The sequence below is a fragment of the Bos mutus genome, chromosome 16 (genome assembly GCF_027580195.1).
Source record: "Bos mutus isolate GX-2022 chromosome 16, NWIPB_WYAK_1.1, whole genome shotgun sequence".
NCBI classification, from domain to species: domain Eukaryota; kingdom Metazoa; phylum Chordata; class Mammalia; order Artiodactyla; family Bovidae; genus Bos; species Bos mutus.
The window spans coordinates 19,812,641-20,328,813 of NC_091632.1; the positions used below are offsets into that span (position 1 = coordinate 19,812,641).

General features: G+C 39.6%; 5 protein-coding genes, 1 non-coding gene and 1 pseudogene across 22 annotated transcripts; 4 read left to right on the top strand and 3 right to left on the bottom strand.

Moving 5' to 3' along the window:
- The first annotated feature begins 9,217 nt into the window (after positions 1–9,217).
- IVNS1ABP (influenza virus NS1A binding protein) lies at positions 9,218–30,373 on the top strand. Its single transcript, XM_070384804.1, has 15 exons — positions 9,218–9,511; positions 16,489–16,711; positions 17,675–17,803; positions 18,025–18,194; positions 18,320–18,395; positions 19,743–19,916; positions 20,241–20,366; positions 21,744–21,851; positions 25,919–26,048; positions 26,278–26,502; positions 26,948–27,069; positions 27,164–27,290; positions 27,386–27,517; positions 27,642–27,815; positions 28,948–30,373. Exons 3-15 carry the CDS (start codon positions 17,693–17,695, stop codon positions 29,199–29,201), a joined length of 1,929 nt encoding a protein of 642 aa, XP_070240905.1. The 5' UTR covers positions 9,218–9,511; positions 16,489–16,711; positions 17,675–17,692; the 3' UTR covers positions 29,202–30,373.
- A 3,200-nt stretch (positions 30,374–33,573) lies between these two features.
- TRNAC-ACA (transfer RNA cysteine (anticodon ACA)) lies at positions 33,574–33,645 on the bottom strand. The gene has a single exon. It is a non-coding gene; the product is annotated as a tRNA-Cys (tRNA).
- A 1,531-nt stretch (positions 33,646–35,176) lies between these two features.
- On the bottom strand, positions 35,177–142,811 carry SWT1 (SWT1 RNA endoribonuclease homolog). Of its 14 annotated transcripts, none has more exons than XM_005893107.3 (19): positions 142,520–142,811; positions 135,327–135,410; positions 133,219–133,302; positions 126,091–126,149; positions 122,793–123,528; positions 118,840–118,899; positions 117,346–117,475; positions 116,316–116,417; positions 115,745–115,933; positions 106,991–107,084; positions 99,207–99,352; positions 97,564–97,727; positions 96,283–96,421; positions 90,567–90,715; positions 86,818–87,005; positions 72,434–72,565; positions 46,752–46,818; positions 41,886–41,950; positions 35,177–36,165 (listed from the first exon to the last, which is right to left on the bottom strand). In XM_005893107.3, exons 2-19 carry the CDS (start codon positions 135,399–135,401, stop codon positions 36,036–36,038), a joined length of 2,709 nt encoding a protein of 902 aa, XP_005893169.1. In that variant the 5' UTR covers positions 135,402–135,410; positions 142,520–142,811; the 3' UTR covers positions 35,177–36,035. The 14 variants fall into 14 exon arrangements, 10 of the variants coding, with proteins under 10 accessions (XP_005893169.1, XP_070240895.1, XP_070240893.1 ...); XM_070384794.1 differs by having other exon boundaries at positions 115,778–115,933; positions 117,331–117,475; XM_070384792.1 differs by having other exon boundaries at positions 117,331–117,475.
- Positions 142,812–142,982: 171 nt separating this feature from the next.
- Positions 142,983–177,582, top strand: TRMT1L (tRNA methyltransferase 1 like). Of its 3 annotated transcripts, XM_070384802.1 has the most exons (16): positions 142,984–143,449; positions 144,831–144,971; positions 147,707–147,817; positions 149,461–149,574; positions 152,942–153,006; positions 154,879–155,008; positions 156,401–156,524; positions 157,007–157,086; positions 161,375–161,624; positions 162,024–162,236; positions 163,703–163,893; positions 171,074–171,152; positions 173,073–173,233; positions 173,868–173,930; positions 176,159–176,285; positions 176,383–177,582. In XM_070384802.1, exons 1-16 carry the CDS (start codon positions 143,197–143,199, stop codon positions 176,633–176,635), a joined length of 2,355 nt encoding a protein of 784 aa, XP_070240903.1. In that variant the 5' UTR covers positions 142,984–143,196; the 3' UTR covers positions 176,636–177,582. The 3 variants fall into 3 exon arrangements, with proteins under 3 accessions (XP_070240904.1, XP_070240903.1, XP_005893164.1); XM_070384803.1 differs by lacking the exon at positions 152,942–153,006 and having other exon boundaries at positions 142,983–143,449; positions 154,925–155,008; XM_005893102.2 differs by lacking the exon at positions 144,831–144,971 and having other exon boundaries at positions 142,987–143,449.
- Positions 177,583–185,103: 7,521 nt separating this feature from the next.
- Positions 185,104–229,961, bottom strand: RNF2 (ring finger protein 2). 2 transcript variants are annotated; one of them, XM_070384805.1, is made up of 7 exons: positions 229,752–229,961; positions 194,646–194,734; positions 191,607–191,767; positions 190,787–191,002; positions 188,327–188,599; positions 187,353–187,524; positions 185,104–187,081 (listed from the first exon to the last, which is right to left on the bottom strand). In XM_070384805.1, exons 2-7 carry the CDS (start codon positions 194,730–194,732, stop codon positions 186,980–186,982), a joined length of 1,011 nt encoding a protein of 336 aa, XP_070240906.1. In that variant the 5' UTR covers positions 194,733–194,734; positions 229,752–229,961; the 3' UTR covers positions 185,104–186,979. The 2 variants fall into 2 exon arrangements, with proteins under 2 accessions (XP_070240906.1, XP_070240907.1); XM_070384806.1 differs by lacking the exon at positions 229,752–229,961 and adding an exon at positions 217,251–217,275.
- A 177-nt stretch (positions 229,962–230,138) lies between these two features.
- Positions 230,139–288,076, top strand: LOC102275972 (small ribosomal subunit protein eS4, X isoform-like; annotated as a pseudogene).
- A 9,188-nt stretch (positions 288,077–297,264) lies between these two features.
- On the top strand, positions 297,265–481,344 carry NIBAN1 (niban apoptosis regulator 1). Its single transcript, XM_070384811.1, has 14 exons — positions 297,265–297,598; positions 374,010–374,140; positions 377,933–378,064; positions 388,790–388,904; positions 393,086–393,253; positions 449,187–449,302; positions 455,774–455,878; positions 456,191–456,353; positions 461,585–461,772; positions 466,177–466,338; positions 467,912–468,022; positions 470,158–470,265; positions 474,264–474,375; positions 476,398–481,344. Exons 1-14 carry the CDS (start codon positions 297,544–297,546, stop codon positions 477,531–477,533), a joined length of 2,802 nt encoding a protein of 933 aa, XP_070240912.1. The 5' UTR covers positions 297,265–297,543; the 3' UTR covers positions 477,534–481,344.
- The last annotated feature ends 34,829 nt before the right edge of the window (positions 481,345–516,173 follow it).

Consider the following 516,173-nt stretch of genomic DNA (forward strand, 5'->3'; position numbering starts at 1 on the left):
CCTCATGATCCAAAATGGCTACTTAACTTCAACCCATCACATCTGCATCCTAGTTAGCAGGAAAAGAAAAGGCAAAAGGGTCCTCTTTTTTCCTTTGAAGAACAATTTTATGACGTTCTCACATAGTATTTCAAGCTTACCATATCTAGCTGCAAGGGAGACTAGGAACTGTGGCCTTTAGTATTGTGTTTCTAAGGAGGAAAAGGAAAACGTACGGACCGCATAGGCAACCAGCCATCTCTGCCTCACCTTGTTTCACTTAGAGACCTGTTCATGAAGTTAAGTTGATGTTGTTTATCAAGAAGAGTTCTTCTGTTTCTTAGATCTGCCTGCCAAAGTGGTGTGTTCACAGCTCTACATACTGGTTATATTGCGCTTCTGATTATCCTTAATGGTTAATTTCACTGACACTAAAGACAAAAGTTTAGTTACATAACCTATCAATATCCTCTGTTCACCCTTCTAGATGCATCAACTATTTATTTGTCTCCTATGGAAATTAGTACTAAACTGATTTAGCAAACATGTACTGAAAGGCAGGGTGTGGTGGTAAAAACAGGGGTGGCCTCAGATCAGACTCTCCTGGATTAAACTCCTGGCACCACCATTCAAGTAACATGACTTCAGGCAAGAATCCTAACATCTCTAAATTCCCATTTCCTTATACATAAGATAATGATGATAAATTTTCTTGAGACTTCTGTGAGAAGTAAAATGAGAAGTGACTGTATGTCCCTATAACACTCAAAACTGCTATTCCAGAATTCCCTCAAGCGTCAGCTCTGTGCCTGGAACCATATGTAGCATTGAAAATCCAAACAAGCAAGCAAGAAGCTTGTGATGCAATGGATGAGCTTAAGAAACCCAGAAACAGGCTCCACAGTATAGGAGAGACTTCCTGTAAGTGCAATATTAGAATAATGAGGCCCTCCCTTAAGTGATATCAAAATGGTGGATACATTACCTTCTGGAAAATGAAATGATTCGATCTGTTAAAAATTTGTGTGTCTGACTTGCTGTTGACATGTAGGCCATAACAAGTAGGTAAATAAAGTCACACCAAAGGCTTGCAATGGCCCTGCTGATAGATTTTTCGGAAAAGTGACAGACAAGTGGGTTTCCCAGGTGGCTCAGCAGTAAAGAATCCACCTGCAATGCAGGAGACACAGGAAACATGGGTTTGATTCCTGGGTCGGGAAGATCCCCTGGAGGATGGCATGGCAACTCACTCCAGTATCCTTGCCTGGAGAATCCCATGAACAGAGGAGCCTGGAGGGCTGTGGTCCATAGGGTCGCAAAGAATCGGATACGACTGAAGCGACTTAGCATGCACATACAAAAGAGAATTACCTACAAGCTTTGTGAAGATTACATATTACTTTAGGTTAGAATTTTAAAGCTAAAACAAATTAATCAACACACTACAAAAACTCAGGCAAAAGCCAACTTGTCTTGTACATCTTCACATTTTTAAAGCTCAAGGCAATAACAATGAATGCATATCATTCCCTCCTTTGCTTGTTGCAGTGATGTGTTTTGAGGATCTCTATGTGCCTGGCCTCAGGGCAGGTAGTGACGATGTGACGATGAACAGGACGGCATCTGTCCTCCCAGAGTGCAACGTGCAGAGGGGATGCAGACGACTGATACTTGCATAGTTGTTGTTCAGTCGCTCAGTCATTTCCAGCTCTTTGAGACCCTATGGACTGTAGCATGCCAGGCTTCCCTGTCCTTTACCATCTCACCGAGTTTGCTCAAACTCATGTCCATTGAGTCAGTGATGCCATCCACCCGGCTCATCCTCTGTCATTACTCATGCAATTAATGTTACAAAGAGGGGAGATGTCCCAGGGCACTGTGTGAGCTCATAGGAGGGACTGCAGCCCAGCCCAGGCCCATCCAGGAAAGCTGCATAGCAGAAGTGAGTTCTTCAGCTCAACACCAAAGTTTGGAGGATGAGTAGAAATTAATGATCCCTGGGTCAGGAAGATACCCTGGAGTAGGAAATGGCAACCCACTCTAATATTCTCACCTGGGAAATCCCATGGACATAGGCGTCTGGGAGTCCACAGTCCTTATGGTCACAGAGTTGGACATGACTTAGAGGCTAAACAACAACAAAAGAGTGCTGCAGTCAGTGCCAGAGTACATCCAAAAGGCATGGTGTTTCATGGAAGGGAGGCGTTCAATGTGGCCGAAAAGCAACACGAGCAGTGAGACTTGCTAAGGCCACATCTTGCGTCACAGTGTAGATACATAAAGGGAAGAACCTTGACCCCCATCATTTCAAATCATAGGCTTCTTTTAGCTTTCTAGGAAATGCAGAACAAAAACTTAGGATTCATTTTGTTACGGTGAAGAATAATTTTACAGAAAAAAAATCTGAGAAACAGCTACATAAGGACACTTGCACATGGAAGACAGACAGAGCAGTACTTAGGATGTTTGTTCACACACTTTTCTAAGTGAAAGGAGTTGAGAATCCTACATTCCCTTCTGCACAATGGAGACCTCTTTGAGAAGGAGAAAGGTAATTAGCCAAGGAGATCCACTGTCCTTGTCTGTCATCCGAGGTGCCTTTACCCTCTCTGGCTTGTGATATGCCTTCATAACCGCTTCCTTTCTTATTCCCCGAGTCCTCCATCTCTCCAGCTTCCTCTACCACTTACGTTCACTATGGAAACATCAGTCTGACAGAAAGAAGCACAAGAGGCACCTGTGGTTTAGACACTCATTCACCCAACACTTCAAGGTGGCCGAGGGCAGAGGAACAGCCACCTTAAGCGTCAGTATATAGCTGTTGCTCAGATTTTTTATATAAAATTATTTTTTGCTATAACAAAATTAATCCTGATTTTTTTGCTCCACACTTTCTAGAAAATTAAGAGATGCCTATGGTCTGGGTTGCTAATATGCTTCAAACCACTCACCTCTCAGCCCTACAAGCATCAAAGTACTGAAGGTAGATTAAGAGACAAGTGAATTTTATAAATGATGTGCCAGGGTTCAGAGAAATGGGACAGAAGTATGTTGGAGTAATTGGAGGAGGCCTTCAAATAAAGAAATAAAGATTTACTCATCACCCTCCATGTACTAAGTATAGAAAATTCTGTAAGGCAAGTATTAATTCCTATTTTGAAGATTAGAAAACAGAGTCGCCGAGAAGACAAGAGATTTTCGTTAAATAATTAAGCAACAAGGCCAAGATTTTGGACCTCGGCCTTCAAGTCCAGTACTCTTTCATTTATACAAGCCTACTTCTTGGAAGTGACAAAGTGCTGATTGGGTCTTGAAGGATTGGTGGGAGTAAGCTATTGAGAGAGAAACTTTGAAGAGAAAGGGTATCTCAGAGGCAGGGTGACCTTTTCTTTTTAAACTTTTTATTTTATATTGGAGTTTTGGGCCTCCATGGTGGCTCAAGATGGTAAAGAATCTGCCAGCAATGCCAGAGATCTGGGTTCCATCCCTGGGTCGGGAAGATCCCTGGAGAAAGGAATAGCAACCCACTGGTGTGCTGCGATTCATGGGGTCGCAAAGAGTCGGACACACCTGAGTGACTGAACCGAACTGAACTGAACCAGTATTCTTGCTTGGAGAATCCCAATGGACAGAGGGGCCTGGCGGGCTACAATCCATGGGGTTGCAAAAGTCAAACAGGACTGAGCTGACTTTCACTTCACTTCATAGCTAATTAACAATGTTGCTATAGTTTCAGGTAGCAGCAGCAACTGGGCCACACATATACATGTATCCATTCTCTCTAAAACTCCCCTCCCATCCAGGCTGCCACATAACATTGAGCAGAGTTCTCTGTGCTATACAGTAGGTCCTTGTTGGTTATCCATTTTAAATACAGCAGTGTGTACATGTCCATCTCAAACTCCCTAACTACCCCTTCCCTCCATTCTTCCCCACTCTGGCAACAGTAAATTCCTTCTCTTAGTTGGTAAGTCTGTTTCTATTCTGTAAATAAGTTCATTTGTATCATGTCTTTTTAGAGTCTGCCTATAAAGGATATAATACAATGTTTCTGTTTCTCTGATTTGTGTGTGTCCAATGCTCAGTCATGTCCCACTCTGCGATGCCATGGACTGTAGCCCACCAGGCTACTCTGTCCATGGAATTCTCCAGGCAAGAATACTCTCATTTACTTCACTCAGTATCAGGCATGGTGACCTTTGAGGCCATTGGTGGATTATGTTGCCATCATCTCTTTTCCCTCATATTTTCCTCTATAGCAGGACATTAGAGATGATTGGGAAAGATAACATTTCACTTTATCTGTTCATTCTGTTTGCTAGGGTGCCAATTTTGAAGCACGGCTACGAGGAATTACTCTTGGGGGAGGAATTTTTAGATAACAACTTTATGACTCTTCAGTAATTTAGAAAGCCTAGTTCACAAGAATTTTGTAAAATTCCATCATTTTCTCATTGTACTTCACTCTGGTCTCCAGAAGGTAGAAAACATGATAGAAAAGGGTAGAACTGATGTTATATCCTCACTTCTCTATCCTTCCTGGCTTTTTTTTTTTTTTTTAGAAGCCTCTTAACTTCATGTGTTAAGTGATCAGCTTACACTGGCAACAGCTGGCTGGCTAGTCCAGCTGAAAACTGTGTTGTATGACTTTCAGCCATCAGGTGTCAAGTTTTGGATGCAAACACAACAAAAGATCTTCTGGATCAAACTGTACAGATTTTGCTCTATGTTACCAACTTTTTTTGTTGATTTTGCTTTTTGTTACCAACCAAAAGTTATAAACACTTTTTTGTTTATACATTTGATTTTAACATTTGTATTAAAAACTCAGTATAAAGGCTGCTTACTCTACACCTTGCTTATTTTCAGCAATCTCGTTTTTTTTTTTTTTTTAAGATTTTTTGAATGAAGACTTTTAGAAAGCTTGTGAAGTTGCTCAGTCATGTCTGACTCTTTTCAACCCCATGCACTGTAGCCTACCAGGTTCCTCCATCCATGGGATTTTCCAGGCAAGAATACTGGAGTGGGTTGCCATTTCCTTCTCCAGGGGATCTTTCTGACCCAGGGATCAAACCTGGGTCTCCCGCATTGTAGGCAGACCCTTTACCATCTGAGTCACCAGAGAAGTCTAAAGCTTAGGTTGCACTTTGTAATTTAAGAGTTGAACATACGATTGTTGGCCACACAGTCCAAAGAGGTAAGCAGGCTTAAAGATCATATAATGTCACAGAAAATATGTTTGAATGACATGAGAGGTTTTAATTCCTAAGAAACTGTTGAAAGAGAAAGAAACTATTCAGGGATTCTGGTTGTTGGAACAGGAGGCTAGAGTTGTTCTCAAAATTTTACCAGGGATGACTTCAGAAAACTAGTAAAAGGTCATTAGCAAAACAGCTTGGATAATGTAATGGTCAATAAGGATAATGCAGAGCCAAATTATTTTGATTTTATAATCTCTGGATTATATATATTTCACACACACACACACACACGTATATTTCTTGCCTGAAAAATCCCATGAACAGAGGAGCCTGGTAGGCTACAGTCCAAAGGTTCTCAAAGAATGGACATGACTGAGCAACTAAGCATTCTCTAAAACAGAATACTTAAAACAGTTTTTTAGAGAGGCAAGTTCTCAATTTGTTATACACTGAAACACATAATAATTTCCAATGACCTTTTTTAATGGAAGTTTTAAGATTTTCCCTTGTGCTTCTGGTGGCTTTTATGACACTACCATTTTCTTGCTTCTGCTCTTAAGACACCACTAATATACCCTAAAAATATTTTCAAATGCCAAAAGTAAAGAAGAGAAAAAATGTGAGAGGAGAGCAGCATTACTTCAAGGGATGAGAGAAATACATGAAATAGACAAGTCAGTCACTCTGGCTACTGGAAAAACCAGTGGACTGGAGCAGACAAAGCACTGCTTTGCCAAGCCAGAGACTAGCAATAGTTTTCTGTTCAAAACAATTTTGATTAGACAAAGGGCATCTAGAAAATGTTGATAGCTGATCCAAAATAATGTAATATGGAACAGAAATTTTAAAATACAAACAGCTTTCCAATCTAAAATGAATGTTACAGTAAGACTCAGAAATTCAGGCAATTGCTAAGTTGTCATATTTAGTTAGATTAACATCTTATAATTAGCATGGCTAATAAATAAGAGAGGTAACTACTATCTGGAACAAAATGGAGCATGTATATATATTCCAAGAAAAGGATTTTGTATCTGAAGTGCTTCTCAAACTTTCGTGTGGGTAAAAGTAGCTGAGATGCTTGTCAAATGTTGACTTCCAGGCCTCTATCCCAGAGAGTCTGGTTTAGCAGTTTTAGGATATAGCTTCTTGGTGGTGATCAGTCGTGGCCAAATCTCTGTTACCTCAGGGAGTGTAGCCTACCAGGTTCCTCTGTCCATGGAATTTTCCAGGCAATAATACTGGAGTGGGTTGTCATTTCCTCCTCCAGAGGATCTACCTGACCCAGGGACTGAACCTGTATTTTTATGTCTCCTGCACTGGCAGGTGGATTCTTTACCGCTGTGACCTGGGAGGCCCAGGCTTTATTAACATTTGGAGTGGGATCGTTTTCTTGTTGTGGTGGACTGTCCTGTGCATTGCAGGGTGTTTAGCAGCATTCTGAGTCTGTTGGATATCAGATACCTCTCTCCTGTCCCGTTTCCAGACACTGCCAAATGTCCCCTGGAGGCAAAAAAAAAAAAAAAAAAAAATCATTCCTGGCCTTTGAGAATCACTTGCTTAGGGTAAAGCTTAGGAACCTGCATTTCTAATAAAACATCTAGGTTATTTTGATAAATGTGGTGCATGTGGACCAAATCTGGAGAAACGCTGAACTGAAGTGGTATGAGTTGAATTATGTCCCCTCCAAAATTTGTGTTAAAGACCTAAACTTCAATATCTCAAAGTATGATCTGATTGGGAAATGGTGACTTAGTTAAGATGAGGCCATATCAGGTTAGGGTGGGCCTCTAATCCTTATAAAAAGAGGACATTTGGACATAGAGACAGGCACATGGGGGAAAGGCCATGCAAAGACTGGAGCTCTTTTGCCACAAATCAAGGAATTACCAGAAGCCAGGAGAAGGGCTTGGAACAGATCCTTCTCAGGTGCCTACAGGGGAACTAGGACCCTACAAACACTGTGACTTTAGAAGTACAGACTGTGAGACAATAAATTTCTGTTGCTTAAGCATTCAGCTTGTGGTACTTTGTTATAGAAGCCCTAACAAACTAACACATAAGGAACAAAACACAAGCATAACATTTAAAGCAGGATCAGAGAGGAAAATAGAAAGATTGCAGGTAGGCACCAATTCCTAATTTATCGTTCTCAGTGCATGACATAAAATAGAAGTCAATAGTTTTCCTTTATATTAAACACTGTTAAAATATGTCTTGTGTAATGAAAATATTGAGTGAAATCTTATAATTGGTTACTTTACCAGGCTGAAATTGCCCACGGTGTTCCACTGTTAAATTTTCATCTGGTTTATACAGTAATTGGATAGATAGGTTTAAATCTGGAGTTGCCTGGAGGACAAAAGGAATGCATAAATTATGTCATTATTCATACAGAAGGTACTACACAAATGTGAAATTCCACATGAGGCAAAAACGCATTGACTGATCATGCTGTAGCTTTAAGAAAGTGTTGACTGTTTCAGGTCACAAAGGCACTGTTAAGAGTACAGCAAGAGGGACCATGTGTACAGCAGGCCACAGAGTCATGTGCCTACTTGAAGTGGGCAGTTCATTCTCTCTGGAAGGATGAAGTCTATGGTATTAAAAGAAGGTAAAAGGTACGTACTCTGTTTCATTTGCAATAAAAGTGAACACTTCTGTCAATTATCTGAAGACAAAAACAAGAGCCCAGTGGCAAATGTCAGTCTTTTTCTCCTCTAGAACCATACTAATAGATATCTTAGGTCCTCGTTTCCACCCACAATTGAATTGGAAACAAAAGTCTCCTTGCTTCAATATTTTAGAATAAAAGTTGTAAAGCTTCTATTGCAGATGAAAGGCCCCTACATTTTTCTGCTCCCATAAGCGTACATGAAATAGTTAATGATAAAGAGTAGTAGGAAGTGATGACTGATGACGAAGAGCTCCTAGAAATATCCTCTAAGCTCAGGGATCAGATACAAACAAGGTTAGGCGTAGATGGCTTAAGTGCCCTGGCCAAATCAGGATAAGCTAACACATTAACCTGGAAGCCTTTGCCAAACTCTTAAACAAGTTTACCTCACAAAATCCCCTCACCTTCAATCTAGGAAACTTTCCAGTGTGCCCTTCAGAGTCACATGAAGTTGCTGTCAAGTGTCTTAAGTGTCTCCCTTCCCCTTAACAGGTTCGCCTTCTGGGGGCAAGATGGGGCGGTGGAAATAAGGCTGCTATCTGTTCTCAAGGTTACTCTCTTTCTCCAAGAGGGCAAGTCCAGCAAAGAACTGACTCAGTGTCTCTGAGAGGAGAGCTGCACTCGGACAAAAAAAGATCTCGGGAACGAAAAGCAGATGTAAACAGATTTCCACAGCAACGCTGATACAATACTATGTCTTCCCTGACCTCTCCAATGGTTTTCTCAAAAGTGACTGAATCCTCTCGCCCCTCTTTGTCAGCGAGCTTCTGTTGTTCCTCACAATCACCACGCTCTCTCCCCGCACACCACCACCCACAAAGGTGACGGCAGACTGGCTGCTACAGACTCTTAGGTCCATTGCGGCCAGCTCCGGTCTAGGGCGGTTGCCTGTAAGGACATTTGACGCCGAAAAACCTAATCTCCCATGTCTCATCTGTCAAGCTATTGTGCCTCCAGGGACTGCAGAACAGGTGAGGGCGCCTGGAGGCAACCAGTTCCCGTACTGTCTGAAGGGGCGAAGAGAGGGTGCCGGGGTGAGGGAAAGGAGGGCGGACGGCGCGATAAGGAAGGCAGCGCGTCCGAAGCACCCCCCCTCTCTCAGGGATCACCTTGCGCTGACCTAGTTGAGCTGCGCAGGACGGAACCGCACAGGGCTGGGGAGAAGGGCGGGGCGGCGGGGGCGGGGCCATAGGTGGGCGGGGCCTCGAGGGCGATATTGCTGCGCTCGCCGGTCATTTGCCGGCTCTCCAGCCGGAAGCGTCGGGGAGGCGTTGGCGGCTGCGGAGACCGCGGCGAAGGCGGTGCACGTGGTGACGTGCTACGGGGGTGCGGCGCGCGCGGGCCGCCGCGGCGGCAGTGTCTCCGGGACGCGCGTGGAGGGCGGTCGCTCGGGGCTGCTGTGCAGAGTTTCGCCGCCTGCGGTTCCAGCGCGGCTGTGCCAGCGAGCGAGCGAGCGAGCAGGTCTAGGCGACTTCCCGGTGCGCTCCCGGCCTCACAGACTCCGAGGAGCTGTGGGCTCTTCCCCTCCTCGCTCGGTCACTCCCTCCTTCGCGGCCTCGAGGCGCTTTCGGTTGGGCCGATTCCCGCCCGCTTCCTCCTGCTCCCCGTTGAAGCTCCAGAGATGAGTTTTTTCATCTCTTTAGAGATGAACCAGGTAATCTGCGCTGGTCCCACTGACGAGGCGGGGGAGGAAGGGCAGGCTGACTCCGAGCTGGCGCATGGAGCGGGCGGCTGGGGTTTGAGGGTGGGAGGCGCGGAGCGGTGCGGGATCCCCGGGGTGCAGGAGTCGGCAAGTCGCCGCAGTCGCTGCTCTCTGTGGACGAGGAGCCGGCGCCGCGCGGACCCCGCGCTCCAGGCGCTGCCGTGGTTGTCCGGTCGCGTCAGCGGCCAAAGGCGGGTGGCGGGCCGCCTCGGATAGCGCTGCGGCCGAAGAAGCAGAGCGGGAGGGACGAGAAGTTTTGGGTTGAGGGGGTCCTCGGGGGGGCTGGGTCAAGACCTTCCGGAAGGAGGGCGCGGGAATCTCCATTTCTGCTGTCAGGAACCCCGCCTAGTGTGTGTGTGGGGGGGGTGTCTGCCCGGGGTCTGGATTCTCTCCTGAGCCCTCGCAGGACCCGGCGACTGTGGGAGGGGAGCCTACCCAGGGCCCAGTCGGTGCTCCCGGGTCTGGGGTAGGGTGGCACCGCGCTCCCGATCGCCGTGGGCCGCGGGTCCTTTGTTCCCGCTCCACGTTGCCCGCTTTTCTTGCCAAGCGCGGGGAGAAGGGGGCGGGAGGAGGGAGGGAGCTGCTGCCCTGACGTGTCGGCGCTGAATGACTGCGGGCCGGGCCAATCCCGGGCGGGGGTGTGCAGACGCTGGGCGCCTTGCCTCCTGGCCTTCGGAGTGGTCTCCTGCCGGGCCGCGCAAGGATGAAGGCCTGGGACTGCAGGGCTCTCCGGGCAGCCACTCGGGCCCTCGCCGCTTTGTTTCCCATCCCCGCCGCACCCCCGCACCACCCCCCTTCCCCCCTCCCCCCGCCCAAAAAAATCAGCAGAGAGGTTTGTTCTTTTTCCGTCCTTCTGCGCATTTTGCGTAGCGACTCTGGTTGTAAGCTCATGATGGTAAGAAACTATCAGGCAGTAGGATCAGATTGAGGGTTAGCCCTAGGGAAACTTGAACCACAAATACTTCAGAAATTTTACTTTTCCCCCAATACAAATTAGATCTATTGTTTGAGCCCGCTGCCGTTTCAAAAACTAGTAAGTAGAAATCGTAGAAATCAGAGGCCGATTAAAGGATTTATTTTGTTACCCAGTATCTGTTGTCAGTGATGGAGGGCTGGAACACCCTGGCATCAAGCTGTTCTTTGAGGACTGTGTGTGTGGTGACCTTCTGTCCACTAGTAAATAACAACTCGGCAAGCTTAGTACTACTCTAAACAGTTCAAGTGTAGCAGGGACTAGGCTGAGACAGTATTTTCTTTCAATTATTCTAGCACTGGCGGTTAAGGAAAAGAAAATATTGATGAACAGCTTTAGGCATAATCATGCTGAAACTTCTGAAAGATGCTGAAGGAGCAGTCATTATTTGTGTATCAGAAGGTGAGGCGTACACTATTTAGAATTGGGTTGAGAATACCATAATTTAATACCAGCTGGCAGGCTACTTGTCAAATGTCTGTAATTTGTAGTGAGAGAGAAAACTGAACTAGCATCCCTGACCTAAAAGAGACCCAGAATGATTTTCCTCTGTATTTTCCTAATATTTGAAATCTCTGTCATTAATTAATACATATTAATTTCTTAATTTATCTTAACTTGTAGTTCTGTTTTTCCACCTCTTGCCCTCAAAACAGCATTCCAGGTTTGGGTTTTAAATTAGTGTCTTTTTGCTACTTCCTTTGGAGTGGGGTTTTGTTTTTTCTTGCTTGAAGAATGTTTTAGGTGGCAGTTGAATATATTTTGCAAATAAGTGTTCCGGTTTTTTATTGTAAAATGTTTTTCTGTTGGGGAACTGTCTTAATCATTCATGTTAGACGAAGTACTCCTAAAAATCATTTCATTGACTTTTCAACATTATGGTCGTATACTCAAATCTACAAGAAGGTTGGGAATCCCCCTACCTTGTGCTTGGGAGTGTAAATGGAAGAATTAACGAATAAGGGAGTGATTTCTGTTTTCTGTCAGAATCACAGAAAATACATTCTTATATTCACTGGTGAACTTTAATTTGTTGTTGCTCTTGAGTCGCTAAGTCTTGTCTGACTCTGCGACTCCATGGACTGCAGCATGCCAGGCTTCCCTGTCCTTCACTATCTCCTGGAGTTTGCTCAGACTCATGTCCATTGAGTCAGTGACACTATCTAACCATCTCATCCTCTGCCACCTTTAAGCAGAAATTTTAATTACCACCTTGTAAATGATTTCGAAACCTACACCTCACTATCCTTACTTTTGGCATCAACCTGGATGCCCAACAGGTGCATCAGCTGTATAAATATCCCAAAGCAAATTCCTCTTTTCCTTCCCGACTTTAAGCATGCAGTAAACTAAAAATGTCTGTTACACTTTTTGAGTTCTAAGTTTGATATTGAGTTTTATAATAATGCCAAATATCTTCTCTAAAATATCAGTTGCCTTGGTAGGATAAGCAAGGGTATAATAATTTCCATGTTTTTTACCCATTCCTCTAGACCACCTCCACGTTTCTGCTAGTATCTTGTGCCTCTGTGCTAAAAATTCTGCTCTGTCTAAATCATCTTAATATTGATCTCTTACTTCCTCTCCTACTATTTACCATATGCATCCTGCAAACTGCAGTCTGTTGAAACAGACATTGTTGCAGTTTCTGGAATATTTGTGCTTTCCCATCTTTTCCCCCTTTTGTGTGAACTGTTTTCACTGCTTGGCTTGTCTGTCTTTCTGATTGGTCCGTGGAGTGTGCGAGGCTGGGGAATGGAGTTAGCTCTGTTGTGTCATGAACATCGCATTCCAAACTGTCTGCCATCTGTTTGGAGCCATAAGTGTATGTGGGATGTAAGAACTACAGAACAACGAGGTTAATGGCATGGAGTGGGTGAGTGAGTCTGGTGAGTTTTGGTGTATATAGATGGATCATTTCAGATATTGGGAATCTATAACTTGTAGTTTTAAAAAGATTTGTAGATTTTCTTTGTATTCTAAAGTCTGTTCTTGAAGTTGGCTACCCTCAAAAGATTGCCTTGAAGCTTAAATAAGCTTGTAATTTGCCTTGAGGTTTTTTTAGGATGCTTTAAAAGTTTGATGATAACATTTTATCTTATTCTTACTGAAAGCCCAAGAATGTTGAGGGAGATCTATGGCTTTTTTTTTTTTAAACTTCTCTTTGATAAGACTTACTGAATTGTATTTGGGTTAAGCTAATCTTTGGGGGAGCTTTGGTAACATGTGAACTCCTGGGTTTTACTAAAGCAGTTGAATTATTTATATATGAGTTGTCTGTCTCTCTTTCCTTGCACTGACCACATTAAGAAACTGCAGTGTATTTACCAGAATATATTGTACTTGACTTCAGTTTTCATTTTAAAAGTGGATTTGTCAAATGTATTTTTTAAATATCAAATAAAATTCTAAATTTTATACTTTTCTATAAGCCTGGGATGTTGGAGCTTTTGCCTTGGCTTTTCAAATATATAAAAAAAAAAATTCTCCCCTTCTCCCCACATGTTTGTTCCATCGAGTTTCATAGACCAGATGAAGATCTGTGAATTTGTGGAAAGGCTTAAAACTTGGTTTGCCCATGCTGACTTCAGTGAGAGTGAATGTGAACTTTGAAAGACATGGTTTTTTGCAGGCAGAAGTTGATGTGACCTCCTCCAGTTTGGGGGTGGGTGAAAGAAGGGGCACACAGTGAGGCCACAGTAATTAAGTTTATTGCATTAATTTAAATGTCAAGTGAACTTGAATTAGCCTTTGAAATCAAGTAGGGCTGTACTAATCAGCAGACATCAAAGAGATGAGGTTCATATTGAGACTTTGCTTTACTAGAAAATCACCTAGTACTACCCTGGTGGCTCAGATGATAAAGAACCCACATGCAATGTGGGAGACCTGGGTTTGATCCATGGGTTGGGAATATCTCCTGGAGGAGGGAATAGCAACCTACTCCAGTATTCTTGCCTGGAAAACCCTCTGGACAGAAGAAGAACCTGGCAGGCTACAGTCTGTGGGGTTGCAAAGAGTCGGCCATGACTCAACGACTAAATAGGTGCTCTATTGCAGAACTAATAACATTGTACAAATGTGCATGGCAAGAGTTGCTCCAGATTTTCTCCAGTGACGTGAAAGTTGCTCAGCCATGTCTGACTCTTTGCAACCCTATAGACTCGGCCATGGAACTCTCTAGGCCAGAATACTGGAGTGGGTAGTCTATCTCTTCTCCAGTGGATCTTCCCAACCCAGGAATCAAACCGGGATCTCCTGCATTGCACGCAGATTCTTTACCAGCTGAGTCACAAGGGAAGCCCAAGAACACTGGAGTGGGTAGCCTTTCCTTTCTCCAGGGGATCTTCCCAACCCCGGAATTGAATCGGGGTGTCTCACATACCAGGCGGATTCTTTACCAACTGAGCTATTTTCTCCCAAAGGACTAAAGTGATTTTTAACCATCTGGGTTTCTGTTGTTGTTTTCCAAGATGAATTTTAGGTAGAACTTTGGCACTATCAAATATACCCTCAGAGATCCTGTGAGTGTGATTGCACAGCACTGTGATAAAGCAGTCACATGAGTTTTTTGGTTTCTCAGTGCATATAAGAGTTATGTTTATAGGATACTTGGGTCTGTTAAGTATCCAAAGCATTATCTTTAAAAACAACTTATATACCTTAATTTAAAAATACTTTATTGCTGAAAAATGCTGACCATCGTCTGACAATGCAGGGTTGCCACAAACCTTCAATTTGGAGGGGTTGGCGGGGGGTGAGGGGGAGCAGTGTTTGTCAAGTACAGTACTTTGGTGGTTTAGTCACTCAGTCGTGTCCGACTCTTTGCAACCCCATGCACTGTAGCCCACCAGGCTTTTCTGTCCATGGAGTCTCCAGGCAAGAATACTGAAGTGGGTTGCTATGCCCGCCTCCAGGAGATCTTCCAACCCAGGAGTCAAACCCCAGCCTCCTGCATTATAGGCAGATTCTTTACCATCTGAGCTACAAGGGAAGCCCAAAATACACTACGGTGAAGTGCAATAAAGCAAGTGTTTGTGTATAGATGCCGTTTTTTTTTATTCTTGATTAAATCAAGGTTAGTTTACAAAGAAATACTGAATAAAACCAGTCAAGGCTTAAAATACTAACAAATCTCCATTTGTGTTTTGTTTCTGAGAGGGCATACACTTACATCATTTCTAACATAACTTGCATAGAAAGGTTCCTCCCTTTCACCCTTGCATAGATTTTCCTAACTTGGGCTAGGTCTTGGCTGGAAATGTTTAAGGTTTCTTTTAGATAGTGCGTTCTCTCTGTACATAGAATTAAGAAGAGCTGAATTAACTAATCTAGATGCAAGTGAACAGCAGAGGAAATCAGTATTACACGATGGTATGAAATAGTTTCATTGCAGGTATAAGCATTGACAACAGTCCCAACTGAGGTCCGAATACTCAGGTTTCTTTGAGATAAAATCTAAGCTATGGAGAAACCAGTGAAGGCATACAGGATTCAGGTTGTGCTACTGTTGAACTTAATATGGTAATTTGTTGAAATAGAACTGGATTAGCCTTTAAGTGGGTTCTGGGGTAATAGACCATTCATATTAACATAATTGTTTGAGTTGTGGGTTTGATTGATATATAAGAATCCAGGTAATTTTAAGATTTCCATTTTTAAAAATATGCACATCTTTCAAATAATTTATTTAGTTCTGGTTTGCAGAATTAGACACTGGTATAAAAGCAGTTCAGGTAATTAGCTTCCCTGGTGGCTCAGAGGGTAAAGCATCTGACTACAATGCCAGAGACCCGGGTTCTATCCCTGGGTCAGGAAGATCCCCTGGAGAAGGAGATGGCAACCCACTCTAGTACTCTTGCCTGGAAAAGCCCATGGACTGAGAAGCCTGGTAGGCTACAGTCCATGGGGTCGCAAAGAGTTGGACACAACTGAGCGACTTCACTTCACTTCTTCAGGTAATTAAAAAAATAAGAACCAGCGGACTTTGACACTTTATTTAATGGTGTGAAAATAAGGGGGAAAGAGAAGGTAGGAGGATTGAGTGTGATTTCCTTGCAGATTTGATTTGAACTATAACTTTCTGTTGGTAGTTTATTACTGTATATGAGAAAAAATGATCACATAAAGCACAGACATTAATATTTTCCATTTTGTTTATTTAGTTTGTTTCAACAAATAACTTATCTTTATACAGGTTTCTAGGCTACTTGCTTTGGGCCAGGGGAGGGGGGGGGGGGGGGGGCGGCGCGTCGGGAGGTGGTGGGAAGGATACAAAGATAAACAAGACAGAGGCTCTGCTTTCAAGGGACCTTGAATCATGGAAGATAAGCAGGTACACAGCCCAGAATAGACCAGCTGGAAGATCACACAAACATACTTTCAGAGAGGGTGCAGTATGTGGAGGATGGAGAGAAACTATGTTCTCAGCTGGGGGGATCTGGTGGGGGCTCTATGAAGGTAAGATGTCATCTGCAGAGGCTGTGTTAAGGGTATTCCAAGAAAATAAAACTTGAACAAAGGTACAGAGATGAGGAAGTACGCAGAGCATGTTTGGGAAACAGAGTATCTGGTTTGAGTGGAACATTGTGTACACGTCTGGAAACAATGAAGGTTACTGCTGGTTGGTGAAAGCAGACGGATCACGTGTTTGTGTATTAATTAGAATCTCACAGTAACAAATATTAGAATTAACCAATATTTACATTTGTTCTTGTATATCTCACTTAACTGATAAGTTACTAGCTCCTGCCCTCTGGGGAGAGTTTTGGTTTGTTTTTCAATCCCAAGTGGTTGCAAGTTAAATGAAAATATTTATGTATAGTTACATTTGTATTATATTCTGTATTGTGCCATTTACCTTGAAATGTCTTTAAGATCAGGACTTAGCATGATCTGCCTAGATCAATTACATTCTTTGATCATTCTGAATATCCAAAAATTTTCATTATTACAGATTATGATGCATGATTATCACAGAAGAAATTCGTGTCTATAGCTTTAAAGGACTTGATTACATCATTTTCAAGCCTGATAGTTTTGGAATCACCATTAGAGCTTAAGACTCCTCTGCCTTCACTTCAACCACCTGTCTTCATACTTCGCCGAAGTGCTGAGTTTCCTTTGTCCGTGGATTATTTAAAGCATCCCAGAAATAACAGTTCTCACCAGTATAGCAGGTAAGTGAATATTCAGTGGTCAGTGCACACATTTTTTTTTCCTAAAGACTGTGCCAAGTACACCAGCATCCTTTCATAATTTTTTTAAAAGGCGGAGAAGTCAATAGTATTTGTAGAAAAAAAACTTTTTTTCTATTGTTTTCTTTTCTGTAAACTGTTTTGAATTTAAATAAATCACTTACTTCAAACTGAACCCTTCTTTTACCACTTTTTGATGATGTATTTTGTGTAGCCATTAATCCATTTGTTCACAGGAAAAAGTGAAATGAAAAAAATTTTTTAAAGAACATACATTTCTAACATGTATTGTTATGAGACAAGTAGTTTAGAATAAATGAAACATGGAAAGGGAACAGAATTTTTTAAACTATTTTAATTTTATTGGCGTATAGTCAGTTTACAATGTTGTTAGTTTCAGGTGTACAGCAAAGTGATTCAGTTATACATACACATACATTTTCTTTTTTAGATTCTTTTCTCCTATGGGTTATCATAGAATATTGAGTAGAGCAAAGGGAACAGAATTTAAGTTAGTCTTATATCAGTTTTTCTCATTTGTGAGTAAAGGAGTGACTGTAGCCCCAGTCCAAGGAATCTGTATGTAATGACCACTTCACATCCTTCCAGACTTTTCAGTTGCTTGTTGTATGGATTTGGGGAGGGCTTGGTTTCCATTTTCTTCCCCTTCACAGTGTGTGTACTAATAGAAACCTGGCCAAAATTGCTAGGATATCATACCACTACTGTACGAATTCCTAAAAAGACTTAGGACCAAAGTATAGGGGTACAAAGGCTTGGACATTCAGTGCCAGCGTTGTTTTAGCAACGTTCTTGTGTGATAAATTTTTATGTATTGTTGATAGGATGGAATTTGAAAATTAAAGATACTGTATTACTTTTCAAAATGTTATAAAAATCACCATTTATAAGTAAAAATAACTTGGCTTTATTTCTGCCCTTTAGCTAAATTTAAAAGGAAAAATGATTCCCAATGGATATTTAATGTTCGAAGATGAAAATTTCATTGAATCTTCTGTTGCCAAATTGAATGCCCTGAGGAAAAGTGGGCAGTTCTGTGATGTTCGACTTCAGGTATTTAAAACTTAATTGGAAACTTACAGAACTGATCTTTCATTACTGAAAACCGTATGTTCCTGGATTGACTTATTTTCTTTCTCATAAGAGGCATTTAATGAAATAAATTTAAAAGACAATGATTTACCTAGAAACATAAGATGAAGGATACGATGTAGTAATTAGTTAGAGAAATACATAGTCCACAGTGCTTCTAATTTTAATGCCTGATGTTGCAGGTCTGTGGCCATGAGATGTTAGCACACAGAGCAGTCCTGGCCTGCTGCAGTCCCTATTTATTTGAAATCTTTAATAGTGACAGTGATCCTCACCGAGTTTCTCATGTTAAGTTTGATGATCTCAATCCGGAAGCTGTTGAAGTCTTGTTGAATTATGCCTACACTGCTCAGTAAGTTCTCTGAAGTACATCATATAACTAGGAAATGAAATTCCAAGTCCCTCTAAATTTATTTAAGAATCTGTGTTTTAAGGCCATGGTATGATAAATGATATAGAACCTTTTTTTTCCAATAGGTTGAAAGCTGATAAGGAATTAGTCAAAGATGTTTATTCTGCAGCAAAAAAGCTGAAGATGGACCGTGTAAAGCAGGTAGAGTAACAGAAGTAATATACAAGGAGTAATGTTACTAGGGGGTCTTACTTTATATAATTAGTTTGTATAATTTGTCATAAGACATCTGTTGGTCTCAAGAACTTGAAAATGACCCCTTTTCCTCCCTAGAGATGTGAGTATGTATATAATTTTAACTGTTTAGCTATAGTAACGGTCACACTTCCTCTTAGATAATTCAAGCTACAGTCTTGCTCTTTCAGTAGCCTTCTCTGGTAGGGTATCCATGTCAGTCTCTGATAACATGAATTAAAACAGTCTTGATAGTTCTCAGTCATATAATTCATACCCTTAATTCTTGATTCTTCTACATTTCTCAGTTCTTCTTTAGAAGTTTTTTTTCTAGAATTTAATGCCACTGAGAAGTGGCATTAATAATTTATAGAAGAAAAAAGCTTTTAATCCTGTAGTGTAGGGGTCAGTAAACTGCAAGCCTTAAGCCAGCTGCCTAGTTTTTTAAAGTTTTATTGTAACAGAGCTCTCCACTGCAGGTGGTCTATGGCTACTTTCTGCCTGCAGTGACAGAGTGGAATAGTTGTGAGAAAGTAAGGCCCACAAGCCTAAGCTGCTTACCATCTGGCCCCTTAGGAAGAAGTTTTCCTGTTCCCCTCCTCATGTCATTCTGCTTAAAAACCCTTCTGTGCTTATAGCACATGTCCTTCAGGTTAGCATTCCAGGTTCTCCCTGATTTAATTGCTATTCCTCCAAAATATTTCCTGATTTTCTTATCTTTTGTTCTAGCCAAACTAAACTGTTGCAGCATCTTGCCTAGTACCTATCTGCATTCAACATCATTTCCCCTCTAGAGGCCAGTTCAGATAATTTCCTTTATGAAGCCTTGTCTGTCATTCTAGTGGGAGATACTTCTCTGAACATTTCATGTACATTTTCATAGCATTTCAATTTGTTGCATTTTAAACAACTTATGTATTTGTATGTTCTTCTTTGATGTTATTGTTTATATACATGTATCCTTGGTAGCTCAGACAGTAAAAAATACACCTGCAATGTGGGAGACCTGGGTTCGATCCCTGGGTTGGGAAGATCCCCTGGAGAAGGGAACAGCTACCTACACTAGTTTTCTGGTTTGAAGGATTGCATGGACAGAGGATCTTGGCAGGCTACAGTCCATGGGGTCACTACGAGTCAGACATGACTGATTGACTTTCACTTCACTTCATTCTTCCTACAGTTTAACTTGTTCTATTAAGGCAGTGAGTTTTGTTGATTAATTTTTATATTGTCTCATAGTACTTACAAGGAATATTAAATATTTGTTAAATAAAGTGTGTGTAAATGTTGACACTTTGTATTTTTTTCCCCAAGGTTTGTGGTGATTATTTACTATCTAGAATGGATGTTACCAGCTGCATCTCTTACCGAAATTTTGCAAGTTGTATGGGAGACTCACGTTTGTTGAATAAGGTTGATGCTTACATTCAGGAACATTTGTTACAAATTTCAGAAGAGGAAGAGTTTCTTAAACTTCCACGGCTAAAGGTAAAATATATAAAGATTAAAGATGTGAAGGTAAATCTATAAAGAGATATAACTATTTAGTTCCAAGAATGTAATCTTTGTTCATGTTTCAAGCAAGTGAGTAACGATTATGAAAATGACAGTCCATTGAAGTGATGTTATTTTTAGCCGTGTAAAGGTTTCTTCCTACCTGTTTGTTTACTTTTCTTTCTTTGGCTACTGGTTTATAATTCTTATAAATTAGAATAAATGTATGGAGTGTAATGGGCATCTGTGACCACTTTGTTATGAAGTAGAGAATTAAGAGCCTCGACACTGATCTGTGTCTGTTTTTCCCCACTCTAGCTGGAAGTAATGCTTGAAGATACTGTTTGCTTGCCCAGTAATGGCAAACTGTACACAAAGGTAATCAACTGGGTGCAGCGTAGCATCTGGGAGAATGGAGACAGTCTGGAAGAGCTGATGGAGGAGGTTAGTTTTAAAGTAAATGGGACTCAACAGTTACTAAAAATACTTTTGCTATAACATGAAGGATTCCCTGTCACTTTTATTTTATAACAATGACCCTAAAGAATTTAAATTTTGCTATAGGTACCCCTAAGCTGAGAAACAGGGGGGGTGTCCAGGTGAGCTGAATGAACTGTTCAGTTTGGTCTTCTGCTTTTCTTTTTTTTATTTCTTTGCTTATTATGTGCTGTTAACTTTCTTTAAAGTAGCATGTAATTTGCTTTAGACATGGGAGGTGGTACTGAAATTTTCTGTAGATTCTTAATTTTTCTTCACAGGTTTTTGCTTTAAATTTGACAAGTAGGTAAAAGCTTCTAATGGTTGTTCCTCCCCATTGATTTATCTCCCCATAGGTTTATTAACAAAACTAGGATACCCAAGACTGAAGAAACAAGAAGAATCCTCAAGTGTATTGACACGTAAAGAAGCAGCAGTCCTGCCCCAGTTCTCCTAAGAAAAATCCGCTGTGGGCAGAGAACGATGATGATTTAATGGTGTTTACTCCTTTACAGGATTCTTATCTTTAAAGCTTTGTGTCTTTCAATGGTGTTGTTCATACATAGAGTCACTCACTTAACTTGGGCTACTTTTTAAAAAATACACAAGGAAAAATCGACGGAGAAATGATGGGAATTAAACATGCAGGTGAAACAGTGGAGTTGACCTTGAGTTTATCCCTCCACTTAAGCCTTTCAGATACACGAAAGGCTTATTACCAAACCGGTTAGGCCTTTAGAAACGCGGTTATCATTATACTCTAAAAAGGCGAAGAGGTGATCTTTAAATTCTGTCTGGTTCCCCCTTGAAAACCAGATGCATTAACCATGTGTTTGCATCGTTAAGGGAGGCAGGGAGGCAGCTGCGGAGGTCGTCGGAACTCTTGCATTTGTGTTGTTTCTTATCTCTTTTTTTGACATCGCCTGCAGGACAGAAATATGTTCATACATATTAGGCCACTTATCTTCGAAGGTGTAAACCATATTTAGTGCTTTATTGTAAATATGTACATTCTTTAAGAGTGTATATATTGTACTGGTCCCTTTTTTTTTCTTAATGCTGTATCATGGAAGCTATGAAAAAAAATGAAGATTTCTTTCAAGCCAGCCAAGCCAAGGATTCTTCAGCCAGTATTAGAAGATTCTGTATCTTATTTTTTGCTTTTTTTTATTTTTATTTTTACCACCATGACATGTTTTCTTTACTTTGGGGATCCTGCCAGAGTAAGATGTCAAGAATCCAAGAAGCACACTGGAGGTTGCCGTGAGGCGTGGTGTGATCTGCATACTAGTGGAGTAGCCATGGAGACAGTAGCCACATGGGTGTTCTGTTGCTGTTTTGCAGGTTCAAACCTTGTACTACTCAGCTGATCACAAGCTGCTTGATGGGAACCTACTAGATGGACAGGCTGAGGTGTTTGGCAGTGATGATGACCACATTCAGTTTGTGCAGGTACACAATGCACATCTGAGGTAACCTCAGGTTAAAGTTTGATTAGAGCATTTTATAGTCTACTGAAATTTTCCTTTAATAAAGGAAAGTGAAAGAACATCATTGGTATAACTGGACAGAAACATTTGCGGGAGAAAAACCAGCCTATCTTTCTTAGCATTACTACCACTTTTGCCACATAAAAAGAAATTAGCACAGCAAACTAGGAAACCCCATTTAAATTTTGTGTGTGTGTCTCGATCAAATAGGATTTTCAAATAGTAAGAAAAAGGGCCAATAAGATGAAGCAACATAGAAATGCTTTGGTTTTTTGGTTGGACCATAAAAAATAGTTGTCAGAGGAATGACTGTTAAACCTAAGTTTTATAAATCCAGGTACAAACTTTTTTCGTTTATGGGCAAATAACAGAGAAAAGTGTACAGATCATAAGTGTCACATGGTAAACCCCTTGGTTTAAAAACTTATTGGATGAAGAAGAGAAGATTTCAAGCGTTCTGTAAGCCTTCCTGTTGCCTGCTTCCCAGTCACTTGCCCTACGCTACCCCAGGGGGAGCCATTATCTGAACTTCTGAACATTACCTTAGTTTGCCCATGCTTGAAATTTATGTAAATGGTTATAGAGTATGTATTGTTTTTGTTTGGCCTTTAGCTTAGCATTGTATTTGTGAGGGGTGAACTATAAAGTAGGCTGAGTTGACCCAAATTAATGGATGTTTCCCTTTAGTAATTAAAAGGTAAATGGTAGACTCAGAAAACAACCTATATGGTGATGTTATTAGGTGTTCTGTGTCAGTAGTGGCTGGACATTTTTATTTTCACAGAAGTTTTTGGGTGTAAATTTGTGCATTCTGAACGTTGAGGCTATCTTTCCCCTTGTCTCCAAACATCATAGGTTGACTTTTTTTTTTTTAAAGTACTCTTTGATCAGGCAGTGGTTGAATGCCTACTAAGTAGAAGGCCATGATGTTACCTAAGAGGGCCCCCAAACGTGTAAGAAACAGTTTCTGCTTCCAGGACCTTACAGGAGGAGGTAAATCAGAACAGACTAATAAGCATTACCTACAAAAGACATTCAGGGAGGGTGGAACAAGAGAGGAAAAACCAGGGAAATTTCACAGTGGAGGCAACATTTGAGCAGTCTAAGGATATAGAAGAGTTTGCAGATAGAGGCGTGTCAGGTAGCAAAGGATACCTGGACAAGGAGATTCTCTTGGAGTTGCAGGTCTCACAACTGGAAAAGTCGGTAAATATAGTCTGATTGGGGCTTCATACTTTATTCTACAAGTAGTGGGGGGCTTTCAAAGAATTTTAGACAAGGGAGTAGAGTGAACTGAACAAACACATTTCACAACTTTAATAATAGTGAAAAACTGGGCAACGGTCCAGCAGCAGGGGGACTGGTCAAATTATGGTTGTTTCCATACTGCCGAGATCTGTAAGTCCATTAGTCGTATTTTAGACAGTGAACTGGTAGGTGGCATTCTCTGGGTTGTGGAATTCCAACTGATTTTGGTGAGGGGGAGGGTGTGGTTGTTTGTCTTTTACTTACTAAAAGCATCAAATCCTTCTATTTTTTATGACCAGGTGCAGAGGATAGAGGAAAGCTTGTGAGACCACTCTGTAGACTATTACAAGCAGTAGTAGTGGTTCAGGTTAAAAAAAAAAAAAGATGATGAGCCTTGATTTGAGGAGAAGGGAAAAGGGTAGACTAGATGTTTCTAGTTGCAAAGGTCCTTAGTAACTGTTTGGGAAAATCAAGGAAAAGGAAGAATTTGAGGGTGAGCAGGATCCTGACAAGTGTGACTCATTCAAAGGACGTGCCATGAATAGAGATAATGAAGTAAGAAGGAAGAGGAGACACTAGGCTTTAGAAATAGGAAGTGAGGTCGAGAAGTAGCCATTAGCCTCAGAGTGGTGTTCAAGCTAGCTAACATAGGAGAAAAAAGTCTGAAAGACTGAATTGTTGACTATGTTAAATCATACTCAGAGGGGATGTAAAAAGGTCAGGGGTTTCTCATCTACACTGGTTTTAAGGCAGCCACTCTGTAACCTTTAGTGGTTGTAATTTCCCAAAAGTTACGAAGGTTAAGATTAGCTTGAGAAGTGATGGTGGCTGGAAAAGCCACCAGGGACCACCCCCCTGGGGAGGGGAGTTCAGAGGCAAAGTGTAGGCCAATGGGTGTGCTGATGGGAAGAGTTGATATGGGAAAGTTTGAAGATAAAGCAAAGAATTAGGTTTGAAAATGTCTGGAGTTGACCAGCATTTCTGTATAAGGCTTGTAGTTAATAACACTAAGTAGTCATCCTTGTTACCATGCTTTTTTCTTTCTCATTGATTTTTCTCTCAAAGCCGTACATTAGAACAGTTTTCTTAACTGCAGTAAAAGCCATCATCATCTTGTGTTACTTTGGCTTCCTTTTTCCCACAGATTGGGATAGGGTTTTATGTACCTTGTAACTGCTATTAGCAGAGGATACAAACAAGACTATCATAGTATAAAAGAGTGGCTTTATACTCAGAATTCCTAATTTTTATTTTTATTGTTTTATTGCCTTAGGCATTGTATATCTTCTGATTTTCAGTATTTTTGTCTATCAGATGGATAAGTGTATTGCCCTTCCTGAATTAAAAAAGATGATGTGAATAAAGTACCCAATAATACCTGGGTACATAATGTGTAAATGGAATTTGATAAAAACCATTACCATGATACATTCTCTGTCTTCTCTCAAAATAGCCTCTGTACTGCAACCACATTTGCTGAATTGCCCACACCAAACTTGATAGTTTTTTCCCAGCTTCAAGTAGCTACCAGAATCTTTTTCTCTATTGTCACATGTCCTTCTTCTTCCACTCTAAAGAGAAATTTCCTTTAGAGATCCTACCTACCCATGTGGCTTTGGCCCTGGGGACCAAAATAGAGGAGCAAACTTGGCCAGGTATTGAAGGTGGTACCTGTTCATTCAGCAGACACTTCCTGCCAGGGTAGTCTTGATTCTTCCGATGCCTTGTGATCATATTCCTTAGACGTATTTAGGGCTCAAGAAATTGGAAGAAAACCATCAAAGGGAATTCGTACACGAGGGCACAGTGTAATCACAGTCATTTGGAAATTTGCAGCTTTGCCCGTTTCTCCCTCTTCTATGTTCCTGTGTATTCCTTTATGAGTGTTTGATTCTGTTAGTGTTACTACTTTATTAATATCTGAGTACCATTTTTTACTTTTGTGTTTTGATGTTGTTTTAACTTGTCTCGGCTTCCCTGGTAGCTCAGATGGTAAAGAATCTGCCTGTAATGTGGGAGACCTGGGTTCAAATCCTGGGTCGGAAGATCCCCTGGAGAAGGGAATGGCAACCCACTCCAGTATTCTTGCTGGAAAATTCCATGGACAGAGGAGCCTGGCGGGCTACAGTCCATGGGGTCACAAAGAGTCGGACACAACTGAACGACTCATACTTTTACTTGTCTAAAAAAACACTCTATAATATCTTTAGGGCAATCCTAAAGAAATACAGTTGTAAATGTTTCTTGTAGTTGCCACTTTTTTCCTATAAAATAACTTTCAGAGATTGGATGGATATGTCTGCTCACTTTTGCTAACATTGTATGAAGGATGATACCAGTACATATGATTTAGTTAAGTTTAGCAGTTTCATGGAGATAGTTAAATGTATTCTTTTAGTTAATTCTTGCTATTTTAGATTTATAACATATTTCGGGAGGTTCTATACTTATTTATGTGGATTATGAGGGAGGAGGTTCCTTTTGTTCTTCCCTTGAGTACTTTTCTACTTGATCTGCAATGTTTTTTTCATTGTTGAACTTGAGCTTTTTCTTGATCAGGGTAGGTACAGTTGTTTCCTTGTCAAGTGGAGGTGGAACAAGGCCAGTGACAACGTGTCAGCCAGAAAGTGTTGGTTTGCGTTCAGTCTAGGTGTGCTGTAAATGTCATGCGTAAGTGAAGGGTACGAAGTGTTTTTTCAGTGTTGTGGACTAGCTCAGGAGCAAAGGTACACCAGGTATGGTCTTTGGCTAGGTTTCTGTAGCTGCCTTTTGATTTTGCAGAAAAAGCCACCACGTGAGAATGGCCATAAGCAGATAAGTAGCAGTTCCATTGGATGTCTGTCTTCTCCAAATGCTACAATACAAAGCCCTAAGCATGAGTGGAAAATCGTTGCTTCGGAGAAGACTTCAAGTAAGTGTATTACACTTGTCAGATTGCCTTTGGTTTATTTCTTTTTAAGAAGGAGTTTTAAGTTAGAACCATATCAAGTTGATCGAGGAAAAAATTCAGAAGCAACTAAATTTGGAAAAGAGTAACAGGTCATCCCTGTCTGGAGTCTGGAGTCCAATGCAGGATCACCACAGCAACCGAAAGTAATAAAAATTGCATCTTTAAAAACACAGAACTCTTGTGCTTACAGATAACACTTACTTGTGCCTGGCTGTACTGGACGGTATTTTCTGTGTCATTTTCCTTCATGGGCGAAACAGCCCACAGAGCTCACCAACAAGTACTCCAAAACTCATTAAAAGTTTAAGTTTTGAGATGCACCCAGATGAGCTCATAGAGAAGCCCATGTCTCCTATGCAGTATGCACGATCTGGTCTGGGGACAGCAGAGATGAATGGCAAACTCATAGCTGCAGGTAAGAACAGAAGGATGAGTGACTTAGCCAAAAGCTTTAACTGGCTAAGTCTCTTAAGCAAATGTTTACGCTTGCTAATGACGTGCAAATTTTGGAAGACAAGGTTTAATATGCCTTCTGTGGCATTCCACTTGACCACATTCTAAGATGACAGAGTCACTACTGTTGTAGCGCCTCATCTTCAAGTTAATGTCTGTCTCTAATTCCTTAAAAACTATAAAGTAAGTAGTTGTGTCCTAATTTTCAAGCCAAGATAAAGCAGTTTACCTATACTGATAATTTTGTCATTCAGCTCTAACAAGCACTTAGTTAAAATGGGGCCTTATTAAGTTTGTGGATGAAAATTCTTTACCTCATTTTGTACAGATTACTTGAAACATTCTAGACCAGAAACCCTGGGCCAGTTTAATATTTTAAACATAACTGTTTGTGGTTCTTATACCAGGTGGCTATAACCGAGAGGAGTGTCTTCGAACAGTTGAATGCTATGATCCACACACAGATCATTGGTCCTTTCTTGCTCCCATGAGGACACCAAGAGCACGATTTCAAATGGCCGTACTCATGGTAAGTATATTATTTTGCAGGAAGCAGCAGCCCACATTTAGCATTTCTGCTAACTTCACAATGGCAGAAGTGCTCATCTCTCGCTTTGGCTTAGGGCCAGCTCTATGTGGTCGGTGGATCAAATGGTCACTCAGATGACCTGAGTTGCGGAGAGATGTACGATCCAAACATGGATGACTGGACTCCTGTTCCAGAATTGAGAACTAACCGCTGTAATGCAGGTAATACTTTCCTGCTGAGATAATCAAATACTTAAACTGTACTTAAGCATGATGATTAAGTTATCCATTTTTAACCTTACTTTATACTCACGTAGGAGTGTGTGCTCTGAATGGGAAATTATACATCGTTGGTGGATCAGATCCATATGGTCAAAAAGGACTGAAAAACTGTGATGTATTTGATCCTATAACAAAGTCATGGACGAGCTGTGCACCTCTTAACATTCGTAAGTTGATTTTCTTTTTTTAAGTATTTTTTTTTGTAAGACCTCTGAGTCAGCGGTATGTGCAGTGCACACTTACAGTTTTGGGGAGATACAGTAATAGTTTTGGTTTGACTTGATCTTACAGGTAGACACCAGTCTGCAGTCTGTGAGCTTGGTGGTTATTTGTACATAATTGGAGGCGCAGAGTCTTGGAATTGTCTGAACACAGTAGAGCGTTACAACCCTGAAAACAACACCTGGACTTTAATTGCATCCATGAACGTGGCTAGGCGAGGAGCTGGAGTGGCTGTTCTTGACGGTGAGTGTTGGGATTTGGAAAGTTGAGGAATGGGTAGTGGCAAGAGTTTGTTTTAAAATTCCAAGAGAATGTCAGTAATAACTATGCACTGTTGTAATTAAGAGTTCAGAAGCAGCCATCGTTTCTGACACAGTGAAGGTTGGTGGTTTGTCTTTTAGAAGTTTCTAATAATCAGAGACTCGGTACTGGGTATATAGCATAAATATATTCACCTTCTTCCATAAATCATACTCCTGATGCATTATCTTGGAGTTTGAGTTTGTTTCTTTAGAGCAAGAATTTGTAAAACAAAGGAAATACAAATCATCTAGTTTACTCCATGCCGAATTGAAAGCAAAACAAGTCTTTCCAAATCATTTTATATAGACAGCTTTCTTTTCGCTTCCATTTTATTGATTTACATATTTATTTTGGAACAAAGCTTGTGGCTCTACTGGTAAGAGCCTAAGTGTGGAGGCACACCAGTAAGTAGCCCACTGGCCTGCAGCCTTGGGCCTTGGGAGCCTTGTCAATTCTTTCATAAGTACATGGACACAGGTAGGCTAAGTGACAATCAGATGAGAAAATAAGGATTTTGAGAATCCCCAAAAAAGTTTTTTCCTAAGCTACAGAGAATATTTAATGCTAACATTTTATTTGAAAATAATTTAACAATTTAACTGCCTATGTATATTTGAAAATAGTTCATTTCATTGCCTGTTTCCAAGAATAAATTTCTGTAGCAAAACCATTTTATATAGTTGGAAAGGTCTAGAAAATGTTCAGTTATTTAAGCCTTCTTTCCTGTAATCTTCATTCTTGTGCACTGGATTAATAGAAAACTTTCCAGTGCACTCTAGGCAAGTTGTCTAACTTCTGGGTTCTTCATTTCTTCATCTGTGATATGACAGTAATAGAAACCACCTCATAGAACTGTTGTGAGAATTACACTTCCTTTAAATTGCCTGACTTACATGTGCAAATGGGCTTTTATCAATTTTATTCCATTGTATTCCCAGCTTCTAGGGAATGCTTGCCACATTTAGTTAGGATGAACGGGCTTTTCTACCGAGAACCACTGATTTTAGCAAAAGACAGATTTAAGGGTTTCTTTCTTAGCCTCTCCAGATTAACCTTGTCTCTTCTCTCTCAGGAAAACTGTTTGTAGGTGGTGGCTTTGATGGTTCTCATGCCATCAGTTGTGTGGAGATGTATGATCCAACTAGAAATGAGTGGAAGATGATGGGAAACATGACTTCACCACGGAGCAATGCTGGGATTACAACTGTAGGGAACACAATTTTTGCAGTGGGAGGATTTGATGGCAATGAATTTCTGAATACGGTGGAAGTCTATAACCTTGAGTCAAATGAGTGGAGCCCCTATACCAAGATTTTCCAGTTTTAACAAATTGAAGACCCTTTCAAACTAACAGGCTTAGTGATGTAATTGTGTTTAGTAGAGGTACACTTTGTGAATAAGGAGGGTGGGTGGGTATAGATGTTGCTAACAGCAACACAAAGCTTTTGCATATTGCATATTATTAAACATGCTGTACATACTTTTCGTGTTTATTGGGAAAGGAATGCAAAGATGAAGGTCTGTTTTGTGTATTTTTAGGACTACTTTGGTTACTTTTTGGAAGTTGATATTGTAAAAGAATAAACCAAGAATTGATTGGGAACGTCATTTCAAGAAGTCCCCTCTCCTCCACATTTGTTTTGCCAGTTTGCACATTAAATGACTCTTTCTCCTCAAATGTGTATTATGGGGCAAGAGGGGTAGGGTAAGATATAGGCAGTTGGGTTTTTTCAAGGGCCCTTTTTCAGTAACTGGAACACTCTACAACAAAGAGACTTATTTAACTAGATGACAGTGACTATTTTTGTTTTTATTAAAAGGAAGCTTACATGCCTACCAAGGTTTAATCTTTTATGATTGCCTTTTTATAACTTTTTGTATTCTTAGCAGAGTACTTTCTTTACCTGTTGAAGTTAACATGTCGCAGGTTCAAATTACTGAAGCAGAGTGGCAGTCTTAAAAGTATGCAGTGAGGTGTTTTATACTCACAGAATACAAACTTCAGAACTTTTGCCTTAGCTACAGGTTTTTTTTTTTTCGAGAATGCAATACCAATGTTTATTTGAATGGGGTTGCTGAACAGTAACATGGCTGTGATTTTTATTTGATACACTGTTTTTAAATACTTTGACTTCTTGGGGGTGTATTTTATATAGCAAAACACTCAATATTATATATAACAGTAAAGAACAGTGAAGTATTTTATCTTCTAAATAATTCCTATTTTTTATCATTAACAAAACAATCCTAAAATAGCAGTCCTTGATTGTGGGGAAAAAATTACCTTAAACTGTACTGGGTTTATGAATGCAGCCTTATCAGAACTCTGTCTTTGTTCAGTTTGTCTATTCATTCGGATAAATACTGGTTGGAGTGGTGACTTGGTATTGTGTAATGCTACACATGTAACTTACGGTGCCAAAATTAGAACATCCTAATGCTTGCTGTTGATGCAAACGTATTAAAGGTACTTTGCAGGAAATCCTTGCACCATGGGATTATTCTCCAAAAGTTGTTTGTATTCTTTTTCATTACTAAAAGTTTTGGGGGGTGATTTTTAAAATTTTTTTCCCAGTAACAATGAGCTTAAGTTATTTGTGGGAAAATACTTACCTGGTATCTTACATCTGAAATAAGGACTGTTGTTTGGGGGGTTTTTTTGTTTATTTTTTGCTTTTCTCTGAGAAGGCAAAGAGGCACATGGGAATCTCATGAGCCACCTGGGACCATATGACTATCCAGTGTCTTAAGTTGGGTTAAGAAGAAAATTAGTTTTTTCCCCAAGTGTTCCACTGGTGCTTTGACACCTTAGTTCACTCCTCTGTTCCACAAAGAACCACCAAGAAAGGAAATCAGTTTGCCTGGTGGCTCTGTAGTTCCTGACTATCACTAGTTTCATTCCAGACTGAAACTAGGTTGGCAGATTTGAATCGGACTTTTTAATAAGGTTCTGTGTATGTTTTATTTATTTAGCACAAGGAAATAAAATTTTACTGGAGGGAGTCACTATGATATCCTTGAAATCACTTCTCAATTCCTAGGTAACATGCTTAATGCAAATAATATGTGGGAATATTTTGGTCAAAGTTTTATCATATTACCATTGATGCCACTGGTAGCTAAAATTATGTTCTTTAAGTATATTTTGAATATAAGAAGTTTCCATAAAGGGGAAAAAAAAGTGCTCATTGAACAGTTGTTCCTGTTTATCTGCACTTAAAAGGTTTTTTTTTGTTTTTTGTTTTTTTTTTAAGAGAAGGAGAAAATGGCATAGCTTAAGTATAAGTTAAAGAATTTGTTTTTGTTTTTTGCCAATGTGGGTTTCAGAGTAGTTTAAAAATATTGGTTAATAACCATTCTCAGTCGTAATAATGCATGAAACATACCCGATTCTTAAAACAGTAGCAAAAACTATAAAATACCTGTTTGAATTAACAAAACAATTGATTATACTCAAGTATGAATTTTCTTTTATTGTGATTTTCAAGGATAGGGCTTTGATATTTGGCCTCTAAGTATGGTCTTACATATTTTACCATTTTCAACATGTAGAATTCCTTACATAATCATATTTTAGGGAGGATAATTTGGAAATATGATTAGTACAAGAATCCTTGCTAGCGAGGGACAGGGAGGCCTGGCATGCTGCAGTCCATGGGGTCACAATCAGTCAGACACGACTTAGTGACTGAATGACAAGTATACCCTATAATCTGTAAAAACCCTGTAAAATTTTGAGAGAGTAGGCAAAGGAGACATATAGGACATTACTGCATCTCCACAGTTACAGTTAGAAGACTGTGAGTCACAGAAAAGAGTCTCCATAGTATTAGTATTTTTTGTATCTTGCTTTGTTTCAAAAAATTTGAAGAGTCTCTCACTGAGAAAACAAGGAAATACCAATATATGAATCTCATATACTTAGTAAGGCCAGGCCACAAATTTGGGCCTGTTAGCAGGAGACCCACTGAATAAATCATCTGAAGGTTAAATAACTGTGAAGTACCAGTTTGCTTCATAAAAGACCAGAAGTTTCTCAAGAGTCAAAGACTAACAACGATAAACTGAACAGTAAGTATAGTATATACAGAGAGGGACGTGCTCATGGCTTCTTTTACTAGCACAATAGCTAACAAAATAGGCTTCTGTTAGAAGCTCAGTACTCTATTGGGGGTTCAAATAAGGTTGAGAAGCAAAGTTCAGTTATTAAGCTGGGTATGTCTAGGGTTGATATCTTGTAGGAATACAAGAATCTAAAAAGGGCATATGTCTGAATAGATGGCAAAACATTTGCTCAGAGAGAATAATGGGACTAATATAATTTTAGCTTAGAAAAAGATGAACACAGAATACCAAATTTTAATGAGTCAGAAAAATTTAAGAGACAAACTGAAACATCCTGCAAAAGGTTTGGAAAAAGACACTGATAAATGGAATCTAATAATAACATGAAAATGTGCTTACTATCATTGATCATTAGGAAAATAAAAAGCAAAATGATACACTTTAGGAAGTTTGACAGTTTCTTAATAGTTAAATATTCTAAGACAGTAGCCCTATTCCTAAGTATTTATCCAAGTGAAATGAAAACATGTTCTTAGAGAAACCTGTGTATGAATATAATAGCTTTATTCATAATCACCAAAATCTGAAAACTCAAATATCCTTCCAGTTGAATGGATAGAAGGGTACATCCATACAATGAAATACTAAGGAATAAAAACAAGATAAAACACGAGTGGATCGTCAGAAGCCTCATGCTAAGTGAAAAGCCTCTATTTACAGAGCATTCTGGAAAAGAACTACATGGACAGGAGACATCAGTGGCTTCCTGAGGTGGGGATGGGAGTTGGCTACAAAAAGGCACCAGGGAATTTTAAGGAGCGATTGAAACTCATATGTGAGCTGCTGTGTGATGGTGTCTGACAGAACTAAAAATTGTACACTTGGAAAGGGTCTGTCTTTCTAGCTTAACCAAACCTTTAAAAGAAAAGGCTTTTTAAAAAAGGCTAGGACATGTTAGTATTATTTTACCTGACTAGAAATCACATCAGGGAACCATTCATTCTCTCTGGCCATGCAAGGGTTATGTCTCAAATTAATGTAGTTTTGCCTACAACCATTCATCTACCATCGAGTTGCACAGGCTAGGAGACTCAGTTTAGATCGCAGTTAGGAATACTGAGCCTTGGTGGTACCTGAGATCTGAATGTCTTACCACCTTCCTTTCTTGGTTCACAGCTATAGATTCTGCTCACGCTCATGCAGCTGCTTGTTTTCCCTGGAGTGGGTTTTTTTTTTTTTTTTTTTTTGGCCACATAGCCTAAGGATCCAGCAACTGGATGGAGAATGGGCTGTCAGTCCGATCCGATCCGATCTGAGTCAGAAAAGGAGTACGTGTGGCAGCATCCCTCGGTGGAAGATGCAGTTCATTAATAGTGAGATACATTCCCTCTTAGAAAAAAAGGTAAATTCATTCCAGCTCATGGGATGAGTCAGTAGGAACTAAAAGGCTCCAAAAGGTAGGTGAACTTGAGGAGATGTCACATCAGGAATATGAACTGTAAGAAAGTGAAGTCACTCAGTTGTCTTCAATTCTTTGTGACTTCATGGACTGTAGCCTACCAGGCTCCTCCGTCCATGGGGTTTTCCAGGCAAGAGTACTGGAGTGGGGTGCCATTTCCTTCTCCAGAGGATCTTCCCAACCCAGGGATCGAACCTGGGTCTCCCGCACTGTAGGCAGATGCTTTACCATCTGAGCCACCAGGGAGGTCTAAGGGAGACCAAGACACTAAATAATCGTGGGTCAACCTTGGAAGGGTGAAAGGACTTCTATTTTCAAGATGATGGCCAAAAGATCAAGGAAATAAAGTTTCAGGTTGGTCTTGTGTCCCCTGTCTTTGATGACAGGCAAAGACAATGATAGGAAAGTGAAATGAACCCACCTGAGAGGTTCCACCAGTTCCAATTGCCCACTGTAGGTCCTAACAAGAAGACCCAGTAGGACACAAACGTTCTTGAGCCAACTTTTCTTTGGCTCAGAATGCTGGAAGAGCTATGGCAGCTGCAAACCAGAGGATTCAAACCAGGTCCTTCCTAGAAGGAAATAAGACGATCTTGTGGAAGTAAGCTAGGAAAGGCTGGTGTAAAATGGTTCCATGAACTCTATCCTTGGGTATTGCGTATCAGAAAGTTATCACAGCTCCTCACTAAGGCAAGGCATTATGCAAAGAGCTCTTCCCCTCATGGGATTTTCTTCATCAGTCCCCTCAAACACAATAGCTATCCATACTGAATGGAGATTTTAAAACCTGAAGTTCTAAAGATCTGATAATCTCCTATCAAAACAAATTTATGTTCTGTGCAAGGGAGTGCTTAAATGATCATTACGTCAACTAATTACTCCAATCCAGAGAGGAGACTAAGAAAAAAAAAAGAGTAGGGAACAGGAGGAAAGGAAGCCCTCAACTCCTGCAATGGACTAGTAGGGAAAAAAAGCAGAAAGTTTAAAATCAGGAAAAGGCAACAAAAAAGAAAGATCTGACATTTCAAAGAAACAAACACTAAAAATTTTTTAAAGAATGTAGCCAAAGAGAAAAAATAAGACTAGAAAGAAGAAAACACTTATACCTTATAATAAATATTTAAATAAAAAGGTTGAAAACTGACAATGCAGAAAGTGAAAGACACAAAGACTAGGATAAAATTAAAATCCACATGTATAGGGTGAAATAAGTCATGACCAGAGTGAAAAATTTCCTAAGAAGTATAACATATTAAAAAGATAAAAGGGAAAAAGGGAGGTAATGAAGCAGAGCAGGGAGTCCCACGGAGTCCACGGTTCGCTCTGGGTGCTTTCCCTGCCATGACCCTGGGTTTAATCCTGGTTGGGGAACTAAGATCCTGCAAACTGCGAGGCACCGCCAAAAAAAAAAGAAACAAAAAAAACAACAAACCCCAAACAGAGTAAAAACCAGTAATAACTAGAAGTAGTTGAGGAAGAAAAATCTGATGAAAGCTCTTTTGTTAAGGGAGGGGATGCTTTCTTGGCTCCTGAGGAAGGAAAAGGAAAAAGGCAGACAGCAGAGGTACTTTGGAAGCTTCTCCTTCTACAAGGGCTCATTTCCCTGAGGGCACTTTGAGCTCCTGGGAGGAGGTGTGGCTTTCTATGCAAACAAAGCTCATCAGATCCTTCTTCCTGGTAGTGAGCACTCCACCTAATTCTCTTCTATCAGAGGGTCACTTTTATAGTCATACCTGTACATAGTTCAGAAACAAAATTTGGAACATGAAAAGCAAAATCACTAAAAATAATTTATTGCTTTAAAAAATAAATTAACATTTATAATAGAATACTAAATCAGATTTTCTCAAATGTATTAACAACAGCATACTATACTTTGGTAAACAAGGATTTCCAACTTCCGGTATAACGAAATAAGTCAATTAAACACTTGGTTTAGCTAGGGGCAAACATCAGCCACTGCCACCTGATCCCATAAATCCACGCTGCTTCACATCTGAAAACTGAGTAGAGGGGTCTCCCTGTTCTTCCCGTTGGAAGCTTCCTGAAGAGCTTCTTCCCTGAAGCCCAGGGAAGAGAAGAGGCTACTGTAGCAAGGTGGAGCTGAAGTAAAAATTCTACTTCCCTTACCTTGGAGGAAGTTAAAGGGATGTGATTACTTCACCCGGTCTACATGGAAGACAGTCTGATCAGAAAACAGCCCAGGGTAAGATTTCTCTTGTGGAATATGATGAGCATGGTCATGTCCTAATTCTTTCTTGAGGTTTGAAAGTATCTGGTCACCGGCCCATATTTGGGGTTGAGGGAGATGCTAATGCTGTGTCCCTGGCCTTCCTCAGATGCCACAGTGGCTCTTGCCCTAAGATGTCCAAAAAGACGGCTCTCCTTTCATTAGTCACGTTGGCTCAGTATTAGGAGTAGAGGTAGGGAGGTAAGGTCAACTTCTGAAGAGTTGAGTCCACGATTTATTCCACAATGGATGCAACAGAAGCTCAATGAGATTGTCAGTATTAGGCAATCATCTTTTTATACCTATGAGATTTCTTGCAAGTTTCTCAGGTTTGGCACAAAAGGTTGAAAAGTACTCTGTTGTTCCTGAAGACAAATTCAGTTCCTTCTAAGTTACAAATCGGCACTTAGGTCCTATCGTTGAGCATGTCTTCACACCATCCCCTGTTTCTGGCCTCCATATAGACAGAGGCATTGCACTGCTGCATGGTATATTCCATCTCAGTCAGTTGGCGGCATCCAATGGTTAACTTTTCCCTAGAGGATAAAGAAAAGTTACGTGACTACAAGACAGTCAGCAAGATAAAAGAAAAAATCGCACTACAAAAGGAGAACACTGGGATTGGGAATATATTATTTGATATTTGAGAGTAAAAATGCCTAGAGAAATGGTTTCTTCAGTTCAGTCGCTCAGTTGTGTCCGACTCTTTGCAACCCCATGGACTGCAGCATGCCAGGCCTCCCTGTCCATCACCAACTCCTGGAGTTTACTCAAACTCATGTCCATTGAGTCAGTGATGCCATCCAGCCATCTCATCCTCTGTCATCCCCTTCTCCTCCCACCTTCAATCTTTCCCAGCATCAGGGTCTTTTCCAATGAGTCTGTTCTTCACATCAGGTGGCCAGCCAAAGTATTGGAGTTTCAGCTTCAGCATCAGTCCTTCCAATGAACCAAACAACGTGGCAGGATAAACAACTTAGTAATGCAATTGTTAGATAGTTATCATGGAGATGATCTCGGGGATATTACTGAAATCATGAATAATGGTTTCCAAGGAAGACCTGCTGCCAATAAGAACACTGTAGAGTAGATCACATATTTTTGTTTTATTTGGTTTGGGAGTTAAAGGACAGCAAGACTAGTGGGTTCTAAGAGGACAGGAACAGACACTGGACAGGAACAGGAAGTTGGCAGCTTCGACTCTTAAGGAGAATCGATCACCTAGCCATTAACAGATGAATACTAGTTAACTACTCTAAACCAGAAGTGAGAAAGGAGGTCGCAAATGCCTGATATTTGCCCCAACTACTCACAACTGTATCTAACATTAAGCTTAGCTGAATCTCAAAAGCTGACAGGAGGCCTATTAACTGTGGGATCGCTGAGTCATCAGTTAGAGCACCAACCCATTACACATGGTGTCAAGAGTTCAAATCCCCTGAAAACCTATTTAAATCTACTGAGAGGTCATCTGCATAAGTTCACAAAGAATACCCAGTATCCAGTACTGCGTCAGAAAACAGCAGTTATTTTTATTATGAAAGTTACATGGTTATTGGGAAGCCCCCAGTGGCTCAGTGGGTAAACATTCTGCCTGAAGGCAGAAGACTCAGAAGATGCAGGTTCGATCCCTGGGTTGGGAAGATCCCCTGGAGGAGGAAATGGCAATCCACTCCAGTATTCTTGCCTGAAAAATCCCATGGACAGAGGAGTCTGTCCAAATGGCCACAAAGAGTCAGACACAACTGAGCAACTAAGCAGCATGCAGACTGCTGTTACGTCTTTGGTTTCTAAGATTGCTCTGAGCCACCTCCAGGGTATTGGGAAGGACTCCTAGCTACCTTTGCACACTACCCCTCCTCCCCCACGCCTGGATCCCCTGATGCAGGGCACAAAGGGAAAAGAAGTGAGTCAGAACTGAAGGGATAGGATGAGCTAACAGTGGCAGCAAAGTATACTAAATACACTATATTTTGGAGAGGCCTCACTTCCTGAAAATGTGCAGTGAGGCTGATTGAAACCTGACTTTTGACTCTGTTACTCTAGACCTATTTCCTACATTTAGAGTGCTTAAAATCAGTGTTATGTTCTTGCCAGTTCTTTACAACTACTCAGAAAATGATTTTAGGAAGACTCTAAGAGATCCAAAATAGAGAGATGTAAAATGTTTTCCTATAAACTTAAAAGTGAAATAAAAAGGGTAGGTCCCTATTCCTGTTCTTGATTACTTACTCTACATGTGGAAAAAAACTCTTTTAGTAACTAGACTTACCATCTATTTCGGCGTCTCTTCTTCTTTCTTCCTTCTCTTTTCCCCCCCTCTCCTAGTTAAGAGGTGAGCCCTATGCCCTCTTTCATCCTGGTGGCATGTAGTTTCTTTATTTGTGTGAGGCAGCATTCTGACGATGGATTATCACCTACAGATTTTGCTTCCTGCATCAAGTTGTCATTGATGCTGAGGAAAGTATCAAATGTTTTTCTAGTATCGACCAAACACAGCATCATGTGTGTTTGGCTAATACCAGACTATGATGATAGGACTTTTGAGTCCTTTCCTCAGTGGATTAGAAGCAGAACAGCAGAATATTAGACACTGCTTAACACCTTTGCCTACTGTTCTGTAGCATCTCCAATGACTTCTCTCACCTTAGCTTCCACCTCTCGCTGATGAGACATTTACAACTGAGAGAAAGCCTAATACCTATTCTGATATCTCTTAATTGCTAGAAAGTTCTTTCTTTACACTGGGCTTAAAAAAAAAAAAATCTATAAGCTGTTTGCCTAAATTAAAACAAAACAAGAAGTTGTTATCCCTGTTTCCTCCAAGAGTACAGATATTTTATGTCCCTTACAGGTGGTCCTATTTCTTTGCCAAACTAAACAATCCCAACTCCTAATCCTTTCTGGAACAAAGCTAAAGGCTGGAGATTGCTTCTAGTTCTGCAATTCTGTACTGTTCATGAAATTTCTACAGAACTGCCACTGATTTTCTAAATCATCCTATTATGAGTCTGAAATTAACTTTGACCAAATCTCAGATGGGTCAAAATAAGCAGAAATTTGATCAAATCAATAAACAATAACTGCAGCAGTTCTGATTCATTTCCATAGCTAATTTTGTCAAAGTGGCATGGCAGTAGTGAATTGAAGTGCCCTACCTCCAATACTTTTTCCAAAATCCTTTCTAGGTACAAGAAAAAGAGTACAATGGATATTGTTTTACAGCTCTCTTAATGTTTCTAAATACTTGCAATGTGCATCTCAAGTAAAGGGAAAATGGAATACAATGTAGTACATATAACTCAGAAAGTCTGGGCTAGAGTCTTAGAGTGCATTTCTTGCAAGTTCCCAGATGGTGCTAACACTCAGCTCCAGGAACCACACTTCAGAGAACCAGAGCTCTAATGTGATACTACCACAGAGCTGATCCCTGGCGTTCAGAAAGCAGTAATTCCGGAAAGCTCTTGCCATAAGGAAAACAAAGTTGTTCCTGATACTCATGCCTTAGGCAGCATATTATTTGGATATACCAGGTACTTGAAGGAGCTAATGTCACAAACCAATGTGCATTTCACACAGGAAAAATGACCTTAGGGACTTGTCTTGTAAACATGCCAGAACATTCTGTCAAGAATTTATAGGTCAAGCAAAGTGAATTAAACACTATTCCTAACTTATTTTTCATATATGTATCAATAGAGGATATCACACAAGATATTTATTTAGTAATTTATTTGATAATCTTATTAATTTACCATCCTGGATTTTCTGAGCAAACTCCTCATCTGTGCAGGGTAAGCAGTGCTCAGACCCCACTGGCAAGAGCGAAAGCTAGGACAAAGAATCTACAAACTACAGAAGAGAGAAAACACTAACTGATGTGTACACAGGAACACCAAGGCTCTGCTGTGTCATGGAATTCAAATTTTGGTCCAAGCCACTTTCAATGAGAAACCTTAATTACCTGCCTTATCAGAACCTATAAAATAGTTTTCTTCTTGAGCTACTGAATTTCTTCCCTATTGCAATAAATTTGATGTTGACACACCAACAGCCTCTTCCTTCACAACACGTCACAAATCAAAAACAAAGATTACCAAAGTCAGACATTCTAAGTAATTGTTTTTCTTAATATAGTGAAGTTAAATCATTCTTGCGTTTTCACTTCGGAGTCACAGGGAAGCTTTGCTACTATTGCATTTGGCTCTGCGTCTAGTATGAACTACTGAAACAAAAAGAACCTCTGTCTTCTGGCAACTTACTTGAAAACTGAGCTGTGGAGTATAGCAGAGGTTCATATGGGAGGTACCATTCACTGAAAATATAGCAAATAATTTTAAAAAACAACAGAGTAACAAATCTAAAAGCTATTAACTTTAAAAGCCCACTTGAACAGCAACTGCCATTTTCCAATGCATTCAAGACATTAGACATATTGGATTTCTCTTTAAAATCATCCTTTCAGGATATAAGAGGGAGCTTATTAATTAATATCATAGTTCAAATTCTTGGCATTGTAAGGGCAAAGAAAATAAAGAAAAATAGGTACTACTACTTTAACTTTGAACATTTAAGTTTGACACTTGCATCCTTTCCCTCTCCAACACAAACCAAAAAAACTTCCCAAATATTTAAACAGTAAGCTGAAGTCAAAATAATTTTAGACATTTGAATGGAACCATCCTGTAAGGGACTCTGCCCTCCAAGTTATATACGGAGCTTTATACACCTTCAAAAATATCACCAAGACTGGAAGACATTATATTTTTAATCCAAATCTCAAGTATACAAACCTTTAAACGTAGATTATCTGTAACAATCTATAAGTAAGAGTTGTTGATTGTTGTTTAGCTGCTGAGTCATGTCTGACTCTTTTGTGATCCCATGGACTTGTAGCCCACCAGGCTCCTCTGTCCATGGAATTCTCCAGGCAAGAATACTGGAGTAGTTTGCCATTTCCTTCTCCAGGGGATCTTCCCAACCCAGGGATTGAACCCATGTCTCCTACAACGGCTGATGGATTCTTTACCGCTGAGCCACCACGGAAGCCCATAAATAAGAACATAACTGATTAACTGGTAGTCTGAAGATCAGGGTAAAAAATCATTTTCATCCTCAGCTATAACAGATGATGCATGCCTAACTGACTTCAGATTTTCTTAGAAAACTTATTTTAATCAAGTGAATGAGTGAATTTTCAGTTATGCTGCCTGGTAACATTTGTGTATGAGTACCAGTTCTAGTGTCTTGATATCATCAAACATATTTATGAATCTAGAGTTTTACCAGTAGAACCACCTTGATAGTTAACTCTGTCATTGTGTCCACTCATACAATTCTGTAGCTACACAAATATATCTGCAAATTATAAATGGCAAATAAACTGGTGAAGTGATACACTGGCATATTACACAGTAATGAGAATACAGTCAGTTCTGCTAAAGTTCTTGTTTTGAACACAATTTATTGTAACAGCATTGATATATTAAAAAACAATTTGAGCACAACAAAAATTTCCTATTTTCTTATATATGATTTCATTAGTGGAAAATGCCAGATGAACAGAGAAAACTGTGCACAGCCTATTTAAATGAATAAATATTAGAAATTTCTCAATTCTAATTTCTATATAGATAGATAAAACCCACATAAGCAAAAGCTCTTAGGGGTGGGTCTTCAATATTTTTGAAAAATATAAAAGAGCCTTGACATCCCTAAACTTGAGAATTTACTTTAAAAATTAAACTTGCTATGTGCATACATATATACACACACAGTTTTTTTATATGACAGTTTTTTTATATGTATGAACTATTTCATATTTATAAAAGCTAAAAAAAAAACACAGTATAGTGAAGACATACAAACAATCCTTCACCACCACCAAGTTAGTGCTATACATGGCAAGAGCAGGTCACTCTGATATATCTACATACATATATATATGACTGCTGCTGCTGCTAAGTCACTTCAGTCGTGTCCGACTCTGTGTGACCCCATAGACAGCAGCCCACCAGGCTCCCCCATCCCTGGGACTCTCTAGGCAAGAATGCTGGAGTGGGTTGCCATTTCCTTCTCCAATGCATGAAAGTGAAAAGTCAAAGTGAAGTTGCTCAGTCGTGTCCAACCCTTAGCGACCCCATGGACTGCAGCCTACTAGGCTCCTCCGTCCATGGGATTTTCCAGGCAAGAGTACTGGAGTGGGGTGCGACTGCCTTCTCCAATATATATGACTATACATACATATATGACTTACCGATACTCAGCCTGTGAAACACAATCATAAAGTTCCTGGGCAGTAAATTTGACATTTTTATTTACCTGAAAAGAATCAAAATATAGCTATTAAAAATGCATATTAAGTCAAATGAAAGGTGAGAGCACAATTAGAATGGCTCATATTCTGAAGGAGGAGAATGTCAAGTTTTTGCTTTTGCATAAAAAAGGACTAAATAATAACAATTAGAAGTTCAGTGAACATAACACGTAACACTGAACTATGTGTAAAAATATTAGTCCTATTGTTACAACTTAATCTGTTAACAGAACCAGAAGAAGTGAGATGGTCCTGGGATTTGTGGGACTCCCAAGAAAGCAGATGATCACTTTAGAGATCAAATGGACAGAAAAAAAATGTGTATAATATATGCAACACTAAATTCTACTATTACTGGCTCTTATCAGCAGATTTCATGCATCAATTAGCCTAACCCTAATATACTTATTCAATATTTATTTTCTGGGAAAAGTATATAAATTGTTAACATTTAATACCTATACCTAAAGCTAAAGTAGATCTGGGTCATACAGGTAGGCTGTTGTAAGCAGAATCAGCCACATCTTGTTCATTTCATGAACATTAGAATTAATTCAAGCTGAAAGAAACAGTTAAGTAGTCAACTCTAACAACATTTGAATACTACGGGTGACCCTTCTGGAAGCTATTTCTGAATAACTTTAAACACTAAGGTAATAAACTGTGTGGAAAAATCTGTTTTGGGAAATGGATGATTTATAGACATTTTCTAAAGAAATATGTTTTTCCGACTATCAACGTCTACATATTTAAATGACTATGTTTCAGTTTATAAATATCTATTATAATTCATAATTTATAATACTGTAAAAATAAAAGTCCTTCATCATACAAAAACTTTTTGTGGCACATGTGGAGAACACAGTGAAGGAATCCTATATTTCTTGAGGCTTACCACTGATTTAGGCAATATTTTATTTATGTTGCAAGGAAGAATCTGGAAATTTGTAGAAGGAAATTCTTTTTAACAGATTACTCAAGGGGGCTTCCCAGATGGCACTAGTGATAAAGAACCCGTCTGCCAATGCAGGAGACACAAGAGACAGGTGTTCAATCCTTCGGTCAGGAAGACCCCCTGGAGAAGGAAATGGCTACCCACTCCAGTATTCTTGCCTGGAAAATCCCATGGACAGAGGCGCCTGAGGGGGGCTATAGTCCATAGGGTCGCAAAGAGTCAGACATGACTGAAGCGACTTAGCCCTTAGCCCCAGATTACTCAAGAAATAACATAGTGTCTAACTTTCTAGAAATTCTGAATTAGTGAAGGGAAACTAAATGAAACTATCTTCTATTCACTTTACTTTTAAAAATACTTACTTTATTATTAGCATATGCATTTTTGATGAGGAAAAATTTTTGTTCCTACATTGACTTAACACTACTTTAAAGATTTATATCATGAAAGTCTCCTGTAGAGTTTAGGGTATTGCTTATTTGCAAAAGTTCCATGAGCTTCTTTCAGTATTTTTATAACAAATTCAACATATCTGTATAGAAAATGTTCCATTCACTAAAAGTTAAAAACACATAGTTTTTAAATATAAATTTGAAATATATATAATCCTCAATTTTTGCTGAAAATGTTATTTAATTATGCATAATATTTACTATTATATTTAATGATTTAAGAAAGTGGTGTATTATTTATCATGATTTTTAGGTACTTTATAATTTTTATTAAAATAATCTTCTAAAAATGTTTTAAGATATACATTTAGAGTTAACTTATCAACCAGTTCGATTCCTATTTTTCTACATGTTCTGCCCTGATGATCTCAAGGGTCTTTGATATTTTCACTATTGCCCCAACATGCTGGGACCTATAAATGTATCCAGACTTAGGCCAGCAAATGTCAACAGTCAACACTGCAGATCTTTGATCATAAGATAAAAAGAATAATCTATTCTCTACCAACTGTTGAGAAAAATCAGCTGAAGAACTGATTTTGAACTTGACATAATATAAATACAAACAAGTTCTTGAAGCCACTAGTAGATTTTTAGGGAAAAAAAAAAAAACAAACTATCTGATTTATCTGTAGTTTTGAAAACAATCACCCATATCTATTTAGACCCTTATCCCAGAACATGGCTGGGGTGATGTGACTCCGGGTTGTAGTAGATGACTTCTAAAGTAGGCAGTGAACCTACTACTAAAGGAAACCTAAAACACAGATTCATGACATACATCACAGTTCTAGCCTGAAATATATCATTTCACTACCTTCCTGAGTTTTGATACAAGATATTTTAAATTAGTCATATTTGGAAGTTTTAAATTACACTATTAAGTATCATTTCTGTGCTTAAGTGTATAATTTTAATTCCCAGAAAACAAATAACTAAAAGATACCCCTGTCAGTAAACATTAAGAGTTATGATTGTAAAATGGAATTGGTATCATTAACTCTTAGTTGTAGTGTTAACAGTGAGTGCCAAATATGAGAAATGGTCATATTATTCTTAATTCTTAAAAAAATCAAAGCAAAGGTTTAAGTATAGTAACAGTCAAACATCTTAAAAAATTTAGATTGTCCCTATCACTGTTTATGAGACAAATACATCCAATGTAATAATTGGTATTGGGGACGAAGTTCAGCTAATAGAAATAACTTTAAAAATCTGGGACTCAGATCCACATATTCTTATAAATAACAAATTGGGTATTTTCTCCCAATGCTCTCAGCAATAGAAAGTACTAAACCCCCAGAAGACCTATATATCAGATTTTTCCAGGATGTGATTTTAAAATTGTCCAATTGTTTCTCCAAATAAATTTTTATTGGACTGAAATTCAGAAAGCATGATGAAATAATTATTTCATCAAGTCATCTCAAAAGAGGAAATTATCTTAATAATCACATAAAGTGGTTATACAGCATTAAGAACTGTGGTGTTGGAGAAGACTCTTGAGAGTCCCTAGGACTGCAAGGAGATCCAACCAGTCAATCCTAAAGGAAATCAGTCCTGAATATTTATTCATTGGAAGGACTGATGCTGGAAACTGAAAGTCCAATACTTCGGCCACCTGACGTGAAGAACTGACTCCTTGGAAAAGACCCTGATACTGGAAAAGACTGAAGGCAGAAGGAGAAGGGGATGACAGAGGATGAGATGGTTGGATGGCATCACCGACTCAATGGTCATGAGTTTGAGTAAGCTCCGGGAGTTGATGGATAGCAAAGCCTAGCGTGCTGCAGTCCATGGGGCCACAGAGATGGACACAACTGAGCAACTGAACTGAACATATTAAGGGTAACTTTTAAAAGGTACATATAAACACCATTCGTTCCTTAAATAAGAGAAGTAACACTTACTGAACACTTACTTTGTGCCTGGTACTGTTTGGAGCACTTTATATATATTAAGTTATTTAGTCTTATTTAATGAATAGCTATAGTTTATCTACTTATGTTATTCTCATTTTAAGATGGGGCAACTGAGACAAGGACAATCAGATAACTCTTCTAAGATTATACTCTTAACTGGCAGCAGAACCAACATTTGAACATGACTAGTTTGACTTCAGAGTCTGTGTTCTTCAACACTAGGTTCTTAATGTAAGATGTGGCATAAAAAAGTTACAGAGGACTTCCTTGGTGTTCCAGTGGTTAAGAATCACCCACCAATGCAGGGTACACGGGTTTGATCCCTGCTCCAGGAAGATTCCACATGCTTCGGAGCAACTAAGCCCATGAGCCTCAACTACGGAGCCTGTGCTCTACAGCCCATGCTCTGTAACAAGAGAAGCCACCACAATGAGAAGCCGGGGCACCACAACTAGAGAAAGCCCTTGCACTTCAACAAAGACCCAGCAGAGCCAAACTAAAAAAAAATTTTTTTTTAAATTTTATTTTGTTTTTAAACTTTACATAATTGTATTAGTTTTGATAACAATAACCCTGTGTACGAGACAGCAAAAGAGACACTGATGTATGGAACAGTCTTATGGACTCTGTGGGAGAGGGAGAGGGTGGGAAGATTTGGGAGAATGGCATTGAAACATGTAAAAATTTTTTAAATTAAGAAAAAAAAAAGTTGAAGAGCTAATCAGGAATAAAAGCAAAGAAACACATATAAAGATGTTCAACTTCACAAGAAAAGTGACACGTGAATATATGTCACATTCCTATATTTAGAGTGTTTTAAAAATTAAACACACACACCCTCAAAAAGGAAAGAATATATGCGCACATGGGCAAAGAACTTTAGGCAAACAAAACTGAAGATCAACAGAATACTTTCCTTGGATCAACAAGGATAAGAAAAGCACGAAGATTAATTTACAAAACACACTGGAGCCTCATCAGAGCTTTAATTCCAGGGTCTATGCTGCTGCTATGGAGAAAACTAAATTATAGCTTTCCTTTTCAGTAATCAGTGGTGCTCAACCGGAGGTGGTTCGTCCTCCTTAGGGGCCATCTGGGTATATGAGTTGGGTGCGGTGGGAGGGTATTTTTGGTTGTCACAATGACTGAGAGAGTACTGGCGTTTAGTATCTGAGGATCAGAGATGTTGAAGCATCCTGCAACGTTCCACACAACACAGAAATGCCCTATCCAGCACACCAACAGCGTCCCTGATGGGAAACAGCTCCGTGTTGTCTTAGTATAGGTCTCTACTACATGTGCTCACTTAAGAGAATGAAACACAAAAAATGAATGTCGGGGGCAAACTTTGGTGGCATTTAAGAATTTAAAGTAAACAGCAATTAAATAGCATTCCATTTTAGAACACCTCTGTTTGTTTATATTAAAACTTGATTATAATGGAAATATGATAAACATTTAAAAATATTTTTCCTACCTCATACTTGATTAGGAAGTTATAGAGGGTCTCAATATCCTGATAATTACTGTTGGGGGCCAAAATCCTAAAAAATAAAATATAAACAAAGGAGGGGGAATGAATTGATTTAAGAAAAAAACAAAACAATAGCTTGAACTTTTCTCCCAAAACATATTTATACTGAGAGAGACTTTATTCTCAGTATGTATAATAAGCTTATTAAAATGTTTACAACCTTTTGTTGGGTTCTATTTATCAACTAAAGTTATAAACCATGTGCTTACTTCAACAAATATCAATTATAATATTTTTATTTACTTATATTAATATGTCATCAATTAATCAACAACTATTAGCATTCTTATGTGAAATTACAGTTCATATTTTGAGTTACAGTGATACAGATTTTTCAAAAGTTAGATGGGATGTGAAGTATATTTATACTCCTTATCTTTTAAGCAACAGATAAAGATTTCCCACAAAAAAATGCAACCAATGCAAATAGACAAGTGATATAAACTACCATACACATTAAAAAATACTAATAAAGATTATATGAGTAAATTCAAATAATACTGTCTGAACTAACTGCTTAGCAGTCTATGAAAAAGCATCAGTAATCAGACTCTGTCAGTCACTGGAAATAACACTCATCCTTCTAGCAGTAAAGTATTAATTCTCATTTTTTTACACTAAGTACTTTTTAATTCTTTCAAGATGAACAATCTTTTATTTCTTTTAAAAAAGAAAAGGAAAGCAGTCCTCATATTATGGTAAAGTGGTTAAGAGCAATGTCTACCTGGGGATCTGTGTTTTTGAGTGAGTTCTGTGTGACTTATTTTCCTTATCTGTTAAACAAGGAAAGTAGTAGTCTTTACTTCATAGGATCATAGTGAGAATTAAACAAGTTACTATAAGTAAAGTCTTGATGACAGTGTCTGATAACACAGCAAGCACTATATATTGGTACATATAAAAGAGTAACAATGACAACCATTATCATCATCTAATGTCTAATAGTTTCAAGCCACAGAATAAGTACACGATGATTTAACTAATGAGAAATCAAGCCACCCCAATTAATTCTTAAATTCCAAGTGCCTTTTAATTACAACAATGTCTCTTGGCCTTCACATCCTCACCAATGCTTGATGTTGTCAAATATTAGTTAACTGATCTCAATAACATCTTAATTAGATCTTAAAAAGTTGGCCCTTATTAGACTTGCAAGATCGCTTTCATAAAATAATTTTTCAGGATATAGTAAAATTTTAAAATGGATCATACTCCTTTGGAGAAGACACACGCAGAATATCTTTAAGAACATACAAACATCTTCCTAAAAATAAGTTGCACGGAAAAAGTTACTCTCCTAACAAGTTAATTTTAAAATATAAATAATATCAAAACCCAAAAGAAAGAAAAAGCAGACAATAAATACATTGGAAAGGGTCCATAAGTACTTTGTTTTTTAAAATGAGAACAAAGCTATATAGATAAGTTAAACCAATGTTTTACAAAAGCAATGGAAAAAATAATGTGTTCCAATTTTGTAACTAGTGTAAACAAACAATCAGCAACGTGGAGTAATTTACACCCATTCTTTTTTATAACTTTGGAAATAATCCAAACTGTCCATAAAAGAGTTAAAAAAATAAATGAAACAACATGTTTTCTAAGAGTCTTATAAATTTCAAGCTTATATTAGAAAAGAAAGTATGCTCTTTGCCAGAGAATAAAGTAAACATTTCTCTGTCCTGAAATACTTTATAAAAAAATTAGTTTTAGGTAAATCAGTTATTTATCTATAGCAACAAACCATAGCCACAGTATGAAAGAAAATAGAAATAAAGAAGAAATAAAGAAAATAATTACATCATCCTAGTTTTCCAATTAGCAAAAAACTGAAAAAATTGTCAACTCCTGGCATGGTTATATTTTTTAACAGTTTTACTGAGGTACAGTTTACATACCATAAAATTCACTCACTTTAATAATTCAATGATTTTATAAATAAATTTACTGAAATGTACAATGATCTACATTGTACAAACTTAAATACTCAACTATTTGACAAAATAACACAGAATTACCTTCTAACGAGGAAAGGGTTACTGGGATGTCAGCATCATTCACAGATATATTATTGATATAATCAGAATAAAATTATAATGCTATTTTTAAAAACAAGGATATACGTTGTAGGATTTGTTATGAAACCTACTACTCTTAAATGCTACTCTTAAAAAATGTTCTGAGGTAAACAGCCCCAAATTGAGTAGATAATCTTTATTAAAATATACTCAATTAGGGCTTTTAGACTTTAATAAGGCCAATGAACTCTGAGTTTATGAGAATGGAATTTGGCCTGGTATAAACAAAAATTGCCATCTTTTACTAACTGGAAGTACAGTTTGTTGAAAATACACAAAAAAATGAAATGGAGAAAAATGGTTTATGGACTTTTATGCCTTAAGTAATTCCCCACACAAAAATTCTTGAGAGGTCAGCCTTCTCTATAGCTTTCTTATTTGTTTTTAAAAAATACCAGCATGAAGACAAAAGAGTCTTAGAATGAAAGTCCTAAAATACCCTTCAGTGGCAACTTTTAAAAAGAATAATAGAAAGAACTAGCCCTTAGAGAAAGTGGCCATTATTTTTTTTATAAATATATCTACATGTTTTCTAAGAGAAATTCCTAACAATCAATAAATACATATCAAATGTATACTATACTCTCAAATGTATATGATACTAAGAGCTATGTGATATAAAAAAATTAGAAGACATGGCTGCCTATCCTCAAGTTGTTATAATCACAAAATTTTACTTTAGAATTTTGGAATCAGAATTGGGGAACAGATTGAAGCAGGATTTAATCTGTAGCTCGAAGATTATTTACAAACCAAGTTAACCACGCTACCTACTTTTCTATACCCCAGCTCCTCATCTGTGAAATGAGGAGAAAGTAGCATTTACTGAATAAGGTTATTATATGAAGCAAATAAAATAATGTGTCTAAAATTAAAATGTTTCGCAGAATTCCTGGCACATGTAAATAAATATTACCTGCTATGAAAACCAGTTTTCAGATACAGAAACCAAGGTTTAGGGTTGTAAAACACTTGCCCAAGACTACAGAGTGGTGGTAGGTACCTAAATCTTTGTTAGTTTGACTCTGGACCCCATGTTTTTATCCACTAATAAAAAAGGATAACCCTTACAACTTGCATTAAGTGATTTTATCAAGTCAAATGAAATAGTCTTTTAAAATCGCCACCCAGTTAAGTTGCCTTTTATCAAATGCTTCTGGCAAACTATTTTGTGTACATTCCAACGCTAAATCTTTGTAGTTGTTAGATCTTTCTCAAAGCCACAAAGGAAGTCAGTAGCAGAACCAACATTCACTAGAAGTTCTCTTAACCACATAAGCACTTTGAGTTCTCCATCGATGAGCAATTAACATTAAGCAAGCAGCATGTTAATCTGAATTAAACAAACTTCATTTCCATCTCATCCAATATTAGATAAATATCTACCCATCTCATTAAAAAAAAAAAAAGAGTATGCCACTCAAAAATTTTAATAAGTTAATAAAATAATCTGACTAAAATTAAAAATCAAATAACGTATTAAAATGGACTAATTTTTAAATAAGGATTTTAAAAATTCAAATAAAACTTTCCTCCTAGATAGAAAAAGTAAAGCATCAGACTCAGGAGTGGGGAAATAAGTCTAGAATAGTCAAGTTTAATATCTAACTCTAGAAATTCAAAAGAAGACACAGCATATTCATGGATATTTATAAATCATAACTTACATCCCACAGAACTGAATAAATTATGTTCCTTGCTAGCAAGGCAGTTTAACATTAATATAATATTCTAAATAGTTTTTCATGTTTGAAGAACATTAAAAATAAGCTTAAAATGTAATTATATGACTTATTTTACTCAGCTCACTGTTCATCCATGCTGCTGCTGCTGCTAAGTCACTTCAGTCGTGTCCGACTCTGTGTGACCCCATAGACGTCAGCCCACCAGGCTCCCCCGTCCCTGGGATTCTCCAGGCAAGAACACTGGAGTGGGTTGCCATTTCCTTCTCCATGCCACTCAGGGTTTATCCATGTTGTAGCATCCGTCAGAATTTCCTTCCTTTTTAAGGCTAAATAATATTCCATTGTATGTACATACCTCATTTTGCTTATCTATTTATGGACAAGAATTACTTACACTGGTATGAGCATAGGTATGTAAATATCTCTTTGAGACTATAATCGCAGAACCAGCCCAAACTGGCCCTATCCTGTTTCTAACAAGATACTGAGTTGTTTTTCAGAGACAAACAGAACAAAACCACAAGTCATGCAGCCAAAGCACGCTCAGAAGAGAAAAATTTGACCTCAAGTAACACCCAGAACCAAAGTTTCCCCCCTCCCCGGAATGAAAGGGCCAGATGTGACCAGAACCCTGTCAAAAGTACAGGGTCCATGGTGCAGGAAGATCTGGTTCTGAAGCTGCTGAACCTAATCTCACCACAAATGGACAGGCTCCAAAGCCCTGCCTTGGATACCTGCCCCTCCAGGGCTTCTGCAAACCAACCCTCTTCTAACTCGTGAGCATTCCACCAAACCCCAGAATGAAGAGACAGAATTGAGAGCCATGCCTCCTTGTTTCCTTGCCAGTTAAACCTCACAATAAAGCCCTTTCTCTTCTCAAAAGCTGGTGCCATAGTATTGGCTTATATGCAAATTTGGGCAGCAAGCCCTTTGCTTGATAACAAGACATTATTTTCAATTCTTTTGTGTATATACCTAGAGCAATCAAAATTATAGACAGGAATCAGGTGCTGCCAAGGGCTGGGAGGAAGAAGGAGAAGTTACTATATTTAATGGAAACAGAGTTTCAATTATACAAGATGAAAAGAGTTAGGTTATGGATGTGGTGATGGTTACACAACAATATGAATATATTTAATACTCCATTAACACATTTTTATGCACATGTGCACTCAGTTGTGTCTAACACTTTGCGACCCCACGGACTGTAGCCCGCCAGGCTTCTCTGTCCATGGGATTTCCCAAGAAAGATTACTGGAGTGGGTTGCCATTTCCATTTCCAGGGGATCTTCTCCACCCAGGTATTGAACCGTCATTTCCTGCACTGTAGGCAGATTGCTTACCACTGAGCCACCAGGGAAGCCCTAATACATTTTTAAGAACACTTAAAAATGGTAATGCTATGTGTATTTTACCACAATAAAAAAGTTAATTAAAACAAAGTAAAAATGTTTGTTTATAGCATTATTTTAAAAACTCATTGTACATTCTCCAAAGCTAAGAACCAACTTAAGGCTTATTTTTTACTGTGAATCAACATTATTACTGAGGACACTACTGAGCATCTAACCAGTGCCAGAAAGGGAACAAATGCTATCTCCTTTAATTTCTGCAATTTAACAAAGCAACTATTATTAACTCCATTTTCTAGATTAGGAAACAAATATAAAAAGGTTAATTAACCTGTCTAGGTGACAGAGTTAGTAAATGGATGGAACAAGGATTCAACTTCAGATCATTTTGACCCTTGAGCTCTGTTCTTTTTCTTCAAAATAGTTGCCTTTATCTGTCTGACTTACTTCACTTAGTATGATAATCTCTAGCTCCAGCCATGTTCCTCTTATTTTGATACAGAGACATGCAAACTGAATTTTGCTGCTGATGAATTTAAGCAGTATCACTGATAAACAGAGTGAAAATTTATCAAATCAACAATGAGGACATACTCACCAGGGGAAAAAAGTCTTGGATCTTAAAAGAGTATGTATTTTGGAGTCCTTTACTACAAGCAAAATTAAAATCATGTTTTCTATAGTTAATTTGGTGGAATCAGCTATGTAAGTGGGAGATATACATCAGTCTCAGATTTTAAAAGAACACCATATGTAGTTAAAAATGGTAAAAAATAAATAAATAAAGTTAAACAACTTAAACAAATTTAAACAAAATAAATTATGTTCTGTTTTTCCTTTAGAGTCATTTGCAAGACAAGGAAAGAGGCCTCTGAGGACACTAACCCAGCCAGCATTGCTTGATTCAGCCTCCAAAACTATAAGGAAGCAAATTTCAGTTGTTTATGCTACCCAAGTCTGTACTATTTCCTTATGGCAGCCCTAGCAAATGAACACAGCTGACATCCTAAATACTGTTGGCTCAGCTTTGAGGAGCCACAGATCTCAAGATTAGAAGCAAGATGCACCACTTCCCAGAATGTGAGACTGATGTGGAATTCTCTGAGTAGTTTATTGCAAAATAACTACTTTATTTGCTTTGCTTCATGGCATTGTATTTCCTGCTAAAAAGTAACCTTACTCCTTGAGACGGTGCTGCTGGGGGCCGGTTCTAGGCTTAGCACGAACAACACACTACGAGGGGCCAGAAGTGTGACAAACTAGCTCATTCCTCTTCTACTTAGTGCTGAGACCGCTTAACTAAGTCTTCACAACTAAGTCTTTGAAGAGTATGATGCCCACTATAAGACCAGATACTGCAGTTAAATCTGTATAACAATCATAGTTACTCCTAATACCTTATGAATGTTATTTCCTAGCTGATTAATCCCACCTCATTACCAGGTACTTATCTTTCCACTGTAACATGGCAAATAAGATCTCTCTAGATCAAAAGGAAGGAGTAGAGCCAAGATAAGAGCCAAGAGTGAAAGAAACCTAAGACTGAGGTTCCATCATTTACTGCTGGAAGATTTCAATATATGCAATCAGGGCTGTGACACAATTTTACTACTGCCTTATTATAAGCACATCTCCCTATAATAAAGAAATTGTTTATAACAGATCAAAAATATGAGAGAAATGTTTTATTTAGAATAATTCTGAGGAAAAAATTTGAAGAGTAAAAAAACTCTTGTGATACATACATTTAACTAATCAAGATTGAAAGAGCTTTTAAAATGCATTAGACTTTTTATGAAAAGAAGGCAAACCAAATCACAAGATAACACCTCATACTCATTAGGATTGATGACTATTAAAAAAATAAAAAAAAACATAAAATAACAAGAACTGATGAGGATGTGGAGAAAATGGAACCCTAGTGCACCACTGGTGAGAATGTAAAATGGTGTAACTGCTATGGAAAACAGTATGTGGTTCCTCAACAAAATTAAAAATAGAATTACCACATAATCCAGCAATTCAACTTCTGGATATACCTCCAAAAGAATCAAAAGCAGGGATTCACAGAGATATCTGTATGTTCACGTTCACAGCAGTAATACTCATAAGGGCCAAAGAGCAGAAGCAACCTAAGTGTTCATCAAACACGTGCATTACCATATGTAAAAGAGATGACCAGTGTCAAGTTTGATGCAAGAAGCAGGGCACCCAAAGTCAATGCTCTGGGACAACCCAGAGGGATGGGGTGGGGAGGGAGGTGGGAGGGGGATCCAGGATGAAGGGACATATGTATACCTGTGGTTGATTCATGTTGATGTATGGCAAAACCATCACAATACTGTACAATAATTAACCTCCAATTAAAATAAATAAAATTTTAAAAAATCAATGGATAAACAAAATGTGGTATATACACTTTCCTCGTGCTCAGACAGTAAAGAATCTGCCTGCAACGCAGGAGACCCGGGTTCTATTCCTGGGCGTCAGGAGGATCCCCTGGAGGAGGGAATGGCTATCCACTCCAGTATTCTTGCCTGGAGAACTCCATGATGGAGCAGCCTCGTGGGCTACAGTCCATGGGGTTGCAAAGAGTCGGACACGACTGAGTGACTAACACTTACTGAGCTTTAAAAAGGAAATTCTGACACAGGCGACCAACATGGATGAACTTTGAAAACACTGCATTAAGTGAAATAAGCCTGTCACAAAAGGACAAAAACTGTATGATTTTACTTTTAAGAAGGGAAACCTTAGCAAAAAGGCCTTTCTGAGAAACCGGGAGATTTAAGAATTACTGTAGTGAAAGGGTTAAGAATACTTCATGTATTATTATTACAAAATTACCTTTTTTTGCTGTAACTCTGAGTTTATTTATTATGAATGGCTTTATCTTTTCACATATTATCTAAGAAACATTTATACTGACATTATCTAACTTTTATATTCACTTGACCCATTGTTTTCTCAAGGAAATTTCAAACACAATCTCTTCCCTTGGCTTTGTGATCTACAGTTACACGATGTCCTTCTGCTGTTTCTAGTCTTCATCTCAAAGTCCCCTTGGTCGACTGATAATTAACATCTGCCCCCACACTTTTATGAAATTAACACCAACAAATTCACCAATGACTTCTATGTTGCTCAATCTAATGGACAGTTTTTTTTTTGGCCTCTTGGTAAAACATGACACTATTAAAGATTCCTTCTCTTTTGAAACTCCTTTCTTCTTTTTCTTTTTTCTTTTAATTTGGCTGTACCAAATGGCTCCAAGAATATAAGTTCCCCTACCAGGGATCAAACCTGGATTGTGGCAGTGCAAGTGCTGAGTCCTAACCACTGAACCACCAGGGAATTCCCAGTGCTGCCAAGTCTCTTAAACTTTTCAGTCTTTCTGGTAATTCACCTTCAGTCTGCTTTTACAGATCTGCATATTAACCTGGGTTAATCCATGCTGGCTACACAGGCACTAGCCAAATTAAAAAAGCATAAGCACTCTAACACTGTTTAAAGAAAAATGTCTTAGATCTTCTCATCCTGTTTCTTCCTTTATCCTTTGTTCTCTACTAATTTCCAGTGTGTCCCAGGCTTCTTTCTTGTGGGTGTTCACCTCAAATTTCTAGTGTCACATTTGCCCCTTGGGCTTAAAGATAGTTTCATATATCTCTATTATCCCTCTGGTACTACCTAAGGTACGATGTGTACTCATCCTCTAAAATAAACAGTCATTGTTTTCCTTTCTCCTCTCAATCTTAGAAATACTATTTCCAATCCAAGTATGCTTTGTAAATTCTAAGGCATTTCTAAGATACACAATCAATCCATTACAAAGTAAAAGACTTAAGCAAATTATTTATTTTTAAATGCATCAAAACAACCAGTTTACCTATTTTTTTCTCTATGAATGACCCAATGTGTTGGGTCTGTGTGTGTGTGTGTGTGTGTGTGTATGTATGTGTGTGTGTTAGTTGCTCAGTCATGTCCAACTCTTTGGGACCCCATGGACTATAGCCCACCAGGCTCCTCTGTCCATGGAATTCTCCAGGCAAGAATACTGGAGTGGCAAGCCATTTCCTTCTCTAGGGATCTTTTAGACCCAAGGATCGAACCCAGGTTTCCTTGATCTCCTGCACTGGCAGGCAGATTCTTCACTGTCTGAGCACCAGGGAAGCCCCACGTATTAGTACATGGATGCTAAGTTCACCTTGACCTAGTCTGGTCCATAAGACGGAAATTTTTATTCAAGCTTTAAGACAGGTCTTCACTCTTCCAAATTATGTGATGCTGTCTGTCGGCAGTATCACCTCAGACAGTTTTCTTTCCTGCTTTTATTACCCCAGTTGTTTCATTTGTTAAAAACTGTCTCTTGGGACAAGACCATCTACCAATAAAATCTTTTGGGGATATTCATTTCAACCAAGCAGACTCATTCTCCTCTCAGAAAAATAAAAGGTAGAAAAAGGTAAGTTTAGAAAAACAGAAGAAGAAAATGAATTGAATTCTAAGGCAAAGATATTTTGTACTTTTGTCGGTTATTTAATATTCTTTTTTAGGCCACCCTGTGAGGCATATATGATCTTGGTTCCCTCGCCAGGGTTCGAATTGGGGCCCCGTGCTTTGGGAGAACTGAGTCTTAACCACTGGACCATCAGGGAAGTACCAACGTTCTTTTCAATTAAATTTAGAAATTTTCTAAAGTTCTATGAAACCAACTAAAAAAATATCTCTTGAATATAATTAAATTTTTCAGTCAGAAAGTTTAGGGTATTTAGAAGTGAGTTCTCTAGACCAAGACCAATTTCAATAGGTCATTCTGCTAAGTATAAACCATATGACCTTAGGCAATGACATTATCCCTGTAATCCTACTTTCCAAAGTATAAAGTGGCTGTGATAGTGAAACCCTCCCTGAACCCATAGGTTATAACAGAAACTGTTATAACAGACTAACAAGTTCTTGAGCTTATCTTACAGAAGAGCAGATAAGGTAACAGCTTCTTAAAAACCCTTCCACTGACAGCTGACAACCTATTTTCAAGAAGATAAAAGATAATGAAATTATATTTTCAAAGTGCCTAGGGAAAATAACTGTCAACCTACAACCTACACACAGTTAAACAGCAATCAATAATGAAAGCAAAACAACACTTTCAGTCAGAATGAGAGCATTTACCACTAACAGATCTTTGGTAAAAGAACTGCTGAAAATTTTGCTTCATCCCTTATGTTTCTTCTTATAATATTAACATTGACATTTCTCTTCCATCAATAGGTAGGGTCTATGGCGGTGCCCCATCCATCTAGGCAGGTCTGTGACAACAAAGATGACATAATTTGAGGCAATGTCATTAAAAGCAATATACCGACCACCTGATATTTTGGGATGATCTTGGAAACCAACCTTCTGTTTGGGAGGAAGCTGAGCCTACATGGAGATGCTACAGTTCGTGTTCTAGCTGATAGCCAGCATCAGACAGCTTTAGAGATGACTCCATATGCTGTTTGACCACAACCACACAAGAGATCTCAAGTAAGAACTGCCCTCATGTGTCTAGTCAAGCCCTAAAACCATCAGACAAAATACGTAATTGACTGCTATTCTGTAAGCCAGTAAGTTTTAGGATTTAGAAATAATGGACCTAGAAATGAAGGCTGAGGTAAGGGAAATAACCATCAACTAGATAAAACAGCAAAGTACGGAATTTCTTTTAAGCTAATCTTTTGGTTGGTTTTGCCACTTTTTTCTTTTTGCTTAGTCATACATTCATTAGCTTTAGAGTGAAGGTTCCTCCTGTAAAGTCCAATGGTATCTCAGTTGAATCAAGAGAGAATATTTTCCATATCTCAGCATGAGAAGAGATTAGTACCTCTGTTGGTATAGACAGATATGATCATCACAGCAGGAACTGACCACTCCAGAGACGAGGTAAGACATAGACCTGAGGTGGAATATAGAAATCCACAAGGGATAGGTGTATAAACAATGGGCCCTTCCTAATGAGTCATTCTGTCTAGGTACAGAAGTACCGAAGTTGAAGAACTTGCAATTAAATTTCTGAACATGGAATTCTATTTTAAGTGACTTTTCAGTAGAAAGTTGAAAATACATAGGTATGAAAACTGGATTGGCCTAGGTTATAATAAAATATGTCTGCAACTTCTTTAAAAATTACACACTTATGAAAGAAATTTAATTCCTGATTAAAGGTTCTGAAAATAAGTTAGACTTTCTTTGCTTTGTTTGAGGACAGATGGTTACTTCCACATTAGGCCCTGAGCCTATATATGTAAAGGAAGCATAACAAATACACCTTAATTGAATGGAACACACTGGACTGAAGAATGTTTCTACATACAAACTACTTTATAGGATCACATCTACTTCTTGTAATCTTTTATAATTATTTCCAAACAATCTGGAGGAACTGTTGAATTTTTGAAAATAAGGATAGTAATCACAGGACTTCCCTGGCAGTCCAGTGTTTAGAACTCCATGTTTCCACTGCAGGGAGCATGGGTTTAGTCCCTGGCCGGCCAACTGAGATCCCTCATGCCACAAGGCATGGCCAAAAACAAACAAACAAACACCAATAGCAATCATGTAGTATGATGGTCCTATGGTACAGAGGCACACCACGATACAGGAAATTTCGAAACATTAAAAATCCTTTTTTCCTTCGCCAGATATTCCCATTTTCTCTCCTTTGCTCTTCTAGTCCTTCCAATAGCACTGAAATTAAACTGTGTATATTAAATTTTGTTTGAAATGGCTAAAGTGGCTCCTGTTTTCCTTACTGAGCAATGCCTGAAACAGTATTTTGTTACCAGAAGAAGAGTTACTCAGTTTAATAGTGGAGAAACCAGCACCACTTATTTCCCTTTATTCTTGGATCTACATATTCTAAGGGAGAAATGGCACCATACATAGCTATTTGTCTCTCTTTGTTTCATACATTAGCTAGGACAGCACCCTAACTTCATAGGTTACAACTCGTATGTGAAATAAGTCTTTTACAGTGTTTACCAAGCTAGTTCCTTAGATTAGTATATGATAAAGTCAGTGAATTCCATGTAGCCAGAGCTGTACCTCTTTTGCTGAAAAACTAGTTTCTTAGTTTTGTACTGGCTATCAAGACAGTGGCCAAGAAATTCCTTAAATCAACAGATGGAGTTGCAGATACAAATACTGCAGTGCTGCTGCTGCTGGTGCTGTCACTTCAGTCGTGTCTGACTCTGTGCAACCCCACAGACGGCAGCTCACCAGGCTCCCCCGTCCCTGGGATTCTCTAGGCAAGAACACTGGAGTGGGTTGCCATTTCCTTCTCCAATGCATGAAAGTGAAAAGTGAAAGTGAAGTCGCTCAGCCGTGTCCGACTCAGCGACCCATGGACTGCAGCCTATCAGGCTCCTCCATCCATGGGATTTTCCAGGCAAGAGTCCTGGTGTGGGTTGCTATTGCCTTCTCGAAATACCGCAGTGAGAGAAGTTAATTCCATATTTTAAAGAAGTGTCTATTCCAGTGAAGACAAATCACTGCCGCCTTCATGATGGAAGGGATCATCACTGCCACTGTGGTTTGATGATCCCTTAGGGAATAGTGCCTTTTAGGATGCCTCTTCTGTTTGAAATTTGCCTCTTCTGTTGGAAATTTGGGCTCTCAACAGTGGTAGTAGCCAGAGCAGCCTTAATGAGAAGAAGTCCCACATTTGAGCTCAAGTTGTTGAGAGCCCAGGCTGCCACTGTCCCTTTGCATATCAGCTCACTGACCAAATACTCGGGTGGGTAGGTGAAAAGGCTGATTGATATCCACAGGACAGCTGGTCTTGTCCATTTGATTACTGACAGTCTCCTCTGCAGTAGGTAGCCTCTGATGAGCATTCACACGGGACACAAATACTCTGATACTCTATGCCCATCATACCTCTATGTGCCCATTACACATCTCTTCTCCAGACTTTCCTGTCACTAAAACAAAGCGACAGCAGCAGCAGCAGGGATTAGTATTAACTCAGATCTAGTAACCTCCTGCTGCTGCTACTGCTGCTAAGGCGCTTCAGTCGTGTCCGACTCTGTGCGACCCCATAGATGGCTGCCCACCAGGCTCCCCCGTCCCTGGGATTCTGCAGGCAAGAACACTGGAGTGGGCTGCCATTTCCTTCTCCAATGCATGAAAGTGAAAAGTAAAGTGAAGTTGCTCAGTCGTGTTCGACTCTTAGCGACCCCATGGACTGCAGCCCACTCCGTCCACGGGATTTTCCAGGCAAGAGTACTGGAGTGGGTTGCCACTGCCTTCTCCTAGTAACCTCCTAAAAAGTATATTTCACTTTTTCTAGGATAGAGTCACCCTGATAAATGAATGCAAATCCTTCTACAGAAGATACTACCTTGTACTCCAATGTGGGGCTTATCAGGCCCGCCTGCCAATATGTGGGTTTGATCTCTGTCGGGAAGAGTCTCTGAAGGAGGGCATGGTAACCCATTCCAGTATTCTTGCCTGGAGAATCCCACGGACAGAAAAGCCTGGCAGGCTACAGTCCATAGGGTCACAAAGACTCGGACATGACTGAAGTTGACTTAGCATGCATGCATGCACATACTCCAATGGTGTACAACAGTACTCACACTTCTTCATCTAGTTATCAAAAGTTTAAATAAAATATGTATAAAATACAATCTTTAATATAAAAATATATTTTTGATGACTATTTATTTTAGCTCAACAATTAAGTTGGGGAAAATATATAGCTATGTGATTGTCAAAAACTAATCTAGCTTAATGTTAGCAAAAAATAAATATTAATTGGAAAATTTACAACTTATAGTTCCAGTTACATTATTATTACAGGTAAGTATATGTTGATTCTTGAAGATTTATGCCTTATTCACAAGGACTGGACCATCAGAATGTAACATAATTCCAGGGGTTTCCAATGTATAGTAAATATTTATTATCTTCTATGTAAAAAACATTGTCCTGAGTTGGACTCAACCTCTTATATTACTGGAAACAGTTTTACTGATTGCATCACCTCTCACAATGGGTAGATGGTTTGGCCGAGTACAGTGTTAAAAGTTCTTTAGAGGCACAAGTGGATATTTCTCAAAATAGATTGAGACTAATCCTAGAGTCTAGGGTACACTCTAACTTTAAACCTTTTGTACAACTTTATAACGAGGAATTAGAACTGATCATCTGCCTTTATCCATACATTCACTATACACTTACTACTTAAGTTAAAATTATTATGATCTCCCTTACTGAGTACCTTTGATTCCCCCTAAACCCCACCATTTCCTTTATTCTACTTATATTTAATCCCACTGATTTAGTCAGTCATTTATCCCATCTGCTTCTCTGAAAACTGGAGTGGTTGGTAGTTTTAGCACTTCTTAGAAGACTTGATAGCAGGGAATTTTCAGTAAATATCAGATCAGTAAGTCATTAGGTAGAAATAACCAGTTATAAAACAAAAGGAAAATGTTAAAGTATTGATTTTAAATGAAAACAACTCTATAAACAAATTATTTATCTCCAAGAAGTCATCTTCCTTTATATTTGACTATTTGATTCTGGTGTGATCAAAAAGTTTGTAATGGGAAATATATAGCTTCATCACTGTTAATAGAACTGGATTTTATTGACTAAAACAAAAGAACATTAACACCGAGAAATGCTTTAGGGGTAACAGGAATAACTGGCATTACAACGCTGATATTTAGGATAAAAATAAAGGTCCTTATTGCCTATTCTTGAATTACAAATGCTAGGAAGCACACATAAGAGCTTCAGATATTTAAAATGAAATTAGTTATTTTAAAACATAAGTCATGGATGATCTATTACCTTCAATAGCATTAAAGAGAAAGGTTAAATAAATATCAGCTGGTGCTGGATAATTGAGTCAGACTGATATGTGGATGGACATGGAACAAAAGACTGGTTCCAAATAGGAAAAGGAGTACGTCAAGGCTGTATATTGTCACTCTGCTTATTCAACTTTTATGCAGAGTACATCATGAGAAATGCTGGGCTGGAAGAAACATGAGCTGGAATTAAGACTGCCGGGAGAAATATCAATAACCTCAGATATGGCAGAAAGCAAAGAAGAATTAAAGAGCCTCTTGATGAAAGTGAAAGAGGAGAGTGAAAAAAAGTTGGCTTAAAGCTCAACATTCAGAAAACGAAGATCATGGCATCTGGTCCCATCACTTCATGGCAAATAGACGGGGAAACTGGCTGACTTTATTTTTTTGGGCTCCAAAATCACTGCAGATGGTGACTGCAGCCATGAAATTAAAAGATGCTTACTCCTTGGAAGAAAAGCTATGACCAACTTAGATAGCATATTAAAAAGCAGAGACGTTATTTTGTCAACAAAGGTCCGTCTAGTCAAGGCTATGGTTTTTCCAGTGGTCATGTATGGATGTGAGAGTTGGACCATAAAGAGGGCTAAGCGCAGAAGAATTGATGCTTTTGAACTGTGTGGTGTTGGAGAAGACTCTTGAGAGTCCCATGGACTGCAAGGAGATCCAACCAGTCCATCCTAAGGGAAATTGGTCCTGGGTGTTCACTGGAAGGACTGATGTTAAAGCTGAAACTCCATATTTTGGCCATCTGATGCAAAGAGCTGACTCGTTTGAAAAGACCCTGATGTTCGGAAAGACTGAAGGCAGGAGGAGAAGGGGATGACAGAGGATGAGATGGTTGGATGGCATCAATGACTCAATGGACATGAGTTCGGGTAAACTCTGGGAGTTGGTGATGGACAGGGAGGCCTGGCGTGCTGTGGTACATGGAGTTGAAAGAGTCAGACACGACTGAGCGACTGAACTGAACTGCTACGTGGATACCACATATTTTGTCAGCTAATTTAATATAAATTTTACTATACATTTGGTATGTTATGTTAAAGTTTATCAAACTATAATAGAGATACCACAAAAAGCTTTTACTCTTTTTATTTTATATAAGACATGTCTTCTTATATAGGAAAAGTGTGCTTATATTCCTTAAGTCTCAGTCATTCCCATTAGATCTCATCTTTCCTTCTACTAAACCTAATTTAGACAGCTGATACAGAGAAATTAGAATTAATCAATTAATGATAACATAGGATCCCAAAAAGCAATTTGGGCAAATTATTGGAGGTTCCATCATCTGTTCTAGACATAATTACCATTTTTATCTCCTCAATATGTTTGTCCAGTCTTTCTCCTTCCTCCTGATTTTATTCTTTACCCATTTCTTAGCTTGTACTCTCTCTTCTGTATCTTTATGGATACTCTACATTATCTATTCATCTAATGTCATAATGTAGTACTATCAGAACCATTTAGCCCTAAAAGAAGTTGCCCTCCATCAGACAGACTATACTCACTCAGTTATTTGACAGCTCCCCCATGTTTTTTGTTTTTTACTATCTACCATGCTCAGAGGTTAAAGCGTCTGCCTCTAATGTGGGAGACCTGGGTTCGATCCCTGGGTCGGGAAGATCCCCTGGAGAAGAAAATGGCAACCCACTCCAATATTCTTGCCTGGAGAATCCCATGGACAGAGGAACCTGGTGGGCTACAGTCCACGGGGTCGTAAAGAGTTGGACACGACTGAGCAACTTAACTTTAACTTTCACATTCATGTGTGATACAGGTATAGATCTAGATATAGGAAAGTAAAACAAACAAACAAACAAAAAGTAAGTAAATTTCCTGCCCTAAAAGTGTCAAAATTAGGGAGCTGAATATGAAATAAACTGTGAAAGTTAAGTGCAAAATGATGGCATGGAGGGTGAAGCCACTAAAGCCATTCATTTTAAAATAAAAGATGTATTATTTTCTCATATACTGACTGATACACTTGGTGACGGACAGGACATGGGGTACATGAAAAATCTGATAAAGAGGTGCATTGATATCTGGGGAGTTGTGGAAACTCTAATGGAGGACGGGAGGTGAAGTCTAATTATCTAAGGCCAGGTAGCTCAGTGGTAAAGAATCCGTCTGCCAATGCAGGAGAAGCAGGAAATGTTGGATCGATCCCTGGGTTGGGAAGATCCCTTGGAGGAGGAAAGGCAACCCACTCCAGTATTCTTGCCTGGAAAACCCATGGACAGAGGAGCCAGGCGGGCTACAGTCCATGGGGCTGCAGTCAGACGCGACTGAGCACCTAAACGTGCCACACACACACACGCAAAGGCCAAGCCTCAAAAAAGTAGGTCAGACCTAAACTTGGATAAACCGCTCCACTCTACATAAGGAAAAATTTTTTTATCAACAGCTGATCATCTTGCCAAAGGAACGCATTGGTTATAGCAAACACCCTCTTCCAGCAACACAAGAGATGACTCCACACATGGACATCACCAGATGCCCAATACTGAGATCAGATTGATTATATTCTCTGCAGCCAAATATGGAGAAGCTCTATACATTCAGCAAAAACAAGACCAGGAGCTGACTGTGGCTCAGATTATGAACTCCGTACTGCCAAATTCAGACTTAAATTGAAGAAAGTAGGGAAAACCACTAGACCATTCAGGTATAACCTAAATCAAATCCCTTACAATTATACAGTGGAAGTGACAAATAGATTCAAGGGATTAGATCTGACTGACAGAGTGCCTGGAGAACGATGGACGGAGGTTTGTAACATTGTACAGGAGACTGTAATCAAGACCATCCCCAAGAAAAAGAGACGCAAAAAGGCAAAATGGCTGTCTGAGGAGGCCTTACAAATAGCTATGAAAAGAAGAGAAGTGAATGTCAAAGGAGAAAAGGAAAGATATACCCATTTGAATGCAGAGTTCCAAAGAATAGCAAGGAGAGATAAGAAAGCCTTCCTCAGAGATCAGTGCAAAGAAATAGAGGAAAACAATAAAATAAGAAAGACTAGAGATCTCTTCAAGAAAATGAGTGATACCACGGGAACATTTCACGCAAAGATGGGCACAATAAAGTACAGAAATGGTATGGACCTATCAGAAGCAGAAGATATTAAGAAGAGGTGCCAAGAATACACAGAAGAACTATACAAAAAAGATCTTGATGACCCAGATAATCACAATGGTGTGATCATTCACCTAGAGCCAGATATCCTGGAATGTGAAGTCAAGTGGACCTTAGGAAGCATCAGGACGAACAAAGCTAGTGAAGGTGATGGAATCCCAGCTGAACTACTTCAAATCCTAAAAGTTGATGCTGTAAAGTGCTGCACTCAATATGCCAGCAAATTTGGAAAACTCAGCAGTGGCCACAGAACTGGAAAAGGTCAGTTTTCATTCCAATCCCAAAGAACAGCAATGCCAAAGAATGTTCAAACTACTGCGCAATTGCACTCATCTCACACGCTAGCAAAGTAATGCTGAAAATACTCAAAGCTAGACTTCAACAGTATGTGAACTGTAAACTTCCAGATGTTCAAGCTGGATTTAGAAGAGGCAGAGGAACCAGAGATTAAATTGCCAACATCCGCTGGATCATAGAAAAAGCAAGAGGATTCCAGAAAAACATCTACTTCTGCTTCACTGACGACTCTAAAGCTTTTGACGATGTGGATCACAACAAACTGTTGAAAATTCTTCAAAAGATGGGAGTAACAGATCACCTTACCTGCCTCCTGAGAAGTCTGTATGCAGGTCAAGAAGTAACAGAACCAAACATGGAACAATGGACTGGTTCCAAATTGGGAAAGGAGTATGTCAAGACTGTATATTGTCACCTTGCTTATTTAACTTATATGCAGAGTACATCATGTGAAATGCCAGGCTGGATGAAGCACAAGCTGGAATTGAGACTGCCAGGAGAAATACCAATAACCTCGGATATGCAGATGACACCACCCTTATAGCAGAAAGGAAAGATGAACTAAAGAGCCTCTTGGTGAAAATGAAAGAGGAGAGTGAAAAAGCTGGCTTAAAACTCAACATTCAAAAAATGGAGATTATGGTATTCAGTCCTATCACTTCATGGCAAATAGATGGAGAAACGATGGAAACCGTGACAGACATTATGTTTCTGGGCTCCAAAATCACCGCAGATGGTGACTGCAGCCATGAAATTAAAAGATGCTTGCTCCTTGGAAGAAAAGCTATGAACAATCTAGACAGAATATTAAAAAGCAGAGACATTACTTTGCTAACAAAGGTCCATTTAGTCAAAGCTATGATTTTTCCAGTAATCATGTACGGATGTGAGAGTTGGACTATAAAGAGAGCTGAGTGCCAAAGAATTGATGCTTTTGAACTGTGGTGTTGGAGAAGACTCTTGAGAGTCCCTTGGACTGCAAGGAGATCCAACCAATCAAACCTAAAGGAAATCAGTCCTGAATATTCATTGGAAGGACTGATGTTGAAGCTGAAACTCCAATATTTTGGCCACCTGATGTGAAGATCTGACTCATTTGAAAAGACCCTGATGCTGAGAAAGATTGTAGGTGGGAGGAGAAGAGGACGACAGAGGATAAGGTGGTTGGATGGCGTCACTGACTCAATAGACATGAGTTTGAGTAAACTCTGGAAGTTGGTGATGGACAGGGAGGCCTGACATGCTGCAGTCCATGGGATCACAAAGAGTCAGACACAACTGAGCAACTGAATTGAACTGAACTATAGTCTATGGGGTCGCAAAGAGTTGGACACGACTGACTGACTGAATTGGACTGAACTGATCATCTTGCCCACAGCAATGAGTTGAGATGCTGAAAAGTCACTAATTTTTAGGTCTTTATTTTCCACATCTTTCAATAAACTTTTGTTTCAGCAATTAACTTAACCTATAAAACAGCCTAAAGAATGTTATCTTTGTATCAAATGAAGAATCTTTTCTAAATAACCTTTCTAAAATCTCAGGTTGGCTATCAAAACAGATAATATTAAGTTAATAAAATTTTCTCTCAAATACAACTCCATACTCTTTGAAGCTACTATCATTATCAATTAGTAGGATTGATAGATATAAAGTGTTACTCACTCAGTCGTATTCAACTCTTTGCAACCCCATGAACTGTAGCCCACCAGGCTCCTCTGTCCATGGGATTCTCCAGGCAAGAATACTGGAGTGGGTTGCCATTTCCTCCTCTGATAGATATAAAAAACTGCTGTAATTGTAGGATTCTTTATCCCTGGAATTATGCATGGCTATATCAGTGTATGTTTTGTTCTTATGTTAAAATGGGGTAAGAGAGTAATAGGAAAATTATTTCTTTTGAGACTTAATAAGAAAATATATATGTAAATAACACACACACAACCTCAAGCTTTGTGACTGGATTTTAATTGTTTTGGAAAACCAGCTCTATAAAGTATTTCAAACCAAAGCCACAGGAATGTAATGGATGTTACAAAGGTTTTGAAGATTATTAAGCATTTGAAGATGATAAAAATTAATCATCTTCCTTTTCTAAATTCAAGCAGAAGTCTCCTTTCCAAAATCATATTCTATGATCACAAATGAATGCCCATACAAGATAAGATTATGTCCAAGGCACCATTTGGTACTCAGTCTATATTTAAAAATCACCAAATCAAATATGACAGCTAAAAAAAAAATCTAAGCTTAAGAGATAAAAATTAATTAAACTTTGGATACCCCGTCACAGAAAAAAATTCCCTCTGCAGAAAGTGCCAAGTTATTTATAACTCTCTCCCAAAAGACTCCAAATATGAGACTGAGAAAACATTCATTATTTCAACCACTTCATCCATAGATACATGAGCTAGAAATCCAGAGTTCATGAAATTGACACAGAAATACAGAATTTTACATATTAAATCAAGTGATAAAATGAATATTCACACGAGCATGATCTAGTTATAGTTTTGAATTCAAAGGCTACAGTTGGGTTTTTTTTCCTTTTTAATAATTTCAACCTTTTTTATAAATAAGGTAGATTATATGATTAAAAATCCAGGTCGATTACAATTTCCTAGCTTCACTCTCCCCCTGTCCTCTCAGCTTCTAAACTAAGCAGATCACCACCTACTTCACAAACACAAAAACACACATTCATTGTTGTTTTGAGTATTATCTTTCAGGTTGAAGCTGCACACATTTATAGTATGCCTCAGATTTGCATTACATGACTGGTTTACTTAACTTTGTAGAGGTGTCGATTTAAGCACAGGACATGTAATGTTTTTTTATTAATGTATAAGTAGAAGTTTTCTTAGTTCTAGTATTTGCCATATGACTCTAATTAATTTTTCACTCCAAGTGAAGCTTTGTAATTTTCATATCCTCAGCAAAAGGTTTTTGTTATCTTGAGAATGACTTGACCAATCTAGACATAAATTCACTAAACTATAAAATGAGACTAGATAGTACTGACCTAAAAAATAAATCTTACAACACTTTTGTCTATATGGAAAGAATATTGACTGATTCACTAGTGTTTATATAAGAAAATATTAACAAAAGTGCTGAAATTAACCCTATAAACATATAAAAGGAAAGATAAGAAAGAAGCAATTTCTAAACCAAATAAGTTAGCTAAGTTCACTCTCGTACACAAGAAAAAAGTGTGCATAAAGTGCAGAAATCAGCAATATTCCCATTCCTTCAACTTTTACCAAATTAGGTATTCTGCACCCGACTATATAATTGTGTGGACAACTGCTAACACCAATATTTTCAATCTTAACTCACCATAATGATGCTTCGAATTCTATCAAAATTAAATTATACAGTTAAATATTTCAAATTAAACATCTCAGCTTTAAAGAAAAAATAAAAACTAACACTTATAAATATGTTACAGTTTAAAAAGATTTTCACATACATCATGTGAAGAAGGCATGAGTTACTCTAAGAAAAGAAACAGTAGCTTAGCTAGGGTAGATGACATTAGTGAAGGCAGCTACAAACTCAGTTCAACAAACACATTTTCATTCACTTCTTTAACTGAAGGACTTGATTAACAGGTTATTTATTACCAGTTCCTAAAATAACACCATAAATGATCTGCTCTAATAAGAGATGTGAGTTCAATCTCTGGATCAAGAAGATCCCCTGGAGTAGGAAATGGCAACCCAGTCCACTATTCTTGCCTGGAGAATCCCATGGACAGAGAAGCCTGGCAGGCTATAGGGTTCATACAGGGTTGCAAAGAGTTGGACACAACTGAAGTGACTTAGCAGAGCACAATAAAAAGAAACAGAGCTGACATACATTCACTGAGCATATAGCTCAAAAAAAGAAACTATTTCATTTTAGCAAGCATCCAAAATGCTAATGAATTTGTAGTCATTACAAATTTGAGTGTATTTTTCAATGTTTACACTGAACTTACTTTAAAAGATTTTAAGACCACATAACACTTGACAAAACAATATAATTATTAACTTTTAATACACTTTGATTCAAATGTCCATTGTCTTACAGTTAAAAAAAACCTTGCAATTTCAGTAGTTTCTGTTGATTAATGAATAATTAAACCGGCAAACTTTTTATTCATAATGCCCTCTGCTGGTAGCTCAAGAAGTTCTGATATACTTACTACAGGAGGTTGGATTAATTTTTTTAAATGTGTTCCTGTACCAATTGCATATAAATCTCTTGGAAAGTTTGTTAAAAATACAACTTGTCTTCTCTACAAAATATCTACAGATATTGAAGTGATTTCAGTAGTCTGAGATAGGATCTAGAACTCTGCTTTAATAAGCAGAGAATCACTGGCTTCATTAGTTATACCAATACCCAATTTTTGAAGCACAGTAACTTAATGAAAAGCTCTAGGAAGGCATTGCTATGCTTCTTTTATAGACAGAGACTGAGGCTCAAGACAATTTATCCCAGGTCACATGCTGAAAACCAGCAGAGCAACCAATACTTCCTTATTCCTGGAGGTATGTACACTTAGAGGAAAGAGTAACAAAACTTAACCAGCTTTAAAATTCTAGTGTTTATTTCTTTAGATACGGTTTTTGAAAGCTGTACACGCTACACCTTCTCAAACATGACTGCACATAAGAATCACCACGGGAGTGAACAAAAATGCTTACACACAGGTCCCACTCCTAGCGATTCAGATGGAATAGGTTTAGGGTTAGTGCCTGGCCTTTTTTTCTTTTTTTAAGCTCCCAGGTGATTGTAATTGGCCACTAGGGCTGAGCACCATTTAGGCCCATTGGTGCTCAACCTTTAGTGTGCACAGAATCAGGACACAGACCACTAGGCCCAACCCCCAGAGTTTTCAATTCAGTAGGCAGGGCAGGGTTTGAGAATCTGCACTTTTAACAAGTTCCAGGTGGCTATGATGAGGTTGGTTCTGTGTCCACACTCTGACAACAAGTGGTTAAGCAACTGGCTAGTGGTCCTCAACACCTGCCTACACATTAGAATCACTTGGAGAAATTTTTTAAATTGTGATAGCCAGGCACACCCTCAGAATCAGAATCTCTGGGGTGGGGTCCAGGGGACAATATGTTTAAAGCTTCTAAAATTAAGAAGGGTCTCTACAGCAAAGTCTATAAAACTTACCAAAGGATGTATAGTGATTTTCTCAGTGGGTAATATAGTCCCCAGAATTTCCATAGCTTTTTGGACTATAAACACGTCTCTCGTGGCACAGAACAGCTCTGGATGTGTGAAATACTAGCCAACAGGATAAAGTGGAAACTGCTTTATGAAGCTGAAAAGACATTTCCCTCCAACCCCCATCCAGTCTCATCTTTTGCCAAACCCTCCCTCCCTCCACTGCCTGTGCTCCTATTAAAATATTAGTAACTCTCTATTGTAACTATCTGTTTTAATGTGACTGTTAGCACTATTTCTGCAAGCTCATTGGAGTCAGAGATTGCTTCTCATTTATCTTTGATTCCCCAGAGCCTAACATGATGCCAAGCACAGGTGGTGCTCAACAAACATTTGTTGAGTAATTGAAGTCAGATTAATATCTCTACTTTCTATAGAAAAGATAATACGTCAAGCATGGCTTTTATGCAGTGTAGCATGTGAAACATCTTTTACACAGCTAAAATCAGAACTGAGTATTTCTTCTTCATAGAGCTACTTTTAGGTAATATTGCCTTAAATTAAAAAAAAAAAAAAACCTATGTGCACTTAGAGATGATATTTAACTTGGGATCTGTCCCTTCAGTCATTAGTAACTTAAGAGTAGCAAAAAGCTTTGGTAACCTTTCATTCTAAGAATTATATTAGCCAAGTGATCCAAAAAGAGGTACAAATGCTTTGCACATTAATGAGATGATGTTTCCAAAAACTCTTAAAAAGAAATAAGCAAAATCAAAAATTGCTATTGTTTTAAAAATCCAAGTTTTTAAAACTTTGACTTGTTAAAATCACATCAGCTTTTGGTTTTGTTTTTTAATTGGTAAAGAACAGCATTCTTCTCAGAGCAAGCTGTATGTCTAATTCAGATCAAACAATTTTGGCATATAAAAAAAAAATAACTGCAAGTATTCTCCTTTAATGCCACAAAAGAAAACATCTGACTTTATACTACAAAGATGGCATGGTCAATTCTATACCTTTCTAGAACTATGTTTTCTATATACTTCATAAATATTTAATAATCACATACAAATCAAGTCTCAAAGCACCAAAAGACTAAGTTGCTCCTCAAACATTCTCAGTTTGCAGTACTGTGAGACTGTATTGGATGAAATCAACCATATTAACAAACATTAGCATGTTTTTTCTTTTAAAGGGCAGTGATAATTACCTTAACATATACTACTTTTTATTCTGGAGGAGGAAATGGCAAACCACGCCAGTATTCTTTGCCTGGAAAATTCCATGGACAAAGGAGCCTGGTGTACAGTACAAGGGGTTGAAAAGAGTCAACACAACTGAGCGACTGAGCACTCACACACATTCAACACGTAATTACTGAGTGCCCATTATGTACTGGTGAAGACTCTTAACAGTCCCTTGAATTGCAAGGAGATCCAACCAGTTCATCCTAAAGGAAATCAGTCCTAAATATTCATTGGCAGGACTGATGCTGAAGCTGAAACTTCAATACTTTGGCCACCTGATGCAAAGAACTGACTCATTAGAAAAGACCCTGATCCTGGGGAAGATCGAAAGCAGGAGGAGAAGGGGATGACAGAGGATGAGGTGGTTGGATAGTATCACCGACTCGATGGACATGAGGTTGAGCAAGCTCCGGATGTTGGTGATGGACAGGAAAGCCTGGTGAGCAGAAGTCCATGGGGTTGCAAAGAGTCAGACATGACTGAGAAACTGAACTGAACTGAACATTATGTGTCAGGCACTATTCTTGGAGCTACAGTTATGCAGTAAAGAAAAGTTCCTTATGAAGCCTACAATCTAGCCAATTTTTTTCTAGAAAAGAAAAAAGTAGATACATTTTTGTGGTCCAGATGATCAACTGAAGTAGGCATTCTCTGCAACAGAGGGAGACGAGTTCAATCTAAGAACTACTAGTTTATGAAACTTGCCGGAAGACTCCCAGCAACTCTGATAAAGCCAATAAGCCTAAAAGAAAGAGTAAAGTAAGAAATAAATGAAATCTTGAAATTAAGTAGTATTTACCTCTGAATTCCTTCCAGAATATCTTTAACAGCTGCCATTAACTTTTGAAGATATACAAATGCTTCTTCAAATGATGCTATCTTTGAAGACGTCAGAGTTGAATTTGAATCCAACCTTTGAAACACATCCATGCTAAAATAGAAAGAAAAAAAATGCTCATAGGTACACACGCAAATTTACTGTAATTCAAGTATTTTGACTTCTAATGTATAAAATAATGTTTATAACTTACAGCTCATAATGTTCATCAGTTTAAATGAGAAATAAATGTCCAGACATCCATTCATGCAAAGAATAGGGGTCAACAACTATATAGGTCTAATGGAAAGTAATACTGTAAAAACTGTGAAGAATGTTTCACTCTAAGAGACCATAAGAGATAGAAGGGAAGTAATGCTATCAATCCATATTCAAGTCAGTATGTAAGTAATGACCGTACTCCCATATACAAGGATGAAGAAAAAAAAATCACACATCAGATTTAGACTTTGCTGAAACTGGATATTATAAATGTTCATACACTTTGTTCTGATAATTTCAATTTTAGAAACAGGCACAATTAATAACCACCTCAATGTCCAACAATATTTTTAAAAAGTATTAAGTAGTAAATTAGCAACCTGATGAAATACCAAATTACTGTTAAGATGATGCTTATGCCATCTATGAAACAGAAAAATTAAGGTAAACAAAATGTACTCATATAACATAAAAACAACCATATAAAAACTCAAAACATATGCTGTATGGGTTGAACACTGCCCACCCCCAAATTCATGTTCACCCACAACCTCAGAATGTGACCTTATTTAAAACATGATTTTTGCATATGTAAGTTAAGTTAAAATGAGGTCATGCTGGGTTAGGGTAGACACTACCCTATGTGAAGACAAAGGTAGAGACTGGCCTGGAGTGATATATCTACAAATACGGCTGGCAGCTACTAGAAGCTGGAGACAGTCATGGAATAGATTCTCCCTCAGAACCTCCTAAAAGAACCAACTCTGCAGACACCTGGATTTCAGACTTTCTTGTCTTCAGACTGTGACTCAATAAATTTCCGTCATTTTATTTTTCAATATTTTTATTGAAGCATAGTTAATTTAGAATGTTGTGTCCATTTCTGCTGTACAGCAAAGTGATCCAGTTATACATATATATGTACATTCTTTTTTAATATTCTTTTCCATTAAGATTTATCATAAGATACTAAACAATAGTTCACTGTGCAATATAGTAGGACCATGTTGTTTATCCTTTCCTTATATAACCTAATCCCAGCCTCTTAAGGTTGTGCATAAGTGCTCTAGGACTTCCCAGGTGGCTCAGTGGTAAAGAATCTTCCTGCCAAGCAGGAGACAAGGGTTTGATCCCTGAGTCACGAAGATCCCCTGGAGGAGGAAATGGCAATCCACTCCAATATTATTGTCTGGGAAATCCCATGGACTGAAGAGCCTAGCAGGCTACAGTCCAAAGGGCTGCAAAGAGTCAGACACGACTTAGTGACTAGTACTCAGAGTAGTTTTATATGAAAAATAGTGCATGGTCCACCAGATTTTCAAATAAACATCTCTATGTGAAAGGCTCAAACATGAATATGTTGAGAAGTGACTCTGGTTCTACAGTGACTCTGGTACACAATCAGGCACAGCAAACAATGAAGTAGTTTAAAAACTATACAATGATAAAGTAATTACAAGCATTTTTCACTTACTGAGGGACTATAATATAAAGTGTATTATCCAGAAATTAACAAGAGCTCTGTAACATCCAACACAAACGCATGTATATTACAGGTCACTTGTAAACCACATAAAGTATTCAAATATTTTCTAAATAAAAGAAAGATTAAAATATCTTAAATATTGTATTTATTCCTGAACCCCCCTCCTACCTCCCTCCCCATCCCATCCCTCTGGGTCATCCCAGCGCACCAGCCTGAGCACCCTGTATCATGCATCAAACCTGGACTGGTGATCTGTTTCATATATGATAATATACATGTTTCAATGCCATTCTCCCAAATCATCCCACCCTCACCCAATGCCACAGAGTCCAGAAGACTGTTCTATACATCTGTCTCTCTTTTGCTGTCTCGCATACAGGGTTATCGTTCAGTTCAGTTGCTCAGTCGTGTCCGACTCTTTGCGACCCCATGAATTGTGGCATGCCAGGCCTCCCTGTCGATCACCAACTCCAGGAGTTCACTTAAACTCACATATATCGAGTCGGTGATGCCATCCAGCCATCTCATCCTCTGTCGTCCCCTTTTCTCCTGCCCTCAATCCCTCCCAGCATCAGAGTCTTTTCCAATGAGCCAACTCTTCGCATGAGGTGGCCAAAGTACTGGAGTTTCAGCTTTAGCATCATTCCTTCCAAAGAACACCCAGGGCTGATCTCCTTCAGAATGGACTGGCTGGACCTCCTTGCAGTCCAAGGGACTCTCAAGAGTCTTCTCCAACACCACAGTTTAAAAGCATCAATTCTGAAGTGCTCAGCTTTCTTCACAGTCCAACTCTCACATCCATACATAACTACTGGAAAAACCATAGCCTTGACTAGACGGACCTTTGTTGGCAAAGTAATGTCTTTATTTTTCAATACGCTATCTAGATTGGTCATAACTTTTCTTCCAAGGAGTAAGCATATTTTAATTTCATGGTTGCAGTCACCATCTGCAGTGATTTTGGAGCCCCCCCTCAAAAAAAGTCTGACACTGTTTCCACTGTTTCCCCATCTATTTCCCATGAAGTGATGGGACCAGATGCCATGATCCTCGTTTTCTGAATGTTGAGCTTTAAGCCAACTTTTTCACTCTCCTTTTTCACTTTCATCAACAGGCTTTTTAGTTCCTCTTCAATTTCTGCCATAAGGGTGGTGTCATCTGCATATCTGAGGTTATTGATATTTCTCCTGGTAATCTTGATTCCAGCTTGTGCTTCCTCCAGCCCAGTGTTTCTCATGATGTACTCCGCATATAAGTTAAATAAGCAGGGTGACAATATACAGCCTTGAGGTACTCCTTTTCCTATTTGGAACCAGCCTGTTGTTCCATGTCCAGTTCTAACTGTTGCTTCCTGACCTGCATATAGGTTTCTCAAGAGGCAGGTCAGGTGGTCTGGTATTCCCATGTCTTTCAGAATTTTTCACAGTTTATTTTGATCCACACAGTCAAAGCTTTTGGTATAGTCAATAAAGCAGAAATAGATGTTTTTCTGGAACTCTCTTGCTTTTTCAATGATCCAGCGGATGTTGGCAATCTGATCTCTGGTTCCTCTGCCTTTTCTAAAACCAGCTTGAACATCTGGAAGTTCACGGTTCACATATTGCTGAAGCCTGGCTTGGAGAATTATCGTTATTATCGTTCTAAATTCCATATATAGGTGCTATTACACTATATTGGTGTTTTTCTTCCTGGCTTACTTCACTCTGTATAATAGGCTCCAGTTTCATCCACTTCATTAGAACTGATTCAAATGTATTTTTTTAATGGTTGAGTAATACTCCATTGTGTATATGTACCACAGCTTTCTTATCCATTCATCTGCTGATGGACATCTAGGTGGCTTCCATGTCCTGGCTGTTATAAACAGTGCTGCGATGAACATTGGGGTACACGTGTCTCTTTCAACTCTGGTTTCCTTGGTGTGTATGCCCAGCAGTGGGATTGCTGGATCATAAGGCAGTTCTATTTCCAGTTTTTTAAGGAATCTCCACACTGTTCTCCATAGTGGCTGTACTACCAACAGTGTATGAGGGTTCCCTTTTCTCCACACCCTCTCCAGCATTTATTGCTTGTAGACTTTTGGATAGCAGCCATTCTGACTGGAGTGAAATGGTACCTCATTGTGGTTTTGATTTGCATTTCTCTGATAATGAGTGATGTTGAGCATCTTTTCATGTGTTTGTTAGCCATTTGTATGTCTTCTTTGGAGAAATGTCTGTTCAGTTCTTTGGCCCATTTTTTGATTGGGTCATTTATTTTTCTGGAATTGAGCTGCAGGAGTTGCTTGTATATTTTTGAGATTAGTTGTTTGTCAGTTGCTTCATTTGCTATTATTTTCTCCCATTCTGAAGGCTGTCTTTTCACCTTGCTTATAGTTTCCTTTATTGTGCAGAAGCCTTTAATTTTAATTAGGTCCCATTTGTTTATTTTTGCTTTTATTTCCAATATTCTGGGAGGTGGGTCATAGAGGATCCTGCTGTGATTTATGTCAGAGAGTGTTTTGCCTATGTTCTCCTCTAGGAGTTTTATAGTTTCTGGTCTTACAAATAGATCTTTAATCCATTTTGAGTTTATTTTTGTGTATGGTGTTAGAAAGTGGTCTAGTTTCATTCTTTTACAAGTGGTTGACCAGTTTTCCCAGCACCACTTGCTAAAGAGATTGTCTTTTCTCCATTGTATATTCTTGCCTCCTTTGTCAAAGATAAGGTATCCATAGGTGCGTGGATTTATCTCTGGGCTGTCTATTTTGTTCCATTGATCTATATTTCTGTCTTTGTGCCAGTATCATACTGTCTTGATGACTGTGACTTTGTAGTAGAGCCTGAAGTCAGGCAGGTTGATTCCTCCAGTTCCACTCTTCTTTATCAAGATTGCTTTGGCTATTCAAGATTTCTGTGTTTCCATACAAATTGTGAAATTATTTGTTCTAGCTCTGTGAAAAATACCGTTGGTAGCTTAATAGGGATTGCACTGAATCTATAGATTGCTTTGGGTAGTATACTCATTTTCACTATATTGATTCTTCCGATCCATGAATATGGTATATTTCTCCATATATTAGTGTCCTCTTTCTTTCACCAGTGTTCTATCGTTTTCTATATATAGGTCTTTTGTTTCTTTAAGTAGACATATTCCTAGGAATTTTATTCTTTTTGTTGCAATGATGAATGGAATTGTTTCCTTAATTTCTCTTGTATTTTTTCATTATTAGTGTATAGGAATGCAAGGGATTTCTGTGTGTTGATTTTATATCCTGCAACTTTACTATATTCATTGATTAGCTCTAGTAATTTTCTGGTAGAGTCTTTAGGGTTTTCTATGTAGAGGATCATGTCATCTGCAAACAGTGAGAGTTTTACTTCTTCTTTTCCAATTTGGATTCCTTTTATTTCTTTTTCTGCTCTGACTGCTGTGGCCAAAACTTCCAAAACTATGTTGAATAGTAGTGGTGACAGTGGGCACCCTTGTCTTGTTCCTGACTTTAGGGGAAATGCTTTCAATTTTTCACCATTGAGGATAATGTTTGCTGTGGGTTTGTCATATATAGCTTTTATTATGTTAAGGTATGTTCCTTCTATTCTTGCTTTCTGGAGGGTTTTTATCATAAATGGATGTTGAATTTTGTCAAAGGTTTTCTCTGCATCTGTTGAGATAATCATAAGGTTTTTATTTTTCAATTTGTTAATGTGGTATATTACATTGATTGATTTGCCGATATTGAAGAATTCTTGCATCCCTGGGATAAAGCCCACTTGGTCATGCTGTATGATCTTTTTAATGTGTTGTTGGATTCTGTTTGCTAGAATTTTGTTAAGAATTTTTGCATCTATGTTCATCAATGATATTGGCCTGTAATTTTCTTTTTTTGTGGGATCTTTGTCAGGTTTTGGTATTAGGGTGATGGTGGCCTCATAGAATGAGTTTGGAAGTTTACCTTCCTCTGCAATTTTCTGGAAGAGTTTGAGTAGGATAGGTGTTAGCTCTTCTCTAAATTTTTGGTAGAATTCAGCTGTGAAGCCATCTGGACCTGGGCTTTTGTTTGCTAGAAGATTTTGATTACAGTTTCAATTTCTGTGCTTGTGATGGGTCTGTTAAGATTCTCTATTTCTTCCTGGTTCAGTTTTGGAAAGTTGTGCTTTTCTAAGAGTTTGTCCATTTCTTCCAAGTTGTCCATTTTATTGGTATATAGTTGCTGATAATAATCTCTTATGATCCTTTGTATTTCTGTGTTGTCTGTTGTGATCTCTCCATTTTCATTTCTAATTTTACTGATTTGATTTTTCTCCCTTTGTTTCTTGATGAGTCTGGCTAATGGTCTGACAATTTTATTTATCTTCTCAAAGAACAAGCTTTTGGCTTTGTTGATTTTTGCTATGGTCTCTTTTGTTTCTTTTGCATTTATTTCTGCCCTAGTTTTTAAGATTTCTTTCCTTCTACTAACCATGGGGTTCTTCATTTCTTCCTTTTCTAGTTGCTTTAGGTGTAGAGTTAGGTTGTTTATTTGACTTTTTTCTTGTTTCTTGAGGTATGCCTATATTGCTATGAACCTTCCCCTTAGCACTACTTTTACAGTGTCCCCCAGGTTTTGGGTTGTTTTCATTTTCATTCGTTTCTATGCATATTTTGATTTCTTTTTTGATTTCTTCTGTGATTTGTTGGTTCTTCAGCAGTGTGTTGTTCAGCCTCCATATGTTGGAATTTTTAATAGTGTTTCTCCTGTAATTGAGATCTAATCTTACTGTATTGGGGTCAGAAAAGATGCTTGGAATGATTTCAGTTTTTTTGAATTTACCAAGGCTAGATTTATGGCCCAGGATGTGATCTATCCTGGAGAAGGTTCCATGTGCGCTTGAGAAAAAGGTGAAATTCATCGTTTTGGGGTGAAATGTCCTATAGTTATCAATTAGGTCTAACTGGTCTACTGTATCATTTAAAGGTTGTGTTTCCTTGTTAATTTTCTGCTTAGTTGATCTATTCATAGGTGTGAGTAGGGTATTAAAGTCTCCCACTATTATTGTGTAATTATTAATTTCCCCTCTCATACTTGTTAACATTTGTCTTACATATTGTGGTGCTCTTATGTTGGGTGCATATATATTTATGATTGTTATATCTTCTTCTTGGATTGATCCTTTGATCATTATGTAGTGTCCATCTTTGTCTCTTCTCACAGCCTTTGTTTTAAAGTCTATTTTATCTGATAGAGTATTGCTACTCCTGCTTTCTTTTGGTCTTTATTTGCATGGAATATTTTTTTCCGGCCCTTCACTTTCAGTCTGTATGTGTTCCTTGTTTCAAGGTGGGTCTCTTGTAGAGGGTCTTATCCATTCAGCCAGTCTTTGTCTTTTGGTTGGGGCATTCAACCCATTTACATTTAAGGTAATTATTGATAAGTATGATCCCGCTGCCATTTACTTTATTGTTTTGGGTTCGAGTTTATACACCCTTTCTGTGCTTCCTATCTAGAGAAGATCCTTTAGCATTTGTTGGAGAGCTGGTTTGGTGGTGCTGAATTCTCTCATCTTTTGCTTGTCTGTAAAGCTTTTGATTTCTCTTTCATATTTGAATGAGATCCTAGCTGGGTACAGTTATCTGGGCTGTAGGTTATTTTCTCTCATCACTTTAAGTACGTCCTGCCATTCCCTCCTGGCCTGAAGAGTTTCTATTGAAACATCAGCTGTTATACTTATGGGAATCCCCTTGTGTGTTATTTGTTGTTTTTCCCTTGCTGTTTTAATATTTGTTCTCTGTGTTTGATCTTTGTTAATTTGATTAATACGTGTCTTGGGGTGTTTTGCCTTGGGTTTATCCTGTTTGGGACTCTCTGGCTTTCTTGGACTTGGGTGATTATTTCCTTCCCCATTTTAGGGAAGTTTTCAACTATTATCTCCTCAAGTATTTTCTCATAGTCTTTCTTTTTGTCTTCTTCTTCTGGGACTCCTATGATTCGAATGTTGGAGCATTTAACATTGTCCCAGAGGTCTCTAAGATTGTCCTCATTTCTTTTAATTCATTTTTTTCCTCTCTGTTTCATTTATTTCTACCATTCTATCTTCTACCTCACTTATCCTATCTTCTGCCTCTTATTCTACTGTTGGTTCCCTCCAGAGTGTTTTTGATCTCATTTATTGCATTATTCCTTATATATTGACTCTTTTTTATTTCTTCTAGGCCCTTGTTAAACCTTTCTTGCATCTTCTCAATCCTTGTCTCAGGCTATTTATCTGTAACTCCATTTTGTTTCCAAGATTTTGGATCATTTTCACTATAATTATTCGGAATTCTTTATCAGGTAGATTCCCTATCTCTTCCTCTTTTGTTTGGTTTGGTGGGCATTTATCCTGTTCCTTTACCTGCTGGGTATTTCTCTGCCTTTTCATCTTGTTTATATTGCTGTGTTTGGGGTGGCCTTTCCGTATTCTGGCAGTTTGTGGAATTCTCTTTATTGTGGAGTTTCCTCGCTGTGGGTGGGGTTGGATGGGTGGCTTGTCAAGGTTTCCTGGTTAGGGAAGTTTGTGTCAGTGTTCTGTGGGTGGAGCTGGATTTTTTCTCTCTGGAGTGCAATGAAGTGTCCAGTAATGCATTATGAGATGTCAGTGGGTTTGATGTGACTTTGGGAAACTTGTGTATTGAAGCTCAGGGCTATGTTCCTGTGTTGCTGGAGAATTTGCATGGTATGTCTTGTTCTGGAACTTGTTGGCCCCTGGGTGGTGCTTGGTTTCAGTGTAGGTATGGAGGCGTTTGTTGAGCTCCAATCAATTAATGTTCCCTGGAGTCAGGAGTTCTCTGGTGTTCTCAGGATTTAGACTTAAGCCTCCTGCCTCTGGTTTTCAGTCTTATTCTTACAATAGCCTCAAGACCTCTCCATCTATACAGCACCGATGATAAAACATCTAGGTTAAAGATGAAAAGTTTCTCTACAGTGAGGGACACCCAGAGAGGTTCACAGAGTTACGTGGAGAAGAGAAGTGGGAGGAGGGAGATAGAGGTGACCAGGAGGAGAAGAGGGGGAATCAAAAGAGGAGGGAGCAAGCTAGTCAGTAATCACTTCCCTATGTGCTTTCCACAGTCTGGACCGCTCAGAGATGTTCACGCAGTTATACAGAGAAGAGAAGAGGGAGGAAGGAGACAGAGGTGGCCAGGAGGATAAAGGGGGGTGGGGAATCAAAAGGAGAGAGACAGATCCAGCCAGTAATCAGTTCCCTAAGTGTTCTCCACAGTCCAGAACACACAATGAGATTCACAGACTTGGGTAGAGAAGAGAAGCGGGAGGGAGGAGACAGAGGCGACTTGGTGGAGAAAAAGGAGAGTCCAAAGTGGGAGAGAGCAGTCAAGCCAGTAATCTCGCTCCCAAGTAAAAATGGGTACTGAAGATTGAGTTCTTAAAGGTACAAAATTGATAACAAATACTAAAAAGCAAACATTAAAAATCTAGAGTAGAGGTTGGATTCTCAAAAATACAATATTAAAGAAAAAACAAAGTCACAAAAATTATAAAATATATATATGAAGTTTGCTTTTTAAAAATAGGGTTGTTTTTTTTTTTTTTTTACAAAGTAATAGGTTATAAAATGAAAATTAAAAAAATTTTTTTAATTTAATAGTAAAAATATATCTAGGACTTTCTCTGGTAGTGTTGTGGACAGTGTGGGGTCAGTTCACTTTCAGATAGTTCCTTGATTGGGCTTATACTTCTCAAGATCTATGGGCCCCTTCCTATATAGTCAGTGCTAACTACAGGGTTTTAATCTATTGTACCTGTCACTTCCAAGGCGGTTCCCTCTGTTTTAGCTTCTGTTTGCTGGCCTCTTCACTGCCTAATTTCCACCCTGACACAAGGGGGCAGTGGTAGACATTTTTTAAGTCTCACTTGTTCAGTCGTGCTGTCGGGAGGGAGGAACACTGCAAACAAATAACACTGGCATGTGCTTGCAGTGTCTCAGCCACACTGGGTTTGCCCCACTCACGGCATGTGTGCTTTCCCTGTCTACACTGCTTAGGCTCTAGGTTGCTCTGCTGGGAACTGTCTGAGGCTGGCCCTGGGTTGTATGCACTTCCCAGGTCTAAGCGCTCAGGTTCAGGTACTCAGGTACTCCACAAAGGCGCAGACTCGGTTGGGCTTGCATTTTGTGCCCTTTCCATGTCCAAGCAGCTCAGGTGACTAGGTGCTTGGCGAACGTGGTCGCTGCGACTTATTGCCACCCTCATCCCTGCCACTCAGTTTTCTGGGTGTATAATCAGCGCACCTTCTCAGGTGTGCTGTGTCTCTCTTCTAGCGAGCTGATCTCTGGCTGCGACCCTCCTGGCAGATGACAATGGTTCCGAATCCCAAGAAGTCTTGGTTAGCAACAAAGCCTGCTTGCAGTTTGGTAGATGATGCCTCTCTGGGGCCGCAATTGCCCCCTTCTGGCTCTGGCTGCTCTTGCCTGCCTGTCTCTGGTGAGGGATGGGCAGGTCCGCAACCGGCTAGCTCTGCTCAGTTCTTTGTTCTGTGAGCAGGCCTGGCGGTGTCTTAGGTTAGGGCTTTTCCCAGGATAGCTAGCCCACAGTCTGCTTTGCTATCTCAAGTTAGTTCCCTCAGATTGCCCTCAGGGCATTCAGGCCTGGTCCTTACTCTAAGCAATGCACCCTCGCCTCCCTGCCCATCCCCCACTTGCTAGTGGTGGATGCGGGCCTCTGTGATGCTTCTCCACTGCCAGGGGCGGAGCTCGCTCCCCGCAGGGGTTACCGTTGGGCACGTAATCTGTGGGTTTTAATTATTTATTTATTTATTTTTCCTCCCAGTTATGTTGCCCTCTGAGGTTCCAAGGCTCGCCACAGACTCTCCAGTGAGAGTGTTTCCTGGTGTTTGGAAACTTCTCTGTTTTTTAAGACTCCATTCCCGGGACGGATCTCCGTCCCTACCTCTTTTGTCTCTCTTTTTATCTTTTATATTTTTTCTTACCTCCTTTCGAAGACAATGGGCTGCTTTTCTGGGTGCCTGATGTCCTCTGCCAGCATTCAGAAGTTGTTTAGTGGAATTTACTCAGTGTTCAAATCTTCTTTTGATGAATTTGTGGGGGAGAAAGTGGTCTCCCTGTCCTATTCCTCCGCCATCTTAGGACCGCCCCCTTAAATATTGTTTTTGCTTTAATATTCTTTCGCTTAGTGAAAGGCAAAGGAGAAAAGGAAACATATACCTATTTGAATACAGAGTTCCAAATAATAGCACAGAGAGAAAAGAAAGCCTTCCTCAGTGATCAATGCAGAGAGATAGAGGAAAACAATAGAATGGAAAAGATTAGAGATCACTTCAAGAAAATTAGTGACACCAAGGGAACATTTCATGCAAAGATGGGCACAATAAAGGACAGAAATGGTATGGACCTAACAGAAGCAGAAGATATTAAGACATGGTGGCAAGAATACACAGAACTATACAAAAAAGATCTTGATGACACACATAACCACGATGGTGTGATCACTAACCTAGAGCCAGATATCCTGGAGCACAAGTCAAGTGGACCTTAGGAAGCATCACAATGAACAAAGCTAGTGGAGGTGATGGAATTCCATCTGAGCTATTTCAAATCCTAAAAGATGATGCTGTGAAAGTGCGCACTCAATATGCCAGCAAATTTGGGAAACTCAGCAGTGGCCATGGGACTGGGAAAGGTCAGTTTTCATCCCAATCCCAAAGAAAGGCAATGCCAACAAATGCTCAAACTACTGCACGGTTGTACTCATCTCACACACAAGAAAAGTAATGCTCAAAATTCCCCAAGCCAGGCTTCAACAATATGTGAACCGAGAACCTCCAGACGTTCAAGCTAGATTTAAAAAAGGCAGAGGAAGCAGAGATCAAATTCCTAGCATCTGCTAGATCATCCAAAAAAGCAAGAGAATTCCAGAAAAACATCTATTTCTGCTTTATTGACTATACCAAAGCCTTTGACTGTGTAGATCACAATAAACTATGGAAAATTCTGAAAGAGTTGGGAATACCAGACCACCTGACCTGCCTCCTGAGAAATCTGTATGCAGGTCAAGAAGCAAAAATTAGAACTGGACATGGAACAACAGACTGGTTCCAAATCGGGAAAGGTATACATCAAGGTTGCATATTGTCACCCTGCTAATTGCAGAGTATATCAAGTGAAATGCTGGGCTGAATGAAGCACAAGCTGGAATCAAGATTGCCGGGAGAAATATCAGTAACCTCAGATATGCAGATGACACCACCCTTATGGCAGAAAGTGAAGAGGAACTCAAAAGCCTCTTGATGAAAGTGAAAGAGGAGAATGAAAAAGTTGGCTTAAAGCTCAACATTCAGAAAACTAAGATCATGGCATCCAGTACCATCACTTCATGGCAAATAGGGAAACAATGGAAACAGTGACAGACTTTTATTTTATTGGGGCTCCAAAATCACTGCAGATAGTGACTGCAGCCATGAAATTAAAAGACACTTGCTCCTTGGAAGAAAGGCTATGACCAATCTAGACAGCATATTAAAAAGCAGAGACATTACTTTGCCCTCAAGGGTCCGTCTAGTTAAGGCTATAGTATTTTCAATAGTTCTGTATGGATGTGAGAGTTGGACCATAAAAAAAGCTGAGCACCAAAGAATTGATGCTTTTGAACTGTGGTATTGGAGAAGACTCTTTTGAGAGTCCCTTGGACTGCAAGGAGATCCAACCAGTTAATCCTAAAGAAAATCAGTCTTGCATATCCATTGGAAAGACAGATCCTGAAGCTGAAACTCCAGCATTTAAGGTTAGTTTCCAAAAACTAACCCATTGGAAATGACCCTGATGCTGGGAAAGATTGAAGGCAGGAGGAGAAGGGGACGACAGAGGATGAGATGGTTAGATGGCATCACTGACTTGATAGACATGAGTCTGAGCAGGCTTTGGGAGTTGGTGATGGACAGGGAAGCCTTGTGTGCTGTAGTCCATGGGGTCGCAAAGAGTCAGACATGACTGAATGACTCAACTGAACTGAACTATTGTTTAAACTATTTCAGTTTCAAAGTGATTATCTCTGTCTGGTATATACAACATTCTGCTAACAAGAATATACGATAAGCCACAACATTAAAAATACATTAAGACTGGACAAACAAAATCTTTGCTTTATATGAGATTACAAAATTTTAAATATTGTTTTCTTTACCTCACATGTCAGATATAGTTATTTCTTTAGTATAAAAGACTATAATTTGTTTGAAAAAACTTTTAATTGTAGTCAAGGACTAAAAATCAGTCCTAAATCTATAATTGAATGAGAACAGATGTTTAAATGGAGTGCTAAGACCACTTTACTGCTCTTGTAAACAACTAGAATGGATAGAGGCTCTTAATCCAAAATAAAAAAAATGGGCTCTCAAACCAAAATCATATTTCAAGGCATACAGTATGATCAACATATTAGTTATATAAAGACTATGGGCTTGAGGAAAATTATGGAAGGGAGTGTTGGCCTACTTTAAAATCAGTTGTTTTCGATTATTTTTTAAGTTACTCTAGCAACCTATTTAAAGACCTACTCACAAATGGTCTCTATCTTTTCATTTTACTAAGAATATGTGTATGAAAGTAACAAAAGTATTACTCCACTTAAGTATTTATCTATAAAAAAATTTTTACATGAATTTTTCCTAATCCAGACCGATGTTTTCTTTACATTATTTTGCATCTTATTTCTTAGAAGCCTTTGGATCCTGCTAATTTCTTTAGCCACTCCTGGTGACTAGTCATTGGTTTTGACATGTTGGCAAACGATCTGACGTATCTGGCAATGATTCTCATCAAAGTTCCACATCTGAATCACTAGGCAGAAGCACTAGTTCAGCTTCAGTCCTGAAGTGAAGTGCAAGTTGCTTAGACTTGTCTGACTCTGTGACTCATGGACTATAGCCTGCCAGACTCCCCCTGTCCATGGAATTCTCTAGGCCAGAATACTGGAGTGGGTAACTGTCCCTTCTACAGGGCATCTTTCCAACCCAGGGACTGAATCCAGGTCTCACACATTGCAGGTGGATTCTTTACCAGCTGAGCCACCATGGAAGCCATGTGCTACTGAATTAGAATTTCTAACAAGAGAACCTAACCATATATATTTTTTACCCTCTCCAGATAATTCTGAGCCCCTATTTAAGCAGCACTACCTCTAAGGTATAATTTGACAAAAGGGCCTCATAAGATAATCTAGTACAAACTATATTGCTAAAGGCACAAACCAGGGCTTCCCTGGTGGCTCAGTAGTAAAGAACCCACTTCCCAATGCAGGAGACACAGGTTCCATCCTTGATCCAGGAGAATCCCACATGCCGCGGAGCAACTAAGCCCATGCACCACAACTATTGAGCCTGTGCTCCAGAGCCTGGGAGCCACAACTATGGAAGCCCATGCACCCCACATCCTGTGCTCTGCAAAAAAAGAAGCAATGAGAAGCCTGTCCATCGCAACTAGAGTAAGCCCTGCTCGTCCCAACTGCAGAAAAGCCCAAGTAGCAACAAAGACCCAGCACAACCAAAAGTGAATAAACAAACAGAATTTTAAAAAAACTAAGACACTTTGTAGTTAAAAAAAAAAAAATTCACAACCCAAACACTATTTAATGAACACTAGCAATAATGGAAAACCCTGAAACTCAAAAATTCTTGTTAATTTAGTACCTGTTTTGATACAGTGTAATCCAAACATTCTCTAGGACAGACCAGATTTCTTGATGCCTGCTGGGTTGGGGAGGATAAGAACTGGAGAAAACGGTGATTTCTTGGTTATCAGATTTCATCAGAGAATTATCTTCCTGGCTTTTACCCGGTGTATTTTTTGAAGAATTTTGCTTAAGTTTTGCCTTGCCCTGGGGAAATAAGAATTACATAATATGCAGCAAGTCCTTCACTAGTAAGTGAGAGAGAAAGAATGCCAATTGTAGATTACAAATGTTCTGCCTTTCTTGGAAGTGCTATTTATTCTTTGTCCTTGATTATGTACAGAATATTACCAAAATAGAATCAGAGCTAAAAATTTTTTTCTTTTTCATTTATATGAAACAGTATTTCCAATGTATTTATTACAGAGTATAGAAGTAGAATTCTACTTGTAAGGGATTAAGAAATAAGTGAGCAAAGAAATGGGAACAATGGTATATACTGCTCTTTTAAGAAGTTTGGTAGTTGATGGAAGGACATGGTATAGTAAATAGCATGACCAATTAAAAATATTTAAGAACAGATCTGAGCATATTTCTAAACAGTGTAAAAAAGCAATACCATTGATTCAAGTGATATTTTCTTTAAAAAAATCACCCTGGGTAAAAATATTAACTTAGGTGAAAAATACATATGATAGAATGCAAAAAAAAAGTTTTTAACTATGAGTTTATTGAGTTTGTTGACTTGGCTTGACTATAACATCTTTGTGAACTTAAATAAAATCACTCCATTTCTCTAGGTTTCCTTTGTTGATAAAAGTATGATTTTAAACATTAGCTTCATGCTTATCAAATGTAAAAAAAATGGAAATTTCCAAAACTGTAACAACAGTTGATAGTTACTGAGCACTTCTTATGTATAGGAATTTTCTAAGAACTTTATATCTGTGTAGCTCATTTAATCCTCACAATTACTCTGTGAAGGAGATACTATGATTATCTACATTTTATTGAGGCAAAGAAAGGATAAATAAGTTATGCAAGGTCACATAGCTGGGAAGAGACATGAACAGAATCTGACCTTTAGTATAAGTGAATGAAGTATATATGAATAAGTATATATGAATGTGGTTATATTCTCTCTCCAGCTCATAAAGGTAAATATTACCCTTTTATTTCTTTTCAGGAAGGAAGAAAACTGCCTGTTTACATTAATTATGAACTTAATAAATATACATGAACAGAAATATGAATTTTGTTTTGAGATAAATGTGTTTAATCATCACATAATGCTTTTTCTCAGCTTTCAAACAGAAGTGTATGCAACATACAAATAGGCTGCTTTATCAAACACTTACATAGCACTTACTATGTGCTCTCTGCTCTGCTAAGTCGCTTCAGTTGTGTCCGACTCTGTGCAACCACATAGACAGCAGCCCACCAGGGTTACCCCCGTCCCTGGGATTCTCCAGGCAAGAACACTGGAGTGGGTTGCCATTTCCTAGGCTCTACAAGTATTAATTTAATTCTCATGACAGTTCTAAGGCAGAGATTATTATACTCTTTCTTATAGAAGAAGGGATTAAGGCTTTGAGAGGTTAAATAACCAGAAATTAAAAACACAACTAGTCAGGATGGGAAGTCTGAGGCACGTAAGTCTAAAGTTTATTAAAAAGACTTATTTTAAATAGTCTATCATTCTGGAAGGGCAAGTCTTTTTTTTTTATGATGTTAAAAGGTTCACAAGAGAAAAAATATATATCCTTCCCTCTACCCCATTTATATAAAATCTGGAAAATGACATCACTTAACTTTCCATTTTGGTTTCTCAGAATCAAATGAATAATGAATATTCCTCTTTTCCTGATTTTCTACACTTGGTAAATTAAGATAAGGGGTTTTTTTTTTTTTTTTACAGTTACTATACTTAGATATTCTATTCCTGGAGGTAATCTCTTTCTTTTCATTGTTCAAGTTAGTGACACATAACTAAGTATTCAGGTCATAAATCACATGTACTCTACAAAATAACTGCTATTGAAAGTGCATTTTAAAAGCCCAAGCTAAATCACAATGTTCTTGGCTGACTTAGACAATGAATTGTTTCAAACACGAAAATAAAGCAATACTTGAAAGCTCTAATTGTGGAAAAAACACAAGTTGTTTCAAACAATCAGACTAATGCTTAATGTTGAGGGAAAAGCACTAAAGAGAATACTAGATTTTTTGTCCTTTGTCTTCTTGAATCTCTTGCTAATGTGACAACTAGAAAATCAAGATCCAAGAATAAATAACTTACTAAATAACAGGCCAATATGTTTACAAGTGGGCAACATATAACAGGCATACAATTATGCGACAAACACCACTAGATTTTAATATCAAACTTTTCATGGGAGAAAACTCCCATGGCTAGGTTTCCAACTGTAAAGAATCTTGCTATTATTTTTAACTCAATCATTCCTAATTTTTTTAGTCTCAATAATTTTAATTCAAAGGCTGCTAAGATTCTAAGTATCCTAAACTTTCCATCTTGTTCACCATGGTTGTTTCACTAAAGATGGGGTTTTAGGGCTCAGTTCTGTGAGAGAAAGGATAATGTGCTCTTCCCTACACAATTTAATTAAAATAGTCAAGCTGTAACTCCTAAATTCCCAGGTCCATTCTTCCCTACTGAAGATTCTAAAAGTCACACTTGTCATTTAAAAGAATAAGTACCAATGTTTTGGTCATCTTAACCCAAAAGATTATCCACCCCTTAAATCAATTCTTTCCTCAAGAAATAACATATATTTCCTGTTAGTTTATCAAAAAGATGCTTCTTTTAGTCTTAAGCAAATTAAATTCTTTCCTCAGTAACTATGACTAAGTTTAGTATCATCTAATCCTTTCATTACTTCATAGGTACCGGGGCCTATGTTACCAGAAAAAAAAACCACAGAGGAAAACCTGGCCAATTCAATAGCTCAAAGGAAAAAATATGACACACACATACACACACGTGTGTATATATATATATATATATATATATATATATATATATACATTAGATGAAAGTATCATTGATATTTAACAATGTAATTGTGATGCTGAGTTTTTTGAACTGTTTCAGGCATATAAAATGACCTGAATTTTATAGATTTGAAATCAGAAGACTCTAGAAATACAGTATTACTAAGGACAAAACTCACATAGTTATTTTAAAGGGGCAAAAAGGCATCAGTGGTAGGCAGACTGCATAAGAATCCCATGAGGAGACCTGTTAAAAAATTGGTAGGTGTTCAACGGGCAAAGTTTGAATACAGTCTGTAGGTTAGATAATTGGATTATGTCAATATTAATTTCCTGATTAATAAAATATGAATCAAGAACAAAAACACTTCTGGGCACCACTGACAGAAATTTTACTCAGTAAGGGGTATGGCATCTGCATGCTTAAAAAAATTTTTGAAGTATTTTGATGCAGGCTGTGATCCACTGGTCAGGAGCACTGAAAAATGAGCAGTCAGGCAACAATGCATCATTCTCTTCTATTCATAAATGAAACAATATGAAATCCCAACAACTGCTGTGACACTGCCTCCATAGGATTATGAGTATTTTATAACTTGTAATAAGGATTGTTTAGTCTCCATTCAATTCACTTAATATTTACTTAATGCTTTTAGTATGTTAGAGTAAGTTAAATTTCTTATTTACTGTTTGTCTGATAAATACATTCTTATAACATATATGATTACTCTAAATGGCATCCTAAAGGTATCTTACCTCTGCAAATGTTTGGAGTAGTTTGTTTACTTGAGCAAAGGCCTGTGGAAGAATACCATCATAATTTGACCTTGTACTGAAAGCATGTAGCAAACTTTCAGAATCCTGAAGCAGGAATTTCACTGTTGTAAAATCCACTGCTTTCTTAGCTGGTAACACAAAATTAAGAAGGAAAAAATACGTAAGAATGAGTATACAACACAAAAATGCTTTTGGAAAATCAATCTAATAATAATTAAGAAATTTAAAGAGAGTACACATTTACATCTACAGGCTCCTAATTTATTTCTCTGGTGTAAAAAGCCATAATGAGACTTAGTTTTAGACAAAGTTCTTGGAGTTGATTCTGGCATTCTGTGAAGCTGGCCTTCCATATCCGTAAGTTTTCACATGTACAGTTTCCATCAACTATAGATCAAAAGTATTTTGGGGAAAAAGTTCTATAATGTTCCAAATAGCAAAAGATGAATTTGTTGTGCACTGGCACCTATTTACAGAACATTTACATTGTATTAGGTATTACAACTAATCTAGAGATGATTCATCGTATATAGGAAAATATGTGTAAGTTATATACAAATACTATGCCATTTTATACAAGGGATTTGAGCATGGAGAATTCTGCTATCCTCAGGGGTCCTGGAACCAATTTCCTATGGATACTGAGACTATATTCAGATTCCAAAATTTCCCTCAAAATGGTCAACTTCAAAGTAAAAGTGAAATGCACAAGTTACTACATACAAAATAGACAAATAACAAGGCCCTACTGTATAGCATAGGGAACTATATTCAATACCCTTCAATAAACCACAATGTAAAGAATATGCATATATATGTATCTGAATCATTATGCTGTATACCAGAAACTAAGATGACATTGTAAATCAACTATACTCCAATTATAGTTCAATTTTTAAAAATTAACAGTAAAATGAAATAATGTTATACTCTTCAGAAGAGATAATCACCAAACAAATCTGAGTTAAACTACAAATTTTCAAAACTGAGGTTGTTTGTATACAGATTACTCTTGAGACATCACAGTGTCACATTTTGGTGGGAAGCACTTAAATTATATATAGTACCTTTCATAATCAACTCAGTTATCATGTAGTGATTTATCTTCAAATCCCATCACATGAAATAAAATACCAGATTTACTGAAAATGTGTTCTCTTGGACACAATACAATTTCAGCGAAAAATAAACAACTTGGGTTAACAGTGAGCTATGGGCAAAAGAAGCTAATAGAAATTTTCCCCCTTAAATTAGCAAAGTGAGTTAATCTACAGGTAATAATTTAAAGATGTAACATTTTTGTCTCAAGGAACTAAACTTGCTTACATTAAATTCTCAAACCAATTAGGAGAAATGGTGACAATAATTTCAAAGATTCAAAGTTATGAACAATGAAGTTAAACAGCTTTCTAATGTTACCAAAATTCAGAATAGAAAAAATTATCTCTATTATTAAGATAGAATACTGCATAACAGTTTTCAAAGGCATTTAAAATAACCACAGTGCAATGTGTTTGCTTTGTTTTCTTTTAGGTTCACAGCTTCAGAAATTCTATTTTATTCTGAAACACTGGCACTATGAGTTAAGAAAAATAGTTTTTCTGTATAACTTACATAACAAATATTTGCTTGTGAAATACTGAAAGGTTAAATGAAAATAAAAAGTGGATTTTCGTAATTAATTACTCAATATTCTGAAATTCTGATCTAATGTGATGGTTACAGCCAAGTTTCTGGCTACCCTTTTATTAAGCAAACAGTGCATCTCCTTACTAAACACTTTCAGTTATTTTTAAAATCAAAGACTAGTTCAAATTCCTGTGGGAAAATTAGAGATAAGAGATGCTACAGAGGACAGAAAGGAGGTAAATATCCTCAGAGGAGGCAGTTGGGCACAACTTCTTTTAATGGTGCTTCTCCAGTGTAGTCTGTTTGATAGGACTGAAATCCTTGAATTAATCATTTTATTTCATCTTAAAAGAATTCTTTACTAAAGATTAAGGCAAAAGTATAATGTCAATGATCAATTCAGTACTCAGACAAAGCATAAAAAAATCTACAAGGCTGAAATAATTTAATGTCTATATAAGGTCAATAAGTATTTAGGTTAAAATTAATACAGACAATGAAGTCAGAAAAAGCTACTACTCATTTTCTACATAATTTTCTATGAATTGATCTAAAGTGACATGCTTGATACAGTAAGTTAAACACACATATAATTCAACAGCTGCAGACAGTATTAAAAGATCATAAACAGAATTACCAGTAATTTTTTCTAATTCAAAATTATTTTAGAGCAGAAGGCATTTTTATAATTCTATTACATATCATTCACAAGTCAGTAAACATTAGGCATTGGATTCTTCTAGATCAAAGATCAATAAATTATGATTACACAATAATCCTACAAATGAGTTTTGAACAAAAGGAGCGGTCATATCTCTTCACTTCTCTTGTCATTAGAGAAAAATAGAACTACTGACGACTATCTCTAAGTTCCATATAAGCGCAAAAAAACTGCCCAGCCCTGGAAAACAGACAAATGGAAGACGGCAACTGGATATCCCATTTTTGAAACCAAGTCTTACTTAAGATCACACATGGTTTATGGACTTCCTCTTTTGACAAAAGCAACAAAATTATGTCCCTAGTAAAAGATATGAACGCTGTTTCCATGTTATCTTTTAAAATGCTTTGAAGACATGTCCAATATGTCATTCCTTAATAATAATACCCCTAATAAATATTTTCTAGTTAAAGGTCAAGGCCTGGAAAGTGTATTTTTATTTTAAAAATCAGTAACTTAAAAAAAAAATATTCATGCAACATCTACTACATATATGTCATAAAGTATTGATTAGGAACTTTAAGTTCCCTGGGGAAATTTATAAAGATATAAAACATTTTCAGAGTTTACACTTCAGGGGAAAAGAGAAGTGGTATATTTGGCATAGAATGTTTTTGTTTTATCTTAGCTGTTAGGAAACTTAGTGCTAAAATCTGTGTTCAAGTACTGCAATAATTGTTTGCACATGTCTTATAGTAAAAATATCTCTTTGGTTCTTCTTCACTACCTGGCTCTTGTACCTTTCAGATCAAATCAGATCAGTTGCTTAGTCGTGTCTGACTCTTTGCGACCCCGAGAATTGCAGCACGCCAGGCCTCCCTGTCCATCACCAACTCCCAGAGTTCACTGAGACTCAAGTCCATCGAGTCAGTGATGCTACCCAGCCATCTCATCCTCTGTCGTTCCCTTCTCCTCCTGCCCTCAATCCCTCCCAGCATCAGAGTTTTTTCCAACAAGTCAACTCTTCGCATGAGGTGGCCAAAGTACTGGAGTTTCAGCTTTAGCATCATTCCTTCCAAAGAAATCCCAGGGCTGATCTCCTTCAGAATGGACTGGTTGGATCTCCTTGCAGTCCATGGGACTCTCAAGAGTCTTCTCCAACACCACAGTTCAAAAGCATCAATTCTTCGGCGCTCAGCCTTCTTCACAGTCCAACTCTCACATCCATACATTTAAGCCTAACTTAAACTCTCTTGTACTCAGGTGGTCCTTTAAAGGCCCATCTATACTCAGTTGTTTTTAAAAAGTAGACAGGATATAACTAATACATAAAATAGATCACTTCATAAGGAGTTTGAGAAAAGTCAAGAACTAACTGAACATCCTAATAATGGTTTATACCTTCCTTTTTAAAGGTACAGCAAAAGAAATGGAGCTGTTCACTCTGGACAAATCACTTACTCTCTCAAATCTAGTTTCCTTAATGATAAAACACAGACTTTAATAATATTTATTTAGTCGCTAATCATGTTGGACTCTTTTGCAACCCCATAAACTGTAGCGCATAAACAAGCTAGCAAAATAATGCTCAAAATTCTCCAAGCCAGGCTTCAGCAATATGTGAACCACGAACTTCCAGATGTTCAAGGTGGTTTTAGAAAAGGCAGAAGAACCAGAGATCAGATTGCCAACATCCGCTGGATCATTGAAAAAGGAAGAGAGTTCCAGAAAGACATCTGTTTCTGCTTTACTGACTATGCCAAAGCCTTTGACTGTGCGGATCACAATAAACTGCGGAAAATTCTGAAAGAGATGGGAACACCAGACCACCTAACCTGCCTCTTGAGAAACCTATATGCAGGTCAGGAAGCAACAGTTAGAACTGGACATGGAACAACAGACTGGTTCCAAATAGGAAAAGGAGTATGTCAAGGCTGTATATTGTCACCCTGCTTATTTAACTTATATGCAGAGTACATCATGAGAAACGCTGGGCTGGAGGAAGCACAAGCTGGAATCAAGACTGCCAGGAGAAATATCAATAACCTCAGCTATGCAGATGATACCACCCTTATGGCAGAAAGTGAAGAAGAACTAAAGAGCCTCTTGATGAAAGTGAAAGAGGAGAATGGAAAAAGTTGGCTTAAAGCTCAAGTTTCAGAAAAGTAAGATCATGGCACCTGGTCCCATCACTTCATGACAAATAGATGGGGAAACAGTGGAAACAGTGGCTGACTTTATTTTTTTAGGCTCCAAAATCACTGCAGATGGTGACTGCAGCCATGAAATTAGAAGATGTTTACTCCTTGGAAGGAAAGTTATGACCAACCTAAATAGCATATTCAAAAGCAGAGACATTACTTTGCCAACAAAGGTCTGTCTAGTCAAGGCTATGGTTTTTCCAGTAGTCATGTATGGATGTGAGAGTTGGACTTATATCTAAAGAAAGCTGAGCACTGAAGAATTGATGCTTTTGAACTGTGGTGTTGGAGAAGACTCTTGAGAGTCCCTTGGACTGCAAGGAGATCCAACCAGTCCACCCTAAAGGAGATCAGTCCTGGATGTTTATTGGAAGGACTGCTGTTGAAGCTGAAACTCCAATACTTTGGCCACCTGATGTGAAGAGCTAACTCATTTGAAAAGACCCTGATGCTGGGAAAGATTAAGGGCAGGTGGAGAAGGGGATGACAGAGGATGAGATGGTTGGATGGCATCACTGACTCAATGGACATGAGTTTGGGTAGACTCCGGGAGTTGGTGATGGACAGGGAGGCCTGGCGTGCTGCAGTCCATGGGGTCGCAGAGTCGGACACGACTGAGTGACTGAACTGAACTGAAACTGTAGCCCACCATTATATCAGTGCTTTTCACATCTTTTGCTTCCTGGCAGAAAAACTCTTTCTTTTTTAATCACACACGGAATCTCTCTACATAAATAAAAGAAAGCTGAATGGCTAAAGTTGGGGTTGAAGGCCAAAGGCACACTATTATCAGGCTCCCCATCAATCTTTCCACCCCTAATCTCTGGCAACTCCAGAAGCACTTCAAGAAGGTTCTGTGTGATACAGTTTAAGAACTACCAACTAAGTGGTTGATTCTAGTCTCTTGTGGTTCTAAAGTTCATTATGCACCAAAGCCAAAGGATTCCTATTCCTTAACCATGTATTTTAAGTAGAAATCTTGATTAACTATTTGAACATCAAAAATGATACTATGAACAGTCACAATCTCTATGAACTCCATCCATTCATCTAGCTGCCATAAATTTTCTTAAGAAATTAAAAGTGTAAATGGTTAAGAACTAATTGAAAAATTTTTTATTAATTCATCTTCACATTCCATGGGATATATCTATTATTCTGACTTTAATACAACACTACCAAAGACAAAATGAAAGATTCATACCTTTACGGACATTTTCATATAGACTCTCAATGGTTAAGAGCAAGTTCTTTTCCATAACTAATCCAAATACAGCCAACCAATGTTTTCTAAAGCACTGTAATAAATGTATTAGAGTCCATGGAGGTTTCACGTACAGCATCTAGAGAAAAACAGCATTACTGATGTACTTATTATTCTATTATTTTAAAGTACCTATTTAGGAATTCCTACATAGATTTCTAGGCAAAACATAATTGAATTCTTCTTAAACTAAAAGATGTTTTATTAAAAGCCAGTCACAGTCTTAAAATGCCTATTTCACTGAAAACTGCTTTTATAAAATTCACATTAGTAGTAATATTTATAGTTTCAGAAACTATGTGTGCCAAAAGAAAGCACAGTTTTAATCAGAAAAACTAGTTCTAGTCAGCAAAAGTTGTCATCTACCTTTCAACATGGTCATTTCTACAACAAAATCAATCTAATTTCCTAAAACTAGAGAAAAACATCTATACAGAAAAGAATTTTCAACTATAACTGACACTCGCTACACTCCTATAAAGACATGTTTATAAAGAAAACTCATCATTAAGTACTACAAGATGTCATTACATCCTTTCTTCAATCATTCATATGCAATCACTTTATCAGACTCTATTATGAAATCTAATTTACGTCAACCTTCCTAGAATCTGATCATTCTTCAACATCTTGGTTTAACACTTTATAGTATAATCAAGCCACACTGACAAACATTAGAATCTCACTGAATATCTGGGATAGATACAATTGATAGGGAATAAACTTTCTCCTAATGATAAATGTGAATAGCAAACAAACATTAAACTAAGAAGGCCACTATTTCCAAATGTGATGTTTACTTATTACAGAAGAGGTGTGAATCTAAAGAAAATTCAAAATATTTTACTAATACCAAATTTACACTCTGATTCTCAAACTTATATCACATAAGCCACAATATAGACATTTTGACTCAAATAAATTAAAAATGAGACATTTTCTTTCAATTTAAGCTCCATGGAGGAAATGTGTCTAACAGATGGTAGACACCCAATAAATATTTGTTCACTGAAAAAATGAATGATAAAAAATAGTCCTAATCTTTAGGAAATGTCCATCAGTTAGTTTTTAAAGTTATTCCAAAAACTTCAAGAAAAATATTAATGTGATATCAATTATTACAATAAAACATATATTTTATACAAATAGTATCTCTTAAAATAAGGCAACAAATCTTTAGCAATAAAAAAGAAACCTTTAACTAAGCATTCAAATAATCACCTCCATCCAAAGGTTTCCAAAAGCAATTTTCATTTCTGTTTCTAATATGGAAGATAAAGCTGTTCCAAGAGATATTTCGAGATCAGATACAATGTTTTCAAGTAGAAGGGGTAGTCCAGAGTTTGTAGATTGTTCCTCATAGCTCTCCTCCAAAGGTGTTGTTTCTTCAAAACAAATAGTTGCAAGCTTTATTTAGGACATTAATAGTAAATATTTTACATATATAATTAGTATTTGTTCATAAATAATAAATATTTAATGGATATAATTAGTATTTGAATCTAGAGAACTAATGAATATTTTTAAAACAAGATTTAGGGGAGTTCACTGGTGGGCTACTGGTTAGGATCCAGGCTTTCACTTGCCCTGGCCCTGGTTCAATCGCTGTTTGGGGAACTCTTGCAAGCCACATGGCATGGCCAAAACAAATAAATAAAGAGTATTTAGAAATATTTAGTATAGCTGTTTTTAGATGCAATAACATATTACATTAGTAAATGCTTTATCTTTTTGACAAAAGGCAATGAAATGTTTTTACTAAAATAGAAATGTGAAAGGAAAAAAAAATTGAGAAATGTGTATATTTTAACCTTTCATTATTTAAAAAAATTAAAAACTAAAACAATTCTTTGCATCTCTTAATATTTATAATAGAAAACCAAGACCTATGGATCAAAATGTGTTTACTTTCAAAAATCATAAACATAACTCACATCAATAAATTGTCTTGAAAAGACTAGAATCTCTGACTTAACTACCTATACACCTTCACCTTCTAATACTAGTTTTGATTATTTTCATTTATATTATTTCATTATAATTACTATTTTGACACCGGCAAACAACAGCAATTTTTTATGGCAAAATTCAAAATATTAAGGGGATTACCTCTATGAATATGAAGTAAAAATTTTAAATGTCAGTAATACAATGAGCAAATCAAAAGCATATTTCCCTTGAAAAACTATAAAGTAGAATATTCTGTAACTGCCTCTAAAGGCCATTTAGAATATTATGACAAAGGAAATTTTATTACCAAAAAGGTCAAATAAGCACCAAACAAGTAGCATATATTCAAATGAATATATGAAGCATATGCATATGCTATTAAAAACTTCAATAATTATTTTTCCCTCAGAAGGAAATGGTGAGATATGTTTTTAAATAATGTGTATATTAGTTTAAATTTAAAAACATTACCACTAGAGTCCTTCAAGTCTCTCTATTACTGTTTTACTATGTTAATAGAAAGTTATGAATATGAAAGTGATTTTAAGAATAAACTATTTTCTCAACCTCAAATGGATATTTCTTATAGCTACTATTAATTTAAAAGGTATCCTCTGTGAAGGAAAAAAATAGGATTCACATGGTGATTACAAATATATAAAAATGTATATGAGTGTACAGACAAAACTACAAATTAATTTGTAACAGTATATATAGAAGGCAATAATGTATGCTTTTTCTTGGATCACCATTATAATATTCATTCATTTCTACCATTTATGTGCCAGCAAATATTCCAAACAATGTTTCTTTAAATGTACAAAATAAATATCTACTATTAATTCCAACTGTTGTCAATATTCTTAGTACACAAAATAAGATTTACTTCTAATTATTTGTAGTAAGAATACTACCTGCTTTCAATTGTTGTTTAGATATACAAGGCTGATGACATACATCTGTGTTCAGAGATAAGTTTAATAACTCTGCACTCAATTCTTCTTTACTGAGTGACTTCACACCACTTATTAGGCCTTTGTTTCTTAAATTTCTATCATCCCTAGGTTGGATTAGGAGGAAAAAATATTTTATTTTTTATAAGACAAATCATATGGCAACTAAAATCACATGGAATCTAATCAGAGGTTGGTGATTCTCAGTACATATATTAACAAAGGATAATTTTTTTAATGTAGAAGATAAATTATCATACACTAGAGGCATATCATCTTAGCTTTTGAGAATAATTATTATTGCTACATATTGAATGTTTTCCTGGTATCAGGGACTATGCTAAGCACTTTATATATATCAATCCATTTAATTCTCACAACAAACTTCTTAGGTAGGAGCGGTACTAATTTTTATCCCCATTTCACACATAAGAAACTGAAGTATAAAAAGGTTAAGTAACTTGTCTATTAAGTAAATAGATGGGGAAACAGTGGAAACAGTGTCAGACTTTATTTTTTGGGGGCTCCAAAATCACTGCAGATGGTGATTGCAGCCATGAAATTAAAAGACACTTACTCCTTAGGACAGTTATGACCAACCTAGACAGTATATTGAAAAGCAGAGATATTACTTTGCCAACAAAGGTCCGTCTAGTCAAGGCTATGGTTTTTCCAGTGGTCATGTATGGATGTGAAGAAAGCTGAGCACCGAAGAATTGATGTTTTTGAACTGTGGTGTTGGGTCCCCTGGACTGCAAGGAGATCCAACCAGTTCATCCTAAAGGAGATCAGTCCTGGGTGTTCACTGGAAGGACTGATGTTGAAGCTGAAACTCCAATACTTTGGCCACCTGATGCGAAGAGCTGACTCACTGGAAAAGACCCTGATGCTGGGAAAGATTGAGGGCAGGAGGAGAAGGGGACGACAGAGGATGAGATGGTTGGATAGCATCACCGACTCAATGGACATGGGTTTGGGTGGACTCCGGGAGTTGGTGATGGACAGGGAGGCCTGGCGTGCTGCGGTTCATGGGGTCGCAAAGAGTCGGACACGACTGAGCAACTGAACTGATGACTGAAGACAAATGTGAATTTGCTATATGCTGTAAGAAGCCAGGATGATTAGAAATAGTGGATAAGACCAGTTTACATGCCTACAGAGAAAGTCAAGAACATTAATAAATGGAAAGAGATTTAAGGGCTTCAGTGCAGAACTGACAGCAGATCTGTGTTTACCAAACTGTTGTTCTTGAGACTAGCAGGCTTCCAGCTTCTGTTAATGACAAAAAAGCTTGGTCAGACTAACTTCCCATAGACAGAATTAGAAAATCTAGACCAAAAACAACAAAAAAGGCAAAATCTATTTGAAGGCACTAAAGAGCAATAAAATGAAGGTAGAAGGTGGAGGGGAATGTACACGCAAGACACAGACACTGCAAAGGTTAAGAGCACACTTTTCTATCTTTTTGCCTGAGGGCATTCCCCAACTCATCAATGCTTTTGGGCAGAAAGTCAGAGCCTTTGCGGCTTAAAATGTCAGAAGGCAATGTTAGGTACCGCGGGCCAAAACATATGGACAGTTAAGGGGAAACTGAAGAAGGGAGGAAATCACAGAGTTGAGTCTTAAAATCTGCATATAAATTCAACCCAGAAAAAAAGCAATATACTTCCAAGAGACATGGCAATCAATAGAACCAGATTCAAATATGACACAGACATTGAAGCTATCTGACAGGAAATTTTAAAGAATTTAGATTGTGTTAAAGGCTCTAATGGAAAAGGTGAATGCATGCGTGCTAAGTCTCTTCAGTCGTGTCCGACTCTTTGTCACCTTACGCACTGTAGCCCACCAGGCTCCTCTGTCCATGGGACTCTCCAGGCAAGAATACAGGAGCAGGTTGCCAAGCCCTTCTTCAAGGGATCTTCCCCACCCAGGGATCGAACCCACATCTCTTGCAGCTCTTGCTTTGGCATGCGGGTTCTTTACCATTAGTGCCACCTGGGAAGCCCAACAGAAAAGGTGAACAGCATGTAAAACCAGACAGAAATTAAAAATGCCTTCAACAAGCTCCTCAGTAGACTCAACACAGGTGAGGAAAGACCAAACATTAAGACAGGTCAAAATAAATTATCCAAACTGAAACAAAAGAGAAAAAAATGTTAAAAAAAAAAATATATATAAGAGCTGTTGGACAATATCAAATAGTCAAATATATAGGCATGTATTAGTTGTCTATTGGGTGTGTAACTCTTTATCCCCAAAACTTAGTAGTGTGAAAAAAACATTTATTATCTCACACAGTTTCTAAAAGTGAGGAATCTGTGAGCAGCTTGACTGAAAGATTCTGGCTCAGGGTATCTCACAAAGTTGAGATTTTCCCCAGTGTCACCTCATGATTTAACTGGTGCTCATTCATGTAGCTATTGGTAGGGCTTAGCCCTTCACTGGCTTTTGGCTTGCAGCTTCAGTTTCTTACCACATGGGCATCTCCACAGAGCTATTCACAGCATGGAGTTTGCTTCCCCAGAACAACTGATCTAAGAGAAAGAAACAAGAGTTTGCCCAAAAAGGAAGTGCCAATCTTTCATAAACTAATCTTAGAAGTGACATACCATCACTTCTGATGCATGCTATCTGTCACACAGACGATCAACCCTGGTACAACGTAGGAGAATTAACACAAGGGAATTAATACTAAGAGGAACAGGAATCCCCTGGTGGTCCAGTGGTGAGGACTCTGCACTTCCATTGCAGAGGGCCTGGGTTTGATTCCTGACTGGGTAACTAAGATCCTGCAAGTGGTACAGTGCAGCCAAGAAACAAAAACAAAAAGATACCAAGAGGCAAGGAATCACTGGAATCATCTTGGAGGCTGACTACTACAATGTATTAATAATTCTGTAATACCAGAAGGAGAAAAGAGGGAATGGGGCAGAAGGAATATTAAATATTTAAAGAGATAATGGCTGAGAATTTTCCAAAACTAAAAAATGAACACCAAACCACAGATCCAAGAAGCTCAGAGAACATCAAGCAGGATAATTTCCTCTCCTCTACCACAAGCATACAGGTTTCCCAGGTGGCTCAGTGGTAAAGAATCCACGTGTCAATGCAGGAGACACAGGTTCAACCCCTGGGTTGGGAAGATACCCTGGAGGAGGAAATGGCAACTCACTCCAGTATTCTTGCCTGGAAAATCCCATGGACAGAGGAACCAGGCAGGCTACAATCCACGGTGTCACGAGGGGTTGGACATGTCTGAGCAACTGAGCATGCATGCTTGGATCACAAACATACACACAAACATGTGGTACATCTGCTGCTGCTGCTAAGTCGCTTCAGTCGTGTCCAACTCTGTGCAACCCCATAGATGGTAGCCCACCATGCTCCCCCATCCCTGGGATTCTCCAGGCAAGAACACTGGTGTGGGTATATCTGCTAAAGAATGCTAAAAACAAACTACTAAAAAAAAAAAAAAAAAAAGACAAAAAATCTTGAAAGCAATGAGAGGGGGAAAAAAAAGACCAAAAGAACATTACACACAGAGGAAGAAAATATTTACAGCAGACTTCTCATCAGAAATCAAACAAGTTAGAAGAAAATGCAGTGATACCTTTAAAATACTCAAAGAAACAGAAAAAACAAATCAACCAAGAATTGCATATCCAGTAAAAATATACTTCAGAAATAAATGAGAAATAAACACACTATCAGACAAACAAAACCAGAAAATTCACTGCCAACATACTCACACATGTCAAAGTTGTTTAGGCAAAAGGAATATGACCAGAAATCTGGCACCAGACAGAAACTTGGATTCAGAAAAAGAAATAAAGAATGCTAAAAATGGAATGCAAGGTAAAAACATTCACTTTCTTATTTTTAATTCCTTTAAATGACAAATGAGTGAAGCAAAAACATTACAAAGTACTGTGCTATTGTTTCTGTAAAAGTAAAATATGTAATAATGATAGCAAAATGGATGGGGAGAAATTCAAAGCACATTAAAATACTTACACTACACATGAAGCAACATAGTGTTATTTAAAGACAGACTTTGATCAAGTAAATATGTATATTATAAACACTAAGGCAACCATTATAAAGTTTTTTTCAAAAAGGTACAAAGTCAATAATGGAGATAAAATGGCACCATAGTTAATCCAAGGGGGGTGGGGGGAGGAAAAGGAAGAAAAGAATACCTGAATAAATAAAAAATAATTAGCAAAATGGTAGATTCTGATCCAAACAATTAAATGTGAATAGTAGAAATTCATCAGACAGAAATTGTCAGAATGGAAAAAAGGAAAGTATCAATTATATGCTATCTACAAAATACTTTATATAAAGATATAGATAGGTTAAAAGTAAATGGATGAAAAATATATATATTATAAATACAAAGCAAACAACACTGGAATAGTAATATTAATATTAAACAAAGGAAACTTCAGAATCAGGAATATTATCAGGAACAAAGACAATGATTAGATAGTCAGAAAGGTGTCAATTCTCCAAGAAGACTATCCTAAATGTGTATGCCTCTGACAACAGAGCTTCATAATTCATGAAGTAAAACAAACAGAATGGAAAGGAGAAGCAAACAAACCAGTAAATTACAGTTGGGAAATTTAAGACTCTTCTCTCAGTAATCATAAAATAAGTAGACAGATTATTAATACTAAGGTTACAGAAGACCTAAACAACACTATCAACAAACTTGGCCTATATGAAATTTATAGAATACTCGACCCACAAGAGCAGAATAAATTCTTCTTAAGAGCACATAAAACATTCACCAAGATTTTATTCATGGGCATAAAACCACGTTTAACAAATTTAAAGGAACAGAAATCATATAAATTATGTTCTCAAGTCATATAACAGAATTGAAGTATAATCAATAATAAGAAGATAATGGAAAATTTGCAAATATTTGGAGTTAACTGCACCAAATATCTAAAAAAACCTGTGGGTCAAAAGGAAATCATGAGGGAAATTATAAAACATTATTTTCTTTAATTTATTTTTTGGCTGCACCATGGCTTGCAGGATTAGCTCCCCTACAAGGGATCAAACCCCAGCCCCAACAGGGAAAGCACTGAGTCTTAACCACTAGACCGGACCACCAGGAATTCAAATTATAAAGCATATTAAATTGAATTTAAAAAAATGTATCAAAATTTGTGAAAAGCAGCTAAGGCAGTGCTTAAAGGGAAATTTACAGAAGTCTCAAATAAATTATCTTAGCTTCCACCTTAAGAAACTAGAAAAAGGGCACAAAACGGGCATAAGCACATTTTCTGGGATAATGGAAGTGTTCTATGTATCAAGAGGGATGTGGAGCTACAACCAGAGTATCCATTGTCACACTGTGTAGTTAAGATTTGGGCCTTTTAACATTATACAGCTTCCCTCAATATAAAAAGAACTGTATCATATCGTAAGACAGGGAGTAGATGGAAATAATAAGGTAATAGAACTGGAGAAGGCAATGGTACCCCACTCCAGTACTCTTGCCTGGAAAATCCCATGGATGGAGGAGCCTGGTAGGCTTCAGTCCATGGGGTCACTGAGTTGGACATGACTAAGCGACTTCACTTTCACTTTTCACTTTCATGCACTGGAGAAGGAAATGGCAACCCACTCCAGTGTTCTTGCCTGGAGAATCCCAGGGATGGCGGAGCCTGGTGGGCTGCCGTCTATGGGGTTGCACAGAGTTGGACACGACTGACGTGACTTAGCAGCAGAATTGTAGAAACTTGATAATTACTGTAGCTGGGTACTTAGGCGTTTATTAACTCTTCTTCACTTTGAATGTTGTTGAAATTCTTCATAACAAAACTTTTTAAAAGTTAAAAATACCATTATTATTTTTTTGAAAAATAAATGAAGGAGAATATGGAAGTAGAGAGCATAATGGATCTTAGAGAAGAAAAGGAAGAGGAAAAATAACATCACTTGACATAGGATGGTGGCAGAGTCAGTAAAGAAAAGAAGACCACACAAGACCTGCTATTTGCCTGACTAAAGATAATAAAGGAAAGGCAGAAATAAAAAATGTCTCCAAGGTTTCTGGCTTTAGCAAAATGGGTAGAAGACGGCCTTTTATTATTCAAATGGAGAACAGTTTAGAAGGAAAGATTAGGAGTTCATTTTTGGAGAGGGCAGGTTTCAGATGTCTATGAGACATCCAAACAGATATCAAATAAGTAGATGAATATATTAGTCTAGAGTTTAGAAGAGAGATGTGGACTGGAAATACTAACTGGACGTTGCTGGCACATACTTAAGATTAAAAATGTGAGTAAAGCACTTAGAATGAGATACAGTATGTAGTATTTATAGATGGTTTCTCCTATCACTGCCATTATTAATATTAATGTTAATCATCTCATCATCCCTTAAAGTAGTAAAAATATATCCTCACATTAAGTATGTCTGACTTACACAGTAAGTATGATTATCACACTTAACAGAAAAAACAAAAAAGGCTTGTCTGGAACATGACAATGCCAGAGGTAAAAGTTTGACCACAAACTTTCATTTCATTAAAAACTGTTAACATCTGTTCATTCCAGAACAGTGACTGCAGAAATAATGGAGAATTGATTAAATCTCACCAATTTAATTTTCATTCTAAGTGGAACAAAAAAATAACAATTCTCTCTCAATTTCAGCTTATCTCAAATTCAAAACGATTAACATATTACTAAATCTATTTCAGCCTTCAACAAACTCCAGGATGATATATTATGTCCTAGATTAATAGGACACATGAAGGTAGAGATAGAAATCTGTTTCTTTTAAAATAAAAAAAAAATAACTTTATCTTTGAACACAGTAAAATGATAATTGGCAAGCCTCTTACAAGAAAAATCTAAGAGCTATTCATTTCCATAATCACTTCATTTCAGAGAATTTTGGCATGATCATGAAACTCTAAAAACCCCATTCTGAAGTGAATACAATTCAGACTAAAACTACAAATTAAAATTGCTCTTATCAGTTCCTATAGAGCCTTTTCTCATACATGATAAATACAATTTGGCAAATGAAATTTGCTACATTTACCTTAGAACTAACTTATTAATACATTAGTTGGGAATGGAGGAATGGAATGGAATGAGGACAGGAGGAGGAGGAAAAACTCTTACTGAGATAATTTTATGTATGAGGCACTCTTCCAAGTCAAATATGCATACTTTTTCTGATTAAATACTCACAATATCCTCATAAATGCAGGTATTAGTATTCTCCCTATGCTTCACACATAAGGAAACACATAAAGAAACATTAAGCAGCTTTCCAAGGTCACAAAGCTGGTAAGTGGTAGACCCAGAATTTCAACTCTAACTCTGTTACAGGCACTCAGGATATAACTGCAACATACATTAGCCTTTCCCAACAAATAAATTAATTAACCCTCCTGCCTCATAACCAAAATGTAGATTTTCATTTCTAACTATTTTACTGGGATATTAAATTGACTCTCCCTTGCTTTTTCAAAAGTTTTCTGAATATCATATAACTTAAGTTGAAATGAAACTTCATGAGATTCAAATCTCATTCCTCTATAGTTTGCACATTATAAGAATGTGAGATATAACTGAATATATTTACTGGGAGATTTAGAATATTATATATGTTTTTGATCCTTGGTATGGTCATTACAGTATGATTTTTAAAAATTCTTTAATAGAAATTGCTATTTTAAAAAAAAGTAAAATGAATATGAAACTCACGTGCACAAAATAACAAGAGAACAAGGGAATAGTTCTTGGTACTGAAGACAGCATTTTAATACACGATCATCATTGTTCTCATCACTCAATCCATCTGCGAATTCAGCAAAAGCAACAATCAATAAGCACACTCAAAATCTGGGAACTGTATAAACAATTTAGGCCATATTTACAAATTGAATCATCTAAAACAAAGAAAACTTTTTAAATAAGAGGAGGAAGATAAAACACAACAAAAACAATGACCTGAAAATTCTGGATCTAGAATTCATATATTTATGGGTTTAATTAACTGATAGTTTATTAAATTGATAGTTTACTAAAACAGAAGAGAATATGCCTATTAATAAACCCAAAGGAAAGAAATGTGATCAGTAGGTTAAAATGCCATACTAGAAACCAAAAGCTATGAATTCTAGTCTCAGTTCAGTCACTTAAGAGATTTTAAGCAAATTATATGATTATATCTTGTTTCATATTAACTTAAAAGAGGTCAGTAAAATAACCAGCAATTGTTCTACCAGCAACAGAACCAATTTCATGTGTCTGCTTTTTCTTAACCTCTAAGCAATAACATTTAGAGAGAGATGTACAGAAGAAGACAACATGGGCACTAGGAAGAGAATACAAAAAGTAATTTCTAACAAATGTTAGTATGTAGCTGATATAGTATCCTCTGGTATTCTCCAAGTCTTAAAGCATGTAATAAGTTGTGTTTGTGTATGTGTGTGTATGAAAAGAATGTAATATGTAGAAAGAGGACTAAAGATATCATTTTTATAAGTCCTTACACTACCTGCCTCAGAAATCCCTGGGGTACTTATTAATAATATAGAAAGAAGCACCACACCCCAGACCCATTTATGGATAAGAATCTTTGAAGCCTGGATCCAAAGACTGATTTAAGCCCTTGGCAAGTCTCTTACACACTAAAAGTCAAGACATGCTGCCCAGTGAGCCTTAACTTTTTTCCCAGATTATAACCTTTTTCTCCCCTCAACTTTTAGCCTATATTACTGATTCCTCTAAACTTTCAAATTCGAAAACTCATTCACACACGCAATAAACATTTTTCTAAGGTCTAAGCTGCACCAGGTCCCTATGCTTGTCAAAAGACAAACTCTTTGGGGCCTCATGATCTCTTGGCGAAGTCTAGACAAAACTCAACTGATCTCATAGCATGAACCTGAGAGACATATGATTCAGTTCTTTAATCAGACAACCAGTAAGCCAGACAGACATACATTACAACAGCCAATTTTCCTGCTTTTAGCTCACAAAGTAAATATCACAATAATGCAAAATGGGCAGCTCAAAATCAGTGGTTAACTTTAGCAACTCAATTTGACCAATCAAAGGAGGTTTAGAGCATACAGTAAGTACACTGCTCTAAAGGTATCAAAGTTCATGATTACTTGTTCTGTCACTTTTTTCTAGAATACACAGGCCCAGAAGGTATACCTAAAATTATAAGAATATTCATAAATATTTTTACCAACAAATATTTTTGAGTACTTGCTCAGGAACTGTTCAAAAATGAACAAAGACACTGGAACCAGATAACCTGGGTTTGAATTCTTGCTTTCCCACTTACTGGACATGCAATAATGGGCAAATTGCTTAACTGTATAAATTACAGTTAATATGATATTTAGCATAGTAATAGAATTAAAGTTTCTCAACAGCGGGCTTTGTATGTCTCATTCACTGCTGCAGCCTCAACAGTTAGAACAGTGTCTAATACAAATATCCTGCAAGTAATGATTCAACAAAAATGTAATAAAAGAAAATATAAAAATGATGGAACAAATGTCTGGTGTAGCAGGTATCAGATAACCTTATTTTTACCTAAAAATAAAAATAAATAATTATAGAAAATCTGAAAAATTCCGAAAATATAAAGAAAACTAAAATATCTCATAATTTCATCAGCTCAATATATCTCTAAGTATATATGCACAATCTAAGGAACTTGGGATTGTAATCTATACTCTTTTAAATCCTATTTTTGGTGTTTTGCAAGTTAAAATGAGTTCATTAGTGTCAGCGATCAACGCAAAGAAACAGAGGAAAACAAGGGAACGGGAAAGACTAAAGATCTCTTCAAGAAAATTAGAGATACCAAGGGAACATTTCATGCAAAGATGGGCTCAAAAAAGGACAGAAATGGTAGAGACCTAACAGAAGCAGAAGATATTAAGAAGACGTGGCAAGAATACACAGAAGAAGTGTACAAAAAAGATCTTCACAACCCAGATAATTACGATGGTGTGATCACTCACCTAGAGCCAGACATCCAAGTGGGCCTTAGAAAGCATCACTACGAACAAAGCTAGTGGAGGTGATGGAATTCCAGTTGAGCTATTTCAAATCCTGAAAGATGATGCTGTGAAAGTGCTGCACTCAATATACCAGCAAATTAGGAAAACTCAGCAGTGGCCACAGGACTGGAAAATGTCAGTTTTCATTCCAATCCCAAAGAAAGGCAATGCCAAAGAATGCTCAAACTACCCCACAACTGCACTCATCTCACATGCTAGTAAAGTGATGCTTAAAATTCTCCAAGCCAGGCTTCAGCAATACATGAACCGTGAACTTCCAATTGTTCAAGCTGTTTTTAGAAAAGGCAGAGGAACCAGAGATCAAATTGCCAACATCCGCTGGAGCACTGAAAAAGCAAGAGAGTTCCAGAAAAACATCTATTTCTGCTTTACTGACTATGCCAAAGCCTTTGACTGCATGGATAACAATAAACTGTGGAAAATTCTGAAAGAGACGGGAATACCAGACCACTTGACCTGCCTCTTGAGAAATCTGTATGCAGGTCAGGAAGCAATAGTTAGAACTGGACATGGAACAACAGACTGGTTCCAAATAGGAAAAGGAGAACATCAAGGCTGCATACTGTCACCCTGCTTATTTAACTTATATATGCAGAGTAGGGATTGGGGGCAGGAGGAGAAGGGGACGACAGAGGATGAGATGGCTGGATGGCATCACCAACTCGACAGACGTAAGTTTGAGTGAACTCCGGAAGTTGGTGATGGACAGGGAGGCCTGGTGTGCTGCGATTCATGGGGTCGCAGAGTCGGACACGACTGAGCGACTGAACTGAACTGAACTGATGCAGAGTACATCATGAGAAATGCTGGGCTGGAGGAAGCACAAGCTGGAATCAAGATTGCCAGGAGAAATATCAATAACCTCAGATATGCAGATGACACCACCCTTATGGCAGAAAGTGAAGAAGAACTAGAGAGCCTCTTGATGAAAGTGAAAGAGGAGAGTGAAAAACGTTGGCTTAAAGCTCAACAGTCAGAAAACGAGGATCATGGCATCCGGTCCCATCACTTCATGGCAAATAGATGTGGTAACAGTGGCTGACTTTATTTTTCTGGGCTCCAAAATCAGCACAGATGGTGACTGCAGCCTTGAAATTAAAAGACACTTACTCCTTGGAAGGAACATTATGACCAACCTAGACAGCATATTAAAAAGCAGAAACATTACTTTGCTAACAAAGGTCCATCTAGTCAAGGCTATGGTTTTTCCAGTGGTCATGTATGGATGTGAGAGTTGGACTATAAAGAAAGCTGAGTGCCGAAGAATTGATGCTTTTGAACTGTGGTGTTGGAGAAGACTCTTGAGAGTCCTTTGGACTGCAAGGAGATCCAACAAGTCCATCCTAAAGGAGATCAGTCCCGGGTGTTCATTGGAAGGACTGCTGTTGAAGCTGAAACTCCAATACTTTGGCCACCTGATGAGAAGAGCTGATTCATTTGAAAGGACCCTGATGCTGGGAAAGATTGAGAGCAGGAGGAGAAGGGGACAACAAAGGATGAGATGGTTGGATGGCATCACTGACTCAACGGACATGGGTCTGGGTGGTCTCCGGGAGTTGGTGATGGACAGGGAGGCCTGGCGTGCTGTGGTTCATGGGGTCACAAAGAGTTGGACACACTGAGCGACTGAACTGAACTAACCCAATAGGACTGATATTCTAACTAAACAGGGGAAATCTGGAACCAGACATGAGTAGAGAGAAGAGGATATGAAGAGCAATAAGGAGAAAATGGCCATTTACAAGCCAAGAAGGCAGTCTGGAACAGATGTTTCTCTGATAGATGTCAGAAGGAAATAATCCTGCTAACACCCTGATTCTAGACTTCCAGTCTTCAGAATTGTGAGACAAATTTCTGGATGGTTTTTGGTATTACTTTTTAGCTTACATATGTAAGTGACACATGATATTTGTCTTTCTTTGCCTGAATTAATCTAAGAAATTTAGGATTGTAGTTTATATTCTTTTAAATATTATTCTGTTTAATATCACATGATAACATTTTTCAAAATTAGTATTCTCTCATTTGGCTACAGGATTATATGTAACATCTCCAACTGTCAAGACTGTTTCAAATTTTTCGCTGTATAAATCATGCTGTGATGAACACTAATTATATAAATCATTGATCTCTGATTATTTCTTTAGAATAATTGCAAGAAAGACAAATCATCTCCGTAGGCTTTGTATAAACACTGATAAATTGCTCTCTGAAAAGTTACTAATTCATATTCCCTATGCACTGAGTGCTGTGTTCCTATCAAGTGCTGGGAAGAAGTATCATTCTAAATTTAGGAACAACAAAAATAAAAAGGGAAAATGCAAAAAATATAAACTAAAAAGTTTTACACATAAGCAGTTAACAATATTTAAAACAGTAAACAGGAAAATATTTACCTTGAACAAAAAAGGCTGACTAGATGTATTTCTTCTTTTGTGAATTACCTATTAATAATCTTTGTCCATTAGGGAAATTTAGTTTTTCTAAACCATCTGTATAACTTTCTCATGTAAGAGGACTCACAAGACTTACCACTTATTCCAAACATTAAACCATTAAGCACTTTAATACAATTAGCTCAACCAATCTTCAGACCATATTTTCAGCCGGGGGTCATTTCCCCCCATTTTATTTACTCAGTTTCCTCACGTTTAACTTTCTCCAGGTCAGCTCAAAAAACTCAGGTCAATCAGATTTCAAATCCTATTCTCATCGTAATGCATACTATATTAAATAAGTACAATTTTGAAAAGAGTAAGGACAACACTAAAATTATGTTCAACTAAGTCTATTTATTAATAACATAGACTATTTTCATTCAATTTGTGGCATTTTTCTTTTTTTGATGGAAAATTCCTGTCTAAAAAAAATACAGTTATAATACTCAATGATTACATAAAACAAAATAATACATCTATATACGCAATTATTAGAGTTAGTGGCAAATGTACTCGACAGATGCAAAGCATAATTAAAGACTGTTTTGTTCTTGCTCTTCTTCAAACAAGTATTTTAATTTTATTCAAAAATCCTGAATTAAACTTTTTATAAGTTTCAATTCATCATTAGAATGTAAAATATAATTTTACTATGATAAAAATGACTAAGGATATTTCTAAAGGAGATCATAAAATCATTATCAACAGAATAAATATATTAAGTGCATTAGATTTTATATAAACAATGTTTCAAACAATCACTTTGACAGATAACAATGATATATAAAGGATTTATCTGACAAAGACAATTACACAAATAATCTATAAAGACTAATCTACAACCTTGTAACTAAAAGCACAATTTAGCAAAATTAAGACCAGATAGTATCAAACTGAAGCATTAAAGGGAAGTATGGCTTTCCAGGAAGACCCAGAAACTGAAGCAGCACAGAAGTTTGAGACCACTACTATGATTTATCCTCCTTAATAATCCTAAAAGCATAGACTGAAGAAGTAAAAGCATCAAAAGAAGCACATAAAAATTAAAAAGTCAAAAGACACATATCAAGTATCTATAAATAATAAATGTGGCCAAAATATCTATTAGTTCTTCTAAAATAAGTCTCAAACTCAATCTATTGAAGGAATAGATATTCCATCTAGGACAAGTTCTTAACATCTCTATGTCTCAATTTCCTCATCAGCAGAATAGGTCTAATAAGAATATGGTCCACAAGTACCCTAAGTTTTGAATGAGATATTAGCTGTAAAGCACTTAGAAAAGGGTCTGGAGAATAACGGCCATACCAGTGTTGTCTATTACTATCATCATCTATACAATTATACACTAAAATGTAATTTTTATCAACTAACAAGGAAAAAAACTACGAGTAAAAAAAATTCTCACCTCTTCTTAAGGATTGGAGGTTTACTGAAATGATGGTTTAGACAGAGGTTTTGTTATAGTGTGGTTGTTTTTTTAAAAAGTCCTATCTGCGACCCAGAGGGATGGTATGGGGAGGGAGGAGGGAGGAGGGTTCAGGATGGGAAACACATGTATACCTGTGGCAGATTCATTTTGATATTTGGCAAAACTAATACAATTATGTAAAGTTTAAAAATAAAATAAAATTTAAAAAAAAAAAAAAGGAAAAAAAAGTCCCATCTGTTAGCACTATATACCAAAGTACAACAGGAGTTTCAGGAGTTAGGAGAAAAGGTGAAAAGGAAATGAGAGAAAAGGAATGAAAGAAATTGTCGCCAAAATGTTGAGAATCATTGAAAATGAGTGAAAAGCACACAGGGATTCATAGTATTATTCTACCTACTTCTATATTTGAAGTTTTTCATAATAGAAAGTAAAAAAAAAAAAAAGTAAAACATTCAATTTAATATAATGTGTTAAAATATTTTAGTATTTTCTTAACTCTAATAAATGATTTTTTTTTAGTGGTTTCCTTTAAAAGCTCTTAAACTTCACATGACGTTCCTACTCAAAATGCATAAGCATTGTACTGGAATATACTAAGAGCTAATAATTATTTGTAAAGGGAATAAATAAGGGAATTAATTGTAGAGGCCCTTTTTCTTCAAAGATGTAGGACTAAACAGCTGTGCCAAAAGCCTTCTCAGGATTAATATGATAATTAGACTCATCTTGCAAACAACATAAATTCATGATATTTAAAATAAAACACATCTACATAAACAAATAATTCTGAGTTGGGAATAAACAAGTTTTTAAAGAATGAAATATATCCTCTAAATGTAAATATAAACTCTTCAGAGGCAACTATATTGCTTTACAAAGATTTTTTTTTTTACCAAATAGTTACACAAAACATGAAGAACACACTTTCGTTCTAAGACTAATTTTTAAATGTCTAAAAAAAAAAAAAACCCAACAAACTAATATGGAAACAAATCAAGAGAAAATCTATAGATCTCTATTATAAAAAATCACCCTGCTTATTTAACTTCTATGCAGAGTACATCATGAGAAACGCTGGGCTGGAAGACACACAAGCTGGAATCAAGATTGCCGGGAGAAATATCAATAACCTCAGATGTGCAGATGACACCACCCTTATGGCAGAAAGTGAAGAGGAACTAAAAAGCCTCTTGATGAAGGTGAAAGAGGAGAGTGAAAACGTTGGCTTAAAGCTCAACATTCAGAAAACAAAGATCATGGCATCTGGTCCCATCACTTCATGGGAAATAGATGGGGAAACAGTGGAAACAGTGTCAGACTTTATTTTTTGGGGCTCCAAAATCTCTGCAGATGGTGACTGCAGCCATGAAATTAAAAGACGCTTACTCCTTGGAAGGAAAGTTATGACCAACCTAGATAGCATATTCAAAAGCAGAGACATTACTTTGCCAACAAAGGTCTGTCTAGGCAAGACTATGGTTTTTCCAGTAGTTATGTATGGATGTGAGAGTTGGACTGTGAAGAAAGCTGAGCACCGAAGACTTGATGCTTTTGAACTGTGGTGTTGGAGAAGACTCTTGAGAGTCCCATGGACTGCAAGGAGATCCAACCTGTCCATTCTAAAGGAGATCAGTCCTGGGTGGTCTTTGGAAGGAATGATGCTAAAGCTGAAACTCCAGTCCTTTGGCCACCTCATGTGAAGAGTTGACTCACTGGAAAAAACCCTGATGCTGGGAGGGATTGGGGGCAGGAGGAAAAGGGGACGACAGAGGATGAGTGGCTGGATGGCATCACCGACTCAATGGACGTGAGTTTGAGTGAACTCCAGGAGTTGGTGATGGACAGGGAGGCCTGGCGTGCTGCAATTCATGGGGTCGCAAAGAGTCGGACACGACTGGGTGACTGAACTGAATTGATTATAAAAAAACTTCCTTATTATAGGTTCTGACAAACCAGAGGAAAACAAGACCTATCTCTGTATTATATTAACTGCATGTAGTGGTGATTAGGGGCTTCCCTGGTAGCTCAGCAATTAAACGAATCCACTTGCAAGGTAGGAGATACAGGTTCAATCCCTGGGTGGGGAAGATCCCTGGAGGAGGGCATGGCAACTCACTCCAGTATTCTTGCCTGGAGAATCCCACGGCAGGCTACAGTTTCACAGGGTCGCACAGAGTCAGACACAACTGAAGCAACTGAGCACGCAGATGATTAGAAACACAGATCACTTATGGGCCTCATCACTCAGCAAGGTATTTTAAAAAAAGATTCAAGTATTGTAATACTGACAGCTATGCATACAGAACTATATAGTCACTATCTGTGAAATCACAGACCTTCCCAATAAGGTCTAGGAGAAACAGAAAATATCAAAGACCTCCAAAACAAGCCTAATAGAACAGTCCAAAACATCACCATGTCCTGCCATTTCATAATGCAATACTTATAGTATTGTTTTAAGTTTTGCACCGTTTCCCTGCAATAATGAGTCAGCATCCAAACAAATCTTAATCAGGGAACACCCTGAGAGAACAACACTTACAAAGTTTTTGAGATGCAAGTTGTATTGACTGACCCCATAGCTTTCTATCTTGATTTCTGAGACTGTCATTGATGAAATGAACTGCAGGTATAGCTTTGTGCTGGGCATGTTTCAGTAATTTTCCTGCCTTCATACGATCCAGCTCTTGTACAACCACCCAGGGAATTATTAACACAAGACTGTCAAAGCCTAAAAAAATAAAAAGATTTCTTATAAGTCAACAAATATGTATTAAGCTACTAAATTGACCTGCTGTAGGAGAATTAAAAGTTTTAAAGAAATTCACAATCTAAATGAAGAGATAATACATAAAAATAGGAACTTAAAACAGATACAAATGTCAAAAGAACATTACAAAAATAAATACTACAGGAGATCAAAGAAGAATAAGTTTAGAAGCTAGATTAACCAGTAAAGGCTCTTTTTTATTCCCCTTTTTACTTAAGCTGATTATGCTGTGCACGCTTGTGCTTAACAACATATCCAAACAAAAGTAAGTTTATGGGGAGTAAAAAATTCACAGCAATGTTAAATAAGAAAATCAGAATCAGTCAGTATGTTTTATAAATACCTGGGATTTCTCTTGTCTTTAAAAGTCTAACAAATTTGAGATGATTCATCAGAATATTTGTGTCAATAACAATTAGAAGCTTTTTGTCTGAAGCAGCATTTGCTAGGGGAAAAAAGCAAAGTGAGAATTGACATTTGTAACACACTTGTATAATAAATAAAACTTTGTTATCATAGAACTCTGATAGCATTCTTAAGGCAATCCTTTAAACAACAAAAACACATTTACTCCAATTCTTAAGAGAAAGAACAGTAATCAATGTTTAATTACCCACCAGTAGAATATTGCATATTACTTTTGGGTAGATTTTTAAATCATAAACTAACTTATGACAGCAGTAATTACGTTGTTGAACCCTGTACTCTATCACTGGTACTTACCCAGTTAGGAATGATAAGCTAATCTTAACATATTGTGCAATAACACTGAAAAGATAAATATGTATAAAAGAAAGAAAACTAATAATACTAGTATTATTACTTCTTAGGGTCATATTAGGAACAGGTGAACTGATTCACAGATAAACAATAAATTGGAAAGTGCAACATGAACATAATGTAGCAGCATTCCTATTTTTATAAATGCCATTCAAAACTGTATACTAGCATACTCTGGAGGGTTATCTATCATTTTCTTCTCCCAGGAGTAAGAATAATCACAGTTTTACTATATAAGTAAGAAATTCATGAATACCTTTGAGAAAACTGCATTGTTTCTGATCAGTGTTTTACAAACTTGAAACTGTTAAAATTTATGATTAAGAGCAAGAATAACAGACTACTCATAATTCTGATTACTGTCCTTAGGCAAAAAAAAAGAAAGAAAATATTTCTAACTGCCTAATAATGTGAGATACATAAAGCAAATGATAACACAAATCTTAGACCTGATTCCTATAGCTGAAAGAAATATAGCATATTTTATTATTTCAAATGAGCACATTTGAACACTTTCACCTAAATATTATAAAAATTGAACATTGAGAAAACACAGGAGATCGCAAACACAGTCATACACATAAAGGGTATACCAGCAGAGGAATGTATATCATCTTCTACCACGTCAATTTCCATACTCATTAACTCTCCTGAAGGTGGAACCACAGGTAAATCCATGCTTTTTCCCACACGAGCAGCATGAAGCTCTTCTACTATCTGCATCTAAATTGCAAAAGACCCGCAAAACAATATTTTGAATTATTTTCTCTTCAGATTAATAAGAAAGCAATTAATTCTTAATTCACTTAATATGAGATAGTCTGTGGAAAGCAAAAATTTTACAAAAATATGGAAGCCACATGGTAAAAAAACCCCACAGATTTATAAACATTTACAAGGTTTACAGGAAAAGAATTTGAAATAGAAGATATATGTATATCTATAACTAAATCAACTTTGCTATACACCTGAAACTAACATAACATTGCAAATCAACCATAGTCAAAAAAAAATTTTTTAAGCTCTTTAAAAAAAAATAAAATGGCTCTTCTCTTTTTCTTACTACAGCCTTAGGCGAATTATTTAACCACCATGGGTCTCAGTTTATCTGCACAATAGGAATGGTAAATATTTGTATCCTTTTAATACTTTTTGTAAGGATTAAGTGAAATAACATGAAAAACCTCACATAGGGTCTAATACATAAGAGATAATAAGTTAATTCTCTGAAATAAGTTAATTCTCATTTCCATTCTCACTTCAAAGTACTTTAAGAGCCAAGTATGTTTTTGTCTGGATGATCAGCACTCTTCCTAATTTCTAAGATTGTTAATTAACTATCAGAAACTGAAATCCAGATCTTTATACTCTTCATTTCAGGGAAGTAGTTCCCTGATGTATTATAATGTAAAGAAATTAAAGTATAGCCTAATTTTAGAGCAGAGGTGAAAAATCTTTTTTCTATCAAGGGGCACAGACCCAGAAGACATAAAAATATAACTGACTGTCACAAATAAAAAGCAATCAACATGGTTTTAAAGTTTCCTTTAAATAGAAAAACCCAAAGTGTTCTGTGAATCTAATTTTAATTTAGAAGCAGGGAACATAAAATTACTTGCAATACTTCTATTAGGTTTGACCAGAAGATTCTAGCTGAGAAATGAAGCAACAGGCAAAAAATAAATATGTATGTGTTTTCATTTTCACTGAACACTTTCATCTTATTGCTAATTAGAAAAATGAGGCAAAAATATTAATATTATACTGTATTTTGGCAAGCTGAGGCATAAGCATGCAAAAACATAACATTAAATTAAAATTAATATTGTGAGCGTAGGCTCCACACTTTTTATTCAAAACAAATTAGCTTATTAGAAAAAAAAGGCCAAAAGGTGATTGAATAAATGGAAATACTTTTCCAAAGAATTTTTCAGGACTTCATAAATACTTATATACTGAATTAAGTACAGACATCAGTGTTATTTTCATACTATAAAAGTTTTTATCGTCATTATTTTTTATTAAAATAGAAATCCCCTGTCTTAATGTCATTAAAAATATTGACAGTAAACAAATATATCAGTAACCTCTTGATCTGTATCTTGAATACTTTCAAGTGACACTGAAGAACATGGTGCTTCAAAACTCTGAAATGAAAAGTAATTTTATTAATTAGTTAAGAAGCATACACCTAGAATAAGGTTTTTCAGCTATGGCACTACTGACATTCGGGATCAGATGATTCTTCGTTTGTGGGGTTAATACTCTTCTCACTTCAGGGTAGTTCCCTAATGTATTATAATGTAAAGAAATTAAAGCAGAATCTAACTTTAGAGCAGAGGTGAGAAACCTTTCTTCTATCAAGGGGCACTGATCCAGAAGACACCAAAGTATCACTGTCACAAATAAAAAGCAATCAACATGGTTTTAAAGTCTTCTTTAAATAAAACACAAAGCATTTGGGGTTGTTCTCTGCACTGTAGGATGTTTAGAAGTATCTCTTCCCTTTACTCACTAGATACCTACCTCCCTCCCATCCTTGACAATCAAAAATGTCTCCATCCCTTTGCCCAAGCAATTTCAGTGTTATAACAGAGACAGAATTTGATGTAAATGGAGTTGAAGAGAAAATTATCTATATTTCAGTTTACATCCCAGTAAGCTATGTTGTTTGGGGGTACATACTTCAATAAATGCAATAAAAAGAAAAACAATGAACTGAAAAAAAAAAAATCTCCATCAAATCAGTTGCCAAATACCCACTAAGAGGCAAAACTGCCCCAGATGAAAAACTGTCCCTAGAATAGAAAAGTTTCCTTCTATTAAGTCATGAAACATAGTAGAAATTCTTTAAGATTGACTCATTCATATACATGCCTCCCTAAAAATACTCATATTCTAAGAACAAAACATGCCACCTTAAGAAACAGAAGTAACCATGGCAAAGATAAAAAGAATACTGGGCCTTGGTGGTGGGAAATTTTCATCCATGAGTAAACAAACCATTTCTAAAAGTGACATGACAAAACAACAAAAGAAACTTGAAGATTAGTATATGGCTGAGGGCGGGAAAGACTGAAAATGTATGGGTGTTTTATTTTTTGTCTCCCAGCAAAGACTGATCTCTCTAATTTCAGTTTTTCCCTGGCACTTCAGGTGAGCGGCTGAGACTTACCCAATCCTACATACAGGTGACAAGGAACTTGACTAAGCCTCTACTAAACCAAATCATCTTCTAAGAATTCTCCACGATAACACCAAACACACATGTATTTTATAAGAAGCTGGATATAAACTGCAGACTCTCTTTAAAAAAGTATATCCTATGTTGCTTTGGGAATTGAGCTTCTACCCTAACTTTCCAGTATCAATCTTCACACAATACAATACCACGCACATCACACACGTAGGCCCATTACAGCCGTACTCTCCCATGACCCTGGGTTCTATAATGCTTTCTCCACCTGACTTCAAATCTCACTAGAACTTTAGAGTCTCTTCAGCTAAGGAGTGCCAACCAAGCTAGAGATTATTATAGAACTTCCTGCAACTTCTGACATTCAAAGTCTTTTCATTCTTTTACTTGGATCACTACTACCCTTCACTCTCTTTGACAAGTCACTTTTAGTGATTTCAAAAAACTTTCTATCAACTTCAAATCCTTATTATAAAAGAAGGTCTTAGAGGGCATTTAACTTTGCCTTCCCCCTTCCATGTTTTATTAAGTCCATGGATTGGGATAAAGCCTTCCCTGGAGATGACAAAAGGGAGTAACACCAATGATGGTATAAATGGCTTTATTTGCTGGAGTGATTCCAAACTAAAAACCTGATTATTCAGTGGCTCTGTCCTATCTACAACATGAAAAACAGTCTTTCCCAGAAGAGATAAAAGAATCCGTTGCCTAGACCCTGGCTTCCTCTCCAACTTCCTCTCATATAGATTCTCAACACATCTCAAGTCAAACTGAACAGTGTAAGTGCTCACGTATGCTCGTCCATGCCATTTCACAACTCTGGGCCACTACACAACCGATCATTTCCCCGGCAGGACAACACTTCCATTCTTTGCTCTACACGCTTTTCAACACCAAGCTTAAGAATCTCCAAGCTTAAGAGAATCTTTTAAGAATATCTTAATGAGTCCTTCTTTAACTCACTTCCAAATTTATACTAACACCAGCCAAATTCCCAAGGCGTTAATATTTTCTTCACTGTATCTGAACATTTACCTCTCTGGGAACTTCTTGAGGGTAAAAGCGTCTTATTCAAACTCTAAATGCCTAATACATAATAGGTACCTTTAATTAACATTTAGATAAACTGATGAATTTCTACCCCAGAGACTCATAAGAATTAAGTGGGATACCATTTATAAAAGTGGCCTATAAACAATAAATCTCTAGAACATTAGTTCACAATGGTGAGGGGAGAATGCAGACTGAAAAAGGTAACAAAGAACTATAAGCCTAGGGAAAAAAATAAGTCACTTTCTTCTAGGAAAGCATAACAGGATCACTGAATACAAAAAAAACACAATTACTTCTTTGTAAACTCATTATTTCAGGAAGACAATTATCCATTGAGGAATTTATGAGGAAAACAAATATAATATTGAAATGATTAGCTACTGTCACTAATAATGTTAACGATAACATATTCAAGATAAGAACAATATTTACTTGCTTCTCCTGTGTCTAAATGACTTTCAGTCAGATAAGACTTCTATCAAAGGGATATAAAGAGTTTTAATTCCAATAATTGAAAAGTAATCATGCAAAAATTGCTTCCCCTACAACTTATATTCATGCTATGTACCTCATTTGGTTTTTGTAATAATTGTAAACAGAGAGCAAAAAAGTGTGTAAGGTACATCTCATACTGTTCCTTAGATATACAGCACCAGGGGAATACCAAACAATGATACAAAGATGTTCAGTGAACATACTGGAAAACTCAGATTCCTTTCTTGCATTCTACTCTAGAGAATTGGTTATACAGCACAAGAAGAAAATGGAAACTTTTCTTTAAGAAAGCAATAAAAAGAACAAACTCAATTCTTTCCTTCTTTGGACCCCTTCAAGTTCAGTGAAAAAGAGTACTCTTTCTCAAGCTCTTCTGGCCCCCTTGGTTACAATCCCTCCATTTTTCAAAGGAAGTATCTTATATAACACTCTATAAACTTGATTCCTAAAAAGAGGTAAGCTCCACCACTGCTGTTTATAAGCAGTCTCTAAATTTCAGAGCTTCTAAAGTTCCAAAGTTCTAAAAGTTCTCCTAAAGATAAATAATTTTATTTGCCATAGAAACAAGGCTATCAGAATTAGGTTTTCAAATTAGTCCACAAATGCTGATTTACTGCATAATTTAGAAGCAAAAATAGATGTGCCAAGCTTTCTAGCCTAGATCTCTGTATACATAGTTCCCTCTATCTGGAACATTCCTGCTTCTCCCATCTCACTCCACCTTGTCTTCACCTGAATAACTCCTATTCAGTCTTTAGTTCTCAGTTTACATGTTATCCCCTCCAGTAAATCTTACTGAATTAATCCATCCAAGGCCATGTTAATCCCCTGCTATGTGTTCCCATATAAGGTGATTAAGTATTTGTCAGACTCGAGGTGGCTGTTTCTGTACCTCCTCATATAAGAAAGTCTTTGAAAATGATGACTGTGATTGTGGTACCTGGCATACAGGGCACCCAAAAGAATAATTTGTTAAAGGAGCAGCTATTTGGAATACTAACCCTGGAACTGTCGTACCTGGAGTTAGAGAAAACTGTCATAGTACTTCTCTGGTAGGACTATCTATAACTGCTTCTTCTGTATTTTTACACAATCCCTTCTATTTTGGGTCCCTGAGAGTTGCCAGGATAGTTTCTTAAGGAAGTTGGAATTTACAGAGTAAAATAAAAGAACCAACATATCTTCCTGACTAAACAGAATCTGCCTTTTACGATCATTATCTATAACAGAAACAACTCAAACCTAACTATATTTGAACTCTTTACTAAGGTCTGTATTCATTTTGCACTACCTTACCTGGGTTAGGTTTTCACCAGAACTTATATCATTAATTTCTTGATGCTCATGATATGCTCCTTCCCACTCATGAACAGTCTGCTTATATGTGGAATCTGAAAATAAATATTCACTTCTGTGCCTTGTAAACTTTAATGAAAACTGAGTGCCTTCTGGACATTCTTTTTTCTCCTGTTTAGTCTTTAACTTGTTAGAACCTGAACTGAACACATTTTCTTGTACAAGATTTTGGAGGGTATTGCGGGATTTTACCAGGATTTTGAAATTAATCCTTCTCCTAGATTCAAAGGGTTCCTTAATTATCTTGCTGGAATTACAATCCTGAGAAAGTTGGATTCTCTTGCATTTCTCCGAAGCACATTTTTCAGAACTGTCTCTAAATTTATTGGACCTTTCTTTCTTGAATTCCTTCATCTTCTCCCTCTGAGCAAGTAAATGAGGGCTTTTTTTCCCACTTGTCTGGCCTTCAGCTTTTGGTTTCACATCTTTGGCCACCTTAGGACAGCTAAAGTTTTTAATTCCATGGTCCAGCTTACTCTTAACATTTGCCAATTTAATATCTTTAACTTGAAAATCTACACATTTACTTATATCTTTCTTAGTTCCATTTGAAGAAGGACTCTGTGAAATAATCTGATTATTATTTGAATATGATGTTTCCTGGAGTGTAACAAGTCCTTGGGATGAAGAATCAATTTTTGGTCTCTTTCTTGGAGGGTCAGTTTCTACATTCAGTCTGTAAAGTAGCACAGAAAATTAGGTAGGCATTAAAATTAAACATAATATATAATATTGCACTGTATCATTTTAGTTAGGAAATGAAAGAACTGGCCTGATATGAATGTCATTAAAAGTAGAAAATAACTACATTATTAATAAAGGAGAAAGGATTACTCAATAAATGGTGTTGGAATAACTGGTTATTTGGAAAAAAAAAATTTACAGCTTTATATAACATCAGATGATGTAATCCCAAACAGATTAAACATTCAAGTGTAAAATAATTATTTCTATAACTGCTATACTTCATATTAAATACTTAAAAACCATAGAATAAAAAGGGAACATTTATCAGATTTCTTAATAAAGAACTTCTTAAACTTAATAGCAATGGGAAAAATATCACAAAGGGAAACAGTAAATGTAAATGACTACTGCTGCTGCTGCTGCTGCTAAGTCGCTTCAGTCGCGTCCGACCCTGTGCGACCCCATAGACGGCAGCCCACCAGGCTCCCCCATCCCTGGGATTCTCCAGGCAAGAACACTGGAGTGGGTTGCCATTTCCTTCTCCAATGCATGAAAGGGAAAAGTGAAAGTGAAGTCGCTCAGTTGTGTCTGACTTGCAGCGACCCCATGAACTGCAGCCCACCAGCCTCCTCCATTCATGGGATTTTCCAGGCAAGAGTACTGGAGTGGGTTGCCATTGCCTTCCCCGTAAATGACTACAGTAGTATATTAAAAAGTAATAAAACTAAAAGAACTGGGAAATGGCATATGCTACAAATGTGACAGCTTATTAGCCTTCGTAAATAAAAATCTCATCAAAAAGTACTAAGGCTCTAGAAAAAGACATGAACAGAAAACCAATGAAGTAGAAAAAGGAAATGGTTAATAGACATTTTTGGGAGAAATGTTTGACTTCCCTAGCACAGATGTGCTAATTGCGATGTACCATTTTCTTCTATCAAATTAGTCAAGATTGTTAAATAACACTAAATACTGGCAAGAGGTTGTTAAATGGACCCTCTCATATGTTGCCAGTGGAAATGCAAAATGATATAACAGTTCCACAAAGGAATTTGATGATATAATTAAGAATTCTAAAAATGTTATCTTTTAACTTCTTAGTAATTCCCACTTTAGAAATCTAAGGAGAAAAAAGCTAAAAATAGACTAAAAATAATAAGATATTCAATTCAGGATTATCTGTAAGAGCAAAAAGTCAGGTACAAGGTAAATGCTAAAATTTTGGAAATGACTAAGAAACATGTCATTCTACTGAATACAATAAACTATCATAGTCATTTCAAAGGATGTTTATGCAAAATTTTCAAAGACATACAAAATATACTGATATACTATTAAGCAGAAAACAAGCATGGCATAAATCTGTATATATAAGATCATCTCAACAGTTTAAATAAGCATAGTAAACAAGGCAGAAAAAAACATACTAGAATGCTAGAAGCAACAATAGCTAGAGGTGATAATATTTTCCTGCACAACAAAACTAGATATTACTCTGTAGTCAGAAAGAAAGGGGAAAAAATTTGATGAGCCACAATCTATTAATTTATATCAGTAAACCCCTGAATGCCTTTTAAGTGCCTGTCATCCTGCTGGACACTGGGAGGCAGTGGAGGACACATCAAGTATAGTCTTTACCCCTCATTAATTTATCGTCCAGCAGGGGACAAAGAGACCGTAAATAAGTGACTTCTCAAAGAATTCATTATGGCAAGAGCAAACTATAAACATCTCAGAGTTTCCATAGGTGTTTCACCTGAGTCTTCACTTGGTTTTATTTTCTTTGCTCTTTCTACAACAAGATTGCCTATCTTTATTTACCTGTTAATAAATAGCAATAAGACAAAACTTTAATAGGACCCTGTTTGGCACTTATTAGCATATCATATAAGATATTAACTGTAGTAAAGAAAAATCAGGAAAACAACAAATGAAAGAAAATTTTAATAGGACCCTCTAGTTTTCTGAGTATTTTAAAATTCCTATTTGTTCTTCACAACAGTCCTGTGTGGCATATTTCATAGCAATCTATATACCATGGTCCATATGGTCATTAAATAATGAAAACTCAGCATTATAATACCTTTAATTATTCCTACTATTTCCCAAGTTCTCTAGTTGTAGCCACAATCTGTTAAATTAACATGGTTTTAGAGCCATATCAATTCAATAAGATACATATTCTCTTCATGGGTAATATGCAAAGATAATTTATCCAAAATGATTAAATCAGCCTCATAACCTCTTCTATTACTGTATGTAATGAAGTTATGTATCTTGTAAGGGTGTGTCAAAATCAAATTATTTGAGATGCAAATTAACATTTTTGTTGAAAGTAGTATTTACATAGTATAGAATTCTGATAAGATTTTTTTATTTCACTCAACTTTTTCTTAAATTTATACAAATATTAAGAAAATCATATCTGTGATTTAGCTATAAATATGCGACTACAAAACAGTACTAAACAAAATAAAGGATTCTGCAAATCTAAATATTCAGTCTCACAATTCAAAGCTAAAAAATATACCAAGAAAAAGGGAAAATTTACCTTTTCAGTTCTTGTCTTCTTTTCATATTACAGTACAGAATATCTGCAAGATCTGATTTCTGAAAGAAAAAAGGTATTACTTAGGAAATATAAATTGTGAACTGAGGAAAGAGATTGGGAGACAGTATTTTTCCATACCTATATGTTAGTGAATATGTTAGAGACAGCCTGGGACCTGGGACCCTTTACTGTAACTGCTGCAACACTTGCACCTGGACAGGCCTCTTCTCCAGCAACAAAATACAAAGAAACTATATGAGACTAAAAATAATTGTGTGCATGCTCAGGTGGGGCAAATTATGGACAAAAGACACAAAAAGACCGAAAAACTGCTACTCATGAGGAGCCAGGAGCAAAAAGCAGGGTACTAAGCATGCCTCCGGCAGTCCCTACCACCAGAAAGGTGGGAAAAACACCTCACCCTTCCAGCCCTAAGTCTGTGCACACCCCTAACTTCACCCCATATAACCAGCTAGAGCCAAGATGGCAGAGAGAGAAGGTGCCACAAATAGTGCACTTACCAGATGCTGGTGGTGACCATGACACCCAGGTGGACAGGAGGAACCTCCGAGCAATGGGGTAGAATATAGTGGGGAGCGAGGGGGAAGGGGCAGAGGCTGGACAGGACCGATTCCCCTGAGGAGCAGCTCAGGGAGAGCAGTTCCCAGGCCTTGAGAGGCACACTTACCTCAAGGGAATCATCGGGGAAGAGACCCTCGGAGGTCAGAAGATCAGGGGAATGTACCTGGAACCTACTCGACCCTGGGAAGCCTGCTGAAGCCAGGGGCCTGATCCTCTGTACTCTGAGGATTCCAGAGCCCCTCCAGGCCAGGCTGAGCTTAGGCAACCTGCACCCCATCCCCACCCACGGCCTTTATCTGCAGCATGGGCCCTGAACATAGGGCCCACCCCCACCTAAGCCCTGCCCTTCAACAGCCAAGACTTTTTCCAGCTTTTGTTCTCTTTTCTCTTTTTTTTCCTATTGCAGTTATGTTTTAGCTTCCAGTGGTTGTTTTACTTCTATCTTTATTTTTCTAATATATGTGTTAGTTTTTAAAATTTCACTTTTTGTTGCTGTTGTTGTTACTCTGTGTGGCTTTGTGGCTTGTAGGATCTCAGTTCATGGCCCAGAGGATGGGCCTGAGCTCCTATGGTAGGAGGGCTGAACCTGGTGGTTCTAATAGAGAACCACAGACTCCAGGGAATATTAATTTGCATCTCTTGTAGGGGTAAGGAGTTTATATTAATATAAAGTCTCTTGGAAGTCCACATCTCAACACCAAGAGGTAGCTCTACCTAACTGCCTGCAAACTCCAGTGCTGGAAGTGAAATGAAAGTCGCTCAGTCATGTCCGACTCTTTGTGACTCCATGGACTGTAGCCCGCCAGACTTCATTGGATTCTTCAGACAAGAATACCGGAGTGGGTAGCCATTCCTTTCTTCAGGGATCTTCCCAACCCAGAGATCAAACCTGGGTCCCTTCCATTGTAGGCAGATTATTTACCTCTGAGCCACCAGGGAAACCCAAATCTCAGAGCAAACAACTAGGAAGACAGAAGCACAGTCCCACCCATCAAAAATATGTGATGACAAAAACCCAAGTTAGAAAGAAACAAGCACAATAAAAACCTACAAGACCAAACAAATGAAGAGGAAATAGACAACTTACCTGAAAAAAAATTTATGATAGTAAAAATGATTCCAAAACTCAGAAACAGAATGGAGGCACTGATCAAGAAAATACAAGAAATGTTTAACAAAGACTTAGAAGAACTAAAGAATAAACAGAGATGAACATAATAACCGAAATGAAAAATACACTAGAAGGAATCAATAGCAGAATAACTAAGGCAGAAGAATGAAAAAGTGAAATGGAAGACAGAATGTGGAAATAACAGCCAAGGAACAGGATTAAAAAAAAAAAAAGATTGAAAAAAATTAAAGACAGACCCAGAGAACTCTGCAACAACACTAAATACACTAACATTCAAAATACTGAGTCCTAGAAGAAGGAGGGAAAAGAAATGGTCTGAGAAAATATTCAAAGAGATTATAGTCAGAAACTTTCCTAACATGGGAAAGGATATAGCCACCCAAGTCTGGGAAGTACAGACAGACCTCTGCAGGATAAACCCTAGGAGAAACACACCAAGACACATACTAATCACACTAACAAAAATCAAATACAAAGAAAAAAAAATTAAAAACAGCAAAAAATAACATACAAGGGAATTCCCATAAGGGAATCAATCTCTCAGTTGATTTTTCAGCAGAAACTCTGCAGGCCAGGTCAAAGTGGCAGGAAACAGTTATAGTGATGAAAGAGAAAAATCTATAACCAAGATTACAGCCAGCAAGGATTTCATTCAGATTTGATGGAGAAGTTAAACACAGACAACCAAAAGCTAAGAGAATTCAGCACCACCAAGCCAGCCTTACTTACTCAAGGATTTTAGCCTTCTGATTTAAGTTAGCGTCCTTGGCTCAGTGGTAAAGAATCTGCCTGCCAATGCAAGAGATGCAGGTTCAATCCCTGGGTCAGGAAGATGCCCTGGAGAAGGAAATGGCAATCTACTCCAGTATTCTTGCCTGGGAAATTCCATGGACAGTGGAGCCTGGTAGGCTACAGTGCATGGGGTCACAGAGTTGGACTCAACTTAGGGACTAAACAAAGCCAGCCTACAAATGGTGCTAATGGAAATTCTCTAGGCAAGAAACAAAAGAGAAGAAGATGACCCACAAAAGTAAACCCAAAACAACTGCTACCCACTCTAGCATTCTCACCTGGAGAATCCCCATGGACAGAGGAGCCTGGTGGGCTACAGTCCATGAGGTCGCAAAAAGTCAGACAGGACTGAGCAACTAAGCACAGCACAGCACCATTTACAATAGCGAGGACATAAAAGCAACCTAGATGTCCATCAACAGATGAATAGATAAAGAAGATGTGGTATATATACACAATGGAATATTACTCAGCCATAAAAAGGAACTAGACTGAGTCATATGCAGTGATGTGGGTGAACCTAGAGTCTGTCAAACGTAATAAAGTAAACCAGAAAGAGAAAAACAAATATCGTACACCAACGCATATATATGGAATCTAGAAAAATGGTACTGATGAACCCATCTGTAGGGTAGGAAAAGGATGCAGACGGCAGAGCACGGACTTAAGGACATTGTGGGAGAAGGACAGGGTGGGGCACACTTAGAGAGTAACACTGATATATATATATGAAAGTGAAGAAGAACTAAAGAGCCTCTTGATGAAAGTGAAAGAGGAGAGTGAAAAAGTTGGCTTAAAGCTCAACATTCAGAAAACGAAGATCATGGCATCCAGTCCTATCACTTCGTGGCAAATAGATGGGGCAACAGTGGAAACAGTGGCTGACTTTATTTTTCTGGGCTCCAAAATCACTGCAGTTGGTGACTGCAGCCATGAAATTAAAAGACGCTTACTCCTTGGAAGAAAAGTTATGACCAACCTAGACAGCATATTCAAAAGCAGAGACATCACTTTGCCAACAAAGGTCTGTCTAGTCAAGGCTATGGTTTTTCCAGTGGTCATGTATGGATGTGAGAGTTGTACTATAAGGAAAGCTGAGCGCCAAAGAATTGATGCTTTTGAACTGTGGTGTTGGAGAAGACTCTTGAGAGTCCCTTGGACTGCAAGGAGATCCAATCAGTCCATCCTAAAGGAAATCAGTCCTGAATGTTTATTGGAAGGACTGATGTTGAAGCTGAAGCTCCAATACTTTGGCCACCTGATGCGAAGAGCTGACTCATATGAAAAGACCATGATGCTGGGAAAAATTGAGGGCAGGAGGAGAAGGGGACGACAGAGGACGAGATGGTTGGATGGCATTACCGACTCAATGGACATGAGTCTGAATAAACTCTGGGACTTAGTGATAGACAGGGAGGCCTGGCATGCTGAAGTCCATGGGATAACTAAGAGTGGGACACGATTGAGCGACTGAACTGAATTGAACTGAACCATATGTAAAACAGATATCTAGTGGGAGGTTGCTATATACTACAGGGAACTCAACTCCATGCTCTATGATGACCTAGAGGAGTGGGACTGGGGTGGGGTGGGAGGGAGGCTCAAGAGGGAGGGGATATATGTATACATATACCTGATTCACGTTGTTATACAGCAGAAACTAATACAACATTGTAAAGCAATTTTACTCTAATTTTTAAAAAATAAATTTAAAAAAGAAACAAGGCAGCTCCCACCTCAGTGACTGAGAAAGCAAAGGAACTGTTCCTTGTTCTCCCTCTCCCGGCTGTAGCAGGCACCCCATTGAAATCTTACCTGAACTTCTTATCTGACATCTGATCACTTTCTGTTGACTATGGGCAGGCCAACAACCCTGGTTGGTATCAGGTTGACACAATAATTTTCTTAATCCTTGCAATAATCTCATGAGACAGATATTATTAGTATCTCATTTTACAGACAAAGTACCCAAGGCTCAAATAGAGCAAAATATTCTCAACGTTACAGAGCAAGTTAGTCGCAGAGCCATGATCTGAAACCAGATTTCTCTACCCTTTCTATTCTACCACCCTGTCTCTCTAGGGGCAGAGGGCTACAGACAATAAAAATAACAGAGAAAGAGGATATAGTCCCTGTCCTAAAGAACTCAGAGTAAAGCAGTCCCTGTCCTAAAGAGCTCAGAGTAAAGCAAAGGGAAAAAGTAGAAAGAAGTACAAGGATATATACAATAAACAATAAAATAAAGCAGAACAATAAACATTAAGTTGTAAAAGAGTTTAAAAGATCGAAACCCCAAAGTTGGGATGTTCCAAGGAAAAAAAGTAGGCCAAAAATATGCTAAAGGTTGAGCATATATTGAATAAAGATAAATGCATAAAAGAAAAAGGCATTCTCCATTAAAAATGCTTAGGCATTCTAAGAAGCTGGAGACGACTGGTATAAATTCAGCAGAGAGAAAATAAACTAGCCTACCTAGAAGGGCTGTTTTGAGAAAGAAGAAAAATGAAAACTGGATACTTAAGGTATGACCAAATTTAAAAGGGTCCTGACTCTTTCTGACCCCATGGACTATACAGTCCATGGAATTCTCCAAGCCAGAATACTGGAGTGGGTAGGTATTCCCTTCTCCAGGGGATCATCCCAAACCAGGGATCGAACTCAGGTCTCCCGCATTGCAGGCGGATTCTTACCAGCTGAGCCACCAGGGAAGCCCAAATGGTAAACTAAAAAACTAAGTGAAGATTTTTCAACAGAGGAGAAATATGATGAAATCAGTGTTTTAAGAAGGTTAATACAGCAAGAATTGCAACAGCAGTTCCATTATGTGAAAACAAACTCTTAAAAACCCAAATCTGCATTCATGGAACTTTCACAACTGCCGGGGTCCAGCCCCAGCAGGATCCAGGGGTACCCTCAGGATGATGGCTTAGGCAATAAGGATAGCAAAGCGGAGAGATCAGAGGCTTGATCTTCCTTGATTAACACAGAAAGCCAATAAAGCTCCCGTGCCCCAAGGAGTCATCCTGAAAGAAGAACAGAGAGAGAAAAGGAGAGAAAAGAACGACATGGGGAGACCAAGCTTCGGTGAGCGAGGCCCATAACTTTATTTTCAAAAGGAACTTTTATACCTTGACTTGTACACAGAGGGAAATGAAAGATGAAGTCATACAGAGTCAGCCGAAACACTACATAAAACCAGGATTTTTTATGCATACCTTTCCCATAAACAATGTTGTGTACATTATCTTCTAGCCTTGGAGGCCTGTGGACATTTTATGACTCTTTTTTGATAAAGCCTGCTCAACCAAAAAACTTATTTTCCCTTGAAGTGTTTTTTCTTTATATTTCTAATCTATGTCAGCCTCAGAAAGTGCTAAACAGAGTTACATTCTCAGGGAGCAAAGGTGCAGTAAGTTACAACAAAGAAAGAACCAATTAGCTCAAAGGTCTGATGTGGTTAATTCCAAGGCTGTTACTTGTTTTCCTTATATTCCAACTATGTTAACCAACGCACTCCCAGGTGCACAATGGATAAGGGATATGGGCACTTGGCAGCAAGCATTGGCCCAATAATGAAGCCCTTTACCAGTACTATCTATTCTAATAATTTTTCATCCCTTAAAGGACTCTATGCTCATTAGGACTTTTAGAATGTTTTGGCTTCCCATGCCTTTCAAGGTTGGGGAGTTGTGAACAATCATGTGTGTTAATTGCAAGAGTATGGATAAACCTGTCAGGCAAGCTAGAAAGCCATCAGAGGGGTTAAAATAGAAATATTCCTTTCATGCCCAGGAGACTTATTAACTAAAGCTCTAAGCTGACTTTTTCCAGAGAAAGGTGGTCGGCGATAGCCCCCTGTTAATGTCAGAAGAGTTGGTGAAAGGCATAATATAATAAACAGTAGACAGATTCTAGTTTTGGGGTAGATGCTGAAGCAGATTCAGGGGGTCCCTCGAGCCATGATCTGCCTTGCTTGTCATGGCTCTTCCACATGACCTTGTCATGGGTGGGATCTCCTGGGTGGCTCCCGGCACACAACTATTTTCTCTTATTACCTACAACAACTGTGCAGCAATCTTCATATACGCCTAACTCTTCCCTTGAATGTGGTGAGCACTTCGCAACCATCCATGTACCAGGTTGATGTGTTTAGTCTGCTGTCACTGTTCCATATTATTTGGCAGACAGTGGAAAAAAATCTGGACTTCACTTTGTTGCTGCAAACAATTTTGTGTCCTTTCACAAGTCACTTAACTTTCTGGATCTCAATTTCTGAATCTGAAAATGCAAACACTATCTCTGCCCTGGTGACTTCAAAATGAAATTGTAAAGACAAATTTAACCACATACAGGAAAAGACTTAAAAATTGTCTAAATTTATATTTACGTTGTCTAATCCCACATGATAGGATCTATTAGCACAAAGGAAGAATTTGATAAATGCTTTTCGGTGAGCAGCAGGGAAAAGCTGCTTTTCCATCTATCGGCTATCAAAAAGCACGTATAATATCAAGAAAAAATTAATGGAAAAGTAGTAGGGGAGTTTATATCATAAAGCTTTCAATTGTACATTAAAACTTTAACATAATTTTTAGAGTTAGTTACAGTATCTAAATACTCACTAGTTTTCTCTTCTCTGATGACACTGATCTTACAGAGCAAGTTGAACAAGGAGAACTTACTGATGCTTTTTTCTCTCTCTTATCCTAAGAATGTCATTTGGAAAAAAAGAAAAGCACAAAATAAAGCACAGTGTAAGACAGCATTCTTTTATCAATGTCGTTGTAAATCAAGATTCCTTCTGCATTAATAATAAGTTTCAGAAGAGAACAATATTTATTTATTTAGCTGTATTGGGTCTTTGTTGCTGTGCACAGGCTTTCTCTAGTTGCAGAGAGCAGGGACTATTCTCTAGTTGTGGTAGGAGAGCCTTCTCACTGCAGTGGCTTCTCTTGTTACAGAGAAAAAGCTCTAGGTGCGAGGGCTTCAGTAGCTGCAACACCTAGGCTCAGCAGTTGTGCTGCACAGGCAGCAGTTATGGCTCTCAGGCTCTGGAGCAAGTTGGGCTCAGTAGCTGCGGCTTACAGGCTTAGTTGCTCTTTGGCATGTGGAATCTTCCCAGACCAGGGATCAGAACCGTGTCCCCTCCATTGGTAGTTGGGTTCTTATTCACCATACCACCAGGGAAGTCCGGGAACAATGTTTAAAGGCATACAAACATTGGTAAGAGGAAAGGAGACTTAACTAGAAATCAGAAGATCTAAGTGGTCTTGAATTAGGAATGAGATGGGATAGAAGTGGGCTTCTCTGGTGGCTCACATGTTAAAGAATCTGCTTGCAATGCAGGAGACCTGGGTTCAATTCCTGAGTCAGGAAGATCCCTTGAAGAACGGAATGGCTACCAACTCCAGTATTCTTGCCTGGAGAATTCCACGGACAGAGGAGGCTGGTGGGCTACAGTCCATGGAGTTGTAAGAGTTGGACGTGACTGAGTGACTAACACTTTTACTTTTTCACTTTCACTTGGGATAGAGGTAATATAGCAGAAAGTTGCAGACAGCTCACATAAGGACATTGGGAAATGGTACTACCATAGTGATACTTAGTCTTCTACAAAGCAAAACCATATACCCAGTTATTTTTTCAGTGGCTCCTGAATTCAACAGACCCAGGAGAAACGTATTTCAAGTACTTACCGTGTATCAAAGACACTTTTCTAGACAGTGAGAACAGATTAGTGAAAAAAAAATAAAAGTCCCTGCTGTCATACAGGTTACACCTATTGCAGGTTTAACTTACAAATAAGTTAAGTAATATATTTAGTGTATCAGATGATGCTATTAAAAAAATAATAATAATAAAGCAGAAAAAGGGGTCAGGAAGGGCTGGGAGGCAAGGGTGAGGCTGGTGCAATTTTAAACAAAGTAGTCAAAATGGGTCCCCACCGGTAATTTGACACCTGAATGGAGACCTAATGAAATGAAGGAACAAACCCTGTGAGTAGCTAGGGAAAGTTAAAGGGAGTAACAGCAAGCACAAAGCAGGAATGTGCCTGGCTTACTGGAGCAGCAATAAGGAAGCCAAGGAGTGCAGAAAGCAAAGGGAGAATGAGATGGAGATGAGATAGTGACAGTAATGTGTTTTCTGTCCCAGCAAAGACATTAACTTTTTCTCTGAAGTGGAAAATCACTAGAAAATATTGAGCAGAAGAGTGACATGATTTAACATTTTAATAGGATCACTGTGCCTGTTATGGTGAGAGCACAAGAAGGCAAAGGTAGAAAGCAAGCTGTCTGCCTGGATCATGGTGATAGCAGTGGGAGTGGGAGTCACACTCAGCTGACAGAATTTGCTGATAGATGGGATGCAGGCAGAGCATGATGCCCAGGGTTTTGGTCCAAGCAACTTAAAGAATGTAACTGCAATTTACCACATTGAGAACACTGAGGCTGGGCACTTGCGAGAGTACAGTTTAAGAGGAGAAAGAGCCAAAAAGGATGCTGCCAAGCCTCAGTTTCTTCATTTGTATAATTGGGATAATAATAGTACCTACCTCATAGAGTTGAGAGGAATAAATAAAATAATGAAGGAAAAGAAAAACAAATGACTCTCGGTCAGAAGAACAAAATATTTACATAACTTGTTTTAACACTGAGGTATATTTTTTTCATCACACAAAAATAAAACTGCAAAACAGGGTATCTTTAGGTCAATAAGTCAAAATTCTTACTTCAATATTGGATGATGGGGTGGTGCCTTTTCTCCGAGACGTCTCCTTTTTTTCACAAGATTCTTTGTTGGACATTTTGCAAAGCTAAAAGAAACATCAAAAACACATTATGTGTGTGGGTTTTTTTTTTAACCATTGCTACAACAAAAACATTAGAAATCATACTTTTTTCAGTTTCTTAAAGATTGGAGCTTTATAAAAATAATTTTTGTATTTTACCCATTCTCAACATGATAGGATTGTCTCATTGTTCCACTTTACTTATATTCTGCCTCATGACCTGTTTCCTTCCATCAGTGTGGGGATGGTCACCTTTTAAGAAAGACTCTCAAAAGTATGCCTTTAAGGCAAACTTCTCTCTCTAGCGTCACATTCCCATTTTCAATTGCCTGCAGGACTATTATATTTTGCCCCAACCACACCTCAAAACCAATTAGTCACTAAATCTTCATTTTCTCAACATACGCTCCATCTCTCACTGAGTGAGATGTCGGGCAAAACACGTACATTTTTTGAGTCCTAGTTCCACTATGTGTAAAATAGAGATAACTCATCCAAGAGGGTTTTTTAAAAACTTAAATGAAACTACGGATGTAAAAGCACCTTGTACAAGATAGTACACAGTTCAGTTCAGTTCAGTCACGTCCAACTCTTCACAAACCCATGAATCACAGGATGCCAGGCCTCCCAGTCCGTCACCAACTCCTGGAGTTCACTCAGACTCATGTCCATTGAGTCGGTGATGCCATCTAGCCACTCATCCTCTGTCGTCCCCTTTTCCTCCTGCCCCCAATCCCTCCCAGCATCAGAGTCTTTTCCAATGAGTCAACTCTGCGCATGAGGTGGCCAAAGGACTGGAGTTTCAGCTTTAGCATCAGTCCTTCCAAAGAACACCCAGGGCTCATCTCCTTTAGAATGGACTGGTTGGATCTCCTTGCAGTCCAAGGGACTCTCAAGAGTCTTCTCCAACACCACAGTTCAAAAGCATCAATTCTTCGGCGCTCAGCTTTCTTCACAGTCCAACTCTCACATCCATACATGACTACTGGAAAAACCATAGGCTTGACTAGACGGACCTTTGTTGGCAAAGTAATGTCTCTGCTAGATCTAGGTTGATCATAACTTTTCTTCGAAGGAGTAAGCGTCTTTTAATTTCATGGCTTCAGTCACCATCTGCAGTGATTTTGGAGCCCCCCAAAAATAAAGTCTGACATGGTTTCCCCATCTATTCCCCATGAAGCGATGGGACCAGATGCCATGATCTTCGTTTTCTGAATGTTGAGCTTTAAGCCAATTATTTCACTCTCCTCTTTCACTTTCATCAAGAGGCTCTTTAGTTTCTCTTCACTTTCTGTCATAAGGGTGGTGTCATCTGCATAGCTGAGGTTATTGATATTTCTCCCGGCAATCTTGATTCCAGCTTGTGATTCTTCCAGCCCAGCGTTTCTCATGATGTACTCTGCATAGAAGTTAAATAAGCAGGGTGACAATATACAGCCTTGACATACTCCTTTTCCTATTTGGAACCAGTCTGTTGTTCCATGTCCAGTTCTAACTGTTGCTTCCTGACCTGCATATAGGTTTCTCAAGAGGCAGGTCAGGGTCTGGTATTCCCATCTCTTTCAGAATTTTCCACAGTTTATTGTGACCCACACAGTCAAAGGCTTTGCTGCTATTGCTAAGTCACTTCAGTCATGTCCGATTCTGTGCGACCCCATAGACGGAAGCCCACCAGGCTCCCCCGTCCCTGGGATTCTCCAGGGAAGAACACTGGAGCGGGCTGCCATTTCCTTCTCCAATGCATGAAAGTGAAAAGTGAAAGGAAGTCGCTCAGTCGTGTCCGACTCTTAGCGACCCCATGGACTACAGCCTACCAGGCTCCTCTATCCATGGGATTTTCCAGGCAAGAGTACTGGAGTGGGGTGCCATTGCCTTCTCTTTGGCATAGTCAATAAAACAGAAATAGATGTTTTTCTGGAACTCTCTTGCTCTTTCGATGATCCAGCGGATGTTGGCAATTTGATCTCTGGTTCCTCTGCCTTTTCTAAAACCAGCTTGAACATCTGGAAGTTCACGGTTCATGTATTGCTGAAGCCTGGCTTGGAGAATTTTGAGCATTACTTTACTAGCGTGTGAGATGAGTGCAATTGTGGGGTAGTTTGAGCATTCTTTGGCAGTGCCTTTCTTTGGGATTGGAATGAAAACTGACCATTTCCAGTCCTGTGGCCACTGCTGAGTTTTCCAAATTTGCTGGTATATTGAGTGCAGAACTTTCACAGTATCATCTTTCAGGATTTGAAATAGCTCAACTGGAATTCCATTACCTCCACTAGCTTTGTTCGTAGTGATGCTTTCTAAGGCCCACTTGACTTCGCATTCCAGGATGTCTGGTTCTAGGTCAGTGATCACACCATCATGATTATCTTGGTCATAAAGATCTTTTTTGTACAGTTCTTCTGTGTATTCCTGCCACCTCTTCTTAATATCTTCTGCTTCTGTTAGGTCCATACCATTTCTGTCCTTTATCAAGCACATCTTTGCATGAAATATTCCCTTGATATCTCTAATTTTCTTGAAGAGATCTCTAGTCTTCCCCATTCTGTTGTTTTCCTCTATTTCTTTGCGTTGATCACTGAGGAAGGCTTTCTTATCTCTTCTTGCTATTCTTTGGAACTCTGCATTCAGATGCTTATATCTTTCCTTTTCTCCTCTGCTTTTTGCTTTCCTTCTTTTCACAGCTATTTGTAAGGCCTCCCCAGACAGCCATTTTGCTTTTTCCCATTTCTTTTCCATGGGGATGGTCTTGATCCCTGTCTCCTGTACAATGTCACGAACCTCCATCCATAGTTCATCAGGCACTATATCAGATCTAGTCCCTTAAATCTATTTCTCACTTCCACTGTATAATCATAAGGGATTTGATTTAGGTCATACCTGAATGGTCTAGTGGTTTTCCCTACTTTCTTCAATTTAAGTCTGAATTTCGCAATAAGGAGCTCATGATCTGAGCCACAGTCAGCTCCTGGTCTTGTTTTTGCTGACTGTATAGAGCTTCTCCATCTTTGACTGCAAAGAATATAATCAACCTAATTTCGGTGTTGACCATCTGATGATGTCCATGTGCAGAGTCTTCTCTTGTGTTGTTGGAAGAGGGTGTTTGCTATGACCAGTGCGTTCTCTTGGCAAAATTCTATTAGCCTTTGCCCTGCTTCATTCCATATTCCAAGGCCAAATTTGCCTGTTACTCCAGGTGTTTCTTGACTTCCTGCTTTTGTATTCTAGTCCCCTATAATGAAAAGGACTTCTTTTTTGGGTGTTAGTTCTAAAAGGTCTTGTAGGTCTTCATAGAACCGTTCAACTTCAGCTTCTTCAGCATTACTGGTTGGGGCATAGACTTGGATTACTGTGATATTGAATGGTTTGCCTTGGAAACAAACAGAGATCATTCTGTCGTTTTTGAGATTGCATCCAAGTACTGCATTTCAGACTCTTTTGTTGACCATGATGGCTACTCCATTTCTTCTAAGGGATTCCTGCCTGCAGTAGTATATATAATGGTCATCTGAGTTAAATTCACTCATTCCAGTCCATTTTAGTTCACTGATTCCTAGAACGTCAATGTTCACTCTTGCCATCTCCTGTTTGACCACTTCCAATTTGCTTTGATTCATGGACCTAACATTCCAGGTTCCTATCAATATTGCTCTTTACGGCATCGGACCTTGCTTCCATCACCAGTCACATCCACAGCTGGGTATTGTTTTTGTTTTGGCTCCATCTCTTCATTCTTTCTGGAGTTATTTCTCCACTGATCTCCAGTAGCATATTGGGCACCTGCTGACCTGGGGAGTTCCTCTTTCAGTATCCTATCATTTTGCCTTTTCATACTGTTCATGGGGTTCTCAAGGCAAGAATACTGAAGTGGTTTGCCATTCCCTTCTCCAGTGGACCACATTCTGTCAGATAGTACATAGTAGAGTGTAAAAAAATACTGGCTTCAGCAATTGTCTTTCTGCTAGACCCTGAGCTTCTTGAAGAGTACACTGTATCGAAAATTTAGGAGGTGTTCATAAATGCCCTCTGAGTAAATGAGTAGGTGAATTTTTCTTTCCCAGAATAGTGATTGTTCATTCTGAGTCACTTTCAACTCTTGCTCATTGCAGTCCCTCTGTCCATTTCTTATCCCAGTCTCCCTTTTCCAGCCTGGGTCTGGATCAAGTCTATACTGCTGTTACTGACAGAAAGAAAGAAACCTGCACACAGTCATCCCCAATGGTCATAAACACTTTAAAGATAATATATATAATCATCCTGTACTGGAACACAGAGGCCAGAGATTGGGAACATCACCAGATTTGCTGGGGCAAGAAGATATAAAGGGGTTCACAAGCAAAGTCCAAAGGAGAGTTTATTGCTGCTAGTGATATGTATAGGACTTCCATGTGACACAGAGACGGTAAAGAACGAGCCTGCGATGCAGGAGACCAGAGTTCGATCCCTAGGTCAGGAGGATCCCCTGGAGAGGGAATGGCAACTCACTCTAGTATTCTTGCCTGATAATCCCATGGAAAGAGGAGTCTGGCAGGCTACAGTCCATGGGGTCGCAAAGAGTCAGACATGACTGAACAACTAACACACACACACAACACACACACAGACAGAGTGATAAGTACTGATGCTAAGAACATAACAAAGACTAGAAACCAAGCAATTACAAGTACTCCTGGTCAAACATGATCACAGTAAGTGAAGTTCTATAAAAGAATGATCAATTACACTAAATCAAACTTGTAGAATGTTTTGAAGAATATGGAACAAAGAAAATACTGAAACCAGAAATCTAATAATAATAAAAATTAATAAAACAGTCAACATATACTTCTAATGACAGATTCTAAATTATCCAGAAATTTTGCCTTTTAAGATAATTCATGGCAATAATTAAATTCACAGTTGAGCTTCCAGATTACAGGAATAATCTTCATTTTTCTTTCTTGTTCCAAGGATCCCATTCCATGGGGAGAAAGGTATAAGGAAAAACAATAACTTCCATGAAATAAATTGCTTAAGGCAATGGGTTGGTTTTTTTACCTTTTACAATTTAAACCCTTTCATGTTGTGCTTTGAATACACACACACACACACACACATATACACAAAACCAATTTGAATCTATTATCCATAAGACAAATCAGAAAAAAAAAATACTGCAGAGAGTAGACTATCAAAAGAAAAACACCTACATATGTACTGTGACAAATTATATTAGTGTACCATTCATACCAATTTTATGGAAATCAAAATATAAACTAAATGAGTGGAGATTTCCTGTGCTGGCCTGCTTCCCAATTGGCTCCTGATCTCTGCTGCCACCGTCTCTTATGAAGTTTCCTCTCACAATAAGTAGAGATGACCTGTGCAACCAACAGGATATATTTATATAATATGTGGCCAGGTCAAATAACACACTGTGGCTTCTGCCTTTCTCTGTCTTGAATTGTTCACCCTAGGAAAAGCCAGCCACCATATCATGAAGACATTCAAGTAACCCTAGGAAAAGCCCACCAAGGAAGAGCTGAAACCTTTTGCCAAAAATGAATGGACTTATAGGCGTGTGAGTTGGCCACCCTTGAAGCTGATCCTGCAGCCTTAATCAAGCATCCACTAGGCAGCATCCCTTGCAAGTATCTCACTGCAATGTGATGAGAGACCCTAAGGCAGATACACCCAGAAAGCCATTTCTGAATTCCTGACTCATATCTACTGTGGGGTAAGAAGTGTATTTGGTTGTCTTAAGCCATAAAGTTTTGAAGAACTTACGCAGCAATAGATGAGTAATATACTCAATATAATTTTTCAAACTTTGAAGATGCCTTCTTTAGGATGGCTCAAGAGCAGGGACCATGCTTGGGAATTCTGATTAAAATTCCACAGAATACACAGACTAAAAATCTAGCCCTTTTCATCTTCTGGTTTTCAACTGGTATTAATGAAATTGACATCCTAAATCAAGCTTTCAATTAACCATCCATTCTTTCACAAATTAAAACATCACTGGTTCCTAGATGATGCATAAATATCCACTACTCATGCCTGCAAACTATAATGTTATTTTCTCATTTTTAATTAACTGTTAAGACCAGTGAGGCAGTATATACATCCAGGAATACTAGTTAAAACTTGTGGATGGGGCCACTAAGAGGGCTTTAGAATCACAATTCACAAAAACTTCCATGGGATAAATTGTTTAACTGGGGAGGAGAGGAGGGGGAAACCCCTCCACATATACTTTCTAAGTTCTGGGAGGGAGGACCACATTCCTGTTTTGAGTTTCGAAATGCCAAAAAAAGCACACTCGCTCTCCCCTGGGTACTGAAAACAAATAGAAAATAAACAGACCAAGAAGAAAACTATTAAGTATCACTTTTATTAACTAGGAAAACCGAACGGGAAGTGCGAATACCTGAGACTAAAAGAAGACTCCCTCTCCCTTCCTGCTTCCTGTAAAATTCGGACCAGTGTAGGCAGAGCAGTCAGAAAACAAGGCATTCCTCTTGACTCCCGCAGTGGCCTTGAAGGAGCGCGCCTTAAACTCAAGCAGGCTCGGAGAGTAAAGAGAAGTACGGAGGCCTGGAAACTTAACAGACGCCTTGAGGAATCTGAATCGCATCAGTCAAGTGCCCTGAAGCTCCACACATTCAGGAGCCTTGGATATTAAAAGCCTAAATGTAAGCATAGGCTCTTCTCCCCACTCCTGGGCCCCAGCAATTCACCATCCACAGGAATCTTACAGCCACAGCGCGGCGCTGCTATTGGGAATACGTAGGTTAAAACAAAATTAAAAGGAAAAGAGTGTTCAGATCATGGTGTGATCTGAAGAGCAGACCGCCATCTGGAAGTCCACCTAACTGACAAGCGGCCCAGAAACCGCCTAATCCCGCGGACTCGGTTAGAAACACACTGCACCCAACCCGTGGCGAGAGGCTGCCCGGAAGGCAGAGCCGGGCCAGAACCACACCCTTCACAGAGCAGGCTCAACCCCGGGTCCGCCCACAGAGTCGCCCCGCCCAGGCTCGAGAGGCCCCCGAATCCTCCGTCCGTCCCGCCGGCTGCCCCCTTTCGGTCCCGGAGTGAGGCATGGAGAGTACCCACCGAAACGTCAACTAACCCCTCGGCTTCCCTACGTTACTTACCAGAGGCCGCGCCGGTTGCGATTTGGGACGCCCAAACCCTGAGAAAGGGACCCCGAGCGCGACGCCCGCTGGGAAATGTAGTTCTGCGCTCGGAAGGTAGCTGGCGCTCGAACGCTCCGGAGCATTTGTTTGAAGTGAAGTGAAGGCGCTCAGTCGTGTCCGACTCTTTGCGACCCCATGGACTGTAGCCTACCAGGCTCCTCTGTCCATGGGATGTTCCAGGAACGTTTGTTTAGCTTTGCATTTACTTCCTCCAAGCCCTTGGCACCACCCCCCCGCCCCGCTCCGCCCCGAGCGGCGCGGTGCACTCTGGGTATTGTAGTTTTGATTGCGTTCGGTGGTTGACGGCTAGAACGGAGACGCACGGTGGAAACGGAACTCTCTGACCTCATTGGACGCCATCCCCCAGCATGCTCCTGCGCAGGCGGGGCTGTCGTCGTAACGCCTCGGGGAAAAGGAAGCGGACGGGACCGCGAATTGCTGCCTGTGGCTTTTAATTTTTCTGCTGACTGGATTTGGTCACTGATTCTTCATCTTTTGTCTGTTGCACGCATCTCGCCCTCCCCATTTGCTTCCCCACTTCTCGGATCCGGCCCTCTGGGCTTTCACGCCATTTCTCTCACTCCGCAGTGAGCCCCTGCTGGTCCCCGGGCGGGCCTGGCAAGGAGGCGGTAACTATGGAGAATATGGCGGAGGAGGAGCTGCTGCCCCAGGAGAAGGAGGAGGTGGTCCAGGTCCCGGTCCCGACCCCGACCCCGGACTCGGCTCGGGTCCCAGCGCCGGCCCCGGATTCGGCTCCGGTCTCGGCCTCGACCCCGGCCCCGGCCTCGGCTCCGACTCCGGCCTCGGCTCCAGTCCCAGCCCCTGCCCTGGCCCAGGCTTCGGCCCTGTCCCCGTCCCTAGCCTCTGCCCCTGATGAGGCTGAAAGCAGTAAGTGCAGGGAGGCCCAGATCTTTCTGCCGCAGGAGAAGCAAGAAAGTGCGCCTTGCTGGGGAGTAGGGGAGGCCCTTCTTCACTGGAATGGTTTTTACGGGGGAAAAGGCAGTTTTAGCGAAATGGGGGGAGGAACGAGGGACCCGTATAGCGGTAAAAACGGGTACAGGGTGGGGGACGGCATCTCCACAAACCTCGGGGATCTCACAGGGAAGGATCTGTGGAGGCCAGTGGTGCTGCAGGTGGAAGGAAATAATGGGATCGTGGACGTCTTCTTTAAAGGAGGTCTTTTTCTGGTACAGAAATTAGAAGTTACACCTCATTTGGTAGTTTCCCTCTCAGCCCTGTCTGCCATATTTCCCTGTGTCCTTTAAAATATGATAGAGTAACCGAGTTTACTGTAGTAGGTGCTAACTGCCAAGATTTAGAAACCGTTGCTGTCAATTAGGTTTTATGTCTAGAAATAGACACGAGATGGGGTTTTTCTCATTTTTTCTTTAGCAGCTTGCCTCCAAAAAGAATTTGGGGCTGACGAGTAGTTTAAGATAGAGTGACTAAATTATAGATGTTTTCCCTCAGACGTAAATACGCATTGAGTTTTGTACGTTTCTCCAAGTCGGCTGTCGAAAATTAATAGCCTGTATTAATTGTGCTTGCATGTTTTATAAGTGATGGTTTATTAGGCCATAAAAGAATTTAAAAGATTGATAAGTAACACTTTATCAAGAATCGTCTGAACATTTTTAAACGTAAGCTCTGAGAAACTTTTCTTTAAAAATTTTGTCCCCAGATTGACCTTTATGCTTTTTCTGAATCATAACAACAACAAAAATCTTAATTTGTTGTCTTTCCTACTTCTAAGCCAGTTTTGAGGTTAATGTGTAAAAAAAAAACACATTTCAGTAGTTATAATCTAATAGAATTATTTCTGCAATTTTTAAACAACATACAGATTGCTAAGGAGTAGGGTGGATCACAGAAAAGACCAAGGTCAGAATGCCTCAGGTGGGCCTCTCCTCATCCCGGAAGATCAAAGCTAGTTAAGTGCTAAATAAGGCCAATTGTTTCTTCCGAAACTGCAATGGGGGAAGAGCAGATAAACTCCAGAGTAAGATATCCTCCTAAAACTCACCTCTAGATATGGTCTTTTTATGTGCTTGAGCAGCTTTAGGGGATGTATGCTTTCTCCATCTCCCTACCATCATGAATATGTTAAACATAGTTTGGGAAGATTTATTCAGATATTCCAGAATTTATGAGTATTTAAAGAATGTGTGATGTTTGAAAAACCTGAAAATGCATTTCTGGAACAAATAGTGATTAAGAAATTGGAAATGCATTAGAAACATATTAATCACATTTTAAAAATTATTTTTAGATGGTCTAGTTAGCCCTTTGAAATCAGTCTCATATAGGCAAGATGAAGATGGCATATCTGAAGTAGAATTGAAAATTGAGGAAGAAAAAGAAGTTTTAAAAGAACCGCCTAGCATCTTGGAATCATCTGATTTAATAAGAGGTTTGCCTATTGACTTCTAGATTATTAGCGAGTTACAAAAAGATCGAGTGATTTTAAGTACAGATTGATATCTACTGTCTTGAACCAGAAAGTGACTTTAGAGATGTGCTTAGGCGTTTTCATGAATCTTTAGACAGATCTTTAGAGTTTTCTTCAGTAGTGGACTACAGGATTTTCAGTTTTCTAACTTACTGGGCCCCTTTCACTTACTCTGTACTACTTAGTAGTTAGAATGATTGCAATAAACACGTCGTTAGTAGTACTATGTATCTGGTTTGACACACACAGATCTTTGAAGTATGGAAGCCAGTGATTTCAAATTAAATAGGTTGGTTTGTACATATGTAATGAATGTACAGATTCATTGCCTGAATCTTACTGTCTGGGCCAGTAATTAAAAGTTTTCATCAAATGGGAAAACAGTTTATCTGTTTATAGAAAGTGCCTCATTGTAAGTCATTTGAACAATACCTGATATAAGAAATTAACCAATAGCATTTGTTGCTGTTTGTGTTTCTCATTTTGGAATTAGGTAAAATATATTTTAATAAATTTTAACAGGAATGTCTGATAGGGCTGAATTGAATTCCAAAATTTTGACTCAGTGTGCTACTGCACCCAAAAAGACTAATGATTTTTTTTTTTTTTTAAACCAGTGCCTGCTGTGTGCAGGTTACTGCACTAGGCATTTAACATAGCCCTTGGCTTCTTACTGCTTATTTGTAGATGAGACAAACAAGAATGTAGATTATATAGAAGAGAAACAAAGCAACTGGGAGTGAAGCTTGGAGAGAATAGGCAGGAAGACAGCAGTGTGGAGAAATTATATAATCTAATTATGTAATATTAAGCCTTGTGGTTTATCCCATTGACTCCTAACTCATTGGAAATCTTTTCCTATCAGTTACCATCTCTGAGTCATATATTCAGAATTCTACTTTGTTTTTTTTTTTTGTTTTTTTTAGAATTCTACTTTGTTAACATTTCTTTCCATAGGGCTACAATATTCAGGTCTCTCCATCCTTAAAGAAGCAAGTTAAAATCCCATCTCTTTTTTTTTTTTTAAATACTAGCAGATTTCTTGAAAAAAGTAATCTATGCTGATTTTCTGTACTTCATTTCTCTTTCCAGTTCTATTTGTACTCTAAAAACGCCTCACTGAACCTTCTTAAAGGTCTCCAGAAACTTACTAAATACTAAATCCAGTAGTCTTTTCTTGATCTCTACAACTATTTGTGATATTTACTGTTAAGCACTACTCTTTTACAGTCCCTTCTTTCCTGGCTTCTGCATTATCTTGATTCTCTATACCATTTTTTCTTTTTGAAGCTACCCTCTTGATTCCTTTTCCTCAACGTCTCCTATCCCTCCACACCTCACTTCAAAATTGTATCCATTTTTGTTAATCAGTGGTGGATTAAGCGGCATTGGGGAATGCATTCCACATGCTACTAATCAAGAATATGTTAAATATATTTTGGAATGATTTATTCATTTATTCCAAAATTTACAAATATGTAATTTGAAGAATGTGTAATATTTGAATAACCTGAAAATGTGTTATTGGGACTGAGTTTTGGCTTTTTTATCCTCAGTTTCAAAACATTTCCCCCTAGGCTTTCTTACTGATGCTCTTAGTTTCACCTAACATGCGTATTTATGAGTTGTATCTATTCAGCATCCCTCCTGACCTTCCACTACAATTCAACTGCCTACTGGACTTGCGTACCTAATTCCAGCAGTAATCAAACACACTGTGTAAAAACTGAATTCCCATTCTCCTTCCTCTTCCTTTCTGCCAAAACTGTTTTCCTCTTCCTTTTTATTGGTTAATAGTACTTGTATCAAAATCTCAATTGTTCTTTAATCTTCACCCTTTCACATCCCAAGTCCTCTGCTGCTTTTCTTTACCTTCTGTTTTCTAGTACCTTTCCATTACTAATTTCTCACCTCAATTATTGATCTTTGGTACTACAACTACAGATTCTGAAATGCATTCAAATCATATCATTTAAAAGATTTAACATTACCTAAAGAGTATAGTTCAAACTAACTTATATAAAATTTATGCCTCCCATGATCTGTACTACATTTTTGGCTGCATTATCTTTCTACCAGCTCTATCCCCCAAACGTACTACTTTCCAGCCAGGAGTGGTGGGGAAGTGGCTATATATTTTTACACCACATGCCTTTGTTTATTTCAGTTACAAGGTTATTTCAGTTTATAAGGCCAGACACCAAATCTCTACTTACTGAAAACCTGTTTATACCTTAAGTCTTGGTCAAACACCACTTCAGTGAAGGCTTCTTAGAGGCAGTTGTTGGAATGAGTTATTCCTCTGTAAACCCACATCATATTACCTTTACCCTTAAGTCTTCATTCATCTTGCCTGGTGTTACAGTTAGTAATTAACATGTTTATCTCTCACCCGATTGAAAGTTCTTTGAAAACAGGAAACCTGGCTTCAGTGTTTTATACAGACTAGAAACATTTTCTGTAAAACTATATTGAATAATAAGATAAAATTTGAAAGCTGTGAGGTTATGCAGTGGCAACTCTTTGACTTCTGAGACACACTTGTCATTTACAAACTGAGTTTTCTGCCTAGGTACTAAGGCACTGTGCTATAGGAAATGAAAGTGTAAAATTCTGTGTGACGTGATAAAATGAAATTGAAGATGGAATACATATTGTTAAAGCATAATTTCCTAACTCTTAAACTTTCCTTTCAGAGAGACACATCTCAATTCAAAGGCAGCTTGCTGATTTAGAGAAGTTAGCTTTCGTAACTGAAGGGGATTGTGACTCTGCCAATTCACTGAACTCAGATAATCTTGATGCAGGTATTTCCATCTTTGGAGGGTTTCTGGTTTTTTTTTTTTTTTGGTCAGTTTCTAATGATTTGTCATCTTTCTACTCATGAAAATTTTGGTAAGCATGAACTTGTTTATTTCCTCCAAGCTAGGGCAGAAGTAAGATAATGTTTTTTAACTTAGGAAATGGTACCCTTCTATATGTAAGGGCACTGTGAGGTAAGTTATTTCACAACCCCTCAAGGAAATTACAGTGTCATGGATATATAAGGGCTTTGTTAGGAATGAACGTTTTACTATGAGTAACAGAAATCCAAAAAATCGTATGGAGGCTTTTATTCTGTCACAAGAAAGAAATCTCAAGACTGGCAAAGTAGAGCTGGTACAGAGTTTCACAGTGTTGTTAGTGCCCTGAGCTCCTGTCGTTCTACTTTATCATCCTTAGTGCTTGGATTCCATCCTCAAGATCTCCTCATGGTTTTTTGAAGTAGAGAGTATATTTTAAAAATTGTGCTTATACTTGCTATGTGCTATATGTGAAAGATATTTGCTGGATTAAAAATTGAGTTATTGGGACTTACCTGGTGGTCCAGTGGCTAAGACTTTGTGTTTCTAATGCAGGGAGGCATGGGTTGGATTCCTGGTCAGGGAACTAAGATCCCACATGCCACACAGGATGATCAAAACAAAAACACCCTGGTATAGTCAAATAAATTTTTTAAAAATTGAGTTACTGTTTCTGTATATTTTATTGATTTAAACCTGGATTTGAGATTTATTTTTAGTACTATTAAAGTTATTATTAAGATACATTACATTTCTAATTAAATCAAACTTCTGTTTTGATGATCCATAATCTTTTTAATAATATGTTAATGAAGAAGGAAGAATTTAACAAATTCAGTAGTAGGATGTGTGCCGTGTGCTTAGTCAGTCATGTCTGACCTTTTGTGACCCCATGGACTGGAGCCTGCCAGGCTCCTCTGTCCAGGGGATTCTTCAGGCAAGAATATTGAAATGGGTTGCCAGGCCCTCCTCCAGGGAATCTTCCCGACCCAGGGATCAAACCCACAACTCCCACATTGCAGGTGGATTCTTCACCATCTAAGCCACCAGGGAAGCCCAAAGCCACTGTAATAGGATACAGAGTATTGCATCCAATCTGCCCCTTCCTTCTTTCATTTTTTTAATTCCACATGTTAACTGTTTTTGTTGCTGCTAGAGTAGAATACCAGAGCTGATACTTTTGTCTGTCTAGCTCCTATCCCTCTGTAAGTGTGACAACTCCTGCCTTTTCCCCTGCCCAAAGTGCAGAACGACATTCTTTCTGGAAGGCATTTTGCCTGGGGGGATATCATGTAGTTTATCATTTCCTCATCTTCTCCATACCCAGTGGTAACAGGGATATCAGCTCGCCACAGAGAGGAGAGTTTTAGGATGAAAATCAGTCACTGACAGTGTCCTAAAACAATTATTGTTAAGTACCTGCTGAGGCAAGAATGACTTCACCTTAATAAATATTAAGAAAGATGTTATCTGAGGAATGTGTGTGTGTGTGTGTGTTTTGAGAGGCAAGGATGAGAAAGGGTCCCCTGTTAACTTCTTTTGTAGGCAAATTTAAGCATGAAGAGCTGGTATATTCTCTGCTTTATTGGTTCTTTTTTCATTAACAGGAAACAAACAGGCTTGTCCATTGTGCCCCAAGGAGAAATTCAGAGCTTGTAATAGTCACAAGCTTCATCGTCACCTTCAGAATTTACACTGGAAAGTCTCCGTCGAATTTGAAGGTTTGTATTTTTGTACTTACTAAAAAGTGATGTAAATGAAATTCACGATTTTGTACTAGTTTTGGAATTTTACTGACAACATAATCAAGTATCTTCAGTTTAAAATTATGAAGGATATAATGCTCCTCTTTTAATGTATTTATTAATAAAGGACCACATAGTTCTCTAGGCAGTAGATATTTATGACACCAGTAGTTTAGTTTGACAAACTATTAAGTATCTGTTCTGTGTTGGGTACTTGGCTTGGCTCTGAAGGCCCACATTACTTAATGAACCATGTTTTCATAAGTTTTACTTTTCCTTTTTTTATTAGAACAACTACAGTTTTTAATTAACTACGATTAATATTAACTCCAGTAATAGTTTTGAAGGTATAATAAAAATAAAACAAGAAAATAATTGGTATGAATATTGGAAAAGAGAAGATAACATCTCTTTTTTTCCCTGCTGCTGACTTAAAAATGAACAGAGTTAATGAGAGTTTTTGGAACAGTCGTGAGATATAAGATAAATATTCAAACTCAGAGCCTTTCTCTACTCTTGATAAATGGAAATGAGGGGAAAAAAAAGTTACAACAGTGACAAAAACGGCACAATTTGAGGGAGTAAGTTTAACAAGAGGATTCAAATGAAGAATGAAGTTGAAGGACAAAAAGCACGATTTTACCAAGTTAAAAGACTTCCTAGGGAGAGTTATTGTTAGATTCTGAGGTAGTGAATTATGGATTATATGTGTTTAGTTACTCAGGCATGTCCGACTCTTTGTGACCCCATGGACTGTAGCCCGCCAGGCTCCTCAGTCCATGGGATTTCCCAGGCAAGAATACTGGAGTGGGTTGCCATTTCCTTCTCCAACGGATGATATATTACAGCCTTTTTTTAGAAAGAAATTTGGCAACATTTAAAAAATTTAAAATATTTTTCCTCCAGGCACTCCCTCTGCTAAGAGTAAAGGAAGCAATAGACAAAGATGTACAAGAATGTTCATTGCATCATGTGCTTAGAAACAAAAACTTGGAACTAAAAATCAAAGATGATTGAATAAATTATGGTACATACGGACCATGAAATATTATGCAGCCATTGAGAAGAGTGTATTAGATCTATATTAGCTTGCTTGGAAGGATTTTCATGGTAAACTATGAAAATAGTAGTGAAAGTGAAGCCGCTCAGTCGTGTCCGACTGTTTATGACCCCATGGATGGTAGCCTACCAGGCTCCACGGTCCATGGGATTCTCCAGGCAAGAATACTGGAGTGGGCTGCCACTTCCTTCTCCAGGGGATCTTCCCAACCTAGGGCTCGAACCCGGGTCTCCTGCATTGCAGACAGATGCTTTACCGTCTGAGCCACTAGGGAAGCCCGAAAATAGCAATATATATGATAAAAACAAAAATACTCCCCTCCCCCCAAAAAACCCTAAACATGTACATACTTAAATTTGTATATGATTATGCAAGTACACTGACTGTGAAATGTGGTTATCTGGAGTTTCAACCAGACTAAATGAAACAGTCATTATAAGACACTCCAAAAAGAAGGCAGAACTATTTTCTTATAGTATTGGTAAAAGGTTGTCACTAGTTACTTAGAGAAAAAGTGAATTAGAGACTAATTCAGAAGCCATAGTATCTTATGTTTAATTATTTATGAGAATGTGTAGTAAACCATATTGACTTCTTAACAAAAACGATCTCATTTTAATTACAAAGGTAATGAAGTAATTGCTTTATATAAGCCATTGTTTAATCTCTGGTCTCTCGCCTCCAGGTTATTCCCTTCTGTTTGATGGTTCATGGTATTCTTTACTGTCATGTTCTTTAGGCTGTTGCGTTCTTTCACATGATGGTGATCTGGTAGATGGGGAATATGATAGCTTTTGTCTTTGTGAACAGGCTTCAAAGTAGTTGGCAAATATGTTGAATAAGATCTGCTGAAGGAATAGAAATGAGATGAAGGACAAAATAAGAATGCCTTACCTAACTGGAGAAGACTGCATTAGACGTGAGAAAGAAGAACATGTCTTCAGATTTAGCCATACGGATGTTGAGATTCATCTAGTGGAGGGAGCCTGGAGGGCACATAAATCTGCAAAGGTTTGGGCTAGAGATACATATTTGGGAGTTGTCAGAATACAGATGGTATTTAAAGCTGAAAGTCTGGATGAAACGACCTTAAGAGTACATATAGGTACAAAGGAAATGGTCCAAGGTCTGGGTCCTAAGACACTTCAGGATACACAGCTAAGAAAAATGATTGGATGTAAAGTGAACTGAACTAGAAGTATGAGAAGAAGGAAGTTAGAGATAAGTTTACAGTTTTTGAGTTAGGAGTAACTGGAAGGCTTTATTATTCATTAAAAAAGTAAAAAAAGAAACCTGGTTCAAGAGTCAAGTGAAAAGTTTAGTCCTTGACAGTAGGTTTTGTTTTGTTTTTTAATGTTTTTTGGTTACACTGGGTCTTCATTGCTGTGCTCAGGGCCACTCTTTTTTGCAACGTGTGGGCTTCTTGGTGCCGTTCCGTGCCTTCTCTCGTTGTGGAGCCCAGGGTCTAGAAGCATGGGCTTCAGGAGTTGCGGCACCTGGGCTCTAGAGCTCAGGCTAAGAATTGTAGTGCACAGACTTAGTTGCTCCGCAGCATGTGAAATCTTACTGGGCCAGGGATTGAACCCGTTTCCCTTGCCTTCGCAGGCAGATTCTTATCCTTTGCATCAGCAGGGAAGTCCTTGACAATAGGTTTTGAAATAATCACTCACATGTCTTGAGTAGGCGATTGGAAGTAGAGATCTGGCCCTCAGGAATGAATTGATAATAGAGCTATAATTTGGAATTCCTTCTCATAGGGGAGATAGTCGCAATCATGAAAGGCATTCAAGTTAGTCAGGAAGTGAGAAAAAATTTATGTAGCAGATCCATCATACAGAAAATCTACATTTTAGAGTATAAGAGAGGGAAGAGGATCTGTAAAGATTAAGTAGGAAGTACGCAAAGAGAACTAAGTGCCATATCATTGATGAAGAAGAGGCTGTGTAATAGTAAATGCAGCATAAGGCAAGAAGATGAAGTTGAGAAAAAGTCAAGATGGCAAAAAGTAGATGAGAAAACTGAGTCCCAAAGAAGCTACATGACTAATGCAAAATAACAGATGTTTTTGGAACAACCAGATTCTGAACCTAGATCTCTTGTGTATGTTTTTATACCGTGTCATATATAACAAATGCATAAAACTAAGTTAGTCTCATTCAGATAAATTATGACATTACAGATATAAGAATAATCCCCATTATTCTTATAAATTTGGTAGTAATTTTAATAATAATTGAACTTTTGACGAGCAGTGATAAGACAAGCAGCAGTTCTTCCTTCTAGGTTACCGGATGTGCATCTGTCACTTACCTTGTCGACCGGTGAAACCAAACATTATTGGAGAACAGGTAATCACATGTTAGATTTGTTGTTTTTAGATTTAGCTATCTCTAAAGGAAGTACTTGCTTTTAGACTACTTGCTTTTAGACTTTTACTTGTTTTAAGACTAAAATGTGTATATTCAGCAATGAGATTTACTTTAAGATTTTGTTTTCAAGGGCTTTCAGATTACCATAGTAGGAAAAATAAGAAATGTATGAAAATTGTTGCTGTATTGAACTTTTCATTTTATAGTTTTTAATTTCAGTCAGATCACCTGCTATCATATGTTCGAAAGGAAAATTAACCCACATACTAATTTTGAAATGGAGAATTTAAGTAGAAAGCACTTTTCTTTCCAAATAAATTTTGGTCATAGAATAATAACTTTTAATTTCTGTGGTTTAGCAAGGGTCTTAATACGTGTTGATTCATACTCATCCTCCCTATGCTCTTCCTCTTAATTTGTCAAAGGACAGAATGAAGACACTACTGAAACCTCAGTAACTTTAAAAATTACATGTGTTTGTATTAGGATACATTTAACCTTTGGGGAATACAAATTATAAAATATTTTATAGTGACACTATCCTGAATGCATATTAGCTTAATAAATCATTATTAGTAAATTTTCCTTTTAGGCCACACAAAAAAAGTAAAGTATTGGGGGAGAAAAACATTCTTAAGTATACTTTGTCAGGATAATGCTTGGCCCATTAACCCTATCTAAGATATTTTGAGTATGATAATCACAATGCCATAAATTGTGGAATGTTCTTGACTGTTCTGTCCTTGCCCTGTGATCGCGAGTAAAGAGTAAGAAGGCATCATAAGCAGGGAAGAGCTATTGGAAGTCTTCTTGTTCTTAACTAAATAAGAAACTAAAAAGTGAGAACTTTTTGCTTGAAAAAATAGACTTTTTATTATGTCTTTAACACTTAGGAGTGTGCTAGCACTAGCTCCAGAGAAGGCAATGGCACCCCACTCCAGTACTCTTGCCTGGAGAATCCCATGGACGGAGGAGCCTGGTAGGCTGCAGTCCATGGGGTCGCTAAGAGTCGGACACGACTGAGCGACTTCACTTTCACTTTTCACTTTCATGCATTGGAGAAGGAAATGGCAACCCACTCCAGTGTTCTTGCCTGGAGAATCCCAGGGACGGAGGAGCCTATGGGGTCCCACAGAGTCGGACACGACTGAAGCGACTTAGCAGCAGCAGCAACAGCAGCAGCAGCACTAGCTCAGATTTCCAGAAATCTGGAGAGCCGGTTGTTAAATGTGGCCATCATCAAAAATTTAAAAATGTGAACTTAAAAGTAAATAAATTATATTAAAAACAAAAGTAATGAATACTCAACAACTCACTACTTCCCAGTTATTTTATATCTGTGCTCGTGTGTCATTTATATGTATGTACTGTGTCTGCATGGTGGCAGTGTTCTCTGCTGTGATACTGCACATCTCTTCCCTAATTCACATTCAGTGATGTCACATGGGTAGCTTGAAATGTCACATGTGGAGCTTGACATTGGCTATGGTAGAGTGTTTAGATCACAGACCTGCAGACACTACAAATGAGGGCCGTATTTTCCCGGAGAGCCAGTTATATGTCTGCCAACACACTGCTGCTATATCGTACCATTTATAAGTGTTGCTTATAGAAGATAAGAGTAGTTATTTGTTGATTAGAATGAATGGGAAAAAACTAACAAACTTGTGACCTATTGTAACATTAAAAAGCAGATGTAAATATAGGTAAGGAAATAAAGATCCTTTCAGAGTCACATGGCAAAATGAATACTATCTTCTAACATACTTAAATTCACAACCTTAAATAAACTTTTATTTCATTGTCTTAGTAAGTTTTTTATGTATTTAAATTAAATACTCTGTTTGATAGATATCCAGTAAAATGGGCGCCCATTATCATTGTATCATTTGTTCAGCAACAATCACCAGAAGGACAGATATGCTAGGACATGTCAGGCGCCATGTGAACAAAGGAGAGACTAAATCCAGGTATATTGCTGGTGAGTTGAGCAATCTCATTAACATGTTAATAAGTAGATCCTTAAACAGTGGTCTAATTATTATTTTTAGACATCAGACAGATAGAATACTGTGACTTAACCAAATCATTTAGTTAACTGCTAATCCATCCAGTGTTTTTTTTTTTTTTCTGTGAGACTCCCAACAGTATAAACTGGTCTCAATTTAACAGATGTATTTAATACATGAGTAGAAAAAAGCAGCTGATGCCCAGTAAATGTAGATATCCTAATGAAAGATAATAGGATTTTATTACTGATGGCTCCTGTACCAGTAACTATCTTAGACTTGTTGTTGAAAAACACTGGAAAAAGGAGGCAGAGTGATATATAAAGATTATTTATAGTCCTGAGTGAGATCAAGTTATTAGTAGCTTATTAATAGTGAGGTTGTTCCTTCTCAAGAATTAAGCCCTTCTGCCCTAAGGCATCCATTATATGTAATGAATACATCTAGAATGGTACTCTGGACCTTTCTTTTAAGTATTGAAAAAAGTAGTGAAATAATTATTTGAAGGGCTTAATTTTCTCACAGAACCTGGTTTGAGAAAGGCTTATCTTGTGAGATATGTGACTTGACACTTAGGTGAGTACAGAAAGATATATAACATAACAGTAGGAAAGATTACTTTTATGTGGCATTGTAGAAAGAGAAATATGGTTCTCAGTTAACATTCTGATTGTAATTTGATCAAGAAATCCAAACATAAATAATCTCAGTTATTCCCCTCCACATATTATTCTTTCTCCTTTCTTAAATAATTAAAATATATTCACACAAATATATCAATATTTCATTTGAGTTTATAGGAGAATGATTCTAATGTATATTAAAAGTAGAATAATTGTTTTATACATTAGCTTACAGCTGTTGGAATATAATTTGTGATTTAAAATCACAAAAATATTCTGAAGTCAAGCATGTTCAGGAAATAGAGTGACTCTTAGTCATCCATGCTAGCTAATGGAATGTTACCACACAGGTTAATTTTCTAACATTTAAACCATAATAAAATATGTGTTTAGCAACCAGCCTCTATAAACACAATATAGTGTTTGATGAGTAAAGGTTATTTTAGGATTTGGCACAGTCTTAGGGTAACTGTCCTTAATTAGGTGTACAGATACATTGATGTGCTAGACAGTTAAGATTTTAAGCTGATAAACTTTAATTCACCAAATACTTAATGGAATGCTGCTCTTTTCCATAGACAGGGCTATGTAGATCAATTTTGGGTGATTTTTTTTTTTGACATCTACTCAACTGATTTCATTAACGTGAAACTATTATAAAGGAAGGTTATTTTTTATGTTGTTCTTGATATTTATAATTATTTTCTATTTCACTGGAAATCTTTTTTTTTTTAATTTTAGCTTCTGCTGCTAAACCACCTAAAGAAATTTTGAAAGAGGCAGACACAGATGTACAAGTTTGTCCTAACTATACTGTACCTCAGAAAACAGATTCTTATTTTAATCCCAAAATGAAACTGAATCGGTAAGATAAATTTAAAAAAGAGTTATGGAATGCTTCAGATGCTTCAATTCGTTACAAATGTACCTTCTCTTAATCTTCTTGTTCTAATATATTGAAATTGAAAAGTAGGTATGGAATGAAAATCATTTATTTTGCATTTTCTCAGAACGATTGTTTTATTTTTCTGCCAAACCAATTTTTTTCTCGGAGTAAAGTAGGTCTAACTTTATATAAAATTAAAGGAACAGACTGATGGGCCTGTGCCAAGTTTTATTTATAAAATCATTGTTCATAGTAAATACTTGTTAATAGAACACAATTTGACTAATAGTTTAATTTCACAGGTTTTTAGTTCTTCTACTATTAAGTAAGGAATATGTTATTAGGTCTCTTTTCAAAGTAGTTTGCACAGTAAATAGGAACACTTTCTCACTGTTCTTAAAATCCACAATGATGAAACCATGGTACAGTAAAATTATTTCAGATTATTTTCCTTCTTCTAGGCAGCTGATATTCTGTACACTGGCTGCTCTGGCTAAGGAGCGAAAACCTTTGGAATGTCTAGATGCCTTTGGAGCAACTGGTAAGTGATGAAGCTTTTTTTGGAACCTCACTTTATCAAATCTGTACAGTATCTTTTCTTTCCCTTTATTTTTTCCTTGTTGTTGTTTAGCCACTTTGAGAACTAAGGGTTTGTTTATATCATGTGAACCTTAAGAGATTTTTTTCCCCAGTTTTATTGAGAAAGAATTGGCATACATTACTGTATGGGTGTACAAGTTTAATTAAGATGTAGAGCATGATGGTTTGATTTACATATACAATAGGTTCAGCTAACATCCATCATCTCTTATAGATAAGTAAGAAGAAAAAAAAGTTTCTCCTTGTGATGAGAACTCTTAGAATTTATCCTCTTAACTTTCCTCTATACAACTATTACCTATATTTAATCATCATGTTGTACGTTTCATCCCTAGTACTTATTTATCTTATAATTGGAAGTTTGTGCATGCTTGCTGAACTTCCTGTACAGTATCTTTTCTTAGGAAATGTATATGGATATCACATCAAGCAAAGTATTTTTATATTGAAAAAATGCAAGGCAAATTTTTTATTGTGGAAAATTTTCAAATATATACAAAACTAGAGTGTATAATAAGTGAATTCCTTTATATCCATCACTCAGTCTTCTATCTGTATTCCTGTGCACTTTCCTTTATAACTCATTGCCCTGTACTCTGTCTCCTTTATTTTGAAGCAAATAACAGATATGTCATTTCATCTGTAAATATTTCCATGGGATCTGTAAAGCATAGTGAAGTGAAAGTTGCTCAGTTATGTTCAACTCTTTGCGACCCCATGGACTGAGTCCATGGAATTCTCCAGGCCAGAATAATGGAGTGGGTAGCCTTACCCTTCTCCATGGGATCTTCCCAACCCAGGGGTAGAACCCAGGTCTCCTGCATTGTGGGCAGATTCTTTACCAGCTGAGCCATAAGGGAAGCCCAAGAATACTGGAGTGGGTAACCTATCCCTTCTCCAGTGGATCTTCCCAACCCAGGAATCAAACTGGGGTCTCCTGCATTGTAGGTGGATTGTTTACCAACTGAGCTATGAGGCAAGCCTGTAAAAGATAAGGACTTTTCAAAATTAAAACCGATATACCATATCACACCTAAAAAATTAAGAATAATTCTTTAATGTCATCAAATGTTTAGATAGACCTAATTATTTCAAATTTTTAAAAAATTTAAGTCAAAATCCAAAAACTATATATTTCAGTTGTTTGATAGGTCTCAAGTCCCTTTTTAATCTGTATTTCTTTTCATCATTTTGTGTGTATGTGTGATAATTTGTTGATATAAGAGGTCATTTGTCCTGTAGAGTTTCCCACAGCCTAGATTTTTGCTGATTGTATCATCATGGTTCATATAAGATATTCCTCTATTTCTGTATATTGGTAGTTGGATGTTCAGGTTTGGTCATATTCAGACAGGATTTTTTTTTTTTTGCAAGAATACTTGTTTGCAGCAGTCAGTAAGCACTTGGTGTTTGGTTGATTTTGTGTGTGTGTGTGTGTGTGTGTGTGTGTGTCTGTGTTGCAGTAAACATTGCCTACGTATTAGGCAATGAGATATTATGGTGAAATTTTAAAGACTGAGAACATTTTTCCCAAAAGGACATAACAGTATAGAAAAGATTGGAAAATGTAGAAAATTTCTGAAAAGCCACTTGTACCCTATCCTATAAAAGTTATAGGAGTGTATTCTTGGGAAGTTTGTACCAATAGAATGAAAGCACGACCTAGTTCGGCGTAAGTTCCTCACCTCAGAGAGAAGTAGTGGCTGGAAGCATGGACTGTGGAGTCAGACTGACTGCATTCAAACCCCAGCTTTATAACATGCCAGCGGTCTAACCCCAGGGAATTATGCTTTAATTTGCTTTATCTATCCAAAAGAAGGTACCTACCTTAAAATAATGTAAAGATTAAGGAAATTAATACATGTAAAGAAATTAGAACAGTATCTGGTATATAGCAAATGCTATAAAAGTATTCAGTATCATCATTATTATATTATTACTACTACTACTATCATCATCATTAGTAATGTCTCAGTGTAGAAATGGTAAAAGTGATGAAGTAATGATTCTAAGGTGATCATATCCTCTGAGCCGGTCAGATTTTAAATATGAATCATTTTTTTATTACTCCTTTTCCCACCACTATCCCCACACTCAACTATGGAACGGTTCTAAGTTTTCATTTGTATCGTGACTCATACTCTTTTTCATTCCATATCTGCCAATAGAGTGATTTTTAGCTATTATATCTGTCTTGCATGCTGTTGCTAAACAGCTTTTGCTCTCAAACACTGAATTGATCATGTTATTTTTCAGTCAAAAAAGTCATGCATCTTAATTGCCTAGAGTTCAGCTTCTCAGATTGCAATTTAATATCCTTCATAGTCTGATCACAGTCTACTTTTTCAGATTTATTTCCCACCATTTTCCCTCACACAGTCTTCCCCCACCCTTGTGTTTTACATTCAATAATGTTTATTAAATGTCTATCCCAGGTGGCTTTAGTGGTAAAGAACACACCTGCCAGTGCAAGAGACATAAGAGACGTGGGTTCAATTCCTGGGTCAGGAAGATCCCTTGGAGGAGAGATTTGAACCCACTCCAGTATTCTTGCCTGGAAAATCCCATGGACAGAGGAGCCTAGTGGGCTACAGTCCACAGAGTCTCATGGAGTCAGACATGACTGAAGTGACTTAGCATGCAGCAGCATACCTACACTGGATACTATATATGTCTCTTAACAGTGGAGTCATTTTCTTTTTTCCCCCCTCTAGTTTTGTTGAGATATAGTCAACATATATAACATTGTATATGCTTTAGGTATACAATATAATGATTAGCTATATGCATGTATTGTAAAATGATCAAAAAAGTTTAAATCCATCTCTTCACATGGTTATAGATTTTTTTTCCCCTTTCTGATGAGATCTGCTCGCTTAGTCAGTTTCAAATAAATAGTATTGTTAACTGTAATTTCCCTGCTGTACATTTTATCCCCAGAACATCTTTCTGTTATAACTGCAAGTTTGTCCCCTTTGACCACATTCACTCAATTCTCCCACGCCTCCAGTCTCCTCCTCTGGCAGCCTCAAATATGATCTCCATTTCTGTCGTTTGGGTGTTTTTTTTAGATTCCATGTTTAATTTAAATCATATGGTATTTGTCTTTCTCTGACTTATATTACTTAGTGTAGTACTTTCAAGGTCCGTCTGTGTTGTCTGAAATGGCAGGACTGCCTTCTGTTTATGGCCAAATAGTATTCTGTTGGGTATATGTATACCACATGTTCTTTATTCATTCATCCATCGATGGATACTTCAGTTGTGTCCATGTCTTGGCTCTTATAAATAATACTGCAATGAACTACTCCTCTTTTTTTTACCTGAAACATTAAAATTATTGTTTAGGAAGATCTTTTCTTTTTATGTGCCTTTGTAAACTTAAATAAAGCTCGTAGCAGTCATTTTGCTTGTTTCCCCATCTCTAAAATATAGATATTAGAACTTATTTCACAAGCTTATCTTAAGAATAGGAAAATAAATGTAAATGGCACATAGTAGGTGTTAATTTTTTACATTAATGAGTCACATGTATGCATATGGTCAGTACTTCCAGTAAATTGGGGGTTTTCTACTTCGTATTGGCTAGGCTGGTGTCACCATCTCCCATTTTGCAGTGAATGTCCCTTATGACTCAAATCCAACAGGGATAGAAAACCTGTGAGAGGGCCCTCTTGGTCTCAATTCCTCTTGATCATTTGCTTACACATACAGAGTTGTTTTTCACTCACAGTGATGCTGTGGTGCAGTATTTGAAAAGCATTCATCCACGAAAGTTTTCTTATTTTCATGTATTAGAGTAAGCTTCAGCAGGATGAATTCCAGCTTCTCAACTTCTTTTCAAGTAGAGAAACCCCACTCTTACTCATATTGTATATTGGATTTCTCTGTAAGATTTTGTTTGAAAAAAAAAGTATTCCGTTGTAAGAAGAAAGGAAAAAAATATCCTATTAAACCCCAAATAAAGAATATACATAGGTATTTTATTTGAACATGGATTATAGAACAGTTTTTTAAGAATTATTAATGGAAATCTGCAGGATACATTTTCTTGTGGTAAATCTTCTTAAGAGGCATTTCAGTGAGAAAGTAGAATAAGAATTACTTTTGAAAATACTAAGATTTTGAAACATTTATTTCTGTTACTTACAAAATTATATTCTTTATTTTTATTACAGTTTTTATTCTTTATAATTTAAAAACCCATTTTTCTTCCAATTTCTCCTAAGGGATAATGGGATTACAATGGGCAAAACATCTTGGAAATGCAGTCAAGGTTACAATTAATGATTTGAATGAAAACTCTGTGACGTTGATTCAGGAGAACTGCCATTTAAACAAATTGAAAGTGGTTGTGGACAGTAAGGAAAAGGAAGAAAGGGAAGATATTCTGGAAGAAGGAGAGGAAAACCTTGGTAATATTAAGGTGACCAAAATGGATGCCAATGTACTAATGCATTTGAGATCTTTTGATTTCATGTAAGTGAAAAATTTTTTCTGTCACTTTCTAAACTGACTTGGATTTGAAGGGAGGTGGGGTAGAGAGGGGGCCGTTAAAAATTAAGGTAGTTTGTCATTGTTTATTTAAATTAATACAATATTTTGGCATCGGCTTAAGGAATGCCATAAGAGCATTTTCTAGCATTTGAAGTAATATGCCTGGGCATGATAACTTTTCTCTAAGCAGGTTTTATTTTCACGTGTTTAAGATATCATAAGATCCTTTTATTGCTTACTTTAAAAACATAGTTAATGTTTTTAAAATAGATTTATGAAGTACTTTTGAATCCATGGAACTTTATCATTAGAAATATGGCAATGGTATGATTTTGATTACTAATATGATTTTAAATATGTCCATATTCTTTCTGATTTTAGACACCTAGATCCTTTTGGAACATCTGTGAACTATCTTGATTCAGCATTCAGAAATATAAGAAACCTTGGCATAGTGTCAGTGACTTCTACAGATATCAGTTCTTTATATGCCAAGGCACAACACGTTGCCCGGCGTCACTACGGCTGTAATATTGTCCGAACTGAATATTACAAGGAGCTAGCTGCAAGAATTGTTGTAGCTGCAGTGGCAAGGTACCAAATGGCCAACCTTTGTATGTCTGAGTATATGATAGAAAGAAATAATATTGCAAGAAGTGCTTATTTCATTCTTCAAAATATGCACAAAATACAGATTCTGTATTTTGTATATGTGATCTTGATTTTTTTGGAAATCTTATGTTGTATGTTAGAATTTTATTTAAAAGCTTGTGCCTAAAATAGTTTGCTCTCCACTTTAAAATGTTATTTAAATAAAGTAGTAAGAAAGAAAAAATGAAAGTTAACTTCAAATCATTTTGTTTCAACAAACAGAGTAGATATAGGATGGTAGCACCACAAAAAGGGAAAGCAAAAATTGATCTTAGATTTAGAAATGATCATTATTTAATGTCCATTTCATCTTATCTTCTTTATTTATATAGTTTGAAAAAAATGATGGCTTATAAATTTGATTCTGTGAAATGATCTCACCTGTAAAAACAAAAAGTTCTGTTTCTCATTAGACTTTCTAAACAATTGAAGAAAGACTTTGAGCACCCATTTTATGCATAAAGTTATGCTCGAAGAATAGTAATAATACAATGTCAATGAATATTAAGATTACAGATCATTACAGCCGGCGCTGTCACTAACGCCAGCACCAGTTTCACAGCATTTAGACTGAAATCCTTACCTCAGCAAAAATACAGATTATTAGACTTCATAGACCTTCAGGATTATTCCTAAATAACTAAAACCTCTGATGTTCACTTGGTACATGCCAAGGACCTACTGTACATACTTTATTTTTTATTTTTTTATTTTTTTATATTCGCCTCCCTAGGCGCCCCCTAAGACCAGGTTCCTAGGCTCTGGGAACAGCTACCAGTGGCCTCCTCTGTACATACTTTAAAATGTTTATAATGTAACAGCAAATTCAAAGCAGTACATACAGACTAAGTTAGTGTACAACTGAAGAGGGAAAACTGAGTACATAAATGGTGTATCAAGTAGAATTTAATACAAAAGTATATAAACGTAATACTGGCAAGGACTTTGCTTATTCATTTTTTACCAGCTGGTCAGCAGCTAGCATACTTCCCTGCATGTATTTAGTACTCAGTAAGCATATATTGTTTGGAAGAAGCTTTTATAGAAAAAAGTAGGTAAAAATTTTAGAAAGAAAGATGGTTGTGATGACAAGAAACAAAGTGACATTAGAAACCAAAGAATATTGAGAAGATATCATAAAGGAACATGTGTAATTACCAAAAGCCTGCCAAGCACCCTATAATTCCCTGTGTTTCAGTTTGTGTAAAAGTTATAGTGTATAGTATGTATCTTTTATAGCCACTTTTTTATATGTCTTTTAAAACCACTGCTACAAAGAGTTAAATTTTTCTTATTTTCCCATAACCCTTCCATAGTATATGTACTGTCCAAGTTAATATAAGGTCAATATAATGCCAAGCAAAGGAAAATGATAAGCTCTCAAAACAACTTAAAAAATTTTTTTCCAGAGCTGCAGCCCGATGTAACAAAGGCATAGAAGTACTATTTGCAGTGGCTCTGGAACATTTTGTGTTGGTTGTTGTGAGAGTTTTGAGGGGGCCAACTTCTGCAGATGAGACAGCCAAGAAGATTCAGTACCTAATCCATTGTCAGTGGTGTGAAGAGAGAATTTTTCAGAAGGATGGTAATATGGTAGAAGGTAAATGCAAGTTTCTTTTGACTGAATATTGTGTTGAATTTATGTGTAAGCCTCCAATAAATAAGCATTTATCACATCCCTAATTTATACATATTGTTGTCCTTTGATTTTAAAGATTACAGTGCTAACTTTATTTCCTATACTGGATTTCCTTTCATCAACAGACAAGACATTCGTGTGAGTTCATTAAAGTCATTTACTCATTATAATTTATGCTCTCTAGCCATGCCTCCTGTCAAAACGCCTAGAAATAACTTAGTTTCCACTGTCACTAATTTTAGGAACATTAAGTCAGATTACTTCTTTGTTTGGGATGTTTCAAATCATTAATTTTATAAAAATAATGGTCATGTTTCTGACTGAATATAGAACCCATCAGTTGTAAAACTCATCCAGTAAATATTTATTGAGCCTCTACTATATGCCAGGCCTGGGGAATAGGAAAAAGATGTGGCATGTGCCCTCATCAGGCTGTTTCTAATTTGCTTTTCTGGGACATAGAAACAGTTGCCCGTTGTTTTCTGTTAGCTTCCTAGCACTTTTGAAATGTGGATTTTTAAGAACTCTTTATATAGTAGAATTTAACCCTCGGGGTATGATACGATAGTTGTAGATATTTTTTCTCATTTTGTCACTTGTGTTTGCATCTTTTATTCTTTCATGCAGACATTCTTCATTGTTTCTGTTGTAAAGTTATTCAGACGCTTAATGTACTCTGCATTTTGTCTGTAGTTGGGAAAAGCTTTGCAATCCTAAATTATTCAGAGAAGGTTGTTTTATTGACTAGGTCACCTCTTGTCCACTTATTTGAGAATACCATATTTACCTTATACTAAAATCCCACATAGATTTGAATTTGTTTTTAGAATTTCTATTCTGTTCCAGTGGTTGGATGTTCATGCATTCATTCACTTCTACTCCTTTTAGTGTTGTTTAATATCTGTTAAGGCAGTCACTTCTCAGAGCTCTATTTTCAGAGTGTTCTGACACTGGATCCTTTTTTTGCTTAATGAAAGATAAATAAATAAACCAGTTGGTAGTTTATCTTGACCACATTGAATTAAGGAGATGTGGTTTTGACGCTTCCTCAGAACCCACCATGCTTTTCTTCTGTCCAGGTACTTCTGTTAGCGTTAATCGATAGTAGGAATGGAGGGCATGCTGTCATATTCCTTTGTTTGAGTTCTCTCTGGTGCCTTCGGATTTGTGCATGAAGCTGAGATACCTATCATTTATCAGTCAAAGTACCAATCAGCACTTTGACTGTATCATTACAGTGCCTTTTGGCTTCTATTATTTCTGATTAAAAGTTAGTTGTATTGTTGTTCCCTTGTACTTGATACTTGGTGCTTTCAAGATTCTTTTTGCAGCTTTCAGCAGTTTGGTTATAATATGTCTGAGTGAGTCTCTTTGTGTTCATCCTCCTTGGAATTCAGAGCTTCTTAGGCCCAGAGGTAATTTTTTTTTTTTTTTTTAATCAAATTTGGGGCACTATTTTGCTTCTCCAACCTAAACCTTTATCACTTCAAACTGGATACAGATATCTTCTGTAACCTGCTAATCATGGATTAAAGGAGTAATCAGCTTTTTCAAGTACAGTTTTCTAACCAGTCCCTCTAACAGTTGTCCTAGAGCTACTCTAGTAGCATTCGTCTTTGCTTTTTAGGTTCATGTAGCCCCTAGGCTATTTCTGCCTTTAATACCTACTCCCTCCAGGATGGTTTTCTTCCAGTAGTACTCTCTCTCAGCTTACAAGCTTTCAGCAAGTACTGAATGATTGGGACGTATGATGACTTCTCTTCTTATTTTCTAGCAGTATTTAGGAATTATTCACAAAAATAAATTTTTCTGTCATTTCTAAAGATTTGGAATAAGAGAAGCCAACTCTAAATGCCCAGTCCACCATCCTGATCTTGGTTTAAATGCGACAGAGTCAGAAAGGTTATAGAATCCACTTGGCTTTTTAAAATATAAATTTCATAAATATCTTTGATGAAACTTGGGAAAGTTTTGGTCCTCCTAGATAAATGGTATAGTGCCCTGTGGTTTCTTTTCTATTTTTTCCTAATTTAATTTTCTTTTATGTAAGAAATAATACACATCTTCAGTGTTTAAAAGGATATCACTAATGTGAGTTTCACCTCAATTAGAAAAAAAAAACACCTCAGTGTTTCTTTTTACCTCGTACCCGTGTTACTGATGGTGTATTCCTACCTTTAAAATTATGAACCAGTTCTTAAATGGAGATTTTTATCCTTTCATTTCTCACCATAAGTGTTTTACAATATCATTGAGTAATTAAACTCAAATACACTCTGCTCACATTTGATCCTGAATCTGTAAAAACTTAACATCTTTCCTTCTCTTTCAGGAGTCCTTCATGTCGCTTTATAATTTTGGATTGTTACTACCGTGGGTTTTTTTTGAATTGTTTTAAAAATTGAAGAATGTTTGATTTACACTGTTGTGTTAATTTCTGTTGTACAGCAAAGTGGCTCAGTTATACATGTATATACACTCTTTTTCATCTTCTTTTCCATTGTGGTTTATCCCGGGAGACTTGATATAGTTCCTTGTGCTAAGCAGTAGGACCTTGTTTTCCATCCATTCTAAATGCAGTAGTTTATGTGTCCTAACCCAGACTCCCATCCACCCCTCTCCTGCCACAGGGCTCAGTGTCCGTGAGTCTGCTTGTTTTGTAGATAGGTTCATTTGTGCCGTGTTTTAGATTCCACATATAACTGATATTTTATGGAATCTGTCACTAGAATGTTTTTTTAATCTAACATTTTAAAGGATTTTTGACTTAATGAATTACTATTAAGCAATATGAATTGTTTTCTGCATTGTTGTAATCATATAGGACTTACGGAGTATAAATGAGTGTTTCTTTCCAAAAAGTCAGATCACTTAGAACTTTTTATCAATATGTAGTATATAATTTAAAAAATCAAATAGTTCTGCAACTTATTAGTAATGATATCTGCCCCACTCCCTAAAGTAACCAACTATTAATAAAAATCTTACAGCTGTTTCTTCTAATGTTTAAAGTCTCTAATGTTTGATGTCTTCCCTATTTCTAAGTTATATTGCCTATAACTTCCTTTCATGAAGACAACTATTCAGAATCTCAGACCAGCTCAGTCACATGCATGTACTTCTCCTCTCCAGTGTTGGCTTAATCAGTATTCCGTGTTCATATTTTTATAAATATAAAAACTTTGTTTACAAGTTGTATTAGTTATCTATCTGTGTGTAACAAATTACCTCAAAACTTGGTGGCTTAAGACATTATCATCTCAGTTTCTCTTGAGTCAAGAATCCGGGCATAGCTCAGCTGGGTCCACTAGCTAAGGGTCGCTCACAAGGCGGCCGTCAAGGTATTGGCTGGGGCTGCAGTCATCAAGGCCTGACTGGGGAAGGACCTGTTTACAAGCTCATTCACATGGTTATGACCTGGATGTAGGTTGTTAGACTGAAGACCTGAGCACTTGTTGGCTGCTAAGAGGTGTTCTCAGTTCATTGTCAAGTAGTCTTCTTCACAGAATAGCAGCTCACTTCATCAGAAAGAACCAGAGAGAGAAAGGGAGAGAGAAAAAGAGAATATTGCTATATTCTAGTCACTAGATATGAGTCTACAGATCCAGTGATCTCGCCTTCAAGAGGTGGAGATTAGAGAAGGGTATGAACACCAGGATACAGGGATCATTGCTGCCTTTCTTAGAAGGCTGCTCCACAGAGAGGAACCAGTTACAGTGCTGTAATAACTTTTTTATACACCTCTTCAATTACTCGAATTAATCATTACTATATATTTGTCACCTTTTGGGTGTGTATATACTTTTCAAAATCCATAATACAGTTTAGTGCTTCTGTGATTTTTGTTAAAAACAACCTTTGGGTTTCATTTAATTCCGCTGGAGACAGTCCTCCTCCTCTGGTTTGGGTTGTTTGTTTCTAAGTCTGCCAAAAGCTGTTGCCCTGGGTCTTCCTTTTAGACTCATAATGGAAATTTTCTTTGGCTTTCTCCTTGTGATGTACTTCCTATATCTTAAATCTTATGTATTTTGACCTTTCCTTCTTCACTTTCTCCTTTTGAAGCTACACTTTTTCCCTTAGGATTTCCTTAGAAGGATTGCAGGGGTAAATATAGAAGTCTAGGTTAGAAGTTGTTTTTCCTCAGAATGTTTAAGATGTTATTCCTTTGTCTTTTAACCTTCAATATTGACAAGTTTGCTGCTGTTCTTAGGAATAGTCCTTTGTGTTTTTTTCTCTGAGTGCTCTTAAAATCTCTCTTCTTAACCCACTATTCTAAAATAACTTCAGGATGTTTATGAATTCATCTTTTTTAATTCATTGTGCTGCAGTCTGTGAGCCCTTAAACCTGAGTTTTTCAGTTTTGATAAATTTTTTCTATTTTCTCTTTGATAATTTTTTTCTCTCAAATTATTTCTGTTCTGTCTTCCTAGAACTCATTTTAGTTATATGATGGATCTGCTGGATTAACCCTCTAATTTTTTTTACATCTCTATTTATTTCTTAGCATTTAGTTCTTCTTTATAAATTTCCTTGAGTTTTATTTTTCCAACTTTCCTGCTTAAATTTGTCATACTTCGTTCATTTCCAAGAGTTATTTCATATTTTTATTGTTCCCTTTTTAATAGTATCCTATTCTTGTCTCAGAGATGTGAAATCTAATCTTACCTCTATGATACTATTGACTGTAGTTGGGTATATTTTATATTTAGGGGAGGATAGGTTTTTCATTTTGCTTATTTTTGTATTGTTGCTATTATTTTGTTAGTTATTCTTTCCTAATTATTTCTGGTTTGCAATTCTGTTCTTGTCATAGTGTATCTCAAATGTCTAGTAGTCTTAGTTTTCCATGCTGACAGTTATATTGGAGTTCTTGGGGCAGGGCTTATAAACTGATAAGATTTTACTGTAATGAGAAGGCAGTCTGCCTTTTCATTACAAGAACTCCCAAAAGACAGTCAGCCAATCTGTATGTGTGTTTTTTCTCCTGGATTGGTAAATACTTATGCAGAGGAATCTTGCAGTCTTTTATCAGCTTTCTAGGAACCATGTTGGGGAAGGAGACTGGCAGGTCTTAGCATTTGTACAGACTTTTACTTAGTCCCTTTCTTTTCATATGCCTCCTCACTCTTAACTGTGACTAACACCCCTGGTTCCAGATCCCCTGTGGTTCAGCCTCACCCAAGATTAACTTCCTCTTTTGGATGGAGAAGACACAGAAGCCTAACTGTTGATCTTAGAGAAGATCTACAAGTCTTAAAATGTTTAAATGAAGTCTTTTTTTTTTCCCCCACATTACTACCCTATTTCCATCTTCAAAGTCAGTACTTTCATTCTCAAGCCTTTTCAGGCCCCACAATGCCAGTGGGCTTGCTGTTTATTGGTAGCCTGTCTACCCGTTTCAGGCTCGGGCTTTAGCTTTCTCTGACCTGCTAAATCAGTTACCCCTTTGTGTATCTGCTTCCCACTTCTAAAATTTTATTGACATTTCTCATCATCTTGTTATCTCTTCTCACATTTTATTTATCTTTGGGGTTTGAATTTTATTCCTTTGTTCTCATCTTAATAATGCTTTAAGAAACAGAAGAGATTAAAGTATGTGTTCAGTCCATTTCATTTAAAGTCTCTAAATAGTTTGAATTCCTCATCTGGAATTACCTTCGTGGCCTATTTACCAATGACATAGATATAGTAGTTCTTTCTTCATACCTTCATTTTTTTCTACTTCGTAACTTGAAATGATAACCCTGATCCCTGAAGATGCTGATGCTCATCAGGCACTAAGAAATCTTAGGCAAGGGTCTTCAAAAAAGACACAGGTTTATATGATGGGATCATTTTGCAAAATACATCAGGAAACAAACTGACAAATATTTGTGTGCTGCCTGCGGTAAGTTGGTACAACTGACAGAACCATAAATATAAATCACCTTACTTTGGGTAATTCTGCCTGTAGTACATGTAATTTAATTATTTAATGGTTTCAGGGAAGATGTCTTGAATATATTTGTACAGCATTTGAGCAGCATCATTCTCAACAAAGCTAACGTCAATGATAACCACACCTTTTAAGGCTGAAAGGTAGACCTAGGAACAAACAATGAAGGAGGCCGTTAAGTATATATACAACTGTGAATTATGCCACTTAACTGCATTAAATGACAGTGATATCAGATAGCAAGAAGCTATAGACCCATGTCCCTACTACCGTAATCCTGAGTTCTGGATATATCTAGGGCCCATTGATCAGATCAGGCCATTCCAAGAAAGTGAATGATCAACCCAGAAATGGCCTGGGGGAACTCAGTTGGAGAAAATCTGATTTAAAATGACTATAGGAAATGGCAACCCACTCCAGTACTCTTACCTGGAAAATCCCATGGATGAGGAGCCTGGTAGGCTACAGTCCATGCGGTCGCAAAGAGTCGGACACGACTGAGCGACTTCACTTCACTTCACTTCATTCTGAGTCTTAAGTGAACAGGAAAGTCCATGGTAGAATATCATGCCATTTTGGAAACTAAGACTAGGTCTTGTATCTCCCCAGTCATATTCTGATTACATCAGGGCCCTCATTGCTCTTTAAACTGAATTAGTTTCTTCTAGCCTACATGTCTGGGACTGAATATGCATCAAGCCTAGGGAATAGAGTAATTCATTTTCTCTTCCCAATTACAGAAGAGTTAACTTATGGGAAATGCCTTTATTTTGATGGATGTTGGTTATATGGGTATGTACATTTATTAAAGCTCATCAACCTTTTCACATAAAATGTATACATTTTACTGCATGTAAATTATACCCCAATCAGTTGATTTTAAAATATGGATAGCTTGTAGAATTTATAAGACTTTCTCCTGCTGAAATTATTTCAGGTAGTATAGTGACTTAAAACCATGCCTCTAATTTTGACATGGATTTCTATCTTTTTTAAGCTTTAATCATCTGATCTACATAACTGAGATCTTAATACCTGCTTCAGAGAGTTTTAAGGATTAAATTTTTTTTAATGCATATAAATGCACAATACCTGGCACATAGTAGATCCTCAGTGTATTGTAGCTGCAAATTATTACTTATATAACAATTACTACTGTTTACATTGTTATTTCTCCTTTGATTTCTTTTTATTACCTTTTCACAGAAAACCCATATAGACAGCTACCCTGTAATTGTCATGGAAGCATGCCTGGAAAGACAGCAATAGAACTTGGACCTCTATGGTATGTGCCTAAGCATAGTAATGTATTCAGAGTTTATGCATGTATTGATCTGATTGCTGACTTTTGATTACTGTGGTAGAAGACAAATTTAGTTTCAATTTTTAAAAAAATATAGGTAAATAATTATAATTCTTTTCCCTTATGAACCTGAGGTGTTTTCTTTTCACATTTTTCTATACCATTATTCTTAAAAGTTTGTGACAGAGTTAAGATGCAGTCGGATTAAAGAGAAGCCAAGCTGATCTGCAAACTAAATAATTCATTCATGCGTAGTAAGGATGAGGCTTTTTTCAGCTGATAATTATAGAACTAGGGTATGATTTTAAAGTGATCACTATAACTTTTTATAGACCAGTCAACTAATGTAAAAGTTTTTTGAGGAATTAATTTTAAGGAAGAAGGGCATGTTAAAGTGAATGTCTGCTTTTGTATTAGGTAAAGCTGTTTATATGTGACAGAGCTGCAAATATTTAATGTATGTGGGTGCTTTTTGCATCCTTGGTAACTAGTTATGTTTTTCATGTTTGAAAGTTGAATTGCTTTTACTCACAATCCTTCCCATAAGCTATTTGTTACTAGAGATTCTTGGAGAAATTTGAGATTGCTAATAGCATTGTAATAACAATCATGGCAAACTCCAGCCTCATTACTTTATAAGGCCAAGGTTTAGTCATTACTAAGTCTAAAAATTAACTTAATGGTAAACATATTTGTGCTGATGCCCATTATTTTATCTTCAAGTAAATACTTTTAGATTAAGAATGACCTGGCCAGCCTTACCTTCTAGTTCTCTCAATCACCTGCAGTATGTTGACCCTACCCACTCTTGGAACTGGGGAAGTTCAGAGTAACAGGTTGCTAGATCCAGAAAGATCTCCTAGCCCAACTCCTCCCTCATTTTACCAGATGAGAAAATGATGGCACAGTGTATTTTAAGTGTTGGATAAAACTGATCCCTCAGGATTTAGTTAGTCGCACACACAGAACAGAACCAGAACTCATTTTTTTTTTTACCTCCAAGACTGAGTTCTAAACAGTAACTTAAGGTTTTCTCACTTAAAGCCATTGTTCATGTCTTTACGCTCATTTAGTCTCTTCTCCCTTCCCTTCCTCTAGTTCAAATTCTGCATCCTTTTTGAAGTGTCACTCCTCAGTGCTTAAATCCAAAATAATCTTTGAATTGTCTTTTAGTAAAATCTTACACTGGTCACTTGTTTGACACTTAAAATCACATATCCTTTCATATATATTTGCTTACCCTAGTAATAGCTACTGTTTCTTGAGGATATACCTTGTACTAGGGATTGTAGGTGTATTATCTCATTTAATTCCTGTAAGTCTGTGAGAAGTTTTATTTTCCATATTATGATAAGGAATGTGAGACTCAAAACAATAGTTACTCAAGATTACATAGCTAGTAAGTGGTGGAAAGGTTTGTCTGACCTGGAATTCATATTCTGTCCATTATACTTGTGGCTCAAATTAAATGGGAAACTGAGCCCTGGGCCACTTTTTAACTGCATCACTACCAGCACATGTAATTCTTATGGATGTCACCCTGCCCCGCCACGTATGCCCTGGAACTAAGGATTACTGTTACTGATAGGAATATGCATTGTGAAAACCTCTGCATTACTGTGTGTCCCAGTCTAGATTCTGTCTACATTTATAGGCTTTCATAGGGTAAACAGTGAATTTTATACTTCACTCTATCTTACACCTCTATGTACGACAGGACTATACACCTTATGAGGGCTCAATAAATTGACCTATTGTGAATGAAATTTCCTTTACTAATCCCACTAGCTTAGAGAATTGACATGATAAAGTAGGCAAATTACTTAGTCATTGTTTAATTACGAAGACTTATTTTATTAAAGAAAACACTTCTTGAATCTAATTCTATATTCTTTTTTTCAGGTCAAGTTCCCTTTTCAATACTGGATTCCTCAAAAGAATGCTGTCTGAATCTCTTCACCATGGTTTAGATGACATTCAGACCCTAATAAAGACATTAATCTTTGAGTCAGAGTGTACTCCTCAGTTTTCAGTTCATGCACCTTCAAATCTCAACAAGCAAGGTGACTTAACACTAATTTACTAGGTTACAAATTGTTTATCAAAAATACATCTTTAATGTTATAATTAAAAGCAATATAAGTAGTATGCTTTAAGTAAATTCTCTGTAATGAGTCTCATCAGTAATCCAGTTAGCTTTTTTTTTTAATTGCATTGTTTTCTTCAAGTTTATATTAGGGGCCTGAAAGGAATGATGATTTTGTTTTATAGATGTATTTTTTAAACTTTAGTAGATTGAAAGAACTAAAAGTCTGTTCTGATTTTATCACCCTGTATTTGCTTTCTGGAAAGAGAAACTTTAGGTCATTCTGAGAATAGTGTGGCCAAAAATTTTGTAATATCCGTTGAGCCATGTAAGCTAGGTTTACACTTACCACTCAGAAAAGTTAAGTTTTTTCTACTTTGTTTTCTCTTTAGTATAAATAGGCTTGTGTAGTTTTATCTAGCTACTGATAGAAGGGTGGGCCTGTTAGGTATCATAGAGTGTCAAAAAATGAATTCTTGGAACCTGTTTTGGTCACAGAATCATATATTCATAAAAGCAGTGCATAGATTTAGTAAGCTTTTATGTAAACTTCAAATTGTTGCTTAATATCACCCTGTAAAATATTTTGTTTCCATTTGTTCTAATTTTAGAAGAATGCGGTGTATTTATTAAAACTACAGACGATACCACAACAGATAGTCACAGCGCACAAGGTACGTGTGCGTGTGTATGAACGCATCTGTGTATGAACGCATCTGTGTAAGAGCACGTAGCAGCAGGGTAACTGGAAGAGAAGAGATTGCTTTGGTAGCCTACTTCAAATTCATTTTCATCTTATTATACCAGCAACCAAATTACAGTAGACCTTATTTATCTGGCATTTGCATAGTTCAAAACTTCTATCAATATGTATTTTGTTCACATCTCTGGTATATGGTGATCCCCTTGCAAGAGCTATACAAGATGTTAAAAGAAATGTCACTGATTAACCAGAAGACCCTATACTCTGGCCATAAGAATTTTATTACATAGCCTTTCTTATAATTTGAGGTGGGTATATACTTTAAAATATACTTGTATTAGGCATTGTAAATTCATATCAAAGGATGTTAAGATTTGTAATGGTGGTGCTTAATGTCTAAGGTTTTTAGAAGGCAATGTTAGATTCTAAATCTGTTTTGTATACAGGCAAAAACAGTGCTGAGATTGAAAGAACCAAGGACTATACTTACAAGCTGTAATTTTGTATTAGTTGCTGAGCATTTTAGTGTTGATTTTCAAAGAGAAGAAAATTTCAACTCCTGCTAATAGCTTATGGTTTAATAACTACATACTGTTCCCAAGTCATGTTCATTTAGCATCTTCAACCAATTTGTTAGGATTCAAATCACTTAAAAATGATTTATTCTCCTTAATTTCTCTGTTGGAGGGAAGAGAAAGGCATTCCAGTATCCTGTAAAATACATTAAATTTACAAGTATCACCCTACTTCTTTGTGTCATTTGTTACATAACCTTAGCCAGGTCCCCCACCTTTAAGAGTTGTCATAAAACCTTTTTAGAATAAGGTAAAAACATAAGTTTTGAAGATATTTAAAATCTCTGAGCCTTTCTCATGTATAAATTAAGGGAGTTAGACTAATCTCTATGGATTCTTTTATAGCTCTAAAATTATGATTGTTCTAAACTAGTATAACAACATATAAAATCTTACATGATAGAAAATATCAGGCAAAAGAAATCTATATACTGCTGATGATAGTAATTGGAAGGTATTGGATTTTTAGTCTCAGCCTTTCCTAACTCTTGGGGTACATGTGCCTTCTTAGATTTAATGTGACAGTATAATCAGGTTTTAATTATCTGATTTAATGGGGGAAGCCATGAGTCAATACTTCAACAATATTTATCTTTGAATGCAGTTTATCATTCATTTTCATGCATCAAATTTGTCTTCTGAATATTTTTGCTTAAGTGAATGTTCATGAAAATTTTAAATTTGGCCATAATAACATCCATGTTGAACATTCAGAAAAAAATCTCCATATGATAACTTGAATATCTCAGTTGTCTTCCTTTTGTGATTTTTCAAGGGATAACTGCTAGAAACTTACTTGTTAGCTTCCTTTCACTGAAAATGTAAAGGCTAAGTACTGTGGTAAAAAGTAGGCAATGAGATCATACAGTGTACTCATAAATTCCTATATGCAAGCCGCTGAGACTGACTTTGTGTTCGTTTTGTGTTCAATGAAGACTACTGTATATCAAACACAGTTGACTCTTGAACAGCCCTGGGATTAATCCATGTGTAACTTAAAGTCAGTCCTTCATCCACAGATTCAACAAACTGTGGACCATGTGTTACTGTAGTTTCTCCCTGTTGAAAAATATCCATGTTGAAGTAGACCCACACAATTTAAAACCGCATTGTTCACAAGGGTCAATTCTATTGGCATTCAGTAGAGAATACAACTATAGAAATAAAGGACCTTATTCTCCAGGAACTTAGAATATAATTTGGGAAGGATTTATACACATTATAAAGACCTAAATACATGAAACAAGAAAACATATAATGACAGAACTTAATCAAACTCAGAGTAGTGTTGAGAGTAGTGAAATCTGTGGAATGACTGGCCCAGATTTCAAAAATGGCTTTCTACAGAAGATGGAGGTAGGCTTGAGGCTTACAACTGAAGAAGGTAGAAAGAAGTTCTGATTCAGCAAACAGTTAAACAGTAAAATTACATGAGTAAAGGATAGTGAAAATATAAATATTACAATAAAAGCTATGTTATTGTAAGAATTAAGATTGGATATATAGGTCAAAAGGTTGTGTCAAAGAATTTAGACTTGAAGAGATAGTATGTAGTTATTCAAGTATCTGGCTTGTGATTTTTAAGAGAATGCTAACTTTCTGTGTTAATATCTGTACGTTTCAGGAAAGAGAAAAAGTAATGAAACAACTGCAAATTTAGTCAAGAGGCAAAAGACTGATGTCAATACTGAACATCCTCCCTTTTATTACAACATCCACAGACACAGCATTAAAGGAATGAATATGCCAAAGTAAGACAGACAGTGAATGACAAAGTGTATATATTTACTATTTTAATGACATTATGAGTTAAAACAAGAACCTCATTTTTGCCTTTCCTTGTTGCAGGTTAAAAAAGTTTTTGTGCTATCTTTCTCAAGCAGGCTTTCGAGTAAGCCGAACTCATTTTGACCCAATGGGAGTTCGTACAGATGCACCTCTAATGCAGTTTAAATCCATCCTTTTGAAGTACAGCACCCCTACTTACACCGGAGGACAGTCAGAGGGCCATGTCCAACCAGCATCTGAAGACACAGTAGCCGACAGGGTTGAAATGTCAGTGAATGACAAAGCAGAAGCAGGTGGTTGCAGAAGATGGTAAATGTAAAGGAAAGTTTCTCAGATGTCTGTGTTGATGGCCACAATTATTATTCTCTGTAACAACTGTAGTGCTTTTTCTATTCTTTCAATTCAGTTGTGTAAAAATAAAAAACAGTGCTCTTTTCATTCAGAAAATTAGCAGTTTCTAATTTAGCTGGTTTGGGAGCTATGCTTTCCAAGTTTTTCTTATTTTAAAGAAAGCTTAAAATTTGAATGAAAACATTTCATATGAAGCCAAGTTTGTGACTGAGATCACCCTACTGTTTAATAACTCAGAAAATTTTCACATGCAGACTGTTTGGAATTTTATATGTTATGAAAATAACACATTACTTAATCTCAGCTCTACTTAAAGTGATTCACGATATTTATCTTTTCTGTTTGTAATGTGTAAGATGAATCCAGAATCCTTTTATTAAAGTGACCCTAAATAGGGGGAATAGTGTCCTTTCTGATTACTAATGTATTATTTCACAAATACAAGATAAAATATATTCCCAATTTCAAGAAATCTTATTTCTCCAACTAAATACTTATCAGAGATAGAAATACATTTTCTTGTAAGTTTAAAGTCCAGATGATTACACTTTAAGATTTTGTTAAAATAAATTGAGACTACTGTTCTAATATAATTGTTTACAAGCATGAGGAGAGATTTTGTTATGAATTAAACAAACTGGGTGATCTCAAGTGCCTCAGTTAATGCACGTACAATATTCATTTGCTTGGTTATGCTACCTCTCAGGAGTAAAACTTGTCACCTTATGAATTTATGAAGTGAGGATTTTCTTGCTTTTTGGGGTGTTTTTTGTTTGTTTGTTTTGCTTGTTTTTTTGGTTTGTGTATGTGCTAATTTTTTGCACAAGTAGCCCAGGCTAACATGACTACAAAAATTAGTTGAAAAAAAAAAATCTTGTTTCCATTAATAAATATGGTTCTTGCTTCATCCGAATATGAGTTTCTATGAAAACATATACCAAAAATTTAGATTTTTGTTTCAAGGATTTAATGCACATTTACCTAAGTGTTTCTTAGAAAAACTAACTTTTTTTTACAAGTATTAAGCTTGGGAAATGGAGGAAGAGAAATGACTGAAAGGTTTAATATATCATGTAAAAAAAACCACTCCCATGACATACACAGAAATTCAGGGAGTTGGGGCTGCATCAACCTAAGAGTATTAATTTAGAAGAAATAAAAGAAAAATTCTTTGTGTTATTACAGCATAATCTTAGCAGGATGCTTTTTCTTATCTCCAATTAATGGCATTTTAGTAAAATAAAGGAATAGATGAAGTACATGTTTAGTTTCTATGACCATTAAAAGAAAACCTTTATTATTCTTGCCAGTTAATTCACGAACACGAAAAGAAATAAAAGTTGTTATTTTTTTGTATAGTTAAGAAAAGTTTCTATAAATCCATGAGACAAACCAGCACTTGGACCATCTGATTATTTAAAATACATGTGTACGGGGAGAGGAAATAAGGTGAAGGAATAGGAGGATATAGAACCCACCTCCCCCTACAAACATATAAAAAATACATCTACATGTTGAACAATTCTCACTGAAAACTAACTAGAACCTGTCAGATGTACAACCAAGGCTGTATAAAAGGTCCACACAGAAACAGGTAAGGAAAAACAGGCAATCAGGTAGGGACCTGTGACCCTGGGAGGGAACTTGGAGGAAAAGGGAGACTACCCTCCCTGGAGGGCGAGTGGTTCAAGCCACACATTGGGTACCTCAGCCTGGGGTCCAACAAAGGGAAGATGAGGCCCTTGGTGGGTTGGAAGACCAGTGAGACTAACAGGAGGGCTCTGGGAAGGCTGTACTCCACTCATGACGAGCACTTGGATACTCACATGGCCTCACAGCTGGGTGGAAAGGGCGATTGAAATGGAAACCTCACAGACTGCTGACATTGCCCATGACCGCTCTCGTGTACCCCCCACTGCCCCCAGCCTGAGCTGAGCAGATGCTCCAGCACTGCGGGCCTTGCACTGCAGATTCACCGTGAAGCAAGGGTTGCCACAAGCGTGGAAAAAGCTCAGTTGGCTATGAGATGCTAAAGGCAGCTCAAACCCTACGTGCTGTCTTAGCAAGGTGGGGAGCAGCCGTTTCCAGTGATGGCACAGCAGAGACAGTCAGGAAGGTCACCTCAGCCCTCGCCTAATACCCACCGTGCACCTCTTGCCCCAGCACTGCTCCCCGCTGGTGTGAAGCTGAGTGCTGGGAGGAACAAGAGCACACACTGAAAGCTACCTGAGCCAGCCTGGACCTGACCCTCGGGGCTTCTGCTCCAGCAGCATGAGACCTGACCCCAACCCTGCGGGCAACTGAGAGGAGGGGAAGCCCTGCATCACACCGCCTCCAGCACCTCCACCTCCAACCCCGCCTCCCACCGAGTGACAGCTGCCAGCTCGCTCCTCTGAAGAAAGGTGTGACCCGTGTTCATGTCCGATCCAGCTCTCCCACCAAAGAACACGCAGACTACACAGGATACTCCCACTCAAGGACTCCTTCAAGGATGCCAGAGAGAACTGTTTCACCTGATTGCATAGGGACAGAGAAAAATAAGCCAAATAAGATGACAGAGGAATTTCAGTTCAAAGAGCAAGAGAAAATGGTTAGGGTGGGGGAACTAATGAAATATTTACCAGGTAAAAGAATTCAAAGCATTAGTAATGAGAATGCTACCTGAACTAGGAAAAGGACTAGATGAATACAGTGATAAAGTTTTAAAGGAACTAGAAAATATAAAAGAGAACCAGTCAAAACTGAACACAATAACTGAAATAACAAGCACTAGAAAGAATGACCAGCACACTGGGTGACACAGAACACATAAGTAACCTGGAAGACAGAACAATGGAAATTACCCAGTCACACAACAAAGAGAAAAATGTTTTTAATGTTAAGATCACACTTCTAGTGATCTCTGGGGTAACGTGTATCAACATTCACATTATAGGGGTCCCAGAAGAGAGATGGGGGTCAAAAATGTATTTAATGAACTTATGGCTCAAAGTGATGAAAGGGAAAAACATGCAACCTAGGATACTCTACCCAGCAAGATTATCATTTAGAATTGAAGGCAAGATAAAGAACTCAGATAAGCAAAAATGGAAAGTGTTCCTCAATACCAAGCCAACCCTAGAAGAAAATGTTAAAGGTTCTTCTGTAAGAGGAAAAGAAAAGGACCTAACAAGAAACTATAGGAAAGGACAATCCCACTAGTAAAGGCAAATATGTAGTAAAAGCCAAGTATCAACCACTCAAATATGCTAGTACAAAGGTTAAAAGACAAAAAATTTATAAATCAATTATAACTGTAATTACTAAGGGAATTGTCCTCTTCCATATGGTCTAATGGTTAGGATTCCTGGTTTTCACCCAGGTGGCCTGGGTTTGACTCCTGGTGTGGGAAGGCAAAGATTTTGGGTGGCTTCCCTAGTGGCTCAGATGGTAAAAAATCCACCTGCAATGTGGGAGACCCGGGTTCAGTGCCTGGGTTAGGAAGATCCCCTAGAGAAGGGAGAGGCTACCCACTCCAGTACACTGGCCTGGAGAATTCCATGGACAAAAGAGCCTGGCAGGCTACAGTCCATGGGGTCACAAAGAGTCGGACATGACTGAGTGACGTTCACTTTAGTAAAGGAATAAACACGAAGATGTAAAATATAACAAGAAATACCAAGTAGAGGAAAAGGTAGTAAAAACATAGATCCTTTCAGAATGTGTTTGAACCTAAAGGACTATCTGTTTAAAACAAATCAATACAGAACCGTGGAACCCCACGGTAACCAAACACCTACAATAGATACACAAAAACAAGGATGGACCACAAATACACCACAAAGGAAAACTGTCAAACCACAATGGAAGAAACAAAAGGGACAGGGAAGAACCACAAAATAAGCCCAAAACAAGTAATAAAACGGCAGTAAGTACACACCTATCAGAAATTAATGGCAATAGATTTTCAAGGTAGAAGATTAGGTTTTTAAGATGTGCTTTGTAAATATAAACATCAATAGCTATAATTTCACCATGACAAGGCAGTGATCCATGAATGGGGATTTTACTGTAACGGCAGAAAGCAAAGAGGAACTAAACAGCCTCTTAATAAGGGTGGGTGAAGGAGGAGAGTGAAAAAGCTGGCTTAATACTCAATATTAAAAAAAACTAACATCATGGCATCCAGTCCCATCACTTCATTGCAAATAGAAGGGAAAGAAAGCAGTGACAGATTTCCTCTTAGGCTCTAAAATCATCGCAGATGGTGACTGAAGCCATGAAATTAGAAGATTGCCTCTTGGCAGAAAAGCTATGACAAACGTAGACCGTGTGTTACAAAACAAAGACATCACTTTGCCGACAAAGATCTGTATAGTCAAGGCTATGAGGTCTTTCCAGCAGTCATGTATGGATGTGAGAGCTGGGCCATAAGGCAGGCAGAGACGGAAGAATTAATGTTTTCAAACTGTGGTGCTGGAGAAGGCTCTTGAGAGTCCCTTGGACAGCAAGGAGCTCAAACCAGTCAATCTTAAGGGAAATCAACCTTGAGTAGTGATCAAACCTGGGCCCCCTGCATTGGGAACATGGAGTCTTAGCCACTGGACAATCGAAAAGTCCCTACCGTGCTTCATGTTTCATTACGCAGTTAACTTTACCAGTGCTACTATTTATGTGGATTCAACTTACTATCTAACGTCCTTTCATTTCTTCCTGAAGGATTCTTCAGTATTTCCTATAGGGTAGGCAGGTCTGCTACTGACAAATTTGCTCTGTTTTTATGTGTGACCATCTTAATTTCTTTCATTTTTGAGGAGTAATTTTGCTGCATATAGAATTCTAGGTTGACTTTTTCTTGCAAAGCCTCTGGGCCTCCATGACTTTCCTATGAGAAGCAAGCTGTTAATCTTATTAGAGAGTCCTCATATGTGATCACTTTTATCTTGCTGTTTCTCAAACCCAGTCTTATTTAGCAGTAGTTAGGCTTCTCAGATGTGCATATTCTTTTCTGTAAATTCTGAAGTTTGGGGCAATTATTTCTCCAAATATACTGTAACCCCTTCTCTCCTTCTAGGACCTCCATTATGTTATTATACTTGATAGTGTCCCAGAGATCTCTGTAGTTTTCCCCCTTTATTCCTTTAAATTTATTTCATATTACAATATAGCTGATTTACAATACTATGTTTCTATTCCTTTTTTTCTGATTAGGCTACTCTCAAGTAATACCTCTGTTCAAATTTGTTGAATATTTCTAGCAGTTCAAATCTGCTTTTGAGGGACCCTACTCAATTTATTTCACCTGTTACAGTTTTCCAATCAGGATTTCTATTTGCTTCTTTTATCATAATTTATCTTTATTGTTATTCTCTATTTGGAGAAAGATTATTCTCAAATTTAGCTTTTAAGACATGGTTTCTTCTAGTTCTCTGAACAAGCTTTTAAAGGCTAACAAAATTTTACTTAAAAACTTCAACACCTGGGCTTTGTCCCAGACACTTTCTTTCCAAGTCTTGTAAATTTTTGTTGAGAACTAAACATTTAAAATAATATAACATGCCAACGCTGAACAAGGAATCCCTTCCCCTCCTCAGGTTTTGCTGCGTTAGAACTTCTTGGACTGACTCTGTAAAGTCTGCATTTTTTTGCTGTGTGTGACCATTATATTCTGTTTTGCTAGCTTAAATGTGAATGATATTTGCTCAGTTGTGTCCAACTCTGCGACCCCAAGGACAAAAGCCTGCCAGGCTCCTCTGTTCGTGAAATTCTCCAGGCAAGAAAACTGGAGTGGGTTGCCATTTCTTTCTCCATTTTGTTAGCTTAGAGGTCAGCTAATGATTGGACAGCAATGTTCTTTAATGCCTTTAAACAGTTAACTCTCCCAATCTTGAAGAAGTGCTCTTTGAAACTATTGGGCTATGCCTTCAACACTTCAACATGCAGTTTACAACTCTGCCTTAGCTTTCACTTCCTACTTACAGAGCCTCAAGTTCTGTCACAGGTTAGATTAATGCTTTTTCTTTTGGGTATGCATACATCTTATACATGCAGCCTTCTAGATTCCCAGGAATTATGCTGGAACTTTTCAAAGCCCTCTACAGACATGACATTTTTTTGTTTTTGTTTTTGGTCAGCATCTGTTTAGCCTCAATTGTTATCACAGCCTCAAGTAGCTTCTATGGTAAACAGGGTAAAGATACAGATCTTTGCAGAGTGAGTGGAGTCAGGTCAAATAAAGACAGAACTCTTTAGAATACAGAGCTTTTCAGTGAGGTACCAGACAGGTCAAATAGTGACAATTCTCTAGAGTGGGCTTTTTGTGGTGCTTCAAGTTCCCTCCAGTGGTAGTACTAGGCTGCTGGTTTTAACAGTTGCAAGGTTGCTTGTTGTCAAAGCTGACCTAGAACTGAGGAAATATGGACAGGGAAATTTAAAATGTTACAAACCATTTTGTTACAGTTTCTGTTGAATAAATGCTTTTTAGACTACTGGAAGCTTTTAGTTGTTTTTTTTTTTTTAGAGTTCTGACAAAGTTGATTTTGACAACTTTTAGTGTTATCATTGTTTTTATGGAACAACAGATTTTCAGCGGTCCTTACTCCATTAATTCAGAAAAGTTATCAAGGAAGCCATTTTTATAGTTACAACAATGGAACACTAATTACTTTTCCTTTCTAATAATTATGTTTCTAAGACTTAGTAAACTAAGTTTTCTAAGTAGAAATGTGGTGGGAATTTACGAGAGATCTTTTCTCATTTGGCATTTCAATTATTTCATGTTTGGTTCTCCAAGTTGAGAGTCCTGAGACTCAATTTTCTCAAAGGTACAAGTGAAATATTGTCGTTCCCAGGGTTCAGAAGACTTAAAACGATAATGTAAAACTAATTACAAAGGTACAGGAATCAAAACAGAGTGGTACTGGCAAAAGAAAAGTCATACAGACCAATGGGATACAAGCCCATACATAAACCATCCTATATGTACGGTCAATTGATTTTCATTAACTGAAAATTAATTAAGGCTGCCAAGACAATTCAGTGGAGAAAGGGCAATCTTTTCAACAAATGGTGCTGGGGAAACTTCATATCCAAATGCTAACAAAGCTGATTTCTTATCTTTTGCCATATACAAAACTCAAGATGGAAAAAAAGACCTAAAAAAAGACTCTTGGAGGAAAATCTTCATGATATTAGATTTGGCAATGCATTCTTGTACATGACACCAGAAGCACAGGCAACAAATAGAAAAATTGGAACTTATCAAAATTAAAAACTTTTGTGTATCACAGGACACTTCTGAAAGAGTGAAAAGCCAGCCCACAGAATGGGAGAAAATACATGAGTAAATCATATATCTGATGACAGATTAATATCCAGAATATATTAAGAACTTCTACAATACACACAAACAATCCAATTAAAAATGGGCAAAAGACTTAAATGGGTATTTCTCCACAGAGGATATACAAATGGCCAGTAAGCACGTGAAAATATGCTTAGCATCACAAGCCATTAGGGAAATACAACTCCAAAACACAATGAAATAACACTTTATACCCATAAATACAGCTACTGAAAACAAAAACAGCAAGTGTTAGTGAAGAAGTAGAGAGAGTGGAATCCTTCTGTATTGCTGGGGGGATTGTAAAATGGTGCAGCCATTGTGGCAAAGTCTGAGGTTCCTCAAAAAATTAAATATAGAATTGACATGTGATTCAGCAACTTCACTCTTAAGTGTATACCCAAAAGAACTTAAAGAACTCTCACAGATACTTGTACAAAAATGGTCATAGCAGCATGATTCACAATAGCAAAAGGTTTCCATTAATCTAAGTACCCATCAACAATGAATGGATACAGTGGAATATTATTCAGACATAAAAAGGAATGGAATTCTGATATATGCTACAACTTGGATGAACCTTAAAACCATTATGCTACAAGACATTAAGACACAACGTACAAATGCTGCACGATTCCACATATATAATATGCCTAAAATAGTCAAATTCAAAGAAAAATAGAGTTTACCTGGGGTATATCACATATCAGGTACAGTTTCTGATTGGGATGATAGTTCTAGAAATAACAGATAGCGGTGATGGCTAAAAAACACTCTGAATGTATCTTAATGTCATTCAATTGTATGGTTAAAGTGATAAATTAGGTTATATATATTTTAGCATAATATTAATAAATTTAAAATGATAATGTATAATCCAAAGGCCCTATTTAGTGAGTCTTTCATTTCTCAGTTGAGAAGGTGGTCATAGAAGTTACTTGGATAATACTTTATGAAACACTCATAGTTAATAGTATGTTTAACAGTACCCACCCTCCAGCACACACAAACATACACACACACACACACACACACACACAACACTATACACTCAGTGCTCTATCAAACACCTGTAATTATATTTTGCAAAGGATTACACATCCAGTACATTCACTAATGATGCAAAGAATTTATATCCTCCCATACTGATGGATAAAAACACATACATTCTCTAAGCACAAAGCTTATATTCACAAATAACTTTTTGCTTAAAGACAAATGTCAATTAATAATCACAATGGAATTTAGTTGTTTAATGCAACCACTAATCTAATATCACCAATAAAATCTAAGCAGTTATATCACAAAACCAGGGTTATATTCAGTGGACATGCATTAATAATCTATACAATTTAACATTACACCAGAAAAGGAACTGAATACAAAATTTTCCTTGATATTTGGTGGTTTTCAAACTTCATGGCACAGATTACCAAAAAAAAAAAAAAATTGTAAAAACAGATTTTAAATATTTTCAATAGAATGGTAAAAAATTGAACAAGCCTTTAAATTTTCATATTGGGGTGAATATTTAAAACATCAAGCTGGCCCCGATCTGTCAAAAATGACAGGTAAATATTTACAACGACTAGACAGGCTTTCAGTTACAATGGTATTGGAGGGTAACTTTCCCCTGGTAAAAACCTTTTATGGTTAATTTCCCAATGCAAATATGTTTTCATAAATACTGTGATAATTTAAACTTGGAAACATACCTGAAATCAGGACAGGGACAAAAAAAAACAACACAAGTCAATCTTATTTCTGACCTGTTATCATAAAGCCTTTTTGGGTCCAGACACCACACACTGTCCTTCATTATAAAACTAAATTAAGAAGAGTAGAATGACTTTACCATTCTGGCTGACATTCTTCTACAGAGTTATCTTTCACTACACATCAAGGCAGGGTTCAAGCTCCATTAGCTTGCTTCTCTAGATACAGTGTAATTAGCAGAGCACCAAATTTATAAACTGATATGGCAACCCAAAATGCTAAACACACTTTTCAAACAGAAGCAAATTTTCCCTATTGTTAGTTCTATGTGCCATGTTATTTTTGAAACTTATGCAGCTATGAATAAGAAAAGAATTAGGGAAGCTTTGAACATATCTTGTACTTTTCATCCAGGCTAAAGTGCAAAATATCTCCATGTCTCTGGTATTTTAATAGGAAAAAAACATACACATAATAAAGGAAATGAGGTGACAATAAAATACAAAGAAAAAGACTTTTTAAAATACACACTTGAAAACTACATAAGAACAATTTAATTTTTCTTTCTTCAATGAAATCTGTGAATGAACCAAGTTCTCACAGAACTTGGGATCTTGTTTGGTTCTCTTTCCCAGGATCAGAAATTCCAAATTTAGAGGGACAAAAATGGAAGAAAATAACATTGCATGACAATGGACACTAAGTTCATAAAGAACTTTTCTTTAAAAATGAGATATTATGGAAGAAAATACCATGAAAATAATAATCCTATGAGAATTGTTTTTTAAGCACAGTAAATTTGAGCCTTGGTCTTCATGAAGATACTACAGCTTATATAGAAAACTATAAATATACAAGACTCCAGGAAAAAAAGTCAAAATACATATTTAACATTCTGTAGGCCTAAAAAACTTCTGAGGGGAGGGAGAAAGATGGCCAACTAAATCTTCGCTTAAGAATACAGAACTATGAAAAATTCCTGGGTCAAAAGCTCCAAGATGCTCCAAATGGAACCACACTCTGTGAAAACATACAATTTAGATATACTTTTTAAAGGAAAAATAAAGTACTGAATAATTGCAGTTCCTTCCAAAAAGGAGATCTTAAATTAAGGGGAAAAGATTCTAATAGTGTAAACGAATCTGGCTCAGAAAGAAAACTGAATAACATATCCAAAGTTCTGTCCATAAAAGTAATGACGGTACATCTTTAATATTAAAGAAATAGGCTATAAAAAAGTTCATTCTCAGAACTGGTTTTAGTAAAATCTCATTTGTGCTCCTTTGTGGGTGCATAATAAAGTTCCATGGGTTTGTTCACCTTCCAGTATTTCTCACTGACCAATTCCAAAGAAAAAGAGCCATTTAACACCTAAAACAAAAAAGAAACAATTATGAAAACTACTCAAAGCACAAAATAGTGAGATGGAACTACATTAAAGTCCATCTGAAAAAAAAAAACAGGATAAACTTGTTGTCACTTATACCATTCATAAAAGAAAAATGGATATATCAAGTTAACTACCCTGCTGCAATTTCTCTTCAGTGTATGCACCGTTTTATTAGGCCCCACCCCACAACTTGCCACTCTCAGATGTTCAATGTGCCCCCAATATCAACAGCCTATTATTTTAAATACTTACAGTGAACTGGCCACTGGCTGTTGCTATGTAAATGGTATACTGCTTCTCACTGGCCGTATCAAGGTTCATCTGGTTTGATTCTCCTTTGCTTCGAAGTTCTTCTAAAGCTAACCTCACAGCCAGATACTTGGATAAGTGATCAACAGTGGCATTACCTGAAGTCTTTATGTATCTGGAAAAACAAATCATTAAAACCTTAATTTCTAGATTAATGATAAAAATGTATGTAAGTTATAAAACATTTCCAAAAAGCCATACCAAATGCAAATATCTCAAATGTTGACAAAATAATATCAGAAATTTATTCCTCTATTATCTAAAAATTTCTTATTGAAAGGTACAGAAGAGAGAAAAGTACAAGCTCACATCCACCAGGCCATGAAAGCTCTACCTACCTTACCATCCATAATATATGACATAAAATAACAAAAATCAAATACACACTGTACTAAGAGGAAAAACAGAACATATCGCTCAACCCCAACAATCAGTTCTGAATCTATAGCAGCAAGAATACTGCTAAGAATAAAAGCAAATTTCTTCTTGTCTTTTTTAGGTTTTTCAGAATGAGCGTAAGTGCTAATTTTCATGTTTTTTTTTAAAGCATGGTGTATCATTCAATCACTCACTCAACCTGATGCGTATCTGCACTTGATGGCAGGTAGTGTGCTCTTTGGAGAGATGTAATAAAGCAGCCATGCTGGCCAGCCAAAAATTTTAGAGCATTACTGTAAAGACATTTAAATGATTCTTTCTCCTCCTCTGCCTAGGAGGGTCATTCCTTTCAGATATGCATGTGTAGACGGCAAGCACATGAGGAATAAAGAAAACAAAATGCAGGCAGCTAAACTATCCAGCTGGCCTCTGGCAACAATAGGATGACAAATATCACCCTTAATTCTTACCTGAAATTGCTTTCTAACTCCAAAGTAACCATTCTAAATTCAGACAATCTGAAACTAACCCACACTTACCTTGTCTGTGCACTGTCATCTTTTTCCATAAGTGTGGGATGAGGCCTGAATACTAATTCAATTTCACTAGCGCCATCCATTACTGGGTCAATTGCCACTGTTGCATTATTATTATCAAGCTCAAGCCCGGAATCATCAGATGTTTTGGTCCGTTTGTTACTAGGTCCTGCTTCCTGATTGCTATGCGTGGATGCATTACTACAGTGAGAACTGTCTCCATTGTCTTCTGCTCCGCTACCATTTTCAATCTGTTGTTTCTTACCTCGCTGTAATCTAGTTAAGAGGAAAATAACACAAAAACAGGTTGCATGAAATTTACATGTAGGCCTTCTTAATGCATCAAGTTAGAAGTACATTCATTGAAGTTATTAAATTCTAAGTTCCCTGGTAGCCTAGAGGTTAGGGTTCCAGACTTTTATTGCTGTGGCCTGGGTTCAACCCTTGGTTGGGGAATTGAGATCTTGAAGCCACTTTAGTGTGGACAAAAAAAAACCTAAATTCTAAAAACATGTTAATAACTGAATTTGCTCCAAGTTGAATAACGGCATCTATTTCCCACATGTCCCTGAAAAGTTTAGGGAAACACACACAGGCAAACATTCGAACAAATTTAACAAATATTTACATTCACTGAAAAAATTTCTTTTTTGATTATGGGGACTACTGGCAAATACTTATTTACATTTGGAGACTTTTCTTATGAGATTTTAAATCGAAACAAAGGTATAATTCAGATATGTCAGCACTCTCTGCCTGCTGACCTCACCCAAAGTCGGCTAATGCAATGCAAAATTATTCTAAAGCAAAAGATGAGATATCTAAATACAGAGCATGAATACAGAAGCATCTCTCTAACAAGCTCAAATACTATAAACCGGTAACTGGGCAAGGCGCTTCGTGCACACATCTTATTTATTCATCAAAACAACCGTCAAGGCAGTTAACAATACCATCACTTTATAACTGGGGTGGAAAATGGAAACTTAGCAGACACTTGAAAAAATAGTGTATGCCATGCAGATTATCTAGAAGAGGTTCCTGAAAGACAGAACAGTAAGTATAAAGGCACCAAGGCATAAACAAGCTTGCTAAGTCTGAAAAACACCGAAGAAGCTTTAATAATGTTGTTAACAACTGAACAAAGCTTCTGTCACATACTCCCACCACTAGAAATGTTCAAGCAAAATCAAAAGTCTATCTATAAAGGATTTCACAAAGGGGATTCTTTCTCTGGGTAGATGACTGAAAGTCTGCATTTCAGAATCACTTCTAGAACCTTTAAATATGAATGCATATTCCCCAGTCAAAGATTTTGATTTACTTAGCCTGGAGTGATAACTTTGAGGCTCTAGGATTCAAAAACTTCCCAAGTGATTCTGATGTTCAGCCAAAGTGAAAGCCGCGAGACTGGGATGTGGCTTTGGAAAGTCCTGACTCCCCCTGAGGCCTAAACATATAAGGAGATGTCAGAGCAGAAAAAAGAGTGGGGTGAAGAAAGTGCTCAGATTATGTAGGGCTTTGGAAGCTACCATTAAGGTCTTTTAGCCTGAATATGAAGAGAAGATATTAGAGGCCTCAAAGCAAAGGAGAATTTGGACCTGACTTTCACCTTATCATTCTGGCTGCTGTGCTTTGAACAGATGGTATGGCAGTAAGCATGGAAAGTAGAAAGACAAATCAGGAGGCTACTTCAATACTTCAAATGAAAGACAGTGGCTGCTTATACCAACTTGGATGTATTATGGGAAAAGCTAAAAATATATTTACTTGCAGACTGGTATACAGGCTGGGGAAAAAAGGAGAGAGATTAAAAGTAACCCCAAAATTTTTGGCTAAAGCAAGTGTGATGATGGTTTTGCCATCAACTGAAACAAGCAAGAAAGAAGAGAAGTAGGGGGTAAAAACTGACAATTCAGTACTGAACATGTTAAGTTTGGAGACAAGAAACAGCTAATGACATACAAAGGGAATCAGGAGAATATGATCTCTTGAAAGACAGGTAAAGAAAACCAATCAAAGAGAAATTAACTGTGTAAAATATTAAGTAAGATTAGATCTCAGAATCAGTGACTAGATTTTTCCATGTGGAGGTCAATGATAACTTTGACAAGGGTGATATGAGGAGTCAGGGTGAAGCCTGACTGGGGGAGTTCAAAATGGGAAGAAATCGGAGCTGGTGAGCACAGACAACTCTTATGAAGAGAAGAAGAGAAGTACAGTGGTGAGTGGAGACAGAAGTGGGTATATGAGAGGTTTCTGTTTTGTTTTTAAGATTCTATTACTTTAAAGGAATCCCCTATTACCCCAGGAAACATATATTATACCTGCATGAAAAACTAATTACAGAGAACTACTGTTGGTTACTGCATTTTATCTTTTCAAAATGGAAGGCGGTAAGTAAATTCAGTCTTTAATAAAACACTAAGAAAAGCGGCCACCGTCTCTGCCTCTCGCCCCTACCTGTTCATAGCCTGAATCTTCAGTCCCTCCTCAATGCTGTGGCTGAGTGCCTGCTGATTATTGTGCTTGTTGATCCTGGCTAATACTCTTTCTTGATGAGCTTCATACTCATCACGACTCGGATAAATTTTGCTGATGAGTGCATCGAAGTTTGGGTCTGGTCTTAGTGATCTTTTGGAAACTAGCTTTTTCCGACAGGTAGGGCATTCTTTATTGCTAAATAAAAAGAGGGAAAAGAAATGTAAGTAATGCTAGTATCTTTGGGCTGAAGACAAAAATAGCCAGCTTCCAGATTATTATCATCTTTTCCCCAATACCTTTACTAAGTCACAGAAAGTTAAACTGATTACCTGACTTTCCGTGAATATCTGACTAGTGGCTATAAGCACGATCTCTGAAAACTGAGATACTCTCTACTACTTGCCAATAGAGAAAAATCTAAATACTTCCTTGTGATAATTTATATATAACCATTTAGAAATGAAAATCTAGTTTTTCCTAATATAAAGTTCCCCTTTCTGATATCCATGCCATATAAGGAAAAAGTATCCATTAATATATATTCATGTTATCAATTATTTTATTAAAATAGCTTTCATCAGGGTATTATTTTACATACCTAAGAAGTGGAAAAGCCATGGTTTCAAGCTTTGTAGTTTCCTCAAAATAAAAACTCATCCTGAAAAGCTTCTAAAATTATATAAAACCAACTGTTTCAAAACAAAGATTCTCCAACAATTACAACCTGGACTTTAGATAAAGCACTAGAATACCGTCCTCACATAATTTAAATACCTAGGTGTCACTCATTTTAACATACCCACTTCTGAGGGCTGTGATAATGCAGTCTGCACAAAAACGATGTAAGCACTCTTTTGTAGTCATGGTGTTCTTCAACATATCCAAACAAATTGGGCACATTAATTCACTGTGTAGACTTCGAGGTGAAACCACAATTTCTAAGCCATCTGTTATTGCCTCCTGTAAAAACATCACTTTAAAATTAAATGCTACCTTTTTAAAAAAAAGTTATGGACAAGTTCAAACATATAAGAATACAGAAGCGACAAAAATGAACACCTGTGCAGCCATCATCCAGTCACCATCACTGTCAATTCACAACCAATCTTGTTTTATCTATAATCTCCTTCAACTTCCCTCAGCCCCAGCACCAAAGCATTATATAAATCTGTTATCATAATGTTAAAGATAGCATATCATATATTTAAAAGACAACTAATGGTAAGTTAGCCTGGTATAATTTTAAAATAGCACTGAATATGGAGTCAGATGGCTTAGGTTCTAGTTCAACAACTAGCTCTGCAACTCTAAATATTTTAACATTGTCTTCTTACCTGAAAAATGAGGAAGTTAAGGCTAAAGGAACCCTAAAAATTCTTCCATCTGCAAAAGTGCACCACTATGATAATAAACTATATATTTCATGCCATCCATTAAGATTTTAAAATATGAATTTAAATATTCTCTAAGGACTGATGCTAAAGCTGAAACTCCAGTACTTTGGCCACCTCACGTGAAGAGTTGACTCATTGGAAAAGACTCTGATGCTGGGAGGGATTGGGGGCAGGAGGAGAAGGGGACTTCCCGACAAGAGGATGAGATGGCTGGATGGCATCATCAACTCAATGGACGTGAGTCTGAGTGAACTCTGGGAGATGGTGATGGACAGGGAGGCTTGGCATGCTGCAATTCATGGGGTCACAAAGAGTCGGACATGACTGAGTGACTGAACTAAACTGATGCACAGTTTAACAGGATTTTGTTTTAAAATCACTTTTTAAACCTTAAACATTCTTGATCCACAGAGCAGTTTTATACCAAGTGGTCAGGTTCTCAGGCTAATCTACAAACTGATTTAAACTACAGCACGTCTGTCTGAAGTAACAAGTATTAGTATTTCTAACTGTCATGACTAAAACTGTTGTCAGTGAGAAATGCACTTGGAGTTGCAATGTAGAATTCAGGCCGCATCTCCCAGAGGCACAGATCAGCAACTCCTACTTTTGGCCTCACTACCACAACCTACCCTTCCCACAAGGCAGCACTGAGAACAAAGGCACCAATACTCCTGTGGATTGAGGGGAGAGGTCTAGTTAGTGGCCATGAAAAGGAAGATGCAGGTAGAAATGAGGGCTTCCAACAGGCTTACTGACACTTCCTATTTCCACTGGCTCTCCATCATACTTGTGTTTTCTCTATAGGGTCAAAGATTGATGACTCCACAAAAAAAGACAATGAAACTGTGGATACTGTCCCTTATCAAGTTATCTCTTATATTTCAACCTTTCTATATAAAGCACTTTCTGCATTTTACTTAGTTTAATATGCACACAAACTTTTGACTTAGGAATTATAACCTCCATTTTATGAATCACACAGGGTATGATGATGACCCAGCTAGTAATCAAGCCTGTCCCCCTCGGCCTCTTGAAAACTTGCCTAGCAAAATCCCAAGCCTGGAAAACCATCCATCTGGGTTTGCATTCCTGTCCCTGTGCATCTGTGTAGCACTGCAGAGGGGAAAGGGGGAGGGATCACACACCAGACTGGTGTCAGTAAAACTCACTTTTCTTTTCACTACAGCGTTTTCACACCTTTTCTTCTATCTGCAGACCTTCTACCATGTAAACGTTAAGCAGATTACCTTACTTCATTAAAAGGAGCTCTCATTTTCTCTCTACCTGATCTTTATTAGGTATCTTCCTCATTCTTATTATAAGGAGAAAGCACACCACTTCCTATCAAATGTACGTTCCTTTCTACCTTCTCAAGCATGCTCCCCTTTCAATTATTCTGTCTGCTCTCAGACTTCAGCAATCTCTCCCTCCTCACTAAATCAATCTGGATTAACATAGGATTGCTGCAGTGAAACGTGAACCTTAGAGCTGTGTCCAGAGGGAGCTGGGGTTCCTGATTCTAAGTTCCCCTCAAGTTTTCATTCATTTTGCATCTCTGCACAGCCAAACTTCTCTAAAGCGTTACCTATCCATCTTCACCTCCCCTCCTCCCTCTTTAACACAGCACAGTCTACTCAAGTGAATCTATTCTTCTCAAGGGTTACCAACTTTATACTGCCAACTCGAATGTTCACTTTTGTAATCCTCATCTTACTCATCCTCCCAGTAGTACTGAACACAGTAGCTGCATCCTCCTTGAAACACTCTGTCCTCTTTTTTTTATCTCCTCTCATCTCCCACTTTTCCTTCCATTTCTCTGGCTGTTCCTTCTCAGCCTCCTTTCCTATTACTTAATTTCTAAATGCTGAAGCTCCTGTGGATGAAGTTCTGAGCCTTCTGCTCATCTCTCTAGGTAATCTGGCATTCCTGTGCTCCAAATGCACTGACAAGTCCTGAAACTTTATATTTAGCCCAGACCCCTAGGTAGCATTTCTGCTTGTCTTACAGGCATTTCAAACTTTCAGACTTCAGTTTTAAGAATGTTTATCTCCTTCAAACTTGTTCCTTTCCCAGTCTTTCCCGTCTTCACCTTCTCAAAATAGTCTTCCCTAGTTACCCTGTTATTATTACAGCATCGAGGAACTTACCTATGTACAGCTTCTCATATGTGTAATTTACCTGCTTGGTGTCTAAACTCCCTGAGCTGATGCCACATCTGTTTTATTCACCACTTTACCTAGTCCCTAATTTAGGACCTGGTACACAATAGGCACTCAAATTATTTCTTCAATGAATGGTCAACCAACATACACAAAAATTAGGACTATTTTGTATATAAATGTATTATTATGGTTATGTTCTTTCAAATTTTCATTTTCTAAAAATATATTCCGGTTTACATATGTCTCATATTTTCCCTAAATTATCTTGGTCTACATTACCTGAGGTGTTCGTTGTAGTTCATATAAACTGAGTTCCCATGTTTTGCTTAATGGCTGAGTTCCATTTGTCTGCACAGCCTGAGACATTGCTAGGAATAAAGAGGAGAGAAAAACAATTTTAGTATCTGAAAGGGAAGTAAATCTCAAAACTAATTTTTGGACATTGTAAATCCTGAGAATAATAGTAAAAAAAAAAAAAAAAAGTTACACACTGGTTCAAGAATGGAAATGAAGAAAAGCTCGAGAATATTTCCATTTATAAATACAAGCTACTTGACAGCAAGAGGCTATCACTGATCTCTGAACACCTAACAGCCCGCATACAGAGAATGCTTCATTACTAACGTACAGAAAATCCTCTTCAACCAAGATAGCAAGTTATCTTTCTGAAACTAGTGGTCATGGAATTTAGAACTAAGTCAGGAAAATGTCAGACTTTTCAGCATGGCCACCTGGTTTTTCCCGGAAACACAGAATCTACCGTCTAAGCACTTTAAGCCACCAGCTATCCCGCCTCTACTTTCACAGCTCCACTCATGAAAACTCCTGTCTACTAAGTCAGCTTAGAATTCAGAAAGCTCCTCCTAATGGTGAGTCCAAAACTGCTACCTATCCACCCATAGCTTGCCCTCTGGAGGCAAGCTGATTTAAGCCAAACCATTTTTCTACACAACAGTCTTTCAAATATTTGGACACGGTTATCACATCCCACCTGATTTTTCTTTACTTCTGGCTGAATGTCTTAGTTCCTCCTAGTACTGACCATTTGATACAATTTCAAGGTCTCCTTGAGTTCTAGTTATTTAATGGAGCACTAAGGGAGGGAGAGTGGTCCAGTAGACAGTGAGAAGGAAAAACATCACACTTGCCTAAAGACACAGCTTGCACGATCACAGAATGTCATATACTCTACACTGGCACATAAACAACGAAGGACATGATCCATCTGTATCCAGGATGGTGAATTTCCCACTTTTAGCAGATACCATTTTAAAATACCTGCTCAAGACTCCACCTAATGAGCAATTAACTCAACTTTGCTTTTATAAGTAAAAGCACTTTACTGAACTTTAACCTAAATTCTAGTCCCCTCTAAAATTCAACACACATTGTTTCATTGACAGAAAGCTACATTTTCACATGAAGTTTCTCCTTTGTCCAAGCAAAAATGTGAAATGTTCAAATTTTTCAAATTTGAATGAATCATGGATTTTGTTTATAATTTTCAGGCTGTCCACTGAGTCTACTCTAAAGACTTGTTCATTTTGCTTACTGGAACTAGTGACTCCCAAACAAGCAAACATTCCTTAAGCCTTTTGTCCTTGAACTAAAATTATCATTCAGGTCCTGTATGATCCCTGATCAGTGTCCCCAACGGTAATCTGGAATCTCAGCAATTTTTCTCAGCTATTATAGCTGAGTTGCACAGTCACTAGACTAGCTGAGTTTGTTAATTCTACGATTAGTATCCTGTGGTTCTTTGAGTATCTCCCTGAATGCTTTAACTCCATTCTCTGAGAATCATAAATTGAAAGAATTTTGTGAAAGAAACTTCTTGATGAAATACTGTCTTTTCTGTATCATTCAATCTTCAGAAGATCAAATGATGGCACAGGCTCTACTAACTGCTATGTAGTTAAACTTTAGCAGCCAACAGATAAGAGACCCAAGAGACCAGTGTCTGGTCTCTGGAGCAACAAACTTTGCCATAAGCCTCTCTAAAATCTTCAATAGGAGATATCTAAAAGAGACATCACTTTGTTTAATGGAGAAGGCCATTCTTCATTTTTGTACTCGGGGACTAAGGTTAACATTTCTGTACTTTAGGGACTAAATCATGGTTTCTAGCCACCACGTTATGGGCTTCCCAGGCGGCTCAGTGGTAAAGAATCCGCTTGTCAACGCAAGAGACACAGGTTTGTTCCCTGGGTCGGGAAGAACCTCTGGAGAAGAAAATGGCAGCCCACTCCGGTATTCTTGCCTGGGAAGTCCCATGGACAGAGAGGCCTGGTGGGCTACAGTCCACAGCGTCGCCAAGAGGGGGACATGACTTAGCAACTAAACAAGAAGCCACCACTTTATGAGCGTTGCTTGATCCTACTGTCTGCAGTGTGTGTTATCAATACAACTAAAACAAGCTCTAGAAAAGAAAGGAGAAAAAGTACCAAATATACGCTGGCCAGTCTTTCTGACTGGCATGCTGAAGCCTTAAACTTGGAGTTCAAAGCAGCGTATATTTAAAGACTCTCTAGCAAAGAAAAATGCATTCAGATTATCTGAAACCTGCCCTCCTTATGTACCCAACATTATGTTTTGGCATCACCACCTTTTATACTCTGTTCCCCTTTACTGCCTCCCCTGAAATTCCAAATGAACTATCTTTTTCTCAAGGTCTTCCCCAAGAAAACAACAAATGGCCCAGACCCACTTAAGACTGCTACAATGGTAGATAAACCAATGGAAACTAAAGTAAGGTACAGTTCAGGTTAACAGTCATAATAAAAAACTTTCCAAAACCATAAGGCAGAGAGACTAATGGCCGCTATTGGATTTCATTCTGTTAAGACACTGTCCAGGAATCCCAGGCTTATATTAATGACTCCATTTACTTGTAGCCTCTCAGATGAGTAAAACTGAAAACTGGCTGGAAAAACAGAAAAAAAGAAAGTACAAAACACTTCACAGGAGACTAGGGAATGCAAGGGACTAGAAAAAGCAAGAAAACAAGAGTGATACACAGGCCTTTTCTGATGCCTTTCCTTTAAAAGTCAGACTAAAACTCAAGGCTGAAAGCAAGGAATGGAACAATAAATAGGAAACATAAGAAACTGGCATCAAGGTGTGCAACCTGTATTGTGGGACAGGCCCAACAGATAATGTAAAAAGAACCTGTCCTTCTTTTTCTTAACAGGCTCACATCTAAAATACAGGATTAAAAAAAAAAAAAAAAAAAGGATCGGAAATTTGCAAATTTGGATAATTTCCAACACAGCAGTTGAAAATGTGAGAAGACCTTTAGAAAACTGACAAAGTACAAAGTAAAACAAACATATGATACTTCAGATTAAAAAACCAAAGATCCTTTAGCCTCTAAGTTTCAAGGACCTATTCGTAAAGATACTGACCGATACAGCAATCAGAAAAAATTAGTGGAAGAGGCACTGCCCCATAATAGCAAATAAAGGGTATATGTGGGGTGGGGTCAGGTGGGATGTGTGTGTGTAAAGAACAATGGCCTCAAACCTACAAAGGATGCAGCTCTGAAGCTGACTCTGGCATTCACTGAACTCAAGGTAAACTACCTTTAAATACAGCTTCCCTGTAAACACATGTGCCACTTTTCTACCATAAACTCTGTACTAACAAAATTAATCTATTAGAAACTAAAACTACTAAGACAGGAGGAATTTCTCAGAACTCTAAATCCTAACCCATGTCCCCACACTGTTACCCTGGGGTCAACTATAAACAGAACACGCCTTTCATCTGTCTAAAACGCTCCCCCAGCAAATAATAGGAACTGTCAAATAAAATGTTCTCCTAAGGCCTTGTTTCTAGAGATATCAATTCTGCTGAACATAGCCAAATTTTATCTGATTTGGGTATTGGTATACCTGTGGCAACTAAGATTTAGAAAGTAAACCACAAGTTAGTTGTAGTTCCAAAACATCACAGTATCATTTGGAAAACTAGGATCAATATGACTTTTGAAAATTTTCCAGTCTTTCTGTTTGAATCTGTATTACAATCAATCATAAGTTCCCTGGTAACTAGTCTTTAATGCTACTGCATGGATGCCATCTTACCAGATAACACAGCAGGTGTTACAAAAAAAGAAAAAGAAAAGGATACAATGTTGCTGATTACCAAAACCACTATCTCATTTTTTTTCTTCTTTCTTTTTTAAATTATGAAAGTATGATAACACAATTACAGGAGATCTGGAAAATACAGAACAAGGTTACATATAGTTCCACTATATATTATTTTTTAAGTAGATTAAGATTTTTTAGTTGGAGTTTCAACATCAAACTCTCAAAATTAACAGAATGAATATAAAGAGAAATAGAAGAATACAGTAGACCTGAAAATCACTATGAGAACCAATTCAACATAATTAAGACTTCTACAGTTTTCACACAACAGTGGGATACAAGTTCTGTTCAAGTTCCCAGACAATAAACTAGGAAACAGTGGAAGATACCCATGGACATAAAACAAAGTGCAAAAATTCCATGGTCTAAAGGTACTGAAATAGAGTCTGTTTGTTCTCTTATCACTGTGGAATTATGTTAGAAATCAGTATCGAAAGATATTTGAAAATAACCCACATATTTCCAAGTGCGATGTGACACTTACCAAGAGAGATCTTTGACTTTGCCATTGAAAGCCTCAATAAAGTTAGAAGTCTAAGAAAACACAGAGGGTGTATCTCAATTTTTGAGAACATGTCAGCAGTGCAGATATCAACAATGTTTAGTAACATCTCCTGTGATCTGGCCAAGGAGGGTCAAAAGGGGATCTGAGATGAAAACTTCCATTTTTTGACTCAAGACAATCCACATATATAGAGGGAGCTATAAATTCTACTTTGGCCTAAAGCACGTGAACTGCATGTATTCAGGAAGCTCACACTTCCACTCTGGCAGTTACCAAACAGATAAGCGCCCCAGAACTAGTTCCTCTTTGCTTTTAGGTCAATATATATTTTTTCACTTAAATTTAACCTAAATTCTATCCTTCCCCCAAATCATATACAAACTTTCCCCTTCTTTGGTTTAGTGACAAGCTGCATTTCTGTCTGCAGCTCATTCCTGCCCAAGCCAAGAACATGAAAGACATTTAGCTTGTTTTTCAGGTGAGAACGAATTGACTTTGATGACTGGTATTTGGGAGTCATCTAGATATTCATACTACTGACATATACATAGAGCAAAGAAAGAGAAAAGGAGTAAGAATAGATAGCCTAGATAAAAACTACAATCTGAAAGGCTGGAAAGTAGAGCTGAAGCCCGTGAAGGAGGGAAATGAAGTGTCAGACAAAGTAGATTCTTTCTAGTAACAGGAGTTGACTACTGTCTCAAGATCCTTGCCACAAAACAGAAGATCTGGGTCTACCCATGGCCCAACCCCCACCTAGATGACACTTCTGAATAAGAAAAGAGATACCCAACAAAACAGAAATGTTTCTTGCACAAAGTAGACACTCAAAGTTGTGAAGTGAATATTAGCATTACAGTTCAGACAAGATAATTTTAGTAGCAGTGACAGAAACAAAATAAATCCTGAGAAAAGATCTAGTCACAGTTAAATGTTGAGAGTTCACAGTTTCAATAACCAAAGGGAAAATATCAATAGTATATTCAGAACATTCTTTGAAGGACCATAAATATCTGGCTTTCATGCTGACTTTCCACATTGTCACATACGGCAAATCACAAAGTCCTTCTGTGGATACTCAATGTGGTTTCAAAAGCTTTTTCAATACAACAACCTCAAAATGATTGGATGGCATCACGAACTCCACACACAAGAGTTTGAGCAAACTCTGGTAGATGGAGAAGGACAAGTGTGCTGCAGTCCATGGGGTGGCAAAGAGTTGGACACAGCCGAGCGACTGAACAACTGAACGCCACCACTCAACAAGTTCAGTTCAGTTCAGTCGCTCAATCGTGTCCGACTCTTTGTGACCCCATGGACTGCAGCACAGCAGGCTTCCCTGTCCTTCACCGAGTCCCGGAGCTTGCTCAAACTCACATCCATCAGGTCGGTGATGCCATCCAACCATCTCATCCTCTGTCGTCCCCTTTTCCTCCCACCTTCAATCTTTCCCAGCATCAGAGTCTTTTCAAATGAGTCAGTTCTTCGCACCAGGTGGCCCAAGTATTGGGAGTTTCAGCTTCAGCATCAGTCCTTCCAATGAATATTCAGGACTGATCTCCTTTAGGATGGACTGGTTGGATCTCCTTGCAGTCCAAGGGACTCTCAAGAGTCTTCTCCAACACCACAGTTCAAAGGCATGAATTCTTTAGCGCTCAGCTTTCTTTATAGTCCAATTCTCACATCCATACACGACTACTGGAAAAACCATAGCTTTGACTAGATGGACCTCTGTCAGTAACATCTCTGTTTTTTAATACGCTGTCTAGGTTGGTCATAGCTTTTCTTCCAAGGAGCAAGCATCTTTAATTTCACGGCTGCAGCCACCATCTGCAGTGATTCTGGAGCCCAAGCAAATAAAGTCTGTCACTGTTCCACTGTTTCCCCATCTATTTGCCATAAAGTCATGGGACTGGATGCCATGATCTTAGTTTTTTTGCATGTTGAGTTTTTCTCAACAGTAGTACTAAAAGTAGTTTTTCTCAGAGGCCACTACTACTAAATGCCTTTTTGTAACAAGTGACTACCCATAAAGAGAAGGGCAGAGAAGGGAAAGAGATGAAAACTCCTACGCATTCTACACAAAGAGGTTTACTAGCTTATCTTTCTCTTTTCAAAAAAAAAAATAAGAAAAAAGATTAAGACTTTCATTTCCAGTTCTGCATGTAAAGCTGAACAGACTGAAAAATGGACTACTCTTCCAGGATCCATAAGTGAGGGGAGGACAAAAGCATAGTGACTGTCCCCAAACTGGAGAGACAGAAACTGGGAATCTCAACACCGCAACTGCAGGAGGAACCAGTGTCAGGGGGGAGACTCTACACTGTACCTGAAAAAGTCTTGGAGTATGCTGAGTGTGGACAAGGCTGAGAGTTAGAAACTCCAGGAGGACCCAGTCACAGAGAGGGGAGGCCCCAAAATACCGTCACATTTACCTCCAGAACCCCAAACATTCCCACAGCAAGTATCAGAGAAAAATCCCTTGATGCTTCCAGCAGAGAGAGAGGGAAAGGAAACCATTTTAAAATACGCCAGAGCACTCTAGTTCTTAACAAAGCCTGCCCTTAGAGAAAACTAGGTAACCAAACCTAACCTGCTGGGATATTATCAGAACCTAGGTGACCTGGGGAAGGGAAATAAACAACTCCAGTCCATTCTAGTCATCCTGTCCCACCTAAAAGGGGTTAAAAAAAAAAAAAAAAAACTAACAGCCACTAGTGAAGTTCACAGCCCAGAGGAATAGATTGTGAGACCAATTAAAAGAGTACGGAACCATCACTTTCCCCCAACACCTCACCAACACACTACTAAAGGCCTTTTTGCAACAGTTGCTTTTACCCAGTACAACACATCAGCATGCTGGCAATAGAAAAAATTACAAGGCATATCAAACAACAAAAACATAATCTGAGAAACAAAGCATCAGAACCAGACAATAGGGATAAAATTATCAGACCAGAAAAGAAAGACATAAGAAAATTTAAAGATAAACCAATTGACAAAGAGAAAATTCAAACAACAAAAACATAATCTGAGAAACAAAGCATCAGAACCAGACATGGCAGGGATACTGGAATTATCAGACCAGAAAAGAAAGACGTAAGAAAATTTAAAGATAAGCCAATTGACAAAGAGAAAATACTTGCAACATACATAATAAACAAAGGTCAAAATCCATAATATATAATAGATCCTGCCCTAAGTCAATTTAAAAGACAACTCAATATAGGCTAAATGATAAATGGGTAATTAATGGGAATTACGAGTGGCCAACAAAATCAAATCATGCTTAACTTCACTACAAATCACTAAACTGCAAATCAATGTTATCTATATATGTTCTATTTTTTGGCTGTGATGCTGACAAAAATTAAGATGACTGATAGCTGGGTGTGTGTTTAGGGGGTGGGGGTGGGGCCAAAAAGGACCCAATGATGGCAGGCAAGATAAAAGGCCAAGAGGGAGACGTCAGATTACAGCCACGGATTTCTACCGATTTCAAGTTTTCTTTAGATGACAGAAAATAACTTTTCATTGAAGAAGATAGAAATTAGCGTTTCAGAAGCAGAAAAGCGAACTGGAAGAAATGCCATGAACATGCAGGAAACAGAAGCAACTGACAAACAACTAATCTCAAAAATATACAAGCAACTCCTACAGCTCAACTCCAGAAAAATAAATGACCTAATCAAAAAATGGGCCAAAGAACTAAATAGACATTTCTCCAAAGAAGACATACAGATGGCTAACAAACACATGAAAAGATGCTCAACATCACTCATTATCAGAGAAATGCAAATCAAAACCACTATGAGGTACCATTTCACGCCAGTCAGAATGGCTGCCATCCAAAAGTCTACAAGCAATAAATGCTGGAGAGGGTGTGGAGAAAAGGGAACCCTCTTACACTGTTGGTGGGAATGCAAACTAGTACAGCCACTACGGAGAACAGTGTGGAGATTCCTTAAAAATTTGCTCTTTATTTTCAGAGATTTTCAGTCCCCTGTTGTTTTCACTTCTTTCATTAGGTAGCTTCTGTTCTATGGTCCAGCATTTCTAGCATCCTCCTGTCAATATATTTAAAGTCTTTCTGTATTTCCAAAAAAAAAAAAGAACTGCCTTATGATCCAGCAATCCCACTGCTGGGCATACACACTGAGGAAATCAGAATTGAAAGAGACACGTGTACCCCAATGTTCATCGCAGCATTGTTTATAATAGCCAGGACATGGAAGCAACCTAGATGTCCATCAGCAGATGAATGGATAAGAAAGCTGTGGTACATATTCACAAGGGAGTATTACTCAGCCATTAAAAAGAATACATTTGAATCAGTTCTAATGAGGTAGATGAAACTGGAGCCTATTATAGAGTGAAGTAAGCCAGAAAGAAAAACACCAATACAGTATACTAACGCATATATATGGAATTTAGAAAGATGGTAACAATAACCCTGTGTACGAGACAGCAAAAGAGACACTGATGTACAGAACAGTCTTATGGACTCTGTGGGAGAGGGAGAGGGTGGGAAGATTTGGGAGAATGGCATTGAAACATGTATAATATCATGTATGAAACAAGTTGCCAGTCCAGATTCGATGCATGATACTGGATGCTTGGGGCTGGTGCAGTGGGACGACCCAGAAGGATGGTATGGGGAGGGAGGAGGGAGGAGGGTTCAGGATGGGGAACACATGGATACCCGTGGCGGATTCATTTTGATATTTGGCAAAATACAATATTTTAAAGTTTAAAAATAAAATTAAAAAAATAATAATAAATTTAAAAAAAAAAGGAAATAAGATGACTGATAATACTGTTAGAAAAGGTGTACAGAAACAGGAGTTCTCAAATCACTGGAAGTGTACAGTGGCATGGTTTCGAGGACAGAATAATCTGGCTATTAAATTTTTATCATTCTGACACAAAGAATTTGGTTGCTAAAACATGTCTTGCAATTCAGGCTTTAGGAAAAGTGACAATTTTTTTAAATGAATACAAAAATTAGTTTTCAGGACAAAAGTATATTAATCCCCAACTTAGAAATTAAAATTACCACTTAAAGTTTTTTTTCCATTAAAAATATATTATACTTAAATTATGTGTCTATATTACTGGAAAATGTGTACTTGTGTACTAATTCAATTACATTATGGATTCATCTTTCGGAGACTCATCCAGGGACTTGAGACGCTAATCATAACATTGTTGGGCTTCCCTGGTAGCTCAGTGGTAAAGAATTCACCTGCGATGCAGGAGATGTGGGTTCGATCCCTGGGTCAGGAAGATCCCCTGGAGGAGCAAACAGCAAGCCACTCCACTATTCTTGCCTGGGAAATCCCATGGACAGAGGAGCCTGGCAGGCTACAGTCCATGGGGTCGCAAAGAGTCAGACATGACTTGAGCAACTAAATACACACGAACACACATAACATGGCTGCACATAAATATTCACTTAGTAGTACCTGGCAAAGTACTGCAAAGGCTCTCCAAAGTGTCTTTTTATTCCACCCCGATCTCTAACCCTCAAATTGGTTGAGGGGAGTATTAAAAAACCATATAGACATTGTTATTGTTGTTGTTTAGTCGCTGAGTCATTTCCTACTCTTTTATAGCCCATGGACTGTAGCCGGCCAGGTTCTCTTCCATGGGATTTCCTAGGCAAGAAATACTGGAGTGGGTTGCCATTTTTCTCCTCCAGAGGATCTTCCTGACCCAGGGACTGTACCCACATTCCCTGCATCTCCAGCATTGCAGGTGGATTCTTTACCACTGAGCCACCTGGGAAGCCCCTATAGACACTAAATGTGGCAAAGAGCAGGTTTCATATGAAAAAAAAAAAAAAAAAAGAGGACAATACTAATACAGGTTCCATTCAACTCTTTGAGACCTCCAAAACCCTCAAATTCCTTGACTAGGTTATATTATATATTTGCTCCCAAGATCATTCTCTGGCTCCCCTAGAAGGAAAAACAAATCCACTAAACCAAAAATTCCTCAAGCATAAAGTCAGCAAACTTCATACTTTAGGGATAGCCTTGTTATAGTAAAATACATGAGACACCTAGAAAGCACAGAGTTCTTTGGAACTGGATCAGCTTGAGTTCCCATCCTAACGCTAGCAGTTACTGGCTATGGATCCATGAACAAACACTCAAGGCTTTATCTTTTAATCTGCAAAGTGACAAATCTTTTCAGGGTCATTGATAAAGCTGAATGAGATGGTCATAATAAAATGTGTGGCATTTTATAAATGATAAGCCATAAAACTGAAGAGATAATTTTCTCTGTTTCAACAAATAGGAACTATTATTTCTTAGGCTCCCAACAGGTGAAGTACAAGGGGAAAAAATGATTTAGACACTCTCTAACATTAACCCCCTTTTAAAAATAATAATTTTATTATTTTCGAAAAGACATGTTCATGGGGTTCTCATTCCCATCACTTCATGGCAAATAGAAAGGGAAAAAGTGGAAGCAGTGATAGATTTTATTTTCTTGGGCTCCAAAATCACTGTGGATGGTGACTGCAGCCACAAAATTAAAAAGACACGCCTTGGAAGGAAAGCTATGACTAACCTAGACAGTGTATTAAGAAGCAGAGATGTCACTTTGTTGACAATGGTCCACAGAGTCAAAGCTACGGTTTTTCCATTAGTCATGTACAAATATGAGAGCTGGACCATAAAAAAGGCTGGGCACCAAAGAACTGACGCTTTTGAACTGTGGTGCTGGAGAAGACTACTGAGAGTCCCTTCGGACTGCAAGGAGATCAAACCAGTCAATCCCAAAGGAAATCAATCAACCTTGAATATTCATTGGAAGGACTGATGCTGAAGCTCCAATACCTTGGCCACCTGATGCAAAAAGCTAACTTGTTGGGAAAGACCTGGATGCTGGGAAAGCTAGAAAGCAAAGGAGAAGGGGGCGGCAGAGGATGAGATGACTAGAAAGCATCACTGATTCAATGGACATGAATTTTGAGCAAACTGGAAGACGGTGAAGGACAGGGGAGCCTGGCGTTCTGCAGTCCATGGGGTCACAAAGAGTCGGACACAACTTAGCAACTGAATAACAACAACAAAGGAACATAAGAATGCTTCAGCATGTGCCTTGTGTGATTAAAAAAAAATTTTTAATCAAACTGACAGGCTTATTTGCTCTTAAGAATTTAAGGCTTTTTCTATAACAAACAAAAGTTACCAAAAAGGGCTGATGTGTCATCGTCTATTGCTAGAAACCTGTATGTAGATGAATACTAAGAGTAGTTTCTGGAAGCTTAATGGAAAAAAAGAAGTTATCAGAAACATTTCTGGCTCAAATCCCACTAGAAACTTGTGGATTTTTTTATAGAAGGGGGCACTAGATGGCATAAAAAAAAGAGCATCTTAAACCACAGCTTTGAATAACATATACAGACATTCAAATGCATGTTTCCTGAATTATCCTTCTCTTTCCCCAAACACATATATAATCTTTGAGAAGGTGAAGATACTATAGGCCAGGTACACTGGTGTCTGATCATTAATGATATGGGGCTAAAGTGCAGAGAACCGATACAATCTTTACGCTTGGGCAGACTCCCAGTAAACCAGTCTCAAGTCTTGAAGACTCCCTGGCAGAAGCCTGGGTCATCAGATCAGATCAGATCAGATCAGTCGCTCAGTCGTGTCTGACTCTTTGCGACCCCATGAATCATAGCACGCCAGGCCTCCCTGTCCATCACCAACTCCCGGAGTTCACTCAGACTCACGTCCATCGAGTCAGTGATGCCATCCAGCCATCTCATCCTCTGTCGTCCCCTTCTCCTCCTGCCCCCAATCCCTCCCAGCATCAGAGTCTTTCCCAATGAGTCAACTCTTCGCATGAGGTGGCCAAAGTACTGGAGTTTCAGCTTCGGCATCAGTCCTTCTAATGAACCCCCAGGACTGATCTCCTTCAGGATGGACTGGTTGGATCTCCTTGCAGTCCAAGGGACTCTCAAGGGTCTTCTCCAACACCACAGTTCAAAAGCATCAATTCTTCGGCCCTCAGCCTTCTTCACAGTCCAACTCTCACATCCATACACGACCACAGGAAAAACCATAGCCTTGACTAGACGAACCTTTGTTGGCAAAGTAATGTCTCTGCTTTTGAATATGCTATCTAGGTTGGTCATAACTTTCCTTCCAAGGAGTAAGCGTCTTTTAATTTCATGGCTGCAGTCACCATCTGCAGTGATTTTGGAGCCCCCCAAAATAAAGTCTGACACTGTTTCCACCGTTTCCCCATCTATTTCCCATGAAGTGGTGGGACCGGATGCCATGATCTTCATTTTCTGAATGTTGAGCTTTAAGCCAACTTTTTCACTCTCCACTTTCACTTTCATCAAGAGGCTTTTGAGTTCCTCTTCACTTTCTGCCATAAGGGCGGTGTCATCTGCATATCTGAGGTTATTGATATTTCTCCCGGCAATCTTGATTCCAGCTTGTGCTTCTTCCAGTCCAGCATTTCTCATGACGTACTCTGCATATAAGTTAAATAAGCAGGGTGACAATATACAGCCTTGACGTACTCCTTTTCCTATTTGGAACCAGTCTGTTGTTCCATGTCCAGTTCTAACTGTTGCTTCCTGACCTGCATACAAATTTCTCAAGAGGCAGGTCAGGTGGTCTGGTATTCCCATCTCTTTCAGAATTTTCCACAGTTGATTGTGATCCACACGGTCAAAGGCTTTGGCATAGTCAATAAAGCACAAATAGATGCTTTTCTGGAACAATCTTGCTTTTTCCATGATCCAGCGGATGTTGGCAATTTGATCTCTGGTTCCTCTGCCTTTTCTAAAAACAGCTTGAACATCAGGAAGTTCACGGTTCACATATTGCTGAAGCCTGGCTTGGAGAATTTTGGGCATTACTTTACTAGCGTGTGAGATGAGTGCAATTGTGTGGTAGTTCGAGCATTCTTTGGCATTGCCTTTCTTTGGGATTGGAATGAAAACTGACCTTTTGCAGTCCTGTGGCCACTGCTGAGTTTTCCAAATTTGCTGGCATATTGAGTGCAGCACTTTCACAGCATCATCTTTCAGGATTTGGAATAGCTCAACTGGAATTCCATCAACTCCACTAGCTTTGTTCATAGTGATGCTTTCTAAGGCCCACTTAACTTCACATTCCAGGATGTCTGGCTCTAGGTCAGTGATCACACCATCGTAATTATCTGGGTCGTGAAGCTCTTTTTTGTACAGTTCTTCTGTGTATTCTTGCCATCTCTTCTTAATATCTTCTGCTTCTGTTAGGTCCATACCATTTCTGTCCTTTATCGAGCCCATCTTTGCATGAAATGTTCCTTTGGTATCTCTGATTTTCTTGAAGAGATCTCTAGTCTTTCCCATTCTGTTGTTTTCCTCTCTTTCTTTGCATTGATTGCTGAAGAAGGCTTTCTTACCTCTTCTTGCTATTCTTTGGAACTCTGCCTTCAGATGTTTATATCTTTCCTTTTCTCCTTTGCTTTTTGCCTCTCTTCTTTTCACAGCTATTTGTAAGGCCTCCCCAGACAGCTGGGTCATAAAAACTCCTAACTCCATTCTCAATAAGAGTCTCAAGTGCACCTTTTCTGTAGTATGGGTAAAAGGATTCTTATTAAATAGCAGATGCACAGGCAAAACAGCTGACATTGTGTTGTAAAATTTTAGGAGTCTAAAGTGTACTCTTACCAAAGTGGAGCTACAGAACAGCCACCAGGGAGATTCCAGAATGAATAAAAACTCTTCTCCCCAAAAGGAGGTTCAAATATAACATGTTTTGAGCTAAACCTCAGAGTTCTGTGCCTAAAAATGCTTACCAGTTGCTTTAATCATAAAAATTGCCTGGTCTTTTCAGAGTATCTGAAATAGAACTAGTCTAAGGAGTTTGAGCTATAAGTATACCCCCCCCAAAAGGATGAAGAGTTAAAGTATATGGAGTATATTATACTTTAACTCTTCATCCTTTTGGGGGGGTATACTTATATGGAGTTATTTATACTCCATATACTTTATATTTATATGTATAGGGAATTCATTTATACTCTGAAGAATGATTGATGTATTAGTTTCCTGTGACTGCTGTAACAAATTATCACGTTTGGTGGTTTAAAACAACAGAAATTTCTCTCTCTCAGTCCTGGAGGCCACAAATCCTAAACTGGTATCACAGGGCCAAAATGAAAGGTGTTGGCAGGCTGCGCTTCTTTCAGAGATTTTATGAAAGATTCTGCTCCTTGCCTCTTCCAGCTTGGAGTAACTGCTGGCGTTTCTTGACCTGCGGCCACATGATTCCAATCTTTGCCTCTGTGGTCATACTGCCTCCTCTTCTAAATGTAAACTCTCTCTGTTGCTCTTTTATAAAGACACACGTAATTAACATTTAGAACCCACTCAGACAACCTAGGGTAATCTCCTTGTATCAAAATCTTTAACTTAATGACATCTACAAAGACTCCTCCCCTCTAAAAAAGTAACATTACAGATTTCAGGGGTTTGGATGTGGATATCTTTGGGGGGGGGGGCGGGCAGGGGTCCACTTTTTAGCCTACGAGGACTGCTAAAGGTAAAAGTTATTATATAATCAACCCCTCACAGCCAACACTTATGTCTTTATTCTGTATATGATTTACAGTTTTTTTAAAAAAAACTGTGAACCATATATTGGAAAACACAATCACTTTTAAAGTACTTACATTATCCCATTTTCCTAGAAAGCATCTTTCTTCATTTGCTTGAGATCCCTACCACTATGAAACCCAACTATGAAACTTTTTCCCCCTATATTAAGAAACTTATCTTTTTCTTCCATGGTTATTGCCATCTTTGAACATAAAGTAAATAAAGGTCACATCAAAATTAACTCTCCCAATCTTTAACATTTTTATTTTCCTCTTGTATTTCATTATACAACATGGGAATGAGCAAACAATTTGTTCCTTAATTAAAACACTGCTTGCTCAAAGGATACAGGTGTTAAAAGAGTTTAGAAATTTATTCAAGACTAGGCAAACCATGGAGCAATAATAAATTCTGAGTAAGCAATCCAACTGCCATCATAACACTGCCTGCAGTAAGCATCACCTCATAAAAACCACTCACAGCAGTTTAATCTAAAGCTACAGCTGTAAGACAGATACTGATTTCTGTAAGCTTCTAAAAATGCAAAGAAAGTGTTCTTTATTGGAAAAGTTGTTTTTGGATTCAACATCTGGAATAAAAAGCTAAATTACTTCCAGTAACCCAACAGCTTTATTTAAAAAGAAAAAATAATCAATTCCTATTTGGATTATATCTTTTCACACTATGGAACATAGAGCAGGAACCTTTCAAAGGTGATTTACCAAATCTTCATTATCCAGTCTTAATTAAGTTTTTGACTACTGTTGGTAACAGATGTAACATTTTTTGGTCTCTATGTAAAATTAACTTATTGTCACAGGAAAAATAAATGCTTTAAGATATTTTTAAAGCATTTAAAATGCAGATCTAGATAATTTAGTGTAAACTGTACCCTCCTATAATACTTCTCATTACTATCTCACCTCCTCTAACATTACTACTTCAGTTCCCAAGCCCCTACGGATACTTTCTTAATAGCCCAAGTCAGTCTTTCCCCCAGACTTCAGAATGCATCAAGGGTTATTATCAGCCTTGTTTTCATTCTGTCCCTTTGTGTATCCATCTGGGACGTTTTGAGCTGTGATACTAGAGAAAACACCTGGGAATCCCATCAACAGCAAGGAGATCAAACCTGTCAATTCTAAAGGAAATCAACCCTGAATATTCATTGGAAGGACTGATGCTGAAGCTCCAATACGTTGGCCACCTGATGCAAAGAGCCAATTCGTTGGAAAAGACACTGATGGTAGGAAAGACTGAAGGCAGGAGAAGGGGAAGACAGATGAGATGGTTGGATGGCATCACCGACTCAATGGACATGAGTGTGAGTAAGCTCCGGGAGTTGGTGATGGACAGGGAAGTCTGGCGTGCTGCAGTAAATGGGGTCACTAAGAGTCGAACACAACTCAGCAACTGAACTGAACTAATCACTGAACTGAACTAATCACAGGGGTGGGCAGTAGAGTCCACATGCCAATGTAAGAGACACAGATTCGATCCCTAAGTCAGGAGGATCCCCTGGAGAAGGCAATGGCAACTCACTCCCGTATTCTTGTCTGGGAAATCCCATGGACAGAAGAGCCTGGTGGTACAGTCCATAGAGTCATAAAAGAGTGAGACACAACTGAACACCTAAACAAGAATCAGAAGGGTCCTTAAAAAAAGAGAAGGCAATATGATGGAAGCAGAGATATAAATCAAAGAAAGAAATCTGAAGATGCTATACTGCTGGCTTGACAACGGAGGAAGAATTTGTGAGCCCAAGGGCTGTAGGTATAGCAGCCTCTAGAAGCTAAAGAAGAAAAGGAACGTGAATTCTCCCCTAAAGCCTCCAGAAGGAACACAGCCCTGTCAACACCTTGATTCCGCAAGATCCACTGTGAACTTCTGGCTGTCGGAACTGTAAGATAACAAACTTGTGTTATTTTTTAAGCCATCATATTGCGGTAATTGATCATCGCAGCAATAGCAAAGAAATATACCACCTGAACCCAAATTATCAAGAGAAAGCCAAAGGGAGAGTGGGACAAAGTGAAAAAAATATGAATTTCAGTTAACTTGTCCAGTAGTCTTATCTTCTGCCAGAAGAAAATTAATGCACTCACAGGAAAAATAATCTTAATCTAGAGATGTAGTTCTCAAATTTGGCTCCATACAGGAACCACCCGGAGAGCTTTAACACAATTCTGATACCAAGGTTCCATTCCAGACTACCTGAATTATCATCTCTGGGGCTCTTGGTACGGTTAGAAAGACAACCACAAGGTTGGTGATGGACAGGGAAGCCTGGCGTGCTGCAGTCCGTGGGGTCACAAAGAGTTGAACACAACTCAGCAACTGAACTGAACTAATCACTGAACTGAACTAATCACAGGGGTGATTCCATGATTCATTTATCCATGAAAACATGCATAGCCAGGGTGGAGAACCCACTGTTCTAGCTAAAGATTAGTTTTTAGTGATCCAAGGAAACTTCTGAGATTCCCAATTGGTACAAGTTTCTGAAACTGTCCCCCATAAAGATGTGGTTCACCATTCATCAAATGTATGTTTTGTTGACTTTATATTTTACAGTAAGAAGTTGCCTAGGCAAATTCCTAAAGGCAAAATGACTGGCTCAAATGGCAGGTAACTATTTTTATTCAGACAAATACTGCTAAATTGCTAGACCACTGTACCCTTCTACCAATTAAGAATCAGCAACACTTTGTTTAAAAGCCTGCCTGATTTGCCAGATGGAAAATAATATTTCATTGTTGTTTTCATTTGCAAGCTTCAACCATGAGTGAAACTGAGTAAATTTTCATAGCTTTACTGGCCATTTTGGGGGCTCTGTCAATTACTTATTCATATTCATTTCTATTAGTTTTTTAAAAGATAATTTGTAAGAACCTCTTCTGCTAAGGAAATCAACCTTTTGCCTGTCATGACTGTTAAATATTTCCCCCGTTTGTTGTCTTTTGCCTTCGGCTTCTTTAAGCCACAGATTTTATTTTTTATATATCTTTAATGTATCTTTCCCTCTATGGCTTCTTTGGAAAGCTAATCCATACTCTAAGATTATAAACAACATCAACCATACACCCATACTTTATTCTAATATTTCCAGAATTTCATATTTTACAAAGGTTGGGACCTTTTCCCCTCCACCCGCCCCTCATTGTCCAAGTATCATTTACCGTTTAGTTCATCTCTTCTCCGTAACGTCCATTGACAGAAGTTATCATGCTTTTAACTTAAAACAAAGATGGAAAAAGAGGGGGAAAAATGTATATATGTGTGTGCGCGCACACACACACATATCCTTATGTAATATGTATGTGTGTGTACATGAAAAACTCTGAAGTAAAAGCTTAACACACTTTTTACATAGTCAACAATAAATATAACACCTAATTCAGGTATAAAGAGTTTACAAATTCCCATAAGGTTATGGAAAATTAAAGTAAGCATTAGGCACATTGTCTCTTCCTCTCCCCTCTCCAAAGCAACACAACTGTCAGCAGGCTGACTTCCTCACAAGCAGTGAGGAATAAAGGCCCCCAGCGGTTTTTTCCTACAGTTGTCCTCATTCTTGCAAAATACTTGTTGCCACTAGGTGGAGACAATTTTATAACAGGAAGATGAGTTACTGAAAGCGGAGTAGCCACAAATTTTCTACAAATATATACAAATAGTAAAGAAGGTCTGCTTTCAATTTTTGGGTAAACTAAGGCTGCTGCTGCTAAGTCGCTTCAGTCGTGTCTGATTCTGTGCAACCCCATAGAGGGCAGCCCACCAGGCTCCCCCGTCCCTGGGATTCTCCAGGCAAGAACACTGGAGTGGGTTGCCATTTCCTTCTCCAGTGCATGGAAGTGAAAAGTGAAAGTGAAGTCGCTCAGTCGTGTCCGACTCCTAGCGACCCCATGGACTGCAGCCCACCAGGCTCCTCTGTCCATGGGATTTTCCAGGCAAGAGTACTGGAGCGGGGTGCCAATGCCTTCTCCTAGTCATTTTAATTGAGGATCCAGTTTCCTTATTTGTAAATTTAAGAATTTATATTAAGTAATACCAAGAGCCCCCTTAGCCCTAATATTTTATAGATCAAAAGGCTTTCCAAATGTCCTTTCCCTAATGGCTCAGCAGTAAAGAATCTGCCTGCCTATGCAGGAGACACAGGAGACGCAGGTTCAATCCCTGAGTCAGGAAGATCCCCTGGAGGAGGAAATGGCAACCCATCCAGTATTCTTGCCTAGGAAATCCCATGGACAGAGAAGCCTGGCAGGCTACAGTCCAAAGGGCTGCAAACAGTCAGACTCAACTGAGCAACTAAGTATGTCCTCTTGGGCTAAGAAGGTATTCTACTTCCAGCAACTTCTTTCAACTTGAAAACTTCACCAACCAAAACCAGTCATTTCCTCCAATCTTTTTTTTCAAAGCTGATCAAAAAGAGGTGTGTTGTGTATTAAAGTTCACACATCTAACACTCCAGGTCACATACAAGGCTTTCTGCACTTCCTTATATATACTTCTCCACATCCATCTGGCATGTGTGCACACATATTTTAAACAATGAGCTAGCTATATAGATTTTCCTCTGACCTGGTATCTCTGTGCTAGAAGTTGTACATCTGGAGGGGTTTCTTTGCTTTTTCCCTTGTATTTTTTTTCTTCTTTGCTCCATTTGGTCAGAACCTTCCATTTTTGTTGATTTCCTGAATTCTTAGTTGTCTGCACTCTGATAAGACATTCCCTGCACTTGCACTTAAGCTCCTGGTTCTCATCTGCCGGTCTAGATTTTGTAACCCTTCTAAAATTTTATCAACCTCTGCTTGCCTAAGGGGTTCCCAGTCAGCTGCTTCATCCAATTATTGAATCTAGTGAACTACTGGCAAACTACTGATTTACTTAGCTCTCAAACTCAGGCACAATCTAGGTTCTCAGCCCCGAACATGCACCAACTCTACCACAAACTAACCACATTCTTAGAGAAGGATTAATTTTCATTCTCCCCATGCTTCAAGATCAAGAGACACACCGTACACTGTTAATTTCCTGAGCAGAGCAGAAAAATTCTGAGTTCTTAAGCTGAGCAAGAGGAGCTACCAACTTCATTTCACATCCCTACCCAGATTACAAGAAACTGTAAACAGGGCAACATATTGATGTGTGTAAACAGCTTACTACTGACTGTGGACTACTGCTCTATGCCGTCAGCATACATGGTTGGCTCCCAATAAAAATCTGCAGATTTAATGGCAGAAACAGATCAGTATTTCTATCTCTGAGAGGAAGATGTGAAACACAAGGAAAGCATAAAGCAAAGCTTGAAGATTTACATATGCTTATCAATAATGGCAAAGCTAAAAAGAGACTTCTAACAACTAATGACTTTTAGTCCAAAATCCCACGTGCCAGAATAGACGTTTAACAACTTTGGAAAAGTGGTACACCTCCCGTTCTTGGGAGGAGAAATGCCCATCAAGTGCAGATTCCTGCTGGAAGGAGCAGAAATGCTGCTGAACACACGTCAGCAAGTGACAACACACGAGGTAACAGCAACATTCCCTACGTCACAGAAAATAGACCCACAGGGTCTACATTTCTCACAAGGGCATACTTCGTTGAAAAATTAAGCTGCAGAAAGGGACGGACAGAGAAATTTAAAAATCACATTAGGAAAGATAAGAGAGAAAGCTGAAGGCTGATGTCTCCACATTCTCTCAACAACAACTGGAATAAGCCTTTCAGAAAACAGCTAGGCAATTCATTTCCAGAGATACAAACATTCATAATCTTTCACCCAGTAATCCCAGTCTAAGGAAATAACACTATTAATAACAACAGATAACATTTATATTTATCACTTTATATGAAATCTTTCTTAATCCTAACAACCCTATGAAACATGTACTATTAATTTCCTTCATTTAATAAATCAAGCCAAAATATAAATAACTAAATAAACAAGCAAGCAACTAGCTTAAAGTTTGCAGTGTCAGAGTAAAGACTCAAAACTCAGGTTTGCCTGACTAAGAAGGCCATGCCCTTAACTATCACACCAATTATTACTCCTACTACAACAGTAAAAATGCTGTCAGCACGGACACGTCTGCTGCATCATCAACAATCGGAAATTTTTTCAATCATTAAAAATAACAATTAGTCATACTATAGGAAATGATTAGTAACACTTATAAGGCAGAGAGAGGAAAGGAACGACTAAGTTGTAGTTGTGCTACAATTTGTTGTTGTTGAGTTGATCAGTCGTGTCTGACTTTTTTTGCAACCCCACAGACTAGACCGCCAGGCTTCTCTGTCCATGGGATTTTCCAGGCAAGAATACTGGAGTGGGTTGCCATTTCCTTCTCCAGGGGACCTTCCCAACCCAGGGATGGAACCCGGGTCTCCTGCATCTCCTGTAATGGCAGGCAGATTCTTTACTACTTCGCCATCAGGGAAGCCCCGTGCTACAATTACAGCTACGTAAAAGTTAACATTTTAGAAGGCAGCATGGAGTTGTCAGGAGTCTGTGGAGAGGGTTTCCCTCATTTTCCAACTCCTACTACTATTATGACCAAAATACAACAGGCACAGGTTTGAACAGTTTTAAAACAATAGATTACAGGAGTAAAGAATGTGTTTCTGGTGTCACTTTGGCACACGGGGTAGATTTTCTCTTGCAGAAAAGCAACTATTATGGAAAACAGCGGCAGCCAGACTGGGATTTAGGAGACCTCAATTCTCATTGTGGGTTCTTGATACTTCAAAAATGTAAACTGATTTCTCTTCTACCCTTATCTCCTGGTTTTTGCAACTTGCATCAAAAAACAAAGTTTAAAACTGGCAAAAAGCAGAGCCTGCAGTTTCAAAGGCTGGAGTCTTAGAAGAAAAATGAAACCAGAAATTTTTAGAAAGCTGTGTTACAGCTCTAATAAATCTAAAGATTAGCATAATCCCTAGATTCATGAAAGCAGCAAAAATTTGGCATAGCTCAAATATACCAGAAATCAACATGACTTTGAACAAGTCAATATACAGCTTTTAATTTATCTATAAAATGAGCATGCTTTAGGAAATACATACTTATTTTCAATGTCCATTAGGGCAGAGTTTCTTATTAGCAATTAAAAAATATATTTAAATGTGTATATATTAAAAATGTATAGATACATATGTCTACTAGGGTAAAGTTACTTATTACCAATTAGCTTTCAAAAATCTTTATGTGGGTTCTTCAAATAACCAATATTAAGAAGAGAAAACCATAATAATACTATAAAAAAGAAGAACTTAAGTAGCTAAAGCAGCAAAACTCATTGTCTCCTAAGGAAAATTTATCCTATATTAAATAATAAATGGAAAGGAAAACTAACATTAATTTGATACAACAGACACTGTTTTCGGGCACTTTTTATAAATAGCTTTCCCTCTACCTCTACTTTTTAAACAAAATCCTATAAGTTCATGGCCCTTGCTTAATTTTTCTAAGTCTATATGCCCCTTGAGAATCTGATGAAAGCTAGGAATTCTTATCTTGGGGGAGGGAATACAAAGATAAAAAAAACACAAAAGAACACACATACAAAATTTCAGAGTATTCATGGATCCCTAAGAGATACCTGGACTGAAGGCCAAGAACACTTGCTCCACACAAAGAGTTCCAGATCTGCAACAAGGAAACAGAAGTTACCTTCTCTCTGTTTTCTTCAGCTGTACTACACAACAAGCTGTTGCCAACAATGATGCATTTATTCTAAGCAAAAATAAACAAACAGGACCTAATCACACTTACAAGCTTTTGCACAGCAAAAGAAACCATAAACAAAATGAAAAGACAATCTACAGAATAGCAGAAAATATTTCCAAATGATGTGACTGACAAGGGATTAAATTCCAAAACATACAAATAGCTCATACAGCTAAACCACAACAACAAAAACCAAACAACCCAATTGAAAAATAGGAAAATTACTGAAATAGACATTTCTCCAAAAAAGATATACAGATGGCCAACAACCATATAAAAAGATGTTCAACATCACAAATTATTAGAGAAACGCAAATCAAAACTATGTAAGGCACTGTCTTACTCCAGCCAGAATGGCCATGATCAAAGTAAACAAATAACAAATGTTGAAGAGGATGTAGAGAAAAGGGAACTTTCCTACACTCTTGGTGAGAATGCAAGCTGGTGCAGCCATTATGGAGAACGGTATGGCAGTTCCTCAAAAAACTTAAAATTGAGTTGCCATTTGATCCAGCAATCCCAATTCTGGGCACATATCCAGACAAAACTATAATTTGAAACGATACATGCACCCCTAAATTCACAGCAGCACTGCTTACAATAGCCAAGACATGGAAGCAAACTAAGTGTCTATAACAGATGAATGGATAAAGAAGATGTGGTACATATATACAGTTGAATACCACTCAGCCATAAAAAGGACTTAACGCCATTTGCAGCAACATGGATAGACCTAGAGACTCGTACTAAACGAAGTCAAGTCAGAACGACAAAGACGGATCCACACAATATCACTTAGATGTGTAATCTACAGTGGGACACAAACGCACCTACGGATAACACAGAAACAGATGTGACAGACAGACCTGTGGTTGCCAAGGGGGCGGGGTATGAGGGAGGGAAGGACTAGGAATTTGGGATTAGCTCATGTAAACTAGCATATATAGCACGGATAAACAACAAGAAACTATATTCAATATCCCGGGATAAACCACATGGTAAGGAATGTATGCACACAGCTGAATCACTTTGTTGTACAGTAGAAAATAACACAACACTGTAAATCAACTCTGTGTTGCTGTGTGCTGTACTCAGTTGCTCAGTCGTGTCCAGTTTTTTGCGAACCCATGGACTGTAGCCAGCCAGGCTCTTCTGTCCATGGAATTCTTCAAGCAAGTATACTGGAGTGGGTTCACACTTCCTACTCCAGGGGATCTTCCTGACCCAGGGATCGAACCTGTGTCTCCTGGGTCTCCTGCACTGGCAGGCAAATTCTTTACCACTGCACTACCAGGAAAGCCCTTAATCAACTATACTTCAATTAAAAAAAAAAGACAGATTTGTTCTTACAAAGATAAACTACGGAGACAATAGGTGCTACTTGTTAAATACTTCCATCTGGCTGCCACAATGAACGCTGTAGGTCCCTACCATCAACATCAGTACAAAGATAAAAGGAACCTTAGAATCCAACCATAAGGAAATGGATAAATACACCATGATACATCCACTTGAAATATCACACAATCATCAAAAATGTTATCAAGTTGATTATGGAATAGAAAATGTTAGTAATATCAAAAGTTAGATTTTAAAATACACATAAATTTAGACTTATATAAAAAACACAGTTAAAACTATGCTTTAAAAAGCCTAAGTCAGTCAGATCAGTTAGTTCAGTAGCTCAGTTGTGTCCGACTCTTTGCGACCTCATGAATCAGAGCACCCAGGCCTCCCTGTCCATCACCAACTCCCGGAGTTCACTCAGACTCATGTCCATCAAGTCAGTGATGCCATCCAGCCATCTCATCCTCTGTCGTCCCCCTTTCCTCCGGCCCCCAATCCCTCCCAGCATCAGGGTCTTCTCCAATGAGTCAACTCATCACATCAGGTGGCAAAGTATTGAAGTTTCAGCTTCAACATCAGTCCTTCCAATGAACACACAGGACTCATCTCCTTTAGAATGGACTGGTTGGATCTCCTTGCAGTCCAAGGGACTCTCAAGAGTCTTCTCCAACACCACAGTTCAAAAGCATCAATTCTTCGGCCCTCAGCTTTCTTCACAGTCCAACTCTCACATCCATACATGACCACAGGAAAAACCATAGCCTTGACTGGATGGACCTCTGTTGGCAAAGTAATGTCTCTGCTTTTGAATATGCTATCTAGGTTGGTCATAACTTTCCTTCCAAGGGGTAAGTGTCTTTTAATTTCATGGCTGCAATCACCATCTGCAGTGATTTTGGAGCCCCCCAAAATAAAGTCTGACACTGTTTCTCCATCTATTTGCCATGAAGTGATGGGACCAGATGCCATGATCTTCGTTTTCTGAATGTTGAGCTTTACGCCAACTTTTTTACTCTCCACTTTTACTTTCATCAAGAGGCTTTTGAGTTCCTCTTCACTTTCTGTCATAAGGGTGGTGTCGTCTGCATATCTGAGGTTATTGATATTTCTCCCAGCAATCTTGATTCCAGCTTGTGCTTCTTCCAGTCCAGCGTTTCTCATGATGTACTCTGCATAGAAGTTAAATAAGCAGGGTGACAATATACAGCCTTAATATACTCCTTTTCCTATTTGGAACCAGTCTGTTGTTCCATGTCCAGTTCTAACTGTTGCTTCCTGGCCTGCATATAGGTTTCTCAAGAGGCAGGTCAGATGGTCTGGTATTCCCATCTATTTCAGAATTTTCCAGAGTTTGTTGTGATCCACACAGTCAAAGGCGTTGGCATAGTCAATAAAGCACAAATAGATGTTTTTCTGGAACTCTCTTGTTTTTTTGATGTTCCAATAAATGTTGGCATTTGATCTCTGGTTCCTCTGCCTTTTCTAAAACCAGCTTGAACATCAGGAAGTTCATGGTTCACGTATTGCTGAAGCCTGGCTTGGAAAATTTTGAGCATCACTTTACTAGCGTGTGAGATGAGTGCAATTGTGCAGTAGCTTGAGCATTCTTTGGCATTGCCTTTCTTTGGAATTGGAATGAAACTGACCTTTTCCAGTCCTGTGGCCACTGCTGAATTTTCCAAATCTGCTGGCATATTGAGCGCAGCACATTCACAGCATCATCATTTAGGATTTGAAATAGCTCAACTGGAATTCCATCACCCCCACTAGCTTTGTTCATAGTGATGCTTCCTAAGGCCCACTTGACCTCACATTCCAGGATGTCTGGCTCTAGGTGAGTGATCACACCATCGTGATTATCTGGGGCATGAAGATCTTTTTTGTACAGTTCTTCTGTGTATTCTTGCCACCTCTTTTTAATATCTTCTGCTTCTGTTTGGTCCATACCATTTCTGTCCTTTATCGAGCCCATCTGTGCATGAAATGTTCCCTTGGTATCTCTAATTTTCTTGAAGAGATCTCTAGCCTTTCCCATTCTGCTGTTTTCCTCTATTTCTTTGCACTGATAGATGAGGAAGGCTTTCTTATCTCTCCTTGCTATTCTTTGGAACTCTGCATTCAGATGCTTATATCTTTCCTTTTCTCCTTTGCTTTTCACTTCTCTGCTTTGTGCAGAAGCGCAGTGGCCAAGAGGAGCTACCCCATGCCCAAGGTCAGGGGCAGCGACCGAGACGAACTACCCCAAGTCCGAGGTCAGGGGCGGCAGCCGAGAGGAGCAACCCCATGTCCAAGGCGGCGGCTGCGCGGGCGCAGGAGGGCTGAGAGGAGCTACTCCACGTTCAAGGTCAGGAGGGGCGACCTCGTCCAAGGTAAGGAGCAGCGGCTACACTTTGCTGGAACAGCTGTGAAGAGATACCCCACGTCCAAGGTAAGAGAAACCCAAGTAAGATGGTAGGTGTTGCGAGAGGGCATCAGAGGGCAGACTGAAACACTGAAACCATAATCACAGAAAACTAGTAAATCTAATCACGTGGACCACAGCCTTGTCTAAATCAATGAAACTAAAGCCATGCCCTGTGGAGCCACCCAAGACGGACGGGTCATGGTGGAGAGGTCTGACAGAATGTGGTCCACTGGAGAAGGGAATGGCAAACCACTTCAGTATTCTTGCCTTGAGAACCCCAGGAACAGTATGAAAAGGCAAAATGACAGGATACTGAAAAGAGGAACTCCCCAGGTCAGTAAGTGCCAAATATGCTACTGGAGATCAGTGGAGAAATAACTCCAGAAAGAATGAAGGGATGGAGCCAAAGCAAAAACAACACCCATTTGTGAATGGGACTGGTGATGGAAGCAGGGTTCAATGCTGTAAGAGCAATATTGCATGGGAACCTGGAATGTCAGGTCCATGAATCAGGGCAAACTGGAAGTGGTCAAACAGAAGATGGCAAGAGTGAACATTGATATTTTAGGAATCAGTGAACTAAAATGGACTGGAATGGGTGAATTTAATTCAGATGACCATTATATCTACTACTGTGGGCAGGAATCCCTTAGAAGAAATGGAGTAGCCATCATGGTCAACAAGAGAGTCTGAAATGCAGTACTTGGATGCAATCTCAAAAACGACAGAATGAACTCTGTTCATTTCCAAGGCAAACCATTCAATATCACGGTGATCCAAGCCTATGCCCCAACCAGTAACGCTGAAGAAGCTGAAGTTGAACAGTTCTATGAAGACCTACAAGACCTTTTAGAACTAACACCCAAAAAAGATGTCCTTTTCATTATAGGGGACTGGAATGCAAAAGTAGGAAGTCAAGAAACACCTGGGGTAACAGGCAAATTTGGCCTTGGAGTACAGAATGAAGCAGGTCAAAGGCTAATAGAGTTTTGCCAAGAGAACATACTGGTCATAGCAAACACCCTCTTCCAGCAACACAACAGAAGACTCTACACATGGACATCACCAGATGGTCAACACCGAAATCAGACTGATTATATTCTTTGCAGCCACAGGTGGAGAAGCTCTACACAGTCAGCAAAAACAAGACTGGGAGCTGACTGTGGCTCAGACCATGAACTCCTTATTGCCAAATTCAGACTTAAATTGAAGAAAGTAGGGAAAACCACTAGACCATTCAGGTATGACCTAAATCAAATCCCTTATGATTATACAGTGGAAGTGAGAAGTAGATTTAAGGGACTAGATCTGATAGACAAAGTGCCTGATGAACTATGGACGGAGGTTCCTGACATTGTACAAGACACAGGGATCAAGACCATCCCCGAGGAAAAGAAATGCAAAAAAGCAAAATGGCTGTCTGAGGAGGCCTTACTGTGAAAAGAAGAAAAGCAAAAAAGCCCAAAGCTAAAATTTATTTCCAAAGGGAAATACATCAAAATTTAACAGCAATTAAAACTGAATACTGAAAGCATGATTTTTCCAGTTCTTAAATTATCCAATATTAAAAAAAAATTTTTAATAAACTGACAACTGAAAATTATTGTATTGGTTAAAAAGACAACTTAATAACATCGATTTTCCCCCATTCTTAGCTCTTAATTACTTTTAAAAGGACTGAGCAACATATTGCACATAGGAATTAAAACTAAAAACAATCCATTTAAGAAGTGAATGACAGCTTATGTACTCTGTGAAACTTCATGTTTCAGAATAAAATTAATTGACATTAAAAATCATGTTACTTAAATTATACAAAACCGTAACATTAGTTTTTCAAAAGTTACAGAGACTTTTGTGGAAAAAAATATTTCAGGAGACTAAACTATGGTTTCCATGGTGGCTCAGATGGTAAAGCATCTGCATGCAATGCAGGAGACCCAGGTTCAATCCCTGGATTAGGAAGATCACCTGGAGAAGGAAATGGCAACCCACTCCACTGCTCTTGTCTGAAAATTTCCATGGACAGAGGGGCCTGGTGGGCTACAGTCCATGGGATCGAAAAAGTCAGACACGACTGAGTGACTTCGCTTTTTTTTAAACTATGATAAATTATCACTAGTTAACTCAAATTAGTAAATGAGACCCACCTCTGAAGACAAACGAAATCGATTACAACATTAGTAAAAGAGAAATTTAGTCTTGACATTTTAGACAATACTCAACTATCAATATCCTAGAGTCTTCAACGTGTTACCATTACTTTACAATTTGGAAGGAAATATTCCTAGAGGACAGCACCTCACAAAAAATAAAAAAGCTATAAAAAAATCTTTCCACTAATTCAACAAGGCATGTTTTCTTCACAAATATGTCAATTAAAACTTTTAAGATCAAGGATAAGAGGGTAAGTTCATTAAAACTAAACAACAGATACAATTTCTAATCCTGCTAAATGTATTTTTAAAAGTACAGAGATTTTTCTCTAAGTGATATTATAAAACAGCATAAATAAAAATAGGTAGTTTCCAGTAAAAATAGTAATAGCATCTACTTCTACTCCCTCAGGCCCGTCATTTAAACAATCTGTGAAGTGGTAGTTTTGGTCCTAGGTGTGTAAATTTCAGGTATCGTCTCCTAAGATATTTAGTCCTGGAGAAAAGAAATTAATGAAGCACATCGACCTTAACAGTTACTTGAGGAGATTGAGAATACTACACAATCGACCAGACTTGGGGAAAGTAGGGTTACAGGACATCCACAATTCCTCCTACACCCCATATTTTCACTCTAACAACCTTCTTTTAAATATGAAGACTCAAAAACTTGGAAGTAGACACACAACTATTCCCAAGATCTCTTTCAAGATCCATGCCACAGATAAATCTCTGTCTCTTTCTTAACATACATCTTCTTATATTTACAATGCTCTTTGCTGTTTACCTCTTTTTACCTACATTACCTCTTATATCTTTACAAATAACCTCCAAGTTCAATGGGGATGCAACTTTTTTATTATTATTTTTATAGAAAAGAAAATAGACAGGCCAAGAAGCTTGCTAGTAGTGGAACCAGGCCTAGAAACCAAGTCTCCTGCCTTGAATTCTAAAGTGCCTTCTTCCATGCACAACACTACCCCTCTGTAATACAGGAAAGCCTTCCATAAAACATTTGGCTGGCTTCCAAGACAGCCGTCCCAGGCTGAATTAAACTCTATATAGTAAATAGTATAAATAGTGAGGGTTTAATGCAATTACTGGCATAGAGGCATACATCTTTTTATAAGTGAAAAATCAGTTGGTTTTAAGTTAAATCAACATAGTCTGTGTATGGTGGGGGAAACAAGTAGAATAATTCTAAAAACAAGTCAAAATGAAGTATACAGATCTGCACATCTTACAATAGCTAACAGAGCCAGCATAATCAACACAGGGAGTAGATAAAAACAGTGGACAACTAAGAAGAATAATGTAAAAAGAAACTGCATGATGCTTTTATTTTTAGAAAATAAAATGAGGAGCTTGTCTTTTCTTCCTCCCTCCATCCCGAAATAATGGAAATTTTAGAACATATATTAGGCTATAAAATAGTAAGAGAAGTAGAAGAGGATTTTATTTAATAGCCATCAAACGAAATCCCTACCAAAATGGCTGGCTCTGGACTATAACACATCAAAAATCCAAAGTCCTATTTCTAGTTCAGTTACTGGTAGTATACAGCTTACATGAACCAATTACTTTCAGCTTTCAATTCTCACATCTATTAAATCATAACACTCTAGCCAAACTATTTGCTCATGACCCTGGAAGGAGGAAACAATGTCTACAAAGGTAATGAGCAATACTTTAATCCCCATTATCCACTGCAAAAATAACTATTTCTCAAACATCTTCTAGGTGTGAAGTACTAAGCTAGGCTAAAAGTGCAGAGAAAACGATGGTCTTTATAATCTAAAAAAATAAAGCAAAGAGAAATACTTAACTAAAGACAATAACTGCATGATAAAATTAAGGCATCTCAGAGGAATGGCTTTCATAGGACATCAAACGGAATGAACTTGGGTTTGATCAAAACACCAAACAAAAATAGTGGTCATTAGGTTTAGCTGGGAAAAGAGGCAAGTAGGCTGCTTGTCCTCTGGATTCCCAAAGCACATCATTTATGTATTATTGCATTTAACACTCTGTACAGAAGTTTGTCATCTCCGCTTAGATTGTAAATTCCTCAAGAACAGAGACTTTATTCAATTCACTTTTATATTCCTAATTCCTAGCAGAGGATCTGGCACACAGAAGATAATCAGTAAATGTTTTTTTAAGCAGGCGAGGTAAGGACAGGATTCCCTATCTAAATTATTTTAATCTGTATTACTTGTACAGGTCATTTACTCCTCGTCTCTACTCCAAAATCACCACTCGAGACTGCTCTGTGGTGCTGGGCTGAGACTGTGCAATTGCATTTCACCAACTCTTCTGCCAGGGGAGGTCCGTGTTAGGCTTTGCCAATGGAGGTAAGAAAGCAGTAGAAGGGCTGAGAGGACCTCCTTCTAGTCACTGGCAGCAACAATTGGTTCCAGCCTCCAGCTTCTTTCAGTATTCCCCAGAACTAGCCTCAACAGCAGCTCAACAAGGCTGACCTCAAAAGTTCAGAACTAGGCCAATAGAACCTCTTCTCCGAGCTCTTTGACTGATTACTATAATGTTCTCTTTCTGCTCTTACATTCATCTAACCATCTCCCTGTATTCTGTTCAAACTCCTATTGAACTTTCTATTTTGTCTATTGGACACTAATACCCTGTTCTAACTGCTCTCCTCTGAGATAGATATCTTGTTGCTTTATTTAAGGGGAAAGTAAAGGAACTTTGAAATTATTCCTACAGATAAAACATATTTTAGAAAGAATAATGCCAAGCCCTTTAAATTTGTGTGTTACATTGTAACACAAATATCACTTAACTTTTGCAATTTAAACTATCCAGCATGCAAAGAAACACACAAAAAAGAGAGAGGAAATGAGAAATATTTAAACAGTTCAGGCTATTCCAAGCACACCCGCCACGTTCTCTCAGAACACAGGCATCCTAGAAAAAATGAGAGTACAGCCGATCTGCGACTCCGACTCCTCGGTGGTCTCAGTTCCCATAAGCCTCTCCTAGAATGAGCATGACGACATGCTGAATGTGATTCTTAAGTTTAAGGATTTTCTTTTTATTTGCTGTGTTCAACATGGCCCATAGTGCAGGCTGACTACTTCATCTAGTGTTCAGCAAAAGAAACAGCATTCTTCCAAAACTAAAGCTGAACTGAACTTACTGGTATGTTTTTCCCATCCTGAGAGATTTCAAGCATAATTTTTTTTATTATATGTGATTTTCATTTTACACATTGACTTTAGAAGCAAACTTCTTCATAAAATACAACTCCATGCTACAGCAGAGACACAGAAAGAAATCCGTCCTGCAGGAGCCCCAAATCAATACAACTGGTGAAAACAAATGACCAAAATATTTTGATATTTTTATATGGTTTGTTACTTCATTTAATAAGATGTCCTCACTAGACAATTTAATCTGAGGTTAATTTCGAAAATAATTTTTCATTATTGTACTTAATAAACTGAATTTTTAAAATTACGACAAAATGGCAGATAGTAGAGAAAAGGCAAACTCAAGCAATAAGAATCTTTCTCAGAATTCTTAGTAATGTATTTATATAGCTCCTGAGCATCCAAAAAAAGTATCACTAGGCCCAGATATATTAGTCCACCTCTGCTGCCTATTAACCATAAGACAAAAGAGAAGTGAAAAAAATTTTAAACTTGAAAGTTCCACTGGAATTCCTCCACACAGCATAAAAACGGAGAGTGGGCCACCTGCTCGCTTAGCACCTATAAAGTCGGGGACTCATCACCTAGTTCCTGCCTATGGACATAATAACACTAGTTGCTACTTAACTGCCAAAAGTTTTGTTACCACAGTCAGTATATCTATGTAAAATCAACCAAGCTCTATGCCTAACAAGGGACACCAGAGGACCTGTTTGACACATGAGGTAGAAAAAATGAAAAATCTGATGGGGGAACAGACAGGATATCTCAACCTACAGAGAATGGACAGGGTAAATTTTACTGTACCTCTGTACTCAAATTATACCAGGATCTACTCATTTCAATGCAAACAATCATTCAATACGTTGCTATAATAACTTGTTGATATAAGGTTTCAGAGATGAAAAAAATCAGGAAATTAAATAACTAGTGTCTGACGACAATGTCTTCCACAACATGTCTAACAAACAACACTAATTAAAAATCAAGTGTAGATCTGTACACCAGCAGTCTATATAATCTTACAGTGCTTTCCCTTTTTTAAAAACTGTAAACTGTGATGCATTGTCTAGTTTCCCCAGATTTAACAAGCCAGTGAATACAAAATTCTGAATGCTTTAAATCATATCAGAAACACAGCCATGATTTTAATAAAGTGCTTTTTAATGTTAGCTCACTTCTCTCGCTGGAAGGAATTATGCTTCTGTGCTAATGTATAGAAATGAAACTGTCACTGAAACATCTGGTTATATATTATTCATTAGACATATATCACCTTTACTCCAAAGACTGCATAATATAAACACAAACCACAAATAAATCAAGTTAAAGAGATAGACCTGACACCACATGCTGAAGGTCAGTGATAGACAAATGAAATTCCAAAGATGTTTGCTGACCTGCTCCATATTTCTCTCCTCACAAACCTGGGAGCTAGCAGTCTGAGAGTTCCAACAGGCAGAGGAAAAACTCAAAATTCTCAGTATGCTGAATGTCTGCATTGTCTACATTATGTTAATGGTTCTAATTTAAAATTTTTCTATGCAGCACATTTGAGAACCATCAGCATATTTTTCTAATACTCAAGCCCACTAGCCTATTCTGGCAGTTGTCCTTCATAAATTCTTCACTTCACTCTCACACCTACTATAATGAACCTCAAATGTGTATTCCACAAAGGTACCTGAAGAAATATCACCAACCCTTAGAAAAAGTAAGGGGCCATATTTGCTGCGCTAGCCTTGGAAAATGAAGTCTTACATACCCATTGTTTTATTAAAAATTACGTTAAACGTACAAACAAGATTTTTTAAAAATACCTGTTGATTGTGACAAGTAGAAATTTTAGGGGGAAAGGCAATAACTAAGAGTCATATTGCTGCCATTTAAATTCTTGATAAATCAAAGAATGAAATAACCACTTTAAAAACACAAGTTCTACTACCAATCTGAGTTATTAAAATATTCAAAAACTACACTCTTTTGCAAGTGAGGAAAGTAAATTCTCTGCCAATTATACTAAGTATTCTAGCCGATCATCGTGGAACTACAAAAAGGAGATAATGCAATGCAAATCACACATAATTAGTTTTCAACATAATTCTCAGTCTGAAACACTGAAATCATGTCTCAGTTTTTTTAATTTTTAAAAGAAATAAAGCATACTACGAAAAGGCCGAATGCAAACCTATCCTGTTCACCGCAAACCAATCTTTACACACCTCCGAGGAACCTGACATTCTCAAACCATTTAACCACGTTAAAGGCACACATTCTCTAAAACTTGGGAGACCCAGGCAGTAGAAACCCAAAAAAGGTTTCAAGGAGATAAGCCTGTAAGTGGTCTTCGGGTCCCCCAAAATAATCGCAATGAACCTCAAAGTTTTAGCTCAATTTTTTTTTTTTTTTTTTACTAACAGTAGCTCTGAGAGCAGGGAGACGGCTTCACTAGGAGGGAAACGATCCTGACAACCCGGACGAGGGCTCCCCGGCGACACTCGGGGCCAAAGCTCTCGCGTGCAAGACGGGGTTCAAAACGCGAAGCTTCCATCAGGAACAAACCCAGACGCCCCCTCCCCCCTCGACTCCTCCGGGGCACCCTCGCGGGTTTGAGAGCGCAGCAACAGATACTCCCGAGCAGGCAGGCGGCACTCCAGGAATGTTTTCACCAGGAGGGGTCTCCCCGCCGCCTACAGGGAACCCCGACGCCAAGGAGCGCCTCGACACGCCAACCCCGACTCCAGCACCCCGGGGGGAGAGCGGGCTCGGCACACAAAGCGCCCCTACCCCACCCTCACAGCGCGGACACACACACCACACACACACCCCCGGCCGCGAGGGGGAAGCCCGAGGGGGAAAACCCTGCATTCCACGCGGTTCGTCTCCGGAGAGGGGCCGCGGAGAGGCTGGGGGCCCCGCCGGCCCAGGGAGCCGATGGGGTGCCGCAGCGTAGCCCCGGCCTCCGCGCAGAGCTAGCGGCGGGCGGTTCGCACGAAGGAAGGAATCCCCGAGCTTCGCCCACGGGGGGTCCTCCTCAAGCCGGACTCCCACCCCCGCCAAGACCCTCGAAGAAACGCAAACAATGAGAAGCCGCCTTCCCCCGCCATCCCCGCCCCGACAGCGGCCGGGGGCGGCGGCGCCATCTCCCCTCACACCCCCGCGGATACACACACCCGCCCCCCCCTCAGCTCCGGCCCCGGCGCGGCCGTCAGCGGCCCGCAGCCCCGCCGAGCTGACGCGCGGCCGAAAGCGCCGCGCCCGCGCCCCCTCGCCTCCCCGCGCGTCCCTCGCCTCACCGGCTCCTGCCCCAACCCGGGGCTCCGCGGGCCGCGGCCGGAGCGAGACTCGGGCACAAGCCGCCGGCGCCGCCGCACAATATGGCGAGCCTCGGCTTCCGCAATGGAGCTCGGGAAATACAACAGGGGCCGCTCAATATTCATGAGAGACCGAGGGGAAGCCGGCTTGGCCGGCGCGGCGGGGAGGGCGGGAAGGAGCGGGCGGGCGGGCGAGGGGGCGGAGGCGCGGGACGGGGACGTGCGCGGCGCGGGGAGGCCCGCGGCGCGAGGGGAGGGGGCGCCGCCGCGTGCTGCCGGGAGCGCCCGAGCCGCCGCCCCGCCCCGGGCCGCCCGGCCCCGCCCCTCGGCGCCCTCCGCGGGGCGACGCGGCCCCCGGGCAACGCCCGGATGACGGCGGCGCCACCTCGTTCTCGGCGCTCTCTCTCCTTGAGCTCTCCTGACCCTGCCTGCGCCCCTCACTGCGCCTCCCTGGCCCGCTGCTGGGGTTCGCGCTCGCACTCCTGCTCTCGCCCGAGACTGCCTCCTGTTCTTACACCCATCCCACTCGGTAGACGTCCTCGTCAGGCTTTCACCTCTAGAACTTCACCTGAACTTCGGCACTCTGCCTTCCCCACCCCACAGCAACGCTTACACACACTTTCCGTCCTTGCAGAGTGAACCAGCAAGACCCAATTCCAGGGGAAGCGACCTTCAATGCTAAGCGTGTATTCTTGGACGTCTGTAAGCGTTCTCCTGGTTCTCATCGGTTTACTTACCTTGCGGCTGTTTGAATCCTTCCTCAGCCCCTCCCAGTATTATCTTCTGAGTTTGAGAATAAGTGATAGATGTAACAGATGTAGTCGTTACCTAAAACACAACCAATTAGTCTATCACCAAGTATATAAAATGTGAATAGATTACGCTACAAACTGAAATAAAGAGTTCCTGATCGCAAGATGTACTATTGGTGAGATGATCTGTTCTCTTGAAAAATAACCAACAATTTCAGGTAGTAAACTGAAGTCACTTGGAACAGGAAGGAAGGGAGTGCACTGAGAATTGGGCAAACTAGGTTTATAGCCTCCAATGTGTCTCTTAACTGTGTGACTTAACTAAAGAACATAATTGTTCTGGACTTTACTTTCCTCAGTTGCAGAATGAGAGGATTGTGTTGAATGATTCTTAGGTCCTTTCCAGCTTTTGAACTCTCTAAACTCTCTACAAGCAATGCCAAATAAATGGTATGAATTTACATAAGATTTGGGGAAAGAAAAGGATCAATTCTAGCTGGTGTGTTAGCGAAGATTTCCTGAGGAGCTCGGAGCTGAGTAGGACTGTGAGGGATAGCTTTGGATAAGTAGAAAGAAAACAGGCGTTAAAATATTTAAGACAATGCATCATTTGCCCTACCTAACAATCCATTAAGATAAACAAGAGCAAAACCAGAGACTTAAAACTTCCACTTACTATCTAAGGCTTTAAATAAGAAATGACAATTCTCAGACTCTACAAGCCCTTCAAGGTTAAGCTGTTTTTCCAATGTGGAACAAAAAAAAAAAGAAAAAATCAGGAATGCTCCTGCCTCTCCCTTCCTGTAAGGGTCCACTTTCTAGAGAGAATGCAGTTGCAGAAGTGTCTCCCTTCTTTGTTCACAACTGCATGTGTCATCGCATTAATGCTGTTCATAATTCAGAACATTTTACTCTAGTGAAAATATATGCAAATAATACGTGGTGAGGTTATGATTTTGAGAATGAACTTTGTAAAAAAAAAAAAGCACAGGAATTTTATGGATAAAAGCTAAAATAGTACTTTAAAAAGATTGACTAGAGAATTAGTAGAAAAATGGAAAAGTTATGGGATGTCTGGATTAAATGTGATTAACAAGCTAGACCTCAGGCTGGCATCCTTAATTTGAAAGACACTACTGACAGATTAATGGAGCTCGTATTATCTATTTTATCTCTTCCTCAAAAACTTGGACTGAGAGTGTTATGGAAGTCCCCTGACTACATTAATCAGGAAAGGCTATATTATGGTACAGTAGCAGACACCTCATCTCCCAAATCTTCATGCCTTAGCACACCAGAAGTTTATTGCTTGTTCATGATTCTTGTGAATCGGGCTTATTCTATTCCAGTCACTCCAGGAACCAGATTGGCAGAGAGGTCACCCAGAACACAGCAACTGAGTCTCTGTGACAGAGGAAGAAAGTGACTGAAGAATCCCTATGAACTTTTCACATCCTTAGGTTTGGAAGCAAAGGTCATGGCCAAAACTAGTTACGTAGCCTCCTCCATCTTCACAGGGACTGAGTCCCTAAACTGAGGCTGAACGGAGTTCAGGAGAGGTGGTGATACCTGTGGACAACACTAATGTCAGTCACCCTGAGCCCACCAGTTCATTTCTAGATATTATGGAAAAGCTCTACGTTTTATTTCGTAACACTGGCTCTCTTGAATGCCTTCAAGAAAGGTATGTTTTCAAAAAAAGAAAAAAACCTCACTGTACTTGTTAAGAGTTGACTATCATATAAACAGAATGCACTTTTCATCTTTCTTCCGCCTTTTAAAATTGTATTGTACATTAAATCAATGTCAAGTCCATAGTCAGTCTATCAATAGTGGTTTGACATATCCAGCCTAATTCTTTTTGCTATTTTTTGACCCGACGTAAAGGTCACCACTTTCTAAAACATTTCCTATTAACACTCTCCCCTCTTGTTAAAGTAGTAATTATGTTTTAATCAGGAAGACACTAAATTAATACTATATAATACAAGTATTTTAGGTGGATGACTAGATGATTTCTAGTTAGAAAGTTCCTTTTCCCTCAAAACTTTAAAAGTAGTACCCTGTTAATCACATGCTGAATTGGGTAGACATCTCTGATCACAAAAATCACCTCTTCCCTGGTTTTCTGTTACGGTGATACTGCAAACTGAGATTAGTTCAGCTTGGTCAACTTTTGTTGACCAAAAGTATTAGCACATAGTAGATGTGCTAATACTTTTGCACAGGTAGCACAAGTAGATTCCAAGTGCTTGAAATAAAGATGTTAATATTAACTAGGATACAAGTTCCTTGGGAGCAGAAATCTTGTTTATAAGAAAAAAAGTGTATATCTAGCACGATGTTTGGCATATAGTAGATGCTGAATAAATAGGCATTAAGAGAATGAAAGACTGGGAATCTTTGATCCCAGTGTGTATATGAAGTAGAATAGTTCATATGATCTTGGTATGTCTCACTTTACTGCATAAGAGCAGATATTTTTTATCAGAATTGCATTTAGTCCCCTAGAGGCTTTCTCTACTTAGACAGTTTGTCTTAAATGGAAATTCTTGCCTGCCTATTCTATATCCACCCCATGGATTTTTTTTTTTCAGCTGTGCTCCAGATATCTAATTGTTACCTGCTAATCTGAGATGAAGATTGCAGTCCATCAGCATTTAATGATTTAATTATCAGTCCCTATGCTTTTGAACTGTGGTGTTGGAGAAGACTCTTGAGAGTCCCTTGGACTGCAAGGAGATCCAACCAGTCCATTCTGAAGGAGATCAGCCCTGGGATTTCTTTGGAAGGAATGATGCTAAAGCTGAAACTCCAGTACTTTGGCCACCTCATGCAAAGAGTTGACTCATTGGAAAAGACTCTGATGCTGGGAGGGATTGGGGGCAGGAGGAGAAGAGGATGACAGAGGATGAGATGGCTGGATGGCATCACTGACTCAATGGACATGAGTCTGAGTGAACTCCTGGAGTTGGTGATGGACAGGGAGGCCTGGCGTGCTGTGATTCATGGGGTCGCAAAGAGTTGGACACGACTGAGCGACTGATCTGATCTGAAGAAGCTATAGGGACTTCCTTGGTGGTCCAGTGGTTAAGAATACACCTTGCATTGCAGGAGATGTGGGTTCAATCCCTGGTCAGGGAACTAAGATTCCACATGCCGCAGAGCAACTAAGCCCCTGAGCTGCGATACTGAGCCCAGGTGCCACAACTAGAGTCCGAATGCAACAAAGATCCCACATGGCACAACAAAGACCTAACATATCTAGATAATAAATTTAAAAAAAATATATGTGCTTGATTGCACATATTTTTTAAAAGAGGATTATATATATAAGCTGTAATATATATATATATATATCACAGTTTATCAAACACTTTTACAGTCATTATTTCACTGACTCTTCAGAACAGTTCTCCAAGGTATTATTCCTACTTCACGGAAGAGGAAAATGTCACTTCTGTGGGTAACTAACTGTCCCAAACATTGAGCTCATAGCAGAGCTGAGACTCAAAGCTGGGCATCTGACTCCAAGTCCAGGCTACACTCCATGATGCCACCTATGCCTTCCCTCTCTGTGCTACATACGCAGCTCCAGCATTTTTCTTCTTTCTAATGGGTAAGCAGGCTGAGACAAACACCTCCACAGAGGTGCTCTCAACACTAGTGTTTATTCCAAGCATTTAATCATCAGTGTGGTTCATTTTAAAGAAGCTAGAGACAATGCTATATATAATAGATGCTATATATAATAGTATATGAAGCTGACCTGTTGACAGAAAATCATCAGGTTTTGTTTTTGTTTTCTTAGAAAAGTTACATAAGAAAACAAAACTGAAAGGTAGGTTAAAGGACTGGAATATATTGAGATTTAATCACTATAAGAAAACAAAAACAAAACCTGAATCTGCTTGCCAGTGCAGGAGATACAAGAGATACTGCTTGGATTCCTGGGTCAGGAAGATCCCCTGGAGGAGGGCATGGCAACCCACTCCAGTATTCTTACCTGAAGAATCCCATGGACAGAGGACCCTGGCAGACAACAGTCCTACTGCTGCTGCTGCTAAGTTGCTTCAGTCGTGTTCGACTCTGTGGGACCCCATAGATGGCAGCCCACCAGGCTCCCCTGTCCCTGGGATTCTCCAGGCAAGAATACTGGAGTGGGTCGCCATTTCCTTTTCCAGTGCATGGAAGTGAAAAGTGAAAGTGAAGTCTCTCAGTCATGTCCAATTCTTCGTGACCCCATGGACTGTAGCCTACCAAGCTCCTCCATCCATGGAATTCTCCTGGCAAGAGTACTGCAGTGGGTTGCCATTTCCTTCTCCCGGCAATAGTCCATGGGGCACAGAGACTCAGACACAACTGAGCAACTGGGTGCACACACACATACACATTTATAATATAATTTTCAAGGGATTCCCTGGTGGCTTAGAAGTAAAGAATTCGCCTGCTAATGCAAGAGACGCCTGTTCAGTCCCTGAGTTGGTTAGATCCCCTGGAGAAGGAAATGGCAACGCCCTCCAGTATTCTTGGCTGAGAAATCCCATGGACACCACCACCACCACCACCATAATTGTCAAACTACATCTACCAGCATCTTTATTTGCCATCTTTTAGATTTGTTGTGCTTTCTTTGAAAGGGTGAAATTAAGTAGGAACGTTGTAGGAAGGCCTAAAGAGACCTGTAATTCAAGGTGGCTTCAGGAAGCAGGCAACTCGAGATTTACTACCTCTTCAGCTGAAAAAATATAGCTCTAGCCACAAGCTTTAGTGAAGTTTTATTTGTATTTCAACATAGTGCGTTTCTTTTTGTGACACTTCCCTTGGTGTTTTAGTTCATTGTTCCTTTTTATATTCCCAAGACAATCAAAATAATTGGTGCTACTCTTAACTGTTCAGCTTAGAGTTAAACAGATTAAATGAGATGGGCTAGTTAAGCTTTGGGGGAGAACTAAATACTATTGCTATTTCCCTCCTATGGAGACTTGGAATGGTATTTTATATGTCGCAGATGTGGCCACATTCTGCCTAACATCTGTTAGTGCATTTTATTAAAATAATGAACTAGCATGTGTTTGAAAAGTCAAAAGAATGAATAAAAGTTTTCATTCTGATGCAGCCTGACTAGCCAACTGTTTCTTTGTAGTTAATAATGGAGGGTACTATTGTGATATCCAACTTGATATATAAAATAAAGTGTGATTTAATAATTACTGGCTTTAGTTTTCTAATATAAAGTAAGTTTATTCTATTCAAACAAACTTTGTAAGTTTTTTTCCTTTCAAAATGTTTACTGCAAGCGGTGAGAACTGTGCCTTGACGTTGATCTAGGAACACCAAGAATAATCCTGGAAACTAACAAGGAATAGATAATTAAGATCAAAACTTAGAACTAAAATGGATATTTCTCTAGAAAAGAAGGCTGAAAGAGCCCCAGGGAAAAAGTACAGATGAAAAGTGTGAAATATTTAAATCAAGTTACAGCTTGTTCAAACTGCCCGTGTGGACATTTTAATTTTTCCCACGTAAAACAAGCCACGGAAGAATAGTTTTTGTGGGGTGAGAGAGTGGAGGGTAAAGACCCCTCTTATCTAACACATTTCTTGGAAATGTTTTTTAGTAAAGAATTTAAAAGAACTGCTAAATCCCAAGCAGACAAAGAAAATGTCTTTTTATTTTAGACTACATCAAGATGTAGAAAACTCTGCAGTATCCATCTGCTGAATCATTAGCATTTTATACTCCACAAAAGTAAACCATTTACATATGCATCAAAGAACATACTGAAGTAGGTTATAATTCAGGTAAATATGAAAACCATTCTGGTCAACCAAGAATACCAAGGTTTTATGTGTTACATCCAGGAAGATATATTTTCTAAAGATTTTAGTCTGTAGAAAAATATTTGTTTTACGTTTCAGTGTAAACAGTGTATTGAAGAACCATTAACTTATAGTATTATTTTCGTTTCAGGTGTACAACTTGGTGTTCTGATGTTTTTATAGACTGCATACCATAAATATTATGAAATATTGACTGTATTCCCTGTGTTGTACAATGCATCTCTGTGACTTATTTATAGCTACTAGTTTGTACCTCTTAATTCTTTTACTTGTTCTGCCCATTCCTCACCCGCACCTCTCTGGAAACGCCTCGTTCGCTCTATCTGTGAGTCTGTTTCTATTTTATCATATTTGTTAGCTCGTCTTGTTTTTTAGATTCACCGAGGAACCAGAGATCAAATTACCAACATCCTTTGGATCATTGAGAAAGCAAGAGAGTTCCAGAAAAACATCTACTTCTACTTTATTGACTGTACCAAAGCCTTTGACTGTGTGGACCACAACAAACTCTGCAAAATTCTGAAAGAGATGAGAATACCAGACCACCTGACCTGCCTCTTGAGAAATCTGTATGAAGGTCAGGAAGCAACAGTTAGAACTGGAAGTGGAAAAACAGACTGGTTCCAAATAGGAAAAGGAGTACATCAAGGCTGTGTATTGTCACCCTGCTTATTTAAGTTATATGCAGAGTACATCATGAGAAATGCTGGGCTGGAGGAAGCACAAGCTGGAATCAAGATTGCCTGAGAAATATCAACAACCTCAGACATGCAGATGACACCACCCTTATGGCTGAAAACGAAGAAGAACTGAAGAGCCTCTTGATGAAAGTGAAAGCGAAGAGTGAAAAAATTGGCTTAAAACTCAACATTCAGAAAACGAAGATCATGGCATCTGGTCCCATCACTTCACAGCAAATAGATGGGAAACCAGTGGAAACAGTGACAGACTATTTTGGGGGGCTCCAAAATCACTGCAGATGGTGACTGCAGCCATGAAATTAAAAGTTGCTTACTCCTTGGAAGAAAAACCATGACCAACCTAGACAGCATACGAAAAAGCAGAGACATTACTTTGCCAACAAAGGCTCATCTAGTCAAGGCTGTGGTTTTTCCAAGAAAGCTGAGCGCTGAAAAATTAATGCTTTTGAACTGTGGTGTTGGAGAAGACTCTTGAGAGTCCCCTGGACTACAAGGAGATCCAACCAGTCCATCCTAAAGGAAATCAGTCCTGAATATTCATTGGAAGGACTGATGCTGAAGCTGAAACTCCAATTCTTTGGCCACCTGATGCGAAGAGTTGACTCATTTGAAAAGAGTCAAGTGAGTGATGTTGGGAAAGATTGAAAGCAGGAAGAGGAGAGGACGATAGAGGATGAGATGATTGGACGACATCACCGACTCAATGGACATGAGTTTGAGTAAACTCCAGGAGTTGGTGATGGACAGGGAGGCCTGGCGTTCTGCAGTCCATGGGGTTGCAGAGTCAGACACGACTGAGTGACTGAACTGAACTGAACTGAAAGGAAAATACACAGTATTTGTTTTTCTTTGTCTGACTTATTTCACTAAGCATAACACCTTCCAGGTCCATCCATGTTGTTGCAAATAGCAATATTTCATCTTTTTATGGCTAATATTCAATTGTGTATATTGTTTCATCATTTTTAAATAGACACACTTCATAAGTAATGCTTATAAGATCAGAATTGACTGTGATTCCTTAAGAATTTTAAGTTCTGCCACATATGGGGTAAGATAAAATAAAGGTAGCTGCAAAAGAATCTTTTTGTTATAGTATCTTGTAAAGAACATATGAGTGGCCTAACCCACCTAGTTCTGTCTCTCCCCAATACTCATTCATCCTCTGATCTAATTATGTTTTGTTCTAGAACAGTATTGATGTTCGAAGTTAGTGGATTTCTAATTCCTTGACCTCTTGATCCTTAGTCTCCTGTTTCACTTTTTTTTTTTTTAATGGTATTATCCTATGGATCCTTTCTTGTTTTTTACTTTTTCACTCAACATTGTTTTTATTTATTTATTTATTTTTGACCATGCTGGGTCTTCACTGCTGCACACGGGCTTTCTCTAGTTGTGGCAGGCAGGGGCCACCCTCCAGTTGTGGGGCATGGGCTTCTCACTGTGGTGGCTTCTCACTGTTGTGGGGCACAGGCTCTAGGTTTGTGAGCTCAGCAGTTGTGGCGCACAGGCTTAGTTGTCCTGTGGCATATGGGATCTTCCTGGACCAGGGATTGAACCCGTGTCCCATGCATTGGCAGGACGATTCTTTACCATCTGAGCCACAGGTGAAGCCAGGCAGGATGATTCTTAACCACTGGACCACTGTTTCACTTTTGGACTGTATCACATTAGCTTCCCTGATTTGACTCTCCCTTTCCTAAATTTGAAACACTACTCTGGGCCTGAGCTCAAAGGACAGCTCAAAGGACAGCTGTCCTTTCTTCTACATGATCTAGTTCCTAGCTATATGTCAGCCTATTCATTTCTTGACTTGTCTCTTTAGTTAGACTTGGCTATATTCTCATCCCAGCCCTTAATGTGGCTTGACACATAGTGATTACAAATGACATTACAGGAAGATGTCACAAATATAGCCTACAGACACCATGTCATTCATAGTATGGAAAAAAGGCCATCTCTGTCAACAGATACAGAAGATAGAGAGCTCTTTAGTGGAAAAGAACAGAGAAGCAATGAGTTTTCTATCTTTGGAACTGAATACCCCAGGAATGGTCTTGAGTAGGAATGTCATATGATATTGTTGCAGCTATTCAAAGAAAAGTTATGGCCAACAGGAAAGTTAGTTATCGGTGGCCTTTCAAGTCAAACTGCATTAGGATGTAGATTTTAAAGCCTTGTCAAAACACAGTAACATTCCATACCAAAAGTAGAAGTTTAAAATGCTATATTTAATCCTAAATTCCCACTGGAACGTGAAGTTTGCTGTTCTATTCAGTCACTAAGTCATGTCCAAATCTTTGCAACCCCATGGACTGCAGCATGCCAGGCTTCCCTGTCCTTCACTATCTCCCAGAGTTTGCTCAAATTCAAGTCCATCGAGTCAGGGATGCCATCCAACCATCTCGTCCTCTGTCGTCCCCTTCTCCTCCTGCCCTCAATCTTTCCCAGCATCAGGGTCTTTTCCAATGAGTCGGCTCTTCGCATCAGGTGGCCAAAGTATTGGAAGTTTGTGAAGTTTGACTAGTTCTCAGACCACATTTAGTGTCTCTCTCTCCCATACTTAGATTAGCAGTGTGCACGTATGTCCTCTCCCACACTGCAGAGTGAAAGCAGCAGGGGGCAAAATGTCATTGTTCACCTTTCAGCACCAGTCGTCATTCACACTTGACACAGTGTAATATATATATTGTGCTCATGCGCGGTCACTCAGTCATGTCCGACTCTTTGTGACCCCATGGACCGTAACCCGCCAGCCTCCTCTGTCCATGGGATTCCCCAGGAAAGAGTACTGGAGTGTGTAGCTGTTCTTTTTTTTCTCCAGGGGATCTTCCCGACCCAGGGATTGAACCCTGGTATCCTGCATTTCCTTCTCCCAGAATAAGGAAATGGCAACCCACTCCCCAGTATTCTTACCTGGAGAATCTCATGGACAGAGGAGCCTGGTGGGCTACAGTCCACGGGGTCGCAAAGAGTTGGACATGACTGAGCAACTAACACTCACTCACTCCTGCATTGCTGCCAGATTCTTTAGCATCTGAGCCACCAGGAAGCAATGAGGTAAAAAAAATAATTGCTCTAGATCAGGCATCATCAACAAACAGGAAAACAGAACTTGGAAATTCTTTACTTTGTTTCTAGAGATCTAGTAGTATCAGTCTCAGTCATGTCTGATTCTTTTGCGACCCCTGTGGACTGTAGCCACTAGCCTCCTCTGTCCATGGATTCCCCAAGCAAGAAAACTGGAGTGAGTTGCCATTTCCTTCTCCAGGGGATCTTCCCTACGCAGGGATTGAACCTGCATCTCCTGCATTGGCAGACAGATTCTTTATCACTCTGCCACCTGGAAAGTCCCATCTAGTAGTACAGAAGCCTTGAAACTCGGGGTTTCAAATGGCTTATTACTACACCTCAGTCTCTAGTTCCTTAAATATGCCTAACCCTTCCTGGTAATAATTTAAGCTAAACAGAGACCAATCAATGCTTATAGAGCCCTCAAATAGCAACTCTTTAAAAGAGTTCTAGGACCTGATTATCTTGGGATTCTCTTCTCCTCCTGCTAAATTATATCCCATGGTCTCTAGGTCAAATATCAGGTGTTGTTTGCTAATTAGACTCTGTAGTGCCCCCTTAAGAAATTCCTACTGATTTAGCATGTGATTTCAGGAAGCAATTACAAATTATAAGCTGAAAATCAAATATTTGAATTTTCCATCTCGTGCATCTCTATTCTGGGAAAATTTCGCCCCAAACTCTTTGTGCTGTGCTAAGTTACTTCAGTCGTGTCTGACTCTTTGTGACCCCATGGACCATAGCCTGCATGGACCATAGTTAGTAGGATTCTCCAGGCAAGAATACTGGAGTGGGTTGCCATTTCCTTCTCCTTCAGACTCTGTAAGATCACCCTATAGTAAAAAGTCTGGACAGTATGTTAGGGTGGGTTCAGGAGACTTGACCTTCCTCCAACTATGGCTCAGATGACCCAAGAGGTCATAGCAAAAATTCTAGCCACTGAAGTTGGGGTAAAATGCAGATGGGGTTGTGCAGAAACAGAAGGACTCAGAGACAGACTGGAATCACAGGTTTCTCCAAAGTGGCTGAATGCCCAGAACTGGAGCAAGAAATAGTACTCAAGAAGGAAGAAGTCCAGGAAAGCAGGGCTTAGGATAAGTTTAAAGGGATACAAGGCACCCATCTGAAAGTTGAGTCACACGGTCTGAATTCAAGAACGTCAAGAATAGCTATCTTTTTGTCTCTTTCAGTGGAGAAGATGACAAGTGAGGTGAGGAATAAGGGCAGTGTACAACATGGCTTACATGAGACTGAGGCTGCAAAGGGACACCCTGACCCCATGTCCTCAAGTTGAAAGTGGGTCTCTGAAGACACATGCAAAACAGAGAATCATTGAGTAAGGGTCATGAGAAGCAGAGGGGCGGTTAGGAAATTTAGACATGTGGATCCAAACAGTGCACTGAAATTGGAAAAACCTCATGAGATAGATGAGAAGCATCAGAGAGTGAGTTGAAAAGAGCCAGGGACAATGAGAGCTGAGCATATGATGATTGATTTTCTCTGTGTTCTGACCCTCTCTAGATCAGTCTTTCTTGTGGCTTCTAATCATCACCCCAAACTAAGTTTTGGAATGTCCCAGGCTTTAGTCTTAGGACCTTGTTTCCTGTTAATTTGTATCCCCTCCCTGGGTGATTCCTATTCAGTCATATGACTCTAAGTAGTACCCATACTGACAATTCCCAGTTTTCTCCAAACTTATAATTTCTGTAAGTTTCCAGAAATTAAGGAACCTCTCCAAGTTCATGTCCATCCCTGTCCCCACTTCAGACTCTCCACTTGGATGTCTAATGGTCATCTCAACTATAAAACAGCTGAACTGTGACTTCATCTTTGAAATTGTATACAAAGAAAAACACGTGATTGTTAACTGTCCATTTTTTTGTAGCTGTAATGTCTGTATTGCTCTACTAGACTCAGTTAAAAGAAATTCTTCTCTCTAGTTACTTAAAATCATCTAAATAACTCAAATTTAAAATGAATGTTTCCAGTATATGTACACATATGTTCATTTATACATTCCTTTAGCAATAGCCTACAGTTAACCAGACTCAGTAATTCTAAGAGACATGAGACATAGACCCTATCCTCAAAGAACCTAGCATCTAGTGGGGGAGATGGACACATACCAAACGTGGTGAGACTGATAAAAGCCACAGAAAATATTCTTCCCTGACAGTCATTATTAATTACACACTATGGAACAGCATGTCTCATAAGGCTCCACTCTTGGCAATGTTAGCTTTAGTTCTAGAAATTAGAAGACGTGTAGGTAAAGTCACAACTGTGCTAATATACAACAACCTCATAAAATTTGTACGTGTTAGATACTGTGCTAGGGCTTCCCTTGTGGCTCAGCTGATAAAGAATTCACTTGCAATGCGGGACACCTGAGTTTGATCCCTGGGTTGGGAAGATCCCCCGGAGAAGGGAAAGGCTACCCACAACAGTATTCTGGCCTCTTTGACACTGATTCTTTGTGTGAAAGAGTCAGACACAACTGAGTGACTTTCACACTCAGACACACTAGAGCTTCCCAGGTGGCTCTAGTGGTAAAGAATCCCACCTGTCAATACAGGAAAGGCAAGAGATGCGAGTCTGATCCCTGGGTCAGGAAGATCTCCTGAAGCAGAAGGTGACAACCCACTCTAGTATTCTTGCCTGGAAAATTCTATGGAAAGAGGAGCCTAGCCGGCCACAGTCCATGGGGCTTCAAAGAGTCGGATGCAACTGAGCATATAATAATAATAGATAGTGTGCTAAGTAAGGTGGCTCAGCAGTAAAGAATCCTCCTGTAATGCAGGAGTCAGGGGTTTGACACCTGGGTCTGGAAGATACCCTGGAAGAGGGTATGGCAACCCGCTCCAGTATTCTTACCTGGAGAATCCCATGGATCAAGGAGTCTAGGGGACTACAGTCCATGGGGTCACAAAGAGTCCGACACAACTGAGGTGATTTAGCATGCATGCACAGTGCTAAGCATTTTATAAGCATCATCTCAGTTAATCTTTACAACAACCCTAGGAGGAAGTTACTGCCATCGTTACTACCATTTTATGGATTAGAAAATAGAAATTTAGGAAGTTCTCTTGTGGCTTAGGTTCCAGGCTGTCACCGCCATGGCCCAGGTTCAATCCTTGGTCAGGGAACTAAAATCCTGCAAATGACACAGCATGGCAAAAGAAAAAAAAAAGAAAATAGAAGTTAAAGCATTTTAATACTTGCCTAAGTCATCTTAAGCAATACGGTGGGCAAATTCATGCCCTTAACCACTATTTAAAACTGCCGTGTCACAACGGGTAGTCCTGCTTTAACTGATAAAAATGGGGATACTTTTTAAAAAAAATTTTGTATTAAAATAAGAGAATAGATGCATGAATAATCCAAACAGTGAATATCCATTACACTTTAGTAGTAATCCTGAATTACTAAATGGTATTGGATAAAAAGGACTATAGCATAGGAAGTTGTGAAAGGGTGGGTTCAGTTTTTCAAAGCTCATAAAGACACAGCAGCAGCAATGATGGCTCATTTCAAGTTTTCCACTGATTGCATTTGGAGACAAGTTCTTAGTTCTAAAGCACATTCTGTATGAGCTAAGAATGGAAAAATCATCAGACTTGCAAACGCTAAGAGAATAGAAGCCAAAGCCCTATGGGAATACAATCTTCCAAATTTATTATCTGTTAGGCATTGATTTATCACATATGGCAGGAATTTAAACCAGATGTGTACTTCATGGAGGAGGCCATCCCATGACGGACAGGGGAGAGGAATGTGACCTCAGCGTAAAAGTAAAGAATCAGAACTTATAGGTGATTCAGAAGTTTCCTTTTAAGCTAGTCATATAATAGACTAAAAGCTCTCCAATCATCTTTTCAAATTAACTGCGACTTCACTTCTTAATCTGGAAGTTGTTGAAAGTTCTGGCTTTTGAAATTCAGTTATTTTCATTGAAATGCAATTATATTTGAAAAATATTTCAAAGATCTAAGATTTTCTGAGTAACTTTTACTTAATCTAAAGCAAAACATCCTTGAAAAATACAGCTCTGGTATGTAAATATGATATTTACTGATCCCCATTGTTTCTTTTTCCATCTTAAATTTCAGATATCACATTTCAATAGCTAGAATTCAATAACACATCTTTGTCTGACATCTGCTTTTTTTAACTGAAGTTATAAAAAAAAGTCTATTCTTTCAAGTCACATTCAAGTACTGAAAGTAATTTCATTTTAAGGATCTGTATCTAAGGAAAAAAGATTATTTTCTACATTAGCGTAACATATTTAAAAAGTTATACAATCTTTCCATTTTTCAAAACTTTAAAATTATTAGTAAAGAAAAGATTTCTCATAATAAGTGTTTGAATTTGGAAACAGTCTTAGAACAAAAAAATACTTAATAGAAAATAATTTTGTAGTCATTGCTCTAGTGTGAGGGGAAATTATCTTGAAAATCATGAGTTAAGCAAAGTGCTTTTCTCAAAAATACTTGTGATTTAGTTTTCAGTTTATTTTTACTATTCATTTAGGTGATCAGATAAAAGTTTTAAAAGTAATTAATCAATTTAGAATGTAATTTCTATCACAGGAGAAAAACTCAAGACAATTGCTCACACTGGGGAGACAGCCACACATGCACCTCATACATTTATATTGACCACTAACGAGAGTTAATTTGCTCAAAGTTAGAGTGCTCATTGAGAGTTGAAGAAAAGCAGAGAAGGAAGGTCCCTGTCTCTGTGAAGAGTTATGGTAGGAAACCAGACACATGCCTAGAAGAAGCTACTTGAATGTCTAATTGCATGGCTATAAACTTTTAAAACAATTTCTTCATTTAACTTTCCTCACATGTGTACTAAGCCTTCACTGCATTCTGTATACTCTTCTAGGGGAAAGAAAATGAAAAAGATGTGTATATGATATGTCTTGCTTAACAAGCTTAAGGTCACATTTCTTTCTTAAGGAGGTAAAAGTGACAGACAATGAAATGCAATATTCGTTAAGTGTACAACTGGGTGAGTTTTAACAAATGTATATACTCATGTAGGTGGTGGGGGTGGTTTAGTTGCTAAGTCTATAAAGAAAGCTTAGCGTAGAAGAATTGATGCTTTTGAACTGTGGTGTTGGAGAAGACTCTTGAGAGTCCGCTGGACTACAAGGAGATCCAACCAGTCCATCCTAAAGGAGATCAGTCCTGGGTGTTCATTGCAAGGACTGATGTTGAAGCTGAAACTCCAATACTTTGGCCACGAAGACCCGACTCATTTGAAAAGACCCTGATGGTGGGAAAGATTGAGGGCAGGAGAAGGGAATGACAGAGGATGAGATGGTTGGATGGTATCACCGACTCAATGGACATCTGGGTGAACTCCGGGAGTTGGTGATGGACAGGGAGGCCTGGCATGCTGCAGTTCATGGGGTCACAAAGAGTCGGACACGACTGAGTGACTGAATTGAATTGAACATGTCCAACTCTTGCGACCCCATGGACCGTAGCCCGAGAGGTTCCGCTGTCCACAGGATTCTCCAGGCAAGAGTACGGGAGTGGGTTGCCATTTCCTTCTCCAGGGGATCTTCTCAACCCAGGGATTGAACCAAGGTCTCTGCATTGCAGACAGATTCTTTACTATCTGACCTATGAGGGAGCTTAACCAACACTCAAATCAAGTTATAAGATAATTTCATTGCCCCTAAAAAATTCCTTTATGTCCTCCTTCTATCAATTTCCCTTCCGAAATAAACAATCATATTCTCATTTCTTGGAGAAGGAAATGGCAACCCACTCCAGTATTCTTGCCTAGAGAATCCTGTGGACAGAAGCCTGGTGGGCTGCTGTCCATACGGTCGCATAGAGTTGGACACGACTGAAGCAACTTAGCATATGCATGCATTGGAGAGGGAAATGGCAACCCACTCCAGTATTGTTACCTGGAGAATCCCAGGGACAGGGGCTGCTGTCTATGGGGTCGCACAGAGTCAGACACAAGTGAAGCGACTTAGCAGCAGCAGCATTCTCATTTCTATCACCATGCTTTTAAAGTCACATAAATGGAATTACACATCACACCCACTAAAATAAAGAATTATACAATATGTATTCTTTTGGGGCATCCCTGGTGGCTCAGCTGGTAAAGAATCTGCCTGCAATTCAGGACACCTGGGTTCAATCCCTGGGTTGGGAAGATCCCCTGGAGAAGAGAATGGCTGCTGCTGCTGCTACTGCTGCTAAGTCACTTCAGTTGTGTCCGACTCTGTGTGACCCCATAGACGGCAGCCCACAAGGCTCCCCCATCCCTGGGATTCTCCAGGCAAGAACACTGGAGTGGGTTGCCATTTCCTTCTCCAATGCATGAAAGTGAAAAGTGAAAGTGAAGTTGCTCAGTCGTGTCTGACTCTTAGCAACTCTATGGGCTGCAGCCTACCAGGCTCCTCCGTCCATGGGATTTTCCAGGCAGGAGTACTGGAGTGGGGTGCCATTGCCTTCTCTGAGAGAATGGCTACCCACTCCAAATCCGGACTGGAGAATTCAGTCCATGGGGTTGCAAAGAGTCAGACACAACTAAGCTACTTTCATTTCACTTCACTGATTCTTTTACTCTGTGCAGTGTTTTAGAGATTTATCCATGTTGTTGTTAGTAGTTCATTTCCATTTTATTACTGAATAATATTCCTGTATACAAATATAAAACATCTTTTCAAAACTTGATAATCCTGTTGATGGACATTTGTATATGCTTTCAGTTTTTGGAATAAAGCTGTTTTTAACACTCTTGGCAGGTTTTTGTGAATTGATAATATCCTTCTTTTTGGATAAACTAGGGTTGGAATTGCTGGGTCATTAGGTAAGTGTACAGTTTTATAAGATCCCAAACATTTTTCTGTGTGGATCACAATAAACTGTGAAAAATTCTGAAAGAGATGGGAATACCAGACCACCTGACCTGCCTCTTGAAAACCCTGTATGCAGATCAGGAAGCAACAGTTAGAACTGGAACAACAGACTGGTTCCAAATAGGAAAAGGAGTACGTCAAGGCTGTATATTGTCACCCTGCTTATTTAACTTATATGTAGAGTACACCATGAGAAAAGCTGGGCTGGAGGAAGCACAAGCTGGAATCAAGATTGCCGGGAGAAATATCAATAACCTCAGATATGCAGATGACACCACCCTTATGGCATAAAGTGAAGAGGAACTCAAAAGCCTCTTGATGAAAGTGAAAGTGGAGAGTGAAAAAGTTGGCTTAAAGCTCAACATTCAGAAAACTAAGATCATGGCATCTGGTCCCATCACTTCATGGCAAATAGATGGGGAAACAGTGGAAACAGTGTCAGACTTTTTTTTGGGGGGGGGGCTCCAAAATCACTGCAGATGGTGATTGCAGCCATGAAATTAAAAGACACTTACTCCTTGGAAGGAAAGCTATGACCAACCTAGACAGCATATTCAAAAGCAGAGACATTACTTTGCCAACAAAGGTCCGTCTAGTCAAGACTATGGTTTTTCCAGTAGTACTGTATGGATGTGAGAGTTGGACTATAAAGAAAGCTGAGTGCTGAAGAAATTGATGCTTTTGAACTGTGGTGTTGGAGAAGACTCTTCAGAGTCCCTTGGACTGCAAGGAGATCCAACCAGTTCATCCTAAAGCAGATCAGTCCTGGGTGTTCTTTGGAAGGAGTGATGCTAAAGCTGAAACTCCAATACTTTGGCCACCTGATGCGAAGAGCTGACTTACTGGAAAAGACTCTGATGCTGGGAGGGCTTGGGCGCAGAAAGAGAAGGGGACGACAGAGGATGAGATGGATGAATGGCATCACCGACTCGATGGACATGGGTTTGGATGGACTCCAGGAGTTGGTGATGGACAAGGAGGCCTCGAATGCTGTGGTTCATGGGATTGCAAAGAGTTGGACACTACTGAGCGACTGAACTGAACTGAACTGAAACAGTTTTCCAAAGAAGCTGTATCACTTTATACTCCTTTGAGTAGCGTATGAGAGTTACACTTCTACCACACACTTGGCAACAATTGGTGTTGTCAGTCTTTAGATTTAGCCATTTTAGTGGGTGTGATGTAGAATTTCAATGTAATTTTAATTAACATTTCCCTGATGATTAATGATATTAGGTATCTTTTCACAAGCTTACTGGCCACTTGTATGCCTACTTTTGTGAAATGTCTGTTCAAGTCTTTTGCCCATTTTAAATTGGGTTTTTTAATCCTTTTTTTTGTTTGTTTGTAGGAGGCCTTTACATATAATGGTATAATTATATAAATTCTTTATTGGATATATGTATAAGAATATTCTCTAAGACTATTTTTTAGAACAGTTTCGATTAGAAACAAAACTGAGCAGAAAGTGCAGAGAATTATACCTCATGTTGCTACATATGCACGGCCTCCCTCACTATCAACATTCTGCGCCCCAAGTCCGTGGTTTACTTTAGGGTTTTCTCTTGGTTTTGTACATTCAAGGGGTTTAGACATGCAGCCACTGCTATGTCTTACAGAGTAGTTTCAAATCCCTAAAACTCCTCTATGCTCTGCCTATTCATCCCTCTCTCCCCTGAATCCCTGACAACCACTGATCTTTCTACTGCTTTTGTAGTTTTGGCTTTTCCAGAATGTCATATAGTTGGAATCATTTAGTATGTAGCCTTTCCAGATTGGCTACTTTCACTTAGTAATATGCATTTAAGATTCCTCTGTGTCTTTTCATGGCTTGAAAGCTCATATTTTTAGTGCTGAGTAATATTGCACAGTTTATCCATTCATCTACCAAAGGACATCTTTGTTGCCTCCAAGTTTTGGCAATTATGAATAAAGCTTCTATAAACATCCATATACATAACTTTTGTTGAAAAGTTTGGGTGAACAGCAAGGAGTGCAATTGTTGGATCACACGATAAAAATATATTTGGGCGGGTACTTGCATGCTCAGTCTTATCCAGCTCTTTGCAACACTATAGCCTGCCGCCCATCAGTCTCCATGTCCGTGGAATTTTCCGGGCAAGAATACTGGAGTGGGTTGCCATTTCCCCCTCCAGGATCTTCCTGACCCAGGGTTTGAACCCACATCTTCTGTGTCTCCAGCATTGGCAGGCAGATTCTTTAGTACTGAGCCACCTGAGAAGATATGTTTAGTTTCATGAGAATCTGCCAAACTGTCTTCCAAAGTCTGCATCATTTTGTATTCCCATCAACACTGAATAAGAGTTTCTGTTGCTCCACATGCTCACCAGCCTTTGGTTGCTGTTAGTGTGTTATGTTTGGGCCATTCTTTTTTTTTTTTTTAATTGGAGGATAATTGCTTTACAATGTTGTGGTGGTTTGTTGGGCCATTCTAATGGGTATGTAGTGATATCTCATTGTTGTTTTAATTTGTAGTTGGCTAATAACATATACTCCAGGAGTTGGTGATGGACAGGGAGGCCTGGTGTGTTGCAGTCCATGGGGTCACGAAAAGTTGGACACAATTGAGTGACTGAACTGAATGATGTATAATATTGATCATATTTTTCATATGCTTATTTGGCATGTGTATATCTTCTTGGATGAAGTAGTGGTCAGTTTAGATTTTTGTCCATTATTTAATTAGATTGTTCTAATTAAATTTGGTATATGTATGTACACATTGTGAATAAATTAACACTATCAAGCTAATTAACATATCTATCACTTACTGTTTTTTGTGTGTGTGGTAAGAATACTTAAAAGCAACTGTCTTAAAAATATGGACACATTATCCTTGTGTGAAGGCTGTGCTAGTCTTCTCTGTATCATTCTCATTTCAGTATACAAGACGCTGAAATGCGTGCTCAAGATTTCTTTTTTTCCATACATTTTTTCCAAGTGTTGTAACACTATTTGTTTAACAAACTTTCCTATCCCATTGAATTGACTTGGCACCATTGTAAATATTCAATTAAATGTATATGTGTGGCTCTATTTTTTATTTCACTATACTGTTTTATACACAGACACACACATTTTATGACTGTGTTGTGTAATCCAGGCTGAATTTCTTATTATATTTGTATTATAATTTACCCAATTTTAAAATTCAAATTTAAAAAAAAACCTGAAACAAAAACATTTTAATGGGCCCATAAAAGCACTGGGGGCCTTGGGCACTGTGTACTGTGCCTGAGAATAATTGGCTGTGGTGGGGATAAAGCTAGCACCTGTAGCCATGCCAGGAATGAAGCACAGGGGCCTATGAAATTTTTCTGTGAGCACAGGCTGGGTTTGCAGGCCCTGAACGCATCCGTTTTCTCGTAGCCTGTGATACGTTACTTTTAATACAGTATTTTCCTCATGGTATCCCTGACCCTTCAGTAAAGTCTTTTAAATATTGAGATCCTGACTTAGTTGTTCTATGGGGAATGAAGGAAAATGTCTTTATCGGTCAGGGTTCTTGGTTGTAAGCAACAGAAGCTGACTTTGGCTGACTGAGTGGAAAAGGAATTTTGTGAAAAGGTATGATGTAGTTCACAGAATAGTTGGAATGGTTGGAACATTAGACTCAAGGCTAAACTTTTAGGAAGAATGCCCAAACCCACATTCCATGAGCAGGTCTAATGAAGAAAATATTGCCACCACTAAGCACTATAAGTTATAGTTTACCCCACTGGAATTCTATGCCAGGAAGGCAGTTATCCTGCTATTGCTCTAGTTATTAGCCCCAGTGTATTATTTGTGCCAAGAATTCAATCTTGCAGTCCCTGTACTGCTAGTACAGAGAGGTTGAATGTTTCATCAATAATTATGTAAAAACACTTTGTCACATATAAGACCAACCAAAATGTCTGAAAAGCAGCAAGTGAGAATAGGGAATTTTCCATTTCTTGAGAAGTCCTCAAGAAAACAAAAATATTGCATAATACATGTACTCAAGGAGCTCACAGTTTTATGAAAAACATATTCACAGCTACTAGGAAAGCCATTCTCTTTAATACAAATGAAATGCTGTGGGAGAAGAGAGGAAAAGACAATTTCAAACAAGGAGTGTTTGAGCCTTAGATCTTGAAAAAGAAGCAGGATTTTGGTTAGCAGAAAATGACACATTCTAGGATGCTAAGTCACTTCAGTCGTGTGTGTGATCCCGTAGACGGCAGCCCACCAGGCTCCCCTGTCCCTGGGATTCTCCAGGCAAGAACACTGGAGTGGGTTGCCATTTCCTTCTCCAATGCATGAAAGTGAAAAGTGATAGTGAAGTCGCTCAGTCGTGTCCGACTCTTAGCAACCCCATGGACTGCAGCCTACCAGGCTCCTCCGTCCATGGGATTTTCCAGGCAAGAGTACTGGAGTAGGGTGCCATTGCCTTCTCCGCACATTCTAGGATAGAGGGAACCAAAATAAGCTGAGTTCAACTACACGGTGTATTTGAGAAACTCTGTGAAAGTGAAAGTCATTCAGTCCTGTCTGACTCTTTGCGACCCCATGCAATATACAGTCCATGGAATTCTCCAGGCCAGAATACTGGAGTGGGGTAGCCGTTCCCTTCACCAGGGGATCTTCCCAACCCAGGGATCGAACCCAGGTCTCCCACATTGCAGGCAGATACTTTACCAGCTGAGCCACAGGGGAAGCCCAAGGACCTCTTACGTGTTTACCATGAGTGGTGGAGAGGCTGTGTGGTGAGATGGGAGGCTGAAGAGGTAGATGACAATTATAGCCTGTGAGCCTTACTTGAATATGAGCTCCAGAGTTCAATTTTTACTCTGGAAACCCATTGGAAGGTTTTGAAAAACAAGAAGTAATATGGTACTCAACTTAATCACTGTGCTTGAGATGGATTTATTATCCTAGATTAGAGGAGCACTATGGAGGAGCCTGGTGGGCTGCCGTCTATGGGCTCACACAGAGTCGGACACGACTGAAGTGACTTAGCAGCAGCAGCAGCAGCAGCAGAGGAGCACTAAGAGACTCTGGGGAAGTGATTCAAGAGTAATGTGGACTTTGGACTAGCTTACTCCAAGGTGCTTTCTGACCACAGGACTTGATCACTGGAGACAGAAAGGCAAGAAGATAGCAAAGAGTGACCAAAAGTACTTCAGGAATAAGGTAATAAGAACCTGGACCTGGTGGTAATAGAGGGAGTGGAAAAGAATACAGACATTTGAGAGGCATATTAGAGAAAGAAAACCTGTGTTAGTGTCACACTGAACATGAGAGTGAGAGAAAGGAGTCCAGAAATTCTCTAGGATACTTGAATACCACAGAATCCTCAAAGCTCAGGAAGAGCTGTGGTCCTGAAGACACTGGATTCACTTGCATACTTCTGAAAAGAAAATCTATTGAGCTCTGTTTTATTAAAACAGCTTAAAAAAAAAAAAAAAAACTAGTGGGGAAATGGGGAATTATTTAATCTGCCAGGAAGCTTGTCTTTCTTCAACAGATAGAGCTGTAAAGCTTGAACTTGGTCTGGGGCAACCCTCTTCTATAGCAATTAAACCGAGCAAGACGCATAACCATAAACTTGACTTGAACCAGGAATGTAATCCTTAAGTTCCGTGTGTGAGCAATCAGTCATGTCTGACTCTTTGTGGTCCCATGGACTGTAGCCTGCCAGACTCCACTGCCCATGGAATTTTCCAGGCAAGAATACTGGAGTGGGTAGCCATTTCCTCCTCCAGGGGATTTTCCCAAACTAGGGATCAAACACACATCTCTTCTGCCCTCTGCATTGGCAGGCCGGTTCTTTACCCATAGCACCACTTGGGAGCCCTAGTGTTTAGTTTTGTTCCCCCAGGAGATTCTACTCTAGATATGTTGATTTTGTCCTTAAAATCACCAATTCTCTTTTTTTATAAGGCTACCATTTTTCACGTCTTCAGCCCGGAGGAATACTAGTATCAAAAAGTGAAGGTCAGAGGGGGTACTAATTTGTGAAAAAAGATCAAGAATTTTATCTCAGATGAGTTGAGTGTGAATTAAAGGCAAGAAAACTAAGTGCAAATTTCCAGCAGTAGGTAAAAAACACAGATCTGAGCTCAAAATGGAAATTGGAAATAGAGGTACAGATAGAAAGCCCTGGTCAAGAGCTGAGAGTTAAAGTTTCTGAAAGTTCCAATGGGGAGTGGATATACTGAGAGCCAGAGGGCTCTGCTCTGTAACTTGGAGCTGGGTCACTTTCATGCAGTGCGGAGAGGAAGGAAGAGTGAACGGATCCAAGAGCAAAAGAGGAGGTGAAGACAGATGAAAGAACATCCAGGAGACTGTGGGTTCAATCCCTGGTTGGGAAGATCTCCTGGAGAAGGGCATGACAACCCATTCCAGTATTCTTGCCTGGAGAAACCTGGACAGAGAAACCTGGTGGGCTACAGTTCATAGGGTGGGCAAAGGGTTGGACATGACAGAAGCAACTTAGCACAATGCATGTAGCCTCATGAAAGCAAGGGAAACAATTTCCAAAAAAAGAGGGTGACCGTCTATATTGGTTATAGTTTTTTTAAGTTTAAAGGGTTTGTCTAAAGGGAGGCCAAAAGAAAAACAAAAAAATAGTATAGAATTTAATTAGGCAGGAAGGAGATTCTTACCAGGTCACAGTAACAATTAAGGTGATTGCTTGTTTGAAAGAAAAAAGGGTCTGAAGGCATATCCTCTGTCTGCTGGGATCTTCAGCAACTCTAACTTTCAGTGTCTGACCAAGACTTTCCAATCTGTATTTCTTTTTCTAGCTTCCTTTCTGACTTCACTCTGTTTTCTGTCTACTTACTAGGTTGGAAGAAGATGGGCAGACAGGAGAATACCCATCACCACAATAAAGGGTTCAGAAAATGGTCGTACATTAATTATCTCTGATAGACCTAAGTCTATAGTTTTCTTGCTGTAACACAGGTGAGGACCTTGGCATTTCAGTATTATATTGAGACAGAACCTCTTTATTGTGGATTGTCTTGAGCATTATAGGAAATAACATAATCATATGACACGGGGCCTGCCCTCAAAATGCTTATCATCTAGTGGGAGAGAAGAGATTGATATTCTTCAAACAATGCATGTCACTTGTAAGATTGTAGATGATTGATTTGACTTAAAATTCCATGAAACCAAAGTAAAAATGGTGGGTAATAGGCAGCATCTAGTGATCAGCCATTGTTTTCTTGTGTTCCATCACAAGTTCAGTTCAGTTCAGTCACTTAGTCGTGTCCGACTCTTTGCAACCCCATGAACCGCAGCATGCCAGGCCTCCCTGTCCATCACCAACTCCCGGAGTTCACCCAAACCCATGTCCATTGAGTCGGTGATGCCATCCAGCCATCTCATCCTCTGTCGTCCCCTTCTTCTCCTGCCCCCAATCCCTCCCAGCATCAGGGTCTTTTCCAATTCGTCAACTCTTCACATTAGGTGGCCAAAGTATTGGAGTTTCAGCTTCAACATCAGTCCTTCCAATGAACACCCAGAACTGATCTGCTTTAGGATGAACTGGTTGGATCTCCTTGCAGTCCAAGGGACTCTCAAGAGTCTTCTCCAACACCACAGTTCAAAAGCATCAATTTATTCGGCGCTCAGCTTTCTTTATAGTCCAACTCTCACATCCATACACGACTACTGGAAAAACCATAGCCTTGACTAGATGGACCTTTGTTGACAAAGTAGGTGTATTTTTTTTCTTTTTTTGACCCACACCACTCATCTACTTCTGCTTTATTGACTATGCCAAAGCCTTTAACTGTGTGGATCACAATAAACTGTGGAAAATTCTGAAAGAGATGGGAATACCAGACCACCTGACCTGCCTCTTGAGAAACCTGTATGCAGGTCAGCAAGCAACAGTTAGAACTGGACATGGAACAACAGATTGGTTCCAAATAGGAAAAGGAGTATATCAAGGCTGTATATTGTCACCCTGCTTATTTAACTTCTATGCAGAATACATCATGAGAAACGCTGGGCTGGAAGAAGCACAAGCTGGAATCAAGATTGCCAGGAGAAATATCAATAACCTCAGATATGCAGATGACACCCTTACAGCAGAAAGTGAAGAAGAACTAAAAAGCCTCTTGATGAAAGTGAAAGAGGAGAGCGAAAAAGTTGGCTTAAAGCTTAACATTCAGAAAACGAAGATCATGGCATCTGGTCCCATCACTTCATGGCAAATAGATGGGGAAACAGGGGAAACAGTGTCAGACTTTATTTTTTGGGGCTCCAAAATCACTACAGATGGTGATTGCAGCCATGAAATTAAAAGACACTTACTCCTTGGAAGGAACATGATGACCAACCTAGACAGCATATTCAAAAGCAGAGACATTACTTTGCCAACAAAGGTCCGTCTAGTCAAGGCTATGGTTTTTCCAGTAGTCATGTATGGATGTGAGAGTTGGACTGTGAAGAAAGCTGAGTGCTGAAGAATTGATGCTTTTGAACTGTGGTGTTGGAGAAGAATCTTGAGAGTCCCTTGGACTACAAGGAGATCCAACCAGTCCATTCTAAAGGAGATCAGCCCTGGGTGTTTTTTGGAAGGAATGATGCTAAAGCTGAAACTCCAGTACTTTGGCCACCTCATGCGAAGAGTTGACTCATTGGAAAAGTCTCTGATGCTGGGAGGGATTGGGGGCAGGAGGATAAGGGGACGACAAAGGATGAGATGGCTGGATGGCATCACCGACATGATGGACAGGAGTTTGAGTGAACTCCTGGAGTTGGTGATGGACAGGGAGGCCTGGCGTGCTGCGATTCATGGGGTCGCAAAGAGTCAGACACGACTGAGCAACTGAACTGAACTGAACTGAACTTGGCATGTGGGGTCATAGTTCCCGACCAGAGAAGCCCCCTGCAGTGGGAGCACATAGTTTCACCCACTGGACCACCAGAGCAGTCCATCATGAGTATGTAGTATGGTTTCAGATTCCCTAGAGAATTCTGTCAGCAAAAGTGCTGTCTTGAAATTGTGTTGTAAAGTAGTCAGACCCATTTCAAATGTAATGCATGGTATTATTGCTGTGATTACACGCCTACAAGCTCCTGACCACCACCACTCCCATTCCAAATTTCCTCTTTGGAAAGAGCAGCTCTGGTAATAATTATCACTTGGCCAGTAACCATTTCTGTACCTTTTCTTTCACCTTTAAATAGGTTTCGGCTTGTTGTTTGAATATTGTTAACAATCTATGAAACAAACCCTGCTTTAATTTTGACTCTTAAATCATGCTGTAATGTGATTTTAATTTAACCAGTACCTGCTTTTCAGTCTAGATACACGTTTACCTCACAATACTAGGTGATATCATCTCTTCATAGGCATATGCTCTTATTAAAGTTCTCTGTTGTTGAAAGTACCATCTTTTTGTGGGAAACGATGTAGCAACAGCTCGGCTTGTGTTTGGGGGTGATGAAGGGAATGATATAGTTCCTCCTTAGCTTATTATAATTAGAGATATTTGTGTGAAAATAGAATCTCTGTTGCCTAAGTGTTGCTCAGCTCCTGCTGATCAGTTCTCACTCATAGGCATCTTCCTTTGTGGTATAATAGTTAGTTGCTGTGGAGATGATTATCCTGTCATAGAGAAAAGAGACTTATGAATTTAAATGAAGAACAAGCAGCAGGAGCAAAAGAACTCTGCCAAAAGCTAGCATTTCATCCAATTTAATTTTCTCTTGCCTTTTAAATATATATTATATCATAAAGTTGGAGGTATCAACTTAAATACTACAGTTTCAGGATTAATTATGAATAATGACAGAAGAAAAATGTAAAAGAAAGGCAAAATATAATGCTGACATCTTACACAGAGGCTAGAAGGTGTTCAAGTTAAAGCAAACTTGAAATAATAAACATATACTATTGGGCTTCCCAAGTGGTAAAGAATCCTCCTGCCAATGCATGAGACGCAGAAGACGTGGTTTTGATCCCTGGGTCAGGAAGATCCCCTGGAGGAGAAAATGGCAACCACTCCAGCATTCTTGCTTGGAGAATCCCATGGACAGAGGAGCCTAGCGGGCTATAGTCCATAGGGTTGCAAAGAGTTGGACGACTGAGCACATGAACACCACGGTTTAGATAAACTATTTGGACGGTTCTATTGCAGCATCACGGAGAAGGCACTGGCACCCTACTCCAGTACTCCTGCCTGGAAACTCCTGTGGACGGGGGAGCCTGCTGGGCTGCAGTTTGTGGGGTCGCTAGGAGTCCGACATGACTGGGCGACTTCCCTTTCATTTTCCACTTTCATGCATTGGAGAAGGAAATGGTAACCTACTCCAGTATTCTTGCCTGGAGAGTCCCGGGGACGGGGGAGCCTGATGGGCTGCCGTCTATGGGGTCGCACAGAGTAGGACATGACTGAAGCGACTTAGCAGCAGTAGCAGCATTGCAGCATCAAAAACCACTTTTCATGAGTTGCTGAAATAATTTACACATCATTTAACAAGTAGGAAGCAGAATGTTGAAACAGAAAGAGAACAGACTTTGTATGAAGAAGGCCTGGATGGACTGATTTTTGGTAGGCCACTTGACCTTCTTTGAACTTTATCTATTTAAGCAACTGGGATAAGTTTGTAGAGTTACTTTCTAGGCTGTTCATCTGGTGTGGACTCATATAGCCATACCAGCTGTGTACACCCAATGTCTGTTCTGATTGGTCATTACATTCATTCTGATAGTCAGGGCCCATTCTGTACTAATATTTAATTAGTTATTAAATATCTTGAATGTCGTCTATGTTAGTCAGGACAGGGAAGACTATGCTGCAGCTGCAAATTTTTAAATCTAAGTAGTTTAACACAATTAAATTATATTTTTTGCTCTCATTGATTCCACTATGGATGTGGCAGCCCTCCCTCTTATGACTAACAGCTTTCAATCCAAGAGTTTTATAGCAGAAGAGGAATGGAGGAGGTGTACTGGCTTTTAACTTTGTTGGCCCTAAAGAGACATATGTTTTTTCTACTTAGTGCGTGGGCCAGAACTAGTCACGTGGCCCTAACCTATCTGCAAGGGAGGATGCGAAATGCAAAGGCTACGGAATCATTGGTGAGCACTGTCTTTGCCACATCACCCTGTTCTGTGAGGATTAGATGAGATAATGTATATAAAGGATTTACAATTGTACCTGAAGAGGCAGGTCAGACCACACAGGCTGATTCAGGTTTAAAGCTTGGTTTGAATGACGAGTGGGTTCAGATTATTTTCATTTTCACCTGTAACCAACAAAGAAGCAGAAAAAAGGATACACTAGAAATTGATCAAGAATAGAGGATAGCACATGTTGAATGCAGCATGCCAGTGCCTCCTTGTTCCTTATGAAAGCATGTCTCACATTCAGCTCATGTCTCAGCAGCCCGGGTTGGGGAGGAATTTGCCAGGTCACTGTTTTAGGATGGGCTGGACTGTGGTGATGTGAGGAGTGTTGGGAGAAGTTAACAAGTAAAGGTCCACTCTGTTAGCACAGAGGGATTTAATACTGAGTTATAGTTGCCTATTACATAGTTTATTCCCTACTGTATCTTTGAGATTGCATTAATCAAAATTTTCCAAGTTCATACTTTGTCTAAGGTAGAATTATAGTGGATGTTATGGGGGGATGCTAAAGAAAAAGAAATCTAGTCTCTTCTCATAAGGAATTTATAAGCTAGGAGATTAAATCACTATCAGTAAAAAAAAATAAAGTCAACTCAATAAAAGGCAAAACTATACCTATGGAAGAAAGACAATTTTCAGATAGGGCAACATAAGACTCAAAGATATAGAGAGCAAACTAGTGGTTACCACTGGGGAGAGGGAAGCAGGAGAAAGAGAAAGAGAAGGGTCAATGTAGGGCTGGAGGACTTTTTAAAAAAGGGTTATTATGGGATTATATGAAATCATGTGTATGAAACTTTTGAAGATTGGAAAGCACTATAGAATTTAAATAATTTTTCACTAAAAATATTTTAGAAATAAAAATAGGGCAGCATATAGTAAGATTGATTTAGAGGTACAAATGACAAAAAAGGAGAGAATAATTACTAGGAAAGTTAGTAGAAGTCAGGCAGCATTAATTCTTCATGGACAATTAAAGAATATTTCAGTTTAAGTTCAGGTACCAAAGCCAGGATGTACAAAGAATTTCATCACATTTAATTACAAAACTGGCCTTGGAGGCTGAGGAAATTCCAGCCCAGTTGCTGTGGACTAGATTACACCAGAAGTAGCTTGTACATTGTGGGAATGTAATGTACATGTGATATACCCTGAAGCTTCCTAGAAATCCCGATGAGGACTGGGGAGACAGAGCTGAGGTCTCGCCTAGAGAGGGGCTAGTGAGAAAAAAAGTTGCACATTAATATAGCATATCAATAGATTATAGCAATATTTAGATTATAGTACAATTGCAATCATTTTCTGCATATAGTTCAAATTTTAATATTATGTTGTAAGCATTTCGCCATATTCTGAAATAATACTTTAAATATTTGTAATGAACAGGAAAAATATTTCTCAAGTGTTAGATAATGTGCTGGAGAAGGCAATGGCACCCCACTCCAGTACTCTTGCCTGGAAAATCCCATGGATGGAGGAGCCTGGAAGGCTGCAGTCCATGGGGTTGCTGAGGGTCAGACACGACTGAGCGACTTCCCTTTCACTTTTCACTTTCATGCATTGGAGAAGGAAATGGCAACCCACTCCAGTGTTCTTGCCTGGAGAATCCCAGGGACGAGGGAGCCTGGTGGGCTGCGGTCTATAGGGTCGCACAGAGTCGGACACGACTGAAGTGACTTAGCAGCAGCAGATAATGTGCTGTTTAGAAGCATACATTCTTTCACTTAATTTTTATATCTAGATGTGCTGTGCTGTGCTTAGTCAGTCATGTCCGACTCTTTGTGACCCCGTGGACTGTAGCCTACCAGGCTCCTCTGTCCATGGGGATTCTCCAGGCAAGAATACTGGAGTGGGTTGCCATGTCCTCCTTCAGATCTTCCCAACCTAGGGATCAAACCCAGGTTTCCTGCATTGCAGGCAGATTCTTTACCCTGTCAGCCACTGAGGAAGCCCACTTTATCACTACTTAACAGATGAAAAATATGAGGCTATAGGATATAAAAGTCACACAGCAAGTATCTGCTGGAGTCACCATCAAATCTTAGTATGACTCATCTGAAAACCTACCCTCTAACTAGCATATTATACTGCCTTTTCTACTGTTAATGTGCCATCAGTGAATAAATAAATCCCTTTTTAAACTTCAACGCATGCATGCTAAGTTGCTTCAGCTGTGTCCAATTCTTCACGAGCTTGGAACAGGAAGCTCAAACCCAGGTTTCCTGCACTGCAGGCAGATTCTTTATCATCTGAGCTACCAGGGAAGCCCAAGAATACTGAAGTGGGTAGTCTATCTCTTCTCCAGGGAATCTTCCCAACCCAGGAATTGAACGGGGCGCCTCCTGCATTACAGGCGGAATCTTTAGCAGCTGAGCTACCAGGGAAGCCCCCTAGGTCCTTCCATGTTGTCTCAAATGGTAACAATTCATTGTTTTTTTAATGGGTGAGTAATATTCCATCATAGACTTCCCAGGTGGCTCAGTGGGTAAAGAATCTGCCTGCAATGCAGGAGACGTGGGAGACGCGAGTTCGATTCCTGAGTGGGTAAGTGAGTGAAGTTAGTGAAGTCGCTCAGTCGTGTCCGATTCTTTGCGACCTCGTGGACTGTAGCCTACCAGGCTCCTCCGTCCATGGGATTCTCCAGGCAAGAATACTGGAGTGGGTTGCCATTTCCTTAAGATTCCCTGGAAAAGGGCATGGCAACCCACTCCAGTATTCTTGCCTGGAGAATCCCATGGATAGCGGAGCCTGATGGGCTACAGACCATGGGGTCGCAAAGAGCCACATACTACTGAAGCAACCGAGTATGCACGCACCCACAGTATTCCTCCGTATATGTATATACCACATCTTCTTTATTCATCTACTGATGGGCACTTAGGTTGCTTCTATCCTCTGTATATGTATATACCACATCTCCTTTATTCATCTACTGATGGGCACTTGGGTTGCTTCCACATCTTGGCTGTGGTAAATGAGACTGTAATAAACATAAGGATGCATATATCTTTTTGAATTAATGTTTTCATTTTCTTTGGAAAAACCTAGGAGCAGAATTGTTGGATTTTATGGTAGTTCTATTTTTAATTTTTTGAGGAAACTACGTATTGTTTTCCACAGTGGCCGCACCAGTTTACAGGGCACACCAACAATGCACAAGGGTTCCCCTTTTTTTCACCTTCTTGCCAACACTTTTAATTTATTTATTACTCTTTGATAAGAGCCATTCTGACAGGTGAGAGGGAGCATCTCACCATGGTTTTGATTTGCATTTTCCTGGTGGTTAGTGATGTGAAGCATTTTTTCACGTGCCTGTTGGCCATTTGTGTGTCTGTTTTTGGAAAAATGTCTATTCGCATCTTCTGCTTACTTTTTTTTAAAGCAATGATATATCACTTTTATTTATTAAAAAACTTTTATTGGAGTAGAGGTGATTTATGATATTGTGTTTGTTACAGCTGTAAAGTGAATCAATTATACATATACACATATCCACTCACCCATAGAGCTCTGCCTACTTTTTAATGGAGTCGTTTGTTTTCCTGATGTTGAGTTGTATGACTCTTTGTATATTTTGGAAATTAATCCCATATCAGATACATTATTTGCAAATATATTCTCCCATTGAGTAGATGGCCTTTCCATTTTGTTGACAGTTTGTTTTTGCAAAAGCCTTTTAGTTTAATGTAATCCCATTTGTTTATTTTTGCTTTTGTTTTTCTTGCCTAAGGAGACATATCCCCTCAAATATATTTTTCCCCCAAATATTATTAAGATATTAAGACCAATATCAGATTGTACTATTTTTTATTTTAGGAGTTTTATGCTTTAAGGTCTTACATTTAAGTCTTTAATCCATTTTAATTTATTTCTGTGCATGACGTGAGAGAGTAGTCCACTTCGATTATTTTGCATATAGCTGTCACATTTCCCCAACACTATTTATTGAAGAGACTACCTTTTCCTCACTGTATATTCTTGCCCCCTTTGTTATAAATTGCCCATATAAATGTGGGTACATTTCTGGGCTCTCTGTCCTATTCCACTGATCTTTGTGTCTGTTTTTGTGACAATATCATACTGTTTTGGTGACTAGTTTTGTACTATAGCTTGATGTAAAGAAGCCTGATACCTCCAGCTTTGTTCTCCTTTCGTGTTTGTTTTGGCTATTCAGGTCTTTTGTGTTTCCATACAAATTTTAGAGTTATTTGTTCTAGTTCTGTGAAAAGTTTCATTGGTGTTTGGACAGATTTTGCATTGAACCTGTAGATTTCTTTGGGTAATATGGTCTTTTTAACAATATTAGTTCTTCTAATCCAAGAGCATGGAAATGTTCTCTCCAACTATTTGCTTCATCTTAAATTTCCTTCATCAGTGTCTTATAGTTTTATATAAAATACAAAAAAAATAGTTTTTATATTTTACCTTTTCAGTTAGGTTTATTCCTAGGTATTTTATTGTTTTTAATGAGACTGTACATGGAATTTTTTAATGTAAACTGACTCTTTTGCATATTTATTTATTTAAAATTCTTTTTCCCCCAGTTTTATTGATAAATCATTGACATACATCACTGTATAAGTTTAAGGTACTCAGCAGGATGGTTCTATTTATATATATAATGAGATAATTACCACAATAGAGTCAGCTAACATTCATCTTCTCGTACAGATACAATAAAAAGGAAAGAAAGAATGAAAAAAATGAAAAGGAAAAAAGTTTCTCTTTGTGACAAGAATTCGTAGAATTACTCTCTTGACAATGTTCCTTCATAACATACAGCAGTGCTAGAGATAGTTGTCATGGTCACGTTGTACATTACATCCCTTGTACTTATTTATCTTATGAACTGGAGTTTTTACCCTTTGACCACCTTCTGCCAGTCTCCCCTCCCCTCACCCCCTGCCTCTGGTAAACAGTGTTTTAGGTATCAGTTCAGTTCAGTTCAGTTCAGTCGCTCAGTCGTGTCCGACTCTTTGCGACCCCATGAATCGCAGCACGCCAGGCCTCCCTGTCCATCACCAACTCCCGGAGTTCACTCAGACTCACGTCCATCAAGTCAGTGATGCCATCCAGCCATCTCATCCTCTGTCGTCCCCTTCTCCTCCTGCCCCTAATCCCTCCCAGCATCAGAGTCTTTTCCAATGAGTCAACTCTTCGCATGAGGTGGCCAAAGGACTGGAGTTTCAGCTTCAGCATCATTCCCTCCAAAGAAATCCCAGGGCTGATCTTCAGAATGGACTGGTTGGATCTCCTTGCAGTCCAAGGGACTCTCAAGGGTCTTCTCCAACACCACAGTTCAAAAGCATCAATTCTTTGGCGCTCAGCCTTCTTCACAGTCCAATTCTCACATCCATACATGACCACAGGAAAAACCATAGCCTTGACTAGACGGACCTTTGTTGGCAAAGTAATGTCTCTGCTTTTGAATATGCTATCTAGGTTGGTCATAACTTTCCTTCCAAGGAGTAAGCGTCTTTTAATTTCATGGCTGCAATCACCATCTGCAGTGATTTTGGAGCCCCCAAAAATAAAGTCTGACACTGTTTCCACTGTTTCCCCATCTATTTGCCATGAAGTGATGGGACCGGATGCCATGATCTTTGTTTTCTGAATGTTGAGCTTTAAGCCAACTTTTTCACTCTCCACTTTTACTTTCATCAAGAGGCTTTTGAGTTCCTCTTCACTTTCTGCCATAAGGGTGGTGTCATCTGCATATCTGAGGTTATTGATATTTCTCCCTGCAATCTTGATTCCATCTTGTGCTTCATCCAGCCCAGCACTGCACATGATGTACTCTGCATATAAGTTAAATAAGCAGGGTGACAATATACAGCCTTGACGTACTCCTTTTCCTATTTGGAACCAGTCTGCTGTTCCATGTCCAGTTTTAACTGTTGCTTCCTGACCTGCATACAGATTTCTCAAGAGGCAGGTCAGGTGGTCTGGTATTCCCATCTCTTTCAGAATTTTCCACAGTTTATTGTGATCCACATAGTCAAAGGCTTTGACATAGTCAATAAAGCAGAAATCGATGTTTTTCTGGAACTCTCTTGCTTTTTCCATGATCCAGCGGATGTGGGCAATTTGATCTCTGGTTCCTCTGCCTTTTCTAAAACCAGCTTGAACATCAGGAAGTTCATGGTTCACATATTGCTGAAGCCTGGCTTGGAGAGTTTTGAGCATTACTTTGCTAGCATGTGAGATGAGTGCAATTGTGCGGTAGTTTGAGCGTTCTTTGGCATTGCCTTTCTTTGGGACTGGAATGAAAACTGACCTTTTGCAGTCCTGTGGCCACTGCTGAGTTTTCCAAATTTGCTGGCATACTGAGTGCAGCACTTTCACAGCATCATCTTTCAGGATTTGAAATAGCTCAACTGGAATTCCATCACCTCCACTAGCTTTGTTCGTAGTGATGCTTTCTAAGGCCCACTTGACTTCACAGTCCAGGATATCTGGCTCTAGGTGAGTGATCACACCATCATGATTATCTGAGTTGTGAAGCTCTTTTTTGTACAGTTCTCCTGTATACAACAAAGCAATTCAGCCAAAAATTGAAAATCCACTATACTTCCAAAAACGTGATTTTTCTTAATAATAATTGTTAATAAATAAAATTTTAAAAATATTTTGTGTGTTTATATATGGTTTCAGAGAAATAAAAACCTGCCAGGATTTAGTAAATAATGTCTAGAAAATATATATAGCTCACAAGAAAGAAGTAAGTTTATTAGGTGAAAAGCAATTTAAATGTTTCTTGGATGTATTAACATTACTTGAAACTAGTGGCACTTTTTTGGTTACTAGTGCAATGCTACCTTAACTGTATCTGTTCAACATACTGAGGCCCAGTATCTACGAGAGAGCCACCTGAATTCCTAATTTCGGATAAAAGTACGCAGAGAACAAATGTATGTAGAATGTGAAAATTAGTAGCACTGACAAAATTTTATTATATTAAGGGCATAGGTTTTGGAGTCAGAAAAAAAATATTGAATTTATAACAAGTTCTGTCACTTCCTAGCTGTTTAATTTGAGGGTGAGGGGGCAGTTGCTTAACCTCCTTTAGTGTCATTTCCTAAATTATAAAATAGGGATGCTTATATTCACCTGCCACTGGATCATAAGACGTAAAGGAAAATCTGCATCTAAAATGACTACACATAATACAGAGCTGATAAGTGTTACCTACTTTATCATCCAGCATGTTCTTGATAGATAGACTAGTCATTCCAGACTCATCATAATTTGCTTACTTACAACAAGTTGTCGTTCTCACTGAGGGTACTGATTAGGTGTGAAGTAAACAATCTGTAGTTTGTGGTTTTCAGCTAATAGTAATACAAGCTGGTTTCCAGAGAAGAAAAAAGAAAACGGAGACTAAAGGTGAAGGCAGTAGAATGGGCTGTAGAATAAAAAGTAACTTTTAGAGAATTTTGAGGAAATTAATTGTTTCAAGGTTGACATTTAGATACGGGCAGGGAATTTGGTGCTTTGGGTGGACACGGTTTAGCACTAAACCCTTTAATGTATTTTAGTAGCCTCATAATCTGTTAAATAGCTATATGATTTTTATTTTTACATATTTTATGCAGCAAAATAAATCGCCATTTAAGTGCTTTTTGATGTGTGAAGTAATGGACTCTTTAATTGCCACTAGTAAGTGTCCTTAATTTAGTGAAATCTCTCCCCTGTCTGCTCTTTTACTCTTTGATAAGGCAAAGAATATTTATTTGCTTGCTGGTAATCATCTTTTATAAGCATGGTGATAAGGGATTCAGGAATGACATGTACATAGATATATATGGAGATTTATATGAGCTGTATCAGGTAAAAAATTCTCTTTATAAGTGGCACTTGAATTTATCTTATGGAGGGAATTGTCTTACTTTAAGAAATACTTCAATCAACTGCTAAGGGTAAAACATGAGACTCTCAGCAGAGTCAGCAGCAGACATGAGAACAAAAGAGGTACAATACTGCTTAGTATGGGAAAGGAACGATGTCCAGAGAAGCTAGGAGAAGACAGGCTGAGGCATCTGTTTGCTAAGTGATGCTTATTGAACTTGGGCTCCTACCCTCCAGAGACTGGGGTTGTATCTTTTCTGATGACTACATTTCAGAGAGATGGCTCCCAGGTCCATGAAAGACACATTCTTGAGTATAGAAGACAGATCTCAAAGAGACAGGGAAAGAATTTACAATTGCAAGTCTTTTTAAAAAGTAAATGCTCTATGGCAGAAATCACAACATTGTAAAAATGGAAAAAAAAAAAAGTAAAAAGAGCCCACGCATTGGAGAAGACCTTGATGCTGGGAAAGATTGAAGGCAGGAGGAGAAGGGGATGACAGAGAACGATGGGTGGCATCACCAACTCCATGGACATGAGTTTGAGCAAGCTCCAGGAGATGGTGGAGGACAGGAAAGCCTGGAGTGCTGCAGTCTGTGGGGCCGCAAAGAGTAGGACACGACTGAGCGACTGAAGAGCAACAACTGGTGGCTCAGTGGTAAAGAATCCACCTGCCATGCAGGAGACTTGCATTTGCTCCCTGGCTCAGGAATATCCCTTGAAGAAGGAGTAGTTACCCACTCCACTGTTCTTGCCTGGGAAATCCCATGGACAGAGAAGCCCTGCAGGCTACAGTCCACGGGGTCGTAAAAGAGTTGAACAGGACTTAGTGACTGAACAATAACAACAATCCCTATTTCGGTGGGCAGAATGACCCTAGCTGACATATCCTATGTATGTAAAGCATTCCTAGTTTTGATTAAACTTAATAGTTAACACTTCAGCATATTTGAAGAAGCATATTTATTGGGAGAAAGAATCCTCTTAAATTAGTATGCTTACACAATTAAATTTTGCCTTAATTCTCTGCAGTATTTTATGAATTTGCCCATGTCTTTTAAACTTTCAAATTTTTGGCATAAAGTTCTTCATAATATTATCTTATTAATTTTTATTATTTAAAATTCACAATTGGCCTTTATTTCACAAAGTTCATATCCTTTAGAAGAGTTTTTTGTACAATTTTTGCTATATGATGCTATTTAAAGAGAAAATAGACAAATGCACAAATTATGTCCTTTAAGCTACTTCTTTAACGTTGAGGAAATGTAAAGGTAGAAAAGTATTAGTTCCAGAGCCTGAGGAGTACATTTACTTATGTGTGTATTTATTAAATACTTATTTATTTGGCTGTGCCAGGTCTTCGTTGTGGCATGTGGAAATCTTATGTCTTCGTTGTAGCTTGCAGGTTCTTTTAGTTGTAGCGGGTGGGATCTAGTTCTCCAACCAGGGATTGAACCTGGGACCCTTGCATTGGGAGTGCAGAGTCTTAGCCTTCCGACCACCAGGGAAGTCCCAAGAGTACACTTATATTGCCTGAACTTGGATTTTCCCATTTAGTTAGATACATACTACACCAAAGTGAGTTTCTGAATTATCTGTTGCCTTGCTCTGGTACAATACTTTTATTAACTTTCTAATGTCTGTAGTAACCATAATTGTGTCTGCTTTTCCATCCTGATATGCTTATTTGTTCTTTCTTAACCCATATCAATAGATGTGTATCAATTTTTAATTTTTTTCAAACAAATATCTGGCTTTGTTGATACTATTATATTTTATTTTGTATTTCCTTATTTTTTTCCTTATTATTTACTTTATTATGTTCTCCCTTCTCCTGTTTGGGTTTATTTTGCTGTAATTTTTTCCAACATCTTGAGAAGTCTGCTTAGCTCCTACATTTTCAGCAATTTAAGTTTATAATTTTTGCAATTAAATCTGTAAATTTTCTTTTGGAAACTTAGAAGTATCCTCTAAGTTTTGATTCATGGCATTTAAAATTTTCCATATCTATTCCATATCTATGTCTTTTTTGACCCATGAGTTATTTAGAAGTATATTTCTTAATTGCTAGTTATCATTTTTAAATTATTGATTTCTAGCATAGCCATATATGATTTCAGTCTTTTGAAATTCATGATGACTTACTTTATGGCCTATACAGAGAATATTTGTAAATGTTTCTTGTGTCTTAGAAAAATTTTGGGTTAGCCTAAAAGTGTGTTCAGGCTTTTCACCATAGCATCGTATGGAAAAACCTGAACACACTTTTTGGCGAACCCAGTAACAGGTAGTCGACGGTTGTTGGGTCCAGCGTTCTGTACATGACGATTACATTTTATTTGTTAATATTCAGATCTTCCATCAGTTCAGTTCAGTTGCTCAGTCATGTCCAACTCTTTGAGACCCCATGGACTGCAGCAAGCCAGGCTTCCGTGTCCACCACCAACTCCTGGAGTTTACTCAAACTCACGTCCATTGAGTTGGTGATGCCATCCAACCATCTCATCCTCTGTCGTCCCCTTCTCCTCCCGCCTTCAATCTTTCCCAGCATCAGGGTCTTTTCCAATGAGTCAGTTCTTTGCATCAGATGGACAAAGTATTGGAGTTTTAGCTTCAGCATCAGTCCTTCCAGTGAATATTCAGGACTCATTTCCTTTAGGATTGACTGGTTGGATCTCCTTGCCGTCCAAGGGCCCATCAAGAGTCTTCTTCAACACCACAGTTCAAAAGCATCAATTCTTCAGTGCTCAGCTTTCTTTACAGTCCGACTCTCACATCCATACATGGCTACTGGAAAAACCATAGCCTGGACTAGATGGACCTTGGTTGGCAAAGTAATGTCTCTGCTTTTGAATATGCTGTCTAGGTTGGTCATAACTTTTCTTCCAAGGAGTAAGCGTCTTTTAATTTCATGGCTGCAGTCACCATCTGAAGTGATTTTGGAGCCCCCAAAAATAAAGTCCGTTACTGTTTTCACTGTTTCCCCATCTATTTCCCATGAAGTGATGGGACCAGATGCCATGATCTTCGTTTTCTGAATGTTGAGTTTTAAGCCAACTTTTTCACTCTCCTCTTTCACTTTCATCAGGAGGCTCTTTAGCTCTTCTTCACTTTCTGCCATAAGGGTGTGTCATCTGCATATGTGAGGCTGTTGATATTTCTGGCAATCTTGATTCCAGCTTGTGCTTCTTCCAGCCCAGCGTTTCTCGTGATGTACTCTGCATATAAGTTAAATGAGCAGGGTGACAATATACAGCCTTGACGTACTCCTTCCCCTATTTGGAACTAGTCTGTTGTTCCATGTCCAGTTCTAACTGTTGCTTCTTGACCTGAATACAGATTTCTCAAGAGGCAGGTCAGGTGGTCTGGTATTTCCATCTATTTCAGAATTTTCCAGAGTTTGTTGTGATCCACACAGTCAAAGGCTTTGGCATAGTCAATAAAGCAGAAATTGATGTTTTTCTGGAACTCTCTTGCTTCTTCCATGATCCAGCGGATGTTGGCAATTTGATCTCTGATTCCTCTGCCTTTTCTAAAACCAGCTTGAACATCAGGAAGTTCACGATTCACATACTGTTAAAGCCTGGCTTGGAGAGTTTTGATCATTACTTTGCTAGCGTGTGAGATGAGTGCAATTGTGCAGTTGTTTGAGCATTCTTTGGCCTTGCCTTTCTTTGGGATTGGAATGAAACTGACCTTTTCCAGTCCTGTGGCCACTGCTGAGTTTTCTAAGTTTGTTGGCATATTGAGTGCAGCACTTTCACAGCATCATTATTTAGGATTTGAAACTGCTCAACTGGAATTCCATCACCTGCACTAACTTTGTTTGTAGTGATGCTTCCTAAGGCCTGCTTGACTTCACATTCCAGGTTGTCTGGCTCTAGGTGAGTGATCACGCCATTATGGTTATCTGGGTCGTCAAGATCTTCTTGCCACCTCTTTTTAATATCTTCTGCTTCTGTTAGGTCCATAGCATTGCTGACCTTTATTGAGCCCATCTTTGCATGAAATGTTCCCTTGGTATCTCTAATTTTCTTGAAGAGATCGCTAGTCTTTCCTATTATATTGTTTTCCTCTATTTCTTTGCAATGATCACTGAGGAATGCTTTCATATCTCTCCTTAATATTCTTTGGAATTCTGCATTCAAATAAGTGTATATTTCCTTTTCTACTTTGCCTTTAGCTTCCCTTCTTTTCTCAGCTATTTGTAAGGCCTTCTCAGACAACCATTTTGCCTTTTTGCATTTCTTTTTCTTGGGGATGGTCTTGATCACTGCCTCCTGTACATTGTCGCAAAACCTCTGTCCATAGTTTTTCAGGCACTCTGTCTATCAGATCTAATCCCTTGAATCTATTTTTCACTTCCACTGTATAATCATAAGGGATTTGATTTAGGTCATACCTGAATGGTCTAGTGGTCTTCCCTACTTTCTTCAATTTAAGTCTGAATTTGGAAATAAGGAGTTCATGATCTGAGCCACAGTCAGCTCCCGGTCTTGTTTTTGCTGACTGTGTAGAGCTTCTCCACCTGTGGCTGCAAAGAATATAATCAGTCTGATTTCGGTGTTGACCATCTGGTGATGTCCATGTGTAGAGTCTTCTGTTGTGTTGCTGGAAGAGGGTGTTTGCTATGACCAGTATGTTCTCTTGGCAAAACTCTATTAGCCTTTGACCTGCTTCATTCTGTACTCCAAGGCCAAATTTGCCTGTTACCCCAGGTGTTTCTTGACTTCCTACTTTTGCATTCCAGTCCCCTATAATGAAAAGGACATCTTTTTTGGGTGTTAGTTCTAAAAGGTCTTGTAGGTCTTCATAGAACTGTTCAACTTCAGCTTCTTCAGCGTTACTGGTTGGGGCATAGGCTTGGATCACCGTGATATTGAATGGTTTGCCTTGGAAATGAACAGAGTTCATTCTGTCGTTTTTGAGATTGCATCCAAGTACTGCATTTCGGACTCTCTTGTTGACCATGATGGCTACTCCATTTCTTCTAAGGGATTCCTGCCCACAGTAGTAGACATAATGGTCATCTGAATTAAATTCACTCATTCCAGTCCATTTTAGTTCACTGATTCCTAGAACGTCAATGTTCACTCTTGCCATCTCCTGTTTGACCACTTCCAATTTGCTTTGATTCATGGACCTAACATTCCAGGTTCCTATTCAATATTGCTCTTTACAGCATCGGACCTTGCTTCCATCACCAGTCACATCCACAACTGGGTGTTGTTTTTGGTTTGGCTCCATCTGTTCATTCTTTCTGGAGTTCTTTCTCCACTGATCTCCAATAGCATATTGGGCAACTACTGACCCGGGGAGTTCATCTTTCAGTGTCATATCTTTTTGCTTTTTCATACTGTTCATGGGGTTCTCAAGGCAAGAATACTGGAGTGGTTTGCCATTCCCTTCCCCAGTGGATCACATTTTGTCAGAACTCTCCACCATGACCTGTCCGTCTTGGGTGGCCCTACATGGCATGGCTCATAGTTTCAGTGAATTAGACAAGGCTGTGGTCCATGTGATTAGACTGGTTAGTTTTCTGTGATGGTGGTTTTCAGCCTGTCTCCCCTCTGATGGAGAAGGTTAAGATGTTATGGAAGCTTCCTGTTGGGAGAGACTGACTGAGGGGCAAACTGGTTCTTGTTCCCATGGGTGGGGCCATGTTCAGTAAATCTTTAACCCAATTTTCTGTCCATGGGTGGGGCTGTGTTCCCTCCCTGCTATTTACATGGGGCCAAACTATGGTGGAGGTAATGAAAATAATGGCGACCTCCTTCAAAAGAATCCATGCGTGTACTGCTACACTCAGTGCCCCCAGCCCTGCAGCAGGCCACCACCGACCCATGCCTCCACTGGAGACTCCCGGACACTCACAGGCAAGTCTGGGTCAGTCCTATGAAAGTGAAAGTGAAGTCGCTCAGTCGTGTTCGACTCTTTGCGACACCATGGACTATAGCCTACCAGGTTCTTCCATCCAAGGGATTTTCCAGGCAAGAATACTGGAGTGGGTTGCCATTTCCTTCCTCAGGCGATCTTCCCAACCCAGGGATTGAACCTGCATCTCCTGCATTGTAGGCAGAGGCTTCACCATCTGAGCCACCAGGGATGGTAGTCCTTCTATAGTCTACTATAATTCTTTGGCTTCATTTTCCAGAAAAATTTGTAAATTTGTGGATTCAGAAGCCCAGTGATCACATTTGCTATGTGACAAAGTTACGTTATTTGACATAAATGTTATATAAGAAGAAATTTAACTTCTCAACCAATAATGTAATGAGTGATGAAATATTTATAATGTTCATCTATAAGAATTAAAAGCATTCAGGATAACTTTTTTGGAGCGTTAGAAATTGCACTGTTATCTTTTAAGCTTTGGGGGCAAAAATATTAACAGAGGGGCAACCACCAGTGATACATAGGTACCCTAATTATCTGGCATAGATATTTGGAGAGTATGGCCCTGTATACTCTGATTCTTTTTTCTCCAATTATTTATTTCATTTGAATTCACTCTCTTTGTGTCTTTCCAGTCTTAGCACTTTTCAATGAAGCTGCCCGACTCATACAAAGCTTCTGTTAATAGAACTTAGCCTCTGATGTTAGCTTCTGAGTATTTCACTCATTCTATCTGCATATTCCTCTTTCACCTGGCTTGAGCTGCCCTTCAGCTCCCCTCTCTCTCTGCTTGATGACCTGTTTTTTTGATGTGCTTCTCTGACTCATGCACTTTGCTTTTCTTCAGATAGTAACTGTGAGTCACAGCCCCCACCCAACCCCTTACCCCCTTCACCCAGGGCCTGTGGAACTGTTCAGACAGAACTAATTCCCACCAGGCCTTCCCATCAGAAGAGGGGAATATTGTGTTGGGTTCACGCATCAGTCCAGACACACTTTTCTCCCTGGTTCTCGGATGACGATTTCCCCAGCAACCTCCAACTCCCAGATGTCTGTCTGCTCTACCACAGAGTTCATAGTTCATCATAGTTTTTGCACTTGACTTTCAGTTCTGGCCTCTCAGTTGATTTATCTCCTCTCTTTCTCCCTCTGGCAAGTCCCAGTGGGTAAGCCTTAATAATAACCCTAGTATACCCTTAATGACTATTCTCTCTGCTTCTATTTCCTGATTTTTAAAAAGGCACAACATATAAAATGGCTCAGTGGGTAAAGAATCTGCTCCTCTGATGCAGGAGACACAGGAGACACAGGTTCGATTCCTGGATCAGGAATACCCCCTGGAGAAGGAAATGGCAACCCACTCCAGTATTCTTGCATGGAAAATCCCATGGACAGAGGAGCCTGGTGGGCTAAAGAGTCAGACATAAGTGCGCATATAAACTCAAAATATATAAAAAGGAATGAAGCATGAATGAAACTTGAAGAGACAATGCTAAGTGAAATAAGTAAGACACAAAGGGACAATATTGTATGATTCCACTTATACGTGGTACACAGAGCAGTTCAGTTCATAGAGACAGAAAGGTGTTTAGAAGTTACCAGGGGCTTGGGTTAGGGGCAATGGAGAATTATTGCATAAAGGCTATAGGGTTTCTGTTTGGAGTAATGAAAAAGTTTCAGAAATAGTTGTAATGGTTTGTGCCGTGTGGTAGATGTAATTCATGCCACTAAATTTTGCACTTAACAGTGGTTAAAATGGTGTGTTCGGTGTCATATATAATTTGCCACATTAAAACAAAACAGCACAATAATAGCTCCTTGACCTTTTGCAGCATCCTCCAGGGCTGTTCTTTTCGTCTGCCTCTTAAATATTAGGATTCAGCAGTTTTGGTCCTTGGTTCTCTCCTTTCATCATCCTGCCCTCTTCCTCTGGGGACTCTCATTTAGTTTGCTAATGAGGACTAAACCTATATTTTTAGCCTAATCCCTCTCCCAAGTGGCAGACCTGGGTTATTGTGATTACTTGAGATTTCCACCTGGATATTCCAATAGCTCTTCAATCTCTTCATTCCCCTACTCAGCTCATCTTCTTCCTTCCAAAGCAGTTCGTCCTGTCTGTCTCCAGCCTTCTGTTTTCCACAGCCATGTTTCCCAAACCAAACATTCAGGCGTTTTTCCCCTTTCCCCCATTTCCAGGCTCTCGGTAAGTCCTATCTTTCTTACTTTACCTTGCGCAATGCCCCACCACATACCCTACAGCAAAGTCAGGCTGCTAGTCTGGCCCTAACTCGAATTCTGTGTCTTTGGAAATCTCCTGCCTGGAGAGATTTGATCCTTTTTCTCTGCACTCTCAAATGACCCGCTCTGTCTACCTCAAGACCCAGGTGAAAGTTCACCTTCTTTGGAAGGCTGTCTCTCACCTTCTCTTTGCAATCTCTCTTTCTTTAGAGCAGTCATCCTTCTGTCCTTCCTGCCTGGGGAAAGTTTTCTCCCAAATCAGCATAAATGAAATCATTTTGCAAAGCATGTTGCAATTCATTGCAATTGTTTGTTTACATGTCTGACAGTCTCCTCCACTAGACTCTAATGTTTGTCGAGGGGGGAGCTGTGTCCAACTCCCAGCCAGGACTCTGGTCCATGGTAGGTGCTCCTTAAAGACCTACGTTGCCTCCCTATATAAACTTGAGAAAATTAGACATTTTTTCTTTTACTTTTCAACATGCTTTTGTTAAAAAAAAATCTTTCAATATGGACCATTCTTAAAGCATCCACTGAATTTGCCATAACACCACTTCACCCCATGCCTTGACTCCTTGGCTTCAAGGCTCATGGGACCACAGCTCCCCAACCAGGAACTGAACCTACAGTCCCCACACCGGAAGACGAAGTCCCAACCGTCGAACTGCCAGGGAAGTCCCATAGGCATGTTTTCAACACTTGAGATTCAAACACTTTTCAGAAAAGTCAGCTCACTTTGTGCTTCATTCTCTCTTTTCTGTTCCGTATTGCTAAGTGATTGTCCCCTAATTACTCAGAGCATTATGGTATTTTCCTCCAATTTTTTTTTTTTTTTGGTGTGTGTGGCTGCTCCAGTTACTTTCCTGATAGTTCTTATTTCATATTTTAGTGATTTTAAAATTAGTAAAGTTTAAAAGTTTAGGGGCACATCTAAAGATGGATATGGTAATACAACCTGGATAAAACCTAAGGAGTGAAAGAAAAATCCTATGGGATCCCTAAAAGTAGTGCTTCAGAGTGTTTAAATAAATCACATGTGTTTTAAAAATTAAAATGACCTGCAATTAATTTTACTTTTTAAAAATGATGGGTCTTTTTGTACTATAATTAGAGACTGTAGGACTTCAAAGCAGATTTGGAATTAACGTTTCTGAATAAATGTTAGTCAGTAAGAGACTCAGACTCCTCATTATTTCAGTCTTCTTAATACTAGTTTATTTTTGATCTGTTGCAAATAGCATAGCTTCTATATCAGTCACCGTTCTCCAGAGAAACACAACTTATAAATATATATTAGAACTTGAAATGAATTATTGTATATTAAAACCCATATGTTTTTCTAGTAGTCATGTATGGATGTGAGAATTGGACTATAAAGAAAGCTGAGCACTGAAGAATTGATGCTTTTGAACTGTGGTGCTGGAGAAGACTCTTGAGAGTCCCTTGGACAGCAAAGAGGTCCAACCAGTCCACCCTAAAGGAGATCAGTCCTGAGTGTTCATTGGAAGGACTGAAGTTGAAGCTGAAACTCCAAAACTTTGGCCACCTGATGCGAAGAGCTGACTCATTTGAAAAGACCCTGATGTTGGGAAAGATTGACGGCAGGAGGAGAAGGGGATGACAGAGGATGAGATGAGTTTGAGCAAGCTCTGGGAGCTGGTGATGAACAGGGAAGCCTGGCGTGCTGCAGTCCATGGGGTTGCAAAGAGTTGAACAAGACTAAGCAACTGAACTGAACTGATCTACCTGGAGATAGAATCAGATTCTGCAGGCTAGGGGCTCAGTCTGACAAGACTGTTTGTCCCCACCCCCTGGTTTAGATGCCCATCTCAAGTCTAGGTTGTTACCTGTACTTCTGACCAACTGGCTGAAGATCAAAGGTTCCCTCTACTCTCTTCTTGGGTTGAATTAGTTTGCCAGAGTGTCTCACAGAAACAATTTACTTACTAGATCATTGGTACATGATAAAAGGATACCAATCAGGAATAGCCAGAAGGCAGGCATGTGGTAAGGGCACAAATCTTCCATACCCTGTCCGAGCACCAGTCTTCCAACCCCTGCAAACTCTCTGAACCCGGTCTATTTGGGTTTTCATGGAAACTTCATTACATAGGAATGGCTAATTAAATCGTTGGCCAATGACAACTGGTTCAACCTCCAGCCCCTCTCCCCTTGTGGTTGGCTTTCCCTGGCAACCAACCCCCCTTGCCTCACACCCTCTCCTCCTTCATTAACCTAGGGCTTTACAAAAGTCACTCATTAACATAAAAAAGACATTTTTATCGTTCTCACATTTATGAAATTTCAGGGGTTTTAGGAGCTCGGTACCAGAAATGGGGATGAAGACCAAAGATATATTTCTTATTATAATTCACAATGCCACAGCCCCCATCTGAATATTTACTCCCAAAGCTTAAAAGATATCAGTATAACTTCTGATTAAACAGAAAGTATTTAGGGAATTCCCTGGCTGTCCAGTGGTTAGGACTTGGTGCTTTTACTACATGGTCAGGATTTAATCCCTGGTTGGGGAACTAAAATCCTGCAAGCCTCATGGTGCTGCTAAAAAAGCAAATAAACAAATTTTTGAATGTTTTGATTCTTACAGCTGAGCATTATGAATGCTCTTCTCCCAAATTATTTTACATATATGTAAATAAATATAAAGAGATTTAATTTTAAGGAATTGATTGTGGGGACTGGTATGTCTAAACCTCATAGGGCAGGCCAGCAGCTTGGTAACCCAGAAAAGATTTCTATATTATTCTTGACTCAGAATTTCTTTCCAGAAATCCTTAATTTTTGCTGTTAAGGCTTTTAGTTAATTGAATGAGGCCCATCCACTTCATTGAGGGTAATCTCCTTTCCTTTATCCCTGGGTGGGGAAGATCTGCTGGAGGAGGGCATGGCAACCCACTCCAGTATTCTTGCCTGGAGAATCCCATGGACAGGGAATCCTGGCGGGCTACAGTCCACAGAGTCACAAAGAGCTGGACACGAGTGAAGCAACTTACATGAATGCATGCACTGATTATAGATGTTAATTACATTTACAGAATACCTCCACAGCAATATTTAGACCATTTGACCAAACAGCTGGATACCATAGCCTAGCCAAATTGACACTTAAAATTTAATCATCAGCTACCCTAGTGGTTATATTCATCAGCAAGGGATGATAAAAAGCAATAGTATAATCATTCACTGTGTCTTAATTTCCCCCACAAAATGTCTGGATAGTAAGTCAAAGAGAAATCTACCAAGCTAAGTCCTAGTGGAATTCCAGACTACTTTGTTGCAAGTACCTTTTGAGCAGCTATCTTAGAGCTATATATTTTTACTTTAAAAGTGATCAGAAATATGTATAGAGGTATTGCTGTATTATTTTTATCTTACCCTACAGCTTGGCTTCCAAGTTAGAACATTTGCTTGAGAAAGATACTGTAGCTAATTTTGAAATTAGATAGGCAGAGTTCAGGCTATTGAGCTATAGATGGAATGTTTTAGGATTGGCTGATTTCTATCATTGAATAGTTTGTGTACCTCCTTTAGAAGATAACCCCTTTCTTATCTACGAAGTAGGAATAACATTTATCTCTTATTATTGTTGAGAGGTTTAAACAATGTATTGACGTGTCTAATGCAGTACCTCATACACAGTAGGTATTCCATAAATGTTTTCTTCACTTGTCCTACAATAGTTTTCAGAACTGCAACCAGAGAGAACCTCTAAGCAATGTGAACTCATTGAGCTCATGAACTGGATAAGAAGATGAAACCTTTTTCTTTGTTGTTGAACTTTCCATGAACCTTAGCATCTCATTTGTTTTCTTTTGACTGTGCAAGGCTACAGAAGTAGAAAGAGGATTACTTTCCCTCCATTTTCTCTCACGAACTCAAGTATGCATTCATTTATTTGTCCATTCATTCAACAACTCTTTACCGAATGCCTTTATGCTCCAGGCATCGTGGCAGGTACCAGGGATATGACAGTGATCACTCATTGTGGTCTTTGTTCTTCAGGGGCTCACAGGAGATGATAGGGTGACCAGAACTACTGACACACACACAAAAAAGCATGGAAAGAGGTAGGTTCAGGTTCTACTGATGGTTTCATATTTGCTTGTGGAAAAGATAATGATGTTGTCAGCAAGCATTTTGTAAATAATATTTTACAGCTTAAGAAAAATACAACATACTGAAAGAGAAAAAACGAGAACAATAGATGATGAAAAAAGGTCTTAATGAGAAAATATTTGCCAGCTATTAGTGTTGGCATTTTTATTATCCATCCATCATGTTCCATTTGTTAAATGGACCAGTTTAAATTACTTACATTTCACAGAATAACAAAATTAAGACTTAGGAGAACAGCTTTTGCTTTAAAATTTCTGCTGCTTTGATATTCACAGCAAATTAGAAATGATGCTCATTACCCTTTGGTGTGGCCTTACTCTGGGTCCAGCATTGGGCTAAGCAGTTCAAGAATCCTGAGCTTCAGTTCTCAAAGTGATCCCCATCTTGGAAAATAGGAAAGCTAAAGCACAGAGAAGTTAAGTAGATTACTTAAGGTTGCTGGTGGAATCAGAGTTTGAACCCAGAAAGCCTGACTTCAGAGCTCTCTGAACTACCTATCTTATAGGGAATCAAAAAAAAAAAAAAAAAAAGTCCTAAAATGCTGAGACATTACTATGAATATACATGGAGTCATATTTTATTTTATTAAAAAAGTAGGCAATACTCTTACATGATTAAAAAATTTAAAGGCATAAAAGGATATCAAGTATTTTCTCATGGTCTTTCTTTTTGTCTCATGGGACTCCTATGATTCGAATGTTGTGGCGTTTAATATTGTCCTGGAGGTCTCTGAGATTGTCCTCATTTCTTTTAATTTGTTTTTCTTTTCCCCTCTCTGATTCATTTATTTCTACCATTCTATCTTCTATTTCACTAATCCTATCTTCTGCCTCCGTTATTCTACTATTTGTTGCCTCCAGAGTGTTTTTTATCTCATTTATTGCATTATTCATTATATATTGACTCTTTTTTATTTCTTCTAGGTCCTTGTTAAACTTTTCTTGCATTTTCTCAATCCTTACCTCCAGGCTATTTATCTGTGATTCCATTTTTATTTCAAGATTTTGGATCATTTTCACTATGATTATTTGGAATTCTTTATCAGGTAGATTCCCTATCTCTTCCTCTTTTGTTTAGTTTGGTGAAAAGAGCCTTCAGAATGGGAGAAAATAATAGCAAATGAAGCAACTGATAAACGACTAATCTCAAAAATATACAAGCAACTCCTGCAGTTCAATTCCAGAAAAATAAATGACCCAATCAAAAAATGGGCCAAAGAACTAAACAGACATTTCTCCAAAGAAGACATACAAATGGCTGACAAACACATGAAAAGATGCTCAGCATGACTCATTATCAGAGAAATGCAAATCAAAACCACAATGAGGTACCATTTCACACCAGTCAGAATGGCTGTGATCCAAAAGTCTACAAGTAATAAATGCTGGAGAGGGTGTGGAGAAAAGGGAACCCTGTTGGTGGGAATGCACTCCATACATAGTATGGAGAACAGTGTGGAGATTCCTTAAAAAAAACTGGAAATAGAACTGCCTTATGATCCAGCAATCCCACTGCTGGGCATACACACCGAGGAAACCAAAATTGAAAGAGACACGTGTACCCCAATGTTCATCGCAGCACTGTTTATAATAGCCAGGACATGGAAGCAACCTAGATGTCCATTAGCAGATGAATGGATAAGAAAGCTGTGGTACATATACACAATGGAGTATTACTCAGCCATTAAAAAGAATACATTTGAATCAGTTCTAATGAGGTGGATGAAACTGGAGCCTATTATACAGAGTGAAGTAAGCTAGAAAGAAAAACACCAATACAGTATACTAATGCATATATATGGAATTTAGAAAGATGGTAATGACAACCCTGTATGCGAGACAGCAAAAGAGACACAGATGTATAGAACAGTCTTTTGGACTCTGTGGGAGAGGGAGGGGGTGGATAATTTGGGAGAATTGCATTAAAACATGTATAATATCATATAAGAAACGAATTGCCAGTCCAGGTTCGATGCAGGATACAGGAAGCTTGGGGCTGGTGCACTGGGATGACCCAGAGGGATGGTATGGGAGGGAGGTGGGAGGGGGGTTCAGGATGGGGAACATGGGTACACCCGTGGCGGATGCATGTTGATGTATGGCAAAACCAATACAATATTGTAAAGTAAAAATAATAATAAAAATAAATAAATAAAAGGATATCAAAAAGCAGAGACATTACTTTGCCAACCAAGGTCCGTCTAGTCAAGGCTATGGTTTTTCCAATAGTCATGTATGGATGTGAGAGTTGGACTACAAAGAGAGCTGAGTGCTAAAGAATTGATGCTTTTGAACTGTGGTGTTGGAGAAAACTCTTGCGAGTTCCTTGGATGGCAAGGAGATTCAACCAGTCCATCCTAAAGGGAATCAGTCCTAAATATTCATTGGAAGGACTGATGTTGAAGCTGAAACTCCAATACTTTGGCCACCTGATGCAAAGAACTGACTCATTTGAAAAGACCCTGATGCTGGGAAAGATTGAGAGCAGGAGGAGAAGGGGATGACAGAGGATGAGATGGTTGGATGGCATCACTGACTCGATGGACATGAGTTTGAGTAAACTCTGGGAGCTGGTGATGGACAGGGAGGCCTGGCATGCTGCAGTCCATGGGCTTGCAAAGAGTTGGACAAGACTGAGTGGCTGAACTGAACTGAACTGAAAAGGATATGTAGTAAAAAAGCTCTCTCCAGATCTCATCTGCCAACTACCTACTCCCCCTGTCCTGAAAGACAACAAATAAGCTTGTATATATTATCGGTTTCTCTCTCTTTTTACATAAATGGTAGGCTACCTTGTGACCCATTGCATATCTTTCTTTCCCCCCTTAAAAATGTATCCTAGACATCTTTCTCTTTTTTTAAACATAAATTGCTTTCTATTTCTCTTTTAACCTTTGCCTAGTTTTCTATGGCATAAATGTCCCATGTGAGCTCATGTGTGTTCAGTCACTAAGTTGTGTCTGACTCTTTGCAACCCTATGGACTGTAGACCGCCAGGCTCCTCTGTCTGATGCTTTGTCCAGTACTTTTAAAATTACATTTTATTTTGTGTGAAATTGATTTTGCATAAAGTTTGAGCTTTATTTTATTTTTTCCAGATGGCTCCCTGTTGCTCCAATAAAATACTAAAAAACATCTGCATCAGTCAGTACACTTACCAGCTCACACAACAAGAAATCTGAGGTAGGGCTGTTTCCAGAGTTGACTATTTCAGTAGTTCAACGTGATTTCTAGGACCCAGATTCCCTTCACATTTTCCATGTATTGACTGACTTTCCTCCTTTATTCAAACAAAAAATTGAGGGCTTTGTCTCTTCTACATGTCCTCAAGACAAGCTTAGTGCTACAAGAATTCCATTTAATTAGATAAAAGACATTTTTGTACAACTGAACATAACAGATTTGCAGAATATTTTCCACGCTTCAAATTAACTGAAGTAGGAATCACCTCTATCAACAGTTTCAGCTATTGTGTCCAATACAAGAAATATGACATTATTTTCTATTGGAGGCTATGTGGTTATACTCCAGAATGGGATTTGAGAAAATTGAATACAACTCTGATAGAACTGGCCAAGAACTGCCTCAACTCCTTACCAAATCCTGCAGCCCACCGGCATCTGAACCTCAGCATCTGTGTTTCCCTTGAGTCATAGTGGGTAAAGCATCCTTGCCCCAGTCAAGGGCAAAGGCCAGTTCTTTCACACAGCTGTGTATCTTCAGTTATCCCCTTGCGCTTTTGTATCATCAGATTCTTTCTATTGCATTGCCTCCACTAGCAGTCTAATATCTCTCTCTCTGTCCTCCACCCGCCACCAATCACCACTCCATTTCTCGTCCCTACTCAACAGAAAAATTTCTGAAAGCCATGTTTAGCTTGCTGCCTTTTTGTCCTGCCTCTCATTCTTGCCATAATGCACTTCAGTCAGGCTTTCATTCCTCCATTCTCCCAACCCCACATCGATAAGAGATAGTTCCTGTTAAGGTTGCTTGTGTAGATGTCCGTGAAGCCAAACTCATCTGATTTTCCCCTAACTGGCCTGAGAGCTCTTTCTTAGCATCTTTTCTGGCTCCTCCTCCTCCAGCAGACCTCTTGCAAGCCTCTGTGTTTTCAACCTGCACTCTGTACTTCCCTACTGCCATGGCTTTAAGTATCATCTATTCACAGATGACTTCAAATCCATACCTCTTTTCCTGACCTCTATCCTGAGTTCTAGACTTATTTATCCAACTACCTTTCAGAATTTCCTTATAAGTGTTTAATAAAAATGTCAAACTTAATATGTATGTTCATTGTTCAGTCGTGTCTGATTCTTTGCGACCCCATGGACTGTAGCCTGCCAGGCTCCTCTGTCCATGAAATTTTCCAGGCAAGAATACTAGAGTGGGTTGCCATTTCCTACTCCAGGTGATCTTCCAGACCCAGGGATTGAACCCACATCTCCTGGGTCTCCTGCATTGCAGGCATATTCTTTATGCAGAACTAATTATTTCTCCCTTCCTCCCAGTTTACTCTTCCCAGGGTCTTCCCCATCATGGTAAATGGTATCTTCATTTGTCCAACTGCCCACAAGCAATTATCAACAAGTCCTGTAGTGCTTACGAAGTATGTCTTGAGTCTGGCTACTGCTCCCGTCTTCACTGACACACCCTAGGCCAGGTGACCACCATCTAGCCTGAACTACTAAGACCATCTTCCAATCAGTCCAGATTCCTGTCTTTTTCAGTCTGATCCTTTCTCCATATAGTAGTCTCAGTGATTTTTCTTTTTTTCATTAATCTTATTTTTTCCTTCAACTTTTGTTTTTTAAATTTTAATTAATTTTTAAAAATTGGAGTCTAGTTGCTTTACAATGTTTCTTTAGTTTCTATTGTACAGCAAAGTGAATCACCTGTACAGATACATATATCTCCTCATATTTGGATTTCCTTTTCATTTAGGTCACCACAAAGCACTGAGTAGAGTTCCCTGAGCTATACAGCAGGTTCTCATGAGTTATCTACTTTATACACAGTCTCAATAGTGTATATAAGTCAATCCCAACCTCTCAGTTCACCCCCCTAGTTGTCCATACATTTGTTCTCTATGTCTGTGACTCTATTTGTGCTTTACAAACAGGTTCATCTACACCATTTTTCTAGATTCTGCATATATATATGTTAATATACAGTATTTGTTTTTCTCTTTCTGACAAACTTCACTCCGTATGACAATGTCTAGGTTCCATCCACATAGCTGCAAATGGCTAAAATGAAAATTAGATTTTGTGACTTCTTTCCTCAAAACTTATATTGGGGTCTCATCACCCTCTGTAATAAAACCAAAACTTCTCTTCCTGATACACAGGGTTCTACAGGGTGTGGCATTTGCCCACCAAACCTCATCTCTGTTCATTTCCTCCCCTTTTCATTCCAGCAGAAGCACTATGGCTGTTTTTCTTTCCATCAAGCACACCAAGCTTGTTTCCATGTTAGAACCTTTGCACCTGCGCTTGGAATACTCTTCCTCTATATTTGCATAGATGTGTCCTCATCACTCACGGCTTGGCTCAAATGAGAGTTCTTAGAGATTCTGTGCTGAGTAACCTACTAAATCAGCTGTGTCTTTCCCCGTGTTCTGTCATTCTCCACCACAATTCTATACTAGCATTTTGTAGCATCATTTATAAGGAATGGAAATCTCATTTACTCACTGACCACTCAGTCATCACTCTGAATGTAAACTCTTGATGTCAGAGCCTCCGGCTGTCTTATGCTCTGCTGTATTCCCATTATCTGAAACAGTTCCAAATATTCATCAGCAGTGAATACTCCTTAAATGTTTGTTAACTGATTAATTACTCCATGTTTGTTCTGAACATTTACCTCTTCTGATCTCAGTTCCTTCAGTATTAAAATGAGGAAGCCTGGAGAAGAGAATACCTGAAATTCCTTCTGGATCAGTCTGATAACCTACAGTAATTACAGGAAAAATCTTGTTGCATCAGAGATTTGTATCTACTAAAGAACATTCATTCATTCATTCAACAAGCTCTTTCTGAGTGCTGACCAAAAGCCTGGGACTGTTCTAGGCATCGGAGGCCAAGTCATAGCCATCAAGGTTCTAGCACATAAGTCTCAACAGACAAACAGAAAACCTATAAAGTTAATGTGATCCTTGTTTTCCATCTGCTTTTCTACTGATACTTTCACAACAGTTTTCTCGATACTGCTTAGTTTATCAACACTGGGCTCCCTCTTACCATGGTTAATTTCCAAGACTTCTAGGATTAAGGGACATAATTTATGTGGCTATAACTTTAATAGCACCATGTAAAACATAGCCATTAAGGCTGCAGAATTCCTGCCAATTTGATTTAGCTCTAATCCAAACTCTGCCATACTTCCAAATTTAATTGCAGCCTGACTTACACTAAAATTTTAAATTTTATGAATCTAATTTTTTAAAAAATGAGATCAGTAAGGAACTAAAATTGTAAACATTCAGGTAGTAACACGTACAGGACTGCTAATTCTCTTGCCAAAATTTGAGACAGATGACTTTAAATTTGAATTGGAATTAGTGTACATAGAGAGCCAATCATTAATCAAGTGTCTAGAATGAAAATAAATCACTTTTAAACATGACTGTAGAGAATGAAAAATGATTACGAAAAGTAAAGCAAATTATTATATATTGTGCTAACTGCCATTTGTTGGCATAGGCTACAAATCACTCATAGAAAGCAATGTCTATTTATATTTGCTTTAATCATTTATATAAAGAGATTTAGTATAGCTACAGAATGTTTTAATCTTGCATATAAGTACTATATTTCAAGCAATATATATTGGTCAAAATGTTTTTGGTTGGAAAGGAAGACAGAAACCCAATTCAAACTTAACCAAAAAAAAGGCGGGGGGAGGGAACTATTTATTGTTTCATGTAACTGGGAAAGCCAGAACTCAACTAATAGAATGTCATCAGAGAACTCTTTTGTTTCAGTCAGAGGCTCTCCTTTTGGTGAACAAATGTTCACTAGCTGCTTTATTGACTATGCCAAAGCCTTTGACTGTGTGGATCACAACAAACTCTGGAAAATACTGAAAGAGATGGGAGTACCAGATCACCTGACCTGTCTCTTGAGAAACCTGTATGCAGGTCATCAAGCAACAGTTAGAACTGGACATGGAACAACAGACTGGTTCCAAATAGGAAAAGGAGTACGTCAAGGCTGTATATTGTCACCCTACTTATTTAACTTATATGCAGAGTACATCATGAGAAATGCTGGGCTGGAAGAAGCACAAGCTGGAATCAAGATTGCCGGGAGAAATATCAATAACCTCAGATATGCAGATGACACCACCCTTACGGCAGAAAGTGAAGAAGAGCTAAAGAGCCTCTTGATGAAAGTAAAAGAGAAGAGTGAAAAAGTTGGCTTAAAGCTCCACATTCAGAAAATTAAAATGGCACCTGGTCCCATCACTTCATGGGAAATAGATGGGGAAACAGTGGAAACAGTGGCTGACTTTATTTTTCTGGGCTTCAAAATCACTGCAGATGGTGATTGCAGCCATGAAATTAAAAGACGCTTACTCCTTGGAAGTAAGGTTGGTCATGACCAACCTAGACAGCATATTCAAAACCAGAGACATTACTTTGCCAACAAAGGTCCGTCTAGTCAAGGCTATGGTTTTTCCTGTGGTCATGTATGGATGTGAGAGTTGGACTATAAAGAAAGCTGAGTGCTGAAGAATTGATGCTTTTGAACTGTTGGTGTTGGAGAAGACTCTTGAGAGTCCCTTGGACTACAAGGAGATCCAGCCAGTCCATCCTAAAGGAGATCAGTCCTGGGTGTTCATTGGAAGGACTGATGCTGAAGCTGAAACTCCAATACTTTGGCCACCTGATGCAAAGAGCTGACTCATTTGAAAAGACCCTGATTCTGGGAAAGATTGAGGGCAGGAGGAGAAGGGGATGACAGAGGATGAGATGGTTGAATGGCATCACCAACTTGATGGACATGGGTTTGGGTGGAGTCTGGGAGTTGGTGATGGACAGGGAGGCCTGGCATGCTGCGGTTCATGGGGTTGCAAAGAGTCGGACACGACTGAGCGACTGAACTGAACTGAACTGAACTGAGCAGCTCAAGATTCATGACTTACCAGTTTATCAGCCCAAGGGGAAAGGGAGCAGTTGTTTTCCTTTAAAAAATTGTTATTAATTTATTGGCTCTTCGTTGCTGCCTGGGCTTTTCTCTAGTTGCGTTGCGTGGGTTTCTATAGCTTCTCTTGTTGCAGAGCACAGGCTCTAGGGCATGTAGACTTTAGCAGCGGCAGCTCCTGGGCTCTAAGGTCCAGGCTCAATGTTTGTGCTGCATGAGCTTAGTTGCTCCACAGAACGTTGGATCTTCCTGGATCAGGGATCAAACCCGTCTCTCCTGCACTGGCAGGTGGATTCTACACCACTGAGCCACCGGGGCAGCCCAACAGTTCTTTTTCAGTAGCTACAATAGAGAAATCCTGGGCAAGATTCTAACTGGCCCAGTTTGGAAACAGACTAACAAAATGTATTCCAAAGGCCCTAACACGCTTTCTTCTTCAGAACTGTTATTCTTGCAGTGAGCTAATTAATGTTGGCTAAATTTTAGGAGAATATAATCTGATTAAATTGATCCACCTTAAGGTGTTTAAAAGTGATAGATTTATCATTTACAACTTAAATAAAATGATAATTTGGTGCAATGTCAAAATAAGAAAAGAAATTTAAGGCAGTGTGGATGAAGACAGTTTTAATTGGGTTCAATAAATTATGCCAATGTGTAAGGATACCTTCTTTCAAACATAAGGCATAGAAATCTGGACATGTCTGTCCTACTCACACTATTTGTGAGTGCAAAGAGTATTGGGAAGATGCTGTGAGAAGGGTCTGTCCTTGGTTCAGGCAATAAAGGATACATTGTCTGTAGAGAACAAAAAGCAATAATAAAACTAAGTCAGCTCCTTTTCGTGCCTAGTGCCTAGCGCAGCCACAGCTTGTGGTCCCGAGAAGCACCTGAAGCCCATAGCAGCTCCAAAGCTTTGGATAAACTGACTGGTGTGTTTGCTCCTCGTCCATCTACCAGCCCCACAAACTAGGGAATGTTTGCCCCTAATCATTTTCCTAAGGAACAGACTCAACTATGCCCCAATAGGAGACGAAATAGAGATCTATATGCAGAATTTCATTAAGAGTGATAGCAAGGTCTGCCCCAACATAACTTACCCTGCTGGTTTTATGGATGTCATCAGCACTGATAAAACTGGAGAGAGTTTTCATCTGATCTATGACACCAGTGGTTGCTTTGCTGTTCGTTGTATTACACCTGAGGAGGCAAGGTACAAGCTGGGCAAAGTGGGAAAGATCTTTGTGGGACAAAAGGAATCCTTCATCTGGTGACCCACGATACTCGCATCATCCGCTACCCTTGATTCCCTCATCACGGTGAATGACACCATTCAAATTGACTTGGAGACTGGAAAGAGTACTGATTTAATCAAATTTGACACTGGTGCATGGTGACTGGAGGTGCTAACCTGAGAAGAACTGGTGTGGTCACCAATCAGGAGAGATATCCTGGTTCTTTCGATGTAGTTCATGTGAAAGATGCCAATGGCCACAGCTTTGCCACATGGCTCTCAAAAGTTTTCATTATTGGCAAAGGCAACAAACCATGGAACTCCCTTCCCTATGGAATGGGTATCCGCCTTACCATTGCTGAGGAGAGAGGCAAGAGCCTAGAAGCCAAATAGAGCAGTGGATAAAATGATTCCTGGGTGACATGATTGGAAAAGTCTTTGTACTTAGTTAAAGATAATACCACATTAAAAAAAAAATGGCTAAGTCATTTTGGTCTTCCCTGGTGGCTCAGACAGTAAAGAATCTGCCTGTAATGCAGAAGACCTGGGTTTGATCCCTGGGTGGGGAAGATCCCCTGGAGGAGGGCATGCAACCCACTATTCTTGCCTGGATAATCCCATGGACAGAGGAGCCTGGCAGGCTACAGTCCATGGGGTTGCAAACAGTGGGACATGACTGAGTGACTAAGTCAGCTTGCATTTTCTTATTATCATGTATAGGAATTCTAAACAATTTCAGTGATGTGATATCCATCCCCAACTTGATGGACCAGCCCCACTGTTACTGCATCTCCCTGGAGTTGCTTGTCAATACCTCCTCTCATCTCCCGATTCAAGCACGCTGCAGTAGAAGTCAGAGCGCTGGCATATTACTTTTCACAACTATTGCTACCCGACTAGGAGAATTAATGCATTATATAGAAAAGAGGGAACTGAGACTGCAAAAGGAAATAATCAAGAGATTATGCTTTACAAAATGGATTATAATTAATGTCAAACTGTGCGTTATAAGCAGTTAGTATAAGCTCGTAATATAAAATAATTGAATTAGTCCCCCAAATAAATCCAACAGAAAAGTCTGTTCTGGAAGAGTAATTCATTTGTCAGCTGAGCAAAAGAAGCTTATAAGGAATAGCTGAATAATGCCAAACGACTGTTAAACTAATTTAAAGGCAAGCATGTGAATTTGATTTGGACCAGAGTCTGTGTCATTTCCTTCATTTTCATGTAGCCCCAGCCCAGCACGGAGTATCACAGCTCGTCCAGCAGGTGGCACTCTTCTCTTTGTGCACTTGTACTAAACTAACCACTTGTCCAAGTACAAGGTAATCTTGACTTCAGAAGAACTCTATAATCTGTTTATTTATGGCAATAATACAGTCATAGATTTTTGCAAGAGTAACTATGCTGGTCTATTCTTTGTCAGTTTTCTTTCTTAAATCAATCTGCTCTTCCCCAGTAGCATATTAGACACCTTCTAACCTGGGGAGCTCATCTTTCAATGTCATACCTTTTTACCTTTGCAAACTGTTCATGGCATTGTCACAGAAAGAATACTGGATTGGTTTGCCATTCCCTCCTCCAGTGGCTCGTGCTTTGTCAGAACTCTTCATTATGACCTCTTCATCTCTGGTGACCCTGCCCAGCATGGCTCATAGCTTCACTGAGTTATGCAAGTCCCTTCAACCACAACAAGGCTGTGATCCATGAAGGGGCTTAAGTCAAAGACTTGTTTTACCATACTACGTGGACTGGGACTGATGGGAGAGGGTGGATATAGCGGGCAACACTGCCCTGATTAGCATCGTATGTCCATCCTGATAGCCATGAATGTGCTAAAGCTGCCACCACACTGCATCATGGTTTTCCTGAAACCACCCATCAGCTCCTGACCCCATATACTGGCCCTGAGAAGGGAAAAAGATGCTGAAGAGCACCCCAACCACCATGCCCACAGCTCAACCCATCACAAAACCCATCTTCACGAGGTGGAAGTAACATGGCTGGAACTATGCTCAGGGATCCGAGGCCACCAGCATCTCACTTGCGGCCTTGGTTGCTTTTCGTCTTTGTTAGATTTGAAGACTGGTACATACACGTCTAATTGCCCTCTTGGGTCTAGAGTTTGTCATCCCTAGTTTCAAGCCTTTGTCAGTTTCTGTTAAAATACTTGGACTTCTACTCTATGTCTAAGGTCTTACACTGTGCTGGAGATCTACATACAATTGAGATGATTCATATTTGAAAAGCACATTGAACTGAAGCAATCTTTATAAACTTAAAAAAAGACTTTTTCTAATAAAAATTCCACACATCCTTGGACCTTTTGAAACTTCCCCTCAAGACTCACTGATGAGCAGAAGTTGAATTCCATCTTCTACATATTCTCTCTATTTCAACCAGCTTCATTTTCTAGAGTTTGTAACAAGAAAACATTTTTTTTCAGATATACAACTAAAATATAATAGGCACATTGCTTTCCCTTTCAAAATTTGTCCTGATGCCCTGCCTCCTGGAAAGTGTGATTTGTTGTACACAAATCAAAGTACTATAATAAGCACAAGAATAAAAAGAATTAACATTATTACGTTAATAAAGCACATTTTCATTTATTACCTTTTTTCATGCTTGCTTCATTTAGAGATTGTGAGATATATGCTGGACGTATTAGTATGTATTATGTGTATTATATATGTAGTCTTATCTCATTTAATTTTCACAGATACTCATTTTGAAGAAAATAAATACAAAGAGAAAATTTAAGTTATTTCCCCAAATCATGAGGCAATGTCAGAATGGTGACTGGAGATTCTAAACCTTGTACCTCTGAAAAAGATAGACCATATTAGAGTATTGAAACAATCTTGCTAGTAAGTGTAGGAGCTTCATTTAAAAAAAGAAACAAAAAACTGTTCATAAAGTGACTTTCAATAGTTAACTCTATTTTGTGCAACAACCTATGAGAGTTTTGTTGATAAAGTTAGGCATTCTTTAGAAATTGTACAAAGAGAAGAGGAGAAAAGAGTGCTAAGGAAAGATGGGAGAGGTTCAGAGACAAATTTAATTAATTTTACAGTTTGCCTACAGTTAGCACAACCTTCAAAGATTATTCAAGGGAGAATATAAGGAAATGTGTTTTACTGTGGGCAAGAATCCCTTAGAAGAAATGGAATAGCCATCATATTCAACAAAAGAGTCTGAAATGCAGTACTTGGATGCAATCTCAAAAACTACAGAATGATCTCTGTTCATTTCCAAGGCAAACCATTCAATACCACAGTAATCCAGGTCTATGCCCTGACCAGTAGTGCTGAAGAAGCTGAAGTTGAACAGTTCTATGAAGACCTACAAGACCTTCTAGAAGTAACACTCAAAAAAGATGATGTCCTCTTCATTATAGGGGACTGGAATGTAAAAGTAGAAGTCAAGAGATACCTGGAATAACAGGCAAGTTTGGCCTTGGAGTACAGAATGAAGCAGGTCAAAGGCTAATAGAGTTTTGCCAAGAGAACACACTGGTCATAGCAAACATCCTCTTCCAACAACAAAAGGGAAGACTCTACACATGGCTGTCACCAGATGGTCAACACCGAAATCAGACTGATTATATTCATTGCAGCCAATGATGGAGAAGCTCTATACAGTCAGCAAACACAAGACCAGGAGCTGACTGTGGCTCAGATCATGAACTCCTTATTGCCAAATTCAGACTTATATTGAAGAAAGTAGGGAAAACCACTAGAACATTCAGGTATGACCTAAATAAAATCCCTTATGATTATACAGTGGAAGTGAGAAATAGATTTAAGGGACTAGATCTGATAGAGCGCCTGAAGAACTATGGATGGAGGTTCATGACGTTGTACAGGAGACAGGGATCAAGACCATCCCCAAGAAAAAGAAGTGCAAAAAGGCAAAATGGTTGTCTGAGGAGGCCTTACAAATAGCTGAGAAAAGAAGGGAAGATAAAGGAAACGGAGAAGAGCAAATATATACCTATTTGAATGCAGAATTCCAAGGAATATCAAGGAGAGATAAGAAACCCTTCCTCCGTGATCATTGCAAAGAAATAGAGGAAAACAATAGAATGGGAAAGACTAGAGATCTCTTCAAGAAAATTAGAGATACCAAGGGAACTTTTCATGCAAAGATGGGCTTGATAAAGAACAGAAATGCTATGGACCTAATAGAAGCAGAAGATATTAAGAAGAGGTAGCAAGAATACACAGAAGAACTATACAAAAAAGGATCTTCATGACCCAGATAATCACGATGGTGTGATCACTCACCTAGAGCCAGACATCCTGGAATGTGAAGTCAAGTGGGCCTTAGGTAGCATCAGTATGAACAAAGTTAGTGGAGGTGATGGAATTCCAGTTGAGCTATTTCAAATCCTAAAAGATGATGCTGTGAATGTGCTGCACTCAATATGCCAGCAAATTTGGAAAACTTAGCAGTGGCCACAGGACTGGAAAAGAAAGGCAATGCCAAAGAATGCTCAAACTACCACACAATTGCACTCATCTCACACGCTAGCAAAGTAATGCTCAAATTCTCTAAGCCAGGCTTCAACAGTACATGAACCGTGAACTTCCAGATGTTCAAGCTAGTTTTAGAAAAGGCAGAGGAATCAGAGATCAAATTGCCAACATCTGCTGTATCATCAAAAAAGCAAGAGAGTTCCAGAAAGACATCGGCTTTTGTTTTATTGTGGAGAAGGAAATGGCAACCCATTCCAGTACTCTTGCCTGGAGAATCCCATGGACAGAAGAGCCTGGTAGGTTACAGTCCATGGGGTTTCAAAGAGTTGGAAACGACTGAGCGTCTTCACTTTCTGCTTTATTGACTATGCCAAAGCCTTTGACTGTATGGGTCACAACAAACTGGAAAATTCTTACAGAGATGGGAATACCAGACCACTTTACCTGCCTCCTGAGAAATCTGTATGCAGGTCAAGAAGCAACCGTTGGAACTGGACGTGGAACAGCAGACTGGTTCCAAACAGGGAAAGGAGTACCTCAAAGCTGTATATTGTCACCCTGCTTATATAACTTATATGCAGAATGCTGCTGCTGCTACTGCTGCTAAGTGGCTTCAGTTGTGTCCAACTCTGTGTGACCCCTAGACAGCAGCCCACCAGGCTTCCCTGTCCCTGGGATTCTCCAGGCAAGAACACTGGAGTGGGTTGCCATTTCCTTCTCCAATGCGTGAAAGTGAAAAGTGAAAGTGAAGTCGTTCAGTCGTGTCTAACTTATAGCGACCCCATGAATTACAGCCTACCAGGCTCCTCCATCCATGGGATTATCCAGGCAAGAGTACTGGAGTGGGCTGCCATTGCCTTCTCCTATATGCAGAATATATCATGCAAATGCTGGGCTGGATGAAGCACAGGCTGGAATGAAGATTGCCAGGAGAGATATCAATAACCTCAGATATGCAGATGACACCACTCTTATGGCTGAAAGTGAAGAATTAAAAAGCCTCTTGATGAAAGTGAAACAGGAGAGTGAAAAGGTTGGTTTAAAACTCAACATTCAGAAACTTAAGATAATGGCATCTGGTCCCATCACTTCATGGCAAATAGATGGGGAAACAATGGAAACAATGACAGACTTTATTTTTTGGGCTCCAAAATCACTGCAGATGGTGTCTGTAACCATGAAATTAAAAGATGCTTGCTCCTTGGAAGAAAAGCTATGACCAACCTAGACACTATATAAAAAGCAGAAACATTACTTTGCCAACAAAGGTACATCTGGTCAAAGCTATGGTTTTTCCAGTAGTCGTATGCATGTGAGACTATATGGACTATACAGAAAGCTTAGAGCTGAAGAATTGATGCTTCTGAACTGTGGTGTTGGAGAAGACTCTTGAGAGTCCCTTGGACTGCAAGGAGATTCAACCAGTCCATCGTAAAGGAAATCAGTCCTGAATATTCATTGGAAGGACTGATGCTGAAGCTGAAACTCCCAATACTTGATGTGAAGTATTGATGTGAAGAACTGACTCATTTGAAAAGATCCTGATGCTGGGAAAGATTGAAGGTGGGAGGAGAAGGGGACGAGAGGATGAGATGGTTGGATAGCATAACCGACTTGATGGGCATGAGTTTGAGCAAGCTCTGGGAGTTGGTGATGGACAGGGAAGCCTGGCATGCTGCAGTCCATGGGGTCTCAAAGAGTGAGAGAACTGAACTGAACTGCTGAAGCAAAATGAATTTAATATGCAGTGTATGTTACAGTATATAGGTCAAATGAGAATGTGACAAACAAGAGGTTCATAATTCTATGACATGCAAAGGAATCCCAAAACATGCACACGTTTTCAAGGTGCGAAATGTCTATTAAACTAATTGCTCCTTTAAAAAAAGATACTTTGAGTGAATTATATCTCAATAAAGATGTCAAAAAAGGTAACCATTTTTAGTATGTGAAATTTACTTGAAAGAATTGGTCTTTAAGAGTATTTTAAGCCCCCAAATATCGATGCAGTACAAAAACTAATATTTCAAAGGAAATTTCCTAAACTAGCTGATTTGAATCACATGAAATTGAATCTGGTTCAAAAAGCTATCGAATTGCTTGGAGACTCATTTTTAGTGTGTGATTAATAAAATGATTCCCACTTAGGATTTGCAAATATTAAATACTATGACTAAAATAATGAATTCCTTAATTTTTTCTGTAAACCAATTAGGGAAAAAGAGCTTTATTTGTTTGGGGAAAAAAGGGAGCAGAAGTTCTTGCTTAATATAACATCAATGATTTTCAAGGTCCAATTAAAATCCACTTTCTCTAGAAAATTGCCTCTCTGACCACTGTTGTCCTTACTAATAATAAAAATCCTAATTTCCATTTACTGAACACTTACTGTGTTCCTACGGATAGGTTAAGTGGTTCGCAAACCCAATAAAATTTAATTTTGTCTACACTATGAGGTAAGTGTTATTAACTCTGTTTAACAAATAAGGAGACTAAGACAGGTAAGTTAAGAAACTTGACCAGGTCACACGTTCAGGTCAGGTTCCAGGCTGGAACTGTCTGGTTATAAATCTTAATAACTACACCATACAAAATCCTTCCGTGTACCTTGTTCATTCTGTGAATGCTACAAGTGAGCAAAGAATGATAAATCAGTATAATCAGTCTTTTCTCAGTGTATTCCCAAACAAGAGGTGACAAGCTAAAACTCTACTCTGACAGGAGATCCAAACTAGTTCTCTTTAATAAGAATAACAGCATTCTGAGGTATAATTATACCAATTTGTATAATGAAAGGAATTACTTTTCTGAGAAGAATGATATGATATGATACATTTAATGTGTATCATATGATACATTTAAAGTGTATCACGCTGCTGCTGCTGCTAAGTTGCTTCAGTCGTGTCCGACTCTGTGCGACCTCATAGACGGCAGCCCACCAGGCTTCCCCGTCCCTGGGATTCTCCTGGCAAGAACACTGGAGTGGGTTGCCATTTCCTTCTCCAATGCATGAAAGTGAAAAGTGAAAGTGAAGTCACTCAGTCGTGTCCGACTCCTAGCGACCCCATGGACTGCAGCCCACCAGGCTCCTCTGTCCATGGGATTTTCCAGGCAAGAGTACTTTATGATACCCTTAATACTAAGAGCTGACTAGAATATTGAGAAAAGAGTTGAAGACTGAATAGCTCAAATCACTGAATAGCTGGAAATGCTCTTGATCCACTGTGATCACAGCTTCCATTGATTGCAGATTCTTATATCTCATTCCTTCACTTATTCAAGAGTTATCTATGAGCACCTACTATGTGCTAGGTGCTGTTTTAGGCATCGAACATATTATCAGAGAACATAAAAATCCCTGCCCTTAAGAAAGAAAAAACAGCAACAACAGCATCAACAAAGACAATCTCTGACCTCATGGAATTTCCATTTCAGTGGGGAGAGCCAAAAAGAAACATATGTCAGATGATGCTGGTGATATGAATAGGGTTAGAGGCAGAGGAATGAAGCCTGGTGTTTAAACAGGGGGTTAAGGAAAGCATCTCTGATATATCTGCATTTAAGTAGAGATTGAATGAAGTGAGACAGTTGGAAAGGAAACCATGTGAATTATCTGAGGGAAGAGAAAGCTAGGTGAAGAGCGAGCACGTGCAAAAAAAAGCCCTGAGCTTGGTGTGCTCTAGCAGAGCAAAAAGGCCAGCAGGGCTGGAAGGGGAGGGAGAGTGGGTGATAGGTGAGGGCAGAGAGGAAGTCGGGGCTTGTGTCAGTGACAGACTTTGTGGCTTTTCTCTGAAGGAGGCAGACCAGTTAGGAGGCATGTGTAATTATCCAGGTGAGAAATGATGGGGTTGATAGCTGTGGAGAGGATGAGAAATGGCTGAACACTGACTATATTTTGAAAGTCAATTTGAAAGAATTTACTGACGGCCTGGAACATAAGATGTGAGAGGCTGGGGGTGAGGAATGAGAAATCTTTGTGTTAGAAGGCTAGATAAGTAACTTTGGAGAGAAAAACGTCCCCCTCAGGCCTCGTTCTTGTGTGAACAGATCATTTGACCTTGAAGGTTAAGTCAGCAGGAGTCACTAAAATCTGACTGCTAAGAATAGGGAGAGATGAGTGGTGACCCTTCTACCAAGCTGGTTCTTGTTTGGGAGGAGCTGCCAAGCTAAACAGTGGTTGTGGGAAAAGAACAAGTGCCCTTTCTAATGAACTATTTCTAGTTTGTCAAGGAAAGGAAGGGAATCTGAAGTTGCAAGAGCAGATTTTGATCAAATCTCAAGAAGTTGCTGGACTGTGAGTCTATTGTAGGATCCAAACTTAGGTTCTCCCTATTTTTTTTTTCTTTCTATTTCTCTCTCTTTTCCCTTCATCCTCCACTCCCTCCTTGGCTCAACTTCTTTTTTTAAAATTTTTATTGGCCATATAGTTGATTTACAATGTTGTGTTAGTTTCAGGTGTACAATAAAGTGTATCCGTTATACAGGTACATGTATTCACTCTTCTTTATAGATTCTTTTCCCGTATAGAGTATTGAGTAGAGTTCCCTGTGCTATACAGTAGGTTCTTGTCAGTTACCTTTTTAATACATAGTCGTATGTATGTGTCAGTGCCAATCTCCCAACACCCTCCCCCCATCCATCCACTGTGTGCGTGGGTGTGTGAGAGTGAAAGTCGCTCGGTTGTGTCTGACTCTTTGCAGCCCCATGGACTCTACAGTCCATGGAATTCTCCAGGCCAGAATACTGGAGTGGGTAACCTTTCCCTTCTCCGGAGATCTTTCCCTGGATCCATCCCCTGAAAGGATCCATCCCCTATCCCGTGGTAACCTTAAGTTTGTTGTCTTCATCTGGGATTCTACTTCTGTTTTGTAAATACGTTCATATAAACCCTTTAAATTGAATTAGCTGCCTCCTAGATTTGGCATTTCTAACAAGTTCTTAGGTGATGCTCCAAAAGAACTATTGCTTCTGGTACCAAAGGGCAGGGCGTGCAAAGCAAAGGGCCCTTGACCTCCACCTCCTGAGAGGTGAGGAGGAAGGTTCCAGCTTCAGAGGTGTCCGGTCACCAGGGAAACTGTCCTCTGACCCCAAGGTGAAAATAAGAAGCCAGCGAAGAGAAGAAAAGTCCTTCCAGACCCGACATCCCCTCGAGCTCACCCGTGGAGCGAGGGCGGGAAGACAGCTCCGGGCCGGCCCACAGATCCTCAGAGGGCGCGGACCCGGAGGAGGCGCCCCGGCAGGCCGCGCCTCTCGGAGGAAGTTTGCCCTTTAATTGCACAGCCCAGATCGCCGTCGCACCAACTTCCAGGAGCTGGCAGCGGGCGCCGACGGGAGTGTCCGTCTCTCCCGCCCGGGCAGCCGCGGCGCTCCGCATCCTCCGGCACCGTCACCATGGGCGGCTCGGCCTCCAGCCAGCTGGACGAGAGCAAGTGCACCTACATCCGAGGTACGCCCGCCGGGGGTTTCCCGGGAGCGCGACGGGTCCGCCCGGAGCCTGGGGCCAGGCTGGGCGCCCGGGCACAGGTCCGGGAGCGGGTAACCCGCGCGGTACCTGCCGCGCTCCCGCCCTCCACGGCCGGCTCAAGAGCTGCGGGCGCGGGGATGACCCGGGCGCACAGCCCCTCCCCAGCCAGGGGGGTCCCCCCGCCGGAGGCAGCTCGCCGGAGCGCCCTGGTCGGGGTGGGATGCGCGGGTCCAGGGCGCATAGGCTCGGGATGCTTCCGACGCGCCGCCGGACAGTTGGGAAACGCAGGTGCCGGCTGCGGAGAGGGGGACCACCCCCAGCCCCCCGCCCCCCCCCGTTTCCTCCGCTCTGTGGTTTTCCGTGTCTGTTCTGCACACCCCAACCCCCGTCCCCCGCGCAGCAACACCTCGCCCCCCTGTACCTGGCATGGCACACAGTTCTGAGCCCTTTCTGAACTTGCCGAAAAGAGAACTGGGGGGATATCCCTCGCTTCTAGAGATTTCCCTGGGGATTCCCGGCCTCTTGCGCTGAATTCCCCTCCTGGTGATATTGGCCAGGTTTTGCAAAACGCAGCGTCGGCCACAGCTTCCCTTGAACTTCATAATGTCACTTGCGGGATGGTTTCATCAGAGGCAGCAAGGCCAGTGTCATTCCTCTCCCAGGTTGTTCCCTTCGCGGAGGGGACGCGAGGGGCCGGGGGGCAGGCAGGCAAAAGAGGAACACGCGTGTTGTGTAACAGTGGCTGAAGTTGTAGACGGAGAGAAACTCACTTGAGCGACTTTCAGGGAAACAGTGATACATTAGAGTGTGAGGCAGAAGAAAACAAAACCCAAACTGAGCTGAAACTGCAGGAAATCATGACTCTCTATCTCCTGGGTGAAATTGGCCTCTTTCTCTTCCCTCCCCCACAAATCTTGCCAACAACCACTACCTAACAGTTGGTTAGCTCGTGAATTTGTGTTTTCTGGCTTTAGAAATACCTGCTAAACTAGTATTATACTCTAGGCTTTATCCTAATTCTGTTTAAAAAAAAATTAAGTTCTTTCTGATACCTCTTTCTGGCCCCTGAACCATTTCCTAAGAGGAAAGGATTTAGTTAGTGTGCTTATTCCGTATTTCCTTGCAGTTACCACAACGTTGAAAACCACTTAAAACGGATATCAAATCAGGGCACGTGAGAGCAACTTAATTGATTTTCCAGACTTCTGCTCTGCTGATCACCAACAGCCCATACTGTCAGGGAGCAAAATTTGGTCAAGTATTCCTTTGCTGTTTATTTAACATGTGGGAAAAGATGGATGATTTATTTATATTAGAAAACAAAGCTAAACTAAGTGTGCCTTAGTCTTACAAATTTGGCTACAGGCTTATTGTCGATATCAGTGTGTAGGGGACTGGAAGAACAATGTAATAGAACATTGTGAGAAGGGGCTTGCATTTAGTTATTAGCAAAATAGGTTTATGGCATTTATTTTATAAAACCGTATTTCATTGAAAAGCTTAGAAACACATAAAGTTGTAGCATGGCCATCTACAGTAATCGTTGGAAGTCCAGCCATATGAGGGGTTAACTTGCTTGAAGACTTCATGGTTATCACAGTTATTGCTGCTGATGTACTCATATGATAAGAAAATGTGTTACCTTTTTCATTCTGAAATCAAATTATTACACATACAAAAATATGAGATAACTAGTGCACAGGAAGGGTTGGTAATAAATGTGTTCTGAATGCATTAAAACTATAACAGATTGTGTGACAGTCATTATATCCTCTAGTCTTGTTCTCTTATGTCTCCTCATTATTTGTTTGGGAGGGCACTTTCAAAATATGTAGGGGTGGAGGCAAGAAAAGAGTTAAAGTTAGAATACCTCCAGAGAAAATGAGAAGTCTCCTCATTTGAGAATACTGGTCTTGCCAAAAAGAGAAAACAGCACTGGAAAAATGCATGGTGTTGTGAATTGTTAGTGCATGACCAAAAGAAGGTCATGAGGCTGTGATTTCCTGACAGTTTTTAAGCCCCAGATCCCTGAAAAAAAACCATAACCCTGTCTTCACTGCTTTGCCCATCCTTCAGCCCATAAATATTCTCAGGCTTTTATTTAATCATAAGCAGAACAATTGAAAATATGACGGTAAAGTTTAAACACAATTTTATGACCTGTTTCTCATAAAGTAGCTGCCAGTGAAATGGTATGGATTTGAAAGCTCCTGTAGCTGAGACAATAACTTGTCTTCAAGCTTAATAAACTTTGCCAACATGGAGGACAACTAGTCAATATATTTGCAGTGAATTTTGTTAACTTAATCTTGTACGTGTTGAGAGCAGCTGTATTTTAGTAGGCTGATGATTCTGAATCAGCACTGGCTTTTCGGCCAATCATTTAACAGCTGCCATCTGGTTCGTGTGCCTCAAAACTTTGTGTTAATAGTGATCTCTGTCACACGGATATTTCAAAAGTAATTTCTTTCTTAGGATTTAGTCAATCTCTAGGTAGTGATGTCAGAAGTGTTAAAGGTATTACTTTGTCTCTAAAGATGTTAGTTTTGAAAATCACTGACTGGCTCATGTTTCTTAAGGACAGAATACATTTTGAGGATAGGGTCTAAAAGTCTTTGAGTAACGTCCCTTGATAAAATGATGCAATTCATAAATAATACTAAGATCAGTTTGTAATCACATGGGTGGTGTCATCTGTTAGCCTTCAGAAATGCTTTTTAGTAGTGACCTAAAAGGATTTTTCTTTAAGGAAAAAGAAAGCTCATATAATGCAGGCATCAGTGGTCATTTTAGGGCACTTTTTTCTTTTTCTGACTTGTTTTCTTTTCCTTTCAAGCTTTTAGTATGCCTAGAAGTGAACTACAGCTCCAAAAACAGTGTTTTCCTGTTAAGGCAATAATTTTGTTTCCTTAAAAAAAGTGCCGTTGAATTGTTAATGGATCAAAAGAAAACAAACTTGAAAACTCTCCCACATATGTCCCGTGGAGGGCCAGAAAAGCACTGGAAATTCAGTGCTGTAGCTGAGAATTGACGGCTACGTGGGTTCTTGGTGGGGGTGGGAGAATACTGGAGGACACTTCCAGGCCTGGCAGCAGCAGTCAGGAAAACTGCTTTTCCTAGACTTACTATTGCATCGTCAGCCACACTGAACCTGTAAAGTGGCTTCTTCTGAAACGCTCATAAGGGATCTGATGCTTATAAAGTAAGAAGCAAGTTTCAACTTAAAAACAACATGTATTTCTCTCAGGAAAATTTTCTCCTATTTATACCATAAGGGCTAACTCAGCTGAAATGGGAAATTCATGCTGATTGTAGTGTCTGGAGTAAAAAGTCTGCCTAGACCAGGTGCATGGACACTAGGAAGTTTGTGGTCTACGCAACCTAGATGTGTAGTTATTAGTCTACACACTGCTTTTTCTTCACTTGTAATTTGTTGGTAGGAGATGGGTATGAGAACTGGTCTGATTTTAGAGATAAGTTTATCTCTAGTAATAGTACAGCTGACCCTTGAACAACATGAAGGTTAAGGGTGCAGACCCTCTGTGCTGTTGAAAATCTGCATATAACTTATGCTGCTGCTGCTAAGTCGCTTAAGTCGTGTCCGATCTGTGCGAACTGCAGCCTTCCAGGCTCCTCCATCCATGGGATTTTCCAGGCAAGAGTACTGGAGTGGGGTGCCATTGCCTTCTCCAGCGTATAACTTATAGTAGGTCCTTAATAACTGCGGTTCCTCACTGAGCATGGGTCCACATCCCTAGATTCAGTCAACTGTGGATTGTGTGGTGCTATAGTATTTACTATTGAAAAAGATAAGTGGACCCACAGAGTTCAAACCTGTGTTGTTCAAAGGTCAACTGTATGGAACTTTAGGATACAGAGTGTGGTAGACACTGTTAGATGCCACCCCAACATCCTTTCCCCATTCCTCTTTAATAACAGAGCCCCAATTTTGTTAGGGTACTGAACCTCTGTGCAGCCCTCTGTTTCAGAGAGGTTAGCCCCACTTATGGCTTCTGAGAGGTGGGTGCTGATGGGTCCCTGCCTATCATGGTGGTGTCTTCTTGTCAGTGACTGCAGTTGACCCTTGAACAACATGGGTTTGAACTCATGGGTAAGATATGTTTTCCATAGTAAATGCTACAGTACTACATGATTCACAGTTGGTTGAATCTGAACATGTGGAACCAGAGATATGGAGGAACTGCTGTTACCAAGGAATGCATATATGCAGGGCCAACTGTGTGGAGGGTGGGTACCACTCACACCCATCCCCCCGACCACCATGATGTTCAAGGGTCAGCTGTGTACAAAGCATGGGATTGTGATGAAATCTGGCCACTGAGATTTGAAGGGAACTTTGCCAGCTGCTTCTAAGAAAATTTTCTTCCCTTTTCAAAAGGGGACAGAGGGAAGAGATACATCCTTCCTCCTCTTCTTTTGGATTTTGTTGCATCTGAAATATGATGCCTAGAACTGCTGTTTTTGTCTTGAGGAGCAGGAAGGGAGCTAGCTTAAGACAGAGGCGACACATGGAGCTGTGCCAGGCCGAGGCAGCCTCAGAGAGGAGAAGTTGGAGCCCAACAAACCTCACTGACTGCCTGCCCTACTTTTGGGTACTTCTTGTTATGAGAGATACAAGTTGGGCTGGTAGAGACTGCTAGTTATCCCCTAATATAATACTCTCTTGCTTTTTAAAATGATGGAAGCTCCAAGTATTAGCTGGCCACATGAACTCCTAGAATAAAGACACCTAGTAGGAGTCTCCTTTGCAACTAGATAGGGTCGTGTAGCTGAGTTCTGGCTAATGGGATGTAGATAGAAGTGTTGTATGTCATCTCCAGAAAGTGATCTTAAAAGTAAAGGGTGTGCCTTTCTTTCTGTTGTCCTCCATACTGCTGGCTAGATTGTGAACACAACTGGAGAAGCCATCTTGGACTATGGGGTGTTCTTTAAGAAGGAATTCATGCAAAATGAAGTGGACAAAAGGAGCCCAGGTCCTGAGGATTTCATGTAGTAGAACTTCCATACCAGCCTTGGACTACTTACCTCTGGACCGTAATAAGGAAGAGAGAAACTTCTGTTTTACTTAAGCCAGTGTTCCCTGTGCCATTACTGTTACTCACAGTCAAACTCTAACTAATGTAACTGTTTTCTGTTATGGCCCAAAGCATATTAGCCAGTACACTAAGTGTAGCGCTTTCCTAGATCCCCTGTAAGAAAAATTAATCCGAATAAAGTAGGAAGTGGGTAAGAATTATTGCATAAGTATTTGTCTCAGTCCTAATTTGTAGAAATCAATGAGTTCGCCTAAGAAGTGAGGAATTGCAGTGCCTCAGGTGGAAATAGCAGGGATGGGAGAAAAGAAGAAGATCCAGTATAAATAATGCAAAAATGTATATTGATTATATACATCTAAATTATATCTTAATTTTAAAAATACCAGTCTACTAATGAGGTGACTGAACTGAATGAAGCTAGCAGGAGTTTTGCATTAGGAAAACTATTGCAGATTGGGAATTTCTGGTGGCAACTATTACTTTCTGCTACCTTTAGTCTTTGTGAATGGAAATCAAGACTTTAAGAATTTAATGTGAATTGAGTTTCCTAATCTAATAAATCTCATTAAAAATAAGGACACTTGGCTCAGACAAACCAACATTTTCTCCTGTACTTGTGGAAGAAAGAGTGGTCTTCCCTCTTGAGTCCCAGTTCATGCTTTGAGGAATTCATAGAGTCAGATGCTAAATCAAGATCTGGTCTTGATGAAACACATTTTTCTCCTGTGGACATTTGCTACGAGAGAACCACTTCCTCAAGAGTGCTTTAGTAATAGAAACTCCTAGAATGACGATAATGATTTTAAAATTTTATTTATTTATTTATTTTTTATAATAGTAACTCCTACGATGCCCATAGTGATTTTCATTTATTTATCTTGCTGTGAACTATTGAACTGATTGTGGTTGTACTCTGTTATTCTTTGGGGTTATTATCTGAACTGGATTCCCAGATAAGAAGTGCAATGGCAGGAGCGCGATTTGTGACAGTAGTTTCTAATTCAATCAAAGTAAATGGACTGTGAACGTTTTACAAAATACGTGCTGTATGACAGTGAATTTTGATCCCTTAACCAGAAATTTTATTTTATTTTCTTTTGTCAGTGAAGCTAGCTAACACCATTTTAAGAAAAAAGATACCTACAACAATTTGCCTTGTGAAATGGAAAATGAAGTCAGAGGTGACGATAATAATGAAAAGGAAGACAAGAGAACAAAAGAGCACAATTCATCTGCTACAATCTGTTTTAAAGCACTTTAGTAAAATGTGACACGAGGGCTAAAATTCTAACAGTTCCAAACTAAAACACACACACACACACACACACACACACACAATCCCAAATGTAATACACATTTTCTCCTTTGAAGCTGGAAAACTCATTTTAAAAAGAGACCAGCAAGTTGCTGCCAGTAAGAAAATGCAAGCCAGTTTATAAAAGTGCCTCTTTTTTTTGTACTATATGTTTTTTCTCACAGGAGTGAAGAAAAGATTTATATATGAAAGAAATTAATTCGGTTTTACAAATCGCAAGATCTAAGATCCAAAGAAGTTTATATTTCTCTGCTTGATGTGTTTGGATGTTGCTGTGGATAGATTAGAATAAATCAAAAGTTTTAAACTAGAAGCCTTGAGTGCTTTTAAAAAAGTCCATAGTCTAAAAATAAATAAATAAAAAGTCCACAGTCCAAAGGAATTTTGGAAGAGGAATAAAGGTCTCTATGCCAAACCATGGGGATTTTTTTTCTTTTTCTTAAAACCATTTTAATTTAAAAATAAAACATAGGCTCCAAAACCATGTAAACAAATGCATAGCTTAGAGCATCATTACAAGGTGAATATCCTGTAGCCATCACCCAGGTTAAGAAATGGAAAGAGCTTCAGTAGGCATCCCAGAAGCCTCCCCTCTGTAATCTCAAAAAAAACCCAAAAAAACAAAAAAACAAAAAACTACTCCCAGAGATTGTTGTTCAGCCCTAAAGATACTGGTCTCGCCAACAGGGTCCTGAATTTTAAAACGCTAGGTCAGTATGTAAAATAGATAGCTAGTGGGAAGCTGGTGTATAACACAGGGAGCCCAGCCTGGTGCTCTGTGACGACCTAGAGGGATAGGACGGGGTGGGGAGGAGGGAGGCTCAAGAGTGAGGGAATATATGTGTATAGTTATGACTGATTCATGTTGTTGTACAGCAGAAACCAACACAACGTGACTCTGTACAGCAATTATCTTCAAATTAAAAAGAAAAATGAAGTCATTCCCCATGGTCAGATTCTCCATCCTAATTACAGCTGCCTCATGGATTGACAGCTGACTGTTGACAGCACAGTTCCTTCAACAGAAGAAAAATCAAGATTGATTTTTGAGGAGGGTAGACAAAATTGTTTTATTATTATTATTATTTTTTATGTTACTCATCTGAGAGACAAATGAAAATAATAGATCTCGTGATTGAAAATACTATTTAAAAGTTTCCAAATTGTGGAACAGAGAATTATTCTCCTTTATGGTCTAAGGATATATTCTGCCCCTAGTGCCAAATAAAATTGAACAGAACTAGCTAGTTTTTCTTTACTAAAAAAATAAAGTACTAGGTCAGAGTTTGCATGAAAGCAAAGACAAGAGCTTATTATGGCTTAGCCTTGGAACAGCACAGTATTACTCTGCCATATTCTATTGGTTAAAGCAAATCTCAGGGCCAGTTCAGATGTAAGAGGAAGGAACTCCACAAAGTCATGAATACCATGAGTTGTGATTCCTTAGGGGCTGCCAATATAACAAACGACCATACTAGGCATCCTAGATTGTATAGTAATGACTTCCTGACATTTCCTATGGTTTTATCACCCAACAATGTATTTTTAAACACTATAGTTTAGTCTTGCCCATTACAAAAATCTGTCTTTAATCTACAGGTTTCCCTTACGTCTCTAATTTTTACTTGCAAATAATGTATTGACAGATCTGGACTATTGGACATGTACTTTTCCCACAGTCTGGAAATTGTTCATGGTGCCGTTCCACACATTTCTCCTATATTTTCTGCAGATTGACAGAGGGATATTGAGATGTGATCAGGTTGAGAATTAATACTTTTGTCAAGGCTATAGGTGGTGCTGTGTTCTTCATTTGGAGGCGCCTAACATTTGGTTGTCTCTTTTGGTGATGTTAGCAGACTCAGCTGGTAAAGAATCTGCCTGCAGTGCAGGAGACCCTGGTTCGATTCTTGGGTCAGGAAGATCTGCTGGAGAAGGGAAAGGCTACCCACTCCGGTGTTCTTGGACTTCTCTTCTGGTTCAGTGGGTAAAGAATCTACCCGCAATGCGGGAGACCTGTGTTTGATCCCTGGGTTGGGAAGATCCCCTGGAGAAGGGAAAGGCTACCCCCTGCAGTATTCTGGCCTGGAGAATTCCATGGACTGTATAGTCCATGGGGTTGAACACAACTAAGTCACTTTCATTTTCACTTGGCAGTTATTGATGCTCATTGCTGAGACCCATTGATATCTCTGGAATCAAAGAATGGTGATATTCTAATTATGTCATTTTGTTTTCATTTATTAGATTGACCAACTTTATGTAGTGCTACTTTCCTTATTTACTATTTGGTGACCTCAAATGATAGTTCACATAGGAAAGGCAGAATAAAAAACTTTACCATTTCATTTTATTTAACAGTTTTCAAAATAATTTTAGGTTTCCTATCGTCCTCTGAAGATTATTAATTAATTTTAAAAATATTATTAACTCATGAGCTTGTTGTAATTCTTATGCTTACTAAAAATTCTTATCCTTATTGAAAATTCCCATCATGGACAATGAAAGCCTTTTCAAGTTGGCTCCTGAGTCCTTTTGAAATTACCCTCCTAGTGTTTGATAGCTTTCTTCTGGTAGGTCAAAATGTCCTTGGTTCATCATGTATATTTCCTATCCCATACTTGCAATAAGCAATGTCTAAAAGAATCCCTGATTTCTCTTAGTGGAAAGTGGTATTTAAGAAGACAGTTGGGCCTAGGGAGGCCAGCTGGGTTACCCGTTGCTTCTGGACCATTTTAATAGAACAATGAAAAAAACTTTGTATGTCCTACATTATATTTTTGTCTCCTTTTTCTTGGTTCTCAAAGTCACAATAGATAATGGAATTAAATACCTTCAAATTCTGCATTATCCCACTTAATACATGCAACTGTATGAAACAATGATGTGACTATTACCACCATCAATTATTGCAGAAAACTGTTGAACAAATGTTTTAAGAATTCATAGGGAGGCACAAGAGGGAGGTGATAGATGTATAATTACGGCTGATTTGCATTGTGTATGGCAGAAACCAACACAACCTTGTAAAGCAATTTTTCTCCAATTAAAAAATAAATTGAAAAGAAGAATTAGTAAGTTTTATACATGCCATCACAATTCTCCAATTTTATTTTATGATTTTGCTGTGTCAGAACATATAACCATTACATTATATTCTTTTTTTCTTATTTACTTCTTGTTTTCCAAGTAAATGTTACTTAATTCATCACTCCTTATGCTGATGTCTCTTTGGTATTTGAAGCTCATTATCTAGTAGATTTCTCAAGTAGAGCTCACTGGAATGTAAAGAAGCATGAAGATAGGAATAATTTAGTGGCTCTGTGATATCATCAAAAGTCAGCTTATTTTTGTCTTTCTGCTCTCTGTGGGTTAGCACTCCTACTGTTGAAAGATGACTAGAGTAGCGAGAGATACCACATTCTTAAGTAAAGCAATGTCCCAGAGGCAGAGAATAGGACTATCTATTCTTTTAGTCTCTTTATAAGAGCAAACTTTCTCCAGCTTCTCATAGCAGACTTCCCTTGACATGTGACCCACTGATCAGAATTGGGTCACACATTCTTTCCTAAGCCATCACTAGCAATAGTATGGAATTATCATGATTTTGTTAGACTGATCCAGAATCACCCCTGGCTTCGGCCAGGCCCTGTCTTCTCTGAAGCCCGTGGCTATCACGACACCTGAACAAAATCAGGCTCACTTGGCAAGGAAGAAGCATGAATGGCTATTATGTGGTAAGTAAGCAACATTACAAGTTTTTATAAATGTTATGAATGGAATAGAAAGTGTAGTGAGATTGGAAAACTGATGGTAGGGCAAGGAGATGAGATACTCTGAAGATACAGTGCTCAGCAGGATAAGGAAGAATATTTTAAGCATAGAAAACAGTGTATAGAAAGGGAAGGAGAAAAAGAAACTTGAGCAAACTGAAGAAAGAGTGGCAGGGGTGGAGTGTAGTGAGCAAGTGAGAGAGTGTTTGGTGGGGGATCCTCATTACCAACCAACATTTTAATAAAATGTGTTTGCTAGTTTTTTAATGCCTATCACCGACTTTCACCTTCATGAGAGCAAGGTCTTTGTTTTGAGAGATCAGTGTCTGATAAATGGTTTGTTACCAATAAATATTTGCTTAATAAATGAATGAAAGGAGAAAAAAATTTAAGCTATAGTGAATATCCTAAAAAATAAGAGAAGTATCGAGTTTGGAAAACAAGTTCAGGTTGCAAGACAATGCAAGAAATGATGATAGTAGAATAAGAAAAATCTTTGGAAATTAAAAATCTAATGATCAAGAAATTTAGAAATCCAGTTGTTGCTTTGGAAAACGAAGTTGAGAAAGTCTTGTAAAAATAGAGCAAAAAGATCAAAAGATAGGAAATAGAAGAGGCAATGTTAAAAAATATTTAAAAATTAAGGAGTCAATTCAAAAATTTCAATGTCTGACTCTGAAGTTCTCGGAAATAGAGAACAAAGAAAATGAAGAGAAAATTAGCAGAGAAGTAATATAAGATCATTTTCTAGAACAGACGATCACGTGTATCTGATTTTATAGAGTCAAACAGTTCCTGGAGGTCATCCAGAGCTAGAAATAGTTTACATCCCCATCATCCCAAATAGAAGGACATTAGAAAAACAACAACAGCAACAAAATATAAGAGAAAGATCTTGTAATACATAGAGCATTGTGTGGAGTCCTCAGTAGTGTGTGTGTGTGTGTGTGTGTGTGTTAGTCGCTTAGTCGTGTCCGACTTTCTGTGACCCCCATGAACTATAGCCCACCAGGATCCTCTGCCCATGGGAATTCTCCAGGCAAGAATACTGGAGTGGGTTGCCATTTCCTTCTCCAAGTCGTAAGTAGTAGTGAACAGAAATTAACTTTAAACTCTAACACTGGTCTGAACCTGCTCTAATAAAAAAAAATGTGAAAGCAAACCTCAAAAGGATCAAACTGATCCTATGTAACTTAACTGCATGCCCGAACAAAGTCCAATATTCCTTATAGGAATACAGTAAAATATATATTCAACAATGTAAAATTCATAATACCCAGCATCTGATAAAAAAATTACCAGGCAAATGAAAAAACAGGAAAAGATCATAACTCAAAGGGGAAAAAAATTATCAATAGAAACAGATTTAGGAATTACAGACATGATGAAATCAGCAGACAATGGTGTTAAGACAGTTTTTTATAAATATGTTCCATGTGCTAAAGTAGAGGAAAATATGAACACAATGAGGAGAGAAATGGAACACAGAAATAATTCTTGTCTCCAGGTCTCTAGGAAAGAGCAATATGAATACTGCGTTTTTGGGTCTGTTGGAACAGCAGTTGGAGAATGTAGTTGTACTACCTGCTACCAACATTCTCAGTAGGTTTGGGAGAGGAGTGGAGCAGATCTTCATGAAGAATTGCTGAGATGGGGCTGGTCTGGGGCCAGGACAGATGAGCAGGATTGACTGAGAAATGAAAGGAAACTGTGGATGTTCTTTCAAAAAGGCCATAGTTAGTGCTGTCTTGTGCCATTACCTTGGGGGATCACACCGGACAACTGACAGTTTCTAGGATTAGCTTAAGAATTCAGAAGTTTTCCCAATTTGGATTGAAGATGCTTGTTTTTAAAATTATTTCCTATGCAGGTCATGCTGAGTGAGTTAGATAGGTATGTCTGAATGATTTGTCTGTGCTCAGTTGCTTCATTTGTGTCCGAATCTTTGCAACTCCACGACTGTAGCCTCTGTCCATGGGATTCTCCAGGCAAGAATGCTGGAGTGGGTTGCCATTGCCTCCTCCAGGGGATCTTCCCAACCCAGGGATCGAATCTGCATCTCCTGTGTCTCCTGCCTTGCAAGTGGATTCTTTTACTGCTGAGCCACGGGGGAAGCCTGAATAATGGTCTAAACAAAACAGACATAGTTAGAATAAAGGTAAATTTCACTCACAACGTTAATAATATTGTGCAATATCTGGAGTAAGTGATCACACTAGTCAATCCTAAAGGAAATTGGTCCTTAATATTCATTGGAAGGACTGATACTGAAGCTGAAGCTTCAATACTTTGGCCACCTGATGAGAAGAACTGACTCTTGGAAAAGATCCTGATGCTGGGAAAGATTGAAGGCAGGAGAAGGGGACAGAGGATGAGATGGTTGGATGACATCACCAACTTAATGGACATGAGTTTGAGCAAGTTTCGGGAGTTGGTGATGGACAGGGAAGCCTGATGTGCTACAGTCCACGGGGTCACAAAGAGTGGGACACGATTGAGGGACTGAATTGAATATCTGGAGTATAAATATTTCCAACTGTTTCATTGTAAAGAGGGATTAAATTAGTCATTAATTGAAATGTACTCGGTGGTAAAGAATCTGTCTGCCAATGTAGGAGATGCAGGTTTGATCCCTAGCTCAGGAAGATCCCTTGGAGAAGGACATGGCAACCCACTCCAGTAATTTTGCCTGGGAGATCCCATGGACAGAGGAGCCTGGCGGGCTACAGTCTATGGAGATGCAAAGAGCTGGACATGACTGAGCGACTAACCAACAACAACAATTTAGATTTAAAGCAGCTAAGAATTTTGGAGCATAAATAAGACCTGTGCATTCAATTGGGATATCAATTCTTAACTAAAAATGATAACTCCTGGCCTGAGGAGTGATAATAATGATAACAGCAACATTAAACACTAATGTGTATTGAGTGTCTACTCTTTGACAGGCAAGTGAATTTCTCAGAGAATAAGCATCAGAATATCAAATGTTCTTCTAGAAACTGCAGTCCTGGTCCACATAGCTTTTTCTTGTCCACATAGCTCCTTTCTGATGAAAAGGAGCATGAGCTTGAACAGTGAGTTATTCACTTTATTTATTTATGGTTTTATTTTTATTTAGTTGTTTATTTTTGATTGTGCTGGGTCTTCATTGCTGTGCAGACTTTTCTCTGATTGTGGTGATAGGGGGCTACTCTCTGGTTATGGTGCAAGGGCTTCTCATTGTGGTGGCTTCTCCTGTTGCAGAGCTCAGGCTCTAGGACTCTTGGGCTTCAGCAGTTGTAGTACTTAGGCTCAGTAGTTAATGCCTCCCAGGCTCTAGAGCACAGGCTCAGTGATCGTGGCACACGGGCTTAGTTACTCTTCAGCAAGTGGGATCTTCCTGGACCAGGGATTGAACCCGTGTCTCCTTCACTGGCAGGTGGCTTCTACCACTGAGCCACCAAGGAAGCCCAACTTATTTATTTTAAAATGAGATCGAAACATTTACTAAACTCTTGATTCCATAGCTTAATTCTAAATGATTTGACTATATTTTGAAGTGAATATTTTCAGTAGATGAGATTTTACGTAGCTTAATCCAGAAAGTAAAATCTGTCTGCATGTTAGCAGACATAATAGGGAATTTATAAATAAGCGAAAGCAGCATAGTAGGTCACTTTAACTTTAATAAAATGGTCCCTTTAAACAGCTTCTTCATTATAAAATAAAATATATTTGGAAAATAAGACAAAAAAGACTCATAAAAGAAGATTTTAAATTAGAAAAACAAGCATGATAATCTCCTGAGGATTTGCGGAGTCTGAGGCTGGATTCTCTGTGCGTTTTGGGTCTGATAACTGGCTGAGCTCCGTTCCTCGGGTGTAAAATGGGGACAGCAGTAATGCTCAGTGAAATAAAAGGAGTTCAGACACGAAGTTCATGTAATTCTGGGATTTCCCTGTCCAACTGTCAATTTGTTTTAACTATCAGAAACAGTATCAGGCTTTCCCAGAGTAAATAATTGGCTTCCAGACACTGCTGAATAATACCTATCTCACACATTTGTTCTGTAGACTAATTAATGTTTCAGAGTGTTTAAACACAATGCCTCTACAGAAGCAATGGCATTATAATTTGTTGGGACACTCTAGTATTGTAATTAGTACTAATTAGATTCTTTTCAACAGCTTGTGGAATGTACAAATTGCTGCACCTAAGGTATTCTGCTTTATTTATTCATTATGAAAAAGTCAGACACGATGGTTTAAATAGGAGCCTTCCAGCAATTATTCTCAAGATTCTGCATACATCCTTCCCCTCCAGCCAGGGGATGTCAATAGCAAGACACCTTTCTAGGAACTGTTAGGGGGAGAGCAGTTCCAACGACAGGCCAGGAGTCAGTTCACACTGGCTCAAGCCCAAGTCCAGGCAACCCTTCTAATTCAGAGTTCAGTGCCATTGTATTGGTAGTTGAAAATCAGCCATGGTAGGTCTTTTTTTTTGTTTTTTTTTGAGACTCAGTTTACCAGCACATCATTGCCAGTGCCTGTCTCTTCAGTGCATGGAATCTGGTTGCAGTTGTAACCAACTGGCATTGGCCTGAAGCCACATTTCAATGTACACTACAGTGGGCTAATTGCTGAGTTCTCCTCACATATCAGTGACTTGACATGATAATGATTTATTTCTCACTCATTACACAATCCAATATGATTCAGTGTGGGATAGAGAAGGGTGTTAGGGTCATTCAAGGACCCAGACTCTCTCCCTTTAGTGTGTTGCCCATGGAGTCTTTTGGCAGTCTGTTGAAATCTGTGGACCTCCTTCTCATAGTAACATTTTTAAATTTAAAAAAAATACATAGGCTTACAAGAGAAACCAATTTTATTGAAACACAGATACCAAAATATATTAAAAACCTGTGACATAATAATATATGTGTCTCTTTATTAATGCATTCAATGATAAGGTCCCGAGGAGGGTCTGATAACCACTGTCACATTGATGAAGTGCTATTGTATGATGTGCAGTTAATGAAATGCGCCGGGAAGAATGTGTGATCTCTGGCGAGGGTGAGGTCACAAGCTCTGTTAAATTCTACTGTGGTTTGCCTACATTCATAATTGAAGGAAATGATGAATTCGTGTTGGAAGTTAATAAAAGTAAAGATGTTATTTCCCCCCATTCCACTTTTGGACTCCCTGAATTCTATCCGAAGATCCCATAAAGATCCATAGACCCCAGATTAGGAACCCCTGATCTAGTGACTTCTCTATTCTTATGACCACAGAGACCTTAACTAAACACACTGCGTATGTCTGTATATAAAAGAGACGGTGTTGAATTAGGGGCAAACATTTTATTGACTAGGCCTGGAGGTGGCATACATCATTTCTGTCCAACCCCTGAATTTCCACGTGACACAGCTTCCTTCTGTATCCTTCCATTTGTCAGTTACCATAAAAACTCCTATCACTTTGTTGATCATCCCTTCCCTAACATCTCCTCAATATGTTGACCCTAAGGTTTTAATGAATAGTTTTTCTCCTTTAAATGTAATCTCACTTTGAAGGTAAGCTATATCTTTAGGTAAGAAAAATTCAAGCCCTCTAAACTTGATTATTGACTACTTGAAATACCTCTAATCCAAATAAAGATATGATGCAAGTATAAAATATGTATCAAGTTTTGAAGATTTAGTAGAAAAAGGAAAGAATGTAAAATATCTCATTAATATTATTTAATAGCAATTACACATTGAAGTGATATGATTTTGATCCTGTTGGATTAAATACATATGTAAATAAAACACATTCAGTTCAGTTCAGTCGCTCAGTCATGTCCGACTTTGCAACCCCATGAATTGCAGCACGCTAGGCCTCCCTGTCCATCACCAACTCCTGGAGTCCACTCAGACTCACGTCCATTGAGTCAGTGATGCCATCCAGCCATCTCATCCTCTGTCGTCCCCTTCTCCTCCTGCCCCCAATCCCTCCCAGCATCAGAGTCTTTTCCAATGAGTCAACTCTTCTCATGAGGTGGCCAAAGTACTGGAGTTTCAGCTTTAGCATCATTCCTTCTAAAAGAACACCCAGGACTGATCTCCACATTACGTACAAATAAAACAAAATTAGTTCAATCTGTTTAAAAATTTTAATGTGCTTCCAGGAAACTTTAAATTACGTTTGAGGTTCATGTCTGTGGCTCATATAATTCTTTTAGGCACCTGCTCTTGAGTAAAGACTGGTGGAAGATTCATAGAGCTGCAAGGGACCTTAGAGATAAACATCTAATCCAGTCACCTCATTGCGATCTGAGAGACTGAGTTGCTCCTGTTTGTATAGCTAGCAGTGACAGATATAGGACTGGAACTCAGGTCTCCACACTCCTGGTACAGAGCTATTTTCATCAAGTCCATGGTATTTCTATCAAACCTAACCAAACCCCAAATCTCTAAGCTTTAAATTTCAAGACCATACCAGAAAACACTCTAATTCAGACTTATACATAAAATCCTGAAAATGGTAAGTTTTCCCTTTGAATCTGATGTATTATTCAGCCTCAGGTTCAAAACTTAAGTACAACTTCCTCCTGCTACTGAAGAATCACAGACATAGGTGGGCAGACAGAATGGCTGGTGCGTGACTTCATCGTTCATGAACTCAGATAAAAGAGGCCGTGAGATCGTTCCTCCCCCTGTACTTCTCTCTCTTGAATGTTTAAGCTGATAAAGAAATGCTACACTCTTGTATCTTCTGGATTTTATCTTAAAGAAATGGAAACATGTGGAACCCTAATACTTAACATGATTACCCCTTTCTCCCAGCCAGGAGGAGCACAGTGGAAACAATGAAAAGAACTAAATGGTGGGCTTCGTTTTCTTCTCTCCCATTTTCTCTTCTTGGCTCCTGCTATGGACCCTAGAGCCAAATTTAAGAGGATGTCTGGAATCTTTACTGACTTTTTCATTCCAGAATATTCCTTCCCATGAATTTCTTTCCCTCCTCCAACTCACTCTCCCTCCTCCAACTCACTCTCCCTCTATAATGCACCAAGTTTCATAGGATCACGTTTGGGCTATTGTGTATTTAAATAATATTTAAGATAAAAGGTTAGACAAAAAGCCCTTATCTTACATGATGTATTGCCAATACATCATTTTTCCCCTTTTAGGAATTTTAAATAATGTAAGTGCTTCTTTTAAAAAAAAAAAAATTTGTTTATATTGGCTGCTCTGGGTCTTCATTGCTGCGTGAACTTTCTCTAGCTGTGGTGTCCAGGCTTTTCTTCACGGTGGCTTCTCTTGTGTAGCATGGGCTCTAGGTGCAGGGTTTCAGTACCTGTGGCTTACGGACTTAGTTGCTCTGTGGCGTGTGGGATCTTCCTGGACCAGGGATCAAACCCAAGTCCCTGCATTAGAAGGTGGATTCTTTACCATTGAACCACTGGGCAAGTCCTGTAAATGCTTCTTGAAGCATATAATTTGCTGTTGCAGTTGAAATAACATAGTTGCCTTACTCAACACTCTTTGGAAAGTGTTATATGTCACCTAGACTCTGGGATGTCCCATTTTCTCTGAAGTTACGTTTTTCTGCATTTTCAGTAGTCTCTAGAATTCTAAGTTCCAGAAGAGCCATAAAGAATGCCGCCTCTTGACCCATGACAACTCTGTGACCCATTTACCAGCACGTCTCCTGTTTTGGCATTTCTTCTCTTCAGTATTGTTCTTCGGCCCTTCCATGAGAAACGCTTGAGGCGTACCATAACTACTTTGCTTATTTCACATCATTACAATTATTGACATCAATGGATGTCTGAAAAGGAGATCACAAACATTAGTGTCTCTTTATGGTTTTCATGAAAATATTTGATGCCTTGACATCTGTTGAGGACTAAACTCATCACTTCTTTAAGGATTTTTTTTTCAATTTTGCATTGTGAATTAAAAGGAGAAATATGTATATATATTGCAAATGAGTGTAAGATGTTTGAGTTTGTAATAAAACACTTCAGAATGATATTTATAATATGTATCTGTCCTATTTTCAGGAAAGTGGACAAAATGAATCTACAGAGCAGATAAATCCTTTTAAAACTTTCAACATACATGTTACCTCTGCAGCTTTCTTGATTCAACAGAACATTGGCTCTGTAGGTTGACTGCTCAAGTTCAGGTACTGACCCGTGACTTGCTAGCTGTGCAAGCTTTTAAAGTTCTCTAACATCGCAAGGAGTCAGACACAACCGAGCGTGCAGGCACACAACCTCCGCTGACCCTCGTTTCTTCAGCTGTAAAATGGGGACCATAGTACTGCCTCAGATGGTGGTTGTAAGGATTTCCTGTACTAATCCTTGTGAAGTACTTAACCTTGCTAGGGACTTGGACTCTCAACTGTTAGCTGTTCATCCATGCACAATAGTTTTATTTATTCTAAAACCAAAGTAAAAGATTTTAGATAAATTGTACGTTATATAAAGTCCTTTCCCTTTTTAAAAAAAATTATAAATTTATTTATTTTAATTGGAGGCTAATTACTTTACAATATTGTAGTTGTTTTGCCATGCATTGACATGAATCCGCCACGGGCGTACATGTGTTCCCCATCCTGAACCCCCCTCCCACCCCTTTCTCTTAAAATTCTTAGTCAGTTGGTTTGAACCAGAACTGAACTGATATACATTTTCTACTGTTCATGGAGTTGAGACTACAGCATGTTCCAAACTTGGTAGAGAGCATGGACTTTAGGGATAAGTGCATGACGCTCAGCACAGAAAAACTCGCTTAAGCGAGCCCTGGTTCTAACACTTACCATCTGACTTTGGCCTTGTCTTTAGGCCTCAGTTTTCTTATTAGTGAAACAAGTCATTTAATTGATTGTCTCTCTATAGAACCTTACTTAGGATGAACTTATAAAATGTCATGGGACAGATCTATTTTTTATGGTGAGGCATTCATTATGTATCTTTCCTTTTAGTCATCAAATAAAATGTACCCTGCTTCATGAGTTTAGATGGATGAAACAAACTAAACTGCTCTTGAGGGACTGTATTTATTTAATTAAACTTAGAAGAATATTTTTATTAACTTTGACTTTTTAATATGTTGTTTTCTCTGTATACTTTTCCTGAGTACTTACATAAAGTGAAATGAACAGACTTTAAGGGTGTAGTTTGATGAGTTTTTGCTTAGACTTCTTTGAAAACATAACTCATCAAAATGGGCATTTCCAGCATCTCAGAGAGAACACCCTGTTATATACAATGCCTTTATATCTCTAAGGTTATTACTGTTTTGAGAATAATAAGCTCAGAATCATGTTGGCTAGTTTCTCTGATTCATGTAATCAACAGTGGAGTCTTACAGACTCTTCTCAGATAAGGTCTCTTCCAAATATCTCTTCTTTTCCATTCTCCCTGCCATCTTCCCAATTAGAACCTTATTGGCTTATACCTAGAACATTTTCACAGACTTTCTTCCTCCTTGAGGGACTTTATCATGGAAGTATTGGTGGAAAAATAAACCGAATAAATAGTAAGATGGCATGTGGTAATGAGTATTTTGAAGAAAGAGAGAGCAGAAAAGAGGAGATTGTGATGAGGGCTGCTACTTCAGATAAGGGGTCAGGGAAGCCCTCTATGACATTTGCATGAAGTGCTATAGATTGGGATACAGGAAGGTCTAGGGGTGGGTACATCCTGGGCAGGGGAAGAGCAAGTTTGATAGCTCTGAATTTGGAAAGGAGCTTATCCTTTCTTAGGAACAGTAGGAAAGCCAGTGTGGTTAGAGAGGAAAGAGCAATGGAAGGTGGGGCAGAGAGGTAGGGAGGGCCATATCACAGAGGGACTTAGAGGCTCTGCTAAGGATTTGAGCTTTTACTTTGAAAGAAAAGAGAAACCATGGGGAGTTTTGAGCAGAAGATTGAAATACCCTGATTTCTCTGACTGCTTTGTAGAGAACAGATTGTAAGAGGGAAGTGGGAGAAAGCTGGAGGTTACTTAGGAGGCTAGATCTGTGATCCAGGTCAGGGAAGCCTTGGACTAGGGGGTAGCTGGAAGTTGTGAGAAGTGGTTGGATTATAAATACATATTGAAGATAGAGCTGCCAGGATTTGCTGATCAGGTCTATGGAATCAGAGGGAAGAAAAGTGGCTTCAAGGACATCTCCAAGTATTCTGACCTGAGCAACGTAGAGAATGGAGTTGCAACTTACTGAAACAGAGAAGTTTGGGGAAAACACATTTTGAGAGTGAAGGGTTAATTTTTAGACGTGATAAGTTTGAGATCCAAGTGGAGATATCAGACAATTGACTTCTCCTCTAATAATAACTACTGTTTATTTTAAAATTTTTATTGGAGTATAGTGGATTTATAGTGTGTGTCAGTTTTAGGTGAGGGAATCAGTTATGTACATATATATATATGTGAAAGTGAAAGTCACTCAGTCGTGTCCAACTCTTTGTGATCCAATGGACTATACAGTTCATGGAATTCTCCAGGCCAGAATACTGGAGTGGGTATCCTTTCCCTTCTCCAGGGGATCTTCCCAACCCATGGATCGAACCCAGGTCTCCCGCATTGCAGGCAGATTCTTTACCAGCTGAGCCACCAGGGAAGCCCAAGAATACTTGAGTGGGTAGCCTGTCCCTTCTCCAGTGGATCTTCCCGATCCAGGATTAGAACCAGGGTCTCCTGCATTGCAGGCGGATTCTTTACCAACTGAGCTATCAGGGAAGCCCATATATATATCTCCACTCTTTTTAAGATTCTTTTCCTATATAGGTCACTACAGAATATTGACTAGTGTTGCCTGTGCTATAGAGTTGGTCCATATTAGGTATCCATTTTATATATAATAATGTGTATATGTTAATCCCAATCTCCTAATTTATTCCTCCCTGTCCCTTATCCCCATGGTAACCATAAATTTGTTTTCTACATCTGTGACTCTATTTCTGTTTTGTAAACCTTTAATTACCTGACAGCCTCTGTGTTAAGAACCTTCACAAGTCATCTCATTTAAATCCTCACAATGACTTTCTGAGATAGGTACTATTATCATGCTTACTTTGCAGATGGTAAGACTGAGATTCAGGGAGATTATGACTGTGGTTATGGCCACGTGTATATTAAGTAGTGGATGATATTCCCTCCGAAATCAAGGCCCTGCTCTTAACACTGTCACTGTATTGCCACGTGAGGAAGAGGCTGGGTTTCATAGTAACCTAGCTGAGTTCCATCAGTTGCCTCATCTTTTTGTCTTAATTCTCATGGATACCTTGAAGGTTGTTGAACTCTGGTCAGAAATATTGTTGATTATTTAGGAGCAGAAAGATGCTGATGATACGTATTTGCAACGTATTTTACCTCTGAGGATTACAAATAATTTTTAGTGCCGAATACTTTTCAGGAGAGCAGTAAGAACTGTCGTCTAATGTAATTATTGTTTTCAAAGGAAATAAGCTTGGATGCTGATCTGTGTCCATTATTGTCCTCTTTTACAGCTGAACTCGGAATTTGGCCGTGAATTTTCCTTTCTGGCATATCCTAATCTGAAACCAGCTTCTTATTTGTGATGCTATGGAGCAAGTGAAGTTTTTCTGTCTATATATCATGATAGCCTTTAGATGAACAAGCATACGAATAATCATGATGTTCTCATTTGCATAAGCATCTCCCTGACAGGTCATCAGATATCTTTATTGTTCTCGGGTACATTTCATGGACTGCTGAAGGCATGCATAATCATCTCTAGTAATTCATCTTCTTACCTAGTTTAACGGCCCCTAGTATATATGGGGAGAATGATGGAGTGAAAAGTCTGTGTCCACGGCCTGCCTTCTTAAGGATGTGGAGTAAATTGTAGTGGGGGATAAATTACATTAGCTCTTTCTCATTATTCAGTTATCTTTTGCAAATTTCATCTTATTAAGCTAAACAATGCTAGATGACCTAAAAAAAAATTTGTGTACTTTTTCACCAACAGGCTCAGATTCCTTGTTTAGCATCAAGCTAACTGATGGTCAATCATGAGACCATCAACTTTAAATCAGGGAAGACTCCTCTGCACTCCTGATAGATCTAATACACTCCCTTGGGTTGGGGGTGAGGTCCCTTACTTTATAACCATTGATTTAAAATAACTATCTGGGAAATCAAGCAGGTGGAAAAATGATTGCCTTCAATGAGTTGTTTTAAATAATCACTCCATTGAATTATCTCTTATTGCTTCTTTTTTGGCCTCCACTCTGTTATGATGATAGAAGTAGAGATGGCGATGGTTGCTGTCTATTGGTTGCAAGAGCCTTACGTATGGACTGGTCTGTGGCAGAGCAGGGATCCAAGCTCAGTTACACATAATTTTCTATAAATATGATCATCCCCAATTTCCAGATTAGGAACTGAAGCTAAAATTCTGACTTGTGATTTTATACTTGAATATGTACAATTCATGCTCCTTAGAATTATCCTAGTTCATTTTTTAAAAATTTATCTTTATTGGTGTAGAGTTGCTTTACAGTGTCATGTTAGTTTCTACTGTACAGCAAATGAATCAGCTGTATGTATGCATATATCCCCTCTTTTTTGGATTTCCTTTGCATTTAGGTCACCACAGAGCACTAAGTAGGGTTCTTGGAGCTATACAGTAGATTCTCACTAGTTATTTTTTCATAGTATCAATAGTGTAATGTATGGCCATCCCAGCCTCCCAATTCATCCCTCTGGTTCAGTTTTGATAGTTACTCTGAAGGACAGCATTATCATGAGACTGAGAACTGCTTTGTTTTGAGAGGAAGTACAGTGTGCCATCTCTCTAGATTGTATTTTGTATGCAAATCTGTATACTGCTAGTCCATATTATGTCACAAACAATTCTCTTATCACCAAATGTTCTTCTAAATGTTCTTCTAAAGCATGTTTTGTTGGCTGTGGATGATACCAGCTTATGTAAATGACAGCCTATAATTTATTTAACCATTCTCTTATTGAATGTTCAAATTTTTATTATTCTTGTTTTTTATCATTTTCAAATTTTTATTATTAAAAATAATTTTAGTGAGCATCCTAACACATGAATATTTATGTGCCTCTCTGATTATTCTCTTAGCAGTACTTCTTGGGTGTCAAAGAGGGTGAACAATTAAAAAAATTATAGTATTAAAACAAAAGGCATTATAGATACACAGTGTAACACTCATGTTGAATTTCTGAATTCTCTGTAATGCAGTAAGTAATCTGAGCTCTTGGGAGCAGAAATTTTACCTTATGCATTTTCTTATTCTCTTTGTAGTCCATGATCATTTTACTGAATGAAATGAATAAATGCATAAATATTTGCTTTGTGCTAGAGTCAACTGAATCTTCAGATCTCTTTCAGATAGAAATGTATCTGAATTAGTCCTTTCTAAGCACCATGTATGGGCTTCCCTGATGGCTCAGCTGGTAAAGAATCCACCTGCAATGCAGGAGACCTGGGTTCAATCCGTTGGTTGGAAAGATCCCTTGGAGAAGGGAAAAGTTACCCACTCCAGTATTCTGGCCTGGAGAATTCCATGGGGTCGCAAAGAGTTGGACACGACTGAGAGACTTTCACTTCACTTCAAGCACCATATATACCCAAGAATCTCTTGAAAAAAAATTCCATAGGCATATTTAATAATGATTATTATATTTGCCAATTCTTAGTTCTAAAGATATGTTCTTACTGCTACATATTCTTGAACATCTTGATTGTGCTTATCCAGGGGTAGATTGAATAATCAAATAATCTGAGAGCTCTTTTTCCATCCCCATTACTTTTCTACTTCACCATTATTTGAGGGTATCATTGTAAATGTACCATAATTTAAGCAGATTTTTGTAAAGGAACGAACATCACCTGCTTACCCCTTTGAAAGGGAATTAAAGGTCATCTTATGTTTGAATGCCCTTATAAGACCGTAAGCAACTTTCAATACCTCCAGTAACAGAAACCTCATTATCTCCTAAGGCCAGTCTATCCATATTTGGATTATGATTTTGTTAGTGAATTCTGCCAGGACTGGATTATTCTGTTTCCACACCTGCCTCTCAGCTGACCCTGAGCTCCTGCACCAGGCCTCTGAAACATCCTTTGCCCAGCACCAGCCAATTCTCCCTGGCCTTTGGTCCTTGGTTGACACTCAGGCTCCTGTGTATATAAGGGATTTATTCTACAGCACAGAGAAATACATTCATTATTTGGTAATAACTTTAATAATTTTATTTTTTAATTTTTGCTATGCTGAGTCTTTGTTGCTGTGTGGGCTTTCTCTAGTTGCAGCGAGTGGGGCCGACTCTTTGTTTCTGTGCGTGGGTTTTTCATTGCAGTGGCTTCTCTTGTTGGGGAGCTTAGACAGGCTCTAGGGCATGTGGCTTCAGTAGTCACGGCTCCTGGGCTCTAGAGCACAGGCTTAGTAACTGTGGCGCGTGGGCTTAGTTGATCTGAGACATGTGGGATCTTCCTGGACCAGGGTTCAAACCCATGTCTCCTGCATCAGCAGGCAAATTCTTTACCTCTGAGTCACCAGGGAAGCCCTATTTTGTAATAATTTTAAATGGAGTATAATCCTTAAAAATATTGAATCATTATGTTGTACACCTGAAACTAATATAATATTATAAATCAACCATTTTCAATAAGAAAAAAAGTGCTCTCAGTCTATAAGAATCTGGGATTCAAACCCATATCTGTCTGGTCAAAGCCAGACCTCTTTTATTTTGGTATATATATATAAAACACAATATTTATCATTTTAGTCATTTGTTAGTATACAATTGAGTGGCATTATATACAGTCACAATGTTGTGTAACTATCATCCCTATCTATAGTATATGCCCCACGCTTTTTCATCATCTCCAATGTAAACTCTGTGCCCATTAAATAATAACCTTTATTCTAATTTCTGTCTATGAATTTGCCTATTCTAGGCACCGCCCTGAAGTGGAATCATGCAGTATTTGTCCTTCTGTATCTAAAGCCAGACCTCTTTTTACTACAGCACTTAACTTCACAGCATCATTGACCATTACTAATGCATTTTGTCTGTATAAATTTTCTTAAACTCATTTAATTCCAAGAGCTGCCACATTTTTACCAAGATCTCAAAAGTTTTGACTGCGTGTCAGTTACTCCAATAGAAAGCAGGGCAGGAGAAACAATGCATTTCTTTGTCTTGGACTCTAAACTCATCTTCAGGCAATTTCTCCTTCCTGTTTTACCAGATGCCTTTTTATGAAAATATAAAGAATGGAGAGAATGTGCCCCCCTCCTCCATAGTAGTCATTCTAGTTTTGATCCTGCTTTTTAAAAAAAGTGCCTCTATTATTTCCCCAATAAATTTGATAGTTGCTTCTATTTTGAAACAGATGCTATTTATTTATTGCTGTCGGTGTTCAGTTGCTAAGTCACGTCCGATTCTTTGTGACCCTATGGATGCAAAGGCTTCTGTAGCACTCCAGGGTCCTTTGTCCTCCACTATCTCCTGGAGTTTCGTCAAATTTGACATTTATTTATTGCTAACATTATTTTTCATACAAAGTTAAAAGCACATTGTATTTCCTTCCTGACCATTTTCCCAGTCCCCATCTCTTAGAGAGAGAAAAACTTCATCTAAATTATTTCATTTGATAACTTTATTGCTACTTCTGTCTTGGGTATTCCTTTGGAAAAGTATATGGATTCATTACATATTCTAATGTATTGTCTATAGATTATAAGATAAAGTCAAGCATGTATCTGCTGATACTTTTTAAGTTGACCTGTCTTTATACTTAGAAATGTCTCTTAATAGTAGGCTTTCCTGGTGGCTCAGATGGTAAAGACTCTCCTGTAATGCAGGATCCCTATGTTGGGAAGATCCCCTAGAGAAGGAAATGCAACCCACTCCAGTAATCTTGCCTGGAGAATTCCATGGACAGAGGAGCCTGGCAGGCTACAGTCCCTGGGGTTGCAAAGAGTCAGGCATGACTGAGCAACTGTCACGCATTTACTTTTTAATTGTGAAATTTCAAACCATCCCATTAATATTGACTCTTATCTTTCCTGGTTTGAAAAATTAAGCTCAAAGTCCTGTAGACTGCAAAATCTGTGTTCATTCTTCCTCTTTTCTTTGTTTGAGAATCAGATCTACATTTATTCATTCAACTCTTTCAGCATCTCTATTGGTCAGCCGCAGTTTAGTGGTCTTAATTGTGAATATTCTCAATTCACTGGGTTGTAGCTATTTTACAATATTCCACTTATCATTTGAAATATCTTTACCAATCTTGGACTTTCTTTTTCTCTTACCATATTTAGTCTACTATTTTAAGTCCAGAAATCATTCTTCTTGGAAGAGAAGACTAGGACAAAAATAATAGTGGAGCAGTTGTTTCTCTTTATTCTTTCAGCAACAACATGTCCTTGGTGCCGAACATCTGGCTTATCTCTTCCTGATATTCCTCATTTCTAACATAACTAAAAGAACCCTTTTTGTTGTTATAAATTATAGGTCTCAATCTGTCTGTTTTATCCTAACCTGTTGAAATCAGAGGTTGTGATAGAACTTTGTAGGAACTCCTATCATTTCTCCCTTGGAATCACAATCTGTGATTGTATAGACAGAATTACAGACCATGTAGACTGGAAAGTGCTACTCAACCCTCTTTCAGAGTCTCTTGCCCCAATGTCTTGGCTCTAATTTCTTTTGAGTCTTTTGAAGTCTGTCTTTCTGAAGGCTAGTTTTAATCATCATATTTTCAACCACCCACTACCTGGCTATCAAAAGGGCCAGGACAGGAGCTTTTATCTGTTGCTGTTGGAATGGAGTTGGACTATTAATCAAAAAGACAGTTAAAATAGAAAATCATAAAAAGATACATGTAATTTGTATATTGTATTTTAACTTAAAATATATTAATAAAACAAATATATTCAGTCACCAATCTTTGATGTAGGGCAAAGGTTTTTTTTGTACCATCTATAATTCTGTGTCATTTACAATTTTTGTAATTTTCAGTTTTGATTTTTTTTTTTGAGTTGGGCAAAGTGCAGATGGTGATTGCAGCCATGAAATTTAAAGATGCTTACTCCTTGGAAGGAAAGTTATGACCAACCTAGACAGCATATTAAAAAGCAGAGACATTACTTTACCAACAAAGGTCTGTCTAGTCAAGACTATGGTTTTTCCAGTAGTCATGTATGGATGTGAGAGTTGGACTATAAAGAAAGCTGAGCGCTGAAGAATTGACGCTTTTGAACTGTGGTGTTGGAGAAGACTCTTGAGAGTCTCTTGGGCTGCAAGGAGATCCAACCAGTCCATCCTAAAGGAGATCAGTCCTGGGTGTTCATTGGAAGGACTGATGTTGAAGCTGAAACTCCAGTACTTTGGCCACCTCATGCGAAGAGCTGACTCATTGGAAAAGACCCTGATGCTGGAAAGATTGAGGGCAGGAGGAGAAGGGGAAGACAGAGGATGAGGTGGTTGGATGGCATCACTGACTCAATGGGCATGGGTTTGGGTGGACTCCGGAAATTGATGATGGACAGGGAGGACTGGCATGCTGTGGTTCATGGGGTCACAAAGATTCGGACACAACTGAGTGACTGAACTGAACTGAACTCAAAGTCTTGTAAAGAAATCTGATCACAAAATCTATCTAAGTCCATTTTTTTTGTGTGGTTTTTAAGTTTTCAAACAATGTTTACTGTTGAATTGCTTTAACTTAACAACAATTCTCTTTAGAACTCTACCAAAATTTACCAGAACATTTAACTTTGTTAACAATTCTTTCTTTTTTTGCTAATATGTAGTCATTTTGTATAATATTTATTTGTCCACAATATCCAGTACAATTGGAACGAATAAGTTTGGAAGGAAATACAACAGATGTTTGATAAGTACATGGCTTGGCAGGTGAGTGGAGGTAGTAGAAGGCAGTCTTATCAAACCTGAGCCTTGAGACTCTTTGTATCAGCAAGTGTGTTTTACAAAGATAGTGAAAAATCTTGGGTAAGTAAAGGACAGTTAAGAGGGCTTTATCATGTGCTACAGTGGCATCATAGCTTTCACCCAAGGCTCGTTATTTCACTTCACTAGCTGATATCTTGGTTGTTTAGAATTAGATTCAAGTAGCTTCCCGGGTTGCTCAGTGGTAAAGAATCTGCCTGCAGTGCAGGAGCCGCAGGAGATGTGGGTTCGATTCCTGGGTCAGGAAGATCCCCTGGAGAAGGCCATGACAATCCACTTCAGTGTTCTTGCCTGGAAAATCCCATGGACAGAAGAGCATGGTGGGCTACAGTCCATGGGGTCACAAAGAGTCGGACACAACTGAAGGGACTAAGCACACATAGCAATGTCCTGGTTACTGCTTCTCTTTATAGAAAAATTAAGTTACTATCCGGTACAGGGAGCAACTTGTCAGACATTCTGTTTTCAGTTTAGAGTCGTCAGTCAAATATTTGGGAAGTTGAAGTTTCCCATCACAACTGTTTTGTGCCTCTCTGCCAGCATTGTAAACTAAATTAGAAACATATCATCCATTTCTTCCATTTGGCCAGATAATCTGTTAATATGAATTTCATCAGCAAGATGATATCTTTTCCTCTCATTTAACCCTCATTCAAATGCTTCTTCATTACCCTTACCACCTAGGTTGATGAATTTTCACACAGATAAGTGATATTTCTTTGGCACCCTTCCTTACAAATATTTCCTTGAAATACTACCAACTCCCAGTAATTATTATGAGGTAGTATTTACCATCTTATTTTTCAATTGTCAAGCTCTGTACTGGTCCTTTAAAACTACAAGACCCTTGACTGTTACTTTGGAAGTTTTCCCCAATTATTTTCCTATAGGAGTCTCGTGGCTCCTCCTGAACTATTCTACATTTTCCCATGACATGACTACAGACCTTTCTGGTTACTGGTTTTATGATTTTTGCATGAATATTGCTTTCTTCTTTCTTTCATATTCAATTTAAAGGCCACCTAATAGTCTCCAAGACTTTCTTCCTTGTCCTCATGAAGTGTACTCCAACCCTACCCAAAGATCATCATGGTACTACATGAAGTCATCAAACAGAAAATGACATATTGTTTGCCAATAATCTCTTCCTAGTAAGTTCACTTCCTCAATGTTCCCACTTTTCCAAAGTCCTAATCATTGAGAGGAAGGGGTGTGAGAATCCCACCTGTGTTCCTGCATCTTTTAGTCTGCAGATTGGGACTTCTTAGATGCTAATGATGCTCCTTCTGCCTTCTAGCTTTCATTCCCATAAAGATCCAAGGACTGAATCCCTGATTATGGGGTTTAGCATGTTTCAGTAGACTATTATATTTTCAGAACTAGTCACCAGAAAGATGGACAGCAAGCAAGACTGCCAATGTTTATCTGCACAGAGCCCTTGATACCCCTGACAAGGAGTGGTGACCATCACTCACTCTTTTCCTCCCAGGTTTCTTTACTCTAGTGCTGCTTGGGTATCTTCTGGATGTGACTCCTTGATTCGCCATGTACACAAAGAAAAATGTAAGCAGTGTCTGTAGAGGTAATTATACAGAGGTTGCTGTTCAAGGTGGCAGGCATAAATGTAGTATATGATTTTCCCGTATTTCTTTTTGGAATTTCATCCTACCCTCTCTACCTCTCTTTTTTCATGATAAATTTCAAATCTTGAGCTTTCTTTTTTCCATTTGGGGTATAGTCTTCCACAATGAACTATACTCTTTTATCACCCACGCTGCTTAATATAGTGTGCTAGGTGATTCAGCATTTAATCAAGTTTTTGAAGTTAATTAATTCATAAAGATCCCATTAATTATATGAGCAAAGATTTTGGAGTCCACATTTGAACAGTAATTTGCAGTTGCGAGGTTATTTGTTTTGACTTGCTGTGTTGTATTTCCTTAGCAGGTTGCAGATATTCAAGTCTTAAGATATATGGTCCACTCTAAACAGTGTGGATCATTTTTTTTTTCTGTGTAATTCACCATTAACATTTGCTAGCTTCATTAATAAACTTCAACTACAACCTCTTTGTTTTTATTAAGAAAATAGAAATTTCTCTCTAAGAAATGGTGTTGATGCATCTGGTATATTAAAGTTGCAATGATTGGGTGCCTGTATTAATTCCCTCACCATTTAAAAATTGAATTTCAGTTCAGTTCAGTTCAGTCGTTCAGTCGTGTCCGACTCTTTGTGACACCATGGACTGCAGCACGCTAGGCTTCCCTGTCCATCAGCAACTCCCAGAGCTTGCTCAAACTCATGTGCATCGAGTTGGAGATGCCATGAACCATCTCGTCCCCTTCTCCTCCCTTAAATTTAAATTTGAGGACTTAAAATTGAATTTAAGTCTGAACTAAAATATTAATAAAATTTAGATGTAATCTCTTTTCCTTTACTCTTTCAGGACAGGACCATTATTTTTGCATTTGCTGGCCAACGCAGGCTTCCCATAAAACTCATTCTGATCTAATTTTGTAACTGAGAATATTCATCTTGCTAGCTTCAGAAGGATTCTTCTCAGACATCTAAATCAAAATGCCTTGACTTGAAGCCAGGGAATTTAGAGATTCAGGATTTCATGTCCATATACCTTTATTTTGGTATCCAAAACTTACAGCATTCTGTCAAAGGGGCCTATGACCCCCAAAGTGTAACCATTTTTCTAGAAGTATTAGATGACTACGGAAAGTATCACTTTCTCTCTGAAAGAAGCAAAACAGCTCACATTCTCATTGATGTTCTTATCTTCATATGTTTCTTTTTCCTATTCTGGGTTAAGGATTTTTCTAAAACATCATTGATTTTCAAGACCCATGGAGGTGCCTTTTTCATGTTTGATGTGACAAATCACAAGGCCTGGTTGTTGTGTTAGTGTATCGAGTTGCAATGTTGGAGTGTGAGAGTTGGCTCCCACCAGTCATTGCCTTTGTGCTACATGTGGACAGCTAGTCAGCCATGTCAGTGGACAGCATCCAGGAGAAACATGATTCCTTTTAAAATGGCATTTTTAAACATACTTTTACTCCACATATGCATGAGATTAAAGCTTTCCCAAGAGGGGAGGGAGGCCCAAGGCGGGGTGGATATATGTATAATTATGGTTGATTCTCATTGTTGTATGGCAGAAAGTAACACAACATTGTAAAGTGATTATCCTCCAGTTAAAAGAAAAAAACCTTACCCATAATTTGTAATGATTTTAAGGCTTCTGTCTCTTTCATTTGTCTTTTTCCTGCTGTGCTACAGATTTTCTCTAAAGCTAAGTGTTGTATTTTATAACCTGCAAAATACATCTTTTTAAAGCTGAATACAGCCACATGGACTTTAAAGAGGATAACTTCCATGTACACAGGAAGTGGAAAGAGACAGTGATTACTGTGTTCTATTTCTGATAGTTTATTATTTCATTTCTTGGCCTACACAGCTTTCATGATGGACTCCATCAGCTCCCTGAGAAATTATTCTACAGATCAATAATTTTTGTGTATTTGAATCAGTGACAACTCAGGGACCTCAGGGAACTTGAAATTGTACTACTCAATTTGTTTTTGTGAACTTCAGGCTCTGTTTTGTACTATGCATTGTCTACTTGTAGTTTCTGTAATTGGGATGTGAACTGCGGGAAGCTGAGTCAAGATTGGTCCTCTATTTTATCATTATCTCTCAGCTGTCTCTGTATCCTTCCCTATTAAAAAATTTAAGTTAAAAACTTCCCATTTCTCCTGAGAACTGTGAACATTGCTCTTAAAGAAGACTCCCATGCTCTCTGTACTTCCCTGTTCAAGCAGCTGATACTAATTACAGATGTGGCTGTCATCACATACGCTAGTGTAAGTCTTTCTAGGTCCTAGAGACACAATTCACGGAGGGACTAATATCTTTACACAGCCTCTTTCTTAAAGAGAATTGGGAAGACAAGACCTGAATAAGGTGTGAGGAGGTTGGAGAGCTACAAAATGAATGGTTGAAGATTTGCTACAAATTAGGGCAAATATAGTCTCCTCCATCTCCCAGCAGCAGACCTGAAGCCAAATTACAGATGCCTCTCTGAGAATATTGCAAGAACATGACAATAGACACAAATCTATGATACTTGGCCTGGGACATAGGGAAGCACTTCGAATTGGTTTTTAGTAACTACAATAAAGTAACTACTGTTGTAAGATATATGTGTTATATCCCCACCCCCATCTGAATTCAGGAGGTCCATGGACTCTCTCCCAGATTCTTTAAATGAAAGTGTTGACATTTTAGATGTTTAACTTTCCTAATCTAGAACAAGACTCGCTGGCATTGAGAGGGAAAGAAATGCCAAAAAGCTTCAGTTGGCTTTAGTTTACTTGCCTCGATTTCTTCTCTTCTTTAAACTCTCCTTTTTCTTTTCCCTTCTTCTCTTTGCCAAATCCCAGAGTAGCTTGAGTATTGTTGTAAGCGATGTCCAGAGTCAATAAAATGTTTACCACGTTTTCCCTAATGTGAACCAGGAAATAAATAATTGGAACACAGAAAGGGGTAGACTGAAGAGGGTGCTTTTCTGTTGTACAGCAGCAGGAGACGTAGGAAGTAACCCACTCAACTCATCTCAAGCGGAGTGAGTGACAAAATGTTGATGATTTCACTGTATTTTCCATTGAAATAGAGCCTTCTCACATTTTTGCAAAGATCATTTATTTTGTCTATTAACTGAGAATGCAGAATGTCCTTGAGCATTTTTACTCATAGAACTAACAAGGACAAGTTAAAAAAATTATTGTACAAATATTTTGCTTAACTTTCTTGCCAAATGCCTGCTGCAATTATAATACAATCTTTATTACTGTCACAGGGTCTTAAGACAATGGTAGTCCTCTTGCTGCATGTGTCGCTTCAGTCGTGTCCGACTCCTTGAGAACCCATGGACTGTAGCCTGCCAGGCCCCTCTGCCCATGGGGATTCTCCAGGCAAGAATACGGGAGTGGGTTGCCATGCCCTCCTCAGTCCTCTTGCTAGCCCACTACTAAAATAAACTGCTGCTGCTAAGTCGTTTCAGTTGTGTCGGACTCTGTGCAACCCCATAGACGGCTCCCCCGTCCCTGGGATTCTCCAGGCAAGAACACTGGAGTGGGTTGCCATTTCCTTCTCCAATGCATGAAAGTGAAAAGTGAAAGTGAAGTCACTCAGTCGTGTCCGACTCCTATCGACCTCATGGACTTCAGTCCACCAGGCTCCTCCGTCCATGGGACGGCAAGAGTACTGGAGTCGGGTGTCATCACCTTCTCTGACTAAAACTAGAGTATACCAAATTAATACTAATTAGGATCCTGTATAGCTTTCACTGTGTTTTCATCAGAAAACAATTTGAAAGCAGTACATTATAAATTGTTTTTTTTCCCATATTTTTAAGCTTCTTGGTGCTGAGTAGTATGGTGGGGCTTCTGTGGTATTATGTGGCTTGAGGAACTTTCAAAGTTCCAAGTCACTGCTGAGTCTGAAAAGGTAAATTTGGAAAAATGTATTCACCACAATGCTTCCTTGCTACTGTTCGCAATTGCTGATTTCTTCAAAACCAGGTGTTCTGCAGTGGATGGGGGAATTCTTGTTTCATCTCTGAGGTCCAGCCACGGTTCTGTTGGGCCAACAACAAGAAGAGCTGTTCTAGTAATCCAGGGTCTTTGGCTTCTGGGATCTGTTGTCATAATGGTCTCTGAATGGCCACTTAGCCACACTGTCCTTTTTCAGGACAAGGGGAGTCTGCTTTTCATCCCAAGTTATCTAGGACCAGACCTTCTCATCCATTCTCTCTTCCTCTCCACCTGGAGCCTTTGCCTCTGCACTGGTTTCTTCTTGTCTTGGAAATGGCGAAAGCCCTTCCTATGTCTCACTTACTGTTATCGCCATCTTTACCCTTACCACCGGGAACGCCTTCCTTTGACCTTTTGAGTTGTTATATCTTGAGCTGCCACCCCGTTTTTCTCTTTTCCTTCACCATCCACCTTTTTGTTCAAGTGTAGGATTTTGTATTCATTACTTTCTTATTCACCCTAAGGTTTCTCCCCTGATTCTTTCAGTTGCCAAATGCCTGCTACAGTAGTAAGTTAATACGATCTTATTCACCCTGTATTCCTCTCCCCACCTTCACTTGTCTACTAAAACTACTACTTTCATGTTATCAGTGACCTCTATTCATGAAATCCATTTTTTTGGTCTTCCTTTTCTTGTTCTCCACTGTTGAGATAATTGCTTTCATATGAATCTCTTTTTCTCCTTGGTTTCCATGAACAAGGCTGTCCCATGGTTTTCTTCTCTCCCTAGCCAGTTCCCATCTTGCACCATCCCATCCTTGTTTTTTCTTTCTTCTCCAAATTGGAAAACATGAGATTATTCCAGTGTCTTTTTCTGTTCTTCATTGTCTTCTACCTCTTGATATCACTCTGTGTACACAACTCTTAAATCTACACATCAGTGCCGTTGATTTTCTTCTGAATGCTAATCTGAATCACCAGCAGCTTATTTGATATTTTCTTCTCAAGATCTTCTTGAGATACTCTCAGAATCAGGTAACAGCCGCAGAAATTTTTAATTTACTCAGCATTTTCCAAGTGCTGTGCAAGAGTCTAGAACTACAGAGATAAATAGGATATATCCCTGCCCACCAGAGATTTATACTCTAGAGGCAAAGACAGTTCTAAGCATGTGATAAAAGCACTTATTGAGCATTGACCTTGGTAGGTTTGGTGCTAAGCCCTTGACATAATTTATCCCATGTAATGCTAACCAATCCTGTAGGGATCTCCATTTCACAGATAAGGAAATCAAAGCACAGAAAACGTGAGGAATTTACCCAAAGTCCTTTGAATGTCAAGTGGCAAAACTGGGGGACATAAAAACAGGCAGTCTTCAGAGACCCAGCCTCTTCTCTAAACCCATAGCCCAGGATGGCATAGGGACCTCATTGTACCTCTCTGTCTTTTAACCGCCCATGTCTTTGGGGTCTCTGGCCCAGTTATGTATGTGGAGTTCTTGTACAAATAAAATTAAATCTGATTTTCTCCCATTAAAAACAAAACATAAAACCAGGCAGTCATTCTTAAATAATACCTGATCAGTCAGTCAGTCAGCCAGTTCAGTCGCTCAGTCGTGTCCGGCTCTTTTTACATGCACTTAAAATGTGTTTGGAGGGTCCTTCTGAGTTAAAAAGGAAATTTTAAATTCTAGCTAAAACTGTCAGAGAAGGCTTCCTAGAGGAAGTAACATTTGAATGAGACCAGCAGAAGGCGAAAGGAAGGAAGGAAAGCATTTTAGGCAAAGTCGCCTCAGTGGGAAAGAACAGGCTGTCTCGGGGGAACTGAAAGAACCAGGGGAGAAGCCCTGGGCTTCTGACATTCGGCCTCTGTTTATGTGGCTCTCTCAGCAGAGAGTTGTTTTCGCCCTTCATCTCGGCCTTCAGTTATTTGCTCCGAAAGATAGCTCTCTTTTGAACTTTCAGAGCCCCGTCTATGGCACTTGTGGGCTGCTCAGTGTGTTCGGCCTCGTACAGAACGTGCTGTATCTGACCTCTCCCTCCGCACTGGATTGCGTTCTTCATTAGTTCCGTGGCTTCTCATATGCTTGCATATCATAGCCACTCAATACACCATAACTGAATATTGAACAAATGTTGAATCAGCGCAAGAAAAGTAAAATTACTAGAGAAGTAAAAATAATCCATAATCCTTGCCAGGTGTAATGGTAATCAATTTAGTTCAGGAGTGAATTAGCCAGTGGATGTTTGATAATGTAACCTGCTCCCAGTAACTTGGTTTAGCTGCTGAAGCTAGCTTTTAAGGATACAATTTAACCACTGGCTGTGGGATGTTGGTCATGATTACTGGGGTGAACTCTAAAATTCTACCTATAATTCTGTGTTTACATTTGGCATCTATAGCTTCTCAGCACTCTGTAATTCCCATCAGTGAAAAGAATGCTTTAACTGGAGAATTCCATAAGAATAATAAAATTTTCTGAAGAGAAAGCTTAATGGGTTTTAAAAATACATTTATAGTGCCTTCATGCTGTCAAAACAACCACTTGAAAGCTGAAAAGTATGTTCAACATACTTTTGTATTTATAACTCAGTCTGAATTTCTTCTTTGATTCAGCAGAAGGATTTCATTTGATTTTATTAGAAAGAAAACATAGAGAGGTGGAGACAGAGATGCAGATGTCACTTAAGAATCTTGGAGCCATCCTTATCTCCTGCCTTGCTGTTACTTGTCACAGACAGTCCCCTAGTAAATGGTAAACTCTACCTCCAAAAGGTCTCTAATAGTCCTCTCCTCTTACCCTCTTCCATGTTACTGCCTGGCTTCGTCTTTATGAACTTTTGCCAGTATTATTACAACAAGTTGTAACTGATCTTCCCAGCTCATTTTTGTGTACCCCAAACCACCCTTGACATGTCTGCAGAAATCCAAGCATGTCCCTTCCCCCTTTGAAGGTTTCCAGTGGCCCCTTATGAACCTCTTGACTGACTCCTGCCCACCTCTCCACCCTCATCTTGTGACCTTCCTTCTAGTTACCTTGAACTTTAAATTTTTTTTAGCCTCTGTCTGGACTACCTGACAAACCTTTACATGCATGCTGTTTCATTTCAAGCCTTACCTCTCTGTCAGGCTTCCCCAGGTCCCTCAGGCCACTTAGATGCTCCTTGCACCTTGCCTTATTTATATATATATGTATGCTATGCTATGCTAAGTCACTTCAGTCGTGTCCGACTCTGTGTGACCCCATAGACGGCAGCCACCAGATTCCCCTATCCCTGAGATTCTCCAGGCAAAAACACTGGAGTGGGTTGCCATTTCCTTCTCCAATATATATGTATATATATTACTATTTAGTTCTCACAATAGCTGTTTAAAGTGAGCTGTCTTTGTTTCCATCTTACAGGTAAGAAAAGTGAGGCTCAAAAAGCTTACGTAATTTGCCTAAGGTCCCAGAGTAAGGCAGTCAGTGGTGAGCTGAGATTTGAAGCCAGTTCTTTCTGTTTCCAGAACCTGAGCTCTTTCTGCAGTGTGTTGTTCCGTTACTGTAGCTTCCCCTGGCACCTGTATCTGTTTTCGTTCCTGTATTCATCACATTTACTATGTTGACAATTCTCTGTATCTGCTATGTTCAGTGGGGGCACCAGCCCATCTTTCATCGTTGTATCTCCAAGGATAAGCACAGTGTCTGGATCATGGTAGGTAGTTAAGAAATATTTATTGAGAGAATGAATGAAACAAACAACATGAAAAACCGATATATAAATTTCAGCTATCTGTGAAGGAAAACATAACTTGGTCTTTTCTGTATGTGGTGTGGAGAAGCAGAAGAAAGGGAAGACTGATAAGGGCCAGTCACTAGAGTAGAAGGGTTACTGGAGGCCAACAGAAGGGTTGTGCAATGTCCAGAACCATCTTAGGAAGGATTTAAGAATCCACTGCTAAAAGAAGTCAGGAATGAATACCTAGATAATTTTATTAGATTTTTTGAATGTTTATACTGCCTAACATGCTCCCTTAGATGAACTTACAATTAATTCTTACAGAGAAATGTGCCTCTGCAAGTAACACAGGGGTGCAGGAGGAACAGAAATGGGGTGGAGAAGAGTCTTGCAGTGTGGCACCATATGAGACCATCGGTTTCTTTATTTGAAAATATTTTTATGTTAACTGTGAGAGTGACTGACTTTTGGTAACATGGTATAGTAGACTGAAGAATATCCCTCAGAGAAGGTATCAGGTTCTAACTCCTGAAATGTGTAAATGTTAATTTATGTAGAAAAAGAGTCTTTGCCAGATGTGATTAAAGGTCTTAAGATGAGGTGATTAAATGCAATCACATGTATCTTTATGAGAGAAGCAGAGGGTGATTACACACACACACATGAAGGCAGTGTGAATATTGAGGCAGAGTTTTTTTTTAATAGTCTTTTAAAAGTAATTAATTTTCGGCTGCATTGGGTCTTCATTGCTGTGCGCAGGCTTTCCCTAGTTGCGGCAAGCAGGGGTTACCCCCTAGTTGCGGCAAGCAGGGGTTACCCCCCAGTTGCGGCAAGCAGAGGTTACCCTCTCGTTGCGGCAAGCAGGGGTTACGCTCTCGTTGCGGCGTGCGGGCTTTTCACTGTGATGGCCTCTCTTGTGGAGCACAGGTTCTAGGGCACGGGGGCTTCAGGAGTTGTGCCGTGTGGGCTCAGCAATTGCAGCTCCCAGGCTGTAAAGCACAGGCTCAATAGTTGTGGTGCACGATGGGGCTTAGTTGCTCCATGGCATGTGGAATCTTCCCAGACCAGGGATCGAACCCGTGTCTCCTGCACTGGCTGGATTCTTTACCAGTGAGCCACCAGCGAAGCCCCTGAGGCAGAGTTCTAAGTGATGAAGCCATAAGCCAAGGAATGCCGGCAGCTACCAGAATCTGGTAGAGGCTGGATCGAGTTCTCCCTGAGAGCCTGAGAGGGAGCGTGGCATTGCCAAGGGAGTGGGGCTACTGCATCTTCATTTTGACCCAGTGCTACTGGTTTTAGGCTTCTGGCCTCTAGAACTGTGAGAGAACAAGTTTCTGTTGTTTTGAGCAAAGAATACTTTTCTGTTATTTAAAGTGTGTGGTAATTTAAGGGGTTGACCCAGCAGGGGTACCAGGTTTTACCCAGGATTTATATTGACTTGCCACATGTTGAATTCTAAGAACAAGTCTCTACTAGGTTTCTATGACTAGATTGCTTTCACTGGTTTAATCGTTGTTGTTCAGTTGCTCAGTCATGTCCAATACTTTGCAATCCCATGGACTGCAGCACGCCAGGCTTCCCTGTCCTTCACCATCTCTCAGAGCCCACACAAACTCACGTTCATTGAGCCGGTGATGCTATGCAGCCATCTTGTCCTCTGTTGTCCCCTTCTCCTCCTGCCTTCAATCTTTCCCAGCATCAGGGCCTTTTCTAATGAGTTGGTTCTTTGCATCAGGTGGCCAAAGTATTGAAGCTTCAGCTTCTGCATGAGTCCTTCCAATGAATATTCAGGGTTGATTTCCTGTAGGATTGACTGGTTTAATCTCTTTGTGGTACATGGGACTCTCAAGAGTCTTCTCCAACGCCACAATTCAAAAGCATCAGTTCTTTGGCACTTAGCCTTCTTTATGGTCCAACTCTCACATCCATACATGACTACTGGAAAAACCATAGCTCTGACTATGTGGACCTTTGTTGGCAAAGTAATATCTCAGCTTTTTAATATGTTGTCTAGATTTGTCATAGCTTTTCTTCCAAAGACCAAGCATCTTTTAATTTCATGGCTGCAGTCACCATGTGCAGTGAGTTTGGAGACCCCAAAAATAAAGTCTGTCACTGTTTCCATTGTTTCCCCATCTATTTGCCATGAAATGATGGGACCACATGCTATTATCTTAGTTTTTTGAATGTTGAGTTTTAAGCCAACTTTTTCCCTCTCCTCAAGAGCCTTCATTAAGAGGCTCTTTAATTCTTCTTCACTTTCTGCCATAAGGGTGGTGTCATCTGCATATCTGAGGTTATTGATATTTCTCCTGGCAATCTTGATTCCAGCTTGTGCTTCATCCAGCCCAGAATTTCATATGACATACTCTGCATATAAGTTAAATAGGCAGGGTGACAATATACAGCCTTGACGTACTCCTTTCTCTATTATGAACCAGTCTATTGTTCCATGTCCAATTCTAACTGTTGCTTCCTGACCTGCATACAGGTTTCTCAGGGGGCAGGTAAGGTGGTGTGGTATTCCCATCTCTTTCAGAATTTTCCACAGTTTATTGTGATCCACAAAGTCAAAGGCTTTAGCATTGTCAGTGAAGCAGATGTTCTTCTGGAATTCTCTTGCTTTTTCTATGATCCAGTGGATGTTTGCAATTTGATCTGTGGTTCCTCTGCCGTTTCTAAATCCAGCTTGAATATCTGGAAGTTCTTCATTCACATACTGTTGAAACCTAGCTTGGAGAATTTTGAGAATTACTTTGTTAGCGTGTGAAATGTGTGCAATTGTGCAGTAGTTTGAACATTCTTTGGCATTGCCTTTCTTTGAGATTGGAATGAAAATTGACCTTTTCCAGTCCTGTAGCCACAGCTGAGTTTTCCAAATTTGCTAGCATGTTGAGTGCAGCACTTCCACAGCATCATCTTTTAGGACTTGAAATAGCTCAGCTGGAATTCCATCACCTCCACTAGGTTTGTTCATAGTGCTGCTTCCTAAGGCCCATTTGACTGTGCACTCCTGGATGTCTCTAGGTGAGTGATCTCACCATCGTGGTTATCTGGGTTATGAAGATCTTTTTTTGTATTGTTCTTCTGTATATTCTTGCCACCTCTTTAATATCTTATGCTTTTGTTAGGTCCATACTGTTTCTGTCCTTTATTGTGCCCATCTTTGCATGAAATGTTCTCTGATGTCTCTTTCTTAGTCTTTCCCATTCTATTGTTTTCCTCTTTTTCTTTGCAGTATTCACTTAGGCAGGCTTTCTTATCTCTCCTTGCTATTCTTTGGGAACTCTGCATTCAGATGGGTATATCTTCCTTTTCTCCTTTGCCTTTTCCTTCTCTTCTTTTCTCAGCTATTTGTAAGGCCTCTTCAGACAACCATTTTGCCATTTGGCATTTCTTTTTCTTGGGAGTGGTTTTGATCACTGCCTCCTGTACAACATAATGAGCCTCCATCCATAGTTCTTCAGACATTCTATCAGATCTAATCCCTTGAATCTATTTGTCAAATCATAAGGGATTTGATTTAGGTCATACCTGAATGGCCTAGTGGTTTTCCCTACTTTCTTCAATTTAAATCTGAATTTGGCAATAAGGAATTCATGATCTGAGCCACAGACAGCTCCCAGTCTTGTTTTTGCTGACAGCATAGAGCTTCTCCATCTTTAACTGCAAAGAATATAATCAGTCTGATTTTGGTATTGACCATCTGGTGATGTCCATGTGTAGAATCGTCTCTTGTGATCTTTTTGTTGTTTTTTTTCTTGTTTTATTTATTTATTTGTAATTGGAGGATAATTGCTTTACATTGTTGTGTTGGTTTCTGCCATACAACAATATTAATCAACTATATATATATATATATATATATATATATATATCCTCCCTGTTGAATACCCTCCAACCTTCCATCCCATATCACCCCTCTAGGTTGTCACACAGCACTAAGTTTGAGCTCCTGCATCATCCAGCATATTCCACTGGCTAATAATAGGTCATTTCTTAAAAAATTTAAAGTTTGTGGTAATTTGTTACAGAAGCCATAAGAAAACTAGGAAACTAGTATACACTGGGAAGTGTAATAAACATGAGGCCCCATAAACAGAGAGCACGCTTGCATCACTCTGTACCCTGCTTCCATTGCAAAGCATTCTACTTTCACTTCCCAGGGGATCTAAAGTGAAGCGTGTCTGCCTCCAGAACTTTACTTCTGGACTTTGTGAACCCTCTAGTAGTTCCTTTGTCTCCCATGATTCTCTGATCCCACAATCCATCACAGTTCTGGCAAGGCATATATGTATTTCTTTGGAGTGCATATATGGCTTTCACTGCCTGGTGATGGAATGTGGGCACAAAACTATGTTTAGATGAGGTCTGTTATACGTGGGCAAGCTCATGTTACTTAATTAGTTTAGCATAAGTGTAAATCTTTAAAGGGACTCAACTTTCCCTTGCTTTTGTGTCTGTCACAAGACTAGGTTTGATTAGATAATTTGATTTGATTACAGCTATGGTTCCTTCCGGCTGTAAAATTCTGCCGGTCTCTCCCTTGTCTACATTTGCTTTTAACCATGAGCCTATAGATGTTTCTCACTGTGTAGTTTCTCACTGTCTAACTCTTGACCCAAGATGAGCTCTCAGAGTAATTTAAGGTATCTCTCAACTACTTAACGTTCCTAGAGAAGGAGGATTATTTTTCTTTCTGGATCTCAAGTCCTAGTCAAGGCTTAAAAACCCCTTAGCTCTTGACTAATTTGATGTCCCTGGATTCACACCTTGGAATTTATTCAACTAATCTCTTTGGTCCCCAGAATCTACCTTTAACTTAGCATCTGTGAACAGAGCTTAATGAGGCCAGTCTGATTTCTTGCAAACTTTCTTCTCTTCACATTTTTTTTCTTTTAATACTTTTCTAGCATGTTGTTAAGAGAAGGCAATGGCAACCCACTCCAGTACTCTTGCCTGGAAAATCCCAAGGACGGAGGATCCTGGTAGGCTGCAGTCCATGAGGTCGCTAAGAGTCGGACACGACTGAGTGACTTCACTTTCCCTTTTCCCTTTCATGCATTGGAGAAGGAAATGGCAACCCACTCCAGTGTTCCTGCCTGGAGAATCCCAGGGACGGGGGAGCCTGGTGGGCTGCCGTCTATGGGGTCGCACAGAGTCGGACACGACTGACGCAACATAGCAGCAGCAGCATGTTGTTACATTAGACCTTCCAGTCTCAGTCAGGTCCACATAGATTATTTTCCCTTTTGTGAACGAATGATTTCCCCACATGCACTCTGAGATTCTCCACAATTCTCATCTTTCCTCTTGTTCCAACTTCTGTTAAGGGTTTGGTACTTCTTTACTTTGCACAATGTCAGTTGGTCTCAGATCTTCATCTTTGCATTATTATGAATCATCATTCACCAGGAATTTTGGAATACAGTTTTCTTTGTAAATACACTTTAAGCAGCTGTAAGCCAGATATTTCGTATAGTGTCAAGTTGTTAATTAGAATGAGATTCAATTCTTGTTTTAAGATTTTATTGTAATAGAAAAGGTGAGATGACTCGCAAATCATAAGATCCAGTGACTGCTACTGAAATATTGATTGAAATAATGCCAGAGACAAAAGTCAATAGGACCTGCTTCTGGTCTCTAATAGGACCCTTGCCATGAATGTGAATTTATGAACATCAGTTTTTTTTTTCACATGACCAGTAGGTCTTTGGTGACTCTATTTAGTGAGTCTGTTACATGTATTAAATGATGTAAATGCATGTGCAAGTGTCCAGTATTATCCTTGGTACAGAGCAGGAGTTCAGTAAGAGATTGGTGAATTGAAATAATACTAGAGAAGAGGACTTAGAGGAGGGAGAGATTGCAAGTGTTTGAGTGGATCCAAAAGGGCTTTGTGGAAGATGAAGCATTTACTATAGGTCAGAATGGTGATTCTGCAGGGGAAGAACCTTCCAAATTACTCTTTTTATCCTTAGTGTTTTACAATTAGACTGTGCTTCATATATATTGAATGAATGGATTCTGAAGGATGGGCAGGAATCTGGAGGGTTGAGTTGTACTTGGAGACAGGATATTCCAGATAGCATAGATGTGAGCAGGGGCAGCTCTTGCTGAAAAAGCAATAATTTGATCAGAGTGTAGGAAAGTAGCAGAAATAGAGGAAAATGCAAGCTGGGAATATTATGTGGGTCTTTAAAGGGTTTCCAGTGTTGCGGGAGACCTGGGTTCGATCTCTGGGTCGGGAAGATCCCCTGGAGAAGGGAATGGCAACCCACTCGAGTATTCTTGCCTGGAGAATCTCAGGGACAGAAGAGCCTGGCGGGCTACAGTTCTTAGGATCACAAAGAGTCAGATATGACTGAGCAACTAACAGTGTTAGAGTGGGGAGTTTGTACTTAATTCAGTCACTTTTTTTTAAACAACAAAAATTTTTTGTATTGTTTATTTTGGGCTGCACTGGGTCTCAGTTGCTGCCCATGGGCTTTCTCTAGCTGCAGCGAGCCGGAGCGAGTCTTTGTGGTGCAGGAGCTTCTCATTGTGGCAGCTTCTCTTGCTGCAGAGCATGGGCTCTAGAGCTCAGGCTTCAACAGTTGTGGCTCATGGGCTGTGAATCGTGGGCTTCAGTAGTGGTGCACGGGTTCAGCTGCTCTGCGGATTGTGGGGTCTTCCTGGACCAGAGATCGAACCCATGTCCCCTGCATTGGCAGGTGGGCTCTTAACCACTGGACCACCAGGGAAGTCCCACGTTCACTCTAGTTACTCTTTAACTTCTCTATCTCCAGTCAAATTTGGGGGAAGGGATATTTTTTTGTCATGCTTTCTCGGTTATTGAAAATTCACCATTATAATTGTCAACTGTTGTGCTTCTGCTTTTTGTTGGCAGGGTTATAAGTAGTCTTTAGTAGAGATAAAGGGAAACAATTTCTATATGTTAAAGAAAACAAATATAAAGAGACCGGTACGAGAAAGGAATAGAGAAGCAGTTAAGATTTTTTTTTTTTTTATGTTCAAACTTTGTCTTTTCTTAAATACTCTGCTAAACTTTAATAACTTTAAAGCTTTTAAAAAATCATAAATTCAAATTGGAGAAGCCAAATTCTTCCCCCTAAATGGAAGAATTCATGATATTTGGATGAATTGGCACCCTGCTTATAACCAGCAATCAAGGAATCAAATGTATATAAACCTATGATTTTCCCAATATTCTAGATGGTTTCAAGGAATTATGTAAAGCAGTTTATAGCTTGCGTCAGCCATGTCCATAGCTTATTTCATAATTAGATGTTATGTTTCAAATAGTAGTGTCTCTCAGAGAGGTAATACTAATGCACAGAAACAGCCGGGAGTGTACTGAGGTCCCCGAAGGAGGGGAGGACCATGGAGGGGGTGCTGAAGACAGATCTGACTATGTTATCTCATTGCTTTGCATCTGATCTCACTTGTAAGTACACAACGATTGTGGGCACCATCATGAAAGAAGGTGCTGCCCATTATATTTAATGGTCATTGTGTTCTACACATGATTTGGTCAAACTGAGTTATCATTGCTTGGACATTTCTTGCATCTCTTTTGAGATATTTGGCACTTCCACCTGCTTTCAGTTGATTGCTTGGCATGCGGTGGACAGTCCTTTGCTTGAGTCTTTGTAACAATATGCAATTCAACTTCCTTCACCTCTTGTTTAAATCTCATTTAAAAATCTGAGCATTGCTTTGCAATAAGATAAGGAATTATGGTCACTTTTCCAAAGATAAATATTTATTTCACTGACATAAAATTTATCCTCCAACTCCATTTCCATACCTTTCTTTTTATACAATGACTTTTTTGTTTTGATGTCAAATCAATATAATCTGTTAAAAATGCCAATAAAAATGCCAATTAAATTCAGTGCCAACTATCAACAAAGTTCAGTTAAAGGGACAGTCATAGCAGTGTGAACAGCTATGACCAAGTTTGTGCACATACAATCATGCCATGATAGCACCTTCATGGAAGGCAATCATAAAACCCTGTTGATTATAAAACACAGTCTCAATTTAGAGATGTTAAAATACAAAGAGACTGTATATTTTAGGAGTAATGAAATACACTTACTTTAAAACATGCCAGGGACCAGTCTATCTCTTACTGAAGTATTGCCTCTATCACTAAAGACTAAATTAGTTAAGCCACATCCTGTGTGGTTCTGGTTTCTTGAAGTGTACTAACACATGTCCCCAGACTATAATGTACATTTGGTGACTGCAGTCATCTTACCAAAGGCTCTTCCAGGAGGGAGGCTGAAGCACTGAGTACCCACGCTCCTGAACTCTGTTTCCCAAGCTGACAGGCATGTTTGCGTTTGCTCTCTTCCACCCATATTATGCACCAGTTAGGAGTTTGTTTAATGGATGATTTCATGCTTCTCTCTGACTTCTCATCTGATTTACTTCTTTCTTCTTCTTCTTTTTATTTTTTTAATTGAAAGATAATTGCTTTACAGAATTTTGTTGTTTTCTGTCAAACCTCAACATGAATCAACCATAGGTATACATATATCCCCTCCCTTTGGAACCTCCCTCCCATCTCCCTCCCCATCCCACCCCTCCAAGTTGATACAGAGCCCCGTTTGAGTTCCCTGAGACATACAGCAAATTCCCATTGGCTGTCTATTTTACATATAGTAATGTAAGTTTCCATGTTACTCTCTCCATATGTCTCACCCTCTCCTCCCCTCTCCCCATGTCCATTAGTCTGTTCTCTATATCTGTTTCTCCACTGCTGCCCTGAAAATAAATTCCTTGGTACCGTCTTTCTAGATTCCATATATATGTGTTAGTATATGATATTTATCTTTCTCTTTCTGACTTACTTCACTCTGTATAATAGGCTCTAGGTTCATCCACCTCATTAAAACTACATCAAATGCATTCTTTTTTATGGCTGAGTAATATTCCATTGTGTATATGTACCACAACTTCTTTATCCATTCATCTGTAGATGGACATCTAGATTGCTTCCATGTTCTAGCTACTGTAAATAGTGCTGCAGTGAACATTGGGGTACATGTGTCTTTTTCAATTTTGGTTTCCTCAGGGTATATGTCTAGGAGTGGGATTGCTGGCTCATGGTGGTTTCATTGCTAGTTTTTTTAAGGATTCTTCCTACCGTCTTCCATAGTGGCTGTATCAATTTACATTCTCACCAATAGTGCAAGAGGGTTCCCTTTTCTCCACATTTCTCTCCAGCATTTATTGTTTGTAGACTTTTTGATGATGGCCATTCTGACTGACGTGAGGTGATATCTCATGATTAACTTCTTGATGGTCTTATTTACTAAAGCATGTCTTTTCAAAGACACACAGGAAAGCGTGTGTTGAAGTCATGTAATTTGCTCACCTTGGGCCAGTTTCATTCATACTGCTCTGAGCATGCTCATTTCAGGCATCACTGTACTAAGGATCACACCCCACAATAGAAACGTGGGAAACCTGCCCGAAGAAATCAGTCTGTCAGTCTCTGTCATCCAGGCCGAAGGTTGATAGATACATCTGTTTCAGCAGCTTCACTTTGAATTGAACAGATTCCAAGCTTTCCTCTCAGTACTCTCCCTAGAGTTTAACCTCTGAAAACAATTATTTCATTGCTGATTATTTGAAAGATGAATAGATTTGAGTTTTACCCTAGCCATTTTTCTCTAGTCTCTTACTGGTAAAAGCGTTGCTGAGTAGGAAGTTGTGAAAGAGGATCAAGAAAAGCCTAGTAAACAGAAAGTCCTGAAAGTCTGTGAGAGATGATGTGTAAGGAAAACACAGTGGTGGCTTTGCTTTCTGGCAGCCAAGGTCACTGAAGCACAAAGCAGAGACTGCAGCTTAGAACTGGATACACTGATCCTCTGCACGTTCTCTTGGGGTGGAAGGGTCCTGGATTCCTGTTTTTGATCTTATGTCTGTTACTATCTCTGGAGGGTGTTTCTGTTCTCGTCTGCTTGCTGCATGTGGGCTTATGGCTGATTAGATGATGACATGTGATCATGTTTAAAGCACCAAGTGCAATGTACAGCAAAAGTTAGACAAATCTTCCTACTACTTACATTTCATGATAATCTATCCAGTACACTCTCACATTTTTGACTAAGCGTTTATGGAGCTGATACGATTAACCAGACTTTGCTTTTTTATATTAAGAAAACTCCCAAAATGTAAATTTAAGCATAAAAGCTATTTGGTAGAGAAAAAGACTTACTTTCAGAAGGAAATTCTTAAATCAGTGAGATTTCTTAGAAACAAATGAGTGCTTTAAAACTTTAATATTTCTTCTTTGAAAAGAAATCTTCTAGGAAGTTGCTGTTTACAAACAATATTGGCATAGACTGTCTTCAAACTTTTAGAAACCAGATTTACTAAATCTCAGTAGGTCAAAGGACAACACTCTTTGAAATCATTTAAAGTTTTGATTTTAGGGTACTTGAACATTTGAATGGGTATAAATGTTATTATTTATTAGGTAGATGACCTGAATTTTTTTAATTGAGTCTTTGGGGATGATAAAAATATTTTATATCATGTGGTAGTTGTATGATTATAAACATTTGTCAAAACTCACTGAATTGTACTATTAAAATTGATGACTTTTATGGTATGTAAATTATGTTTCAAAAGTGCTGACCAAAAAAATATTTTGGTAATTTCAAGAAAGGGAGTTTCTTTGGATAAACTATGACACCAAGGTCATAGATGGCAACAGAAATGATTTATTTTAATCAGAAGTCAAATGTAATGAAACTAGTAAGAAAAATGATTTTACATATTTATTATATTTCCCAGTATGTTTGAGTTCTTTCCCCAGTGACATTATAATCATTTGTATGCCTAGAGGTGAAGTGGAATGGGAATGAGGGAGTGGGTGGTAGGTGTGCCTCACAGAAAAGGAAAAAGATGAAGAAGATAATTCGGTAGAAACTGGGGACAATTATTCCTTCTATTTCTTTTAATTCACTTACTGTTATTATGTGTATGTAATAAACATTTAATATATTTTGAAAGAATCATGTGTTAAAATTGTAATATTAAAGAAATAGTTAAGCAAAAATTGCTATTATTATATAACTACTGGTTCTTTAAAATTGGTTCTACATGCTTAAAATAACCTGAGTGCAAAATCATAGCTTAGCTAAATCAATCGCTTATTTCAGCTGTATAAATGTTCTTGAAAATGATGGCTGAATTGATGCTGTTTGAGAGATTACTATTGATTACTACTCCTCTTAAAATGATTGAATTGATTATGCCATACTTTGTCAATTAATGGAACACCATTTACCTTAATTTTCAACTACTAATTTAATATTATGTAATGGTTTTATTTGGGCAATTGTGTGCTCTCTAGTCTGTTTTTATTTAGACCTTAACTAAGCAGGATGGACAGGGAGGCCTGGTGTGCTGTGGTTCATGTTCCAAAGAGTCAGACACAACTGAGCAACCGAACTGAACTGAACTGAAGCAGGTTATTACTTTGTACTGTCTCTCTGGAGGAAGTTTTCTTTCTTACCCATTTAAAAATAAAATATACCTACCAAGCATGGCCCTTTATAAAAATAGATGGAAAAAGATTCATCCGTGGGCTTATTATTCAGAGATAATCGCTGCTGTTGTTTTAGTGGTTTCTTTCAGTCTTTTGTCCCCCTCTGCCCAGCTGGGATTTTTCTTTGTCTTGGTTTCGAGTTTTTACTTCTCTGTGAACTCTCTGTGTAAAACTCTGTGTTCATTTTCTGGTGATTGTTTACTTCTACAACATGCATTTTTACATGGTAGTTCTGTTCACAAATGTATTTTTAGTGGTTACATTCAATTTAAAATATACTATACTTTGGGCTCAGAGAAGGCAATGGCACCCCACTCCAGTACTCTTGCCTGGGAAATCTCGTGGACGGAGGAGCCTGGTAGGCTGCAGTCCATGGGGTCGCCAAGAGTTGGACATGACTGAGCGACTTCACTTTCACTTTTCACTTTCATGCATTGGAGAAGGAAATGGCAACCCACTCCAGTGTTCTTGCTTGGAGAATCCCAGGGACGGGGGAGCCTGGTGGGCTGCCGTCTATGGGGTCGCACAGAGTCCGAAACGACTGAAGCGACTTAGCAGCAGTAGCAGCAGCATACTTTGGGCTTCCCTTGTGGCTCAGCTGGTAAAGAATCCGCCTGCAATTTGGGAGACCTGGGTTCAATCCCTGGGTTGGGAAGATCCTCTGAAGAAAAGAAAAGCTACCTATTCCAGTATTCTGGCCTGGAGAATTCCATGGACTGTATAGTCCGTGGGGTCACAAAGAGTCAGATATGACTGAGCAACTTTCACTTCACATACTTTACTTCCCTGACAGTTCCACTTTCTTAAACTTTATTATGCATAATTAGTTTGAGAAATCCATTGCTTTTCTTTTTTTTTTAAGAGTTTTTTTTTGATGTGGACCATTTTAAAGCTTTCATTAAATTTGTTACAACATTGCTTTTGTTTCATGTTTTCATTTTTCGGCTCTGAGGCATGTGAGATCTTAGCTCCCCAACCAGGGATGAAACCCTCACCCCCACTACTGAAGGTGAAGTCCCAACCACTGAATGGCTAGGAAAGTGCCACATTGCTTTTTGATGGAAGGAATTTTTATTTGCTTCAACTTTTATATTATAACTTTAAAGCAGCAGGTAAGCTACCAAATTGTATAACAATTAAGATTTAAGTTCAAACAACTGAATTTTAAATAATCTCAGATGATTATATAATGTATGCAAATTATAAAATGTATGCAAATCATTAAATCATTAAAATATTTCCTTTAGATATTTAATGATTTGCATACATTTTAGTGGCAAACTTAGAAGGTCTTATGTATAATACACCTTCTATCTTCTTGATGTCTCTTGATTTGCTTCTTATTTTAAGTGGCCATAAAAATCTAATATGTTGTATTATTTGTGTTTGTGATAATCTAGCCTCGGGCTTTGAGATTCTCTCTTAAGATGAGGCCCTTGATTTACCATTTTTACACATCTTGTGGGTTTCCTACTCCTTAGTCCACTCCAGTTGACAGCTCAAAACCACTTCCTCTTTGAAGTTTGCCTCGTTTCCTGTCCATTCATTTCCCTGGCTTTGGTTGGCAGGTGTTATTTATTTAAAACCTTAACAACAAATATATATAGATTTTTTTTTTTTCTGGCTTTGGGTAACTGAGACAAGACTTTCATCTCTTTCCCTCCTAAAGGAAGTTCCTTCAATCTGGAAATTATTTTTGATTATATTTGGTTAAAAAACTTTTTGGGGGGTTATTGTTTAGTGGTGTTTTATTTGTTTGTTTGTTTATCTGGAGATTTTGAAAGAGCCTGTGACTCACAGAAGGCATTGTGTGTACAGATATGTTTTGTACTCATTACCTAGGATGTTTGCAGAATTTCCCCCTCCCCAGGGAGTCAGTATGCAGCTGTTCTTTATTTCTCACCTGTTGCCATTGCCCAAATATAGACAAGCCCAAAGCACCATAGAAACCCTTCATGGAAAACAGCAGGACAGATGACAGAGGAACTCACTTCTTTTCTTCCTAAAGATCTCTCTTTTAAAATTATTTCCACCATAAATTTGAGTTTGTTTTTCCAAGAAGCTGTGAATTTCTAATATTCATACTGTTTAAACTTGATCCCCCTTCCCCCTCTCTTTCACAGTAAGTGGGAGTAAATCACCTAAGTATTGTTGTTCAGTTGCTCAGTTGTGTCTGATTCTTTGTGACCCCTTGGACTGCCGCACACCAGTCTTCCCTGTCCTTCACTATCTCCTGGAGTTTGCTCAAACTCATGTCCACCGAGTAGATGATACCATCCAACCATCTCATCCTCTGTTGCCTCCTCCTCCTCCTCCCCTCAGTCTTTCCCAGCATCAAGGGTCTTTAGGACTGGCCAAAAAGTTCATTCGTGTTTTTTCTCTAAGAACTTTCAGAAAAACCCCAATGAACTTTTTGGCCAACCCAATATTTTGGTGTCACCCAAGCATAGTCTTAATGTAAATTTCCACGTCACAACTTTCTTTATAAATATGTAGCTTTCTTTGATGATTTGTTCCCAGTGGAACAGTAGACTTCAGATCAGATTTGGGGAAAAAGAATAAAATGCTCCTCTGTGAGCTCCTCCTCTGGAGCCCCAGGCTGCTGGGAGCAAATGAGATGAATTCATCAGGACGTCACCACAGTCCAGTATGTACCAGCTATCTAAACACTTAAGATTACTGATTTTTTTTTTTTTTACAATTTGTCTCATACTAAATCCTTATATAGCTAAACAATTTGCTTTCAGATGACTCTTTCTGACAAATTATTATTTAATGAAGGCTTCCTGGTTCTCTAATGAAGGAAAAATAAACCCATAGCATGTAAGAAGGAGAACAGTTTTGGAATGGCACTTTCTAAAGAATTCTAGAGGTACTTACAAGTCTAAATATTGGTGTGAATATTCCATTTGTTTGCCAAATTAATTTTCTAACTGCTTTTTCCTTAGTGTTATGGTGGTGGATGTTGGGAAGATGGGGAGAAAATGCATTCAATATAAAGCTAATATTTACAATTCCAATTCCCCAGATATTTGTTGAGGCATACTACATGCCTGGTAGTAACCTCTCTAGGTTCTCAGGGCTTTTCACTGAGCTGCTGTGCTGGTGAGAGAGGAAAAAATGAGAGTGAAAGTTGTTCAGTTGTGTCCAACTCTTTGCGACCCCATGGATTATACAGTCCACGGAATTCTCCAGGCCAGAATACTGGAGTGGGTAGCCTTTCCCTTCTCCAGGGGATCTTCCCAATCCAGGGATCAAACCCAGGTCTCCCGCACTGCAGGTGGATTCTTTACCAGCTGAGCTATGAGGGAATCCTGGTGAGAGAGGGGATGTATACAGTTAACTACACTAGAGTGTGCTACAGTGGAAAAGGGCAAACTGGGGGTTCAGCTTGGGTTGTAAATATACAAGAGGGAGAAATTAATTCCGACTGAAGTGCTAGATGAAGGGAAGTCAGGAGAAGCTTCAGGGTACATTTCCAATTTGACTCTGAGGATGTTTGGGAGTGTGGGCCTACGGATAAGAGCAAATGGTCGAGGCACCGGGTCAGAGATACGCATGCCCCAACAACAGTGCAGTGCACGCCACGCTCTGTGGATAGAAGACAGCCTGGAGAGGGGGGCTGGGGACAACTTGAGAAGAGCCTGAAGAGCCCAAGATAGTTTATACCAGGGAAGGGATCTGATCAGTCATGCACTTTTCATGATGTTACCTTTGCTGGTGGTATGAAGCACAGATTTGAAAAGGGAGAGGTCAGAAGGAGGAAACAAGATAGGAACCCAGGAATTGTCCTTGCCAGAGATGAGAGTCTGGATAATCCTTGATAGGAGGGCTGAGACTGAGAGCAGTTTCTGAGATCAAATGGGCAGGATTTGATGTCTGTGACACCAAAGAGGGAAAAGATGACTTGAGATTTCCACTGCAGGCACCCAGGTTGTGGTGGATCTGTTAAGTGAGAGAGGAAGCAAATTTGAAGTGCCTCTACCAACATCCAAATGGTGTGTTTAGGAGGAGACAGCTGGAAATATATAGCAGTGTTCAGGAGAGGGTGGGATGATGGTCACACACATGGGAATCATCAAAGTGTGTACCCTGTGGGTTGGGGTTGTGTTTCTAAGGGGGAAAGTGGCTGATTGAGAAGGACATAAGAGGTGATGGATCTGGAAGCAGATTTTTTTGCTTTGGTTTGTTTTTGTTTTAGGACTTGAGCACATTTGTGGGCTTCGAGGTAAAAACCAGTGGAGAGGAAGATAATGATAATCCAAGAAAAAGGACATAGTTTATGGGGTAAGAGTTTGAAGGAAGAAGTTGGGAATGTCTTCCTTTGAGAGAGGCAGGAAGGAAGAAAGTATATTTGACTATGAGATGAACTTGGAAGTGGATAGGAGAGAATTAACACGTGTTATCTCTGTTTTCTTAAAACAGGAAGTCTGAGAGTAAAGGAAATTGGAGGAGGGAGTAAGGATACTGATGAAGAGGCAATAGCTGCTGTGGAGAGCAGACGAGGCAATGGTGGTGGTGTGGTTTAGTTGCTAAGTTGTGTCTGACTCTTGCAACCCTGTGGACTGTAGCCTGCCAGGCTCCTCTGCTGTGGAATTCTCCAGGCAAGAATACTGGAGTGGGTTTCCATTTCCTTCTCCAGGAGATCTCCCCGACCCAGGGATTGAACCTGAGTTTCCTGCATCACAGGCAGATTCTTTACCAACTGAGATATGAGGGAAGCCCCAAAGAGGCAATAACCACTGATAAGAAAAGGTTTGCTGAACACTAATGAGTCCAAACCAGACCAGAGCTCATTTTTTTGTGTGCTGAAGCTAAGTGTGCTTGGCTTTGTGATGTCCTCTGTACTGCTGGGAAGCCTGCAAGAAGCAGCTGGGAAAATGGGCAGAAGAGTTGATCCAGGGCTACACATGGATGCAACAGATTTTTGAAGTTAGTTAGGGGTAAGGATGGAGAAGGCAATGGCAACCTACTCCAGTACTCTTGCCTGGAAAATCCCATGGACAGAGGAGCCTGGGAGGCTGCAGTCCATGGGGTTGCTAGGAGACTGAGCGACTTCACTTTCACTTTTCCCTTTCATGCATTGGAGAAGGAAATGGCAACCCACTCCAGTGTTCTTGCCTGGAGAATCCCAGGGACGGGGGAGCCTGGTGGGCTGCCGTCTATGGGGTCGCACAGAGTCGGACACAACTGAAGCGACTTAGCAGCAGCAGCAGGGGTAAGGATATAAAAAATACTCTTGATTGTGGTATTAGAGTGGTATCCCAGAGCTCTAGGACAAGTAGTGCAGGAAGCTGAGCTTGGAGGCAGCTAGAGGTTGGGAGAATCAGGAGGAGCAAGTGCCTGAGGGGCCAGAGGTGAATAGTAAAATATTCAGTTTAAAGGAAAAAAGAGAAGGACTTCCCTGGCAGTCCAGTGGTTAAGATTTCACCTTCCAATGCAGGGGGAGCACGGGTTTAGTCTCTTTTTTGGGAGCTAAGATCCCAGATGCTTTGAGGCCAAAAAAACCAAAAAGAAAAAAAGCCCAATCCCATAACACATAAGCAATATTGTAGCACAGTCAATAAGGATTTTTAAAATGGTCCACATCAAGAAATAAAAGAGAGAGAAGAGTATGAATGAGGAAGAAGGAGGAGAGGCTGTTGTGGGCAAAAGTGTAGTGTTTTCACCCTTACCTAGTTCATTCATATGTTCATTCATTCAGTAAAAATATTTATTTTTGTTATTATTATACAAAATATTTATATTTTATTATATTAGATGGAAAAAAAACCTCCAATCTTGGAAATTAAACATTTTACTTAAAAAATTCCTTATTTTAAAGCTTTAGACCAATTTATATATACTTAATTTGGTTTTTAACATAAATCAATTATTTAAAAGGGATAAAGAAGAATTAATGAATTGTTCTACACTTTTTCTCATAGCTAGGTTTTCTTCCATCTTCTGTAGTAGTAAAAGTTGAAATTTTCAGTTAGCCTAATGCTGTAATATACACAATATTTTACAATAAAATGAAATTTAAAATGGAAATTCAAGTGAAGTTCCCAACCTGAGTTTCTTTTAGCTTTACACACATATATTTATTTACCTCACTGTAGCTTTCTTCTTTCCCTAATTACCATCTTTTATTCCCGTTTCCATGTATCCACTGTAAAGCAGACCCAAAGGTATCTATTTATGAGATTCCAGATCAGTCTGCTTGATGAGAAGAACCCACAGAGTCATAACAGACACATTTATTAGCTTATGATGTTTCTGCTTCTACAAGTAACAAACTTTTCGTACTGTTTGTATCTTTTATTAGGAGAGCTGCAAGTACTCTAAAAGAATGTCGTTATGTTCTCTTAAGGAATCTAAATGAGCAGATTAATTCCACGTATGCAACTTGGGAATGCTCACAGATTTCTGGAACTATATTGAAATTTCAGAATTCCCTGTGGTGGTTATATAATGTACTCCTTGAAGCAGCAGCACATCTAGGACTGAACTAGAATGCAACCCATTTGCCAAAAAGCCATCTTTTAATCCTACTGAGATCCTTCTTTTCTCTATTTCATGAAGTTAACAGCTTTGACATTAAAGAAGCTTTTTGTTATAAAAGATTTTTCTTTCTGCCTCTCTCCCCATCCCTTTTTTGCATCTGTTTTTCAAATTATCTGGGTGTGATGACACGTTAATAGTTTTCTCTTACCTCCCTATTCCAACTTCCTCCACCAAATTCCAAAATAATTTGTCTCATCGAATAAAATCAAGATCATCCAGCCTTAAAGCAATCCATTAAGAGATCCTTGGCTTATATTGTTCTAGTCCTTTCTTTTTTTTTAAATAGAGAAAATTGCATGTGACTACTCTTTAAAAAAATGGTGGTGAGAGTTACATAATATAAAACATACGTTTAACATACAGTTCAGTGGCACCAAGTACATTCACGTGGCTGTACAACTCCCACACTCATTCATCTCCCGAATCTTACCTTTCTAAACTGAAACTCTGTTCCCACTGAACACCATGTCTCAATTCTCCTTCCCCAACACCTGGCCCCAGGCATCTCCCAATGTACTTTCTGACTCATGAATCTGACTATTCTAGGTACCTTGTGTAATCTATTCCTTTCCATTACAACAAAGGAAAACTGATAAAGTGCCCTCAGCCTTCTGGAATATCCCCCACCCCTAGAAGCACTACACTGTCTTACCATATGTCAGAGAGCTTTGAATTGGGTACTGTAGGGGAGGGGGGAAAAAAACAACTTTCCTCTACTGGCTTAAATTCAGCGGCTGGATTTGTGATTGAAAGTACAAAATCTCTAGCTTTTTCTTGAGTACATTCCGACTCAGTAGGTCTGAGGTAGGAAATGGAATTTTTAAAAAAAAATCAGGCAGCCGAAGAGAATCCTATGACCAGAGAGATGAAAAAAAGCACTGAGATAGGTGGTTTTTATCCCCCTTTTGAGATGAAGATATGAAGGTTTTCTAGAGCTACACTACTCAGCATGGTTGTCACTAACCATGGTTGTTAAAGTTAACTACAAGTCATGAAATATTATTCAGTTTCTCCGTCACACTAGCCACATATTTCAAGTAAATCAACAGCCTCATGTGACTAGCAGCTACTGTACTACATAGAGCAGAGGTGGGATATCTTCATCATGGCAATATTGTCTGTTAAATGAGACTGCCCCAGAGATAAAGTAACTTGCCTACAATCATATAACTAATAAGTTATGGAACCAAATTAATGGGTATTTGGATGCACACGTCTCAGAATTTTTGACCACTGTAAGTCCAGCCTCGTTCAGGAGGATCTGCTCAGTGCGGAGACTGAGCCAGCTTTCTCCAGAGATATCTGAAACCCCAGAAGTCTCTCATTTTGGGTGTTGGTTCTGAAACCAAATGAGCCCTCTGAGTGCTTGGTGTAAAACCTCAAATGGTGACATAGCTGGGGGACTGCGGACAGATGACAGCCACTAATAGGATTGCACAATAAGTCAACTTTGCATCCATGGGAGCAGTCCACCTCTGATCTACATTCAGTCAACCACAGAAGTCCATCTTGTCCAAGATAGAATCTCCTTTTAAAATGTTTCCCTTTTGCCAAGTGGAAGTAACAGTTTCTCTTCTCATATCTAGACAGTGCTTCACGTACTCACATGCTTCAATTATAAGTCAGTGATTTGGATTTAGGAAATGATTTGGATTTTATTTTCTTGTTGTAGAAACAATGTTATAACTATTAGCTTAGTTACCATCTGGCCAACAAAAATCTGCAATGATGCAAAGAAATGATGCACCTGAATAGTAATAAGAAAGTAGAAACACAGTTATATATGACTGCCATTTACCACTCTTCTTTTGTGAGATTATACAATGTACATTCTAATATACATTCTTTCTTTAAAATTTACTTATTTCTAATTGAAGGTTAATTGTTTTACAATATCATGCTGGTTTCTGCCATACATCAACACAAATCAGGCATGGTATACAGATATCCCCTCCCTCTTGACCCTCCCTCCCACCTCCCCCTCTGATATACATTCTTGCACAAAAGGCACATATACAATGATTCTTTAGCACATTGCTTATACTAGACAGAGGAAACTAAGTATCAACAGTAGAGGACTGAATAAACCCGTGGTTCTAAACTTCTCCTGCATCAGATTTACTTGGAGGACTTTCCAAAACACAGATTGCTGAGCCCCGCCTCCAGAATTTCTGATTCAGTAGGTCTGGGCTGGTCCTGAAATCTGCATTTCTAACGAGTTTTAAAGTGATGCTGATGAGGCTGGCTTAGGGCCCACACTTCAGGAAGCATCAAATTAAACAACTGGTTCATCCATATAATGGAATACCATGCGCTGTGCTGTGCTTAGTTGCTCAGTCGTGTCTGACTCTTCATGACCCCACGGGCTGTAGCCTGCCTAGCTTCTCTGTTGATGGAATTCTCCAGGCCAGAATACTGGAGTGGATAGCCTTTTCCTTCTCCAGGAGATCTTCCTAACCCAGGGATCGAACCCAGGTCTCCCACATTGCAGGCGGATTCTTTACCATCTGAGCTTCCAGGAAAGCCCATGCACAGGTTTAAAAAAGGAATAAGGAATGAGGACACTTTCTGTGTACTAGTATTGAAAAGTTTTCAGTATATGCTGTTACATGAAAAGCAAGTTTCAAAAAAGTGTATAAATATGCTACACTGCATATTTATAACCTTTGTGTAATAAATTGTTAAAAATAAGAATATATACATACATACATGCGCAGGAAAGATGTATTAGAAACTAGTAAAAGTTGTTGCATTTAAGAGATAGTCAGAAATGGAATGGACAAGAATGAGGTGGGAGGAATATATCTCAAAGTATACCTCTTTTTATTTTGTTTTTGAACTACTTAAATATTGTCATTCATTGTTCAGTTGCTAAGTTATGTCTGACTCTTTGAGACCCCATGGGCTGCAGCACGCCAGGCTTCCTTATCCTTTGCTACCTCCCGGAGTTTGCTCAAACTCATGTCCATTGAGTCAGTGATGCTATCTAACCATCTCATCCTCTACCGCCCCCTTTTTCCTCTTGCCCTTAATCTTTCCCATCTTGAATATTACCTATTTAATTAAACAATTAAAAATAAAATGAATGAAAGATAAAGAAATCATTCAAGGCCAATGATTCCCAATAGGGGCTGGAAGAGCCATTTCACAATTTTTAATGGCATTTCTTCAAATATTTGCTACTAATTATTGAGGGCTTATCATGTACCAGGCACTTTGCCAGGTGTTTCACATGAATTATTCCTTTGATTCTTAGAATTCTATTTCTGAGATGTGCAGGATTCAAAACAACTCAATTTCTACTTTCTCCTGAACTATAAGCATTTCTTCTCTGCTTTAATGTCCACATCTGTAATATAGGTATATAAGTTAATAACATAGGTATATAATTCAATAACATAAAGGGTTTAGGATGCTAACTTATTATTTCCTTAGAGCTAGTATACTTCTTTGAAACATGGCTTTAGCTCTTCCTGTCCACTTCCATCAGCACCTTGCTATCATACATTCTGCACTTAGGAGCGTGGGGTAAACCCTCCTATGGGTCTCTCCAGGCTCAAGGATCTCATTTTGGGAGATATCTAGCTGTACAACAGTAGGGCCCTACACCTCCATATAGTGTCTAAGGTAGTGGAAAGTTTGTAGCTGATAAATTCTCACCATCTCTACTCACTGAAAACCTAAAAACTCTTAAAGGATCCAATCAAATATTCCTCCTTCATGAAGGTAGAAACCATGTTTTTGATGCTTTTCTTTTAATGCTCCTCATTGCCTTATGTCATAGTCATTTGAATATAACTATGGGTGCTCCTTAGCAGCAGCAGCAGCTCCTGGAGAAGGAAATAGCCCCTACTCCGGTATTCTTGGCTGGGAAATCCCATGGACAGAGGAGCATGGTGGGTTGCAGTCCATGGTGTCGCAAGAGTTGGACATAATGTCTAAGCAACAGCAACAGCAGCAACACCTGCCATTTCTTTTTTCTAGGTCGTATACTCCTTGACCTCATGGACTCTTGCTTGACTTTATCAGTTGTTGAATTTGGAAAGGACCTTAAATGTAAAAGGAGCTAATTATTTGTTGGATTGCATTGGAGAGCCAATTGCAAGTGTAAAATGCAATTACTCTTTAGCCTGCTTTGGCATTAGCACCACAACGTCTACCCCCATTTTTTTGAAGTTATTCTGCCTTTCAGATTTTGTTTTCATCTATTGTCTGCCAGCCCCCCATATCATATTATTCTATTAAAAAAAAAATTAGGGGAAAGCACTGTATACTGTAGTATTGATATTTCTATTGTATTGAATACCTATTTCCATGCAAACTGCTTTCAATACTGAATTTTCCTAGATCTTTTAATTAAGAAAAGAATACATTGCAGTGGCTACAAAAATTATTTTAAAATGAAGAGTTTTGAGAAAATGTACAGGGATTCAAACTGAATAACACTAATTTAATGAACTCTTAATGAATCACAAATCTTAGAGTTTTAATTTGATAATGAACTAATTATAGGTGGGGTGAAAATGCAAACAAACCCAATTTACTCTATCCATATATTTTCCAGATCTGTTGAACAGGAGCATAAAAACATTTTCTAAACTGATATAGCTCATTTGATTTAATTCCCACATAGAATTAAAATGTGACTTCATGTTGGGATTTAATCAGCTTTAGAGTGTGGACTGTGTGTGAAGTGTGAATGAGAATTTTTAAACTTTCGGCAGAAGATATGATTGAGTATATAGAAAATCCAAGATAATTTAAAGATAAATTAAGAGTTTAAAAAAGTTCCTGGATATAGGTCAAACATATAAAAGTTGAGCTAGTAATAACCAATTAGAAAATGTAAGAGAAAAAAGATTCTATTCATTAAATAGCAAGAAAAGTCTATTTGAAATTGGGATTTAGAAATAAATCTAACAAAGATGTGCAAAAAACTTTATGAATAAAAGTGACAAAATATTATCAAAGAACATTAAAGAAGACTTTAATAAATGAAGAATTATGCCATGCTAATGAGTGGGAACAGAGCTTCTGCCTAGGATAGTCACAATATGAGGTGTCTAGTCAAGGTCCTGCATCCCAGGAAAGAACAGCTTTCTTGTAGAGATACTAGGGCCTTCCCTGGTGGCTCAGTTGGTAAAGAATCCACCTGCAATGCAGGAGACTTGGGTTCGATCCCCAGTTGGGAAGATCCCGTGGCGAAGAAGATGGCTAGAATACTGGAGTGGACACTCCAGTGAGTACTCCAGTATTAGGCCTAGTAAATCCCATGGACAGAGGAGCCTGGTGGGCTACAGTCCATGGGGTCGCAAAGAATCTGACGCAACTAAACAATAACAACAAATAGAGAAGAGACAAGAGAAACAAGAGAAACTTTGTTGAAGACATTTCAGATATCCTACGGATGATGGGCTTGGTCCATAGCAGTACCTTTTAACCTTGATTTGGTACAAAACAGATTCTTAGTCAGTAGACAAGAAGATCTACCTAATTAGTGCATTTCCCAGGAAGCTGTATGGTATTAGCCAGCAGAGACAGCAGCTTTAATTGAGACGGTGATACCACTTAATTGGAACACCTTAATGAGATTAAGGGGTACTCAGATAAGGTCAACTTGTTTTCCCTGTGCCCAGAGCTTTGCTGGATCTCTGCCTTCTGGCTGGCAACCCCTGCCAATTGGATATAGCTGAGCCAAATGCTTTTACTGTCCTTCATAAATCACTTAAGGGAATATTTTAAATACAGACTCCATGTATTTCAGAGAGTATTCTGAAACACATTGGCATGCAGATTCTACTGATAAATTAAGAACTCATTACACTGAAGCCCTAGATATTTGCTTTGCTTTTAACATGTTGACCCAACAGTTTAATATACATTAAATGAAATAAATTGATAATTGTGCTGGGACTCAATAATGTATTTCAATTGATTATATCTATATTAGTCAGAGTGAGAGAGAGAGACAGGAGAGATGTTTTAAATAAGAAATTTGACTCACTGCGATTCTGGAGGCTGACAGGTCCCAAGGTCTGAGGTCAGAGAACCAGAGCTGATGGTGGAGCTCCAGTCTGAAAGTCAGCCTTGAGAGCCAGGAAGAGGTGATGTTTCGATGTAAGGCCTGCTGCTACTGCTACTAAGTTGCTTCAGTCGTGTCCAACTCTGTGTGACCCCATAGACGAAAGCCCACCAGGCTCCCCTGTCCTTGGGATTCTCCAGGCAAGAACATGGAGTAGGTTGCCATTTCCTTCTCCAGTGCATGAAAGTGAAACGTGAAAGTGAAGTCGCTCAGTCGTGTCTGACTCTTAGTGACCCCATGGACCGCAGCCTACCAGGCTCCTCCACCTATGGGATTTTCCAGGCAAGAGTACTGGAGTGGGGTGCCGTTGCCTTCTCCGAATGTAAGGCCAGAGGCTGGCAAAGACCAGTGTCCCAGCTCAAGATCGTCAGGCTGGAGGAAATTGCCTCTTACTCAGCCTTTTTGTTCTATTCAGGTCTTTAACTGAATGGATGAGGCCTACTCACATTGGGGAGGACAATGTTCATGACTCAGTTCACTCAGTTTAGTATTTACAAATACCTCATCCAGAAGCACTCTCAAAGGCACCCTCCTGAATGATGTTTGAACATATACCTGGACATCTCACAGCCCACTAAAGCTGACACATAAAATTAACCATAACAACATCTTTTTACCTCAATTTAGGATCATTACACAACGCTTCATGACAATGTGGTTTTTATTACAAAAGAGTACTTACATTCCTCCATAGTCGAAATGAAATGCTTGAATTCCTCCATAAACATCAGTGTAGTATTAATAGAGAGAAAAACTCTGCTAAAAACATTGACAAAGATTTTTGTAAATTTTCATGTGTGCTATTACTTACTAGTTTTGTGATCATGGGTCGATTAATTTCTTGATCTGAAAATGGGAAAAGGTTGGAAATGACTGTTATGATCCCATCCACCTCTAGAAGTCTGTAACCTTTGATCTTTTCATCAATATATGGAAGTTGAAATATGGTTGACCTTGGCATGTCTGTACTACTGTCCAGATGAACTCAAATCTCTTTTGTTGGGTGAAAGGTAGTCTCAGTTATCTACAGTTTTATGTCATATTTCATCCCTTTGGTAGCTAGTTTAGAACAAGTGAATTACCTGTGAGGCTTGGCCTCCAAGCAGAACTAATTTTATAAGGTTTTACCATGTTTATTAAGCACCATGAGAACTCACTTTATGGAAGAGCAATTCCTATAGAAAAATGGATGATTTAAATAACCTAGGACTAAAAATATATAACCTGGTGCTGTCTCAATAGTACTGTTGGGGTTTTTGGTGGAGTTTTTCTGTTTCTGTTTTTAGAGCATCACATGCAATAGCTTTCAGTTAATTTTTCACTGGTGTACATTACTCAAGAATTTTCAAATTTAGTGATTAACTGATACACTGGCTGGCAATCGTTAGGTTGGCAAAAAAGCAAAATTGGAAGTGTTTGAGCTATCATCAAGAAAATTGTGTTCAGAGGACCCAATGCTTGACTGAATCAAGTGGACAGGAGTCAGAACCATTTTGGCAGTTTTGAAATTCATGTGAGGTTAAGAAAGAGCATGCTAAAATAATTTTCCATAATGAGTACTTGATCTGCCTTGTAAATAGTTTCAAAAAATCATGAATGTTGAAAATGTTGAATAGTTTGCAAAGTTTTCCTGAACTTTCTGAAACTTACCAATGCCACCTTTAATTTTCTAGCAGAGTCCACTCCTTGTTGTTACCTATCTTTTCAGACTAACAAAACGCAAGCATATCTGTGTCTCAGACATAGTTTTCTACCATCTTTTTTTACATTAATGGCATAGATTCTTGAAGATAAGAAGTAAAACCTGTAACAGAAGGCATTTCAGGCAAAAATCATTCTGTCCAGGAAGAAGAAAAATGGAATAAAATAAAAAATAAAGGACATAGTTAGGAAAAAACCCAGAATCTGGATAAGACACCAGAGAACCTTCTGGAAGGGGAATCACTTAGTGATTCCTAAGCTTGTTGCCTGGTTAAAGTCTGGCATGACTTCTTTTAATGTGCATGCTGTGTTTATTTGTATGGTTGAAATCTCAAAGAAAATATTATTTTCAGGATTTGGGAATAATATGAGAGACTCTGATAACATATGTGCATAAAATTAATAACCATAATTAGACTCAAAAAGAGCAAAGGGAATTTTCATTTTTTTGGTTTCTGCATTTTAGTTTTATATTTTCTTCAAGGTTGTTTAATGGGTGAAATATTAGTATTCTTCCTAAATTCATAATTTTATGATGCTTTCTGAAAAAGTTGCTAGGTCAGATTCGCTTAGTAGTCTTTTTCACACTCTTTCCTCTCCTTTTTGTTAAAAAAAAAAAAATAGCCAATCTGCAACTTCCTTAGGGGAGATTAGATAGTTTAGAGAAGTGGCAAAATAAATAAGATTCACTCTCATCAAATGTGTCATGAGGAAATTGGAGGCATGCTGTGAAGTAATGGCAAAATAATCTTGAAAATTTCCAAGCGCTTTTCCCAAATGAAATGGAAGAAAATTTAAAGTTATCGTTCATCTAATTACGGTTAAAAATAAATGTGTGCCAGCCATCAAGACAATATGGTACTGGCACAAAGACAGAAATATAGATCAATGGAACAAAATAGAAAGCCCAGAGATAAATCCACACACCTATGGACACCTTATCTTTGACAATGGAGGTAAGAATATACAATGGATAAAGACAATCTCTTTAACAAGTGGTGCTGGGAAAACTGGTCAACCACTTGTAAAAGAATGAAACTAGAACACTTTCTAACACCATACACAAAAATGACCTCAAAATGTATTAAAGAAATAAACGTAAGACCAGAAACTATAAAACTCCTAGAGGAGAACATACGCAAAACACTCTCCGACATAAATCATAGCAGGATCCTCTATGACCCACCTCCCAGAATATTGGAAATAAAAGCAAAAATAAACAAATGGGATCTAATTAAACTTAAAAGCTTCTGCACAACAAAGGAAACTATAAGCTAGGTGAAAAGACAGCCTTCAGAATGGTAGAAAATAATAGCAAATGAAGCAACTGACAAACAACTAATCTCAAAAATATACAAGCAACTCCTGCAGCTCAATTCCAGAAAAATAAATGACCCAATCAAAAAGTGGGCCAAAGAACTAAACAGACATTTCCCCAAAGAAGACATACAGATGGCTAACAAACACATGAAAAGATGCTCAACATCACTCATTATCAGAGAAATGCAAATCAAAACCACTATGAGGTACCATTTCACGCCAGTCAGAATGCCTGCGATCCAAAAGTCTACAAGTAATAAATGCTGGAGAGGGTGTGGAGAAAAGGGAACCCTCTTACACTGTTAGTGGGAATGCAAACTAGTACTGCCACTATGGAGAACAGTGTGGAGATTCCTTAAAAAACTGGAAATAGAACTGCCTTATGACCCAGCAATCTCACTGCTGGGCATACACACCGAGGAAACCAGAAGGGAAAGAGACACATGTACCTCAATGTTCATCACAGCACTGTTTATAATAGCCAGGACATGGAAGCAACCTAGATGTCCATCAGCAGACGAATGGATAAGAAAGCTGTGGTACATATACACAATGGAGTATTACTCAGCCATTAAAAAGAATACATTTGAATCAGTTCTAATGAGGTGGATGAAACTGGAGCCAATTATACAGAGTGAAGTAAGCCAGAAAGAAAAACACCAATACAGTATACTAACGCATATATATGGAATTTAGAAAAATGGTAACAATAACCCTGTATGCGAGACAGCAAAAGAGACACAGATGTATAGAACAGACTTTTGGACTCCTGTGGGAGAGGGAGAGGGTGGGATGATTTGGGAGAATGGCATTAAAACATGTATAATATCATATAAGAAACGAATAGCCAGTCCAGGTTCGATGCAGGATACTGGGTGCTTGGGGCTGGTGCACTGGGATGACCCAGAGGGATGGTACGGGGAGGGAGGTGGGAGGGAGGTTCAGGATGGGGAACACGTGTACACCCGTGGCGGATTCATGTTGATATGTGGCAAAACCAATACAATATTGTAAAGTAATTAACCTCCAATTAAAATAAATAAATTTATATTAAAAAAAGAATAAATGTGTGCATACAAGTATGGGCATATATTTATTTTTCTAACACTGTGATTGATTTCTTTCTCTAAAAAAGAGGAGACCAGACTTAAGATCCTACAAGTTCTCAAAAACTATTCTCTGGAATAGCTGACTACAGTAGGGTTTTTATTTTCCATAGAGTAAGGTAGTGGGGGATTGTAAGTTTTAAAATGGTAGTGTTAAGGGCTTCCATGGTGGCTCAGATGGTAAAGCATCTGCCTGCAATACAGAAGACCCAGGTTCAATCCCTGAGTTAGAAAGATACCCTGGAGAAGGAAATGGCAGCCCACTCCAGTATTCTTGCCTGAAAAATTCCATGGACAGAGGAACCTGGTGGGCTACAGTCCATGAGGTCGCAAAGAGTCAGACATGACTGAGCGACTTCACTTTCACTTTCCTCCCATAGATAGCCCCTCTCATTTCTCTCATACTAACCTGTTGAAGTGTTGTTCTACTAAGTATACAGTGCACATGGAAACCTTCATTTAGTTCAGTAGATCATTTGTAGAAAATACTGCTTTCACTTCTGCCTCATCAACTGGTGTTGGTGCCTGACCCCTTATCCAGCATCTGTTTATACATGTGGATTCATTGAATGCACTTAATGGGCTAAGCTTTGTGGCCATATTAAAGATATGGTGCCTGCTTTTAGAATACGGATTGGAAAAAAAAAGTGAGAGTCTTTAACAGTCCAAGGGCAAGTATACTCAGAATTGAGAATTTCTATGAGTGTCAGTTTTGGAAATGAGGAAAGTATTCTATTATTTGTTCCTAAGTATATCTGCTTTCTATCCATAGTCCGGGGAGGGTCCTAGCAGGACTCATATGTTTAATATAAGCTCTTGAGAATGCAAATATGTGTTTGTCTTCTGAATAACTGAAGTAAATCACAGAGAACTTAAGTTGGTCTATGTGTCTCATTTCTAACTCAGAGTAGAATTTCTGCCAGGTAGGATACAGGGACCTGCTGGCATCAACGCTGCCCGTGAAGAATTTTTGTATTACAGTCTAAGAAAACCTTCCACTCAAGTTCCAATAATAAATGTGCTTAAAAGATAAAACATCATTTAGTTCCGTTATGGAGAATCCAATTTATCCCAGTTCTCTAAGGCATTTCCTAGAAGAAAGAGAAAGTCCTTGGGCATTATTCTGTGTAATTAGCTTTTTGCACCTTGCATTGTGAATTGGGATTTCTGATTTCTTCCCCCTACAGTGCAAAGTGATGGTGCTTAGAAACCTGAAACTAAAGCAGATGTTACAATTCATTAGTATTTTAAACTTTTATAATCTGAGAAACTCTGGGGCAAATAATAGATTTATTATGCTCTGTTTTATAAATATTAAAAATATTTTATTTTCAGAGGGACTTTTTTCATTCTCCCAAATTAATCTTCACTTGAAACCTCAACAGGTCTTACGAAAGTGTGCCAAAGGCCTAGTTAACCCTTTTCTCATTCCTGAATTTGCCTCAGTTTCCAGGAAACAGCCACCTTGTTCAGGAACTTTTTTTTTTTTAATTTCTGTATTTTTCTGTTTCAAGTAACAATAGAAATGTAATACTGAAAATTGTGATTTGGGAGGGTAATACAGGAAAAACCAAAGGTGAAGTGTTAAGTAAATAAAACTAGATATAAAATGTTATCATCTCAACTATTTAAAAAATAATTGAAAAAAGGTAAGAAGGAGATATAGCAAAAGTAATGTTTGGATTTTCTGTATCTTACTGTAACTCCTGAGCTACTTTTCTCAAAGTAATTGAAACAGGATGGAATATGAATATTTCAGAGAAGATATTTTAATATGCCATAGTTGTTTTGATCCTGGAAATGATGGAGGAACTATGAATAATCCACAAGAAACAATATCTATCAAGGAAGAAAGCTATTGATAAAGGATAGAATTGAGATAAACTACTTCAAGACTAGAATGTTGATAAAGAACCTTCTAGAATGAGAATATATACAAATCTGTCAGGCTCTTCAGACTTCATATAAGTTTTATCTAGGCCTTTGTATATTTCCCATTTCTATAAACTGGTCAAGAAAAACACACAAACCAAGAAAAACTTTTGTTTTTACGTAATTCCCCATATATAATTTCAGGGACAAAACTGATATAAAAGCTTAAACAGAATTAACCTATAAGAGCCAGATTTGAAACAAAAGAATTATGCTATGAGAGTGCAGTTTTTAAAAGTCGCTTTATTCTTTTAAATGAATATATCATTATATGTGGCTGATATAATGAATATATCATTATATATAAGTGGTTGGATAGCATCACTGACTCAATGGATGTGAACTTAGGCAAACTCTGGGAGATAATGAGGGACAGGCAGGCCTGGTGTCCATGGGGTTGCAAAGAGTCGGACACAACTGAGCGACCGAACAGCAACAATCATTATATACATGCTCACAAGATTTACATAGCTTATGTGATACTGTTAACAAACTGGTACATCACACACACAGAACAGCTCAGCAGTCTTCTCACAATGTTAAAAACCACCACCAACAAGAAAACCCTTACAGAAGGACAGGATTTGTTAAGCGTAATCTGTACTGAAGTCATAAGCACTGTCTTTCTCTTCAGTCTTTTTATCCAAGACGAAGATGGTGTAGGCTGCTCAGCTGCTTCAGACTCCTCAGATAGTGCCTTGCGGGCCTCTTCAGGAGGGGACGTGTCTGAGCTTTTTTTTAATCACCTTCCTCGTCAACACTTTCCTGGTCAGTGTTGACATCTTCATAATCCTCCCCCTGCTCCTGCTTCTGCTTTTCTGTTTCAGCAGTTCTTCAGGTATGTCCTTTTCCTCTGTTACTCCATTGACCAGACCCAACAACTGGAAAAGCTTGCTACCGGCTAACCGAGGACCCCTCACGGATTGCATGCTGTGTAAGAGTACGTGTGTGTTTGTGTGTGTGTGCACGCATGCGTGTGTGTGTTCAGTCATATCCAACTCTTTGCAATCCCATGGAGCCCTGCCAGGCTCCTCTGTCCATGGGATTTCCTAGGCAAGAATGCTGGAATGGGTGGCCATTTCCTACTCCAGGTTATCTTCCTGACCCAGGAAGCTTGTGTAAGAATACATATTTTTAATAATAAGTAGTCAAACTGAGAACTGGACCTTACTCCTTTCTTAGGGTACTGGCATAGATTTCATGATTCTGATGCGCTGTAATTTACTTTACTCAAATATTTACTTAGCTATTCTTTCATTCATTCAACAAACATTTACTGAGTGCACAAATAAAAGTATACACTTGGAGGAGAGATGAGCTATATTTAAACAGCTGTAGCAAAAGTGGTGTATTTTGGGGAGAATACAAAAGAAGGTGAGTGTTTCCAGCTGGGGAGAGCCAGGAAGTTTTCTTCTTGGCTTGGGATTCCCACCTGGGCTTGAAGTAAGGGAGAAAGGAGGGGTGAAGGCATGGCCATGTACTGGGGATGAGAAGCGTTAGTTTGAGTAGGAGAGGTGGGAAGTAAAAGAGAGCTGGAGCCAGATCACAGGGCCTTTGGTGCCAGTCTGGGTGATTACTCTTCTAGGCAATGTGGAACTGTTGAAGATTTTTATGAAGGAATTAACATGGTCTTGCAACAACATGTCAAATGAAACTTGTCAAGCCAGGATACAGAGGATTATGGCCTATGACTATGAGGTGTGCCCCTTAAGGCTTTCAAAAGAGTTGCCTGGGAAAATTAAAGGCAAGACTTGGTTCTGAAGGACAGTTCCCTACTTTAATATTTGGGCCTTGACAACTCGTGTCGGGGCTTTCTCTTGAATGGGACCATGGTGGCCAGAGAGGATTCAGCCTCTCCTGTTCTGTTGCATCGACTCTAGACTCATTCTGGCCACTTCCCAGAATCTTGCCTTTGCAATAGGGAGCAAGCTTTGGCTATTTCCTGTAATCCTCCAGGATGTATGTATTAGCAGTGGCATTTCCCCCCGCCCCACTCTGGTTTTGACTTCTTTGTTCCTGTTTTAGAACTAAGAGCTACAAAAGTTTTTTAGTCTGTTTTGTTTTTTGCTGTGCTGGGATCTTGAGATAGGGCAGATTAAGACACTTGTACATTGTTTTTTGCAATATAATAAAGACTTGATTGAAGGTATGGTGGTTGGGATGGGGAAAAGGAGGTGGATTCAAGAAATGTTATGAAAATAGAAGTGACAAGATCTGATGACTGAATATGGGAGCAAGGGAAAAGGAATCAATAATAGTGCTGAGTTTTGAACCTGTATGAATTCAGATGCTTTTAAAAGAGCCAGAAGATACTTTTCTTATTTTTACAAAGTTGAACTGAAGCTAAATGTTGTGGACAGAGCTCTCGTGGAGGTTTCTTTTAACTTCAGTGATGATTACCCTGAAGGGTATTAAGACCAGCCTGGTCAAGTAAATTGCACCAGCCCAAGGCCCAGTACAGGCTGTAATACTTAAGTAGGATTAGAAGAAATATGCCTGTGACCAAAATGCTGGTACAAGAAAATGTGGAAGAAGCCCTTTGTGGTTCTAGTCTTCATATTATTGAGTAACTTCCTTTTAGAGAAATACCTGGCAGTGTGTTTCAAAAACAATTTAGGCAAGAGAATATGATACTAAATTGCAGAGGGTGGAGAGGAAGGTAATACAATATTCAAGAATCTTGAGAACTGTGGAAACAAGCTGGGTTAAGCAGAAATTATTTTATGTGGTGCCTGTGGGCTGATCCACTTATTTGAATGCCCTTATGGTGGTATATTAAATAATAGTAGTAATAGTCAAAATTTATTGAGTATCTAAAGTGTCTGATACTGCTCTAGGTACTTTTTAACCTGCAGAATATCCCACTGAATACTTATAAAGCACTGTGAAAATGAGTGTCTTATAATCCCCATTTTATAAGTGACAAAATTGAGGCTCACACATTTTTCACAGAACTAGAAGAAATAATCCTAAAGTTCATATGGAACCATAAAAGACCCAGAATTGCCAAGGCAATCCCTAGGAAAAAAAGAACAAATCAGGAGGCATAACCCTCCCAGACTTCAGAAAATACTACTAAGCTATAGTAATCAAAACAGTGTGGTTTTAGAATAAAAACAGACAAATGAATCAATGGAGCGGAATAGAGAGTCCAGAAGGAAACCTACACACCTATGGTCAATTAATTTTTGACAAAGGAGGCAAGAATATACTCTAGGGAAAAGACAGTTTCTTCATCAGGTGGTGCTGGGAAAATTGGACTGCTGCATGTAAATCAATGGAGTTAGAACACACCCTCTCACCATTCACAAAAATAAAACTCAAAATGGCTGAAGACTTAAACATAAGACATGACACCATAAAACTACTAGAAGAGAACATGGGCAAAACATTCTCTGACATAAATCGTACTAATGTTTTCTTAGGACGGTCTCCCGCACTGCTCTCAGTTGCTCAGTTGTGTCCTACTCTGCAAGCCCATGGACTATAGCCCACCAGGCTCCTATGTCCATGAATTTCCTAGGCAAGAATACTGGAGTGGGTTGCTAATTCCTTCTCCAGGGGATCTTCTGAACCCAGGGATTGAACCAGTGTCTCTTGAGTCTCCTGCACTGGCAGGCAGATTCTTTACCACTGTGCCACTTGGGAAGCCCCAAAGCAATACAAATAAAAACAAAAATAAACAAATGGGACCTAATCAAAGTTGCAAACCTTTGCACAGCAAAGGAAACCATAAACAAAGCAAAAAGACAACTGACAGAATGGGAGAAAATATTTCAAATGATGCGACTGACAAGTGTTTAATTTCCAAAATATACAAATAGCTCATACAATTCAACAATGAGAAAACAGACAGTCCTACCCCAAAATGGGCAGAAGACCTAAATAAGCATTTCTCTAAAGAAGACATACAGATGGCCAATAGACACATGAAGATACTCAACATTTCTCTAATTATTAGAGAAATGCAAATATCAAAACTACAAACAGGTACCACCTCACACCAGTCAGAATGGCCATGGTTAAACAGTCTACAAATAACAAATGCTTGAGAGGATGTGGAGAGAAAGAGAACCCTCCTATATACTGTTGGTGGGAATATAAGTTAGTGTAGCCACTGTGGGTCCATTGACAGATGAATGGATAAAAATACAGTACGGCTATACGATGGAGTATTACTCAGCCATTAAAAAGAATGAAATAAGGTCATTTGCTGCAAAATGGATGGACCTAGAGATTATCATGCTAGGTGAAATAAATCAGAAAGAGGAAGACAAATAGCATACAATATCACTTGTATGTGAAATCTAAAATAAGACAAGTGAGCCTATTTATGAAACAGAAGCAGAATCACAGACATAGAGTACTGATTGGTGGTTGCCAAGGGGAAGGTGCTTGGGAAAGGGATGGAGTGGGAGGTCGGGGTTAATAGATGTAGGCTTTTATATATGGAATGAATAAACTGTAAGGTCCTACTGTATGGCATAGAGAACTATGTTCAATATCCTATGATAAACCATAATGGAAAAGAATAATAAAAAGAATGTATGCAGCCACGAAATTAAAAGATGCTCCTTGGAAGGAAAGCTATGACAATCCTAGGCAGTGTATTAAAAAACAAAGACATCACTTTGCCGACAAAGGCCCATATAGTCAGAGCTATGGTTTTTCCAGTAGTCATGTACAGAAGTGAGAGTTGGACATAAAGAAGGCTGAGCACCAAAGAATTGATGCTTTCCAGTTGTGGTGATGGAGAGGACTCTTGAGAGTCCCTTGGACAGGAAGGAGATCACACTGGTCAGTCCTAAGTGAAATCAGTCCTGAACATTCACTGAAAGGACTGATGTTGAAGTTGAAGCTCCAATGCTGTGGCCACCTGATGTCAAGAGCCAGCTCATTGGAAAAGACCCTGATGCTGGGAAAGATTGAAGGCAAAAGGTGAAGAAGGTGGCAGAGGATGAGATGGCTAGATAGCATTAGTGACTCAATGGACATGAATTTGAGCAAACTCTGGAAGACAGTGAAGGACTGGGAAGCCTGGCATGCTGCAGTCCATGAGGTTGCAAAAAGTTGGACATGACTTAGTGACTGAACAGCCCAACAACAGTATATGCATAACTGAATCACTTTTCTGTACAGCAGTAATTGACATTGTAAACAAACTATATTTCCATTTTAAAAATTTAGGCTCAGAGTGGGGAACTCAATGTAATACATATACTAATTTGCCTTTTCACTTTGGCTCATTAAGGCTAATGTTTGATTTAGTTGGTTTTAATTCAGGTTGCACTGAGAGCCTCTTACATGCTAGTAAGCGTTCCTGAAACATCTGTGAAGATATAGGTTATGTTTGTCCTGAGCTTTCAGTGAGTAGGATAGTGGTTTTGTAAGCAACAGGGCAGGTCCTAGTTAAAGAGTTAACAGTAGACAACTTGCTTTTGACTTCTTCATTCCTTGGTTCAGCTTAAGGACCTTCCCTGGGTGGTTAGCTTGAGTTCTTCATCAGTTTAATTACTAGGGATTACTGAGCACTTTCTATGTGCCAGATGCAGTGCTGAGCACTTTACTGAGTTATTTCATGTAGTTATGACCACACTGTGAGACTGTTATTCTTGTTTTTAAATCGAAGTGTAGTTGATTTACAATGCTGTATTAGTTTCAGGTGTGCAGTAAAGTGATTCAGTATTTTTGCAGATTATATTCCATTATAGGTTATTATAAGATAATGGGTATAATTCACTCTGCTATACAGTATATCCTTGTTGCTTATCTATTTTACATATAGTGGTTTGTATCTATTAATTCCATACCCCTAATTTGTCATTTCCCTTTCCCTCTCCCCTTTGACAACCACAAGCTTGTGTTTTATATCTATGAGTCTATTTCTGTTTTGCATTTACATTCATCTGTGTTACTTTTTAGATTCCACATATAAGTGGTATCATAGAGTATTTGTCAGCCTGACATTTCACTAAGCATGATATTCTCTAGCTCCAGACGCATTCTTACAAATGGCAATATTTCATGTTTAATGGTTGAGTAATATAACACCTTAATTCATGAGAATGCTACTCTTACTGGCTTCATTTTATATGGGGAAGAAACTGGTGTGAAGTCTTACTACTCGTAAGTAGCAGAGATGCAATTCATCCCTTATCTAACTCCAGAATCCATCCTCCTAACTACAGTGTTATTTTGCCCCAACTCTAGGCTTTTCTCAAATTGTCAAGATCCCTACACCAGGCATTCTTTTATTTGGGTTTAGATCTGCTGAATCTAAAATCTAGATACATTTTGGGAATAGCTTTTAAGTTATTTTCCTTCTAGAATTTGTGATGTTATTAGCTGTTTTGTTCACATGTGGAAACAGTCAATAGGTTAATTACCCTCGAAAGCTGTGATCCTTTTTTATGAGTACTCCCTCCTTGGTCACTGCTGTGTGGATTGCACTATATGCAGAGATTCAAGTTGCAGAAGCGTTTTTCTCCTGTTGGAAGGGAGCAGAGGCATTGTAGCATCTCAGTAGAAACAGAACATCCTTGAGGGAGGTTTGGTGATGTGGCAGGATATCAGGTTTCAAGGTTCTGTAGAACTCATCATACAATGACATCCATCTCCTTTTATTTAAATCCAAGTGCTTGCAAGTGTACAAAAATTCGCATCAGAAATTAACCAGCTGTTCTGCTAGACTAAACAGTGGTTACGTGGACCTAATGGGCAGCTTTTGTTATTCATTTATATGTTTCAGTGAGACATCCTCATTGTGTGAATTCTCAAAGATGCCCCACGCCTATATAAGGAAATTATAGACAAGTAGATAGAATTTTCCTTCTTATGCACTGCATAAAAGCTAATAAAATAATGACCAATTAGATACTTAAAAGCCTGAGCATATGAGAGTATTATGCAAATACTGATTAATAGTAATACCATAAACTCACAGAGCAAGGAAAAGCATGCCTGATTGAAATTATAGGAGCTTTTATTTGCATTTCTACAGAACCTATTATTAGTAGGTCTCAAAGCACCTTCAGATCAGATCAGATCAGTCGCTCAGTCGTGTCTGACTCTTTGCAACCCCATGAATCACAGCACACCAGGCCTCCCTGTCCATCACCAACTCAAGTAGTAATTATTAAAGCTCATGAATACAACCAGAAAATGTCATTTTTTTGAGGGAATAAGTGAGAATTCCCCTTTACCTCATATATATTATGAGACCTAAATGTCTGGGCTACATAAGGACTTTCCATATAGAGAGGATGAGTTTGAGCAAGCTCCGGGAGATGGTGAAGGACAGGGAAGTCTAGCGTGCTGCCGTCATGGGGTCACAGAGTTGGACATGACTGAGTGACTGAACAACAGCAACTCATACACTTGTGGGTGTTTGGGGCAGTGATTCCACAGGCATAGAAGTTGGCAAGTGTGGATTCATAGTTCTCATACTGAGTATCTTTATCTACGTGGTTATAACCCTTCATTTAGTTTTGAAATTTTACATGCATAATAGCTCTAAACAAATGTTGCCTGTATGTTTTACTATTTCTCTGTTGACTATAATATCCAATTCGAAAACAAAAACTATGCCAGGTTCCCATGAAAGCCTTTTAAAATATTTTGGAATATTATATCAGATTTACTTCTCTCAAACTAGCATTTCATTACAGGGACTAACAGCTGGTAAGCACAGTCAGTGGGACCTGTATTTATTTCTGTTCTCAGTGGGAAGTGCTTGAAAGCTTGTGAGGATTTCTCATCTGCTTCAGAATGCTCCTTTGCCCTTCCTCCCCTATTTTTCCTTCTCCTTTCCTGCAGTTTGGTTGCCCAGGTTGGAAAAGCTCAAGAGCATTCCAGTGCCTAACTCTCCCTCTCCCTCCATCTCCAGTCCTCAACCTCCCCCACCCTGGCCCCCGACATGATTAATCTTCAGCTTTATTTTCTTTTGGTGCTGAGAGATCATATTGTAGTTATCAGTCTTAGTTGTCAGACAACTGTACTTCCATGGTTATATTTCACTGTCACGTAGATTCCAAGAAAAGTGTGGACTAGTGAGCACCTTCTTTTATAGTTAGGACACTGGAGCCCAGAGAGAATGAGTGACATCCACGGTCATACAGCTGGTTCACTTCTCTGTCTTCTAGAATTGGGACCAGAATTCAGGTCTCAAGATTCCTAAGCCAAAAGTTTCCCCGTGGTAATTATATAATTCTTTGAATCACAAAAAAACTTTTAGGCCAGAGACATAGGGGCAAAACTAGAAGAAGTAGTTTGTTGATTTTATCCAGGGCTGTGGATCCACAGGACTAGAAGTGGAGCCTCAGGATCTGGGGGGTAAAGAAATGGAGTGATGTGTGTCCAGAGTTGAAATGTTGGAGCCTGGGACTGTGGTATTGCTGTGCAGGAGATGTTGAATGACTTAAAGTAGAGGATAATGAAGAGCAAGGTGAAGGGGAGAACAGGGTGAGGTAGAATGGCCGTTGTAGAAGAACTGGGAGGATGGTTGAGTTTATGGTCATGACAATGGGCTGTTGATATAAAGTGGAGCAAGTTGGTTACTGGATAGATGGTCCTCGGGGACCTTGAAGTCACTCAGGGTGATGCCAGAAGGGAGGAATCGACAAAGGTATCCAAGGTCTCAGGCACTGTGGGAAAATAACAAATCCCTAGAAAGCAGAGGGTGTGGGGAACCTTGAGGGGGTATTTATAGAATTATGGAGATATGTGTCTATTCTCTAACAGATGATAGATTTCTAAATTCTGATTTTCACATTTTTTCAGGGAAAACTGAGGCAGCCATCAAAAACTTCAGTCCCTACTACAGTCGCCAGTACTCTGTGGCTTTCTGCAACCATGTACGCAGTGAAGTAGAGCAGCAAAGAGATTTAACATCACAATTTTTGAAGACCAAGGTAACCCATGGACATTTGGTTTCCATATTTCTCCCACTAAGAATGGTTTATAGCTCATGATGTTTCTGAAATAAACAATAATTGGTGTGACAGCTTAAAAAATCTGTTCTCAAATCATGCTCAAAAAACTATTTGCCCAGAAGTTAGAACATATGATTTCTTGTTGATGGTGAAATCCATATAAAAAAGAAAACAAGCATGATTTCAATTTTATCATCTTTTTCCACACTGATGCTTTGATGTCAGGAAATCTGACTTGCTCTAATGAAGATCAGTACAAAAAAAGTCATAATTTCAATGCCTCATACTTCTGGCATTTTTATTTTGGTCATTGATCAAATGTGATTTTTATCTTCTAAACTGTAGTTTATTCTTTCTCCTTTGCTCCATTATAATAATTATCCACAGTCTAAACAAATATTTATTAATACTATGTGCCAGGCCCTGAGGTTTCCGAGGTGGCGCTAGTGGTAAAGAGCCTGCCTGCCAATGCAGGAGACAAGACACATGGGTTCGGGAAGATGCCCTGGTGGAGGGCATGGCAGCTCACTTCAGTATTTTTGCCTGGAGAATCTCATGGACAGAAGAGCCTGGCAGGCTACAGTCCATAGGGTTGCAAAGAGTCAGACATGACTGAAGCAACTTAGCATGCATGCTTGCTTGCCAGACCCTATCCTAAGTACTGGAGAACAAGACAGATTTTATGCTTTCCTGTTAATATTCAAATAGAAGAAAGACAATAAATAAATAAATGAATATCAGGTGGTATTAGGTAATAAGAAATGCTATCAAGTAAAACAAAGCAGGAGTCATGAATATTTCGGAGAAGCCTTTTGTGGAGATGACATTTGAGCAGAAACTAGAGTGAAATAAAAGAATAGGCTGTGTGAGTATCTGTGGAAAGAGTGCTCCAAGCACATGGAACAAAGTTGCAAAGATTTTGCTGCAGTTAAAAGCACAGCAGGAAGGCTGGTGTCTTGAGAGCCATGTGAGCAAGGGAGGAGAGTTGAAAAAGGAATACAGAGTGACTAATAGAAGCCAGATCATATAGGACCATAGACCACAATAAGGGTTTTTATTTTAAGTGTGATGTAAAGTTATTGGAGGGTATGGAATACAGAGTAACTTATAATTTTAAGTGATCTCTCTGGGTTTTCTCTAGAGAATAGAATACAGGGCGGGACATGAGAGGGAACTGGAAACTGGCAAGAAAGACACTGTAGCAGTCCAAGAGAAGGATGATGGCAAATTGGACTAGGGTGGTGATGGAAGTTGTTGTGAGAAGACTCCAAGTCAGAGCTGACTGAACTTGTGGATGGGTTGGATCTGAGAGAACAGAAGAAGAGAGAAATTAGTGATGACAGCTTTCAGCCTGAGCAAATAAGCAGTTGGACTTGTCTTTTATTCAGGAGAGTCAGAGGTGAATGGGGATCCTAAGCTCACTTTTGTCCATGTTATGTTTAAGATACTTATTTGACATGCACCTGTGGAAATACTGAAATAGTTCAATGCTCTGATTTGGAGCTCAGTGGAGAGGTTGAGGCTAGAGAATAGAAATTTGGGATTTCTTAGCTCCTAACTGGTATTAAAGTCATGGGACATAATCAAGGGAAAGTGTAAACAGAATAGGAGAGGTTCCATGACCAAATTCTGGCCCCTTCAACATTTGGAGATCAGAAAAAGGAGAAGATTCCAGCAAGATGGACTGAAAACAAATAGCCTGTGGAGTAGGGGAAAAAAAATCAGGGAAGTACAATGTGCCTGAGACAAATAAAAGAAGGGATTTCAAGAAAGGACGAATGATAAATGGGTTCAATACTGCTGCGAGTTGATCAACAGATTTAGTGGCATGGGTTTGCAGAGATAACTGATTGTCATCGCCATAAAGCAGTTATGGAAAAAATTTAGGGAGTTTGATAAAAGTGAAAATTCTGGTCCACATCCCCAGAGATTCTTATATAATAAATCTAGGGTGAGCCATATTTTTAACAAGCATATCAGTTGATTTAAGTGGCCCAGTTTGAAGAAGTGCTGTGCGTAACAACTATAAAGTTATGCTTATATATGGTTTCAGTCTCATTTAAAGAGGAGAGTGAGGGCCTCTTTTACATGTTAAGGAGTCCAGGTAGGAGAGTATTTCATCATCTGTCTCAATACCTTGAAATTTACCTTAGAAATTCCATCCCGGAGTGGATTTTTAAAAAGATGAGCGTATCTATCTTTTCTGTATGCTTCGTGTAAATTTTGCTTAAAAGTGGAGAGACATTTCTAAAGGGATTATAATTTTCTTTCATTAAGATATAGTTGGCTTACAATATTGTGTTAAAGGCACTACAGTTTTTTCTCTTTCTTAATTCATGTTTTAATTGGAGGAAAATTGCTTTACAATGTTGTGTTGGTTTCTGCCTTACAACAATGTGAATCAGCCATAATTACTCATATATCCCCTTCATCTTGAACCTCCTCCCCTTCCCCTCATCCCACCTCTCTAAGTCATCACAGAGCACCAGGTTGAGCTCCCTGTGTTATACAGCAACTTCTCACCAGCTCTCTGTTTTATGGGGCTTCCCTGGTGGCTCATATGGGAAAGAATCTGCCTGCAATGCAGGCGACCCAGTCGATCCCTGGGTTGGGAAGATGCCCTTTACACATGATAGTGAATATATGTTGGTGCTACTTTCTCCATTCGTCTCACTCTCTCCCTCCCCCACTGTGTCTGCAAGTCCATTCTCTACATCTGTGTCTCCATTCCTTCCCTGAAAATAGGGTCATCAATTTTTATAGATTCCATGAAAGAACGAATTTGAGTCAGTTCTGGTGAAGTGGATGAACCCAGAGCCTGTTTCACAGAGTGAAGTAAGTCAGAAAGAAAGGCACTATAGTTTATGTAAAGTCAGTGACACATGAAAGACAAGAGGCCCATTCCTATATTTTGAGATAATACATGAGGCAGGATGAGAATTATCCCTTACACAGTTAGCCCAATAGAGACCTGTCTAGGAACCTAACGGGGACTTCCCTAATCACCAGCATAATTAATGCAAAATCCACCGTGGCAGATTCATGTTGATGTATGGCAAAACCAATACAATATTGTAAAGTAATTAGCCTCCAATTAAAATAAAAAAATATATATAATTAAAAAAATAAATAAATAAAAATTAAAAAAAAAAACCTTTAAATTGAAGAAGTAGAATGAAGGTTTGCTGCCTTGCCTGCTTGTTCTTTAACCAGAGAGCAAGCATGATCTCTTTGAGGAGCTTGGAGGTAGGTGAAGTTTTATAGCCTGGGTCCCCAGAGCTTTGCATTTGGGAAAACCCCTGAGCACAAACTATTGAGCAGCCACTGAAGGTTGACAAATAGGGGAACAGCCTGTGAACGCCCCTGTTTTTTTCAGGAATTAACCCTGAGGCATATTCAGGATGCTGGGATAGATGTTCACAACTTACAGCTAACCACCTGTCTCCCTCTCTTCCACAGAGTGTATGAAGAATTTATTAAGTACCATGCATATGCAAGGCGTAACCTTGCTACTATAATCCCTTCTCCCATATGCTTCTGTTCTTGGAGGATAATGGAGGGAATGCAGATCACAAAGTTATCAAGAAGACAAATATTTGCATTTGGTCAGGAGAAGTAGGAATGGGAAATGTGGAGAGAAGTGGAGGAAACAATTTCCCGAGTATCTAAGCACAAGATAGTTTCCAAAAATATTCCTTGAAATACTGTGAATAGACAGTGGATATATGCCCTCTTTTGTCGTCATGGTTAATTGTATTCATCTTCTTTAAGCCGCCGCTCGAGCCTGGAACTGTTTTGTATGAAGGAGAACTGTTACAGTTTGCTGAAGACATAAAGAAATGGAAAGAGAGATATGTTGTGGTTAAAAATGACTTTGCTGTGGAAAGCTACGAGAACAGAGAGGTAAGACATTCCTCGTTGCTGCTGGCTCTTGCAGTGCTCTTAAATGTTGTCTGGGTTGACTGGCATGCCCTATTCCTTGAGACTGACTGATTCAATGAGCACTAACGGATTCAGGTATTTATTTCCGTCAACAGATCCTTACCGTGGGTTAGAGTAGGTTCTAGGCGTATCGCTGTAGAGCACACAGATGCTTGCAGTCTGGTGGGCGAGACAGACTTTGAGCAAGTAATTACTAGTGAGTGTGAACATGGAAGGTTCTACTGAGTGACCAGTGCAGGAACCTTTCCCTATAATCACCGGGCTTCGAGGTCTGTCCCAGCCACCTCCGACAGCTCTCCCTCTCTGCTCTGTGTCTCTGCGTCTTCCCAGTCTTAAGCCTCCTGTGTCGCTGAAGAATTGTTTATTAAGATTGTGTTTGGATTTGCATGGGTTCCTAAAAATTCAGAACATTTCACACACTTTATTCCATTTATACTTACAGACTTTTTCCATTAGCTTTTCCCTGGTTATCTCATTCTTTTCCTTGTTTGTAAAATGTGGAGAAAGTGAGGTAACTTATGTAAAGTGCCTAGCACCTGAGAGGACCTCAGATTTTATTGGCTCCCATGTCTTTCCCCATCAAGGGTGGTAATGTGGTATAGATGAAAGAACACCGGGCAGACTAAAGTTGAGCTCTGGCCTCCATTAAACTAGAGTGTGAGGCTGAATGATCCCACTGATTCCTTCTAGATCCCATAGGGTACACATATTCAGAGAGTCAGTCAACAGATTCTCTAGTTCCCTTTGAAATGAATAGTGACTATTTATAGATTAAAGACAGTAACCAATTTAAAACTCTACTTTCTTGACTCTAAGTTCAAAACTGGTCAAGACATGCTCTACAGATACTCTTGAGTAATCACCTCTGATGCTAAACCGTTAGGAAGAGGCTTCAGGCTGACAATATGTTTCCTTCCCATTTCTGATGGAAAACAGAAATAACGTAGAATGCAGACGTATTATGCCACTTCCCAGGCATATTCATACCACTTTCTGGAGTAGTCTTACTCTTTCTAACCTTCATTAAGTAAATAGCTTCTTTGGTTTCTCTATTTTAGGATTTTATTCAACATTTGATTTGCTCTTTGAGGCAAATGATCAACAGTGCAAATAATAATGATAATTACAACAAATCACTTTATATTTCATGTGTCCCACTACATCATCCTCTCAGGGAAGCTTAAGAAGGGGCAGTGTAGCGTAATGGTTAATATTTTGCACTTTGAACCAGTTTCTAGATATATGTGTCCTTGCATAAGTTATTAATCTCCGTGAACCTCAGTTTTCTCATCTGAAGAGTGGTAAGCATGATTCTTTCATCACGATGTTGTGGTGAGGATAAACACATGAACACACTGAAGCCCTTAGCGTATGGCCAAGTGCTAGCAGAGCCCAATGTAGACCAGTTGTTGGTATGACAACTAGCTGATGTGGAGGAAACACTCATGAACTCACTCTTGTATTTATTAAGGTTTTCATCACATTTGGCACTAACTGAAGTTTCATTTTGAATCAAAATTTTTTTTTTCCCTTTTTCATTTTAAGGTTAAAACTTGCTCCCTTAGCTTACAGTTTATGAACTATATTGCTTTATTTGCTTTGCTCATCATTTTCAAGAAAACTTGTTCTGGTTGCTAAGATATGGTCACTGAGTTTGGTAATAACCAATTTTTTTTTTAACTTGGAAAAAATGCCCGTGCAGTGTGCCATAGTCCCTCAAAGTTTTAATGATATCCTGTTTATTAATTACAAAAGGATTTTTTTTTAAATTACACCTAAGATGGAATTCCTGAGCGGTCCAGTGGTTAGGACTCCAGGCTTCCACCGTAGGACTGCAGGAGCCATGGGTTCAATCCCTGTTCAGGAAACTAAGATCCTGTATGTAACACAGTACAGCCAAAAAAAAAAAAACAAAAACCAAAAAACCTTACACCTAAAAGTTATAAATTAACTATCTATAAATTACCAATTCTTTTATCAAGAATCCAGTCTTGGCTGGTAATTGAACAGGGAAAAAAAATGAGCATTCTTATTTTCATTCTCAGTTCCTGATTCCTGGGGCTGGATTTCATCACCTTCTCACCACTGGGTCATTGACAAGTTATTTAACCTCTTTGAGTTTCACTTTTCTCATTGATAAAATGGAGATAATGTCTAATTCACAATGCTGTTTTGAGGGTTAAATAATATAACATATAATGTTTTTAAAAACCTAGATTAGATAACACAGTTCAGATTTGAGGCCAGTCTGAATCAAACTGTTCCTAAACTTTCTCCAAATCACACCGTTTTCAATTCTTCTCTCTTTTGCTGTGGGTCCTGATATGCTTGAGCACTTGATTAGTGGTTCTTACAAAAATGAAAACAGCCTTCTTAGACACACAGGAGTTTGTTTTGTTTGGGTTTCTTCAACCACTATCTTATTGATGCAGAATATGTTATTGCTACTCTGATTTTGTAGCCATTATTAACATTATTTTAGGTATTCCCAAGAGAACCACCATGCCAGACTTTAGGTCCCACAGTTTTATGGTTTCAGTTCTCAACTTGGTTGTAGCTTGTTAGTCTCACAAATTTCCCTTGACTTATGCCCTCCCATCAGAGCATATACTTACATTTTATCTTATCTGTATGTCTCCATGAATATATCTGTTTAACCAACTACTTCACTGCTTTCATGATGCTTTGCAATTCTGTTATGTTTCCCAAACAGTAGAACGTTTTGTCTGCTGACCAGAATTATTCAGATGTCATGATATTATAATTCCATCCTAAACCATTTTGGAGAAGACAATGGCACCCCACTCCAGTACTCTTGCCTGGAAAATCCCATGGATGAAGGAGCCTGGTAGGCTGCAGTCCATGGGGTCACTAGGAGTCGGACACGACTGAGCGACTTCATTTTCACTTTTCACTTTCATGCGTTGGAGAAGGAAATGGCAACGCACTCCAGTATTCTTGCCTGGAGAATCCCAGGGATGGGGGAACCTGTTGGGCTCCCGTCTATGGGGTCGCACAGAGTCGGACATGACTGAAACAACTTAGCAGCAAACCATTTTACTGAAAAACAGCCTCATGTATGAGGGCAAGTGGTAGCATATTTTATCATTGTTACCTTTTTATGCTTTTGGTAAAAATCCTTAGCAGCCATAATTGCACCTGCATGTCCCACAGTCTCATTAGTCATCAGTCTCCAAGTATTTTGTGCTGTAAATATCTGTACGTGTCATCATTCTTGTGGTTATTAGAATGATTCAGGTGCTAGCATCTGAAATGATAAGTGTAGTGCTGAATTTCTAGAAGTTACTGAGATTACATTTCTCTCCTTTGAGACGTATCTACAGTGAATCTCCCTGAGATTAGGGACTCTGATTTATCATCTTATGACCATTACACGAAAGTACTGAAGTACCCACAAGTAGCAAGTATGTAAACATTTTTTTCACCTTAGCTCCGGGAGGCACCATGACCCATGTCAGGTCAAGTAAAGCTCTACCCTGACTGAAGCAATTGCTCTAGTCTAGAGCTGGTCCTATGATCTTGCAAAAAAAAAGCAACATTAATCAAAACAGCATGTTATTGCACAAAAACAAACATATGGGTCAATGGAATAGAATAGAGAGCCCAGAAATAAACCCACACACTACGATCAATTAATCTTCAACAAAGGAGGAAAGAAAGTGGAGAAAAGACGGTCTCTTCAACTCTTTGTGACCCCATGGACTGTAGCACACCAGGCTCCTCTATTCTCTACTGTCTCCCAGAGTTGTCTCAAATTCATGTCCACTGAGTTGGTGATGCTATCTAACCATCTCATCCTCTGCCACCCCCTTCTCATTTTCCCTAAATCGTTCCCATCATCAAGGTCTTTTCCAATGAGCTGGCTCTTAGTATCAGATGGCCAAGGTATTGGAGTTTCAGCTTCAGTATCAGTCCTTCCAGTGAATCAGTTCAGTTCAGTCACTCAGTCGAGTCTGACTCTTTGTGACCCCATGAATTGCAGCACGCCAGGCCTCCCTGTCCATCACCAACTCCTGGAGTTCACTCAAACTCATGTCCATAGAGTCAGTGATGTCATCCAGCCATCTCATCTTCTGTCATCCCCTTCTCCTCCTGCCCCCAATCCCTCCCAGCATCAGGGTCTTTTCAAATGAGTCAACTCTTCACGTGAGGTGGCCAAAGTATTGGAGTTTCAGCTTTAGCATAAGTCCTTCCAATGAACACCCAGGACTGATCTCCTTTAGGATGGACTGGTTGGATCTCCTTGCAGTCCAAGGGACTCTCAAGAGTCTTCTCCAACACCACAGTTCAAAAGCATCAATTCTTTGGTGCTCAGCTTTCTTCACAGTCCAACTCTCACATCCATACATGACCACTGGAAAAACCATAGCCTTGAATAGACAGACCTTTGTTGGCAAAGTAATGTCTCTGCTTTTTAATATGCTGTCTAGGTTGGTCATAACTTTCCTTCCAAGGAGTAAGCATCTTTTAATTTCATGGCTGCAGTCACCATCTGCAGTGATTTTGGAGCCCCCAAAAATAAAGTCTGACACTGTTTCCACTGTTTCCCCATCTATTTCCCATGAAGTGATGGGACCAGATGCCATGATCTTAGTTTTCCGAATGTTGAGCTTTAAGCCAACTTTTTCACTCTCCTTTTTCACTTTCATCAAGAGGCTTTTTAGTTCCTCTTCACTTTCTGCCATAAGGGTGGTGTCATCTGCATATCTGAGGTTATTGATATTTCTCCCGACAATCTTGATTCCAGCTTGTGCTTCTTCCAGCCCAGCGTTTCTCATGATGTACTCTGCATAGAAGTTAAATAAGTAGGGTGACAATATGCAGCCTTGACGTACTCCTTTTCCTATTTGGAACCAGTCTGTTGTTCCATGTTCAGTTCTAACTGTTGCTTCCTGACCTGCATATAGGTTTCTCAAGAGGCAGGTCAGGTGGTCTGGTATTCCCATCACTTTCAGAGTTTTCCAGTTTATTGTGATCCACACAGTCAAAGGCTTTGGCATAGTCAATAAAGCAGAAATAGATGTTTTCCTGGAACTCTCTTGCTTTTTTGATGACCCAGCGGATGTTGGCAATTTGATCTCTGATTCCTCTGCCTTTTCTAAAACTAGCTTGAACATCTGGAAGTTCACGGTTCACATATTGCTAAAGCCTGGCTTGGAGAATTTTGAGCATTACTTTACTAGAATGTGAGATGAGTGCAGTTGTGTGGTAGTTTGAGCATTCTTTGGCATTGCCTTTCTTTGGGATTGGAATGAAAACTGACTTTTTCCAGTCCTGTGGCCACTGCTGAGTTTTCCAAATTTGCTGGCATATTGAGTGCAGCACTTTCACAGCATCATCTTTCAGGATTTGAAATAGCTCAACTGGAATTCTATCACCTCCACTGGCTTTGTTCGTAGTGATGCTTTCTAAGGCCCACTTGACTTCACATTCCAGGATGTCTGGCTCTAGGTGAGTGATCACACCATCGTGATTATCTGGGTCGTGAAGATCTTTTTGTACAGTTATTCTGTGTATTCTTGCCACCTCTTCTTAATATCTTCTGCTTCTGTGAGGTCCATACCATTTCTGTCCTTTATCGAGCCCATCTTTGCATGAAATGTTCCCTTGGTATCTCTAATCTTCTTGAAGAGATCTCTAGTCTTTCCCATTCTGTTGTTTTCCTCTATTTCTTTGCATTGATCGCTGAGGAAGGCTTTCTTATCTCTCCTTACTATTCTTTGGAACTCTGCATTCAGATGCTTATATCTTTCCTTTTCTCCTTTGCTTTTCGCTTCTCTTCTTTTCACAGCTATTTGTAAGGCCTCCCCAGACAGCCATTTTTCTTTTTTCCATTTCTTTTCCATAGGGATGGTCTTGATCCCTGTCTCCTGTACAATGTCACGAACCTCCGTCCATAGTTCATCAGGCACTCTGTCAGATCTAGGCCCTTAAATCTATTTCTCACTTCCACTGTATAATCATAAGGGATTTGATTTAGGTCATACCTGAATGGTCTAGTGGTTTTCCCTACTTTCTTCAATTTAAGTCTGAATTTGGCAATAAGGAGTTCATGATCTGAGCCACAGTCAGCTCCAGGGCTTGTTTTTGCTGACTGTATAGAGCTTCTCCATCTTTGGCTGCAAAGAATATAATCAATCTGATTTCGGTGTTGACCATCTGGTGTTGTTCATGTGTAGAGTCTTCTCTTATGTTGTTGGAAGAGCGTGTTTGCTATGACCAGTGTGTTTTCTTGGCAAAACTCCATTAGCCTTTGCTCTGCTTCATTCCGTATTCCAAGGCCAAATTTTCCTGTTTCCAGGTGTTTCTTGACTTCCTACTTTTGCATTCCAGTCCTCTAGAATGAAAAGGACATCTTTTTGGGTGTTAGTTCTAAAAGGTCTTATAGGTCTTCATAGAACCGTTCAACTTCAGCTTCTTCAGCGTTACTGGTTGGGGCAAAGGCTTGGATTACTGTGATATTGAATGGTTTGCCTTGGAAACGAACAGAGATCATTCTGTCATTTTTGAGATTGCATCCAAGTACTGCATTTTGGACTCTTTTGTTGACCATGATGGCTACTCCATTTCTTCTAAGGGATTCCTGCCCACAGTAGTAGATATAATGGTCATCTGAATTAAATTCACCCATTCCAGTCCATCTTAGTTCACTGATTCCTAGAATGTCGACGTTCACTCTTGCCATCTCCTGTTTGACCACTTCCAATTTGCCTTGATTCATGGACCTGACATTCCAGGTTCCTATGCAATATTGCTCTTTACAGCATTAGACCTTGCTTCCATCACCAGTCACATCCACAACTGGGTATTATTTTTGCTTTGGCTCCATCCCTTCATTCTTTCTGGACTTATTTCTCCACTGATCTCCAGTAGCATATTTGGGTACCTACTGACCCGGGGAGTTCCTCTTTCAGTATCCTATCATTTTGCCTTTTCATACTGTTCATGGGATTCTCAAGGCAAGAATACTGAAGTAGTGTATTCAGTGGTTTATTCCAGTGAATATTCAGGGTTAATTTTCTTTAGGATTGACTGTTTTATCTGCTTGCAGTTCAAGGGACTCTCAAAAGTCTTCTCCAGCACCATAATTTGAAAGCATGAATTCTTCAGTGTTCAGCCTTCTTTATGATCCAGTTCTCACATCTGTACTTTACTACTGGAAAAACAATAGCTTTGACTATGCAGACCTTTGTCAGCAAAGTGGTGTCTCTGCTTTTGAATATGCTGTCTAGGTTTGTCGTAACTTTCCTTTGAAGGAGCAAGCGTCTTTGAATTTCATGATTGCAGTCACAGTCTGCAGTGATTTTGGAGCTCAGGAAAATAAAATCAGTCACTGCTTCCACTTCCCCCTCTTTATTAATATTTGCCATGAAATGATGAGACCAGATGCTATGATCTTAGTTTTTTGAAGGTTGAGTTTCAAATCCACTTTTTCACTCTTTTGTTTCACCTTCATTAAAGGCTCTTTAGTCCCTCTTCACTTTATGCCATAGAGTGGCATCATCTGCATATCTGAGGTTACTGATATTTCTCCCGGCAATCTTGATTCCAGCTTGTGCTTCATCCGGCTTGGCATTTCACAGGGTGTACTCTGAATATAAGTTAAATAAGCAGGGTGACAATATACAACCTTCTTGTACTCCTTTCCCAATTTGGAACCAGTCCATTGTTCCGTGTCCAGTTCTAAGTGTTGCTTCCTGACCTGCATACAGATTTCTCAGGAAGCAGGTCAGGTGGTCTGGTATTCCCATCTCTTGAAGAATTTTCCACATTTTTCTGTGACCCATACAACCAAAGCATAGTCAATGAAGCAGAAGTAGATATTTTTCTGGAATTTTCTGGCTTTTTCTATTATCCAATGAATGTTAGCAATTTGATCTCTGGTTCCTCTGCCTTTTTAAAACCCACCTTGTAAATCTGGAAGTTCTCAGTTCATTTACTGCTGAAGCTGAACTTGAAGGATTTTGAGCATAACCTTACTAGCTCGTGACATGAGCACAATTGTGCAGTAATTTGAGCATTCTTTGGCATTGCCTTTTTTTGGGGTTGGAATGAAATCTGTCCTTTTCCAGTCCAGTGGCCACTGCTGAGTTTTCCATATTTGCTGACATACTGATTGCAGCACTTTAACAGCATCATCTTTTAGGATTTGAAATAGCTCAGCTGGAATTCCATCACCTCCACTAGCTTTGTTATTAGTAATGCTTCTTAAGGCCCACGTTACTTTACACTCCAGGATGTCTGGCTCTAGGTGAGTGACCAGACCATCATGCTTATCCAGGTCATTAAGATTGTTATTGTGTAGTTCTTCTGTGTATTCCTGCCACTGCTTCTTAATATCTTCTGCTTCTGTTAGGTCCTTGCCATTTCTGTCCTTTATCGTGTCCATCCTTGCTTGAAATGCTCCCTTGATATCTCCAGTTTTCTTGACAAGATCTCTAGTCTTTCCCATTCTATTGTTTTCATCTATTTCTTTGCACTGTTCATGTAAGAAGGCCTTCTTATCTCTCCTTGTTATTCTCTGGAACTCTGCATTCAGTTGGGTATGTTTTTCCCTTTTTCCCTTGCCTTTCACTTCTCTTCTCTTCTCAGCTATTTGTAAGGCCTCCTCAGACAACTATTTTGTCTTCTGACATTTCTGTTTCTTTGGAATGGCTTTAGTCACTGCCTCCTGTACAATGTTATGAACCTCTCTTTATATTTCTTCAGGCACTCTGTCTGCCAGATTTAATCCCTTTGTCACCTCCACTGTATGATCGTAAAGGATTTAATTTAGGTCATACCTGAATGGTCAAGTGGTTTTCTCTAGTTTCTTTAATTTAACCCTAAATTTTGCAGTAAGGAGTTTATGACCTAAGCCACAGTCAGCTCCAGGTCTTTCTTTTGCTGACTGTATAGAGCTTCTCCATCTCCAGCTGCAAAGAATATAATCAGTCTGATTTTGGTATTGACCATCTGCTGATGTCCATGTGTAGAGTTGTCTCTTTTGTTGTTGGAAGAGGGTGTTTGCTGTGACCAGTGTGTTCTGTCGACAAAACTGTTAGCCTTTCTGCTTCATTTTGTACTTCAAGGCAACACTTGCCTGTTGCTCCAGGTATCTCTTGACTTCCCTTTTTGCATCCCAATCCCCTATGATGAAAAGGAAATCTTTTTTGTTATTTACAAGGTTTGTAGGTCTTCATAGAATCATTTATCTTCTCCAGCATTAGTGGTTGGGCATAGACTTGGATTACTGTGTTGCTGAATGATTTGCCTTGGAAACGAACTGAGATCATTCTGTCATTTTTGAGATTGCACTGAAGTACTGCATTTTGGACTCTTGTTGACTACGATGGCTACTCCATTTCTTCTGAGGGATTCTTGCCCACAGTAGTAGATATACTGGTCATCTGAGTTAAATTCACCCATTCCAGTCCATTTTAGTTCAGTGATTCCTAATATATCAATGTTCACTTTTGCTATCTCCTGCTTGACCATGTCCAATTTACCTTAATTCATGGACCTAACATTCCAGGTTCCTATGCAATATTGTTCTTTACAGCGTTGGATTTCACTTTCACTCTCAGATGCATCCAACACCGAGTGTCCTTTCTGCTTGGCCCAGCCACTTCATTCTTTCTGGAGTTATTTCTCCACTCTTCTCCAGTAGCATATTGGACACCTTCTGACCTGGGGCTTCATCTTCTGGTGTCATAGTTTTTTGCCTTTTCATACTGTTCATGGGGTTCTCATGGCAAGAATACTGGAGTGGTTTGCCATTCCCTTCTCCAGTGAACCATGTCTTGTTAGAGCTCTCCACTATGACCTGTCCATCTTGGGTGGCCTTGCATAGTATAGCTCTTAGCTTTATTGAGTTATGCAAGCCTCTTTTCCATGACAAGGCTGTGATCCATGAAATCAACTATACTTCAGTTTAAAAAAAAAAAAAGGGAAAAAAATTTTAAGATTTATAAAAAGGAAAAAAAGGGCTGGGATTGGTTGAATCCTGACCTAAAATGCCCAGGGCACAGGCCCAGCTTCAGGTGCAGTTGGATTCATGGCTCCAGTGATATCAGAACTCAGTTTATTCTTTCTTCCATCTGAAATCTTTGCCTTCATTCAGCCTAGCTTCCTTACCAGGCCCAAATCTCCATGGTCAGAAACCTTCAGACTTCTCCACAGTAACAAGATGGCAGCCCAGTGTCCTGTCCTTACCTCCTCTCAGAGCTGAGGCTTTTTGTCAGCCTCGCTTGCTAAGTCCTGAAGCTCACTATGATTGGACTGAATCAGGTCATGTGATCATTCCTGACCCAGTCGCTGCATCCAGGATATAACCAGTGGAAAGTGTAAGAACCTTTCTTGCTGACCCTAACACTCACTCTGATTGGACATGCTGAGGTCATGTGCCCTTCCCTGTCCCAATCACTACAGCCAGAACATAGCCAGTGAAAAGTTTAAGAGACTTTCTTTCTTTTTTGGTCCTAGAGCAAGTCCTGATGTTTACTATGACAGAGGCTTCTGGTACAAAATATAATTTTTGTATAAATGGCTCTTACTCAATGATATAGTATGGGATTTCTATCTCTGAGTGTATGGTGTCTGGGTTTGTCTATTTCTAATATTCCTGATATTTCCCAAAAATCCAATGAGGAAAAAGTCCACTCATTTTTGCCTTTCCTTTCTTAGGCCTATCAGAAAGGAGCTCCCCCTAAAAGCCGAATTCTTCCAGCTGGTGGCAAGGTGCTAACCTCAGAAGATGAATACAATTTATTATCTGATCGGCATTTCCCAGACCCTATTGGTGAGTTACTGAGCATTCTTTCCCAAGACAAAATTCCTAAACATGTTCTATTTAGATAGACCAGTGCTTCTCAAGGGTGAGGGTGGGGGGATTTCACTCTCCAGGGACATTTGGCTGTATCTGGAGATATTTTTGGTCATCACAACTTGGGAGGAAGTGCAATAGACATTTAATGAATAGAGGCCAGTAATTCTTGCTAAATATCCTGCAATGCACTGAACTGTCTTTGACATTGAAGAATTATCTGGCATTAAATATCAATAGGCCACAGTTGAGGAACCCTGGGCTAGACACACATTCTCCATAGGCAAATGGAAGATATAATTTCTCTAATTCAGGTAAACCTTGTACCACTTCTGTTACTTTAAATCATATTTGGTAGTACACAAGTCAGTCACTGTGTTCCTAGCATATAGAAAATGGACTGTTTGTCAGATGTCTTGAAGCTTTGGAATATATTGCAAGCTTTACACAGGACAGCAAAAATAAATATGTCGGGCCCCGTCTGTGAAATGTACAATCCCATCTTTCAGTAAAACCTGTCAGAAGACGTTATTTTTCTAATTTTAGGATGATTTGCAATAAAATATCCTAAGTCAACAAAATATTTGTAGTAGGCATTAGGCATTAGGGTAACTCTTACGTACTGTGTAAAAAAAACCATTGCATTAATTAGCATATCTATAAATAATAGCTGAATACTGCTATAGAAAGAGCGCTGAACTGAGAATTTGAAGACTGGATTTTCATCTGGTTCTGTGATGCTTATCAAGCATTTTCCTTAGCCATTGCTGACCCTCTTTGAATTCTGTTTCTCCCGACTCTAGGGACTTGAAATTGAAAATCTAGAAGGTTATTACCAACTCTAACATACTTTCATTCTCATTCATTTCACTTTTTCCACGCCGAGAGTGTAAGGGATAATATACAGACCAAATAGAGCGTTTCCTAGAGATTCATGAACTGTGGATAATGTAATAACTCCATCTGGCTTTGTGTAAATCAAAGCACACAATAATTACTTAGTTTCTTGAAGAGAGTCCTGGTTCTTATTAATAGGTGTAATCATTTCACTGGAATTTATGGGGGAAAATGTAAAATAATTTTATCAGTTGTTATTTCAGTGCAGAATGCTTAGTGTGGTGTTTTTTATAACACTATTACAGGATTAGTACATGAACCATAAACCTAGATTAACAAACTCTTACTAAGTCATTCAAGCTAAAACAACACTTTATGTGTACTATATGTATTATTATATTTTCTTTTAATGTCTACTTACATGTTATCTTGGCTCTGGAGCTGCTCCTAGAAATGGGGATACCAACACGTTGACTCTTCAGTTCAGTTCAGTTCAGCTGCTCAGTCGTGTCCGACTCTTTGCGACCCCATGAATCGCAGCACGCCAGGCCTCCCTGTCCGTCACCAACTCCACTCTTTAGAACCTCTTAAAAGAACTTTCCAATGAAATCAGTCAGAGCAGAGAATAGCATTAATTGATTTATTGTTGAGATCAAATCAGAAGGAATGAAAAGGAATAAAAAACAAGGCCTGGATGATTACTGCCGCTTGACCCTGAACTTCAGAATGGGTATTTCAGTGACTCTTTGTTTTATTATTATTTTTTCTTTTTTTCTTTCTTTATTTTTTTTAACTTTCAGTGACTTTTTAAATTGTATGTTGTGGCCTTCTCAGTTTTAAAAATAGAATATTCTATAGGAGGTCATTTGTGATATCCTGGTAACTCAGCTCAGAAAAAATGCAGACTGGAAAAAATGGCGTCTGGAAAATTATTGTAAGAGGTTAAGTAAGTTATAACTAGAGGACAATAGGAGTGAATTTCATGGGGCTTGCTAAAGCTTTGCAACGTAAAGGGTGAATGTTGCTTTCAATTGTTTGTACAATATTGTGACATCTTGGAAAGGGCAAGGGGTATTGTTTCACAAACAGTGATTGCTGTGTGATTCTAATTTTATTGAAAAGAACAGAGGCACCATAAAGACTGGAGGAATTAACTTCACTTGAGAAAAAGCACTAAAGGGTTTATCAATATTGGTCTTCTTACACAGTTGTTGGCGAAAACTTAGTGACATTGGCAAACCAAACTGCAGTGGAGGCTGGAAATGTAGGCTTTAGTCTATAAAGACACTTGCTAAACTAAAAATCAGGGATGTTATTAGGAAGAGGAGAGGATAGAAATGTGTTACAGCCGGAGGTCTCTGCTACAGTATTCAATCATTTATTCATTTGTTGGCATTCGTATGCTGATTCATTCCTTGGTATTTTGCTTGGGACTGGTGAGCTCAAGATTGTGCTCCCAACATGTTCAGCTTTATTAAGTTCAGAAATGGAACTCCCATGTATGCCCCAGGAAATCTATTCTATATCTAAACCAACCTCAGCTTGCCGGAAGCAGGAGTCTGTTCTGCAGCTTTCCTCATGGTTATGATCCATTTCTTGGTATGCCCAGTGCTTTCAGTTGCCTCTTAGTAGGTCCCTCTCCCCTTGCTTCCCTTGAGATAGTGCCCATTATGTGGGCAGGGAGCCCGGAATTCATTTTTCCTTCTGCTTGTTTTCCACGACTCTAGAAACAAGCTGGGGCTCATTTAAATGAATGCAATATCATAGAAATGGAATGCATGGAGAGGAATAAAGTTTAGACAGGAGATCTGAGTAATTGTATGGCTCAACTTGAATTTCTTGGAATTGATTTTGCAGAAAGGGCTGAAAGTTCTATTGTTTAAGGCTTTAAAAATTTCCTAGGACCACATAACATATTTATTCATTTAACAAACTGTAGTGCAACATCTACTAGCTTTGTATGCTATGAGTTGAACATGCAGAGATATGTACGATGGAGCCTCCACCCTCAAGGAGTTCCAGGGCAGTGGTTCTGCTTCTGGGGAGAATTAATTGGAGGTGGTTGTTGTTTAGTCGCTCAGTCGTGTCCAACTCTAGCCTCCCAGGTTCCTCTGTCCATGGATTCTCCAGGCCAGAATACTGGAGTGGATTGCCATTTCCTTCTCCTGGGGATCTTCCCAACCCAGGGATCAAACCTGCGTCTCCTGCATTGGCAGGTAGACTCTTTACCTCTGAGCCACCAGAGAAGCCCTAATTGGAGGTGGGGGAGGTTTATCTCACTTTATGTCCCTCACTCTGAGTGTGGGAACCAGACACAACCACAGATCATTACATTTTGGGAGGACAAGGTAGGGAGCACCCTACTCTGTCTCTGGTGGCAGAGGGTGGTGCCAACAAAGGCATCCCAGAGGAGGTGGCTTTTGAACTGAGTTTCGAAGGATGAATGAGAGTTTTCTATGCAAAAATATGATAGAGGGAAAGGAGAAAAAAGAAGCATGAACTGCAGAAGCAATATGCAAAGTCATAGGAAGGATGATGATACCTCCTCGGGAGAGTAGAGAGTGGGGCAGAAATCAGCGCAGAACAGGGCAAATACCAACACTTAAAGAGAGAGATGGAGAGAAGGGGCAGAGGAACCAATAAAAGTGAAAAGGGGCAGTGATGTTTAAAAAGCATGGAGAAGGTCACCCTCCTAGAAGTCAAGGGAAGAGAATGTTTTCAAAGGAAGGGGTAACAGATAATCCCTGATCAGGTTGTAAGGGTGGGTAATAAAGAAGAAGCCATAAGCCGGCAGTCAGGATGACATTAGTGACCCAGGCAGTTTGGTTTGGGGACTGGTGAAGAAGGAACAAGTCTAGGGTGAGAATAAGGGTTGATGGCATCAAAGCTGCAAATGCTGGTTTGGCAGTGATTGGGGGTGGGGGTGGGAAGAGAGTGGAGAGCAGAGAGCAGACCTGGTGAATCGGGAGCTGTAGGGTGAGTGTCCAACAGGTGGACACAGTGGCAGCAGAGGAAAGACTCTACTCTGACTGTAGCTCATTCCAGGTGAGGAAGCTGAGCTCGATTGTGTCTGATGGCCTCAGCCGTCCCTGTGGATCGGAGGTGAGGCCACCTGCTCAAGCGAGGCAGGTGAAGCTGGTGGCGGGATGTGAGGGGAGCCTGGACTCTCCTTTTCCCTGACCCTGTGAAGACATTTCATACCACCATTTCAGCCCATTGGTTTCCCCACAGCCTGAAGTAGGCTCTCACAGCCTGAAATAGGAATTTTAAATAAGACATACACATTTTAAGATGTCTTGGTGTTTTCCATGTTTCTTCAGCATCCAATGAGAAGGAGAACATGCAGCCCTTTGTGGTCCTGCCCAAGGAATTCCCAGTGTACCTGTGGCAGCCCTTCCTCAGACACGGCTACTTCTGCTTCCAGGACGCCGCTGACCAGAAGAAGTTCAGCGCTCTCCTGAGTGACTGCATCAGACATCTAAATCATGGTACGGCACGGCTGCCTGCTGGTCCCAGCTGGGCTGCCTTTTCTCGGTTGGCCTGATCAGTCATCTATAGAATGATTTCTTGAAACAGCCATAGATGGTGTTGCCTTGGGGAAGGAGAGGAAAGCTGAGTGAAATGTGAGTTTTGTACACAAAAAGTGCAGTCAATTTGCTAGCTGCTTAGTCTGGGCAGGGTATGCTGTGTGTGTGCGTGTAGATCCTCAGTCATGTCCGACTCTGTGCAACAGCAGGGACTCTAGCCCACCAGGTTCCTCTGTCCCTGGGATTCTCCAGGCAAGAATACTGCAGTGGGTTGCCATTTCCTCCTCCAGGGGATCTTCCCGACCCAGGAATCGAACCCTTGTTTCTTGTGTCTACTGCATTGGCAGGCAGGTTCTTTACCACTAGCGCCATCTGAGAAGCCCAGGGCAGCAGAGCCTCAGTGGAGCAGGATGTGGAGTAGGTGTCTGAGGGCCCGTGTAGGCAGAGCACCATATTCATGTATACGATTCTGAGTATAATGCCTCCTCCTCCTCCTCTTCCGTCCTGATTGGTTTTTTAATATTTACTTTAATTTTATTTATTTTTGGCTGTGTCTTCGTTACTGCACATGGGCTTTCTCTAGTTGTGGTGAGCAGGCTTCTCACTATGGTGGCTTCTCTTGATGCAGAGCACAGACTCTAGGCACGTGGGCTTCAGTAGTTTCGGTGCTTGGACTTAGATGCTCCGTGGCATGTGGCATCTTCCCAGACCAGGGATTGAACCAGTGTCCCCTGAATTGCAAGGTGGATCCTTAACCACTGGACCACCAGGGAGGCCCCTGTCCTGACTTTTAAAAAATCTCAATGACGTCAAGAATGAACCAGTTATCCCTGAGAAAATCCTAGTCCTTATGACATTTCATTTTTCTCACTTTTATTTCTGAATTAGTTACTCAAAACTTTAGGGTACATAAGAATCACCTGGAAAACTTGCTGAACAGATTTTTTGGCTCCACCTACAGATTTTCACTGGGTCTGTGGTGGGGCCCTGATTTTGCATTTCTAACAAACTGCCAAGGGATGCTGATGCTGTTGGTTCACAGACCACACTTGGCGTGGCATTGCTGCAGACCGTGTTGCCTCTATATACTGATTTAACTGTTATGTCTATAATAACAAAGACTGCTCATTCTGGTATGTGGTATTTTTGAAAAGCTGATATGAATACTGGTTTTTCTGGACTCCACGAAGCCTTCTGTTACAGATAATTGAGCTGTTTGTCATTTGGCAGTTGGAAAGGTAACCAGTCAAATGTTATTGTGAGCTTACTCTGTGCCAGCCTCTCTAAAGGTATTAGGGACAGAGTAATGAACCATGCAAATTCCCTCTCTCTGGTATCTACATTCAGACAGGAAGGAGGGACACACACATGCACCAATTCAGAAGACAACTTGCTGGTTGTCAAAGGTATGTGTTACAGAGTAACTAGAAGCTGTTACACAGGGAAGAATGGAGAAGGCTGGTCAGAGGAGGCCCCTCTGGGCAGGTGACATTTGAGTTGAGTCACCTCATTCTTCTATGCCTTTATTTCCTAATAAAGCTAATTGCATTGTACACTTTGGAGAAGGAAATGGCTGCTGCTGCTCCTAAGTTGCTTCAGTCGTGTCTGACTCTGTGCGACCCCATAGATGGCAGCCCACCAGGCTCCCCCATCCATGGGATTCTCCAGGCAAGAACACTGGAGCGGGTTGCCATTTCCTTCTCCAATGCATGAAAGTGAAAAGTGAAAGTGAAGTCGCTCAGTCATCGTGTCCGACTCTTAGCGACCCCATGGACTGCAGCCTACCAGACTCCTCCGCCCATGGGATTTTCCAGGCAAGAGTACTCACTCCAATATTCTTGCCTGGAGAATCCCATGGACCAAGGAGCCTGGTGGGCTACAGTCCGTGGGATCACAAAGAGTCAGACATGACTGAACAACTGAACACACACACGTATTGTACACTTACTTTAAAGTTCTGAGGTTTCCCTGAGAGTGTCAGTTCCACAGAGCAAAAGTTGCTAGTGATGCTTCTCAACCCGTGCTTGATTTTAGCTGGTATAGTGATAGGAGGCTAATGGAAAAAGATAATGTCTCTCTATTTTGCTATAGCAACTCTGAGTAACATTTGTCATAATACTGGCTCATAACTCATTAGGGACTTTATAGAAATGTTACCCTTATTGATATCTTGCCTTGTGGTTTTGATATTTTAGAGAGCAAAGAATTTCCCAGCACTGCCTGCACCGTCTGACTCATTTTTTCAATTCACCTGCCCCTCAGTGTGCAGGGCCATGGTCTAGTAGGAACATGCCATTGGCACTGAACACAAGAGCCATGAAGTTTCACTCAGCAGAGAATGTTCTCTATCCCGCCAGATGGGGCTGGCTTCATTCTCCCTTCATGTACATAATAGGAATTTCTCTGGGGAGTTTTTGGAAGCATTGTAAGCCTGAAGTTAGAGTCCATTTATGGAAGATATCAGTCGATTCAAAACCCCACTCTGCTCTCCAGTATGTTATCAAAGGCACTGAGATAATGAGGTCTAGTCACGTGGCCCTAGTTCTTCTGTGTCACATTCCTCTCTCCAGAAAGCTCACTGAGGTTTTCTGCAGACTTAGCGTGACTTGGCAGAACTTTCCCGTGGCTCCCATCAGAACCAGAGACCATTAGAACATTGTAGAGAACTGTTTTTGATGGCCATGGGCCAATGAGCCCATGGATCTCTCCTTTCCTGCCTCTGTTTCTTTGTTTTTGACCACACAATGTACCACTCATCTTTACTGAGTCACTTTTTTGGGGTTTCAATCTCTCCCTGTTATTCATTGCAGAATCTTGAGTAAACCATTAAGAGATTTCACAAACTCCCAGTTAACCATTATTTTTTTCCATAATTACCTGAAGAGTTTAGAAATAGGTGTCAAATGAATGCTGTAATAGGACCAGAAACCCTGAGGGGGCTGCGGAGAGCCTGCTGACCTCCATCCCCAGGCAACCGGGCTCTGGGCTGTATGCTTGTATTGTTGTTGATGGGCTCTCAGGCCAGCATGTGCCACAGCTGAGAACTAGGTCTGAGATATCCTAGCATCTGATGCTGAGCTGCTATTGACCCATCCATTCACAGGTCCTTAGGGATCTTTTTTTCCCTAGTTTTATTGAGATATAATTGACATATAGCATTGTTATTAGTTTCAGGTGTACAACGTAATGATTTAATATATGATCATTGTAAAATGATCAGCACAAGTTTAGTTAACACCTGTCATCTCAAGAAGTTAGCAGAATTTTTTTCTTATAAGATCTTTTAAGATCTCTTCTCTTAGCCACTGTGTAATATACAATACAGTATTGTTAACGATAGTCACCATGTTGTACAGTACATCCCCTGATTTTATTTTATAGCTGGAAGTTCATACATTTGACCCCCTTCATTCATCCTACCCCCATCTCCTCTGGCAACAACCAATCTGTTCTCTGCTTCTATGAGTTCAGTTTGTTTTTTTACGATTCCACATGTAAGTGAGATCGTACAGTATTTGTTTCTTTCTGTCTGACTTATTTTACTTAGCATAATGCCCTCAAGAGATCTTTCAGGGAAGATCATCTCATTACCTTCATGGTAAGTTCCACCCAGGATTTCTGTCACTTGACGGAGCAGGGAGGTGTCCCGGGATACCTCCCTCTGTGCTCAAATTCCCACCACACAGCCCAGGCCACTTACCCTGGGAGTTCTGGGTTCACACTGGTCTAGATACCCATGTCCATTCCTTCTGAATCTGGAACCACTTCTTCTCTTCCTCCTTATGGAGGGGGTTTGTCCCTATTTAACCCTGACAAAGGGCCTGATTACACCCTGCTCTTGGACAATAAGGCTATATTCCAGGGCAAGTAAGGACAAGTAGAGAGCTCTCTGCTCCTCTTTCCTTCAAGAGATGGCGCTTCCTTTGTGTGCCTCAAAGATTATTTGCATTCCTAAGGAGCACAGAGGTGTGTGTGTGTGTATGTGGTTGTTGTTATTTCTTTAAATTTTTATGTATTTAAATAGTTACATATTTCTTTCTTTATTTTGGCTGCATCGGGTCTTAGTTGCAGCACGCGGGCTTCTCTTTAGATGTAGAGTGCAGGCTTAGTTGTCCCACAGCATGTGGGATATTAGTTCTCAGTGCAGGGATTGAACCTGCATCCCCTGCATTGAAAAGCAGATTCTTAACATCTGGATCACCAGGGAAGCCTCTGTTGTTTTTATTTTTGACACTCTTTCATTTAGCATCCCCCTCCAACACGCTGGACTAAATATGAAGCCTATTGTGGAAGGGGGTAAGGGGAGGAGAAATTTCCCCTATAGTTCTTTTGGCTGGCAGTTAAAATAACACAAGATAGATTAACAGTAGAAAACCAAATTTATAACCTGTGGATGGGGAATTCGCTTAAGTATGAAGAATTTCAAAGACGGCAAGATATGGTGAGATTAAAGTGCTGCACTCAATATGTCAGCAAATTTGGAAAACTCAGTAGTGGCCACAGGACTGGAAAAGGTCAGTTTTCATTCCAATCCCAAAGAAAGGCAATGCCAAGAATGCTCAAACTACCGCACAGTTGCACTCATCTCACACGCTAGTAAAGTAATGCTCAAAATTCTCCAAGCCAGGCTTCAGCAATACGTGAACCGTGAACTTCTAGATATTCAAGCTGGTGTCAGAAAAGGCAGAAGAATCAGAGATCAAATTGTCAACATCTGCTAGATCATTGAAATAGCAAGAGAGTTCCAGAAGAACATCTATTTCTGCTTTATTGACTATGCCAAAGCCTTTGACTGTGTGGATCACAATCAACTGTGGAAAACTCTGAAAGAGATGGGAATACCAGACCACCTGACCTGCCTCTTGAGAAACCTATATGCAGGTCAGGAAGCAACAGTTAGAACTAGACATGGAACAACAGACTGGTTCCAAATAGGAAAAGGAGTACGTCAAGGCTGTATATTGTCACCCTGCTTATTTAACTTCTATGCAGAGTACATCATGAGAAATGCTGGGCTGGAAGAAGCACAAGCTGGAATCAAGATTGCCGGGAGAAATATCAATAACCTCAGATATGCAGATGACACCACCCTTATGGCAGAAAGTGAAGAACTAAAGAGCCTCTTGATGAAAGTGAAAGAAGAGAATGAAAAAGTTGGCTTAAGCTCAACATTCAGAAAACTAAAATCATGGCATCCAGTCCCATTACTTGATGGCAAATAGATGGGGAAACAGTGGAAATAGTGGCTGACTTTATTTTTGGGGGCTCCAAAATCACTGCAGATGGTGATTGCAGCCATGAAATTAAAAGACGCTTACTTCTTGGGAGGAAAGCTATGACCAACCTAGACAGCATATTCAAAAGCAGAGACATTACTTTGCCAACAAAGGTCTGTCTAGTCAGGCTATGGTTTTTCCAGTGGTCATGTATGGATATGAGAGTTGGACTATAAAGAAAGCTTAGCACCGAAGAATTGATGCTTTTGAACTGTGGTGTTGGAGAAGACTCTTGAGAGTCCCTTGGACTTCAAGGAGATCCAACCAGTCTATCCTAAAGGAGATCAGTCCCGGCTGTTCATTGGAAGGACTGATGTTGAAGCTGAAACTCCAATACTTTGGCCGCCTGATGTGGAGAGCTGAGTCATTTGAAAAGACCCTGATAGTGGGAAAGATTGAGGGCAGGAGGAGAAGGGGATGACAGAAGATGAGATGGTTGGATGGCATCACCGACTCAATGGACATGGGTTTGGGTGGACTCTGGGAGTTGGTGATGAACAGGGAGGTCTGGCGTGCTGCAGTTCATGGGGTTGCAGAGAGTCGGACATGACTGAGCGACTGAGCTGAACTGATACATATTCTGGACTATGGAGAAGGAAGTGGGGGATCTGAGGCTTCAAAGGGAAGTAAGGTAATTCAGGGTTCTACATTCATAGGAAGACAGAAGCATTAGTGTTTGGTGAACACATGTTTGCTGGGCCATCCAAAGACAGTGAGACACATCCATCAACAGAGGAATGGATAAAGAGGATGTGGTACATATATATACAATAGAATATCATGCAGCCATCTAAAAGAATGAAATAATACCATTTGCAGCAACATGGACTAGAGATCGTCATACTGAGTAAGTCAGAGAAGCAGAAACGTGGTATGACATCCCTTATATGCAGAATCTAAAAGGACAGATGGACTTATTTACAAAACAGAAACAAACAGACTCAGAGAGAACGAACTTATGGTTGCCAGGGGCAAGGAAGGGGAGAAGGACAGAGAGCTTGAGATGGATGTGTACACACACTGCTGTACTCAAAATGGATAGCCACAAAGACCTACTGTACAGCACAAGGAACTGCTCAGTGTTGTGTGGCAGCCTAGATGTGAGGGGAGTTTGGGGGAGACTGGATACGTGGATATGTATGGCTGAGTCTTTTTGCTGTCCACCTAAAACTATCACAACAGTGTTAATCAGCTGTACTCCAATACAAAATAAAAAGTTAAAAATGACCGTGGGACACAGAGAGGACTTTGATTAAAGGCTTTGCTAGGTTCTTCTCTGTCTACCACACCTAATACTTTCCTGTACTTATCTATTGTGATATCTTCTTTCTAGGACAGTCCTCCTACCTTAACTCTTTTAGTCAGCAAAGGGGAAGTTAAGAGGCTCTTCCTGAGTCTTTTGGGGCTTTGATTGTTTTCAGCTCAAAATAATCCTCATACTCGAGTGGCACAATTTGAGGTGCCACTACATAATCCGTCCCGTTACATGACACGTGCCTAGAGCAGTTGCTGTCCTCTGTCCTTTTGGAATCTTACTGCAGTGCCTTTTCCCGGGTGGGAGAAGTCTAGGGTTCTAAATGTCCACTGCTACAAAAATGGGTCTTACATAAAGCCAAAATGTTCTAAGACAGTCCTGTTGTCCAAAATCCTATTCACAATTGTAGTTTGCAAAATATGATCCTTGTAATTACAGAGTTGTTATCGTTCAGTCACTCAGTCGTGTCTGACTCTTTGCGATCCCATGGACTGCAGCATACCAGTCTTCCCTGTCCTTCACCATATTCCAGAACTTGCTCAAACTCATGTCCATTGAGTTGGTGATGCCATCCAACCATCTCGTCCTCTATCATTCCCTTCTCCTTCTGCCTTCTATCTTTCTCAGCATCAGGGTCTTTTCCAGTAACCCAGCTCTTCGCATCAAGTAGGCCAAAGTATTGGAGCTTTAGCTTCAGCATCAGTCCTTCTGATGAATATTCAGGGTTGATTTCCTTTAGGATTGACTGGTTTGATCTCCTTGCTGTCCAAGGAACTCTCAAGAGTCTTCTCCAACACCATTGCAAAATATGGTGCTTGTAGTTACAGAGATGTAGTTAAAACTATTTGCATATATAAAGGGCTGTACACATGCAATGTGAAATAATGATGTGAGTCTGTCCTTCCAGCTCAGGAAAATCATTCCTTGGCATAAGAATTTTCAGGAAGGGGGAAAAGTGTTCCTGGCAGGAGGAATAGGATTTGTTGGGACTGGAAGAGAGTCAAAGCATAGACTATTAGAGGAACTAAAAGAATTTCATGTGGCTGATGCTCAGAGAGGAGAGAGATGCCAAGTGAGGATGGAGAGATGGAGTCAGACTATAAAGGGCTGTGTGAAGCATATTAAGGGATTTGCACTTTATTCGAGCACCAATTGGAAACCATTGAAGGGTTCCAAGCACAGAAGCAGGTCAGTCATATTTTCACGCTAGAAAGGTCACACACACTGGCTGCTGTGTGGGCAGCAGATGGAGGGTAGCCACTGGGATGCCAGGAGGCCACTTAGGCAGCTTTGGTAGGCAATAGATAGTGGTAGCTTGCACCAATGAGGTGACAGTGGAGGTGGCAAGAGGTGGCTGAATAAGAGAGATATCCAGAAGTAGAATCAACAGAACTTAAGGATAGATCATGTGCAGAGTGAGGCGATGGGAGAACCCAAGGAAGAGCTCCAGGTTTCTGCCTTTCTCTGAGATGGGCACCTTGTATGAAAGAGGAGCAGGCTTTAGTGACTTTCCTGGTCAGCCAGTGGCTAAGACTCCACGCTCCCAGTGCAGGGGGTCTGGGTTCAATGCCTGGTTAGGCGATCAGATCCCACATGCCCCGATTGAAAGATCCCAAATCTTGCAACTAAGATCAAAGATCCTGTGTGCTGCAGCTAAGACATGGCACAGCCAAATTAATTAATTAAAAAAAAAAAAAAAAAGAAGAAGAGCAGTTTCCAGGGAGTTTGTGTTCAGTGTTGCAGGTGTTGAGCTGGGGAAGTCTAGGGACATCCAGGTGAGAGAGTCTTGTAGACGGATGCCCAGACAAAGCTGGAGAGCAGGAGCTCGGTCCCGAGTGCAGACACAGGTGGGAAGTCAGCAGCCTGCATGTGGTCATCAAAGCCACGACTAACCTTGGAGAGAGGATATAACTTTTAAGCTCCTAGAAGACAAAGGAGAAGCCATTGGCTGAAGGCCTGGCATCTGGTACAGGCTCTGCAAATATATCCACCCTCCATCCTCAGGTATAGTTGCAAATATGCCCATGGAGGGGCAAAGTATGGGGAGTGTGTTGAGGTAGCCTACAGATGTTTGCACCCCAAATCTCTAAACATTAATGCAAAATAGATGGGTGATCTTGTGTTAAATACTAACTTCACTCACTACATGGATCTGTGATTTTACCGTTGAACATTTAAGCAACATGTTCATTAGGAATACCGAGTCATATGAAATTCAGTAACTCATTTAGGCTCTCTGACTCACCCACTCAATTGCCAATGTCTCTTCTGTAGTTTATTTCAAGTTCACTGCCACCAACCTGCTTTGGACTCATAAAAAAACATTCTAAGAGGCTTTCAGTTGATTTTACTTTCCCAGTTACCTCCATCTCCTTTCATGTGTAATGGTCAGATAAATCATATTTAAACACAATTATTTTTATTAAAAGCCTTCAGCAGCACTGCCATTTGAAAAAATGAAACACTTCATTCCAAAGAGACTGGTTGTGTGTGCCTGATTTCCTCCTCTTCTCAAGTACAAGCTTCCTCTCCCCAACCTTGCTGCCCTACCCCGCCCACCTGCTTTTAATGGAAGCTTTACCTAGACATTTTGGACCTTCTCACACACCTGAAACATTCACTCCTCACCTCTTCACATTCTCTCTTGCTCCTTTAAGAACAAGCTTCAGACCGACCCCTGCCATGAAGGCCCCGAGAATAACTTCACTTGTGTCTATTGTCTGTTCCAGTGGTTGGATGCTTACGGCGTTCATTTTCATGTCTGGGTGTCCTAGTCTCTAACTCTATTGTAAATTCCTAAAGGTAAATCTTGTATCATCCTGTGCCCCTCTGTGTGCGTGCATGCTAAGTTGCTTCAGTTGTGTCTGACTCTCTGCAACGCTATGGACTGTAGCCTGCCAGGCTCCTCTGTCCATGGAATTCTGCAGGCAAGAATACTGGAATGGGTTGCCATGCCCTCCTCCAGGGGATCTTCCCAACCCAGGGATCGAACCCATGTCTCTTATGTCTCCTGCATTGGTAGGTGGGTTCTTTACCACTAGCTCCACCTGGGAAGCCCTTGTGTCCTGCAGTGCTCAGGTAAATATCTTGTATTTCTTAAAATGGTTCAGAGACACTAATGAATTAATAATAAAAGTAAATCTGATTTCAGAATTTGTGTGATTTTAGAGATGACAATTATAAATGTGGTTTGGCCTAATTCATGAATACACTGGCATGAGTAAGTGAAAGAATTGTCAGTATAAAACATAACAGATTTGAGTAATAAAGGAGTCACATTAGGGAATCATCAGCAGAAGAAGGTGATTCTGGAACCAAGGTGCAATGCTGGCAAAGTTTTGTTCAACAGTCCTCTGCTGGCTTGAAGGACAGCCAGGACGGCCACTAAACAAACACCAGTTGCTGTCATCATAAAGAGGGCACAGTAGAATATCTGGGAAGCTTAAAGGCCCCTGCATTGGAAAAGACAGTATTAATATATACAAAGACACGTCTTTCTTAATGAAGAGAACACAATTATGTAAAGACACTTCGCAGACTTCTGCTTTAACTCAGACTAGTTCAATCACCTATTACATTTATGTCATCCAAGGGTGTGTGTAATGGAGTGAGTTAGGCTGAATGTGGAGCTGTAACAGTGATCAAACTTTGGAATCAGTTGCTGTCAGGCCTGTTTGCCTTGAGCTCTTATCCCAGAAATCCCATGTCAAATCAAACGCCTGTGTTAGATTGGATTTTGACACTTGCACATTTTAAGTGTTCAATTAATGCTGCTGAATTAAACTGAATTTTAAAACAGAAAAGAGTCATATAATTCAAATTAGCTACAGCAAATCCTTTTTGGTGTGTTTATTTGAACACCCATCACCACTTATGAAACAAGTTTATTACTTGAGGGACTAAGTGGCTGATATGGGCATCAATCAATTTCAACTGAAAATATACAGTGAATTTTCTTTGTAATGTTTGAAAACACATTTCTGGATTTATGTCACATGCTTATTTTTATATACACACATATCTATGAACTAGAGAATTCTAACTGTGCTTGGGGATCCTAGGTGGCTCAGTGGTAAAGAATCTGCCTGCCAATGCAAGAGATGCTGGAGACGAGGGTTCCACCCCTGGGTCAGAAAGATCTAGAGAAGGAAATGGCAGCTCACTTCAGTGTTCTTGTCTGGGAAATCCCACAGACAGAGGAGCTGGCACGCTATAGTCCATAGGGTTGTAAAGAGCTGGACATGACTGAGTGACTGAGAACGCATACACACAATGGTGCTTGGACTCTTTTGGACACTTTACTACAAATGAATGATGTTTGACTGGACATAAATAAAAGTACATTTTTTATAAACATCTCTTTGAATGCTTTTACTTATAAAAAGAATTTCATTGTCCACATTTGTTTCAATGCATTAAAACCTCTATGTGTTGTAAGTAAAAATGTTTGCTAATTACTGTAGACATCAATTTCCAATTTCATAGACTGTCCCCAGCAAAAATTTTTAAAGGATTCTCTTTGCTTGGAGACTAGTCTCTCCTTGAGTTAGTGTGTGCTCTTTGCCTCGCACAGGTAATACTCAACATATTCTAAATATGTGACATTCATATGTGAATGTCATTTTTTCTTAAGAAGTTATCGTTTTCCCCTTTCTGACCCATGTTTCAGAGAAGGCAATGGCACCCCACTCCAGTATACCGGGGTCTAGCTCCGGTTGGATCCAGGGATTCCCTCGGGAGGATGGTGTCGGTGACTGAGAGAAATAGAGAAAGAGATAAGGAAAGAATTTTGCAGTTAAGAAAATAGAGGAGAGAAAGGAGGCTGATATTCCTTGGTTTACGCAGAAAGCCAATAAAGCCCCAGCACGGGACTTGCTCTGTTCACGTAGGCCACAGGCACCCTCTCGAATCACAGAAGGTGCCCTACCCTGGGCACCTTCTCGAGTGTGTCTTAGAAGCCCAGGCAGGAAAATGAACGCAGAGAGCCCCTGTGCTCCAGGGAATCAGCCTGAAAAGGAAAAGGAAAGAGATCGGTGAGCAAGGCCCGCAACTTTATTTTCCAAAGTAGTTTTTATACCTTAAGTTGTGCATAGAGGATGATAGGGGGAGGGTGGTAGAGTCATGCAAGGTTAGCAGTCCTTGATCTTTATAGAAACCAGGCTTTCTTTCTGTAAACTTATCATATGCAAAAGCTTTAGGTGAATTTACATCATCTTCTGGCCAGGAGGCCTGTTAACATTTTATGACCCTTTCTTCAGAAAAACTTATTTTTCTCTAAAGGTGATTATTCTAGTCAGGCACCACCCTCCAAAAGCATTAGATAAAGTTGCATTGCTATAGGGCAAAAGTGTGGTGGGCTATAACAAGAAAAGAATTAACTCAAGGGTCCAAGGTTACAAACATTAAAGCTACTACTTACATTTTTATACACCAACTATATAAATCAATACACTCCCAGGGACACAGTAGGTAAGGGATATGGAAACTTGGCAGCAAGCATTAGCTCAACAAAGAAATCCTCTACTAGTTCTATTCTAACAATTTTAACTCTGAGAAGCTCTGCATTATTAGAATATCTTAAGCTTCCCATGCCTCTCGTGGTTGGGAGGCTGTGAATCTGAACAAACCTGTCAGGCAAGCTAGAAAGTCATCAGAGGGGTTTGAATTGAAACACTCCTATTATGCCCAGGAGACTTATTAACTAGAGCTCTAAGTTAATTTTCTTCAGAGAAAGGTGGTCGGGGATAGCCCCGCTAATGTCAGGGGAGTTGGTAAAAGTCATAAAATAGTAAAACAGACAGATTCTGGTTTTGGGGTAGACACTCAGGCAGATCTGGCGGCGGGGGGGGGGCGCCCTTGAGCTCTGACTTGCCTTGCCCATCAGAGCTCTCCCGCATGACCTTGTCGTGGGTGGGGACTCCTGTGCTGGCTCCCGGCACCAGTACTCTTTCCTGGAAAATCCCACGGACAGAGGAGCCTGGTAGGCTGCAGTCCATGGGGTCGCTAAGAGTCGGACACGACTGAGCAACTTCACTTTCACTTTTCACTTTCATGCATTGGAGAAGGAAATGGCAACCCACTCCAGTGTTCTTGCCTGGAGAATCCCAGGGACGGGGGAGCCTGGTGGGCTGCCGTCTATGGGGTCGCACAGAGTCGGACACGACTGAAGCGACTTAGCAGCAGCAGCAGCAGCAGACCCTTGTTTACTATTCATAAAACTCTAAATTTGGAAAGGATCTTAGTGATCACCTGTTGCATCCCTTCAAACATTACTTTAAAAAAAAGTTATTTATTGATGTATGGCTGCTCTGGGTCTTCATTGCTGCATGTGGGGCTTTCTGTAGTTGTGGCAAGCACGAGCTACTCTTCTTTGTGATGCACAGGTTTCTCATTGCGGTGGCTTCTCTTCTTGCAGAGCACAGGCTCAAGGTGCAAGGCTTCAGTAGTTGCAGCTTGTGGGCTTAGTTGCTCTGCGCCATGTGGAATCTCCCCGGGCCAGGGATTGAACATGTGTCTCCTGCATTGGCAGGCAGAATCTTCACCACTGGACCACCAGAGAAGTCCCTTCAACATTACTTTTTAAAAGAATTTTCATCTTTCAGTCATTGAAAGCACATTGCTATTGAATCAAGTTACTCTTGTGATACGTTTGCATGGATCAAAGTGAAGCAAACCTGTAGCCATTCACCAGAAGTCATGTGAGACCGGGGATATGTCTGGTTTCTTGATAAGTAGCACTATCTGATACCTTAGTATTTTGTCCACCAACTAAACATGACTATATTTTTTAGTTTAGTTATGCTTGGGACATGAAATACTTGTTAATGTAGCTATTTACTGGTTAAATTTTGTATACTATAAAATGCAAACCATATATGGTTTTATACAGTCTAAATAAAAATTCTGATTTGTAAAGGCTTGTGAGGACACAGGTTGGAATACTTTAAATGTAATAAATCTAAAATAAGCCAGACAGAGAAATACAAATACTGCATAGTATCACTTATATGTGAAATCTAAAAAAACGTCAAAGGATAGAAACAGAGGAGAAAAGTGGTTGCCAGGGTTGGGGGTACGGGAAATAGGAGATGTTGGTGATAGGGTACAAAGTTTCAGTTATAAGATCAAAAGGGTCTGGGGATCTAATGAAAACACGGTGACTGTAGTGATAACACTGTGCTGTATAACTGCTGCTGCTGCTACTGCTGCTAAGTCACTTCAGTCGTGTCCGACTCTGTGTGACCCCACAGATGGCACCCCACCAGGCTCCCCGTCCCTGGGATTGTGCTGTATAACGAAATTTGCTGAAAGAGTAAAACTTAAATGTTCTCACTGCCCACCTCCCCCAAGGATAAATACATCAGGTGATGAATGTGTTAATTAACAAGATGGGTGTAATCCTTTCACAATGTCCAAGTACATTAAATCACCATGATGTACATTTTCAATGTCTCATAATTTTATGTCAACTATATGTCAATAAAACTGAAATACTAGGTCTCAACATGTTTTATTCATATTATGTATACTTAAAGATTTAGTTAAATTACTTGAACCTCTCAAAGAGTTGGAGCCAACTAACTTGTAGTGTCCAGCTCTTTGCAACCCCATGAACTGTAGCCTGCCAGGCTCCTCTGTCCACAGAATTCTCCAGGCAGTAATACTGGAGTGGGTAACCATTTCCTTCTCCAGGGGATCTTCCTAACCTAGGAATCAAACCCAGATCTCCTGCATTGCAGGCAGATTCTTTACCGTCTAAGCTGCTTGGAATTAGTCCAGATTTAAGAGTTGGACCTGAAAAAGCAGGTTTCCATCAGAGACCAGAATAAACAGAACTTCTCCTCTCAGCCATTGAGCATTTATCACCACCAGTATATATATATAGTCTTTGGTTTATTTGCTGTCTGAAGCTATGTTGCCATTGAACTACCGTTGAATATTTTTTTTGGCCTGTGAAACACACACTATAGTTTCAGTGAAACCACAGATTCTTGCCTACCTTCCTCCTTCACTTCCAATGAACCAAGTAGTTATTTTGGTATGAAAGTCTAAAAATAGTGCTATTATGATAGTTAAAGGTGACAAGTTAGAAGAATAATCAAAAAGATTAAGCAATCAGAGAGGTAAAGTTAATTCAAGCAAAAATTTTTTGTCTGTGCTATTTGGATTGGATAAATTCCAAAATCACAGGACAGTTTTTGATGTTATTATGACTGAAAGCTTAAATAGCCTTCCAGTTTTTTAACTTGTAGATGGAATGTGGTTAAGATTGAAACAGACTTCTTAAAATGACAGAGCAAATGGTATGGTTGTTTTAATATGTGACTAGGGCTTCCCAGGTGGCTCAGCTGATAACAAATCAGCTTGCAATGTTGAGAGACCTGGGTTTGATCCCTGGGTTGGGAAGATCCCATGGAGAAGGGAACGGGCTACCCACTCCAGTATTCTGGCCTGGAGAATTCCATGGACTATGCAGTCTATGGGGTAGCAAAGAGTCGGACACAACTGAGCGACTTTCACTTTCAGTAAATAATCAATATTACCAAAGAACTCTGTCTGGCATATGTTCCAAATTTCTTGTATTGTTTTTTTATGGCTTCACAGGCTCTTCATTGCTGTGCTCGGGCTTTCTCTAGTTACAGTGAGTGGGGACTATTCTCTAGACGCGGTGCATGGGCGTCTCATTGTGGTGGTTTCTCTTGTTGCTGTTGGTGGGCTCGAAAGCGTGGGCTCAGTAGTTGTGGCGCAGGGGCAGTTAGGCCCTGTAGAATCTTCCTGGACCAGGGATCAAACTGGTCCCCTGCATTGGCAGGCAGATTCTTAACCACTGGACCTCCAGGGAAGTCCCAAGATAACTTTGAAAAATCAACATTCAGGAGAGCCTGGAGAAAATCCTCACCTATTGTTACAGAGTGGTGAGCTGCAGTTGTCCTTCCCACCCTGTAAACAAACTTAGAGCCTATAAAGTGGAAGAGAACCATACTAGGAGCTATTGTTCATTCTATTAGTTGTTTTGAATTTTTAAATTAAACATTGGGTAGCTATAAAAGAATGCTTATGAAACTTGCAGAAAATATAAAGAACATACAGTTACCTCTTATTTCTTAGGTGCCTCTCTCGGATCCTATTACCTTCTTTTCCCTTTGAGAAAGCATCATCCTGGATTTTGTGGTTTTATTGCATATGTTTAATCGTTTTGCATGTTTTTAGACTTAATCTCATGAAATTTTATGACATCTTCTTTCATGGCTTCTATTTCCAATATTTCCAGTGAGTCACCCATGTTATTGCTTGTAGCTATATTTCATTTTCATTGCTGAATACATTCCATTATATTAATATGCCATAATTTTTAGTATCCATTTTACTATTGATAGGCATTTGAGTTGCTCCCATTATTTATTGTTAACAGTGCTACTGTGAACACTCTCTGCTGCTCGTTTGTAGAAATTTACTTTTGATTTGATTTACTAATGTCTTAAGGAATGTTCACATCTGTGTTAGGTGTATTTGACCTGTAATCTTCCTATTTTGCAATGACAGTTTTAGATTTTGCTATTAAGGTTATTCTTGCTTCAGAAAAGGAGTTAGAGACTGTTCCTATCTCTTCTTTTTTCCTTTTCTATATTCTGGAATAGTTTAAGATTGGAATTACTAATGTATTTTTCTACTTGGTAAAGCTTGCCTGTAAAACTTTTTAAATGTAGTGTTCTTTCTGAGGGAGGGTTTTAAACTACTTAACTTTTAAATTGTTGTAGGATTATTAGCTTTTCAATTGTTGTACGATTATTCAGTTTTACTATTTGTTAAGTCAGTTTTAGTAGATTACAGTGTCCTAGAAATTTATCCATTTTGTTTATGATTTAAAAAAACTAGTGGCATATAGTTGTGTATAGTATCATCATATTTTGAAAGAATGCACTCACAATGCCTCCTTTATTCTCTGTACCATCTGCGCTTGTTCCCTCCTTATTTCTCATATTGCTTATTTATAGCTCCTCTCTTTTTTCTTGTCCAGTCTTACTAGAAGATTGTCAATTTTGTCAGCTTTTTCAAAAAACCAAATTTGGACTTTGCAGATTATTGTGTATCTGTTTACTCTTTTTTTAATCTCTGATGTTATCATTTAAAATTGCCTTTCTTCTGTTTCCTTGGGATTTGTTTTGCTGGAGTTTTTTCCTCACCTCTACAATGAGTAGATACTCAGTTCATTGGGATTGTTTTAAAATGCTTTGAGACTCTTTCCTTTAAAAAAAAAAAGTGGGGAGTGAGGACGAATTTTCCTTCTCTTGTGAGCCAGACTTAGTGACTCACTTCTCACAAGTAGAAAGTGGCAAAAATGATAGTATGTGACTTCCAAGAATAGGTCACAAGAAAGAGTAGCTTCTGCCTGGCTTTTTCTCTTCTGGATCACCCACTTGGGAGAACCTAGTCACCACGCAGTGGGAACACACAAGCAGCCCTCTGTGAAGGGCCACGTGGGGAGAAACTGAAGCCTCCTGCCAACAGCCAGCACCAACTTGCCAGCCAAGACCTTGCAAGTGGATGCATTGTGGCCTTCAGATGATGTGACTGCAACCTTGACACCTCAAGTCAGAACCACGTAGCCATGCTTTCAAAATCCTGACCCACAAAAGCTATGAGAGAGGATAGATATTTATTGCTTTGGCTTACGCTATTAGCTCTTGGGATAATTTGTCTTGCAACAGTAGAAACTATTATAAAATACTCATTAATCACCAGCCCTTCTACCCTGACATAAGCATTTAAACGCTATAAATGCCCCTCTATATATTGTTTTAACTAAATCCCGCAAATTTGGATAGACAGTGTTTTTCATTAAGATTTAAATTTTTTCTAATCTCCGTTATCATTTCTTCTTTGACTTATGAGTTACTTAGAATTACATTTCTTAATTTCCAAATTTATATTAGTGTATGCTGCTGCTAAGTCGCTTCAGTCATGTCCGACTCTGTGCGACTCCATAGAAGGCAGCCTACCAGGCTCCCCCGTCCCTGGGATTCTCCAGGCAAGAACACCGGAGTGGGTTGCCGTTTCCTTCTCCAATGCATGAAAGTGAAAAGTGAAAGTGAAGTCGCTCAATCATGTCCAACTCTTAGCGAGTCCATGGACTGCAGCCTTCCTCCGCCCATGGGATTTTCCAGGCAAGAGTACTGGAGTGGGGTGCCATTGGCTTCTCCAATATTAGTGTATATTTATTCTTAATTTCTAGTTTAACTGCACTGTAACAGAAAATATATGATATAACCCTTTAAAATTTGTTGCACCTTACTCTATGGCTCTGTATGTGGTCAATTTTTATGAAAGCTCCATAGATAATTGAAAAGAATATATATTTAACAGTTGTATACACCCATTAGCTGAAGTGTGTCAATTACGACATTCAAGTCTATATTTTTCCTCATTATTTTTTATGCTAAATTTATCAATTACTAGGAGAAGTGTGTTAAAATCTGCCACTATGGTGATAGATGGTTTTCATTTCTATTAACTGTTGAATTATATTTTGTTACATATTTTGTAATACATATATGCTATACATATATTTGTGTACTTTCACGTTTCACTTTCATGCATTGGAGAAGGAAATGGCAACCCACTCCAGTGTTCTTGCCTGGAGAATCCCAGGGATGGCGGAGCCTGGTGGGCTGCCATCTATGGGGTCGCACAGAGTCGGACACGACTGAAGCAACTTAGCAGCAGCAGAAGCAGCGTATATATATACACACACAACTAGATGAATACATGTTTGACGTTGTTCTATCTTACTAGTGTCTTTTATCTTTATGAAATGACTCATTTTATCTTTATTAATGCTTTTTTGCCTTCGATTTTATTTTGACTGATATTAATGTAGCTACACTTTCTTTTTCTTTAGTGCTTGCCTGGATATCCAGTTAATAAAAACAACAAGGTTTTAAATGGAGCATTCATTCTACTTATATCTACTGTAATTACTCATACAGACCTACAATCTTATTTTGTCTTTTCTATATCGCCCACCTTTTCTATTGCCTTTTCTCTGCATTCTGGCCTTCTTCTGAATTATTGTCACTATACAGTTGACGTGTATATTCTATTTATATTTTGTTAGCTGCATAACTTCTCAAAGTCAAAAATTAATCAATATCCTTAATTTTCGTTCAAAAAATACAGAGAATTTAAAACATTTAAACTCCATTAGTGCCCCCCCCACTCCCTACTCACTGATAGGCAGATATTGTTGACTTGAATTTTAATTCTCTCTTTTTTGTTTTAACCTTCCAATATATTATTGTTACTACTTTTTACATTACTACTTTAATGTTTACCTTATCTTTATCACTGTTTGCTCATAAGTTCTTTTTCTATTTCAGACCTTTCCTCGGGGAGCATTTTCTTTCTTCCTAAAGTTTATCCTCCAGAAATTTCTTCAGTTTGGGATCACATTTTCTGAGATTTTGTTTATCAGAAAATATCATTATCTTATCCTTGTTCTTAAAAGATGTTTTCACTACATATGAAATTCTGGTGTGGCAGTTATGCTTCTATTACCACATTGAATATTTTTTCCACTATCTTCTGGTTTCTATCACTTAAGTTGAGAAATTTGCTATCAGCCTAATTATTGTTCTTTTGAGAGTAATTTGGTTCCTTTCTTATTTTTTTTAAAAAAGAAACCAGCTCTTTGGTATTCTATAGATTTATAAGAATGTGTCTTAGCTGTAATTTCTTGTTTATTTATATTACATGAAATTTGTTGGTCTTCCTGAATCAGTGGGTTATTATTTAATCAGTTTTGGAAAACTCTTAGCCATTATCTCTTCTCTCTCATTCTCAGTTTATTCTCCTGTGAGAAATCTGATAAATATAGAATATATATTCTTATTCTCTTAACCTTTTATTCAGTATTTTCCATCTTTTTTTTCTGAGCAGTTTCTACAAATCTCTATTCTCAGCTGTATTTAATCAGCTTTTGTGCTGTGCTTAGTCACTCAGTTGTGTGCGGCTCTTTGCGACCCATGGGGATTCTCCAAGCAAGAATACTGGAGTGGGTTGCCATGCCCTCCTCCAGGGGATCTTCTCAACCCAGGAATTGAACCCAGGTCTCCCACATTGCAGGCGGATTCTTTACTGTCTGAGCTACCAGGGAAGCCCATGTTTTTAATATTTTTTTAAATTTTCAGTTTGATTCTTTTTCTAATCCAAATTTCTTTCTGTTCACTCACATTTTCAATTGCTTCTTTTATTTTTAAATATGTTAAACTTAGTATATCTTGTATTCTGTGGTCACTAATTCCAATATCTAAGATCTTTATGGGTTGTATTCTGCTCTCACTTCTCTTCGTTCTCGCTTATGGCACCTTGTTAACTCGTGTGCTTTGTGATTTTTGATGATAAGCTCATATTGCATTGAGGCCAACCGAAGGTGAAATCCTCTAGAGAGGATTTGGGTTACCTCTTACCAGATGCTTGAGGGCACTGCTGGATATTTGGACCACTCAGCTAATGTGAATTTAGGCCGTAAAAGCTGTGGGGACATGCTTATGAATGTGATTTTTCATGAGGAATATTTATCTCCTTCACTTAATGCCCTGGTTTTGAAACAGGCAATGTGCCTTGTACTGGTCTAAGACCATTTGTCTGCAGGTGGTTTCTGCAATTTAATGTAGTACCTTATATGGATTTGTTACCAACTCTTTCGAGTTGGGGCCCAGTGAGGGTCCTCCTGCTTGGTGCTGTTTGTGTTTGTGGCAATAGAATGAGATTGAGTTCAGTTCAGAAGCCAAAGAAAGCTTTATTCTTTGAGTGAAGAATGAAAAAGCTTGTGCTCTAGAATTCACTTTCCTGGGCAGGCTCTTGGCCAAGTTGCCTTATAGGATTCTGTCTGCAGAGGGAGGGGGTGGAGTTCTTGCCAGTTGGCTATGCAGGTGTTTTGCAAATATTATGCCAGACAGAGAAAGGCAAGCGTGAATGGGAAAGATATACACAGCTAAATGCAGAGTTCCAAAGAATAGCAAGGAGAGATAAGGTGTTCTTAAATGAACAATGCAAAGAAAGAGGGGAAAACAGCAGAATGGGAAAGACTAGAGATCTTGTCAAGAACACTGGATATATCAAGGGAGCATGTCATGCAAAGATGGGCACAATAAAGGACAGAAATGGTAAGGCCCTAACAGAAGCAAAAGAGATTATGAAGAGCTGGCAAGAATACACAGAAAAACTATACCAAAAAAAAAAAGAAGTCTTAGTGACTCAGATAACCACGACAGTGTGGTCACCCACCTAGAGCCAGACATCCTGGAGTGTAAAGTCAAGTGGGCCTTAGGAAGCATTACTACAGACAAAGATAGTGGAGATAACAATTCCAGCTGAGCTATTTAAAATCCTAAAAGATGATGCTGTTAAAGAGGTGCATTCAATATGTCAGCAAGTATGGAAAACAGCAGTGGCCACAGAACTGGAAGAGGTCAGTCTTCATTTCAGTCCCAAAGAAGGACAAGGCCAAAGAATGTTCAAACTGCCATGTAATTGTGCTCATTTCACATGCTACCAAGGTTATGCTCAAAATTCTTTAAGCTAGTTAGGCTTCAGCACTACACGAAGTGAGAACATCCAGATGTATAAGCTGGATTTAGAAAAGGCAGAGGAACCAGAGACCAAAATTTCTAACATTTGTTGAATCATGGAGAAAGCAAGGGAATTCCAGAAAAGCATCTACTTCTGTTTCATTGACTATGCTAAAGCCTTTGACTTTGTGGATCACAGCCAACTGTGGAAAATTGTCAAGGAGATGAGCATACCAGGCCACCTTGCCTGTCTCCTGAGAAACCTATATGTGGGTCAAGAAACAACAGTTAGAACCAGACATGAAACAACAGAGTGGTTCAAAACTGGGAAAGGAGTATGAGAAGGCTATATATTGTCACCCTGCTTATTTAACTTATGTGCAGAGTACATCATGCGAAATGCTGGGCTGAGTGAAGTACAAGCTGGAATTAAGACTGCCAGGAGAAATATCAAGAATCTCAGATATGCAGATGATACCACTGTAATGGCAGAAAGTGAAGAGCAACTAAAGATCCTCTTGATGAGGGTGAAAGAGGAGAGTGAAAAAGCTGGCTTGAAATTCAGCATTAAAAAATGAAGATCGTGGGGTCTAGTCCCACCGCTTCATGGCAAATAGAAGGGGAAAGAGTGAAAGCAGTGACAAGTTTCTTGGGCTCCAAAGTCACTGCAGACAGTGACTGCAGCCATGAAATTGAAAGTCGCTTGCTTCATAGAAGGAAAGCTATGTCAGCATATTAAAAAAAAAAAGCATTAAACCTTGACAGCATATTAAAAAGCAGAGATATCACTTTACTGACAGAGGTCCGTATAGTCAAAACTATGGTTTTTCCAGTAGCATGCGCAGATATGTGTTGGACCATAAAGAAGGCTGACTGATGAAGAGTTGATACTTTCAAACTGTGGTGCTAGAGAAGACTCTTGAGAATCCCAGGATACTGCAAGGAGATCAAACCAGTCAATCCTATAGGAAAGCAACCTTGAAAATGCATTGAAAGGACTGATGCTGAAGTTGAAGATCCAGTACTTAGGCCACCTGATGCGAAGAGCCAACTCATTGGAAAAGACCCTGATGCTGGGGAAGATTGAGGGCAAGAGGAGAAGGGGGCAGCAGAGAATGAGATGGTTGGATGACATCACCAACTTGATGGACATGAGTCTGAGCAAGCTTCTGGGAGAAGCTCAGGGGAGCCTGGAGTGCTGCAGTGCATGGGGTTGCAAAGAGTCAGACATGACACAGTGACTGAACAATGACGGCAAATGCCAGACTGACGTGCCAGTCAGAGCGTTTCCACACCAGGCCTGCCTCCACCATCCTGGATTGCAGTGTCTTGAGCAGAGCTTCTGCACACAGCCTGCCAAGCTGAGGTGTTGGGCTCAGCAGTTCTGCACTGGAAACTAATCCCAGGAGTTAGGCGCAAGGCGTCTGCACCCAGCCCCCTGTTGGCAAGTGACACTAGACTAAGCACAAAAGAAGACGTTAAACCTTAACTTACCATCTAGATTCCATCTCGTTTATCCCGAGGACCCCAGTGGGCTTTGCCAGTGACAGATTGGGCCTTTGTTTCTGATACTCAGCATCCTGGGAGGCTGTCAAGAGAGTAGCTAAATGTCATTAGCTCAAAGATCGTGAAGGCATTAAGTCTACCAATGTCCACTTTTCTAAAAGTGGCTTCAAGTCTGGACTTACACTTTGGTGTTTTATATTAGTTTCCTAGGGCTGTTGTTGGGTTTTGTATTAGTTCGCTAAGGCTGATATAACAGAGTACCACTGACTGGGTGGCTTAAAACACCATCAGTTGATTGTCTTATCATTCTGGAGGCAGGAAGATGTTGGAAGTGTTCGTTTCTTCTGAGTGCTGTGAGGGAAGGATCTGTGAGAGAAGCCAGGCTTCTCTCCTTGGCTTATAGAAGCGTCGCCTCTATCTCTGCCTTTATCTTCACGTGGCATCCTCCCTATGTACATGTCTGTGTCCAAATATCCCCTTTTTATAAGGACATCACTGTATTATTCTTGCCTGGAGAATCCCATGGACAGAGGAGCCTGGTGGGCCACAGTCCATGGGGTCGCAGGGAGTCAGAGTAACTAAACACATGCACATCATTGTTTGAGGGCTCAACCGACCCCAGAATGGCTTCATCTTATCTTACTTGTTCTACAATGACCTTCTTTCCAAACAAGGTCACTTTTTAAAATACTGAGGGTCAGAAGTTCAGCATACGAATTTGGAGGGAACACAGTGTAACTCATAACAGATTCCTTACTTTATTGCCAGCTCATTAAGGCATTTAAAAATATTATTTACAGTGTACTTTATCCAACATATTTTTATTTTCAGTTAGAGGAATGGTTACAGTAGAGAGCCCACCATGTTGCTAGATACCAGTAGATAAAATCTGAATGACCTTCCAAGTCAAATGTCTCTAGTAGTAGTTTTACAAAGGCAGCTTCCGTATTTTCCATTCATTGTGTAGCCGTGTTGTATTGCCCTTGAGGTTCTGCAACTGCACATTTCCTTCTTTGCACTTGGAAAAGAGACTCAAAAGCTAACTCTGACATTTGGAACATTTTCAAGTTCTGGGACCACTTCAGGAATCAGTGTTTTGGTCAACTCTAGGCTGAATGCTCTCTGCAACTATAGTACATATCAGCCATGATAATAAAGTCTTCAGTCATCATGATTTAATTATACCTTACATGCTTCAGGTAAGATGACAGAGAAATGTGGGACTACATCTTAGGAAGCCTTCCATTAAAAATAGTTTGAACCATTTCTGTATATAAAGGGTCAAAAAGTCTCAGCTCTCTGAAAACTTAATCAGAAGCACTTATTGGTTTAGGGTTATCCAGAGACAAGGATTTTAAACCATGTTTTTCAAAATGTGGTCCCTGAATGTCCATTTGCCCTTGAATGACCTGGTGTGTGGGGTCAGAGTGGTGAGCAGACTTAACATTTCAGATTTCCTGGCTTTACCCCATACCTACTAAATGAGAATCTCTGAGAAGAGGAGCCCAGAAATCTGTATTCTAAACCAGCGTCCCTTCAAAGTTAGAGAATGGTTACTGCCTAGGGTTTTCCTCTAAAATGTAAGGTATTTTGCTGTAAGCAACTCAGTGTTTATTTTTCTTAAATTACATTCCTGGTGGAGAGTTAGGATTTTTATAATATGAAATCAGTGTTTGAAGTGATATTCAACAAGCGGTTAAAAAACAGGGCATGACCACAGTGTGCTTAACATTTATGTGATAACACTGAACCAGTTATATGGTATTTTAGCTAGGGTACTTCATAGACTTTCCTTTCTGAAAATTATCTTAAATCTAACAACAAGTACAGCTGTGATGTATTTTATTTATTTACCAAGTTTTGCATTCCTAGTGTGAGCCTTTTTCTTTTCTATTGAATTATCTAGTTTTATGTAACAGCTCCCTCTGCCAAGCTTGTACCTTAGTATGTATAGATGGATGATCTCCTTTAAAAGATGGACTCTTTCCCCTTCTGCCTGTGTCCTCTTCTAACTGTTGCATGGGAGGAAAAAACTTTTCTCCACCCTCTTAGGGTCCCTGGCTGGGTCTGAATATTAGACTAACAAAGACAGATTAACAGGAGAAAAGCTTATACAGTTCTTTAATGTAAGTTTTAGGTGACGTGGGAGCCTTTACAAGGAAATGAAGACCTGAAGAAATGGTTAAACCTGAGTTTTTTTATGCTGAGTGTGATGAAGAATGGAAAGTCATGGAAAGATATGATAGGTCAAAGAGTATGAGCTAAGTACAGTAAACTGAGGCTTCCTCGATGGCTCAGCGATAAAGAATCCACCTGCAGTGCAGGAGACACCGGAGACGTGGGTTCAATCCCTGGGCTGGGAAGATCCCCTGGAGGAGGAAACAGCAACCCACTCCAGTACTCTTGCCTGGAGAACCCCGTGGACAGAGAAGCCTGGTGGGCTATAGTGCATAGGGTCACAGAGAGTTGGACACGACTGAGCACGCATGCATGCAGTACACTGGGGGACCTAAGCAAGGTCTGTTTGTATGAATTCTTGGTGTCCCTCTGTCTTCGGGTTGAGGAGACTCCTTCCTCTGTGTATAGGGAGGACACCTCTCACAACAGCAGACGAATCTTGGGTTTTGAAAACTTGAGTTAACTTGGTGCTGCCTTTAAATGTTGAGGGCTCCCTGAGTGCTCCTCTGAGTTTGGGAACAAAGTGAACCGAGATGTTTGCTTACAGGCATAAACCCAGTGATCCTCCAACTTTGGTGGCATCAGAATCCCCTGGAAGGCCTGTTAAAGCACAGATTGCTGGGCCCTAGCTCCAAAGTTTATGAATCAGCAGGTCTAAGAACTGAGTCCTAAGAATTTTCTTTTCTACCATGTTCTTGGGTGATACTGATATTCCTGGTCAACCAGACTTGGAAAACCACGTATTAACTCGTTTAACTCTCACAGGAGTCTTGTGAGGTGAACACAGTTGTCATCAGACCTTCATTTTATAGATGAGGATTCTGAGGCAGCCAGGAAGACAAGATTTTAAACACAGGCAATCTGACTCCAAAGTTCCGCTCTGTCACACATGCCCGGCCATTGTGCCTTCTCAGTGAGCAAGCACTTATTAAGCACCTGTTGTGTGCTCATTATTTGACTAGCTGCTGTTTGAAAAATCTAGTCCAATTCTTTATGCAGGCCCAAATGATGTGAGGATAGTCCCTTCTCAGTGATCCATGCCAGCATAATTAATTTCATGTTATCTATTTGAGAGGGAAGTGAGCTGCTGTACATTTGCTGAAACTCAGGTGACAATTAAGATACAGAAATTCAGTCTCTTCTCTGCCTTTTAAAAAACATGACTTACTATTAATTGAGGGATAATTGCTCTTTTTTTTAAATATGAAATTGTGCCCTGACCCAGATGGGTGTTCTTGTAGCAAACTGTATACTATAAAAATGCTCTTCCAAAATCAGAGTTTTCTTGGCTTATGCAAATATACAGCTGAGAATAATTTGGGGGTATATTGGGATATATTGTAGGGGTGAAAATGAAAATTCATAGTACTTATCTATTACCATCTCTGTATGCTTTAAGTACATAGCCTGTATATATATATTTTTTTTCTTTTAACATTTTCTTATGCTAGCTGGATTCCTATATTGGTTTTGCTGAAGGAAAGTCCTGACTTGACCTGATTTTTTTTTTTTAGTGTTTTCTTTTGGAGACCACAAATTATGCTTCAAGTGACCACCATCTGCCTGTTAGTAGGACCTTCCTATTTTAAGGGGCTTAGAAAGGGAGTGAAAGAGAAGGAAGTTGGGGAGGAGCGTTGACATCATAATAGCCATTTTTGATCAAGCCACTCGCTTGGTCAAAGTTCCCTTTCCTGTGGGAAATCAGGGTACAGCCTATGCAAGTACCAACTGAGAAGAGAAAACTAAGAAAAGAACTGAAACTTCTCTTCATTTGGACTTCCCTGTTCCTTCCCCAGTTTTCCATAGAAGGCAGAGGGTGGCACAAATGCCTGGTCTGGCGATAACCAATTTTCTTCTAGTTTTGTGCATCTATGCCAGGCATAAATGACACCTTAAATGACAAGGTAGGCAAAATTTGGAACAAAAGACCCCTTATTAAGTAACTACCATATCCAGAGCATTGTCTTAGATGCTGGGTGGGAGGAAACCAACCTCAAACATACAGCCGCTGCTTGTAAACAAGACTCCATTGCAGGGCTAGTCCATTCAATTGATAGTAGAGAGTTTGGGACCTAATTGTTTTCTTCTGACTGTCAAGGACAGGTGGAATAACAGAACTAGGAAGTAGACCAGGAACATCATTTTACTTCATTCCATCTCATCTCAAGTCAACTCTTGCCTAACTTGAAGTGGTTTGGCTCCTGAAAACATGGCGGATCAACCCACATGTGCGTCTCTCAGACATCTTAGCCACTGTCCTTTCCTTCTTCCTTGTGAGGAGAGTGATAGCTGAAGGTCTCCCCTCTTCTGTTCTTTCCCACTGTTTAAGACATCTAATGAGATATTTTCAAGTTGTGAGAAGCAAAACCCTCTCCAGAAAGTTATAGACTCCTTTGGGTAATTGTAATGAGTCATTCTTGCCAAGAACATAGGTGGCTTTCATCCGCCTCGCTCTTCTTATCAGAAGAAGCTTAACACACACAGAGTGAGCTGTACTTCCTGGCACTGTGTGCCCTAGTCTGAAACCACAACATTGTGCAACAAGGCCATTCATTGAGGGCATGCAGTATTACAGCCGGGCCACTTTTGATATGTGTAGAGTAGTGTGTGTGTGTGTGTGTGTTGTGTGTTGTGTGTTGTGTGTTGTGTGGTGGGGACTACATCCCAGCTTTCTGGTTGGCGTTGCTGGCATTGCTGTCTTAGTGTAGGTGCTGCATTGTGTATCTTTTATGCAGATGCATGTCATCATATTTAGTGTTTGACTATAAAATAAATCAATTTACCTGCATCTGTGCTGGCCAATGAGCAACATTAAAATGAAAAATAAATTGAATTCTTGTCGACAGAAACAAGCAAAACTTCTATTATTTCTTCTATAACAGATCTTGCAAACAAAATCTTCTTAGGATTGCCAGAAAGTTCTAAGTATAATTAATATCATTCATTTTGTGTTAGGTTGATGGACGTTTATAGTTGGGTTTGGTCATTTATGAAATAAGTATAGGGAAATTCCCAACATAGATGAGTAGACAGAGAAGGTGGTCTAAAGTTATCCCATTTTTGGTTCCTCTTCTGATTTCTAGATCCATAGTCGGTGATTTTAAATGAACAGGGTACTACTCTACTCAAACATTTTTCCTTTTACCAGGTTAGGACTCTAAGCCACTATGCTCTAATTAAGATGTTCCTAGAAATGTGAATTTCATAATTGAAGAGAAGGGGGCAGATTTGAAACTGAAATATTATAATAGGGAGCTAACAATTGGAAATAAATGGACCGTTACACATTATAATCTTGAAATTTTATTTCTTGTCTTCTTAACTTTCTTCCAAAAAACATATCCTAGAATTACAACACTGTTCTCACTGTCTCTTTAGAAATAAATCCCGCGCTAGTAGCTCCGTTGCGGATCCTCAGTTTGACTTTCTGAAGGCCTTGGCTTACGTGTTATTTCCACTGAAAAGCCTTCCTTAATCTATCAGGGCCAGATGAAAGCCCCTCTGATTTCCTTCTTTCTGTCTGTCCATCCATCTGTCCTTCCCTCTTTCCTCCCAGTATTACAACATTATAACATCATTGACTGCTTATTTGTCTGACTTCAAAAATTAGAAACTCCTGGAGGCTAGGCCAGTGCCTATCTACTAATGCATCTCAGTTCCAGCCCTGGGCCTGGGGTATATTAAGTAGGCACACATTTTCTTTCTTTTTTTTTTTTTTTAAACTGAATGAATGATCTTAGGGAAGGAGGTCATTACTTGAAGTGTCTGAAATGATAAAAGTAGCTATTAAAGCTATGTAGAGTATTGGGAGGAGGGTCCATTTTATTTGTATTAACAGCAAAGGCAATTTCCTTGGAAGCCTCAGCTCTCTTCCTTGACTTTCCACTTGACCGTGTGTTATCTGCTTATTTTCCATTTCTCCAAAAGTGCGTCACCTTTGCAACTTTTTCTCATGCTCCTTATCACTTTGTATCATTCCTGTTTAGTCTTTATTCTTGGTATAGAAGAGTACTTTTGGCTTATTATTTGGATAATTGGTGAAAAATCTATCTTACTAGTCATATTTCTGACTACTAAAACTGGCCAGGCAAAGTGAAATTTGTTGCATTATGTTATTATTTAAATTAATGGTTTTGCTGGTTGTGCCCCATTAAATATCCCTCCTTTTTGTTTAAAAAATTCATTATTATTTTTGTACACCTGTTGTCATTTTGCATATAATCCTTTACAGTCATATTGGTAAATGTAAATTTACCTTCACTTTTGAATAAGTAACTTAACAAAAGAAGAACACAAACAATATTTCTTCATCTTCATTGACTTTCCCTCTCACATTGAATTGGCTTCTGAACCCTTATCCCATCCTGGAATAATGGAATAACTGGAATAATGCCTGCTATACCAAGCAGTGTACTGGGTGGTTGATATATGATCTTTCAGTCCCCATGATGATACTAAGAAGAATTACTTTTTAGCCGCATTTTGCAGATGAAGATACTGAGACTCATGGAAATTAAGAAACTCGTTTAAGGTCACAAAGTTATTAAATAACTCAGTCCGATTCACACACAGATCTGTGTTCTTGCTGCGGCAATGTACTAGGGTGTGTTCAGAGAAGTGATGAAAAGACAAGGTCGGGAGACTAGGCTATATGATGAGAAAACTGGACAGGTGACCTCACAATGATTGAGGAAAGGAGAAAAGTCTTCAACTATCTTCTGTCACATAGGAGAAGGATCAAATATATTTTGTTTTGCTCCAAAAGACATGTGTTTCTTATAAATGTCAGCAGTCCAGATTCTGAAATGCAATTGCAGTTACTCACTTCTAATGGCACCCCACTCCAGTACTCTTGCCTGGAAAATCCCATGGATGGAGGAGCCTGGAAGGCTGCAGTCCATGGGGTCGCTGACGGTCAGACACAACTGAGTGACTTCACTTTCACTTTTCACTTTCATGCATTGGAGAAGGAAATGGCAACCCACACCAGTATTCTTGCCTGAAGAATCCCAGGGACGGGGGAGCCTGGTGGGCTGCCATCTATGGGGTCACACAAAGTCGGACACAACTGAAGTGACTTAGCAGCAGTAGCAGTAGTTTTATTTAATTAAAAATAGACATTGAATCTGTAATTCAAAATTACTAAAAATTAAACTTGAGCTCAGTGAAAGCCCCTGAGTAGCATCTATTATGTGCATTTCTAAGTTTGCCATCACATTATTCTTCTACTAAAAGGAGTGATCTGGAATGATCTTCCAGAATGACTGAGGTGAAGCCTCAAGTTTATCTCATATCTGCCAGAATGAAAACAAAAATAATCTCATCTTTCTTCTTTTTATCCTTCTAAAAATAAGGTGGCAGTTGCTCCAATTGATGGGGTAGGAAAGGGGAATTGCCTTAGTGCTCCAAGTCTTCATGAGGCAGAGGGCTTTGGGCAAGTCAACCAATAACACCTATAGTATTGTGGTGAGAAGTGAGGGTCAGCCCCTAGACATGAAGTTCTCGGAGCTCCTTAGAGGAGGCTTATAATATTAGCTTAATAAAACCTGGTGAGAGTTTGCACACCAACTAGGAAGTGGTGTGAAGAAGATCAAGAGATGTAGTGTTTCAGACTTAGGGAATGAACTTATGGTTCCCAGGAGGGAAGGATGGGGAGAAGGGATAGTTAGGGAGTTTGGGGTGGACATGTACACACACTGCTATAGATTAAAATGGATAACCAACAAGTACCTACTGTTACAGCACAGGGAACTCTGCTTGGTATTATTTGGCAGCCTAGGTGGGAGGGGAGTTTGGAAGAGAATGGATGCTTGTATATGTGTGGCTAAGTCCCTTTGCTGCCCACCTGAAACTGTCATAACATTGTTCATCAGCTGTACGCCAATATAAAATAAAAATTAAAATACTAAAGTAGTAGGAAAAAAAAAAAAAAGAGAGAGACAGAGAGATAGAAAGTATTAGCCAGACTGGTAGGTTGACTAATCACTTTCCATCACAATATAGTGGCTGATGTTAACCGGGCAGAGGGAGAATTTAAGGCTAAATAGGCAGCACCAGGGGAAGGTCAGATTTTCTAATACTGGGTACCTTGACGTGGCCAAATGTTGGCGTGATACAAGGAAAGATCAGGTGGATCTTATCATTCTTTCCACTCCTCGAATGGTAGAATGACCTTTCAAAATGTGTGTCCTTGCGCCTACAGATTAAAAAAGGTCAGAATTTGTTTTTCTATCATGTGAAAGCATGCCAGGACATTTTGATTTCTAAAGGGACCATAAGACTGCACAATGCTTGTCACAGTGGTGTTAGGGAAGGAGGCTTTCTGAAGCACGCTAATTCTACTCTGGAACACGGAAGCAGGTGAAGTGTGAGAAGCTGCTCTTGCCCTCCCTCCCTCCCTCTCTTTCTTCCTTCTTCTCTTTCTTGCCCCCTTCTTTGCTCCCTTCCTTCCTCCTTCCCTTCCTCCCTGCCCCTCTTTCTCCCTCCCTTCCTTCCGCCAGCAAATACTCACTGAGCATCTTTTTGTCTTGAGCATTTGCTAGGTTCTGAGAATCCAGTAGGATACAAAATAGACATGACCCCCACCTTCCTAGATGTTACAAGCTAGTAATAATAAAGAAAAAAAAAGTTGAGCTGTGTGTGTGAAAGATACACTACCAGAACATTATAATAGAAGGACTTGATTTAGCTTGGTCCAGAGGGAGAGATTCTCTGAAGGAGTAACATGGCAAATTAGCCTTGAAGAACAAACACGTGGTCTAGAGCAAGATTTGGCAAGCTGTGACCTATAGGCCACCTTGGGCCACCATCTGTTTTCATGTAAAAACAGAGCCACACTGTTCACCCAGGTATCCTGTGGCTGCTTCTGCAATACTCTGGTAGAGTTGAGTAGTTGCGGCAGAGACTATATGGCCTTGAAAGCCTAAAACATTTATTATTTTGTCTTTTACAGAAAAAGCTTGTTGACCATTTGTCTACAAAATACTTGAAAATAAGAGCTCTGGTATTTAGTTTGACCCATGCATTTTCAAACAACGTGGGCCATAGGCCTTGCATGACTGAAACATTTGTGGGCACATTTTTTGGGGGGGGAACATGATGGTGTATGTCTCTTCATGAAGTAGGCTTTCAGCAAAAAACTTGCTCTGAAACTTTGCATAATTTAAGTGGATTTTCTCTTTGTGGAGAGTGTTATGACATGGTGATATGGAATCATATTATTTTGAATTCAAATACTGGCTTCATCTTTTAGGAGCCCCTCTTAGGAGCTGTGTTACTTACCTTTATTACTCTTCAATTTTCCATCAGTAAGAGAGAGGTACTTATAGTGCTGACCTCATGCAGTGAGTGTGAAAATCACATGAGATAATAATGCAAGAGAGTACTTAGTACAATGACAGACAGTAAATGCTGAATACATATCATACATTATAACTGTTTTTAAGAGAGAAAAATATTTTCATAAAATAACATGTCAGTGTTTGTAATGTCATCCCATAAACAGTGTTCACAGCTTTTCATCATTTTATTTTCTCTTCTAATAAAACACTTTTTTGCCATGATGACTGAGGATAAATGAAAGTGGTGACATTTAAGTCACAATTTTGCAATGTTTAAAGTTGATGTTACAATATTTTGAAATTTTCATCAAGTTTACAAAATTAATTTTTTTTTAAACTCTGGGAATCTGAGTGAGTTACCTACTCTGTCATCCCCATCTCCCTCTCCCAGTGCTACATTTAGGGCATGTGTACTTCCTAATGGTGATTCAGTCAGTAAAGAGCCTGCATACAGTTCAGGAGACCCAAGTTTGATCCCTGGGTCAGGAAGATCCCCGGAAGAAGAAAATGGCAACCCGCTCTAGTATTCCTGCCTGGAGAATCTCATGAACAGAGGAGCCTGGTGGGCTACAGCCTACGGGGTCACAAGAGTCAGACACGACTTAGTGACTCATCTACCATCACCACTTCCTGCTGAACTCCCCTGCTTATTGCCAACTGCCTGCAGCTTTTCACATCTGTGAATGCCCATCAAGGCGTATCATCCTCCTCTTTGCTCCTTCTGCCCACAATTCCAGCCTGTATCATCCCAGTAGCTATAATTCCAACCCCACTCGACACCACAGTTCTTGGGTTTAATTTCATCTTTTCTAGAAAGGGCCTGTTCTTGTAACCTTTTCGTATTTTCTCTTTCTCTCTTTGTTATCTACAGTCCTTGTTCTGACCTGTCCACTGTCCTCACCGCCATCTCACCCTAATCCATTCTGCCCTAACGTTCTAGCTTTGGTTCCAATTCCTCATGCCTCTGATGTGCAGGGGCACATGGGTGCTGATCACTGATCATCTGAAAAGCCATGTGGTGGTGGGGGTGCAGCGAAGGCTGATCTGATTGCCTTGTGTACACCCTGCTCAGCTGTCCCTTCACCTGCTCCCGGCCTTAGTTCCCAGATGAGCAGTGCTGGAGTTCTCACCATGCTGTTCAGGAGGCTGGCAGCCAGCCCTTCCCTCACATGCCTATTTGGTGACCAGCACTCGTCCAACAGAAATTCAGTGAACATGGCAAAGTAAACCAGCAAATGTACCACATGTGAGCGTGCTTACCCACCATGGTGATGGTTTCATAGCATCATAAAAATAAGCTTTGGCCTGATTACTTAGTCAAGGAAACATTTTTAAAAAGAGAACGAGTAAGACAGAAACAGGGTAGTGGGATGTAGCCAGCTTCTGCTTTCTGACCCTCAATGGTTTATTTCTATAGGCTACGTGGTTACCAGGGAAATATAAACATTGACTTGTGTTCTCAGAGACATCAGATGACGATGCCAGGGCTGGAGAGAACCTTGGTGATCGTGTGCTGCACTGCCATCGTTTGGCAGAGAAGCACACACGAGGCTGGGTGCCTACCCCAGGATCACGTGGAGGAAAAGCAGCATTGATAAACGTGGGTGGGCAGAGGGCCCAATTTGCAGGCAGCAGGCAGTTTTAGTGAACTACATGATTTTGGGGGACAAATGTCGTTTCCGCCTTTTTGTTTTATTTTAAATTTCTCTCATCTATCTGTCTACCCATATGTGTATATATACACATATGTTTTTTATAAATGCGTAAACTGGGTCATATCATAAGTCCTACGTTTTTTTGTTTGCGCTCTTCTTCCTATCCTCTTCATTTCTCTGTAAACCATATTAAAAACCCTGTATCATTCCATATTTTTTTCATATGCATACATACATTATAGGGTTTTTGTGGTCAGTGGTTTTTTAAAATAAAACTATGTAATACATTCTTTTCTGCCTTTTTTTTACTCGATAGGGCCTCATGGAAATCTATTCAAGTCACTTGACATGGTTATGATTCATTTGTTAAGGGCCATATGATATGTTATGGTATGGTATTCAACCATTCTTTTACTGATGGCCTTAACTTTGCTTCCTTGACCACTATAATCTATGGTTAAATAGATATCCTTGTGCATGGATCCTCATGTTCTTTTTTCTCTGAGGCAGTGTCCAGGAAGTAGGATTGCTAAGTTTAAAGCTAAATGTATTTTTAATTTAGTAAATACTGCCAGATTAATCTTAAGATGAATTATAAAAATTCACATTTCTATAGTGTATGAGAGCACTCTTTTCCCTGCATCCCTGTCTCCAAAAGGCCTTTTTGCTCTTTTCCTGCTGTGTCAAGCTGATAGGGGAGGAGGGAATCTCCTTGAAACCTAGACTGCCCTTCTCACTGAGGGTTGGACACGACTGAACGACTTCACTTATACTTTTCACTTTCATGCATTGGAGAAGGAAACGGCAACCCACTCCAGTGTTCTTGCCTGGAGAATCCCAGGGATGGGGGAGCCTGGTGGGCTGCCGTCTATGGGGTCGCACAGAGTCGGACACGATTGAAGCGACTTAGTAGTAGTAGTCTGCCCTTCCTTTGACTACCAGCGAGTCCAAGCTTATTATCCAGTATTTATCGGCCTTTTTAATTTACTTTTATGTGAATCACCCATAGATGCTCTTTGACCATTTTCATTCATTCATTCATTCTTTTGTTGTCTACCCTCCACTCTCTATTTTTGTTATTTTCTTATAAGAGCTCTGTGTAGATATTAACTCTTTTCTGTCTCTTCATTTAAAACATCTCCCTCAAATTCATCATTTATCTGTTGTCATTAACTGATAATATTGTCATTAAGCTTTAATTATGATATACTTTGCCATACAAAGATATCTTATTTTTATGCAGTCAGATGTATCTTTTTTTTTTTTATGGCTTTTGGATTTTCTACCTTGGTTAAGATTTCCTCTGTCCCTGGATTAGATATGTAATTTTCCTTGATATATCTTAAAGTTTTTATATTGTTTTATTTTTAATGTTTAAGTCTCTGTGTGTACTAAGTTACTTCAGTTGTGTCCAACTCTATTTGCCACCCTATGGACTGTAGCCCTCCAGGCTCCTCTGTCTATGGGATTCTCCAGGCAGGAATACCAGAGTGGGTAGCCATTTCCTTCTCCAAGGGATCTTCCCAACCCAGGGATCGAACCTGTCTCTCTTATGTCTCCTGCACTGGCAGATGGGATCTTTACCATAGCACCACTTAGGAAGCCCGTTTAAGTCTCTAGCTATTTGAAAATCATGTATATGTATGTATATTAGTGGATAATCAATTGGGCTAGCACCATTTATTAAATCTAACCTTCCCCACTAAATAACTGAATAAGCTACTATCTCTGTCATATAAAATTAAATATCTATATATATACATATATAATCTTTAGGTTATCTAAGTAGTCTCTTTTATTTCCCATTGATCTATTCATTCCCATGTTAATGCAATTTTGATTCTATTAGAGTAGAATTTTCTTGTGTGTTCTTATATCTGATAAAATGTTTCCCCCTTACAGTTCATTTATATTATATTTTGCTTGATTACTTTAGGCATATCATCTTATTTGTGAATTCACATTCAGTGTAGCTAATTATTCATTAATGCCTGCTGGGATTCCAATTGGAATCACATTAATTTATAAATTACTTTAGAAAGTGTGAATTTGTTACATGTCGTATTCAGTGGAGGAGTTTAAAAACTCATTTCTAAAGACCAGATTCACACTGGTGGGGGTAGACTAGAGTGCTGACAGCCAAGCCTTGTTTTGTTGCACTTTGTACCTATCGCATTTTTTACACCTTGCAGGTTTGTGGCTATCCCCGTGTCAAGCAAGTCTATCGACCCCATTTTTCCAACAGCATTTGCTCACTTCATGTCTCTGTATCACATTTGAGTTATTCTTGCAGTATTTCAAGCTTCTTTATTATTATGGTTATGGTGATCTTTGATGTTACTATTGCAAAAAGATTACGACTTATGAAAGTCTCAGATGATGGTTAGGATTTCTTAGCAGTAAAATATTTTTTAATCAAGATATATACATTTTTAAGATATACTATTATTGCACACTTCATAGACTACAGTATATTGTAAACATACCTTTTATATGCACTGGGAAACCAAAGCAGTCACGTGACTCCTTTAATGGGGTATTTGCTTTATTGCAGTGGTCTGAAACTGAACCACAGTATCTCCAAGGTATGCCTGTAATGTATGCTTTTCCTTCCAAGTAACTTGAGCCTGCGGTTAGGATCCTGAGTGAAGGACAGGAAGGGAAGCTGCTAGCTGCTGTAGACAAGCCACTGAGTGCCAGACTCTGTCCTCAGTCCTTTGCATGGACCTCGTACAGCACAACAGCATCTTGGTCACAGTCTGAAAACCCGGCAGCCTCTTGGACTTTAAAGTCCACTACATTGTACTCTCTCAGAAGCCTTTAAAACCCCTTAATTTTATATCCGCACCTAATATAAATCAAAAGCCCTTTCTGCAGGTTGATTTGAAGATTCTGTAACTCAGATATTTTAAAACAGGAAATGCTGTTTGGGGAGGACGGTTGTACATGCTCTACGTGTTGCCTCTTTGCTTTGAGTCATGCTCCTCCGTTTGCCTTGAACACCTTGCCACTGGCCACTCCTTAATCTGTTCTCGTCCACTTAGCTCCCTGTTCCAGGAAAACAGTCCCATCCCAAACCAGAGAGACTCCTTTCCCTTCTTAACTCCGAGGGCCCTTTGCTTTCTCTGATAGCATTTATCACACCCTTTAAATAGCCTTAGGGATAATTATCCTTTCTTTGTACCACTTTTACCAAATTAAGCATCGGCCTTGTGGCTGTTTGGGGTGCTGGGGATACAGTGGTGAACAGATGGTGGAATTATCTTATTTCCTACACTAAACTTCATGCCCCCGAACCAAATCTTATTCCCTTCTATTCAGAGAATTCTTCACAGTGACTCATACATAGAACATGTTCAACCAGTGTTTGGTGAGAGAGTGAATATGTGATAGGGATTAGGCCATGGGTTCAATGATTCTGGTTGAAATATGATTTTTCTTGGTTCTGCATCCGTTGTTACCACTTTTTTTCCTACTTTAAAATTTTTTAGAATATGCGTATTTGTTACTTTCCCTCCAAAATGTCCTTGGTCAAATTGTCCCTCATTTGCTATGATTGAAAAGTATTTTAGTCACTTTAGTCATGTCCGACTCATTGTGACCCCATGGACTGTAGCCCTCCAGGCTCCTCTGTCCGTGGGATTCTCCAGTTAGAATATTAGAGTGGGTTGCCATTCCCTTCTCCAGGGGATCTTCCCAACCCAGGGATTGAGTCCAGGTTTTCTGCATTGCAGGCAGATTCTTTACCATATGAGCCACCAAGGAAGCCCTTTGCCAGGATACTATATTTTAGGTGCCATAATAACCATTGGGGATAAAATAGGGATTAAAAATAAACTTACATCATTAAAATTGCTGTTTAAAAATGGAAGTTAGGTCTATTTTCTCAAGATAGCATGTAGGCACAGTAATTGTTAATCTAAAATTATAAGCTCTAACTTGTAAAACAGGTAAAACACATTTAATGTTTGATACCTATATTTAAATTGACAAGTGAGTGAGCATAACTGAAGATTCTTGATTGGTGGACTCAGTGGTCATAATTAGAAAAAATACGGGAATGAATCAGAAATAATCAGTATTCCCAATCCTTGATCCTGAGGAGTAACAAACTTCTTGAAGAGTGAGTACTTCCAATATAACCCAATTTTCTTTTCTGTTGTAATAAAATAAACATTTATTTTGGGCTTCCCGGGTGGTGCTAGTGGTAAAGAGCCTGCCTGCCAGTGCAGGAGACATAAGAGACATGGGTTCTTCTGGGTTGGGAAGATCCCCTGGAGGAATACTCCAGTATTCTTGCCTGGAGAATCCCATGGACAGAGGAGCCTGGGTGGGCTGTGGTCCATAGAGCTGCAAAGAGTTGTACACAACTGAAGCGACTTAGCACACACACAAACATGTATTTTAAATTTAGACCTTTAATTGTCCTGCCCAATTACTTACCAGTCAACTAGGAGCATGTGTCTAGATGAATACTTATACATTAATTTAATTAGAAACTGTGAATTTATGTTGATCAGGCTTATATTTATTTATTTGACAAATATTTCTCGAGTACATACTATGTGCCAAGCACTCTTCTAGTGACTCAAGATACAGCAATAAGCAAAACAAAGACCTCTGTTCTGTGACACTTATGTTCTAGTTAGGGTCCAATGATGGAGACGGGAAGGAATCCAGAAATACAGTAAATCAGCGAGTCATAAAATATGATAATAGGTAATAGGTACTATGGGAAACTAGTAGGAATGATTAAGAGAGTTTAAGAGCGCTGAAAGTGAAGGAGTGAGGGAAGGCTGCAGTATAAAATATGGTTATATTAAATATGCACAGAATTAAACAAGGAGAACTACACCTAGCCTAAAACTTAAGAAATGTCGAGTTGTAGAGTGCTATCAGAGGAGATTCAAAAATATAAGTGTGGGGTTGAAAAATAAAAACTGAAAGGAGTATTAGAGATAGTTGTATTACTCAGCTTAAAAGAAAAGGTTGGGGAAGACACAATAATGACCTTCTGAGGGTATTTCCAACTCCACTGAAGATGCTACTTACAGAAATGTTCTCAATTGTAACATGAGGAATGCAGGTCACCCATGAGAGAGAACTGCCTGAGAACAAGAACTCTCGTGTTCTCAAGTGTGATATATAGAAAGACTGAGAGAATGTCTTCTGAATGACTTAAACTTGATTAATTTTGATTTGTAAACCCATGCATGAAATGTACTAATTAGTAAATATTAGCCTTTACTATGATTAATAATGATCATAGATCTGGAATAATTTATGTGATGTTTCAGTTATTAAATAAATAAATGCTACCCTACTAGTAAAGAAATGAACTAGACATTAAAAGTCCACTCTAGTTCTATGGTTCCATCATGTCTTCCGTAGTGGTAAAAATACCATTAAGAACTGTGAATACTCAAGATATATTTGCTTATAAGTAAAACATCAAATGACCCTGATGCTGGGAAAGATTGAGGGTAGGAGGAGAAGGAGGTGACAGAGGATGAGATGGTTGGATGGCATCCCCAACTCAACTTGGACATGAGTTTGACCAAACTCTGGGAGATAGTGGAAGACAGGGAAGCCTGGTGTGCTGCAGTCCATGGGGTCACAAAGAGTCAGACACGACTTAGCGAGTGAACAATAGCAACAGCACATCAACATAAGAAATGTGCACACATGTTTCTCTCTCTCTCATGCATTCAGAAGCTTTGGTATTTCCAACACAGGAATTGAGGCTTTCTTTTTATTTCCTCTTTCTCTGTTTTACCATAAGGGAATTACATCATCGGGTCGATTCTTCCAAATATGTTCCATGAAATGAATTAATTACATCATGTAATTGAAGTCTATAGCAACTCCTGAGACTGTCTACAATAGGAACTGGAGACACCTAAATCCATCAAGCATTTTAGCTGTTTTTTCTTTTTTGGTGCAACATAAGAGAAGGGTGAACAATTTGCTGCTACAAATATAGCAGATCGTTGCAAGGCTGTATCCTGTTTGGAAATGATCTCATCTAATATGTCCGTTGGTGGTTAGCCACGCTAAGCAGAAGTATTATGATATGGCTCTGTTGTTAGAGAACCCTCCAAGTTAAAGCCACAAGGATTCCTCACTGCCCATAGAGCAGGGATTATGAGTGAGATATATTGTCAAGGGTCTTCAACTCTAATCTTAATCCATATGGGACTTGTTGTAAATCATCTTATTTCTTATTTTTGTGCATTATTGTGCTCCTAGGATTGTTCTAGTAGATGAACTGTCTACGTATGTAACGAGAAATTATAAAGTCAGGTTTCTTCCTTCTCTGTTGATTTAGAGTAGGAATACATTTGAGTACATCTCGTTTGTAATGATGCTGCTTGAATACAGTTTGGGTGTGCCGTGGTCCTCTCCCTTTTATTGCCTCCTTCCTCTCTCCCCGTTCAGATAAATAATAGAACTTAAACCATGAACATGCAGAGCCCTACAGTCTAACGTGATGGCCACTGGCCACATATGGCTACTGATCACTTGAAATATTGATAATCTGAAATAAAATATGCTGAAAGTGTGAAATAATCACTACATTTCAAAAACTAAGTATGAGAAAAAAAGAATGCAAGCTATATCATTAATAATTTTTAAAATAATTTTTGTATTGCTTACATGTTTTAGATATATTGGTTTAAATAAAATATATTATTAATCTTAGCCCCCCTTTCTTTTTACTTTTATGATATGGCTACTATAAAATTTTAAATTGCATATGTGGCTTTCATTATATTTCTACTGTACAGCGTTGGCCTAGTCTCTTTGCCCTCCCATTTTCCTTTTTCTTACCTTCTCTTAAGCCTTTAAAGCCAGTATTGATTATTTCTGCAGCCCAGGGAAAGATTAGCTGCTTGGTGTGTGTACACATGTGTGCATACATGTGAGTGTGTGGGTGTGGGGCTGGTAAGGAACAAAGGATGGAAAGAGAAGGAAGCTGTTTGAACCAACATCAGTTTGAGATGTCATCACTTAAAGTGAAAGTGAAAGTTGCTCAGTTGTGTCCAACTCTTTGGGACCCCATGGACTATCCAGTCCATGGAATTCTCCAGGCCAGAATAATGGAGTGTGTAGCCTTTCCCTTCTCCAGGGGAATCTTCCCAACCCAGGGATCGAACCCAGGTCCCCTGCATTGCAGGTGGATTCTTTACCAGCTGAGCCACAGCCACAAGGGGAAGCCCAAGTGAGGAAGGAGGACTAGCAGAGCACAGTGTAGTTCCCTACCAGGCAACTTTATTCTTTGTTTCATGGTCCTTTCTGGTGATCAAGGTCTTCTACTAGTGTTCAGCCTACGTTCTGTGAGAACTGTTGCATCTGTAATGTATTTCTTTAAAAAAACAATTAATGTATTCATTTTTGGCTGCACTGGGTCTGTGCTGCTTTGCATGGTCTTTCTCTAGTTGCACTGAGTGGGGCTACTCGTCGTTGTGGTGCACGGGCTTCTCATTGCTGCGGCTTCACGTGTTGCAGAGCACAGGCTCTAGGTGCACGGGTTTCAGCAGTTGTGACACACAGGCCCAGTAGCTGCAGCTCATGGGCTCTAGAGCAGGGATTCCGTAGTTATCGCGAATGGGCTTAGTTGCTCCTTGGCTCGTGCAATCTTTCTGGACCTGGGATCAAACCCCTGTCCCCTGAATTAGCAGGTGGATTCTTATCCACTGTGCCACCAGGTTAAGTCCTGTTGATATATTTCTGATGCATCTATGGAAAGAGATGCACTCCACGTCCACCTGCTCTTCTGCCATCTTGGGACTACTGTTTTTGTTTTTTTTAATCTGTTCTTTGTTTTAATAGAAGTTGAAGCACTGGGACAACAAACTCTTCTGAATTCAAATGTAGAGATACAAAGCGCAGAAACAAACACACTTTTAAGAATTATCATTGTCATTGCTTTCCTTAATCAGCAGAGATAATCAAGAACTGACCTATATCCCAATTGATTGTTCTGATTTGGATAAAGGATATAATGTTTTGTTTGGTAGCACTTCATAAAAGAAATTTCTGACTGAGACAGAATCTTTTAATGATCTTATAGTTTGTACTTAAATAAACACCCAAACTAGTATACTGTTCCTGGAGAACTGGAAGATTTTGTAAATCGAGATGCTTTTGTTAAAAGTTCTGAGATACCAGGCAGGTTCTACTTTTTCAAGGGAAAAGAAGGATGTTTTAGAGACCAAGCCCATTATGACTTAAGTTAATGATTCTACATGAGACAAATCAGTTTAACTGTAATCTTGTCATAGATCATGAAATGGCAAATGTGTATTTTCACTGTTTTATTGGCTTAATTAATTAAATACCCAGGTGGTGAGCTCAGTGGTAACAACCAAAAACTGAACCATTATTTAGGTTAGTGAAAGGGGGAAGGGGAGGATCCAGAAACGAAGACCAGTACTAGCCAATAGAATATGTAGTGAAAGCCACACATGTAATTTATTATTTTCTAATAGCTCAGAGAAAGATGCATTACTTGCGAGACAGAGAGAAGGTGTAATGGGAAGATGAGGATAAAGTGGTCTCGCAGTTGGAACTTTATATCCCTAGGTTGGAACACTGTCATGGAAAGCACTCTCCGAATGTTGATAAACTAACTGTTCTTGTGGCTTATCGTAGGATTACACTGTTTCATAGCTGAAAAAGGAGACCTGACAGCCTCCCATTTCAAGCGAGATGAATTAGGCTGAAAGGAGCAAAAAGTAACTCACCTCAAGCTCCGTAGCCAAACTGGCAGAAGTGGAAATAGCCCCCCAGTTTGTATTCCCCTCAGGCAGTTGCCCTCACTGTTCTGTGCTGCCTCGGAATTATTGAGTCCTTCGTTTCTTTGTTCCTTGGTCTGTTCAGAAGAGAATGTGGGGCCAGGCATGTGCTGTCAGGATACGGCAACGAATGTGCCAGTCCTCGTCCTCAAGGACCGTATGTCATCCTGTGAGGCTGTTCAGCTTTCATGGCAAACAGAGGATGGTAATAACACTCTAAAGGGTATTTGTGACAAGCTCAAAGGGCTCTGAGAGGTAAGAGTTTTCTCTCCATTTATGAAGAGAAGACACTTGAAGGAGTCAGCAGAGACCTGAGTGAACCACACTCAACAGTATGATTCAGGAGAGGACAAAAAGCATGATCTCTTCTGCTGAAATCACACTGAAAACTGCTCGATGGGCTGCATGAGGAGCCAGGCTCGAGTTCCACCCATCCTGAGGGAGAGAAAGGCTGTTCCCCGCATGTCAGTTAAATGTAATCTACAGACACTTCATTATGGACCCTGAATGTTGGGATCATGGAACGTGCCACGATTTGGCAGCTGCTCTGAGAATTTAAGAGACAAACTGCCACAGGACTCTTTGGACTCTGGAGAGGCCATATTGTTCATGGTCAAGAGAGGACTGGTAAAACAAGCAAACAATCAAAAAAGTCTCTCGATCAGCAGGTATCTTCCTAAGGCTAATCATACAACATTTCATGAAGTTTGAGTCACAAAGTTCCCATAACTCGTTTCCCATTTCCTATGCATTCCTTTCTGGTCATTGCTCCTATGGTGTATATATTGCTTAATCAGGCTGTGTATGTGATTTTTATAACCTGGGTTTAGCAATTAAAATTTTCCCCAAACTGCTTTTCCACAATGTGTCTAAGTCATCGTAACTGTTATTTTAGTGACTGCATAATATTCAATTCAGTAATCCTATCATGTTTTGCTTAAACTCATCATTAGCTGAGCTATTAAACAAGCTGCTCCTTGGAACTTACTGATAATGATTGTGAATGTGTAAGAGTTTTCATAATAAAAACACATATTTGTGTGGCTTGTTGATAAATTGTACCCAACTCTCTTGTGATCCCATGGACTGGTAGCCTGCCAGGCTCCCCTGGCATGGGATTTCCCAGGCAAGAATGCTGAAGTGGGTTGCCAGTTTCCTTCTCCAGGGAATCTCCCCAACCCAGGGATTGAACCCACGTCTCCTGCATTGGCAAGCAGATTCTTTACCACTGAGCCACCAGGAAAGCCCCCAAACACATTTACCCTAAGTATAAAGCCACATTCAGTGGGTCATTTAGTGGGATGGTATATGCTACCGTGGAGTCATAGGCCTTCAGCCTCCCCAATAGCAAGATGCTTTCAAAGTGTTTCTTGGCTTAATTTTGCCAAGTTGATACGTATCGTGGGCTCAGCTAACCCAGAAATGAAAAAGAACTCTGTTGGCAGCACTGGCCCTTCTTGTAATAGGTCAGGAATGTGGACACTGTTTTTATTGGTACAGGACTGCTGAAGTTCTTAGTTTTCATAAAATGATCTGGTCCCTAAGAATCTGAGGACTAAATTATGTATGACCCTCACCAAACATAAGGAGGAGACCATGGATTAGCTAGGCTCCCCTTCTTTAATTTTTAAATGGAGGGTAATTGCTTTACGATGTTGTGCTGGTTTCTGCTATGCAATAATGTAAATCTACCATTTCCGCTCCCTCTCGAACCTCCCTCCCACCTCCCCTCACCCCTCTAGGTTGTCACAAAGCCCCAAGTGGAGCTCCCTATTGGGCTCAACTTCTTAATCAGGACCAGATAATGGGTTCCAGAAGTCTGTGACTGCCATCTGTACTTCTTAGGAAGGGAATGGAGCATGGGTCAACTTTGTTTTTTAGGCCTTTGGGAAAATGTTATATTTTCCCAAATATCTCAGGAAACTTAGATATTTTATCCTCCATAAAAGTAGTTACAACTTCTATTGTAGTTAGAACTTTTAAGTAAGGTTAGGTCCCTTTTGATACTGAGTCTGTATGGGAGCAAAAAATTATTTTCTGCATAGTATTTTAGCTTTCATTTGATGACCTGATAAAATGAGTTATGTATTCATCTGACCTTGGGCAATGACTTAAACTTCTTTGATTTTCAGTTTTTTCCATTTTCTACCTGGGAATGATTACATCTGGCTTGCCTGTCTCATGAAATTGCTGTGAGAAGCAAATGAGATGTAAACTGTAACATCTTCTGACAAGTGCAAGGTGGATGCTATTATTAATCACTGGTGATGATTAATGATGATGATGAAAATCCCCAGATAACATCATCAGGCAGCAGTACACTCTGTGGATGTGCCAAGCTAGGATGCTAGCTGACACCAGAGATTTGTTGCCTAATGTAAACCTCTTCCTTTATCTGTGGAAAGATGCTTCTACAGATGTGAGTAAGACTAGGCAAGGTGTTCTGAACTCACAATGTCATGCATAGAATCGGCCAGGGAGAATTCCTCTGGTATTTTGGGCACTGCAGTGACAAAGTATACCAGGTGTAAACAGGTCACTGTAAACAGGTCAAGTCGTGTCTGACTCTTCTGTGACCCCACGGACTGCCAGAACTCCTCTCTCCATGGGATTTCCCAGGCAAGAATACTGGAGTGAGTTGCCATTTCCTTATCCAAGGGATCTTCCCAGCCCAGGGATTGAACCTGAATCTCCTGCATCGGCAGGTGATTCTTTACACTGTGCCAACAGGGGAGCCCATGTAAACAGTTGTTTCCAGGAATAAGAGAAAGTGTCATCAAAAATGAAAGACAAGTGTGTAGCTAGAGAAGCATCTTCCCCATGCATCTGAATACTCAAGTTTAGGTTTTGCCTGCAGGGATTAAGCCACACAACTCCCCACAGTATCAGTGAGGGACACCTGACCCGGTTTCCGTGGTCTGAGCTGAAAGATTACCTGAGTGTGTACACAGTCACAACAGCCTGTAAGCAAGCATTATATGGTGTACTCTTTTAAAATTCACATTTTAAAGAGGAAATTAGGTTTCATTTGTTTTGCTTAGATTTGGGGGGATGTAATTATTTTTTCCTTCTGAGGCATTTCAGCATCGTCTCCACAAACAGTCATTAGAAGATTAGGAAACAGTTCTGCACTTACTGTCTTAGAATTACAGCTCTCACCCGTATAAAGCCGTAGATGTTTGCCCTGGGCAGAGAGGAAATGACTGATTTTGTCTTTGTTCTCTTGGTCTGATTCTGTTCAGGTATCTTAGATACATTGGGTGATAGACGAACGCTTTCAAGGCCATGGAGGGCAAATTCAATGAACCTAGCTTCAAGGCATAGAGTATCTTCCCAGTATTTGCAAAGAATAAACCTTGCAAATACAATGTTGTCTCCTCCCTTATCAGGAGTTTAATTATACCATCCTTATCTTGGGAAGAGATGGGAGCATAGGTCATTTTATTTCTTTAAGTCTTTTAAAAAATTAAGATAAAAAAAATGAGATCATATGTCCTAAAGAAGGCTGCCACAGAAGATACAGTCCACATAGCCACTGTACCAAAAAAAGGAAAATGAGGTTCAACTAGGGTTACAACTGATGATATATGTTCAGACAATGATAACCGCTTCTGAAGTGAATGGGGGTTCCCCTCCATGGGTAGAGTTCCAGTCATGTGAGAAGATGTTCTCACGAACCTAAAGTGCCTCCTTATCCACATACCTTTGGTAAATCTTCATCATAGTACTATTTTTATACATCACCTTTAGTAAGTAGAAAGGTTCATTTGTATTAAGTGAGCAAGCAGTTGACAAAGGGGATTTTTTTTTGTTTTATTTATTTTTAATTGAAGGATAATTGCTTTACAGTATTGTATTGGTTTCTACAAAACATCAGCATGAATCAGCCATAGGTTTACCCATGACCAAAGGGGACATTTCTTAACCTGACAATGAGAGAAAGCCATCATCAAAACACTAAGCATTCAGGAGCCACAACCTTCCACTGTATCTCTTGCTTCTATGTAATTTGCTTTCTCAAAATCTGGTCAGCAAACCACCTGCAATAGAACCACCTGAAGAGCTTGTTTAAATTCAGATTCCTGGGTACAATCCCAGACCTGCTAAATTGGAATCTCTGGGGCAAGGTCAAGAATCATATTTTTAACAAGCACTTGAGGTGATTCTTCTGTTTGAGAATCATTCCCTTCATGTTGGGTAAAGAAATGGTTCTCAAGAACGTGTGCCCTGGACCTGCAGCAGCAGCCTCACCTGGGAGCTCATTCAGTCAGTTCAGTCGCTCAGTCGTGTCTGATTCTTTGCAACCCCATGAATTGCAGCACGCTAAGCTTCCCTGTCCATCACCAACTCCCGGAGCTTGCTCAAACTCATGTCCATCGAGTTGGTGATGCCATCCAGCCATCTCATCCTCTGTCATCCCCTTCTCCCGCCTTCAACCTTTCCCAGCATCAGGATGTTTTCCAGAGAGCCAGTTCTTTGCATCAGTGGCCAAAGTATTGGAGTTTCAGCTTCAGCATCAGTCCTTTCAATGAGTATTCAGAACTGATTTCACAGCATGAAAAGGGAGCTCGTTAGAAATGCAAATTCTGGGGCCCTAGAGCAGACCTGCTGAATCAGAGACTCTGGGGTGGGGCCCAACATTCAGTTCATCGAGCTCTCCTGGGGATTCTGATGCTCAACAAAGTCTGAGAAGCACTGAGATGAATACATCCATTTCCTTCAGAAGCTCTTTACAATAGTAGGGGAAAGACTTATTAAGAGAATCTGATTCACTTGCAATGCTTGGTTTTTGTTTGTAATCAAGAAATCTCAGTTTAGAAGGAACTTTATAAAGAGACTTAGTCCAGCCCTCTCTCTGGTATTTGAAACCCTCTCTCCCTCCTTTTCTCCCTTCCTCTCTTCCTTCCTTCTTTCCCTCATTTCTTTTCTTTCTTTTCCTTTCTGATGTGCCAAACACTCGACCAGGTATTGAGGGTGCAGATGAATGCAAAGAGCAGTCTCCTGTCCTCTTAGAGTTTACAGTCTTGGAAAAAAAGGCCTATTTAAATAATTACACTAACAACTATGAAATTTTAATTGTTCTAAGTGCTATGGTGAGAAGGTACATGATGTCATGACAGTGTGTAATAGAGAAATTTAAGCAAGTCTGTACACCATCTGCAGGGTAACTCAGCCCCAATCGAGCACTTCATCTTGAAACTTTTGACAAATTATTGGAGCCTGTGTCACTCTAAGATAAATCTAAATGTTAGAAATTTTGACTCAGAGTACTGACTCAAAGTATTCTAAGTACTCTACTTTGGACCATGCTATCCTGACTCTAGTATCTGAAATCTACACAGAACAAATCCAGTCCTCTTGTACATTGCAGCTCTTACAGAAAATGATTTCTTCCGTCTAGGTTTTTTCTTGCCAAGGATGTGAGTCCTCATTTAGTTGGTCTTCTTCAGAAGTACTCCACCTTTTTTTCTTTATTTTTAACATTTTAAAAAGATGTTGTGTTGCTCAGCATGAGCTGGAAGTATACAATGATAAGCTCAGAGGAGTGTATCTTAGAATCTATCATTCTAACCGTCATTGTAACCGTCATTGTCTTTGATATATTCTACACTCCTGTTGTCCAGCCTCACCTGCTCTATGTTTCACTGAATCACACCACTGACTTGCACTGAGCTCACAGTTAAGTGAAACCCTAGGGTTACCTAACTATCTCTGTCTGTCTTGTCTATATATTACCTTTTCCAAGTAATTGAAAATCGTTTCCTCTAGGATGTCCGGAGAAGGCAATGGCACCCCACTCCAGTACTCTTGCCTGGAAAATCCCATGGGTGGAGGAGCCTGGTAGGCTGCAGTCCGTGGGGTTGCGAAGAGTCAGACACGACTGAGCGACTTCACTTTCACTTTTCAGTTTCATGCATTGGAGAAGGAAATGGCAGCCCACTCCAGTGTTCTTGCCTGGAGAATCCCAGGGATGGCGGAGCCGGGTGGGCTGCCGTCTATGGGGTCGAGCAGAGTTGGACACGACTGAAGCGACTTAGCAGCAGTAGCAGCAGCAGCAGCTAGGATTTCTATAACATCAGCCCTTTAACCAGCACCCATCATTCAGGCTGTTTCACTACTTCATTATGTTTATTTGCATTATCAACTAATCCAAGTTTCTTCAGTGTGTCAGTCAAAATTATGCAAAACTCTTAATATTTGCCTTGCTAAAATCTAGATACAGGATGTCTCCAAAGCCAATGGTAGGTATTCTACCAACATAATATGTCTATCTAAAGTAAATGAGGTTAGTCTGTCTTCACTTTTTTTAGTAATCACCACTTCCTTCTCTGTGTTAATAGTCTTATAATAACTGACAAGTCAAAAATTCATGAGATGTACCCCTTTCAGCTGGATGAGGAATGCAGTTTTTCTGTGTGGTTAAGACATTCTATCAAAACAAAGGAAACACCTTTCTTTCCTTAGTTTAAGAGGTCTTTTATATCCTCAGGGTGAGTTCTTGTATTATTGTATTATTGTATCTTGTATTATATTTTTGTACAGTAGTTTCACCTAGAGTAACACCATTATAATTCATCCTGGGGTCCCTGGATCTTCAGGATATATACATTCCTTCTTGGCTTATTCCTCTTCTCTTTCTAGCAGGTCTGTGCTCACTAACACAGTATGATTTGGCCAGTAGATGTAGATGAATATTTTAGTCTGGCAGTTTACAAAATATGATTTAGGGATTTCTAATTAATCCCGGGGCTAGGTCTCATACTGCTACTGCTGCTATGTCACTTCAGTCGTGTCCAACTCTGTGCGACCCCATAGATGGCAGCCCACCAGGCTCCCCCTGTCCCTGGAATTCTCCAGGCAAGAGCACTGGAGTGGGTTGCCATTTCCTTCTCCAATGCATGAAAGTGAAAAGTGAAAGTGAAGTCGCTCAGTCGTGTCTGACCCTCAGCAACCCCATGGACTGCAGCCTTCCAGGCTCCTCCATCCATGGGATTTTCCAGGCAAGAGTACTAGAGTGGGGTGCCATAATTTTATTGGGACAGATATCATTCATTTTTAATTCCAATGAGGGGGTTTTATTCTGTTTTAATAATGCATATCACATTATAGCCCTCAAGCCGCTCACTAATTAAATGAATGCTTTGGACTAAATGATCCCTAAGGTATAATCAAACTCTAGAATTATATGATTCTAAACTTTGAGGTGGAAATAAAATTTACAATAATTCTTAAGCCACAACACACACACACACACACACACACACACACACGACCTGTGCATATAAAACTGATGAAATCTGAATAAGGTGGCTAGATTGCATCAGTGTCAATTTCCTGCCTGTGATGTTGCACCATAGTTTTACAAGATATTCCATTAGGGAAAACTGGGTGAGGATATATTGAATCTCTCTGTATTGTTTCTTATAAAAATGTGAATCTATGATTATATCAAAATAAAAAGTTAAAAAAATAAAACCAGAGAGTGTTATAACAGGATATTGGAAGCAAAGAGGCCTTGTTTGTCTATCTACTAGTTTAAATAGATTAGCTAACTTTTCTGAAACTCAGTTTCTTTGTCAGCCTTAAAGTGGGAATATGAATTCCTACCTAATGGGATTATTGAAAGAATTATAGGAGATAGTGTGTGTAAACATCTCCTATGGTTCATACTCCATGACAGAATTAAAAAAATGTTGGTTCCTTTCCCCCCGTACTGCTTCTCTGCTCTGGAAAAGAAAATAGGACAAAACAGCCTTGCTGCAGCTCTCCTAAAAAAAGACGACATATGACCTGAAGCTGAAGACAGTTTAGAAGTATACATTACTGAGATGAGCCCATAGCAGTGGAGTGAGTAATGCCGTTACATAACTTGCACAAATCACCAGGCAGATTGGCTAACATGGCTTGGCACAGTTTACCGATGAAATAAAATAACAAGGCAGCTTCCAAACCCAGCTCGAGTCAGGGAGTCCCGACATAGCAGCCAGAGTCAAAATCCAGAATGACTACATAGGCCTTGGAGCTTTGGCGTTTCAGTTGACTCAGACGTGCAGTAAATCTGTATAAGTGGAAAAAACAAAAGCGATTTCTCTCTGGCTGGCCCCATGAATAATTGTTCCCACGGGGCCTAAAGGAGCTTTCTTTCCCTTGCAAAAATTCATAATCATGTCTCCCAAATATGATTTTCCATGCAGCTGCACAGATGAGAACTAGGAAGAGACTAAGGAAAATAGACATGTCTTAGCCCTGAGGATATGATTGTTGACTGAATGGCCAAGATGTGTCTCCCATCTGTCTCCTAAAATGTTTAGAGTTTCGCAGGCCTCTGTCCTCACCCTTGATCTGATGAATGTTTTTGTCCGTGAGTTGGATAGAAACGTAGAAGGTAAGCCCACCAAGTTTTCAGATGATACTGGGGTAAATGGGAGTCTAAAGACAGAATTACAATTTTTTTAAATGATTATGGCAGGCTCTGGGGCACGAACTCATTATAACAAGTTGTAATTTAATCAGGGTAATGTTAAAGCCTGCACTTCAAAATCAAAAGCAGAAATACAGGTTAGAAAAGGCTTAGATTGACAAGGTGTGATATGAAAAAGTTATAGGGGTTTTATTGGACTATGAAAAAGGTATGAGCCAAAAGTATGGTGTGACTGATGAAAAAAGAGGTTAGGGACCAGAAAGAGGAACATAATCTTTCTACTTTACATAATTTGCACTGGATAGACAGTATTTTTTGTAGTGTATTCAATCATGCTCTAAATTTAAGAAATACATTGATAGATTCAAAATGGTCACTAAGAGAAGGAAGGAAAAAGGAGGGCCAACTTCTAAAAAAATATCCCTAAGTTATATTGTTTAAAAGATGATTGCAGGAAAATGAGAATACTCAGCTATCTTTTAGCTACCATGTGGAAGAAGAGTAAACTTGTCTATTTTGCTCTGAAAGGCAGAAGCAGGATTAATGAGAGTTTGTGGAAACAGGTTTTGGCTCAGCAGAAGGAAAAATTTTCAAATAATTACAACAGTTCAGTGACAAAAAAAAAAAAAAAAGACTATTTCATTACATTATGAGCTTCCTGTCACTGGAAATAGTCAAGCTATGGCTGGATGCGTGTCTGTCATGAATTCTGAAGGCTCCCAGCATTGAACAAGAGCTCAGGCTGGGTGACCTTTGGGATCACTTCTAACTCTCATAGTCTATGATTTAAGTGAGCATGAATGCCAAGGCTGCTTGTGACATGCCAGAGGCACTTTTTCAACTCTTGGCTCTGATTCTGACCAGCTGTGTGACCTTCAGCTAAGAAATTAACCATTTCTTCTTCCAGTTTCCTTGTCCATAAAATGAAGGAGCTGGATTTAACCATGCTTAAGTTCTTCTCAGCACATCTGTGTCTTTGAGCATCCTCTTAACTCATGCTGGAAAAGTTGAGTTTGAGTTGATGCCTGCCATCTTTGTGAGTCATCTTACAGGAAGAAGGCTGAAAGACCAAAAGCCATTGTTGATCCTGGGGGCCATTGAACTAACTCTCAATTTCTTGTTGGCAGGGGAGTGGGTGATTGTGATCCTGGAATTTGTTCCCATGGGATCTGTGGCAGGAAGTTGATTAAATAACTGATAATCTGGTTTCTTTCAAACACCTGTACTTTCTGGCTGAGTTCAGCAATGCCTCTGCAAGCAGCTTAGAAGAAATGAATATCATATGACCCATGCAATGTAGCTCTGTCCTTTACAAAGCAAACCTTTGTTCTTTATTTCCTTAATGATCTGGCAGTTTCTATTGAACTTTGTTTATAATCATGAGAACCAGTATCCATAAAGCAACTTATTATGTGGCAGGTACTATTCTAAAAGTTTTATATAAATTAATCACTTTATAAGCTAAAAATCTAATGATGAAATCAGTAATTAGACCCTTTTTACCATATGGAAAAAGAGTAGTTAAAATCCGATCTAAGTCTGCCTTAATGGTACAGTCCAAAATGGAGATTCATGTCCTTATTCTTTTAAATTTTATTACTACTGTTCAATGACTATAATTTCCTTTATGGTCCATTTGATTACTAATACTTTTCTTCTCTGCCTATATTCAGGTGCTCCATCCTGCACCATTACTACATTCTAGCTCTTCTGTTTCTTCTTTGACTTCTCTCTGACTCCACATCTTGCCTTCAAATCTCATTTCTTCAGTTATGTTTTCCGAAGACCTTTGTAAAATCAACCATCAGTGGGAGTGTCATAGTTTTTTTTTATATATAGATATACATGGTATTTACTGGATTTCAGATTCTTTCTTCGGTTACTTGGATCAGTTTGAGAAGAAATAAGTAAATTTATGCTTCTTGTAAGGACCTGAAGAACTTAAACCTCATTTGTAGGCTCATGGGTCTGGCAATTCATCTAAGTACCACATTTTCTTCCATCTCTTTGTTTCCTTAGGCTGGAAATGAAAACAGCTGTTAAAAATAAGAGCTCATGAGTCAGTTTTGAATCTCAATGTAGTAATTACAGTTTCCATCTCAGTTGGTATAGTTCCAGTGTACTGAGTCCCATATCACAGCCCCTTGTTGTCAATTTTATACCAAAATCTTAATTTGTGTTTTCCAAACCCTTAAGGTTAAACACTAAATCAATTGCCAAACCAAGAAAAAATAATAACAAAGAAGAAAACGCTTCAATTTAAAAACCTGATTCTTGGGACATGCCCTTTTTCTGAATTAGATTTTAACCAGTCTTTCTGTTGATACGAGAAATGTCAGTTACTCTTCCACATTTTTGAATGTGGACCTTCTGAGCGTCATGGTATCCTCATTGTGAAGAATTTTGCTCATGCTCTTACAGAGGCTATTTCTTGAGTTGTAGTTTCTCTTTTCCAAGTTCCTGAGGCTTATGACCTAGTAAGCCAGTCTTGAAAGAGTCATCTACAATCTATTAATTGATTGTCCCCCTTTGAAGCAGATTGATCCTCTAAATTTAGGTTCTTTCTGCTCAGTCCCCGAATCAACCACTGAGTCACTGACTGAGCACTCCCATTGGCTAAAGCTTTGAAGGTCCCCCCAGCAAATCAGCTGCCTTCAGCTAACCAATCTAACATCACCCTATGAATACAGAGCCTATGCTCTTGGCAAAAGAACTTTGTGTCCTACTGGGGAGAAGCAGAAGATAGGATACTTGGCCCTTTCAGTCACTTCACTTCGCCCACTTTATTTCCCTTTCCTAAGTTTTGATTTCTTTATTGTTAGATTAGATTATTTCTAAAATTCACTTCCTTGCTAATATTCCTATAAATGGTTATCACTGTATCCTCCATGAGCTAGTTTTATGTGTTGAAAATATTCTGGGTTAGTTTGGGCTGCTCCAACAAATATCACGCTCTTGGAAGTCCAAGACCAAGGCAGTGGTAGTTCTGGTGTCTGATGAGAGAGAGAGACAGAGGAAGGAAAGCGAGGGAGTAAGCCTTTTCTTTTTTTAAAATTGGAATATAGCTGCCTTATAGTACTGTGCTAGTTTCTGCTATACAACAAAGCAAATCAGCATACATATGCATATATCCCCTCCTTCTTGAACCTCCCTGCCCACCTACATCCCACGCCTCTAGGTCACCATAGAGCACTGAGCTAGCTCCCTGAGGTAAACAGTAGGTTCCCACTAGCTATCTGTTTGACATATGGTACTGTATATATGTCAATCCCAATCTCCCAATTCATCCAACCCCTCCTCCCCCTCCCCTCATGTCCACATGTCTGTTTTCTATGTGTATGTCTCTATTTCTGCCCTGCCAATAAGGAGATGGCAACCCACTCCATATGCTTACCTGGGAAATCCCCTGGATAGAGGAGCCTGGAAGGCTACACTCCATGGGGTTGCAAAGAATTGGATACAACTTAGCAACTAAACAACTATCATTTTTCTAGATTCCACAAAAGTATGTTAATATATGATATTTGTTTTTCTCTTTCTGACTTATTCACTCTGTGTAACAGACTCTAGGTCCATCCAGGTCTCTGCAAATGACCCAGTTTTGTTCCTTTTTGTGGCTGAGTAGTATTCCGTTGTGTATTATGTATTTGGCTTCTACGTCCACCCTAAGGGATCGACCCCTTCGTGACCTAATTACTTCCCAAAGCCTCCATCTCTAAATATCACATTTTGGGGATTGAGGTGTTAATATATGAATTTTAGGAGACACAAGCATTCAGTCCATAGCAGAAATTGAGCATATTTGCATGCATGGAGTGATTTGTGGAATTCTGGGAAAGCCATTCAGCACACTTAAAAACCCTGTACCATTAGGTGTCCATTCCTTTGTGGTAGGATATTACCTCTCAGATAGAATACCTTTTAAAAATCCAATGTGTTTGGAAAGGCAAACCCCAAAACTAATATGTGAGGCAGTGTAGTGTGGTGCTTTGAAGTAGGTTCTTGAATCAGACTGCCCAAGTTCATTTCCTTATTGGTATTTGATCTTAGGCAATTAATTGAGCTCTCTGTGTTTTCAGTCTCCTCATCTATAAACTAGAGATGATAATAACACTCACCTCAGAGGGTTTTGTGAGATGTCACTGACATATGTAACATACCTAGCAATAACAGTTTCTTACTGTATGTTTTAACAATTATTATCCTTCATTTGCAAAAATCAGCCTTTTATACTGATGTCATTTTGACAAAAAGTTGGTATCAGTTGATTTTTTTGGGGGGGAACTGGGAGGGGTCCCTTGGTTACATGAGGCACTTTAAAGAGTAGTCTGCGTTACTGAGGTGTTACAGTTGGTGGCATAAAGCCACTAGACCTGGATGTCTGAGGGAAACATTTACAAGAAGGATACATGGGTATAGATAAATGGTCATAACCAGCATGTCTAGTAACTGATAGAGTTAATCAGCTGGTATAATGAGGAAGTCATGTGATATACACCTGAAAGTTCGTTTTCATTCATGCAAATGACCTTTGAGGTTTTTTGTTGTTGTTTTATTATTTTTTTAATATTGTTTTATTTATTTGACTGCGATGGGTCTTAGTTGTAGCACATGGGGTCTTTCGTTATGGCATTTGAACTCTTAGTTGCAGCACATGGCATCTAGTTCCCTGACCAGGGATGGTACCCCAGCCCCCTGCAATGGAGCATGGAGTCTTAGCCACTAGATCACCAGGCATGTCCCTACCTGCAAAAGAACTTTGAATTCAGTACTTAACTTTTTTGTGTCTCATAATTCTATTCCTTGTAATACTCAGGTAATGGTCTCTGAACCATGGAAGAATATTAAATTAAGAATGTTTTCTTTGCTAAATGCCCTTGCCTCTTTCTTTCAGATTACATGAAGCAGACGACATTTGAAGCCCAAGCCTTTTTGGAAGCTGTTCAATTCTTTCGACAGGAGAAAGGACACTATGGCTCGTGGGAGATGGTCACTGGGGATGAAGTCCAGGTAACGTGGGGCTCAGAATCTTGGATCCTGTTCTCTAAGTGGTAGGAGGTCAGGATCATAATAAACTATCAAACAAACAAACAAAAGTAATTGCAGGCGTGGAAGATGTGGTTCTGTAGGGCGTTTCTCTCATTGTCTAGAAGCATTTGATCAGCAAGCTGCTGGGCACTCTAAAGACCTGCAGACTGGGCACTCCGGGCCTCCAGACCTGCAGCAGGGCCGTCCAGACAACTGCAACCGCAGTGGAAGAACCACTTCCAGTTTCTTTCCGGAAAAAGCATATTCTCTCAAGTGACCTGTGCTTCGTGACTAGCAGCAAATGTGAGCAGTGTGGCGTAGTGCAAAGTTTGTGGTGGGACTTTAAGTCAGCAGATTTGGGTCAAAGCCTGCCAAGTTATTTAACTTCTCTGTTTTAGGTTACTCCTCTGAAAAAATAGGAATGATAATGTTTGCCTGACAGGTTGTGAGAATTAAATAAGATGTTGTTGGAAAAGTAGTTGGCAAATAGCTGTCTTCATCTATGGAATGATTTATAAATGAAGTAATTAAAGGATACCAAATTTGAAAGCATTAGATAGTTTTCTAGATGTTTCATTTACCTTTTCTAGTGCTCTATCTCCTGTGGTCCAGATCCATAGTTTCCCATGACCTTGATTAAATGTCAATCAAGGGCTAAGTGTCTGGGTTGGTTTGGTACCAGGTACATTGTTATAGATCTCCAAGGAAACTATGTTTCATGATGTGACCCCATCCGCCATGAGGACACCAATCACAGGCTGATTCAACCAGAAAGAAGAGGCTGGGTGTGGACATTATTTAATTAGAAGCGCAGAGGGTCCAAGAATGCTCTTCTTTAACTTCCCCTCATAGCCCAGAATGCCTCTTTTGGGGGCCAGTGAAATTTGAGGGAACAGTATTTGGAAGATGCCAGATGGTATCTTGCTTTTATATGGTCATTAAATATCTAAAGCTAGAAACATTTTCTCATGATAATGGGCTGTTCTTTATTGTTTTAACATATGACGCGGAATCTCCTCCTCTTCTGTCTCCTTCTCTTTCTTCCCTCCTCCTCCTCCCCCTTCTTTTTCTTCGGTAGAGTCTAAACTCATTTATTTTCCATCCTGAGACTTAAGAACTTTAGTCAATTGTTGATTTCTCATATTTGGAGGAAGCACGTACCTTTGTAGGTTCAAGTTAAACAGTTATTTAGCTCCTTGAGTTAAGTTAAGGTACTTGTTTGTTTGTTTGTTTTTCTTTCATTTGAAATCTTATATCAGCTCACATTCCTTCACTATCCCATGGAAAGCAGGTACCTAATAGTTCTTTTCTGAGAGCTGAGTATTGAGTTTGGGTGTTTTTTTGTGTGTTGGGGGCGAGGATTGACTTTCTGCTCTTCGCTTTGGGCTGATATGTGTGAATTGCTTTAAGGTGTGATAGAGTGAAATGACTCATGCCTTGCCAGTCTGGTGAGGCGAGACATACCTAGAAGCATCCAGAGAACAAGGCAGTGTATGTGGGACCATGTGTGATCTGTACATATATGGACATCATAAAGCATTAGCAGCAGTCATAGGAAGGTGCTAATTTTGCAGAATAAAAAAAATATCTTATTTGAGTCGATTCTAATGAGGTGGATGAACCTAGAGCCTAATATACAGAGTAAAGTAAGTCAGAAAGAGAAAAATAATGATCATATATTAACATATATATATGGAATCTAGAAATATGGTACCGGTAATCTATTTGCAGGTCAGCAAAGGAGACACTGACATAAAGAACAGACTTTTCAACACAGTGGGGAAAGAATAGGGCAGATGATTTGAGAGAGTAGCCTTGAAACATATACACTAACGTATATAAAATAGAGAGACAGTGGGAATTTGCCATATGACTCAGGGAACTCAAACTGGGGCTCTGTGACAACCTAGAGGGGTGGGAAGGGGTAGGAGGTGGGAGGGAAGCTTAAGAGGGAGGGGACATATGTATACTTATGGCTGATTCATGTTGATGTATGGCAGAAACCAACACGGTATTGTAAAGTAATTATCTTCCAATTAAAAATAAAATAAAAAATTTTAAAAATACCTTAAAGGGGAAAAAGAAACAGAAGAAATCAGTAAACGCTTTTGCTCCTCTAGGAATTTGAGTTTCTTTCGTAAAGTCACAACCTCATAAAATGTGAGCACTGGAACGGCAGTTCAGGATTATTCGTCCAGTACCCTCCAGGCGGGAGAAAGAACATTCAGAGAAGTTGGCCCAAGTCACAAAACCAGTCTGTGACCGACTTGCATTTTGAGCCATGTCAGGTGAACCTTGAAGAAGCTGCTGAAAGGAAATAACTTTCAAGACTTTTCCTGTGTGAGGCCTGGTGAGGGTAAACTTCATCTTAGCCGTTACACATGGAACTGAAGCAACCTCTATCCTAAGACTCACAGAAAAAACAGGTCAAGGTCCCAAAGAAGCTACCAAGTAGTTAAAGAAAAGGGCATAGCATGACTGAGTTTGAGAATGTGACATCTTTTGTTTAAAGCACTGCGTTTATTTGCATTGTTTTCCTATCTGCTAAGAACTTAACCATAACATTATCCTAACCCCTTCTACCCTCGGAGACTGTATTCAGAAGATTTTCAGCAATGCTACATTATTATCTTCATAGTAATGACTCATACAGCAAGTATGGCATGCCCTCGTGCTGGTGGTTATTTTAGGCAAGTGTCCAGGCAAAGCAAATATCTTAGAATAATTTGCCTGACAGACTATTAAGGTGAAAATATTTGTACCCCAGTAAAAGCATCAGTATATTTTCTACTTGTCAATTAAAAATGTATCAAATGAAGTCATGAGGGAAAGCATTTTGGAAAATGTAAATACAAGTTACGTGATTTATTTTTTATTTGCTTTTAAATTAACCAGATGGGCTAAGAGAACAGCTCAAAATTCCCACACATCAGGGTGGTTTCAAGACCAGAAAGCTATCCACATTTTTCCCTTGTCCATATGTTCAAGTCGTCTTTTTCTGGTGACCTTGAATGTGACCCACTTTAAATGCACTATTTCACACTTGGTTGCTCAGTAACACGAAAGGCATGCGGCCAACAGCCTGGTCAGACCATGGAGTCAGCCTCAGTAAAGAGGGCAGTATTTCTGGGCCTCACACCTTCCCCACAGCTGCAGCATATGAAATGTAAATGTAGTGTGGCCTTCACGGAATGAAGCTGAAGCTCCAACACTTTGGCCACCTGATGCGAAGAACTGACTCCTTAGAAAAGACCCTGATGCTGGGAAGGATTGAGGACATGAAGAGAAGAGGGCAACAGAGGATGAGATGGTTGGATGACATCATTGACTCAATGGACATGAGTTTGAGCAAGCTCCAGGAGATAGTGAAGAACAGGGAAGCCTGGTGTGCTGCAGTCCATGGGGTCATAAAAAGTCAGACACGACTGAGCAACTGTAGAAGAACAGCTCAGGGAGTGAGCCTGGAATTGTTGGTTTCCATCAACCTAATGGTGCGTTTGGTTTCTTATATGTGTGATGGAATTTTTAAATCTCCCAGTTAAATCCCAGCAGTTAAATGTACACACGCGCCCCTTTTATTTAAAGCACAGGAAATATTTTTAGGTTCCTTATGGTAAAACTCAGTGGTTTCTATTCTGAAGGAAGAAGGTTGGGAAACCCCTTCATTAATATGATTTGTTTTTATTAAATTAACTGCTTTCTCCCTGGTAGCCCCAGGGCTCTGGACCCTGCTCATGGAGGGCTGACCAAGGCAGGAAATCCCAGAGCAGGTCCTGGGCTGGTGAGGAGCAGTTCACAGTCAGAGAGGGCTGGGGCTGACAGATACAGAAATAAGATGAACTGTTGGGAGGAGACAGAGTTGGCTGTTGCCTGTCCAAGGGCTATTCCCTAATCTCACACTCCCCGCCCCTCCTTCTCCATCAACCCACTCTCATCCCCCTTCTTTTTTTCCCAGACATATTTCCTTTCCAATCCCTTAAGTTATAAAATAGAACCAAATTTCTTGGAACATTGTATGGGAAAGACTAAAAGCAAACTGCAAGCCCACCCAAATGGAGCATTTTTTTTTCTTTGGACTGTGTAACATTTTCATCTTCAAATCTTCTTCACACTCATGCTCAGATTCAAGCCAATCTCTGCAAAAGGATGGATTTGGATAATTAAATTCTGGCTTTAGTCTCCTCAGGCTCTTAGCTCACGCTCCCAATGCCAATGCTTTCCTCACTCTTGGGCAGGTGTGTCCAACAAGAATTTACTCCATTGGGCAAGATAAGGTTCATGAATTATTAATTATGTACTTGAACCCAGTTTGGGCACTTGCTGATTTCTATGCGATTTACACATGTCAGGTTTCTCTTTAACTCCTCAAAAATCCTCAAAAATGGCATCACTGACTCGATGGACATGAGTTTGAGCAAACTCCAGGGATTGGTGATGGACAGGGAAGCCTGGCATGCTGTAGCCCATGGGGTCGCAAAGAGTCAGACACAACTGAGTGACTCAACTGAACTGACATCTTGACTGCTCCCCAGATAATGGTTAAGAAAGGTCCAAACATCCCCAGCAGTGAATTAGTAGGACTAGTGGAAATCCTACCCCTGTTATAATCATAGTCACACCTGAAGTTCCACATCACAGATGATGGAACTCCCCCGGTTGCACTGACTCCCAGCCTTCTCTCCTAGGAACTCACAGACCTAGGCGGACTGAGCAACTCACCCACCTCCACCCTGGGAGTGTTCCTGTTCAGTTCATCTAGACTGTTACAGCCCGTGTAAACAGAGCCATTTTGAAAGTCAAAATCTAGTGACCTCATGAGCATTTCCACTAGCATGAGGCTGACCAGTGACCTTAAAGTCTTTCCCAAATCTTAATTTGAGTGTTTATGAGCAGGTCAATTATTTTGGACAAATATTTTTTTCAATTCACAGAGCAGATGTCAAATGATTCTCTACTATGATTCTGCTTGCCTCCTTTCCCGAAGTTATTCTTGTTCTAAATCTTGGGCTGCAGCCTGATACTGAAGGCTGAGCTGTGAGCCCCAAAACTCACCACAGATCTAAGTCTAAACAACAAAACTGCTCCAGTTCCCTTGGGGGAATATAAAGAAGAAAGGCCAGTGTTACGTGGGGCCTTATGTGCAGACAGGTAAATCACTGCTCACGTTCAAAAGAAACACTTCCATTGAGCCAAGCAAATTTGTAGGAAAGACTTGGGAACAATTGAAAAAAATACTCTGAAAACTGTATACACCCCCTCTCCCGTATTCTCATCCCACCAATGTCCAGTTGTTCCCAAGTATTTGTTACTCCCTTCTTTTCCTAAACTTTAAAGAAGATGGAGATGGGATTCAGGGTGTAGTAGGGACAAAGAGCATGAAGACACTTAGATCCCAGAAAAGTTCAAGAGGAAACAATGGTCTCAGGGGATACAGACAAGGATTCAAGCTGCCAAAACCAAGCCTTACTCCCTTCACAATTTTGCTAAGGATACCCTTATCCATAATTGATGTTTCCTCTCTTATCCTAAATGCATTAGATTGTTCCATTTCAAATAGTAGAAGTTCAAGTTGAGGAATTTGTCCTTTCCAGCGGGAAAATGTCAGCAGGCGTGACTGTTCCCTGCAGATATTTAGAACATTTACCCTCTATGACTCTTCCTAGAGTTTTCTGAGGTCTCAGACTCAGAGTTAAACTATTAACCTAACAGATTTCATGGAGTGCAGGACAATCTTAGGTAGCCAGGACAGTCAGTCAGTTCAGTCACTCAGTCGTGTCCGACTCTTTGAGACCCCATGGACGGTAGCACGCCAGGCTTCTCTGTCCATTACCAACTCCTGGAGTTTGCTCAAACTCATGTCCATTGAGTCAGTGATGCCATGCAACCATCTCATCCTCTGTCATCCCCTTCTCCTCCTGCCTTCAATCTTTCCCAGCATCAAAGTCTTTTCCAATGAGTTCGTTTTTATGTATCAGGTGGCCAAAATATTGGAGCTTCAGCATGAGTCCTTCCAATGAATATTCAGGACAGGGGTGGCCAGTTATGACACCTTCAGTTGGCCTGATGTGCAGATTTAGGTGTTACCAGCTAACCCAGCTCTGAGGCTTTCTTCTTCCTCTTTGTTTTGTTTTTTCACTTAAGCATTTTTTTTTTAATTTGAGTATAGCTGCTTTACAACATTGTGTTATTTTCTGCTGTACAGCAAAGTGAATCAGCTATGTCTATACATATATCTCCTCTTTTTTAGATTTCCTTCCCTTATAGGTTTATAGGTTACCACAGAGTATTGAGTAGAGTTCCCTGTGCTCTACAGTAGGTTCTCATTAGTTATCTATTTTATACGTAGTGGTATATATATGTCAGTCCCAATCTCCCAATTCATCCCACCCCTCACTTCTGCCTTGGCAAGTAGAAATAGAGACACAGATATAGTGGCTGTCTTCCTCTCGACAGATCCTGAGTAACCTGGTGATGGAGGAGCTCATGCCAACCCTTCAGACAGACATCCTGCCTAAAATGAAGGGGAAGAAGAACGACAGGAAGAGGGCCTGGTTTGGGGTGAGTGATGATTCTGCTTGGCCAGCTCTGCTGCTCAAAATGAACATTCCCTTCCCTTCTCTTTTTAAGGTCTTGTTTTTCTTTTTTTTTAATACGTAATTCCTTCCCTGGGTGGAGAACTGCCCAGTCTGCTCAGTCTCATATACATCAGGACTAATCCAAACAAACTCAGACTTTGAAAGAAAAATTAGAATGTGCACACGGTTTTGTTTATGTTGTGATCATCTGTGATTAACCCGCCCTCCTGTGCTTGACTCCATCAGGCTCTGACACATGACAGAGCTCCAATCTGTGTGCTGTTCTCTGTTCCAGCTCCTTGAAGAGGCCTACCACCTGGTTCAGCATCGAGTTTCAGAAGGATTAAGCGCCTTGAAGGAGGAGTGCAGGGCTCTGACAAAGGGCCTGGAAGGAACCATCCGTTCAGACATGGATCAGATTGTGAACTCAAAGAACTTCTTAATTGGAAAGATCAAAGGTCAGTGGAGATAATGCCTGCTCCTATGAGCTAGATAAGCTGTGCATTTAAAGCTCTTCCACAGGGTGAGATGTCCCAAGTGGCGCTAGTGGTAAAGAACCCTTCTGCCAGTGCAGGAGACGTAAGAGATGTGGGTTTGATCCCTGGGTCGGGAAGATCCCCTGGAGGAGGGCACAGCAACCCACTCTAGCATCCTGGCCTTGAGAAGCCCATGGACAGGGGAGCTCGGCGGGCTACAGTCCATAGGGTTGCAGAGTCGGACACGACTGAAGTGACTTAGCATGTACATGGTGAGAATTCATAGTTTCAGAGGAGAATTAAACTGAGGGACTTTGGGAGAAAGTGGTAATACTTGTAATAGGAGCATGCTAGTGGTGCTGTTAAGGGTCTGGACCTCCCCATGGAAACTTCAATGACACAGGCTGGAGGGCATAGTGCCTCTTGCCTGTAGTGGTGCCTGTATGTCCTGATCCTGTACCTCTTACACCAAATTGTAATGGCTCTGCCCTGCCCTCCACCTGCTGTAAGCTCTTAAAGAGTAGGGCCATGCCACCCCAGTTTACTCAGGTATTCCTTGTGCTTAGTATCGTGTCTGGTGTATGCAGACTCACAGTGAATATCCAAATCAGTGAATAATGGATTTTCCTTTAATAAGAAAAAAAGCTTTTGGGTTAGAGTCAATAAATCTAGATCTTCTAGATCTTCCTCCACTTATCATAGGGTTACGAGCCAATAAACTCATCATAATTGAAATGCAGGCATTTAATACGCTTGACCTACCCAATATCATAGCTTAGCCTAGTTACCTTAAACACGCCCAGAACACGTATATCAGCATATAGTTGGGAAAAATCACCTAACGCAAGATCTGTTTTATTATAAAGTGTTGAATAGCTCATGTAATTTATTGAATAGTGTATTGAAGGGGAAAAACAAAAAGGTTTGTCTGGGTACAGAATGGCTGTCAGTGGGTTGGTTGTTTATGCCTGTGATCCTGTCCCTGATGGGAGCCGTGGCTGTTAACCCTGCCCAGCATCCCAAAAAGAGCATCATACTGCATCTCACCTGCTCCGGAAGAGATCAGATTTCAAAATCTGAAGTAGTTTCCCCGGTGGCCCAGACAGTAAAGAATCTGCCTGCAATGCAAGAGACCCAGGTTTGATCCCTGGGTGAGGAAGATTCCATAGAGGAGGGAATGGCAACCCTCTCCAGTATTCTTGCCTGGGAAATCTCATAGATAGAGGAGCCTGGTGGGCTACAGTTTGTGGGGTCACAAAGAGTCAGATACAACTGAGCAACTAACACTTCTGCTGAATGGGTAATGCTTTCTTCACCTCATTGTAAACTTGAAAGCTTGAAAGTTGAACCGTCCTAAATCAGGGACCCTCTGTGGCCCCAGCTCTAATGTCAGCTGGGTATGTGGGTTCAGGGAGATCACTCAATTTCTCTGTGCCTTGGTGCCCTCCTCTTGAAATCACAAGGGCCCATGCAATCAGGGTCTGCATGCTGAGGCTCTTGGATCAAATCCAGCCTGCCACTATTTTTATAAGTTACATTTTACTGGAAGATGGCTGTTCCTACTCCTTTCTGTATTGTCTGGCTGCTTTGGCACTGCAGGAGCATAGCTGAGTTGTTAGAACTGAGATCATATGGGCGGCAAAGCTGAAAATGTTCCTGACCTGGCCCTTGACAGAGAAAAGCTTGCCTCTTTCCTCCCAGGAGGCTTTAGATGGCCTCTAAGAAATTCTACAGAATAAAATTCTACACTTCTGCCTCCTACATACCCCAAAGCACACCACACTGAACATCATTTCAGAGGGAAGCATGCTGGCTTATCTGTGATTGTTTATCAGCAATTTTCTTAGGTAGTCAGTTTTCAAATTATTCACTCAGTCATTCATTCAAAAGACATTCACAAAGCGAGTGCTTTCTGAGCAAGGTGATGCAGCTTTAGCAGCAAACAGGGGAGATCTAGTTCCTGTGTTCAAGAGATGTGGAACCTAATGGGATTTTCCGCTTGGAGGATTATCCTCTACACTTCAGGCTCTGTTCATACTGCAGCCTAGCTCACGCTGGGCTCTTCTAACAAGTCCTCCTGAGAGTAGGTTGCAGGAGGCTTTACTAGAGCCAAGGCGTGTGCGTCTGAATCTATTGTTTATCTGTTCATGCGATGCCTTCTCCAGCCAGATATAAATTAACTTCAGACTGCTTTCTGGTTCCTATTACCCAGGTCTCTTATTCCTTTATTAGTATGACTGATCTGGAGTTGACTGTATGTTGAAATGCTTTATACAACTTAAAATGGCCAACACTAAACTGCCACAGCCAAATACATTCCTGTTGACTGGAGCTGAGCTGAGCTGAGCCTAATGGTGGCCATTCTCTTGGCCTGAATTAAATGAGTCTCTCTCTCTTGCCTAAATCCCTTCACATAAGATGGAAAAATATTCTGCCCTGGACTGGTTTTGGTTTCCTAAAGGAAGCCTTGAAAGGAAGTCATGATCAGATCTTTTAAAAATGGAATATCAGAAACATATTTTCATCAGGCCTCTTTTCTTCCCCTTTAAAACAAGAAAGTGCACATCGAGCTGCATTGATAAAGGGCTTTGGATTTCAAAAAAACTTCAGGAGTATTAAAGTAGCTTTCTCTCCATTTCCTCCCATGTGATTCTTGGCTTAAATTCTGCTGCATGAATACTGAATCATTTAATAAGCATTTATCCTGCCCCTGCTGAATACAAGGCCTATGAGGCGCCTAGGAAGAAGAGAAGTAGAAGAGAGTAAAAGTCACATCACAGACACCAAAACAGAAGGAAAAAATATGAAAAATGCCACAAAAGAGGCAAGAACAGAGGGCACAATGATTCCCAGGCAGGAACCACTTCAGCTTCAAAAAAAGTCATGTGGGCCCCTGACAATGAGAGGAATGTTTTAATGTCAGTTGATTGGAAAGGATGATATTACTCACAGATACAGTAAGAGCTGACAGTTTCTGAGTACTTCCAGAGGATCACACACAGTTCTGAGCATTTTGAACACAGCGAACTCATTTAATCCACACCATAACCTTCAGAGTACTTACTATTATGAGCCCCATTTTACAGATAAGAAAACTGAAGTAGAGATGAAGTAATTTGCCTGAGATTCCGAAGGTAGAATGTGAAACAGTCAGACCAACCCCAACCCGCAGCTCCAGGGTTTTCTCTCTTCATCACTCTGCTCAACTGAATTAATGTATGGCTCATGAATTAATGTGTCACAACACATGATTCATCTCTGCATCCCTGAAAAATAGCAGAGCATACTTGTGTGGGATGTAAAATTTATTTGGTCATTAGGGAAACACCAGTAGACTGTAGTTCAGGAAGCTGGGTGGTGGTTCAGGGCATTAGGCTGTTCCGAGTGGGTGAAATTTGAACTTGGCCTTGAAGGGGTGAGTAGGATGTTTATAAACAGAAGTGGAGGAAGGAAGGCAGAGGTGGAAGGAACGCTGGATAAAGGCACAGAGAGGGGGGCTGGAGCCCATGGTTGTACATAGGCAGGGGGAGGTCTGGCAGAGAGGAGCATGGCCACCCACGACCCCTCCCTGTGCCTGTCTCTGCCCCTACCCAGCAGGGCATACCAGCCAACTACTAAATCTTTACTATATATTAGCCATGACCATGATTGCTCTGAAATTTCAATTAGACACTTTTCACATAGTTCTTCTCCCAGAGTTAATTTATAAATAATTCATTTATCCTCCTAGCAAACAATTTTGCATTTTGGTATCAAGTAAGTTAGTTATTTTTAGGAGTCATAGATTGTTTCATTGAATTATACAATAGAAAGGGTTTTTTTCCCCCTAGTAATTCTATGATCTGTTTAATATTTTCTATCTCAAATATTTATAAGTACATAATATCAATAGTATTGGTCATGTCAGATTTTCAGAGTAAGAGGCAGTCTGATCCTTTGTAACCCTGTGAAAGATTTCTGCAAATTGAAGTGAGAACGTGGCCATTTTCTCACTATAAGCAAGTTATTTGCTAATAGAAAATAAGAAGTCTATTTGAATTGTGAATCTGGATCTGAAAGTTAGGGTGTGACCTTGGTGGAATCATCTGACATCTCCCGGCCCCCTTCCCCATCTGTAGGATGAGGACCTGGACATCAAGATGTATCTGTACTTCCCTTCTCAGTTCTGTGGTCCTATAACAAGGCTCGGTGGCTTACCGAGCTCCACAAAACTAGCCTTTCATCCACAGAGCAAGCTCAAGCCTTTTCCAGTTCAGATATCCTTTACTGCCACGGTACTTCCCAACCTGGCTAATCATGAAAATTGCTTCAACACTTAAACAAACAAACAAAAAAACAGATTTCCATGGCTTATCCAGACGTACTGGATCAGGATCTTTACTATGGTCCTCTTCTAAATCAAAGAGCAGTGTTTCCTCTGGGAAGTAAGAGTATGGTTACATTGTTTAAATCCTTTCCTAAATTTATTTGAATTGGCAGGTAATTACTTTACAATACTGTGATGGCTTTTGCCATACATCAGCATGAATCAGCCATAGGCATACATGTGTCCCCTCCCTCCTGAACCTTTTAGTCCCTTTTTATGATTTTCTGTACTCTTTATATTTTTGTCACTAAGTTTGTCATCCTTGATTATCAGGAAAAAATAGCATGTTTTTAAAAATTGGGTGTGGGGATGGAAGGCGGTGTGGCAAACTGATTGGAATTTGTTTCCATTTGGCCTAAAAAGAAACCATACTTGAATTTTTTAAAAGGCCCTTGAGGAGAGGGGAGGAAAATTGAATTAGATCAACTGATTAACTCTTAGAAAAAAGAATTAAAAACCTAATAAATGTGTTTTTAGAAGACAAACTATGAATTTATAATGGTGATGATTGATAGGAAATAGATGAGTCATTAGCATTTTCATTTTTTTGTATTAAGCATTGTCTATTCATAAGGACCAAGCAAAAAAATGTATTTCATCCCAGGGCAGAGGTAATCTTGGGGAGGGGTTTCTCTTTGTTCGAGTTCTCAAGGAGCGATTCTCTTTGATGGCTTTCCATCCTGGTGAGTACCGGCACAGGACGCACTGGGCTCGTCTGTGTTGCCTGCTTGAGTTTGTGTTGGCTGTTACATGTCTCCATGGGGCACTGTCCAGCCTGGCCTGGCTCCAGTGCCTCTGAATCCAGTTTTGCCATCACTCACAGTTTCCTGGCTATTTCCTACCTCAGCGATGGTGGCTCAGCCAGCAGAGAGAAGCTGTGCAGAGAGTGTGCAGCCATTCCTGGGGTCCATTCTGGAGGAGCTGATGGGACCTGTAAGCTCGGGATTCAGTGAACTGCGCTCACTCTTTGAAAAAGAAGTGGATGAACTTAGCCAGAGCTTTCAGACCACCAAAGACAGTGCCCAGCTAAAGGAGGTAGGGTATGAAGCGAAGGAGTGGAGTGTGAATGGTCTTTTTTTGAGTCTTTGTCTGCATTCATTCATTCTTTTTTTTCTCCTTCTCTCTCTCCTGTCTTTTCTTCTTCCCTGCCTTCCATTCATATGCCTTTCCATTTATTCATCTAGTCTTTCTGTCCTTCATTCATCCACATTATTCATTCATCCATTCATCCATCTTCTACTTGATTTCCTTTATTAATGGTTTCATGTTATGAAAATAATAACATGCTTGTATAACTTAAAAGTGAAGTCGCTCAGTCATGTCCGACTCTTTGCGACCCCGTGGACTGTAATCTACCACAGTCCTCCAACAATGGGATTTTCCAGGCAAGGGTACTGGAGTGGGTTGCCATTTCCTTCTCCAGAGGATCTTCCCGACCCAGGGATTGAACCCAGGTCTCCCGCATTGTAGGCAGACGCTTTACCATCTGAGCCACCAGGGAAGGTACTTGTATAACTTAAACAGTATACAAAGATATTTACATAAAGGCAAAATTAATCACCATCGCTCATACCCACCTAATTCTAGCCCACCCCCAACTCCTAAAGTATCTCCACTTCTAACTCCTTGAATTAACCCATATAAATAGGTCAGTATGTGTTTTCACATGCTTTGTCCTTGCCTGTACAAATATATATGCATATATCCTCATTTATATATGTTTTATGTTTTGATTGATTTGCTTCCAAAAGCATGACAAAAACCAATGTTTCTCAAACTATGTTCCTGGGACTAGTATCATCCTCATTATATGACTGCTAAAAATGCAAATTCTCAGGCCGCACCCATGAGCTACCAGATCAGAAACCCTGGAGGAGGGCACAGCAGCAGTCTGGTTCAACAAGACCTCCGGAGGACTCGCTGTATCCTAAAGTGACAGACATAACCGGGCAGCTTTATTTTACACTTGCAGCATCATGATGAACATCCCTACAAGTCAAGCCAGTGGATAAAACCAAAAAAAAAAAGCCTTTATTTTTTTATGCATACATACACGAAATTGTGTATAAACAAGATCATTTGTTAGTATTTTGAGGTTTCTCATGGTAGCCCTTCTAAAACTTAACTTTCTCTCCTTCCCCCACATCCCCTCCTCCAACTCAAGCAACTAGTGTGAACAACTTAGCATACACTATTCTGTGCTTTTCTCCATGTTCATATAGCATATAAAACACATGTTTTGTGGGATATATTTTTTTAGGTTGTTTGCTCTTAGAAAAATGGGATTATATTATGTATATATTGCTTTGCTTTTCTGTCTTCTTATTCAAAAATACCTCATGAAACTGTTTTTAAGTTAGTGTTCTAGTTCTAGTTCATTTTTTGTAACAGTTGCATAATACTTCATGTACCAATATACCATGATTCATTCAACCATCCAAATGTTGCTAGCACCAGGAACAAAGCTGCAGTAAATAACCTTGTAACATATATTCATTTACTTTGAAGCTTTTATTTATATGGGATCTGATTCCTAGGACAGGATTGCTAGATTGAAAGGTGGGAATTTTTCTCATGTTAACTGATGTTTCCATTGACATCCCCCCAAAAGGATTTAGATTTTACATTTCCACCAATTGTACATGATAAAGGACTTTCTTTTCATCAGCCTTAGGGAATCACTTGTTCAACTTTTTGCCAGTCTTACCCAAAGAAATGCAATGCCAAAGAATGCTCAAACTACTGCTCAATTGCACTCATCTCACACCCTAGTAAAGTAATGCTCAAAATTCTCCAAGCCAGGCTTCAGCAATATGTGAACCATGAACTTCCTGATGTTCAAGCTGGTTTTAGAAAAGGCAGAGGAACCAGAGATCAAATTGCCAACATCCGCTGGATCATGGAAAAAGCAAGAGAGTTCCAGAAAAAAATCTATTTCTGCTTTATTGACTATGCCAAAGCCTTTGACTGTGTGGATCACAATAAACTGTGGAAAATTCTGAAAGAGATGGGAATACCAGACCACCTGATCTGCCTCTTGAGAAATTTGTATGCAGGTCAGGAAGCAACAGTTAGAACTGGACATGGAACAACAGACTGGTTCCAAATAGGAAAAGGAGTACATCAAGGCTGTATATTGTCACCCTGTTTATTTAACTTATATGCAGAGTACATCATGAGAAATGCTGGACTGGAAGAAGCACAAGCTGGAATCAAGATTGCAGGGAGAAATATCAATAACCTCAGATATGCAGATGACACCACCCTTATGGCATAAAGTGAAGAGGAACTAAAAAGCCTCTTGATGAAGGTGAAAGTGGAGTGTGAAAAAGTTGGCTTAAAGCTCAACATTCAGAAAACAAAGATCATGGCATCCAGTCCCATCACTTCATGGGAAATAGGGAAACAGTGGAAACAGTGTCCGACTTTATTTTTGGGGGGCTCCAAAATCACTGCAGATGGTGACTGCAGCCATGAAATCAAAAGACGTTTACTCCTTGGAAGGAAAGTTATGACCAACCTAGATAGCATATTCAAAAGCAGAGACATTACTTTGCCAACAAAGGTCCGTCTAGTCAAGGCTATGATTTTTCCTGTGGTCATGTATGGATGTGAGAGTTGGACTGTGAAGAAGGCTGAGCGCTGAAGAATTGATGCTCTTGCACTGTGGTGTTGGAGAAGACTCTTGAGAGTCCCTTGGACTGCAAGGAGATCCAACCAGTCCATTCTGAAGGAGATCAGGCCTGGGATTTCTTTGGAAGGAATGATGCTGAAGCTGAAACTCCAGTACTTTGGCCACCTCATGCGAAGAGTTGACTCATTGGAAAAGACTCTGATGCTGGGAAGGATTGGGGGCAAGAGGATAAGGGGACGACAGAGGATGAGATGGCTGGATGGTATCACTGACTCGATGGACATGAGTCAGTGAACTCCGAGAGTTGGTGATGGACAGAGGGGCCTGGCGTGCTGTGATTCATGGGATCGCAAAGAGTTGGACACCACTGAGCGACTGATCTGATCTGATCTGATCTGACAGGAGCAAAGTGGTAACTGATTTTTCCTCTCCTGTCTGTTTAATTGCTATCGTAAAAAATAGACATATTGCAAATTATTTGACAAGGGGCAAGTTTGACAGCATGGTTTTGGTCATTAATTCTACTTCAGTGGAGTTTTCTAGAACTCATTTCTTAAGGGAGTAATATTTTCCTCTTACAAGCACCATGAACGTGGGCCCTTGTTAAATTTTTCTTTAGAGAAATCTAGAAATCTAGATTTATCTCTTTTCTGTGACCTGAAACTCAGACAGCAAGCACATCCTGTCTGTTCACAGTTACCCTGTTACTCCCCAGTTGTCCCTAGGCCTGTGTTTTCAGCACGCTTTTCTGTTTTCTCTTTCTCCACCCACCCTCTTATTTATTCTAGAACTCCAAAATTCAGTTTTTAAAATCAGTTTTCAATAGGCTTGGAAAATAGGATGCACTCTGTTGGTGAAATCACTCATAGTGTAAGTCTGTGTTGGTAATACTTAAAGTCTCTAGCAGGTGAGGTCTATTGCTGTCCTCTTGCTGGAAATTGCATGGCCTCATCGATCAAGCTATCACTTGTATAGACTAGAGGATGGGGAACCCCAGTTTTTAAAACTAGGCCATGCTTCTTCCTATCTCACTCCCTCCCCATCCCGCCACCCCCCATCTACTAGCAGAGAGAAGCCCTTGGGCACAGACAGAGCCTCAGTGAGCTCCAGAGACTCTGGCTTTACTCTCAGAGTCCAGGAGTCCAGGGGGCATCTTGACTTCCCTGGGATTTTCTGAGAGGGATATCTCTCATGAAACAAGGCTCTGGAGGCTTGTGAGCCCAGCAGCAGTTCCACATGCCAAAGAGACTTCCTGAACTCTTGAGCTCTGGAAGTGGGTACTTGGAGTCCATCAAAAGCTTGACAAGACTGGAGTCCCATGGAATGCATTCCTGGATGTGTCCATTGTCCAGTTGGTTCTTCTACCTGTCTCCATCCTGGCAAGAGAGCTGTCCTAGGGACCCATCAAAGGAGGGAAATAAAGACAATGAAGATATCACATATATAGGGATCTGAGAAGTGATTCACTCTAATAACATATATTTGATTGTTTAGAATTTATGTAATAGTCATGCAGTGGGCTTCCCAGGTGGTACAGTGGTAAAGAATCTGCCTGCCAATGCAGGAGGCACAAGAGATGCGGGTTCAATCCCTGGGTCAGGAAGATCGCCTGGAGGAGGAAATGGCAACCCACTTCAGTATTCTTGCCTGGGAAATTCCATGGACAGAGGAGCCTGGTGAGCTACAGTCCATGGAGTCGCTAGGAATCAGATATGACTGGCAGTTGAGCACACACATACACAAGAGTGGTGTAATATAGTTCCTAGGTCTGAAAGTGTGTTGTTTTCCCTTCCACCGAAATTCAGCATCTAGAGCAGCTTATGGATCTTCCGCTGGATTCCGTGAAGATGGAGCCTTGTTACAATAAAGTCAACCTGCTTCAGGAGCACCTTCAGGATCTCAAGAGCCGCTTCAGGTTCCCCCACATCGATCTGGTGGTCCAGAGGACGCAAAACTACATGCAAGAGGTAGGGGCGGCGGGGTCATCTGTGGTGGAAGAGGATAGGGCTGCAGAGAATCACGCGCAGCAGATGAGACAGGTGTGCTGGCGTAGCTGGGGAAATGGGGCCCTTCTCTTTAGCCATCATGTTGAGTGACGACGTGTTTTGTCCTGTTCCAGCTGGCTCCATTTTTTCCATGTTGATGAGCATCATAGAGAAGAAATGTCTCAGGGAAATAGAGTAGCATTAATTGATAGTTAATTGATTTGTCAAGTCAGTGCTATTAATGTTGGCTTCACATTGGAATCATCTAGGGTGCTTTTAAGAAATACTGATGTCTGGGCCACACTCCCAGTGATTTTGATATATTTTTTTGGTAATTCAAAAAACTTCTCCCACTCCCATTCCTGCTGCATTTAATATGCAGCCAGAATGAAGAACCACTAGCTTGAATCAATTCTGTAATCTAGTTAAATCAGTCAATCAATCACAATTTTAAATTTGGATTTCTTGAGTCTATTTCATAGATTCCTTTTCCTTCCCATAAAGAACTTTTTCTTTAGGAACAGGGATGAATAGCACAAATTCGTTCCATAGTCTAACGCTTTCTAAGAAGGAAGGGTGGGATCACTGAAGCCGTAAGAGCACAATTCTACTTTACAGATATTCCCGGGGCGCTTCCTGTGGGCTGGACATTGTGCCAGACCCCACTTCAGGGAGCTGGTAGTGAGACAGATTCTTACATAAATTCACTATGGCGTTGAAAGTGCTGAGAGGAAAGCTATTGTGTTGGATGCTTTCAGATCATAGGCTTGGGGAAGAAAGGAGCTTTTTTTTTCTCCTTAAAAGTTATAGGCAGGATTAAGTGGCACATTTTATTTATTATCTAAGCTCTAAGTTGTGAAGGATTAAAGATGAATGGGGAGCAAAATTGGCCAACGGCTTAACTGAAGCTCCTTGGACAGCAGTGGACAGTGGTGAAATGGATACAGGCATAAGTGCAGAGAATAAGAAATCGGAACCACTTCCATTTCCTAACCCATGAGTGTGACAGTCACGGGCTCCACTGAACCTTGACCCTGTCTCCTTTCCCAGCCTGGCAGAGAAAGGGAGAGAAGTAGGGTGGGAGGGTGAAAAGTGGAGTCAGAGATGTGCTGGGATGGTTTACATCCATCTGAACGGAGAGGATGGAGCCAAAAAATAATTGGAGAAGCCTCCCACCTCATTTCATTAAGCCCTGGCTGCAGGGGATGGGAATAACCACAGGAAATGATGATATCCCCCATCCCATGGTCTTGGGTTTTCCAGTTCCTGGTGGAAGGAGACATGAGAAGAAAAGATACATACATGTGTACATACCTGTATACATACAGGTACAGGTGTGTGTGTTTCCCAGCCTTCTGCTGATCTCATTGTGGTTGTGGGCTTGTGCATTTCACAGACCACAGAGTGGAATGAGGACTTGTTGCCCTGGGTGACTCCCAGGGCAGTGACCATCTCCGATGGTCATGCCCTCCTTTCTCTCCAAGCTGACTTTGACCCGAGGGTGGCGATCCCAGCTTCTGACTGCCCTCTGTTTCTGTGTTGCTTTGGTTTTTAGCTGATGGAGAATGCAGTATTCACTTTTGAGCAGTTGCTTTCCCCACATCTCCAAGGAGAGGCCTCCAAAACCACAGTCGCCATTGAGAAGGTTAAGCTCCGAGTCTTAAAGGTAAAATTGTTCTCTCACTTGCGGGAAGCATGAAGCAAGAACGTGACTCATTTCTTTTGTTAAGTGGAAAATATCAAGTTCTCTCTTTGACTTGCCTCCCCTTTTAAAAACAGTGCCTGGTCTTTTCTCCCTGGTAACAAGTGACGATCATCTCGCGGCAGTTCCCCTTCGACTGTCGTGCCTATTCTGCCATCTAGTGGCTACTTTAGGGACCACAGGTCCTCGCATCATTCACCAGCCAGAAGTGACATGTCTTAGGCTTACTTACATAGCAATTAGACTTGATATTGACTGTCCACTATAAGCAAAGAATTGTGATAGGTATTGCATGGAATATGAAAATATAAAACACACACTCTCTTTCTTCCGAGTTTGCAATACAGTAAAACCCATTTAAATTAACAGTTTTTAGAAAAATCAAAACCTCATGGCTAACCCTAATGCATATACATGAAATTGAGAAAGATGGTAACAATAACCCTGTATACGAGACAGCAAAAGAGACACTGATGTATAGAACAGTCTTGTAGACTCTGTGGAAGAGGGAGAGGGTGGGATGATTTGGGAGAATGGCATTGAAACATGTATAGTATCATATATGAAATGAGTCGCCAGTCCAGGTTCGATGCACGATACTGGATGCTTGGGGCTGGTGCACTGGGATGACCCAGAGAGATGGTACGGGGAGGGAGGAGGGTTCAGGATGGGGAACACGTGTATACCTGTGGCGGAATCATGTTGATATATGGCAAAACCAATACAATATTTTAAAGTTAAAAATAAAATAAAAAATTATTATAAAAGAAAAACCTCATGGCAAAGGAACTACTTCAAGGAAAGGACAGCTGCTGTGTGAAATTGTTTTAAATGTGCTTTGTGCATCAGTGTATCTCAAAATAGTTGTAATAATAGGAGCTTGCATGTATATAGGGCATATCTTTAAGCTTTTTAGAAAAACTTATCCTGTTTCATTTGATCCTCACAAGAACTTGACTTATGTAAGCTTAACAGGCTACTTGAACTTTGAGCTAAAACTATCCCTAAACTTAGTCCACTAATTTTTTATGACCTACTTTCCCTAAGCAGAGCTTTGGAACAGAAGATCAAAGTTTCACAGAGCCTAGGAGGTGGTCCCTGAATTTCAGACCTGATCTTAATACCTCACAGGCAGTAGGAAACTCTGGCAACCAAATCAGTGAGATTAAAAGCAATAATTGCCATGGTAACACACAAAATAATGAACTTGCCATTGAGAAAGAAAAGATAGTATCAAGGTCAATGTCCCCTCCCATGGCAACACAATTTTTACCTCTCAGGAAAGTCCATCTCTTCTCTGGACACTTTAAACTACAAGAACATACTTCCCAATGCTAAGTCATAATTCTCACCACTGAGAATTCTAGTTCTACACTCTTTTCTCATGCCCTTCTTCCACATGGTAGTCATTGGTTGTTTGAATACAGCTATGATTTTACCCCAAGTTACCTCTGGCATAAATCTCTGTAACCGTCCTTTGTTTGGCCTGACCATTCTGCACACATCCCTGTGGCTATGCTCAGTTTATCTGTGCCCTCTCCCTGAACCCCCTTTAAAATCAAACCCGGGTCTCTAGACTTGGCTGTTCCATGTGTCAATAGGACATCCTCTTTCCTATTCTAGATACTGAACTTCTTTGTTGAACATACCACAGTGCTAATGTAGCTGTGAGCCACTCTCTTCTTTGGCAGAAATCATTACAACCTACCAATCCCGCTTTCAGGATGTAGAGTGAAGGAAGGAGATGATCATGGCTCCCATGCACCAACCCAAGACAGGGGTGATGAAGTTTTAACCCATCCCCTAGTTTTGTCTTCAACTTTATAATAATGCTCTGCTTTGATCTTACCTCAGTTTTCGTATCTGTAATAGGGGAGGCGGAGATGGGTCATTATCAGTCATAAGCTCTACCTGCAATGTGAGAGAACTGCATAGAAAGATCTCTGAAACCTTTGAACACCACTAGAGTCCTCAGTAATTAGGATGGGAGGGTGGGGGTGGGAAGGGAGACGAAGTGAGTTGCTGAGTTTTTTGTTTACGCAAAAGTTAACAGGTTGTAACGTTGTATTTAGCATACATTTCTATCTCTGTACCGACAGCAATATGATTATGACAGCAGCACCATCCGGAAGAGGATATTTCAAGAGGCGTTGGTTCAAATCACACTTCCCACCCTGCAGAAGGCACTGGCATCCGTGTGCAAACCAGTAAGGAGATGGGTTACTCCAGAACCTGCTTTTGTTGCCTTTGAAGTTCAAGTAAATTTTTTTTGGCCATGATGCACTTACAAGCAGTAGATGACCAGGGAGGGGGTCAACACACTTTTCCTGTAAGTGGTCAGGTGGCAGGTATTTTAGGCTTCACGGCCATATAATTTCTGTTGCAATCACACAGTTCTGCCGTGATAGCACAAATGCAGCCATGCTGCTGCTGCTGCTGCTAAGTCGCTTCAGTCGTGTCCGACTCTGTGCAACCCCAGAGGGCAGCCCACCAGGCTCCCCCGTCCCTGGGATTCTCCAGGCAAGAACACTGGACTGGGTTGCCATTTCCGATGACCCATAAACAGATGTGCAGTCTGTGTTCCAATAAAACTTTATTTACAAAGGCAAGCAGCTGTCTAGATTTGCCAACCCTTGGACAAGACAGAATCTCAAAGGGTAATGATCTGAGTTTGAACCAAGTTAAGGGTTACAATAGAGTGCCTACGGATTGTTCCTCATTATGGTGTGACACCCCCCACCCCCACCCACCCACCACAGGCCCAACACAGCCTCTGAAACTTGACCACTCCATCCAGGAAAAGACCTTAAGTCACACAATTTCAGAAGGATATTTGTAATTTCAGTAATATTTGCTTACCGAAGTCAATGAAACTAAAACCATCGAAAGCTTCTGTGAACACTAGGCAGCTAGTGACAGCCATGCTTGTGAAGGTGTGACTAGGTCACATCTTCAGTGCAGGGTCACAAGTGAGCAGACTAAAGAGGCCAGGTCAAGACCTGGGTTCAAGTCCCGGCTCTTCCACATAATCAGCTCTGGGGCCTTGGGCAAGAGCTTTTTCCTCTCTCTTGGCCTAGATTTCATCTAGAAAATGGAGGTAATAATACTTTGCAGTATCCTTCTTAAGACTGAGAAGCCCAGGGTGACACGGTGACCATTCGATGAGTGCTTGCCACGTGCTCAGCACTTTGTATGGACTGTCTCGTTGATCCTCATGACAACCCTGTGAGCAGGTACCGTTTATGTCCTCATTGCACCTGAGGGGTTAAGTAATGGGACCAAAGTCGCAGAGCTGGAATCCACCAGAGTTTGAACTCAGCTCACACTCATTTGATAACATGGGATGTGCTCAATAAATGGTATTTACTACTACTTTTTCTGCTGCTTCATGTTATGCAAGCTGGGACCTTTGCAAGGCTGGCTCCCTCTTGGCACAAATACTAAAGAGCTTTTTAGAATTTAAAAAGGGCTTTTTTGCGGCTTAGAGAGTCTCCAAACATTGGAACATTAAAGTCCATTGCATGAGTTATTTTATTGGAAAAATTTCCTTGATCATTTTTATATTCTATACATACTGTTTTTCTTCAGAAAGCCAGAGGCATACCAAGTACCTGGCACTTATTTCTGAGGGTAAATTTCTTTCATAGAAAAGGTTTGATCAAGTCAGGGCAGTAAAGAATCTACCTATATGATTGTCTCTTGCCTATATGATTTTCCATCTTATGGCTGGAAAAGTCCAGCCATTCAAAGGATGACTCGGTCCACCTTGGACATGTCTGCATGCAGACGTTCTGTGTAGGGTATTTTTATTTTCCAATCCCCAAAGTAATGTGGGGGCCTTGGAGCCACGTCCTCCCAAGAGAGGAGAAGGGTTAAAAAAAACCCTCTTCCTGTATGCTCCTCTCTCTCCAGCCATCTGCAGAGTTATACCAAATCTCTAAGAGGCGCTTGTGATTTTTAATCAAGAGAGACCGGTTTGGAGAGAAATTGAGGCCTGGCATTTTCAGTAATGAGAAATAGTGTACCAGTACCAAGAAATGTAAAAAACATCTGGATTTACAGAGAGGGTGAACTAGGGGAGCATTTGCTTCAGGCAAAGAGTCTTTAGTTTACTCGAGTGTATTTCCCTAGGTTCTAAGATCTGCGGTACTTAACCCAGGCTGCACGTTAGAACTGCCTGGGGAGATTTTTTTTTTTAATTCCGATTTAACAGATCCAGGAAATTAATATGTGTCACGATTCAGTCAATTCAATATAGAAAACCTGTTTTGTGAAGTTGTGCACATCACAACAGGATAAGTGCCCCTCGGAATGATTCTTTTCCACACAATTACTTAGCTGGTTGAAAGTTCAAAGGCCTGCTATTTATTCAGCGAACATGTATAAGCATGATCCAGGCACGTGTCCAGCCAGCGTCCCTGTTTTGTCCTGGGCTTCACAGCCTAGAGACAGCAGACAGGCACAGAGCGCACTTTGCGATGAGCAGGGCAGGAACTTTGTGGGGAAGAGAGGTGACCGAGTTCGGAAGAGGGTGCCCAGCTCTGCCTATGCAGATGGAGAGGACTTCCCAGAGCCATGTTTTCTCCCAGTCCTGAGGGATGAATAACAGGGAACTAAGGAGTGGAAGATCACGTGGGGAGATGAAAGACACAAACCTCGTTTTGCAGAAGAAGAGAGAGGCACAGAGCCGTGAGCTGGCTTGCCCAGGGCCCCGCAGCCAGGCCAGGGCAGTGTGCAGTCCCTGAGCTGCGCTCTGCCCATGTGGCTCTTATCCGTGTGTCAGTCTTATCCCATAGACCCTCTCAGGGTCATGGAAGCTCATGTCTCTTTAATCCTGTGGCTTTCCCTAGGGTGGGCAGAAAGGGGTCCCATTATTACCCACTGGGATCCGGTCCTGGGCTACAGACCCCCCTGTCCTGGCTCTGAGAGTCTGAATGAGGTGGCGTCTGATGGCCTGCTGTAAATCTCCTCCCTCCAGGCAAAAGCCATCGAATCCCACTGCTAAGACCCTGGCTCTGTAAGAACCAGGGGTCAGGGGCCTCCATCCTGCACTGTCAGGGGCAAGCGTTATGGAGTTAATCACACGGATATGACTTGGCTCATTTTGATCCCTTCCTTGACCTCATGCTGATAAAAGGCAAGCCACGTGGAGACCCTTGGAAAGCAGGAAGTGTTAAAGGATTTTGTGTGATGCCTGGATTGTCTTAGAATCATGGAGTTTCCGGGCCAGCTGGAGGGGAAGAGGAGACTGTTTCTCGAGAGTCTGTGACTAGGGATTCTCCACACCTGAGAACGGGACGCATCCTAAGAGTTAAACATACATCTACGCTGCTGCTGCTGCTGCATCACTTCAGTCGTGTCCGACTCTTAGCGACCCCATGGACTGCAGCCTACCAGGCTCCTCCGTCCATGGGATTTTCCAGGCAAGAGTACTGGAGTGGGTTGCCATTGCCTTCTCCGACATCTGCTCTAGGACCCAGCAATCTCACTTCTAGGTATACACTCAAGTAAGCCCTAAATCCACAAAATCATACACAAGAATATCAATAGCAACTATGTTCGTAACAGTCAATATCCAGCAGTAGGAATAGAGACAGCTTTAGCTTGTCCATATAATGAGTGCCATTTATCAGTAAAAAAGAATGAACTACTGATACATGCAGCAACATGGATGAACCTCCAAAAACAAACACAAAAAAAGAGTACAGGATTCCATTTTGTACAAAGTTAAATAACAAGGAAAACTAATCTAGTGTGATAGACACAACATCAGAGCTTAATCTCTTGGTGAGTAGTCTAGACTGGAAAAAGGGGTGATGGAAATGTTTACCTTGATCTGGGTTATGGTTATCTGAGTATATTTATATATTTAAAGTTGTTGAGCTCTACTTTTAAAACGTGCGCATTTTTCTCAGTATAGCTTACACCTTAGTAAAGTACTGTTGGCATTAAGAAAGAAGAAAAAGAAGGAAACGTCCAGACCCACTGACAAGGCCTTGAGACATCAGGGTCTCTGGTGTCTGCCCCCTCGAAGGGCATAGAGCGTGAACCCAGTCCAGGGCATGGTGTCTGGGGGAAGGAAGCAGGTGACCAATGCTTCACACTCCAAGGGGGAACAAGAGGGACAGCTGTCCTTTCCAGAGCTCCTCTGCAAACTGGTGTCTCATGTGTTGTCCCCTTTATCTTCTTATCTCTCCTTCTCCAGGAGCTTCAGAAATATGAGCAGTACATCTTTGCAGATCACACCAATATGATCCATGTTGAAAATGTCTACGAGGAGATTTTACATCAGATCCTCCTAGATGAAAGTCTGAAAGGTATGGAGGGTTTCCCTGGTGCTGGAGAAAGCTCTAGATAGAGGGGTGCACCCCTGATGGGGACCCCTCAGGGCCCGCTAGGTTTTGTCCACAGGAATGAAAAGGGAAGAGGAAATTGACACCAAGAGCTGGGGAGACAGAGGACGAGGGACTGAAGAAGCGAGGGCCGCTGACCTCCGCTGAGCGGTTGCGGTTTGGCTCACACTCCACTGGCCCGTTAGATATTATTTCGCTTTCAATCCAAATAAGAACTCTGTGAACTGGGAATTTTAAGCTTCATTTTTCAGATGAGAAAACTGAGGTTAGAGAGATTAACCTAGGGTGTCTCATGAACAGCTGGCCTCCTCCGGCTGTTCCAGACAGAACAAAGGAAAAAGAGCTCTTCTTGGCCACAGGCTTACAACGCCTCCCCAGCCTGGAGCAGGTGATTCAGCAGCGGGGCTTCCCAGCTGCTCTGCCCTCTCAGCACATTCCTCACCTCCACTCAGCCAGACAGAATACACTGGGCTGTGACTCCGTCCTTGGCGAGTCCCATTAGGACTCTGGCTCACAGTATCCCATGGAATCAGGCCCTGCTCAGGATAGGAGTGTAGATAGGAAAACTTCGATAGAAATACACAGGAGAGGGCTGTCCCTAAAACTATAGGCTTGAAACATATCTGGTCTCCACAAAGAAAGCTGGCCAAGCACAAGCCCCAGGTCAAAGTAGCTCATCCAATGAGATAAGGAATACAAAGATGTCATCTCAGTATCTGCACAGGAAGAGGGGCTCAGTCAAGGCCACTGCCAGTCCACCACAGCACCCTTGGGCGAATTAGGAAAAAAGCTCTCTTCCTCCAGATGGCAGACTGCTCTCTGTCAAAAACTTGTCACCATATACTGGTTTGGTTTGAGCAGGACATGCTACTGCAGCCTGCTGGAAAATTACTCTGCTGAATACACAAATCTGTGATGTGAATGGTATCCGCTGGGGTGTGAGATTGTTGGGCACTGTACAACCTACACAGCCAGAGGGAGAGGCTGATTGTCAAAAACGTCAGCTGCTGGTTGTCGTTATTTTTTAAAATTAATTTTTATTGGAAGATGGTTGCTTTACAGTGTTGCATCAGTTCCTACCGTACAGCAAAATAAATCAGCCGTACATTTACACATATTCCCTCCCTTTTAGAGTTCCTTCCCATTCAGTCTCCACGGCACTGTTAAGTAGAATTCCCTGTGCTGTCCAGTACAGACAGCCAACAAACACAAGATGCGATGCTCAATTGCTATGTTAATTATGCTAATTATTAGAGAACTGCAGATCAAAACTACAAGGAGGTATCACCTCACGCTGACCTGAATGGCCATCATCAAAAAAACTTACAAACAATAAATTCTGGAGAGGATGTGGAGGAAATGGTTGTTATTATTGATTTTACTCCTCTCGGGGCCTCTAGGACTGAGCCGGATGGACAGAGGCCTTTAGTTTGGACACTGCAGGTCATAAGGTTCTCTCTGCAGGCTCAGTACTAAGGACTCGTTACACGTTCAGGACTGTTCTGAGTGTAAAAGCAGAGAAACTAAGGGCCTGTCCTGCCCTAAAGGAGTGTCAGTCAAAGTAGACACACTGCAGCCGCACACACTAGCGGCTGAGATGTGGTGGGGCCTTCCGAGGGTGATACCAATGGTAGTAGATTTGACCTCTTTGAAAGCTAAGGCCATGTTTTATTCATTCATCTTTGGATTCTTAGAGCATGTCCCATAGTTGATGTCTAGTAAAAGTGTGCTGTTTGAATAAATGAATGAGTGAAGGAATGAATGAGTGAACATTACAGAGGTCCAGGGTTTGGAATGAGTCTGTAGGCTCTGGTCATCAGGGAAAGCTTCCTGAAAGAGGGTTAGATGTAAGCTGGAATTTGAAATTGGGAAATTCAGACGGTTAGAAAAGCTGAGAGGGAATTTTAGCTTCTAGATAAAATCAGAAATTCCAGATTAGTCAGGGCAAGGTTTTAACATTATGTTTTGCTTTCTGGTATCTCTCAGTGATAAAGGAGGCTGCTATCCTGAAGAAACACAATTTGTTTGAAGACAACATGGCCTTGCCCAGTGAAAGCGTGTCTAGCCTCACTGATCTAAAAACTCCTGCGGGGTCAAACCAGGCCAGCCCCGCCAGGAGAGCCTCGGCCGTTCTCCCCGGAGTTTCAGAGAGTGAGATCCTGAGTAATGAGGTGTTCCAGGAGGCAGGGGAGATGAAACAACCAGAGGTCCCTAGTCCATTGGCCAGAGAAGAAGGCCTTTCCCTCCCTGTGTCCAGCCCTCCCCCAGATGGGGACAGGCAGGTCATCGATTCAAGTATAGATGGCCCAGTTGTGAATCTGGTGGCTACAGAGGTGACAGCAGGTGCCCTGGGCACACACTTGTCACAGCCGGAGTTGGAAGAGACTCCTGAGGACCGAGAACCCACCCAGGAAGACGAAGAGCCCAGGTCTGCCGCAGGCTCCTTGAAGGAGCTCAGAAATTTGCTGACGGTGACCGCCGAAGTAACAGAGGAGTCCGCTGTGCTTGAGGTTGAGAAAGATACACATGAGGAGGCCCTTGTTCCCCAAGATATTGAAAAAGAAGAGGAAGCAACCCAAATCAACACAGAGGCCAGTCAAGCATCTGCTTCGGGTCAGGACAACTGTGAAGAAAGTGAAGTCGGTGAGGGGGAGGCCCATGGTCCAACTCCCAAGGCCGAGGCCAGCGGGGTGGAGCTGGGAGAATTTCCAGATGCTCAGCCAACCTGTGGGGGGCTCAGCGAGGGGGCCCGGGGCCCAGACCCCACAGAGGAGCCGGGAGAGGCAGGAGAGCCCGCTGAGAGTGAGCTCACAGGGGATGCCTCTGGACTGGGCACCCTTGAAGGAGGAGGGCCCGTGTGCTCTGTGGAGGCTGAGGCTGTGTCCCTAGAAGCTTGCGTGTTCCGTTCTGACTCCATCAGCCCCAGGGAGAGCCAGGTTTCTGTGGAAGAAGAGGCGGTGGGCGGGAGCTGCAGCACAGCCCAGCCTGCCACCAGTGAGGATGCCCAGGAGAGGAAGGCTGACCCTGTTCACGAGTGTCAGTGGGTGGTGGAGAACGTTGCAAACACTGATACCCTAGATACACAGAGAGAAGACCCCCCAGAGCCCCCTTCAGAGGAGTGAAAGGGACAGAGTGGCCAAAGTCTTTCTTGGAACAAACTCAGCCCAAAGGGGGAGGGGGGATGCCTGCAAGTTGTTACCAAAAAAAAAAAAAAAAAGCATGAAGTACTTCTTTAATTTGTATAATGAAGCTAGAGGGAATTGCACACGGGGCAGGAGCACTGAGGCAAGCCTTTGTGGAATGGAACTGTCCTCCCATGAATTATGACTTTAGCATTTGAATAAGAATTACAAAGGTAATGGCGTGGGGGGGTGGGGGGTGGTGAGAGGCAGCTGAGGGGCCCAGGGTGGGACGGGGCTGCAGGGAAGGCAGAGGAGACAGCCGGGCACCCTGCACACTCTCTTCTAATGCACTTTAAGGCTTCTTCATGTTCGGTGAGAATGCGAAGGTAGATCCTGTAATCCAGCCTCACCGTTCGTCCACAGCCCGGCTGCAGGAAAGGGAGATGGTGCGCGCCGGCCCCTCCCGCCTGCTGTGTGCGGCCCACAGAGCCTGAGCGATCAGCCTGAGACATCTCAGGAAGGCTGAGCGGAAACAGAGCAAAGCTGTGGTCTGGGGGCTGGCTGGGCCTCTTACTAATGCCGCTATCAATTTCCTACTAATTCATCTTGCTAATTCTTATTAATTAATCACTTTTTGGAGAACATCAGATGAGGCAAGGAAATTTCTTTGGCATGTTTAAGGCTGAAAGCCTTCCAAATTAGCCTTAGACTGTGCAGAGAAAGAGCTTAGCTAAATTATCAAGCATAAAGCCGACCAATTAAACATTATATGAACAGCTATTCTATGACACATGCTGTGTTAGGCATAGTAACAGAAAAGAACAAAAGAAAAAAAAGAAAGATTAGGTGCTTGTCTAGCATAAATGGAAGGATCCAAAGGAATTTAATCTAAAAGAAAAAAATATATACTGATTTTCAAAACATGACAACTTTCTTTCTTTCCATTGAAACAGTTCTGGTTTATTCCCAGGAGGGAATAAAGTGAATAAGTGAATAAAAGAAGAAAGAAAAGAGGGAAGTAAAAGGGAGAGAGAAAGGAAGAAAGAGAGAAATCAAGCTATAGATCATTAAGTTCCAAAGATATTACCAACAATGGAAATTATTTGCTCAGTTGTTCAGCAAATTGAGTCTTGTTATGTCCCAGGCACTGATACTATGGTGGAAATGGCTCTGTTCCTTTCTCCCAGAACCTGCTTTAATGGAAATAGATGGAAATACATCTTCTGAATGGATCATGATCTTTACCTGTGAGTGTTAAGGTGGAATGAACTTTCTTGCCAAAGGTTAAAAAGATGTATTCTCTTGTCCTTCAGAAAAATACCAGATGATTTTCTAAAAGCTTTACTCCCAGGTCTACATCTTGAAATTTCCTTCTACAAATTTTAATATTAGATCTCAACATTGTCCTAAGAGCTTATTTTGATTATCATCAACAAGTAGTTAATATCAGGTTTTTTTTTTAAAGAATTTGTCCACAGTTTGACCATTTAACCAGGAACTAAAATATCTCTCTCTCCACTTCCCTATGAAGAATTGCTTGGATTTCTGGGTCATAGGGGATGAAAAATAATCAGGATACTCTCATATTGAATTGTTTCACCCTTGGCTCAGACGGTAAAGAATCTGTCTGCAATGCAGGAGATCTGGGTTCAATCCCTGGGTCAAGAAGATCCCCTGGCCAAAGGAATAGCTACCCACTCCAGTATCCTTGCCTGGAGAATTCCATGGATAGAGGAACCTGGCAGCTGTAGTCCATGGGGTGGCAAAGAGTCCGACATGACCGAGTGACTAACACTTAGTGTGTTTAGATCCTCTCATTATAGGTGGAGAAGGCAATGACAACCCACTCGAGTACTCTTGCCTGGAAAATCCCATGGACGGAGGAGCCTGGTAGGCTGCAGTCCATGGGGTCGCGAAGAGTCGGACACGACTGAGCGACTTCACTTTCACTTTTCACTTTCATGCATTGGAGAAGGAAATGGCAACCCACTCCAGTGTTCTTGCCTGGAGAATCCCAGGGATGGGAGAGCCTGGTGGGCTGCTGTCTATGGGGTCGCACAGAGTCAGACACGACTGAAGTGACTTAGCAGCAGCAGCAGCATTATAGGTGGAAGGCAGAGGTCACTCCCCTCCCTGGTCCTTATTGCGCCTGTGTTCACTCATATCCTTGCATTTGGCACAAAATATTGCAATTATGTTTACTTCCTGTCTCTTCCAGGGGCCCCTTCCTTCAAGGACAGACACTAGGGTTTGGTCATCCTGTGTACTTCCTGCACACACAGCCTTGAATAATAGCTCCCTGGCTTCTCAAGTCACTTTAATATCCGTAGTGCCTAACAAGGAACTGCTTGTGTCAGGCTTCTCAGGAAATGTGAGAACTGATCATCAACCACACCGCTGTGCTGGGGCTATTTGGGGCTTGCTGTCAGGCAAGGAGATATATTTTACTTGGGCTTTTTGCCCTTGGGAGTCTTCCCTTAAATCAAGTCCAAAGTCCAAAAGGCAAGTGGCCAAATGGTCTGATGCGCTGCCCAGTGAGACTGAGAGCCAAAGGAGCAGTGCCCAGCCTCCCCAAGGACTGCCCTTTTCTCCGGGAGAATGGTGATCTGCAAGCAAGGAGGTCCTGGCGCAGGCTAAGCCCATGTATAAGCTTCTAGCTTCCTCCCTTTTGCTCACCTCAGGGCTCCTGGCCCCACTTGGAAAGCTGAGAGATTTTTCCAACCCTAAACGACAGTACTTGTCACTTCATTGGATGAATGAACATCAGTGTCTACCCATCCTCTGGTAGAGGAGACCAGAGATTAAGAGGAAGTACAGAGCTGAGAAAGCAGAGTTTTTCTGTACATATTTCACAAAAGACATGTCCACTAGATTAAGTCAGGTGACTGTTCTATTTGACGATAGAACAGGAAATTAAAGTGCATTAAAATTTCCTTGTTTTCACATGTTGAGTGGAATAGTTTCCTATTACTGGGAGTTTCTCTTGCTTTTGATACAGACTTGTCTAGATTGCTTCAGTGGTTTCCAGGTTGGAGCAAGGTTATTGTGATTTAAGTGAGCAGCAGGAAAAGCCTCTGCAAGCTGCTCAGGGGCTCTCTCCTATGGACAAATTTCTTTGAAATGCATAAAACCTCAAGACATGGCTTTTGGCAAAAATTCCATGACTAGTTATGTTTTATTGACCTTTTACAAAGAAAGGATATTTTCCTTAAAAACGAATTTGCTTATCAGGTTTTCCTTTGCAGCTTAGAGCAGAGTCAGTAGTGTCTTGCATTATTCAGAGTAAACTCATTTCAAAAAAAATGCATTTTGGAGACAACAAGGAAAAGATTCCAGTTTGTTCAAAATTTTTAGAAAGAGACTGAGTATGAAGAACTATGGGTCTTCATGCTCCATCTTCTGCATTTTACTACAGAGATTCTCAAGTCTGGTTTCATAACCTTCAGATTAGAGGTAGTGATTTCAAAGGGTTCCACGATTCTCTCAAATAAGTGATTTTATTTCTTTATAAAAAGTGCTAAATGATGTATGCTAACCTAGCAAGTTTAATTTGGGGAAGAGAAAGACATCACTGACAAAAATAAATAATACAGTTTCACTTGGTGAAAAAGTCAGTTACATGTACCTTCTTTACCAAAAACAAGTGGGTTTTACAATTTGCTTCTGAAGTCTGCAACCTCAATAAGGAGATCTACACTGCGGATTGGTTTTTCTGGTCACTATATAAAGCAAATAAACGTAAACCACTTTGTAACCACATATTTACCCTGCCAAGTGCCTATATTGCAATAAAATGTTTGTCCTTGAAAAAGTGTCCAGACGTCATATTTATTTGGAATAGGGCTGTTTTCATCTTTTAAGCAAATGTCATACTTGAGCTGGGAGGAACTCCTCAGAGATGGAAAAGTGAGTCAGTGTAGTACAGAATTTTACTTTTCTGCCATCAGGAAGGAATCCACAGGGAAGTCACTTAATGGCAGTTGTAATCATGCTTTTAAAATGCATATGCTAATTTCTGTGGGAATCGGATTAGGTCTATAATACAATAATAGGCAATTACTCTTGATGTAATTGAATTGCTGTTCAAACAAATTTGTTTTCAGTGGACAACGCTGAGCAATATATCCATTCTTTCTGTAATTATAAACAAAGCAATATTTACTCACTAGTATCCACAGTTGCTTATTCATCCATAAATTCGTTCATCTGAAAAACAATGATTGTGCATCTGTTTTATGTAGGTGCTCTAGTGGGTGTAGAAGACACAGAAGTATATACAGTGGACATGATCTCATATCACAAAACTCAAATTCTCAGGGTGGACACAGCCAGGGAGAGCTCAGAATGGGTGTTTGCTTCTTCACTTGGCAGAAGACTTTTCTATGATCTCAGCTTTAACTTTACACCAACAGCTTCAGGCAAGAGAGGAGGCATGTTGGAGAAATCGTGTCCGGCAGTGATGGGGACACTTGGTGTGGCATAAGCTTCCCTCCTCCATCTCCTCCTTCCATAGCAAACTTCTGGTGGCTCCTCCAGAATTTCTACTTTGGGTCAATAATCAGATTGGAATTGGAGGTGAGGGGGATCATGAAACCACTTTTGTATGTCTTTTTCTTAGATTGTCTGTCCATCCGGTGTGTCCAGGATGGAAGTGATGGAGGTCTCGGGAGGAGTCAACTAACAGCTCTTCTCTCCTCACAAGCCTGGAGCCACTCCAGCTTGAGCATCTCTCATCCTTTGCCATATCCATTGTCAAGAATATCTGTCCCTCCCTTCCCCATCTAGCCAATTCCCATTGTTCCTGTGAGAGGACAAGTCAGGCCAGTTTCCCCACCCAGCTCGTACCCCCAACAATGCTTTGCTGAACTCTCCCAGCCAAATGTACTTGTCTACTTCTAGTCATCCTCTCCCTCTGCTGCAGTCGTCCACCTGACCTGTGCCTTGGGGCAGGGATCCTGCCTTTAATCTTTGTATGCTTAGCAGAGCATAGGTGCCTGAAGATAGCAAGTGCTCAAGAAATGTTGAATAAATATCCCCAATCACAGATGAAGAAACAAGTGAAGATAATAGTCAGTGATCCCTTAGCATGTATTAAGAATCTGTGACTCTGGGAAGTTTACCCACCCTCAGTCTACATAGATAGTTCTGTTTTAGTGATGAGACTTGGTCATGGGTTTTTGTATACTCATCCCTCTGGGAGGCCAAGTCAGAGCCAAATTGCCTCCAAATCAAGCTACTATGAGCCACCTCCTAGTTTTGGGGACAGCAGCCTCCACTGGGTTTTCCTGAGGTCCTTAAGAGGTTAACAATGCAAAAAGGTCAAGAAATTTACCCCTGAATGGTACCCGAGTCTGTGATGCATGAGCAAATGCTTGAGAATTAATGGGCAGCATCTTCCTTCTAGAAAGCCCTCCTCTTGAGGTTGGATAGGGAGCAGAGAAGAAGATGTGGTCCCTGATTTTAGGAAATTCAGTCCAGTTGGGGAAGCTGAGATGCAAATGGTGGTTCTGTGAGAAGAGGAAGAAGGGTTCTGGCAGAAGAAGTGACAACTGAGGACTCTGCTCAAGAAAGGGCAGGTCTGATTGTTGAACCTATTAAGTTTGCCCTTTGTTTCTTGCCTTTTTGACTTCTTCATGAACTAAAATCCAAAATCCAGCAGCCAGAACCATTAGAGGGAGCTGTGGTCAGAAGGAGTTACAGTCAGAGCTGTGACAAAGGAAGGAAATCAGTGGGCTCTATTGATTTAATCACGACTTACTTGATGGGAGAGGGGAACAATCTAAGGAATGAGTCAACCTCAAGAAACTGGAAAAGGCAAAGAGATGGATTTTCCCATAGAGCCTCAAGAAAGGAATGCAGACCTGCCTGCTCACTGATACTAGCTCAGTGAGACCTGTGTTATAGTTCTAACCTCCACAACTGTAAGATATTAAATGTGTGTTGTTTTTGACCACTAAATTTGTGGTAACTTGTAACAGCAGTTGGACCTCTTAGTTAAAACATAAACAAATGAAACTCTAAAAAAATCCAGCTGCCTCCAGATACTCTGAAGAAATTTTTTATCAAGATCCTTTCCTGCCCTACCTGTCTGGTCCCTATACAGAGGGGTATGTATATGTATCGGGAAGGGTTTGCTTTGTATTAGCAATTCCAAGTGGAATTGTTGGGGTAGGAACCAGGTAGGGCTTATGTTTTGGAAAATGTCTACAAGACACTGAGGTGATTTTGAAGCTAAGGCCTTCAACACCCTGCTCCCTGCCCGACCCTGTTCTGTGCTGCTGCCTGAGTCACGTGGGGGGCAGTTCTTTCTGTATACTGGTTTGAGAGGGATGTTGTGAGGGGAAAATGAAGGCATCTTCATTTCTGTCTGTTAGAGGCTTCAAGTTTTGAACTTTAAATTTTTATCCAGAGTTTAGGATAAATTATGTTTTTCATGTAACGTCCAGATTCATTCATGGAGTTTTTTTTTTTTTTCACAAAATACTTATCAATATCTACTAACATACCACAGACTCTGCCAGACCCTGGGAATAGAGTGATAAAACAATCAGTCCCTGCCAGCATTACATTCAGTTTGTGGGTTATCTTTTCCCCATTGACATTTTCAATTACTCAGTTTAAGGAAATACTGTTAACATTAATGAGCCTTTCCACCTTTCAGGTCTCGATTCAGAATTCTTCACTAAGTTTACCTATAGACTGGGAACTTTGCTCTGAGTTCCTTTATGGGAAAATTGTATGGGTGTCAACTCATTGTCTGAACTGGGGCTAACCACTTAACCTTTAAAAGAATTTGTTTGTAAAATGGCAACAACAGCCCCCACCTTGAAAGGCTGTTGTCCACATTGTGTAAAATGAGGCCCAAAGAAGCGAAGCAACTTCTGAAGGTGACACAGCTAGTAACTAGTTGACCCAGGAGTATCATTTAGCAATCACTACAAAACTGAAATCACTCCAAAGTCAGTGGTTAAAATAGGAAGCATTTATTACTGCTCAGAAGGTTACGGGTCAAGCACCAGGGAGACAGCTCATGTCATCCTGTCTGACTTCCCCAACAGGTGTGGGAGGTGGCTGGCTGTCCACTGGTGTGGCCTGTCCCTTGCTGGGTGGCTGGGCTCCGCTCCGTGTGGTCTCCCGTCTTTCAGCAGACTGGTGCGGGCTCATTCCTGATGCAGAAGCCAGGAGGAGAAAAGGAGAGAAAGAGAAGAGGCAAAAAGCTCAGAACCGGTGCAACATCACTTCTGCCGTGTTCCACTGACCAAAGCCAGTTACAAGGCGGGGTGAGATTCAGGGATGGAATTGCTGCAGTCACACACCACATTGTGCCTGAGTTCAGGGGAGCCATTAGCTGGGGCATCAATGCAATCAACCTGCCTCAGCAGCATTCACATGACTCCTGTTTGATTCTAAGACCATGGTCTTGTCTCCATAGGACACTGTCTATAAACACTTACACAGCCAGCGCTGGCCCCTCTCACATTCTTCCCCAATGTCTGTGCCCTGCTTTAGCCCCATTCTCTACTAGATGAACAAAACACCATCATTCCCAACTATAACTTTGACCTATCAAAGAATTTTGGCTTTTGCATTCGTTTGGAAAATGAGTCTCTTATTTAAAAGGTTTTTTTTTTTTTTTTTTTAAGATTTACTTATTTTTGGCTGTGCTGGGTCTTCGTGGCTGCATGTGGGCTCTCTCTGGTTGCAGGGAGTGGGGGCTACTCTTCATTGCAGTGCACGGGCTTCTCATTGTGATGGCTTCTCTTCTTGTGCAGCATGGGCTCTAGGCACCTGGGCTTCAGTAATTTTGGCTTGTGGGCTCAGCAGTTATGGCTCCTGGGCTTAGTTGCCCCAGGGGATGTGGGATCATCCCAGAGCAGGAATCAAACCCATGTCCCCTGCGTTGGCAGGCAGAGTTTGACCACCAGGGAAGGCCCTAAAAGTTGTTTGTTTGTTTGTTTTTTAATTTATAAGCCTTGTAAGAAGAAATGTCTAAAAGAGATTCCTTCCCATCTTAGCAATATATACTTTATATACTGCTTAATTATAACAAGGTCATTGGTCGTGATAAACATGTTAATTATGCCAGGAGAGTGAGAAAATTTAACCCGTGCCAAGCAGTATTTAGCTTCATATAAACAAGCACCATTCTCTCCAACAAACATGTCAGTAAATTTATTTTCTATAGAAAATAATGGTAGTCTTCAGAAAATGTTACAGTCCTCCTCAAAAGGAAAATAAACACATTTTAAAACCAACCACAAAACAAGTAAAGATAAATTTTACTTGAAAATTTATCCCACCTGGTTAATATTCTGTATTCTTCATAACTCTATGATAGCTGATTTGTAAATATTCCTAATCCCTCTCCTTTTCCCTGGAAAAGGATGATCCTCAGGATATAACATTTTAAGAACACTTGTATCAGATTTTGCCCTTCCAGCTTTCTTGCTAGAATATTGTTGTACCTAGTGACCCATGGGTTTCTTTTAAAATTTTCATGAAGGTTGAATAAAAGGTTTAGGGGCTTACATCTATCTGGTAGCATGCCACCTCACCAAGAATGTCCTTTCTTTTCTTGTCTGTCCGACACACAGGACCACATCAGGACTCACTTTGTGCTCCCTGCCATCATTTCAAGCCTTCTTCCTCTGAATTCCTTTGGCTTTTATGCTGACAACATTGATTTTGGCACTTTAAACATGTACCATGAAGAAATTTTTAGTGATTTCCCATATGTTTTGACTAATGACTTTCAAAAGAAAGGGAGTTTTCCCTGTATGCCTAGAGACTCAATATGTTCATAGAAGCATAGACTTTAGGGTTGGAAGACACCCTAAATGTTCACTGAATGCAAATGTATCCACAGTGCTTGCATTTCCCCTTTAAAACCTCCTGCTTTTGGTCATCCTCCAGGGATGGGAAAACCACTATCTCCCAAAGGAAATTATTTTGTTTTCAGATGACTCTGATGGTTGGAGAGCAAAAATATTACTCTCATGTTCCACTCCTCCTCTGCCACCATCCTCAACTATAATTTCCATCCCATGGGTCCAATTTTTTCCATCAGGGAAATATACAACATTCTAACCTCTTTTCCTCCTGACAGATTTCAAACATCTCCAAATAACTGAGATGTCTTTTCCAGACTAAATATCCCCCAATTCACCTCTTTTTATGTAATACGGTTTTGAGCTCCTCTGTTGAGTCTTTTCACAGCTCAATTATAAGCTAGTTCCTTGTGTTGTCCTTTTTTCCTTTCTCCCTCAATAGCCTCTGTCTACCTCATAGCCTAATGAGCTTCCCAGGTGGCGCTAGTGGTAAAGAATCCACCTGCCAATGCAGGAGACGCAGAGATGTGGATTCGATCCCTGGGTCAGAAGATCCCCTGGAGGAGGGCATGGCAACCCACTCCAGTATTCTTGCCTGGAGAATCCCGTGGACAGAGGAGCCTGGTGGGCTTCAGTCTATGGGGTTGCAAAGAACTGAACACAACTGCAGTGACTTAGCACATACACAGGCACTTAGCCTAGCACCCTTTCTCTTGAAAATCTCTCCCCAGCCCAGAGGAAGGCACATTTTTGTCCCTTTCCCCTTTTCTTGTTATCTTCAAAGAGAAGCAAAGAGCATTTTTTTTATAGTAAAGTTGTTGCTTTCAAGCACTGTGGGGAAGATACATGAAATAAAAAAGTAAAAACTCTAAAAGTTACATAAAAGTTAAGTCCTTAGATGTAAGCTTCCAGGTCTACCATTTTTTACTCCTTTTGAGAAAGTAAAAGGAAGACTCGTTCATTGTCAGCCCACTGCCTTATTTCTAGAAGTGGGACTCACCAACATTCCCTCTCCACTTACTAACCCTTCCCTAATTCCTGTAAGAAAGCACCTCTTTCCAGAATGTAATTCAGGCAAAGCAAATACTTCAATGGTTAAACATCTAAAAGGCTCCCAGACTGCAAATAATCTCCACTAGATTTGTCCTACTTTCAGAGATCTACCTCCTCCTGGCATTTTATCATCCTCCTTAGAGACTTTTTGTTGACTTTTCGGCATTTATTGATCAAACATTCTCACAAAAAAAAAAAACAAAAAAAAACATAGAACAAGAGTGCAAAAAATATCAAGGCTAGAAATAGGGATCTGGGAGTCAGTCACTGGCATCCATTTGGTAATTGAAGCTCCAGCAATGGATAGGATCTCCTTTGGGGAATCTAAAGAAGGAAAGTGAAAAAAAAAAAAAAAAAGAAGGAAAGTGGGCTGGGAAACTTAAGGAACACCCATGTTTGTATCAAAGGAGGAGAAATATTCACATTGAGATAAGTAGGGGAAAAAAAGGAAAGGGTATAAATGACAAGAAACTAAAGAGAAGACAACTTGAGGAAGGCAGGAGTGGTCCATGAGTCAAATGCTGCAGCGAGGTCAAATAGGAAAAGGCATGAAGTGTGTCCACTAACTCACAAAAATGTCATTAGTACCTTGGTGAGACAGAAACCAGACTGATGGGAAATGAAAGTGGATACACTCCAGTTTGTCTTTATCTGCCTTAGCATGTGTGACCCAAAACTGACCCTATATATTCCAAGTGTGGTCTGACAGGTGGTGTAAAGTGAGATCATGTCCACTTTGACCAATTCACTCTGTTTGGTAATGAAGCTTCAGCCCACATTCAGTTATTTTCGGCAGTCCCACTTACTGCACCACTCCAATGACTCACATGAAAGTAGTCTGTTTAAACCTTATGTCATTTCCATACATGGCAGAACTAATACATGACTTCCCATCTCACACTTGTGCAGCTGAGTTTTAAAGCTAAGTTCAGAACCTCATTCAGCTACAGTTTACCTTATTAGTTTCAGTTCTTTGTTCCAACCTATGGGAACATTCTTTGTCCTAATTCTGTCATCCTACATATTAGCTATACTTCTGGCTTTACGGCATCCATAAATTTGATTTACACTGGTGTTTCCAACCAAGTCATCAATAATGTCAAGTCCCAAGCATTCAGGCAAGGGCTGGGTGGAAACTTGAAGATATGGCTGGGTCTGAAGCCAATAACAAGTGTCTAAATGCTGACACTAGCAGGTCTGAAGCCAGCAGAGTCAGTGAGTATGGTATTAAGGGTTGTTCAAGGCGGGAAAGACAATGGATAAGTAATGGGGCAGAAACCAGGAACTGAGCCAAACCACAACCTAGACGAGCAGATTCAATATAAAGGAGAGATCTAGAAGCTAGAGAAATTAAAAGAATACCCAAAGTCAACAACAGGCTCGAGAGAGAGAGTGCATATATAGACACTAATTTTTGGACTTCCAGGTGGGTTTTATGTCTTCTTTACCACATGCAAGGGTGTGTGTCCTTTGAAATTAAGGGCTTTTGATAAATAAAAATATGGTGCAAGACAGGTCTTCTGGCTCTTTCCGAAGTAGCTTTTCTCACATGGAACATTTTTTTGGACTGGCCAAGTAACCAGCTACGACGAATTCTCCCAACTCTACTGCGTCTACTCCGTATTTCTCTTCCTGTTCCCAAGGAGGTGAGACTTTATAAGAAATGTTAATAGGGAGCAAGAATAGTCAAGCGAAAGGGAAGAAGGGGGAACATAGAGAATGATTTTTCACTGGGATTCCTATGTTGTATTTATTTTCTGTCCTGGAATTCCATTAAAGATTAGCATCAATATTATTTTTAACACAGATTAGCATAGCTAAAATGAAAACAAGACTGAATGCTGGGGAGGATGAGGCTAGAACTCTCATACGCTGCTGGGAATGCAAAACAGGATGTCTACTTTAGAAAACAGATGGGCAGTTTCTTATACAGTTAAACATATCCTTATCATGCATGCATGCTAAGTGGCTTCAGTTGTGTCTGACTCCGTGCAACCCTATGGACTGTAGTTGGCCAGGCTCTTCTGTTCATGGATTCTCCAGGCAAGAAAATGAGTGGGTTGCCATGCCCTTCTCCAGGGGTTCTTTCTGACCCAGGGATCGAAGCTAGTCTCCTATGTCTCCTAAAGTGGCAGGTGAGTTCTTTACCCCTAGTACCACCTGGGAAGTTCAGTAATTCCACATGACCCAGTAATTCCTTTGCTAGGTATTTACTGAAGCGAAGTTAAAATTTTGTTCACACAAAAACCTTTATGCCAATGTCTACAGTTACTGTATTAATAACTGTCAAAAACTGCAAAACAACCTAAATTTCTTCAGGTGGTGAATAGATAAACAAACTGGTACATCCATATAATAGACGACTACTCAATAATAAACGGAGAAGGCAATGGCACCCCACTCCAGTACTCTTGCCTAGAAAATCCCATGGACGGAGGAGCCTGGAAGGCTGCAGTCCATGGGGTTGTGAAGAGTTGGACACGACTGAGTGACTTCACTTTCACTTTTCACTTTCCTGCATTGGAGCAGGAAATGGCAACCCACTCCAGTGTTCTTGCCTGGAGAATCCCAGGGACGGGGGAGCCTGGTGGGCTGCCGTCTATGGGGTCGCACAGAGTTGGACACAACTGAAGCAACTTAGCAGCAGCAACAATAAAAAGAAATGCTCTACTGATATATACAATAACATGAATGAATCTCAAAATTATTAGGCAGAGTGAAAAAGGATATAGACTGTATGATTCCTTTTATATTACAATCTAGGAAAGGAAAAACTATAGGGATAAAAATAAATCATTGGTTACCTATAGGCAGGAGCATAGGAGAAACTGACTATGAAGAGGCACATAATGGGATTTTGGAAGGTGAAGAAACCATTCTGCATCTTGATTATGGTGTTTGCTCAATGACTTTATGCATTTATCAACACTCATAAAACTGTACACAGAAAAGGGAAGATTTTAGTCATATGCAAATTGTTGTTATTTAGTTGCCAAGTCACTCTTTTCAACCTCATGGATTATATATAGCCTGCCAAGTTCCTCTGTCCATGGGATTTCGAAGGCAAGAATACTGGAGTGGGTAGCCATTTCCTTCTACAGGGGATATTCCTGACCCAGGGATCGAACTCGCATCTCCTGTGCTGCAGGCAGATTCTTTATGACAGAGAATGGGAAGCCTGGGAAGCCCCATATGTAAATTACACCTCAATAAACATGACTCAAAAATATATTTCCTTTAGTAGCCCAAATTTTAACAGTAATGATTAATTATATTATGAAAGGTTTATACAATAAAGCATTAAACAGTTGTTTGGGACTTTGTTGGACTTTTTCTCTGCCCAGTAGCTTATGAAGAATCTTTACAGGGACTTCCCTGTAAAGGGAAGTGGATACAGTGGATAAGTGGATACAGTGGATAAGAATCTGCCTGTCAGTGTGGAAACACAGGTTCCATTCCTGGTCTGGGAAGATTTCATGTGCCACAGCTACCGAAGCCCGAACACTCTAGAGTGCGCTCGACAACCAGAGAAGTTACAGCAGTGAGTAGCCCGTGCACCACAATGAAGAGCATCCCCCTGCTCACCACAACTAGAGAAAGCCCACATATAGCAAGGAAGACACAGCACAGCCAAAAATAAATAATACTAAATTATTTAGAAAAGAGCCTTTACATAGAGGCAAAATTTCTCTGTTCCTAAGTTAGAAGTCACCGACTTGTTTTTCCACTTTCCCTTGTAGCTAGGGCATGGGGCTGTGTCGTATGTTCCTCTTATGTGTCAGATTCACTCTTAACAAAATTCCAATTCAAAATTGTGGAGCAAAGAAAGAGGTGTCTACAAAGTAATGCATTTTGCTGAGGGTGGTGCATTGTGGCACAGAGAGATGTCCACAAGGGCAGTGACAGAGGGTTGAGCAGCAGTGTTCCACCCCCAAAGTCAGAGGTGTGGTTAAGTTCCTGAAGCATCTTGGGGCTATAATTTGAGCTGTATATTCCTCAGCCCTGGCTCTTGTGCCCTCCAAGAGATTAACACCTTTACATTAATTTAAATTTTAAGTTAATTAATTTAATTAGACATTCGTGTTGTTGTTTGCAACCAGGAACCTAGAGTGGATAGAAGTGTCATTAAAAATTATGTTTATAACCAGAGCCTTACCAACATGAGCTAAGACTACATCATGGATATGGTGGCTTATATCATCATGGAAAAATGGGACTTGTGCCTGGCAATGACTTCCACACCATGAGCACATGTAGGAGGTGAGTGCCGTCATTCCTGGCAAGAAGCTCTGCAACAAGGTACAGCCTACATCACTCATCTAAAAATTGATTCCAAGTCTCCGTTTAAACAGCAGGAAGAAGACAGAAGAGAAAGGACAGTCTTCACCTGCAGGTTTCCAAACTCATAGCTGCACTGAACTTCAGAACATTAAGAAGAGTCATTTAAATGTTTCTGCTGAGCTATTGATTTTCAGAATATCTAGGTGTACCATCCTTGAAAACAACTGTTAACATGGAGCTTGCAACAATGTAGGAAAGGCTTAACTACAGCTTTGAGTTAAAAAAAAAAAACAAACACACCCACACAGGGAGATTAAATAATTAAATATGTATGTATAGGCCAAATATGCCTGGAAGAAAATTTGCTCAAATGGATACAGGAACTTGGGCAGGTGAGTTTTTAATTGGTTATTATTGTCCTTTGTATCCACTTTCCTTCTCTCCCTCCATGTTCCAAAATGAAGATAATCTGACTGTCAAAATCAGAAAAACGTGAATGTTTTGAAATATCTCAAATTTGCACTTAAATTCAGCAGAAAATGCCCTCTTTTTCCCTAGAATCCCATACGATAAAGGACTCTTGGGTGCATTTACTCCTAGCCTTAAGCCCGTTGACCCCCATAACCGGGAATGATATATAAGCAAAAGGGAAAAGCTCACTAGAAACCTTGCCAAGTTAAAATTAGCCCTTAGGATAACCGTTTGGTGAGTACTGTTCTGAAGGGCTCTGTTGCTTCTTTTGAAGTTCTGATCTTGACTCAAAGCTTCTTCATCAGAATCCCTAGGGTGACGCCCCGGCATCTGCCGGACCACCTTGCCAGCACTTTCTTCCCACCATGAAAAGCCAGGCACCTGGGCACGGCAAGATGGGACAGACTGCCCAGTGGGAAGTTGGGAACTCCTAGCTTTATTTTTGCTCATGGATTACTGAGGAATCCCCCAAGAGGTCTTACATGAAAGACAATGTGTTTAAGCCCACTACGGCTTGCTTGATACGCCTTAAGAAATGACAAATACGAAAGCGGTCACGCTCATTAAAGCACAACATGACATGTTATGAAAAACACAACATATGGTCATTTGAAGTCTGAAAATCCTGCTGAGTTTTAAATTTTTCATCTGAATATCCTTTGATGTATAACTGTGTCCTTTCCGATTCTTTGAAAAATGAGAGTTTTGAGATCAAAACCACAGATGGAAACTTTCTCTCAGTGGGTAAAAATCACCTGAAGATAAAGTTGCTAGACTCTATTAAAGGGATGAGAGTGAACACATGGACACGAAGCATTTTAAATAGATCTCCATGAAAAAGATAATCTATTAATCATTCTTTAAAATGTAGTAAACCCATAAAATCTGGAGACACTCCTTTAATTATTTTTTTACTTCTAGTTATATAATGTTATCAGGGAAGCAGTAACCTTCTTCCACTTAATAAAAACTGGTGACCCTTTATCAATTGAGCAAGAGTCAATTGATTGAGAATCTATTGTGATTAACATTAGTTTGGAATCAGCAGTATGTTAGTAAAATCCCTGGGAAAAGGGATTGTGCATTAAATTTGATGCTTACCGTTTGCTAACTAAATTAGTGCTAAAATGTAAGTGATGAAGCTAATGGAGACATATGTAAAGTTTGCTTTCTTTTCCTCTCTATTTATTTGGAATTTCAACTCCCATCCCTAGGCCTTTAGCCAAGATTTGTTTGCAGTTCTTTTTCTCTCTGTAGTATTCTAGATGCACCAATAAGATGTTAGGGTCTTGACTGGTGGCTCAGAAGGTAAAGAATATGCCTGCAATGTGGGAGACATAGATTCAATCCCTGGGTTGGGAAGATCTCCTGGAAAGGGAATGGCATCCTACTCCAGTATTCTTGCCTGGAGAATTCCATGGACAGAGGAGACTGGTGGGCTACAGTCCATGGGGTCACAAAGAGTTGGACACGACTGGGCAACAGTTACCAAAGGCTAACCTTCCTGTTTTAGTAAAGGCTAATTATATACAAGTAACAAAATTCAAACCTACTCAAACTAGCCTAGGCAAAAGAGAAGAGAGTTGATTTTATGGTTATAGAAGGATCTCACTGGAAATGAGGAACCCTAAATCTATCAGGAGACAATTTCTCCATCTCTGAGGTTACCTGGTCTCCCATTTTGCTTCTTTGCTCATCTGCTCTATTATCATCTCTCTACAGAGTAGCTTTCTCCACTTTTCTTACATAGGCAGGACTGTAGCTAACTAACGGCCCCGAGTTTGTTTATCCTCATTCCTAGGAACTAGCAAAGACTATAATTCTGAATCTCAATTCCAAATTCCTGGGAGAGAGAGACACTGTGAGGCCCAGTTTGTATAAATGCCTATCTTGACATCTGCATCTCTATTTCTGCTTTGTAAATAAGTTTGTCTATACCAATTTTTTCAGATTCCACATACATGTGTTAATATATGAAATGTATGGATACCAAGGGAGATCCTAGGGGGCTGGGATGAATTGGGAGATTGTGACTGACATATGCATCCTATTGATACTATGTATAAAATGGATGTCAGGCTTTCCTGATAGCTCAGTTGGTAAAGAATCTGCCTGCAATGCAGGAGACTCCGGTTTGATTCCTGGGTTGGGAAGGTCCGCTGGAGAAGGGATAGGCTACCCACCCCAATATTCCCGGGCTTCCCTTGTGGCTCAGCTGGCAAAGAATCCACCTGCAATGTGGGAGACCTGGGTTCGATCCCTGGGTTGGGAAGATCCCCTGGAGAAGGGAAAGGTTACCCACTCCAGTATTTTGGCCTGAAGAATTCCATGGACTGTGGGGTTGCAAAGAGTCGGACACGACTGAGCAACTTGCACTTTCACTTTCATAAAATGAATAAATAAAGAGAACATTAGTTCAGTCCCTGGATATTCCCAATGCAGGGATTGAACCTGCGTCTCTTGTGTCTCCTGTAGTGGCAGGCAGATTCTTTACCCCTGCGCCATGTGGGAAGCTCACTGTAATAATGAGAACATACTCTACTGCACAAGGAACTCTACTCAGTGTTCTGTGGTGACTTGAATCAGAAGAAAATACAAAAAAGACAGGATATATGTATACGCATAGCTGATTCATAGGGCTGTATGGTAGAAACTAACACAACATTGTAAAGCAACATAATCCAATAAAAATTAAAAGACAATCAGCTATAGCCAGGGGGTGAGGTGACATAGCGCACATATGGCCCAGAGCTTCCTAAGTTTATTTGAACACTGAACACAGTCCACTCCCATTCCCTGGCTCTGGATAAGGGTATTATGGGCGGGAGGCGGTATACTCATTTATATCCTTCAAAACAGAATTCCTCAGGATACCTGTTTGGGATGTTCTGATCTAATTTACTATTTTAATTGTAGGGAGAGGCAAACTTAGACCCAAAGAAAGAAAATAACTTGCTTAAATTATCAAGATAATGGTAGAGTACGGATTATGGTTTAGGGTTGAATAATTTGACTTCTGTCCAACCTTTATACCAAGAAAAAGTATATTGGCTCCCTGGGCCAAAAATGAGGATTGAAAGTTGACTATTTCTTTCCCCTCTCCTCAGCTAGTTTATAAATTAAGGCTTTTTATCATAAGCAATGCCAAAAAATGTTCAAACTAGTGCACAACTGCACTCATGTCACACGCTAGCAATGTAATGTTCAAAATTCTACAAGCCAGGCTTCAAGAGTATGTGAACTGAGAACTTCCAGATGTTCAAGCTGGATTTAGAAAAGGCAGAGGAACCAGAAATCAAAATTGCCAACATCTGTTGGATCGTAGAAAAAGCAAGAGAATTCCAGAAAAATATCTACTTCAATTCATTGACTATGCTGAAGCCCTTGACTGTGTAGATCACAACAAACTGTGGAAAATTCTTAAAGAGATGGGAATACCAGACCACCTGACCTGCATCCTGAGAAATCTGTATGCAGGTCAAGAAGCAACAGTTAGAATTGGACATGGAACAATGGACTGGTTCAAAACTGGGAAAGGAGTACCTCAAGGCTGTATATTGTCACCCTGCTTATTTAACTTATATGCAGAGTACATCCTGCGAAGTGCCAGGCTGGATGAAGCAAAAGCTGGAATCAAGGTTGCCAGGAGAAATATTGATAAACTCAGATATGCAGATGACACAACCCTTATGGCAGAAAGCGAAGAGGAACTATAGAGCCTCTTGATGAAGGTGAAAGAGGAGAGTGAAAAGGCTGGCTTAAAACTCAACATTCAAAAAACTAAGATCATGGCATCTGGTTCCATCACTTCATGGCAAATAGATGGGGAAACAGTGGAAACAGTGACAGACTTTATTTTGTTGGGCTCCAGAATCACTGCAGACTGTGACTGCAGCCATGAAATTAAAAGATGCTTGCTCCTTGGAAGAAAAGCTATGACAAACCTAGATAGTGTATCAAAAAGCAGAGACATTACTTTGCTGACAAAGGTCTGTATAGTCACGGCTATGGTTTTTCCAGTGGTCAAGTATGGATGTGAGAGTGAAAGTGTTAGCTGCTTAGACATGTCCGACTCTTTGCGATCCCATGGACTCCTCTGTCCCACCAGGCTCCTCTGTCCAATGGATTTTCCAGGCAGGAATTCTGGAGTGGCTTGCCAGTCCCTTCTCCAGAACTGGATGTGAGAGTTGGACTATAAAGAGGATTGAGTGCCAAAGAATTGATGCTTTTGAACTGTGGTGCTGGAGAAGACCCTTGAGAGTCTCTTGGACTTCAAGGAGATCAAATCAGTCAATCCTAAAGGAAATCAATACTGAATATTCATGGGAAGGACTGATTTTGAAGCTTCAATATTTTGGCTACCTGATGCAAACAGCCGACTCATCAGAAAAGACCCGACTCATCAGAAAAGCCCCTGATGCTGGGAAGGACTGAAGGCAGGAGGAGAAGGGGATGACAGAGGAGTGGTTGGATGGCATGTCTGACTTGATGGACATGAGTTTGAGTAAGCTCTGGGAGATGGAGGACAGGGAAGCCTGGTGTGCTGCAGTCCATGGGGTCGGAAAGAATCGGATACAACTGAGCGACTGAACGACAACAATCACAAGCAAGGCCATGGGTAGTAGTGTGTATAGTCACTCAGTCACGTACAACTTTATGTGCCCCCATGGACTGTAGCCCACAAGACGCCTCTGTCCGTGGGATTCTCCAGGCAATAATACTGGAGTGGGTTGCTATGCCCTCCTCTGGGGGATCTTCCCAACCCAGGGATCGAATCCACATCTCTGTGTCTCCTGCATTTGCAGGTGGATTTTTTACCACTGTGCCACCTGGAAATAGGGTCGTACTGCTGCTGCGCTGCTGCTGCATCGCTTCAGTCATGTCTGACTCTGTGCGACCCCATAGACGGCAGCCCACCAGGCTCCCCCATCCCTGGGATTCTCCAGGCAAGAACACTGGAGTGGGTTGCCATGCTTTAGGATCTACCAAAGATATCCAGGAATGGAAATTTTCATTCTGGAAAATAGAATACTGTATTTTCTTGAAATCCTACATTTTTTCCCCTAAACTCTGTATCCTTTATTTTTGAGAAGAAAAATCCCCAAATCCTTTCCCTTTCATCCTTTCCCTTTTGTAGCCCTCTTGATGTTTTTAAGTATTGTATGATATTTTGCAAGGCCTCTGTAGTTGCTTGAATGGTGGACCCCAAGAAATACCTCCATATCCTCACCCCTGTAACCTATGAATGTGAGTTTATTTGGATAAAGGTCTTTGCAGATATCTCTTGGGGGCCACCATTCAAACCACTACAAAGGCCTTGTAAGGTATCATACGGTACTTAAAAACATAGAGGGTTGCAAAAGGGAAGGGATAAAAGGGTAATAATTTGGGATTTTTCTTCTCAAAAATAAAGGATGTAGAGTTGAGAAAAAAAATGCAGGATTTCAAGAAAATATAGTATTATATTTTCCAGGATGAAAATTCATGTTCCTAGATATTTCCTAATCCATTCATTAATCTAACATTTGGGCCATGTTTTTTAATCTATCACACAAACTTGGTGTTGTGTTTTTGTTGTTTTTTTTTTGAAAAGAAAAAAACTTTCCTGACCAAAAAAATTGTTTGATAGTATGAGAGACAATTCAGATTATATGAATTTTGCTGCACCATCATAAAAATTCTTTGAAGGCTTCAATTTTTCCCTGGTGCTTCACATCCCTGTGGTATTTAAATCACTGTTTTCGGAAGAAACTATTGTGTCCTAGAGACAGGAATGTTAAATTGAAAATGAAGTTGGTGTAGGCTAACTTTTTTAGAGGTCAGTTCATATTTTTATCTTATAATGACTCTTGGTTTCCTGCACAAACTTATATCTATAGAGATTGCCTGTTCTGATAAAAGAACTTCTATTAACAAATGAGACTGTGTCAAACAAGTACAGGAAACAGGAATTGTTCTGTTTGCCCTGGGGAGGAGTCGACGAGCTGGGGCAGATGAAGGGCACACGATATTGTGTACATTACTCACACAATACCTTGGGCTTCCAAGATGGCTCAGCAGTAAAGAATCTATTTGCCAATGCAGGAGACACCAAAGTTGTGAGTTCAATTCCTGGGTCGGGAAGATCCCGTGGAGGATAAAATGGCAACCCGCTCCAGTATTCTTGCCTGGAAAATTCCATGGACAGAGGAGTCTGGTGGGCTACAGTCTACAGGGTCACAAAAGAGTCAGACATGACTTAGTGACTGAGCATGCGTGCATGCATCCAGTACCTCGGTACCTTTTAAATTAATTAAATGGGAAGACTCATATGGCAAGAAAGATTAGATTTAATTATTCTAAAAGAGAAAATCATAGAAGAAGCTGAAAGTGCAGAGAGCTAACATTCTTCTCACTGTGAAGAAGGAGTTTCTGATAGTTAGAATTGTCCATAAGCAGAAAGGGTCATCACGCAGAGCTGTAACACAGCCACTGTTAGACATTTTCAACCCACAGCCAATGACCCTGGGATATATTATCAGTGTCCTTGGAGTATCAGTGATTTGGAGTATGAGAGATTATAGGGTGGAGAGGCTGTTGGTTTAAAACTCTATAACCTTTGGATTAAGACAATGTGCCATAGAATAGGTCAATTCAAGCCTGGAAAAAGAGATTAGCTATCCTCTCCCTTAGCTTCTAAATCATCATTGTTCAATAGAAACATGATATGAATCATAATATAATTAAAATTCTTCTATTAGTCACATTAAAAACATGAAAACAGGTCAAATCAGTGTTTGTAATATTTTATTATATTTTATTTAACCTGATATATTTAAAATACCATCACTTAAACATGGAATCAATATTAAAAAGTCATCAGATAGTCTACATTATTTTTTTATAACAGGTCTTTGAAATCCAATGTATACATTTATGGACTAACCACATTTTGAGTGCTCAACAGCCGCATGTGGCTACTGGCTACCATGTTGAACAGCACAGTTCTAGAATTTGCTGTTAATGAAATCACCAGTCAGGTTTCTGGGAGCTAGAAAAAGAAACTTCATAAATGCAAGTGCTGGGAAAACACTTCTGATTGACTGGTGTATATTCACATGTCCTTGGGTGACTACTCTTGTAATTTTCCTGCTTTCTCATCAAAACTTAATATTAAGTAAATAATTTTGCAAACCACCAACTTTTTAAAAATCAACTTCCAACAGGACCCACCCTCCAAAAGTAAAACAATAAATAACAGTCCTCCAGTGCTTTCATGTTAATCCTACCATATTTAATTCTTTTATTTTATTCTTTTATTCCAGGAGCAACTGCAATTATAGACATGATAGCTTTTACTGTTTACAAGCTGTGTCTCTTCTCACCATGGGATTTAAGTACTCTCAAGGGAAGCTGCCTTGCAGTATTTCCAGCAACACACCATCTCTATGCATCTTATACAGATGAGACAGGATAAGGAAAATCATAAAGACAAACTCGTTTGCTCCTTGGAAGAAAAGTTATGACCAACCTAGACAGCATATTCGGAGAAGGCAATGGCACCCCACTCCAGTACTCTTGCCTGGAAAATCCCATGGACGGAGGAGCCTGATGGGCTACAGTCTATAGGGTTGCTGAGAGTCGGACATGACTAAGCGAATTCACTTTCACCTTTCACTTGCATGCACTGGAGAAGGAAATGGCAAACCACTCCAGTGTTCTTGCCTGGAGAATCCCAGGGATGGGGGAGCCTCGTGGGCTGCTGTATATGGGGTCGCACAGGGTCGGACACGACTGAAGCGACTTAGCAGCAGCAGCAGCAGATAGCATATTAAAAAGCAGAAACATTACTTTGCCAACAAAGGTCCATCTAGTCAAAGCTATGATTTTTCCAGTAGTCATGTATGGATGTGACAGTTGGACCGTAAAGAAAGCTGAGCGCCAAAGAATTGATGCTTTTGAACTATAGTGTTGGAGAAGACTCTTGAGAGTCCCTTGGATTGCAAGGAGATCCAACCAGTCCATCCTAAAGGAGATCAGTCCTGAATACTCATTGGAAGGACTGATATTAAAGCTGAAACTCCAATACTTTGGCCATCTGATGTGAAGAACTGACTCATTTGAACAGACCCTGATGTTGGGAAAGATTGAAGGCTGGAGGAGAAGGCGACAACAGAGGATGAGATGGTTGGATGGCATCACCGACTCGATGGACATGAGTTTGAGTAAACTCCAGGAGTTGGGGATGGACAGGGAGTCCTGGTGTGATGCAGTCCATGGTGTCGCAAAGAGTCAGACACGACTGAGCGACTGAACTGAACTAAAAGATAAACTGGGCTACCTCCATAAGCAAAATTCTTCCAGGGCTCAGTCAAATAATATTTTTTTGACAATTCTCCAAGGAGATTCTATAATTTATTTATAGTATTTGAGGATTTTATAAACTATATACAATAAGCAAAATTAAAACTAAAGCAGGGTTTTTCCGGAGTTAACCCATTTTAGGAATCCACGAACTTATACTTGGCATCTATAAGTATAATCATGACTGTAAGAACACCAAAGCAAGAGTTTGGCACAGATGGCCAAGTGTTTCACAATATTTGATATTCTCTTCTTCTGTCTAGTAAGAGAATCTCCTGAGTTTAAGCTGGACACACAGCTGCTCAGTTAGAGGCTAAAAATCTCAGCCTTCCTTGCAGCTCTGTGTGACCAATTGAATAACTCCTTTTCAATGAGATGTGAATATAAGTGGTAAGTTCACCTTCCTGGTCACATCCTTTAGGAAAGAAACTGCTTGCCCTCCTCTCTCTCTTTCTCCTTCAGAGGGCTAGAAGGCTTATGTGATGCTGGTAAACCAGCTTTTACCATAGATATGCCTATCAGGGATAGAATAGCAACCTGAGTTCCAGAATGCTTCATAGAGTAGAACTGCCCATCAGGGGCCCCGAATTACCTACCTGCTTCTGAATATTACCTGGAAGAGGAATAACTTTCTTTCTTTCTTTTTTTAAACATGATTGCAGCCATGAAATTAAAAGACGCTTACTCCTTGGAAGGAAAGTTATGACCAACCTAGATAGCATATTTAAAAGCAGAGACATTACTTTGCAACAAAAGTTCGTCTAGTCAAGGCTATGGTTTTTCCAGTGGTCATGTATGGATGCGAGAGTTGGACTCTGAAGAAAGCTGACTGCCAAAGAATTGATGCTTTTGCACTGTGGTGTTGAAGACTCTTGAGAGTCCCTTGGACTGCAAGGAGATCCAACCAGTCCCTTCTAAAGGAGATCAGTCCTGGGTGTTCTTTGGAAGGAATGATGCTAAAGCTGAAACTCCAGTACTTTGGCCACTTCATGCGAAGAGTTGAGTCATTGGAAAAGACTCTGAAGCTGGGAGGGATTGGGACCAGGAGGAGAAGGGGACGACAGAGGATGAGATGGCTGGATGGCATCACTGACTCGATGGAAGTGAGTTTGAGTGAACTCAGGGAGTTGGTGATGGACAGGGAGGCCTGGCGTGCTGCGATTCATGGGGTCTCAAAGAGTCGGACACGAAGGAGCGACTGAACTGAACTGAACATGCTACTTTAAATTTTACTCACTTTGTATTTTTATCCAAAATATTATAGTACTATTAATTCACTTGGTTACAGATGAGTATATACTTAAAGTGTGAGAAAGTGGAAAATTATTTTTATAAAAAAGTTTTATTTTTAATTGGAGGATAAATACTTTACAATATAGTGACAGTTTCTGCCATACATCAAGATGACTCAGCCCCAGGCATGCACAGGTCCCTTTCCCTCTTAAATCTCTCTCCCTGCTCCACCCCATCCCACCCCTCCAGGTCCTCACAGAGCACTGGCTTTGGCTTTCCTGCCACGTACAGCAAATTCCCACTGGCTATCTATTTTACATATGGTAATATATGCTTCGACACTACTCTCTCAAGTCTTCAAACCCTCTGAGAAACAACTTTCTATTTTGTATAAATCATTGTATTTGGGATCTCATTCTCTCAGCCCCTTGGCTTATATCCTAATTAATAAAAGGGTTTAGCATCAACATCACTATCATTTGAACTATTTGTCTATTATTTTTAACCGTTTTTATACTATATGAGACTATATCCTTAACAAACATAGGGAATTTTTTTTTCTTTAACTTAGCAGAAAGGCTTCTACAACTATTTGTTTGGGTGGAGACTCAGTATTAAATGACATGATACAGTGTTTATGAAGTCTTCATAAACTTAAAACGGTTGCAAATGAAAAGTCATTATGTTAACCTCGAGCTAACAATCCACAATAGTAGTTTGCTAATAGTGTTTAAGGCAATGGCACCCCACTCCAGTACTGTTGCCTGGAAAATCCCATGGACGGAGGAGCCTGGTGCGCTGCAGTCTATGGGGTCGCTAGGAGTCAGACACGACTGAGCGACTTCACTTTCACTTTTCACTTTCATGCATTGGAGAAGGAAATGGCAACCCACTCCAGTGTTCTTGCCTAGAGAATCCCAGGGACGGGGGAGCCTGGTGGGCTGCCGTCTATGGGGTTGCACAGAGTCGGACATGACTGACGCGACTTAGCAGCAGCAGCAGCAAACATTTTAGCCAACTAATGTTTTTAGCTCACCTCCAAGGTAACATAACACAGCAGACATTCACATGCTTCCAGAATAATTGATTTTTCAGGCACTGTAATATAGCAGGAGGGACAGTGAAGTGTACAGAGACACGATCTTTTCATTCACTCCATGGAAGGGGTTGTTTATCTGTACATAAAGCTGCCTCTAGTTTTTTGGGAGACTGATTCAATTCACCACTTAAAAGAGACTTTATAAAATGGTCTCATAATATGTTAACTATCTAATTTCTTATGTGTTTGTTAATGTGACAGCAAACCTAATTAAACCTGCCACTGGCATATCATTCTATTTCAAATGATTCAGTGTAATTTTTCTGTCAACATTTACTAAGTGTCCACTGTACACAGAACACTCCTGAGGGACCTGGCAAGAAAGATAAGGACCGAAATGTCCTTTATCTCAGTTCACCTTTCTGCCACGTGGGACGCTATAGGACACTCCCCCCATGAAACGTGCTAATCCTTTGACTTCCGAGACTCTTTTCAAATTTTCTCATCTTTTCTTTGCTATTTTTTCCACTTCTTAAATGTTGGAGAGCCCCAGTGTTCCTTTCTGAACCTTCTCTTTTCACCCTTCATTCTTAGCTTTTTTGGAGTCACCAACCCCTTGGAGAATGTGATAAAATGCACCCTGTAGGGAGGGCTTGTTGTGTATAATTTTAGGATTATCTGGAAATCCTGAAGCAGCTGGTTCCCTATGGGTCCTTACTCCTCAGGTGAAGAACACCTTTCCATGGCTTTAACTACTACCTTGGTGCCCAATGACTCTCAAATCTTTTACAACTAGCTGGGCTCCCCTCCCCCGCCCTTACCCTGTCCCATCCTTCTCTCTCCAGACCCATATACCCAGCTTCTTGATGCACCGCTTCACTTGCATATCAAACAGGCACCTCAAACTCAAACTCAATATTTGAACTTATCAATCATTTGCTCTCCACTTACCCCTCATCCTATGGTTTCCATTTTGGTGAGTCACACCGCCATCTAATAAATTACTCAAGTTATAAAGAAATAAAAGCATCAACCCAGATTACTACTTCTAAAACAGTATTTGTCGAATGATTAAGTGAACAAATGAATGGAAGGACAGACTAAGTATGACAAAGACAACAGAGAACAGCTATTAAGAATGATACAGTGAAGCTTAGGTTCAAATGCACATGAATGCTAAAGGCTTGCTTAACTAAGCAAAGTCTTCACCCACAGGAATATATATTCTTAAGTACCCGTTAGGACAAGGTACTGTGCGAGGCACTGATTTCATTAAGGATTAGACTTTAACAATGTTTTCAAAGAAATGACAAACATGGTTTGTCAGAAAAGAGTAGTAACAGTATTTCAAGTTAAGATAAATATTATTTAAATTTAATTAATCTTACTGCATGACCAATAAATGCTCAATTATTAATAGCTTCTCCAGGTCCTTTTTATTGTACCTTCAAAAATTTTATCATAGTTTATACACAGTAGCTGTTACAGTGGACACTCAAGAAAATGGGACACATTTTGGAGGTTAAGATCATGAAACTTGGCAGCTTTGCCTCCCTGAACTCCCTTAGCTCTTTCTTTGCCTTTCTCTGATGGCACTTATTTTGTTTCATTTTATACTGATCTGTGTGCAGCTTTTATCCACCTTAGAGAGGCTGTTCCTCTCACTCCCAGCCCCTCCCAAAGACTGTGCATACCCAATTGTGTGCCTTATATCTGAAAGGGGAAAATTATTTTTTTTAACTTTTTATGCTGTATTGGGGTATAGCCAATTAATAATGCTGTGATAGTTTCAGGTAAAGAACATTAAATGTTTTATATCTGGAACAGGAACAGTAAATATTGTCAATGAATGTTTTTCAGTATCAGCAATCCCATTTACAGATAATATCAAAGGTCCTATAAATCAGGGAAATTGTTACAATTGGTTTTATAGAGTTTGTCATGTTTCCCAATATGAAAGCTGCATCAGATCAGATCAGTCGATGAGTCGTGTCCGACTCTTTGCGACCCCATGAATCGCAGCACGCCAGGCCTCTCTGTCCATCATCAACTCCCGGAGTTCACTCAGACTCACGTACATCGAGTCAGTGATGACATCCAGCCATCTCATCCTCTGTCGTCCCCTTCTCCTCCTGCCCCCAATCCCTCCCAGCATCAGAGTCTTTTCCAATGAGTCAACTCTTCGCATGAGGTGGCCAAAGTACTGGAGTTTCAGCTTTAGCATCATTCCTTCCAAAGAAATCCCAGGGCTGATCTCCTTCAGAATGGACTGGTTGGACCTCCTTGCAGTCCAAGGGACTCTCAAGAGTCTTCTCCAACACCACAGTTCAAAAGCATCAATTCTTCGGCGCTCAGCCTTCTTCACAGTCCAACTCTCACATCCATACATGACCACTAGAAAAACCATAGCCTTGACTAGACAAACCTTTGTTGGCAAAGTAATGTCTCTGCTTTTGAACATGCTATCTAGGTTGGTCATAATTTTCCTTCCAAGGAGTAAGTGTCTTTTAATTTCATGGCTGCAGTCACCATCTGCAGTGATTTTGGAGCCCAGAAAAATAAAGTCTGACACTGTTTCCACTCTTTCCCCATCTATTTCCCATGAAGTGATGGGACCGGATGCCATGATCTTCGTTTTCTGAATGTTGAGCTTTAAGCCAACTTTTTCACTCTCCACTTTCACTTTCATCAAGAGGCTTTTGAGTTCCTCTTCACTTTCTGCCATAAGGGTGGTGTCATCTGCATATCTGAGGTTATTGATATTTCTCCCGGCAATCTTGATTGCAGTTTCTTCCAGTCCAGCGTTTCTCATGATGTACTCTGCATATAAGTTAAATAAACAGGGTGACAATATACAGCCTTGACGAACTCCTTTTCCTATTTGAAAGCTGCATACCAAACAATTAAACAAGTTACAGATGTTTTAGTACTTCAAGGCAGCAAGGAACATGCTAACCCATTTTAGAAAGTTATTCATGAGGCAAGGTATTGGCTGGTTAAATGCTGCCTCCAGGGGCAGACTGTGTGTTTATGAAACTTGGCTTTGCCAATTCAATGGCTGGCAGGTTGAGGGACTCTTGGTATATCACTTTCCTCATCTGGAAAATGAGAATTGTAATAGTACTCCACAGAATTGTTAAAAGGATGAAAAACAATGTATGCACACAATGCACACAGAATGGTGGTTGAATTCATTGGACATCAGCCATCATTTTCTTATAATCCCAACAAGAAGTGGGGGGTGGTGATCATGATCATTTATTAAATTAGGAAAGAATGAGATTTTCTTCTTCAGAAAATATGGTGTGGACAACATCTCTCCTATCTTCCCAGCTCAAAATATTCCCAGGACCCCCAAGCCTAGACGGTATGTTGCAGGCAAGAGTCAATTCTGACTCCATGTTGGATCTGTTTCTTTGACTTTAACCTTTGCTTTTCGTTGCTTTTGTTATTATAATTATACATAAAGATCTGTCTTGGGGAGCCATGGTCCTCTGCCTGAAGAGATTAATACATCCCCTCCCTGATGTTGGCCATTCTAGGAGATATTTGCAAGATAATGGTTTTTGCTTCCCCAACTCCTCCCCTTCTCTGTCCTATAAAAGAACCCAGCATCCAGACCCCTTGCTGCTGCTGCTGCTGCTGCTAAGTCACTTCAGTCGTGGCCGACTCTGTGCGACCCCATAGACAGCAGCCCACCAGGCTCCCCCATCCCTGGGATTCTCCAGGCAAGAACACTGGAGTGGGTTGCCATTTCCTTCTCCAATGCATGAAAGTGAAAAGTGAAAGTGAAGTCGCTCAGTTGTGTCTGACTCTTAGCGACCCCATGGACTGCGGCCCACTAGGCTCCTCCATCCATGGGAGTTTCCAGGCAAGAGTACTGGAGTGGGTGCCATTGCCTTCTCCGCCAGACCCCCTAAGAAGATGGTTATTTTGAGACATTAGTCTGTCATCTCCTCAGTCTTCTGGCTTTCTGAATAAAGTCATATTCTTTGCCTCAACACCTCCTCCCTTGGTTAAGTGGCCTGTCATGCTGTGAGAAGACAGTTTGGACTTGGTAACAGGTATTTTTAAGATGTAGGTAAGAGTTGAAACACATTGTATTTTAAAGTAAATAGGTATAGATTCCACACAAACCATGTTCTATCCTTTTTAGCATTCCCTACTCAAAAAACTTATTTCCCCTCCCAAACCAAAGTAACAGATTTTACCGTGTGGTTGTCCTCTTCTCTAATCCTCCCCACTCTTCACCCAAAAAAGCTTCCAAGAATTTAAAGAAAGGCACTGTATCTAACCAAATCTAGGGCACTATGCAAAGAATTAATCAGGAATTCCAGGCTGGCTAGTTGACCCTGCTGCCCTCCTAGGACGTTCTCAATCTGCCATTACTGTCAGCCCCCTATTGGCAAGACTTCAGGCAATTTCAGAAGAGGTAGAGAGGGTGTGGCTGCAGCTTAAAATTGGAGCAGAAGCTGTAAAGAATAGTACACTTCAGAGAGAGGACCATGAGACACAAGAAAACAATAGCCTCTGACAGTCAACCCAGTCATGGGATGATGAGAGACAGAGGGCTGCCTTTGCCTCACACAAGAGAACTTCTTATAAGGTTCTGGAGGCTCGCTCATGCGTCACAGGGAGATAGGGCTCTGCCATGGGGAACCCACAGATGAGCAAAGGCCAGCATTCCTCAAGCCATGTACATCCACAGACACTGTATTTATCATTCTAAGAAAAGGTCATGGCAGGGTAAGGGATTTTAGCATTGCTTAGAGAAGGAATGCTTTCTGAGTAAATTTTCAAAGAATCCTAGAGAACTGTTTTATAATTCCTACAGTTGGCTGGTAAATCTAACATCTAATTCTATATCAAAGACGTGTGTGTTGAGGGGTGGGGTTGAGGTACAATTGACACATGGCATTATCCTAATTTCAGGCGATAACATAATGCTTCAATATTTGTGTGTATTACAAAATGATTACCATAAATGTTAACGATTTATGTTAACCATTTATATATACTATTAATGATATATCATTATGTTAACGATTTATATATACCATTTATGTTAACGATAAATCTAGTTAACATCCATCACCACACAGTTAAAAAAATTTTTCCCTGTGTTGAAAACTTTTAAGATCTACTCTCTTAGCAACTTTCAAATATGAAACAGTATTATTAACTATGGTCGCCATGTTGAACATTATATCCCCATGCCATTTATTTAATAGCTTGTAACCAAAAGTGTGACTTTTATAATATACCTAAACTGGTAAAAATTGGGTGCAATTTGTTTTCTCTCTTTCTAAGACAAATGGAAACAGACAAAAAAAAAGACATCAAATTAATCAATATGAATGTTTCTGGGCAAACACTGTTGAAAATATAGCTTAACTTAAAAAATTCTTCCCATAATTTTTATCGCATTTTATAATCAGTCACCGCAGTCTGCCCAATTTCTTGGTGACTCATTATTACATCTTTCTTAGCAAAGGAGAATACCTGTATTTCCTGTTAGCAGGATTTTCCTTTCCTGAATTTATGCAACCTAATTATACTGTTTTTTTGTTTTTTCTCCCTTTTACTCAAAATAACATGATGGGGAAAGAAAAAGCCAGGCCAGGAGCACTTACTGTTTGTGTGTTCATATGATCTGAGAGAATCTGACAGAGCTGGGGGAAGGAGATCCTTGGACTTCAGAGACCATGTAATAGAGTTTGGGTGATTACATAAGTTTTTATTTAAATTGGGACAGTTTTGAAAATGAAAGAAAGCACTAATCAGATAAAATAATAGGATAATGCTGTAAATCAAGAGGCAAATGAGAATTTACGGTCAACCTAATATGGTGGAAATGGTCTGGACTTACAACCAAACCTCGACTGTACCACTTCCTTGCTTTTGACCGGTGCAAAGTGATATAATCTCTGTGAACTTCATCTTCGTTAGTAAAACAGGGATAATAATTCTCACATGTTAAGAGAGGGGAGAGGGACCTGGTGTAGTACATATCCTTTGTTAAATATTATCCTGATGATGTCTGCATGTGTATCCAAAGTTCTTCACCATAGACAGCATGATATTATGAATGGATTAGGTTAAACTGCATTTGAGGTGCAGTCAGTTGCCTCATCACTAATCCCTACTCCAGCATGGCAGCTGGAGAGGTCATCAGGAAGACTCCTTATAGAGGTAGGGACTTCCTATAGAGGTAGGTATAGATTTCCCTGGTGGCTCAGTCTGTAAAGAATCTGTCTGCAATGCAGGAGACCCAGGTTCCATCCCTGGGTCAGGAAGATCTCCTGGAGAAGTCAGTAGTGACCCAGTCCAGTATTCTTGCCCGGAGAATCACATGGACAGAGGAGCCTGGTGGGCTACAGACCATGGGATTGCAGAGTTGGATATGACTGAGTGACTAACACACACTACAAGTACATTTCTAAAGATTATTCTATTTAATATTTGTAGTTCAGTTGCTAAGTCGTGTCCACCTCTTTGTAACCCCGTGGACTGCAGCACACCAAGCTTCCCTGTCCTCCATTACCTCCTGGAGTTTGCTCAAGTTCTGTTTAACAAGTGTCAAAAGTGAATTTTCATTGTTGAAATTAGTGGTCAGTCACAATGGATGTTAGAAATAGTTCTCATTAATAGAAATTGTGATTTCCAAGATAGATGGACTAGCTGAAACATATTAGAGGTACTCCACTCAAGCATGAACAAGTTGTACAGAGCTGAACCATTAGAAATGCTGTGTGGGAAGGAGGGCTTCCAGTGGGTTGATGCTAAAAGGGTGATAGAATCCTGGCTCTGGAATATTGTTCATAGGCCTCCAGCGAATCTCCCATGTAAGGTCATGACTGCAGAATCCAAAAGGACCAAGACCTGGCACTTCATCAGACTCCCAGAACAGGTGCTCTATGTCACCGTGTCTGCTTGCTAAACAAGTGTTTGTTTAACAAATATCTGTATGACAGAAACTGGTCTAAGACTTGGTTTAATTATAAACTGGTTATGAGGTTGTTGGAAAATAGTCAATTTTCATCCCAATTCCTAAAGTTTGGCTGCTATCACAATCTACAAAAATAAGCCAGCAGTTTTGCATAATTAAATCATTTGCAAGTTAGCTGCCGTTTCTTAACCACTGATCAGTAATGTAATTCCCCATCTAGAACTAACTTCAGCCCATCCTTGGGGGCCATATGGAATGAAAAAACAAACAAAACAAAAATGAAAAACTGAGGCTTAAATAAACTGACTTGCATAGAATGGTAAATGGTAGATCCAGGTTGAGAGCTCAAGACATGTGATTTGAAGCTCAATGCTTGGCACAGAGCAAATGTGTGTGTATGTGTATGTGTGCATGTGTGTGCATGCACACACACACACACATCCATGTCAGATGAAGAGGAGGAATAGGAAGAAAAGGGAAGCAATGTGAGGGGACATGGAGAAAAACCATGTAAAAATTAGACATTAGAATACAGTGCCCTGGGAACCCAAAGAAGTACTAAAATTAAGTGTAGGCCCCTAAAGAAGGAATAGAAAAGCTCTGAAGATATTTGCTCAAGAGCTAGCTCTAGTTCTAAAAATAAGAGTAAAATAATAGTTCTATAAATAACAAGAAAGTCTGTTAGAAAACAAACTTATGGTTACCAAAAGGGAAGGGGGGAGGGCTAAATTAGGAGTTTGGGATTAACATATACACACTGCTGCTGCTGCTGCTGCTGCTGCTAAGTTGCTTTAGTCGTGTCCGACTCTGTGCGACCCCATAGACAGCAGCCCAGCAGGCTACGCTGTCCCTGGGATCCTCCAGGCAAGAACACTGGAGTGGGTTGCCATTTCAGTCTCCAATGCATGAAAGTGAAAAGTGAAAGTGAAGTCGCTCAGTCGTGTCCGACTCTGTGCGACCCCATGGACTGCAGCCTACCAGGCTCCTCCGTCCATGGGATTTTCCAGGCAAGAGTACTGGAGTGGGGTTCCATTGCCTTCTCCACATATACACACTACTATATATAAAACAGATAAGCAATAAGAATCTACAGTATAGCACAGGGAACTCTACTCAATACTCTGCAATAACCTATAATGGGAAAGAATCTGAAAAAGAATAGTTACATGTATACCTGAATCACTTTGTTGTACATCTGAAACTAACAATACTGTAAATCAACTATACTGCAATATAAAATAAAAATTAAAAAAATAACAAAGTCCATTAATCTTTAGCAGTGGACTGAGAATAGTACATTTGTACCCTTGAATCCTACTCTCAAAAAGGGCAGATTTTCTCTTCTGCTCTTCATAATAATATCAATGGCTATTATTTACTGAGCTCTTTCAAGTAGTGCTAAATATCTTACACACATCATCTTATCACCTTCACCACACCTCTATAATGAAGGTATTACAGCAATTAAACAATTTGATCCTCCTTAAAAAAAACCCACTGAAATAGGTACCATCGGGTTGGCCAAAAAGTTCCTTTGGGTCTTTTCCATACGATGTTACAGAAAAACCTCACGCAAACGAGAAAACTTTTTGGCCAACTCAATATTATTCCTATTTTACAAATGAGGAAACAAAGGCACAAAAACGTTCTGTAATTTTCCTAAGATAACATGGCTAATAAGCCGCACAGTTGGCTCAGCCTCACTGTTCTTGGCCATTAAGCTACCTATGCAAGCTGTGCAGAATGTTGTTGAATGGTGCTGACTTAAAACCTTGTGGCCAGTCTAACATGTGAAGTAGAAAACTATGCTGACGGAGGAGCCTGGTAGGCTGCAGTTTATGGGGTTGCTACAAGTCGGATAGGACTGAGCGACTTCACTTTCACTTTTCACTTTCATGCATTGGAGAAGGAAATGGCAACCCACTCCAGTATTCTTGCCTGGAGAATCCCAGGGATGGGGGCGCCTGGAGGGCTGCTGTCTATGGGGTCACACAGAGTTGGACACGACTGAAGAGACTTAACAGTAGCAGCAGTACCAAATGTGGATTTAGGAGAGAGGGGCCAGAGGCAAGATGTACTCGCCTGTGAAGAGCCATGTGATCTGGAGTTGTTGCTGATACATAAAGTAAATGAAAAATGGCAAGTGAACTCGAGACCCAACCACGAGGGTGAGCTCAACATGAAATCTGACATAGGAGTAAAGCCTCTTGCCTGAGAGCACTGGTGTGGGTGCCGCAGAGAGAAGTGAGATTATAATCTGAAGTTGAAGTGATGTTTAAGATCTCAACTCTGATTGAGAGGAGGAAAAAGCCCTGGGGACATCTCTGCGGGGTAGTGAATCATTCAAATTTCCCATTCTCTTTCTTGGAATTTGGAAACCTCAGTTCGAGAGCCAAGCACGGAGTCAGTCCACACCATTCACCAAGTAACGTTTCCATGAAGTACTCTTTGTAGGGCCCTCAGAGTCCCAGTTGTAAATGCAGAATAAGTACTGTCTTTATTTATTTAATGTCTGCAAGATTGGGTTCTCAGGAAGAGAAATGCTCTGCAAATTCCACACATTCTCCAACAATAGGAAAAGTGATTTGAAGAATGACAAAATCACCACTCCCAAATTCTACACTACAGTTTTAGGAGAAATTAGATCTGTCATACTCAAGAATTCAAGTCATTTAGAGGCAACTGCTGCCGTAGGTCAGTCTCACACAGCTGGTCGCAGCCTCCTGGGACAAGTTTTAAGCCATCATATTAAAGTGGAGACTTTCCTTTATGTTTGTGACTCCATATGATTCCAACCAGGGCTCCAACCCCTCCCTACTTTCTGATTCATCCACGCAAGCAAGTAAGAACACCAGGTGAGCATACATATTTACATAAGCTTCAAGGCTGCGCAAACAAACTCTCACCCGGGTAAAGGGCAGTATATAAATGGCTCTTCTTACCATTTTTAATGGGCTTTACACATCTAAAATCTCTTCCTTAGTCTTTTAAAAGTCCTTATCCCTGTTCTCTTCCCATCAGTGCTTTTCCTTCTGTACAACACACCAAGGTCTCTCTCATTTAACTCTTGGTGGTGGTGGTTTAGTTGCTAGGTTGTGTCTTACTCCTGCAACCCCACGGACTGTAGCCCACCAGGCTCCTCTGTCATGGAATTCTCCAGGAAAGAATACTGGAGTGGGTTGCCATTTCCTTCTCCAAGGGATCTTCCCAACCCAGGAATTGAACCCTGGTCTCCTGCATTGCAGGCAAATTCTTTACCGACTGAGCTATAGGGAAGCCCTATTTAACTCATATCCTTTTTATTACTAAGTGTATAAGTTCTAAAATAATGTGTGTAGGTTTTGAAATAATGAATGTCAAAGTTTCCTTGCATTCACAAATTGCCAATTAGCTAAGAATTTCTATTATTTCTAGTAAGGGGTTAAAATGGGTTCTTTTTTTGTGAATATATTTTTCTTTTACTTCCATGGGCTCCACTTTAGATCTGTTAGGTTACATTGCTTTTCAGGCCACACCTTCTATCCTTATGGGTTTTGCAGAGATTAGAGAAAAATGGACTCAACAATTGGCTAGAAATGGAATTTCAGTGAGGGATAAAAAGCTGCTTACTATTTAGAAAGTCAACAAAGATATGTTCTATATTCTTATTATACACTTTTAAAATGCAGTGTTAGCTTAAAAACAAGTAAGCCAAGGGGAAAAAACAAACAGAAAATGCTACACATTAAAAGCCAGTACTTCTCCTTCCTGAGGACACTGTTTCTCAGTGATCAGTCAGTTCAGTCACTCAGTCATGTCTGACTATTTGTGACGCCATGGACTGCAGCATGCCAGGCTTCCCTGTCTATCACCAACTCCTGGAGCTTGCTAGACTCATGTCCATGGAGTCGGTGAAGCCATCCAACCATCTCATCCTCTGTTGTCCCCTTCTCCTCCCGCCTTCAATCTTTCCCAGCATCAGGGTCTTTTCCAATGAGTCAGTTCTCAGTGACAATTACTAGTCATTTTTGATTTCTTATAAATGCTTGGAACATCAGGAAGGCAAAGAAAACTGAGTTACTTCCAATAATTCACTACAAATAACTGACCTGACCACATTTCAATATAACTGAAGGTCACTGACTATTTTTCCATTTCCTTTGTTCTAGTTTTCAAATTCTGAATGATTAGTCTTGACCTTTAGCTTGCCATGTTCTCTGTGTCAGAGCCAAGAACAATTCCCAGGTATTTACTCAGCTAACTTCATCACTAAAGCTGCCAAAGAGGATCCAGGATGGAACTAACATAGGGGTTGCAGGTCTGTACAAAGGATAAAATTAAATATTGCACAGAAATGACCTCATGTGTTTTCACAGCCTCCACGTAAGTAGATAAATATTGTATTATTACCACTTGATAGATAGGGAAACTAAAGGGATAAGGAAACAAATAAAGACATCCGACATTTACTGAGAACCTATAATAGGAGAGGCAGTGTTGAGTTCTGGAACATACACATGAATAAGCTGAAGTCAACACCCTCCAAGTAGTCACAATCTAGTGGACATGGCTGACTGTGAAAAAACAACAATAATACAGACACAGAACACAATGGGAGGATGACGTCTGATGGCTGGAAGGTTTGGGAAGGATTTTGTGGTGATGAAATCTGAGCTGAGACTTAATGGTTAGGCAGTATTCTACAGACAAAGATGGTGGGACGGCAGAGGGGCCAGTTAAGATCAAAGGCATAGAAAGGATATAACATGAGACTCTGTCAATTATCCCATAGGACTTCAGTGCAGGGCAGGGGCAGAAGGGAGATAATGTGTTCAGAGGGTTTGCAGATATTCTTGAATGACAACTCTGGTAGCAATGTAGAGAAAAGTTAGGGTGGCAAGGAAATAATTTAGGCCGCCACTGTGATGGTTTAGGAAAGAAGTTCAGGAGGCTTGAACTGAGCAGAAGTAGCACTATAAAGAAAGGCAGTGATAGCAGAAGTAGACTGTATATAATTAGCAAGTGACTGGACATAGATTGCGAAGGAGGACGATGAGTTGAAGATGATTCTGACAGATTTGAATCACTGAACACATTACATTTGAGCTTATCCTTGGACTAGACAGAAGGGGATTTCTATTAGGGAGGTCTAGAGATCAGGATGGGCTTCCCTGGTGGCTCAGATGGTAAAGAATCTGCCTGCAATGTGGGAGACCTGGGTTTGATCCCTGGGTTGGGAAGATCCCCTGGAGGAGGACATGGCAACCCACTCCAATATTCTTGCCTGAAGGATCCCCATGGACAGAGGAGCCTGAGGGCTATAGTCCATGGGTTCGCAACGAGTCAGACACGACTGACTAAACACACACACACAGATCAGGAGAGCTACTGAGTCACAAATCAACCACAGCGATATGATGGCTGAATCCACAAGAGGGCAAGAAATCACCAAGGAATAGAGTACAAAAAGAAACCTGACAAGAGTTTTATAGAATACAAAATAGAGTACAAAAAGAAAACCTTAAGATGCAGGAAACACCTGCATTTTAAGACAGAGATGGACAGTGAAAGAAGAGTCATGGGTGTCACCTGAACAGATGGCCTAAGAGGGAAGCAGATGATGAAAGGGATAGAAATCAAGGACGAAGGGCTGAGCTGCTGAGAGGAGGACTAAATGATTTCCTGTGGTCACACAGGTCATGCCCTCCCTCCTAAGCTCCGCACCTACCTACTGAATTATCACACAAGAAAAACAATGTGGTTTTTCAAGAGGAACTTATTTTCTCATTTTGCCAATGGTTAACCTGGGACTTGGTCATCAAAATAAATTGCAAGTTCTAGTCTTCATTAAACTTTCTTCGCAGCTCACACTAGTTTCCTGACGTTGAGCTTTTCGGATGATTATTATGAATCAAGTACCAGGCCTCCCGTGCCCTCCTTCACACTGGTTACACGTTAGGGCTTTCGAGTCACAGAGGTTGCTTGGTATCTAACTCAGCAGCGTGGCGAGGCTTGTAACCTAATTTCTCCGACCTCGGTTTCCTGGGGGCGGTGGTACTTACCTATTCAAGTTGAGAAGAGTGCGTAAGAGAATGCAAGTAAAAACTCTCAGCACTTTGCCGTCAAAGGCTCAATTCATTTTTGCTGTTACAGTATTGAAATTTCCCTGAAGAAGAGGCCTGGTCTCCTGCATTGCAGGCAGATTCTTGACCATCTGAGCCACCAGGGAAGCCCCCAAAGAGACTATTATTCCCTAAGGCAGGCGTGCAGCATTGACCTGAGGCCGTGTGAGCCTCATTCCTGCCAGACCGCAGCGAAACGTATTCGCAGGAAGATGGATAAAGAGCTGACGGGTTTTCCCGTGGACTCTGCAGACCACGGAGGCGGCCGCTGGCTGCCGGGCGCCGGGGCAAGCGGGATCGCAGGACCCACTCCAGCCCCTTGAAGAACCACACGTCCCAGGG

Bases quoted from the DNA above. Each gene is read 5' to 3' on its own strand.
- IVNS1ABP (XM_070384804.1), top strand. From the start codon at position 17,693: ATGATTCCCAATGGATATTTAATGTTCGAAGATGAAAATTTCATTGAA. The intron at 26,049-26,277 runs GTAAGTGTATTA...TTGTGCTTACAG, and splicing joins TGCTTCGGAGAAGACTTCAA to ATAACACTTACTTGTGCCTG. The intron at 27,291-27,385 runs GTAATACTTTCC...ATACTCACGTAG, and splicing joins AACTAACCGCTGTAATGCAG to GAGTGTGTGCTCTGAATGGG.
- SWT1 (XM_070384792.1), bottom strand. From the start codon at position 135,401: ATGTCCAACAAAGAATCTTGTGAAAAAAAGGAGACGTCTCGGAGAAAA. The intron at 107,085-115,744 runs GTAAGTGTTGTT...CTGAATTCGCAG, and splicing joins ACTTGCATCTCAAAAACTTT to ATGGATTGAGTGATGAGAAC. The intron at 90,716-96,282 runs GTATGAATCTTT...TTGTGTTACCAG, and splicing joins ATATGAAAATGTCCGTAAAG to CTAAGAAAGCAGTGGATTTT.
- TRMT1L (XM_070384802.1), top strand. From the start codon at position 143,197: ATGGAGAATATGGCGGAGGAGGAGCTGCTGCCCCAGGAGAAGGAGGAG. The intron at 149,575-152,941 runs GTTTGTATTTTT...TCTTCCTTCTAG, and splicing joins AGTCTCCGTCGAATTTGAAG to GTTACCGGATGTGCATCTGT. The intron at 156,525-157,006 runs GTAAGATAAATT...TCCTTCTTCTAG, and splicing joins CCCAAAATGAAACTGAATCG to GCAGCTGATATTCTGTACAC.
- RNF2 (XM_070384805.1), bottom strand. From the start codon at position 194,732: ATGTCTCAGGCTGTGCAGACAAATGGAACTCAGCCATTAAGCAAAACA. The intron at 191,768-194,645 runs GTAATGTAGACC...ATGTTTTTACAG, and splicing joins AACTACAACGAACACCTCAG to GAGGCAATAACAGATGGCTT. The intron at 191,003-191,606 runs GTATGTTAAAAT...CTTTTTATTTAG, and splicing joins ATCACAGCCCTCAGAAGTGG to CAATAAAGAATGCCCTACCT.
- NIBAN1 (XM_070384811.1), top strand. From the start codon at position 297,544: ATGGGCGGCTCGGCCTCCAGCCAGCTGGACGAGAGCAAGTGCACCTAC. The intron at 393,254-449,186 runs GTACGGCACGGC...TCTTTCTTTCAG, and splicing joins CATCAGACATCTAAATCATG to ATTACATGAAGCAGACGACA. The intron at 470,266-474,263 runs GTAAGGAGATGG...CTCCTTCTCCAG, and splicing joins TGGCATCCGTGTGCAAACCA to GAGCTTCAGAAATATGAGCA.